General features: G+C 31.7%; 3 protein-coding genes across 3 annotated transcripts; 1 reads left to right on the forward strand and 2 right to left on the reverse strand.

Annotated features, from left to right (window-relative positions):
* Positions 1-12,384: 12,384 nt before the first annotated feature.
* LOC148280410 (uncharacterized) lies at positions 12,385-13,170 on the reverse strand. The gene has a single exon (XM_088228456.1). It carries the CDS (start codon positions 13,168-13,170, stop codon positions 12,385-12,387), a length of 786 nt encoding a protein of 261 aa, XP_088084582.1.
* A 140,958-nt stretch (positions 13,171-154,128) lies between these two features.
* LOC148280411 (uncharacterized) lies at positions 154,129-156,072 on the reverse strand. Its single transcript, XM_088228457.1, has one exon. The coding sequence runs from the start codon at positions 156,070-156,072 to the stop codon at positions 154,129-154,131; it is 1,944 nt and encodes a 647-aa protein (XP_088084583.1).
* A 74,927-nt stretch (positions 156,073-230,999) lies between these two features.
* Positions 231,000-482,814, forward strand: LOC148280412 (uncharacterized; the record flags this gene model as incomplete). Its single annotated transcript, XM_088228458.1, has 3 exons — positions 231,000-231,286; positions 362,466-363,661; positions 482,726-482,814. Coding segments are annotated over exons 2-3 (834 nt in total), but the record flags the coding sequence as incomplete, so codon positions are not given.
* Positions 482,815-497,641: the final 14,827 nt, after the last annotated feature.

The following is a 497,641-nucleotide window of genomic DNA, read 5'->3' on the forward strand; positions in this document are numbered from 1 at the left end:
TATAATTAATAATTAAAAATTGAAGAAAATAAATGAATTACAGAATATATAATTTAAAATTAGAAAATTAAACATACGTGTAAATACTAGTATTAATAAGAAAACTAAAACATATGTAAATGAATAAACATAAAAGGTAAAAATAAAATATAAATAAAAACAATAAGGAGAAATTATTAAAATAATCTCTGTCTCTTTTGCGCTCAGACGCGCTTATGAGCGTGACATAGGCAACTATTGCTTTATTAGTTGCTAATGATATGGTAAAACAATATACACAGGATGCTTCTGCGTTCGTCTGAATTTCGCTGCGATTCTTAATAGTAAAAATATAATAATACGAGTATGTACGATTATTAAGTTATGGGTTAAAAACAGTGGTTGATAAATATGTAGGTATCGGAGAAAATATGTATACACACTTATTGATAAATAATAAATCTTGATATTTATATACTTAAAACAATCTACACAATTTTGTAATTTAATTTTAGAGTAATTGACTATAAAAAATATATTTTTTCAAATTTGAATTGCTCCTTATTCTTAGAAAGACTATGATTAGTAAAATGCAACATTTTAAAAAATGATTAGAAAAATATAAAATAATGAAACAAAATATTTTAATAAATTAATATTACATTTTCTTAACCCATTGTATTTTTTTAAATATACACAACCCTCTAATCCAATACCGAATTGAAAAAACAGATAACACATTTGGTTAAAATTCTATACAATATTTTTTTTAATCAACATCCTGTAGATTTTAAATGCGTTAGTGTGAGTTTTCTGAACGCGCCAGCTTAAGTTAAACTACCAGTACTCGCCGTAGTGATTTCTGGGAAAAGATGGCCAGACTGGTTTCCCGTTGCCTTCTCTGGTGGATTTTCTGTCGGGGTTATCTTCCCTTAGCTGGTTGGTTTTGGTTTTGAGGCGCCAAAAACTCGCCTTTCGTCCTCTCCGCTATCTGCTATGATCACACCGTCATGAGTGTGATCCCATTGCCCAGTGTTCATGACGTGGACGCTAACGAAAAGGACTAGTCAGTAGTGTTGCCGGTAGAATGCAACTAGGCGTTCGCAGCATTTAAAAAAATCACATCCTCCAGCAAGATGTGACTCACTGCGACCCTACTGACAGTTTGAACTCCCAGTTTTTTTATGGTCATGCTAAATTTAATGAAACAATATTAGTTTTTATTATTTATTCATTTATTTATATACGGCATTTCTGCCATTTACATATATGTGGCTTAAAGAGTGCTTGAAAAAAAAATCGAGTATGATATATTAATATACTTTACACATTATAAATTACTTGAAATACATACATATTTTAAAGTAATTAAATATATATAATAAGTTTCCGATAAAATAACAGAATACTTTAATCAATCAAATTGTAACTATTCTAACCCGATCTCCTGAAGTTGATTTGCTCTTTTTGATAAAAATATGTTGGTCACTTTATTTTTTAAGTTAGGCAGAGATAAACTAAATATATCAAAATATGATGCATATTCATTCCCGGTATTCTGTAATCAAGAAATATGTGAGTTAAATTGAGCTGCTGTTCGAGAATTTTGACAGTAAAATAGTGTTAATGTTCTGCTTAACCTAGGTGTACATATAACAAAATAAACTTCAGTAGATCAAAGGTATTGAACTTTGGTTTTATTATTAAATATAAAGTCGTAAGATCGGTCGATTTTCTTCATTCTTGCAATTCAGTTAATTTTAGAGAGTCTAGAATTTTGTTATAATTTAATTGATTACTAGGAAAACCCATATTAAAATTAATATATCTAAGAAACTTATTCTGAATTCTCTCAAAAGACTCTGAGAAAGTCATTTGATAAGGTGACCATATTGTAGAATTATAATCCAGTTGGCTCCTATTGCTGATTCCCCTTCGTGCTGTAGCGGATATTCTAATCAATATTTTGAACACATCCTGTGGTCTTGTCCCTTTACCCTCCTCTATGATTATCAAATGTAGCTTCGCGCTGCTATCCGCGACCCTGTTATAGGCCCTGTCAGATATACAGATCGGTTGGCTTCTGTACTTTAAGTACTTGAGCTGGAGTTTTGAACCGGCTCGCAGATCAGCTCACATTATTTCGCGCGACTGTGAAATAGCTATGGCAGTGAGCTGAACGATACTGCAGGCTTGTTCTGTCGCAATTTCGTTTCGTTAATTCATTCTTTCATCATATATCCATCTCACTTTAATGCAAACGCAATCGTATTACGCTCTCGTTCCTTCTCAAACGATACGAATAAATTTATGATACGAATTAGTCATAGAATAAGGCCAAAGGTCGCACCGTTCGGCTCAAATAAATGTATGGTTCTCCGAATTACCGCTAACACGTTGAGTCAGCTGACCTGGTATTTAATTTTCTGTAAAGCGTCGCGTACACGTACGATTAGAATGAAACTTACAATATACCACTGTGAGTGTGAGTTGCCTATTAGAAATTTTTGCTGCAGCTCACAGCATTCCAACTGTATTTTTGAACGGGTTCAAAACTGAGTTTCCCATGCCTACTTTCAAGTATGTATTATTTTTTTGCAGGTAAATGTCGTATTTAGGGACTGAAACTGAATTAAAAAAACAAACACATGTTACCACTATTTTGTTCTGGCCTTTTAAAATATAATAAAGTTTACTTACCAATGTAAATACACAGTGATAAAGTGAAACACCAAGTTATTTCCTGTTCAATATTTATTTAAACTAATAATTTTACATTTTTGATTTAACTTCATTTGTTAATACGCGCTTTACTGTATATATATTATTTCTGTCAATGATCTGTTAAGTAACTATGATGTCCTTGGTCTGGATTCTTAAATACTCTAGACGCAAGTGATCAAAAGTTAAAGATTCAAAAAATACTTATTAGATTAATAATAAAAACTCCGATACTATATTAGAGAGTTCAATACGATTAAATAGCAAGGACGTGTTAGTGACTAGGAAGACAAAACCCGAATTAATAGAGCCGGCCGCCTCGCGCCGCTCGCAACCTTAACATACGTGTATATAACATACCTACATATTACTATATTAGTGCCTATACACTAACATATAATGCATGGACTCTATAGTAACATATTATTCATAATCTACACATACTCGTACGTGTACAACCTGCAAGACTACTCTCCCTAAGAGACATTTTCCTTTTGTTGAACTAAGAATTTTCAATGCACAGAGGTCATGCAACTAAGGTCCTCCGAAACGGGGTCAGGTTTTGCGAGGAATTTTTAAAGCTTCTGCCGACAAAAGGATAAAACTTTTACACCAAAATTCCATATGTATATTTCTATTCAGTAGTTATATTGCGATATTAATAATAAATACACAAATATACAAATAAGTGACTACATGTATGTGCGCTCTTATTGTTTCCACACAATTATTATGCTGTCGATATAATGTATGAATATAGTAATAATATAAGTATCTCCTTTTGATTTTAATTCCTGGGATAGGTTTGCAGCAAATGTCCGTATCTACTTCTCCATTAATTCCGTTTTTAGCGGCTCTTTTCAGCTGATATGACAAGGTTTGTTTTTCTTTGATTTGACCGAAGTTGTTTTCTGTTTGTGCTATCTACTGCTCCTTACAAAAAAATTAAATGATGCAATTAAAAATGTGTACGATATATTTTGGTACATAATATACGTTATATATATATATATATATATATATATATGTCGCCACCGAATAGTAAAATTAGTAACTTAATCGGGTAGCTAGCTTGTTCATAAAATGCCGGAATTTATTCGATTGGCTAGGCCGTTCGTTGAATAAATTAAAATAGCTTATCGTTCAACGAGATGGCTGGTTGAAAGCTAGCCAGCTAGCTCCTCTAAAATGAAACAACCCATAGCCGCAGGTTATTTAGTTCATTTTTTTACTACTGCAAACTGCAACGCTACCTGTCATCTGTCAAATATTGAGTAAGCAACTGATAATGTGTGTTGTTTTTTGTTAAATTTATTTGTTTCGAATAAAAATAGACAGCATAATAAAACACAAAAAGAATAGAGCACTGGTTTTTCTGCAAGTAATGAGTCGAAGAAAAGTTTTAAACGAAAATTTGAGTCTAAACTCATGAAATGAATTATCACTAATATTCGACCACGACTTCCAAAAACTGCCGAGGTCTATAGGATATGACTGGATGTCTTAGTACGATATTATGACTGCAGAAAATGAAGAGCGATTTTTTAAGTCCGAGGGAATAAACGTTTCATTTATTATTTTTTGCATAATGTATTTTGTATTCAACTAAAACTGAAATTTTAAACATGGAGGTGTCACCGACAAATCGTGTTTTACTTTCAAACTTATTTTTTTATGTGTTATGTAAGGATATGTTGAATTAAATAAATAAGAAAAATAAAGGTTTTTTTCAGATAAAGCTAAGTAAAAAAAATAGTTTTATTTAACCCAACCTATCCTAACCAATGTATTAATATATTTAAAAATGAGGACATTAATGTTTTACTTTACTTCACTAAAGTTCCATTAATTTTAACCTCAATTTCGTTCTAATCATCAGACTTAAGTAAAAAGATATTCAACTACCAAACGGTCTCATGGTTACCTTAACAATCCCTTCCTTCGTACGCCTGTTTGTTCCGCCTGATTCACGAGCACGATATTTAGTTGCCATCGGCGCATTGTACGGGTGGATTCCTCGCTGTCGCTACGCGCGTCAGCCGATGGTTTTTTCATATTTTTAGGTTTTAGGTTTGAAATATTATCGCTTTTGACTTTAAATATAAATGCTTTAAGCAATTGCCTATAAATGTTTTATTTTTCTCGTTTTAAATCTCTCATTTTCGCATTGTTTTTGGCACGTTCGTTACGTTACGACAAGAGGCTAAACGACATTTATTTATTAATGTACACGGCACGCAGTGTCTTTTAATTTACAAAAATACATATTTAATAGAATATAAATAATTCCATATAATATGAAAAAGAAAAAAAAAATATAGTTAGATAAATACTATAGCACAGGAGTTTCATATAAGGAACATGCTAAGGTATAATAAAAATAAAAAAACAGACATTCAGCCTTTTAGTTAAACGTTGCATTCAACATCTTGTCTTAGCGTCTGTTAGCTATTTGATATATTGCCGGTAGTTTATTGAGTGGCCGATTTTACTATTTGGCAGCGACATAAACAATACATGTCAGTTGATTTTCAATCAAACAAGTTTGAAGATTTTAAGAATTTTAAAAATGGATTCTCGTTCTTTCGTGTTTTTGAGAAAAACCAATCTAGAAGCTATCTGATTTAATTATGTTTATTTTGAAATGTTATTTCGGTCATTTTGTATTGAAATAACTCTCATGAACATATATTTTTCTTTGTGAGATAAAAAAACCTACTCATTGATTAAATAATAGAGATACGACAAAAATCGGTTTAGAAAAGCGTGGAAAATATTACCTTTAAAATCAAATCGAAATATGACATATTATTGAAACACGTGAATTATTTATGATCAGATCAGCTCCATTTTACATTACGGAATGTGTACGCAGTAAATTACTTCAGAATAACATTAAAAATATGTTTAAAAATCAATTCCGGCTTCCTCGGAAATGAAAGCCTCCATATGAAACAAACATTACGGACGGAAATTGAATTCTTTCCAGGCGTTAACATTAGCCTTCGCGTTAGAAAGGCTGTTCTACATTGTATTATATATGTATGCACATACGTAACGTACGTCATATATGTGGCTGCGGGGATAATACTGAGTGAGATAAGATCTCAGAATATAATTCAGAGGTAGGCATGGCTCTACTTCCTTCCGGTGTAGCGGACGCCATTATTTTCCTATGTTACATGAACAAGTTTCTCTCCTTTACGGCGCCGACGCCGACGCCCAGAAGGGTTCGAGTATTGAATCACGTTTCTAGACCGGCAGATGGAATATCTGTTCTGTACCAGAAGTTATGTTTATGTTTATGAGTGAATAGAGGCAACAAGAGATTACCGATGTTCTTATCTGGTACATATGGAAGTAATCGGAAAACCAGACATGTTGCAATGCTCATCGATTTTCCATAACCGGGAGGCATCCGTTGTGTGGGTTTTGCGGGCCGATCGACCGAATCATCTCCACTCGATGACAGTAAAGTTGTCATCTGGTTTTTTTACGTATGCTCTGTTTTTTTCTTACATATCACATCTCTATCGGGCAGTCACTGCAGAGTGACGAACGTGTGAAATGTACGCATATCTTTAATATAAATACATAAGTCACATGCAGCCTGGGGTTTATTTTGTGTACCTACACTAAGTAATTATTTACTTGGGAGCTTTACCAAAAGGAAACATAGAATCTTCAGCACGGAACATGTTTTCCCTTAATTTAATTATGTACCTAACACCATAACCGCAAACAGGTAAGCGCCCATAACGGCGCTATATCAATATAACCACGTGAGGGAGTCATTTAATTTATCAGCATCTACCTTATACAATATAATAATATAACCGTAAGCATTATGTTTCCTCCCGCAACGATCAAATTTACGAATAATTTCCCCACTCGATAATTATTTATGAATCATTTTTGTGTTTAATTAATTAATCTTTCAGTGCGGTGGTTGGCGCACACTACTGTACTTGAGGTCCCGTGATCGATTTCTGGGAAGGTGGACATGAAATATTAATTCAAAAGGTGGTTTTAAGCTGCAATATTTGATTTTTCCAAGATTGGTACCCAGAAGTGTAAGACTGGTAATATTACCTTCATGTAACGGATGATAAATATTATATGCAGTTATACTGCATTTGGTGTACCAATGCAGGTAGGGACGCATCACAGGATGCAAATAGGGAAATGATGATGACAAATATTTTAGTCAGTAACTAATGAACACTAATAATCATGTTTATATGGAATAGTTTACAATCTACTAGATTAAAAAAATATTTTAACACATTTCTTTTAATGATATTATATCAATGCAGATAATTTTTCGGTGAAAATTTTATAATTTTGTGAAGTTTTATAATTTATTTATTTATTTATTATCATTATATTACGTACACAAAATTATAATTTATGTAAAGTTGCTTTGACTGTCTAACTAGGGCTATTTACCCCGTTCTAAAACAGTCAAAAAAAAAATAAAAAACAGTAATCAATTTATAGAAACAGTTATAAAGATACAGGACAAAGTGAAAAACAAAGTAAAAAATGGAGTAAAAACATGGTAAAAAATGTAGTAAAAACAAAGTAAAATTGTAGTAAAAACATAGTAAAATTGTAGTAAAAACATAGTAAAATTGTAGTAAAAACATAGTAAAAATGTAGTAAAAACATAGTAAAAAATGTAGTAAAAAAAAAACGTAGCAAAAAAAATAAATTATTAAAACAAAGTAATAAATGCAGTAAAAACATAAAAACAGAATACATAGTAAGAAACATATTTAAAGTCATAATAAAAAAATGAATGTATGTTGTATAGCAAAAAGCGTATTTAAAGAAAGAAAAAAAAAAAAAACAGCATATTAAAAAATAAAGTAAAAGATGTGATAAAAATTTTAAAAAATAAATACATAGTTAAAACAAGTTAATAAGTCATGAGGATCTTAAAAATTAAATCAGCAAAAAAATTAAATCAGCAAAAAACTAAAAATATATATTAACAATTTAAATTAAAACATGTGTTGGCCATCTAACAGCCGCCATTAACCCCTCAGACTCCCTGCGACCAATTTCTCCAAGGAAAGTAGTCAGCAACCTCTTTAGCTTGTGGTTCTTGCAACATTTCCATGACTCTGGCATTATATTATAAAGCTTTTGTCCTATGTAGGAGTATTGTCTCTGTGCTAAGGAAGTTCTAACTATTTGTCGAGAAATCAGATCGTTACTGGAACTCCGAGTCTCATATTGATAGGCAACTGATGGATGTATATCTCTGTTAATGTGAGTGACCACCACTGCTCTCAGTAAATATTGCTGTCTTATATCAAGCACTGCAAACTCCTTGAATAAAGAATCACTCTGATATCTAAAAGGCTTTTTTAGAATGGTTCTTATCAATGACTTCTGTGCTTTTGCTGCTGGGTCCAACTCTGTCTTGGTACAGCTACCCCAAGCAATTACACCGTACGTCATGATAGAGTTTGCCAGTGCAAAGTAGAAGGATTTTAAGTCTCTGGGTCTAAGTATATTCCTTAGAGGTAGAAAAAAATGTATCAAGCGTTTAATCTTATATGAAATCGTTTCAATTTGAAAATTCCACCTTAGAAACCTATCAATTTTAATACCTAGGTATTTGATGTTTGTGACCGATTCCAACTGTACACAATTACAGTTTAATTCACCGTGGCATTGGTGCAGCTGTAAATCGTAATTGGCACGTGGTTGCCCTGCCAAAGTTATGCTAAAGCAAATATATTTTGTTTTTTCTGAATTCAAAGTAAGCAAATTGTTATTCAACCATTTTTTAATCCTTGTCAGATCAGTACTTGCTTTTTTATGGAGCTCGAACCAATTTGAGGCATTGTAAACAATAGCTGTATCATCAGCAAAGGAAAACAACTTGCCCAAAGACTCTCTCGTACAGAGATCATCAATATATACCAAGAACAGTAGTGGTCCCAATGTGCTACCCTGAGGAACTCCAAAATTAAGATTAGCAGGGCAGCTTATAGTGTCGTTCACCCTAACTCTTTGGACTCTATTGGTCAAATAGCTTTCAAACCAATTGTGTAGGTTTCCTGCTATACCCAAATTTTCTAGTCTCTTTAAGAGAATTTTGAAGGAAATCGTATCGAAAGCCTTAGCTTAGTCCAAAAATATTGCCATACATTTTTTACCACCATCGAGATGTTTAGTAATTTCTTGGGTTAGGTTTGCTATCGCGTTTTCCGTACCCATGCCCTTTCTAAAACCATATTGATTATCAGAGAGAAGGTTATTATTTTCAATGAAAGAGCTTAGTCTAGCTTTGGCAATTTTTTCAATTATTTTAGAGATTGTGTTTAGTAAAGAGATAGGTCTGTAGTTTTGAATTAGATTTTTCTCACCATTTTTATACAAAGGTATCACAATTGACTCTTTAAGGTGTTTAGGAAATACTCCACATTCAAAACTAAGATTGAAAATATATGTTAGTGGTTTTGCTACATCATGTTTTAACAATTTTATTAATTTGGATGTGATTTTATCTGGGCCCATAGATTTACTCTGTTTTAGGCAGTCAATGGTTTTTATTATTTCATCAGTCGTTGTTTTTATAGAATCTAGTTTTTGTAGTGGTGAAGTAGAAGGTATATTATTAAAAAGAGTATCTTCGTTAGATTTTGTTTCTTTCAGAATCTTTTCAGATAAGGATTCACCAACGGAAGTAAAATATTTGTTTGCATAATTAGATATTATTTGGGTATCTGAAGTTGTTGTTTTATTATCTAGATCAATTTTGTGTAAAAATGATGTTTTGTTCTTTGTTGTTTTAGTAATCTCTTTAGCTATTTTCCACACATGACTTGGATTAAAATTATTGTTATCGTAGATGAGTTGTCTATAGTATTTTTCTTTGGCTAATCTTGTATATTTTTTACAATTATTTCTGTAGTTTTTATATTCTTGTTGTACGGTAATATCATGTGGATGTTTTTTAGCTTTTTGGTGTAGTACATTACGTTTGTGAATAGATTTGACAAGAGCATGGGTGATCCAAGGAGTTAATTTTAGTTTCTTATGTGGAACAAACTTGAGAGCGGTATGTTTACAAATGTAGTGGTTAAAGGTTTGAGCAAACACATCCATTGCTTTATCAACATCTGTCTCCGTGTAAACGTTTTCCCATTGTTCTCTTTGAAAATCATTAAGAAAACTAGAGTAATTCAATGTCGATATGCAAGATATCTTTTCTCTAGTTGGAAGATTTATAGATTTGATACAAATCGCAATAGAGTGGTGATCTGTTATATCAGAGTGAATAATAAAAGTATCGAAGTTTGAAATGTGTTTGGTAATAATATGGTCAATACATGATTTGCTCTCACCTCGCTCCCTTGTGGGGGAGTCTAAGGTTAGATTCAATCCATGTTCCGCAAGGAAGCATTCATAATCGTTAGCTTGACTGTGTTTATTAAGTATGGTATTGATATTGGTATCTCCAATAACGACCTGACTTCTTGTATTATTCATATCCTTTAAGATAACATCTAGGGAGTCTAGAAATGGATCAATGTTTTGAGAAGATGGTGACCTGTAAATAGCCAACAATGAAAAATTTTGATCTATGGTAACCTTTAAACAATCTGCTTGCATTAATACAATTTCTTCTACATTAACATGTAATCCTAATTTGACATACACGACTACGCCAGAACATTTGTTTATATATTTTTTTGTGTGATATTCGCTGTATTTGTTTATGTTTCTGGGTAAGTAGTGTAGATCCAACCAGCATTCAGATAAAATAATAATATCAAATTCACATGAGAGGTTGTTTAGAAAAATCAGAAAGATATCCAAATTCGACATACTTCTTATATTTTGGTGAACAATCTTTAAGTTATATTTGTTCCAGTCCCATTTATTCAGTTGGTTAATTTCATCAATAATTATATTGTTATGTTCGTAATGTAAGTTGCCCGGAATATCTGTTGAGTCCGTCATAAGTATTTTTTTATTTTTATATATACTAGATTGCAAATATGGTTGCGATATAAATATTCTATTTTAGATATACAAATCATAACTATTTTTGATTTTGAAATCAATGTTAATTGGTGACTGTCATTTGAAATTTGAATTTTTAATGATAATATTAATGACAATATAACATTTAATGATTCTTCACTCATTCTTATAAACCTCAAATTCATTGTCAAAAAGCTTATAATAATTTCTAAGATCATCATAATACTTGCATAATATAAATGTCGTAAACCCTTCATTTTACATAAGATTATAAAGTAGTACAAGTGATATAAATTAGCAGTTACATTGAATAGTAACTTTTTACATATCTCAATTAAAACTCTCAACAGATTTATAAGAATGGATTTAATGCAAGTTGTTACTTTGAAATTTGTTATTATTTGTAATGTAATTTTGTTTGTAGAGTTTTTTGAAATATTCATGATAGTTATAATATAATCCGGAATATGTTTAAATTTAGAAATAATGTATTCTTTACAATAAAAATATGGCCTAGCAATAAAGTTATGGATATAAAAATAAGATATCAGAAATATATTTTTTTGTGTGTGTGAAATATTTTTACATTTTAGTTTTTTCACTGTGACAACTGGAATAAAAAAAGTAAAAATGTTAAATGTGTAAACACATTCAATGTGTCTTAATGTCTTTATCCAAGTAAGGTGAAAAATCCTCAAATTTAGTAAATAATTATTACCTCTTTCATTTCTAATACAAAATGTACATGAGAAGCAGGCACATTGTTGAATATAAGAATAATACATTTGTTTTAATATTTTGCTGACATAGTAATTTGTGGTTCCGTATGTAGATGTCGCATTTTGATTATGATATACACAGTTTTTTTCATTTCCTATAAATAGACTAATATTAGAACAAATAGATTGACAAAAATATAATTGTTGTAAGTGGGTTATCGCCATTGATATCTTAAATGCAAAATACAAATCATAACGATATTTAAGCAATACATTTTTGTACAGTTTTAGACAATTATTTTTTTGTTGAACACTATATTCAATTATAAATCGTGAATTTACAACAAAACAATGATATGAGAATGGCAAAAACAGTATTTTTAAGAATATTGGAAATAAATAAGATAAAAGGAAGTGAATTGTGTTATGGATGTATTTAGGAATATAATATGAAATATGCATGCATATTAAAAATAAATTTGGAATGATATATATACTCATTGTATTTATCATATAATGAAGTTCTAGTAGAGGACCTCTATGAATAATATAATATACTTCAATTTGATTTCTTAATTGGTTCATTATGCACTTCTTTTTTTTATTCATAGACTGTGTATTTATTCCAGGGTAAGACTGATAAAATTGTTTTCTGTAATTTATTCTTGAATGGTAATATGTCAAATTAAAAAATAACATTGAAAAATTTGGCATCGATTGTTGAATGATTTTTATTTCTTTAGTATAAAGTACTATGATAAATGCCAAAAGAAAGGTCTTTTTGGGTATAAATAATAACTGGTTTGTATCAAAAGTGAGTTTAAGTGTATAAAATATAATTCTACAATAATAGGAACTTGATTTAGTTTTCAAATTCTTCCTAATAATAATAAATATTTGATGAATTATAAATATTAACAGTGTGAATTTAAAAACAATATTCAAATCTAACCTGGAACTACTTGGGGAGTTTGTCTTCAGATAAAATTGGAATGATAGGAGCACCGACATCTTTTCGCATGAATATCTTTCCGTTCCTGGTCCAAACAAATTTATACTCTCGGTCCTTTCCAGCTTTCCTCGCCAAGTAGTATAAATGTTTAGCCCGAAATGTTAGTTGTTCCGTTATGTAGATCTGTCTGTTTGTTCCTAAGAAACCGACCTGTTTGGAGCTAAGTTTATCCTCCGGCTTCTTATTTGAATTGTAGTTTCTAACGTCTTTCAGTAACACTTCTTTCTTCATTCTTGTATTTAGTTTGTAGATAATGGGACGCGGAGTGTTGTCTTCTGACGGTTTAGTATTGGTTCTAAATGCAGTTTCAACATCCAAGGCAGTTATCGATGTTTTGATAGTTTTACATATTCTCGTGAAGCTGTCCATGATATTTTCACTTTTGTCTTCGATTACCCCTGTTACTTCGATGTTGCAGGATTTCTTTTCATGTTCCTGTATCTCAGCAATTCTTTCCAGTTTAGTCACTCTATTTTCCAGTTCCAGATTTTTTTGTTTCAATTCATAAATGGTTTTTTCCGCAATTTCGAGATTTTCTAGGACTTTGTTCCATCTATCCCCATCTTGTGCCAAGTTCTGTTTTAATTCGTCGTAGGAGTCAGCAATTCTTTTAACTTCACCTTGTAAAGCAGAAATCGCATTTCCTACATCTATGCCTATAGAGAAGGGTGGTTGAGGAGAATTAGGTTGTACCACCAAATCCTTGATTTTTATGTCTTTTTTAGGAGCCATTAGTGTTGTGGATAATTTTTTTTGGATAAAAAACACTTAAATTTTGAAGAGAAAAATTTAAACACTCGCACCTGTCACAATAGTATTGTTGTCGATGAATAATGAAAATGTATTTGAATTACATGTGTTAAAATTTTATTAAAACTATAAAAGGAGTCGCTGGTTGGGAGTTCTATCGACAGCGATATCCTCGGGCCCGGGGGTAATTAAGTGATTCTCTAAAAGCAAAAATTCCTGGCAGTTAATTCTTATCGTATTTCTTAAAACTCTACGTTTGCAAACCACCTAATTGAGTCGAATTATGTTTTTGATAAAAATACAAATGTTAAATTCCTTCACACATGCAGCAAAGGTCAAAAATTAGATAAATTGAAAATTTTATAAATAAGACGCTAAAATAATTTCCCCAATAAAATGATATTAAAAAATCAGGTAACATACGTTCATTCCCCATTGTTGTATCCATTAAAATACAAATAATGAAATTACTCGATAAGAATTAACAGCCGGGAATTTTCGCTTTCAGAGAATTACTTAATTACCCCGGGCCCGGGGACATAGCTGTCGATGGAACTACCAACCAGCGGCCCCTGTTATAATAATAATAATTATGGATAACTTATAAAGCGCCATTTTCGTATATAATACCTCAAGGGCGCTTTACAAAGTGATTATATTAAGATATAAATTTAATTTTAACTTTTTAATAATGTACTTTTTAAAATAACTTTTCCACCACATGCCAAGAATTTATTCAAATGATTTAGAGAACAAGTGGGTTTTAAGTTTATTCCGAAACATCACTTCAATCTCACAGTTTCGGATTTCTGCTGGGAGAGCATTCCATGCCGTAGGGCCTGCGACCGCAAATGCACGTTCGCCGAATTTAGTGCGCTGTTTGCGTAGAGGTATAATAACTTTTCCTTTCGACGTAGATGTAGCTGATCTAAGCGTAAGACGTCTGTCAGCTAGTTTATCTGGAATGCAGAGTTCCCTTAGATATTCTGGAGCAGAGTTGTGCAGTGACTTATACATAAGCCAACAGAGTTTGTATTCCACCCTCTGTGGAAAACGTAGCCAGTGCAATTCCCGAAGTAGTGGAGTGATATGACTGAGCTTAGAGATTCCAAAAATAAGTCTCGCTGCGGCATTCAATACAGACTGTAGGCGAGTTATTTTATTCATTGGTAGACCTGCATAGATACCATTACAATAATCGACTAGACACTACAAACGCATTTATTAATTGACGGGCGGCATCAACTGGCAAATTTTTGCGTTTGCATTTAATCTGTCTCAGCTGGTAAAAGCATGAACTTATCGTTCTACTAATTGGAGCGTCAAGAGAAAGGTCAGAATTAAGGATGACTCCCAGTAGTTTAACGGTGGGTAAAGCGGTACTCCTGAAATCGGGTAGTGCCGTATCCTGGATCAAATTCTGTCGTCTGGCTGAAGCATTCCATAGTTGTTCCGTTTTAGATGGATTAAGTGTTAGTCTATTTTCAGCCATCCAGTTTCCTATTTTCTCAATGCATCCATTAATCAAATCAACAAGCACATTAGTTTTAGTAAAATTTAAATTCATGTAATTCAAATATATTTTCATTTTAAAACATCATAAAATTATAAAATTTTTAGCAGTTTTTATTATATGCATTTAAACAAATCTTAAATTCATACAATTGTTATTACTTTGTACTTAATTTATTTTAATTTTAACTCTTTTATATCCATAATTATATAAAATCATGATTTACAACCCCGGCTTGCACTTGTATATAACCTAGAAATTTGTTTAGTCTCTCGCCAGTTTGACGATGTCAGTCACGACAAAACCCGGTCACTGGTAAACATTTATAAATAAAAGTGAAATAAAACTATATAGGAATGGTTGACTGTACAGAGCTGCTTGGTTTAATAACAATACATGTGCCATCCAGGATTTGTAGACGGTACCACCTGTTTCATGTACCAATAAGTAAAACATCATATGTTAAAAATGCTTTTTTTCGTAGGACTTTTTCAATGTACAATACAAAATTTAAAAATATAGATTATACAAACATTACTCTGTCAGATTTAAAATTTACACTAAAAATGTATTATGTAACTTAGTAGACATTATAATAATAAATATGTACATCTCCCCCCCCCCTCCTTATCCTCTCTTCAAGCATTTTTGTCCTTATCCCGCCCAATTTACAGTAACTTAATGTTCTTAAAATTAATATTTGAAAAATCTTTGATTATTGAGTACATGAAAATAACATTTTTATATGTATAAATTGTATGTATTTATTTGATATGTAATATATATTTTCTTTACTAACTTTGTATACTATGTGGAAATCTGTTATTAGTTCTGAGTTTATACACTATATCTGTTTGTTTACTAAAAATATGTATTTAGAACTGTTGATTTCCCTAATAAAATAAAATAAAATAAAATAAATAAAATAAAGTATACGTATTTTTATAATTATTATTAAAATGCAGTTCCACCAAGAAATGTCAGTAGAAAAACTCAATTTATTAAATAATAATATAAAAATACATTCTTACTTATGGATAATATGTTAAAGTAATAAAATTACTTATTTATTTTTTATCGCATATTATTTTCACTCTTAAACTAAAAAACTATAATTATTAATACTTACTTTATTAAAACAAATTATACAATATTAGTTTAAGAATCCTCCTAACTTGACAAAACCTTTTCTAAGTAGGGCTGTACAGTAAAATTTAATTTACAAAGTTGACATGTCACACGTGTTAATTTGCTTTAGCCAGATTATGATTTAGTTTTAGAAATATTAACTTTTAGCTGGGCGCAAACTGTTCCTAACTTCAACAAGAATGAGGTTACTATAAGGTGTGATGGTATAATTATTTTAGTATCGTAGGTTTCCATTTTAAATAGACAAAAATCATCATGTTACGCAAAGCAAAAATAGTCCCAACGAACATTTTCATGATGAACGAACACGGTAATTATAAGGGTTTATTTTATTTTATTTTAAATTAAATCGCAATAAACTTGCAAAAAGATGAACTATTTACTAATGCAATTACGAGTATTATCATACATTATATCTTTTAATCATAAATTTATTTTTACATGCGTTAAAAACTAATTTTTAAATACGAAACAGAACATTTTGACATTATCGGTTTTTATTTTGACGATCTCAAATATTTCATTGAATTGTCTTAATAATTAAGCGGTGTGGCCATCTCAAAATACGTGTTTGTAATAATATACGGATTTTCAGGGCCATAGTGAGGGGAAATTTTTTATAGTGTATTTAAACGTATTTGACCACCGAAACGATACGTACCAGACGCGGACTAGAGTAGCGGTTGGGTAAAGGAGGGGTAAGTGAGCGGTAGAGGAGGGGGAGGGGAGGGGTAGGGGAGGGGTAGGGGAGGGGTAGGGGAGGGGTAGAAGATGAGTAGGGGAGAGGTAGGGGAGGGGTAGGGGTTTTCCCCTGTTATGTATTTGTATGAATGAATAAATAAATAAATACATACATATATACACACACACACACACATCCATATATATAAATATATCTGTATACACATACATATATACACATACACACCCTAACATGCATATATATATATATATATATATATATATATACACATACATACACACATAAACATAAACGCATACACAAATGCACAAACATACGCGTACATATATATAATTAATAATAAAATAATGAAAACTAGTAAAAAAACCTTAATAAAAGTTCATAACTTTAACAAATTAATGTTTCCAAATAATAGGGGTTTTCCCCTACCCTTCCCATAAAAATGGAAAAGATGCCACTCCGAGACGTAAATAATTTTCTCCATTGTCAAATTACAAAAATGATTTTTTTTCATTAAAAAAGGAGTCTTTTAAAAAAATCATTTTTAAAAAGTATACTTGGGCAAGAGGTCTTTGGTTCGATTCCCGACACGGCTGAAATGAAATATTTATTTTAAAGGGTTCATTGATTGGTTGATTTGGTTTTTATTTTGTAGAAATCCATATTTAAACTTATAATTTAAGAAATCAAACACCGATTTGAGTCTACTGAACACTTTATTTTATTTTTACAAATATAAAAAAATATAAAAACAAAAATTTCGCTTCGTTAGGGCATTTTCAAACGAATGTGAAGATTCGTTGGATTGAATGTGCTTATATAAAAAAATAAAAATAATCTTATGAATGTACGAGTACTTTAATCATAATTGTGGAAAAAACAAATAGTTAGGCGTAATGGGGAATTTGGTATTTATATTTTAATTTCGGAAAAATTTAGCACAAAGTAAGTATTTATTGACATGCATGTATGTACTGTGAGATAATTAATAAATCTCTATAATTTTATATCTTAAATAATTGTTGTGGAAAATATATCAATAATTTTACAATAGGTTGGTGTTCTTTATAATTTTAATACATGGTTGAAATATTATGAAGAAATTTATATAAACACAAATGTATTTTTATACAATATTTATATTTTTCAGAATTTCTAAAAACATAAATGGAATTGTATAATTATTAATATATTAATGTGGAAAGTGTTGAATATTTCATAGTCACCGGACTGGTACCTGAAGCGTAAGACTGATCATTTCACATCCATGTAACAAAAATGATCAAGATATGCCGCGATCGGTGTACCGATGCGGTGATCTATGCACCATTAGGTGTAGAAAGTCGAACGAACTTGTCGGTTTGCATACAAAATACCCATATAATTTGAATATCAGTTTTATATTACTTAAGACCTCTTTAGAAAGTATACCGGAATTGCCATAAATTTAAAAGAAATTCTAAATGTCGAAACTTTTGTGAGATGCCATAATGCTCCTACAGGGATCTTCATACGAAACCGAAACAAACATATTAATATTGATGTATTTTTGTTTCCTTTGATGTTTAAAATAGCAGGAACACTCAGTCGATTATTTTCCTCTTTGAACCTTTGCAAAAGGTTTTTTTTTTACTTTCTTACGTATCTCGTATGTATTTACATACGTAGGTACATTATTATATACACAACTCAGAGGGACTTTTACAAATGCATAAGGCAAAATGTACCAATCACAATGCGTGGGAAATTTTTATTTATTAAAAAAAACATAAAAAGTTTTTATAATTTTTTGTTTTTTTACAATAAACACAAGAAATAAAACAGAGTACTAATTAAAAGAAATAATTATTTGGCATGAAATACATTATTAATAGTAAGAATGGTAAACAAATAAACCCACAAAGGCATGGCCTGTTCGTGGGTATACAAAAAATGTTTATGAATTGTTTGCTCCTTTAATTTAGACAGGTAAAATGTTTTTGTATAATATAAGAAAGAAAAAAGGAAATGTATTCTGTAAAAGATTAGAAGGTACTTATATGATGAAAATTGAAAACCTTGTTTTAAAAACCTCAAATGTGACCAACCGACAATTTTTGAGGATAGTGATTTATATTTACGTTGGTTTAACTGCAGTTATTGTATTTTATCTAAAATATTTAGTTATATAATAAATAAAGTCTTATATACTCGTAATATTTACATATATACTGATTATAATATTATTTATCACTATTGTACACTTACTATCATAATTTATAATATTTAAACTGTTCTTTTTTTAATTTATTTTTTACATATTCATTACAGCAATTTGCACTGAATTATTTATACAACAAATTAATTAAGTAGTAAAAGTATACATAAATACTTTTTTTTTGCTGGTGGTTCATCTAAACTGCCTGACTAGGGATAGCTTCCCCGTTCTAAGGTAGTAAATTATGTATTTTATAATAATATCACAGTTTTATTATTATGTGTGCTTTCCTAATCTTAAAAGTAAATAATAAATATACAATGAAAACATAAATAATACCAAAATCTCAATATAATAAGTCCCAAGTCATTACTAGTAAAACAAGAAATCAGCTTACGTCCTTCTACATCGGTAAACAATTTCTCTGACTCCCTCCGACCAATACAGACTAAAAATGCAGTCAACACCTTTCTCAGCCTGGCAATCTCACCACATTTCCACGAATCTGGGATAAGGTTATATATCCTCAGGCCTATATAATAATGCTGCCTTTGAGCCAAAAAAGTATTGACACCTCTCTGTAGAATCAGATCCTTTTACATATAAACTTATTTTAACTTATGTATATTCTATTTATATAACATAAAACCTATTATTTTTCACATATGAGGGTAGTAGAAGCAAGCTTAGAAATCTCCATGGGAGGAGTTACTGAGATATTTGCGAAGAACATTGAAAAAATAATTGTAAGATTTCTAATTATGCTTCACTAACTCAATGGAGAATGCCAAGATTCCGTTGTCAAGTAAAATAATTAAAGTCTGTTTTTGCAAGATTTAGAAACGGTTTTGAATTACGCTATTATTTAGGTAGGTAGGTATGTATATTTTATTTTGGCATCAATAACTAATTTTCCCGGTTTTGGTGGAGATTTCTAAGTTTGCTTTTAATACCCTCATATATACTCTTAACGTTTAATGATAAATTTATTTACACTTTATAATTAAATAACAAATAAAATAGCAATATCCTCCTATCTATAACTAATAAGAGTATCCTCCTGGGAAGTGTCGAAGGGACAAGGACGCGTGGACGTCAACCGGTCACTGAATTATCAGAACTATCACTGACAAATGCCTAACAGCACAAGACCGATGTAGATAGAGGGAGACTGCCCACAGACGAGCCTTGCCTGGAATCGGGCGTTATCACCATTCTCAGACACCAGGCGCGGATAACGGAGAGAGAAAAAATATCTACACAATTTTGGACATTTGCTGTTTTTATTGTAAGCTAAGCAGAATCAATTAAACGTAGTTATACAGAAAGCAGCCAGTCCATAATTTAAAAAAATGAAATATTTGTGTTTTCGGGTGCAGTAAGGTCAATTCTATGTTCCGCTAAAAAAAACAGACCGCTTTCATACAAAAAAGTGTAATAATTACCTTCTGAAAATAGTGTCGATCACAAAAACGACATTTCTCAATTTGCAAAAAACATACACAGCACTAGAAAATCTTACGGTCCTTTAAAATCATCAAAACTGGTCAAATACATAATTAGATTCTTGTTTGAAATGTAAAAACACTAATGTATTCCGTTGTTTATCATTTGTCGAAGTCAAAAATATTCCAACTGTCGTGTAGATTTGATAATTCACTCGTTTCATGAAGGTGCTATACTTTCAGTTTCACTTTTCTATGGCTGGCTGCTTTCTGCATAACTACGTTAAATTATAAATTGTCAAAATTAAAAATAAAAAAATCTTCGAAAAAGTGAACGTAATAGTAGTATAATATTTTGCTCTTGAATTAAAGTACAGATTATGTCAAGAAAAAAATAAAGATACTATAAAAAATCAAACTGGAGAATTGAAATTCAATTCTTAAGTTTAAAGAACATAGACTTTTTAGGAAAAAAACTGTTTTATGGAGTCACGGACAGAGAATAAAACAGTCTAATAAAACGAAAAAAAATGGACGTTTGCTGTTGTTAAAACAAGGTCTTAAATTTTTAAAGGAATCACTGGAAACATTTGAAAAAATGTATTTTAATATATTAGAAACAAATAGTGAATTTGCATTTAATTTATTTTTTACCAGCTATATTCACGCAAGATCACAAAAACAAAAAGGCGATTTTTCTTACGCCTAGGTGTCTTATGCGGTAATTCACTACTGTAATCGAGCAATATTGTAAATGAACGTCAAACAGGATGCAACACTGGCCAACAGTAAAACAATCTAAAACAAAGAACAGTTGACAGATCTCTCACTCTTCCACGCCGACAGCTCCCGGCAAATACGTGCCACTAAATCTCAAAAACTCTTTAATACAAATTTTTCTCACATTGTAAGCTCAGTGAAAAATAAAGTTTATGAAACTTAGTCGCGTTTAATTTAATAACTATCTATTCTAAATAACTTTAATTAACTAATCTCAGATCTTTGAACGGATCATATTTCAACATATTCCTACCTTTACTCTCCATTTTCAATAAATTCGTGGAATAAACAAACTAATAACATTATGATATCTATATTTAACTAAGTGTGTAAAGTAATCATTTGGACTACCGAATGGCAAATCAAAAGATCTGTAAGTGCCAAGATCTCCATAACTTCTTCTCCAAAGGTTCTTCGTCTCCGTTAAAATATCTATCAAACTATGACAAATATTTATCGGAACATTCGATTGCCATAAATTTTTGATTAATCAAAATCCTTTCGCGTAAGTGATTATTACAAGGGTAGAAATCTGGACATTCAATTTGTTCGAAGCACTTGGAAATCAATCTTAGAATTAATGTTTCAGTCATTCCTCGGGTAGTTAAGTTTGTTACTGTGAGGGATCTAGCAATATTGTGTCATTATACAAACACCCTCATATACATATACCCTCTCGCACCTAACACAACACACACATAGGCAATATGTTCTTTAAGGCACTTTGGCTTATGAAGGATCCTAATTATGCTTAAGTAATAATATCTTTCTATGGGTCCTTTATATCGGCGCTGCCTCAACCTTTCATTCTTTAAGTGAAAAATAAAATAAATTGATGTACAAACGTAGCATGATACAATTGCAATTTTTTTTTATTTGATAAAAAAACAGAAGATTGGAAGTTAATGCATATGTTTACTTTTTCAAATATTTCATTATCTCACCCACAACAATAGCCGTTTTTGGCATTATTACACCGACCGCAGCGTATCTTGATCATAGTTTTATTTTATTATATTTTTATTTTATTAATTTTTCACGCCCATAAGGCTTTTACATACATGGAAGTTTTATAAAACATGAGTATAAAAACAAAACAAAATTAAATAATACAATATTAAGCAATAAGGGATAGAACAGCGTTTAGAAGTAAAGTTGGTATAAAAAAGAAGATGAGTATAGAAACAACATAAATATAAAAAATAAAGTATAAAGAAATAAAAGATAGGAACAGTGTAAAAAGTATAGTTGGGATATAAAAAAATTTAAAAAAAGATGAGTGTATAAACAAGATAAATTTAAAAAAATACAATATTAAGAAATGAAATATAGGACTGTGTTTAGAAGTATAGTCAGTTTTAGAAAAAATAAAAAATAAAATAAGCTGTAAAAGCTAGATATTAAATAATAAAAATAGATGAATAAATAAAACACAAACATATTAAAGAAATGCAGTTTAAAGGTTTAAAGCAGCTAAGTATATAATGTTATAAAATGTAATATAAACATAATCATAGTTTTAAAAATAAGTCGTTAATTCAAAATCTAGCTTTTATTTAAAAACTAAAAAAAATCATGAGATCCTTGAGCTTCATGTGATTGCGCCAATTTCGTAAAATTAGGTTCAAGTTTAGCTAAATATAATCTTAAATTTCTTCTTTGATTTATTTACAATCGATTAAGTGATTTTTTCAATACATGCATTGCAATAATATCCTTCTCCAACAAGTAAGATAGAAATGCCACGATGGGTAAGTTAACTTCTTTCTACAGAATTGGGTATTGATGGCGAAAACGAACCCAAAAAGCATTATAATCACATTGATTGAATACTATTTTGGATTCGCAGCCATTTTGCAAGTCAATAAGAACCGACACTTTCTACGTCTAATAAAAATGGATAACCAGCCTCGGCCGGTACTAAACTTTCATTCATAGGTGATATTTTGAACTTTTTTAAATGGGCCTATATTTCATATGAAGAACGTATTTTTCTATATTGACACAATGCCCACTTGATCTTCTGCAGTGCCCCCTAAATGGTAAAAATTTAAAAACGCCCTGCCAGAACTTCAAAACGCCCACAAAAGGGCGCTGGCGCCCCGATTAAGAATCACTGCTCCAAACTCAAAAAGCATTGACAACACCAACCCAAACACTTTTTAATTTTGTAGCCCCAAGTGTGTTCAATGTCCTGGATGAACATATTAAGTTCTCCAAAACAAATGCCATTTTCAGAAAGATTGTACAAGTTTGGATTTTGTTCAAGGAAAGAGACAACTGCAGGAGACTGCTGCGAAATAATACATTGAGTCCACATTTTTATTAAAACCAACGTTTATGTAAAAAAAAATATTTTTGCTATTATTTAACAATGTACATACATTTACTTTCCATTATGTTGTATCCCAACTCAACACAAGGCTCTTGGTCTCATAAAATTTTGGGATACGTAATAATTTTTTTTTGCAAAATACATATATGAATTTGTATGAATACATAAAAATAAAAATACAAAAAAAAACAAATTATCATTACATCTTGTTGTCCTGTTTAGAAAATGTTGCCTACGTAATTGATGCTATGTTAAGTTTATGTTATTTGAAATAAATTCATTGTGTTATACCAACATATGAGTAAATGAGGTTTGTATTATATGTTCCGATATCTTTTTAAATTTTTTTGTTTAGTATTATATACCGATCCGAGTCTCTTTCAAGTGTTTTCTTTTCTTCCATTAATTTTCATAGACATTTTCATTAACGATAATAAAATCGAAGTGGTTGAATACATTTATCTAGGACATAAAGTCAAACTTGGTAAAGATAACCAGATAGCGGAATTACCAAGAAGAATAGGGCTAGGTTGAGCTGCTTTCGGCAAACTTAAATATATTTTTGAAAATAAACAAGCCCCCATATGCTTGAAAAGACAAGTATATGAATCGTGCATATTGCCGGTGACAACATACGGACTAGAAACCATGTCTATAACACAAAAAAGTAGTCAGAAATTAAAATGCACGCAACGATCCATGGAAAAACAGATGCTCGGTGTATGTCTAAGAGACAGAATAAGCGTATTATTTGCTATTTGCGTTCTTATGATTTACCCAAATATTTAATTTTGAGGGCCATTTTCAACGAGTTGTAAATAACTCACTATTAGAAAATGGGAATCAAGTTGGGGTAGAGTGGGATTCGAACCACGGACCATTGGTCCGTGAGTCCGAGACACTACACAACCCGATATTCACAACAATAAATAAATATCTTAAAGACTAGGACATTTTTCCTTCAGATAGGCACGGTCTCGCACCCGTGGTCCGACGTTTTCGAAGAACTGACTGCTCTATATAATTTCCAATAACAGACCTATTAAATTTAATTAGATGAATGGACATTTCCCTTATAATCTCTGCGGTATTTGAATACATTAGGAATATCCGAAGCTTTATTAAATTGGATATTGAGGGATTTCTCAGAGTGGTTAGTATAAATACCTAATTAAAGACGCTGTAAGTAGATCTGCGGTCGGTTCTCCGAAGCTCAACTTCGTTAATTGGCCGAATCATCTAACGGAAAATTCTCTTTATCGACTCGTACATTCCAAATCCAAAAAGAAAACTTCACTGTAACGACTCCCGACAGAGCAAAAACATTTCGTTAAATTATTTACTAAAGAAAAAATAATGCTATCCACGCGCTGCTGATTTAAAAACATTTTATTCATTTATTTTTACATAAACGGCATAAATTGCCTTTAACATATATTGAACATAAATATGAAAAAAAAATACATATATAAATACATAACAAAAAAAAAGAAATTGCATAAGTATTACAATAGTTACAAGTAGGTAAATACACATAAGCGACCAAAAATATTAACGAAATAAATACCTAAATACGAAAAAACAAAAAAAGGAAAAACATTTTTAAATATAAAGAAAAGTTTAAGAATAATATTGCGCGAGGAAACGTACATGAATTATTATACGTTGTTTGAATATCTTCTTTGTCCCCTTCAAAGTAATCCCCATCAGATATTATACAGTTGTGTCAACGTTTTTTCCAATCCTCGAAGCGCTTCAAAAAATCGTTTTGTGATTTTGTTCAGCTCTTCCTTCGATGCCATCCATCCTTTTCTCCTCAATCGTAGCAAAGTGTCGTCCTTTCATATGCCTCTTCAGTTTCGGGAACAAGAAGTAGTTACAGAGGGCCAGATCTGGGGAGTACGGTGGCTGCGGCATTATTAGTGTGTTGTTTTTGGCCAAAAATTCGCCCACAAGCAACGATGTGTGAGCAGAGGCGTTATCATGGTGCAATGGCCAATTTTTGTTCTTTCACAAATCCAGGCGTTTCTAGCATATTGCTTTGCGCAAATTACGAATTACTTGCAGGTAATATCCCTTATTTACCGTTTTCCTCCGTGGCGAGAACTCATGATGCACCACGCCCTAGCAATCGAAGAAAATTGTAAGCAAAACCTTCACATTCAACCAAACTTGGCGCGCTTTTTTCGGTCTTGGCTTGTACGGCAGCTTCCATGGAATGATTGAGCTTTGGTTTCCACGTCATAACCATAAACCTATAATTCGTCACCAGCTATGACCCTCTGGAGTCAGTCGAACAGTTACTGAGGAATGTTTTTGGGATGCTGTTTTTGGTCGAAATTTAGCAATTTTGGTACGAATTTCGCGGCGACCAGTCTCATGTCCAAATCATTGATAAAAATCGAATAGCACGAGCCAATCGATATGTTTAGGTCCTCAGCAACTTTTCTAACGGTGATGAGACGATTGGCCAATACTATTTTCTTCACTTCGTCAATGTTATCGTCTGTTGTTGACGTGCTCCGGCGTCCGGCACCCTCTTCGTCGTTCCCAACTTCTCGGCCTTCTTACCATCGATAAACGTTTCTTATTCTTTTTCGCACGTAATAATGCATAGAGAACTGTATTGGCAAACTAAATGCATTGTATCTCAATCATCTCTTGAGATAATCAGCCTATAAATGATCTATAGCATTCCAAAATGTTTTGTCATAATTTTGTATACTCGTTCCAATTCTTGCACTGAATAACGTACTTTTACCACACAATTACCAAATCTAAAATATTGCTATTCTTTGTGAAGCGAATCGAACGTTTAAGTCACAAATTACTTTTGCTGTAGATAAATATATTAAGATGCTTGGATTTGTACTTTGCGAAATTCTAGATCTTTCAATAAAACAACTGCAACACGCAAATTGAATGTTACACTTGTTTTCAGCTGTTCCATAATTTGGGACCCTTCTTAATTGAACCACATCCTTGAAATAGATTTGGTTCAAAAGCCATTTTTAAGCTACTTATAAATATAATTACTATCTATTCTTATTTCCATCATTATTTCTTGCAGGGATGCTGAATTACAATACCCCTGAATCTCCTCTCTATGTTTATTCGGAGACATTTTTATAGGATGATTTTTGAAAGTATGTATTATCCAATTATATTGTAAGCAATCAGTTTGTATGTTCCCAATAATTATACTTATACAAAAGCCGTGTGAATGCAATTCATAATTCACCAAATAATGGTACAATTCGCTTGCTGAATACGGGTTCTGAAATATGGATATATTTTTCTGTATATTTGAAGCGGCTTTCTGATTTCTATTAATTTTTAATTCGTGATGTCATTCTACCTAATATTACTTTGGACGTATTTCCAGGAGGAACTCTGATTGTTTGGAGAAAACTATTCTCCTGTTCTGTCCATTGGTTCATTCACAACAAGCAAACCGGAAATCTTCCATAATTCTCTAATCATTGGTTGATTCATATGAACCAGTGACGTCGTTTAAAGTAGTCCATTTTTATAAAAATGTTTATTATATTTTTTTCCTTCATTTTCAGGAGACTTTTCGGTTCAATTAAATGCTCCAATAAAAATTAAAAAAATACCGCGCCTATGAAAACATTTATTGTTTCCCGTAAGGCTGAAGTTCCTCGTTTCATACCTATTTACTTATATGAAGTATTTTATCTTTAATTTTTACCAAAAATCATTTGTCATTTGAAAGTTTAAAAATAAAAATAGTTAATTAAGGATGTTTTTTCTACACCACGTAAAAGCCCTTTTGGCGTAGAAATAAATAAATACGGAGAATAAATTAATTTATATTATTAGATACTTTATTTTTAAAAGTATTAATTATTCAGTGCTACATGGAATTGGATATGAAAAATGTTTTCTTAGGTTCGGTAAAAATAAGAGCATTAAATTGTACTACAAAGTTTCTTGAGAATGTATAAAAAAATAATTATGATATCAATAAAAACGAACTACTTTTTAGTTTACAAGAATCCAATTCACCAATCAGCAAAACTCACCGTGTGACGTCACAGGCGGAGTAATTACAAAACAAAATACGAGACATAAAAATACATTTTCGAAAAATGTTCTAAGTATAATAAATAGTCTAAATAAATAACCAAAATAAGTAAAACCAGTACAATTCCTCATTTTGAGAACCCGAAATCGTACCGCTATCATAAGTAGAATATTGTTATGAAGTTTGACTGGAATATTTAAATATATCAAATCAGATGACTAAGAGAAATACCAGTTAACTGTCTCCAATATTCTCGAAACCCTCTTCATAAATTTGGGTGCGGTTTGTTTAGAAATTTGATTTGATAATATCTGAACTAGACCCCATAAGTTAGGCTACGACCGGCCCCTTTAGATTGCAGTTCCCGACCGGATATTGTTATCTCACTGAACGGTTTAATTTCAGACACAAACGGCCTTCAGATCTGTAGGTACTAGTTGCGGCACGATAATTCATCCCTTCCCCGATAAGAGCAACAATACAATGCATCGCTAACCAATAATGCTTTCAGATTATTTGATTTATCAGCCCCAAACAATTACGCTTGGTTGTTCATGTACGTATATCTGCGAAATTCCATTCCCAGAATCTTTCCAGTATTTATTCTCCTGCTCAATGATTTTTTCTGAGTTATTATGTCGTGTACATCAACCCTGATAATGGACGGTGTAATGTGATTGGTGAGGTCGGAAAATCCAGGATAACCCAGATAAACTCACCATGTATCTGTTCAGATCACGACGAGTTTCAGGCCGTTCGGCTGAAAAGAAATTTAATGTCATTTTTTACTATTTTTATTTACTCACGTTGATTTGTGATCTGCATCCGGGGGATCAATATTTTATATGTGAAATAGAACCAGTATTCTAGACGAGTGCTTTCGACTCGATGGCTTCTCTCAGGTAAAATCTTGAACCGAGAAAATCGAGTGGGTATAACTCTGCCTCGTCGTGTAGTATGCTTGAGGTCCTGGGTTCGATTTCCGGGATGGTCGATATGAAATATTAATTAAAAAGGGATTCTACATATAAAAATAAAGTGTTACGGGCCGCGATTACAAACGCTATCTTCATCGGTATAATGTAAAATCGATATTTATGAACGAAAATGTGTACATTTGAATTCAACTTTAAATATCCTCGTCGGTAATCTGTAATTAAACATGTTTAGAATTAAAAATGTATACGCATTCTATTTTTCGCATAGAAAACTTCAAGTTAATTTTTCGATATAATGAGGAAGTCCATTGTTATTAAAAAAATTATTTGTTAATAGACTATTAAAATAAGGCATTTAAAAAAATATATATCGTATTATAGGCGCTATGATTTTGAAAATTTTGTATTTCTGAAATAACTCCGCATGTGACGTCAGAGGTTCTTATATGTCAGTTCTCCAGATTGGTTCGTTTACGGTAAGCAAACCGGATATCCTTCACAGCTCTCATATCATTTGTTGGTTCATAACCAGTGACGTCGTTCAAAGTAGTGCGATTTTATTAAAATATTTTTTTCCTACATTTTCAAGAAACTTCGACATATGATTTAATGCTCTAATTTTTACCGCGTGCTTTAAAAAAAATATTTTTTGCATCCAATTTCCCGTAGGGCTAATGTTCCTCATTGAAGATAAATGTCAACTTCTCATACAGGCTAGCATAGCAGTCTGGCACCCGAAGCGTAGGGCTGATCACTTCACATTCATCTAAGAGATTATCCATGTACGCTTCTTTTGATGTACTAATGAAGTACCATATGCACCATCGGGTGCAGACAAGGGTATGATGATAATGCTGACTTAAGAATAAATAGCAATACGAGTAGTTTATTTTATTTATCTTTTCACAGTTATTATAATAATCAACAATATAAAGTCAACAGATGGAAGAGTTCAAGAAATGTGGATGTTCAAATACGGGCAGAATGGTGAATGTTACACTGTGTGTAAAGTGACCACTTAAACCAGCCAATGACAGGTCATAAGCCCTGTAAATGCCTAGACTTCCATATTCCCTTCTCAAAAATGTTTTCCCTCTCTGTTGAAATAAATTTAAATATTATAATAATATTTATCATCATCATCATTTTCCTATCCGCACCCAGTGGAACATAGAGCACTGTATTGGTTTTCCAATTGCAGCATAATTTGATGGAAGGTAAAGTGGTCAGTCTTACGCTTCAGGTGCCAGTCCAGAAACGATGTAATATTGCAGTGTAAAACCAATTTAAAACCAATATTCCACGTCCAGTCAGGATCTTAACCCTTTATATGACAAATATTTTGTATTATTAATATTCAAAACATTTACTTTTTGGTCAAAAATTTGATTAAATATTATAAAATATTTGTATATAACCACTTACCGAACAAATTAAGCAACCTTTCAATATAGCCTATGATACGATGTTCCATTATAATGGTCACCTGAACCTATTAAACTCATGCCCCTATCTTCATCCTTTTCCTCTTTTTTAACTATTTCTCGAATAAAATAAAATATTTTCATAACCAAATCATTGAATGTTTGTCCTAATCAGTGCATGTGCGTATTAAAATGCATGTCGTATTGGTTTTATATTTTTGTACTATGGTGAAGGTGTATAGTGGGATTTGCATGTTGATTTAATTTATGTCCTGACAAAGATACGGGTACGTCTCAAAACCGGTAGACATAGAAAAGTCGATAAGTGGTTTTATACAAATATTTACTAACATTTGGTCAAATATTTTGTGTTGATTTACGTCTTGTAAACCTTATAAAATATATTGATTGATTTAGTGTTTATTTTGAAGAACTCCATATTTAAACTTATAATATAAGAAAACAAACAATGATTTGAGTCTACTGAACACTTTATTTTATTTTCACAAATATAAAAACAAAAATTTCGTGACAATTGTTTCGCCTTATAAGGACATTTTCAAACAAATGTGAAGATTAGATGGATTGAATGTTCTTATATAGTTAAATAATTCAAGGTACTTAAGTAAAAAATAAAAATAATCTTATGAACTATAGCATGTACATTAATCATAACTGTTGGAGAAACCAATAGTTAAGGGCAAGGCTAAGTGTTTAAAAAGGTAATGAGGAATTTAGGTATTTATATTTGAATTTCGGAAAATTTTATAACAAAGTAAGTATTCTTATGCATGATTGAAATATTACAATGAAATTTATATAAACATAAATGTATTATTATACATTTTTTAAATATATAAATGCAATTGTAAAATGATTCATCTATTGATAATTCATCACGTAAGAGTTTACACAAAGGATAAAAGTGAAAAATAACAGTCTATTTAAATATTTTTCATAGTGGTAAAGATATTAAGTTGGTTTGTTAATTTATTATTTTAAAATTAGGGTTATTTAGATTTTGATTAATTTTCTATTGTTCGAGTATATTAAGTTTACGCCCTTTGCTTTCAACATGTAATGGAATTGGTTTATTTGAGATATGAATTTTATGATTATTTTCAATTAAGTGATTGGCAAATTGAGAATCTTGTTTTTTTATTTTTAAAGAAAATTATATGTTCTGAATATCTGGTTAAGAAATTGTCACGAAATTTTTGCCAATAAGTTTTTTTTTAACAACAATTGTCACGAACCTTTTGTTTGTATATTTGTAAAAAGAAAATAAAAAGTTTAGTCGACTCAAATCAGTGTTTGATTTTATATATTATAAGTTTTATAAAATATGTTATGTTTTATGATACTTAACCTATTGCATTTAAAAAAAAAGCTGATTGTAAGACTTATCTACCAGTGTATTTTAATAGGATACTCTTGTGACAAAAGACTTATTATTAATACGAAATATTAGAAAAAAGATAACTGAATTCTGGTATTATATGTATATACCACTTTGCTCTAGGTGTCTTATAAAGGGTTTAGGGTAGGGGGATGCGATCTCCACTCGATTACCTTTTTCAAGATTTTTACCTGACTTTAGCGGTAGAATCAAAAACATTCGTCTAGGGTTTTGGTTCTATTTAACATACAGAACTGTTTTCTTTATCCAGTTTTTTTTAATTAATGCAGAACACAGTATTTTGGATTTCCTAATTAGATTTTTTTTAAATATTGTAATAGATGAAATAATTTTATCCAAAATTCATTTAAGAGTCCTCCTCACGAGGAAAACATGTTCTAAGGAGAACTGTAATCTTATACAGATACTCAAAAAGTAAAGAGCTCTTTAATTACCCGCGATGCGTGATGATGACAAAAACCTTGTCTTTACTTAGTAACGTAGGTAATAATAAGGTATACTTACTCGTGCCTCCGAGTATATTAGAGAGGAGATTTTTCATTACCGATGTGCGCCTGACGCGGGAGTGGGGAAGGAATCGCGCGACTTGATAATATATCACATCTGTATCTAATATATAAATATTTATGAGAGAATTATGTAGAAGGTGACGGTTGATTTAGGGGGTGGAGGGATATTGTAAGCCTCCGGCAGCTTATTACATGAGATATGAAGTACTTAGGATTACAAAGGTACCAAGACCGGTGTACTTCATAAAGGGAAGACCGATATACGCCACGAGGAAGAATATGTTTTTGATTTTAGAAAATACATCTTGTTACTGAAGCCAGACAAAGGTAAAGTATTTTACGAAGAGAAGATATGTTATTTTATACAAATAATTCAAAGAAATTTGTTAAAGCAATAAAGAAAGTGATTTTTAAAATTATCTCAGATTAGATTAGGCCCATCGGAAGAAGTTTTTAATTTCAATTTTAATTGACTTTTTATTTGCTACAAAATAATTATTTTTTCAATTGGAGGCCTATCTGGTGTTTCTGTTTGGCACGAATAATGTTCGGGGCGAATTACAGTAAGCTTAAACTGGAAGAAAGGATGGTCAAATAAAAGTTCATGTCGCAATTGTCGAAATAGTCGAATCAGGTTACGGTCCCGTGGCTAGTGTTGCGGATTATGTCTTAATAATTTTACAAAAATATGTTACATAAATATTTTTAAATAAAATAAATAAATGTGAAAAATGGTAAAATAAAACTACCTTGTAATTAAATCGGATTAAAAGGAAGCTATTTCCTATGAATTTTCATTCAGTTCAGTTGAACATGAAAGATGTCGATTTCCGAAAAGATACGGCTGAGTAAAGACATTACTCTTCCTACTGGCATTACCATTGGCAGGCTGGCGCTGCAAACAGGAAGATGAAATAGTATCTTAGGTAGTCATTAGAAACATACAGAAAAATACTCTTCATTACACCTTCAAATTTAAAACATTTATCCATTTCCCTATTCGCATACAGTGGTGCACAGGGCACTGCATTGGCAAACCAAATGCAGCGTAGTTCGATCGTTTGCTATATTAAGGTAAGGTGATCAGCATTATTTCAGGTGTCAGTGCAGGGACTATGGAATATTCTAGTGTAAAAACACTTTTTTATAATTTATTTATTCATTGACATATTCGCCCAATGGGCATTTTTAAAGACATTTTTATATGTAGAAAATTATTATAAAGAAAAGTAGAAAGACACAATGGTATGTATATAGTAGACTTGGTGGGAGTGGAAGCGGGAGAGAGGTGATTATAATCGAAATTGATTCAGTGATCGTCTGAAAGAAGAAAACCTTTTATCAAAGAAATCAAGACTGGTATGTTTGTTGGCAGACCCAAGAACTCTGTTCTGGTCATAAGGGAATGAAAACCATAGGTTAGTTCTATAATTATCGGTATGAAAGAGTAAGTTTTGTCTGAGGTTTCTAGTTAGAATATGTAATTTTATTGAGCTCAGTAGTCCAGGTGCATCAAAAAGTGAGTTGAAAATTTTAAACTAGACTAGAAGGTCAGATTCGTTTTGATGGTCTTGAAGATATGATATCAGTACTTCAGAGGCAGACGGATGCAAATCCAAACGTCAAACGTCAAACCAAAGCCTAAATAATCTACTTTCTCTTAGTGATTTCTAATGATTAATAGCATTTATTCGTATTTTCAGTATCTTAATATGTTGGTTCTTTCATTATAATACTTACAACTCTTCAAAATCAATGGACATGATCATAAACTGGATACGAAAATCGAAATGTCATTTCATCAAATTCTGGATTTGCATCCGTCTGCCTCTGAGGTACAGATATATTGAAGCTAGTTTCTAACTCATTATGCGTATATTGGTCTCTGGATAAGCCCAACCTCCAGCCTATCTTTCTTAAAAATCTATGTTGAACTGATTTAATATTTTTGATGTGAACATCATAATATGGAGACCAGATAACAGAGGAATACTCTAGGTGCGGGCGAACTAGGGAACAGAAGATAGCTTTAAGGGTATTGATATTTTTTAAGTCAATTGTGCTTCTGTTAATAAATCCAAGGAGTTTAAAAGATTTATTGATAACATGTTCCATATGAATTGTAAATTAAAGTTAAATGAACAAATGAACAAATTACAACAGAGATGAGAAACATTTTAGAGAAAGAAATATAGAATCTTCAATGTTAGAATCAACAGCTCCCTAGGGGGTTGCATCCAGTTATTGTCTACAAAAAATTGTATTCTCTAGTATGTATCCTGCTAGATTTAAAAAATGATCCATGTCGAGTATGTCAAGGATTGAACCAGAGACCTCTTGCGTGTTGAGCAAACCGCGAGGCGGACATTTTATTCAGTCAAATAAGTAAATACTGCCCCATTATTCTCGAATCCTGTTGTTTTCTTTACTGGGGAGATTATGTGGCCTGCGATTTGTCCCAATTAACAAATGCTGGGGCTGAAATTATTAAACTCGGGCGTTTGATTCCTTTCGTTTGCCAATATTCCCTTTGGGGGTGTAAGCCTGCAGAGGGAATTAGTTAATTCAAACAATCAAATCAAACATACTGCGAAAACGTACTGTTTACAGACAGTATATGGTACGGTAATAATTATTTTATCCAGAAAACATAGTCATTCACATTTTATATCAAAAATCTTTTTTAAATATAAAAAGACCAATAAGGTTTCCAGAAATTAAGAAAAAATGTAAATATTAAATGTGACTAAAAATCGCAATAAATAAAAGGAGCAAAAAATAAAATAATTCCCACTTAACTGATCTTCATTTTAAAATTACACAAAAAAAACTTTTTTTTTCATCTCATTGCGGCCTTCGTGATGGATATATTACTATGATCATTCTACTTTACGCATTCAATAGTGCATGGGACACCGCACTGGTAAACCGAATGCAGCAAAGTTAGATCCCTGATACACGAATCTTAAGTGATCAGTCTTACGCTTTAGTCCAGGAACAATGGAACATTGCAGTTAAAAAACCTAAATAAACAATATTGCATGTCCATTATAACAAAGATCGAACCCAGGATTTTATGAATGGTAGATGAACGAGCCAACCATTTCGCAACGAAGCGGATTTATCTCCATTCGATTTACTCTTTTCGGACTTTAAGCTGAGAACAGCCACCGAGTTGAAAACACTATCCAGGGTCTTGATTATATTTCACAAATATAACTGTGTTCTTCATCCGCCTGGACACGAATAACAGTGTATTTCTTTAAAAAAATAGTAATTATTATAATTTTGACTATTTAAATAATTTCAAAAGCGCCATTTTTGTGAAAATCATTAAAATGGCCAAAACGTTCAGATGATTCCCGGTGAAAAAAAAAGGGTTTTATTTTAAAATTTAGGTGTTTTGTGCTATACACAAAAACCCAAAATAATGAACTTGATTTTTAAATTAGTTTTTTTTGTGTTTTTATATAATGAAAGCTGGTTCAGATTTATTTATTAATTTTATACTAGCTTTTTACCGCGGCTTCGCTCGCACTGTATTAGGGAGAAATTAGTGAGGTTATTAATAAGTTTTGTCGTTTAGCAATAAGAATATTCCCAATGGAGAGATATAATTTTTTGGGACAGAAAGTAGCTTAAATCGATTGCCGGTGCTCCGACTATCGCTGTGAAAAATCAAACGAAGGTCTGTTAGGCTGTAGAGATGCAGCATCGATATTCTGTTCTTAAATCAAAAATCCTACTACAAAACCAAAACGAAAAACATACCAAGCTAACTAAGATAAAGCAAGTCAATTATAGTAATTTTAAGAATAAATTTGACATTCCACCTTATCGCCTACTCATTTTCAAATATTGTTGCTTATTGATAATGATCCCACCAATCACTAGATAGCAGATTGACGCTCGATTGCTTTTTTGCTGGTTCGCTGAATTTGGCGTTGCCATGTGTTATCTTCATTTACTTTACCATCGAAACCCTAATACAAATGAATGCCTTGTACTGACTGAGCTTCTTCAAATCTTAATATTCGAACTTCTCTGTCGCGGCAGGTTCTATCAGATCATGTGGTAAAATTGGCACTTGTCGGTTTCTTGATTATAAATTCACACGATAACACGACACAGTAAATTGGAATGACTTATTGATAACTAAAATATTTTTTTGGCGATTGCGCTGGGAATATAAAATCACATGTACATTTGTTGAAAGTTCAGTTCTCATTGAGCCGGAGAGAAAAATATTGTACCCACAGAAAGATCATTAGAACATTTTCACTTGGGCTCAGGAGGCAGAAATACATTCACCACAGCAACTTACGTAGTGCAATACACGATACATGTTGCGCAACCAGTTAATTTCTTTATGGTTTCTTCATTGTACTTCTTTTTATTCGGGATGGAAGATAAGTATCCTATTTTACTTCTCGTATTTTTGGCTATTGTTACCTAAAAGATTATGTCAATCGTTCGCTCCATTGAGACGTGAAGAAAACAAAAAAACAAACAATCACCCTTTCGCATTAAGAATATAAGTATGGATGAATAAGGCCTAAGCCAATTACATCCATCATATAAAGAAACATGTATACAAAAAATTGAACAAAAAGAACATAAAAGTATGTGCAAAGACAAACAAAGAGAAAAAAAGATATTTAACTAATACATTTTTTATGCACAGCTTACTATTATATTAGACTTTCGATAATATTATTTTGTAGTAAATATGTTCATGCGAAAATAAATAAAATCATTGTTATAATAAAATAAATAACCACAAAGTTAGTGCTTCAAATATAAACTTTATATAAAATCATTGTTATTTATTTTAAACCACCACCACCATTAATATCTTCCTACAAAAAAATATCCATGAAGTGCGCGCCCAGCCCGTTCTCAGTTAACGATGAAACTAGCCGATTACCTTAGCTTATTTCTCCATACAAAAAAGTACACTATATTTTACATCTTTAACCCAAGTCAGCTTTTTTAGTTCTAAAACAAGCATGCAGATGACAAATATTATTTAATGATTCTTTATTTGGAAACTAGTATTTCGAACATTATTTCCGAAAGACTATTTTTCTTTGATACGATACCGTTTACAAATTATGTATATAGGACATGTGGCGTTGGCAGTGGCCGTTTTTGGGATTATTTATTTTAAAAGGAATCAGCCAGAGCTCAGTGTTGACAGTTATTGCTAAATGTCATTGTGGCATTTGTTAATAAACTATTGTCCAAGTACTGTATTGAAATACTGTAGTATACAGCTACGTACATCGTGTGGTTAGTAACAATTGTTGTTTGCGTTAATTTTCATAGAACCACAGAAAAAAGAGTAATTTTATTACTTACATTTTATGCACTTATTATGTATTTATATGTAGATACAAATGAATGATCATTTTTTGTAGATCTCCTGTAAAATAAATCACGGCTCGCCACTGGTACCTAAGATCCCCTTAATGTTCAGGAAGTATCAAAATTTTTTTTTAGGCAAATTTCAAAACATTGATTTACATTTGTCTTTGCTTTCCCCCGGTGCAAACACCAAACATTAAAATACATCGCTCTAAAGTTTGATAATCTTTGATATATTGGTAAGTTTGCACGTGTGCTTTTAGCAATTTCGTGGGTTTTTTTATTCTCACTTCCAAACCTCGTTAACGCGTAGCAAGAATTTAGATCAATGCTGTTCAACGCGTTAAAGTGAGAGTAGTACGTCATTTAGCATCCTTCCGCAACAGTATTTTATGATAAAATAGATGAATTTCACAGAAAAGTCGGAATATTATGAAACAGCTTCAAAATGTCATTTTTCATCGTAAAAACTCGTATTTTTAGCATTTTAGCTTGGGTATTCCTGGTACCCCCCCGTAGGAACTCAGCTCGGAAAGGTTAATTGCTTGATGAATCGAAAGAAAAATGTTCAAGTTTAATAGGAAAACAGATGCTTTTGCCTCCTTTTTTCATGCATCATTTTTGGTTACTTTTATTTAACTGTAATATGCAACTGGTATTTATTCATTCGTATGCATTTTTAGTTCTGAAAAACCAAAAAAAAAGCAACTTCTATTGCTAATGTCGCTCCACATTTAGCATAAATTTTATACTCAGATTCATTTCGTTAACATTAACAGAAGCCATATATTTAGTTAAATGGTTTGTCCTTTTACAGGATTCCCACAAGGATAAGGTTATGCACCGCAGAAAAAGCAGACATGGGTATATTTTTTTATGATGGAAAAGGAAAATAAGCGGCATAAAGGTTTAAGCAATAAAGCCTGCCTGATAAAAGCTCGAATTAAATATGTTAATACCTGTTTTTTTCAATCCAAAGTGCAAAGGGTTTATAATTAGTAGGTGTATTATGGCTGTTCAACGTGTATATCGATAACACTGTATGAAAGAACTAAAAGGTTTAAGAATGGGAGCAAAATGGGACCAAAATAAATTGGTAAATAAACACCAATCTGTAAATATATGTAAGTATATCAAGAAAAAAATCTTTGTAGTGGATACCATTTTAAATGGGTTGATAATTTTTTATTTTACGTTTAGTAAATTTGTATTCAATAATATTCAAACAAAAGTAGTATGTGAATATATGAATGTTACCGAGTGAGTAAAATGATCACTCAAACCACTCAATAATAGGTCACAGGCATTTAAAATGCTTAAATCTCCATATCCTCTTCTTAAATATGTTTTCCGTCTCGGTTAAAATATCGATCAAATCATTATTTCGTTTCCTTTCGGCGTAGAATGCTCCCAGTTTGAGATCTGGAATTTTCGATTCCTATATCAATCACAGAGAGAAGGGTGTGACATAAATTAGGCAGAAAGGCCTCCCGACAAAACGGAAATAGATTTTTCTAAACGGAAGTACCAAGTTCATACTGTTCCATCTCCTGTCTTCTTTGTGATGGTCAGGAGACTTAGCTATTGCTATTGGGAGCCTTATCTCCCGTAAAGCCTCTTATTAAGGTTCTCATCTGAAATAATAAAATAAAACAAATTGAATCGTTATTGATTTTGACAAACTTAATTAAAAATAAATTACTTAAGAAATATTTTTAATTTATTGAACCTATATTCACAAAAAAACGAAAGAAAGGTACGCCTAAAAGTGCGCACCTAACAGACTCTACTTTATAATTGTTTTATTCGTATCATTCAGGTTTCCTCAAAGATTTTTATGTCATATGCATTATTATTACGAACATAGTCTATCAGAAAATAAAGAGCAATCATTTTGATACCGACTATTTAATTATTGAAAAAAAGAAGCTGAAATAAGAAATGCGTATTATTTGGTTAAATTTTCCTAAAAATAGTTAAGTGAGTTCCTTAAAGTACCCAAGTACCATTTTTGAGTCTTTGTTAAAGCGATGCTCTATCTTATTGCAAAGTCAAATGCAAGTTTTCGAAAGTTTTTAATTGTCACACCATAAAAAAATATTTTTTAAATGCTGTCCGTGATCTACCAGCTCCGTTTCCATGAAAAATTTGATTGTTTTGGTATACCTTCCTAAAAATGTTTGAATTAGATCGGGTTTTAGTCATTTTCATTGAGTTGCTTCATTTATAGTTCGCCCAAACTCTTGAAAATAGTTCTTTTGACTCCTCATTCTTAAATCGGTTTATAATACAGAATCTCTCTTGGAAAAAGCAGTTTTCTTTTTTTTCCTCTGGTGGCATTTAAATGAATTTTTTTAATGTTTTCAAATAGAATAACGATATGTTATAAAGAAGAAGTATTTTATTTCTTAAATCGACATTTATCAGACTCTATGCACCTTATATTGTAATGCGTCTTCAAAAGTACGGATACAGACTCTTACAAAAATGAATTTGCGTACTCTTGTGGATACAACCCCCTCGAGATAACTTTAATTCAATTTACAAAATGACAATAACAGTGAAAATTTTTGTAAATACGTTTAATTAATAATGATATTATATATAATTGCGTGGGGTGGAAAAATACTATTCAAGCATTAGAAATTGTACAAAGTGTGTTCTCAAGGCTTTACTCGGAGTCTCTATCAGGACACCCACATCGGAGGTGTTTGAACGAGTAAGTGTTCTGAACGTCAGGTAACTGTATGCTAAGGCACTTCTCGTTCACACTTATAAACATGGTGGAAATAAATGTTACAATACTAGCTATGAAACGCACCTAAAAAAAACCAGCTATACATGACACCTAAAATGACAACATCGTTCGATCGAAGCAGTCAAGTATACCTTGCTCCAAGAATATAAAACAATAACGCCACAAAAGTAAATAAAAATCTTAAACAATTTAATATATTTGTACAAAATTGCCTACTTAATTTGGGTCCCAAAAACTGTCTTGAGATGGTCAGTTCACCAAAATTTGGTTTATATAAAATTATTTTTGCATTTCATGTTTTGTATTTGTATCCACACAGTCTCGACGAATATATGTGATATGTATTTGGCATTTGTGCGGATGTTGGGCCTCAAAAAACTTGCCGATATAAAGGTGCCTACGACTGTATCTTGTTACTTGACCTTCTGTCTGCACTGTAGTTAAATATGTGAGCTGTACTAATAATATTACTTTGTTTTTTTTAAAACTATAATTTATGTTTATATCTGTGTGGATTTAAGTTTGGATATGTATTATTTTATGTATATTTTTTAAAACACCATAAATATATTAAATAATGTAATTACACGGGTTGTGCCCAGTGGGGTAAAAACAAAAGTATTATGTAAAACGTGAAATAAAAATAACTTTAAAAAAAACATTATTTAGTAGATCAACAAAATGATATGAGATATATTATATAATAAAGACAAAGTACCTTAAGTCGCCTGTCCAAAATATTAGATAAAAATGCTATTTTATAAATTATTTCGTCTGCTGGCCAGATGTGTCGACCCAGTTAGCGGTAAGTATGAGTCCATGATAATACATGTTTTGCCTTTGCAATGAGATTATAAGTATTCCCTAAAATACAATATATAATGAGATATTGTTTATGCAAACTCTGGAATGCGTACTTTTAGGCGTGCCTCCACTAATGACTGATCAATTTGGTGACTACTAAAGCATATCTCAAATCGAATATTCCAATCGCCAATATTATAACTTTTTATTATTTATATTAACTCTTGTGTGGCTGTGATGTCACACTAGTCGACAAAGGATACAAGATTTGATATTTATAAGTTATAAGTTGTATTTTTTACAATCTTCAAATGGACATTTTCACACCGGACTTGGAAAGAAAATTGGATTGGCTATGCTGGATTTAAAAAAAATATATATTTAACCTAGCTACCCGAAGACTGATGTCCGCAAATACAGCAATACATGTGCATTAGAGAGAAAACGAAGATAGAACACATAAAAAAGAAGACAGAGACGCTGTTTTGTAGCCGGTTTTGTGTGAAACACATTCAGTCGGTTTTTGACAGTGATGGGGGACGCACGCGGCAATTTATTTAAATTATGGAAAAGGAATTATTAAACTGTATGTCTCCATGTTTTTTTAAAAAGTGTTTGAGCTTTAGAATATTCCATCTTTTGCTTGTGGTAACACGATGTTACATCACCGCGCGCAAAAGGATAAATTTACCACAGTCTTTTAAGAGTTAATATTAATGACTATTTGACCTATTTAATTTATTTTGACTCAGAAAAAGTCATCATCATCAGTCATCATATCATAATTAAGAACCTAGTAGAAAATAAATAAATATAAAAGCAGTTCCATTGAGGGACATATAATTATTATGTCTGCCTAGAAGAGTTTGTGATATAAGATGATTAATTTGAAAATTTTTGTATAAAGTACATGATTTTTTCAACGGTTAATAAAAAAACTTGAAAAGGTACTTCCATATTCATCTATCGAAATATGTATCTATGAATTTTTCGAAAATTTGGAATTCAATCATAAACAAGTACCCAAATTCTTGCTTATCAACGAAAAGTAACATCATCTTTTTTCTTTTTATCCGAATAGTTTTTACATGCTTTCACGCACAATCAGGCGTTTGGGTTTCAAATGAAATATCAAGGTCACGTCAAAAACCAGCTGGTAATTTAAGAACGGCTAAATACGCGCTAGCTATGACTGAGTGTTTGGGCATGAGTCAAGTGTCATAATTTTAGAGGGTTCAGGGTGCGTCTATGTGTACTAATAGGTCAATAGTTTTATTTAAGAAAACCTTACCCGTTTCTTTGGTTACGTAAAAGCATTATGAAGCAAACATAATAATGTTTGATCTTGCGAGGAAACGTGGTGTGACTTTTCTTCATAGAAACGTATTTCCGTGTTTTCTCCCTAGAAAGAAAGAACGGAGTCAAAATAATAAAAGACACATCCGAATAATGCAATAAAACGATACTTGGAACCGAATGCGATAAACTTTGTTTAGGGAACACATCAAATAGTGAAATGTTTTCTCTATAGGATCATGTCGACTAAATTGAAAAATAATTGGATTGCCCTTTGAATGAAGTTGCCGTTGATTTTACAGTTTTCTCGGGAAGCCAAATCTATTACGCGCACGTGAACAAACACGCCACGTGTATGGAGACCTTTAGATATTTGATTACGGTTTATATATCCGCAAGTTATACCATTTTTATACAGGAGACTGTAAACTAAAAGGGTGATGGAAACTCTTCAGCTTTGGGTGAAATTAACCCTGAAATTGCCTGCGTGGGTCAAAACAATCCCATTTACAATCTTTTAGCAAATTAAGTGGAAATGATTTGACATTTAGAACAGAGATGGAGAACCGTTTGGGGAAAGGAATATGGATGTCTAAGCATTAACAAGGCTCATGACTCGTATTTGGCTGGTTTAAATGAGAATGATAAATTTCAGTAACATTTAAATAGTCAGATTTGATTCGAAACAAAGCGTTATTAAATATTTGAACGCAACGAACAAGACATGCATATTTTATAGGCCCAAAATTTTTTGTTTTTTTTTTTACTGGTAATATTTTGTTGGTCCCAAACTTTCGCAACGTTCAAAATTTTCTTTCTTTTAAAAAACACGCACTATCCTAGATTCAAACTAAAGATATTAACTATTTTTTTCTATCACATAATATTTTCTCGCCCTTTAATAATAAGGAATATTTTTATGTTTTTTAACATTTTTTATTTACTTTTTTAATGATTTTAAAATAAAAATAGTACCTTCTAATCTTTTACAGAATATTTTCTTTTCTCTTTCTTATATATCGCAAAAATATTATACCTGTCTATTTATTATTAGAGCAAAAATCATAAACGTTTCCTGTATACCCACGAACAGGCCATGCATTTGTGGGATTTTTGTTTCCTATTTTTACTGTTGATATGTATTTCATTGCTTCGTAATTATCCTTTATTTTTTTTAACTCTTTTTTTATTTTTGTTTATGTATATTGTTAATAAAAAAACAAAAATAAATCTAAAAATATCGTTGAAACACTAATCTTAAGTAGCAAAATCATGCAAATGGATCAGCATTAAATATTGTCTCTTTTCTATGAGAAATACTGGTTAGAACAATATAAAACGAATAAGAAAAAAAAATTACCAAATAATTGTTTTTTTCTCTATTAAAAATATATTTTTGTGTCGTTTTTCTTATTAACCCCAATTTTCTATTGTTGAAGCAATTTTTTACAATTTAATTAAATATTTTTAAGTTATGTTATTTATTATTTTTTAAAAGGTATTTTATGCATTTATTATATACACGGCTTAAGCCAATTACAACCGTTTTATTTTTATAATTAAATATATGTCCATGAATCTGAACAAAAAAACATAAAATTATGTAGCAAAAACAAACAAGGGCAATAAAATAATTATATTCATAAACACGATTAGCATAAAAGATTTTGAGCTAATCCATGCCAATCCATTTCTATCCCCTCCTGTGTTAATGACGAAGAGATCTACGAAAAGCCGGGAGATATATCTCAAAAAATTCAAATTTGTTTGACAAATTTACTAATTTACACATTCTGGACATTGGGGCATAAAAACAAAAGTTACTCTTAGAAGATTTGATTACTAGCAGATTTTGACTTCTGGTGAAATGGTAGAAAACATGAAAGAAAATTTAAATTTTTTGAAAAAGTTATTTATTTAAAAGGATAAGCTTAAAATGATTGTTTGTGTTCCTTACAGGAAAATCCCATGCTGAGAAATGCATTTAACAAAGTTTTTTTTTTAGATATTTTTTTTAGCACAAACACATCCACGTACAAAATATTAAAAAAAAATATTTGTCACTGAATACTACGTGTATCAAATAAATCATTTGATAAATTTTGGATTTACCTTCTGTAGTGCAAAAAAATAATACAACAAAGTTATTCCTAGGATTTCCAAATATTAATGAATACGGAACTTTTTATGGCATTTTAAGACTGACGTATGAAAAATAAATTAAATACGGGTACTCAAATCATTATTTAATTTTATTTCAAAGTTTCGTATTTAATTGGAGTTTTTAAAATAAACGCCCAATAAATCAATTGAAAAATAATGTCACATATTCTGTAGACAACATTTTTAGGGTTAGTTAACTTTTTGATGGCTCTCCCAAGCTGTAAAACGAACAAGTAAAATACCTTGCATAAAGAAAATCCAATACTCTTCGATTACCCCGTCCGGCATATATAGGTATACCTACCGCACGGAGACACATACATATATATGGCACAGATGACATATAAACATATATATATAGAGCTCAATAGACAGGAGGGAACACATTTTCGAGCAATAAGTGTAAAATTAACCTCCGTAAGAGAATATTGCTCCAATAGCCAACTACCCAACTCAGGATAGTCTTTCGTCACTACGCCTAACTCCATTTCACGGATTTTTAACAATATGACTTTTCTTTTTCGCGCGTTCTTTTTATTTATGGCTCCAAGTTAGAAGAAAAGTTTTATTACAGTTTTACTTTTACGGGTTACGGAAGGATAACAATATTACGTAGTTGGGATCCAATTTAATGTTTTCAACTGTTGAAAAGCGATAAAACGTCCAATTACACTTTTGATGGAATTTTCGGCGCTTTCAGCATCTACAAAATGACCACAATCTAAGAAACATATACTAGTACAACATTTTTTGTATGTTTTTTGAATTTTTATTCTTATAACTATATAGCTTCAATGTACATGTGAATAATAGTAGAACAAAATTGTAAGGAAAAAAATTCCCACATAGTTATGGCCTATGCTGTGATGCGATGCGATTTAATCAGTTTAACGTGACAGCACGATTTTATGAACAAAATTACACACATACATCCATGCACACACACACATACATACACAATATACATGTGTATATACCCACATCTTTGCATTTACATAAAGACTTATACTCATATATAAAAAAAAACAAAAAGCTACATACACTGCTAGCAATTTAGTTAAAGGAATCAAGTACATCTCTTTCCATGACCAATTTTTTAGCATATTTTATGCTGAAAAATGGGTAAACATGTAGTCCAGAAGCAAAGAAAAGTGTTTGTCTCTATTTATTCATATTATCAAATAATTCTACTTATTATGCAATACTTTTAAACGGAAATTGGGTCAATACATATTTTTAACACAAATATTTCGATACAATATAATCAAAGTATCAAGAATAGTTTGAAATAAATAAGTAGTATAGTAGCGATGAAAATCCATTTGTTTAGTTGTTTTTGTACTTTGGAACACATTTATTGTGAATGAGGATTAGAAATGGGTGAACATTGTAATTTGCGCGTCCGCTTTCAAAAAGTGTTAGCGCCGCGCCAGTTTAAACATCTTCCCAATTTCGATTGCATTGAAATATTATGTATTCATCAATTTTTTATTTGTATTTTTAAAAAATATTTTTTTTGTTAATTTTTCCACACATATATTATTTACATAGAAATAAAAATTACAAAAATAGACTTTAGAAAAATACATCTTAAAATTAAGCTATAACATAAATTGGAAAAAAATGTTTACAAAGACTTCAGCGGCTGAGCGAGAGCCATTCCTTTTAAATTATTAAAAAGTTAAGAAAAGAAAAATAAAGAAAAAGAAAAACCAAATTAACATATGCTGATATTACAAAAACATGATTTATTTGCAGTATGCATTTTTTTGAAGAATGTGTATTTGTTCCTTCCACGCTAATCCAAGACCTCTAACCTACTTTAAACTGTACCAGTGATTTAATGTTCTGTGATTCCTTAGTTAGAAGATTAAAGGATTATATCACAAAACATGATTTTATACACTTACCATGATTTTTTAACTTTGAATTCAGACTATTTATTTGAAATAGTTAAATTAATATGAGATCTATTTATTTATGTTTTATTAAGTTAGTTCAAAACACCTTAAAAACCAAATAAACTTTTAATAACATGAAATTTTATAAGAAAATGTATTTTTAAAATTGATTTGAAATTTTTCGAAGATTTCCGTTTCTTTTATTTCTTCAGAAACTTGTCGCACAGTGATCTTTGAGACTGTTTTTTTGTATTTTTATTTAGTGTCGTAGGTGTGCCTCAACTTAATGAAAGTTTTGCAAACTTCAAAATATGTCAATCCGAATTGGCATATTTTGAATGTATTTTTATTTATTTAAGACTTCAAGTACAAAAAATACATTGAATTATTACTAAAAGCAATTTCTTCCAGCCAACGAAAAAACAGATCTTTTAAAAGAAAAGTTATTCGAAATTTGTAATTTTTTTTTTTCAAATATGTTATATTTATTTTCAAATCTCAGCCGTTTTTAAATTGGTAGATAGAGCTTGCGCATGTAAACTTATTTGTTAAAATAACTTTTATTATATACATTACATGATGAACTTACATTACATACGAACTATACCCAGAACTCTCCACGTATACGTTTTGTTAGTGAATATAATTTGAACTTTCCCCTTATTGATCCATTTGATTGTTAAAAAATAACATTTAAAATGCGCGTCTTAAAACATACTTTTTTGTCTTATACTTAGTTTCAATAATAAAGTCTTATTTTATCTTATTTTATTTAATTTAATTATATTTTATCTCTAATTCTTAATAATTTAAATATATTTATATTTTCGACACTTGACACTTGTGCAATATTTACACACATGTCCACCCTCATTCCTATATAACACCCACCCTCTCACTCACTTACACTCACACAAACACACTAGTATGTATTGTACGTGTATTTAATGTATTTCTGTGGATATCTGTCATTGGCTTTATTCTTTGTATTATTTATTTGTTGTATTTTTGTTACATGTATTACTGTTGATATCCTTAATAAATAAAATTAAAAAAATGAGGAATCCGGGATCAAGAGAGTGAGAGGAGACAGAAAGAGGATCCAGAAAAAAAGGAATAAAAAAAAATTTAAGTTAGTTAGGGTTCTAAGATTATATAATAATGTTTCAGGCGTTTCTAAAGTGGCCAGGAAGGTGCTTAAAGAAGGTTATTAAATCTCGATAAAGCGCCAATATAAATAATAAACAACAAATGTAGTAATATGTCATGTTCTCTCCTCAGCTAAGGCACATACTTGTAGTAGCCTCTAGGCTTCTTAGTCGGAAAATAAGATTAGGCAATACGAATGTTACTCGTTTTGATATTTCTATTAGTATTAGTATTATTAGTATCCGAATTTTATGGTTCACAGAAAAGGGGAGAAAATTGAGCAACTTCTTGGACGTATTTATTCCAATCTTCTTTGTGATACCTTGACACTCACATACAATATGCAACAATACCGTCACAAGAGGAATCCCCACGTGGATGTGACGTGTTACCATTTCCGTCACGTCTGGAGTGATATGGCGGAAGTAACATAGCGTTTACTTAAGTTGAACAGCCTAACTAAACATGCTTTACACTATACGCATTAGTAAGGTATGCACAAGATTACGTAGAGCTGATAATCATGTGTGGTATAAATTAAACCAAATATAATGGCAAAGTTTAAATTTCGACAGTCGTCTACAATACCTAATAATATTCAGTAAACGATTTACACAGCAACGCTTTTTGTAAGTGTACCCAATAGAGAAATATCACATACAACGAATACCGATAGCAATATATGAAATGGATTTAAAATCATTTATTGTATTTTTAAAATCAATGTGGATATTGTGGAGAAATGTTTTCATACATAAATGTAAACAAGAAATTCAATAAAAATACGTTCGTCGAAAAACGCGACGTGTTTGGCCTTGGTTGTTGTAATGTCAAGATTCGTAATATTGCCATACACAAATTTCAAAGGCCAGGAACAAATAAACATAAATTGTTACGTATTAGGGGCGTGGCCAATGGAATCACCGTTTTTGCGGAAATTCAAAATTACAAATTAAAAATTATTTTTATGCTTCCAATAATTAGCAAAAAAAATCTTTTTCAGGACAGTATTTCATGGACCTTTATTACTTTGAAAATGTAAAAAAAATGTGATATTTTCGTATTATGCGTCTATCGACTAAACGCCGATATCCCTTAAGTATGAAACGCGCCAAAAAGTGAAAATTTACAGAAGGAGCTCTAAATGCGTATGGACAGAGGGCGTATATACTCCCGTGCATAGTAAATAGACTCAAGGACGAAATGAAGAAAAGTTAAATAAATAAAAATAGAGTTACATTTGGTTTAAACATGTTTTTCTTGGATTCTAAGTTTAGTGTGTAAACAAGAAATCCAAACAGTATAAAACAGTGTTCAAGAAAGTGAATTGTTATTTATTATTTTTTATATCTACATATATTTCGATATCAAGAAAATATATACATATTATACATATATACATACATATATAATATATACATATACATATTTTCTTGATATAGAAAATATTATACATAATTTATAATGTGTTACTAAAATATTCAAAGAGATAACTCTCATCATCATCATGATCACTCGCCCAGAGCGCTGAGTTGGTAAACCAAATGCAGGGTATTTCGATCACCTGTTACGTGAAGGTAAGGTGATCAGATGAGAAGCACGCACAAGATCGGCTAACGAGTCAAAAACACTCGTCCAAGGTTCTGGTTCTATTTCACAAACAGAACTGTGTTCTTCTCCCGCCTGGATGCAGAATATAAGATTATTATCAAACAGTATTTGCGGAAAAATATCTTATATTTTGTTTATGTAGAAAAATACTAGATTCAGATTAGTTTAATATACAATATTGCAAAAGGCATTTTTAGAGATTATGACATGTCGTATTCTGGTAAACGAACACATTACATTCACCATTCTGCTTCAACTCGTCAGTCTGTTGCTTTTTTGAAATATTGCATTGAAAAAAACATGTAACTAAATAGTTTCAAATCGATCTTACCGGTAATCGATCCCGAGACCGGGAGACGCAGGAGTAAACGTGCCAACTATTATATCACTAGTTCGACTATTTGACATTGCTTTTTTTTAGGTTTTTACGTAAGAATATCAAAAAATTTTAGGTCAAAAACAGTCGACAAATATTCAGTTTCTATTTTGCACGTCAAACTGTATTCTTCGTTTTTTTAAACTTCTAAATAAAATTGTAATGAAAATGCTTCGTAAAAGCTTAAGAGCATATTTACGATAAATTTAGATGCTGTAGAATGAACCCCTCTACATATGGCGGAATTTATGAGTTCTGGCGCAGTGCACGGCGACAGGAAAATTAATGCCGCCGAGTTTTTACTTGTACTACGGGACACAGTGTGTTTACTGAACTTGGCGGGTACTGTCGCCCTGTGTCGCCAGGACCTCAGTAACCTCACAAATGTGCCAACATTATCCGCGCGTAGCCACTAAACAACCCCCCATCCACATTAAACTGTAGATTAAAATATCAAAGTAAAATTAATTTATACACATACAAACTAAACGTATGTATGTTATTTAACCGTCACGACATACAAAATCTCAAAGGCTCTTTTTTTTTTTTATTATGTAAGTAAATACTCTTTCTAAACAGTCAATATATTTTTCAAGTAAAGTCTATTTTTTAAGCAAAGTGACAGTTATAAATGTGAAACTAAATATAAATGATATTCGATTTATAGTATTTTCTGATAATTCTTAATAGAACAATAACACATATATCAATAATGATTTATAAATTAAAACTCTTATTACTCTACCACCAATTTATTTAACCGATTGGCGCTTTTGCTCTCTAACGGGTACCTTCAGACTAATAAACACTATACAGAGTAAAAGGCATTTATATAAAACAGGATATTATCGGTAAATTAAAAATAACAATACAAACATATTTCTGTATAAAAGAAAGGGATGATTTTATTGGATTCAATTGTTTTCCAGTCTGAAGACGCCCGTTAGAAGGTGAAAACGCAAAATGGTAAAATAAATAAGTGAAAGTGTTTCAAGTATTTCAATTTATAACTTATATGACAATATAAGTTATTGCCTAATAAAAAAAAAAAACATTTTGGTGATTTTTGGTTAGATTTTGGACGATTTGATGGGGCCATACTAAAGATGCTTCCCAAAAGCTTTAACCACAGTTGCCTACTTAACATTAGGTTCTCGTCTGCTGAACATCCATGGCTGACAAACTCCTCAGTTCATATCTGAACTATGAGACAGAGAACCAACGCAAAAGGAACACAGGAGTTGGCTGCCGTCAAAGAAGTTCGGTGAATATTTGTACGCATAAACCATATGCTAAAGAGAGTGGGTATGAAAATGTAGTAACTAACTAATGGAATGCAATTACTTTTTATTTAGAACCGGTGGTTGTCGTGTTCCTTAAACTGTGATATTTATAAAATATTTTCACAATTACTTTGTTTGCTGCGGTTATGGTAGAAGTGAAGAAAAGGCACGTCTTAAAACCGATAGACATTATACTTATATTTGATAACATTAGTTAAAAGTTGGGTCACGTCTTTCATTAGGGCCTATAAAACTTTATTTTATCGCTACAAAATGAATGACCCGAATATGATACAAACGTCAAATGTTAGGAATCTGGGCGTTAGATTTGTAAGCATACTGATATTTCATGATCACATTGAGGCGATCAGTGATAAAGCATTGACTATGTCAGATTCGTTCTGCGTACTGCTACGGTTTTCAAAAATACCCGCACACTGAGAACAACTTTACAACTCCTGGGTGCGAAGTAGACTAGAGTGGCTCGATAATTTGGACGCCACACGAACTGAAGTACTCATTTCTGGTTGAGAAAATCCAAATGAAGTTTCAGAGATATCTTTACATGAGAGAGTGCGGGTATTATCCTTGGCTCTACTCGACCTAGTTTCTCCAGGGTATGCTTGGATACAACAGTTAAGAGACTAGAAAGAATGTGTATTTGACTACACATTTTTATCGATAGTTGCGCGGCATGCTCGATGATCCTAATATTACGGTGAGCCTTGGTTTTTATGTTCCTGATAATTATCTAAGATAGCGTGAGCATAAATTATTTCATGTTCGATCAACCCGCCGATAGTTGTGGTTGTTGGAAGGGCTACCCTTTTGCTGAACGACATCGCTCTGGATGGTGATTTGTTACATGTCTTAGAAGGAGTTTTCCGGAGCAGGATTCTCCTACTGTTTTGATTTATGTAAATTTAAGTGTATCTTATTCAAAAAAAGTAGTAAAATGTACCCACGCAATAAATTTAGACTGTTACGTAAATATTACTTGTGAAATAAATTGAATTAAAAATTAAATTGAAGAATTAAGTGATATTTCTTTATAAATGCTAGAGAAACTTACTAACTAGACGTAAGAGTTTTAATCAATTTTTCTAAAAACAAGTTTAACGATTATAAAGATGGCGCGGCGTATGAAGCACTTTTAAAATGCTGTGTGGGAATAAAAAAGTACAACTTTTCGTGCAATTCTGCTGACATAATGTTACGAGGATATTGCAGGGTAAGTGAAGTAATAATTTATGGCGGCAGAGAGCAGCTCTCTGTAGAAATAAAACAAGTAAATTGACGCTCTCGTAACTTGTGACATGCTAATGTGGAACTGCCAATATGGCTACTTTACTTTACTGAAAACGCACCAAGGATATTGGGACAAAGAACGTTTCTAAAAAACCATGTTTTTGGTTTACGCTTTTCAACATTATCGCATCATTTAGATTTTCAATTTCAAATACCCACATCAAGTATTAACCGGTTTGTGGTCCCGGTAGTGTCATGAACTCACGATCACAGGTCCAAGGTTCGAACCCCACTTTACCACAACTTGTTTTCCATTTTATAATAGTGAGTTATTTAAAATTCGTTGAAAATGGCCCCTAAAATTTAAAAAAATGGATAAATCATAAAAACGCTAATATTTTATTATTATTATAACAGTCTTTATTCGATAAAACACACATGTTATTACAATATTAATACATAATAAGAATGAAACCATAACGTTTTAAAACATATTTGTCCCGATGAACTATTCAATAATATTTTATTTAAATTTTTATTGACAATTCTTAATGGAATTCCATTGTAATGATGTAAAAACTTATATTTTCATATTAGTTATTAATTTATTATCCTTACCCTGTATAATAATTGTATAATATTGTACTTAAGAAAAAAAAAATACGAATTAATAACTCTGATTTTGTAATAAATTGAATTCATGGATATCGGATTATTTAAATAAGTTTTCAACGGTAGATTGTAAAAAACAAGTTACTTAAAAAAATAACGGTTTTCTTAATCTGCACTTTTTAGTAGGTATGGTCGATGGAGAAGTTACTAATTTTTTTAGATTTGTAATATTTCTACTCTTCAACTAAATATGTAAAATCTTAACATATTACAACAGAGATAGAAAACATTTTAGAGCAGGAAATATAAACGTCTAGGTATTTATAAGGCTTGTGACCTGTCGTTGGCGAAAAGAAGTTAAAAAAGTTTTTGATCCCTTGAAAACAGCTGCACAAGATGTAGAACTGCAGATCAATGTTGAAAAAACAAAAATGATGACACAGCAGAAACCCATCGCACAGAGCAAGAGGCTATGTCCAATATAAAGATAAATACTCCTTCGAAGAGGTTGAGCAATTCTCCTACCTGGGCTACGGTATAACAGAAAACAATGAGGATCCAACAGAAATAAGAAAAATACTAATATCAGCTAAAAAAACATATATTTGTTTGCTGCCATAGTTTAAATCATGCAATGTTTACAGAAAAACCAAAATTACCGTTTGCAAGCAATTATATGTACTGTATTGGCATATGGGTGTCGTCCAAGCATCCACCGTTACTTTTCGAAGCAAGCGATGTTAATTATAAATATTTTGAATTAGTCCAAATGCTTGTAGACAATGATTGAATTTTACCCCCTTGAAAGTTATTAAGATTAACATATAACAACAGGGATGAAAAATATTTAAGAGAAGGAAATGTAAAAGTCGAATGTAAGAGATATCAAAAATGTTTTGAGTTTGTCAAAATTTTTAAAGACAAGGACTGGATTCAACCCCCTAGGGAGCTGTTATTACTAACATAATAATACAACATAAATGAATAATATTTGAGAGAAGGGAATATAGAAGTCTAGGTTTCAGCTCTTTTACTTCAGTATTAAGAGCCCCCTAGGGTTGAATCTACTCCTTGTCTACAAAAATTTGGTCTAACTCAAAATATTGTTGATAAATCCACCTGGTCCTGGTCCTGAGAATTGAAGGAATGTATATGTTAAAATATAGGCATAATGGTGAATGGTGCAGTGTGTAAAATGGCTACATAAACCAGCCAATGACAGGTCATAAGCCCTGTGGACGCCTAGACTTCTATATAAATCGAAGAATAATGTTGGACCAATTATTTTTATTCTAATTAATAAATAATAAAATTGATTCTTCTAACCTACTTGAAAGACTTCCATTTCGTGTGCCATCTAGACAGACAAAACAAAATCTTCTTTTTTACACAAAAAACGCGTCAACAAACTATTTGAAACAATCTACAATACCTAGAATATGCTATTAATATAACAATAGATATTTATATAGAGCCGAGGCTGATATTTTTTGTGACAATGGATGTAAATTTTGGTCAAAAATTATAGAAATTTTGAGAGAAGCAGATATTTAACTTTAAAATTATAAACATATTTTTTCATTTCGTTTCTTTAACATTTATTATATTTAACATAATTTAAATTATTATATTAAGTGTGCACATTTTTTTTGGTTTGTGCATGAGTGTCCTGCACTCTAATTGTGAATATTTGTGTACATACTGTTTGTTTACCCGATAAAATAAATAAATAATCCATTCTCTAAAATTGTTTTTATGTCTGTTGTATTATGTTAGAAATATCAATGTTTCTTGTAAATTACGTTTTTTTTATATTTAAATTGAAAACATATACGTTATTTCATATAATAATCCAAAGGAGTTTTTGGAAAATACTCATTTCGGGACTTGCAGATAACATTATTTATTTAGAGACGTATTTTTATTTTCAATTATTACATTATTTACAAAACCAGAATAAAAATTATGATACATTATAAACAAACAACTTATTGCAAAAAATAACAATTATGCTAATCTCACCTAATACCTTTGTTTTGAGCCCAAAATAGGTGTGTCTTTGTATTTCTGTGAAGATATTTCTAGTTATCTATGTAGAATCTACAGGAGACAGTCGGGTTCGACTTAATAAAGCTCCTGCCTAACAAAAAGAAAAAAATATCGCACATAATGTAACAAAGAGAATTTTTGCGGCTTGGTTTAATTAGAAAGAAAAAATATTTACAGAGTAATGTTAACATAATTTCCTTCTGTACATTTTGCTGTTCCACGTTGATCATAAATTTACAGAGTCGTTTTTAGTTTTTTCAAGATTTTTTCCATTCGCCCTTAATACTAGGTACATGTAAAGTAATACATCTTGCCATTGTGAATTGAATTTATTTGCTAAATTAAAAAAATATATGTATGTAAAGCTGTTCCAATAAAAATGTTCCGTATACGAGCGGATAAAGAATACAGTTATGTGTGCGAAATAGAACCAGAACTCTGGACGAGCGTTTCTGATTCGACGGATGATAGTTTATAATATTTGTATTATTTATTACTCGATACCTACTTTCAGGTGACAATCCTGAAAAAAGAAATCGAGTGGAGATATGTCCGCCTTTTAGTGTAGAGGTTGGGGCATTTGCTCATCATGCTAAAGATCCTGGGTTCGATTGCTGGGAGGGTGGACATTAAATATTAACTTTAAAGGTGGTTCTGCATTGCAAATTGTATGAACTCCGCCTACTTACACATTTCTGGTCATGTGGCTGTAAGAGCAGATCCTCGTACGAGGTTTTGCTGTAATTTGAATGTAAAACCGAAAACACGTACGACTTTCGCTAAGAAAAAATAACTTTTGTGACCCCAAGAGTGTTCAATGTCCTGGAGGGCCATTTTTGGGAGATGTGTAAAAGTGTGGGTTTGGTTCAAGGGAAGAGACCATTGCAGGAGACTGCTGCGAGACATTTCATAGATTTATATATGGTACTATTAAGCGTGTTATTTATTGAAATTTATGTGTATGTAATATTTTTTATTTGTAGTATTCTTTAATAATATACAATGTATATTATACATGCTTCCACTTTCTACTTTGTCGTCACCCAATTCAACACAGGGCTCTTGGCCTCATAGAGTTAGGGATATGTTATTATTTTTTTGTTTGTGTCTTTATATGCATAAATAAAATAATAATAAAAAAAATGTAACAATAATGATTGAAATACGTTGCAATTGGAGCTTCAATACAGTGTTCTATGTACTAGTAGATATGAAAATTGTTGCCAAATGCCATTTTTTCAAACCAACAAATAATTTAAACTTTGTTATTTTTTTAGATTCAACCATCGTTACCTCTTTATCAGCTCCCAGTGAAACAAAGGGCACTGCATTTGTACAACAAAAACAACTCATTTTAAATATTTTTTACACGAAGGTGAGGAGATCAATCTTACGATTCAGGTGCCAATCCAGGAAAAATAAAATATTTAAGTTCAAAAAACTTTTCAAATCAATATTTCCCATCCACTCTTCCAGAGATCCAACCTAGGATATCAAAAATGTAAGGCGAACACGTTTGCCACTACACAACGAGGCAGAATAATTTCTACTCAATTTTCTTTTTTTGAATTTTTACTTGAGAGGAGCCATCAAGTCAAAAATGCACGTCCCGGGTTCTGGTTCTTTTTCACTTACGGAACTGTATTTTTTATCCTCTCAAAGACAGAATAAATAAAATTATTAGGAGTAAAATTACACTCAATTCATGAAGCTATAAACTTTATCACTCTTATATTTTTGAAATTATGTAAACAGGAATAAAGCTTGGAAATACACAGAAGTTGAATAAACGTTTGTTTAACATATGAAATCCGGCGGAAGAGTGTCCATATAAAATATTATGACGAATGAAAATATCCTTCGAAGGTCCCGAATTCATTTTTCACCGTGACAACGCTTTGGTTTGTATTCAGGTACTGGGGTACTAGGGATGGAATTCATGTATACTGTATACGTATCGGTAATGTACGAGTATGTAGGGTCCTTTTTTCGTGTTAAATATACGTTGGGCTACTGAAAAAAATAAACATTATATAAGTACAAGATGTTACGTAAAAAATACTATTCATTTATGTACAGTTTCGTAATATATTTATATCTATCACCAGAGTAATTTATAAAGGTAAACGTCACTTTACGCTGGTTCGATTTATGCCGATTTACAATTACGCCGGTTGGTGCCGGCGTGGGATTCCCCGGTTAGCCGGAGCAGCCTATTGTGTGTGTGAAATTGTTTTAGAGCCAGTTTTGTTTTTGAGGAAAATAAAAAGGTAAGACCATATTTTTTATTTTATCATTATTAAAATAAATAAAAAATTAGCAAATTTGTAGTTTTATGCTATGATTCTGCAAAAAAGAAAGCAACAATCAAAGCAAATGAAATTGGATGATTTAAAAAATAAAAAGTGTGAATTTAATTTAGCACCGATGAACTGGTGAGTTAGTATTTATTATAAAGAAAATAATAATTATAACAAAAGATTATAATTTATTTTATAAACGAATTTAAATTGTATTTATCAAATACATTTATAATTTATTTTTAATATATGTAGGATATGTCTCAAATAAACATGTTAGATTGTTCTTAGAATTTTAACACGGAAACTAACCTTATATCTTTCACTTTATTTGTATTCATTTTACGCCGATTTTTTTTACGCCGGTGTTTTTCGTAACGGAACCTCGGTGTAAAACGAAGTTTTTCTGTATCTGCTACAATAAATTGAATTGTCAAAAAATGTAAAACTAACAACCCCTTCACTGTTCAGATTTAATTGAGGCATTTATAAATTTATTTAACACTTTAAATACATATAAGGGCGGAAATATTGCCTTAAGGTAATTTCTTCTTACCTATCCAAACCGTTCGAGAAAATAAGAATTATAGTGACATATTCTAGGTATATTATGACAAAACCTTATGATTTCATACAAATATGAAATAAAAATAAAGTCAAAATATACACTGTGATATAAGAGAAAAGAAGAAGAAAAGAAAAAGTCAAGTAGCAATACGTTAGAATGAATTTTTTAGTGACTTGTATTATGGGCGTCGGAATTAAGTAATATTTCAAAATAATTATAATTGATGTTATTAAATGAACATTAACTATCAAAACGGAAATGCATTTTTGTAACGAAATTAAACAGTTTTTTGGCACTGGTCATATAACTGCAATTTGTTCATCAGGAAAAATGACAATATCTGACATAAGGCAACTGTATAATAGGCTTAAATCGCAATGAAAGGGGCAATAGAAGCAGTAGAGTTAAATAACGTTTAAAAGTTTTTTATAAATTTGAAATTAAAAAAAAAAAACATTCAAAGGCAAGGACGGACATTGTCAGGACTAAACAACTATTGAATACTTCCGAGATTAGGACGCCAGCAGACTCCCCTATATTGCACCAGATGACTAAATAATCAGCCCCACGGGAATCGTCCTAGTGGACAAAAGGGCAGTTGGGTATTCACCTCACAGAAGCGACAACCTTCTGGAGAACAGGCCACATTGGTCTATGGTCTATGGCAAGAAAGAAAAAGAAGAAAAACGAGGTCAGATTCATTTGATTGAATTATTTTGACTACACCAGGCAACAACTGAAATTAATTTTTATTTTTAATCTTGGGCCATCTATTAACAATACATTTTGATTTTGTTTATTTATTTATTTGGGAAAAAACAACAGTTTTAACTTATTTCGCATACAGAAAATAAGAACATAGAGAAGCTAAAATTGTATAAACAGTCGATATAAACTTTACATTTCATGTATTAAAATAAAAGTAATTTAACAATTGAGAAATTGCAAATATCATGTATAGTACAAATAATAAAGAAAATAAAAACCAGAATGAAATAAATTTAATTTTAGAATAAGAAAAAAAATCAGTTATAAAAAAGTATTAACATATTACAACAGAGATGAAAAACATTAAAGAGAAGGTAATATAGATGTCTAGGCATCTACAGGGCTTATGACCTGTCATTGGCTGGTTTGAGTGTTCACTTTTTCAATTCAATTCAATTCTAATTCAGTTCATTACTTTACACACTGTGTAACATTCAGCATTCTGCTCATATATTTATTTTTTAATTTTTTATTTAAATTTTAAAGTAGGGCACACATATTATACATATTGTTATGTGTGTTCTAATAATAACATTGCAAATATATTTAATTTATAAATTGTTTATCACATATGTCTTGACCATTATTTTAAATTTTGATATGTTTTTTTCTTCATAAATATTTTTTTCCATTTCGTTATACTTTTTAATTGCTTTAAATAAAATTGAATTTTGTGACTTTGCCTTTTTCCTAAATGGAAGTCTTATTTTGTTCTTTTCTCTAGTATTGTGATCGTGTTCATGCTGGTTCCGATCAATTTTTCCGAAATTCTGAACAACTATATTCCTTCAATTCTTTTATCTGTTGATGTTTGTGAAGTTAAAGAGCTGAAACCTTTATTTATGCGGCTGAGATTCATCTATTTGAATTGTTTCACCTACATACTAGGCAAGGCATGAAAATGTTATTTTTCTGAAATGTTTATTTATTTGTATTTATTTGACACTTTATATACATATATAATATATATACATATAAGGGCGGGCATATTGCCTTAAGGCGATTTCTTCCTACCTATCCAAACCGTTCAGTTTGAGAAAATTATAAATACATGGACATATTGAATCTTACAATTTTATACAAAAATTAAAAACAAAGATTAACAAAATAAAAAAAATATTATAAAATAATTTACACTATACTATGAAGAGAGGAGAAGGGATGGGAAGGAAAGAAGAAGGATTAAGGAACAATTAAAATATTAAGATAGTGACATTTTAATCTTGACTTAAATGTAAATAAAGAAGGGGCGTCTCTAACAATGTTCATCTCTGTTGTAATATGTTAAAGTTAACAGCTCCCCGAGGAGTTGAATCGAGTACTTGTCTACAAAAATTTGAACAATTTTAAAATACTGTTGATAAATCCACCTGGTCCATGAGGAAGTCAAGAAATTAATAAAATGGGTAGAGTGGGGTTCGAACCTCGGACCTCTGATCCGTGAGTACGCAACACTAGCCTCGGAACCACAACCCGATTAGTGATGTCCAGATTAATTTATTTATCATAATTTATCCTCCACACTGTACAGTACTGTACATACAACATGAATATATATTTGTTCTTGTACATAAGAGTATGTATTTGAGTGACAGCAACACACTCAGTTTCTACCAGATCCATATTTCACACGTGCCATAACCCGCTCATGAATCACGATTGTGTGATCAATAAACTTCACGTGTTCTCTCCCCGGAAAGGTTAGTGAAGTTCGCGGAACAAATATGTACATCTGCAGATTTCAGTCAAAAGCGAATATTTTATTTCCACCCAACATCCGTATGCAGTGCATTTTACGGCGCTTCTTGCATGCGAAGATATATCGTTTTGAGCTCATTCTAACTCTCCATGGCGTTGGAACGAGATGGGGCTTGGTTCTTGGAAAATTAGAAAGTTTACTTGATTTGATCCTGTCGAGGGGTGGGGTGGGTATGAAAGAGAATGCTGTCTTAAATGATGTCTTCAGTGCTTAGAAAAATAACAAAACAATATGCAGTGGCTACATTTGATAATAATTCAAATAATTTTGGCACAAATCATTAAAATGGATGATCTCAAAAAGAAAAATAGAAATACCTAGGGAGAAAATCCAGCCAGTCTGCAAGCATTTGGACATACTCAAACATTGTAGAAAAGTACGTGTCTAAAAATATTTCACATGATTTAACAATATTGTTGATAAAAATCATCTGCTTTTAATAAAATATTATCATGATTATTCCCTTTCCACACCTAATGGTGCATAGGGAACTGCATTGGTACACCGATCGCAGCATATTTTGATTGTTTTGTTACATGAAGGTAAGGTGATTAGTCTTATGCCTCAGGTACCAGTCTAGGGACTATGAAATATTCAAGGGTAAAAACACCCTTTTAAATAATATTTCATATTAAATATATCGGGAATCGAACCAGAGATGTCTCGCATGGTAGGCAAATGCACTGACCATTACACCACGAGGGCGACTGGAAACATGAAATAAGCATGTTGATAAAAAAATCACATTCTCGCCGTTGTCTACTTTGGAAACTAAAAAAAAGATTTATACATTTTTAGTCGATGATGGGATATCACGTCAGAATCATTTATATAATAAACTTAAAAGACTAACGTATATATTCAAAACAATTGGAAATATAATTCATGTAAAAGATTTATTTTGCATTGTGTAAATCAATTTTGCAGTACGGTATAATCGGATGGGGTGGTGCGAGTGACACAGTTACAAATAGTGTATAAATCCATAATAAAAATTATACTTAGAGTTCCGATACAGACATCTTCTGAAGAAATATTCCACAAATCACAAGTTATGACATCAAAACAATTATACGCTAAAACAATACTCGCTTACATATTCAAAAAAATTTTTCATTCAAACGAAAGACATAACCCCAATAATACAACATATACAAATATTATAATCACTAGATTGTCAACACAAAGACAACTTAAACAAATATAAACTAATACCACTTTCAGACAAAGAGATTAAGATTATTATGAAATTTAAATCTATAACCTACTTCCACTGAGCATCAAAAAAATTAGTAAGGAGAAAATGTTTAAAAAGGCTATAAAAATGGATAGTGGAGCTGGGTAGAAGTAAAATGGATTATCTCATTCGCCCAAACTAATATTGAATCAACTGATCTATAAATGTATACTTTATTTTATTTTTTATTATTTTTTTATTTATTAAGGAAAAACAACAGTTGTTCTATAAGTATACAAAATATAAAAAATAGTACATACATCCAGTTAAAGTTTTTCACAAATATAGTGAGAGAACATGTTACACAGTAAAGAGAAAAATAATATATTATATAAGACATGAGGCGGCCTCCGTGGTGTAGCGGTCAAGACGCTTGACTCACGAACGGAAGATTCCGGGTTCGATTCCCGGTGAGAACACAAAAAATAAAATGTGATTTTTCTCAAGCCTGGGTTTTCTGTGATGTAATTCACCACTGTAATTGGGCCTCCTGGCCTGTTGTGGTGCAAAAATAAAATGTAAATGTAATGTAAAAAAAAGAAAGAAAAAAAAGAGCTCTTAAGAAGGTTAAGGGATGAAGAAATAGAGTGGAGGAGAGGAATTTTCATAATACAGTTGACCAATTCAAAATGTTGATATTATAATAAAACAAACATAATTAAAGGAACATAAACTTATTACACACTGACAAATGTTTTATTTTACAGTATTTCAAAAAGTTTTATTTTGAAGTCACAAAATTTTGTATTAAAAATATCTAAATGGGGACAAAGTAAATAAAATTTGCAGCAGCTACGATAAATAAACGAGTTTTGAACATAATTTTTTTGGGCAATAAAGTATAAAAAAAATGAACTTGTCGTGTTGACTTTACGGGACAATTGATTGAAATACGCTCCTAGAAATATGGACTATCGATAAAATTGTTTAAAAATTTTTTTTTGTTATATTTTTGATATTTTATTGTGCGTTTTATAAAATTAATAATATAAACATGTTGAAAATATGAATAATTGGCGCGTGTGCATGAGAAGACGTATGCAATTAGGGGAACATTAGCATCTAAATCGTTTACGCCGTTCTTTTGCTGTCAATTCGCTCTTCATGTCCAAACCAACGCAGAACGCCTTTCTTATTTCGTCGATAATTCTTATCTCAGTCTTACATAATGCACTGATCTAGACATTTGTTCACCTATCGTACGTAGTTTTACCACACGTTTCCCCGAGAAATTGCGTATTAACAGCGTTCGGCCCTCTTTCATCGTACTTTAACTTTGGTTCAATATGACAGATTTTTGAAATACATAAAAATTGGTTTATTTTGCTAAAACAACATTTTCTTTTAAACAAAGCATTAAATTTTTTTTTTGAGAAATATAATTTCATTCGTCACATCCAATGTGAAATGAGAGTTTTAGAATTCCGTATTATTCTCTTCAAATTTTGGATGTTGAGACACAGTGGTTTTATTTAAAACTAATTAAAAACGTTTTGCTTCGCAGTTTAAAGCATAAATCAATTTGAATTTAAATAAAAGCGTTCAAACAAAAAAGCTGTAAAAAGCTTATTCAACAGTACAGCACAGCGCCGTAATACACATTGTGACCTTTATTGATGCTTTTAGTATTCATATTTCATCCTTTATACGCTGAAAGTTGACACATTTCCCAAACCTCAAAAGCTCAATAAATTGTACCACTATAGGGAACAGATTTCACCCTTCCCTTCACTCTCTGGTTTTCGCTAGCATTCAGTAGTTCAGCAGTAACCCCTTCTCTGACTCTCCCTTTCTCACCGATAGCGATAGTCAGTTTCAACCCTTCACAGTCAGCGGCAAATCCCGCCCCTGGCTGGTTGCAAGGTCCGTTACAGGTTAAGTCACACAATCCCTGGAGAAATTTACAGGTAAAAAACGGAAAACTCGAACGTGTAATCTCTCACTTCTTCCCAGATTTAAACAAGTCGACCCTTTTCAAGAGCAAATGTCCATTTACATTTTTTACCGTTTTAAATGTCATTTTAATATTCACTTTAATATTGATTCTGTGATAAGGTGTGAAATTATTATTTACCAAAATGGTAATTAAATTAATTGCTAAGATCGCAAATGAAACGTTTAATTTCAAATCATCGTGCGCAGATTTGACAAAATATGTACCTTGACTTGCTATCAAAAAACATTTTTAACACAGCTTGGCTAGAAAAATATTTGGTGCCGACATATAAATTATAATTCTCCAAATGTGGCTTGCTTCATATACCTAATTTAATTAATTACTATTAAAATACCTATGTTTGAATGTTTTATGTATACGTTTTAGTTTGCAGGTTATTTTATAATGATTTCATAAAATAATAATCATCATTAGTCATCTTGATCAATTATATTACATGAAAATAAGATGATTAGTCCAATGCTTCAGATGCCCAGGGACTATGAAATATTCTACTGTAAAAACACCTTTTTAAATAAATATTTCAAGTCAACCATGTCGGAAATCGAACCCGAGACTTCAAGAAAGATAGGGAAACACGCTGACTATTATATCACGAGTCGGAAAAATTAATAATTGAAATACTATGAACATATTTATCGCTTATAAAAAAAATCACCATAGCTGCGTCGTCCTTCATGAGTGAATCCGTCAGTAACGACAAATATATATTTTTTAATTTTTTATAAAATACTTTTATTTTAATTTATTACAAAAGTACAAATTACGTTACTACACAACGTATCCAACACTTCATGAGACCAAAATTTCCGTGTTAAGTTGGGATACGACATAATGAAAAGTGAAAAGATTCATATTACTTGTATTTCAAAATATAAAATACAATTTAAACATAAACATCAGCTTCATATACTCAGAGACGACATCTCTCCTTTATCGCACCGAGAGTATTTAATATTTTGGAAGAGCGTATTAAGCTCTCAAGGAAAAACTGCTTTCCAGAGAGGAGTTAAGGACTGGATTTTCTTCAGGGGAGGGATTAGAGTGGGAACTCCTTGATGATTTTCCGAATGTTTGAGTTTTCTGTTTACCATATTGATGTGCCATATATTTATTTAAAAAAAAAATTATTATGTTTATGGCTCAATACAATATTTATGATTATATAATCGTATGTCTGTGTCAATTAATTACTCGTCCCAACTCAACACAGGACTTTTAGACCCATAAAAATGGGACTTATGTCTCAAAAATATGTATTCCATATCATGATTAATAAAATAAAATTTAGGTAATGTCAATAAAAATAAGGCTACCATAAAAATAAATATTCTCTCAGTTTAAATGACATAAAACCAGGTACCTACATTCATGTTTATGGAGAGTTGTCTTGAATCATAAAATATGTAGGATTTTGTTAGTTGTTGTTAAAGGAGCTTCTACACCAGGTGAAGATGACAGAATAAATTATGTTGATGTTCGATTTGTTTTAATTACGTGGTGAATGTAATACAAGACATCGAAATAGATCAAGTGACTGAACAGAACTGAATGAAACTGAAATGAAGTTGATGCGCTCCAGTAGTTTAATCACAAATAACTATCGACGTGCTTAAACACATGCTAAGTGTTTGAGCGATCACAATGAACAATAATGAACATGCCTTAGTTATCGCAGTCATAAGTCAACGCGTGTGTAATGTAAGTCAACGTTAGTGTCGGTTTGTTTTTGTTTTCCTCGTAAATAAATACAGTTCACTGGCGATAAATCTACGTTTACTTTAAAAAATATTACAATATATTGCATTTGCAAAATAATAAGAAGTATCTAATACAAAAATTAAATTACAATAACTATGACGACTACTTTTCTTGACATTTGGCTTGCCAACCGTCGGCTAAATGCAATGAATAGCATAATATTATTTATAAAATCTTATTGTAGCGTTATTTTTATTTTTCATTATAACCTAGCTAAATACTAGTCACTTTGTTTATGTTTATGTTAAATTATTCTCAATTTTAATTTGCTATATTTATATTTAGAACATAAGGTTTTCTCACTTCAATTTGTTATCTTTTATTTGTCATCTGTATGTTTATTTTTTACTTTTATGCAGTTAAAAAAAAATTTTTTTTTACGTATTTGTTTAGTTTTAATTATTTAGTTGAATTTTATAGTTATATTTCATAATATATATTGCATTATGAATTGTTCACTGCTGTGATTATTTTTGTCAAACTTTTTATTGTAAAGGTTCTTTGAACCGTTGATATATAAATAAATAAATAAAAATATCAGTTTTAGAATATTAACCATATTTACACCGGCGAAATTCAAATACGTGATTGCGCAGCAGAATTATACGTCGCGAAACGTAAATATTTCTACATTTAATATGAGGTGTTCACGGATGTTTCATTGTGATCGCGAATACGATTAACAACCATGGTTAGAAATTGTCATCACGTCGCTTATTAGCACGTCCTTAGTTATTTGTTATTGAGCTACTCATACTCGTTGCGTATAGCGTTGCACTGGATTTGTCTTCTGATTTAATAAGTTTGTCTCGCACAACATAATGTATTGTGTTAAATAGAAAATGCTAAGTAGCTGTCTTTGGTCGACGCTTAAATTTCTGATGAACTAATTTGGCGCGTGTGTGCGTCATCGATCTACGGACGTTGAATCCACAGACTAAAGCCATATACTGAATGTTGTACCACGAGTTGGACGTTGTACATAAATAAAAAAAACATCAGAGATGGGGACAGACGGAAAAGAGGGGGAAAATCGAATAATATTTGCCATATGCATCTTGCCACCGTTACATTTTTTTGTTAAAAACATTGTGCAGCTAAAAAGGGTACCTACACACCCCGTTCCAAGCTAAGCAATTACGTTTATTAACATATTAAACAAGGGATGAAGAGTATTTTTGAGTAGGTACCATAGAAGTTTCGGCACCTACAGGGCTTATGAACTGTCATTGGCTGGTTTAAGTGGTCACTTAACACACACCTTCTCTTAAATGTTCTTCATCTAGTTCTTCATGTTATTCATCATTCTTCATATACCTGCGTGAAAAATTTCAACGCTTATCAGTTCATGGTTTACCTCTTCGTTCTAATTCTCAAGGCACTCTCTTAATACCCTTCCACAATTCCTCTTTCTTCTCTAACTCATATAGTGTCCATGCGGCTCGACTGTGGAATCATCTCTCATCCACCATCAAAGATGTTATCTACTACATTATCTCTGTTTAAATCACGTCTGAAGAAAAATCTCCTTTTTCTTCCCTAATCTCTCCTCCTTTCCTTTTTCCTCTTTCCTCTTTCCTGTTTTTTCCTTTTTCCCATTGAGTAATAGTTTTGATTTAAGGTAATTTATAAACAAATACGTTTATTTCCATTTTTATATATCTTTAGCATTTTAATATTTTTTTCTATTGAATATGTTCTGTAACTTTTAATATTTAACTGTTATTTTATTGGTTGGTTGGAAGAAATTGCCATTTGGCAATAAGCCCGCCAATGTACAAATAACATTTTGTACAAAAAGTTAAATAAAATAAATAATAAAAAACAATCTTGTCTACAAAAATTTGGACAAACTCAAAATATTGTTAATTACATTTTAATATGTAATAATAATAATTTGAAAATTAGGTAGTAATAGAAAGAACAGACAAATAAAATATAAACTTGCTAGTATACACATAAACCTATCTCTATCACAGCATGGGCTAACTCTTCGTTTTAGTAACTAGAGAACCCTTTCAATACCCATTCACTGCTCTATTTTTTATGCCTTCTCTTTCACAGTGGTAGCTGCTGAATTATGAAATAATCTACCCACTAATATCAGAGACACCCCCTTCTGAATCATTAATAAACCAACAATATGTAATAACACTGATTTTCTCAAATTGAACAATTTGGGTAGGTAAGAAGAAATTGTCTTAAGGCAATATGCCCGCCCTTATGCATATGATTGTAAACTGTTTATGTATATAAAGTATTTAAATAAATAAATATGCGCATACACATACATACATACATACATACATACATACATACATAAATTATATACAATTTAATCAATATAAGCGAAACTTCATGATTGCTATTTTTTTTTACATATTTTTTAACATTTTATTCACACTATCCAGTAAGAATTACTAATTTGCAGCATGCGTCAACCTCTTTGCCTCCCTACGACCAATGTAATATAAGAGTAAGATCAACACTTTCTTTAACTTGACAACACTCTTTCCATAATTCTTGGAAACAATTATAAGCCTACTTGCCAACGCAAAGAGCAACGTTAGAGCTTTATTATGGTCCAAGCTGGTTTCTCAGCATGCGTCTCTATCTGAATATAGAAATAAATTGAAGCATGTATGTATATAATACTCGGTTCACTAGTGTAGATGGACTAGTTCTCTCTAAATTCAATAATAAATACGGGAAAATAACACTAGAGTACAATATACCAAAAATGTATAATATGCTCCCATTAAATATAAAAAATAAAAAAAACTTGTCTGGCTCAAGAGAAAGACGTCTGCTGAGAATCTGGCCTTTAGAACGTGGCTATTTATTTTGAATTTTTTTTGTGTTTTTTTTTCTTTTTTATTAAGACAATTTTTTATTTTCGATGTACATGTTTTTTTTTCCATGGCAATAAGAGTTTTTATATGTTTATAGAATTTAAGAAATAAGATTATGTATTTATATATATATATATATAAGAACTTAACTATAAGCACCTGCTGACAAACTGCATTTTATGCAGTTCAGAAGGACTTGATAATTTTTCTGTTAATTTTTGTATGTTTTTGATAAATAAATAAATAAAATAAAAAAGTTTTGCGTCGATGCCAGAACAGGGTTGCCCCCTTCTCTTAGTATCAGATCCCTTTCGGAGTATCTTGTTTTATGGTTGTGGTTAACAGTTGGGTATTTGTCTCTATTTGTGTGTGTAACCACTACCCATCTCAATATACAATGTTCAATAATATTAAGTACTCTGAATTATTTGAAGAGGATGTCACTTTGATAAAAAAAAAAATTTTGATTACTCCCATTAAGGATTTCCTTCCAAAGGTGGATAGGAAAAAACATGATGTTTTTCGATGGTTGGCCCTGATTAGTTAGCGCTGAGCGAGTTGCGGTTTAAACGCGTGCGTAGGACCCATAAACATTTTTAAGGTAAAAAAGATGGTTGTTTCTGGGTAAGTAATTTGATTTTCTTTTCTTTGAATGCAATGGAAAACAAATTTTAGTGAAATGTACCATTAACGAGGTAACTCGTCATTATCATCATCACCATCAGCCGTCTCTGGTCCAATGGTGAACATAGGCCTCCCCCTTTAGTCTCCATATTTCCCTATCCTGATATGTTTTTATTGTATTTTATTTTTTAAAAATTTATTTACAATTTTTAAAAACCCGTTAGGGTTACATTAGAAATTTTATATTGTCTAGTAATTTTATGTCTCGTCTAGTCTAGTTAATTCAGTCATCATGTGCTTTTTCAGATTGATTTAAATTTGTCTTCAGTAAAAGTTTTCAAGTAGTAAGGTAAGTCGTTGTAGTGTTTAAGTCCATTATGTAGTTTTTTTGACTGCCCTGTGTTTGTCTTTGCTTTTTCAATATGATAGTGTTGTTGTTGTCTGGTGTTATATTTGTGTATGTCAGGATTTTTAACTTATATTATGTCGTCGTCTTGTATGTTTCCCAGTGTTATTTTTGCACGATTCTCAATTTTAGTCAAGTAGTTTATGTCAAACTGGTGTGGTTTTTTGTACGTTCAGTCGTAGAGGTCAGGTAGGGTAGGTTGTATGTTAGTTTAAGAATTTTATTTTGTTGTTTTTGTATTCTTGTTATGTCTGTCTTATTGCCAGTTCCCCAGAAGGCGATTATGTAACTCAATTTACTTTTGACATAGGCTTCGTACATCATAATTTTTTCCTTTCTTGGTATAAAATCTTTAATTTAGTAAAAGAGGCTATGTAGTGATGCCATTACTTTAGTGAGTCCATCTATGTGTTTTGTCCATTTTAATTGTCTGTCCATTGTGAGTCCTAGGTAAGTCACATGTTCTAGTTCTTTAAGAGTTTCGTTGTTTATTTTAATGTTCATGTTATGGTTCTTCTTTTGTGTTTCGAAATGTATTATATTGCATTTCTTGGCATTTAGTGTTCAAAAGTTTTTGTTTGTCCATTCTAATAGTTTTTGCACGTCATTGTTGATGGTTTTAGTCGTTTCAATGTCTTTTTGTTTTCATATAAAATTCTTAAGTCGTCCGCATAGATTGTTTTTTTACCCATTATGTCACTGTGTATTATGTCGTTAATGTATATTATATAAAACAATGGTCCTAATATTGATCCCTGAGGTACTCCGAATTGCATTGTTGTTATTTCACTTTTGTGTTCTTCAATTTTAGCTTTTCAAGCTAAGTTTTTTCTCCTCCTTTGTAAAATGGTGTTATTCTTGCTAATTTCATTACTTCTGGAAAGTTTCCGTCTGCTATATGTTTATTTATTAATTTCACTATTGTCGTGGTTATTTCTTCCTTTATTTTTTTGACTGTAACAACTTTTATTTCGTCATGGCCAGGTGATGTGTTGTCTTTGAGCCCGTTTATTATTTTGCTGATTTCTTTGTTGCTCGTATATCTTAAGTAAATTTCTGCGTCGTATTCTATTTTTCTAAAATTAGTTTTGGTTGTATTTTGATTTACTATAGCGCTTGCTAGTTCTATTCCGATGTTTGTGTAATAGTTGTTTATTATTTCGGTTATTTCTTTTGCGCTCTGAGTCTTTTCACCATTTTATTTTTTTAATTTAGATATGTTAGTTTTTTTGGTATCATTTTCTTGGGTAATGTTTTTAATTTCTTTCCATATTTTGTAACTGTTCCCATTAGTTTCATTTATGCGACTAGCAAAGTGTTTTTTTTTCGTTCTTTTTATGTTTTTTTTAACTTCTGCTTGCAGAATTTGAAATTGTTTGGTAAATGATGGAAAGTATTGCATTTTTCTAATACATTTGGTCTCTTGTTTTAATTTTGTCATTTATTTCTTTTGTCATCTAGCCTTCATTAGTTGAAGTTGTATAGTTTTTAATGGTGTTTTTTGTGTTTTGTCTTGTTTCTTCTTGAATTATTTCTTGTAGTTCCTTAAAACTTTCAATGTTGAGATGATTTGTCATTTTCGTTATGTTTTCTTTAAGTTTTGCATAGTCAATTTTTTTAGAGGCATACTTTTGTGGGCTTTTTTTGGGATTGTTTTGTGGTATTTTCAATTGTATGTCTATTTGTCTGTGGTCACTTAGTGAAGTGTCGGTAAGGTAAACTTCTATTTTCTCTTTTGGTTTTATATTTGTTATTACATGATCTATTATTGAATTTTGTCCTCGTTGATTTTTCCTGGTGTATCCTTTGTCAGTTTTTCGGTTGATAATTTTTAGGTTTTTGATTTTGAGCATATTTATGTAGTCTTTAACGTCGTTATGTGTGTCTAGTAAATTAATGTTAAGGTCTCCGATCGTGATCCTATTTTCAGGTCCGTGACTATTTATTGTTCTGTCGAGGTAGTCGATGTAGTCTTTTATTTGATTTTTTCCAGCCTGTAAATTGCATATATTGTGAGTTTTGGGTCTATTACCTGTAATTAAATGATATTGTTTTTTTCCTTATGGGCTTCGCTATTTCCTAATTTAAAAACATGTTGATTATCTATACGTATGGATACTCCTCCTCCTATTCCATTTCTGCATGAGTGCGCTGCTTTGTAGTTTTTTATTTTGTAAGTATTTGTTTCATGTTCTTGCGGCCAAGTTTCAGTGAGTATAATTATGTTTGGCTTGATTTTCATGTTTGCTATATGCATGTTAAGCTCATCTATTTTTGATTTGATTCCTCGGATATTAAAGTATAGAATGTTCATGTTATTATTTTTTTCATGTCTTATCTCCCCTGAACTTAATCTAAAAAATCTGTTTTCCGTTTTACTGCCTCTATTTTTCTTTTATATGTGGGGCAGTCTAAGCTCCATGATGAATGGTTATCATTGAGCTGGAGCTTTAGTTGGTCGTTTACTTTTCTGCAATTTATGCATTTATGGTTGTTTGCTTCAGTGGTGCATTCACTATAACTGTGATTGCCTGCGCACCTAGAGCAGGACTTTTTGTTTTTGCAATGTTGAGCCTTGTGATTATATTCATTACATTTGTAACAACGTAGTATAGAGAAATGTGAGTATACTGAGCACCTATCCCATCCAATGTTGATTTATTCGTTCTGAAGCATCTTTTCATATGTCTTTCCATCTACTTCCAGAAAAACGACAAAATATGTTTCATCTTTACGATCTTTCATCTCTTTTATATACTTTACTGAAATTTTACTATTTGTTTCAAAGTTATTTTGGATTTAGATTTTTTCCTCAATCTCTTCTGGAGTGAGTTTTTCGGTTAGGCCAAAGATCTTTAAAATTGTTTTTTTCTTTTCTGGAACATTTACTTCATATTTGTCTCCGAATTTTCTTCTTACTTCTTCTCGCATAGTGATTGTGTCTTCTTGCCCTTTACATGTTATAAATAAAGATCCTTTTTTCAAGTTTCTTATACCAGTTACTCCCTTTTCAACAGGGTCAATGTGTTTTTTAATGTCCTTTGTCGTTGTCTCAGCTGATTGTTCACTTTTTGGTTTGATAATAATCATTGGGTCCGCTTTTTTAGTTTGGTTTGAGTACGTAGTATTGGTTTGTTCTGGTTTTGTATTCAATATTTTGATTTTTTCATTTATTTCTGATATATTTTTTACTATTTGAGTGGACAGAGTCCTTAAAATTTTCAATTCTCCTCTCATTTCCGCATTTTCTGATACTAGTTTTGCTATAATGTGATATAAGTTATCGGTTTCTGCGTTTATTTTATCTCGTTGAAGAACTAAAAACTTCATTTTCCTTTCTGACATTATTGATTTTATATTTTGTATAAACGCGCGGGCTTCAATCAGGGGATTTTGGTAATACATATTTGACGTTTCGAGTATTTCACCTTGCAGGGAGCTATCATTGTCTGGGCTTTTTGTGTATTCCTCTGTGTGTATTGTGAATTTTTTTATTTTTGTGTATTGTTAAATGGGTTGATAGGTGTGTTACTGTACATTTTTTTTTTTTAGTCCAAAATAAATTTCAACAAAATTTTATGTATGTATATTTACGCAAATAGATTTATTTTTGTGCTAATCAAATTGCTTTCTTCCAGGCGCAAGTTTTCAAACCCTACTTTTGTCGATAAAACAGGTAGGCAAAAGTAGATTTCTGTGCTAAGGACCATGTAGGTAAAGCAGATTTAAAGTAGTATTGGTCGGTTAAAACAGGTAACTTCCTTTACCACTATGTTGTCCTGTCACAACATGAATTTTATTGATGCTCGTAATTATCAATTTGTAGGTAATAGTTATGTTAAATATATATTTTTTAAATTCTTGTTTTTACTCACTTATTTTTAGGGAGATCCTAAGTAATTTATTTATTTTTGTTGCTTGTGTTTAGTTTTACAATTTAGTATATATTTTTTTGTGCTCCACTTACATACTTGGTTGAAAACAATTTAGTATTTAAGAGCGAATTTCGACTGAACTATGTTAACTAGTATACATATCCATCTTGCCTATCCATCCCCTAATATGCGTATGAACAATTTTAGAATCCACCATAACAGCCACAAAAGCACCGAAATACAAAAATCAAAAATATTTATTTAGAGATTTGTTCTCCCGGGAAGACTGGGTTTGAAAATTTAATAAAACGCGATTGGAAATGTTGAATTTATTTTATTTTAATACTTTCATGTTCCCTGCTACGTCACTCAATTGTCAAGAGGGAAAAGTATTGAAAGTTACAAAGGAATTCTCGTCTAAAGGGTAAGGAAAGAAGGAGAGATACCGAGAAGAGTGAGAACGTGTTATTAAACATACGAAGGATGTTTGAAGTCGGAAGATTATTTTAATCTCCATTTGAGTGTTAATAATTTATATTACTATTAGGACACGGGTAAGCGAATAATATTTTCTTAAATGCAAATAAATTTCAGTAACATTATTGTAAGTATGTCCAAATGTTTTCAGACATGGCTAAATTTTACTCCCCGGGGAACTGTCAAAATTGTGATTGCCCATTTTCTCTTCTGAAAAATATTTGTTCTCTCCGTTGCGATAAATTTCAATCGTATAAAATCCTAAGGGAGTATAATCCAGCCTTGTCTACAAAATCGAAACATTGTTAATGAAGTAACTAGTGTGAAAATAAGTTTTAAAATTGAAAAGTATTTACAGGCGTTGCATAGTGCGTGAAATAATTCAGCCGGATGCATCATACCCTTATTAATAATGGTTTCTGCTTTTTTACTTCACAAAAGTCAACAGATCGAAGAGTTAAGGAAATGTGAATGTTTAAACATAGGTAGAATGGTAAATGTAACGCAGTGTGCAAATTGGTCACTAAAACCAACTAATGGCAGGGCACTATCATCACCATTTCCTTATCTGCACCCATTGGTGCACTGCACCGTCACTCGGATCGCGGCGTGTCTCTTAAATATGAATAAATTTTTTGCTCCAAAATTTCTCATATAAACGATCGGTGGGTGTTTTATTTTGATTATCAGGTCGTTCTTATCGTGGTCCATTATTAAGGCTTTTATCTACCATGAATGAGGTCTAAAGTTCAATTTCCGGTAACGTTAATGTAAAATATTGATTTTCATCATCATTCCATGTCCGCTCCCTAGCTGGAGCATATGGTATCCACAAAGAACCTCCATGCATCTTTGTCGGCAGCCAACTCCTTTGCATTCTCCTAAGTCAGATTTTCGTCCCAAAGTTCTGACATAAACTGCCGGCAAACTGACAGCAGTGAGAGTCCAGGACGTCGAGAACCTGATGCCTTGTAAAATAGGCAAGGGTGGTTAAGGCTCTCAGGAGGTATTCGCAGTATATGATCTAGCCAACCGTATCGCCTCCGCTTGACGACCGTGAATAAGTTATTTTTGCGATCAATTACTCATTTAATCCAGTCGTGTTATAGTATAATAAGAAAGTAACCGTGTCAAGTGCCCCTCCTTTCTGACCGCAGGATCTGATCTGACCCTGACTGCCACGAGAAAAATTCCAATTAATAAGGTGCCAGAACCCCAGTACAAGGTAGGTAATTGCATTCAAAATAGATAAATATAACGCATTCCACAAATTAGACCAATTTCGAGTGTTCATCTGCCAACAGGCAAGTGGCGCGATCAAAATGAATCAAACTTTAACTATTTTTTAGAATATACTCGCAAATAGGAAGGCTTCGAAAATCATAACCTATTAGTACCAAATGCTCTTTCCTCTCTCGTACAGGCATTCTACCTATTCTGGATTGTGCTGATGTTTCCATGATCAATTTAAACTGTGAACGAAAAATGTTTATTTATTGTAAGTGTATGACAAGAAATAATTTTAAGGAGATAAAAACATGTAATTAGGAAGAAAAAAATAGAGAACCGTTGTCAAGAAATCCACTGGACTACCACGGTAGCGTTTTGTTGGCAGTCTTTGGCTCATGGTTTGGCTTTCGGCCACCACACCCACAACCGGTGAGGGTATCGTTGTACATCTCCCGGTGCGGCACCTGACATGGGTGTAATGTTAGTTTGCCTGGTCGTGCTGCACCCCGTATAAAAATAAATGAACGGACACAATTAGCGACAAACAATTTATTTCCACGAGGCATATCTAGAAAGTAAGAGTACTGTTTAGCTCTCGTGCTGTGAGAATTTTATTCCCAAAAGTTGGCAAAACTGATTGGTAGTGGGGGGTCTCTTAAATACAAGGAGCACCGACAACTCTCGTTAGTAGCAAAACTTGCCTCGCAGTTTTCGTTTCGGTAAAAGATGTCAATAAGAAATCCCACCAAGTGCGGAAAGAAAAACTCCGTCTGAAATTTTTGCACGGATACTGTTTATGGCAAAAATATTATGAACCGAACAAACGTATTTAAGTGGTGTCGTGAGTTTGATGAAGAAAGAACGAATGACGAGCAAAGAAGTGGAAGACTTTCAATTGTGACCGATGAGGTGGTGCAAAAAATTTACGAAACTGTTCGTGAAGACCGCCAATTGACAGTAGATGAAATGTCTGCGATGGTTCTACAAATTTCCAGATCTTTATTATACAAAAAAATTACAGAAACGCTGGAATATCTAAAATTGTTATCAAAATGGGTCCCAAAACAACTGACAGAGCAGCACAAATTGAATCGGGTCGCTAGCGCTCGCGAGTTCCTTGAGGGATTTGAATTGAAATGTGAGAACCCGTTTGGTTAGAACGTTTTGAACCACCGTACATACTTTTCTGACTAAGCGCCTTCAGTTTTGTATCTTTTTACCTGTTTGAAAACTCACACGGGTGGAAAAAAAAAATTAACGATGAGATGACGCAAGAAGAGGTCTTGAAGTGGACAAAAAAGATGGTGTGAGATTTCTATGAGGAGAGGCGAGTACGCGTAAAAATAAGTAATATACATACAAATAATGGACTTTTTTTTCAAAATACAAAAATTGAGTAATCTTACTTTCTGGATATGCCTCGTATTGCTAAAACCTTTTTATTGCATTGGTTGGTTGGAAGGAATTGTCATTTTGCAATGAGCCCGCCAACGTACAAATATTTTCGACAAAAATCAAATAAATATAATATAATTATTTCGCTATCCTTAAACTGGCACCTGAAGCGTGTAACTGATCACCTTACCTTGATGGATGATCAAGATACACCACTTTGAGTGAAACTATACAGTTCTCTATGTTGATGATGTATAGGGAATGATGATGATGTTGTTGTTAAAAGGCAATTAAAGACCGTTGCCACACGAAAATGTTGTAGAATATGTTTGTATCGTCTGTTTGGAAAGATGCTTCGGAGTATCGAACATAATCTATTCGAGAATATCTCATTGGAGCAAATAAATATCGCACCTCTATTCGCTACATTAGGCAATATTTCCATGTCCTTACCTTATGAATTTACAGCTCAGCCGAGCCAAACACCCCTTATCCTTTTAACAATATCACTTTACGATCTACGCACATTCCTGCTTCCCTGTTGTTTCACCAATATCCACTCTAGTGTAGTGTGGGGTGATAGCGAGAGGCTGTGTAACAACTACCAAAAAAAATATCGACAGATTTCATTACAGAGACGAATGAATTTTTAGGGAATACTGAAGTCTAGCCATTAAAAAAGCTTACGACTCATCGCTTGAATATCTGTCTTTTTAGGAAAAATCGTTTGATTTACGATTACATCTAGCACTTAATCACAAAAGTTTGGACACACTTAGAATAATGCGAGAAAAATATTTGGATAATTAGCTAGCGACATTCAAAAACTTAAAATCGATGTAATACACGGACATACTAGTGTCTTTAGCTGTTCGAAATTATTTAAGTAAGACAAAATGATAAAATGACATTTACAGCAATAATTTAGAGAAAGTTTAAACTAAAAACCAAGTTATATTAAGTGTTGTTTTTATTGCTCAATTCATAATAAACCAAATAAATCATGTGTGAATATTTAATCATTTTCTTTTGCATTAGTAAAATTTAGTTCATTCCCATGCTTGTTTACCTTATTGAAATCGGTAAAATAGTTAAGTGTTTACATTTTAACTTAAATTTGTGATTTTTTATACCGATTTTATTATTTATACACAAGAACTAACTTCCTACTTAACAAATAGCCTTGAAATCTGAACGTCGAAACCCCGAGAAGCCTACATCAACCTCTTTCAGATTGGTTGGAGGATATTGCTTAAAGCAATATACGCGTAAAAACACACAATATATTGTAAAGTTCACTGTTGCAAAATTTTGCAAATGTTTTTTTAGTCAAAGTGAGTTTTCACAAAGAAATAAAATCTTGTTTTCAAAAAACTTCAAGAATTATTTAATAATATTGTTTTAGTGAATGTACGAGTATACTCAGTTGAAGATAATTTTTATGCAATAATACTACGTTATCATGAAGTCAAATAGTAAAATTTAATACAAATATAGAAAAACAAAAATATTCAATTCACCCCACGTTGCAAAGCTACTCTGAAGAGAGGGACTCTCTCCATCTTTTTGTCTTTTTCTGTCACCTCTCTTGTTTAATCCTGTTCCCTGACTTTTCCTTCCATTTTCTTCCCGCTGTACCTCACAAATCATCTGTTAATTCCTACCACGTGTTACCTTCCCTCTCAAGATTTATTTCTGGAAGCGGGAATCGCTTTCTCCTTTGGAATTTCCTAACACCAAATTATACAAAGGAAGATTGTTTTTAAGATTGATGTTAGAGTAACATTATTGTGCGAGGATCTTACCTTTTTATTGAGAAGGATTGAAAGTACATAATTTGACCCATTTTAAGACTGTCTAAGGCTTTGGAAAATTTTCATTCGAAGTAATTTATTCCATTGTCCCGCCTTGTAGAAAGCTGGATGGCACATTGAGTTAATACGAGGTTTTGAATTAGATTTTTAAAAGATAACGTTATTTGTTTACTACCGTTTTAAACTTTACCACAGTTATATTTTCACTATTAGCTACTGTAAAATAAATATGAAAAAAATGTTTAAAAAAAACATTTGACGTAGTGGCTCTACTGAGCGCACATAAGTTTTTTTTACACCACAATTGGTTAAAAACCCAATTACAGCGGTAAATTACAGCACATAGCATCCGGACCTAAAGAAACCACATTTTAATTTTCGTGTTCTCATCGGGAATCGAACCCAAAGCCTTCCGCAAGTAAATCAAGGGCTTTAGCCACTGCGCCACGGAGGCCGCCTTAAAATTAACTAATAAATATAATACTTTCCAATTGTGCAAAATAAGTTTTCTTTATTCAATGATGCAGACAAAAATTTATGTTCAATATTAGGTTTCCCAAATAATTATAATTTCATGAAAATGATAGCATCAAAACAAGGAAGTATTTTTTACCGTCTATTTGTGTAGTTAATTGTATTTCGATGGATATCGAATTTTCGTAAAATATCAAATATCTGCCGAAAATATTATAGGGGCGTTAGAGTATTGTAGATATTCAATAAATCCTGGTATGCAAGATGTACACTCAAATAATTCTTAGCCACTTCATATTCAAATCATCCCTTTCAGCTCTCAAAAAATAAGTAAATTATACACCCTAAAAATAAATGAAAAAATCTGTATCGAAGAGAAAAAGCAACAGAAAAAAGCGGTGTATCCATTATTGAGAGTTTTCTTTTCTTATTTGCGACGTGATTTTTGAGCAGCAAATGGATAACAGCTCCAGGATTGGCATTAGTATTCCAGTTCGGTAGAGTTCTCAATAAAAACGGGGGTAGGGAGACAACGTCTGGCATAATAACCGGAAATACGTCACTCTAACAGAAACCTTTTTCAATCTCCACGTCGCGACAGGGACGATTATCAAACCTGGTCCGGTGGCAGCGCGGGGGATGATTGAGCGGGAATCGGTCGAGAGGATGGAAAAGGAAGTACGTGTGTTGATCAACATTACCTTTCTATAAAATATCGAATGTTGAGCGTTGATTACTGAAAACCTTTAAAATATTAAACACGTTTTCGAGCAATAGGTTTTTTTTGTTGTCACTGTTTGTTCTCTATATTATTGTGTGCGGACGTAAAAAAACCATTATGGATTAGTCAACAATAAGTGTATTTTACAACAAATCAATCAATAATTCATAGTTTCTTCACCGTACACTGCGCAAATATCGCAAGTAGCTTTGGCGGCTTGATTCCGTCGATTGAACGCCAACAGAAATAGGTTTCGAAAATGCTTACTTTCGTCGACTTGACATTCCACTTTGAAGGCTTGTAATCAAACAAAATAATATAATATAGTGGTAGAGCTATTTTTTAAAATCACCTATAACTTTTGCCATTTTGTTTTACTTTTAGTACAAAAAAACGGACAAACCCATGTTACCATCTAATATATCTTCAAATATTTAATTCTCCTCTATGTAGTCAGCGCGTTTGCCTGCAATGCAAGAGGTCTCGGGTTCGATTCCCAACATGTTTGATGTGAAATATTTATTAGAAACAGTATTTATACACTAGAATATTTCATAATATCTATACTGGCACCCTTATTGTAAGACTGGTCATTTTTCCATCGTGTAACAAAAAATGATCAAGATACGCTGCGATTGGTGTACCAATGCAGTGCCTTATGCACCATGAGGTGCGGAAAGAAAATGAAGAATTAGTAGTTTTTTAATTTAGATTTTTATCTGTAGAGTATTTAAGTCGACTCCCGACATGGTTGATATTAATTTATATATACGCCCAATGGGCATTTTTAAGGACATATTTATTTATACAGGAAATTATTGTTAAAAAAAGTAGAAAGACTCAATGGTTTATAGTAGACTTTGTGAGAGTGGAAGCGGGAGATAGGTGTTTATAATTGAATTTGATTCAGTGATCGTTTGAAAGATGACAACTTGTTAAATGAAATATTTATTTAAAGGGTAGTTATACACAATAATATTTTATAGTCCCTGGACTGGCACCCGAAGCGCAAGACTGATTATTTATTAATTTTAAGATACGCTACAATCGGTGTACCAATGCAGTGCCCTAAGCATTATTAGATGTGGAAGGGGAATAATTATGAAAAATAATGAATGAAGTTGCGTACTATTTTAAAATGATAAAATATTTATTATATTTTTTATTGGTGTTTTGTTTTTAATACTTGGTATTTTTATTTTATTATCACGCTTTATGTTTATGAAATATACAAGTAAATGGAGCTTTAGATCGATTGATATAATATTATGTGTAAACTAAATGCGGCACTAATACCCGAATGCAGAGACAAACCTTAAGGTGAGGAGAGTACATTCTATTGTCTTCACCTTCGGGTTATTCTCTGCATTTGAAATTAGATTGTACTTTCCTCACCTTAAGTTTTGTCTCTGCATACGGGTATAAGCATCCGTCTCGTATTTCATTCAAATTCAACTGAGGATTCGGAACTTATATTTTATTTGGTAGGAAATAGTGTTTCACGCGCAGCACTTAAATAATATTTAATAACTTCAGGTATTTATTTTTACATTTTTAGTCGTATGTACAGTTGACGATTTTGGGACATCGCTTTATTTCTAACCTTATATTTTTAGCTCCACACGATGCATATTTATAAAAAAGGGAATTAATAACTCACAGATACGAGGTCTGTTCAAAAATATCCGACTTTTATTCATAAAAACATTTATTGAGATAGAATTAAATGACACTAATCCCCTTCAAAAGAGTCTTCCTAAGCTGCTACATACTTCTCCCAACGGTTCTGTCACTACCGGAAGCAACGCTGGAAAGACTCTTTTGGTATGGCGCCCAGGTGGTCAGTCGCAATGTTCATGATGTCTTCTCCGGTCTAAAATCTGTTTCCTTTCAAAAACATTTTCAGCTGAGGAAAAGCCAGAAATCACTATCACAGGGAGATCACAGTCTCCAGCATGTCCTGTGCAATATCTACACGAAGTTGCTTCTTCTTCTGAGGGCCAATTCTTCAGCAAAAATGGAACTACTGGATTTAACACTAATGCTCACTTCATCTGCAAGTTCTTTGATTGTTATTCGACGATTCTGCATGACCAGGGTTCTTACTTTATCCATGACAACATCAGTTTTGGATCTTGAAGGCCTACTGAATCTCAGAACAGGTATTTACTGTACCAAGTGAGAGTAGACAACGTCTAATATCAATATTATGTATCTTTTTTGGGTGATACATAATATTGATAACAGTGACCGTGAAAACCTTCGCACCTATTTAACGTCTAATATGTTTGCTTATAATTTTATTTTACATAATTGTATTACACCTAATTATACTTACTTGTCCCCTTTTCACTGTTTTGCAAACATAACATATTGTAAACAATATTTTGAGTTTGTCCAAATTTTTGTAGACAAGGACTTAATTCAACTCCCTGAGGAGCTTTTAACATATATTTTTTTGGAAAATTATTCCAGTAATTTAATATTTTATACTCGTAATATATGAAATTTATACTGATTTTAGAAGGTTCGACGCACTCTGATTTTATTTTGTTTGTGTTATAAATTTATGATAATTCTATGTTGCACAAGTTACTTATTTCAAATTTTTAGAAGACATTTTCACTATTTACCCTTTACATTTGAATTTTCCCTCCGTTTCAATTTGCTGAAAACGCCGGGCCTATTTACGTGATTTCCATTGAAAATATATTTTTTACTATTTAAGTCTTTTGTATAGAATCAGGTGAAAAACTTGATTCCATGATTGTAACGGATTTCCGCGATGAAATTGGGCCAAGAGGGCGTCCGCCGTCGCCTCGCAAAGTTTTAACTAGTCGCGGCTAAAAGCGCAAAATTTCAAATTCTACCAGTTCAACACGAAGAAGGCGGTGCGCGGCGTCTGGCGCCTCCGAAACCCGATCGAGCTGCGGACTTCATCAATGACTTATTTATTTTTTTAATTATCTACACTGTGGCATAAAAAAATACACACATTTTTTACACTAAAATTTTCATACATTTTTTAGAGCGACCTGAGAAAGGATACCTGACTCCTATACCTCCGCTTTGAACGGCCGTATCGGATTCCGCTTTATAGGTATCTACCTAAAATTTCCGCTATGTGGTTGAGCTTTGCAAATTCTATTGGAAAAAATAAAAACATTTATCATTTTTTACCTACCTGATTTTACACGAATTATTTTTTTTTTAAATCTATTTTTTCCGCAGGTCTATCATTAAATCTAGCTTTTTGGGCTAACGCGATAATATAGGAAAGTTTTTTCTACCTGATATATTGGAAAAAAACTAGACATAGTTGATTAACTAGAAACATTTTCATATTTATTTACCTATATACTTATACAATTTTTTCCTTATGTAGTACTGTGTAAAAAAAAAACAAAACTTTTAAAATGTATACTTTTTGGTAACCGTCTGCGACACAACATAAAACCTTTGCAATTTAAGCCAAATAAATATTCAAGTTTTTCTCTACTCTGCTTTTTATTCTACAAGCCAAATCATCACCTCCAAACCTGAAGATGGTTGAGCGCTCCGCCCTGCAGTTCTGGATAAGCTACGTCTAGGCCCTCGCCGAAGGTACCTATTGTTTGCAACCACTACGTAAGCAATGCTCTAGACGGGGTTTATTCGACGAACTAAGCAACGAAGTCCTGCGCCGCAGGCTTCCAAGCTGAAGCAGAGTGGGGGTGCTCGACTTTTTAAAAAGGACGGTGGCGTCTGCGCAGAGCACCCTGACCGCGCCTCACTCTCGACGACGCTAGTACCCATCCACGCTGGAGCGCTGCTCGAATCAAGGCCGTAACCAGGTGCACGGTCCCTGTATTCGTCGACAAGGTTCAGGCGCTGCTAGCGACCTACCGTCTCGTGTCCGGATTTACAACCCGGATCCAGGAACTGGCAACATAGTCGGATTGGCGAAATTTTCGTTAGTCAAGTGGCCGTCCGTGCCCCTCTAGCGCGGACACGCGCGCGTGTCTGCAACACACAGATAATGTGGCTAGATTCTGCTCTATTAACATATAAGAGCATCTAGGCATAAAATGTTGCCACTGTAAAAAAAATATTGTAATTGTATTTTTCCATCCGTTTTACGATTTTCCCGTCTGAACGTTAAAGGAGCCGGCTTTGTAATCGCTTCGTAGATAAATAGAGACAACCGTTAAGCATACCTTCTTGGTAGTTGTCCAAAATCATATAAAAATCATGTAGAAACGATAATTTTTTGCCTGAATTGGTATTTATTAAAGTTTATAGACGCTTTAAAGTGGGTATTTTTTATTAAAGAAGCCTATTTAATATATAAATGAGAACTATTTTAAATTTTTTGGGGCCATTCATTGGTTGGATTCGATCATATAACGTCAAGATGACGAGTAGATAGAGATAGTATAGAAGATAAGTGTACCGTCTCGATATGTACATATAAATATAGCGTTCATAATCGCGGCACAGGAATATTATAAAAATATAACCCGAAGCGATATTTTCGTATAAACCAATGATTGTTTTTCGTAAAAACAAAGGTAACTTTTTACGTCTGATAGAGATTCGTTAAAATTAAACGTCGCGATAAAATTTTACAGTTTATCGAACGTCTTCAATAAATTGTTTTAACGTTCCCGTGCGTCGGCGTCGTATTACTTACGAAAACTTGGTAATCGATAATCCCAACACATGAAAACCGCTTATAACACAATTTTCACAGGGATCAATTAATTTTACTTTATGTGTCCAGGCAGATGAAAAATACAGTTCTGTGTGCGAAATAAAACCAGAACTCCGAACGATGGCGTTTGGCTAGATTGCAACTCAGGTAAAAATGAGTGGAAATTAGTCTGCCTCGTTGTGTAGTGGTTGGCGCGTTCGCATACCATTATTGAGGTTCTAAGTTTGATTCATGGCGGGGTGGAAGTAAAATGTTGGTTTTTTTTTTTTGATGCAGCGCTCTATTCACCGCTGGGTGCAGAAAAGATAATGATTATGAAACTTTTTCTGCTTGTAACTTGTTCCGCCCTGTGAAAAATCCTTTTCAACCAGGAACGCTATTCTGAATCTTCTTGCGGAGATTGGTTCATTTGTGGATTTTATTTTTTGCATTCGACTAAAATTGCTTCATATATGGCCACACAATGATTAAATGTCAAATTCATCAGCGTGGCCATATATGAAACAAAGTTCAGTCGCCTTCAAAATATAAATAAACAAAAATGAACAATACTCTTATCTGCGAGAATCGCACCCTATTTTCTACTTAAGACTATTTACTTGCTAGTTAAAAATGTCTCCAAAATGTTAATATTTTGGTAAATCACAAAAACAAAAATATTGCATTCACTAATAAAACCGTTTTACATACAAAACATATGGTTACAATTTTTATCTCACAAGCAAACTCATCAGCCAAAATGAGAATTGTATTCCCAAAGCTGAAGTCACCGGACTGAATCGTTCGACGGCCCTTCTTCCCGAGAAAGCACGTTTCCTTGTTTTCATTTCGTGTGTAAATAATGCCTCCCCTGGCCGCGGATACCTGACTGCGGGTGTGATTGTCGCGGTCTTCCGTCATAGTACGCCCGTAGGATCGGCCATTTGTTCCCGGATATGCTCCCCGGGGAACAGGATTCGAATCCCATTTTCCGGTCCGTTTGTCGCGCTCCTCCGGCCGGAATAATAAGGCAACACCCTATTTTATACATTTCACGCCACTATTCACTTCGCCAAAGACACGCCAGGGGCGCGCCTTACTTAGATTTCACGGTGCACAGGGCACTACATTGCTACCCCAATTATCTTGCATTTCTTGTGATATTTATTTTAATTTAATGCCACAATTTACGTCGCCAAAGACAGCTGAAAGACATATCTGCGAGCGTTATGGTAGTTACGTTATTGAAACAGTGCATTATTTTATCAGTTGCAGAAAATCTTAGCAGTTTGAATAAACTGTATTTATTAATAGTTATTTATTGAAAACTTCAACTACAAAAAATTACAGCTGATTTTTTAGTGGACGGATGAAGCTTGTGCACATAAATTTATGAATAAAAATATTTATAATTGATCTTAATTTGTTGCAACAGAGAAGGAAAAAATTTTTGAGAAAGGAATATGGAAGTTGAGACATTTACAGGGCTTATGACGTGTCATTGACTGGTTGAAGTGGCCACTTTACACACGGTGTAATATTCACCATTCTGCCTATGTTTAAACATCCACATTTAATCAACTCTTCCATCCAAGTAAAACATCTAAAGTTTTTATCAAGTGGGTGATCCGGGAGAACCAATTCCCCTATTAGGCGACGCGACGCCAACGCCTGAAAACAAGTTTCCATTTTTTTTTGTCTTTTCATCATCATCACCATCATTCCCTTTCCGCACCTTATGGTGCATAGGGCACTGCATTCGTATACCAATCGCGGCGAATCTTGATCATTTTTGTTACATGAAGGTAAGATGATCAGTCTTTCGCTTTAGGTACCAGTCCAGGGACTATAAAATATTCTGGTGTGAAAACACACTTTTGAATAAATTTTTCATATCAACCATGTCGGGAATCAAACACGAGTCCTCTCGTATGGTAGGCAGATGCGCTAACCATTACACCACGAGGCCGACATTTTCTTATTTTACCATTCGTTAATTCAACAATGTTTTGAGTATGCCGAAATGTTTGCCGACTAGTTGGGAAGTCTTAAAAGTTTCCATATTCACTTCTCAAAAATGTTTCCCCTCTCTGTTGCAACAAATTTAGATTAAAATGATTCCCTAGGGAGAAAATCCAGCCAGTCTGCAAACATTTCGACATATTCTAAACATTATTGAATATTTATTTTATATTATGAGAAATATGGGATCACGCAATGAGTTGGAGTGGAGAGAGGAAGACGATCCAGAAAATAAAAGAAAGTAAAAAAAATATTTAAAACCGAAGTGAATATTAAGTCCTAAGCACACATAACAATGTTTCAGTATTTTCTTACGAGTGGTCGAGGAAGTTGCATTTTTAATATAAAGATGTAAGTCATTTTAAAGTCTTACACCTTTGCAAAAAAGGTGAATTGCCGAAGAATGGTGTGCTTTGTCGAGGAATGGAAAAGGTTGGACCATGAAAAGGTAAACGAAATTCCAAGCAAGATATTTTGGTGCGCATGGGTTGATACTCTATTTTCTAAATTGCACGCTCCTATTTATAAAAGTTATTTTTTACGATTAATTTGCAAAAGCCCCTTAAGCCAACAAACTGATGTGAGCTAATTTTATAAACAAAATTTACCGACATTTTTATATCTTTAGTATGCTGACATACTAATATATGTACATGATATATATAGATTATATTTATGATTATTTTTTTGTTGTAAATCCATGTTTTTATGTTGATTTATTTGTAGTATAGCTTAACTCAATATATTGTTATATTTCAAACTGTAAAAGGCATTTGTGCCGTATAATAAATGCACTCAAGACCAATTTTTTATTCCAATATTAAGATAGTCCAAATGTGTGTATACAAAAAGACTGGATTTCACTCCCTAAAGAGTCATTAAGATTAACAAATTACAACAGAGATGGAGAAAATTTTAGAGAGGGGTATGACAGTCTAAGCATTTACAGGGCTTATGACTTATCATTGTAATAAAATCAACTGGTCCAAGAAGAAGTTAAAAAATGGTTTCTGCCTAATATGTCAAATCATTAAATCAAATAAATCTATTTAAAACAATAAAGGTTTTAGCTACTTTAACTTCATTAAAATCAACAGATAGAAGAATTGAAGAAATATGGCTGCTCAAACATAGGCAAAATGGTGAATGTATAGAGTGGCCACTTAAACCAACTAACGACAAGTCGTAAGCCCTGCAAATGCTCAGACTCCATATTCCCATCTCTAAAATGTTCTCCATCTCTGTTGTAATTTTTATTTATTTCATTTTCTTATTCTTTGTGTGGCCTATTTCAATATGCAATGAATAATAAAAAATGAATAAATATCTCGATCTTGATTTGAATGATTTTTCATGTATTTATTTATAGATTTAACCGTATTTATATATTTTTGTTAAAAATTTTGCCCAGTTAACAAGGGTACATACCCCGTTCCAGGATAAGCAATTATATTCTAATACATATTATCACATTCATTTTATCAACAATTTTTTTCGTAAACAAATTCTGAATTTTTCCCTGATGGGATTAATATCAATTTTTAAATATTTTTAACCGAAGTAAAGCTGTTGAGGAAATGGATGTCAAGAAAATTAAATAGCATATGATCTGTCATCAGCTGAGTTGAGTGATTGGTAGTTAAATTTGATATTTAATATGGTTTTTTTTTTTCGATTTTTTTATATATGCTTTGTTTTAATGTTTTATTTTACAAGCGTCCTGAGTTCTATATGAAATGGAAGCCACATCAATTGTTAAAATAAGAAAGTTATCTAGCAATAAAATGTTTAAATTGGTTCGTTTCCAAAATAGTCAAGGGCGAGAATTTTAATTTTCGGAATAACTAAATATTTTTCATATCAAAACTATTTTATAGCGATATGAATTGCCATTTCATTTTCCTTGCTTATAATATTGGGTATCAACATACGCCCTGTCCGGTTTTTGCCAAATTTAAAAATGAGCATCAAAAGTTTAAAAAAAAGGATTAAACGTCACTCGAAAGAAAACGTTCTGCGTGTGTTGGCTTTTACATTACATATATTATTTTATTTTATTATAATAGTTAAAAATGGAATGTCAAAAAGACAAAAGTAAGCATTTTCGACACGTTGTTCGATTTGCGTTTAATCAAGAGAATGACGCGCCAAAGCTCTTCGTGATAGTTGCACATTAGGGTGAGCCGGTAATTTTTTATTCCGAATTTTGAAATAATAGAGGTCTAAAAAGTTGCTTTTTGGATTGATCCGAATGCAAAAAAAAATTGATACTACTTTTGGCTCTCAACTAGAGCTTGAAGCTTTCGGAAAAGTCAATTTTTTGCACTGAACCGGCTGTCATTTCGTATTTAAATGGGAAAATCAGTCCAATTAAATTTTATAATGAGCATTAAATTTTATTAAATAAGCATCTTACGGCGAAAGTTGCACTTTGTTTGTAATAAATGGGTAGCATTATTTAATGGGCCATTGTTTTCGTCAAAATTAGACATTCACTCAGCAAAATAGTTCCGCGGAGTGTAAAATTTTTGCATTTCGGAAGTTTTAAAACGTGTTCTAATTTGTAATGTGATTAAGTTATATCTTTACTAACAAAAAAATATTTTATCATTATAGATATTAACAAAATATTCACAGTTGTAAACTTCAAATCAAGGTTGAGGGCAATTTTTTCTAGGGGGAAATCCAGCCAGTCTGCAAGCATTTGCACATACTCAAACATTTATAAATTACCTACCTGGGAAAAAAGAAGTATAAAAATTGGAAAATTGTTTTCGGGCGTTGCCTAGAAGGTGTTTTGGTTTAGCCGGATGAATCTCACCCACTTCTATTTTCGCGAATTTACTTCACAAAAGTCAACAGATGGAAGAGTTGAGGAAATGTAAATGTTCAAATATGGGCAAAATGTTGAATGTTACACAGTGTGTAAAGTGGCCACTTAAACCAGCCAATGACAGGTCATAAGTCCTGTAAATGCTTAGACTTCTATATTCCCTCCTCAAAAATGTTTTTCCTGTCAGTTAAAATAAATTTAAATATTATTGACTAATTTATTGTAATTTTTTTCATTTGTTCTCTTGTTGTGTCCATTTGGAATAAAATGGGCACAACTTATGTTAACATCCAATATATAAAGCTTATGTTTACTGCAAAAAGCACGTCCCTAGCTGCTTTATCTATAATGCGAGGATTTGGCGAGAGAGTCGTCTATGCCTTTACTTAGGAAGCTCTCCGAATTTTATCTATTTTGAATGCTACTGTACGCCCCTGACTATAGATTTTACAGCAATTTCCTAAGAAGCGTAATTCGTACAACGGGTGAAGAAGATAGTAAAGATATTAAATCATTGGTACCAGATTATACATAAATCACTGACGGCAATATTCTACAAACATAATTGTGCTAGGAAAAATATCTTATGAATATTAAAATAATAATATTTAAAAACACCATCTTTATTTGTTCAGGTAGTAAATTTATTTCATTTTATTGTACTTCAACAGATTTGAAAAAATGTTTTGAGAAGGGAAAATATGGTTGACGACGTGTGATTGGCTGGTTTATGTGATCCTTTGCAAAACTTTTACACATATCGTGTTTTAACACTTAAAATACGAATGTGAGTTATACACAGCCACTAATAGACTTTTCTATGTCTACCGGTTTTGAGACGTACACATCTCTTCGTCAGGACACTTATTACAATGACATGCAAATCCCACTACAAAGCTTCACCAAAGCAATTGCACAAAAATATAAAACCGACGTGTGCTGGTTATAATAACAAATGTTTAATCCTGTGGGAGCAATAGTTAAAAAAAGGGAGGGAAGGAAGGAGGGAGTCAAAATTTACAATGGAACATTGTATAATGGGCGATATTTAAAGATTACGTGATAGTTGTGATTAGTCTCATGACGAAGAGACGGATACTTCTCGAAACTAGTTGACTCAGGAAAAGCAGTAAGTGGTTATTTGCAAACATTTACTTATTTTAATTCATTGAAATGTTTGACTACAAAGTAAATGCTTTAAATATTGACAATGTTAGAAAAATATTCACATGGTGAATTGAGATTAAATTTATTTTCGATTATTTTATTTTTGATTACCAATTTTCAATTTAATTTAAATTTCATCGGATAGCTGATAAAATAAATTCTATACAATTTACAAAAAAAAAAAAACATTTTTTATCGATAATATTATATTCTATACATACTGTACCTTAAAGGATAAATCCCGGGAGTCATATTGAACGAAATGTTCAGGAAACAAGAATTTGTGATTAACTTCTGAACCAAATGAGATAATTTAAATCTATAATGAACTTTCAATGTAAAATATATTTTTTTATTACTAAAAGGACATATTGGAATTGCATGTCTGGGACTATTGATGTTTTATGCATTTAAAAAAAGTATACTTCAGATTTTTATTTCAACTAAAAAAAAACATATATATGATAAAAGTGGACTTCGGTGTTTCATTCAAGGATAAAAAAGCTTACTGCGATAATTTCTGCATTTTTCACTTAAAAATGACAAAAAATGGACTCCGTGTTTTATCCTCTAAGGCAGGGGGGGGGAACCTTGTCATTTCAAAAGGCCACATTCACTTATCTGATTAAACATAACGCCGCAGTAAAAAAACGTTTAAACCCCCCTATAAACTAAATATTCGAAATATAACACAATATAAATTAGTTAAAATGCAATTAAAAATATGTTTTAAGAAAAAATAACATTACAAAAATTACAATTTTTTTTTAAATCATCAAGCTGCGTATCTATAAGAAACATACTTGGTACATAATAAAATAACGTGCATCATTCAAAATATTTGCTAATGTTACAGTTGACCAACCTTTAATGGCTAATTTGCTTCTGCTTTTTGTTAGAAAGCATTTGAATATTTGGTTCAAGCATAGACGTTCGCAGTATCAGTTAGTCTTCTCAATGTAGATCAGTTATTTGAGTTCGTAATTTTAATTTTATTTGCGTTAAATAAGAAAATATTGATTCACAACCGTAAGTTGTTGACAAGCAAGAAAGCATTTTTTTGACATGTTGTCGAAGACGTAGGTATTCTAAGTCTTTTTTCCAAATTTCAATTGGGTCTTTTTTAGCATTAAACAATGATTTCAAAATATCATCCGTTGAGAGTTCAATCAATTCCAACTGTAGATCTTTAGGTGCCTCGTTGCTTTCAACTAAAGCTGAAACGTCAATTTCATTACCGTTTCATTTTTTTCAAAAGCGGTAAACCTTTCATTATATTCCACAATTAATAAGTCAATAACATCTGCATATTCTCAAATGACTCACATACATAATTCTGTTCGTTAACGACCATCGTTAACTGGGGGAAATGTTCATGTTGAACTTTATTTTGAAAAATAACTTTTTCTTTTAAAGATAACTTAATTCAAAATGCTTTGATTTTCATCCACATATCATACATAGATTTGGTTTTACCTTGTAAGGAAATATTTAAGCCGTTTTGATGTGACATGATATCACATAAAAATGCAACATTCCTCTGAAGATCATTATTTTTCTTCCCTTAGCGATCTCTTGGTTTTCTTCAACATGATGAGTTGTTACACAAACAGAATTATATCAATTGTGCAACTGTTCACAAACTTTACTTCAAACAAAAAACAGCATAGCTTCACAAAGTGTTCCTGTCAGTGTGACGTTTTCAAGGAGTTTACTATATGGCCATGGAATAAATCCATAGAAATTGACGTAACAAAGACGTGTAGACTCTTACTAGATAGTATATAAATGACCATTCAAAGATGGAGATGTGAAACAAAATTCACATGGATATTTAACTTAAAGCGTTCGGATAATAACGATCATACAGTATTTGCCTGCAATTGTTGGCTTTTTGTGTTTTATTACACTGGCAAGCCAACTAGTTTTTGTCACTTCCCTGTCACTCAAAGCGAGCTCACCCATTCTCTGTTGCTTACACATCGGTAATCTGTGATTTATTAAAAAAAATTGGTATCAGTAAAAGGCCGCACTATAATAACCTTAAGGCCGCAGGTTCCCCACCACTGCTCTAAGATATAGAAATATGTTATATTTTCAACAGGATTGACAACTCCTGAATCTTTATATCGCCGGTAAGGAATTCCACAAGGTCGTCGTCTAAAAGATGAAAAGAGAGTTGGATCTCAAGGTCCCGAGTGTAGCAGTTTTCTTCCAAAATAAATCAATAGATCTAGACGAAGAAAAATAATATATTGGGTGTTAGCATAAGTTGCGTACGTTTCTTTCCAAATGAAGAGAAGAGAACAAGAAGACGCAACAAAAAAAAAACAATAAATTAGTAAATAGTTTATTCTCTTTCATTATTTGATAACAAACTATTCAACAATTCATAGCGTATTCACCATAAACTGCGCAAATATCGCAAGCAGCTTTTGCAGCTTTATTTCTTCGAATGAACCCGAACAAATGGAGGTGTCAAAAATACTCATTTTCTTCTTCTCGACATTTTGTTTTGAAGGATTGTTATGAAATAATGTAACGTTAAAGCAAACACAATGTCTTATGAAACAGAAAAATTCCTTTCGAACGACCTACATATATAACGTTAATGTATTTTAAAAAAAATGATGCTCATTTTTATATTTGGAATGAAATGGACACGACTTATGTAAATACTTAACATATTTTCAAATTGGCGGAAAAACGAATTTCGAGAAATTGCGGGGAGCGAAGCCCTGGGGCTTCTACGATATTATTTAGCGGAGTGGACTGTATTTTAATTTTAATGAAATAAGTGAATATCCTCGATATTCGGTATGCAGTGTCGATCGGTCACAACTCCAACGAATGAGATGGATTAGAAATGAATGCTACTAACATAATTCGTTCTTGATGGAATTGCGGTGGTCCGAATGGTCGATTGCGAACTGCACCAACACTACAATACTAGGACAAGCCCCCGATCTGGAGCTGAACACTGGTGGTTGTTGGAAACTTAGTCTATGATGCGGCACACGTTCAACAAAATAAACGTGCGATTCACTAAACGAGGTCTTATTGTAGCGGATGATCAAAGGATACTAAGGTGGGAAGTGAACAGATGTTGTGGGTACAAAGGATGTTGAAGTTGTGACAATATTTGAACAATGCATACCCACATAATTCGCAACCACAAATGTTTTGTAAATATTGTTGTAGCCATTCTACTGGCCCAGTCTATGGGCACGTTCCGAAGTTTCAAGTGGATATTTTTTTTATACAAAAGTGTACTTTCACATAAATTACAATATTAAAATTTCACTGTAATCACAAAATTAATCATCATCCTCCTTTTCGCACCTAATGGTGCATAGAACCACGCATTGGTACAACAATCGCAGTGTATTTTGATCATTTTTTTGTTACATTAAGTTAAGATAATCAGTTTTTCGCTTCAGGCACCAGTCCAGGAACTATGGAATATTCTAGCGTAACCTTTTAAAATAAATAAAACATGTCAACCATGCCGGGAATCAAATCCGAGACCTCTTGCATGGAAGGCAAACACATCAGCACTACCACACCACGAGGCCAACTTACAAAATTACAACACCATAAACAATCATTGAATTTCGCGATTGATGAAAATGGAAAAGTCTCCAATACTGGAACGAACGAAAAGCGAATTCTACATCTACATTCCGTAGGGATACGAAGTCTTAAAATATGGATGGAAGGATACTTTGAAATTTATTGAAGAAACACTCAGTTAGGAACGTATTTTTTTCGTGTTTATAGTTACATTTTTAAAACGACTTATTTACTTTGGCGAAGGGATATGATTTCGCACAGTACGAGAAACTTTTTCAGGCAAATATTTGAAAGGCTTTGTATAAACATGAAATGCTTGTTTTGTGAATACGGGTTAAATATTTCAGGTTTTTTCGGGCAAACAACATCTAAGGGAAATGTATACAAAGTACGTAAGTGTTATGAAAACACAGTTTGAAAATAATATTTATTTATTATATTTGCAGTCTAAGCCAATTACAACTGATCAAAAAGAATATTAAACTATGTAGCCAAGACAAACAAGGGCAATAAAGTAATGGTATACAATACATTAAAAAACATGATAACCATAGAAGACTTCGAGCTAAACCATGCCAATCCATCTCATCCTACGCTGTTTATAGATCTACGAAAAACCGGAAGGTCAATTCCCAAGAATTCCACTTAATGTGACGAATTTAATAATCCTTACATTCTGGACATTGGGGCATAAAACAAAAGTTGCTCTTAAAAGATTTCATAAATGACAGATGTTGACTTCTGATGACACGGTAAAATAAATATAATCTTATATATGATTATTCTAAAAATGATTGATTGTGTCTGTCATGTATGGGGCCGTTTCACACGTATCGCACCAATCCATCCGCTGGGTAAAATTAGGGTGGGTGGACACAGATTTATTATTATTCTTTTTGTTTTTATTTATTTAGTTTCTACTCGCGGGTGAAAATTTTGCTCAAAGAAATCGAATGGAGATTAGTCAGCCTCGTGGCGTACTGTTTCGTGTTTTTACCTGCCTTATGAACTAATGAATCCACCCTATGTTATTTCACAGTGCCGTGCGATGTTCAACAATCCACTTAATGGAATACACATGCGTCTTAAATCGTTTTGTAAAGCGCTGTCTCTCTCATCACCGGACTGGTAGAAATAATCCACTAAAAAGAATACACATGCGTCCTAAATTGTTATGTAAAGTACTGCGTCTCTCATCGCCAGACTAGTGCGACAGAGACAACATCCTACAAAGTCACGTAACTAAACGTAAATATAAAATACTTTTAGGCTACTTAAATTTTATACCAATTAATAAATTGGTATAAAATTTAAGTTTACTTTCTGTAAGTTTGTTTATAACTTATGTTTTCTGTGAACTGTGGTCATATTTAAACATAAAAAGTATTGGACTTTGTAAGTGCCGAAATAGGTATATATATATATATAGTTGAATAATTTATATAGTGCCATTTTTGTGAAAATCACCTCAAGGGCGCTGTAAAATAAATATATATTTCAGTACGTCTTGCAGCTACAGAGCGCATGGAGGTATGTTTGTTATGTAAAAATAATAACATTTTGGTATCTATTTTAACTATTTTCCCAAATATGGTTGATTTTTGCTCAAGAATCTTAAATTTCTCGGTAAGAATACAATAATTTATGTATATTTACGTTTATCGTAATTTGAAGATTGATGATCAAGTAATAACGACTAATCGTTGAAATAGGATACTAAATTTTAGCAGAAAATACTTAAGTTAAAAATGTTTTTTATTGTTAAGTGATCTGATGGTATTCCATTTAATAAAATATAAACTATGAAATTATTAAGAGTAATTACATCATTTTAATTCATTAACTTTGGAAATAGCCGGGAATCACTATTTACCAATACCAACTAATCAACATACGTATTATGTACGGCCGAGGGATAGTAGTATTAATAATAATAAATATAGGCTTAATAAATATAACATAATAAGCAGCCTCCGTGGTGTAGTAGTGGTTAATACGCTTGACTCACGCACGAAAGGTTCCGGGTTCGATTCCCGGTGAGAATACGAAAATTCAAAATGTGATTTTTCTTGAGCCTGGATATTTTGAGCTACAATTTACCACTGTAATTGGGTCACCTGGCCTGTTTTGGTGTTATTAAAAAAATAAAATTAATTGTCATAATAAACAGATGGCAAAAAAAGTTGCTTTCTGAGCCAACAGAAAAAAAGTGGGTGTTTGGTTTATTCATGAATAAACAGTAAAAAAAAATCTATGGAAAAAACGGAAACGTTTAAAAATCAGAAATCAAAATTTATGTGATTTAAGTACCGCTCTTCTTTTACTTACTTAAAAAAATACAATAAACATTTGCCAAAAAAATCACTAGGAAACTTGAATGTTTTTCTGTAAGAAAAAATATAGTTTTCATTGCTGGGCGATTACCCTTATTTATATTTCGGTTAACCGAGTGGATTTTACAGGTTCTTGATTTCCCTAGTGATAGCAAGTGGGATGTGAGTGTTAGTCACAAATGAGAAATATGATGAAGATATTTCAGGAATAAGTGAGTTAGAAAAACCAGCCGACATCTGGGAAGACTGCGGAGAAAAAAAAGAAATTACGGAGAGTGACTGAGCTGTGAGATGTGACGGAAATAGAGAGTTTGATGTATTTACAGGAAATAGTTTTAACTAAAATCAATAAGAATGGTAGTTCCCATGGGGTAATACCTAAGACGTTTAAATCACGCAGGGATGGTTTCGGGTTCCATTCCCGGTGGAATCACATAAATAAATGTTTTTTTTCTATCCAGTAATTTTCCACGTCAGTTGGATCATGGAAGCCGCCAGTTACTATTTTTGCCCTTATAAGTTATAGACTTTAATATTTTTTTTTATTTAGAGAATCGATCAATAAAAAAATGTCAATAATTGTTTTTTGTACGAGGTTTGTTCAGAAAAAAACATGAATTTTTAGATTTTTGGGTTCGCGAGTCTGATTATTTTTATGTTGGTATACATGCCCCTGAAGTCTGTAAAAAAATTCAGCTGTATTTATTGTTTACTTTGTCTGTGGCAGATAAGGTAAGACTTGTTTCTGTGAGCTCGGCGATTTTTATTTGTTAAAATTAAAAATGGACAGTCGGACTCTCCAAACCCGCAAAATTAAAAACAAAACGCTATTTTCTGAACACACTTCTTATGTTGATGATGCCGAGCTCCTTGTTAGCAATAAAAACGACCTTCAGTTGTTGGTAACAAAAGTCTACGATCTATGCATGAAAAGCGATTTGCTAATAAATGTTGATAAATCAAAGTAATGGTTTTTGATAAGGATGTGTGTATTTATTTAGACAGTTGTAAAACATCTTAAACAACTAGTCATAACTTACATTTTAATCAATTCGTATTATCCAAAAATAATTTCAAGTGCTATATTACAAGTTATTTAATACAAAAGGAATATGTTTCCTAATTTTTTCATATTTCTTATTCTTCAACTGATGCAATTAATAATAATTAATTTTAAACCTGCAAAAATGGTCCCATGATGCAGGTTTAATAATTAATTCAAAGAAAACCAAACTTAGGCACATAAGATCAATGAACTATAAAACTCACACAACACCGTCAATTTTATCACATAACTATACGTATACACGTATGGATACCCATAGTGATATTATGCAACCGTGCATATGTCAAAATATTGAAAATATTGAGCAGTATACATATTTAGGTTTAACTATAGATTGTAATTTTAAATGGGATGTACATATTAGAAAATTGTGTAAGCGATTAAGAGCAATAAGTTATAGAATGTATATATTAAAATATTATGTCCCTGTTAATACTTTACGAATTATTTATTTATCTTTCACTGAATCCATTATACGATACGCCATAACTTCCTGAGGGTTATCAAGTGAAACTGATATTAATTTTATTAAAACGTTGCAAAATTCTTGATCAAATTGCTACTACATAAAGATGTATACCGCCAGAGACACAATATTTCAATATCATTAATGTATAAATCTGTAAATAAATTATCTGTTAGGGCTCTACTTTGGTACAAATTAATTTGTCAGCATGTGTCGCACTCCGAGTATAAACTCAAGTTGGTACATGATTACAACACCAGGTTCACAAGTATGGAAGAGCTAGCTGTTCCTAGATATTGCAATAAATATGGCAAAAGGACACTGCAATACAGTATACCTAAAATATTTAACGTGTTACCAAACAATATTAAAAATACTGAGTTAAATACAGGAGTGCTACGTTTGCTCAAATTATGGTTATTAGAAAAAAGTTTTTTGTATTAGTGATAGTTTTTAATTTTTCATAATGTAATCTGTAATTGTTTTTCAAGTAAAATTATTGTTAATGTAGGTTAAGTGTAAATAATCGATGTAATTTATAAGAACCTGCTGACGAGTTGTATGTATGCAACTCAGTAGGACTTTAATTTAAGACTATTTTGTAAATATTTTTGAAAAATAAATTTAAAAAAAAAATATTTGAGCAACTTTTTGTGAGTCATCTCTCTGTTTCTGAAGTTCATGCATAGGTTGTGTAATGTGTATACCATTATTTTTTACTTTTTAAAATATTTTTGTTAATAAAACAAAAATAAATATTTGCGTTCTTATGATTTACCCAAATATAAAAATTTTTTAAAGGGCTATTTTCAACGAGTTGTAAATAACTCACTATTAGAAAATGGGAATCAAGTTGGGGTAGAGTAGGATTCGAACCACGGACCTTTGGTCCGTGAATCCGAGACACTAGCCAAAGGACCATAACCCAATTTTCTAATACTATTTTTTTAGTAGGCCTGCTGTTGTCAATTACTTTCATCACAAAATGATCTTTATCATTTACATGAAGGAAACACCTTCATCAAATTTTCTTTTTCACGCTCCAAACATATTTTATATTTGCTTTAATGTGGTTTTGCCCATTTCAATGCAAAATTTTATGGTCTTGATTTGGAGAATGACACACCACAGCATATTATGTTCCTGTTATAAATTTATTATTAAATTACGTGGCGAGCATCGCGAGTTTTATTTTTTGCAGAACCTAATTTGGAAAAGAAATTAATTTTGGATTACGATCATTTCCATATGCAAACATATATGTATGGATGAAAGTATGTCTAAAAATGAGGTCAGTGTGATCGAAGATAAACTAAATCAAGTAGTGGAATTTGTGTATCTGGGAAGAATATTTACTAACGGTGGAAAGGCTTTGAAAGATATTGAAAGACGGTGAGTGCCAGGAACAGGTTGAACGGTGCACTTAAAACTACCTCAGCAAACAAATGCTTGTTGCAGAAGCCAGGCTGAGACTAGCATTATCGACAAAATCAAGAAAGAAGTGCTGCGTTGCTTTGAATATATAGAGCGAATGGACAGCAAAAAAACGACGAAAGGGATTTACCATGCAAATGTTGATTGATGCAGAAAACGAGGAAGACCAAGGAACATAGCATAAACAAATTTAACAAGAACTAGTAGATGGACATGACAATAGTCGTAATAATAGGCATGCGTGCATGCTTAGGTGAATAAATGTAGAGGAAGTGAAGTCTGTGCGCAAAGACAGAGCTATTTGGCCTTTTATCCTCGTGATGGTTTGTTTGTGTTTAATAATTAATTTTTTTCAATTTTTAATTCAGAAACCAATTACTAATCAACAGCTATATTGTAATAATTATTGTGTCAGTAATCATAAACGTTCAGAATGTTATTTTGAATCTACATAGGTACTTTATAATTTTGATAATTTATGTACATAGGGTTATAAATTATGCAGATTCCGTTGAAAGTCATGTCGTAACTTATTATTTTATTTATATTATACGACCATTAAACATTTTATCATCCTATAAAGCTTACGCATTAAACAGATTTTCGATTATACGAACAATGTTTTCATTCATTAGTTCGTACGACTGATGTTTACGACTGATGTACATTGTACATATTAAATTACGTACGAATTATTATTATGAAACGAAATTACCTTTGTTACTAAATTTCGGGAGAAGATTCCAAAAAGTAGAATCAGTGTTTATGTGAAATACGAAAACACAAAATATCAGTTACATTTTATGCCAATCTTGAGAGATGTGATTCGGAATTTCAAAATAATAGTCAAATGCGTCAAAATTTTGGAAAGATGTTTACGCAAACGTGTAAATATTTAAAAATCTTAATTACAACAAATTCAAAAGACAACTATTCACTGTTTATATTTTGGCCATGTGTTAAGAGGTGATAAATATACAAATAAAAAGATCGAGGGACGTAGAGGCGCTGGAAGAAAATAGCTTTCCTGGCTTCTGAGAACGGGCCAGGATTCAAACTATGGAGGAGCTGATTCGCACTGTTCAGGATAGGGAAACTTTCTTTTAAGTGTTCGATAACATTAGGGGGACCTGACGTAATACGTAAAGAAAAATAATATTTTTTTTATCTGCTCTTTACAAGGAAAAATTCAAGTTATTAGCTTTTTTTTTTTTTAATTAAAAGAAGTTTAAAAGTTACACAACCGAGATGGAGAACGCTGAAGGAATATATACCATATTATCAAAAATAAACGGAAATTTCTAATTTGAAATGCTCGCGCCGCACCAATCATTATTTTTTTTAATAACCACGTTGACAGCACTGTTTTTGACAATCTGTCAAAGTTGAACGACGATCGCATGCTCAGTGTTCTGTCAACGGCTATTTGAGTGATTTAAAAAATTGCTATATGGTGATTTTCAGAGTGGATAAAAAATTAGCACAACGAGCGTGTCACGAATTTTGTGTTGCTAATAAAATTTCGTGTGCTGAATCATTGAAAATGTTAAATAAAGCCTTTGAAGAATCGTGTTTGACGAAAATACGGGCAAACGAATAGTTTGCGATGTTTAAAGACGTTCGTTAATGCGTAGATGATGATAAACATATTGGACGTCCAACAACGTCAAGTACCGAAGAAAATATCGAATCGGCAAAGCAAACCGTGTTGAAAAATCAATATGTACCAATCCGAGAGCTTGCTGTGTTATTGAGAATCTTATAATTGAGATGTTTCGAGTATAAACGCGTCACTGTTCCCTTCGTCCCAAAAACACTAAAGTAATGCGGAAGGACAATCCGTGGATTTTACACCACGATAAAACGCTGTCTAATACAACGCTGATTGTTTTGGAGTTTTTGGCCAAAAATTCGACTAATTTCATTAGCCAAGCACCGTTTTCTCCAGATAAGGCCCCGTCTGACTTTTTTCTTTTCCCAATACTAAAATTGCTATTAAGAAGAACGCGTTTTAAGACGATTGGTGCCATAAAAGAGTATTTACTGCGAGAACTATAGATTTATGGCTTTGCAAGCCTATGAAAAGTGCATGGACGATTGGACAATTAAGCGTTGGCATCAATATATTGTCGCAAATGGCGATTATTTGAAAATAAATAGTAAAAAAGAATATTAAAAACAAAAAAATTTGCTTTTTTTTGACAAATTTCTGTTTATTTTTTATAATAATATATCAACCATTTACAAATAATATATTTAAACCATTGACAGAATGATACATTTTTTGCATTGAAATGTTATAAACGAAATTAGCGGATGTGTGGTTATTCAAATAATTTTATAATAAACGACATGATACTGTCGTAAATAGAAACAAAAAACTTTTCATATTTTATTCTCAAAGGTTCTACACTTCTGTTGTAGTATGAATAAATCTTGATCAACTATTAAAGAGGGTTCGTATCTACATATAAACCTTCGGATTTATTAAAAAAAATATTGAGTTAAAAATAATAAAAGTATAATTTGAATTAATTATTTCTTTACTCTACGTAATGTAATGTGTAAAATAAATACAAATTAAAAAAAAAAAAAAAAATTAACGGTCTTGGAAGGGTCGGGGTTTATCTGTACAGCCATTGAATTTTTTAAGACAATTGAACCATTTGTTTCTTTGAATGTGAGTTTTTATTTAAGAAAAATACAAATGAAGGCAATAGAATGTACCGAAGTCTGCGTTTAAATACTTCGCAAACTATCGTCTCGCGATTTGTTCTGTTTAACAAGACCCTTTAAGATAAATCGGAACTTTCGAGAGTCGGAACCGGCCGAAAATGAGCCGTTATGCCCCCTAAGCTCGTTTCACTACAGATATTTCTGGTTCCGCCGCCCGACTGAGAATCCGCTATTGTAGCGGCCGGTCGCGTGAGAACCTTTTCTTATTGCGTTCGAATTAAACGATAAGAGCTCGAAAAATAAAAAGAGTAATGGCGGGAAGACGGAGAATTGGAGGGAAGCCGGGAAATTTGGCGAAAATGTTGAGTATTTGGCAAGAAGATGAAGATTTTGGATGTGAGTTGAGAATTAGGTGTAAAAGTAATAAGAAGAAAATTTTGGTGAGGAAATGAAAATTTGGAGAGAAAATAGATACTCTTAAGAGAAAATTTAAAAATAAAATCGCGTCAGTGTGTTTACAATTATGTACGATTAGGTTATGAGAGGAAAAGAATATAATGGATTACATCGGGGATGGAGAACATTTAAGAGAAGGGATACGGAACCCTAGGCATTTACAAGGCTTATGACCTGTCATTGGCTAGTTTAAGTCGTTACTTTAACTTCACTTAAATCAAGAGATGTAGAAGTTGAAGATATAAAAATGTTCAAACATAGGCAAAATGGTTAATGTTACACAGTGTGTAAAGTGGCCACTTAAACCAGCAAATAGCAGGTCATAAGCCCTGTAAATGCCTAGACTTCCACTTCCTTTCCTAAAATATTCTCCATCCTCCCTTGGAGGTGAAATTCAGTCTTTTATCTACAAACATTTGTCAATGTTTAATATATTAACTTCATTTTAATGCCTCTAAGTAATGTTTTTTATTGGGTTTTAAATATAAAAAAACATAATATTAGGAAATTTAAAAAAAAAACGAAAATTTTGCGTGTGCTTTTTTAAAACCAGAAATGGCGTGTTATTGTTCGCCCCTTTCAAACTAGTAAAATTAAACGAAGGCCAGCCATGGAAAAGTGCAACTGAGATGATAGGACTTTTGTGAAAAGAGTGAATAATCAAACATACACAACAGTTGGGATGTTTTTTACTTTGACAGATGGTAAATAATGCATACATATTTTCAACAATAGTTTTTTGTATGAAAACTGCCTGAATGTTTTTGGCATTACATGGAATTGACCTGACTGCATCCGATAAAACCGATATTTCATGTTTCCAAAATTGAAGACTGGCTGCTTTTTCCATAACTACGTTTAATTTTGTGTAGTAATTTTACCGATCCCGAGTATGAGAATTAATTATTAATAAACAAAACGTTGTTTGTAATCAATTTGTTTAGTTTTTCTTTCTACTTTAACATAATAAATAAAGTACTCGAAAAGACAACATTACTAAAACGAGTTGAAAGTTGTTTAAAAGTTGGCTTCGCACACCACTTAACATACATAAATACAATATCTAAACAACTGAATTAAAATAATCACTTTCTGTTTATATTGATAAAATAATACAAAATTCTAAATTTCTTGAATTAAGGAAATAATAATATTGTTATGGAATTTACATAAATTATTTCCAATTTACATGAATTATTTCCATACCCCAAAACTTGATCGAATTTGTTTTTTTTTTAAGGAAACAAATATTTGCGCTTTTATAATTGATCAAAACATTTTATTTAGCGGGTCATTTTCAACGAGTTGTTTTTACACAGTTTTTTAACTCATTTTTAGAAAATGGGAATTCAGTTGGGGTCGAGGGGAATTCGAACCCACGGCCCTTCGGGACGTGAATCCGCAACACTAGCCACGGGACCACAAATCCAAATTTTCTCCAAATTTTTGCAGACAAAGACTGGATTCAACTCCCCGAGGGGCTGTCGGGTCATAAGCCCTGTAGATGCCTAGACTTCTATATTATCTTCGTTCAAATGTTCTTCATCTCTGTTGTAAAATGTTAATATTAACAGCTCCCCAGGGAGTTAAATCCAGTCCTTGTCTACAAAAATTAGAACAAACTCAAAATATTTTTTATAATGAGTTCAGTGGTTTAAAAAAAAATGTATATGTTGATAGACTTAAACTTGAAATTATTTAAATTTTTTTATTTTTGAGATTACTTCGCGTGTGACGTCTCAAGTTCTCTTCCCCTTCTTTTCGGTCAGTTTTTCCGATTTGTCAGTTGACTTACCGCTAACCGAAAATAATTCACAACTCTCTTATGATCGGTTGATTTAGAACCAGTTACGTCATTCAAAATAGTTAGATTTTCTTGAAATATTTTTTAGCATTTTTTTTACACATTTTCAAGAAACTCTGCGTACAATTTAATGCTCTAATTTTTACCGCGCGTAAGACATTTTTATATCCAATTAACATGGAGCAGGACTTCCTCACTGTCCATTGCTAAGTCTGCGGCTTATTAGAGGATAAAACCGTGTTGGTGCTTTTTTTTCGCTCTGTGAATTAATGCACACACACAAGCTGTTTCTATGACATGCATTTTCAAATGATGCAGAAGCGGTTTTTCACCCGACAGTGCGCGCGAAGCAATTTATTCCTGCGGGAGCGGAAGTTTATCCGCGCGTTCAAACTCCCCCTTTTTATTAGAACTTCCATGGAAAATACACAGCGTAAGTAAACAGCGAAAGCAACTAGTAGACCTTGTACTTTAAATACAATTATTCATTATTATTTACAGTGGTTATTTGTGTTTTGTAAATATGTACACAGTTTAGTAAACATTTGTGTGTATTTTAAAAAGTCTCTATTTGTTCCCCAATATGACTACTACCATCTGATATAATACACTATCTTAGGTAGAACTATGGATGTAAAATTACGTAATTTTACCAAAAGGCGCGGTAGAATACCGTAATTTATGGTATTTTCCGGTAATTTTCGGTAAAAAATGAATATGACGTATAAATTTTCATTTTTCGAATATATAACAAATATGAATAGCTTTGTTTTAGACACGTTACATGACAGTGAAAACCAGAGTTAGATCCATCGAGTGGCTGTCAAGATTTATTATGGAAGGTATGGGACTTTTGAGGTCATGCGGTATGTACTTTTTTCACTTTTTTGATAAAAAACAGGATCGGTGGACATAGGGCTCTTAATAAAACCTTAAGTTTGTAACCTTAAACGACCACCGCTCATGCCGCGATTTCGAAAAACATATAGTACATATTATGTTCTTCTGGATTACTTTCTTTCAGCACAAAGATGCTCAGGCTACCAAATTTCAGAGAGTTCCTTCGGGCAGCTTTTCTCGTTTGACAACGAGCAAATTTTCCGTGGATGTGGGCACCGCCAAGGAGACTTATGTCCTCAGATGCGGTGTGCGGTATGTGGTGGGCAAGCTGTTATTAAATATTTATGCGATGTTTATTATTACACATTAAAAAATACATAAAAAAATAACAGCATTAAAAAAATAACTGCCACACTTAATGAGCAAAACGCCTATATTTGTAAAAGTTTTATGATTGGCGAATATTTTCTAGACGGAGTATTATAATACTATCTTACTTTCAAATACCCATATTTTTTTATTGACAAATATTATATATCGTAAATGTCCACTGACGTGTATAATACAAAGATTTTTTTTATTTCAGATTCTCCAAAGCTTCTCGAAATCTCTCCCGAACCCCATTAACGTGAGGACATTAAGAAAAAAACAAGGGGAAGTATTTTTTCTGAGAAAATGTTATCTTTTATTTTGTACTTAAGGAGAGATTTATTTACAGTAAATAGTACGTATGTAAATCAGGCAACTCCTAATATAAAAATAGGACAAGGGTTATTTACAGGCTCCCTGGATGACTAAAAATATTACAAAAGGCTTTTTTGGTCACATTATGAACAGATATCCTTTTTTATGGAAGGATTTTTGCATGCAATGCGCAACCGTATAAACACAATAAAGAATCGTATAATAAATGCTCTTTCGTATAACGTCAGCAAAATGTTTTAAATATGTAAAATTTTATTTCACAATCCCGTTCATGTTACCATAACTTTGGTGTCTGCAGTGGTGCATTAGTTATAATTGCAGCGTATCTGGATCATTTGTTTCGTGGATGGTAAGGCGATTAGTCTCACACTTCACTCGAAAAAAAAGTATATTTCCTCAGAATATGTACATGTACTTTACTAATTTTCTCAAACTGAACGGTTTTGGTAGGTATAAAAAAATTGCTTTAAGGCAATATGCCTGCCCTTATATGTTTATTTATTAATTCATTCAAAATTCCACTAGTTTAAATAGAAATGAACTTATTACGACTTTTTAGGCTGTGCCCGTGACAAGCCATAATAATTAACAAAAAAAAATACACAGTTAAATTAATTAGATTAAATGATAATGACATTTGATGCAATAGAATTACAATACAGAAAAACAAGGTATAAGTTACAAATAATAAAATTCCAGAAAACATAATTGAAAAAAATAATCAGGCACAAAGTAAATTTAAAAATAGAACATTAAATTTGTTTAAACTTAACGATAGAATAATAATTTAGGAACCTTTTAAACTTATTCAAAGTTGTAAATTCAGTATGGGATTGCCCTGAACTGTTTTCTCTCATCAATTTCAGAGTGCTTGGAAGAATGACTAGACAGGTGCTACCGTTTTGTAGCAACAATGGGCTATTATCATGGATTTTTTTTATTAGCTTTTAAATTAATCTAAAAAATCACACGCCGATCGGTACTATTCTTTTTGAAATCTGTTTAGAAATAAGGGAGATATAAAGGATTAAATTCTAGTAATTTGAATGGTGCCAAAAACAAACAGCTCGTGACGTCATCAAGTATGACGTCTTCGAATGTTTTGTGACGTCATCGGATTTCTTTTTCATCAATGTCTATGGATTTTATAGAGTATTGTAGATAGCTTCTTTTTTCTATGCGTCGTATGTTTACATTTGCGGCGTCTTGTCAATTATTAGACGTTACGAGTTTTGATTTATCATTTTTAAGATGTATTATCGATGCGTTGTGCCTAAATGCAGAAATACATCAAAAGATATGCCGAAAAAACTATTTTTTCGCTTACCCAAGAACCCAGTAATGGCAGAGAAGTGGTGTCGGGCGATTAAAAGCATCAAAATATATTCAGCCAAAACCAATGTTTATTTCTGTGAGGACCATTTTAATGTAAGTATTATAACACGAATTCATTGAGTATACCGTTTTATATGTACAATGAATAGAAATATTAGACTTTCAGTAACAATTTTATAGAAACTATGCGTTCAGAGCATATTAATAATATACAAATTAATGTCAAAACCTGAAATTCAAATTTCACATTTTAATTTTCTCAGTGTGAGGATTAATTTCCAATTTCGTGGCTCACAAATCATGGTACACTATGTGTATGACTTAGATCCATGGGCAATGAATTTTTTTATAAAATATTACATTTATTTTATAGATAAAAGAAGATATACAAAACTATCTTAAATTTACTTTAATGGGAGGCCGTCCATTTTTGAAGAATCACGCGATTCCACATATTTTTAGTGGCGAAAATGAAGAGCTACTTTCATCATTTGTGGGATGTGCACAAGGGTCCGTTGACGCCTCCACACGTGATACCTATTCAACGCAATGGCAGCCACACCCCAGTACTCCTGAGCCTCTACCTTCCACGTCCTACTCTGTGCCTCGAGTGTTCTCCATGTCGCCGCCGCATCGCACTTTTACTCCCGAGACTTTGCCCTGTACGAGTTCATCGTATTCTGTACAGCACGTATTAGTGTCACCGTTACCGCGTACCGAGGTGCCTCGCGTGTTCTCTGTGTCCCCACCAGCTCGCACCGTTACACCTGCGCCTTTACCCTGTGCGAGTACATCATATTCTATGTCAGTGTCACCACGTACCAATATATCTGTGCCTTTAAGCCAGCATAATAAAGGAATTCAAGTTGGTTTGCAAAAAATGCCTACAGTTAGAAGCAAATCGACTTCAACTCGTCTAGAGTACAAGACAATTGCTTGCTCACCTATAAAAAAAAATATTAAAATTAAATTTTGTAAAGAAGATTCTACATCAGTCTCTGCTGTGTCTGATGAAGAAAATGAGTCAGACAAAGAAAACATTTCAGATATGTCCATTAAATCTAGTTTAGGTTCTGAAGATCAAATTAACTTGACTTCATGTAACATGAGAGAGGGAAATGTTTTAATTTTAAAACAAAATCCTAAATTATGTTTAGGATTACCTAAAAATATGTATCACCTCATAGAATATATAACTTCTAAAGTAAATTGTGACGCTTTAGCTATTATGATTACTCTAAAAAAAATTAAACTTGGCGAGTCTTATGCTATTCTTGCTCTTCAATTTGGGATGTCCATAAGTACAATAGGTCGGATATTCACAACAACTGTGAAAATTCTAGCTCCTTGCTTAAAAGAAATGATTTGTTGGCCATCTGCTGAGAAAATTAGGTACAAATTACCTATTTCATTTATATCAAGATATTCGAAAGTGCAATCAATTATCGATTGCTTTGAAATACAAATTCATAAGCCGTCAGATCCTACAAATCAAGCTTTAACTTGGTCCGAGTATAAACATACAAATACTCTTAAATACCTTTTATCTTGCACTCCTGACGGATCAATAAATTTTGTGTCTTGCGGATATGGTGGACGTGCAACGGACACTGACATAGTTAAAAATAGTGGATATATTAGTCATTTGCAACCAGGTACTCACATAATGGGTGACAGAGGATTTAAAAACATATCCAAACTTCTGGAAAGCAAGCAATGCCAGCTCGTGCGGCCGCCCAGCGTATCTGCAGGAGTTCAGTGTACACCCCAGGAAGTGCAGCGAGCCAAGCAAATAGCTGCATTACGGATCCACGTTGAGCGTGTTATAAGTAGAATCAGAGAATTCGCAATGACACAAATGTACGCAGGTGTCCATTATAATCACATTTTTTTAATGGATGAAATTGTAATAATTGTGTGTGGACTAGTGAATTTGCAAGGAGTTTTAATAAATGAATAAATCTGCAAACATTGTATGTAAACGTAATATTACCTATTTGAAAAATAATACATAAATATAAATATACGTAATTGTATTTTTTTACATTTGAAGCAGTACATTTGTTTTTATTCAAATAGGTGCGAAGGTTTTTACGGTCACTGTTATCAATATGTTTCTTTTAGGGTGATACCGTGTGTGTTGGATTTGTTCCGACGTTTCGGCTACCATTGCAGGAGCCATCTTTAGGGTAAACTGAGTTTCAGGGAAACTGAGCTTCAGTTTACCCTAAAGATGGCTCCTGCAATGGTAGCCGAAACGTCGCAACAAATCCAACACACACAGTATCACCCAAAAATGAAACATATTTTTTTTATTCATTCTTATAATTTGTTTCTAACCACTAATATTTATTTTACTACGAACTGGTTTCAAAGCTACACAAGCTTTCTTATCAAGGTTTACTTAATTAAACCCTTATAAGGAGGCTTGTGTGGCTTTGAAACTGATCAGTAATAAAATAAATATTAAGCGGTTATAAACAAAGTGCTTTTATTTTCATTTTCAATATTGTATTTATGAAAAAATATGGGATTTATGCTCTCATGGCTAAATGTTTTTTTATTTGATTAATTTTTTACTGTAACTATAATGTAACTCATAAAATAAAACCTGCGTACTAAATATATGCACATTTTATTTACATTCATACCTTAATGTTGCCTGTCTTACGTACTTTCATCATGACTTACAAGTGGGAAATTTAAAATTGAAGAAGTATAAATTTCAAGGAAATGAATCTGTTGATATGTGATTACTTGTATAATGGATGAAGCAGTAAATAAAAAAAACAAAGAAAGGTTGATTTTAACAAATTTAAAAAAAAAAAGGAAATGCTTACAACGAAAAATGTTCTTTCATACAATAATAAAGTAGAAACTTTCGTTATCCATTGTACACCATATTATGTTAGTCACTTGTTAAAATAATATAATTTTACTTAAGGAGAAATGTTTAAGTTGTATTCATTAAAAAAGTTTTTATTCATAAATAAGTTTATAATAATAATTTTTTAAATATAACTAGACACCAAAACTTTTGAGCTCTATCTATAAAACTTTTGCAGAGTGTTTCATTATAATCTACATACAATTTTGTTATGTTTTTTGTCAATTCGAAATCATGCGCAGCCACACAGAAAAGTGCTTTTTTTTTATTTGCCAAATGCATTTGCAGTTGCATCTGCATCATACATCTTGCATTGGGTTCCTTCCCATGAACAAAATATCGTTTTGCAGATAACTCTGTTGAAGGGCATTTAACTTCCACTACAAAATGATCAGCTATCGCATCCGGAGAGGCTCCAAATATGGGAAGTTCCTTGGAAAGCAGGAGGCCACATTTATTAAATTTTATTTTTAAGTCCTTTTGTAAAATTTCTAAAACTTCCGCTTCGAGAAGTTGACCACGCTTCATTGCTGCAGTTTTAATTATTCTACCACCAAGAATAGTTTCGATAAGTGTCCCATCTACTGTACCGCAATTTGCAACCTCATAGAGTTTGGATGCAGTTATCCTGCCAAATCGTAGGCTATACCATAAAGCACAGTCGGCTTGGTGCAGGGTGGCATTGGCTGCCATTTTACATGATTTTTCATTCATATTTAACCGGCAGTAGTTTATAAAATCATCTGCAGACCAAATATCTCTTGTTTTAAGAAAATTCATACACAAGGTAATTAATACAATGTTTTTCAATTTCAGTGGCTGGGCTGTAGTATTTAGTTAACTGGCTGTTAAATACTCCCAGCCGAATTGTTTTATTTATAAATTCGGCAAAGAAATTGTTATCTAACGCATGGATAGCAAAATTGGGATGCGGGTCCTTTCCTATTTCTTTGGCTTTAATGAACTTTTTTGAGGTTCCAATCGCAGCCATCTTGGATTTTCTCCAATAACACTCAGTTGACGTCCTCGAGGGTTCCTCAGAACGCCTGTTGAGCCACGCCACAAATGCTAAAGCATGTTTGCATCCTCCTGTAAATTAAAAATAAACAAAATTAACACAACGAACTTAAAACAATATAACTACATTATTTAACATGAAAAATCACAAACTTTATGTTTCAAATATAAATTTTACAATGATTTTTAGTTAATAAAAATAATAATTTAGATACTGGGTTGAAAAACTGGTGTCGAGTACAATTATTAAAATCCATGTTCAAATCCAATGAATCGGGTTGTGGTCCCGTGGCTAGTGTTGCAGACTCACGGATCAGAGGTCCGAGGTTCGAGCCCCACTCTACTCCAACTTGGTTTCCATTTTCTAATAGTGAGTTATTTACAACTCGTTGAAAATGGCCATCAAAATTTAAATATTTGGGTTAATTATAAAAACGCCAATATTTCTTTTTTATTAATAAAAAATGTTGAGAATAAATTTTACAACAGAAAATAATGAAAAATATTATCTGTGTGCATTCTTCTCTTCATGAACTTTCCTAAATATAATATGAATTACCCGCGACCTGTGTTAATAAATAGGAAATTAACCTTTTTTTGGCCTTGACTAATACAATATGTGTTGGCAAATATATACGTCGAGTCTTAGTTTGACAGTCAAGATATAGGAGTGTTTCATTTTGTAATATAATACCTTGAGAAGCTGGACAATCATGACACTGGCATGATTCAATTGTTTCTTGCACTTCATTACATATTAATGTGACTGCATAGGCTTTGGTTCGTACTTTGTGTTCCGGAGTTACACGAGCCTTTACGGTACAAATGTCGCCAGTATGTTTTACTTGGACATATCCTATCGAATTGTCACCGTAGTTTTCTCTTGTCGATCTAAAATTTTAACAAACATGTTACTACTAACTGTAAATTTAAGTAATCAATTTTAGTATTTTTAAAAGAACCCAGAGATTATAAAATATTATTTGACATCCATATCGCGTTCACCTCGAGTAGAGAAAAACGACTTCCGGCTACCCTTCCAGGGAAATTTTTATACAAAAGTAGGTCAGTTTACTTCGTAAAACCGAAAAGAATCTTAAAAATCATTAAAAAATTCCAAACAGTTCTACAAAACAAAAAAAAAACAGATTGTTGGATGACCAAAATAACAATATTCACACATTGAGGTTATGTATTCAGTCGACAAAGCTGAATTCGAAAGAATGTTTATTAAGTAATATAAAAGCAATTTTTAACAACAAACCATACTATACAACACTATATATATAATAATATGATAAATTATAGTATTAATTTCTTACCTGAAAGCTTTAACACCTCGAATTTCGGCGCTTATAAAACTCGCGTTACTTGTAAAGTAATTAGTCATCATAAACACATCAATATGCGGTAAATTGTCAGATTGTCCTTGTACAAAGCCACTGTCCGTCATGATAAATTGAATTAATTTAGAAAAGGTTGAAAAACATAAAATAATCAAATTAATTCGATATGAAATCCGTTTTCACTTTCATCTGTCAACGTCTGGAACTGGAGAGTGGAGTGGGTAAGGGGGGGGGGCTTAAGATAATATGCATAGACAACTCTCCTTATTTTTCTATCTGAGGCCTGTGGCATTACCAACATTAAAATGAATGCATTACTCGTGAAGTTCTGTGACGAAATTTATAACCAACTTACGAAAGAATCGTTTTCGATGGACCTTATTTTCCAAACGAAAATAATGAATGAAAATATTCATTTTAAGAGCTTATATAAACACTAGGAGAATCTTTAAAAAATCTTTTATTTGTAGAGTAGGTTAAATCCGATATTCCTCCCGAGTGATAATACCCTATTCACGGACAGTGTTTACTTGTTATGCCGTATTGAATAGACTTCATGAACTCGGCAACAGTTATTCCCACGTATCGGATATATTTAGTGTAGGGTATTGTTCCTATCAAACAAACCTTTTGAACTTTTTCAAAGGTGGTGAATGGTAATAATATTTATTTATTTATACATTTTATTATATATAAAAATTTTGTTCACTTTGACCAACTGTATGAAACAGAACTTACGATTTTCTTGTTATATTACTTAAAAATATTTTATTATTTAATTTGTTTTTTATATTTATTCTTCAATTGTTTAAACTTTCTATTGAATATGTAGTTTAATTTTTAGGTTTTTTTTTTTAATAAATAACGGGTAAAAGGAAATTTATGTTTTTGAAAAAAATAAAAAAATGTTAACCAAAATATGTTAGTATTTTATTTTTTTGTAAAAGGCGGATTTGTAGTTTATGTATTTGTATTTTAATATTTATTTAAAATACATAAATATTAATAAACAAATTATACAAATTTCAATTTATACATAATCAAATATATATAATAACAGCATCATTGAAATAAACAAAATAACAGTATAATAGAAAAATAAAGAAATATTAAAAAAAAAATCATATCATTGAAATCAATAGAGATTGAGATGTGGTTTCTAGAAACTCACTCAACACTGTAGTAAGAAATAGGAGTAATAAATAATATGCCAAATAAGAGTGAGCACTTAACTAAATAATACAAAAATACATAGTGAAAAAAACATAGAAATAACATCACATAAGAGTATATGGAAGAAAAGCAGATTCGTCAATTTTTGCTAATTCCGAATCTCGAACGTTAAAAAAATTAGCAACCTCGTCCCTATTTTCATGGAATATGTATATAAAGTGTTAAAAAAATAAAAATGTTTTAAAGACCAGGGGTCTTTCTATCGGTTTCACACATTCTAAAAAAACATTTTAATTTGTCAAAAATCGATTCAATTTGTAAAAAAAAAAAACTGTTTCTTAAACGTAAATTTTCACTACAATTAAATGTCCCGCTTTCGTTGCCCTATTAAATGTGAATTTGGCAAATAATATGGCTTATGTCGGATATTGTCATTGGCGAACGCGCCAACTAATTTACAACGGGGCGGTTTCAACTCAACTCAATTTCTTTATTTAGAATTTTTGCCTGAGATCAGCCATCGAGTCGAAAACACTCGTTCAGGGTTCTAGTTCTCTTTCACGTACCGAGTTATTTTCCTTATCCGCCTGGACACGGTAAGTATTATTCAATATACTGCGTAGTAATGATTATTTTTTATCAAGTGATACTGGTAAAATAACGAAATAGTTTTTTTTTTAAATATAGAGGATGCTGAGATATTGGATACTAACAGCTAACACAAATGCTTTCAGGTCATGGTGCTTTCCAGAAATATTTTCATAGATTAAAAAAAAAAAAATTATTGCTGCCCTTGCAATGGACTCATCTCTCAGAATTTCCTCCATATATGACGCGATTGTCCTGTGTTTGACGCCGAGAGGTTAAACTGCAAACAAATGTGCGCAAAATACGGCCAAATTTTCGGAAACCCAGAAGAAGTAATGAACAATGAAGTCACTGCGGAAAAATACATTGACTTTCTGAAGACTTTTCTTATAAAAATGAAAAAAATAATGAAGAAACGGACCCAGACCCGTAAAAAATAACTGTTGTACAATATATATAAACTTGAAAAAAAAGCTTTGTATGCATAAGCAAAGCAATAAATAACTGGGACGAGAGGAAAACAAAAATTCTTGTTAACAAGATTTTATTTTTAATAATTTAGAATTAACTTTGGGTACTACAAAATGGTTATTTTTTATTTAGGCAATTCTAGTCTCAGTTACTGTCTGCTTCATGTATTTTCCGCCTGCTCTCATTGACGCAGACCATCTGACAAAAATAGTGTACGAGTATAGGTGCATGTTTATGGTTTCTCTTTTACTGACCGCGCGTGAAATAACTTAATGAATTTAGAGAAAAACTGCCTTTTTCTACACATGCAGAAACTAAGGAAATATTAAATTTCTCAGGATTTTTAGCAGAGAGTAAAAGCTTTCGAGACAAAAACACTCGTCCAGGATTGTGGTCCTTGTCCTCGTGACTGCGAATGGTGGCTGCACGGGATCACTGTTCTCATGATCGACCTCCAGGTAGTTGTATTCTGGGCAGAGCGAAGAGCATCAGTCACTGAAAATCTGTATTAATTATCCACCCAGACTCAGATTAAAGCAGGTAAAGTATAGAAATATATGTACACATTTCAAATTTTGCGTATGTTAAAATCCTCACATATTCACGATAAAACGTGAAAACGGGTAAGATCCAGGCAGGGTTATTGGATATCACACGTGAATTTTCCCTAGAATTTATGTTCGCCCGAAGCCGGGTCGCGGGGTCCGCTCGCCGGGTCGGGCACTGTGCCCTTCTGCGGTGGATTACCGCCGCAGTCGTGCAAGAATGAGAGAGCGGCTCGCTAACTCAGCACAATATTCAACAATACTTTTCGTTCGTAAATAATTACGGAGCCAAAGCGAGCGCGAATACAAATGTCGATTGTGGACAAAGGTAGACGGTAATCTTGTACATTTATTTGGTACTTTAATACTTATCAGTCTCGTTGAATCAGGAACGTCCAGTGTGTCATTGAAGAGACTCGCAATCAATGGGAAAATAAACTCCTCAAATATCGATACAATATCATTCACAAATAACGTAATGAAACTCTTGTATACACAAGTATCCTTGGTTAGAAATCAGTTGGATTACCACTTTACTGTATAGTCTCCTTTTTACAAAGTCCGCATAAAAAACGTCGGAAGAGTCCAACGAAAATATTAAAGATTTACAAACTTCAAATAACATTTAACTATAGAACCAAACAAACACAAATCTTGGTTACATTCCTGATTTACATTACTTTAGAAATATATTTGCGTTTAAATGTTGGTTTTTTGCATTACTTTATGTATAAAATATAAACTTAATCGATAAAAATAAATATTTTCTGTCTTTTTCATTTTCACAAAATATGTACAGGTATACTTTGTTCATTACTGTAATACAAAGGTATATTAAATTGTAACATACATTTTTGCCGTATTAGAAATAAATAAACAATAACAATGTAAATATGAACCACGAAAATGAATAGTTTATTTTAATTAAAAAACACATCACCATATTTACTTCTTTTTCGTTTCCACATCCGCTCCTAAGTGGAGCATGTGGACATAACCAGATGCCTCCATAAGACCTTATCGCACTTATCCAGTCAGCACTCTCGCCTCCTCCCACGTCAATCTCGCTTCTTCATAGACGGCCTTCCAGGATGGCGGGAGCCCGCTGTTGTAAAGAAGAGGCAACTTGGGTTTAGGTTATCTTAGGCATGCGCAGCACGTATCCAACCCAGGTCCACCGCCGTATCCCCAAGACGCCCGTTATAGGAAGCTGCTGCGTCCGTTTCCGGACTTCAACGTTAATTATAATATCTAACCGCTTTACGCTCAATATTCTTCTCAAGCACTAACTCTCAAAACTCAGAAGTTTGATGTTTTGAGTTTTGGTATGGTGCCAAAATACCATAAACGAGTACTGGTTTTATACAAGATTTTAATAATCGGCATTTTTTGTATTATATAATTCGTAGATAATATTATTATACTAATAATTAATTTTGATTCCAACTAGAATCTTATCTTTTTTGACATTTAATTTGGACGATTTGTTTTTGCGAATCTTATTTAAACTATTAGGAAAAGTTGAATTTTGTTCAAATTCGAACGTGGAACAATGCATGATAGCACCAAATACGATCTTTTGCATGCAATGAAAGCACCTACCCTTTTTCCGAAACCACATATAAAGTTTATTATAATAAAAATACGTATATAGTTTTATTCCACTTTTATTTATAAATTTTTACCAGTGACCGGGTTTGGTCGTGACCGACATCGTCATCGACAGACATCATCAAACCCGGTCACTGGTAAAAATTTATAAATAGAAGTAGAATAAAACTACATACGTATTCTTATTATTATAATTAAAATGCAGTTCTACCAAGAAATGTTAGTAGAAAAACTCAATATATATACATATAAATACTTGTGTCTATCTTCAGTTTCACATATTCACCATCAATTTTTAAAACTAATCAAGCGAAAATGTTATATGTCTTTACAATCAAATTGCCAAAATAACAAATCATCAATTTTTTATCAATCAAATACACATAATCTGTACAATCACCTTATTCTCATATCTTATCATGGCAGTGAAGGAATTCAGTGTTAGATACAAATTGTGCGATCTCAATTTGGACTAACACTAGATCCAAATTGAGATCGCAGTTTTACACTTCAGATTCTGTTTCAAAAAGGAAGAAGAACGTAGTAATACAAAACAACACTCAAATATATATGGGAAATATTTAAACAATTTGCCCAATGTTGTATTGCTCAAACAACAAAGTTAAAACTATTCGCATTACAAAGCACATAAGTACATTAAATTATCAAGACACATTTAAGTTTGTAAGTGAAAATTTTTGATGGAAGTTCATTGTAATTTATTATATAAATAAAACACGAGTGATACTTTAATCCTCGTAAAGTATCACTCGTGTTTTATTTATATAATAAATTATCAAGACACTACTGGCGAAGTCCTAACAGAGATCTTAACATGATCCCTATTAAACTCAGGTGAAATTACCCATTTTCATAATACTGATTCCTCACAATATCCTAATTGTCATAATGCTAATAGTAGGAACAATCCGGTGTAAAGACCCTAATCGTCCCAACAACCTTTTACACCTTAGAGCAGATGGTCCTGAAGCACAGTCAGGGCGCGGTTCTCTCGAGTTCGTCTACTATTTAGATTTGTAATTTACCGCCTCCATTCCATGGGACAAGAACAACACAGAGTTCAGTTCAGATAACCGATCCAAGTACCCTAGTATGTATTTATTTATCTAAAGGGATTGAGTTATCATGGTAGGCCTTTACCCAGCTCCTCCCACTTTTCCACCCATTCGCTCACAAAATGGACAAACGCTTTGACGTTTTTCTAACGATCTTTCGCATAGACGAACGTAAAAACCTTCGTTTGATCGGATGCGTGCGGGGTGCATAGTCCGTAGTCTCCCTGAGAAGGTTTCCCGTCGTAACGGCCAAGTTTCATGACTCGTAAAACAACGGATTGGTTTATTACTTCCGGATTGATTTTTGATAATGTCAACCGCCGCAATGGATCGGTAACTTTAGGTGTGACCTTTTGTAGGTTATAACTTATAACTAATTCACCGACCTATCTTCTTCTTTGCATTGCTTTAAGCTTTCGTTGTCTTTTCTATCCAGATTTTCATGATCCATTACAAAAAATTATTTTAAAAATCGTGTAATCTATAATACTTTATTTAATTTATTTATAATATTTATGATTTCATTAAATTGTGAACTTTCTTAACTGATTATTACCATCACCATCATTACCTTTTCGCACCTAATGGAGCATAGGGCATTGAATTTGTATATCAATTGCAGCGTAACTTGATATTTTTTGTTACATGAAAATGATTAGTCTAACGCTTCAGGTGCAAGCCAGTACAGGGACTTTTAAATATTGTAGTGTAAAAACAGTGCTTTAAATAAATAGAATTTGAAAAAGAAATAAAGAAAATTTAAATTAAAAAATTAGGCAGCCTCCATGGTGTAATGGCTAAGACATTTGACTCAAGCACAGAAGGTTTCGGGTTCAATTCCCGGTGCGAACACAAAAACCGAATGTCATTTTCTCAAGCCCGGGTGTTCTGTGTTGTAATTGACCACTGAAATTGGGCCTCCTGGCCTGTTGTGGTGCAAAAAAAAAATTATGTCAACCTAATTTATGGAACTCTAACAGTATTGCACAGAAAGACGAAAACATCGTCCTGCAGTATATTAACATCTTACCACCACGGAGAAATGAACAGCAAAGGAACGTAGCCCATAAAAAAAACACGAATCAACGCCCAGTTCAGTTCAACTTCAGTCAGCTCAGCCAGTCCAAAGACTCAGCTCAACGCAATCACTCAGTTCCAGCATGTAATTTAAGTGCAGTCTCTTCAACCCATCATCACCGCTACGCTCGCGCTACACAACCAAGCGTTGTATCTTATTTGCCATGTCATAAATACGCATTAAGCAGCAACCTCGTGTCTTCTGTCAATCTCTAACTGGGGTAGGAGCTCTACCAATCTTAGCAACTAAAATCCTACATTAGTGACCCCAACGTCCTACAAGCTTTATACCTTGTCCAAGAGCCACATCGCCACAGCTCTTGAAAATCTCCGTAGAGGCTTTTTAAAAATCTTTTATTAATGAAGGGGTTATGCAAAATACAACATCCTATGAAATAAAATATTATGCACATCGCTTTAAATTACGAATTAATAAACCCAGATTGCCCTTAATCTGATATTTTTAAATATTAAATTCAGGTATCAGTGTAGCAATTTAAATAAAAATAACTTAACAGGCAGCCGTTAAAAAAAGTTCTAATTTATAGCTTATCAGACGATAAAATAATGGCTTTTGAAACCTTTTTCCAAATCCCAACTTTGAATGGAAAAAAAAACAGGTTGCCGGATTTAAACGATTTCATTTAAATTATTCGATTATCGTATGTAAATAGGCCTACGTAAGTAAATACATTTAATTTATAAAGGTCTAGAGAATAATGGGGCGTGCATGTAATCTTCGAGCGAATAAACACTTAAATCAATTTGCTATTTTTAAGAGGTTCGTGTCAAAAGGGTTTTTTCGTGAATTGGAATAAAATATTCTGCTTCGTTCGGTGGGATATTTTGACGAGAGGGCGGAATTTAGTTTGCTAGATTATTTAATATTTGCGGAGTCCATGTTGACCGAATGGCTAAAAGGTTCCGTAACTAAAGAGCCGGATGGATAAGGGAGGGTTCGGGGAGTCACATCAACCCTCGCCTCGCCTCGGCATAAATCTGGGATCACATTAGGTCGACGTGATAAACATATTATATTTCCTGTTGCATTTCTGATTGCGGAACGGACTTGCTATTTTCTTTTGTTGCTTTGTTATAGCGGGTTTTAATTCGAAATAAATTTTCAGATGACGCTTGTTAGATTATTTGTACGTTCCTTCTATCCGAAAATTTATAATGATAGTAATTGTTGGACTCTGGTTTATTAATACTATTAAACAATGACGAAGTTCAATGTTTTTTTTATTTGTTACTTAATTATAAAACCAAGTTTTTTTTAATTAAATTTTTATGTTTCGTAATATAAGCGCCATGAGTTTTGTGTTTCAGAAATAATTCCGCGTGTAACGTTAGAGGTTCTCTTCCGCTTATTCTCGATCAGATCTGCCCATTGGTCCGTTGACGGTAAGCAATCCAAAAATCTTCCATAACTTTCTTATAATTGGTTAATTCATACAAACTAGTGATGTCATTAGTCACGTAGTTCGTTTTTATGAAAATATCGATTTTTTCCTTACATTTTTAACTTTTAAAAGGCTGTGGTAAATAATTCTTTTGCGCGCGGTTTTGTAACATCGTGTTACTATATATGGCAAAAGACGGAATATTCTAAAGTTTAGATATTGAAAAAAAAACATGGGAACAAAATGTTTATTAATTCCTATTATATAATTTATAAAAATAAACATCTAATTTTGCCCTGTTATGGCAATAAGTAAAAAAATATATAAATGCGCCGCTCACAATTCACGCGCGCATCCCCCATTACAGTCAACAACATACTGAATTTGTTTCACACAACACCAGCTACAGAACAGCGTCTCTGTCTTCCTTGTTACGTTTTCTATCTTCGCGCTCTCTCTAACACAGATGTATTGCTGTATTTGCGGATATCATTCTTTGTAAAGCAAGGTTAAATATTTTTTGTATGAAAATCCAGTGAGAAAATGTCCATTTGAAGATTATAAAAAATACAACTTTATAATTAAAAAAAAAAAAAGAGATATATATCAAGTCTTGTATCTTATGTCAACTAGTAAAACATTCCAGCCACACAAGAGTTAAAAAACTTTGTCGTTTAATTAAATGCTCTAATTTGTACTGCACGCAAGAAAATATTTAGTCTATCCAATTTCTTGTAGGGTTGAAGTTTCTTATTGCAATTAATGACGTAAGCGCAAAAATATTAAATTGAATCCAAAGATGTACAAAATATAGCAAATAAAAAATGTGTTTGATAAAACTATTGTTCTTCTGCTTCTTCTTGATGGCGCTTCAGCCCAAGTTGAGCCAAGGCTCCTTCAACATTTGCCTCCAACTCCGCCTGTCCTTTTCTGCCGTCTTACAATTTGAAAATGGTTGAACCGGTGCTGCATCTTTCTTAACTGTGTCCTACAATCTTACCCTAGGTCTTCTTATCATTTTTTAAAATGAATAAATAAAAAAATAAACACACACGTGTATTTTTAGTTTTATAAAATAAATATAGGCAAATTATAGAAAAATAAATTGGAATGACCCTGCAATAATAAATACATGGGTACATATTAAAAAATATTTACTATGCAAATTAATATTCATTTGGCAATTTTCGACCCGAGTACGGCCCATTGTTTTGCTGCAAACTGTAGCTAACTTAATACCCAATAGTCATAGAATAGTTTTCCCACGTTTAGGCTCCTCTATAACTTGGCGCATTATTACTCTGAAGATATTATGGCTTTTATCTTATAGCTGCACTTTAAAAACAGTTGTACTGAAAGTCGTAACCTTGTCCTTAACAGTTGCAATTTAATGTTTTCGGCATTCAAAAACAAGCATTAAAATTCCCTTTTGACAAACTTTAAAAGATGGTTTTTATTTTACGTAAATTCAAAGCGCAATCTTTTTAAATTTATAATAAATCGATTATAATCGACTTGCCTAATTCCAGGCATGAAAATAATTACTAAGAGTAGGAGAATATAAATACAATTTTTTTTTCATAAATTTATTGTCAAAACAAGTATACAAATTATTTAATACCAGGGAATCTATGTAAAACTAGTAAATAGAAAACGATTACAGGGCGTCTCTTGGTTAGGATAGTCTCCAATTAATATGTTTTAGCCTATTCTAAGATGGATATTTTTTATGTTTTAAAGTAAAAATAGTTCTAAACTAATGTAATTAAAACAAAAAACTTAAACTACTTAATTATAAATGCATAACTGATTAAATATAAGAATTTAATAATATTAGTCAAAATATAAAAACAGTAGTCTTATGTACTTACGTAATTAATTAGTCAACAATGTACCACTCGTTTAACTATTTTTATTTTTTTAAAGAAAAAACCCGCTAAACCTCTATTTAGAGGCTTGTCAGCAGTTGAGATAGGGGGGATATGGAACGGGGTATTGAAAATTACACCACAACACCCAGACCTATTTCGAAAAAAATATTTCTTTGTACCTGGTGGGAATCGAACCCGCGACGCCAGTTTCACAGTTGGCCGTCTTACTAACTGCGGCACGGCGCCTGTAAATAAGAAAATAACAAATGCCGACTATAAAAAGCCCGCACAATACCCATTTTCCTCAACGGGTGCGAATCGTGATGCTTTACTAGGGCCCTAAACAGGAAAATGCTGAGATTCGAGAAAACGTGTCTCAGAAGAATATCGGGTGTGCAGTGCGGTGGTTCGACGTTGCGGGGAATGAAGAAATAAGAGAAGAGATGCAGAGAACTCCGGTGACAACTGTCATCAAGCGGAGGCGATGCGGTTGGCTGGGTACTGCGGATGCCTCCCGAGAGCCTCAACTACGCTTGCCTTCTGTAGGCATCAGGTTCTAGACGTCCTGGACGTTCACTACTGACTGTCGACGGTTCACGTCAGAACTACGGGACACGTAACTGACTTGGAAGGACGGACAGAAGCTGCAGCTGGCAGAGATGCCTGGAGGCTCTTTGTGGACACCAATTGAATCGGCATTCATTTCGTAAAACTTAATTATAAATTATTATGAAAGTTAAACTTTGTTATTAGTTTTACACAATTTTATTATTTTACAAGAACACTACCAGTTTCAAGATTTTTCCCTCTCATTGACGGGTGATATAAAAATATAGTTTTATATGTGCCCTCCTGAAACTGTAGTAGTGTTCTTGTAATATGATAAAATTGTGTTACACTAATAACGAAGTTTTATTTTCATAAAAAAATACTTTATACTTCAACAAGGGAGCGGACGAGGAATGATAATGATGATTCATTAACTAATGTTAGTAAATATTAGTATATAACCACTTACCGACTTTTTTAGTCTACTGGTTTCAAGACGTACCCTATGATTCATTGAATTACTTTTGGTATTATGGTGTAAAATTGTAATTTTTTTATTAGTTTGGTGTGTATAAAATATACTTAGTACATTTTCAATTATTTATTTGACCAATTAACGCTTTCACCTTCTAACGGGCATCTTCAGAGTGATAAATGTCACACTTTTGCTTTCTCGTTACATAATTAATCTCTAAATTCGAAAAAAATCAATACATTATTATATGGATAAGTTTCAATATAAGAAAAATGGGGAAGTTATACAGCGTGTAAAGTGGCTACTTTAAACAACCAATGACAGGTCATAGGCCCTTGTAAATGCCTAGATTTTTATATTTCCTTCTCTAAAATAATATCTATCTCTCTTGTAATTTGTAAGTTCATAATGTGTACTCGTCTGTATAATATGTAAATATTAAGCCAATCCAATTCAAAGCTTGGTACGCACAAAGCGGTTATTACCTTTATTCATTATTCATATTTAACACCTTAAACGTCACCGTAATTCAAATTCGCATTTCTAACGGAAAATAAACTTGTCATCGGTTTTTATTTCCCGCTAGAAGAGCTACGATCGTCCCTCTGCAACATTTCCTGTAAACTCGCACTAGCGCAGGCCCGCGCAAACTGCGGCCCGCAGGCCGCATACGGCCTGATTCGCAATTGTGTGTAACTAAAATTTTATATCTGGAAAAACCCTATTTCCTGCCTTCTAAACACAAAAAAGTGTAATTTAATATTCTAGAATTTATAGACTTATGAAACATATTTCCTTTATAGCGAGCGGCCACAGAAAGGAGGAATCGAGACTACGTATAAATATGCTGATGCTGAGAATGCTTAGACTTTACAATTAAGTGTCCATGTTCTCAATATACGAAACATATATGTTCAATTCTGCTGTGTTAGAGCTTATGTTGTGTAAATCGGAAATGAGAGGGTAGATCAGCTAGCCAAGGATGCTACGGTCAAAAAAGTGAGGTCAAACATTAATAAAGTCTTAATAAGCCATGTTAGGTGATCCCTTTCAAATGCCAAATACAATGAGTGGCGGAAATTATATGAAGAAGAAACTGACAATAAGTTGATCAAGAAACTTTTCAGAAGCACAGACGAGGCCAAAACATTTTGGAAGCATGAAACGCCTACATACAAATTAACTCAGGCTCTCTCGGGTCGTGGATGCATGAGGGAATATCTGCATTGCTTTGGGCTGCGAGATGACAGTTGACATATGATGGCATCACTGAGCAGACTATAGAACATATTCTAATATACTACCTACTGTTTGATAAGCAAGAGTGATGGCTGATGATAAGATATCATGGAGGCATCTGGTGATGTCCACATGCTTCACTTAGGAGCGGATGTGGAAAAGAAGAAGGACTACAATATGAACACTTGAAATTTAAAAAAAATGTTCCATTAGTGTTTTACATGCTACACATCGTTCATTTTAAATTCATCATGCAGCCCCTCATTCGAAAAGTTTACGCTGGCCTGCTGACTAACACTACCGAAGCTATGGCCTTTTAAGTGCAAATTGAAAAGGCAACCAATTAAGTCTCTTGGGTCTTTCACGTCGAGCCCCAACAGTAAACTCCCAGCCGAACGACCAACTTGCAAAAAAGTTTACCAGAATTTCAACTCCCGTATTAAATTTTGTAATCCTCTTTCTGTTTTTGATAACCGACCTGAATTTTAATGGTTATTTGTGGCGGGGGAGTGTGTTTAGTCCTGTCAGTTGTTTTTTGGAAATTCAGTTGGAGGAAATTAAGGGACGAAGGGATGTTCCAATCTCAATTTTAGGATTCTCGTGAGTCGGCAGTTTGTTGGTGGATTGAGAATGTTCGCTTAAACAAATATTTGGAGGCTCTACGGATTATTAAAAGTAACATTTATGTATGCGTCAGCTTTTTAAACAATGTGTTTGAAATTTTTTTAGCATTTGTTACGCAGAAGTAACATAATTATGCAATCAAACGTGAGATTTCCAGTAAAAAGTAAAAAACTGCCCGATAATTGATTTTTTGTTGAAAAAATACTGGATTTAACCCTCTAAGTTTATCAAGTTAGGTAAATATTGTAACAAATGTAAAAAACCTCTTCGGTAAACAACGGAAAGTAATTGGCTGGTTTCTTCATCCCTGTTCAATTATCTTTAAATAGGAGAGAAGCCAGAACTTGTTTACAAACATTTGGACACGACTACTACTATTACTACCTTCACGCCGTTTCCCCGTAGGTGTAGGCAGAGAAAATGGACCGCCACACACGTCTATCCAGGCATATATTCCTAGCTTCTTCCACATTCATACATCTTGTCATACATGCCCTTCGGTTCTGTCTGCTTTTCACATGACCAGACGTAAGATTTTGGTTTATCTAATCATGCCACGTCTTCCTTGGTCGTCCTCGTCTCACGTTACCGTTCATTTTCGCCATATATATTTATTTTATCATTCGTTCGACATGACCAAACCATCTCAGAGACCCTTTCTTAATCTTGTCAGTTATACTTGACTCAGATTTACACTCTCGTCTGATATCATCATTCGTAACCCTGTCATACATTGATTTCCCACACATTCGTCGAAGAGATCGCATTTCAACCGCGTCCTCTCGGCTTTCATCCCTCCTCTGCCAGTTCCATGTTTCACTTCCATAGATAAGTATTGGGACTAAAACTCCGTTGTGCACTGCCAGTTTAGCTTCGATTGATATATTTTTAGTAGCAATTAATATAATTAGTACGCCGTTCATTTTGTTGCCCGCATTCAATCTCCTTTCAACATATTTTTCTACTATTCCATCTCTTGAAAACATATTTCCTAGATACACAAATTCTTCAACCCGTTCTAGACATTCGTTGTTTACATTTATTATGCAGACAGTAACCTCACTTCCCCTTTCAAATATCATCACTTTTGACTTACTTTCGTTCATCGTCAATTCGCTCTCCAGGCATACATCATACATTCTAGAGACTATTTGTTGCATTTGGACATATTTAAAATATTGTCGATTAAGCCGACCGGTAGACCAAACGCTTCTTACAAGAAGAAGAATAAAAATAAAATAAAATTATTAACATATTACAACAGAGATGAAGAACATTTAAGAGAAGGTAATATAGAAGTCCAGGCATCTACAGGTCTTATGACCTGTCGATGGCTGGTTTAAGTGGCCACTTTACACACTGTGTAACATTCACCATTCTGCCTATATTTGAACATCCATATTCCTTCAATTTTTTCATCTGTTGATGTTTGTGAAGTTAAAGAGCTGAAACCTTTATTTATGCGGGTGAGATTCATCTAATTGAACTATTTAACCTACATACTAGGCAACGCCTGAAAATATTATTTGTTCAAATATAGGCAGAATGGTGAATGTTACACAGTGTGTAAAGTGGCCACTTAAACCAGCCATTGACAGGTCATAAGCCCTTTAGATACCTAGACTTCCATATTACCTTCTCTTAAATGTTCTTCATCTCTGTTGTAATATATTAATATAAACAGCTCCCCAGGAAGTTGAATCCAGTCCTTGTCTACAAAAATTTGGACAAACTCAAAATATTGTTAATATGTAGGTATTTTCATTTATTCAAATCATGAATAGGTCGATTATGTAGTGATGGCGCTTTGACAAAACTTACACAAAAACATTTTTGATGTACAGAATACTGATTTTTAAAATATTGATGTTATATGATTTTAAAAAAAAAAATTGTTGGATTAGAGCGGACAAAAAAGAATTATTTATGAAAATGTCATATGTACGAGTATTTATTTTTAAACAAGATTGTTTTTTTTAAATATTTTGTGTTCATTATAATAATAGTTAATAAAGTGTAATTAAAATGCACAGTGCAAATTATATCGGAAGAAAATATGTAAACACACTTATTGATAAGCAATAAATCTTGTTATTCATACACTTAAAACAATATTTACAACTTTGCATTCTAGTTCTAGAGTAATTGACTATTAAAAAAATACATTTTTAAACAATTTAATTGCCTCTTGTTCTTGAAACGACTATAATTAGTAAAATGAAACATTTCAAAAAATGATTTGAAAAATATAAAATAATGAAACAAAGTATATTAGTATATTAATATTACATTTTCTTAACCCATTGTTTTTTTTTCTTCATATAAACAAACCAAAACCAAATTTTTAAAAAGATAGCACATTTGGCTAAAATTGAATACAACCTTTTTTAAAAATAAACATCATATACATTTTAAATGCGTAAGTGTGAGTTATCTGAACGCGCTAGCTTCAATTTAACCACCAGTATATTATAATATGAAAAAAATATTTATTTATTTATCAACGCGTGATACGAAATTTAAACTTAAAACATTAAATTTTTTCAAAACTTAAATCCCACCAACTCAATTTTAGTGGCTTGTTAGTGAACGTTTATATTAATAGTTACTAGTATTCAATAGTATGACTTAATTAAAAAAAAAAAAAAACAATAAATATACAAATATATTTAAAAGCCCGAAAGTTCAATAATATACATACGTTATTTTTACAAAAAAAAAAACTCAAATTGACATACACACATAAACCACATAATTGAAATATGATGGGGTGATAGTGAATATGTCAATATGTTTAAACGTAAATCACTATAGTTCCTCAATGCAATGTTTATGAGGTTAATATACAATTAATTAGTCTCAACTTCAAAAGCGCGATCTGGGTGTCGTTTTCGATCAAAAATTATCCTTCATTAGTCACATAAACTACATAACTAGTAAATTACTGAAAATGTTAGGCTTCTTCATGTTACGTGTGACTAAGGAATCCAAAATCATAGGCACTTTGAAGTTTTATTTTATTTTATTCAGAAAACATACAGTCATACAAAATAAGTATTAAAAACAACAATTTTTTAACATAAAAAGACCAATTAAGTTTTCATAAATTAAAAAGATATAAACATTAAATGTGACAAAAAAATAAATAAGAATTTTAAGTGAGAAAAGAATAATTATTGACATTTGCGTTTTCCGTGGAGGTAATAAATTAAAATAAATAAAAATACCGAATGTACACTCCGAGCCATCCACGCACACACATGAACGCACATATAAAACATACACAAACATATACATTACTTGCGGCACATATACATGGCATAGACCACTCAAGATGCACATTCAGCAACTATTCCAAATAATCGACCCCATGAAGAAATTTTCTGTACAAATGCAACGTGCAGTTAAAAATGTCTACATCAATACTGAGTCCGTTATAAGTTGATGTATACTTCATTAGTGAGAAGCCAGTTAGAGTATAACTCTACAATATGGACTCAATTTACTTACTACAACTGTCACCAAAATTCTATGGAAAGAGTCCAAAAAAGATTTTTAAGGTACGAGTATATCAATTTTAAACTTTGATTAAGTCATGAATTTCTAAATTACGAATTTTTACTAAAAACGTTAAATTTGTTAAAACTTAACGATCGAAGAAAAACTATAAAGTATTTGAATTAATTTATCATGGTAAATTCAATATTGGATTGCCCTGAACTGTTATCCCTCATTAACTTCAGGATGCCTTAAAGAATGACTACCATTTTATAGCAACAATTCACGGACAGTGTATACTTGTAATGCCATATTGAACAGACTTCATGAACTCGGCAATAGTTATTCCCACGTATCGGATATACTTGGTAAAGGGTATTGTTCCTATAGAACAAACCTTTTGAACTTTTCAAAGATGATGAATGGTAATTATATTAATTTATTTATACATTTCATCATATATACAATTTTTTGTTCACTTTACCGAGCTATATGAAATAGCACTATACAATATTCTTTTTATATTACCATAAAATGTTTAATTATTTGATTTGATGTTTAAATTTATTCATACATTGTTTAAACTTCTACTGAATAGTTGTATGGTTTAAAGTTTAACTTTTGTTTATGGATCTTGGGTAAAAGGTAATTTATGTTTTTTTTTAAATTAAAAAAACCAAATATTTTAATATTATACATTTTTGTAAAAAGCAGACTTGCCGTATACTCGTATGTTAATGAAATAAAAAAATAAATAACAAACAGACATTTTAAAAAAGTGCGTATTAAAAATATCGAACAGAAATATAGTCACAAGGTCTAGAAAGAATAAAATAAAATTTGGAAATAAAAGCTTCATAAATATGAAATGAATGCATATTTGAAGATGTGTAAAGTATAACGTGTAATCTTAGAGAAGAAACAGGGTAATCCTCTTTTAAATGTAATAAATAAATACATTTTCCACCCTTTACCTAGAAATAGGACGAAACACGTATTTTTATGCAAAATGTTTCATAGATTTTTTTTTCAGTATGCTATATCATAGTCGCTGGTCTGATACTTATAAGTTATTAGAATGATCAATTTATGTTCATATAACAAAACAATTCGAGATTCCCTTCGATTGGTGCATCGATGCATTAATCTATGCACTTTTGGATGAGGATGAAAAATTGAGTGATTACGATAGTAAAAGAAGGAATGAAACATTTATGCTCTACAAAAGAAAAACGTTTTTTTAATAAATTCAGTAACGAGTACAGTCCAATTAATAATAAATAGCAAAAACGCAGATTTAAGACAAAAATAACTTACATAAATTAGGATGAAATGTCATTTAGTAGTTTGTCAAAATACGTAAGCTTCACTAAAAAATAATCCATTTAGTGAAAAACATTGAGCAATCTGATTATTCTGGAAAAAAACTCCAGAATGCCATAATTATCCCCTGACGACCGAGGAACAGTATTTAATTATTTATTAACCTACGAAGAGGAATTTTTAGATAAACTTTCTTTAAATTGTGGGGACATGAAGAAAACAAATAATTATTTTCTTGCAGTCCATATTTAATCTCAGTTTTTCAAGGTGAGATATTAGCTTCTCCATTTCGGAATAAGAATTTAAAATTATTTTAATCTCATTTTCCAAGCAAATCGTTTAAACAATGCTGAACAGATTTGAGAGTATATATACACAAGTATTTTATAAGTTGTTAATTAAATAGTAAAAGTTGTCAATATTAACTCGTAAACAAGCTTTAGAGGTGGTAATAAAGTACAGGGCTAAAGTTAAAGTGGAGTAGTTTAGAGGCGGGGGTTTGAGGATGGAGGAGGGAGGTGAGCTTCATTAAACTATTAGAGAGATAGCTACCCTTGCCACTGCATCTGCCGCCCTGGGACACATAATATTATGCTCGAGACAGATCTGAAATGGTATGTTAGTTAGTGGAAAGATAGCCTAAAAGCTTATTAATCAAAAGCTCCGGCCGCAAGATTTAAATCTTCATACTGAACACCGCAAGGGCAAGTCTGGACGTATTCATAAATTTAGTTTATCAACTGTACTGGTAAATATGTACATACTTCTGTTTGCCTCTTAGTAGGGCTGTAAGTATATTTCAATACCGCACATCAAAGACTTAATTATGAAAATGCAATAAGAGATATTAATATAAATTAGCAGGCAACAGTCGGCCATCGCAGATTGCTCCATGCTAGAGAATTCGGCTCTTTAGGCCTCATGTAATCGGCCCTCCGGGCCTCGTTTTACTGCATATTTAGTTATGTAATTTATTGTTTTTATGACCGATGTCGATGCTAATGTGAATAGTTTGTGAGTGGTGTAATATCTAAAAATTAACTTTCTTTCTTCTTCTTCTTCTTCTTCTAGTGCCTTGCCGGGTCCCCCGACGCTGGCGATCACTACAGCGAAAGCATATGTATCTGTCCTGCGCTAATTTTACATTTTGCATCCAGGACGACTGCTTATTGATGCACTCGCCGTAGTGATTCCTGGGAAAATATGACTACAGTGGTTTCCCGTTGCCTTCTCTGGTGGCTTTTCTGTCTGGGTTACCTTCCCTTAGTCGGGTGATTTTGGTTTTGAGGCGCCAAAAACTCGCCTTTCATCCTCTTGTTATCTGCTGTGATCACACCTTTATGAATGTGATCCTCAGACTTAATTTATATAAAATATTATCTTTTAAAAGTATTATGATGCCCAGAAAATGTATTTTTGTTTTCAGCTTCTTCTTTTTTAACCAACTCTGAATGTAAAATACCAGAGTAATCAAATAATACATCAATATCGATTTTGATCGACTTAGACTGCGTTTGGCTCTTGACATTGTATGGTTTATTTTGTTCTGTTACTAATACGAATAACGTGTTCATATTTGCAACTGCACATACGCACGCAGCTTGTTTATTTATCTATGCTAAAATGATGCATGGTTAAAAATAAATGATGGAATAAACTTAGTAGGTATTGTTATTCTAGGGAGTAAATGTTTTTATAAGTACCGTTTTTTTATACCGGGCGTAAATGATTTATATCGTTTAAAGTTATTATTTTGTATAACCTTGGTAGAAGAAAATCTAATATGAAAGGCCAATAAAACTATTTAGGATGCTAAGTGTACGAATAAATAACCAATTAAAAGTGTAGAGGGTAAATTACATTACAAAAATGGTGATATGTAAGTTATCCAGAAAAATAAAGATAGTAAAAAAGCACATTATTGTTTACATTAATATAGTAAAACGACTGAAATAAGCAAACAAGGCATGCTGTGGCTATTACAATTGCCATAAAGTTAGGTATTAAAATAAAAAAAAAACTATTATTTCTATATGTAATACGTGACCACAGATAATTAGACATAAATATGGGCAAAATTGCTTAAAAATGCCATAGGCACAACTATTTTTAATAGTCTTGCAAGCATGTCAACTTTAAAAAAAATCCTTAAAACTAAAGCTCATAGTGTGAAGAACATTATAAACCTAATAAAAATGTGTATTAAATATGTGATTTATTAGCTTTTATTGATTTTATTGAGCGTGACTTTCATATAAATTTGTATGGAGTGAACCAAATGACTAATATTATTTATACGGACTAAAACATAGTGAAACTATGGTGAAGGTGTATAGTAAGTTTAGCATGTTACTTTAATTGGTGTCTCGACAAAGAGATGGGTGCGTCTCGAAACCGATAGACATAGAAAAGTCAGTAAGTGGTTATACACAAATATTTAATAACATTTAGTCAAATGTATGACTACAAAGTTAATGCTTGAGAGATTGATAGTAAACAACATAGTTTTTTTAATTTTTAGTCTGAGATCAACATTGGAGCCAAATAAACGTTGTGTCGCGTCACTCGAGGTATTGTTGATATTGTTAATACTACCCATAAAAACGTGTTTTTGTGCATCGTATTAAATACCTAACTCAAACGTGCTCGCTAATCCACTTCTTTTTGTAGAAAAATAAATATTTCCATTCATACGATTTAACCAAATATTTTAATTTTGGGGGGCATTTTTAACGAGTTGTAAATAACTTACTATAAAAAATTGAAAATTTAGCTGTGGTAGAGTGGGGCTCGAACCACGGATCTCTGATCTACTAAGTTGCAATTTGAGGTGCTTTAGTGTAAGCGAGACCTGGACCCCGATTACAATGGGAAGTTAACATTTATCTTCAATTTTATATACAAAGTAAAATTAAGTTTTCTGTATGAAAAGCAGAATATGCATACAATTTTTTCTTCTAAACATGTTCAATTACAACAGTTACTGACAAACATACTTTTAATTTTCGGGCAAATGTACTTATTTTCGTACTCATATACCTGTTTTTCTTAATGTACCGTTGAAGATAACTATGTTAACTTCCTATCGTACTTAATCGGGGCTCTGAGCCGCAATCACAAACATTATTTTTATCGGTACATATTGAGACGCTATAAAGTAAAATCCGTATTTACGTACGATAATGTTTATAATTGTATGAAAAAAATGGAAACATATTTTATTTTTAATACAGAAAACTTCATTTTATTTTGTAGATTTTTAAAAATGATTGCGCCACTTGCCAGATAGTAGATAGACGCTCTAATTTTGGTTGTTTTACTGGTTCGCGGATTGGCGTTGCTATGCGTTATCCTTATTTACTTTGCTATCGAGCCCCGATACAAATGGATGCAATTACCTACCTTGTACTGGGATACGTGGCACCTTAATGTTTGAACTTCTCTCTCGCGGCATGCTCTATCAGATTCTATGGTCAGATCGGCACTAGTTTTTTTGTTTATTGATTCGTACGATAACACGACACAGTGGATTGGAATGACTTATTGATAGCTAAAATAACGTGTAAGCGATCGCGCTGAGAATATCAAAATCACATGCACATTCGGTGATAGTTCAGTTGTTATTAGATAAATGTTTACTTCCCATTGTAATACGGGCCCTGAGCGATATCTGTTATTGCTGTACCAAATATACATGGAATATAACCCTTACTATACATCACAAACAAATAATATAATCACTAGATCCTCAACACAAAGACAACTCAAACAAATACAAACTAATACAACTTTCGGACAAAGGTATTTTGAGTATTATTCAATTAAAATCTATAACCTACTTCCACTATCTTTTAAAACAATAAGTAACGAGAAAATATTTAAAAAGGCCATTAAAAAAATGGATAGTGGAGCTAGGTAGAAGTAAAATGGATTGTCTCATTTGCCCAAACCAATATTGAATCAACTGTTTTACAAGTGTAAAGCTTACATTAGGTTTTTGTTATTTTCATTGTTTTGTAATATAAATAATATAGATGTACAGATATACTTAGTTTTCAAAACTGTGAATATTTTTTTAATTATCTGTATTTATTAAGTTATTCTTCATTGTTTATTCTCTAATGTAAAAACATTTCAAAAAAGTATATTGTTAAATGTACTCGGGGCGGGTAACCCCAGTGAGGTCACATGAGCTTTATTATTAATTTTGTTTTGTAAGAGAAAAATCTGAATAAATAAATAAATGAAATATTCTAATAATGCATAAGCTAACGGTGCGGTGGTAGCGCTGCGTTTACTATACAAATACGTAATATTCATTTATTTGTTGTAATGTACCTTGTAGGACGTTGTGAGTTGCTAAACACTGTTTTTCAGGGCCAGATCGCAAAACTTAAGAGTAACATTTCTCATGGTAAGCTTTAAAAAAAATCCAAATACTTTTTTTCCAAAGAGTCATTTAAAAAATGAAAGAAAAAAATATGATGTCACAATGGAGTAAACCTTTTATTTCTTAGACTAGCATCCCTTCCGCAAACCCCTACCCCTCTTCGACAAAAAAAATTGCAATAAAAAACGTATTTGACCAACGAAGCCATACGCACCAGACGCGGACAAGGGAAGCGGCTGGGTAGGAGAGAGGTGGGGGTTTGTGGAGGGACTGCTTGTCCGAGAACTTGAAGATTTACTACATTTTGAGACTACAATTTTATTTTTAATGACTTTTTGGAAAAAAAAATGAAGGATTTTTTTTAAAGCTTACCATGAGGAATGTTCCTCTAAAGTTTCCCAATCTGGCTCTGAAAAACCGTGTATATATTTGCTGTGTGCTAAAACTTTTCAATACAGAAGCAATACTTCGTGATTTACTCACTGATAAGTTAAGTAATAAATCACGGGATTTCATTTATTTTCACACCGCGTGGTATCTAGATCGATTCTTGAGAAACTCTGATTATTCTGGAAGGCCATACACGGACTCAACCATACAAAGATGTTTACGATCGTTTGTGCGAAATATCGTAAATGATGTTAATTTCATTTCATGTCTCTAGCTAGTTTATTGAAAGCAAAAATATCAAAAGCGGTAAAAATATCGTGAAAATCCGTTATTATTTGAGTAAATTTGACTGATGTTTAATTAATCAAACAACATGTCTCCAAGACGGAGCACAATAATCTTTTAAAATGATTCGCACTACTTTGTTTAAACGTATTTGCAAATTTCATTTTCATTAAAGAGTGATTTAATTATTTGTAAAGTATTTCTTGTCATCAGCCTTGTGGTGTAATAGTCAGTGCATTCACCTACCATGCAAGAGGTCTCGGGTTCGATTCCCGAGATGGTTGAGATGAAATATTTATTTTAAAGGGTGTTTTCACACCAAAATATTTCATAGTCCCTGGAATGGTACCTGAAGCGTAAGACTGATCATCTTAACTTCATGTAACAAAAGTTATCAAGGTACGCTGCGATTGGTGTATTAATTCAGTGCCCTATGCACCATTGGGTGCGAAAAGGGAATGATGATGATTACTTTTACACGGTGTTTAAGGGCCAGACTGCTAAACTTCAGATGAACATTCCTCATGAAAAACTCTTTTGATTTTTTTTTTCTAAAAACTCGTTTCTTTCACGATTCTTTTTTAAATTATTAACAGTCTAGCTGATTCGTCCCAGCTCCTAAATAAAATTCAAATTAACTGTCCATCACGTGCCCTACGAAATCACCCAACCTTTAGAATACCTAGTGTCAATACGAACTATTGCCAGAATTCGTTTTTACACAGATCGTGTTCCACTTTTAACAGCTTTTTTAACCATATAGATATATATCATACAGGATTACAATTATTTAAAAATAGTGTATTGAAAACTTTTGAATAAAACTCCGGTTGGTCCCTTTTTCTCTTATATCACTCAAATTACATATATTAATATTATTATTATAAATTAAATTTCTCTTTTGAAATTTTGTATTGCTACTAAAATCGCTTTAATGAAATTTTATCGACTTCTCTTGGTTTAAAATCTTCTCCTTATATTGCTTTTTCAAATTTTAAATGATTACTTGCTATACTTGTTATTCCTTCTTTATTTTTTCTTTTTTCTCTGCTGCCATTGGCATGTTTTTATACTTTTTATACTTTTAAACTACTTTTAATTACTTATATTATATATGTTAATAAAATCAATATATTGCTGCTCTTACTATAGATAGTGTGTCATTAATTTTGAGGATGTTTTTTAAATTGACCTAAATTTAAATTTACTGTCTTTTATTTCACTTAAAGATTCTTCTCATCGTTTCTTTGAATCCCTTAAAATAAATATGTGTTTATGTTTTTCCTTTTTTAAAAAAAATGTTATTAATATTTTATTTTATTTTTACATCTGAGCATATTTTTCATTCCTTATTTCCATTCTTAATTCTTAATTACTCTTACAAATTTTCTTCATTTTTAATATTATTTCCATTTGTAAATACTCACTACAAACTACAAACCTTAAAATATATTTTTTTCACTTAAATTTTAAATTTTAAACAACTTATATTCATGTTTTCTTTTTCCTTCTCTTTTTTATACTTTCATAATTAACATTACATTTAATTGCTTTTTAATATGGAAACTTCACTGGTCCATTAGAATTAAGTCCAATTGTGTAAAATATTAAACTTTGTAACTGTACTGTATGTTTCCTGAATAAAAGAAAATAAAAATAAAAATAAAAATATTTTTTGCTCTTTACAAGTAAGGAATAACATAATATGCAACGACATTTGTATTCGCGCTCGTTGCACAATAATAATTATTTTGAACGAAAATCTTGTTGACTCTGTGCTGAGCACTCTAGTTATGGCAGCCGATTTCTACACGGGAATATCACGCGAGAAGAAAGGAAGGGGAGATGTCTCTTCCTCGGGACAGAAAGTTGAGGAGATTGCCGACGATACGTCGGAGATAGGGAAACTTCGAAGTTTAACGTTCACCTGAAGTATTGGCAGCTCGGAAAATTGGCCCAATGAATTGGCTTCGTGTCAGCGAAATATTCCTAGGAAATAGTAAATAATCAGGACGCTGCGCCAACTCACTGTACGACTTTAAGCTTTTCTCGATATATACTCCGCTCTTGGTGTCACTTCGGAACGGTTTTGGATTATGTTTATTCTGAGTTTTATAAAACGAAAAACACAAAGTTTTACCACAACAACAAAACGTACTGAACAACTTAATAAAACAGTGATTCAGCGGATCGTTTATCTGATTGAACAAGTTGTCTTCTTTCATACGATCGCTGAATCAAATTCAATTATAAACACCTCTCTCCCGCTTCCACTTCCACCGAGTCTACTATGTATCAGGGGCGAATCGTGTATAGAAGCGATTATGCGCAGCTTACCATTATATTTGACTAACCATTTTAATGTTCTACCGTAACTTTATTATCAGAATAACAAATAAATAATTTCCATTTATTTTAAATCATTTCCGCCCTTCGTATTTTTATCCTAATATAAAAATTAATATTAATAAAGTGCGCCCAGCGCCTGCGGTGAGCCAAGAAATTAGCCGATTATTCCAGCTTATTTTTTCAAACAAATAAGCAAACTTTATTTTGAATGTCTTAACCCCACTGCGGGTTTTTTCTCTTAGATTAAACTTGCAGATTACACAAATTATTTGAAGATTCTTGATATGGAAAACAGTATTTCAAACATTATTTCTTAAGGGCTATTTTTCTTTGAGATGGTACTTCTGACATAAGACCATAATTACTTTCATGCGTCATATTGCAGGACATATGGCGCTCGATGCGGCCGTTTTTAGCACTATTAATTTCTAGAACAGTTCGGCCAGTTGAAATTTCAATTGAATACCTAATATCGACTGAATTCATGATGTTGTTTTTTATTTATTTTTTCTATGCATCTATATATAAAAAATGAATTAATACTAGATCATTAGCATAAGTAGCCTTTGAAAATAATTCGTCAATCATTACTATAGAACATCATAAAATAATTATAAAGAGATGATTTGAACTCTCAGAGACTCTAGTTGAAAATGTCGATATAAGAAGTACATCCATTTCCTAGTCTGCGTGAGAAAGGTGACAATAATATATACTATTTTGTCTAGTTTTTACGTGTTGGTTTATAAATATTTGTTGAATCCAGGAGTTTGCAACAATCTAATTTAGAATTAATGGTTTCATACATAAATATAAGGTCAGTTATTGTCCTGCAATCCTCCAGAGTAGGTAAATTAAAATAACAAATACATGTAGTTAACTTGTTTTAAAGGAATATGATAATAATATATAATATATCTTAAAAAAAATGTCGTTGGACTCTTTCAACAATATTTATGTGAATTTTGTAAAAAGGGGACCATATAGTAGAGTTATACTCTAATTGGCTTCTAACCAAGGATATATTCAAGAGTTTTATTATTTTAACTGATTCAAAATCCTTTATGGTTCTCAATACTTTTAGGTGTTAACATAAGTTGTGTCCGTTTTTTTCCAAATTGAAAAATAAATATCAAAAGCAAAACAAAATGATAAAAATTTTACGTCATTCGATAAAAATGTTTATTGTATTTATTTATTTAACAACACCCACAAAACAACAGCCATTACAAAAAAATAAGATTTAGAAATAAACCAAAATTATAGGCCAATTATAGTTTTCTATACATTACTATATACAATGTCGAAAAAGAAGAAAAAAAGCGTTAAATGAAATAGCCACTCCGCATCATTCCACACGTAAAAAATTAATAAAATATTACAATACCAATAAAAAAAATAAAAGGAAAAGGTTTTTTATTTACTCGGACTTAAAAATCCTTCCGCCTACGGATCCATACGGAGTAATACAGAGCTATCAGTCCTCCCTTTCTTTCTTTCTTTCTTTCTTCTTTCAAACAAGAGAAAATAATTACAATATTAAAGTGCACAAAAAAATAATATTAGGTAGGTACAGTTAGATTAAATTATAATTATTATTTTTGATTAAGGTTCTAGCATTTTCTTTAAATTTGTTTAAAGTTGAAAAAATATATTTATTTCAGCAAAAAACGTGTTATAATTATTTACAATTCTGGGCAAAGATGCATTCTTATTACTATCCGTGCTTGAAATACTAACATGAAACAATTGTTGCAGCCTAGTTGTACGTTGAGGGATACGAATTTTAGTTTTCTCAAGCAGTTGAGGGCAATCTAAGTGGTTATTGCATATTTTGTAAAGGAAAATGGTATTATTGATAATTCTTCTAGATTGTAAGGTATTGTTTTTGTGATGTACTGCAGCTTCTTCATAGTTACTGAAATGTTAATATTGACGATAGTTTAGGTGATTCTAAAACTTTTTTTTAATTCTTGAGATATATTTGAAATATTGAAGAGACCAGACAGTGGAACAATATTCAAGAATACTGCCAACATGTGCAAAATATAGTGTTTTTAATGTTTGGATTGTTAAAAAGCTTACAGACTCTTATTATAAAACCCAATGTTTTGTAAGCTTTGCTTACTGTCTTCTCTATATGTTTATGTTTTACAAGATGTTGTGTTTGCTGTTTACGTTACACATATGATTTATTAAAATATAAGCCTTCAAAATGTAATGCTAGTAAACGAAAGTGAGCTTTTTTGACACCTCTTTCTGTTTAATCGAGGGAATAAAGCTGCCAAAACAGTTCGCAATATTTGCGCAGTCTACAAAGAAGATTCTATTAGCTTTTTTACTATTTTTTTGGAAAATAATGAAGGAGAATACAGTGTTGACCAATTTGTTTTTTTGTTGTTGTGCGCTCTTTAAAATGTATGCATTTTCGTGGACATGAATCTAGCAAATGAATGCTTAACGTTACATCTTCCAGTCAATCAATCAATAGCCAAATAATCGTTTGAAAGAAAGTTGAGGTAAGCACTGCTATATATGCGTTGCAATTAGAGTACAAATGCAGTGTCTAACGCACCAACGGATGAGGAAAGAAAAAAATAATAATGATGAGTACAAAACAAAAACATGTTTATTTATACAGTATCTGGTGCCTAGTAATGCAAGTTTGTATTGACAAAAAAGATAAATACGTGAGTACAATTAATAAAAGTAGGTATAAATAATAATACAATGTATTTATATTTCCATCCTCGCAATATGTAGGAAACATATTGAGCTAAAATAAAAAAGTATCTTCCATAAACATTTTATTAAATTATCAATTTAGTTAAAAGCCGTACATTTAATCTAGGATATAAAATCTCGACTAATTAAATTACCCGAGTCAACAGAAGAAAATTGCATACACCGTGAAAAGAGAGAAAATGGAGAATTACTCTTTGGCGTTCGTTAAAAGTAATCTTATTTGAACATTAATTTAATCCCAGGAACATCTTTATATGATACAAAATATTTTACAACATTTTAGGTGAACATTATTCTGCATTATGCGTTTATTATAACCTTCCGTTTATTATTAATAAGGCTTAAATACAGTGTAATGGTTTGGGTTAATGAGCTTTTGAAATTCTCGAGACGGTGATGCTAAAATATGCTCATGCCTCAACATAATTATGCTATTTTACACCCCCACCAGAATAATCTACAAATATTTATGAATGTCATTCTAGGAGGTTAAATAACCGTATAGGAGTTTATTTATTGTAATGGACGAATTACATTGTTACGCACGCCAAAATGTTTAATGTACAGTGAAGCTAATTTTAAAATCACATTGAAAATATAACGAGTGGTTTATTGGGAATCAAATTCTAAAAAAGAGGTGTCGTCAACTGTGGCATCTTTACTCATTTTTCCTCGATTTTTTTTAACTAGGAAAAAAAAACATTTTAATTAGTTTGACTTTGGATTGGTAAGTACTGTTTGATTTAACTTATATCTATTAATTAAACTTTCTAATTGTACAACTAACAAAACAAATCTGAATCGGGTCGTGGTTCCTCACACAAGTTCAAACCACACTCTACCCCAACTTGATTTCCATTTTCTAATAGTAAGTCATTTACAACTCGTTGAAAATAGCCACCAAAATTAAAATATTTGGGTAATTTATTATATAAATAAAAGACGAGTGATACTTTAATCCACAAATTTGGAATATCCAGTGACCGGTTTCATCGCTTTCGCGACATCTTCAAGACTGGTATTTTTATTAAAAAGTTCAATGTATTTATACAATACCGAAGTAAGGATAGAGAATTCAAAATTATATGAAAGTTAATTAAATAAGGTTATTTTTATCTTAAGGATCACTACCAAAAGATTTTCGGGTTAACTAGTGAGTTGATATAATGCTTTTTTAATGAGCTTTAGTATTTTATTTTTAGTGTCCTATCCTTCTAGAGTGTTATTTTTGTCAATTATAATTTCGGAAACAATTGTACAATGAATTTCCATCAAGGATTTTCAATTACAAACTTAAATATTTGAGTCAATTATAAGAACGCTAATATTTCTTCTTTTTCTTAAACTATTTTATACGTAAATAAAGAAATCACACATTGGACACTTTCAAATAATTTATCAGTAACCTGAAAACTCATTTATAAAATCAACTAAGTTTGTGTTTCTTTTAGCATTGGCTAATCGATATGTCTGCAATAATAAAGTTGATTTTACTGGCAACACTGGTTAGTACGTAAAAATGTCCAACATTCGACATTTATTGCCATTCAAATGAGTCGAGCTGCCTCCAGTTCAAGAGTGTAATTAGGCATAGTTATTCAAAAGTGAAACTGTAGATGAAAAAAATAAAACCTCTACGTTATTTTGTATAATATTAGTTTCACTGAAAAGGAAAACATATGAATCATGTATATTGCCAGTGAGTATATACGCATTAGAGGCCATGGCCCTCACATAAAGAAATGTAGAAAAACTTAAATGCCCACAGCAATCCATAAAAAATGCTTGCTTAGTATAAGCCCAAGAAACAGAGTAAAAAACGAGGAAATAAGAAAAAAAAAACAGAATAGCGGATGTCATGGATCGCGTAACAGGACTGCAGTAACAATGGGCAGGACATGTTACGAGACAAGACCCTACATAGACTCCTACATTTTGAAGTTGGAGAACTTGAGAGAATAAGAGAGGCGTCGGAAGACCTAAAAATAGATGGTCCGACGACATAGCCACTGTGGGGGGTAGGAATTGGCTGCAAGCAGCAACCGACTGAAAGAAATCGAAGGATTTGGAAGAGGCCTATATGCAGTAGTGGAGGACAGAAGGCTAAAGAAGAAGAAGAAGAAAAAGAAGAAGAAGAAGAAGAAGAAGAAAAATAAGTTTTAGTAAAAAATCTGATTAAAACCCCATTATAAGGTCAAGTTGCTAATCCCCATTAAATGGTAACTTTACCCAACATAACTAACATTACCCAGACGAATTTCTCCATAAATATTCAAAAACAGCACTTGAAAATCATTTTCATGGTTTTATAAGAAGATGTTACTTAAAAAAAACATTTCTTCTCAACTCTTTTTTCATTAAAAAAATCCCAACGAGTAGTACTTACCACTTACAAATTTCTGTAAATTTACGTTTTCGTGACACTCGGTAGAAGCAGGTTAAGATGTCACAGTTGACCGTACGTAAATAATAGACAGTTCGTCTTCTGGCCGGTGAAAAATACAGTTCTGTGTGTGAAGAAAGCTCTGAACGACAGTTTTTTCTATTAAACAAAAAAACTTAAAAGAAAATGAATGTTGCCTATTACAACGCATCAAATAATCTTAAATCACGCCTGCTTTGACCGCATGTTATTATGTACATCTCGTGAAAATTATGGTGATGCGGATATCACAAACATAGGGCAAAATGGTTAATACCATACAGTATGTAAAGTGATCTTTTGAACTAGCCAAAAACAGGTCAATAGTTGTGAAAATGCTAACATTTCCACATTTTCCCAATTTTTTTTTCATCTTTGATGAAGATTATTGGAAATGATTTATTTTGTCTCTATTGAGATGTGGTCAGAATAAAACTAGTAAATAAATGAGTTAATTCCCTTCTCAAAAATGTTAGTTCTATCTGTTAATACATCTATTGATTTATAAATGTATTGTCTAGCCCAGCGGAACAATCCAGTTAATTCCCTTAAGTTAATCTTTCGTAAACTGGAGTCTCTACCCTTTACTTCCTCAAGGGTGCAAATATTCATTTCGCAAAGTATGAAGTGGAAATTTAATCCGCAATTAAAGCCATTAGAACAATAAATTACTTCAGGGAAGAATGCCAGTATAAATATATTTTTTTAAAAATAAAATGTTAAGATACGATTAAATTATTTTAGGTAGAGACTAAAAAAACAATACAATACTTATGCGAGTTACTGTGTGTAGTATGGAATAAAATATTGACAACAGACAACAGAGATTAAGAATATTTTAGAGAAGGAAATATAAAAGTCTAGGCATCTACGGGGCTTATGACCTGTCATTGCCTGGTTTAAGTGGCCACTCTACACACTGAGTAACATGAATTGATAAACATTGATAAATCCACCTGGTCCATGAAGAAGTATAGAAATTTTCTTTTTTTTTTCATTATGTATTATTTAATTTAGTACTCAATCTTATTTGACATAGTATTAATTACTCCCATTTCTTACTAAAGCGTAGAGTGAGTTTATAGAAACCATATCCCAAATATTATTTCAATTATGTTTTTATATAAATATATATGTAATTTTTTCTAAATTAAAAACATATAATAGTATTATTATTTAAACCTGTCAGTCATCCATGTTACATAACTTTTTGGTGTTTCTGTGTCACATTGTCATTTAAAAAAAATTATTTTTGTATGAAAAAGCGAGATAGGCACCAAAATATTAACATCATACGTTTTTACTGACCGTTCTTCAACTGTGTGCCACTTTTAAACGTTTTTTTTTTATTTCAATGATAATAATATTTTTTCAATACTACTATATTTTACTACTATACTTTTCTTTTGTTGATTTTAATGATACTGTTTTTTTGTATATTTTGCTATGTGTAAATCTAAATTTATATCATTTTAATATTTATGTCTGATTAAATTGTATTTTTTGGAATAATATTATTTATTACTTATACCTTTTTTTTCTGGATTGTTATTATATTGCATCACATATCATTATATTTGAATCATACTAATTTTACTAAGTATTTTTTATTGTTAATTAATATATTATGGCTTGACACAGGTACAGCCTAAAAAGCCTTAATAAGTTCACTTATATTTAAACGAGTGTAATTTTTAATGAATAAATGAATTGAAAAAACACCTTTGACGGAAAGCTATCTCTTTATAAAGCTAGGCAGGTTAGATGTCTCACCAGCAAAAAAAAATGCATGTTTACTTTTACTACTTATTAAACCTATAATATATTTAACTAAATGTAAATTGTTGTAATAAATATGTAAATATATAGCTACAAATATATAAATGAAATATTTTTACATTTTATAAGAACAGAATTAATGTGCTTTTAGAGTGCCATTCAATTTGTTGCCCGCATTTACTCTCTTTATATAGGGTGACCCAATAAGAGTGCACGATTTAATTTGATTAAAAATCGCATGTTTTTTGAGCGAGTGATGATATTTTCACTGCATTGTAAAGAAGACATGTTCTGATTATGTATGGAATAAAATATTCAGCATATGGCCCCTGCGGCTCTGAACACAGGCCCTTGCTCTTTTCATAAAATGTTTGATGACATTTTAACAAAGATGTGGCTCTATTTCACTGATGACGCGTTGGATCTCGGCCTTGAGCTCATAAATTATTTGTGGTATATTTACCTAGACCTAAGATTTCATAAAACTCCAAAGAAAGAAATCGCACGGCGTTAGATCGCAAGATCTTGGCGGCCAATTGACAAAGGAATTTCGGAAGATGATTCGGCCTGGAAATCGTTGATTCAATAAATCAATTGTTTCGTGCGCGGTGTAGCAAGGGGCGTCGTCCTGCTGAAACCACGTGTTATTCAGATCCATACCATCCAGTTAAAGCCAAAAATCTCCGTTATCATGTTCCTGTTACAAGTGCCATTCACAGCCACATTCTAGTCTCATTTTCAAAGAAGTAAAGCCCACGCGCGGATTATCTAAGCCCCAAATTTGACAGTTTTGTTTGTTGACGAACCCAGTCAGATAAAAATACGCCTCATCGGTGAAGATGATTTGTTTCGAAAAATCAGCATTCAGTTAATTTTGCTTCATCACCCGTTGAAGGAATCGCCGGCGCTATGCATGGTCTGCTGGTTTGAGCTCCTAAGTGAGCTAAATCTTGTATAGGTAAAGGTAAAGATCTTTTGTCAAAAATCGCTGCGTGGTACTTTGTGAAATTTGAAGTTGTTGTGAACGATGCCGAATAGATGTTCCCGGGTTTTCGGTAATACAATCCGGTATCGGTATTAGAACAGCAATATTTTTTAAGAGACCGGCCGGTACGTCGACGCACAGTAAACTGACTGTCCATCATCTGCCCAGTTTTTTCAAAATTCATTGATCACTCTTTGAATTGTTGACACATTAAATGCACTTCCACGACCGAAAATTTTGCGAAGTTTGCGAGCGGTTTCAGCGTAACTTTCTCCATTTTTGTAATGGGTTTTTAGAATGATAACGCGTTGCTCAGTTGTGTAGCGCTTCATTTTAATAATCGAAACAATCCTTGATGCCAGCTGTCAAATTTTAGAACTGCAAATAAAAAAAATGGCATCAAATTTGAAGCGTGCACTCTTATTGGGTCATCCGCTACTTCCCAAATACACAAAGTCGTCCATTTGTTCAAAACATTTGTTTTATACATTAACGATGCAATCAGTAATCTCAGTCGTAATATATTTTAATTTAAAAGGAAATTTACAAACAAACAGTGTAATGTAGTCATATCGTCCCAGTAGAATAAAACAGCGTTTATTCTAGTGTGAACACAGCGCTTTGTAATAAATGTTAATTATTTTAATTAAAACAGTAAATAATTTATAATATCCAAACACATAGCGAGAAAGTCTTCTTTCTGCTTCTGGTTACAGCACATACCTAATCTCAACCCTTGGTGCACCGCAAGTCAAAATCACTTTACCCTCTCCCCCTTTCTCTCTTCTACCCCCCTCCACCCGCATTCCGAACCACCGGGGTGGAAGACTGGTTTATTAAATTACAATATTATTGTACAAAAAACTGAAAGAATAATAAAATCTCTTGATTGCAGGAAGATATTTAAGGACAAATTTAAAATATTTTATTTCGTATCGACAATAGATCATCATCATAAGCTCGGCAGCCCTGCGGCGCAATCACAAATGATTACCGACGTGCTTAAAAATATGCTAAGCATTCGAGCGAACACAATAAACAATAATGAACATGCTTAAGTTATCGCGGTCATAAATCGACGCGTGTGTAATCTCTACATCAATACTCGTGTCGGTTTGTTTTTTGTTTTCCTCGTAAATAAATACAGTTCATTGCCAAAACATTGGCTTTTTTGAAAACAATGATAAATATATTGCATTTGCAAAATAGTAAGGAGTATCAAATACAAAAAAGTGAAAATTAAATTACAAACAATTACTATGGCGACTGTTTTTCTTGGTATTTGGCTTGCCGATCGCCGCACTGGTGAAATGTAATATATAAATTGTGAACAAATAAACAAAATTTTATAAAACTGAATTATTTTTCTTTAGTTACAGTTTTGGAATATTTTTCATATTTACACAGGTGAAATTTAAATATGTGGTTGCGCAGCAGGATTATGCGTCGTGAAACGTAAATATTTTGACATTTAATATTAAGTGTTGCCAAGCATCAGGTTGTAGTGTGACATAATAATCCCGATTGATAACTTGCACATTGTGATCGCGAATACGATAAACAACCATGGTGAGAAATTGTTTTTTTATTTAAAAAAAATAATATTTTTATTTATTTATAAATCATATAACACAAAGAAGTATAATACGTTAAATAACATTCCCAGGGGCTACAACAACTCAATTCGGTACATAAATAATGTTAACATTAAAAAAATAACACATTTTGAGAACAACAAAGAAACAAAACAAGTTTAGCACTTTTATAACTAAATATAGCACAACAATATAAACGCCAAAGACTTTTTCTTACACAAGCAGAATAAATGTATAAAAAAAGCTTTTAAGAATGAAAAAAGTAGTGAATCTACTAAGGCAGATAAGGTCATTAACATCACATGCCACGCAAATGATCCAGCCATAGTGATGATGAGAACATATCCATCTTAGTTAGTAAACATCTGAATACTTAAGAAATGTACTAGCAATGAACACATGATTATTTGAAACATAATTCGGATATACGATATCACGTCGCTTATTTGCTAATAACGTAATCGACGTGCTCGTCGATAATCATTTGTGATTGAGCTACTGCGTGAGCCTGGCCTACATCTAAGAGTCTCCTTTACTCTTGGTCTACTGCTCTTCCTCTGCAGGTCCCCACGTCCAACGTTGTCGTATTGAATTCTCAAAGAAACCCTTTTCCACAGCTGATGGTAAATATCTACTTTATAGATTACCGACTCCAGCGAAGGAAATGCGAAGTATCTTGATCATCTGTTACTGGAAAGTAAGGTAGCATGTCTTACGCTTCTTGTATTGTTTAATTATGGAAAATGTCAATGTAAGTGTCTCAAATATGATTTTTTTTTAAATAAAAAAAATATATATAAGGACATTCGATTCATCTAATCTTCACATTCGTTTGAAAATGCTCTAACAAGGCGAAACATTTGTCACGAGGATTTTATTTTTGTAATAATAAAATAAAATTTTCAGTCGACCTCAATCAGTGTTTGATTTCTTATACAATAAGTTTAAATATAAAGTTCTATAAAATAAACACTAAATCAATCAATAAAAAGAATTACTTAGGTGTTATTATTTACTTAAATATTTAAATTTTCAGACCATTTCCTGAAAGTCATAAATAAATTGTTCTGCAAAAATGGAAATCAAGTTGTGGTAATGTGGGATTTGAACCTTTGGTCCGTGAGTACACAATACTATCACGGGACCACAACGCGGTTCAAACTATTATTATATTTATATTTTTTAATTTGTAAATAGTGCGTATCTTAAGATTAAATAAAAAAAAAATCACTTTCCAGTTAAATAAAAAAGTAAAATAGAAAGGTATCATATTTCTTTGTTTACATTTTACTGGGTTTTATATAAATTGTGTCTTTTTTTTCTTCTAAAATTGTTATTATTATTCTATATTATTATATTCTATATTACTTCTTCCATATTAAAAAATGAGCTGAAAGAAAAAAAAGTAATAGTTCATGTGTCATTCGAATAAAAAAATTCTGCTCTACAGTAAATTTATTGCTTTTACGTTACATTTATTATTTTATTTGATTACAAGCCTTCAAAATGGAATGTCAAGTAGACAAAAGTGGGCATTTTTGATACCTCTTTCTGTTCTTGTTCAACCGAGAGAAAAAACTGCCAAATCTGCTCGCAATATTTGCGCAGTGTACGGTGAAGAAAATATGATTATTTTATTTATATTTATTTATGCGTTGCACCAATACTCGGCGTGTAATTACATAAAATAATAAATGTAACGTTAAAGCAAATACGGAAGTGTCTTGTAGAGAAGAAGAAAATATTTTGAATTATGTTTACCGTTTCGTTTGACTTTTGATGCTCATTTTTAAGTTTGGAAAAAAAAAACAGTCACAACTTATGTTAACTTGTGGAAACCTGAAATAGGTTCTTAGATCGTGAAATATTTCATAAATCATACTATACATCCATTTATATAAAAGGTAATGTTTAAATGGTTATCCCCGATAGACTGAATAACTACTGTGCCGATTTACATGCGGTTTTCAGATAAATGTACATATTTGCCACGAAAAAGTTTAAAGCTCATAAAATTTTCAATTTATTGAGTACAAAAAAGTTGGGAGCGCTATTTTTTTTATCAATCATTAAGGCTCCATTCACCGAGAATGCGTATAAAAAAATGGATGGATCATGGAATTAAGAATAGTCCAGAAGGAGCGTAGAATCATATACCTCGGACTGTGTCCAAAAATCCTCCCACTTTGCCTCACTTTCGCCACACGCATGCGTGAAGACACCACGTAATGTTGCCAGATCGCGAAAAATATAAGCATAACACAAATGTAAGATAATTTTTTAAAAATATTTACAAAGAGCAATTTGTTAATTTTTCTAAAATTTTATTGTTCAGCGGAAACATTGATTGACTCAACAGAGTAGGTAAGTAAAGGGTCATTTAATAAGAGCAATTTTATTAATGAAATTTAAAGTTAAAAATATTTTATTTTACATAAAACGGATATTTTTATGTCATGTAAAATAATATTTGATGGTTTAAAAATAATGTCAGTCAAATATCCACCACGGCGATGTTTAGTCCGAGGGGTCAAATTTTCATTAGTTTTCTCATTGGACGAGCAAAGTAGCGTAAAAAATTCGACTACCCTGGCAACACTAACAACATGTCTATTTTATTTTCTTTGACAATCTGACAGATGGAAAAACAATTTAATTTTTAAGTAATGCATTTGCCACTAACACATGCATTTGCTACTTACACATGAAATGTGATCCCATCATGCTTCTTTTTTATCCCGGCAGCATTGCTTCACTTTAAAACGATACAACACGTCATAGTTAAATTCAAATCAGGAGTTGCGTACTGAGCGATGTCTACAAAGAAACTAATCGTTTAAAACGTAAAACTACTCATTTAAGAGTAGTTTAATCGCCTTCTGTTTGATGCGCGTATGTGGTTTCTAGAGTATTTTTAATTCTAATGTAACAAAAAACCTGCTTAAGTTCAATATTTGATTATCTATTATTTTTAGATTTGAAATTCAATAATAAACAAGTACCTTCCTAGGTTCTTACTTATTAACGAAAAGTCACATCGTTTTTTTTCCTTTAACCCAAACAGTTTTTACGCGCTTTCGTGCGCAATCAAGCATTTGAGTTTCGAATCAGGCTGGCGGTTAAAGAACGACTAAATACGCGTACAGCAGAACAAAGCGTTTGGGCATGAGTTAAGTGTCATAACTTTCCTAACTTTCCTTAGTGCAAATGTATTCTCATATTTTCTCTCTGAATGATGGCCCTATTGGAGTGATTTTTTACGCACTATAGACATTTACCGTGTCCCTATTGTTTTGTTTCTTGAAAAATAGTTTCTCATGGAAACTAGAACCATTTAAAATCCCGTAAAAAAGAACAGTTTTATCTGCTGTCTTCAGGTGCATGGTATACAAATGTAATTATTTTTAGAAAACGCAAAACGAGCCGATAAAAAAATTTCTGATAATCTGTCTAAAAAAATAACAAAATCGGTTCAGTTTTGAGGTGCGGAAAACGGGACAATGAAACGTCGATTTTGTCCATTCTAACAAAAGGTCTGACATGCAGTTATCTTTTTCGCAAAGTGTCAGGAGACATCTGCAAGACAGTGACAGGAAAACAATTTTCGAATACCTATTTATCCTAATTTTCTGTCCACACAATTTATATAAACCGAAACACCAAAAAAATAATAATTATGTACATATCACATTATTTGGAATTAATACAATAATTGATATCAAATTAATTATTTGAATAAAAGACGAGTGATAGTTAAATCCACAAATTTAGAATATCCAGTGACCGGTTTCATCGCTTTCGCGACATCTTCGAGACTAGTATCTTTATTAAGGAGTTCAATGTATTTATGCAAAACAGAGGTAGGGATAGATAATACAAAATTATATGAAAGTAAATTAAATGAAGTTATTTTTATCTTAAGCATCATTTTCAATTTTTTTTTGGGATTAACTAATGAGTTGATATAACAATATTTGAGTTTGTTCAAATGTTCGCAGACAAAAGACTGGATTTCACCCCCTCGGGAGTCATTAAGATTAACAAATTACAACAGGGATGGAAAATACCTTAAACCAGCCAATGACAGGTCACAAGCCCTGTAAATGCCTAGACTTCCATATTCCCTTATTTAAGATATTCTCCATCCCTGTTTTAATTTGTTAAGAGTTGATATAATGTTATTTAAATAAGTTTAAGTATTCTATTATTAGCGCCCCATCCTTCGTGAGTGCGATTTTTGTCAATTATGATTTCTGAAAAACAAAGGGAAAAAAGTTATCAGTAAAAATATAGTACAATGAACTTCCATCAAGAATTTTCACTTACAAACTTAAATATTGATATCAAACTTTTGATTGTGGTATGTATTCAAATCTAGCAAAAGCAAAGCATTGCCGGGTTTAGCTCGTACCTAATCGTATTTAGTTGTCGGCTTTTCAAATAGACTTGGAATAAAAATAAAAAGATTTGAATGATGACATGAATGGGATTTCTATATAAAGTGAGTGTAAATTCAATTATTAATCAGATTTCGTTCTATTTTCTTGATTTTCGCAGCGGGAAAACTTTTCGCATAACTTGCTTAAGTCAGTTGGGGAGAAAAACACTTTTATTATATCAAGGAAGTTCCAAAGCACATTAAGTGAAAAACTACTACTTGCTGGAAAATGCCCCATAATATATTCCGTCTACAGACTACAGACAGAGCAGCTACTCTTGACATTCCCTTAACTCAAGTCAGGTACTTAACCTAATCCTCTAGTGTTATAAGCGCGCTCTCACTATCCAACTGTATCTCTCGCCTTCAGAGGTCCAAATGGGTTTACTCAATTTTAAAAAGTATAAGATCTAGTTCTGTGATTATTCCTTCACAAAAATTACTCGTATTAACTTTTTGCCGAGATCGTAGAACAACGAGGCACGTGATTTTCTTTAGCTTTACGTGAGAGCGGTAAAATTTTTTTGGACATTTTATGTCACAACTTTATAAGTACAAAAGTATACCAGCTGATACTTGGGTAAGTTGTAGCTTTCGAGTTATGATTTCCTTAAATAGGTGCGAAGATTTTTACGGTCACTGTTATCAATATGTTTCTCTTTTGGGTGATACCGCGTGTGTTGGATTTGTTCCGACGTTTCGGCTACCATTGCAGGAGCCATCTTTAGGGTAAACTGAGTGTTTTGTAGGAAAAAGTGTGTGTTTAAGTACTAGCAATTTGTACCGTATCGCAGTCGGCAGTAGGCACATTTCTATTCATTTTGTAGTATGTAGTGTTGGGAACCATGTTGAGTTTAATTTAAGCCCGCCATTTTTGTTTACGTTATTTGGGTGTCTGTGTATTTCAATTGCATCTTTTATTATTCGTGCACTGTAATTACTGGGTTTATGCAAAATTTTCGGTTCAAATGCCAAAAAATGTCCGGTGTCTATAAAGTGTTCCGCTATTGCAGATTTGTCAGGATGCCCAAGTTTCCACGCTTTTTTGTGTTTGTTCATTTTCTTTGCTGTGCGCCCTGTTTGTCCTATGTTTACTTTATAAACAGCTTTCGTTTCCAGGGGATTCATATCTTTTGGGCTCAATATTTTTTTCTTTATTTGATAACAACATATGATTACGAAACATATGATTTTCTTAATAGGTTTTTGAAAATTTTCGACCGGATCGGTTATTAAACTTTCAAAACATTAGAAATTGAACGCAGTTTTGCAGAAAACAGCTAGCCATAGAAAAATTAAACTGAGATAATAGCTCCTTTGTTAAAAGAGTCAATAATCAAGTCTACACAACAGTTGGAGTGTTTTCAACTTTTACAAATGATAAACAATCAATTTTATTATGTATTTGACCAGTTTAAATGATTTTTTTAAAACCGTAATTTTTTTCTAGTGCTGTGGGTGCAAATTGAGAAATGCCGTTTTTGTGATCGACACTATTTTCATAAGGTGATTATTACAGTTTTTTGTATGATAGCGGTCTGTCTGTTTTTAGCAGAACGTAGAATTGACCTTACTGCTGCCGATAACATCAATATCTAATTTTTTTGAAATTGAGGACTGGCTGCTTTCTGCATAAATACGTTCAATGAATGTTTCACGTCCACCCTGCCAAGAATTAGACCTCAAGCATCGTAGGCGAATGCGCATTAGCGCTACCGTTTTAGGCGCACTTACCTCTACACGACTATTTTTTTTATCTGAGAGTAGCCAATAAGCGTAATAGTTTCATCCGAGGTTGTGATTCTATTAAATTTAAAAATTGAAACAATTTTGAAATTTTAATGCGCCAGTTTGATTTTGTTTTCTTTTAGTTTTTAATGAGATTGAAACAACTTATTATTAATTTTTTTAAGCTCGTATTTCTTACTATAATTTGTCACTCCCCACTGTAAAAAAAAATGGCAATCATATTACCTTTGTGTGTGACCAGGTGGACAGAGAATATAGTTTTGTGTGTAAAATACTACCGAAATACTGGACGAGTGCTTTCGACTCGATGAGTACTCTCAGGTAAAAAAATAAATAAAATGAAATCGAGTGGAGATAAGTCCGCTTCATGGCACATTCGACTACTATGCTTGAGGTCCCGGGTTCGATTTCCGGAAAGTTCAATATGAAATACTTATTTGAAACGTGGTTCAATATTCATGTTACTGGACCGGACCTGAAGCGTAAGGCTAACTATCTAACCTTTGTGTAACAGATTGCGATAAGTAAGTTGAATTTATTATAACAATGCAGATTCCTATACACCATCGGATGCGTGCAAGGGTATAATGATATGATGAAGTGGTGTGACTTTTTGTATTATTTTTTAATTTTCCAATATTATTCTTTATTTAGAATACATCCGTTTTGAAACATATCTATATAAATAAAACATAAAATGAAGTTTTCTATGAACCAAGGAAACATGTTTTTAAAAAAAATAGGAAAATAGGTTTTTTGTAAATTGTAAAAAGAAAAGTAAGTTATTTTGTAAAATGTACAACTTGTATTATATCCTCCAACTCATTTAGACATGCAAAAGAGAAAACGCAGAGATGTAATTAATGTGAGATGTTTTTCAATGAAATAAATCTATACGATTACGATTAATAAGTATTGTTTGCATTTACGTTGATTTTATGTATTTCAGGTCCAGTCTAGCTAGAAATTTCCTGTATTTAGGCAGAACCTTTTTTGCCACATATGTTTGTTTTCATTTCTTCCTGATGTGCGGAAAATAGGACAATAAACCCTTGATTTTATCAATTTTAGCTAGGAATAATCAGTCCGATGTGCAATTGTTTTTTAAAAACAAATCAGGAAGGCATTTGCGAGAGGGTGACAGAAAAATTGTGTTCAAACACCTATTCATAAAATTTCTCTGACACCGCATATCCTCTTAAGGGAACATTTAAATCGCTGCATTTATGGTCTTAAATTTACCACGCAATATGTATTTAAAAAATATATAAATTATTGGTATTATAATATTGTACATATCCGCAACATTATAATAACATTATAAGTACGGAATTTCTATGTGGCTGAAATAATGTTTGTAATCTTGTAAACAAATAATTAAACTTAGCATTTAGATTATCTTTAATCCATTATGTGTACACAAGACTTGAAAATTAATAACTCTACACTTCGATTAACTGTATAGCAAGATACTAAACCTACACAAACTGCGTTATCTTCTATTAGTTAACTGATACAATTATTGTTATTGCTTATATTAATAACCATATATGATATTGTGATGCTGCTAGTTCAGACCGGAACTCTTAATGAAAATGAGCAAAACTAAACTTATGGTCATTGACCGAGCTAATAAAGTAGCACCCTTATTAATTTATTAATTTAACACTTTTGTATGAATTAGGTTGTTGTATGTTAGAGTTCCTACCCCAGTTAGAGATTGACAGAGAAGATACAAAATTGCCTTTTAATGCGTATTTACATGGCGAATTAATAGTGAATTGTGTTGCGCGAGTGTTACGTCGATGATGAGTTGAAAAGACTGCACTTGAACCACATGTTGGAACTGAGTGACGTCGACGGGCTGAACTGACTGACTGAACTGAACTTGTTTTTTTTTTTTTTTTTTTTTTTTTTTTTTTTTCCTTGGTTGTGTTGCATTGTTTTTCCCTTGCTTATTATTTATCAAGGTGATATATTTGTGCTGTTTTTAGTGTTAGTGCTTTGTGTATGATTTTACGTGTAAGTGTTTGTGTACTGTCAATTAGTTTACAATCACATCAAAAGCACTAACACAAATACATGTGTCGGCGCCCCCGAATGCGACTATACTTGTTTGTGTTATGTATTTTGTTATTTGTGTTCGTTTTTATGTGAGTCATTTTGCGTGTTTGTGTTTTGTGTACCTATAACCTCTGTTTTCATGGGCTAGTTTCGCTTTCCGACATTCGTCCAAGTGTTAAGGGAACCATGAGAAACCTTAACAGGAAAGGGAGGTATCTGTGGAGAAATTTTGATTAGTTTACATTTTAATATTGTTATTATCACAGATTGTTATGACAAGTATAGAGTGCCAGCCTCTTTACTTGTTCATGGGTCTTATTCTATCTATAATTACTTTAGCAAAGTTCACGAACATCCCGGAGAGTAACCTGTTTTGAAGTACCTGCGTAAAATCTTCAAATGGAACATTTAATCTGTTGCACTCTTTTTCGAAAGAGAATCGATCTATGGCAAACATGGGGCAGTGAAACAACAGATGATCTACGTTTTGCTCCGTCTGTGCGTCGCAAGGACAAGCCGGATTATCTTTCAATTTAAATCTGTGAAGATAAGAGAGTGTGGCTCCATGGCCCGTTAGAATTTGGGTTGACTCGAATGTTGGCGTGTTTGATTTTCTGAAGTTTTTGCACTCTTCTAGTGTCTTTAAAAAGTATTTGGTTCCAGAACCAGTGGTGCTGCTTTGGTATCGTTCTTCCCATTCTGTTAAAGTCAGACTTCTTAATTCTCTTTTGGCGTAACTAAGTGGAAATTCAGTGTAAAGCTTTGCGGTTTTTACGTGTAGAGCTGCGCTTTTAGCTAGTTCATCAGCTCTTTCATTTCCCGCAAGGCCATTATGGCCTCGAATCCACATAAATTTGCAATCGATGCCTTTGGACTTTAAGATCCGAGATGAGTTTTGGATGTAGAAAACCATCGGATTGTCGGGAGCCCCGTCTTCAAGTGCTTGAACAGAGCTTCTAGAATCTGACAACAAGTTGACAGTCTTCCAGTTGCTCGTCTTGCTAGAGACCCAGTCTAAGGCTTTCATAATGGCGAAGAGTTCGGCTTGGAATACCGAGCAGTAGTCAGCCATGGGAAGCTTCTTTCTGTGTACTTCTCCGTCATTATTAAACACGGCGAAAGCTGCTCCCACTTTTCCTTCAGTTTTACTTCCATCCGTGTATATATCGATTTCTTCGACGGGGAATTTGACTCTTGCGTACGAGTCTGGGTAACTGGTGATTTCACCTATTTGCTCGCTTGGATGCGGCAGTTCCGTGTACGCTATCCTTCCCTGGTATCTTTGATCATCTGGTCTATTAGTGATGGTGAGATTCTTCTTCGTATTATAGATTTCTCCCAGCTCTTTAACTTTTAAGTCCAGTGGAATCAGTCCAGCTATTGCTTGTACAGATGTAAGGGAAGCCGTGCGGTATGCTTTGCATATTCTTATTCCCATAGATCTCTGTACTCTATTTAGTTTCGCCTGTATATTTTTCCTTTTTGCCGCTTCCGACCACACCGCCGCAGCATAGGTGATCATCGGTTCCACTACTCCAATGTAAATTGACCGCAATATTTCAGGATTAAGACCCCATGTTGGCTTGGCCATGAATATTAATTTGTTTGCGATTTTTGTCGCTTTTTTCGTTACTGAATCTACGTGTTTACTCCAATTAAGATTCTCATCTAGTACCACTCCAAGGATTTTGCAGTCTGTTACGAAGTTAATTCTTTTTCCCTTCATGAAAAGGCAAGGTGCCTGCGCCTTATTGCGCTTAGTTATGAAGAGGGCGTTAGTTTTTTCCTCTGAAAATATCAATTTGACTTTGTCTCCCCATTCAGTGACCGAGGAGAGCGTTTCATTAGTTATACTCTCCAGAACGTTAATGTCTTTGTGCTTTATGACCAGTAGTACATCATCTGCAAATGCTTGTAAATGAACATTGCAGTGATATTCTTTTTGTAAAAGTTCGTCTAGGACGATATTCCAAAGCACCGGGCCGCAAGCAGATCCCTGTATGCAACCCTTATTGGAGCCTTTCTTTGAGCTGGCTCCTGCGTATTTTATTTCTACCATCCTATCCGAAAGGTAGTCCTTGAACATGTTAAATATGTTCAAGGGGCAGTCAAGTCGCGCTAGTTGCCGGAGGATGTGAGGCCACCAGGCATTGTCGAACGCTCCCTTGATGTCAAGGGATATCACACACACGTGATAACCTTCCCTTGTTGCCGTCTTGATGCAAGTTACTGCGTCAAGCATGGCGTCCTCTGTACTCTTTTGTCGAGTAAAACCATATTGGCGAGGACTCAATTTATTATATTTGTTGAATTTCCATGATATTCTATTAATTAAAAGTTTTTCTAGGACTTTACCCAAGACTGGTAAGAGTCCAATGGGTCTATAAGAAGTGACATTGCCGTAGTCTTCTTTGCCCGGTTTGGGTATAACTTTTATTCTTGCTATTTTCCACAGTAGTGGAAAACAGCCAACTCTAAGGCAAGCGTTATATATGCTGACAAGAATTTCTGGATGGAGCTTGAACGCCATCTGGCAAATGTCTGCAGTGAAGTGATCACGACCCGGTGCTTTTCCGGAATCTAATTCTAAAAGTGTTTTTCTTATTTCTAGTTCGGTAAATAGTACATCATTATTTTTTAGAAGCGCTGCTTCTTTGTTTTGTCTAATCAAAAGTTGCTCGGCTGATTCTTGTGACAATGAGTCATCGGGAAAGAAATGTCTAAGAAGCTCGGTGGCCGACTCCTCCGCTGAGGTTGTTTGTTTATTTTGGAACTTTAGAGTTTCTGGGGGGCGATATTGCGTTGATTTGAGAATTCTTTGCACTGTTGACCACGTGGTTTCTTTCGATTGTGCCGAACAGAAATTTTTCCAGCTCTGGGTTTTGGTTGTCGCAATCAGATTTTTATATTTTTGTCTAATCTCCAGATAGGCTGGTAATGTGACATTTACTCTCCGGCTAGCGGCTGAGTTCACAAGTTTACGTTTAGCTATAGTCACGTCTTTTTTTTTTCTTTTTTTTTCTTTTTCTTTCTGGCAATTTAAATTTTGGGAGTTGGTACCATTTTTCTTTTTTTTTTTCTATTTAAAATCGTTTTTGTGAGTTGGTACCTCCATTTTACTCCGCGTGCATACATCCGCTTAAAATCAATTCAGTTGTGTTGTGACCAGTCTCCAGATCGGTGAGTGATTTACATATATTACTAATCCATTGCATTTCTCGTCTTTCATTTTTGTTTTCGGTATTTTGTCGTTTGCCATTTTGTAAAGCCATTTTAGTGCGCGTCCTTTAGTTCATTTTCTACTAAATTCAGTAAACTCACTAGCATCATCTCCTTTTCTCAACGGTAAATTCATTCATTTTAGATTCGTGTCGTGTGACGTTTTTTTTGACCGTGCCGGTCGGCCGGATTGCACATACCCGCTTAACTTAAATTTTGGGTTTGTAGAATGGTTCTTAGAACCCCTCCACGGAGAACCCGAAAAGATCCTCCTGACAGATCTTTGCCGGGAGGCCCACTCTCTCCTCCCTCTCCGATCCCTTCAACATCGAAAAAAGCATTTTCGGATGATGAAGAATGCCCCGAAGAGCAAAGTCATGAAATTGTCATGATACTTTCGCCCACAGATACCATTAAATCAAAAGCAGAGCAAGCGATTCGCGCATTGTCAAATAGTGGAAACATTAAAAGCTCCATTAAAGCAGAAATTCGTGACTGCCTCAAAGCTATAATTTTTGCAAATACTGCTATTGCCGCTGAAGCTTCGGCGACAAAAATTCGCTTTGAAGCAGAGTCTCTTAAAGCACAACTTTTGTATACTGAGCAGGCTCTTGTACAAGAAATAAAGCATAGTGAAGCCTTGACCTCGTTCAAAGCACAGATTACTATGCCCCAAAGCTCTTCATTATCGCCTGCTACCGCATCCTCAGCCATAAGCTATGCTCACATTGCAGCAACCAATGCTAAGCCAGAAAGCGGTCTTTCTATCGAGCCTATAGTTGTAAAACCCAAAACACGGCATACAGTAGTCATCCAAGGAAAACTGCCCACAGCCAGCGAGGCCCTGGAAAAAACCATTAAAAGTAGCATCAACGTGGTAACATTAGGCGTTGGAGTTCGGTCCCTAAAAAAGACGGCCAACAATAAAGTTATTATTCAATGCGACACTGAGGACCAATGTAAAAAACTTACAAGCGAAATCGCAAAAAATAATGAGCTCATTGTACAAAATGGCGCTAAAATTAGGCCTAAAGTTATTTTAAAAGGTGTGGACGCAGATCTCACAAAAGAACAAATCATTGAGGCCCTTTTTAATCAAAATGACTTTGACAGCTCTGCATACCAAACGGCAGAATGTAAAGCAGCAGTACTTTTCACTCTGCCATTTAAAAAAGATAACAGCCGTAAATGTGCTGTCCTTGCGGTTCAACCGCAAATTTGGACCCGTCTCGTAGAGATGGGCAGAGTCAATATCGGCTACGCTAAAGTTGGGGTAGCAGAGTATATTTCATTAATATCTTGTCAGAAATGCATGAGCTACGGACATTCCGTGGCTCACTGTAAAAATAAAGAAGTGTGTTGGAAGTGTGGTGGAGAACACCGCGCAGCCCAATGCACAGAAAAGGGCAGCACGACCAAGTGCAATAACTGCATCTTGGTCAACAAATTGTATAAAACAAATACTCCAACGAACCATAAAGCTCTGTCATTAGAGTGCCCGGCGCACCAGAGGCAAATAAATAGGTATAAGAACATGGTTGACTATGGCCAGTAAACCATTTAGTATCATTAAAGTTGCTCAGGCTAATCTACAAAGATGCGAATCTGCCACCGTATTGTTTCTCAAAGAGGCGGTTGAACAACATTTTGACATCGCTTTAGTACAGGAACCGTATGTTGGAAGCACCGGTAAAATTAACAAATCTACGTATGGAGGAAAGATTTTCCAAAAAAGAGGCTTAAATTTCCCGGTCAAGGCAGCCATAATAATATTTAACCAGGAATTTTCTAAAAACTGCATTTTACTTGATAAATATAGTAATAACGCCAATATTTTCATTGAAGCAACGGTGGAGTCGCAACCACTAATAATCGGCTCTCTTTACTTTTCACCGAGTGAAGACATTGACTCCAGCCTGAGTAAATTCAACGCAGTAACGGAAGACAAAGGCCAATGTAAAATCGTTATCGGTGCCGATGCAAATTCTAAAAGCATTTGGTGGGGGAGCGATAGAACCGACAAAAGAGGCGAGAAAGTCGTTGACTTCATATCGCAAAAACAACTACATATTGTTAATACAGGAAACCTGCCTACTTTTGAAACCATAAGAGGCAGCAAATTATTAAAAAGCGTCATAGACATCACGGTTTGCACCTCCAACATGATCGGCCTAGTCGACAAATGGATGGTTAATAGAGAAATAGCAGCACTGTCAGACCACAATGGAATAACATTCGATTTGTTATTAAAAACTCATTTATTCACTAAAGATAACGCTGATACAACATTTCTGTACAAAACATGCAAAGCAAACTGGGACAAATTCAGCACAACCCTAACAAAGATATTAAAGGAAAAGGGTCTATCCCAAACAGATATCGACTCCAATAACGAACAGAGTGTCCTAAACAGACAAGTCAGCCTTTACACTGACGCAATCTCTGAAACTTGTCGATCGTCAATACCCACTATGAAAACAGCGCCTCTCAAAAAATGTCCATGGTGGACAACGGAATTGACTAAAATGAAAAAAAAAAAAAAAAGAACTGAACTTGTTGGGCTGAGTGACTGGCATTGCCACGCTCTGTAGTCTTTTCATAGGCGATGTTCCATTAAAGTTCATTTCATCATGGTAGGGAGGATGTAAATGTACTGCAGAAAGATGCCCCCGATTTCATGTGCAATACTGTTAGAGTTGCCGTTTTGGGTTCTAAAGAAAATGATGACATTGCTTTCTTCGGCTATCACACTATTTTGAGTGAAACGTTTTAGCACGCGTGTGTCATCGATAATGGACGACAACGCTTTAAATACAAACACAAAATGCGGGCGTATTGTCTTAAAGCAATTTCTTCCTACCTACCCAAACCGTTCAGTCTGAGCAAATAACATATTATATGGACATATTCTAGGTAGGTAATTATACAAAATCTAATAATTTTATTTAAAAAAAAAAATAACTAAAGATTTACTCCATGCTATGAAGATAAGAGAAGGGATAGGAAGGTAAGAAAAAAAAGATAGAAATAACTCAAACATTTAGATAGTGACATTTCAATGTTGATTTGAATGTAAATAAAGAAGGGACGTCTCTAACATTAGTAGGTAGATTATTCCAGAATCAGCAACTCAGTAGTACCTTATTTTCACAGTTGAAAGAGGAGGCTATAAAATTAAAGCGGTGAAACAGAGTAAAGAGAATTCTCTCGTTACTACTTCAGAACGAAAAGATTGTCTATTTTGTGATAGAGGTTGGAAGAGCTTTCTCAGATAAACAGGCGAAGAACGATTATTCCAAATATTGTGAAGAAGTGATAAAATGTGAATGTTTCTTCCATGTCTGGGAAGTATAGTTGGGTGCGGTATACGGTTATGTGGTCAAATTTACGAAAATTTAAGATATTTTTATAATTTTTTTATATATTTTTATTTTTGCACCACAACAGGACAGGAGGCCCAATTACAGTTGTGAATTACATCGCAGAACACCCAGCCTTGAGAAAAATCACTTTTAATTTTTGTGTTCTCACCGGGAATCGAACCCAAAACCTTCCGTGTGTGACCAAGCGTCTTGACCACTGCACCACGGAGGCCGCCTATCTTTGCATAGTCTTTGTTGCATAACTTGGAAAGAATCAACAATTTCATTTATCCAAATTCTCTTATTGGCGTTGGTGGCGGGTGTGAGGTGTAATACGGCGACGTGTTGGTACTGTCCAAAGTGCTATGAGTCGGCTGGTGAAGATTCGGAAGAATCACAGTATGACTATTAACACCAAAAAGAGACCGATGTGGAGCGTTGGACACAGAGCATCTGAAAAGAAAACAATTTAAGCTTTTGAAATGCGGTATTTGCGGTGAATGCTGCGGATTTCGAGGACAGCCAGATGTACAAATATATCTACTACAGAAACTAGACATAATAAAAAGATTAGCATCCATGTGCGAGAAAAGAATCCTAAATTTTAGACATATTTTTAGAGGGAACTCTGATAGTTTAGAGAAAACTATCCTGCTGAGAAATGTTGAAGGGACAAGGTCGCGTAGAATTCGACTGATAAGTTGGAGCGGCATGGCCACTGAATTGTCAGAACTATCATTAAAAATGCCAATCTAGATGGAGGGAGACTGTCCACAGACTAGCCATGCCTGGAATCGGGCGTGCTTACTATCCTAAGACGTGAGGCGCGGAGTGAAGACGGAGATATTATGACTGAAAAATGCTTCACGCACTTGTATTGGTGATTCCAACTAAATTAACGGAAATAAAAAACAAGTGAAAAGATGAAATGAAATATTTGTGTATAATATGAGTTAGTAATATAGAAGATATAGGTAGTGAGAGATAATAAAACAAAATATTAACATAAACATGTAAAAGAGAGTAAGTTTAATAAATTAAGATTCAGAAATAAAATTGAACAATACAAAATTTCATATAAGTATGTATTGGCGATATTAAAAAAAAAAATTTTATTGCAACTGAGATGAAAAACATTTTAGAGAAGAAATTATGGAAGCCTAGACATTTATAGGGCTTATGACCCGTCGTTGGCTGGTTTAAGTAACGCCTTTAAAGTTTTAATACATTGTGGAACATTCACCCTTTTTCCTATGTTTCAATACCCATATTCCTTCGATGAGGAAATTTAGTGCTTCAGTGTTGCTATTCAAAAAAAAAATTCTTACACGCCGCGACGTAAAAATCAAAGTATTTAATTATACGGAAAAGTTTCTCTAAAATGTACGAAAAAAAATAATTAAAATGGACTACTTTAAATGACGTCACAAGCTCTTTAAAATGATAGAGCGTTGTAATAGATTTTCGGTTTCCGGAAAGCTATACCACCAATTAGAACAATTCACCAACGTGACGTCACGCGCGTAGTGACTAAAAAATTACAAAATCGTAGCGATGATAGTACTATACATAAAAATAAAGACCAACATATATACTTTATTAAAACCACTAATCTTCTTTATTCTTCCATCTGTTGATTTTTGTGAGGTCTAATACCTGAAACCTCAATTCATGTAGGTGAGATTCATCTGGCTCAATTATTGCATCTACTCGGTAACGCCTGAAAACATTTTACAATTGTTATACCTTTTCTTAGACCAGATGGTTTGATCAATATTTTTTTTAATTTTTCCAAACGTTTGTAGAAAAATACTTGATTCACCCACTAGATCGTGATTATTATAAAACCACTTACTGATTTCGAGACGTACCCGTTTCTTTGCGAAGAATCACTTTCAGAAAGCGTAATGGAAGACTATAATGTATTACGACAACTATTAGTTCCTTTGTGCAGACTATCGTACGATAATACGCAAAGTTCTCCCTAGACACATTTCTACCCTAATTGCTTTACAGTTATTTGATAGTGACGCAGTATTATGAACTGCGCCGGAGACACGTGTAAGCGTGTTATTAGAGTTGGTGTGTAGTATGCAGCGTACGGAGTGTAGAGTGCATTGCTTTACATTCCTAAGTGCATCCAATTTGCAGTCAGACAACCTGTTATAATTGGAAGCGAGGCATTCCTTAATTATTACGGTGACTGTTTTACTAAGAGGGACACAGCGTTCTTCACAGGGTCGTACAATATTTATGTGCAAGGATTATAAGGTCCTTTTTAACGCTTAAAAAACAAGTGTATCGTTTTTTTGGTTCTAGAACTTGGTAGTGGTGTGAGTCAAGAAATTGAAAAAAGAACTTCAATAAAATTGACTTTATTTTTCCGATAGAGTTAGTAGTATCATACAATAGTAATTTCTTCAGATGAGTGACGAACAGGGTGTAGATTAAGGTTTTTCCAAATTTAGAAATAAAAAGGGGCTAAAAAGTCAGCTTTCAGATAACTCAGGATACAAAAAATATTGTATACTACTTTTGGTCTTCAACCAGAGATTGAAGTTTTCGAAAAAGTCAATTTTTTGCGCTAAACCGGCTGTCATTTCGTATTTAAGTAAGAAAATCAGTCCAATAAAATTTTATAATTTGCACAAAACCTTATTTAATAAGCGTCTAAGGGCGTAACTTGCACTAAGTTTTATAATAAATGGGTAGCATTGTTTTAACGAGCCATTGTTTCCGTCAAACGTGTTTGAATTTGTAATGTGAAAAAGTTATATCTTTACTAACAAAAAATAATTTTATTAATATAGATAATCAACATAATTAATTAATTCACACAGTTATAAACTTCAAACTTCAGTGGAGGGCCAAAAGTAGAGTGGCAAATTAAAAAAAATATTTTTTACGTTTAATGTGATCCAAAATGCAACTTTTTGGACCCCATTCACTGTGCTGTTTAAAAAAATAAAATACTTGATACATCACCGGCCCACTCTAGTGTAGTTAAGAATGCAACCGAAGAGTGCATAGAAGATCACTTAGTTAACAAGGTTTTGAGTATATCCAAATGTTTGCGGATTGGCTTTATTTCCTCCCAGGGAGTTATTTAGACGTAAATTTGTTGAAACAGAAGGGGAAAACATTTTGAGAAGAGAATATGGAAGTCTAGACATTTACATGGCTTATGACCTGTCATTGGATGGTTTCAGTGGTCACTTTACATCCTGTGTAACATTCACCATTCTGCCGATGTTCAAACATCCAAATTTCTTTAACTTTCCCATTTGTTGACTTTTGTTAAGTAAAAGAGCTGAAAAATTTATCATGTGGGTGACATTCATCCGGCTGAACCAATTCACCTACTGGGCAACGCCTGAAAACAATTTTCCAATTTTTATACTTCTTCTCACCAGTTAATTTTATCAACAATGTTTTGAGTGTGTCCAAATGCTTGCAGACTGGCTGGATTTCCTCCCAAAGGAGTTATTTAGATCTAAATGGAAGAGTTTGGGAAATGTAAATGTTTAAATATAGGCAAATGTTATACAGGGTGTAAAGTGGCCACTTAAACCAGCCAATGACAAGTCGTAAGCCCTGTAAATGCCTAAACTTTCATATTCCCTTGTCAAAATATTTTCCCTCTCTGTTACAACAAATTTAGATCACTTAGTTCGTTACGAGACAAATGGCCGCTGCTAAGACGCGTCTGTCCAATTTTTTTGTTGAGAAAAACATGAAATAATTGTTTCCTTTATACGAAATATTACTGCGCAGTAAATATAAACTTGCCGCCTAAATACGAATTACACAATGCAAAAAAATGAAGTAATTGTCCTCTTTACAGTAAATATTATCGCGCGGCAAATCTAAATATTCAAGGCCTTTGTAATAATGCCGCCCAAATGCGAATCACGTTGTTCGAAGAAAATAAAGTAAAAATATTTTTCTTAACGCCCTGTTGTACTCTCATATTTGTTACACACATATTTATTCTAAGTGTTTACCCAACACTCTAAAATAATATTTAGACAAGAGTACATCTTAAGGTTTCATAATTAAAATACATGTACAAAAAATGTTTGTATTAAATAATACAAAAAATATATATGTGGCAAGCCATAATCACAATACCCTAGTAGGCCAAATAGTAAGTCGTGGTAATAGTCACTAATGTAAGTTAGGTAAAATATAATTTGTAAAATTGTTAACAAACAATAATATTTATTGTAACAACTTTCATACGTACAAATTTTGTGACTACATACGGTCTTGAAACTATGTCACTTACTGTTAGAAGTGTTCACAAAATTAAGTGCACTCAGTGGTTTATGGAAAGACAAATGGGCGTCTCCTTAAGGGACCGAATAAGGAACGAGGAGATAAGACGCCGTACGAAGGTGACCGATATCGCAGAAAGAGTAAGAAGACAAAAATGGCAGTGGGCGGGTCATGTGGCGAGACAATAAGTCGATAGGTGGACCCCCAGAATACCAAACTGGAGACCCTACGAAAGTAAAAGGAAAGTAGGATGACCTCAGATGAGATGGGCTGATGACGTCGTCGAACTCGTGGGCCATGGATGGAAACAGTGTCCAGGATGGAAAAACTAGGAAGAGGCCTATATTCAGCAGTGGAGAGAAACAGGTTGATAAAAAGAACAAAAAGCTTTTTATAACAATTAAAGAATTCAATTAAGCTAGCCAATTTGAAAAAAAACAATCATAAACTTTTTTTTATTTATTTGTGCATGCTGTGTTCATATAACTGATGAACAATATCTAAACATAACCAATTGTGATTATTATACTAATGTCGCATGTATTAATTATTGTTTGTAAACTATAATAAATAACACGAAAGTAAAACATGTCTAGAAATCTGCTCATAAAACGTTTATGGAGGAGCCATGTGGCCTCGCGGAGCGGTGCAGTGACAGGAATTAAGGAGACGGGTTTGGACTGGAGGCTGGAGATGGCTCTGGGACATTTCACTTTTCTCACGAAGGAAGATGGTGAGGGGTCTTGGAGGCGTCTGGTGATATCCGCATGCTCCAATTAGGAAAAGAAGAAAAATATTGTATTACAAACAGTGAAATAACTCCGCCCACATATCAGATAACCATTTTAAAGACCGTGGGTCTTCCTATCGATTTCGCTCATACACAAAAACAATCGTTTGGCAAAAATCCTGATTTTTTTTTCTTTCGATTTTGTAAACCGCGACTTCAATTGAATTTTCTTCTGTAGGGTTCATATTTTGGTACCGTTTATGAATTTCACCTAAAATATAGGCAACGACTGATTATTTTTCAAAAATATTTACAAAAATGTCGTAAAATTAAAGTCCTTCCGAATAGTAAGCATACAACTCGTTAGTAGGTTCTTATGTGTAGCTTCGATTTTTAATACTTAACCTACATTTAACTTAATTTTATTTGTAAAACATTACATATAATACCATATTCTATTACATTAATAAATAATGCAAGCATGAAGCAAGTTATCAAATTAAATTGAATACAATACAATATATTCTGCAAGACTACCAGTATTGCACTTAAAACATCCGTCTACATAAGAACAACGTCCTATAGTACATGAGCTTCGTTCTTACTATGGAAACATGAAGAACAAAGGAACGCGGCCTATAAAGAGACCACAGGGCGTGGTAACGTCAGTCAGCCCAACCAAGTCTGCTCAGCCCAACCAAGTCGGTTCCAGCATTTAGTCCAAGTGTAGTCAGTTCAACTCATCTTTGCCATTACTCTCGTCCGTAAACGTTCCGTATATTTATTATTTTTAAATACGCATTAAACATCTTGAATTTCGTGTCTTCCGTCAAACTCTAACTAGGGTAGGAGCTCCAACCCTCAACAACCACCTAAATCCTACACTTTTATAACTTTTATGGCCCCTTTTACAGTCAGATTGAGATATTGTTTACAAGGATATTTTCGGATATCGACATTTCTCCAACATGATCAATACGAACAGTTGCAAAATCTGTTTAATTCGCCACTACTACCATTTCACCATTTTCCGTAGGGTAGATACAGAGGATAAACTACCACACAGGTCTATCCCGAGATATACCTAGTTTTCTCCACATTCATACATTTTGTCATTCATGCTCTCCGGCTGTGTTTGCTTTTCACGTAACCGGAGTTGAGATTTTGATATTTTGGATTAGCTGACCATGATACGTTTTTCTTGGTCATCTTCATCCTACTTTACCATTCATTCTCGCCACATATATTTGTTTAACTATTTTTAGTTCATCGTTTGTCCATCCATTCGTTTTATATGACAAAACTTTCTCAGTGACCTTTTCCTAATCCTATCAGATAAATCGGTCTCAGATTTGCACTTGCGCCTGATATTATTTGTACCCATGTTATACATTGATTTCACATGAATTTGTGATCAAAGAGATCTCATTTTTTTTGCACCACAACAGGCCAGGAGGCCTAATTACAGTGGTGAATTACATCACAGAGCACCCAGGCTTGAGAAAAATCACATTTTAATTTTTGTGTTCTCACCGGGAATCGAACCCGGAACCTTCCGTGCGTGAATCAAGCGTCTTGACCACTACACCACGGAGGCCACCAGTTTTGGACAGTTCCATACTTAATTTTTACTCAACCATGTAGTTTCGTTTTTGGACACCATTTCATTCACTAATAATTCATTTTTACAGACCGCAAAATGCAAAAACTAAAGTTATTATTTTGTAATATATTTTATGCAAGTTTACAGTTAATTTAAAACAACACACAAATTTCTGGCTAAGTCATGAGTAAACTTAGTTATTAGTAAAACACCTGCCTAAAAAGTCATCGTACGCCCTTGTTCTTAGGGGCATAATCTGAACACAACATCCCTTTACAGAATTACTACAATAATTCATGTACCTATGTTTATAATATAACTTGGTGAGTTATTTAATAACGTGCTTTATCTTTAGACCTTTCCAAGTCCGAAGAAGCTAATGGATGGACGACTCTAGAACTTATCTGTGGTCTAAAAGCGAAGAAACTACTTCTTAAGAAAACTTTTTACTCCCCTAAGTCTTTACCCGTTCAATTTTTACCTTAAAACTTAAATGGGTATAAATCTCATTCAAACATGATAAAAAAAATTGGAAAACGTTAAGTTTACATTTGTAAAATTAGTACTAATTACTTAGACAAATTTTCGATTCGAGAATTACTCAAATAGATCTTAGTCGATTCCTGGACCAGTTATGTGTTGCCATCTTATTTAAGCAATGTTCATACGTATATACTTTTAATTAATTTTTTGACTAACTGAAAATGTTTCTTGTACCTGAAAAATATAATAAAAAAACATTAAAAATAATAAGAAAACAAATACATCATTAAAATGTTGCGAAAATGAATTCATAACCGCTAGAAATTAAATAGTTATACATACGTAAAATATTCTACAGTAAAGATAAATTAGTTATTTTTTACGTATTATGCTACCTTACAAGACATCATCATCAATATGTGCGTAGGTCACGGCATTGTTACCTCAATCGAAGAGTTTAAGCAACTCGTTTTATTTAAAACATATGAAGGCAATATGACCAATCTCACGCTTCCGGCGCTAATCCAGGGACTACAAAAATTGCAGTGATAGGTCACGTATGAAATATTTCACTTTGATCCTGCTGGTAATTTAATCCGGGAAAATGGCAGACAGACGCACTTACCCGTACACCGCGAGGCCGACTAATATCCACTAGATTTTCTAATTCACGATTTTTATCTGAGAGTAGCAATCGAGCGGAATACATTTTTAAAAGTGTTTCTTCTCTGTAAACGGTGTTTTTTACGGTACCGCTTACAATGATAATTTTTCGTAGCATCAAGTTTTTCTTTTTATTTGCCTTGGAGTATGTTTTTTAAAATCTTAATCATTTTACCAATATACAATACTGGTTTATTTATCAGCCTCGTGGTGTAGTAGTCAGCGCATTTGCCCACCATGCAAGAGGGCTCGAGCTCGATTTCCGACATAGTTGACATGAAATATTGATTTAAGAAGGTGTTTTCAGACTATAATATTTAATACTACTTGGACTGGCACCTGAAGCGTAGGACTGATCATCTTATCTTCGCGTAGCAAAAAAATGATCAAGATACGCTTTGATTGGTGAACCAATTCTTTACCCTTTACACCATTAGGATTAGGTCCGGAGGGGGATTGATGGTTTAAGGCTGTAGTCTGGATAAACGCACGCAAAATGAGGAAATCATACGATTTTGCCATTTTAAAACGAATGTTTTTTTTAAATCATAAAAAAACATAAATTAGATAAAAACAATATTTTTTTAAAGTATTTATGTTAAAAAATACACTTAAAAGTTTTATGTAACTAAAATATAATTACCTTTAGACCGGCAAATTACGCCTCTTCAAATTGAGACTCAACTTAGGTATCTGGGATCTCAATTAATATTGAAATCCTTAGATTCTTACCTTGCAGTCCATTATCTTACAGGGTTAAAAAATAAAATCATCGATCCAATCAAATACATTTTTAACTTTCATCACAAGATATAGGTCGAGGCTTTATGTGTGAAGAAAGTGTATTATTTGCACATGTGGGGATGGTTCGCGGTTAGGGGTAGGTCGGGGTAAAGTATCGACGTCTGCTCACATGAATCATTATTCATTCCACACAAATGGTTTACCCCTCATGACTGTTGGCTCACTGGGCCGACTCCTTTAGTTGCGAGACGGGTGTGAGGGAATGTACGAGATGTTTGACAGAAGAATAAACGTGAATAATATATCTCAAACGGAAAAGAAGCGATGGCTTTGTAGAATTTTATTACAAGAGCTTTCGTTTCACGGATCATGTAAAGCTTCGTTGCCTCTAGGAAAAAAGTAAGACAAACTAAAATCGAAACGAAATATCGGCCATATATTGTGTAAGTAAATTACAAAAGAGATGGAAAGTATTTTAAAGCAAGAAATATGGAAGTCTAGGCATTTACAGGACTTATAACTTTAAGTCATTGGCTGGTTTTTCAGTTTCAAAAGGCGAGCTCGGTTCTTAGAATTGTAGGAATTGAGTTGTTGAGGGTTGGTTGGAGCTCCTACCGCAGTTAGAAATTGACAGAGAAGACACGAGGTTGGCGTTTGATGTTTATTTATTACATGGCGAATAAGATACAGCGTTTGGTTGTGTAGCGCGAGCGCAGCAGCGATGATGGGCTGAAGAGACTGCATTTGAACTACATGCTGGAACTGAGTGACTGCCTTGAGCTAGACTGACTGAACTAAACTGCTCTTGTTTGGCTGACTGATGTTGACTGCGTCCTGTGGTCTCTTTATATACCACGTTCATTTGTAGTTCATTTTTTCATGGGAGAGACGATGTGAATGTACTGCAGAACGATGCTTCCAATTTTATGTGCAATGCTGTTAGAGTTGCATTATATGTTGTACTTGGTTCCAAAGAAAATGATGACTTTGCTTTCTTCAGTCATCGCATTATTTTAGGTGAAACGTTTTAGCTCGTGTGTGTCATTGATTATTGACCATAAACCTGACAGAATAACAGAAGCAAATATTCACACGCATCTAGCAGATGACAAGAAAAAAATAAAAATATTGTTAGAGACAAATGCAGGCCTTAAGGATTCTGCCAGCTATATTTACTATTGGTCGAGCTTAAGTCACCGTATTGGATGATTCTGTGAGTGTTGTGTGTATGTATATCCAGGATTGAAATTTTTTTGCAATGTTTTATTTTTGGGATTTTTCTAAATTAATTTGTATTTCACGCTATTTTTTTGTCCTTTCATATTTTTTTAATATATTTAAAGCATTTACTTTGTGATCAAATATTCAAATAAATATTATTAAATATTCGTGTATAACCACTTACTGACTTTTCTGTGTCTGGTTTTGAGACGTGCCCGTCTCATCGTCAGGTCACTAATTAAACGAACATGCAAATGAAACTGAAATGAACATGAAACAACTATGGTGAACACCTTCACCATAGTTGTTTCAAAAAAGTATAAAACCAACAATATAAAATATTTTTATAACCTAATAAGTTCATGAAAGGGTTGCTTTTTAAAATGCAGGCACGTTGGTTTTATATTCTAATGAAACAACTATTTCACGAGTATACTTTTTTTTTGGCATTGTATTTAGTTTTATGTAAAAAGCTTTAGTTTGCCTATAATTTTGGTTGATTTTTAAATATTGTATTTTTTTTTGTAACAATGGCTTTGGTTTTTTTTAACAAATAAACTAGATTGATATTTGAACATTTCTTGAGAGAAGTAACAGAAAATGAATCTGACTAATTAAAAAAATCAAAAATAGTGATTAAAAAAAAAGTTACTTTACTCGAGGTTCAATACTTAAAATCTTATTATAAATTCCTTTTGATTATTTACCTTCCTTTATAAATTAGTATTTAATTTTAATAAATTATGTTTTTTAGTTATACAAGTTTGAATATTTTTTTTTAATTGTCATTTGTACAATAAATTGAGTTTGTAAAAATGTTTGTAGACAAATGACCGGATTTCCCTCATAAGGGAGTAATTAAGTAACAAATTACAGGAGGGATGAAGAACAGTCATTAGGAATACAAACACCGGAAGTGTTTTTACATTTTTTAGATACGAAAATTCAATTAAATTTAATGTAATTTATTATTCATGTTTAAAGCATTAAGTTTGTGGTCAATCATTTTAATGAATGTTAGTAAATATAAGTATTTACTAATCTTAATGCAATTGAATTTCTCATTACAATAAGAAAAGTAATTTAAACAAAATGTTTCAATGTTCCTTATCCAACCCAAATATTTTTAACCATTCTCGAGGTCCTGGGTTCGATTCCTGACAGGGTAAAATTAGAATATTGATGTTAAAGGTTTTTTAAATCTAATATTTCATTGTTTCTAGACTAGTACTTAAGCGCAAACCTTATCACCTTTCTCTTATATAACAGATGATCAAACTATGCTGCATTTAGTTTACCAATGCAGTGCCCTAGCACCACGGGGTGTGGAAAGCGATATGATAATTTTGAGTACATATATAATAATCGTTGGTGTTTAGTTCTAATATCATGTGTTCCATCAGCGCGTTGGCTTTATATTTTTCTGCAACTGTTATGTTAAATATGTATAGTGGAATTCGCAATATAGTGTAGTTACTGTTCTGACAAAACCGGCAGACGTAGAAAAGTCGGTAAGTGGTGGTCGATATCATACGCGGTCCGTTCATAGAACGCATGGAACCATTAGTTCCTTTAAATTTAGACAAATAATGTTTATTTTTAGCGTGTTTAGTAAATAAGTTATCAGTCATAATAGCTTTCATTAAGATAACCATAAACAAATAATGATTTTATTAATAGTCACGAAAAATTGCAAGAGTTTTACTATCACCTTATAAGAAATGTTAAAAAGCAACGTAACCCCCAAACACATCCATCCGTCAGCGCTGTCATGCGCGTACTGATCGGCGCGTGCGGCGTACTTGCTACTTGGCTTCTGGACCGATCTAGAACCAAATTCAAAATTCCGTTCCAGCACATTACCAAACGCGGAATACACGCGCAGGCGTGGACTAAAATTCTTACTAGGCTTTGGAAGCAATTAAAACATACCGATACATTTTTTTCGTACATTTTTCACGTAGTTTCGACGCGATGTTGCCTTAACGTCGCGCCGCGCAGCACATTTGCGATTTTGGTATTTTGGCACTGAACATAATATTAAAATAATTGTTTTGTGATGGAGTAGGAATACTAAATAAAATACAGTCGTTAATTTCAACATGACATTATTAATGTTAATTAATAAATAAACAAGATTTTTTTTGAAATTCCGTTATTGGTTTTTCGGGTTCAAAAAATGAGCAATTCTTTTTCGTTGAAAAGTCATGTTTTATATCTATTTTAGTTTCACTGAAATTTAATCAAATAAAATATAAAGCCACAAAATACTTCGCAGGTATTTATTATATTATAGTATTTATAGTCTCTTCATCATTTTTTCTTACATTATTATATATTATTATACATGAATATATACTATTTACCTAAGTATTAGTTTTAAATAATAATACATAATATTTTTAATTTTTATCATTTTATGTTATTCAAAATTGTTTTCTTATTTTATTGAACTGGTTCAAAGTAATTCCATTACCAAATTTTAATTTTTTATCGGTAATTCTATAATTGGTAATATTTTATTTTTTCATATATGAGTAGTTTAGCTTTTTTAGACTTTCTTAATTTGTTCATTAACAATATTGTTTTAAATGCTCTGTATTACTTATGATTATTCTTACATGTATGTGTATTTTATTGTATTTGTAACAAATATATAAAAGGCACTAAGTGCCATTTATTTCAATAAAATACAAATAAAAATAGTGAAGTTGGTTGATTTGTTATACCAATTTATTTTTAGATATGTAAAATTATTTTTATTATTTCTAATCATATGTATATATGATGTAGATTGTCTTCAATTTCTTAAGGGCAGTGTATATTATTATGTACCAATTACTTATATATTAATTGCTTCCCTAATCAAACACCAAACCGCACGCCCCGAATCGATATACACGTATTTACTAACATTTGCTAAAAGCGTTCGATGCATTTTAAAACCATCGATATTTAAATTCCGAGAACAATTCGATGGAGTTTATAAATGGAATGATTACATTTCTCTGTCAAAGAAAAGCTTTTATTGCAGTCTGTCGTGCGAACATTGTGTGTAGAATGGAGTGTAGGTTGGTCGCTTGGTTGCTTGGTTGGTCGGTTGCTTCTTTGGTTGGAATGTTCTCGAAATCAACCATTGGATGTTGTTTGAAAGCAAATGTCCTTTGTGCAGCTATTCCCTGCGCAGAGCATGAGTTTACGTTAAACTGTACTTATCTACAAAGCTACGTAGATAATAAAGTAGAAACCACAGGGCTTCAAACATTATTTCAAAACACCACAATTTTCTTGTTATTTGAAATTTATTTATAAACCTTCACGGATTACAAACATTTAACAAAATGTTTTTTCTTTTAAAATTCATATTCTTCTGTCAATAAAAATATTACAAACATCTTTTATAGAGGTTGTCTAAGTCTTTTATTTGGTTTTGTCTGATAGTTAATTAATGTATGGGAATAAGGATTCTTGTTGAAAGAGTTCAGTTACATTAAATTGTTTAGTTTGTTAAAAAAGTTCTCTAGTTGTTGTAAGATAAGAGAGGTGTTAATAATAACCTTATTATTTTATTTAATACATTTAACAAATAGCTGGTTTTATAAATTTATTGTTAAAACAGTTATGGGTTTCATTTAAAACATGGAAGCTTTTATTTGTCATCGGCTAGGTTAAGTTATCACATTACACTTTACATATGGGAGTTTCATTATTATTTTCCCTGATTATAATGTAAAAGGTTTTTATTTAATTCGAAGGGATAGCTATTCATTATTGTTATATATTAAATGTTCCGACTTAACACAGATTTTTTAGCGAGTCGGGGGATGTTCAAGAGCATGGGTCGTACCAGGATGTGTAACTATAAGCTTTGGCTCTGTATTCTATAAATGTAAGTATAATATTATTTTAAAAAAATGTAAAATTATTCACGGACTTTATTTTTTACGTAGGGAATTAAGCATTTATATAGATGGTTATAAAATTGCGTTTCCTTTAATACGTATTTTATTAAAAATAATTCAGTAAAATTTATTTATTATAAATACGGTCTAAGTCAATTAGAAACAGTTACGTGAAGAAACATGAATATAAGAAACTGAACAAAAAGAACATAAAATTATGGAACAAATACAAACAAGGGTAATACAATATTGCGGTATATTCATAAAAACAAAAGACAAAAGACTTCGAGCTAAACCATGCCAATCGAAAATCTTCGTATTTTTTTTTCAAAATAAATATCATCGTTATCGATTGAATTGGCATTAAATTTGTGAAATGACATAATTAAAATATTTATAATTAATGAAAAAGTTTGTTTTTAGACCACTTGAATTTATTTTGAAGCACTAGTAGTTTCAAAAGACTCAGTACCTTCCATCATACATGAACATTTTTTCCATGTACATTTTTTTTCCTTAAAGAAATAACCCGCTAAGCCTCTTCTCTAGAAACTTGTCAGCAGGTGGGAAATAGGATATGGAAGGAAGTTATAAGAAAAATGTACTACAACACCCAGATGAATTGAGAAAAAATATTTCTAGGATTTTCTTCTTGCAACTTGCGGGAATCAATGCGTGAGCTTTTTAATGCTGTCACGTAGGAGCATTTCAGCTAACTATTTAAACATGCGCACTTTTGCAATTCTCAATTGCCTAGAGTAGGAGTTAACAATCGTCCAGCATTCGCAGTCACAGATGAGTGCAGGTCTGACAATTGTTTTATTGACTATTTATTTAAACTTAACTGGCATTTTTGGATCTCATAGGACACGCGTCATGGATCTTAATTTTATGCATCCCACAATAATAAATGAGTTACCATTTGGTAATGTTTATCCACTTAATTGCATATTTATAGGATACATTTATAACACTATCATGCAACGATGGAATTGGCTTGTTAGTGTACCTGACAAAGATACAGGAACGTCTCTAAACCGGTAAACAATGAAAAGTAGGTATGTGATTATGTGCAAATAAGTATTTACCTACTATTTTTTTTTAAATATTTGACCACAAAGTTAATCATTCAAATATTAATGACATTTCGAAAAGGTTTTAAGATCAATGATTGATTACTTTAAGTGATAAATTTACAAACTTGATTTTCTACGTTTTATCCAAATGTCATTGGAAGTTATTTTTGTTTCTAAACTCAATGAAAACTCAATGTAATTATAAAGAATAGGTTACAAATATTTGTAGTTTGTTAGTATACCGGGAGTTACAAGTCCGATCGGGCAAACCGGAGCCGTCACTACTCCAAGTAGCTAATGAACTTACATGCTTTATCACTGTCAGAATTGGGATAATTAAAAAATTGAGGGTGCCAGACAAATTAACTATATAAACTGAGGTGCATTGAAGGTCAAAAGGGCATTGAAGGTTGTAAATGTAAATCCTAAATGACGCGAAGCCTTTTTAAACAAAGTTGCTAAAACGGATCCGGGTAAGTGGTCGAAGCTTTCAATGTTAGTAACTTTCCCCTCAAGAGTACTCTTTAAATGCTTGCCTGATAAAATAAAAAAAAAAAAACACTACTTTTACGTATATTCTCATGAACTTTGAGTATTATTACTAAATTTTTAAGGCAGTTGTTAGAGAGTTGAAATTTTCATGAAGTATAGTATAAATTTCAAAGAAAATGTCAATAGGTAGTGAAAAAAATCCTTAAAAAGTTAAAAGTGACGGTCTATTTAATATTTTAAAATGCTGGTCGCACGAAAGTTGTCAGGTCTTTAAGGATGGGATTGATAGGTAATGACAATGAAACATTAGAATCTCAAGTCACCTGGCTGTCACTAAACCAGGGGATAAATGCTTTATATAAGTTCTATGTAGAGTAATAAGGTTTAAAAGTCTAACTTATAAATTTGATTTGCATTCAAAAATGTTTTGGGTTTTGAAAAAAGGAAAATATGCACTCTTATGATTCACTTAAATATTTAAATTTTGACGGCCATTCTCAAGGAGTTGTAAACAACACACTATTAGAAAATGCCAATCAATTTAAAGTAAAGTGAGGTTCGAACCTTAACTCGGGACCACAACCCGGTTCAAATGTATGTCCAAATGTTTGTAGATAAAGCTGGATTCCACTCCTTAGGCCAAGGGAGTAATCAAGATGGAAATTTATTGCAACAGAGAGGGAAAACATTTTTGAACATGGAATATGGATAAATAAACATTTAAAGAGTTAATGATTTAAAGAGTTAATGGTTTAAGTAATCAATTTTAGTCAGATGAGTCTCAACCATATCAATAAAGGTTTCAGATCTTTTATTAAATACAAAAGATGTAAAGGGTGGAGAAAATATGGATGCTTAAATATGTGGAAATAGTGAATGTGTCTTAGTCAGAGCCTATAGTTAGATTGTCTGTCATGGGAAAATTATTTGTTAATTTATGTGTTTTTATGTACAATTATTTTGAATTAACACATTTATAATTTATGTTATTTTAAACACTTTAAATACATTTGAGGGAAGTTATATTGACCATTTAGTTCACCTCGTGGTGAAAAGTCAATGCGTTTGCTTACCATACAAGAGGTCTCGGGCTCGATTCTTGACACAGTCGACATGAAACGTTGATTTAAAAAGGTGTTTTTTGTATAAAAATATTAAATTATCCTTGGACTGACACCCGAAGTGTAAGATTGAGCATTTCAACTTCATGTAAAAAGATGATGAAGGTAATATTACTATTATGTTTTGGGTTGTGGTCCTGTTGGTAGTGTCTCGGACTCACGGACCAAAGGTCCGTGGTTCGAATCCTACTCTACCCCAACTTGATTCCCATTATCTAATAGTGAGTTATTTAAAACTCGTTGAAAATGACCCTCAAAATTAAATATTTGCGTAAATCATAAGAACGCAAATGTTCCTTTTTTTTTAAAAATTCGTCATTTTTGTAATTTAATATCTCAAAGACGTTTTACAAAGTGATCATATAAAGAAATAAATTTAAAATTAACTTTTTTAATTTGTAATTTAAGCAAAACAATTTCAGCGCAATGCTGCAATTATTGTACCAATGCAGTGCCCTATGCACCATTCGGTGCCGAAAAAAAATTATAACGGTATTGTTTATTTTGGAAAAGTGCACCTATTAATATTTAACTGTCCCTTGGTGATTTAACTTAAAGCTTAAAAAGATAATCAGTATAATATTATTGAAATGTAAAAACCATCCTTCATTTTTTGTAAAAGTTCTCTTACAGTAGGTATGTATATAAGACTGAAGTGTGCCCCGTATATAGTAGAGTTTACTCACAGTGAAATCACAGCTGAACAAATGAGTGGCTTTTGTGGCGACTAACTCGAGGCTTTTGAGCTTCCATTTCCGTTTTTACACTACGAAGCTTTGCAATAAAGCTGATGCGGTTGCAATACGATCCACCACCGCACCAAGAACTTACTGCTTTTTATCTAAACATCCATTGGTTTAAAAATACTTACAACGTATATGCAATTGAGGAAGTACTCTGGCGAACTAGTGGTTATTTTTTTAAAGGCACAAGCTTTCCGTTTTTCTTTGAAAAATAAATAATTTCACATTAAATAAATAACTAGCGGACCCGACAGACGTTGTCCTGCCCGAACGTTAGCTTGCCTGCTATTTGCTTGGAAAAAGACTTTTCGTTCGATAAGAAGTTACATATTACCTATGTGTTTGTGATTAAATTCAAAAACTAAAAATTAAAAATATTCCAATATTGAATTTAAATAGGTACCTAGGTCCTTGTTTATGGTTGAATTCCAAAACATAAAATTAATATTTTTTCAAATATGGCATTCTTTTTGCAAACGTCAAACTCTGGTCTTCTCACCAACAGAGTGGTGTACTTATGTAGGATTACGATTTTTAAAAATGTATTGTATTTAATATTATTCTAGCATGACCAAACATTCGGTAAAAAGAAATAAATGGGAAGAAATGAAAGGGAATCTAAGAAAAGAATCTGATTGGAATCCATAAAAAGCAAATGTTGTTTATAAACATTCAAAAACAAACTTTTTTTATACACAAATAATCAACATTTTTCCCTTTTTTTGTAAATGCATTCTCCTTGAATGCAACCCTGGTAGATTGATGAATAAAACTTTTATGCTCCTAACTTCTTTTTCACACTTTAGATTGGAGATTTTAATATCTACGAACACGCAAAGCGCAAAGATCAATATTAATCTGAAAACCGCACGTAAATCGGTTAAGCCGTTTAGGAGGGGTTCGGTGACATCACACGTACAGAGGAATTATATATATAAAGATCGGTAAAACCAATAATATTTAGTTACTATGCAGTATTTTTGTTGTATGCTAATGACGCAGTTATTTTAGCAAGCAGCAAGGATAATTTGCAACAAATAGTCTCTAGAATGTATGTATTCCTGGAGAGCGAATTGATTATGAACGAAAGTAAGTCAAGGGTGATGGTACTTGAAAGAAGAAGGGGGGTTACTGACTGCACAATAAATGTAAACAATGAATGTTTTGAACAAGTAGAAGAATCTACGCATCTAAAAAGCATGTGTTCAAGAGATGAAAGAGTATAAAAATATGTTTAAAGGAGAATGAATGCGGGCAACAAAATGAACGGGGCTCTAAGCACAGTAATTGCTAATAAAATATGTCAATTGAAGGTAAACTGGCACTGCACAGCGGAGTTTAAGTCCCAACCCTTATGTATGGAAGTAAAACTGGCAGAGGAAGAATGAAAGCCGAGTGGATGCAGTTGAAATGCGATCTCGTAAAATTAAAGTCCTTCTGAATTGTAAGCATACAACTCGTTTTTACATTTTGCTACGATTGTTTCATAATTTAACTTACATTAATAAAAAAATATTTGAAAAACATTACATATTATACCATACTTTATTTTATTATTAAAACTACCATTAATCCAAAAAACTTTTGTTCATTAGCCAAAATTTCAGCAAACGTCTCCAATCTGTATTTAACTCACTCTTCTTAATATTGTTGAGTAACATGTTACATATTTTAGGTAAACTGTATTAAAATTTCCTTTTGCCATATTTATTACAACATCTAGAAACACCTAGCCTTTCTATACTCGTAAACCTGGTGTTGTAATCATGTACCAATTTGTGTTTATACTCGGAGTGCGACGCATGCTGACAAATTAAGTTGTTTCAAAGTAGTGCCCTAACTGATAATTGATTTACAGATTTATACATTAACGATTTATAATAATGTATCTCTGACGGTATGCATCTTTATGTAGTAGAGATTTGATCATTAAGTTTTGCAAAATTTGAATAAAATAATATTAGTTCCGCTTGATAACCCCCAGGAAGTTAATAATTTATTTGTATTTTATTTATTTATTTTATAACATCTTAAGAACTAAAACAAACTGTTTATAACAAACAAAATTTTTAATAAAATTTCTCAAGAATATGATTTATAAATTAATTTAGAATATTTCAAGGCTTTCTATTTCTTCAGATAACTCATTGTATAGCTTCAATCTCTTGTACAATGAGATTTAAAACTCTGTTTTACTCCTCATTGGTAATCTAATTTTTTTTATCCCCAGTTTCATATGTATGACATTGTTGGTTAAATTTGTTTGTAAATTATTTCTTTATTATTACATCCATAAAAATTGCTACATTATTTTTTGTAAGTTAGTTATGGCATATCGTTTAATAGATTCAGAGAGCATAATTAAATAAATAAAACAACATTGTTATTAACCACTAAATAAATTATTATTTTTTTCAAAGAGATCAATAAATAATTCGTTAAGTATAATCATCATTATCATCATTCCCTTACCACACCTAATGCATAGGGTACTGCATTGTTATAATGATCGCAGGGTATCTTACATTTTTTTGTGAGATGAAGGTAAGATGACCAGTCTTACGCTTTAGGTACCAGTCTAGGGACTATAAAATATTCTAGCGTAAAAAAACTTTTTAAAATAAATGTTTCATGACAACGATGTCGGGAATGGAACCCGAAACCTCTTTCGTGGTAAGCAAACACGCTGATTGGTACACTACGATGCCGAATGTATTAACTGGGTTTAAAACAAAGCTGTGTTGTTTTTTTATATTAATAATTACAAATATGTAAAATAAAAAAGCTCACAGGGTTGGGCATACTCAATATATCTATGTAATCTGCAAAACTACGTTATAGGCGTTTATTAAGTATTGAGAGTGTGAAAAAGCTATTTCAAACGTGAATTGCGCAAGCAACTGGAAGACGCTACGCCGACGTTATACTTGTGTTCGGGCGTCCCGACGCCAGTTAGCTGTCGGCGGCGGAAGTGCCGGCTGCCCGGAGAAGGCTCTGAAGGAGGCATTCGGGCACTTACTATTCAAGAGCCTAGAAAAGTCAGCTACATGCAAGTGTGGGAGTACTGAAAAGGAAATAATTCACGTTACTCTCTTCATTTTTGTGTTTTTAATTAAACATATTTTGTGGATATTGTGAAATTAAATTAATCATCAGTGTTTTTAGTATCTCCAAATGCTTGCAGACTGGCTGAATTTTTAGTCCCCTTTCATTTTGCTGTTTAAAAAGAAAAAAAACTTCATACTTCACCGGTCCACTCTAGTGTAGTTTAGAATAATGCAACTGGAAGAGTGTATAAAAGATCACTCAGTTAACAATGTTTTAAGTTTATTCAAATGTTTGCAGACTGGCTTTATTTCTTTCTTATCGAGTTATTCGTATTGAAATTTGTTGCAAAACAGACGGAAAACATTTTTGAGAAGAAATGTAGAAGTCTAGACATTTACAGGGCTAATGATCTGTCATTAGGGTGGTTTAAGTGGCCACTTTACACACTGTGTTATATTCACCACTCTGCCTATGTTTGAACATCCACACATTGACAACTCTTCCATCTGTTGACTTTTTGAAGTAAAAGAGCTGAAACTTGTATCATGCGGGTGAGATTCATACGGCTGAACCAATTCACCTACTAGGCAACGCCTGAAAACAAATTTCCACTTTTTATACATCTTATTTTACCAGATTGTTAATTCAACAGTGTTTTGAGTATGTCCAAATGCTTGCGAATTGGATGGATTTCCTTCTAAGGAAGTTATTCATATTTAAATTTTGTTGCAACAGGAAGGGAACACATTTTTGAGAAGGGGAACCAGTGGCAGAATGCTGAATGTTACACGGTGTGTAAAATGGCAACTTAAACCAGCCAATGACAAATCATAAGCCTTGCTAATGCCTTAACTTCCATATTCCCCTCTCAAAAATGTTTTCTCCCCCCTGTTGCAACAAATTTAAATTCAATCAATCATTTTGAAGCAATACGAAATGATAAACTGGATTTGTTTAATTGAATGAATTTTTTTTTTTTTAAGTCTGAGTACCTTTTTTATGCATTAATTCTTTAAAAAATACAATACGCAACCCAGAACGACAGCTACTTACTGACATGCCAGCTCATCGGAGAACGATACCTGTCACCGCATATTAGAGTGCCAGGATATAATCCAGCCAGACACGTTAAGTAAGTATAAAATACAACTAGAAATATTATGAAAATTATTCATTTTACAAACAAAACATTTTCACGAATTGTACATTGTAATTTTATATTGTTCTGGACTGGCGTGACCTGCAGCGTAAGACTAATCATCTTACCTCCTATGTTTTACAAATGATTCTGATATCCTGAAATTTGAACAACAATGCAATGCTCTAAGCATCGCCTTGCGTGGTTAATGAAATTAAGATTATTTTATTTGAAATATAAAAAAATATTGAAATAAAAATAAGATTATTTTTGATGTTTGAAGCACTTACTTTGTGGAACATTATTATTTAATATATTAAAATAAAAAAAACCACTTTGTTTTTATGTACCACTTATATTTTTATAATTTGACAACCAACTAGTTTCGGCAATACTATGCTTTCTTCAGGGTTAATTACAAACTAACATATAAATTTTTCACAGTGAAGGTAGAGTGGGCGTGGCTACGGGGGTAGAGAAGAGAGGGGGTTTGTTTGTGGATTTAGAGAGAGGGAACATATTTAAAATGGGACTATTACTAAGATTTATTTGATTATTAATAATATTTGAATTTTTACTTACAGCCTTTCTAATCTCCAATATTTCAAAATAATCAAGTGCATTTTCTTTTTTGTTTGTATTTAGAATTTCGATGCCATCTTCAAAGTTGAATGAGTGACTGTTTGTTAGGATATGGTCAGCAAACTCAGAAAAATTATTGTTTTTAAGACATCTCATATGTTTTTTAACTCTAGTTTTATAAGTACGAGATGTTTTTACTATATACAATGACTTGCAGTCATGGCACATCAACGTGTAAATGCCTGATCGATCTAATTTATCGGTTCTTTGTTTGGTGTTTTTTAGTATACTTCCTATATTATTGGTTCTGTAAAATGCTGGTTTTATGTCATCCGGTCAATCTTTTAAAATTTTATTTGAATAATTGTTAATGTATGAAAATCTTCTCCATCGTCTATTTATATTTAAATCCCCGTAGCCACGCCCACTCTACCTTTACTGTGAAAAAATAAAATATGTTTTGTTAGTTTGTAATTAACCCTGAAAAAGGCATAGTATTGCTGAAACTAGTTGGTTGAAAAATTATAAAAAATATAAGTGGTACATAAAAATAAATTGATTTTATTTTATTTTAATATATCAAGGAAATAAGATTAATTTTTGAGTAGTTGTTGGTATTTTTAATGTTCATATACTATTTCTGTTCTCTGTGTTCTGGACGAGCTACTCTCAGGCAAAAATCCTGATTTAGAACATCGAGTGGAGATAAGTCCGCCTCGTGGTGGAGTGGTTGGTGTATTTGCGTACCAAACTTGAGAGTTTGGTTCCTGGAAAGGTGGACAGATTTAAGTTGATGGAAATATTGATTTAAAATGTGGTTTTACACATATCAATATCCGCTGCTTACTCGTACCAATGCAGTGGCATTTTCACCACAGGGTGCGGATAGGGACAAAATGATGATGATGACCATTTCTATGGTAAATTTTGGTTAAAATGGTTAAAACTATTCTGTTTTTAGACAGTAAAAAATCTTTTATTTAGAATGTTATATTATTACCAGGTTTTTAAAACAAAATTATTTAATTATTAAACGAAATAGAATGATGTAACTTCCTGCATAAAAGGCCAATTATGATGTATTTATTTATTGTATATTTTATTTTTATTTAACTATTAAAAATAATCACTAAATTAAATTATAAAATTTGGTAAATGGATAAATTGAAATTTGGGAGACACGATCTTAACTTTGCTACAAGTTGTGTTATTGAATAACTTATCTGTATTGTATTTCTTGACAAGCATATTTTTGAATGTATTTTGCATACTGATGTATCATAATATTTACAAATGTATTGATTTTAATTTAGAAGAATCCCGACTTAGAACGGAATTTCCAAACAAGTCAGGACACAAAATAAATTAAAATACCACAGTAAAATTGAGAATTAAATAAATTAATACACGGCTTAAGCCAATTACAAAAGTTATATGGAAAAACTGAGTTAAAGGATCATAAAATGTAGCAAATAAAAACAAAGGCAAAAAAAATAACGGTGTAAAATTTATTCATAAACACGATCAACATATGAGACTTCTAGCTAACCCATGCCAATCCATCTTCATCCCACACTGTGTTAAAGGCGAAGAGATCTGCGAAAAACCAGAAGATTTGTCCCAAAGAGCTTTAATGAAAAGAATTGACTAATCTACACATTCTGGACATTAGGGAATAAAAACAAATGTTTCTATTAGAAGATTTGATAAACAGCAGATTTTGACTTCTGGTGACACGGTTGGGAAAATAAAATAAAATTGATTGCAACAGAGATGAGATACCAATTATAGAATTTAGTATTTTGAAAATGCATATAAAATCCATCTCCGTTCTACGTTTCTCCAATGAAGACAGATTGAGAGATTTGCTCCTCTATTTTAAAAAAGAAATAGTTACCTACTCCTTTACAAACCGACAAACCATGCCACTCTTCTTAGAAAACAGTGTTGGACGGAATTAATATGGTCAATATGAGTTTGTAAAATGAACACCGAATTGGTGAAACCTATTCTAGATGGGATTGAACTAGTGAGCAGTATTTTTTTGTAATGGTATTAATCTTTTTAAAATCCTTTGTTATTCTATTGATTAAACCAAGAAATTTGAGAGCGTTATTTACAGTATTATTATGTGTACATAAGCAAAATTAAAAAAAAAAAAACGTAAAAAAAGGCAAACCAGATTTATCACAAAAGTAATAAATTTAACGCGCTAACTGTGAAATTAAATCAACCCAATTAATCACGTACCCGAAGAGATATAACTCCATATTTTACCCGAACAATCATTACAAGACGGACATATAGAAAAAATATAGGTACCTAGGGATGGAAAAATGATGTACAAAGCATTTTCAACCCTGCTAATGACAAACAATCATGCAAATTATTTTTTATGCGTAAAAACAGATTGGCCGAAAATTTGCATACTTACCCGAAAACATTGGAAAAAAACGCCGAAAATTTGCATAAAAATGTTTTTAACACCTCATGAACTTTTATGAACGGAACGTCCGCACCCGTGTAAGCCCTTGTAATTTATTACCTTAGGTAACAGGTGTTACGAAATATAACCTTTTCACTATTTTTTTAATGGAAAACATGTTTTAAATCGTGTTTAAAGATTAATGCTATTTTACGGCTTTGAAATAATTGCTTTTCAAAATACAAATTTGTTTTTGAAATATTAAGGTAACGGATGTTGGTAATATATTTTGCGCATACGTTAAAAGGCAAACTTTAAATAAAAAATAATCGCTTTTTCCTTCTAGTATTTTGTCTTATTTTTCTCGAGAACAGTCATATCAAATGCAGTAAATTAGTAATTATTTTCCATCTGTTACTGGGAAAAAACCTAGATCTGGACAGAAAAAAAATAACAAAATTTTGCTTTATCTATTCCACACATTTTAAATTATGCTCTTTCCCTTAAGGTGCCTTGCACCGTGGCGTAGTCGGTTAGACGGCCAACTGTAAAACTGGCGTCTCGAGTTTGATTTCCACCAATTACAAGTTTTTTTTTTAAATTGGTATATGTGTATTTTTCATAAAATAATTTTCATATCCTTTCTCACCGGCTAACAAGCTTCTAGAATAAATGCATAGCATGTTACTCAGTTAAAAAAAAAATTAACGGTGTGATTGATATGAGTTTAAAAAATGTATTTATGTCACAAGTAAAGATAAACATTTTTTAATATAATATTCTTTAAAATATATACAGGGTGTTCATTAAACCCTGTCACATCTGAAACCACGATGATCAGTATGAGCAAGAAGACATTTTGGCCCATTTAAATAATTTTTTAGAACGAAAAATTAAGAAAAAAAAAAAAAACAAAAAAAGCAAATGGTTGCTTACTCCTGCAAGGGAGAAACGAGGAGGAGGAGGATGAAATTCGACACTGCACCGCGCTCCCCTCACTACTTCCCTGCAGAAGTAACCAACCATTTGTTTTTTTTTTTATATTTTACTTTAAAACAATTTCTTTGTTCTAAATATTTTTTTTTATATGCTAATATGTCTTCTTGCCCATACTGATCATTGTGGTTTTGGGTGTGACGGTTTAAATAACATCATGTATATCAGGTGACCTAAAGCGGTAGTAAATATCAGAAGTAGTCTAATCTGTCTTTCCAGTTTTAAAAAAAAAAAATCTTGTTGAAATTTCGTTCTTATTTATGATAGAAATAAATGACGAATGATACTAACATCCACAAATTTAGAATTACGTCGACAACCAAAGACCAGTTTAATCACTTAATAATACAATTGTAATGGAATTGAATGTAGTTAATGAATATGTATGTTTGGGCATTACTATTGATATATATATATTTTAATGGGATAAACATATTACTATATTATGTAAAATATTAAGGACAGTTATGGTATACCCAGTTGGGGCCTTTCTTCTAAAACCAACAAAAAAATAAGTTTTTACCAAATTCAACCCTAAAATTAATTGACAGATGAGCTAGAATTGAAAAGATAGAGATACCCAAACTTTTTTAACAGAAGGGATGTTTCTAGATATCGGTTTGATAGTACCTACCAGATTAGGTATATACTTAAATAATACAAGGCTAGCACACCGTGAAGGCTTGTCAGTACCGAGGTTTTTAATGTTATCCCACTCTCGCATGCTGTAAGAATGTTTTATGAAAACTTACTTTGAAATTAATGTATTTCTTGAGAACCTCCCCCAGAGAAAGCGTAGCTTTATTAATCAAACATCATCTAGATTCTACGAGTTTACTGACACAGAATTTAACAGCTCTGTAACAGAATTTATTAATACCGATGAAAATTTTTTGTCAAGAACAATAAAAATTAAAAATATTTTGTTAAAACCTGTTACCATAATTTATTGTAAATTTTTTAAAAATATTAATAGAATTTGATTAAGCTACCCTGTCAATTGAAAATAATATAAATTTAATAAAATAATAATAATTTAATAATAATATTTAATTTAATTTATTTTTTTAAACCTTATAAATTGTATACATGAACAATGTCCGTTAATAAATAAATAAATAAATAAATATATTTTTTATTAATTTTTGAATTTGTTTTTTATTTATTTTTTTTTTTCCAAAAGAAGCTTTATATTTTATTGTCAATGAGAGTCAACTTTCGTTTATAACGGAGAACCGAGTCGTCTAATATGTCGTCAAGATCGTACATTTTCTTGAATTTTGAAAAATTACTAATTGCTGTTCTTAGTATGTTAAATGGTCTATTAATATTTGCGTAAAACTTTAGTCGGTTTAATTTTTTTTACTAGTTTATTTATATAACTTTTGTTGTTTTTCATTGTAAAAAATATGTTACGTGATCAGTCTCACGTTTTATGAAAATTCATGTAATTATTCACGAGGTGGACTAATGTCCTCTCGATTTCCCTTTATATGACATTTTACTAAGAACAGGCATCGAGTCGAAAACACCTATCTAGGATTGTGATTCTATTTTCATTAAATTCAATCAACCGTATTCTTCATTCTCTTGTACACAAAAATACAACCATAAGATCCAAATTCCACGCAATTACAAGATTATGGCATATGATAATGAAGTGAGCAATCTGTTCGTGTGAACATGTCTTTTTATTTATATTAAACGCGCACAGGTACAAAGCCCTATCGTATTAATCCGTAACCGCTAATATTCAATTAATGTAGCTACACTCGGTAGAGCACATAAAGTGCACATTGTAAAGTCGGGGGTAGCGGGGCGGCGGAGAAGGGAGAGAAACCAGAAGCCAGCACCCCTTCTGAGTTATGGAACAAGCGATAGTGCACGTTCGAGGGAAGTTTGACGCCAGAAGAAGGCTTCTATCTGCGATCTGTTCCAGTCTACAGACCGCCATAGCGGAACTCGAACACAGGTACAGCGCAATATGCCTACAGAGTTGTTGGCATACGTAGATACTCAGTTTTCGTATAAAAATAATTTTCACGGAGACGAAAGCGAGCGCTCACACGAATATCAAGTTTACAGTTTGTCTTGCTTTCGTTTCGATAAGATAAAAGCATTAGTAGCATAGTTTCCCATATAAACACTATTCACGAAACGACACTATCGCCAAATTATCATTATTGGTGCATAACGCACTATATTGGCACACTGGATAATAAGGCAATAAGCCTTAAGCTTCAGGTACCAGTCAGACAGTGATGTATTGCAATGTGAAACAAATATTCCACGTCGACTCTGCAGCCAGGAATCGAACCTCGAACTTTAAGAGTGGAAGGCGAATGCGCCTATCACTACGTTACGAGATCTACTTATCCTCGGTCAATTACTGCATTAAGGATTTTTACTTGAGAGTAACCATCGTGTCGAAAACTCTCGTCCAAGATTCTGGATCGATTTTAAACATACAACTGTGTTCTTTATTTGTCTGGATACGGACCACTAGCGCCACTAACGCTAGTATTTCGGTTTCGTTTGTTTTGACGAATTTAAATATAACCTATTTATCTATACCACATACCCATTGGTGATAAAAAGACCGCATATTTTCCTGATTGCAAAGTATCTTTATCACAATGTATCAGTGGCGAGCGGTGAGTCTTGAGATGAGTGAGCTGTGAAATTCCAATGTCCATAGCGCCACCAAATGGCGCTAGCGGATGAAAGTTTCAATTAAAAGATTTTCTAACTTAACATAATTATTTAATTAGCAAAAAAAATGCATTAAAAAAACGCAATTGCAAAAAAATGGAAATCTTGAGAACTCGAATCCCAACCCTAATCACTAAAAAACAAACGATTCATCCACACGACTATTTTATGTACTGACTTAGCCGTCGAAATACTGATTTACAAAACTGGATTATTTATTTTTATAATTATTTATTTTTATTTTATAATAATTCTTTTAATTAAACATTCTTGTTAAGACATGATATACTCGTTACCTCTTTCTTTCATATAACCGGTGCTTAAAATGCTACCTCCTCTGCACGTTCGTGTATTAAATATTTAATATTAAAGAATAATAGTGCCTATGAAAAAGTTTGGAAGACTAAATTGAATTTAGGAATGCGGAAAGATTTAACACAATTTTTTGTAAGATAAATCTAAAATTTGGGGTTAAAAGGCGTAATCAAATAAATGTTTTACCTTTAGTTGCACAAGCTCATGAAATTAAGTAGTTTTAATTTCGGCCGATAGAGCTGCACTGGCTGTATGGAATAAAATTTGAAACTAAAAATGACGAAAGTTTACTAACCTAAGAAATGCAAACGATGGCTGGTGATGTATTTTTTCCTAACAAGAATGTAACAAAGAACATTATTTTCGCTGCAAATAATCGCTTAATAATTGGCCCCTGTTATATACATGATGGCAAGATGAGTAGTCTTATCTTTAAAATTCAGTTCGGAGACTGCAAAATACTGCAGCTTGCCCACCACATACCGCACACCGCATCTGAGGAAATAAGTCTCCTTGGCGGTGCCCACATACACGAAACATTTGCTCGTTGTCAAACGAGAAAAGCTGCCCGAAAGAGCTCTCTGAAATCTGGTAGCCTTAGCATCTTTGTGCTAAAAGAAAGTAATCCAGAAGTACATAATATGAACTTCATTGGATTGAAAAGAGAGGGAAGTGAATTCTTCACTGACTGGGATTAAATTGATTGGACATGATCAATTCGCCGAAATGATTACAAAAGTCTTCAAATTCTTTTTGGAAGCCACCAGATCTGTATATCCAACAGGACCTATAACAGGGCAATGGATAATAGCGAGAAGCTCCATTTGGTAATCATCGAGAAAGGGAAAGAGACAAGACCACAGGATGTGTTCAGAAGATTGGTTAGGATATCCGCAGCAACACGGAGGGGAGTCAACAATATTAAAAACAAATATTTTTTTATTAAATTTACCATGACCTGATAAAAACTGCGTCGTCTAGTGATCGAGGATAATCCAAGAAGACTCTAAGCGCTAACGGATTGAAGGAAAAAAAAGGTAACCCTCCCTAAAGGGGAAGATCACGATAGCCAAGCATTAAGAATAGCATTTAAAGTAATTTTTTTATATTCAATTGAGACATTCCTTCAGTTGAGAGTAGACGGACGCCACCAACAATAGATGAACGCCTTCTTTTTCAAAGAAAACAAGCCCGTTAGAACCGGGAGTGCATCCGTCGAGCATGTCCTATATGCTCTAGAAAGAGCCAGAAGAGGTTGACTTTGTCCGCTTAAAATAATTCGTCTCAAATATACTGCAACTCACATCGGTGTGCCCAACAGCCAGCTGCATAGCATACGATGCCTAGGAAAATGGAACACATGCCATGTCGAGTTTCGAGATTGAACCCATAACCTCAGGCTTGGTAGACAAAATCTGCAACCAACTACAAGGCCGTCAAAAATACGATCGTTCGTATAAGCGATCGCAAACATTGCGAAATTGGTTCAGTTGCATTCTGTATAGTAAGAGCCCCTCCGTTGACTGATCTTTTTGTCACCGCTAATGTTTGTCGCCGTCCCTTGTGCTACTGCGCCAACACCGGGTGACAAAAATGTTCATTTTAGCTAAAGATGTTGAAGAGGTGTTTGTAATGATTTGTATTCTTAAAATACGCAGAAAAAAATAAAACCAATGAAAAACATATCATAACCCCCATAATACATCACATACAAATAATATAATCATTAGATCCTCAACACATAGACAACTTAAACAAATACAAACTAAAACCACTTTCGGACAAAGGTATTTTTAGTATTATTCAATCAAAATCTATAACCTACTTCCACTATCTATTAAAACAAAAACGAGAAAATGTTTAAAAAGGCTATAAAAATATGGATAGTGGAGCTAGGTAAAAGTAAAATGGATTGTCTCATTCGCCCATACCAATATTTAATTAACTGCTCCACAAGTGTATAGCTTATGTTAGGTTTTTGTTATTTTCATTGTGTGTTTTGTAATATAAATAATATAGATGCACATAAATACCTTGTTTTTAAAACTGTCTGAATATTTGTTAATTATCTTCGTTTTTTTTTAAGTTAGTCTTCTTTGTTTATTCTCAAATGTAATTTAATAAAAGTGTATTGTTAAGTGTCCTCGGCAAGGTAAACCCCAGTGAGGTTACATTATTTTTATTTTTAATTATAGTCTGTAAGCAAAAAATATGAATAAATAAATAAATTAATAAATATACATGTAATGAAAGATCATCGATTTTTTTTACCATTTATTCTAAGTTACGTCAGTATTAAAAGTTCTTGAATTATTTTTATATATCCGTAAATACTTACAAATTACAACAGGGATGGAAAATACCTTCACGAAGGGAATATGGAAGTCTAGGCATTTACAGGGCTTATGACCTGTCATATCTTAATGATTCCCGAAGGGGTGAAATCCAGTCTTTTGTCTACAAACATTTGGAAAAACTCAATTATTGTATCCGTAAATAGTTTTAATCACTTTTGAACTCTACTAGTTTGCAGCAAAGAAACAAACGATTAAAGGATTTCCTCACCAAGAATCAAAACATCAAGGTGTAAAGTTGTGTTTATCCAGTCCAAATATATTTGTGTTGTTTAATTTTTACAGTAGTTTTTTTTGTTATTTGTTTTAGTGTCTATTTGATATTTTGTAATAATTTACCGTTAAAAAGAAGAATGACCAAAAATCCAGTAGAAATAAATAAATGGGTAAAAATTATAAGGAATTTAAGGAAAGAATCTGATTGAGATCCAAAAAAACAAATGCTGTTTGTAAACATACAAAAACAAATTCTTTTAATACACAAAAAAAAACATCTTTCCATTTTTTTGTGAATGCATTCTCCTCGAATGCAACCCTGGTAGATTGATGAATAAAACATGTATACTCCTTACTTATTTATTACATATTAGATTGAAGATTTTAATATCCACGAACACGCACAGCGCAAAGATCTATATTTCTCTGAAAACAGCACGTAAATCGGTTTAGCCGTTTAGGAGGAGTTCAGTGACATCACACGTACGGAGAAATAATATATATATATATAAAGATTATGAAAATAAAGGTCAAATTTTACGACCTTAATGCTAACGCAGTCAATTATAAGAATATAAAGCAAAAAAGACACTCGCCAGTTTAAAATATTAAAAAAAAAAATAGACTGAGGCTGGATCAGTGCAGAACTGCTCGAATGTATGCTAAAACTGCACACATTTTCTCTTAGTTAAACCTGGAGCTTGATGGTTGCTGGTTTTAGTTTAGTTTATTGTTAACATAGGATTTATTGAATCACTTATAAACGTCAATAAATTACATCTATATAATACGATTCAACAATTAGTAAATTAAACTAACAAACGAATAAATTCAATCACACAGTAAAAATCAAAAAACTTAAATCAATAAACACAAATCTAATGCCATGCTATCTTGCCCTGCAACTATTCTTTGACTCTATAGTTGCTCCTTCCAAACAGTTGTATTTGACAAAATCTTAATAAAAATTGTTGGCAAAGCCTGAAACTCAAGAGGTAGCTTGTTGTAGAATCGTATGTTTGAGGCAAAAGAATTATTATTTTTTTGCAATCTAGAAGTGGGTACCACTAGCATACTCGTATTTTTATAGCTCGTGTTGAACCTATGAAAATATCTTCCTCACTAGTAAGCTAGGTTGCCAGCCGACTTTACCTTTAACTAGTTGTAGATTTGAAAAGTTTTTTTTAATGCTATTTTTGTAAAGCTACTGTGATCTATGTTTGGTGATATAATTGATTGCCATGTTTTGTATGCACCTGAATAAATAGTTTCACTAAAAATATGTCATGATATGATTTATTTCCGACGTGCACTATTTTTTAATACGAATTATGGTTGGTATCAAATAGTCTCAAAGTTTCGAAACTCAAATTTTTGTCGACACTGGAAACCGCAACACTCATAAACATATCTTCGTAGCAATTAACTCTGTGACAAAATGTCGCGGTGACAAAAATTCACTGTCAGCGGAGGCTTTAAAGGTTGGATCTTCACACGTTGCAAGTTACTTCTCGGTAGGTTATTAGCGCGAACTAGAGAGTAATCGCCTCAGGTAACAGTTAACTGCTTATGCTTGATCACCTATTATGTACCGGAAGTTTGAGACCTTTCTAAGAGACAGTACCAATGTAGACAGTTTTATTTTGGTTTACTTAAGAATCTTGCCTTTGAGTGCTGTCGGTAGAAGCCTATTGATTTTTTGAAATTTAATTGCAAGACACATCTTACAGATCATAACAGAGAACAATCATAAATACTGCATTTCACAATTATTACAAATCAATCTCTACCTACAAAAATTGCTCAATAATATATGAGAGTTGGAAAATTATCGTGACTTAATATTATTTTATTAATTTATTAATTGCGTAGGTCATGATTAATAAATGGTGCGCGACGAAGATCACTTACGTGAGATTTGTTTTTTAGGTACTGAGTTTATAATGAAAATGTACACGTATTCGTTGTAGACTGTCAGCGCGGCGTGGAAAAGAAAGCAATCTGTATTAGGTTCATTGTTTTATAGAATTTGACGGTGCCCTCTGTTGGCTGGTTTTACATTTCGTGTGATATTCAAGCAAAATAATAAAACGGGTTGTAAGGTAATTATTTGAATGTACGCAAACATAACTGTACGTTGTAATGGGTACATTTTGATACTCGTCACAGAAAATAGTTGTCACCTATCTTTCTGATTTCGTCTATGGCGAACGCATCTACCAAATATCGTTTTATCCGAGCCTTCTTCCGTGACAAAACTCCAACCAAATTACCGGTCACGGATAGCGCTGTTCAGTAAAAGGGACTACCACATTGTATAAGTGTTTTAAATTAATTTGATTTATGCCAATCTGATGTGTCTAGGTAGCCTTTTAATTTTCGATCGAAATCTATAGAGTTCCTTTTATTTTTTAAACTATTATATGTTTACCTATTGGGTAAACATTTTGTCTCAAATAGCCAATGCAATGTAATATGTTAAAATTGATTGAATATTAATGGATTAAGGGTTAAGATGATAATGTAATCCATTAATTAATCATTCCACACTACTTTATATTAAAAAATAACGAATCAAGAAAATATTATAGTCATCGGCATGTGATGCTGGGTTATTTCGAAGATCTTTCGAGGCTATGGAGTTATAGTTTTTATGTTATCATCAATCAACTGGACCTGATGACAAATCAAACCAGATAACCCATGCCTTTGAATGGAACACTCCAGATTATTAAAGCGCCCGGCCATGACAATATTTTCCAAAACTCCGACTGCAACGCGTCGCCATTTTTTATTTATGCAAGATTTCATTTCACGTTGATAATTAAATTATGATCTTCAACTAGGAATAACTTAGGTAGTATTTTAAATGGATTCTTAAACCAAATAGTAAATTTAACTTTAAAAATAAATATAAAGTGTTTAGTGTAATTAAATTCATATGCCGTAAGGACCGGTGTTTTTATTTAAAAAAAAATTCATTACAATTAATTTCTGGGATTAACATAGTAAACTTCAAGCCCATTTGAACCTGTCATGTTTTAGCGTTGATCCCTAGTCAGTGGCGTTTTGATTTGTGAATGAAGGATCGTGGGTTTAGAAAGACAAACTCGGTTCAAAAACTATTTCAAATTTCAATGTTTTTTTTTATTTATCGATCATCCACTAACATTGTAATGTATACGCACTGACGTGTATTTAATAGACACGTTATTATTTAATTAATTGCGTGTCATGTTAGGTATTTACCAAATATTGCGAGACATCAACAAATTGTAAAAGCGGCTACATAATCAGAAACAACTCGAAACCGTTTGATTGTTATTCTAACCGAGAAATAAATTAATTCCCATCACTGTCAAAACTTTTAACCCCTATTAAAGGCTCTTCTACCTTTGTGAATCAAAGATTTATTAAGCTTTCTCACATTATTGAAAGGCGGCCGAGGTGGAGAAACACAGCTTTAGTTTAGTTCAAAGGTTTGTTAAGTACGGATAACATTGCCATAAAAACTATTTGATTTTTATTTATTTTCCGAGTTTAAGAAGAAAGTGATTTATTTTTACATTATGATATAAAAGGCCGGGTCTACCCAAAATGATATAGTTTTTTTTTTAATATGGTATTTTTATTTTTTATTTTTTCTCATAAAAACAAAACACATTATAGAATTTATACAGTGGTTAAAATATGTCGGTAGAAATATATCCATTAAATGTTTCTCAATTTCATTATGAGTATATTTTTTATTATAACATAATAATATTTACTCTAATTACTAGTTTTAGTCACAAAAAATTTAGTGTACCCGTTTTTTTATTGTACATGTTAGTTAGGGTGAGTGTATATATTTATGATGTGTGAGGGTGTGTGTATATGTGTATGGGTGTGTGAGTATTGTGTGTATGCGAGAGTGTGTAGTGAATATAAGTGGACTTATTGATCAATGATTATAAAATATATCTGTTTTTTTTTTTAAAACCTTAATGAGGTAACCTATCAACCACCTTATCAATCGATGTAAAATTGTTAAGAACGCTCTGGCTTAAAATCCAAATTTAAAAATATGTAAAAAAAACAAAAAAAGGTAATAAAACCGTGCAGTGCACTGCCAAGTAAAAATTTGTGTAAATAAATTAGTAATTTTATTAATACTCGTAGTAAAAATATGTTATAAGTAGGTAGAAAGAAACAGGGATTCGTTGCAATATTATACACGTAAACATCATAATATTTAATACTAGAGTCAAAAGATCTAGCGAAATCGACTCTAGCGGACGATTTTCTCATCTTATCTACGCATGCGCAATCGTCTCGGTGCATATTCTGTTTTGCACAATCTTTTACCCTGATTTTGTAAAAAATATGTCATATCTCCTAAAATTGTCATTTGAGCGAGACAGACAATGCTTTATACCGATGAATTGTGCGTTAGAGGGAGAAGATAATATACATATTCCCGGCATTGCCAACGCATGCGCAGATTTGAAGTTTGTTTGTAATGTCACTTTGAACATGCGTAATGACATGATATAAGTACGAATTTAGCTAACTATAACGTGCGTATTATGTTGGGCGCATTTAGCGTTTCTGGTTCCAAAGCGTGGGCTGTCATACTATTGCTCGTTTATCACGTAAGACCTATCATATTCTTATAATATTATTGAACTTAATGATATATAAGTTGACAAAATGTATAGAAATGCATTACTAATGTTTTCGGTCAGGAGCTGCCACTGATATATATATATATATATATATATATATATATATATATGTAAGTACTCATTATTCACGGGGATCTGTCACAATATATATTTACAGGTCGCAGTGACGTCGGGAGCTTGAAAAGCACCGACCCCCACCTCAAAGAATAAGAATAAGAATATTTGGTTGGAGATATTTATTTTATTTATGAAACATACAATACGATTTTACCAGACAGACCATACAAAATTAAACTGTATGTAAAATCCTCATGGGCGTAAAAAAATATTGAAATCAAATGAATAAATAAAAATAAATAAACTAAATATTTTTACTACTGTTAGTAAATATTAGTATAGAACAACTTAACGACTTTTTATGTCTTCCAGTTTCAAGATGTTCCCGTCTCTTTTTTAAGACCATGGTGGGCAAACGCGCTGACCACTACACCACGAGGCCGACTACATTTAAATACCTACCAAGTATGAAAACTAGGTAAATGGTTATATATGAATATTCACAAACACATTTCTAAAAGCGCTTTAAACATAAATATTTTAAATCTAGCCAAATCTCAGACATTTTAAGTTAAAGTCAACTGTGAAAGCATCCCACAGTTAGCAGCCAGCAAGCGGTCTTTAATGTTAATGTTTGTAAAAGATGATAGAGATAAAATAAAATATTGAGTATTTTTAGCCATAAATAAATGGTTTCGAAAATGGGAAATAAGTTGTGGCAGCGCTAGGTTTGAGACTTGGACTTGATCCGGAGTCCACAACACTATCAACGCAACAACAACCCGTTTAAGAATTGAAGACACGAGTGGATGAATACGTTGTGTCACAAATTAAAAAGAATGTACTTATTTATATTTATGAAGATTTGATTTATTTGTTTATTTGATTATTGTAGTTTGCATTACTTTACGGGCTGTTTAACCCATTACGTAATACAGACTGTAAAAATAAGTTAGAAGTTAATGAAAAAAAAGCAGATAGATGTTAAACTGCCGATACGCACAGAAAAATAAATCCATGTTATTATTATTATTATGGATTTAAATAATTTATATAATGGATTTATAATTATGGATTATAAAGCGCCATTTTCGTAATATGATACCACAAGGGTGCATAACAAAGTAATTATACCTATAAAGATATAAATTTAATTTTAAGTTTTTTAATTTAAGAAAAACAATGTACTCTGTTACCAGGTGTTGATTTATTCAAATGATTATCCGCAGAAGCCGTTTTCAGCCAGTGAATTGTCCTATTAATGGGTGAATTCTGACTTGTATTTGTACAGCTTCTGGGTGTGTAAAACAGTGCATGAAATCTCGCTCTAGTTTAATTATTGGGAACATGCAATGCATCTTAACTACAGCCCTTTCCCATAAAGTCCATTACACCATCAAAAAGTAGCAGAAAAACGATTTTGAAAGCGAATGAAGGTGTTATTTTACCAACAATTCTACTGGTGTTCGAAACTTTAACCCCAGAGTCGCCAGATATCTTTGCTTTTTGTTTTTGTCGCATGACACCTTTATCCACTCATGCCTTCAATTATTTTAATGTGCCCTATGAACCGTAAGGGTGGAGAAGGGTATGATATTGATTTACTGACGCAAAAAATGATAAATCGCATTAATTAGTTAGGAATATAACGTTCTCATGGCGACTTTAGTTTTACAGTTCGGGAGACCATTGATCATACTCGTACCTCCTCTTCTAATCCCTGCTCGTATTTCGTCCTTGTGGATTTTAGGGGCGATATTGTTAAGTAAGCAAAAAGGAAATTGATTGGCCGACAGTCGTAACTACTCGTTATTAATGATGTTTGTGCAATACCAAACACTTCCGGAATATTTGGAAGTATTATTTCATAAAACGTATATTTAAAACACTAATTTTATTTATAATAATAAAAATACTTATAAAATTTTAAATAATAAAAATACGTTTATACTCTAAATTTATGGTTCTTCTTCTTCTTCTTCTTCTTCTTCAGCCTTATTCTCTCTGCTGGATAAAGGCCTCTTCCAAACGTCTCCATTCCTTCCTATCACCCGCTTTCATCATCTACGTTTTACCGGCAAAAGAGGCAATGTTGTCGACCCATCTTTTCTGTGGCCTTTTAATACTTCTTTTGTTTGCCCATGGTTTCCAATTTATTATTCTGGGTGTCCACCTGCCATCATTTTGTCTCGCCAAGTGTCCTGCCCACTGCCATTTCAATTTCGCTGCACGATCCATAATATCCATGACTCCGGTTCGGCTCCTTATTTCTTCATTTCTTACTCTGTCTCTTAGACATACACCGAGCATCTGTCTTTCCATGGATCGTTGCGTGCATTTTAATTTCTGACTACTTTTTTGTGTTACAGACATGGTTTCTAGTCCGTACGTTGTCACCGGCAATATGCACGATTCATATACTTGTCTTTTTAAGCATATGGGGACTTCTTTATTTTCAAAAATTATTTATGTTTGCCGAAAACAGCCCCACGAAGCCCTATTCTTTTTGGTAATTTATGGTTATTGCTACATAATGTTTAAATATATAATTTCTTTGTACGTGTGTTGTCACTGAACTCCTTCTAAACGGCTAAACCGATTTACGTGCGGTTTTTAGAAAAATATAGATCTTTGCGCTGTGCGTATTCGTAGATATTAAAATCTTCAATCTAATATGTAATAAATAAGTAAGGAGCATAAATGTTTCATTCATCAATCTACCAGAGTTGCATTCGGGGAGAATGCATTTACAAAAAAATGGAAAGATGTTTTTTTCTGTGTATTAAAAGAATTAGTTTTTGAATGTTTGCAAACATCATTGGTTTTTTGCGGATCTAAATCAGATCCTTTTCTTAAATTCCTTATATTTTCTCCCTATTTATTTCTTTTTACGAGATTTTCGGTAATACTAAAATAATATTAAAATCAACGCATTTTTATAAAATTGTTTTCCTACATAAGTACACCCCTCTGTTGATGAAAAGATCGGAGTTTGACGTTTGCAAAATAAATGCCATATTAAAAAAAAAGGAATATTTTATATTTCGGAATTCAACCATAAACAAGTACTTAGGTACCTACTTAAATTCAATATTTGAATATTAACTATTTTTAGTTTTTTAATTTAATCACTAACAAGTACCTAGGTTCCTACTTATCAATTAAAAGTCTTTTTCCAAGCTAATAGCAGGTAAGCCAACGTTCGGGCCGGACAACAACGTTTGTCGGGTCCGCTAGTATTATATATGTATAATTCATTAAACATCCATTAATAATCCGTTTTCGACTATTTATTTCTTATTCAACTGAAAACCGGTTTCGGAATTATATGTGCTCCTTTATCGAGGTATAATTGCGAATGAAATATTAATCCTGTTTTATTATTTTAACAAGGCCTTAAGTGTAATGCTTATGAAGGTAATAAAATCGAGTCTTTATATCAGGTATTATTTTGTATTTATGGAGGTATGGAGTGAGGGGTTAGGGGGATTCAATCGTGCACACTTGTTCTAAAATAAGACAGGAGTGGACCATCGGAAATATCGTTTTTTTTAATATTATTTAAATATTTTTTGTTATTATTTATCAGTTTTTTTATTTCCATGATTTTTAAGTTCTCTAATTATAATGTCTTATTTTCAGCATGAAGAACCTTGAACTCTTTTCTCCCTTACGCTAAAATTTGTCCTTTTGCAAAATAACTTATATATCTTTTATATGAGAATTAATTTTATGTAACTAATCACTGTCAGTACATATTTGAACGTTTTGGGGAAGTTTTGACCATTTTAAGTAATTAATTGCAAAAAATAACTTCTGAGGATCAGTTTTGCGTAGAGCTGTCACCCGTTTGGGTGTGTAAAATAACTTTTTCTTTATGAACTTTGATATTATTAACATCAAATTCTTTTTTCTTTTTTTAAAATTTTATTGTTTGATTATAAAGAAGGTTTTTTATTTTTTTTTTAAAATAAAATAACAACTTTTTTCTATGGCAATTCTCGGACGGTACAAATTTTTTTTTTTTTTTTTGAAGAGTTTAAAAAAAAGAAAAGTAAATAATTGTTTTTAAGCTATAAATAACGTAATTTTTAAATAAAATGTTCCAAAAGTCTACTAAATCTATGCCCAGAGATCAAAGGGGACCCAGTGTATTTAAAAAAATTCTAATTAAAATCAGATGATTTGCGAATTCGTAGATTTTTTTGTTGTTAAAGCATAACATATGTATTTCTTCCATTTTTTTGTTGATTTTTGTTAAATCTTCATTGATACGGGTAAGATTCATCTAACTGAATTATTTTAACCTACATACTCGACAATTATTATTTGTCATCCAGTTATTCCCCGAAATCAAATTTATTTCGACTGACACGCTGTTAGGTGAATAAAAATGCATTGTTTTGAGAGTAAAATTCGTTATTAGAATAAAATTTATATATTTTTTTGTAAGTACTAACCCTGAAAAGATACGTGTATAAATTTGACATCTGTCGGACAATTAGTTTGTAAGATATAGCATTGTGAGTGAGATATAGTACTTTTTTATTATGAAAAAAAATGATAATAAAGAATATCATAATTTCAGCATTGTTTTTTGGCAAAAAAAAATTTTCGAAGCCAACACTTGGCTTGATAAACATTATTTAGACTCTGCACCAGGAAAATCAACCATTGAGAATTGGTTTGCAAAATTTAACCAGGCGAAATGAGCATTGAATACGATGAACGCTGTGGACGCCCGAAAGAGGCTGTTTCTGACGAAAACATAAAAAAAGTTCATATTATATTTTGAATGATCGTAAACTGAAGTTGACCCAAATAGCTGAGACTTAAAAAATATCAGAAAAACGTGTTGAAAATATTGTGCATGAATATTTGGACATGCGAGAGCTGTGTGTAAATTGGGTGCCACGCGTGCTCACAATCGATCAAAAGTTATAACCCGTTGATGATTCGGAGCAATGTTTAGCGACATTCAACCGTAATAAAGAGAAATTTTCCATCAATATATTACAATGAATGAAACATGGCTCCAATACTGCACTTCAGAGTCCAATCGACTCTCAGCTGAGTAGACTGCACGCATTGAACCGAATCTAAAGAGTGGAAAGACGCAACAGTTGGCTGGCAAGATTATGGCACCAGTATTCTGGGATGTGCATGGTATAATATTAATCGATTACCTCAAAAAAGACCGGACCATCGACAACAATTATGACATAGCGTTGTTAGAGCCTTTGAAAGATGAAATCATGAAATGTCAGCTCCATTTGAAGAAGAAAAAGTGCTGTTTCATCAAGACGATGCACCGTGTAACAAATCAATGAAAACAATGGCAAAATTGCATGAATTAGGCTACAAATTGCTTTTTTATCCACCGTATTCTCCAGATCTGGCCCCCAGTGACTTTTTTCTGTTTGCAGACCTAAAAAACGGCTCGCTGGGATGAAATTTAGCACTTATGAAGAGGTAATTGCCGAAACTGAGGCTTATTTTAAGGCTAAAGAGAAATCGTACTAAAAAATGATATTGAAAAATTTTACGACCGCTATGATTGTTGCATCGCCCTCGAAAGCAACTTGTATATAAAATGATAAAATCGAATTTCACCCAAAAAAATGTGTCTTACTATGTTAGCTTACGAGCTTTTAAATTTCGGAGTAAAATAGGCAATTACAAGAAAAGGTTTCTTATAGACTGATTCATATGTTATATTCGGATTTGGCAGGCAACATTACATAAGAATCAGCGAGAATAGCTCTTGTAACAAAATTAATGTTATTGGATGACACGTTTTGTATTATAATAAAACTCGTTTAGGATAACTACATGAGATTTATTTTTACTGAATTAACAAATGTAGATGTAGATTAAACGTCACATGTTGCTTCAGAGACTGTCGGCGGGGAAAATAGAGCAATCTCTCTTGCGTTCTTCTTTATCAAGTTTTCACATCACCTTCTGTCTCTCGGTCTTGCGTATGTGCGATGTTCAGGTATTTTTTTAATTTTTTTATTTTCTTTTATTCAGGAAACATACAATACAGTAACAAAGTTTAATATTTTACACAATTAGACTTAATTCTAATGGACCAGTATGTCACAATTGTTTTTGTAAACGCTTAAAAGGAAGCCCTCGAATTATAAATAAGCTAAAACCGCAGGTAAAGGTTGGCAAATTACGACTTGAATATATTTATAATACCGGTTACATTTTAAGCTTCAAAATCCTAAAATTACGTTTTTTGTAGATTCGTGATTTTGGAATTGACCCGACGATGCGGGAAAACAGCTTTTTTAATACCTTTTTACTATGCGCAGGTTCTGGTAATTTTGTTTCGCAAAAATAAACATGGCGCTTAATTAGGTCCGTAACGTTTAAATGTAAAACGGTAGAGGTAATTGAAGTAATTGTGAGGACTGCTTTCTATACAAGGGAAGGGGGTTGTTCCGTTGCCAATTTGGCCAAAATCCAAACTGGATCCCTCACCCTCCAGCCCCCATATTCCCATCCCTATCGCCACACTCATAACTGCAAACTTTGCACAAGAATAATAATTAACCTCCATGCAATTTATTTACTGACTTAATTTTAGTCAAAAGGGAATAAACATATTTGTTTAAAACCATCATTATCATTTAATTATCCACGCACAGTGGTATATAGGGTACTGTATTATTAATCTATTTTCAAGTGATTTTTTTAATGAACCTGAGTTTTATCATGTATGTGTTTCTGTGAAGGTATTTTAAACGAAATTACTCTTAAATATATACTTAATTTAAATACCAGTCTTTAAAAGGTATCCACTTGAAAAAATTTCCAAAAGGGTTTTACTTAAACCCGCTTACTTTTTTCTTAAGTATTTTTTAAAGTGAGGCATTAGAATATAAATTTAAATACGAGTTATAACAAATCAAAGATTATTATCATTCAAAAACTTTCGTTGGTACGCAAAGTTATGCCACCTGTCAAATTAACTTAGAAAAGTGCTGAGTATCGATTCTGATTATATTTAAGTGGTGTAAACTCGCTTTGAAAACGGTCAGCAAATATTATTGTAACTCATAGCAGGAGATTTTCGCCTAATAATTGAAAAGCTATTGGAATGCCCCAAATCTCTTGAAAGGATTCACAAGTCTTAGTCCGGGAGATATCTTGAAAAGCGTGACTAACTTCAGCTTAAATCCGCTAGGGGCTCATTTACAGGGGTATTCAACGTATTTAATCATTAAACCATTCAAGATACCTGCAAATTGGACAATTAAGTGAAATATCATTATTGTATTATATTAAGTTTTAAAAAAATCTAAAAAAGTATTTAATTGCATATGGCTGCCTAAAAACATAACTTTAAATTGTTGATATCAAAGATAAATTTTTCTCGATTGTTTCATTTTATTTACGCGAAAAAAGTTTTATGTTTTTTTGTATTTTCAAAATTTTTATCCTTGCAGTTTGAAATGAAATATTAAAAGGTCAAAGTAGTCGTGGTCAACGCGTATTTACTCGTTCTTTAACCGTCAACCGGTTTTGGTGTGAACTTGATATTTCATTTGAAACCCAAATGCACAATTGTGCGTGAAAGGGTGTAAAAGCTGTTTGGATATAAGGAAAAAGATGGTGTAACTTTTTGTTGTTAAATAGGAACCTAGGTACTTGTTTGTAATTGAATTTCAAATCTTAAAATATTGAATTTAAGTACTTGTTTATGTTTGAATTCTAAAATTTATAATAATTTATTTTCAAATATAGAATTATTTTTGCACATGTCAAACTCTGATTTTCTACCAATCGGGGTGCGATTTAGAAATATGTATAAAATTTCAATTAATATTATTTTATCATTACTGAAAGATCAGCCTAGCAGCTGCATTCAGAATCGCCTGCAATCTTTCCATTTTATATTTAGGGAGGCCAGCATATATTCCATTGCAGTAATCGACTCGTGATATCACAAATGCGTTCACTAAGAGACGGGCCGCCTCATTAGGTAGATGTTTTCGAATACACTTAATTTGTCTTAGCTGGTAAAAACATGCGCTGACTGTCTTGCTGATTTGTCTTTCAAACGAAAGTTCAGCGTCAATATGAACGCCTAAAAGCTTGAAATTAGGAATAATAGAAGGTCCAGTGTTTAAAGAGGAATCTGTTAACATATGTCGCCTTTTTGGTGTTGCAACCCAAAGGTTTTCTGTCTTTGATGGATTAAGGATAAGTCGATTTTCAGCCATCTAGTCACCTATTTTACCTACACACTGAGTGATGCCTAATTGTAAATTGTCTTTATCCATCGGCTTGCAGAAAAATATATTGGGGTATCATCAGCATAACAATGAGCCCATAACCCGCACGATTTTATTATTTTTTCAACGTCTTTTGTATAAAGTAGATTCAACAATGGCCCGAAAACTGACCCTTGTGGTACTCCTGTTGTTACAGAGTTAACTGGAGATGTTGTATTTTGAAATGCAACCTCATACTCTCGCTCGTGAAGATAGATATGACTGGAACCATAAGTGTGCATCTTCACAAATACCGTATGACCTCTCAAGTCTTTCAAGAAGAATTTTGTGATCGACTGTATCAAATGCAGCTCTCATATCCAGGAGAGCAATCAGTGCTAGATTTCCAGAATCAACTGCCATTATCAAATGTGATAGAACTCTAACAACGCCCGTCTCTGTTAAATGAAATCACTGGTAGGCGGATTGCATTTCCGGGAACAATTGATTACCATCAATATATTCAACGAGTCTCCGTGCCACAAGTTTTTCTAATACTTTTGTAATTATCGGAAGATTCGAGATGGGCCGATAGTTTGAAAGATCGTTTGAATCTAGTTGAATATTTTTCAGCAACGGCGTAACTCGGCCTTTTTTAATGTTGTTTGGTACAATAGAACTACACTGGCTACGTTTTCCACAGAGGGTCGAATACAAACTCTGTTGGCTTATGTATAAGTCACTGCACAACTCTGTTCCGGAATATCTAAGGGAACTATGAATTCCAGATGAACTAGCTGACAGGCGTTTCACGCTTAGATCAGCTACGTCTACGGCGAGAGGAAAAGTTATATACCTCTACGCAAACAGCGCACTAAATTTAGTGAACGCGCATTTGCGGTCGCAGGCCCTATGGCATGGAATGCTCTCCCAGCAGAGGTGCGAGGCTGTGAAAGTGAAGTGATGTTTCGCAAAAAACTTAAAACCCACTTGTTCTCTAAATCATTTGAATAAATCCGTAGCACGTGACAACAAAATAAATTGTTTTAATTAAATTACAAATTTGAAAGCTTCAATTAAATTAATTTAACAATAGAATCACTATGTAAAGCGCCCTTGATGTATTTTATTACGAAAATGGCGCTATATAAGTTATCTATAATAAAAATAATATAAGATTTTATTATTTATTTATTTATTTATTAACGGACATTGTCCATGTATACAATTTATAAGGTTTAAATATTACAATAAAAGAGTAGTTTAAAACATTTAAAGAAAAAAGAAAGAAGCATTGACAAACATAAGGGACATCGAGACAAGATCTGGACTATTTATTTAGTGCTCGTTTAAATCGTTGTAGACTTAAACCAAAAAAGTCCAGATCCTGTCTTGAGTTTACAATACGACAAAGGCGGGTCATTGGAGAATTTAGGCCATAGTTTGTTCTATGCTGATCGATGAACAGTACTTCATTGTTTCTCAATCTACGAGTCGGAATATTGAATTTTACTTGTCCCAGTAATGATGGAACATCGATTATACCATTTAGTATGCCGAACATATATATGGAGTCAATATTAGTTCTACGTTTTTGTAGACTAGAAATATTTAACATTGACTCTATTTCAGCATAAGAATAATTATCTCATTAATTATTATTTTAGAGATTTATTTAAAAGTTCAGTTATAAATGGAGCTAGTTCAGACTTATATGTCTTCAAGAGCCATGTCGGAATAGGATTTAAGGCACATTGCTTATTTGGTAATAAAGAAATTATTCGTGTTACTTCTTCGGCTGATGTTAATTGAATTTTTCTCAATCGACTATCAAAATTTTCCAATATTATTGGTGGCGAAGCTGAACTTGTTTTCATATTAATATTTTCGACCTTTTTTTTTTTAATATTCGTCAAATTCTGCAGCACTGGCATTTGCGAGAATTTCATTTTTTAGATCCCTTCTGACGAGTTAAAAATTTTTCCAAAGAAGTTGAGGATTTTTGCGTTCATCAGCTATTTTTGTACGCCAATAAACTGATTGCTTATCTTTAATTCATTTTCTATACGTGGCCTGTTTGCTAATCCACGTATGCCTGTCTAAGGGCAAACGCGTTTTACGGTACTCGTATTTCCGCTCAGTTTTCTGTAATAAGATTTTATTTTCTCGACATTCCTGGTCAAACCAAGGATCAGATTTTCGATTTCTGATGATTTTTGTAGTTAATGGCACGTGGTTATCAATTATTCTGCTTAATGTATTGTTTTAGGTGTTGACGAGTTCATCTGCATTTTGTTCATTCCACTTGTGATTTACCTACACATATACCTACCTTACCTACAGAGATAGATGCAAAAAGCACTTTGTAATCTACTATTGGGGATTACATATAGGTATTTTTTAATATACGCATTGTATTGAAATTATTTTTGATATGTAAATGTGATTTTTGCCAATTAATGTTAAGCAAACATTAGTCCAGAGCTTACTTCTTCTACTCCTTGATTATGCAGATGTATGTTATCCAGATGCTAACTCCGAATTACTGGATAAGTTGGAACGATTACAAAATATTTGTAAACATTGTATCTTTAATCTTCGCAAATTCGACCGTGTGACCGAATATCGCTCGTAACTACACTGGCTCAGTATCAGGCAAAGAAGAAACATTCACATTCTGTCACTTCTTTACAATGTTTTAAATAATCCCACTTCACCTGTTTATTTGAGAGAGCTCTTCCAACCTTTATCACAACATGACTATCTCGTCGTTCTTGTAACGAAAGAACCCTTTTGAGACCCTATCATCGCTCTAATATCCTTTCCCTCTCTTTTACAGTAGTAGCTGCGCGGTTGTGGAATAATCTTCTCACTAAGGATATAGACGCTACTTCTTCTTCAATCAAGATTAAAATGTCAGTACCTAAATGTTTGAGTTGTTTCTTTCTCCTTCTTCTTTCCTTTCCATTGCCTCTCCTCTCCTCTCTTCAGAATTAGTGTTAATTAAAAAAAAAAGATAAAGTAAACTTTCTTAGAATATGTCCATGTATTTGTAATTTTCTCAAACTTAACAGTTCGGGTAGAAAGGAAGATATTGCCTCAAGGCAATATGCCCGTCCTTATATGTGTATTTTTTGTATATATATATGTAAAGTGTAAAAACAAATAAACATATGATTTTTTTCTTAAAATGCCCAGTAAAGATACTTATTATTATTTTAAGATTGAAATAAAAAATCCGCTGAAATAAGCTGTCGGGTAACGTAGGTAGTGATATAATCAATGAGGCGTGAAAGTTTAAAGAAACCGCACGTAAGGTTGTGTTTAAGTTTGTGATTGTTGGCCACTCCAGACTAGAGAAGCTACAAAGTTATCGGTCGTTTACAAATGTTTAACAGCTCTCCGAGTGGTGCTTAATGATCATGCAAGGAACAACCACCCAACCCCCAGCCACTAGCCGCCCAATACGTGAGCCTCCCTTAACTTCCTCTAACTTTTCCAATAATCTGCTCACGTCGTTCACAGCCTCTTTTCATACAGGATTGCTTTCTTTCTGCTTCAGTTTTTTCGCTTTTAGTTGAGCTTTTTCATTCACTTGTCCAGTGCATTTCAAATGCTTTATCTGAATCAAATCCCTTTCCATAGATAGTATCTGAGAAAATTATAAGTATTTGAAGTAACAATTAATTAAAGAATTCGAATTTACATTAGTGACATGTGTCATTCGTACGCAATTGCGACGTTTTGATCGTCAGGTTTGATCTGCGCTGTAATGTGACCAGAAGCGACTTTCATATGTTTAACGTGAGTTTTTTTTAACGAGTTCTAAGGCTATTTTGTAAACAATTGCTGTTTAAAATGACCCGGTTTTTCATGTTTTGTGACTTATTCTGAACTAACAGAAGCATTTGCAAGTAAATTCAACCCATTTCAAAAATATTCTAAAATAGTTGAGCGTTCTTCTAGGTAACTATTGTTGAAAGAACATAATGTAAAATTTCATACTTATTATTTGTATAAAAATATGTGTTTATCATTATAAAAATAAATCATACACAAACACGATTCTAGAATCAAGAGATGAGAAGTAAATTAATTATAAATTATAAAAAAAAGAAAAATAGAAAAAAATAAAATAAACTTTGAGTTTAATTTTTTCAAATGCAAAAAAATATATAACTTCGCATGAACAATTAAGAATGGGTAATTATTATCAGGTCTGCGATTATAAATTTTACAACTTTTATCGGAACGTATTGAAACGGTTAAAAGTAAAATCGATATTTATGAACGAAAATGTTTAAATTTGGACGAAAATTTCACTTATTTTCGTCAATAACAACATTAATGATAAACGTTTTTGATACAGAAATGGTTATTTTAATTTAAAAATAAAATTAAAAATAAGTGTTTACTGCATTGTAATACGGACCCAGGTTGATTGTACAAAATTTTATACTTCAATCTTTAAAATATATTCAATTTTAAATTGAAATACTAATAAATTAAATAAATATTAAACAATCAATCTTTATTTAAATTTATTTTTTAGTTTTTATACCAATATACGAGTAGCAAGAATAATTTTCTAAGAACATTAAAAAAAAATATTATGCTAAATAATTTAGAGAGAAACTTTTCAGCTCAATCGCAAATAACTATCGACGTGCTTAAAAACATGCTAAGCGTTTGAGCGATCACAATAAACAATAATGAACGCGCTTAAGTTATTGCAGTCATAAGTCAAGGCGTGTGTAATTTCCAAATCAACGCTCGTGTTAGTTTTTTTTTGTTTTCCTCGTAAATAAATACGGTTCACTGGCAAAAAATTGGCGTTTACTTAAAAAAAGTAACACAATATATTGCATTTGTAAAAAAGCAAGGAGTATCTAATAGAACAAAGTGAAAATTAAATTACAATTACTATGGCGACTGCTTTTCTTGACATTTGGCTTGCCAACCAATAAAAGCAATAAAAAACATGATAAATAATAAATAAATAAATAAATACAAACAGCAGTTTTGAAATATTTTCCTTATTTACACCGGTGAAATCCAAATATGTGATTGCGCAGCAGGATTATATGTCGCGAAACGTAAATATTTTGGTATTTAATATTAGGTGTTCACGGATGTTCCATTGTGATCACGAATACGATAAACAACCGCGGTGAGAAATTGTTATCACGTTGCTTATTGGCACGTCGATATTTATTTGTGATTGAGCTACTGCATTGATTGTGTCTCAGAGTAATAATGCGCTACCACTATAGCGCCACACATATGGACAAAAATTAGTACAGGATTATTAATTACGAAGTTAGTTATAGTTCACAGCAAACATAATTATATAACGTGACTGGGTATTTATTGTACAGCGCCCTTGAGGTGAATTTTACATAAATGGTGCTTTATAAATTATCCACAGTAATAATAATGATGATTAAGTACAGAATTCCAGATCTAAAAGAAATACGTTACGCTGCAAAAAAATTATCTCTCTATTGCCATAATCCGGGGAGAAAATACGGGAGTAAAGTTGCATTAAGAAAAGTCATACCGCGCATCCTCTTAAGTCTTCTAAAACAACATTTCGGTTTAAACGATTAAAGTCGCATGAAAATTACATAAGTTTGTTGGATTTCGTGATCGATCCAGTAGTTTTTAATAAAAAATATAATAATGTCTAATAAAACGCAAACACTTAGAAACCCACGTAATGGCGTTATAGATACGTGACTTGTGTTGAAATTGGAGTCATCCAGTACCAATAGTCCTGTAACGATTATGTAAACAGTATTCTTAACTGCTTATTGGAATAATCGATTCATTTTCTGTTACAGTTCTATTAATTATAGAAATTGAAACTTAACTGAAATTAAACCTACACATTTGTAATAACTAGTTACCTGTTTCATCGCTTTCTCGACATCTTCGAGACTGGTATCTTTATTATAAAATGCAATATATTTATACAAAACCAGAAAGGATAGAAAATACAAAATGAAGAAGTTGAGTGTTTTTTTTAGTATCGCTACAAAAGGGAACTATCACGTTTTTTTTAAATGACATTTTTAATGTCATAAAGCTTTTTGAAATACTGACCAGTAAAAACATTTTTTTTTTGCAAATTATTAGTGACATAATTTTTTAAATTTTATTTGTAATTTTGAATTTTTGCAAAAGTGGTCATTCCGTTGGCCACGCCCCTAATACGTCACGATTCGTGTTTGTTTGTTCCTGGACATTGATATTTGTTTGAAACATTATCACAAATCTTGCCGTCACAACAACACGTCACGTTTTTCTAGCAATGTATTTTTATTAAATTTCTTTTTTGAGTTTATGAATGAAAACATTTCTCCACAATATCCATATTGATTTTAAAAATACAATTAATTATTCTTACTTCAATTAATAATTTTTTTTTGGTATTTGTAGTATGTGATATTTCCCTATTTTTTAAATTCAATTTTTTTTATTACTCCGCGCGTAACGCAACTAGTTCTCTTCGGTGAGTTATCTTGATTGGTGAATTGACTTCCTGGAAACCGGAAATAAATCACAACACTCTGCCATTGGTTGATTAAGATAAACTTGTGATGTCGTTTAAAGTAGTAAATTTTTATCATTTTTTACCAAGAGCATATAATTTAGGGATGTGAGGTATAAATGATATCGGTCTGTAATTACGTACATCTGATTTATTTACCGAATTGAATATTGGTCTTATATACGACATCTTCCAAATATTAGGAAAAATACCTGATGAATGGAATAAAATGGGATTCTTTTGTCAAGGATATTTACTGACAGAAAAAAATACTTCATTTCAATGTAATAGCACTGCATACCATCACGAACACTTTTTTGAAAATCACGAACTTTTCTGCTCACATAAATTTAAAATACATATTATTTAATCACGATATTCACAACCACAATACACAAAAAAATCTTCATGGATCTAAATTTTGCTCAATAAAGTTCGGCGAAAATCTTTTCAAAGACTAAATTGTACTTTTATTTTTTTTAATATACAAGAGTGTTTTTAAATTAAAGTATATGTATACATTTATAAATACGTTTATTTGTCTTATTTATTTTACATGAAAGTTGTATAATATAAAAACTACATTTAATTCATAATTCAATATAACACCAAAACACAATTTCAACTATTTCTTTTAAAATATACCTTTGCAAATAAAATTAATATTAACATCAAATTATTACAATTATTATATTCATTTTAAAGCTTTTCCCTTACAAATATTTTCAAATGCTTGAAGGTTTTCCCAATGTACCCATAATATATCGAACAAAATGTTTATTAATTGATTTTGAATTATTTGACTTATCTTGGTTTATATAAAAATCCTATATTCTTGCTTAATACCCCCATAAACTTTAAGTACAGTTATGCAACTATATCATTAAACAGCAATTATTGTTAGTTTATAAGGATACTTTATAAATATTTAAGTTAGTATGATAATGTCCAAGACAAAACGCGTCACATTATACTGCCGTCATAAGAAAGTTTTTTTGTTTTATGTAGAAAGTACGTTTCTACATAAAACAAAAAAAATGAGAAAATAAATATTTTGTAACTCGGAGATTGAAAAATTCGCTGTGTTAAAAATACTACAGAAGTTAAGTATATTATTATGCGACAGTGTGTATTATGGTTTGCCCTAACGGAATATATAAATTTATTTTAATAAATTCCACGTTATATTTTTAAAAATTAACATTTTCATATTCTTATTAGTAAAAAAAAAACAAGAAAATATGTTATACTTTAATGAAAAGACGTTTCTAGCTAGGAAACGTAAACGTAATTAAGTAAACGTCTTTATTTTTTAGTGTTAATATGCCAATTTATTTTACTCAACTTAATAAAATAGACGTTACTGGCCATTTAGTGTTTTTCAAACTTGTAACGCCGACTTAATAACCAATTAACTTCGAAATTACCAGCAGATCTTAAATTTAATTGAAAACGAATAAGTCTATTCATCTCAAATATTTTTAAAAACAGAATAGAAGAAAAAATTAGTATTTTAATCAGTCTTTAATAGTTATATACGTCAGAACAGCCTGTTATATTTAGTGATTTTCAAGACTATTTGCAGTTTAGTCTCATTTATAAGTGAAAATAATAGGGTTGTGGTTATTTTAGGAAGATGGATATATTTTTAGTAAACGCGTATTTTTTTTCTGATTCTAAATATGTATTTAACTAATTTTTGAAAAAAATGTTAGATGCGTCCTTCTTTCTTTTGACGGCAGTATACTATATTGTATTTTTTAAAAAAGTAGAATTTAAAATAACAAATGTATTTTACTTTGATTCATTACCAAATAATAATAATAATGTTTGGATAATTTATATAGCGCCATTTTTGTGAAAATCACCTCAAGGGCGCTGAACAATAAATAAATATCCTAACACGTCTTGCAGCTACAGAGCGCATAGACGGTTGGGATTCTAGTTCTTCGTCTCCAATTATGATATATTACAATTATGATATATTTGAGCTAGATAACATAACGTCTTGCAGCTACAGAGCGCATGGACAATAAGAAATCTAGCCCCTATTTACATTTTTATTTTATTTTTTTTTATTTGACAATGAAGTTTAGAGTTTAAGTAATATTTTAAAAACGAAATAAAAAGCAAATTTATAAAATTAGAAGCTAGATAACAACAAGTCTTGCAGCTACTGAGCGCATGGACGGTTGAAATTATAGACCCCATTTACTAAATTTAGATATTTGATAGTTGATAACATTTACATAATATGATAAAAATAATATGAAAGCTATCATTAAAATAAGTCTTGCAGCTTCAAAACGCATCGACAAATGGAATTTCAACAACATAAGAATGATTTTAAAAAGTTAATAATAAAAGATAATTTTAAAAAACGCAATAATAATACATTGAGCAAAGAACTAGCAAGTATGGTTATTAAGTGAACATGAAACAGCACAAAAAGTAAAATATAAAAAAGTAAACAAAGATAGCATTCCTTTACTTATTATTAAGGTTGACAAGACAATAGACGATACTCAAACTCAAACTCGTCACTGTTTTATTTTGGTATGCAAATAGGTATAAATTCTACCAATTAACTGCATACTCAATAAATAGATTACCAATGGATCGAATTGATTCAATTACAATCGATTATTCTCATCACTAGTCTTAGTCCTGTGTCCGGATCAGGGGGAAAAGTTTTCCCGTCTCCCTCATTAGTCCTGGGTCCCCGTCCCACTGGCGACTAGTAGGCGGGGTGTTCCGGATAACTTATCACTCGGAACTTGATGCGGATACGTTCTTTACGTCTCCTGATCACCATAAATCTACAGAAATATGAGACGAGATGAATTTAAATCAGTGAACACCGCACTTCACGTTTAGACTGTAATGAGGTATTAAGGGCCTACTCGACTATCGCCATCGACTCAATATCTCGGATACATGAATTGCAAATTATTTTCATCGCTGACTCCGGTTTCTCTCTGAAAAATAAAATGTAAAACCAACTGAGGACTATTCGTAGATTAAGGAAGTTCAGTGCAAAAAAAAATTAATAAAGGCATTTAATTGTATGGAGAAGTTTCTCGAAAACGTATTAAAAAAAACAAATAAACTATGGAATGATTAAAATATAACTGAATCTACTAATGAATAAAATGACACAGCCTACAGTCTGTGTTGAATGCCACAGCGAGACTTATTTTTGGAATCTCTAAGTTCAGTCATATCACCCCACTACTTTGGGAATTACACTGGCTTCGTTTTCTACAGAGTGTGGAATACAAACTCTGTTGGCTTATGTATAAGTCGCTGCACAACTCTGCTCCAGAATATCTAAGAGAACTCTGCATTACAAATAAACTAGCTGACAGACGTCTTACGCTTAGATCAGCGACATCTACGTCGAAAGGAAAAGTTATTATACCTCTACGCAAACAGCGCACTAAATTCGGCGAACGCGCATTTGCGGTCGCAGGCCCTACGGCATGGAATGCTCTCCCAGCAGCAGAGGTGCAAAACTGTGAGAGTGAAGTGATGTTTTCGAAATAACTTAAAACCCACTTGTTCTCTTAATCATTTGAATTAATCCTTAGCATGAGGTGACAAAGCACATTGTTTTTCTTACATCAAAAAATAAATTTATATCTTTAAATAATCATTTTGTAAAGCACCCTTGAGGTATTAAATTTTGAAAATAGAGCCATACAGGTTATCTATAATAATAATAATAATTCATGTGAAATCATTGTAAACGGAGATATTCTGAATAAGGTAGAAGAATTTGTGTATCTGGGAAGTATGTTTACTAGGGATGGAAAGACTGTGAAAGATATTGAAAAGGCGGTGAGTGCCAGTAACAGAGTGAACAGTGCACTGAAATCTACTTTGGCAAACACATGTTTATCGCAGGAGGCTAAACTAGCAGTTCACAACGGAGTTCTTGTGCCAACTTTAATGTATGGAAGCGAAGTATGGAATTGGAAAAATAATGATGAAAGTAAGTAAAACGCTGTTGAAATGAGATCCTGTAAGCGAATGTGTGGTAAAACGATGTATGATAGGTGCACAAATGTCATGATCCGAGAACTATGTAAGGCAGTGACATGCATTATCGACTGAATCAGGAAAGAGGTGCTGCGATGGTTTGGACATGTAGAGGGAATGGACAGCGAAAGAACGGCTAAAAATCTATAATGCGAGTGTTGATAGATGCAGAAAACGAGGAAGGCCGAGAAAAACATGGTGCGATCACATCTATCAAATACTTAAAGATGGATATGTCAAGAGTAGGAATAATCGGCGTGCGTGCATAAGAAGATGAATGAATGTAGAGCAAGCGAGGTCTTTATGCAAAGACAAGGTGATATGGCGTTCTAACCTTTCTGCTACTCCAACGAGGAAACGGCATGATGGTTTGTTTATTTGTATAAAAATAAACTACTTTGAATGACGTCGCGAGGTCTTGTGAATCGACCAATTATTGAATGTTGTTATTGATTTCCGGTTTATGGGAAGACAATCCACCAATCAACAGAAATCACTGTAAAGAACTTGTGACGACACAGGTGGTGTTATTTAAAAATTACGAAAATTCGTAGTCGTAACATTTGCTACACGATCCATCAAAATTTAAAATATGTTCTGGCTTAGTTGGATAGTCACCATTGCATTGGCATGCCTCTATCATTTTGCTATTTTGATAAATTGTTTTTTTGGGAACTAGGACCATTCAAAAACATAGTTTTAGTTTTGAGGTTTGAAAAACGGGACAACGAACCGTTGATTTTACTTAAGCATAATGAATCCGACGCGACGTACAGTCATTTACAGACAGTATCAGGGAGGCATTTGAAAATGACAGAAAATCGATGTTCAAATACCTTCAAATTCATTAAAATTGTCTGGCACCGCGTATCCCCTTAAAAAACCAACTAATAGAATAAGTACATATTTGCCTCGTTTGTAAATCTTAGACTGTGGCGATCCTCGGATCTAATATTTTTGATATAACATAAAACAAAAGTATTAAAATAAGTGGGTGATTTATTGCAACAAATAGAAAACGGTGACTGATTAAATTAATTACGAAAGATGAGTGATACTAATGTTTAAGCCATTAACGTAAGTCTGACGAGCTTCTGAATTGAAAACCTCCCGTCTTTGACTTCCGGTATTCTAGCAGATAGAATGAAAGCTCTCGACAAATCTTCTACAACTCGCGAATCTGCCTGAAACTTCTATTGAAAGTTTTATTCAAAGCCCTTTCATATTTGACTGCGAACGCATTACAGAACTAATTATCTACATTTGTACAAACTTTTCGTGGATAGGAGTTTCGGGATCCCCCGAAAACGTGACGATCGTACTAAGACATACATTTTGTCAGTCATATAATGTAATTAATGTGATTAATTTCTCCCACCAAGTTATTTGACCCCATAAATTAGGAAATTGTTACAATGCACGGTATCATAATAATATTTTAATGAGTAACCTTAAAAGGAGAGCTATCAAATCGAATCATAAATTTTCATAGTAAACGTAATTTTATCTGCACGATTAGAAATTTGGTGTTAACAAGGCCGAATCAAAGAGAGGGAGTCGAATCCCTCTTTGATCTTATTTAACTCCATAACTCGAGTATTATTTGAGCTATTTAGTACGTATTTTTTGTTATCTTGAAAATAAAATAAAAAAATATTTTTCTTGATTTTGTATTTAAATTTTCAAATCTTTAATATTAAAAAATATTTTTTAAATATTACAACGGTCGATTTCACGCTATGCAGCGTTCATCGAGCTAGAAAAATGTATAAAATACACCAATGAGTAAAAAATGTTTACGCGATGACATGAATAAATTATTGCCCGATCATAATACACATCCAACTCTTTACTCTCGTGACGCCATATAAGTATATGTACAAGCAGGCGCGGGTTGTTTAGTCCTTCCGTTCTGCGATCCATTGACGAATAAAGCAGGCGGCCTCTGTAGTGGTTGAGACGGGTGTAGTGGTTGAGACGTATGAGCACTTGCAACACCAGGTGTCAGGCCTGCCAACGCAGCAACGCAACACGATATTAAACTAACGAGAAACAAGAGATCTTATCATGTTCATCATTTTGATTAAATAGAAACATTTTCGTAATATTAATTTTAAAAAAAAAACAATTTGTTTTCAACCATTTATTATTTATTTGATTATTTACCAACCGGTTACTTTCTACCTCCACAAACACAACATGTTACTTGTCATTAATATTTGATTTATCACTTCCAAAAATATTAGTCTTATATACCTTTGTTTATTATGTAGACTCTGTAAAAATTATAAAATAGGATAAATATTCAATTCCCAAACTTACTTTGATCAAAACGTGTGAGTAGATCTGAAACCGATTGGTAATTTAATTAGTAATCAGGGGTTAAAAACAAGGTGTTTTTAATTGAATTAGATAATGCAAAATCACAGCTTGAAATAAAAATTCCAGAAACAATTTTTCTACAAATTTAATTTAAAAAAGTTTCCTTTTTAACTGGCATCAATCAATGTTTTACTTTCTTCGGTACAATAAATTTTCAATAGGTAACTTAGAAAATAATTTCATGAAAATTGATTTGTTTTAATCGTAGTCTAAATCTTGCTGAAAGCTTCCGGCGGAAGTTCCTAAATTGAGTTGTTATGTATTATTTTAACTCTAGCATAATTGTATGTAGGTACCAATATTAGGTTTAATCTATGTAATTTTTGAAATAATGTATGTTTGAAATTGATTGATCTCAATTCTGTGAAAAACTTCACAGATAATTTATCTTAGGAATTTTGGTTCTAGAGAAAGTTGATCAGTTTTTAAAACTCGGAAAAATAATCTAGTAAAAATTATATTTTTTTAAATATAATCTTCGCTCATTCTGAAGACCAGTTTCTTTGTAAATAATTGTTGAGATAATGTCAAGTTGATTATAACAAGCCAATAGGTCTGCATTTTGTAAAACCGAAATCTTTTATTCAAATTTTTTATTAAATTCAGCCGATCTCTGGGATGAACTAATTAACTTATGATTTTCTGAAGCTAAGATATTGAGTTAACTACCTGAACAAGCTGATGGAGTGACAGGAAATGCATTGGTATCCATTGGGAGAACCCGATCCGCTGCTCTCTTGATAAATTATTAAGTATCATCAGGCATCGCCTACCATTTCTTTGTATCTTCAGTGTCTAAGAAATAATTAAAAACACGGAAACTATTTAAGAGATATTACGTTTCTTCTCAACGTCTTGTATTTCAAAGGATATTTTTTAAACCCTTAATTAAATGAATTAAAAGGAAACATTATTTCTGACTATACATTCCCAGAAATGTTCCGCGACCATTCAACCCTCGTCAAGTCTACAAGTATAATGAAGGTACGCTGCAAGTATTAAAAAGAAGCGCCAAACATCCATAAATTACCCCACAAAAAATGCAAAATAAATTATTTGGTAATTGTACTAATTCAGTACGAGTCACTTGGTCCCATTCCAAAGGAAATGAAATTTTCTTTGAGACATGTGTCGCAAATATCTTGAAAGATATATATTTTTTCTTGAATGTGATACTGCTGTTTTTCTCAAAATAAAAAGTTTTGCTTTTGGTTTTCCTGTAAATGAAACAAGATTTATATTTTCTTTCCCGAGTCGAAAATTCTTTCGCAAATAAGCAGCTTGTCATATTTTTAATTAAACATTCAGAATAAACTTAAAACCTGTGTGCAACCAAATTTATGTGGTATTCGAGATTTATAATTTTAAATTATCCGTGATTTTAAAGCCCCAACGATAAGTATACATTGTAAATATTAAAGGAAAGGAAAAATAAATGGGAAATTTTCCTGTTTTTTGTTCTGAAGTTGTTTGTAATGATGTTTTGTAAACAATTTTTTAAAATTTAATAATAATTTGACAACATTGAAAAAACTGAAACGTAAATAAAAAGATAGAATCAAATTTGTTTCGGCAGATTTTTGCTCGTAAGATAGTGAGACGAAACGGAAAAAAAAAAAATAAGTGAAAAATATGTGTTTTAACTTTGAAATATAAGTAATGGTGATGCAAGCATTCATCATTTCCCTATGCGTACCCAGTGCTACACAGGGCGCTGAATAAGTACCATTTTGTTGCATTGCAGGTAAGGTGATAGTGAAACGATTCATGCGTCAATGCAAAAATAATGAAATATTGTAGTGTGGAATCTTTGAAAGCAATATTTCACACGTCTCAGCCAGGAATCAAACCTGAAATCATTAGCATGGTAGGCGAATGCGCCAACTATCCTAAGAGGTGGTCTTATTTTCAATCAATGCAAGCATTAACCCCCTTTAATAATTGTTAAATTTGTATATCTACCTTAATACATAAAACAATTATATTTACACTTAAAAAAAAAATATCCCATCATTTTTTAAAGAAGTGAATAGTTAAAAAGAAGAAATTTAAATAAAACACAGACATTTACATAAACCAAACAACAGGGTCAATATATATTTTTAAAATTCGGATTTATTGTAATTTTTCTATTTTTTATTTTACAATTTTATCTTCTCGAAAAAATGTTGGTGTAATTTTGGAACAAGTCTCACAATGACAAAAATCTCGGTGAGGTGTAAACTATTTGTTGATAATAAAAGCATAGAGTGAGTGATGGAATGAAAGTATCTCGAAGTTAATATTAGTAGTTAAGGGGATTTGTACAATGAAACTCTGAAGCAAATTAACAAGGCCGCAGCAATATTTTCAAAACTATTTTCAAGAGAGGAGTTAAGGACTGGATTTTCTTTAGTGGGAAGGATTTGAGTGGGAAACTTCTTGGTGATCTTTTGAATGTTTAAGTTTACTGTTCACCATGTTGATGTGCAATATATATGTTTTTAAAAAAATATTTTTTGTGTTTCTGATCCTATATTTGTGGTGATATACTCATGTGTCAGTGTCAACTAATTGCTCGTCTTATTTCATCACAGGACTTTTAGTCTCATGGAGTTGGGACTTATGTCTCAAATAATGTGCAATAAACTAATGTATGTAAATAAATAAATAGATATTAGGGTACTTCAGAAATAACGGGTGGAGGAATAAACACACGAGACAAGACAGTAAAATGAGAATATACAAAATATATATTAGACCGATAGCCACCTACGGAATAGAGGCAAGGGCAGACTCATTTGAGACAAAATCTCGGCTGAGAAGTTCTGAGATGCGAATTCTCTGATTCATAACCGGAAATACGCTTCACGACCGCATGAGAAACACTGATATTCGGAGCACGTGTGGTACGGAAGATAGTATAAGATGGGTAAGGCAACAAAGGCGGCACTGCAATGAAAATGTCAACATAATGGCGGAGGACGGACTTCCACGTATCAAACTTCAAAGGAACTCCGAAGGAAGAAGACACTGAAGAGGTGGCGCGATAGCTGTCAGTCCCAAGAGGTAACAGTGGCACAAACAGGTCCATGGTGGCCTCCGTGGTGTAGTGTTCAAGACGCTTGACTCACGCACGGAAGGTTCCGGGTTCGATTCTCGGTGAGAACACAAAAATTAAAAATGTGATTTTTCTCAAGCCTGGGTGCTCTGTGATGTAATTCACCACTGTAATTAGGCCTCCTGGCCTGTTGTAGTGCAAAAAAAATGTAATGTAATGCAATAAGATCTTTAAAAAGAATCAAGCAGAAGGAAAATTAATTTTGGAGAAAAAAAAAATTAAATACTTTTACCTGGGCCTCAATTGAACGTAGTTATGCAGAAAGCAGCCAGCCATAGAAAAGTGAAACTGAGATAATAGCACTTTTGGGAAACGGATAAATAATCGAATCTACACAACAGTTGGAATATGTGCGAAGGTTTTCACGGTCACAAGAATTGATTATTCTTATTGAATCAGCTTTTTGCTCATTTGAAGAAAAAATATTTTGGTGTTTTTTTTATTGATTGTAATTTTAAATTTGTTTTTTGTTTTGTTGGATTTGCAAACACACGGTATCACCCAAAAAAGATACATATTGATAACAGTTGGAATGTTTTTAACTTTTGACAAATAATAAACAATGTAATAATTATTTTTTTAATATTACAAACAAGAATCTTATTACCTATTTCACCAGTTTTAATGATTTTTTATGTACCGTAAGGTTTTTCTAGTGCCGTGGGTGTTTTCTGCAAATTGAGAAATGCCGTTTTTGTGATCGACACTATTTTCAAAAGGTGATAACTACAGTTTTTTTGTTTGAACGCGGCCTGGCTGTTTTTAACGGAACATAGAATTGACCTTACTGCATCTGATAACAGCAAAATATCATTTTTTCAAAATTTTGGACTGGCTGCTTTCTGCGTAACTATGTTCAATTATGAACGCTATCTTCATCTGTACACATTGAAACGGTATACTGAACTTCTGTACTATCTGTATCTTCCTCGGTATGTTCTACCTATTTGTCATATCGACATCATATGATAAAAACAAACCAATGAATGACCGCAAAAAAATAGCCCGCGTTCCTTACGTCATTAACATTAAAAATAATTCTCATTTATATTTTAAATAGGCTTCTGTGATAGAAAGTGCCCACCTCAAAACGATTATAAACTCCAATAAATCCCAATTCAAGCAAAAAATGCTCGCTTGAACATGATTTTTAAAAGACTTTTGACAATTGCCAAGACGATATGCTTAACGATCGTCTGGATTTATCTACCGAGCGACTGCCAAACCGGTTCTATCTACACGTCGATACGTATTTTCATGAAGACAAGAATAAATGAAATGGTTTTGGTAGGGGGATGTGAATTATGCCATCTCAGAGGTCACGTAGTCTTACGCATGCGCTGCAATTACACGGAGTTTTCAAACTTCACCGCTTGTGGCGCTGTACTAACTGTCAAAATTTTATTCCACCTCAATGACATTTTAAATATGACTTATTTGTTTTGTATTTTAAATAAGCCTTTAAGAAAAATAGTGCCAACATAGAAACGATTAAAATCAAAAATAAATTGTAATCAAAGGAAAAATTGCTAGGTGGAATCTTTTTTTGTCACTTTCAATGCGTAGATATCGAGGAGATCTGAACCCGTCGGTATAAACCGATGTGTTTACATCAAAACTTCAACTATGACATCGTGCTAAAGCTGTCATTTTAGTGCGTAGATATGTGTACCGTGACGTATGCTTCCCCTTGTTTTATATCGATGTACCTACCCAAAACTTGAAGGTGGGGGGTCGGTAGTGTGTCTTCGTAATTGCTAGAAAGAAATTATCTTCAACTACACCGTCAAAGTGAAGGTATAACGTCTTTATTTTCCCATCATTATCGACGCCCTGATATAAAATTAAAATTACAAACAATAAAAAAACACAAAAATAACTAATCTGATTCAATCAGGATAATTAATTCATTTATACCTACCTGAGCAAATTATCTACTAAGACACGACACAGTGTAAATAGTGATTCTTATTTAGTATGTATTTTAAGCACGCGCTATTTTAAGATTAGCAAAATATATATTTTTTTAAAAAAGAAAAATTAAAGCTTCGCTTCATCAACGAACACGCCTTTACATTTTAAATCCCCTTCAATAATTTATAAAGAAAAAAGATAAACAAATTTTAGCGACACGGTTTAAGTTATTAAAAATCTCTTTGTGGTTGTATGAGAAAATAAATAATTCATTGTAAAAACGATGGGAAAAGTTTAGGAAAATTCTTTACTAGGCCGCAACGACGCCGCCGACGCCAAAGGCAGCGTCGCTTTTGGAAAAGTTTCGCTGTGTAAAAATGTCGGGAAATTAATACCGTGTTATTTAAATTCAATATGTCTTGACCCCCTCGTAAATTCAACCGGCATTTTAAGCCGCCCTAAAAGTATTTCCATGTTCCCACTGCGAGGAGAAATATACCAACATTGATAGGTTTTATTCAAAGTCAAGGGATATCTCGAGTATGTACAATGCATGAGATTGTATACGTTATGTTAAGTCTATTGTGGTTGCACTAACTTTGTTGTGAGCGGTGAGTAACTTAATACATTTTCACAGTTTTCGTGTTACTCCTTATTTAATTCTTCTGTGTTCTTGTGAGGTAATGACATTAAAAAAAGTAAAAACTGAGATAGGGAATATTTTCAGTTTCAGTTTATTAGAAAAAGCACAAATAATTTACTGGCAATATAATTGTTTATTTTAAATAAGTGTTAAGACCTTCTTCACATATGTTGGGAGAATATAATTATTTTTTAGTTTTTTTTTGTTTTACATAATTTATGCTTCTAATACTGTTGTGGAAAGTTCAAAATTGGAACGTGTGTAAAGTTATTAAACCACCCAATTTAACTCAAACTAATTAATGGCATTTATAATTATGTTTTCCACCTAGACTTTTACATTCCGTTTTAATTTATTTATCCCCGTTGAGATTTATGGTACGTATCTACCCAATAATTTCTTTGTCTTTGCAGAGGTATGTATTGTCCATGTATTTATCCGATCTGTTGAGAAGTCGATTATGTATTCGGTTTGTCTGTCAAGAAATTAAAGCCGAATGCTTTTGAAGTGAACATCGTTTCATTCTGACAAAAATGTCGGCTTTTAGTCAAATTAGTTGTAATGTTGCGCTATATTACTATCCCCCTTGGTATTTTCCTCCTGAAGTGATGGCTCTTTGTTCTGGAAGCGTGTGAACGTCCACCTCCAGGTATTCACGAATGATTGTAGGTTGAGTCATGTCCTTGGATGGCCTAGGAACAGTCGAGGCTAAACATAATGACATGTATTCCTAAAAACTAAACTAGGTACAAAAATACCTAACAATGTTTGAGTACTCAAACACTGTTGAATTAACTACCTGGTGAAAGAAGAAGTATAAAAATTGGAAAATTGTTTTCAAGCGTTGCCTAGTAGGTGATTTGGTTCAGCCGGATGAATCTCACTCACGTGATAAAGGTTTCAGCTCTTTTACTTGAAAAAAGTCAACAGATGGAAGAGTTGAGGAAATGTGGATGTTCAAACATAAGCAGAATGGTGAATGTTACACAGTGTGTAAAGTGGCCACTTAAACCTGCCAATGACAAGTCATAAGCCCTGTAAATGCCTAGACTTTCATATTCCCTTCTCAAAAATGTTTTCCCTCTCTGTTGAAATAAATTTAAACAAAAATACCTGTTCACAATCTATTTATCCATATCATAAATACGAAAGAGTGTTAATTTGTTTGTATGTTTTTCCTTCACGTCACAACAGAGCTACCGATCAACTTCATTTTTTTACATAAGAATACCCGGAGAGCAGAGATGTGAAATAGATTACTTCCATCCTGAAAAAAAATTATCAGTCCGTCGGGAAAATTCTTTGTGAAAAAACTGGATTATTTAATTATGTCGTAACGGAGTTCCCGATCGACATAATTTTTGCATAGATACAGCCAAAGATTTGACAAGTGACACAAACATTCATCCCAAAAAATGGCTCATCGAGAAATTTTTTAGTTGAAAATTAATTCATGTTAAGACGAAATAACGATGTTACGTCGCTTTAGACTATTAGACCGTCGTTTTTTTGGAATAGCTATAGTTAGAGGACCGACAATCGATACAGGCTACTTATTGTCTAAAAAAATTGAATTAATATCTCAGGAAAATTCCATCACAATAGATCTTCACAGCAGTGATGTCAGGAGCTCGCATAGCACTGAGCCCCACCAGTAAGAATAGGAACCGGGAAAATTCTTACGGTTAAATGACAAAACTGAATTAGTAAATAATTTTTCCCTAATATCACATGAACGATACCACGGGTAAAAGATTGTATACAATAAGAATAAAAAAAATGTTAAAATAATGAAAAATAGGTATTTAAACAATCTACACAGCCAACAATCTAAACTCAGAAACCTATTTGGAGAGTTCCATATTGAAAAAATAAAAAATAAATAGTAAAAATATACATATTTACGCCACGTCCACGTAAAATTAGGTAAGATAAAAATTCGCATCAAATAAATAAAAATTGTACAAACGTTATTTTATAAACAAATTTTATTAAAGATTAGTTTAGATTCATCTGTCGTGTATGCTACTGCGCACTGCTTGAATAATTTCAAGCGATATTCAATTCGTGATCTGGAAGATTCCATGTACATTTAAAGAGATAGGAATGAAACTCAAGTGCCCAAAACAAACGATCGCTGAAAAGATATACAACTAACTAAACTTCTACAAAGGAAAATCTACAATAAAAACTCCCTCTTTCAAGTAAAAGACCTCACAAATAACAAAATTAACCGTATTGTCTAAATTCTTCATTTAAAATGAACTTAAATACCCAAATATATGATATGAAGTTTTTTTTGTGTTTTAAGGTTTACGAAGATTACAAAAAAATGTGGTATTGTTCATAGTAGTTGCAGATATATAAATTAACTCTTGTGGGGCTGTGATGTCACACTAGTCGACATTGAATCCAAAATTTGATGAATCTCTTTTATTTTTGAAATTGATGAAAGTTATCTTCAAATGGACACCGGATTTAGAAAGTAAAAAAATATTCAAAACAAAAGTTGATACCAATTTTTTTTATTCTTGTTACGCGAAGAATGAATGTCCGCTAATTTAGCAACATATCTGTATAAAAAAGAGCACGAAGATAGAACTCATAACAAGGAAGACAGAGACGCTGTTCTGTGGTGGGTGTTGTGTAAAACAGATTCAGTCGGTTGATGACAGTGATGGGGGACACACGCGCGTAATATGAGCGGCGTATTTATTTATTTTAATTTATTTTGTTATAACAGGGCTAAATTTTATGTGAGTTTGCATAAATTATGGACAAGGAATTATTAAACGTAATGCTTAAATGTTTTTTATCAAATATCTGAACTTTAGAATATTCCGTTTTTTAAAAAAAAAAAAATTTTTTCAGCTAATCAACAGGCTTAGTTAGCCTTAAAATATTGAAATTAATGTGTAAAATTTAATCTTAACATCCTTAAAATCAACTTAAATTTACAAAATGTATAATTAACAAAATATGGCATAATCTAGGCGGAAATGGCAAGTGTGACATCGCGAGTCAGGAGAGACAACACTGCTTGCTTCTTAAATGCCTGAGCTTGCTGTTGGAACACATCGACAGTACCGTTTAGTGAGATTTCGTTCACTCTTCTTAGGATCCTTGGCAGAGGGGAAAAGAATCCGATGTTAGTTTTATAATTTCCCACAGCAAAGACTGAATTAGTTAGTACGAAAGTTACGGCGAGGTACATTAAGGTTTATCTGAGCAAGGGTATCATAGGCATATATACAGTTAGATATTAATTTGTGCAAGAATATCAAACCAGCCAAAATCCTTCTGAATTCTCAACTAAAGATATAAGACTCTTGACGATCATAATAGTTTATAATGAAAGTATTTGATCCGATTCTAAATTTTAACGATTTTAAAAATTTACGTTGCACCGATTCAATCTGCGTTAAATGAATATTATAATAAGGAGACCATATTGTAGAATTAAATTCAAGCAAACTACGAAAAAATAATTTTTGCAATGTAATTGCAATTTTCGGGCTTTTGAATGGCTTAGACAAAATAAATCCATAGATTTTTGACGCTTTCTTTGAAATGTGGTCAATGTGATAGTTGAATTTAAATTTGTTATCAAAAAGTATAAAAGATCTCGAATTGTCTCGACGTTCATTAAAATTGTGTTGTCGATTGATTAATTGAAAACGATTTTTTTTATTTTTCTTGTGAATTTAATAGACAAACATTTATTTATCAAATAAGTCGTCTTCGTGACACCAAGATAACAAAGAATGAAGGTCATTTTGTAGTTTATGACAGTCATCAATTGATTGTATAATTTTGAATATTTTAAGGTCATCTGCAAATAAAAGATATTTGGAAAATTATTTTTTTTCAGTTGTGGGCAATCTTAGTTGTTATTGCATATTTTGTGAAGGAAAACGGTATTTTGTAAGAAGATGTGTCAGTTAGATCTTTACCAGGGTTTTTGTGAGAGGCGTCGCGTTGGAAGAAAGTCATTTGTCAGGAACCACGTATGTCGATATCTCGAATACGTTTACTTTTATATGCTTTGTTGACAGGAGATATTCCCTAACTCCAGTTCGTTTCCCGCTGAAACGTGATCTATTTATGACAGAGATGGGTTCACCTGCACAGGTATGTAATAGATCATAATTTGCAGGTACAAGAGATAAGCTGGGAAATCCTTACCGAGAAAAATATTATTGTGAGTCTAAACTCGCTGAAATACTCTCTTCTCTCTCTAGTTCTCGTACCTGTATTTTGAAAGTACCTGATTACATTAAGTTTTTAAACAAAACCGTTCGAACTTTGATCGAACACAGAAATAAGTATTGATTTTGTATCCTAAATTGGGAGGATAGAACGCCAAAAATGTCTATTTCGGCATACAATTGAACGTAGTTATGCCGAAAACAGCCAATTCACAATTTCGAAAAAATTAGATATTGCTATTATCGGGTGCAGTAAGGTCAATTTTATCTTCTGCTAAAAATAGTCAGATTGCTATCATACAAAAAACTGTAATAATCAGTTTTTAAAAAATAGTGTCGATCACAAAAACGGAATTTCTTAATTTGGTAAAAAAATCCACAACGCTAGAAAAATCTAACGGTACTTTAAATATCATTTAATTAGATTTTTACACAGTATTATTTTGGTATGTATATATATTTACATATTTATACACACACAATTCTGGGTTTTTTTATCCCACGGGGGAGTAGGTATATTATTATTTATATCACTACAGAGATGGGTAGAATTTTTGTTTCAAGATTATGGATATTAGAGCGTTTACAGGGCTTATGACCTGTCATAGGTTGGGTTCAAGTGGCCACTTTTATGTAAAATTCTACAACATTCCCCATTCCGCTTATTAGCGAATATCCATATCGGTGACATTTTTGGTTTTAGTATATATGTCATGAAACAGAGAAAGCTTTCGCTAGCGCGTTTGGAGCGCCATCTATGTATTTGATATTGAGGTTAAGTATTAAAGCAAATTACTTTATTTATGTAGCTAAGACTCTATCCGAGTTAAATTAATTACTAGTAATCGCCTGCAGATGGCTCTGCGAAAGCTTTCTCTGTTTCATGACATATATACTAAAACCAAAAATGTCACCGATTTGGATATTCGCTAATAAGCGGAATGGGGAATGTTGTAGAATTCTACATAAAAGTGGCCACTTGAACCCAACCTATGACAGGTCATAAGCCCTGTAAACGCTCGAATATCCATAATCTTGAAACAAAAACTCTACCCATCTCTGTAGTGATATAAATAATAATTAGATTTTTGTTTATAGTATAACAAAAAAAAATGTATTTATTGTTTATCATTTGTCAAAAGTCAAAAACATTCCAACTGTTGTGTAGATTTGATTATTCACTCTTTGTACAAAGATGTTATCTCAGTTTCACTTTTCTATGGCTGGCTGATTTTTGCATAACTACGTTCAATTCTAGTATATAAATACGTTTTTGAGACAAAAATTAAACGTATGTGTGTAGAAAGCAAAGTGTGAATCTATAGAACGTGTGTCCAGCCCATAATGACATACGGAATTGAATCAAGAGTCGACAGAACCAAAACAAAGTACCGTTTAGAACTGCAGAAATGGAGACGTTGTGCACTATTTTGGGAAAGGCGCTGAGGACAAGGAACAGCTGATGAGAAATGCTGTCATAGGCGAAGCCTGCGACGCAGAAAATATCGTGAGAAAATATACCGACAGACTTCCACATGGGTAGCAAACAACTTGCCACAGGGTAGTCACCAACCTGGAAGACCTGCAAAGAGGTGGCGAAACAGTTGGAGCTCGGTGTCCTAGTAGACCTCTTTGTAATAAAAATATCCCTACATTGTTAAAATAGTGCAGATAATTAGTAAAATAAACCAAAGTAGGGAACAAAATGTCGAACACTTTTCTAGTGGAACGGAAGGCCTGTTGACTGCTGTCAATAGGCCGGCTTCTCCTGATGAGTTTTGAGTGGTTTCCTCTCCACATGAGCAAATGCTGAAAAGTTTCTAATTGGCCCACTTCAGCATATGCTTCCTGTTCCCAACAATTTTAGATAAAATTAAAGTAATGTACGAGTAATTGCAGAAAAATCCATGTTCAAAAATCAACCATGATAACGTAACTCCCATATAAATAATTTTAAAAAAACTGATCCTCGGATTTACTACAAGATGAAGAGAAATACATTTTGTAGTACTTGACCTTCATGTGACTATTATTAAGACTTTCTTCATCATCATTAACCTACGAGCACCTAGTGGTGCATAGAGCACTGCATTGGCACTCCAATCACAGCGTTTCTAGATCATTTATGTTACGTAGAAAGTGAAGTGATCAGTCTTACGCTTCGGTGGCCAGTCCAGAAACAATGAAATATTGTATAGTCGAATCACCTTTAAAACCAATATTACACGTTTATCCTGACAAGAATCGAATCCGGGACCCTAAAAATGGGAGACGAAAGACTAGATTTCCTTCTAGTCTTTCGTCTCCTATCCTTTGTTACTGTTTACAGCATACAAGTTACAAAAGTCAGAAGAAATTATAAAAAATAAGCAAAAAAATGTATAATTTACAAATATATTGAGGAAAAAAACTTTGAAATATGAAAAAGTGGAAGCAATAGGCAGGTTAATACGAAAAATTATCTAGGGTGACAATATTTGTGAGAGCCTCTTTTAAAAAGGTCTCTTAACATATTAGTGTCTCTCGCAGTGTCTTTGCGTAACTTGTTTCTACTATTCTTACATACAAGATATAGGATTATAACATCCTTTAGTGGAGGAAAAATGATCAATTCTAATTATATTTGAAAAACGTAGTTGTGTGTTAGCGTGTATAATAATATGAATAATAAAAATGTGTCGAGATGGAAATGAATAATTTTGAATAAACGAGTATGGTCTTTTGCGATTTTTTTTTAAAGACTGTTTAGTTTGAAAAAACTTCAACAATATTCATAGCTGTGTAGATTACGATACTTCTACTTTCTCAATGAAAAATTATTATTATTATTATTTTAATTTTTAAAAATTATTTTGTATACTTGCCAAAAAGTCAGATTTTTTTTGGCAATTTCAACCGTAAGTATGTTTTTTTTATTTAGGTATTATTTTTATGCTAATTAAAGTAAAGTGATAATAAACTGATAATATGGAAAACATTTTGCTAAAGCATACATTCTAAGATGCTTTAAATTAAATCTAGAAGGTTTTTTTTAAAAATTATACCTTTGATATAATACCGAGCATTCATTTTGCTTTGTTTGTTATTGAATTTCAATTTGTTCTCTCTTTTGACCCTCGACAATACGTTGAACATGCCAAAATCTTTCATTAAGATGAAATCCTTTGAGCGTTTATCCAGTGATCATCTCAAAAAGTTGTACACACTTAAACGATTGTTTATTCACCTATTGGATAAACGTTGTTGCTGTATCTGTTATAATTACTTCAAAATAAGTTCCAAACACGCTTATCCGGCAACAATTGTCAAATGATAATGCAAAATAGATACAAAAATATTTTCAAAAAGTCCCCGACAAATTGAATAAATAACCAAGTCTACCAACGTGCCAATTGTGAAACGGAATTTAATGATTTCCATAAAATTCAATCATGTCGGGTGATTGTATATGACACGTGTCAACATTCAAACATTTCAATATATATTATTGGAATCAGTTTTCCGTGAATGCATTTTCCATTTTGCTTCGCCTTTCAATTCAGTGCATCGAGACATCTGGATGATTGAATCTAGTGCGCATGACCGAACGACTCCTAACTCCATGAAACCGACCCGGTAATGGAAATAAATGGACGCTGTAGTAAAAAAAATCAACTGAAAACAACAAGCAAAATATTTAAAGCGTACGATCATGCGACATTTTTAAGCGTCATTAATTTCACACGTAGAGTTTTTATTTATTTGCGGCGTAAAGACCTAACTGGGGAAATATTTCACAATACGTAGGCGGGAAAACAGCTCCTAGCAAAAATGCTTTCCTTTTCTTTCGCAGTTGTATCGCAGTAATTTCAGTAGTGTATCCTTTTTAAGGGCGTGTTTTAGTTGCATCTGCGTGTTAATTGTGCGCTGTAGACCGTTATGGGGCGCCCTCGAATGTATTCGGATTGAAGGCAGTTGGTCGCGATTTTGCGAAGTAAATTGACGTGGGGGAAGATTAAAATTTATTACAAAAACAGTTTAGGTTTTGAATCGCGAGCGGTTTGATCTAAAAAATCTCGTTGTTTAGCTTATCAATTCAGTTTTAAGTGAAGTGGTTTTAGAGTATAAAGTGATACAGTTACTGTGAGTGTAATTGGAAATCGTGAAAAAAATGTTGTTTAAATGATTTGTAACTTTGAGTTTGAAAATCAGTGAAAATACTGACTAAGTTTCGACTACCTGGAAATATTTTGTAAAAAAGGTAATACCCACAAATAATTAATAAATTATAAATATATATCAAAAAAATATATTCTATTTAGGTACCATATAAATATTGAAAAAAAAGGTCTTTAATAATATTCCGTGTAATAAATAGAAGGCATGACTTTTAAAAATGATCATACAGGAAGCTTTGCTGTATCAAAATGATGATATGTAAGTAATATTATTAAGTAAACGTGCAACATATTAATAATTAGGGAGATGTTTTACTTCATTCGTTTTCTTTATTTTATTTTATAAGTTTATCGAACAAATATATGCGATTTTTTAAAACCTACAATTTGTAGATATTCGTCGATAAAATTGCAAAGAACATATATCTTCAATTACAGAATATAATATGTATTTTTTTATAATAGATTTTCTTTTAATTTAAAAAATTAATGTATTGATAAAGTTAATAGCGGAAATGATTACTTTGTGATTTTATTTGTAAAGTTGAATAATTAAACAAACAAATAAATTTATTTTCATGATAATACTGCATAACATTATTACTTATTAAACATTTTATACGCGTACAATCGACTTAACATTCCGTTGCAATACATCAAAGAATATTTTTTATTTTTTTTTGATATATAAATTTGGGATTTTATTTTCAAAAATAACGCTTTTTTATTTTATTTTTTACGTTGACTAATTTTATAATTATGCTGTGTAAGGATTAAAACCTCCAGTAGTCATTATTTAACAAAAAAGATCACACATGAAATATATTTGAAAAATGAGTTAAGATATCATTAAATCTGATATTTGTTCTCTAAAGAAGATATTACCAGAGCCTCCACTCATAAATTTACTTTCCTTGATGGTTTTCAGGTTATTCTCGTTTCATGATTGGATAAAAACATGAATTGAAAAATGAAGGATTGAGAACTTGGATGTAATCAAAATGTTTTTGCATAGCGTACTAAATAAGGTGGTTATCGTTTTCTTTTCCTAAATACTTGGAAAAATGCAGTGGTAGTATAAATAAGATTAACATATTACAACAGAGATGAAGAACATTTAAGCGAAGGTAATATAGAAGTCTAGGCATCTACAGGGCTTATGACCTGTCATTGGCTGGTTTAAGTGGCCACTTTACACACTGTGTAACATTCACCATTCTGCCCATATTTAAACATCTATATTCCTTCAATTTTTTCATCTGTTGATGTTTGTGAAGTTAAAGAGCTGAAACCTTTATTTATGCGGGTGAGATTCATATAATTGAATTATTTCACCTACATACTAGGCAACGCCTGAAAATGTTATTTTTTCAATTTCTATACTTCTTCATGGACCAGGTAGATTTATCATAAATATTTTGAGTTTGTCCAAATTTTTGTAGACAAGGACTGGATTCAACTCCCTGTGGAGCTGTTAACATTGACATATTACAACAGAGATGAAGAACATTTAAGAGAAGGTAAAATTGTAATATGTTAATGTTAACAGCTCCCCAGGGAGTTGAATTCAGTCCTTGTCTACAAAAATGTGGACAAACTCAAAATATTGTGTGTAAATACGAGTCACGATTGAGACATTATGTTTCAACTAAATTGGAGAATCTTAAAATAGGAAAATGTGGGACATGTAACCAATTGTTTGTAGACAAATACTGGATTTCTCCTCATAGGAAAATTTATAGTTAGAAAGTTTGCAAAGTAGTTCAGGACAGTCAATTGAACCAGAGGCAATTTTAAGTAAATAAATTATATCCGCTATATATAAAAAATAATAATAATAATACGCTAGTATTTTAAGTATGTTAGCATGTTTATAGACAGGCTGCTTTTTCTCCTTAGAAAATTATTAAGATCTAAATTAGTTGCAACAGAGAGAAAAAACATGTTTAAGAAGGATGTGGAAGTCCAGGCATTTATTGGGCTTATGACCTGTATTTGTTGGGTTTATGTGGCCACTTAACAGCTTGTGTAATATTTATTATTCTGCCTATGTTCAAACATCCACAGTTTCTCAACTCTTCAATATGTTGACTTTAGTGAAGTAAGAGAGCCGAAACCTTTATCATGTCGGTGAGATTCATCCGGCTGAAACATTTCTCCTTCTAGGCAACTCTGGAAAACATTTTTTTTACCTTTTTTTTATATTAGTTAGTTTAATCAACAATGTTTGAGTAAGTTCAAATTTATTTATTTATTAATTTACACGCCCAACGGGCTTTTACATATATTAGAAATTACATTCAAGTGCAGCAGTGAAACATAAGTATGTAAATTTAGTTAAAATTTTAAGATTACATAAGAAAAACTAAAAGATACCGTAATAAGTAAAAATAAGGAAATGTACCTAGGTATATGGGTACATAGAAAAATATTTAATAAATTTACATATGAAAACATACACACATACATAAACATGCATATGCATACATACACACACATATACATACATGCATGTACATATATATACATACACATACATGCACATACATGCACATACATATACATACATATAAGTTTATACATTATTATAGAGATACATGAAATAAAAAATAGTAAATTAAGAACAATATTAAGAAATTTTATAGAAATTAATTTATAACCTTTTGAAAACTTAACCTATATTTTTATAAAGACAGACGAAATATATCGATATATAAACATAATATATCATAATATATCAATATGTCAATGTTTGTAAACAGGCTGGTTTTCCTCCCTAGGGAGTTATTGAGATCTATTTTTTTTGCAAGAGAGAGGAAAAAAAACATTTTTTAAAAGTATGGAGAATCCATATGTTTGAGCATCCATTAAAGTAAGGGAATGCAGAGGTCTAGACCCTTCTCAAAAATGTTTTCCCTCCCTGTTGCAAAAAAAATAGTTATTATTATTTTTTATAGGTTTCAACTCTTTGATTTTACAAAAATCAAAGAATAGAAGAATAGAAGACAAATAGATCTGCAAACGTACGTGAAATGGTGTATGTTACATGGTCTGTAACGTAGATATTTAAACCAGCCAATGACAAGTCATAAGCTATATAAATGTTAAGACTTCCATATTTTTTTGTCAAAAATATTTTCCGTTTTTGTTGTAAGCAAGTCAAGTTATTTACAAGGCTTTTGATATGAAATTGGCTGGGTTATGTGATCACTTTTAACGCTGTATGACATTCGGGTTTGGAGACAAATACTGTATTTGACTTAGGATTGAGCTCGTTCTGTTATATTAAACAAATGCAAAACTTTTTATTAAAGAAATTAAAAACCAATGGTACTTTAATACATAAATTTGGAAAAATCAGCGACTGGTGTCATCACTTTCGCAAAATCTTCGAGGCTGGTTTTTCCGAATTTGTGGATTAAAGTATCACTCGTCTATTCTTTTTATAATAAATTTCAATGAACTACCATAAAGAATTTTCACTCATAATATTGAACATTTTTTATCTTTAAATTGAACGCAGTTATGCAGAAAACAGCCAGTCCACAATTTGAAAATAAATGGATATTGATGTTATCGGGTGCAGTAAGGTTCAAGTTCAGGTCCAGTGCCAAAATACGGCGTTTATTGGCTACAAATAAAAGTAAATACATTTAATACAAAATAAAAAAAATAAGCATTTGACATAGAATTGAATTGTAAAAAAATAATCATAGCAGCTTCACTTGATTCAAAAATACCTGTTCTGAAGCTAAATTTATAATATATATGTACACTTTACTACATAATAATAAACATTATAATACTACATTGTAATAAACATAAAGAAATAATAAAAATAAAACACAAAAAAATTGTAAATAACATAAAAAATTTAAAAAAATGTTGAGAAAATGAAAAAGAAAATATAAGATATAAAAGAATATATAATATATATATTTTTTTTTTTTTCAATGGTAACTAAAATTGGAATTCCAAAAACTAATAACCTAAGGAAAGAAAATAACAGATATAAAAATAAATATACTAATAAAAATAAATAAAAGAAAAAATAAAAGACCTTGATTAGTACATTATAAAAATATATATAATGTACTAATCAAGGTCAATTCTATATTCTGTCAAAAACAGCTAGACCGCTTTCATATAAAAAGTGGTATTAATCACCTTCTGAAAATGTTGTCTTCTGAAAACGGCATTTCTCAATTTGCAGAAAACACTCACAGCACTAAAAAAATTTCAGGGTACTTTTAAACCCATTAAAACTAGTCAAATTTATAATTAAATTCTTGTTTGTATTATAAAAAAACTTATATATTCATTGTTTATCATTTGCTTTCTGCGTAAATACGTTAAATTGCCGTTGGTCCAAAAACACCAAAGCTTCCATGTTCTCTACTTCTGCCAATCCTAAAAATCTCCCTTTGTCATTTCTTACTTGTCTATAAAAACTTACATTCCCAAAATATTGTGGCAAAGGAACTGACTAGAAAAACAGTATTTTGTATTATTCTTAGAATAAGTAGGAAAATACAGCGGTGGTTAAAACAATACAGTCAGTTGTTCAGAGTTTCGATGTACGTGTGTGTAGCTACGCAGCGAGAGTTAATCCGCCCCAGAATCGTGCGGGAGCGGGCAGCGGAACTCGCGCGGAACTTTTATGGGCTATTTAACTGCTGCTCTTGTATTTCCTAATGCCTCCTCTCGATACCGCCTACCGCCGCCGCCCCCGCCAGCCGCCCTACCGCCCCACAGCCAATACAACGGACTATCACGACCAAATTATCAGATTAATTATCTTTAAAGCGTCTTTTTATCAAGTCACCTTATTACGATGTTCATATTTTAAAGTTAGAAAGAGTACAACGTAATTCCTTAGATTCATCAATTACAAACTTACCATACCCACTGAAAATATTGATAACGATTTTTTAATTTTTTTTTATTAATAAATCATATAACACTAAGTATTTTACAAGTATAATACGTTGAATTACATTCCCAGGAGTTACAATAACTCAATTCGGGACATAATATTAACATTTAGAAAATAACACATAATGAGAACAACAAAGAAACAAAGCAAGTTTAGCACCTTTATAACTAAATATAGCACTACAATATAAACGCCAAAAACCTTTTCTGACACAAGCAGAATATAAATTATTGTGTACACTAAATATGTCAACTCTTGGTATAAAAAGAATTATAAACGATTAACAAAATTTATATATAAAAGCAAATGGAGTAACGGACGACCCGGAATTAATTAGTATTATCAGCATAAAAGTACCTGTTCGAAATACTCGGCAGTTAGCGTTATTTTTTTATTCTCCTGGCAGTCATAATTATTATAATATGCAATTCACCAATTCCTAGACAACACTGGCAAAATGACGAGAATGGTGAATTTGGTATATTTCATTTGTCTTTTTACAATTATAGGTTAGGTATTTAAAAGGCCATAAATTAATATGTATAAAATTTCTTAATATTGTTCTTTATTCACTAAATTCCGTTTAGTTGCAACAATTCGTGAACCGTATACTCGTATAATGCTATTCTGAATCGACTCCATGTTCTTGGCTATAACTATTTCGACGTTGCTGATATTTTTCAAATAAAGTACAGCTTATACAAATCAACTCTATTGAATCATTTCAAAGATGACGAACGGTAATTTACATTTTTTAGATTATAGTGCTTTCTATGTTTACTTTTGTATAAGTACTATTGTGTACCATATTTACGTGTATACTTATTATTTAAATTAATTTTATTTTCATTATTATTACTATTAAAAAAAAAAAAAATTGAGACGAAAGAATTTTATTGTTTTTAATATACTTATATTTTGTACCTTTTAAAGAAAAATATATATATAAATTCTTTTCCTTTTAAAATGTTATCTGCACACATTGTTGAACAATTTTTTTATATCTAAATATGTTCTTTATACAAATCTGCCGTGTTATAAATATTTAGTATTTATGTAAAATAATACTTTTTGATTTAATTTTTAAAGTTTTTCACGTTATATTGAAATGACCATATTATTTTTAATTTTTATCTTTTTAAGGTAAAGCACTGTGTGTAAATATTTATATATATATTTATATATGTATATAAATATATATATGTATGTATGTGTGTATACACGTATGTATATGTGTTTGTGTATGTACGCATATGCATGTGTATGTATGTGAGTATATTTATATATGTAAATATATTAAAAATCTTTCTGTTTACCCCTATACCTATATGGATTCATTTTCTTAACATAAAACTTTCTTATAGTTTTCCTTATGTTATTCTTACTTTTAACTTATTGTACATACCTATGTTACACTGCTGCATTTGAATGTATTACTAATAAATGTGAAAGTCCGTAGGGCGTATTAATGAATAATTATCGTTACTCCCTTTTCCTACCCGATATTGCATAGGAAAATAAAATGCAGCATTTTGTGAAAATAATATTTGTATCTTAAAGGATAAACCACGGAAGTCACAAATGAAGTGTCCATGAAACAAGATTTTGTGATTGTGCGATTCCCAAAACCTCATGACTTTTTAGTCAAATGAGATATTTTCTCTAATGAACTTTTAGTGGAAAATAATGATTATTCTGATAATTAAAGTATATATTTAAAAAAAAGCGTATCTGAGACTCCTGACGTTTTATGTATTAAAATAAAGTGAACAACATTTTATTATTTCTGCTTAAAAAGTAGTTTTCATGACAAAAGTGGACTTTGGTGTGTACGTTTAAAAATGCAGGTATAAAATAGCTTATTGGGATAGTTTCTACATTTTTTAGCTTTAAAAGAGCTAAAAGTGGACTCCTATGTTTTATCCTGTTTGGTACAGATACTCTTATTATTTGGCATGAAGGTAAGGTAATCAGTCTCTCTCTTCAAAAAAATTACCAAACTTATTTTAACACCTAATGAAATATATTTAATTTGTTTACCAATAAACCCTTTAACAGTCCTTGGCAATACCTTTTTACCACTTGCTAAAGAAAATATCAAAACAGTTGAATTTAATGATAAACGCATATAAGTATTTAAAAAATCATAAGGTATTTTTTTAAACGTATTTATTAAAATAATTCTTAACAAGTATAAAATTACAAAATGGTTGGTACATACATAATGAGTTATATCGTTCCTACCTTTCTAATATAGTGAAAACTCGTGTTAAGAGAAAGAGAATGCTTTAAATTTTATTTTTATACATCAATAATATAGTATCTAAACACATATGTATGTGTTATATTTGGTTAACATTTTATTTTAACTATCCACAACAGATATATTAAAATAAGATATTCTAAAAGATACACAATTTTCCACAGTATGGAATTCAGGTTTAGGTCTCATGTGTTTTTTTCAAATTTAGATTTGAATGTTTTAATATTTGGTGTTGATTTTAAGATTTCTGGAAGATCATTAAAGTTTTTTTTTCCAACATATGATTTAAATATGCAATTGTATTGCATCTGAGTAAAGTTAAATAACTTGGTTTAAATTAATTTTTTTTGTCATCACCATCATCATTTCTCTATCTGCACCCAGCGGTGCACAGGGCACTGCATTTGACACCTGCAGAATATCTTGATCATTTATTGTCTCGTAATGTCATTATCATCATTCCTTTTTTTGCACCTAATGACGCGATTTATCACGACCATTTTTTTTACATAAACTTAAGGTTATCATTTTTAAGGCTTGTAATCAAATTAAATAATATATGTAACGCACAAACAAAATTTTCAAATGCCGTATATTGTTTATCATTTTATTTTAATTTTGGTGCTCATTTTTAAATTAGGAATAAAAGGAACAAAACTTATGTTAACAAGCAATAGTTATTAATATACCATATTCTAACAGGCGCCGGCGCCGTCCGAAATCACTTGCAAACGAGTTAAGGCAAAAAAAAAAAAAAAAAACAGGCGCCGTGGTGCAGTTGGTTGGATGGCCAACTGTGAAACTGGCGTCACGCGTTCGATTTCCGCCAGTTGCAAGAAAAAATCCAAGAAAGATTTTTTTCTAAATTGGTTTGGTGTTGTGGTGTATTTTTCATAAATTTATTCCAAATCTTCTCTATCCCACCTGCTGACAAGCCTCAAAATAGAGGCTCAGCGGGTTATTCCTTAAAAAAAAAAAAGATTGGTAGTATTAATAACAGTATATTTACTTTTATTCTTTAAAAAGTTAACAAAAACGTTAGTAATTCATTATAAAAAATATGTATTAGTGAGCTTCCATAATAATTTCTATGGTCCTGAGAGCAGACCTGTTTATGCGAGCGGCACTGTCTCTGTAATGGCAATTTGCCGAATCCGCAAAGTGGCAAGCGCTCAGTAAGGATGCCGTCAACTGCCACTTGGCAAACTACACTATACTAAAGGACACCAGGCGAGACAAGAGACGAGAAGAGACAATGACATAATGCATTAAACAAGGATCTTTATATTACAGTTTTCCGCGTCCTGAAAATAACATTACGCATTACTTGTTATTTGTCATTTTTGTGATGCATGACGTTCTCATCGATTCTGTCTAAAAATAAATCGGTTGTTTTGCATTGATAAAGAATGTGTGCCATAGTAATTGAAGGTAGTTATGCAGAAACCAGCCAGTCTACAATTTTGAAAAAAATTAGATATTGATGTTATCGGGTGCAGGAAGGTCAATTCTATGTTCTGCTAAAAACAGCCAGACCACTTTTGTACAAAAAAACTGTATTAATCACTTTCTGAAAATGGTGTCGAGCACAAAAAAGCATTTCTCAATTTGCAGAAAACACGCACATCTCTAGAAATTTTTTATTGTTTTTAAAAAATCATTAAAACAAGTCAAATACATAATAAGATTCTTGTTTGTAATATTCATTGTTTATCATTTGTTTGAGTCAAAAACATTCCAACTTTTGTTTGGATTTGATAATTCACTCATTTCACAAAAGTGCTATTATCTCAGTTTCGTTTATATATGACTGTCTGCTTTTTGCATAACTACGTTCAATTAAACGTAGTGTTTATAACTGCATTAATGTTTTGTTATTTCTCTCTGTGTAAGTCATTTTTGTATATTCTCACAGGTAAAAAAAAGTGTTTTGTTGAATATCCTCGAAACGAGTAATTCCAGTGAGATCACATTATTTCTATTATTTATTATTGTTTACAATGTGGAAAATATATATTTTTTTTACTAGTGGACCCGACAGACGTTGTCCTGTCCGAACGTTGGCAAAAGACTTTTCATTGATAAGTAGGTACCTATATACTTGTTTGTGATTAAATTCCAAAACTAAAAATTGTCAATATTAAAAAAAAATTGAATTTAAGTGGATACTTGTTTATGGTTGAATTTCGAAACATAAAATAAATATTTTTTTAAATATGATATTCTTTTTGCAAACGTCACACTACGGTCGTCTCACCAACAAAGGGGTGTACTTATGTAGAAATACAATTTTTAAAAATGCATTAAATTTGATATAATTTTAGTGTTGCCAAAAATCCAATAAAAAGAAATACATGGGTAGAAATTATACGGAATTTAAGTAAAAAATCGGATTGTGATCCACAAAAAACAAATGTTGTTTGTAAACATTCAAAAACAAACTTTTTTATACCCAAAAAAACAATATCTTTCCTTTTTTTGGCAAATGCATTCTCCTCGAATGCAACCCTGGTAGATCAATTAATAAAACATTTATGATCCTAAATTCTTTTTTACATATTCGATTGTAGATTTTTATCTACAAACACGCTAGCGCAAAGATCTATATTTTTATAAAAACTGCACGTAAATCATTTAAGTCGTTTAGGAGGAGTACGGTGACATCACACGTACAGAGGAACTATATATATGAAGAAAAATTAACCGTTCTAAATGTAATAGTCAGAAATAAATATGTGTTATGCGTATAATGTAATAAAAAATTAAAACAAAATAGAGTTTATTTTATGGTGGAGATAAACAATTAAAGTTGCTCATTTTTGAACATTAGATTTAGGGTGGCCAATTACTATAGCATGAACAATAAGGATAGAACCCAGCCTATGTGCACACACTAGATATGGAACTAAGCACCCGTCTTGTGGTCCATTCAACTGAGGCTTCGGAACTTATCTTTTATTTGGTGGGAAATAGTGTTATACGCGCAGCGGATCATAAATGTGAAGCAGCATAAAAAAGCGCGACACGCCGTAGCTTCAGTTCATTTTTATCCGACAGACCAAAACACAAAACTGCAGAAATAGAGATTAAATTTTTTTTTGTACGAAATTTGTTAAAAAACCCACTAAACATTTATAAAAATATATTTATTTCAATTCAATTTAATAAACAAAGGCTTTCTCAAAACTCCTGTACACTTGACTCTATTTCGTTTGTTGGACAAAAACAAACTAGAGCGACGATACAGCTTTATGTTCACGGTAAACTGGCATGAACATGTTTTTTTGGCTCTACTACGCATTTTGCATTATTAAAATCCTTTTTTTTTTAATTTTCAATGCGTGATTTTATTGTGTGTATATTTTATTTAACCCTTCACTGCCCAGTTTTTCTAATTCTGACTAAAAATGTAAGTGACACTAAAAAATGATGTTGCCATCTCCATTTAGGTAAAACTGAGGATGTCGAATTTTTGTCTGTAATTAATCCATATAACCATGTGGGGTCTATAGTCCATAATCGATGACACACACGTGTTAAATTAGTTCACCTGAAGTAGACTAATGACCGACGATGCAATGTCATCATTTTCTATCGAATCCAATACATACGTATAATGCAACTCTATGAGTATTGCACATGAAATCGGAAGGCATCGTTCTGCAGTACATTTACATCGTCCCTACCATGAAGAAATGAACAACAAAAGAACGTCGTCTATAAAGATACCATAGGACGCAACTCCAGTCAGTCAGCCCAACAAGATCAGTGCAGTTCGCTCAGCTCCAGCATGTAGTTCAAGTGCAGTCTCTTCAACCCATCATCATTTATTCGCCATGTAATAAATAGACATCAAACAGCAACCTCGTGTCTTCTCTGTCAATCTCTAACTGGGGTAGGAGCTCCAACGCTCAACAACCCAATCCTACAACCATATGAGTTTCTACAAACAAACAAACAAACCATCACGCCGTTTCCCCGTAGGGGTAGGCAGAAAGGATAGAACGCCATATCACTCTATCTTGGCAAACAGACCTTGCTTCCTCTACATTCATACAACTTCTCATAAACGCACGCCGATTATTCCTACTTTTGACATGTCCATTTTCAAGTATTTGATGGATTTTCAGTGCCATGTCTTTCTAGGCCTTCTTCGTTTTCTGTATCCATCAACATTTGCATCGTAGATCCGCAGTAAAGCAGTCATATTAAGCAAATATCTAAAAAAATACGTTGGTAGATCCCCACGTTTATCTTTTTGCGTCACGTGTATTTTTCTGTGTTTTTTCTTATGTAGATAATATAAAAGGTTCGAAAATACAAGAATGTTAAAAAAACCAGAAACGATTGTTTTTTTTATCTAGTATCTTACGTTAACAATTTTAACATTTTTGTTTTAATACAAAGAAATCACCAATTGAACACATTTTTGGTAAATCACACTTTTTACAGAACACGTGCAACTGACTTTTTTCTGGCTGGTGGCGATTTGTGAAATAAATTGTAGATTAGTTAGTATAAACTATAATATACTGATCGCCGAGTGATAAAAATGTTTTAAATCACTTTTATACTGCGATTAACGGTATGAAGCAGATTATCTATACTGGGCAGTGTAGGGTTAAATATTGGCCATATAAAAATATAATTACGTTGTCGGGAACAAAAAAGTATTGTCAAAGAATGTTTTTCACATAAAATACGTGATTTATTTATTTTTGTATTTATATATTATTGCGTTACAAATATTACAGTAGAACGCTATAAAGTCATTTTTTTTGCTTAAATTTTTCATCATAATCATCCCCTTTCCAGGGCACTTTATTGGTACACCAATTGCAGCGTCTTTAAATTTTTTGAAACATGAATATAAGGTGATCGGTCTTACGCTTCAGGTACGAGTGCAGGGACTTTGAAATATTCTGATGTGAAACCACCCCTTTAAATAAATATTTCATATCTACTATATCGGGAATTGAACCCGAGACCTCTTGCTTGGTAGGCAAACATGCTGATCCTTACACCATGAGGCCGACGACAATTTTTCAAATATAATTATGTACCAACCTACTTTTATGCATTATTTTATCATTACTTATGCAAGTCCATTAATCGGTGTCATTCGAAACTAGTTAGATGAGTATCTACACGAGTATATTATTTTTATGTTTTTTTTAACATTTTTATATATTTTATTACGTATTTTTGTATTCTTTAATTTAGTACTCACTCTTATTTGGTAAATTATTTATTTTTCATATTTCTTACATTAGTACAGAGTGAGTTTCTAGAAACCATATCTTAATTATCATTTCAATTTTGTTTTAGTATATATATTCTTTTTCTATTGATTTTCAATGAAACCATTATTTTTTTTTTTTTTTTCATAACACTGTATTTTACTATTATAATATCATTAAGTTGATTTCAATGATACTATTATTTTGTTTATTTGATTATGTATGAATCTTAATTTGTATAATTTATATTTTAATATTTATATTCGATTATCTTTTTAACATTGTATTTTTTGGAATTTTATTATTTTTACTTGTTTTTCTGGATTGTTATTCTATTTCATCACATTTCGTTACAATTTAATCTAATTAATTTTACTTTTTTTTTTGTTAATTCTTATGAATTGCACAGCCTAATTCATAAGTTCAGTCCTAATTCATTCCTCATAAGTTCATAAATATTTAAACGAGTGTAATTTTTAATGAATAAAATAAATAAGTATACTTTGTATAACATAAAACTCATGTTCTTTCATGTAAAAGCACTCTGGGCGGATACAGATATTAAATGAATAAATCAAATCAAATTTTAAGCGTATAATGCCATTGACCTTATTTGTGGTAGTCTTCTGCGTTAATCACTTTTTTGGAGATGCACAAAAAATACCGAAAATTCCGTTTATTTTGTGACGCCACATTTCAGATGAAATTATTTAATCTGTAAATTTTTTCTTGTATTCTCTTTTGCCGAAATCGAAAAATTAATCTCTCTCAATGTTGAAGTGTTGGTCTTTAATTAGAGCGAAGCATTAAACAAAAGTCAGGATTTGTTATACGTAAGTCAGGGCTTTCGTTAATACACGAATATAAAACATCCTTTTTACCTTATTACGCATAAGAGTGAAGTACAAAGTGGTTAATTGGTACAGAGTTGGCAGATTCTTTGAGATTTAGAAGTAGGTACACTCTAATGGTGGAAAAATAAAAATAAATTTGTAATTATTATTCAACGAAAAAATGAATGTTACCATCATCACTCCCCCTTTCCATACTCAGTGGTATAGGGCACGGCATTGGTAAACCAAATTTAGCGTATTCGATCATCTAAAATGAAACATTAAAAAATATTTTTTATAGTCTGAATATATTTAACACTTCATATAATAGGTAGAGAAAACTAACAATCTTGATTGATGAATACCAGAGGATAGACGTTTTGCCTTTTTTTGCTCATTATGTCTCGTCATCAGATCAAATGTAATTTTACTTTCTTACGTTTTTTCATTCATCCTTGACCACTCCTTATCACATTCCTTCTTTTTCCTTCCCACTATCCCTTTGTTTGGTCCCTATTTCCTTCACTTAATTTTATACGAATAACATTATTTCGACTACTTTAAAAAAAAAAAATCCATTATAATTTTCATAAAAGGTACATGTTTAAAAAAAATTCTATACAGATCTACGTTTATACATCTAGTAAATTTTATCACTGTAACTCTCCAAAAAAATTAACTCTTGTGCTTGGAGAGTGACTAACACTGTTGTAGTTGTGATGTAATAACTTATATTTACAAATAAGTTATTAATTTAAAAAATACTTGGTACACTTCCACTTATTTATTTTGACCAATTAGCGCTTTCACCCTCTAATGGGCATCTTCAGATTGGTGAATATTATACAGTGTATGGATAATTTATATAAAACTAAATATTATCTTAAGTTTAATAATCACCGTGAAAAAAAAATATCCTGTGCATCTGTTTGTACTCTAAATAAAATTTAAAAAAATCAAGTGGTAGATAAGATGGTCGGTCATGCGTTTCAAATTTTACTTCAGAAACAATGAAATATTGCAGTTTCAAAACCCTTTAAAAATCAATATTTCACGTCCACCCTGCCAAGAATTGAACCCAGGAACTTAAGAATGCTATTCCAACACTTTATCAACTACACAACTAGGAGGACTTATCATCACTAGATTTCATGATTAAATATTGTTACCCGAGAGCAGCCACTGAGTGGAAAACACACGTCCAAGGTTCTGTTTCTATTTCACATATATCTAATTCACAGATGAATACAGTTATTTACCTGTATTCATCCACCTGGACCAGATAAAGTATTACATCAACACCTATATGGCAATTGAAACAAATAAATTATTACGAATGATAATATGAAATCGTTTATATGCTTAGTGACCTGTCAGGCAGCAGGCTTCATGGGTCAATATTCACACTGTTTAACATTAATCGATTAACCAATGTTTTTACATTAAAAATTTTCAATTATTCTGCTAACTGTTATTTTTTTTATCGTGGAAAAACAAATAAATGTACTTTGTAACGATGATTTGTCTTTTTTGTATTGCTTTCTGCACTTTTAATATTGGATAAAAGAATGAAAAATTCAAAGTTTTTCGAATAAAATTCTCTGAAATGGATTGCTAATAATTCCCTTTTCCGCACCCAGTGGTGCAAAGAGCATTGCAATTTTAAACTAAATTCAGCGTATTTAGATAATCTGTAAAATAAAGGTAAGGTTATTAGTCTTAAGCTTCAGGTGCCAATCCAGCAATGAAATCTTGCGGTCTGAACAACATTAGAAATATTTCACGTCAATTGTGCTAGGAATCGAACCCACGACCTCAATAATGTTAGAGGAACGCGCCAACCACTGTACAATGAGGTGAACTTATATCTACTCTTTTTTTTTCATTCAGAATTTTTACGTGAGGGCAGGGATCGAGTCGGAAACACTCGTCCAGGGTTCTGGTTTTACTCGAATTAGAAGAAAAATTGCTTGTCAAATGAAAAAAATTCCCATCGATCGCTGTAACACGTTTTGTCCGTTTTAGACCGTTTATTTTCGAATGTTTCATTCTTTTTTTCTATTCTCGAGTCCAACTAGCTAGAAAACACATTCGGGGCGGCTACCAGTTAGACAAAGCGTTCCACACATCCCATTCTCAGGACGCAATCATTCACGTTTCGTGATCAGGAAACTTTTTCACACCATTAATCAAAGTTTCGGCTGTGGCGACCAGAGGCTTGCACAGCCTATTCCCAGTATAAGACACTTGTTCTTGAAGATTTTCCAGAAAACATTTTGATAAAACTCGACAAGAATTAATAAAACCGTTTGAATTCGATCCGAATTATCAAAAACCGTAATTATAATAACCTCATTTGTTAATTTTAAAACGTAAACAAACAACTTGTGCAAATTAATAGCATACTTGTATACCATTATTTTATTGGCCTTGTTTATCTTTGCTACATAGTTAATGTTATTTTTGTTCAGTTTCTTGCACAATATTTGTATCATATGACCGGCCCAGGCCGTACAAATAATAAATAAATATATATGAATGTATTTTTATGTATTATAAGTGTGGTACATCAATTTACACAGAAGACGTAATATAAATATGTATGTGTGTATGCGTTTGCGCTTGGGTAGATGTTTGTATATATTGTATATATATGTCAATGTCAATATGTGCATTCTACTAGATTTTTTTATGTCTGTTCTTTCTATCAACTTATTATTAAATTATTATAATGTATTAAAATGTAATATGGAAATATCACGTAGTACGATTACCGATAAAAATATGTGAAATGGACTTAGAATAATTAATTGTATTTTCAAAATAAATATTGATATCATGAAGAAATGTTTTCATACATAAATGTCAAAAATAAATGTAATGAAAATACGTTGCTAGAAAAACACGACGTGTTTGGCCTTGGTTGCTGTGACGTCAAGATATGTGATCATGTTCTAAACAAATGTTAATAGCCAGGTACAAATAAACACAAATCGTGACGTATTAGAGGCGTGACCAATGGAATGACGGTTTTTGCGGGAATTCAAAATTACAAATTCAAAAATATTTTTTATACCACTATTTTTTTTTTCTTTTTTCACTAGACAGTATTTCATAGACCTTTATTACTTATAAATAATAAAAAAAGTGATATTTCCCTATTGCCTAGCTTAGAACGGGGTATGCATCCTTATAAGCTGAGTAAAGTGTACAAAAAATGTACATATGATAAAATTTATAAATGAAAATAAAAATAATTAAAAATGAAAATAACTTTATAAAATATCGTAACAACTATTTTCATTTGAATTAAAATAATGAACCACAAAGTGAGTTTTCCAAATCATATGAAAACGCAAATTATGTTTTGGCAAATAAATAATGAATATCTGTTCCTTAATGGATAATCCAAAGGAATTGAATGAAATGTTCAGGAAACAAGATTTTGTGATTGTGCGATTTCCAAAACAGCATAGTTTTGAACTTAATGAATTAATTTCATTCTATAAAGAACTTACAATATAAAAAAATGATTTTTTAAATAATAAAAGTATTGATTAAAAAGCATTTCTAAAGCTCGGGTTTCCTAAGACAGCGGTGCCCGTATTTAAACGGCCGTAGTGAACATTAACGCGGTTGACAGCCGTCGTAACGGTGACTAGAGAGTGGTATTCTATAAAAATGGTGTTAATAACACCGTTAAAAAATAAAACCACTCTCTGGTCACCACTATGACGGCTGTCCACCGCATCACCGTTCACTACGGCCGTTAAGATACGGGCACCGCTGTCCTAGGAAACCCTAGCTTAAGACTACTAACTGATGTTTTTTCCACTAAAACGAAATAGACTTCTGATTTTTATTTCAACTTAACTTAATGGATTAAGATAACGAAAGTGGACTTTCGAGTTTTATTCAAATACAAACAAAGCAATTTTGAGTACTATTCAATTAAAACTTATTATCTAATTCCACTATGTATTAAAACAATTAGTAAGAAAAACATGTTAAAAAGGCTATAAAAAAATGAATAGTGGAGCTTGGTAGAAGTAAAATAGATTGTCTCATGTGAATGAGAAATGAATTTGAGTGACCACAAATGTAAAGCTTATGTTAGGGTTTTGTTCTTTCATTTTGCGTTTTGTTATATAAATAATACAGATGAACATAAATTAATTATAAACATAAATACGTAGTGTTTAAAACTGTCTGAACATTTTGTTAATTATCTCTGTTTATGAAGGTTGACTTCTTTTTTTATTCTCAAATGTAAGAATATCTAAAAAAAAGTATATCGTTAAGTGTCCTCGGCGCGGGTTAGCCCAGTGAGGTCATATTATTTTTATTATTGATTATAGTTTGTAAGAGAAAAAATATGAATAAATAAATAAAAATGGCTTACCTGGATAATTTATGCATTTTTAACTTAAAAATGGTAAAAAGTGGACTCCTATGTTTTATCTTTAAAGATACAAATATATGTGAATATGTATTAATGACACAAGTAGCTTAAGCACCTCTTTTTGTTTATTTAATTACTCGATAACTCGAAAATTATATATTATTAATAATATGAATAATTTTAAACGTTGGTAAATAATTGTATACAATAACTTCCCGACTTTTCTATGTATGCCGGTTTCTATACTTCGCCAGGACACTAATTATACTAAAAAATACATATAGTCAGTGCCAGTTAGTATTAGTTACCAACATCATGTGTCCCGCCAGGACTTTGTATTTTTGTGCAACTACTAATATGGCGGAGGTGTAAAATGGGATTTTTATGTTAGTGTAATTAGTGTCCTGACGAAGCGACGGCTATGTCTCGAAACTGGTAGATATAGGAAAGTTGTTAAGTGGTTATATACGTTTATTTACTAATATTTATTAATAAAGCGTTCCATCCCAAGTTGAAGTTTTATATAATAATAATATTTTAAAAAATATTGCAATAAATAACGAAAAATATATTATATTTTTATCTACTACCTCAAAATTATGATCAAATAGAAAAAAAAAAGATTTTTTAAAATTAAACTCTTTGGCGTTACTGTCGTTACACTGATCATGATAAAAATGGAATGATGAAAATCGCGCAGCGCTGGGGTGAAATTGGAGTGCTCCAAGTACTTAGAAAAATGGAGTAGTAACGTAAATATTTTCACCCCAATTTGTACTCGAGTCATCAACTTTTCAGGCGTTTCCACCGACAGGCCTATATATAATTGACGAACGCGGCTATAGTACTGTGCAGGCGTGTGTATGTGTGTATGTTTAAGCGCACACATACGAACAGAGTCACACACATATATTTAAGGCCCTTTCTGGAAATTTCTGCCACCCACTGCTACATTTGGAGATATAATCATAAAATATATATCTATTAGTATGGTCGTACTGGTTGAAATGCTTGATTTTTGTTTTTATCTATATTATATATTAAATTTTTGTTTAAATATAATTGCTTTATTTAAATTTGTATGATACGAGTAACATGATAATATAAAATGAAAACAGTTTTATTATTTTATTTACTTAAATATTTAAACACCTATACGGCTAACAGTAAAAACTGATTTGGATACCTTTACATTCAAATATCGACACTAAAAAGGCAGCAGATGAATCGGTGAGGCTGGGAGCTGAAGCAGCCCAAATGTGTTCTTTGTAATGGACTTAGGTTGTAGGCCAGGGAGAAAAACATGATGCTCAGGTAAAAAGCACCCGGTCATCACCATTTGAATGAACGCCTAAAGGGATACTCGCGAAGGATTGTTTTCGACCTAATGAAGCTTGATCGAAATCAGGTAAAGGGTTATCACTTGAGCCCCTACATGGCACTGCAGATTTTATAAACACTTTGCTAGAATGCACTTCTAAATGTAAGTTCTGCAGTGCAAATGATGAAACACCCATACCTATACACCTATGTGAATGTGATGCTATATATCGCGAAAGATGTAGCATCTTCAGGGGACCACTGGTTAAACCAGAGGGTGGAATAGCGCTCGTCCTCTTCCTAATAGCCGGATACTTGGCTTTAGTTTGGGCTTGGAGGGGATATTTAGCATTATTAGAACACTAGGCCTCCACTTAGTAGCCAGGTTCTTTAAATACCCGGGCTCGGAGGGCGAGAACTAATTTACTGGGACACGTTGTAATAGATCTTCACAAGTTTTTCCTTTTTATTTTATGCTAATTTTTACACTATGTAAATGAGAAAAAAAAATTGCCATACTACATATATAAAGAAAGAATCGCTTTAAATACACATCAATTACGGAAAGGTACAATATGACAGTTAGCGGAGTTGTTTTTTGGGTGACGAGATAAAATATTATTACGAGTTAAGTAATTTAAAATATTCCAGGAGTTTGAACAGATGAATTCGGAGTGATATATTAATTGTAATAAAACAGAATAATGACTTTAAATCTCTGCATATATTACGACGGGAGATATTTATGATGGAAGCGGATGTATGAATCAAATAATTGCTCTGCGAAATATGACAGAAAAGTTTTTGGCTAAACACCAGAAACTTTTCTGCGCATTTGTCGATCTGCAAAAGGCATTTGATAGAGTTGACAAGAAAATTGTAAAATTTTTTATCGGAGTATGGAGTGAATAGTAACCTGACAAGGGCTATTGCGTCTCTGTACAAGGACAGCACAGCATGTGTGAAGGTGAATGAGTCATGCACATCGTGGTTTAGTATTCCTAAAAGAGTCAAACAAGGATGCGTAATGTCATCATGGTTGTTCAACGTATACATCGATAACTGTACGAAAGAACTGAAAGATTTAAGAATGGGAGCAAAAATGAGTGGTATAACTATTAACTGTCTTCTGTATGCGGATGATGCCGCACTTCTTGCTAGCAGCAAAGAAGACCTGCAATTCTTAGAAACAAAAGTCTACGATGTATGCAAGAAAAGCAATTTGTTTATGAATGTTGATAAATCGAAAGTGATGGTTTTTGAAAGGAATGAAAATATAACTAAATGTAAGATCAGTGTAAACAGAGATATTCTGAATCAGGTAGAAGAATTTGTGTATCTAGGAAGTGTGTTTACTAGGGATGGAAAGACTGTGAAAGATATTGAAAGAAGGGTAAGTGCCGGTAACAGAGTAAACAGTGCACTGAAATCTACTATGGCAAACAAATGTTTATCGCAAGAGGCTAAACTTGCAGTTTACAACGGAGTTCTAGTGCCAACTCTAATGTATGGGAGCGAAGTATGGAATTGAAAAAATGATTATGAAAGTAGGTTCAATGCTGTCGAAATGCGATTCCTCAGGTGAATGTGTGGCAAAACGATGTATGATAGGTGAACAAATGTCGAGATCCGTGAACTGTGTAAGGCTGAGATATGCATTATCGACATAATCAAGAAAGGGGTGCTGCGTTGGTTTGGACATGTAGAGCGAATGGGCAACAAAAGAACGGCTAAAAGGATCTATGATGCGAATGTTGATGGATGCAAAAAACAAGAAAGGCCGAGAAAGACATGGCACGATCAAGTCCATCAAATACTTGAAGATGGACTTGTGAAAAGTAGGAAAAATCGGCGTGCGTGCATGAGAAGATGTATGAATGTAGAGGAAGCGAGGTCTGTATGCCAAGAAAGAGTGATATGGCGTTTTATTCTCTCTGCCTACCCCTACGGGGAAACGGCGTGATGGTTTGTTTGTTTGTTTGTTTGTGAAAAGATAACCTTTTTTGATGTAGCTGAGAATCTAACGAGTAAAATGATCCAAGATTCATCCCTTAGAGTTTTAGTTCCAATGAGACGAGTTATTCGTCACTGTCAATCTTCATATAGTGGTGTGTCAATTAGTCATCCCCCCTCCTCCTCAAAAGCTCCCTGCCCTATTTTGTTCGGTTTGAATTCACAATCTGAGCGCGCGATATCACACGGTTTCAATCATTGTGCTTTACAATTCCGCGAACATATCACCCGCCCTTTACACGTCCTCGGGGGGCGGGATGTTGGAAGGAAACATCCAAATATTGTTTTTGTCACTGTCATATCAATACAGCACATTATTTAAATGGGCGGAAATATTTTGAGTTGAATTTTCGTAAAATAAAGGCGAGATATTTGATACTTTTAGACATTCGTTATGAGATATGTTAGTTCTATTTTAGGTAATCTCATGTAGGTTGGACTCATTCTTAAAGATCTTAATGGTAAATTATGGTGTTTACTTAAAATATTCCTGGAGGTTGTTCGGTCGACGACCCAACTAGTACTTACAAAAATCAACAAAAAACACCATTATCATTTACCTTTTAATACTATGTGTTGCGTAGGGCAATGCATTTGTAAATCTAATGTTTTTCAATAAAATAAATTTAAAAAACTTTTTTTTACCAACCTATTTTTTATTTTTCTACCAAACGGTTTCATAGCTACACAAGCTTCTTTATCAAGGTATAATCAACCAATAATTTATCAAAGTATAAATAAATATTTCTTAAAAGTGGTTAAAAACAAAGTTGTATTTAAATTACAATATGGATGGAGAATACCTTAAAGAAAGGAATATGGAAGTCAAGGCATTTACAGGGATTATGACCTGTCATTAACTGATTTCAGTAGCTATTTTGCACACTGTGTAACATTTACCATTCTGCCCATATTTGAACAAACATATTTCTTTAATTCTTTCATTTGTTGATTTTAGTAAAGTTAAAAAGCTAAAACCTATTGTTGTGGAGAAATTCATCTGACTGAATTATTTCACATACTAGGCCACGCTTGAAAAGTTGTATTTCTTTATTTTATTATAATGAATAACCACAAAATAAGTGCTTCAAATATAAATTTAATACAAATGAATTTCAAAAATCTATATTCTAAAGGTTTGGTGATCAGTCCTACACTACAGGTGCCAGTCTAGAAATAATTAAATATTGCGTTTAAACAAACTTTTATAGCAAAATTACACATCTTCATTGCCAGGGTTTGAACCCCGGACCTCGTGAGTGATAAAAAAATGCACCAATCACAACGCGAATAAGAGTTATCTTAAGTAGATGTCTTTTTCAGGAATTTTACCTGAAAACTGTCATCGAGTAGAAAGCACTCGTTCAGGATTATGGTGCTATTTCTCATAACAAACTGTATACTTTATCCACCCAGATTCAGATAATAACACACACACATCTTCTTCTTGCGGTGCCTTATCAGGTTCCCCCGACGGTGGCGATCACTATAGAGGGAAAGTATCTTAGTCCTACGCTACTCCGAGGCCAGGACAACTGCTTGTTGGATGTACTCGCCATAGTGATTCCTGAGAAAAAATAACCAGAGTAGTTTCCCGTTACGTTCTCTGGTGGATTTTTCTGTTGGGGTTACATTTCCTTAGCTGGTTGGTTCTGGTTTGAAAACACCAGAAACTCGCCTTTCATCCTCTCGTTATCTGTGTGATCACACCGTAAGAATTTGATCCTATTGCCCAGGGTTCGCGATGTGAACGCCAACGAGTTGGACTAGTCAGTATTCTTGCCAGTGGAATGCAACTGGGCATTCGCAGCATTTTATAAAATCACACACTTTAGTAAGATGGAACGCAATGCAACCCTACTGACGATTTGATGAACCCCATAAATAGTTAATATATATAACAATAAGTCTTATCTTAAGGTTTTTTGATTTCGACAAAATAAAGTCAAATATCTATCACTAAGTTCTTTGAAAACGTACGAGTATACTTTGTTTTCGCTTTCCTTCGTCTTTATTATTAGTTTAAAGGCTTTCTTAGTTAGCCATACGTAAGAATATATTTTTGAATAGCTTATACACAATAAACTAATGCTATGTTTACAGACACGCTACAGGCTTTGTTTTGTGGATTTCTCAATACCTTCGTTCCCACGAAGAGTTCCGAAAAGCGAACCTTTTTAGATAAAGTTCAGCCTTTCTTTTAACATACATTATTCTGGGCGCATAAAGGCAGACAGAAGATACAAGAATAAACTTTCCTTATGAAGGGATATTTGGTTTCAGTCACTTGCCTCAGGCAGGGGTAGCAAACTACCCACAAACCACTTGGATAATTTTTACACATCATTTGAACTGAATATTCTATGGTTTACGGGATTTATAAAGTTTTTAAACTTTCTTGAACTTCGGAATATATTCAGTAAAATTCTGATTTTATTTTGTCTCACAGTAGTTGCTATTAACCTTAAAATGTAATGCTTTTGTTGAGATATGATTCGTAAGACGATTATCTCGATCTAAGATTGGTTATTACAATTGTTGAAGGTTATGAGAAAACGAACTATTTATTTATTTAAAATTTCAAGTACAAATAATAAGTACTTTGGCGGACTTATTGCCAAAAGGAATATCTTCCAGCTAACCAAAAAACAGACTGGTCAAAAAAAGAGATAGTTGAAAATTTTGTACTTAAACTACAAATGTATATTAAAAGATTCATATAAAATAAAATATTAGAAAAAAAAAAATTAATTAAAAAACTGTTTTTTAATAAGGCTGGCACATATTAATATTAATATATATTTTTTAAGTACGTTATATTACACGTATTAATGCTGAGGAAATGTTGGATAAGCTAATGAGTTTGAAATAAGAGAGAAAGAGGAACCAAGGAAAGTAAAAGGGATTTAAAAAATACGTTTGAGAAAAAAAACAGTAAAAACTCAAAAAGTTCAGTATTTTGGGGATTATTTAATTTGCAGATGATACAGCTATAATTTATAGCGCATCAACTTGGTCAAAAACTCATGTAAAAGCAAGTAAAATTAAAAAATGTCTAGACAAAAACCTGTTGACATTAAATTCGAATAAAACAAAGTTCATATGTTTTAGTGCAACCTCCGACGGACAACCTAATGAAATTCACGAACTTCAACTACTAAATTGTTCAGTGATGGTGAATTGCAACTGCAAAATACTAAGTAGTTTTCAAAGTATAAAATATCTGGGATTAACTATGGACCAGTATTTGAGGTGGGATTAACAAATTGAAACTATAACTGCAAAAATTAAGCGCTTGATATATTTTTTCATCCCACTTAGAAATATACTTAAAGTTCCAGGCTTGAAACACCTATACCATGCACTGAGGAATTATGTGTTGACTTATGGTCTAATTGGTAAGGAGGCATGCAAAAAAACCGCTCTTGAACCAGTAACAATTGTACAGAAATCCTTAATCAGAGTAATTAAAAAAAAAAACCATTTCGCTATCCAATTGACTTTCTCTTCAAAGAATTAAGAGTACTAAATATTATGCAACGGTATATATTGAGAACGGTAGTGGTTACACACATAAATAGAGACAAATACCCAAGCGTCAACCACAACCATAATACAAGATACTCCAATAGGGATCTGATACCAAGTGGAGGGGTCAACACTGTTCTGGCATTGAGACAACACTATTGCGTTGGCAAGAAGGTCCATAACTTTTTGCCAGAATCGTGGAAAAGCGGGAATGTTGTCAAATTGCGGAAAGTATTGACCTCGCTCTTTCATGACATTGGTCGTAAGGAGTCAGAAACATTGATACATGCCGCGGATTGGAGATGCTTACTGGATGTTGAAAAATGAAATATAAAAAAAATATATATATGAACAAAAGGCAATTATGAAGTTTCGCATTATATTAAATAAATTGTCTGTTTTATAAATTTATGTATGTGTGTGCGCATGGGTGTATGTACATTTGTTCATGTGTGAATATATGTATGTATATGTGTGTATATGTGTATATATGTATGTATATATATATATATATATAATATATATGTGTGTTTATATGTGTATGTATGTATGTGTGTATGTGTTTATGTGTATGTGTGTATATGTATTAAAATGTGTATACGTGTAAATTTATATTTTATTAGTCTGAGCTTCTATTAACTTGTAAACTATTATCATATATTAAAATGTAATTGCCTAGCTTAGAACGGGGTATGTACCCTTGTTAGCTGGGAAAGTAAACATAAAATTGTATTTATGATAACATGTATAAATGAATAAAATATATATATTTTAAATATACTACTGTTTCAAGCGTTTTTCGAAGGTGTATGCAGAAAATAAGAATATAAATATATACGTAAATTGTGAAAACAGTCAATATAAATTTTCCACAGTGATGTAGGCTATTGATTAAGTACACTATGGGTATAAAAAAAATCAATTTAACAATTCAGAAATGTTAGGCACTTAGACGTTGCAAATAAAATTTTAAAAAATATATATATATACAGTTATAAAAATAAAGTAAATAGAAACAAGATAAATTTAAATTTAAAGAATAAGGAAAGAAAAAAGTTATATAAAAATGATGTAAGAGGTACAAAATATAATAATGAACAAACGAGTACAAACATAATTACTGACATCGTATAATTAAACGGGTGATAAAAAAAATATACATATTTAAAGATATACAATTATAATGACTAACAAAATGTAATTTTCGCAAATAAATTAAGGCTCAGATAAATCAATTAATATTTCAGGTTTTTCAGTTTATTATAAACTTCAATTGGTTCATGAAATACTTTGAAACAAATATTTCGTTGTCAATATCAGCGCTAATCATTGACAATAATCATGGAAATGAAAATAAATACGCAGTGACCAGAAGTTTGGCAGGCAATGTTGTAGACAATAGTGATTCGTTTTATTTATTGGCTCCTTGCCGACTGCGAGATTCGTACATACGAGTACTTCGATCTTTTAGGTGACGTCATTTGGGAAACAATCGGGATGGAAAGAACAGAGAAAACAACACAAGTAAAGAATTTAAACATTTCTTTACGCTGACTGAAATCGGCGGTTTCGTTTTTTTCCTAGAAGCGCCATTGCAGAGACCTTATAAACAACATTTTGCTAGGAAACTTTATGAGTAAGTCTCTCGTTGCTCGATTTTTCCAAATTAATAGCATAAGCAATGTCAGACGATTTTGATTAACTTTGTTTTTAAGTAATTACTTTACCTAAACGCTAAAAATAGTAATATTTTGAGTTTGTTCAAATTTTTGTAGATAAAGACTGGATTCAACTCCCCGGGAAACTGTTAATATTTACATATAACAACAAAGATTGGCGGCCTCCGTGGTGTAGTGGTCAAGACGCTTGACTCACAGACGGAAGGTTCCGGGTTCGATTCCCGGTGAGAACACAAAAATTAAATGTGATTTTTCTCAAGCCTGGGTGTTCTGTGATGTAATTCACCGCTGTAATTGGGCCTCCTGGCCTGTTGTGGTGCAAAAATAAAAATGAAAATGAAAAAATGAAAGATGAAGAACATTTAAGAGACTTTGAGAGGCTGGTTTAAGTGGCAACTTTACACACTGTTCTGCCCATATTTATTTATTCATATTTTACTCTTACAAACTATAAACAATAATAAAAATAATGTGACCTCACTGGGGTTACCCGAGCCAAGGACATACTTTTTTGAAATGTTTTTACATTTGAGACTAAACAAGGAAGATTAACTTTATAAACAGAGATTATTAATAAAATATTCAGACTGTTTTAAAAACAAGGTATATATGTACATTAATATTATTTATATTACAAAACGCACAATGAAAATAACAAAAACCTAACATAAGCTATACACTTGTCGAGCAGTTGATTTAATATTGGAATTTATTTCAACAAAGAGGGAAAACATTTTTGAGAAGGGAATATGGAAGTCTAGGCATTTACAGGGCTTATGACCTGTATAAATATTACTTCACAAAAGTCAACAGATGGAAGAGTTGAGGAAATGTGGATGTTCAAACATGGGCAGAATGGTAAATGTTACGCAGTGTGTAAAATGGCCACTTAAACCAGTCATTGACAGGTCATAAGCCCTGTAAATGCCTAGACTTCCATATTCCCTTCTCAAAAATATTTTTCCTCTCTGTTGAAATAAATTTTAATATGAACAACCTTAGGGAGGAAATCCAGCCAGTCTGTAAGCATTTGGACATACTCAAACATTTTTGAATTACTACCTGGTAAAAAAAGAAGTATAAAATTTGGAAAATTGTTTACAGGGGTTGCCTAGTGGGTGATTTTGTTCAGCCGGATGAATCTCACCCACGTGATAAAGGTTTCAGCTCTTTTACTTCACAAAAGTCAACAAATGGAAGAGTTGAGGAAATGAAGATGTTCAAACATGGGCAGAATGGTGAATTTTACACAGTGTGTAAAGTGGCCACTTAAACCAGCCAATGACAGGTCATAAGCCCTGTAAAAAACAATTCCCTAGGGAAGAAATCCAGCCAGTCTTCAAGCATTTGGAAATACTCAAACATTGTTGATTCAATATTAGTTTGAGCGAATGAGACAATCCATTTTACTTCTACCTAGCTAACTTTTGAACATATATATCCCTTCAATCCTTTCATCTGTTGATATTTGTGAAGTCAAAGAGCTAAAACCTTTATTTATGCGGGTTAATTTTTTTGTCGGACGAAATCTCGGAAAAAAATAATAATAAGTGCTATCTCAAGACAAGATCTGGTCTACCTTAGCGATTGTTTGAATCGAGAAAGACTTACGCCAAAATATATTTAGTTGTTTTATATTTATTTTATTATAATCTATAAAAACAAAGCTTTTGCTTCAAATTGTAAATCTAATAAGTTGTTTAAAAATATTTTTTTACTTTTAACACTATCTCGCAAACTTTTCCCGATACTGTGCAAAAAAGAAAACTGCGCGTCGGACTAATTTTGCCTAACTAAAATCGACAAAATCGACGTTTCGTTCTACCATTTTCAGTACCCCAAAACACCAAGATCGTGTAATCGGACACCTCTCGACTTTAATCTTTAAGGCTTTCTGAGGGAGAAACTGTATGCAAATAATTCACAGACAATTTCGGAGCTACAGACGGAAATTTGACGAGTTATTGACGAAATTCATTCAAAATTATTTTTAAATGTGATCGAGAATTTCGTAAAAAGGATGAACGTTTGCCAACAAAGCCAAGGCGGGCATTCGTCGGATGTTGTGTTCCCCACGTAATCCTTATGTCCATATTTTACATTTAAAAGAAAATGACCACAAAATCGAACTGCAAAATGTGTTATAATAAAAAAATTCAATTCAAGTCAAACTTAAGTTAGTCAAATTCATTTTATGACAAAATGTATTACATACTGGCATTTAATAAACCGCCAATGATTGATTAATGATGCTTACTTTTTTTATTATTTTATTTACAACTTTTTTCTTCAAATTTGTAATATTTTTATTACTTAATATATTAATTTACTTATGAAAATAATGAAATTCCAATTCGGCATGGCCTGTACGTGGGTACACTAAATCTTGAATGCATTATGAAATCTATGGAGTAAATGGCTCTCCTTTAAAGTTTATAAAATGTCACTTAAAGTAAATAGCCTTTCCAGCGTCGATTTGAAATAAAAAATTTAAAATAAAAATTGAAAGTTACATTTAGGTTTGTTTTTAAAATAAGAAATAAAAAATGTAAGTTTGGCAAATAAATTGGGAAAAAATACAAAAGCCAAAACAAAAATATTTGGAAAAGAAAACATTGATATTTATATTTTTGACGCAGTTTATAAATGAATTATTTGAAGAAGTGATACTTCAATTCTTTTTTTTATGTTAAATTTCTTTATTTACTCACTTTGTAAAGTGCCTTTGAGGTATTTCATACGAAAATGACGCCTTATAAGTTATTCGTCATAATAATAATAAAAAAAATATAGTTTTCCATTGTCTTTAAGAAAAAATAATGATTCGCATTCCAATATAATATTTATACTAGTAGTTACTAATATAATAGTTCGATCTGTTCAAAAAATAATGTTCTTTATAGTTCACAACAAAACAGATTCATCCCTTAAAACTGTCTTTACTACCTGATTCTTTCATCCCTCTATACTTTCGTAAAGGAGATAATAATATTATTATTCAAACAGGCTTTTCGGCTCAATGACCCTTTTTAGAATCATTCTTTAGTCTCCTGGGTAATCTTCAAAGTCTAAATCTTAATATACCTGAAAAGTTCGGAAGTTTGAATGTCCAAACAAACAAAATAATTTATACAAACAATGGCGATCTGTTTTATATTCTATCCAAACTTTAAAAAAGTGAAAAAAATACGTATTTCGTAAATGCTCAGTAAGAACGTGTATTTTTATGTTTGATATTTGACTTTGTTTATTTTATACATACCTATATTATGTTTATAAATAACCAGGGGAGGTATTCTGAAAGCAAAATCGCACTTGGAAAACGCATTTTTAACGCGTATTACGTACCACGCAAACAGAGCGATCTCTTCGCGCGTAATTCCGTTCAGAATACCAGCCCTGAAAAAGCTTATTTGTTAACGAAATTGGTTGAATAAAAAAAACCAGAAAGGCAAGATTACAAAACAATTTTTTTATTTGAATCTTTTGAAGATGATATGAATTGTGAAAATAATAGTTAAAGTCGGATAATATTATCAACATCATATTCCTGTTTGCACCAGATGGTACATAGGGCACTGCATTGTTTTTTTTTCTTATAAAAACAAAACACATAATGGAATTTATAAAACGGTTACAATATGCCGGTAGAAATATATACATTAAATATGTCTCAATTACATTATGAGTATAACTTTTATTATTATTAAATAATAATATTTACTCTACGTACAAGTTTTAATCACAAAAAAGTTCGTGTATCCGTTTTATTATAGTACATGTTAGTGAGGGTGAGTATATATGTATATTTAGAGTGTGTGAGGGTGTGTGTATATGTGTATGGGTATGTGAGTATTGTATGTATGCGTGAGTGTGTAGTGAATATAAGTGGACTCATTGAACAATGATTATAAAAAAAGTATCTGTTTTTTTAAAAATCTTCATGAGGAAACCTATCAGCCACCTTATCGATCAATGTAAAATTATTAGGATTGTTAAGAACGCTCCTACCTAAAATCCAAATTTAAAAATATGTAAAAAAAAGGAATTAAAAAAACATATATATTTGCGTAAGTAATATGTAAATACTCATTATTCACAGGGATCTGTTACAATAGATGTTCACAGGTCGCAGTGACGTCGCGAGCTTGAAAAGCACTGACCCCCACCTCTAAAAATAAGAATAAAAATAGGCACTTAGATACACACATACATATAATGATTACATTTATGTATGTACCTTTATAATATGTAAATATTATATAGGTACATAAATACCATTAGTAGCGTACCTTAATTGAACGTTGTTATGTAGAAAGTAGCTAGTCCACAATTTTGAAAAAAATGAGATATTAATGTTATCAGGTGCAGTAAGGTCAATTCTATATTCTGCTAAAAACAGCCAGACCGCTTTTATACAAAAAACTTTGTTAATCACTTTCTGAAAATGGTGTCGATTACAAAAACGACATTTTTCAATTTACTAAAATCACCCACAGCATTAGAAAAATCGTACGGTTCTTCAAAAATCATTGAAAGTGGTCAAATACATGATAAGATTCTTGTTTGTCATATAAAAAAACTAATGTTTTCATTGTTTATCATTTGTTAAAGTCAAAAAAATTCCAACTGTTGTGTAAACTGGATTATTCAGTCTTTTTACAAAAGTGCTATTATCTCAGTTTCACTTTTCTATGGCTGGCTGCTTTCTGCATAACTACGTTCAATTGTTTGTTGCATAAAACTAAGATTATGAGTTTTACGCTCCAGGTGGCAGTCCAGGGACAAAAATTGAAATGTAAAACCACAAATTAACAAATATTCCTTCATCCTTACTAAAAATCGATACCAGGGCCTAAAGTACGGTTGACGAATGCACAAACCACAATACTACGAGGCGGATGTTTTTCCCAAGTATAGATCAAAAATATATTTTGTTTGTCCAAATTTTTGTATACTAGAATTTACTCCCTGGGTAATTACTAAGATCAACATATCGAAAAAGACACGTAGAAAATTTTAGGGAAAAAAATATGAAAGTCTAGGCATTTACAAGGTTTACGATTTGTCATTGGCTGATTTAAGTGCCAGTTGCAAAATTTAGTTATTTGGGTTAATCCTAAGAACGTCAACCTTTTTTTTTTGTAGTTGTAATTGATTTTTTTAATGTTTAGACTTCCATATTCCCTTCTTTGAAATGTTCTTCATTTCTGTTAAAATATATACATGCTGGAAAAATGTTTTTGATGTGATCAATCTGGGAATTTAGAAAATATATACCGCAAAATACAGGGTTTATCTTTTGTTTTGAAAGGTATTGATACTTCTCTTTTCTGATAAAATAATATTTAAAGTGACCTACAAATTGATTGTAGATCACTTTGTTGATCCGGAATATAAAAAAAGAGTTTCCCACACTCACAACACTAGATTGAAAACTAAGGGCTCCCTGTCTGTTCCCCGAATTACAAATTCGGAGAGCGAACATTAAATTGCGTGGTTCCAAGATTGTTCAATGATCTCCCACAAACCATCATTAACATGAAAAATCTTCAAATGAAAAAAAAAGAACTGAAGAAATATCTTCTTGATACTTTATAGTGCCTGTTTATATTAAATCTGTAAAATACAAATAAAATAAATGTAATTTAAACCTGTCATAAAAAAAAAATAAAAAAAAAATGTTTCCCACCGAAAAGTCTTTAGACTTAGTGGGTAACAAATTCTTTTATGTATTTTTTAATTATAAAATAAACGCTGCTCTGCAGCACTGAAACTGAAACTGAAAAGTGAAAAATATTCGTACACCTTACAGTCAAATAAAAAGTGAACTTTTAATAACTGAACTCGGAAAAGGTAATTATTAAAAAAAATATACAGCAGATGTGATATTTTGAATTTTTTAAATGTCAAACCTAAATAAATGATGGAGTGAGTTTGGGAGAGTTCGTATTGCCAAGTTATATTTTTGTTTTGTATTTAACTTTTTGGAATGGAAAAAGTTTCCAACTAAATGCCATTCTTTTGTAGATATTTCTTAATGTATTGTTTAATCAATCAATAAAAGGTGGCCCATTAAATTTCTGTAAATAATTACACCGTTTACGACTTCGTAGACATACTTATATGATTTAAAAAAAACTTAATAATGTTTTGTTATTTGTTTATCAGATACGTTATTAATTTTTCTTAGAACATTTTAAATGCGATCATTATTTGTTGTATGTGAAACAAAGTATTCAACATGAAAATTTCATTGTGAAATCTGAAATCTGTGTTTACTTACAGGCTTACAAAAACAGAAAATATGTGTGTATTATTTTTACCCATATTTACCCTTCATAATGCAAGGGAAACTATTTTTGATCGAGCCACTGGCTAGATAGCAGATAAGCGCTCAAATTGCGGTTTTGCTGGTTCGTGGATTTTGTATCTGCACATGTATCTAATAATTTGTCTTAGAGACATTCTGGATATTGGCACTCTCAGAAGTGTACTTTGCTCTATATCAATCCACTGCAACCTTTGGAATAGCTGGCTGGAGGGGTTGTGCGGCATTCACTTTTACGCCTATCATAATTTCGCAGAAATTATTAGTGAGAATAATTATCCGCGCGCCCTCCAACATACCCGTAGGAATAGTTGTTCCAATACAAGAAGGTGCTGGATATGAGACAACTGTGCCTAAAAGAAGCATTTACACACTTCTAGTTCAACAATAAGGAGAGGTCTCAGCAAATGTCCGTACAAAGTTTTCCCAGAGCACGAATAATGTTATACCCAAAACCGATACGACTTTTGCTCAGAGGCATCTCTCATTTATTGCACTGAGAGAGCAATAAATGAGAGAATAATATTTTGAAAGAGCGTATTAAGCTTCCAAGGACAAAAACTGTTTTTAAGAGAGGAGTCAAGGACTAGATTTTCCTTAGTGGGAGGGATTTGAGTAGGAAACTCCTTGATGATTTTTCAAATGTTTGAGTTTACTGTTTACCATATTAATGTGGCATATATACATTTTTTTTAAATTAATTTTTTATGTTTCTGATTCTATATTTGCGGTGATATACTCATGTGTCTGTGTCAACTAATTGCTCTTCCCATCTCGACACAGAACGTTTAGTCCCATGGAGTTGGGACTTATGTCTCAAATAATGTACACTAAACTTATGTATGCATCAATAAATAAATAATATAAATAAATTGCATTATTTTCCATGAACTGTTGCTACTGAATCTCTTTACAAAATGGATGCAATCACGCGATTTTTACTGGGATTCTTCCAACCTTAATACTCGAGATTCTATCACGGCTGGCTCTAGAAGATGTTTTGTGGTGAAATGGGCACTTGTTTTTTTTTTATTTAGTGCGCGTCGACACGATGCCGTTGATTAAATTATTTTTTATTTATTTTTACACTTACCTGCTGTTATTGGACCAGAGAGAAAACGGATCGTACCCACATTAGAATAATTGAACGTTGTTATGCAGAAAGCAGCCAGCCATAGAAAAGTAAGACTGAGATTAAAGCACGTTTGTGAAAATAGTGAATAATCAAATCTACTAAACAGTTAGAATGTTTTTGACTTTCACAAATGATAAGCCATGAAAACATGTTTTTTTTAAATGACAAGCTTTTACTTAAACCTCATTATTTGACCAGTTTTAATGATTTTTAAAGTATCGTGAGATTTTTTTAGTGCTGTGGGTGTTTTCTTCAAATTGCGAAGTGCCGTTTTTGTGATCGACACTTTTTAAAGAGGTGATTATAACAGTTTTTTTTTGTATGAAAGCGGCCTGGCTGTTTTTAGCAGAACATAGAATTGACCTTTCTGCATCCGATAACTTTAATATATATTTTTTAAATTGTGAACTGGCGGTTTTTTTGCATAACTACGTTAAATTGCAAAAATCCCATGGTAAGTAAGTAGTCAATAAATTTAACACAGCAACCGTAAATGTGGCGTTACCAATTTTATTTCACTAATTGTGGCGTATTTGAATTAATTTACGTAAAAATTAGTATTATGTTTAATATTTGTTGAGTTTTTTTTGTGTCATTGTATTGTCTTACGCACACTTGCCAAACTTACTACGTTTCTCTGTGTATTTTATTTTTTGTCAACTTATTGAAGTAATTTTTATGTTGATAGAATCCCGTTCGCCTTTGCGCTTTGCAGCTGCAAAATGTTAATATATGCATTAGTATTATGTAAATGAAATTTATTCTAATATCACTTCTAACTTAAACTTTAACAGTAAATAGGGTCTAGATTTTTAACCGTTTGTGCAATCTGTAGCTACAAGACATGGTTTTATTTCCTCAGCTCTCCTTTATTATTAGAATTCAAAATTTTATGGAAATGAGGAACGAAAATTCCAACTGCCCATGAATGTAGCTGTAGGACGTGTTGGGTTGTTTATTGTACAGTACTCTCGAGGTAATTTTTTATAAAACTGCGCTACAAAAATTGTCTGTAATAAATAAATATGCCAGTCCTCATATCTCGCAATCGATAACAAACGCTTTAATATTGTCATAATTATAAATATCCGAATACTTTGATCTACGTGTTTTTAATATTTCAACTACACGTTAATACAAAAAAGCTAATTCTCTCGGCATAACTGTTAATTGAGGATTTGAACAAAATAAGAAGGACACTTTTCCAATTGTTATTTATTAAACTGAACAGTAATGGCAGGTAAGTGAAGCGATTAATCCTGTTGGCCATTTGCTATTCTCTCGCTAGCGGCTGCAGGATTTAAAGGAAAATCAATATCCTGTAAAAGTGTATCGCAAACACCCGTTAGTTTCCCGATGACAAAACAATAGCAGTTAACACTAATGTATGTCGCAATAAAGGAGACACAAATGTTCTACGTACACCGTACTTACAACAAAAATAAATAAAACGCTATGTACTTAAGTTATTGCAGGTGTTAGTTTCGAATCTGTGAAAAATCAATAAAATTCTATTTCGTTAATTTTTCACATAATTTTGAACTCACCTGGAACCATTTTAGAGGTCTCATTACCTATTTTCAGATCCGTGAAATAATTTGAGAGCTTACCGCTTTTTCAACCGAATTGAGAAGCCCACGTAGACAAATTATGGCCGTTTAAGAAACCTAACCTAAAATATATGTAAAGTTAAAACTGCGAATCCAACTTTGGTAGGTAATAAAACAATGTGCAAAGGGTACCGTAAAATTGTTTAAAAGTAATCCTACAGACAGTCATACCAGTCACACAAAAAAAAGTAAAACTGATCCTTTATCTTCCTGTAACAGATGACCGAGATACGGTGCATTTACTCTACGAATGCAGTATTTGATGCTCCACTAAGTTTATATAAGGGTTCAATAATGATTAAGACATTTTGAGTTCATCATAATTTATTTTGCAATAGGGTATTTCCACTCAGAATGAATTTTGGATTTCATATACTGTTCATGTAAAAGATTTAAGGAAGATTTTCGTAGTGTTTATATAGTAAAATCCCTATTAATTAATAATTTAATTTGTAAATTGATCTAGCAAAATTCACTATCTCAAAAACGGCTTTTTTGTAAGCCGGCAATAAATTTAGTCACAGGAGTCCACGAATCAGGCATTTATTTTAATGTTGGTAGTGGTATAGATACAAATTAAAAAGAAGCGTGCACAATATAATATACGTATGATATTGTTGTTTATATTTCTTTCCATCCTTCTGCTTTCCGTGCATTGGCCAATAACGGGTGATATTAAAAACATCTGCCTTTTTTTTGCCATTATCGGGTTTTAAGGTTGGATGAAAATATAGTTTTTTTAGGTGTGTTTATTGATGTATTTCTGCACTTAGACACAATGCATCGAAAAACATTGTTCAAAACATAATATAAAACCATATAGCTAGTGGTTACTTTATAAATTCATTTACATTTTGGGAAAAAATAACCAGTTACGTCACACAGCATCAGATGACGTCAATAATTGATTGTTTTTAATTTTGTTCATATGACAAGAGTTCAATCCTTTTTATTTCCTTTATTTTTCTCCAGATTTCAATAAGAATATTACCGATTGTCTCGAGATAAATTTGTATTCATTTATCAGCTATTAATATTAACTATTAATAAAATCCATAAGATTTTCCCATTGTATGTTTTTTTTTCCAAAATTAGTTATTTAAAATTTTGAACATTTTCAGAAATCGATATTTTTGAAATACTTTAAATAAAAAGCACGTTAAGACGTGGAAATAATTTCGAAGGTATGACGAGTATAAAAAAACCGAAAAAATCTCAAAAAATTATGCCAGTCCATCAAAACACAAAAAAAGCTCATTTTAGTTTTGATTTATTTAGAAACCTGACAAATTCTTCAAAATAATCAGTTTTGAGGAATTATTATTTTTAAATAAATTACTATGTATTCAATTTTGCATATTTCATTTAAAATTTAAAATAAAAGGTTTCTTATTTATTTGAAATTTTCTTCATAAAGTAAAATACACCCAAACAAACAAAACAAAATTAATTCGTGTTGGCAAAAATGAAATATATACAGATGTTTTACTTCCCAAAATCTGTATGATGTACACAATTTAAATCTCGATTTTCCATATTTTGTAAATTAATAGTCAACATTTCGGTAACATTTTTTCTGACTCAGACATCAAGAGAATGCGTACCGGTTTTTCCGCCTCAGACAAAGATAATGATAAAAAAAATACTTAAAATGACAGCCAAAATCTGACTATGCCACCCCTCTTTATCTCTTCCTGCGCATCTTCTTACGACGCCGACGCCCTTGCCAATGGTCTAGCTATATGTACGTACAACACGAGGATAGAGAGTAATCATCACGTATATCCGATTGTTCCAGACAGCATCTTGCGAATGTATCACACTTGTTCAGCTATCCGTGACGTATAGGGTGATACGAACAATTTTGATTTTTATTTCAGTTTTTGGTTATTTCGCAAACACTCTGTTGTTGAAATTAAAAGGAGGAGAATGGATGATTGGATGTCGAATGAATGACTGCATGAATTAAGCTATTACAACAATAGTTTTTTTTTTAATTCTTAATTTATTTATTTCACATGAAAAAAATATTTTTTCTTTTTTATTTGAAAACATCTCTTTATTTGGTCAACATTAATCATACAAACGTTTGTTTACAATATTTTAATAAAATTATGTTTGTAATTCAAAAAATTAAAAGTGTTTAATTGTTGATCAAACTAACTGATCTAAGAATATATCTAAAAATTAGAAGGTATATTCCAAATTAAAAACCGTTTTAAGACAGGATATACTAAAAACGGAAAAAAATCAAATAAATAACACGCTATGCCTCTTTTTTAAAGGCTTGTCAGCAGGCGGGAAAGAGAGAGTATATAAAAAAGTTATATATACACTTCAATATCCAGACCAATTGCAAAAAAATATTTTTGAATCTTTTTGACGGCACTAGTGAATGTTCTTATTTCAAAAATGGACAATAAGATCTGTCAATGAAAGATCAGTAGACCTGTATTAGCGTATATATTTGAATATATTCATTACTCATATGATTTATTTTATTAACAAAAATCAGACAACTATTTGCCTTATTGATTGAATAATTTACATATTTAAAAAAAGTACATTCAAATAAGTGTTTTCATTTTTAAAATTAAAAAAGAAAAAAATTATCGTTTTTATTATTTATTAATAAATTTATATATATACGCCCAATGGGCATATTTAATGACATATTTATACATAGAAAATTATTGTAAAGAATAGTAGAAAGACACAATGCTATATAGTAGACTTGGTGGGAGTAGAAGCCGGAGAGAGGTGTTTATTATTAAATTTGATTCAGTGATCGTTTGAATGAAGACAACTTATTATCAAAGAAAACAAGACTGTTATTTTTGTTAGCAGACTCAAGAATTCTGGGCATAGGGGAATGAAAACCATAGTTAGTTCTATGGTTATCGGTTTGAAAGAGTAAGTTTTGTCTGAGGTTTCTAGTAGGGATATTTAATTTTATTGAGCTCAGTAGTTCATTTATCCAAATATTTTAATTCTGATTGTCATATTTAACGAGCTGTAAATAAATCACCATAAAAAAATGGAAATCAGGTTGGGTTAGAGTGGGGCTTGAACCTCGAACCTCCGATCCGTGAGTCCGCAAAATTAGTCACGGTACCACAACCCTATTTATTGTGTATTATTTTTAAGTTCTTTGACGATCTTCAAATCAATGAATGAAAAATGACCCCTTTAAATAAGTACACTTTTGCATATCTTTAAAACAAAATTAATTTGGTTATATTATTACGGTTTCTAACAATATTTCCTTTCGTCCACTCCCATCTAGTTTTAAAGATTGTATCCATCTCATTTCACAATTCACATCTTAACAAAAATAACGTGACAAAAAGACTTGACTTATCAATATTAAGTAATCGCTGTTTAAATAAAATAGAACAAGATTAATTAGTTAATCATACTTTGATAAAGAAGCTTGTGTAGCTTTGGAGCCGGTGGGTAAAAAATATAAAAAATAAACGGTTGAAAACAATGTTGTGTTATGTTTATTTTATTAAGAGAAAAGAGGTTTATTTTCCATAAAATATCTGCTGAAATTGAAACATCTTTATTTGCCTAGTTTTAGAATAATACATTCATCCCTGTTAATTAAAATTTGTTATATTCTATTAATTTTGCTTGAGCGCCGGGCAAACAATTCGCAAACGACAGCAGTTAATAATTTTCTGCGGAGTTTATTTATTTTGTAGTAACCTGGTGCTTCGAGTAGTATGTAAGTTGTATCTATGTAATAGCAATGCTCCTCGCTTGTATCTATTGGCTGTCTTCCCATCGCTTCGTTAAGCTCACAGTTCGACTTATCGCTATACACCATGCTACCGTCTTCGACACCGAGAAATATATAAATATACGAGTGTATAAGCTATGCACATAACCTATCGCTGGATGTAATCGAATACTTTAAAACCCGTTGTAAAAATGTTTGATCGATTAACTGAATAAACCGGTAAGAAATAAATATAATATAATCTTATAATATAAAAAATCAAACACTGATTTGAGTCTACTGAACACTTAACTCCATTTTTACAAGAATGAAAACAAAAACTTCGTGACAATTGTTGGGCCTTAATAGGGCATTTTCAAACGAATGTGAAGATTAGATGGATTCGATGTCGTTATATAGTTATACAATTTAAAGTACTTGAATAAAAAATAAAAATAATCTTTTATAACATGGCATGTACATTAATCATAATTGAGGGAAAAACCAGTAGTTAAACACTTAGCCTTGCACTTACTTTAGGTATTTATATATGAATTTCAGAAAAATTTAAAACTAAGTAAATATTTGACATACACAGACATAGCCTAATATCTTCACCACTATTAAACATATTAAAACATACTGTTATTCTTTACTTGTCTCTTAATGTACATGTTTGCATGATGCGTAATTTAAAAATGAATCGTTTTATAATTGCATTTATATATTTTGTTTAGAAATTCTTAAAAATATAAATATTGTATAAAATACATCTGTGTTTCTTTAAATTTTTTCATTATATTTCATGTATTAATATTAAAAAGAACACCAACCTATTATAATATTACTGTTAACAATTATCTAAAGACTTATAACTATAAAGCTTCATTGATTAACTCACAGTATATACATGTATGTCAATAAATACTTACTTTGTTAAATTTTTTTACGAAATTCAAATAAAAATACGTAAATTTCCCATTACCTAGTAAACACTCATACCCGTATGCAGAGACAAACCTTAAGGTGAGGAAAGTACATTCTATTGTCTTCACCTTCGGGTTATTCTCTGCATTTGAAATTAGAATGTACTTTCCTATCCTTAAGTTTTGTCTCTGCATACGGGTATCAGCCTCGCCCTTAACTATTGGTTTTTCCCTCAATTATGATTAATGTACGTGCTATAGTTCATAAGAAATTTTTATTTTTTATTTAATTACTTTGAATTACATAAGTATTTAAGGACATTCAATCCATAAAATTTTCACATTCGTTTGAAAATGCCCTAATAAGGCGAAACAATTGTAACGAAATTTTTGTTTTTATGTTTGTAAAAATAAATAAAATGTTTAGTAGACTCGAATCAGTGTTTGCTTTCTTATATTATGAGTTTGAGTTTGAAGTTCTACAAAATAAATTAATAATACCAAATATAATCATTGATTAACGCCTCCGTAGTGTGCTGGCTAGGTCGTTTGCCACACGCACGGGCGTTCCGAGTTCAGTTCGCGGTGCGATTACAAAAATAAAACGTGATTTTTCTCAAACAACACACTGCAGTCACAGCCCTCATCAAACGGAGACGATACGATTGACTTTGCCGTGTACTGCAGATGCCTCCTGAGAGCCTTAACCACGCTTGCTTACTTTACAACGCATCAGGTTTTCGACGTCCTGGACGTCCACTGCTGACTGTTCATCGGAATTTCATGTCAGAACCACGGGACGCGAACCTGACTTGGGAGGATGCACAGGAGCTGGCAACCGACAGAGATGCTTAGACGATCTTCGAGGACACCATATGCTCCAACTTTGGAGCGGACATGGAATTACGAATTCTTTGAAAATTTTCAATGCTCTTTTTCCTTACGTAAGGTTTTGAAGGGTGTTTTTTTTATTATTATTTTTATGGGAAATAAACGAGAGTATTAGAGGCATAGAAGAATAGAAAATCTCCATTGAAGGCGTTATTGAGAGATTTGCGAAAAACTTTGAAAAATTAATTGTCAGATTTCTAATTATGCTTCACCAACTCAATCGATAATGCTGAAAGTTTGCGGTGTCAAGTATAATTGAAATCTGTTTTTGCAAGATTTAGAAACAGTTTTCAATTACATTCTTATTTGGGTAGGTAGATTTTTATGTAAAGTTTATTTTGGCATCAATAACTAATTTTCGGTTTTTGGTGGAGATTTCTAAGTTTGCTTTTAATAGCCCCAACACCAGTTGCAATTATAAACTAAAATCTATATAATGAAAAGATATATAAATTTCAACATAAAACATCAGAGACTTGTTGGCACTTGACCTTAAATAATGCCAATAATAACAGAAAGAATCAGGTGCTCTAACGAGAGTCGAATTGTCAAAATGTGAATGCCGTTTTAGGTGGAATTACGAATTGCAATCTAGCTGGCAAAAATAGACGCCATAGAGAAGATTGTCGGAAATTAGAAAACAAATGTCTGACAATTTTTCGTTTATTATGGAAAAAATACAATCGCATGTTCGTTTGAACGGTCTAAAAGGATACTCACACGATTATTAATTTAAATGTGAGAAAAATTTACGCTCAAGAGATTGAAAGATTTAACTTCACATTTTATTTCGGAAGCTGTCGGCGTGGAAAACAAAACTATCTTTCTGGCATTCTTATTTTATAATGTTTTTACAGCGCTCTCTGTTAGTCGGTCTCGTTTATTATACGATGTTCAGACACAACCACAATAATTAGATTTCTTGACATATTTTGATGAAAATAAATAAATAAAATGAGGTAAATCGTTTGCAAAAGCGATTATCATTAAAATATTTTGAGAATTTACAAATGCTTGTAGACAAAGCTGGATTTAACTTCAAAAGGAGAAATTAAGATTTAAGAACATCTTTTGTAGTTATGCCTCAATGTCTAGAATGTGTAGATTAGTCAATTCGTCACACAACTTGGAATTCATTATACAAGATCTTCCGGCTTTTAGTAGATCTGTTCGCTTTTACACAGCGTGAGATAAATATGGATTGTCATGAGTAAGCTCGAAGTCTTATATGTCGATCGCGTTTGTGGATATATTGTATGGCATTATTTTATTGCTTTTGTTTGTCTTTGCTACATGCCTGAAACATTACTATATATCCTTATAATTCTGACCTCCCCTCATTTTACTGTTTTTTAAATATGTTTTTTTATTCCTTTTCAATTCGTTGGTTCCTTTTCCGCTCTCTTTCCAAACTCATAACCTGATTCCACATTTCTCATCCTTTTATATGTATAACACAATGTACTTTTATTTAAATTAATAAGTGAAAACCTTATTTTCCCATCAAAAACATCCATATTTGTATTTTTTTATATAGTTTGTTTTTTAATACAAATTTTTGATCAACTCTTTTTCTGACCCGTCTGTTATTTGGTTGGCTAGAAGGTTTTGCTTTTAAGTTTACCAAAGTACTTGTTCTTTATACTTGAAGATTTAAATAAAATAAAAAATACGTTCTTTTTGTTCAGATTCGTGTACATACGTTTCTTCATATAACTGTTGTAATTGGCTTAGGCCGTATAAAAAATACCCATAGTTTATATCCATAATAAAAACTCGTTGTATTTTTATAAATTCATTTATGTATATGTTTAAGAAAACAATTAAATTATACTGCTGCGCTCACTTCCTTACAAAAATATATTATTGGTACAGACGCTCGAGCTGCGCGACCGAATAAAATGCGGTAAATTTTATTACTACAAGGTTTGTCTTCAAACGTTTGAGAAACTTTTTATTTTCTCAAATCAACAGAAAAAAAATATTCTTTGTGAGAAAATACATTTTTATCTGCAAGAGAATTCTTTGTGGTTCAATATTGGTTAGTCGTTATTACATTTATATTCTTCTCGGGTTATTTATTTCACTGGAAATGTAAATTTGGCATTTTTATAGAATCAACCTTATTATGAATTTATGGCAATATTTTTATTTATTTACTCGTAAGAATTCACATTTGTACTAAATGAAATTTATTTACCATGGTGAAACACTTTTTTAAGGAAGTCATATTTAAGTTTTTGCATTGGACGTCGCTTTTCTTATCTTTTATTTGTGTATTTTATTTAACTTACTTTTTTACATACGCAAAAATGATAAAAATCATATAAAGTTACGTTGACTGTCTTACTAGGGTATGAATCCCCGATTAAAGAAATTCAAAAATATTTTGTTTTAAGGCAAAAACACAACACGTAACAAAAATAAATAAAACAGAATTTTTAGAAAAGTGGCTACAAAATAGAAATTATAAATAATAACTTTAAACATTAACTAACAAAAAAACAACAATTCGAATAAAAACATGTTTGAGCCATCTATCCGCTATTGTCTTAGCAAGACAATGATGAAGTTTAGCGTTTTTTTAAATATTTTTCTTTGTTAACCAAATATTAAACTGAGTGAAAAAATTGTTATTAGCACCATGATTTTCCGAAGTTTTGTATTTTTGAAATTACTTCGCGTGTGACGTCTTAGGTTCTCTTCCTCTTCTCGGCGAGTTTTGCTGATTAGTCGGTTTACTTACTGTAAATCTAAAATTTATCACAATTTTCTAATCATTTGTTGAATTAAAAGAACAAGTGACGTCGTCAAAGTGAAGTAGTTTGTTTTTATCAATTTTTTTATACATTTTCAAAAAACATACAATTTAATGGTCTAGTTTTTACCGCGCTTAAGAATAAATTCTATATATGTAATTTCCTGTAAGGCTGATTTTACTCACTTCCTGTGATATCAGTAATTAAAACATAATATAACTTAGAATCGGTCATGAATTTTTAAATTACGATTTTTTACTAAAAACATCAAATTTGTTAAAACTTAACGATAGAAGAAAAATTATAGGCCTTTTAAATTTATTCAAAATTGTAAATTCAATATGGGATTGCCCTGTACTATTTTCTCTCATCAACTTCAGGGTGCCAGGAAGAATGACTAAACAGGTGCCACCGTTTTGTAGCAACAATTCACGGACAGTGTATACTTGTAATACCGTATTAAATAGACTTCATGAACTCGGCAATAGTTATTCCCACATAACTGATATATTAAGTGTAGGGTATTGTTCCTGTAGAACAAACCCTTTGAACGTTTTTAAAGATGGTGAATGGTAATTATATTCATTTTTTCATGCATTTAATAATATATACAGTTTTTGGTTCACTTTGCCCAGCTGTATGAAACAGTACTTATGATTTTCTTGTTGTATTACTGTAGAATGTTTTATTATTTAAACTTTCTACTAAATATGCTGCATAATTTTAAGGTTAATTTTTTTAATATGAATCTTATTTAATTTTTAGGTTATTTTTTTTAATATGAATCTTATTTAATTTTTAGGTTAATTTTTTTTCATAAATCTTGGGTATATGGTTAATTATGTTTTAAAGAAAATATAAATATGTTAGTATTATAAATGTTTGTAAAAGGCAGATTTGCCGTTTATGTTATTAAAATAAAATAATCATTAACATGCGTGTGGATACTGTGCTGTGATTTTTAGCATGTTTCGTTGCAAAACAGTTACATGAATTGAGAATACATTTAAAATTGCATTAAGCTTTAACCTACCGAAAGAACTACCTCCAGACATTGAGTGGTAACCTAAGGTTACCTAAGGTAAACCTTAGGTAACTTGAGGTTCGAAAATGATCGCCAGATAATCACTTTTTTTTTCATTTTACTAAAATTGTTTATGTGTCGTATTTAGTGAGCTTATTAGATTACAGGCGGCCTCCGTGGTGTGGTGGTTAAGACGTTTGACTCGCGCACGGAAGGTTCCGGGTTCGATTCCCGGTGGAAACAGAAAATTTAAAAATGTGATTTTTCTTAAGCGTGGGTGTTTTTTTATGCAATTCACCACTGTAATTGGGCTTTCTGGCCTGTTGTGGTGCAAAAAAAAACCAAAAAACATTTGTCACAGGGTACTCGATATTTTGTCATTTTCAGAGATTACGATGGAAAAAAGATTTCATTTAAAATTATCTATTTAACCTAAATGTACAATTTGACTTTTTCTTATGGGTTGAGGTTTACTTGAAGATCACAAACAAAATCGTGGTAATATTTATAGTGGCGGTCGAGATATTAATTAATTAAGTGCAATTTTCCATGCCGGTTACATCAGAGGAATGGGCGGGTTGCATTCAAAATATTTTGAGAACGTTTAAGTATTTGAGGAAAAACGGTGAGTTGACTCTCAAGAAATATTGTCGTGTTATAACAATATCTCAACAGGATCGAAAAAAAATATTAGAAAAGGAGCATGGTATGCTTAGTATTTTATATGAATTATTATTGAAGCTTTGTCTTTTTGTGGTCTAATAGTCAGCGGTTGGATCCCCCACGCCGTTGATATAAAACATTTATTAAAAATGCGTTTGTAACACTACAATACTTCAAATCCATGAACTGGCACCTATAGCGTAAGACTGATCGATCTTATCTTCATTTAAAAAAAAAACAAGAACGATTTGCTACCATTGATATACCAATTAAGTGCCTTATTCATCATTAGGTGCCAAAAAGGAAAATTTGTTAAAATAATGATGTTGCAAAACGCGTAAAATAACCAACTTATTTTGTAAAGAATTGTGAGGTTCATAGTCCATAATCGATGACACTCACGTCTTTAAACGTTTAACCTGAAATTGTGTGATGACCAAAGACAGCAATGTCATTATTTTCTATAGAATCCAATACAAAATTATAATGCAACTTTATCAGTATTGGACATGAAATTGGGATCATTGTTCTGCAGTACATTCACATCGTCCCTACTATGAAGAAATGAACCATAAAGAAAAGTCTTCTATAAAGAGACCTCATGGCGAGGCAACGCCAGTCAGTCAGCCCGCGAGTTCAGTTCACTTCAGTCCAGCTTGACGACGTCACTCAGTTCCAGTATTTAGTTTAAGTGCAGTTTCTTCAACCCATCATCGCCGCTATGCTCGCGCTACACAACCAAGTGTTGTATCTTATTTTCCATGTAATAAATACGCATTAAACAGCAACTTCGTGTCTTCTCTGTCAATCTCTTACTGGGGTAAGAACTACAACCAACCCTCTCAACAACCCATTCTTACAGAATAAACCCGTGGCTAGTGTCACGGACAAATTGATCATGGGTTTTAGGTTCGAACCCGCTCTACCACAGTTTGATTATCATTTTCTTACAGTAAATTCTTTACAATTCCTTAAAAATGGAGCAGAAATTTAAATATTTAGGAAAAAAACGCAAATAATAAAAAAATATCTTAAAAGAGTGAAAATATAGAACTAAAGTTATTTGGAAAAAAATGTATTTGATAAGTTTATCTAATTTGATATTTTGTTAAATCAACTCATTAAGTTTTTTTAGAAGTGATTACTTTAATTTGCCAAAGATATGGCATTTGCTTTGTAAAGAGCAGTCTAGACTTTTTAATTAATTTACGAATGTATTTCTCCATTTCAGTGGTCGCACCACTTGCTTGTTAGCAAATGGATGCTCAAAATTGGTCTGGTTTGCGGTATGCGTTATCTTTTTTTACTTTGCCACCGAACCCTAAAACAATGAATGCAATTAACTACCTTGTATTGGAGTTGTAGTTTGAAACTTTTCTTGCAGCAGTCAAGATAAGATCAAATCCCGCGGTCAGGAAGGAGGGACACTTGACATGGTTCCTTAATTATTATACGACTAAGTGAATTAAATGATTTATTGATCGCAAAAATAACTTATTTGCGATAGTTATGAGAATATCAATAGCACATTCACAATAACAACTCGGATCTTAACTTTTTTTGTTATATGCATTTAAATAATGTTAAATATTGAATATGTTGGGCCAGAGACAAAAATGTGGTACCTACCCACCGTAAGAATCACAACATCTTAAACAGGGTCCAGTAGGTAGCAAATAAATTCAAAGTGTAACACACATACATTAAACGTGGCATAACCAATGAATTAATTTAAATACATGTTGTCGGCCTCGTGGTGTAATGGTCAGTGCGTTTTTCTACCATGCAAGAGGTCTCGGGTTCGTTTTCTGACATGCTTGACATGAAATATTTATTTGAAAGGGTGTTTTCACACCAGAATATTTTCATAATCCATAGACTGGTACCAGCAGCGTAAGACTGATAATCTTAGCTTCATGTAACAAAAAATAAAATCATCAAAATACACTGCGGTTGGTGTACCAATGCAGTGCCCTATGCACCATTAGGTATGGAAAGGGAATGATGATGATACATTTGCGTTTGCTTTGTATCTGATCTTTTTAATCTGACTCGTAAGCCACGAACTGTTTCCGCGTTGTTTAACAAACCATTTTTCTAGTTAAGCCATGGATTATTTTTCCAAATAAGACATTTTCTCCGCATACCGAAATATTAACACAGCGCGTTAAGCTTTCTCATAAACTATTCCTAAGCAAAATAATGAGTTTTTTGTTTCCTAGAGATAATTTATGAACAATGTGGATGTAAATGTATATTGCCGCAGAATAACAAAAACTAAATTGGACAATAAAAACGAGGGATAAAAGAGATTTGAATAAACATTCTGAGCACGCATATATTGTCAGCTCCAAGCAAAATGTTCAAATCTACAAAAATTAACAAAAAAAAAAAAAAATTCTTACAAATTGGGTTAAAATAGGTTCTAGTCCCGTAGTAGTGGACTCATAGTCAGAGGTTCAATATTTATTTATAAATCTTTTTCCAGTATAAACAAAGATTAATAATAAAAATAATGTGACCTCACTGGGGTAGGACACTTAAAATTATGCTTTTAAAAAAATATTTTTACAGATGAGTAAAAAGTAATCGCAGCGTATCTTATTTACATGAAGGTAAGACGACCAGTCCTACGTTTCAGTTACAAGTCCAAAGACCATGAAATATGCTTGTATAAAAACACATATTTTTGTGTGTAATGGTTAGTGCGTTTGCCTACCATGCAAGAGGTCTCGGGTTCAATTCCCGATATGGTTTATATGAAATATTTATTTTAAACGGTGTTTTTACACTATAATGTTTTATAGTCCTTGGAAAAAACACAAGATACGCTGCAATTGGTGTACCAATGCAGTGTCCTATGCACCTTAAGGAGCTGAAAGAGAATGGTGATAAAGTAGTATTAAAAAAAAAAATCCTGGAAAATCGTTGATGTATAACTTTTAGTTGGATCTAACAATATCGTATAGCTTTTTTGTGGAAGCTGTTTCTTTCACTGTTTAACTTCGTTCTCTAATAGATTTACTCCTTTGTCTGTCTGGATAGTGTAGTGTGCGCATCCCCTAAACTTGAAAGCTTTGTCTACTGAAATCGGTGGATTCAACTTAATGCTCGGTGACACGAATGTACAGTTGTCAGATTGCGGCCCTAAAGCTCTCTAAGCGTAGCTACATATTTAGAGCAGTTACACTAATACAAACAGTTAAGGTTTAAACACTGCAATTTAAAATACACTTTATGGCGATAAGAAGGTTAAGATAGTCAAGTTAGTAGAATTCCGTTTAAATTATTGATAAGGTATCCAAAATAAAATTCCACTGAATTCAATTCTAAATTTATTAATTGATATATAATACTTTTATATGTACACATATGTACATGTATATTAAAAATACAAAGCATCGTTTTTAGTCAAGGTTTTTTTTTATTTTTAATGAGGACATATTTTTTATATGGTATATTGGAGTATACATAATTTAAGGGATTTTTGATAAACACACCAAGTCATCGGAACAATACGCACAATCCTTCGGTTACAGCAATTCTAATAATAAGAGAGCAGCCTGCTGGCCACATGTCCGGATATGATACCTACAGTCTACAATAACCACCCTTTGGATATCATTCTTTACTTTGTTAACCATAATGTTGGAACAGTGTTTTATATATTTATGGTTTACTTTTTTGAATGAACCATTGAAAAACTATCTAATATTCTTAATGTTAATTTTTTGTAAATTTATTTATATAATTTTAAATTGCTAGAATTCCACTCGTCCATGCGTTTTATAGCAGCAGAACGATTGGTAATCTTGCTTCAATATGTAAATATTATCAACCAAAAATTTTGTAAATGGGGTCTAAAATTTCAGCCCATGCACTCAGTAGCTGCAAGACCTGTTATAATCTAACTCTTACTTTTGAAAATGAGTTTTTTTACGTCGTTATTTTAATATCACTCAAACAATTTACTTCATTGTCAAATTAAAACAAAATGTAAATGAGGACTAGATTACTTACATTCCATGCGCTTTGTAGATGCAAGATTTGCTATTACCCAGCTCCTATAATATGTAAAAATTGAAATATACCATAATTAGACAGAAAGAACTAGAATCCTAATCGTCCATGCGCTCTGTAGCTGCAAGAAGTGCAGGGATATTTATTTATTGCACAGCGCCTTTAGGGTGATTTTCACACAAATGGCGCTATATAAATTATCCAACTATATATATTATGCTGTTTTCTGTTCTTGTTTATTTCTGTTCAATTTATTTATTCGTAAATAATATAAGTAATATTAGTAAATTCATAATTAGATTAAGGATGCAAATTATTTGAAGAAAAAAATAAAGTTAATTTCATAAATATTATACGTATAACTGAAATCTTAATTTTAGTAAAGCGAAAGATTGTGAAAAGTAAAGAAAAAGTCTGGTAAAGATGGTGATCTTAGTAGTTATTCATAAATGACATTATTAAAAAAAAAAATGTAATATCAAAAATTAATGTAAAGTCATATTCGTGAGATAATTTGCGAATTAAACCAAGAAAATACAAAGTAGGATTTTAAATGACAATGTACAAAATTGCATATTACAATGTCATCACATCTGGTGGGAAAACGGATTCCCACGATGATGCGGGGCGAGACATAGCGGGAGGTAAAGCCCTAGGGTTTCTACGATATAGTGGATTGAATTTTAAATTTAATTTATAAATAAATGAATATCCTCGATTCGCGATATGCAATGTCAATCAGTCACATCCCCAAAAAATTTAATGGACCAGGAATGGAAGCCACTAACCTGGTTTGTTCTTGATGGAATTGGGGTAGCCCGACTGGTCAATTGCGGGCGGCTTCAACATTAGGACAGGCCCCCGATCTGGAGCTGAACACTGGTGGTTGGTAGAAACAAAGTCTAAGATGCGGCGCACGTTCAACAAAATAATATATATATGACACGAGGTCTTGCTGTGGCGGGTTATCAAAGGATACTAAAGGTGGGAAGTGAACAGTTGTTGTGGGTAAAAGGATGTTGAGTTGTGACAATAATCGACAAATGCACACTCACATAATTCGCAACTAACTCCGCTGTCTCTATAAGAAAGTAATACAGCAGATATCAGTGCACCGTTCACCCTGTAACCGGCACTCACACTCCTTTTAATATCTTTCTCAGTCTTTTCATCCCTAATAAATATACTCGTAGTTTCCTGATACACAAACTCTTTTCCATGATTCAGAATGTGAACGGAGGTTCACACTGATCTTACATTTAGTTATATTTTCACCCCTTTTAAAAACCATTACTTTCGATTTATGGACATTCATCAGCAAATCGCTTTTCTTGCATACATCGTTGTGAATTATGATTTTTTTATGTTTATTTGAAGAATTTACTACTTTTATCTGTCAATCGTTATATTTTTTCGTGGTTCGTTGTAAAACTAGAATAATTTATTTTAATCAAAATATTTTAAGAAAATGTTCAAACTGGTTACTTTGCACTTTTCACGTCCTATAAGATTCACTTATTGACTTAATTTTACTGAAATTGCGAATGAAAAAAGTTTTTAGCGCCTCCACAAAGCTCATTTTCTCTGAGCCTTCGAAAACTCAATTAAAACTTAACGTTCCAAGTCTAGTATGAAAAGCCAAATGGAAATCTTTTCCGGAATATTGTCATTACTATTAGAGAAATTACTTTATAGATGAAGAAAATGCATTTTGTTTTTTATGCAGACTAGCAATTTATTTCTTAGAAAGACAAGCCCCCGTGAATTACAAAATTGGTATACGCCAAAGCTTTATTTTGTTTCAAAGAAATGGAAAAGCTCACAGCTGGTGATTCTAGCGAATAAGCTTTTAATTTGTAAACTTAGTAACTACCATTAATCCTACCGTTCTTGCCTTTCTGCTTTGTGGATCAGAGATAAAGAATTATATTTACTCCTCACGAAACAATTTAATTTAAGGTAATAATTTTATTAACAATAATTACTATTTTATATTTTCTAAGAAAAATAAACTCCATCATTAAAACATCTTTTTATAAGAGGTTTTAACATAAGTATTTTTTTCAAATTTAAATATGAACTCTAAAAGTAAAACAAAATCGTCAGGAAGAACATATTCTACTCTACATGATACTCTATTTGCTATTAAGTTTTATAATTATATTTGGTAACAAACCTTCAAAATATAATGTTAAAAAAACGAAAGTTAGAATTTTCAACACCTTTTGTTTGCGTTCTATCGAGGAAATTCAGTTGCCAAAGATGTTCGCAATATTTGCGTGGTGTACGGTGAAGATGCTCAGAATTATTGACTTAATTGTTTTAAAATAATGAAGGAGAATACATTATTGACTAATTTGTTCTTTTATTTTTTTTATTTAGTCCTATTGTTTACTTTATTGGAAAAAAAACGGACTAAACTTATGTTATTCGGTGAAGTGTCATAAGCGCCATCCGTTTTGTGCTCGGAGGGCCGGCCATACAATGATTGCATGCAAAGACGCGCGGCTTTGTACGCGCTTTACGCGTAGAGGTCAAGTATTACAAAAAAAAATAGATTTCATCCACTCGGAAACATCCATTAGAAGCTCGATGAAATGAAAGAACACTAGGAGGTATTTAAATTATCGATATGACAGCGGTTTAAATGAGAAATTCTAAAAATTTAATAAAATTTCGCGACCCGCTGCGAACTGCCATAGCAATACCTACAACGAAAGCATCCACCTCTTTCCCGAAATTGTTCGTAGAGACTTGTGTTTTCCTTCAGTTTCGCATATTACTATCAATTTGAAAAAAAATATTAAGCGAAAATTTAATATTTCTTTACAATCTAACCGCGAAAATAACAAAACAAGAAAACTTTATAAGCTTTCATTGTACCCCTTACTGCAGTATTGTTAATTTGTGATCAACGAAATACACATGGTCAGCACAATTACCTTTTTCTAATTTCCCAGTATGACAGTGAAGGAATACAGTGTTAGTTCCAAATTGAGACCGTGGCCGCACGCTCCAAATCCCGCCTCGGAAAGGAAGAGGAACGTAGTAATACAAACAAATCAAACAACGACACAAAACCCAAATTCAAATAGGAAAGATAAGAATAATTTAGCCTATACAACATGCACTCTAGCAGCAGAAAAAACAAAACGTATCTATACCAAATCACAGAGGAACATCAAATTATCAAGACAATACTGGCGAAATTCTACCACAGATCCTAACATGGTCCCTATCGAACTCGGGCGAAATTACTTCTCGTCATAATACTGAATCACTCGCAAAAACCATTATCCTAATACCAACAGTAGAAACAATTCTATGCTCTTACCCTATTCGTCCTAATCAGCAGACATAAATTAGCAATACCTAGAGTTACAGAAAAGGTTAACACCCAATCTTGCTTCTTGCGGTGCCATATCAGGACGTTGGCGCTAACTACAACGAAAACATTACGGTCCTGCGTTACTCCGAGGCCAAAACAACTGCTTGTTGGATGTACTCGCCTTAGTGATTCATGGGAAAGGATGACCAGAGTGGTTTCCCGTTGCCTTCTCTGGTGGATTTTTCTGTCGGGATTACTTTCCTTTAGCTGGTTAGTTCTGGTTTGTAGGCGCCAGAAACTCGCTTTTCATCCTCTCGTCATCTGCTGTTATCACACCGTTATGAGTGTGATCCCATTGCCCAGGGTTTGTGACGTGGACGTTAACGAGTTGGATTAGTCAAAAGTGCCGCCGGTGGAATGCAACTGGGTATTCGCAGCATTTAAAAGAATCACACTCTCCAGTAAGAAGTGACTCACTGCTACCCTAATGATGGTTCGAACACCCAATACATGAATTATTATTCTTAGTATGTGTCCAGGCGGATAAAGAATTCAGTTTAATGTATGTTAGATAAAACCACAATCCTAGACGAGTGATTTTGACTCGATGTCTAAACTGAGGTCAAAATTTTCAAAAGGAAAATCAAGTGTAGATATGTCCACCTTGTAGTAAAGTGTTTTGAGAGTTATCCTTATTTGAGGTTTTGGTTCTATTTATGGCAGGGCAAGTGTACAATATTTGTTTTTTAGTTGCTTCCCTACTAAATTTTTTTTAGTCAGGACTAGCACATCAAGATTAATCACCATCATTCCCATTCCATTTTTATAAATTTTTATATTTTCATGTTTTTTTCATTGTGTATTTTTGTATTATATAATTGAGTACTCAATCTTATTTGGCATATTATTTATTACTCCTATTTTTTAATACAGTTTAGAGTGAGTTAATGGAAACCATATCTCAATTATCATTTCAATTTTATTTATATGTAATATATATTATTCTTCTATTGATTTCAATGATACTTTCATTTAGTTTTTTTTTCAATACTACAGTATGGAAAAAAAAATTGTATTGAAATCAATAGAAAAAGAATATATATATATAAAAACATAATTGAAATGATAATTGGGATATGGTTTCTAGAAACTCACTATAAACTAAATTAAGCAATAGGAGTAATTAATAATATGCAAGAGTGAATACTTAATTAAATAATCGATAATGCGAAAACATAAAAACATCAAGATATACAAAAAGCAAATAAGGGTAAAAGTATGGAAGGAAAGCAGATTTGTCAATTTTCGCCAATTGCTAAAAAAAATGAATGAGGAAGTTTAGTTGTTTTTTGTGTTTTTATTATTTATTAATGGGCTATCAAACTAACAAATTAACAAAAATATTTATGTTTATGGATCGTATTATTTGCGTTCTGATTTTTTTGAGTTCTGAAATTTTGAAATTTTTCCACTCGTGACGTCACAAGTTCCCGTCATTGAGTTTTGCTGAAATGTGAGTTGACTTCTCGGAAACCGGAAATCTAACACAACACATTCATCGGTTGATTTGAAAGAATTTGTGACGTAGTTTAAAGTAGTTCATTTTTATGATTTTTTTCACACATTTTCGAGAAACTTCGTTTTTCAATTAAATGTTCTAGTTTTACGCACGTAAAAAAACATTTATTATTTCCAATTTTCCGTGACACTGAATTTTCTCGCTGAACCAAAAAATCTATCGTATCAAATCTGTTTTTAAAACGGTAACATCCTACGACAGTAAAAACTAGGTTTTTCTGAAAGGAAACAATAAATCTTCACTCGGATAAAATATTAGTCGTGAAAATATGATAAGATTACCAAATATTTTGATACTCACATTTCAAATAAATATTATAGTCGAATACGACAGGAAGAGCAAACTTGGTAGCGGATTTTCGAGATAAAGGAGAGTTTTTGCGTGAGACTGAAGAAGAGGAATACATTAATCAAAAGAAAATACCGAGAGAATAAAGTAAATAATAAAATATTTACTTGATATTACTTTTTATCTTCCATCTTCATATTCTCCATTCCTCGTGGAGTCCTTTTATGGGCTACGAGTTTTATAAATTATTCATTCGACTAGATAACAACTTATGTGTGATTGTGTGCATCTGCATGTATATAGTACGTATAAAGGATGCGTTTTATGTGCCAGGCCGATTTTGTCTGGCCGCCATTTCGCTTCGGTTGTCATAATATGTCGGCTCATGTTTGACAGTTTAGTATGCTAGAGGTGAACTGCGGTTACTCCATATATGATGAAATTAAGTTATTACTATGTCGAAATAAAACTTTTTTTCCTGTATTATATGGCAAATAGCATTAACTCCTAATTTCTAAAATAACAAAGAAATTGATTTATTTTGTAACTACAAATCTAACCACACCGAACCATTACGCCTAGAGGATAGAACGCCATATCACTCTGTCTTCGCATACAGACCTCGCTTTCTCTATATTTATACATCTACTCATGCGCACACACCGATTATTCCTACTCTTGACATGTCCATCTTTAAGTATTTGATGGACTTGATCGTGCCATGTTTTTATTGGTCTTCCTTGTTTTCTGCATCTATAAACATTTGCATCGTAGATCCTTTTAGCAGTTCTTTTGCTGTCCATTCGCTCAACATGTCCAAACGATTGCAGCACCCCTTTCTTGATTCTGTCGATAATGCATGTCTCAGCCTTACACAGTTCACGGATCTCGACATTTGTGCACCTATTATACATCATTTTACTACACATTGGCCTGAGGGATCGCATTTCGATAGCATTTTACGTACTTATCATAATATTTTTTTTAATTTCATACTTCACTCTCATAAATTAGAGTTGAAACTAAAACTCCATTGTAAACTGCTAGTTTTGCTTCCTGCGATAAACATTTGTTTGTCAAAGTAGATTTCAGTGCATCGTTCACCCTGTTCAAGGCATTCGCCCTCCTTTTAAAATCTTTCAAAGTTTTTCCATCCCTAGTGATCATACTTCCAAGATACACAAATTCCTCTACCTGATTCAGAATATCTCTGTTCACACTGATCTCACATTTAGTTAAATTTTCATCCCGTTTAAAACCATCACTTTCGATTTATCAACGTTCACAAGCAAATCGTTTTTCTTGCATACATGGTTGAGTTACGATACATATCGTAGATTTTGTATCGTAACTCAACCAACAATTAAACTAAAACAATATCTAACTGTAGATGCCCATGATATCCTTGCTCAGATAAACTTTAATGTACCGCACCGTAACTTGCGTACCAATGCTGTCGAAGAAAATTGCGTAATGTTTTTTTGTTGCCAAGCAGGTCAAATATATTGTCTGTCGTGTTATTTATTTATTTCAAATATGTTTCTTCTTTCTCCTGGCTGTATGGTCCATTTACTTGGGGTCAGCTCTCCTAGTTCTCAGTCTAAAGGTCGGACTAGGAGATTTGTTGTTTGGTTTCTGTTTTACAGCTGGTTGCCACCTGACGCCGAGACAGTAACCCCCCTTGCTAACTGCGGCATAGGATGCCACCGTTGACTATTGTTTGCTGATATCTTCAACCCAACGTTCTGCCCGACGCCACTGTTTTCTAACAGCTCATAGCCCAAAGTATGGATTTTTGTGCCTTTTTCACCCGTTCCACCGTACTGATCTCCATCATCACACCCGTTGAGGTCTTCATCCGCAGCCCTGGGCAAGGGATTGCGTTACACTCCGCAATAATGAGTCATTGCCCGAACTTAGCCTTCTAAAAACTTCGGTCTACTGAAGAGAAAAGTGCCCACCCCCACGACGTGGCCGCGTTGAATGAGAATCACTTCAGCTTTCCCACCATATACCGCACACCGCATCTGATGACATAAATCTCCTTGGCGGTGTCCTTTTACTCGGAAAAGTTGCTCATTGCTAAACGAGAAAAGCTGCCCGAAGAAGCTCTCTGTAATCTTGTGGCCTTTGCATTTTTGATCTGAAAGAAGTTAATCCAGAAGTACATGATATGCACTGCATTGGATTGAGAAAAGATGGAAATGAATTTTTTGCTGACAGGAATTAAATTGATTGGATATGATCAATTCGCCGAAATGATAAAAAAACTTTATAAAAACCGTGAACTTTAATTTAGAAGCTACCAGATCTGTAAATCTGACAGGACCTATAACAGAGCTTTGGTCAGTAGAAGCATAGTAGAGAAGATAGTAGATAATTACTTCAGTGAAACCTAAAAAGGTCACTCAGTCCTCCAGAAACCGGGTTAATGGTCTCGTTTAGGTATGACATGTACATATATGCCCAAAAACTATCGTCCGAGACCGAGGGATTTATTTGAAAAATTCACCAGAAAATATTGATGCAGTGAGACAAAGTATTTGTGAATGTCCAGACACCTCTTATCGATGTTGTGCACAAAAGATAGTTCGTTGGATAACTATTTACAATAACTTTGCGGAATCACATGATTAAATATATTTTTAGTAGAACATTTTGCTTTTACACCACTTGAGTTTTTTTTAAAGCCCTACTTGTTTCGGAAAGCACCACTTAATAATGGTAGAGTTGATAAATCTTATAGCATTTGTACTGGCTTGGTAACTAAAAAAACCACTTTACTATTGATTTCACATATTCAACCTACGAATTGAATAAAAAATAATTTTGGGCAAAAATCAGATACCTAAAAATTAAAAATAGACATTTTAAATAAAAGTGATCCAATGTGGAGATTGTAACCATGGGTACATCGCGCACACTGTGAGAAATTTAAATATTAGAATGAAAGAACATTTCCAAGCCCTTACATCGAATACCTTTTCAGCATTCGCCAATCATATAATGGAATCGAACCATTTTTTTTATTCATATGAAATCAAACTTTTTCATTATATAAAAGTAAAGGCCAAACAGTGAATAGCTTTGAAAATCTAGAAATACAAAAAAAATATATTCGGGAAAAACATACGGTAAAAATATTATATTTAAAAATCCCTCACCCTTACTTACAATATTTCCGTCATATAAACCTGCCCCTCCTTTATCAGCTTCTCCCTCTCCTGTCAGTACCTAGATTTTTATTTCTGTATATTTGTTTGGTCCAATTCATAACCTAATCTGTACCTACCTACCAGTCCTTCTTATTTCCTAACGCACTCCATGTAACAATAATTCTACGCGTGAGTGCCGGAAAATACATTATAGTTTGAGTACTAATCTCACATCAAACCAGTGAAGTGCTCAACTAATCTTTCTTTAAGTGAGCTGTGCCTGCGTCTTTTAAGACCTCCAGCTGCATACAATCTGTGCCAGCGTCTCACAACCAATAGCTTTACCAGGGTTCCAGCACTTAACACCCCTCATCATCAGCAGGTTAGTGGAGTTACGCTACCCTCCTTCCTAACAATACAGTCCACTTACAAATTTTCCTCCTCCTTGGACGAGGTATTCTTCACACCTCGTCTACTTCTCATCAATATTAATGTTTAGTTTATAATGACACCTGTGGATCTGCGCTTTCCGAAACAAGTGGTTCTTTTAAATAAACTGAAGTGGTCTAAGAAGAAAGCGTTTTATAAATTGTATATTTAGGGTCGTACCACGACACACACAGCTCATGCGACGATGCGAATTTCCGAAGAAACTTTCCCGGCCAAATAATGTCAAAAGATGGTGATATCAACTAGCCCCAACGATTCTCTGGCTTGACCACCCCCGATCGTTTTCTATGAGGGATCATAATGGAAAAAGTGTACACCAACAAATCAATGACAATTCCGATGTTTAAATACAAAATCTGAAAGAAAATTGCAAAAATAACACCACGGCTGGTATTCTGAATTAAATGCGTTTTTTACGCTCCCTTTTGTGTCCAGAATACCACCCCGAGGCCGCGATTGTAAATGATATTTTCATCGCTACATATTGAGACGGTATAAAGTACCATCGATATTTATGTGCGAAAATGTGTTTATTTGTACAAAAAATTCTAAACATCTTCTTCGGTAATCTGTAAATGAACAGGTTTAGAAAAAATAATGTAAACAACAACAACAACAACAACAAACCATCACGCCGTTTCCCCGTAGGGGTAGGCAGAGAGGATAGAACGCCATAACACTCTATCTTGGCATACAGACCTCGCTTCCTCTACATTCATACATCTTCTTATGCACGCACGCCGATTATTCCTGCTTTTGACATGTCCATTTTCAAGTATTTGATAGGCTTGCTCGTGCCATGTCTTTCTCGGTCTTGCTCGTTTTCTGCATCCATCAACATTTGCATCGTAGATCCTTTTAGTCGTTCTTTCGCTGTCCATTCGTCCAAACCAACGCAGCACCCCTTTCTTGATTCTGTCAATAATGCATGTCTCAGCCTTACACACTTCACGGATCTCGACATTTGTGCACCTATCATACATCGTTTTACCACACATTTGCCTGAGGGATCGCATTTCGACAGCAATCAACCTACTTTCATCATTATTTTTCTAATTCCATACTTCGCTCCCATACATTAGAGTTGGAACTAGAACTCCGTTGTGAACTGCTAGTTTAGCCTCCTGCGATAAACATTTGTTTGCCAAAGTAGATTCTAGTGCACCGTTCACCCTGTTCCCGGCACTCACCCTCCTTTCAATATCTTTATCGGCCTTTCCATCCCTAGTAAACATACTTCCCAGGTACACAAACTCTTCTACCTGATTCAGAATATCTCCGTTCACGCTGATCTCACATTTATTTATATTTTCATCCCTTTCAAAAACCATCACTTTCGATTTATCAACATTCATAAGCAAATCCCTTTTCTTGCATACCTAGTAGACTTTTGTTACCAAGAATTGAAGGTCTTCTTTGCTGCTAGCAAGAAGCACGGCATCATCCGCATACAGAAGACAGTTATCAGTTATACCATTCATTTTTGCTCCAAATCTTTCAGTTCTTTCATACAGTTATCGATGTATATGTTGAACAACCATGGTGACATTACACATCCCTGTTTGACTCCTTTCGGAATATTAAACCACGATGTGAATGACCCATTCACCTTCACACATGCTGTGCTGTCCTTATACAGTGACGCAATAGCCCTTGTCAGGTTACCATTTAATCCATACTCCGAAAAAACCTTCCACAATTTTTCTCTGTCAACTCTATCAAATGCCTTTTGCAGATCGACAAATGCGCAGAAAAGTTTCTGATATTTAGCCAGGAACTTTTCTGTCATATTTCGCAGAGCAAATATAATGTAAACGTATCCTGTTTTTCGTACAAAAAACTTTATTTTACTTTGTAGATAAATTATAACTTCCTGATAGCATACAAGCTCTAAAGTCTCCAAAAAAATAATTAAAAATATGCCTTAAAGAGATAGCATTTTAACCACGGAAAGAAGCGGCCACGTGATTGTTATTTTTTCCAAATAAATTTGTTGCAAAAAATCAATCAGCAATCAGTTATGTTTTTAAGAAACATGCCTGGAACATAAAACACATCCTTTATATGACAAACAAAAGCATTTTATTTGATGAAATACTGACGGTGTCAGCGTGTTCTTTATTTTTTTATATTTTATGTTTGTTCTTATCATAAGTTGTTGAATTAGATGTTTTTAAGGCTAACATATTCCAACAGAGATGTTCTCGTATAATGTTAAGATAAGGGAACATGAAAGTCTAGACGTTTACACGGCTTGTGATCTTCCATTGGCTGCTTGAATTAGCTTGTGGTCCTGTGGCTAATATCGTGGGCTCACGGATCAAAGATCTGAAGGTTCACACCCCGCTCTTACAATTTTCTAATAGCGAGTTTATTACATGTTAAAAATGCCCATCAAAATTAAAATATTTGTGTAAGTAGTCAGAACTCAAATGTTTCTTTTTCAAAACAAAAAATGGTTGTTTTATAAAGCGTGTTACATTTGCCATTTAGCCCATGTTTTTACATCCATATTTCGGCTTAATCAACATACTATTAATTCTTCTTTTCACTCACTTTGTATATCTTTGAACATCCGTATTTCTTTAATTCTTTAATCTGTTGAATACTACACCGTGTATGAAGTGAACAGTTTACGGAGATTCCGTTAATGCTTAGACTTTTTTTTTTCTTGAATGTTCTTGATCTCTGTTGTAATATGTCAATGCTAATAACTCCCTACAGAGTAAATCCCGTACTTGTCTACAAAAATTGGACACATTCAAAACAAAAAAAGGTCGAAGAAGAATAATAAAAATTTAAAAATATTTACTGGCTTTGCCTCAAACGTATGTAGGTAGAATCAGTATAATCTCACCCGCATCAATAAAGGTTTCAACAAATGAAAAATTCAAGAAAAAAGTAATATTGGTTAAAGAGCTGAAACCTTTATTGTTGTAAAGAGTTTTATCTGATTATTTCACATACTTTTTTAATTTTTTTTTTTTATATGGGAGTTGCTTTATTATTTACCTTGCTTATAATATACAAGGTTTATATTTCAAAAAGTGGATTTTTCTGCAATTAAATATCTTAAAATTTGTCTAAACTATTGGGATCAGGAGGGATATATTAATGTGGGCCAATCAGGAACTTCTCAGCATTTGCTCACGTGGAGAGGAAACCACTTAAAACTCTTCAGGAGAAGCCGGCCTGTTGGCAGTAGTCAACAGGCCTTCCGTTCCACTAGAGGAGTGTTCGGCATTTTGTTCCCTACTTTGGTTTATTTTATCAATTTCCTGCGCTATATTTATCATGTATGATACTACCTCTCGTGTGAGTTCTTTATTACCTATCACTGATGGGATGTCGCATAGATCTTCACCCAGGCCTCTGCATCGCGCCTCCAGCTGTTGTCTTTGAAAGCTGAAAAAGGGGCAATGCATCGACAGGTGAGGGACATCTCGAGGAGTTTCATCGTCGCATGGGCAGCTGTCGATCTTTGAGAGCTTGAAGCGATGCAGGTAGCTCATGAAGCCACCATGACCCGTAAGCATCAGGGTGAGCTCGTAGCCAGCATTTTGCATTTTTCTGAAATCATAGGCATGAAAAATTGTAGGGAAAAACATTTTAGTTACACTTCCGGTTGTCTCACTCAAATAGCGATCGTTCCAGAGTTGAAGGGTCCTGCTTCTTATTTTTCTTTTGGCAAAACTGAGCGGAAAATCGGCAAAATCGGGGGCTGTTTTCTTAAGCGTAGCCTCCCGAGCCTTTTCGTCAGCTTTTTCGTTGCCAAAGTATTTCACATACTAGCCAACGCCTAAAAAGTATAAATTAACTTCACTCAAATCAACAAATAGAAGAATTGAAGAAATATATTTATTGTATTTTTGCATGTGCATATATATTATGTATGTATGTGTGTATATATATGTATATGTATGTGTACATATGTATGTATGTGTATATGTATGTATGTAGTATGTATGCTATATATTTTTATATTTTATTTTATTTTTACATTTTTCAAACTGTACTTTTTTTTCTTTTCTTTTCTTTTGGGCTATGACTGTTTTTCTATTTCTTCAATATTATTTTTATTTATAGGAAACATATTTAAAAACCATATTTGCTGCAACAAATCGGTTTCTTAGAACAGGCATTTGCCCATATAGGAACCGATTGCAACATTAGGCATACTAATATTTCTGGCTTGCCGACCCTTTATATACTGAGACTACTCCTAGTACAAGCAGAATTTGCCAATGTGTTTTTTGTGCCATTTTTGTAACAATGTTTGTATAAACTAATAAATAAAATAAATAAAAAAAAAAATTAAAAAATGGATGGATAAACAAAGGCAAAATAGTGAATGTTATAGAGTGTGTAAAATGGTCACTTAAACCAGTTAATCACAGGTCACAAACCCTGTAAATACGCAGATTTCCATTTTCCTTCTCTAAAATAATCTCCATCTCTGTTGTAATTTGTAAAATTTAAAAAAAATCGTTTTTACTCCCCTGCAAAATTGGACATACTCGTACAAAAGAGTGCTTCTGGGTACTTAAACATGTAAAAAATATAAATATTCACGCAGATGCTTATCTTCTGAAATATTGGCTATATTTCAATAGCTGGCCCAAAGTCTGGTTAAGTGAAAAAAATAAAAATTTGATTTGAATATAAAATTTTATGTGGCAGCCATTGTAGATTTTATTTGAAATTTCATCCAAAATTCGTAGAACGGCCTGGGGTCGCTAATGGAACTATGATCGGGAGAGGGTGTTACTTAGAGTAACCCTTTCGGTTACCGGGAAGGGATGATGGAGACCTACGAAAATATTTAATTTCGATCGTAGAATGAAATTTCACCCTAAATAGTCTCCACGGAAAGCTTTAAAGAGGGTCTAGTACTTTGGTCCAACAATGATAGAATAACAAGTGACGAGTTTTAAAACTAATTTTTTGATATTAGGTGTTAACATAAATTTCCAAATGAGCACCTTCATCAAAACAAAATGGTAAAAATCATTTAGATGAAAATTTTCTGCTTTACATGATTTTGCGTTTACGTTTCTTCTATTATTTTTTTATGATAACAAGCCTTCTAAATGAAATGTAAAGAAAAAAAAAATAAGTATTTTTGACACTTTTTTCTGTTCGCGTTCAATAGGGAATAAAGCTGCTAAAATTGCTCGCGATGTTTTTGTAGTGTAGGGTGAAGATGCTATTAATGAAACGACAGTTTGATTTTTTAGGACGATTTAAGATGGCGAGACCGCCTGCAGACGCAGTCGTGTGATTACAATTCATCGGCTCAGCCAATTCTATGGTGATTTTAAAGGGATCTTCCATAATATTACGGTTTAAGAGGTCTTATTGAAGTTCACTGGTCGTGCGGGACGTCACGCGTTTTTTGTATGTAAATAACTGTGAGTTAACGTAAACGCAAACACAATAGCGTGTACAGCAGAAAACATTTTATTATGATTTTGGTGCTCATTTTAAAATTTGTTATCACCTAATAAATATTTTTATTTTTGTTCGCCAATTAACATGGTTGTATATTTTCATATTTTTATCATCATTATTATCAATTCTCTATCCGCACTCAGTGGTGCATAGAGCACATCATTTGAACACTAGTATATCGATCATTTGTTATATTGTAATCTCATTATCATCACTCCCTATTTCGCACCTAGTGACACGATACTTATTTATAAAATATAAGGCCTAAGCCAATTATGGCGGTCATATAAAGAAACACGTATACAAGAAACGGAACAAAAGAACAAAAAACTATTTAGCAAAGACAAACAATGGCAATAAAATAATGGTATGGAAATAAAAAATGATAAAAATAAATGGAAATGTTCTTCATCTCTGTTGTAATATGTTAATATTAACCGCTCTCCAGGGAGTTGAATCCAGTCCTTGTCTACAAAAATGTTTACTCAAAATATTGTTGATAAATTCACCTGGTTCATGAAGAAGTATAGAAATTGTAAAAATAAGATATACAGGCATAGCCTAGTATGTAGGTGAAATAATTTAATTAGATGAATCTCACCCGCATAAATAAAGGTTTCTGCTCTTTTACTTCACAAACATCAACAGATGAAAGAATTGAAGGCATGTTCAAATATGAGCAGAATGGTGAATGTTACTCGGTGTGTAAAATGGCCACTTAAACTAACCAATGACAGGTCATAAGCCTTGTATATGCCTAGACTTCTATATTACCTTCTTTAAAATGTTTCTCATTTCAGTTGTAATATGTTAATGGTAAACAGTATGTTAAAAAACACAATCATAATAAATAATTAAGACTTCGAGCAAACCTTTGCCAATCCATCTTCATCGGACTTTGTATTAATGGCGAAGAGATCCAAGAAAATCCAATCACCAAAAATTCTAAGCAATGTGACGAATTTACTAATCTACACATTCAGATATTGGGGTATTAAAACAAAAGTGCCTCTAAGAAGATTTGATCAATAGCAGAAATAATATCAAAGTCAGCGAATCTCGATTATTTTTTTGTTTCATAAACGAAGATAATCAGTCATACGTTTTAGGTGTCAGTCAGTTACACTCTTTCATACACGGATTTCTGATAGTAAAATGACTTATTCATGCATACAATGTTTGGCATGTTGCTGCGCGAGTCTTGCATTCCACGACTACTTTTCCGACTTCCTTGTTAAGGTTCTCTTTACAGGATCTGTCTCTTGGCACCGTTCCTATCGGAAACCCATTTTTCCACAACCAAACCCCCCCGGTACACTTCCCGGAAGTACAACGGAAGACTTCGAATTAGAATTTTAAATTTGGTGGGTAACAGTGAGTTCCATGCAATCTCGAGAAGAATGTTTCCATAAACGTTTGCAATTCAGACTTACTTGTTAGTTTAGGCGGGTATTACTTTATTTGCTTTGGGTTCCCGCAATGCAAATTTGCGGAATCGCTTTTTATTTGGATAGTTTCTTAAAACATAATTAAGTTACGTCTATATTTATTCAGTTTACTTTTGTGTCAATAAATTGAATTTAATAGGGAATAAAAAAAATACGATTTGGTTTAAACATATAACAACAGGAATGGATGATATTAAAAAAAAAAAGAGACATTAATTACATATGTATATTTGAAGAAACAAAAGAAAACATAACGTATTTGTGGCCTTCACAAGTACGGAAGGTTCCGTGTTCGATTTCTGGTAAGAGCACTAAAAAATAATGTGATTTTTCTAAAGCTTGGGCATTTTGCGTTATGTTCAGTGCTGTGTCCTATTGTGGTGCAAAAAAAACACATTTTTTTTATACAGAAACAAACAGTTGACAATAGTATAATAACAAACAAAAGATACGGTTTAAAGACAGACCAGCAAAAGTTCTAAATAAAAAGTATACATATTAAATTGTGGTTCAACAAAAGGGTGTGTTTATGTGTATTTGTATAAGTGTAAGTGTAGAGGTGTGTTTGTGTGTATTTGTGTGGGATTAAGTGTTCAGGTATGTGTAATTGTGCGCATTATTAAATATCAAGTGGAATCGTATCGCAGCTAGAAAAAATGAGTCTTTATCGTGGAAAGATAAAATTGCTAAGCGACATTTAGTACTTTTACAAAGAAGCGATGTTTTTACTCAATAAATAATAAATCACGAGTTTTAATTTTTTATTTAATTTATGTAACAATCACGTCAAAATAACAAGAATTTAAGGGTTTTTTTAATATAAAAAATAAGTAAAAGAATTTTGTTTTTAACAACTAATTATTTATTTTTACAGTAAATACTACATGTAGAGTTAATAAAATCAAGTATTTTTTTCCTCAAGTCTTTTTTTTTCCTAAAAGGGTTGTAATTTAAGATGAATACGTTTGAAACTAGAGACGATTTATCAGCTCCGCATGTAGTATTTAGCAAACATGGATATCATCGAATAGAAAATAATTAATTAGTTACGTAAACCTTGAGAAATAAGCTTGCTTGCTTTAAAACCGGTTGGTTGAAAAAAAATTAAAATTACTGGTAAAAAACAAAGTTGTTTTATAATTTTACTACAATAAATAACCACAAAGCTAGTGTTTCAAACATAAAATTTCATTTAAATTTTTTATTTGTTGAAAAAAATCAAAAACAAATTTTTGGCTCTTGTAAAGTTGCTACATGTCGCTTAGTAACTTTTCCTTTCCATCTCCGTTATAATTTTTTTTCAGTAGTTCTTTCCACACTGCGTGGCACTCACCATTTTGCCTATTTTTGAACAATTATATATCTTTAGTTCTTCTATCTATTATTTGAGGAGTTAAAGAGCAGGAACCTTTGTTAATACGTGTGCAATTCAGTGGACTGAATTATTTCACCTATATGCATACAAGGTGACGCATGAAATTTTTTTCAATTTTCATTCTTCAACTTGCACCAGTTCTTTACCTAGAATGTTAATAACTCCTCTAGAGAGTTGTGAACCTCATTTATTTTGGTTATGGTGTAAAATAAAAACAAAATACCAAAAAATAAACAAAAAAAGATTTCAAAAATAATAACTCGTTTAGTCAATTGAGAAAAAGTATTTCCTAGTTTTTTTTCTTTGACTTGTGTTTCACAGTCAAGCGTCTAACCAACTGAGCCACGGCGCGTTTCATAACATAAAAATAATGTTATCTGCATCACATTTAACATAAATATACTTACATAAACTCTCATTAAAATAACTTTGAATTAACTACATTAAAACCAGTGTTAATATCTGTTTCAATTATCAAAATAAAAATTTGAATCAAATATAGTTATTGAAATGAACAAGAGAAAACTTGTTACAATAAAAATAAATGTGAGAGTAAAATAACATTGTTATGTAAAACCGATTAAATCAAATTGGCAACCCGGGATAGAGGGAATTTCGCGATGTCATTGCATGCACCCGTTATAATATAATATCAAAGTCGTAAAATATACAGCAGTAACTATCAAAAAAATTGTTGAAAATAATTTGCTTTTATACATTTATGGAGAATAAATGTTTTTAATCTGTGTCACTGAGGTTTTAATTAATATAATTAATGCTATAAATGGAAAAAGTAAGTAAATTACAAAAGAGATGAAGAAAATGGAATGTTAAAGTTATTTACAAAAACATTCCACATAGATTAATTTAAGAATAATGTGTCCTACTTCAATCCAGTGTCAAGAATGTGCAGATTATATAACACCATTGAAAACGTAGAGATCGACATTTTTGACGCTGGATTGTTTAGGTTTAAGAAGTTTATACAAAATGCGTTTTTATATTGATATATTAGTTTTGAACAATTAATTTTGATGGATTACATTGCTGATTTTGTTTCGATGCATATTTTGTTTGTTGTTTTTATTAGTATTTTATGAATTGTTTTTATTAGTTTTATATTGATAAATGATTTTTTGAAAATAATTTAATTTTGATAATTTTTATTATTAATTTTATTTAAAGACGTATTTTATTCATGTTTATTTTATTATTAATTCGTGCAATTTTTGCAATTTTATTAAAATTTTTACAATTATTTAAATTCAATTTAAACATTTATTTTGCTTCTTTGATATAAATATGCATTTAGTTAGTGTTTACATGTAATTGATGAAAAATAAGTAGTGTCTATTTTTTTTATTGTTTCAATATTTATGTGTATTATGTATTATTTTTTCATTGTTTGTAAACCAAATAAATAAATAAATTTACAGGTCATACGATCTGTTATGGACTGGTTTAAGTGGCCACTGCGCGCTGTCTAACATTTACCATTGTGCCTGCGTTTGAACATCCGTATTTCGTAATTACTTCCAACTGTTGATTTTCGTTCTTTTCCATCAAAAGAATGTAGTGTTGCTTACCCTTAGTGTTGAAATTGTCACACGTGGTATCTCCCTACCTATAACCCCCCTTATACCCGTATGCCGAGACAAACCTGAAGGTAAGGTAAGTACATTCTATTGTCATTACCTTCGGGTTATTTTCTGCATATGAGATTAGAATATACTTTCCTTATCTTAAGTTTTGTCTCTGCATACAGGTATTAATTAAATTGATAAATTAAGGATAATATTGCGAAAACCGTACAATCATCCGAGTGAAGGCCTTTTCAAATCCTTAGACGTCCTTGGCTTAAGGCAAATCTACATAAGGAAAGTAATACTTGACATCCACAAAAATAGGAGCACTCAGGTGATTGTGAGTCATGCGCACTCAACCAGGAGTACAGTAAGAAACGATTTGATGATTCCAATAGCACGTACAGCAGTATTCTAAAAATCATTTCTATATAACGGACCTAAACTATAAAACCTGATACCGTGTTTTTGGAAAATTTGATAAACCATCAGTACTGAAAAAAAATTAAAAATTTGGTTGACAGACATTGGAAGTAAGGAATCTGAGAATTTATTGAGGATAGTAATCTAAATATTATGCTATCCCATTGAATCATTTATAAATTTATTGTATTTTTGCATGTGCATATATATTGTGTATGTATGTGTCTAAATATATGTGTATGTATGTATATGTGTGTAAATATGCATGTATGTGTATATGTATGTATGTAGTATGTATGCTATATATTTAATTGTATTTTTACATTTAATGTAAACTGTACTTTTTTTTTCTTTTCTTCTCTTTTGGGCTATTACTGTTTTTCTATTTCTTCAATATTATTTTTATTTATGGGAAACATATTCGAAAACCATATTTGCCGCAACAAATCGGTTTCTTAGAACAGGCATTTGCCCATATAGGAAAGGATTGCAACATTAGGCATACTAATATTTCTGGCTAGCCGACCCTTCATATACTGAGCCTACTCTCAGTACAAGCAGAATTTGCCAGAGTGTTTTTTGTGCCACTTTTGTAACTATGTATGTATAAACTAATAAATAAATAAATAAAATAAAAAAATATAATTAATAACCTTCAAATAACCGGCGGTAAATGCATGATTATGGGATTTATCTTTTAGTGACTTATATGTGGGGCGTTGGAGTTAGCAAATATTGAAACAACAACAATTATAATCTTATCTTACGTTTTTAATTTGATAAAATAACTTTGATGAACATAGGCTATTGTGATATAAGTAAATACAGTTTTGCAATCATTCGTGTTTGCAATGTGATCAGGAAAATGAATGGCAATATTTGACGAAGGTCCTCTATATAATTTGTCAAACTCACAGAGAAAAAGGCAGTGAAAGTAGTAAAATTAAATTCAATTAAAATCGCGATAAATATTTAAAAAAAAAAAATAGTAACTCGTTTGCCTTTCCATATGTGTTAAAACCAGTTTTGGGTTATTATTATTATTATGGATAACTTATTTTTTTAATTTTTTTATTTTTCTTAAATTAAAGTCCTGCTGAGTTGCATACATACAACTCGTCAGCAGGTTCTTATAAATTACATTAATTATTTACACTTAGCCTACATTAACAATAATTTTACTTGAAAAACAATTACAGGTTACATTTTGAAAAATTGAAAACTATCACTAATACAAAAAACTTTTTTCTAATAACCATAATTTGAGCAAACGTCGAACTCCTGTATTTAACTCAGTATTTTTAATATTGTTTGGTAACATATTAAATATTTTAGGTTTACTGTATTGCAGTGTCCTTTTGCCATATTTATTGCAGTATCTAGGAACAGCTAGCCCTTCCATACTAGTAAACCTGGTGTTGTAATCATGTACCAACTTGAGTTTATTATACTCGGAGTGCGACGCATGCTGACAAATTAATTTGTACCAAAGTAGAGCCCTAACAGATAATTTATTTACAGATTTATACATTAATGATGTTGAAATATTGTGTCTCTGGCGGTATACATCTTTATGTAGTAGCAATTTGATCATAGAATTTTGCAAGGTTTGAATAAAATTAATATTAGTTTCACTTGATAACCCCCAGGAAGTTATGGCGTATCGTATAATTGATTCAGAGAGAGATAAATAAATAATTCGTAAAGTATTAACAGGGACATAATATTTTAATATGCACATTCTATTACTAATTGCTCTTAATCGCTTACACAATTTTCTAATATGTACATCCCATTTAAAATTACAATCTATTGTTAAACCTAAATAAACATACTGCTCAATATTTTCAATTATTTCACACATGCACGGTTGCATAATATCAATAGCGCCATTTTCGTAATCAAATATCATATAGCGCCATTTTCGTAATAAAATAACTAAAGGGCGCTTTACATAGTGATTCTATTGTTAAATTAATTTAATTGAAGCTATTAAATTTGTAATTTAAAAAAAACAATTTATTTTGTTGTCACGTGGTACGGATTTATTCAAATGATTTAAAGAACAAGTGGTTTAAAACCCAAACACTTAAAAGTTTTTTCCGAAACATCACTTCACTTTCACAGCCTCACACCTCTGCTGGGAGAGCATTCCATGCCATAGGGCCTGCGACCGCAAATGCGCGTTCGCTAAATTTAGTGCGCTGTTTGCGTAGAGGTATAATAACTTTTCGTCTCGTCTTATACATAAGCCAACAGAGTTTGTATTCGACCCTCTGTAGAAAACGTAGCCAGTGTAGTTCCCGAAGTAGTGGAGTGATATGACTGAACTTAGAGATTCCGAAAATAAGTCTCGCTGCTGCATTCAATACAGATTTTAGGCGAGTCATTTTGTTCATTGGTAGACCTGCATAGATACCATTACAATAATCGACTCTAGACACTACAAACGCATTTATTAATTGACGGGCGGCATCAACCGGCAACTTTTTGCGTATGCATTTAATTTGTCTCAGCTGGTAGAAGCATGAACTTATCGTTCTACTAATTTGAGCGTCAAGAGAAAGGTCAGAATTGAGTAAAACTCCCAGTAGTTTAACGGTGGGTAAAGCGTTACTCCCTACATTGGGTAGAGCCGTATCCTGGATAAAATTCTGTCGTCTGGCTGAAGCCACTTACAATTGTTCAGTTATGTGGAGAAAATACTTTTACTGTTGATTTTTATGAACTTAAAAAGCTGAAATTTTTACGTACTGATGCGGGTATTTATACATATTATATACTATGTAGGCAACAATGCCTGAAAATATTTTTGTACTTTTTTAAACCAGCTTGTTATCTTAACAATATTTTGAGTTTTAAATGTGGATAAAGCCTAAAGTTTTGAATTGGAAATATTTATGTTCAGATATAAGCAGAATGGTTAATGTTACAAAGTCCATAAAGTGGCCGCTTAAACCCGCCAAATACAGATCATTAGCTCTAAAAATGTCCTGACTTCCATATTCTTTCCATTTTTCTATTTTTTTTCCATACATATATAAACATAGATTTTTATTACGAAAATATACTTTAAAATACACCATAAAATTATGTTATACCGTAATTTGAAAAAAATACCCACAAAGACTTCAGCGTCCGAGCGTGGGCCATTTCTTTTTTAATAATTTATAAGTTTATCGTATATTAATATGGTATGACATAACCACGAAAAAAAAACAAGATTAACATATCGTCTGACAAATTTGCAAAACTCCAATCTCCAAAATTAAAAATTTCAAAAAATTACACTGCTTTTTCACACCCCTGTTAAAATTTTATTTTTGGAGATTGGAGTTTTGCAAGTTAGTCAAACGATATGCTGCTATTACAAAAACAGGTTTTATTTGCAGTATATATTTTATTTTTAATTTAATTAAAAAAAAAAAAAAATGTGTATCTGTTCCTTCCATGGTAATTTCCGCGTTATTCAACCCTGTTGTAAAATTTTGACATTACTAACTCCCTAGAGGGTAAAATTTAGTCATTGTCTACAAAAATTTAGACAAACGTTAAATAACCTACAAGAATAAATAAAATATCAAAACTGTTATTTTGATCCATTAAAAAACATTACATATTTTTTTTATTATTTACCGGCCATTTTGAGGCCATTTTTTACGAGTTTTAATTTAGTCACTATTTTAAAATAGGAATCAATTTTATCGAAATGAGCTTTTTATTCGTAAGTTCTGTGCACTATCAAGAACCCACAGCCTGATTTATTATTATCGGGGTATTTATAAATCTTTTATTGCTTATACTTTGGTATACATACCAAAACATGATAATATTTTTCATTGTCAGGCAAACTTTTTCTCGTTGTGAAAAATGCACAGCATGATCAAACATTCTTTTTTTTCTTTTATGTGCACAATACAAAATGTCTTAGAAAAAGTACGAAAATATAAAAAACCCAGAAGAAAATACATTTTTTCTGTAAAGTATAGTATAACGAGTATAGTCTCAGGAAACATTAAGAAAATATACGTGAGCCTTATACACCTCGAACGACTAACCTTGAACTACAATGATCAAATGCTGCATTCGTCAGGTTAAAAAATTTTCGTGTTAAAACCTCAAAATTATTTAAAAAAACCCGAAATCAAACTATAAAAAAAATCTTCTATCGCATAAAGTAAATCAAATAAAAAAAACTATACAGTTTAATCTAAAGGTTAACAATTCACAACAGGCATGGATAATACTTTAGAGAAGGTAATTATCGTTTTTCTGCTTTTATTTATTTAATTCTATTTTCATTTGTATTTTTGTTTTTACTAATTTTATTTCATTTCATTTCATTATTATTTTTTTTTTTGCACCACAACAGGCCAGGAGGCCTAATTACAGTGGTGAATTACATTACAGAATAACCAGGCTTGAGAAAAATCACATTTTATTTTTTGTGTTCTCACCGGGAATCGAACCCGGAACCTTCCGTGCGTGAGTCAAGCGTCTTGACCACTACACCACGGAGGCCGCCGTAATATGGAAGTCTAGGCATTTAGATGGCTAATGACCTGTCATTGGCTGGTTTAAGTGGCCACTTTACACACTGTGTAAAATTCATCATTTTGCCTATGTTTAAACATCCATATTTCTTCAATTTTTCCATTTTATGATTTAAGTAAAGTTAAAGAGCTGAAACCTTAATTGTTGTGAAGATATTCATCTGACTGAATTATTTAACATACTAGGTAACGCAAGAAAAAAATTTCATAATTTTTTAAATTTTTCTTAGACCAGTTAGTTCTGTTACAATATTTAAGTTTGTTCAAATGTTTGTAGACAAAATACTGGATTTCGCCCCCCGGGAGTCATTAAGATTAACGAATTACAACAGGGATGGAGAATACCTTAAAGAAGGGAATATGAGTCTAGATATTTATAAGGTTTATGACCTGTCATTGGAGTTGAATCTTGAATTTGTCGCAACAGAGAGGAAATACATTTCCGAGAAGGGAATATCTAAGTTTTGGCATTTAAAGAGCTTATGACTTGTCATTAGCTGGTTTAAGTAGGCACTTTACACATTATGTGTGATTCTCCATAGTGTATATGCTAAAAAACTCACATTTCCTTAACTCTTCCAACTATTGACTTTTATGGACATAAAGACAGACATGATGGTTTGCAGTCTGAGCAATTTATTTATTTATTTTATTTTATTTGGGATTTTTACAGCTATTACAAAAAAAAAATAATTAGAAAAATATTAACAATGCGAAAGCCAATTTAAAAAATCCACTGTAAATATAATGACACATAATATATAAGAAAATAAGTTTCGTAATTGTATTTGTGTGACGTTTGTATTCATGTGTATGTGAATGTGTTTCATTTTTTCTACATGGCAATCTAACCCGACAAGAACGATTAACAATAATTGTAATTCTCGCCGACTATTCCCGGCAGTCGAGTCTTCCTACTTCCAATTCCGAGAATGTCGTTACAGCGTAGCTTGTGACGTCACCGCGATGTCTGCAGATTACTTAAACCGGTTTCCGCTCGACTGGCTCCACTCGGAGACTCTTTCGAAACAGGATTGCGCCGTTTTTGTAAAATTTACAGAATGATTCGAAAACGAGAAATCGGTTGACGATAATAACTTCCCGAAGCTAAACCCGCAGCGGGCGAATCTCATCCTGGCTCCCGACCGACTCGCGGTGAATGCGTGAATGAATGAGGGAGAGAATACATGTGCGTGTGGGAATGAATGAGGGAGAGGGTGCGTGTGTGTCACTAAATCACGTTCGCGTTCAGTGTAGTTACCCCTTAATTAATATTTCACGCCTACCTTGCCAAAAATTGAACCTAAGACATCAAGCATGGCGGGAAAACGCACTAACTACTCCAGTGCGAGTAAATTTATCTCCATTCGATTCTACTTTTCTGGATTTTTACCATTTTCAAAAGTGAAATGTCCACTGCACACCCTTACCTAAACGCCGCATTTTTTTTAGAGTTAATACAAAAATGTCAAGTGCGAGATAAAGGCGGTTGATTCAAGTTTAGGGTCCCAAAGTTCCGGCAGAATATTCCGGCTCAAAGAATTCTAAAGTATAACAGTTGTTTGCAAAGGAAGCTGCTTCGGTTGTTGGTCGTTGGTTGATATTGGTCGATTGTCGGTTGTTGTCGTAAGGAAGGGAACTGAAATATTACAACGTAAATTATTTTTATTGTTACGACTGTTCCTGAGTCTTTACTTTGGAGTAAATATACTAAATTCTTTTGATTTTACAAAAAAGGTTTTTTAAGAAACAGTCTTAAGTTTTGAGGTTTTTTTGAGGAGAATTTTCACACATGTACTATATTTATAATGTATTGCGCATTTACTAGGTTGTTTCTACTACTACTACTCCCATCACGACATTTCCCCGTAGGGGTAGGTAGAGAATAGACCGCCACACACGTATATCTTGGTATATATTCCTAGCTTCTCCTACATTCATACATCTTGTCATACACGTATGAATGTAAGAACCCTTCGGTTTTGTCGGCTTTTAACATGACCAGACTTAAGATTTTGGTTCATCTGATCATGCTACGTCTTCTTTGGTCGTCTTCGTCTTACGTCACGGTTCATTTTTGCCATATATACTTGTTTTACAATGTTTTCGTCGTCCATGCGTTCTACATGACCAAACCATCTCGGAGACTTTGTCTTAATCTTATCAATTATAATTGACTCAGATTTATGCTCTCGCCTGATTTCATCATTTGTAACCCTGTTATACATTGGTTTCCCACATATCTGTCTAAGAGATCGCATTTCAACCACGTTCACTCAGCTTTCATCCTCCCTTTGCCAGTTCTATGTTTCACTTCCATACGTAAGTGTTGGGACTAACACTCCGTTGAGCACAGCCAGTTTGGCTTTGATTGACTTATTTTTATTAGTAATTACCGTGCTTATCCATTTAGATGTCCGCATTCACTTTATTTTTGCTTTGTTAAATTTATTGCTACCTACTGAGCACTAGTGAAAATGTTGTGATTACCCTACTGTGGGTACAATCATTTTCTTTCCGGCGCAATAACAACTGAACTGTCACTAAATGAACATTTTACATGCGATTTCAATATTTTCAGGGCAATCGCTGACAAGTTATTTGAGCTATCAATGAGTCATTCCAATCCACAGTGTCGCGCTATCGTGTGAATCAATAATCAAGAAACCGACAAGTGCCGATCTGAACACAAGTCTGATAGAACCTACAAAGAGAGAGAAATTCGAACACTAAGGTGTCAAGAATTCCAGTACACGGTAGGTAATGGCATTAATTTGTTTTGGGGTACGGTGGCATAGTAAATGAAGATAACGCATAGCAACGTCTAATCCGAGAACCAGCAAAACAAAGTAAAATTCTAGCGTCGGTCTGCTATCTGGCAAATGGCACGATCATATTGTTTTGATTAAAATTTACGTACTTTAATAAATGTTCATTGAGGTATATTGAAATCATTCTGATACAGAGAAAAATCGATTGGAAAACTTAAACACGTTAAAATATAAAAGGTCTGTTTATCTGCTGGGCCCAATTAGCGCTTTCATTGAAAAAACATATTTGGACTGATAAATACTGTAATTAAAATAAAATTGAATTATTTTAAACCATTTATTACTTAACAGTGTTATATAATGGAGAAATTCGTTAATCAATTCGTTTTATTTATATTTATTTATATTTGGATAATTTATATAGCGGTCAATCAATTCGTTTTATTTATATTTGGATAATTTATATATTATAATTTGACAGAACGGACCACAATACGACATAACCCTGTAATATATAAGAAACCCTGCCTTTATATTTATACTAAAATTCACAAAATCTGGCGGCTGACAACCCTTTATTAAGTTAAAGCTTCCTGGAAATCCCTGAGAATTGAATCGGTCGTTTGAAAAACCCCACAAGCTAGGTTTTTGGCGGATGTGACTTTGACTTTAAACACACTTCATTCCATTAAAAACAAATGTTTTCTAAAAAAATACAATTTAATTGTAAAAAAGTACGGTAAAATCTAGGAAACCTACATTTTTTGAATACTGTTGAAATCTTTGACTTTTTATTTTAATTACCTGCACTTAAATAATACTTATTGTTATTATTTTTTTTACCTAAAACTTTGATTTTTTAAAAATTTTTATATTTGATTTTATACCTACCACCTACTTTAATGTAATATTTTATTTTTATTTATGTATATCAAAGCATAATGTAATTTGATACTATAAAAAAAATTATATGTAAAACTATTTATTAGATGCATATTATTTATTTATTTATTTATTTAACTTTTTGTACATAATGTTATTTGTACATTGGCGGGCTTATTGCCAAATGGCAATTTCTTCCAACCAACCAATATTATTTAAGTTTAAAGCACTAACTCTGTTGTCAAACATTTTAATTAATGTTAGTAAATATTAGTATTTAACCATTTACCGACTTTTCGTGTATACCGGTTTCATGTTCGGACATGGTGGTGTTTGCATCACCCTAAACTCTGTATGTAATTTATGTATATTTTCGTAAAAACTATGTATATTTTGGTGTTGGCAAAGGTAAAAGTATTTGCATGTTGGTGTAATGAGTGTCGTGACGAAGAGACGGGCACTAGAGTGGGCCGATGATGTATGAAGTTTTTTATTTTTTTAGACACCAAAGTGAAAGGGGTCTAAAAAGTTGCATTTTGAATCACATTGAACGTAAAAATTATTTAAAAAAGATTTCATACTTCTTTTGGCCCTCAACCGAGGTTTGAAGTTTATCAGTGTCTGAACATTTTGTAATTTATCTATATTGATAAAATTATTATTTGTTAGGAATGATATAACTTAATCTCATTACAAATTCGAACACGTTTTTCAACTACCGAAATGCAAAAAGTTTACACTTAGTGGAACTGATTCCATTGAGCGCCTGGCTAATATTGACGAAAACAATGGCTCATTAAAACAATGCTACCCATTTATCACAAAACAAAGTGCAATTTACGCCCTTAGATACTTATTTAATAAGGTAAATGCACATTATAAAATTTAATTGTACTGATTTTCTTACCTAAATACGAAATGACAGCCGGTTTAGCTCAAAAAATCAACTTTTTCGAAAACTTCAAGCTCTGGTTGAGGGCCAAAAGTAGTATCGAATATTTTTTTTGAAATTTCTTGCATCCCAAGTAATCCAAAAGGCAACTTTTTAGACCCCTTTCATTCCAAAATTTGGAAAAAATAGTATCGGCCCACCCTAACGGACACTTCTCGAAACCGGTAGCTACATATTTAAAAGCCGTCTGAGCGTATGTAATTAATACAAGAAAAAGGCTATTTTTTATTTAAGTTAGATATAAACATTTTGTTCAAAAATGCATGAAAAAAGTTTTAACTGACTGACTACTGGGGTTTCTCAAATGAACGATTCAGTTTTATTATTTTATTTTATAAATTTACTGATAATTTAAGTACACATATTTAATACCAGGGAATCTATATAAAACGAGTGAAAAGAAAATGAATACGAAGCGTTCGTAGGTTGACTTTATTTTTCAGGCTTAGGGACAATAAGCCGTTCGTAATTCTCAGAACCAGGAACTATGGTTGTGATTTCTACTGTTGTATGGACAATATTATAATATATTAGTATGGATAGATTTATTACCAACCGGCTTCTGAGCTACTACGTGCTCCTTTGTCAAGGTATAATTTACAAAGGAATACGATTCTATTTTATATTATTGACAGTATAGGATTGTATTAACTTTTAAATGATATATATTGATAAAAGAGTGCGCAGTAGCTCAGAAGCAGATTGTTTAAAAAATAAGTAACAAACGATTAAACAAGGTGTTTTTATTTTAATTTTAATTATATTATAAATCACCACAACGTAAGCGGTTCAGATTGAATTTTTATAAACTACTACTTCTACTACCATCACGCCATTTTTATCAAGGGTAAGCAGAGATAATGGACCGCTACACACGTCTATTCTCCTATCCTGGCATTCATTCCTAGTTTCTTCCACATTCATATGTCATACATGCCCTTTGATCAGCCAGCTTTTATTATAACCAGACTTATGATTTCTATTCATATGATTATGACACGTCTTTCTTGGTAGTTCTCGTCCTCCATTACCCTTTGTTCTCGCCACATATGACTGTTTTACCATTCTTTCGTCATTTATTCGCTTTTCATGACCAACCCATTTTAGAGACTCTTTTTTAATCTCGTCAGTTACCCGTAACTCTGTAACCCTGTCATACATTGATTTCTCACACCTTTCTCTAAAAGATCGCATTTCGACCACGTTCACTCGGTTTTTATCTTTCTCTGCCTGTTCTATGTTTCACTTCCTTGTATTATTATACCTCTACGCAAACAGCGCACTAAATTCATTGAACGCGCATTTGTGGTCGAAGGCTCGTTGGCATGGAATGCTTTCCCAGAAAAGGTACAAGACTGTGAGAGTGAAGTGATATTTCGGAAAAAACTTGAAACTCACTTAAAACTCTAAATCACTTTATTAAATCCGTAGCGTGTAATAACAAAATAAAAATATTTTAATTAAATAACAAAACTCAAAAGCTTAAATTAAATTGATTTATCGATAAAATCACTTTGTACAGCGCCCCCGAGAAATTAAATTACGAATTATCTAAAATAATAATATAAATGTTGGGACTAAAACTTCGTTGTGCACTTCCTGTTTCGCTTCGATCGAGATATTTTTATAAGCAATTACTGTGCTTAGTGCGCAGTTTATTTTGTGCTTTCAAATTTTTTTTCTACTCTTCCATCTCTTGTCCTAAAATACACAAATTCTTCTTTTTGTTCAAGGCATGCGTTGTTTACATTTACAATGCAATCTATTGCCCTTTCAAATACCAATTGTAGCGTATCTAAATAATCTGTTACATTAATGTAAGGTGTTCAGTTTTACAAAAAGGCAAGTATTTCAGTATAAAACCACATTTGAAATAAATATTTCACTTCCATCCTACCGGGGATCGAACCAGAAACCTCAAACATGTTGGCGATCCCGTCAAACACTACAAACAAGGCGGGATTTCTCCACTCGATGTCCTTTTCAGGATTTTTACCTGATTGTAGCTGTCGATGGTTATGGCACTATTTTACTAGATTGTTATTTCGTGGTTCGTTCTTTTACTTGTCATACTTGATCTCCCAACTATGATTCCTGGTAAGGTTGGCGAAAGTATTTTTATTATATTATATTACATTAGTGTTCATCACCCAACCATTTGGTGTTCTAATTTAGTACATTATGCACCATCAGGTGAGAATAAAAGTATGATGATGATTACAACAAAATACTAAGCATGAGGTAAATCAATAAATTGGTTCTCTAGCAAATAATCTATCAAAAGAAAATACTAGCCGAGTTGGGTTGTAGTCACATATTTGATTGTTCAAAAGCATAAATTATCTTCTGTACCTATCTGAAACATGTTATTTTATAGACTCTCGCTTCCTTGGCTTTCAGCGTGATTTGATATTAATTCAGTACATTGAAACCTTAATCGGAAGGGATTATATCTCGAGCATTTCTGAAATAACCGTTTTCAGGAATGTACATATACCGTATATAAATCTTTCAAAAAATAATTTGTTAAAAATCATTTTGAAAATTTAATTATTATTTGATTAATATTAAAAGCATTAACTTTGTGGTCAAATACTCACTAAATGTTTTTAAGTATTTGTAAATAACCACTTACTGACTTTTCTATGTTTACCGGTTTCGAGGAGTACTCATCTCTTCGTAAGGACACCAATTTAACTAACAAACAAATCCCAGTATACACCTTCCCTATAGCTGTTGCACATAAATATAAAACCAACACGACATGCATTTTATTAAGCCGGTAGAAACCGGTAGACAAAAAATGTCGGTAAATGGTTGAATACAAATATTTAATAATATTTAGTAATTATTATTTATTTAAAAATGCTTTTCGTAAATGACTCCTCATTTTCAATTTCTATTTCCTTATCATCATTATCATTCCCTTTGTCACTCTCAATAATGCATAGATCACTGAATTTACAAACCAAATGCAGCATATTTAGATAATCTCTTACATGAAAGTAAGTTGATCAGTCCTAGACTTTAGGTCTAGGGACAATGAAATAGCATATGTAAATTGAACAAACCTTAAACTCAATATTTTTATAAAGTTTATATTTGAAGCACTAACTTTGTGGTTATTCATTATGATAAAATAAATAAAACAACTTTGTTAAACAAAATAAAAAATATTTCTTTCAGTCCTCTTCTGTCTAACTTCGAAAATAGTGATATTAAATTACCACCTGTGTAAGGAAAAAACTACTGGATTTATTGGGTCTGCGTGTAGAAAAGTGAAGTGAAGTCGATAAAAATAAAAAAGAAATCAATTCATTAGTTACGTAAACCTTGACGAAGCTTATTTGCTTTGAAACCGGTCGGTGGAAAAAAAAAAAAAAACAATTAGTGGTTAAAAAAAAGTTTTATTTATTTTATCAATATTTTTAATTCATCCAGCAGAGAATAAAACCCAGGACCTCAAGAATGGTAGGCAAACAAGCCAACCATTACACAACAACAAAGACTTATCGTTTAGCTAAGAGTAGCCATCGAGTCAAAAACAGTCGTCCAAGATTTTGGTTCTTTTTATACAGAGAACTGTATTCTTCACCCTCTTTGAACCAACTTTATAACTATTTAGTAATTTGATAAAATTATATCTGCACAATGTTGGTTAAATAAGGTTAAGTTTTTTAATACTTAAAAAAAATAAAAAATTGATATGGTGTTTTATTTTAATTGATGACTTAGTAAGTGCATGTTATATATGAAAATGACTAGATTAAAAAAAAAACTATTACTCAATTCATAACATAACATTTAACAAATATTTACGCATTGCATGATGCGGTAAAAATAGGTCAATAGTATTTAGCAACATGTTGCATAATATGTGGGGGGGGGGGGGGGGTTAGGAAGGTGCGGGGTAGAGAAGTTGAACTTTTCTTGATTGGTTAATATGTAAATAAAAAAGTGGGCCATATTAAAGAGATATTTTATTATTAATAAGAAGAACGATATTTTTAAAGCTTCTTTTACATTCAAGATTTAACAAAGACTCGAATTGAACAAAATGTCGGTGTTTCACATTAATAAAGCTTTAAACAATAATATTCTTCTAACAAAGAATCAAATATCATTTCAATTTCAGCAATTCCATCAAGAACGAACCAGGTTAGAGGGATTCATTCCTATTCCATCCCATTTGTTGGGGGTGTGACCGATTGACACTGCATACCGCATATTGAGGATATTCACTTATTTCATTAAAATTAAAATACAGTCTACGCCACTAAATAATATCGTAGAAGCTCTAGGACTTCGCCTCTCACAATTTCTCGCCCTGCATCCGCGTGGAAATTCGTTTTCCTATCACATGTAATGTTCAACCCCTCTCTTCTTAACCCTACCTCCACACATTCTGCAACATATTGCCAAATATTTTTAACCTTAATTTGTGAATGTTTGGACATGGTGGTGTTTGCATCTATCCACTTTAACTCTGCATGTAATTTATGTGTTATTTTTTGCAAATACTGTGTATACTCTAGTTTTTTTTTTTTTAACCCGCTAATGAAAAATACACCACAACACCCAGACTAATTGAGAAAAAATATTTCTTTGATTTTTTTCTCGCAACTGGCGGGAATCGAACCCGTGAGCCTAGTTTCACAGTTAGCTGTCTTACCAATTGCACCACGCCGCCTGTCTCAGTGAATGTAAAGGTGAAAGTGAATTTTCGTATTTGGATGTGGTGAGTGTTCTGACGAAGAGAACGGGTATGACTTGAAACCGGTAGACATAAAAAGACGGTGAGCGGTCAAATACTGAAATTTACTTAGAATAGTGAAAAAAAATTTCACAAAGTTAATGCTTTGAACATAAATAATAAATACGTTCTATTCATATAACACTTTTGTAATCAAATTTAAAACGAGGGCATAAAACGGCAAAATGAATAGTTAATTATTTCAATATCCCCTGAAATGTGTTTTTTTGCGCTTTTATAAACATTTTCTTAGAATCTCGAACAAGTAACGAGACAAGAACGAAGTAAAGGTACGTGCGTCTCTACACCTCGAAACGCGGAAAACATTTTCAATTTCTGAATATTTTATAATATCTGAATAATTTCCGAAGATGGCTTTATCCAGCAAAACTTACAGGTGGGACGATCACGAGTACAATTTTAAACGCATTACGGATTCGCGTATTTATTATAGAAATCTATCTGAATAGAGCTTTATCGAGCCGAATTGACGAGGAAATAATATTATGCTAAATCGTCGGTATAAAATCGGCCTAAGGCCTTTAGATCTGCGTCCATAAACTCAGTATTCCATAATCTAATCCGAAAATTACAATTGAACTTACATTATGTTACGTGGAAAGATATTATGGTGCGAAATTAATAACGTATTTGTTTAAAAGCTTATTAAAGTTTGTAAAAAAAGAAAAATAATTTCAAATACATCCTTCAAAGAACTAAAAAAAAACCTTTCATCTGTTATTTTTTGCCAATTCTAATTCTAAACGGTAAAGCGTCTCTCTTCAAAAACCTAAGTTGGTCAGAGTTTCCTAATAATTAATTTTAAAATGATAACCGTTGCGCATGCAACGGTATTGAATTTGGAGGCTGTAACAGTTCCACGAAGCGTTGTTGTTAACATTTTTTTTGTTGGTTCATTTTGAGATAAAAACTTGAAGATTCGTTAAAAAATATCATTAAAATAAAGTGAACTTAAAATTGGTTTTTGTTAACGGGTTTTCACTGCAGAACAAACGAATCTATAATGTAACACTATTTAAAAATGAAAACAAAATGGATTTTTTAATCTAGACAAAATGGTGAATGTTACACAGTGTGTAAAATAGCCACTTAAACCAGCCAATTATAGGTCACACGCCCTGACTTCCACATTACCTTATTTAAGGTATTCTCCATCCCTGTTGTGATTTCTTAATCTTAATGACCCCTGAGGGGGTGAAATCCAGTCTTTTGTCTACATACATTTCGACAAACTCAAATGTTGTAATAAAACCGAAGTGTCCAAGAAGAAGTTTAAAAATCGGAAAATGGTTTTCAGGCGTCGAGTAGTATGTGACATAATTCAGTCAGATGAATTACTTCACCAAAATAAAGGTTTCAGCACATTAACTTCACTAAAATACAAATGGAAGAATTGAAGAAATATGGATGTTTGAACATAGACAAAATGGTGAATGTTACACATTGTGTAAAGTGGCCACTATAACCAGTTAATGACAGGACAGAATCCCTGTAAATGCCTAAACTTCAATATTATCTTCTTTAAGGTATTCTTCATCCCTGTTGTAATATGTTAATCTTAATGATTCCCGAGGGGGTGAAATTCAGTCTTTTGTCTACAAATATTTGGACAAACTCAAATATTGTAATAACACTATTCACATTGATTTTCGTTGTTTTTTTAAAAAAATATTATTGGTTTTTATTTGATAAATTTGCTATTAAACAAATAAAGTAAATCAGTAGAAATATAACACATTTTTTGCAAGTACCCGAATAATATTATTTTATCTTGAATTTTAGTTTAAAAAATAGGGTCTCCGGTTGTGCTAATTATTGTAACTATTTAATATTTTGTTATTTTTCAATTTTATTTTTTTGGGGCATCAACAGAAAATCCGCGTGTACGAACAAAAAATATAAGGTAAAACCAATTATAGATATCCACAAAAATATGTTATACATAAACAAGTAGGTAGAGAATGAGAATTGGTGTGTGTGTGAGAGAGATAGAGGGTGGGCGGGTGAAGGTATGTGTGTGTGTATGAGGGTATGTTTTTGTGCGTGAAAGTGAGGGTGAGAGAGTGTGTATATTGTGAATAAGTATTGACTTTGTTTTGAGAAATTAGAGTGCATAAGTTAGTATTTGTAAACAATATAAAATTGCAAAATGAAGACGTTAGAATAATTGTCTAATCGAGTAGAGTACGTAAATGAACATAAATAATGTGAAATATCACCAATGACTTAAAGACTAGCATTAATAATCAATTTAAGAGCAAGGAATAGCGGAACGTGTTTAATTATAGTGGAACATGTAATCATCATCATCATGATTCCATGTCCGCTCCCTAGTTGGAGCATATGGTATCTACAAAGTGCCTTCATGTATCTCTATCGGATGCCAACTTCTTTGCGTCTTCCCAAGTCATGTTCTCGTCCCAAAATTCTGACATAAACTGCCAACGAACAGTCAGCAGTGGACGTCCAGGACGTCGAGAACCTGATGCCTTATAAAATAGGCAAACGTGGTTAAGGCTTTCAGGAGGCAAATAAATTATTTTTAATAAAATAGGTATAAAAGAAAGTATAGTTTTATCATCTTTATAAAAGTCGAATAACTATTTTTAAATAGTTATTTATGCTTAATCTATATAATTTTTTTTAATATCAGAATACATACATTTTTATAGAATACAGAGCCACAGCTTATAATTACACATCCTTCTACGACTCATGCTCTTGAACATGCCCGACTTGCTAAAAAATCTGTGTTGAGTCGGGACATTTAATAAATAACAGTTATTATTATCTATCTCGTCGAATTAAATTAAAACCTTGTACGTTTAATATTTTTTTATTAAAAAAAAATAAAAATTTAAATTAAATTTTTTGTTTTTTACAATAAACATAATAATAAAACAGAGTATTAAAAAAATAAAGCATAATTACATGTCAATGAAATACATATTAATATAAAAATAGTAAACAAAAAAATCCCACAAAAGCATGGCCTGTTCGTGGGTATACAAGAAAATGTAAATGAATTTTTGCTCCTATAATAAATAATGGACAGTTATAATATTTTTGTTAAACATAAGAAAGAAAAAATAAAATATTCTGTAAAAGATAATATGGTATTAAATTACATATTATTACATTTCTACAAAGATCTTCTAAGCATCTCTGTCAGCTGTCAGCTCCTGTGCATCTTTCCAAGTCAGGTTCGCGTCCCGTAGTTCTGACACGAACTGCCGACGAACAGTCAGCAGCGGACGTCCAGGACGTCGAGAACCTGATGCCTTGTAAAGTAGGCAAGCGTGGTTAAGGAGGCATTCGAAGCACCAACCGTATCGTCTCCGGTTGACACCAGAGTTTGCTGCGTCCGTTCGCTTATTACTTTATTCTGCACAAAGTTAAACCACCGCACACTCAAGATTTTTCTGAGACACTCGCCTATTCTCCCGGCCCTAGTAAAGTGCTACGGTTCGCATCCGTAGAGAAGAATAGGTGTTATCCAGGCGTTATATAGGCGGCATTTGATTTTCCCTGAGTAAATATTCGATCTCCAGGCGGCCTTCATACTGTTGAATGTGGCGCCTGCTACTTCTAACGGCACTCCCAGTTATTTTTGAAAGCCGCCATTTTCTGTAACATATACTCCCAGGTATTTGAAACTCTCGACCCTTTCGAAGATTTGGTTTGATAGAGTCAAGGGATTTTGAGCATCAAGGCACGAAGTATTACACAGTGCATGGGTTTTTGCAATATGGATTTTTAAACCCATGCATGTGGAGCACCTATTTAGCTAATCTACAGTGATTTGAAGACCCCCGACTGAATCGTCAATTACAACCGCATCATCAGCATACTCTTGGTCACACTGTTTTAGAGGTCGTAAAGTTTCCCTCAAAATTTGGTAAAGAATTGTGTTATGTATTAACTATTCGTTATTTATACCACGTTGTTGTTACTAATCAAACCCTTTTAAATACTTTCTCAAAATGAGTGCCTAACAATTACAATAACCCAACTATAAAAATTAACTAATCGTAATAAATTATAAAAATAAAAGACGAGTGATACTTTAATCCACAAATTTAGAAAATCCGGTGACCAGTTTCATCGCTTTTGCGACATTTTCGAGACTGGTATCTTTATTAAGGAGTTAACTGTATTTATACGAAACAAAAGTAAGGATGGAGACTTCAAAATGATATGAAAGTAAATTAAATGAACTTATTTTTATCATAAGGATCATTATCAATTTTTTTTCGGGTAAACTAATTACTACTACTACTACTACTACTACTACTACTACTACTACTACTACTACTACTACTACTACTACTACTACTACTACTACTACTACTACCATCACGCCATTTCCCCGTAGGGGTAGGCAGAGAGAATGGACACACGTCTATCCTGGCATACATTCCTAGCTTCCTCCTCATTCAAACATCTTGTAATACATGCCCTATGATTCAGCCAGCTTTTAATATAACCAGACTTAAGATTTCGGTTTATATGACTATGTCCCGTCTTTCTTGGTCGTTCTCGTCCTCCGTTACCTTTTGTTCTCGCCATATATGACTGTTTTACCATTCTTTTGTCATTCATTTGTTTTTTTTGACCAATCCATTTTAGAGACTCTTTCTTAATCTTGTTAATTACCCGTATCTGATCATTCAATGTCTTCCTTAGTCGTCCTCGTCTCACGTTGCCGTTCATTTTTGCCATATATACTTGTTTTACCATTCTTTCGTCGTCCATTCGTTCTACGTGACCACACCATCTCAGAGACCCTTTCTTAATCTTATAAACTAACGAGTTGATATAATGCTATTTAAATAAGTTTAAGTATTTCATTTTTAGTCTCCCATCCCTCGTAAGTGTGGTTTTTGTCAATCATAATTTCTGAAAAACGAAGGGTAAAAATTCATTAGTAAAAATATATTACATTTGGTATAGTAATGGAGAATGCACGTATGTTATCTGTTCATTAAGTAATTCTACTATTCTTCTTTGTTTATTTTTTAATCTATTAATTTCGAGAATTTCTAGTTCGTCAAGTTTATGGCCTTTAGGTTTAATCGTAATAAATAAATATGATATTTTGGTACATAACTAAAATACTGGGAGATTGATTTTCCTAATTGAAAATGATGATATCTGTCAAGAATTTTCATCGGAGAATTATTATTTGAACGAGCAATGTCCTTTATCACTGTCAACTATTGTTCTCCAGATTATTCTGATAGTTGTGACACATTATTATTTATTTTCGAATATGAACGACTCCTATTCGTACAGAGCCACTTTTGATTGACTTGTTTCATTTCAGGAAATAATTAAAGCTTTGTTTTCGATCGTTTGATCACAATATCGCTCTGTTCGAAATGTAATTAAATTGATTAATCTCAATCTAAAAATAAATAATATAAACCGTTGAACTTAGTATTCTCAGAGTAATAATGCGCCAAGCTATAGAGGAGCCCAAACGTAGGAAAACCATTCTATTATTATTGGGTATTAAGTTAGCTACAGTTCGCAGCAAAACAATGGGCCGCACTCAGGTGGAAAATTGCCAAATGGATATTAATTTACATTGTCAATATTTTTAAATATGTACCTTTGTATTTATTATTGCAGGGTTATTCCAATTTATTTTTCTATAAATCGCCTATATTTATGTTATAAAACTGAAAATACACGTGTGTGTTTTTCTTTTTTTAAAATTCATTTTATTGATAATATACTTATGTTTCATTTATTGAGACATAAATCCCAACTCCATGGAACCAAAGTCTACTCTCTACTCTACTCTCTCCAAATAGTGAATAAAAAACATTAAATAATTGAAACAAAAAAAAAACATAGTACTGGATATAATTATTACGATCAATTCAATGATAATGATAATTTATTGTTTTCTTTGTTATCACCCCATAAAATTTATGTTGTTAATTTCTTAAGTGACGTTGGACTTGGCCAAACAGTAATACGAAGAAACCAAGATCAACAGAGCATGACCATAATGTAATGAATTTCTATAAGTATATTATACATCTTCGTACTAAAGGAGACGTGGAAAGGATGTTTACTTTTACTTGGCTTCAATGAAAACAAGGCCATTAAAATAGCGAAGAGGATAAACGGAAATATTTTCCTCATATTATGAATCGTCTACAATAATAAATGTCAGCAACGTGTTATTTGAAAAAAAATGAAGTGATTTTTCAATATGTCCCAAGTAAAAAAATTGTTTAAAGTTTCAAGAAAAACGATTATTTGTAGTTTGTCTGTTTTAATAAGATTAAGTGTTTTTTTGTATTTATTCATTTTATTTATTTATTTCGTTCAGAATATATTCATTAAACATTTCTTGAGACACAAGTCCCAACTCCATAGAATCAAAGTCCCGTGTTAAGTTGGGGCGAATATTATGCATAAAACTTTTTTAGACAATATATTTTTTTTATTTTTTTTATTTATTTCTTAAGTTAGCTTGTATTAAAACTAATATAAACTTTTATGTACATTTACATAATCTATATATATTTACATTTCCTTACAGTAACTTATACATTTATTTTTAAATTCTTTCAGACACTTTTCATTCTTCATACATTCAGGCATCTCATTATACATTTTTAAACCCTTATACATCAAACAATTTTGCGACTCAGCTCTTTTCAATAATAGTAGTCTTATTTTATCCTTTTGTCTAGTAGCATATTCATGACAATTTTTGTTTAAGACAACTTTATCCTTTAAATATTTTGGTAATTTATCGTGAAAAAATTTATGTATAAATATCAACATATTAAATTTAAGTCTCCTTCTTACAGATAACCATTTTAGTTCATCTCTCATTTTTTTTACATTGCTATATTTATTTTTTACTATATTTACTACATATAACAAAAACGTCATTAAAAATACACGGAAAGTCAAATATAAAAAAAATCATGCAATAAAAAACCAGCTCAAATATTTGGAAAAAATCACATCAAGTCAGATTGATTTAAGAATCGAGTCATGCAACCTGATTAATTAAATACACTTTGGTAATTTGCCATCAATTTTTTTATTAAAATAATGAGTTAGGGCGCTTTGAAGAAATGTGTGAAATTTTAAAGCCATATACGTTTCTAACTGTGATTACAATGGCATTTTTGCTTTGGAATTTATAAATTTTGACACTGCGTGACTCCTTAAACTAAATGCATTCTATGTATTTAGGTTCAGATGAAAATAGATCCGAATTTTCCATAAAATTAATTGTCGGCAAAACTTTTGTTACTTTTCCTAAAGACAAACATAAAAAATACACGATTCTTTATTGGATCAGCCGATTTTATTTTAAAGGTGTTGGAATATATAAAAGGTGTTTCATCTCATTTTAAACAGACGATAAAATAATAATAACCGTTAGGAGAAGGGTAGTTCTTCGACGTATTACTCTGCACGGAGGGAAGGTTTCAATACGATTACGCAAAAATTCCTCTTTCGGGGGATGAAATCACATTTCGGCTTAATTAAAACATAAAAAAGCAATAAACTTTTCTTTCATTCGGATAATGGATGGGTAATGGGAAAGATTAAAAACGGATTACAGATAAAATACGTTTGTAAATGAATCATTAATGATAACGGCTCACAAATTGTATAAAGTAATCTCCTATTCCTTAAAAAACAATTTTAATTACAGCGCGAAAAGCAGTTTTTCATTCGCATTCTGTTCAAAATATAAATCAACAGAGATGAAGTATGTTTTTGAAAAAAGAGTTTGGAAGTTCCGGAATTTATTTATTTATTTAACAAATTTACGGAAATTGTCCAATTTAAACAAATCATAAAACAAAAAATAATAATAATACATTAACAAATAATAGAATCAATACAACTAAGAAAAGCAAAGATAAGTTAATACATTAGGCAGGCATTATGGAATCCAGGTTAATTCTAAAAATATACAGTAAATTTATTGGGAATATTTTTTCAGTCTATGTATTGAAAAAAACGTTTGCAATCAAAATAATTAAAATCTTGATTTTCATTTATAAATCTAATCATTCTGGGTAGAGGCGCATGGAAACCAAAATGAGTCTTAGGTGACCGAGGAACAAAATTTCATTTTTTCTGAGTCTACGTGAAGGAACATTTAGAGATATTTGTTAGAGAATAGTCGGGACATCTAATAAACTGTTGAGTATTTTAAACATGCAAATTAAATCTGCATTAAATCGACATTGTATGAGGCTGGATATATTCAGAAATAGTTCAATGTAGGTATAGTTATCTCTTGTGATTCCTAGTTTGTATGCAATTTTCCTTATGAATTTATGCTGAACTGATTCGATGCGATTTATATGAGTAACATGTGAAAGAGACCACGCATACGTATTCAAGAATGGTACGAACCAATGAGCAGTAAAGTGTTTTAAGAGTTAATAGATTTTCTAAATCAGATGTTGCTCTATCAACAAATACAAAGAATTTAAAAGATTTACAGGGCTCCTACCTATCAACGATGGGTTTTTTTTTTTGATCTGAAATTTCATTGTTTTTTTATTTGTTTTTATCATCATCATCATCATTCCCTTTCCGCACCTAATGGTGCATAGGGCACTGAATTGGTACACCAATCGCAGAGTATCTTGAACATTTTTGTTATATAAAAGTAAGATGACCAGTCTTACGCTTCAGGTACCAGTCCAGGGACTATGAAATATTCTAGTGCAAAAACACCGTTTTAAATAAATATATCAGGTATAAGTTTAGCGACGAAATATGACGAATAAACGCCAATAATGCCAATAAAGGCAAAAAAAAAGTAATTACATGCAATACAAAATAAAAACGAAATAAGTATTAGACATTGAATTGAATTACAAGAAACTAATCCTTGCAGCCCATATCATATCAACAACTTTGGGATTTGAACCCCAGACCTTCTGCATGGTAGGCAGACGCGTTGGTCATTACACCACGAGGCCGAATTTTTTTATTTTTGTACTTTACTTAATTTTTACGTATTGAGTGTTCCTTCAATTTTATTTTTTTTCCTTTTATCACCAGAGTTCTCAAAAAGTCGAAAGATCTTTCCGCAGTGGACTCGTTTCCTCAGACCGGGTTTGATCGTTAGTAATAGTTAAAATTCAGAAGTAAGGATTAATCAAAAGTAATTGACGGTTTCTGTGTTGTAATGGCTAAGACGCTTGACTCACACACGAAAGGTTCCGGGTTCGATTTACAGTGAGAACACAAATATTAAATATCGTTTTTGAAAGTCTTGGTGTTCTATTAACCACTAAAATTTGGCCTTCTGGCCTGTTGTGGTGCATAAAAAAGGTTCTTTTATTGTTTTATAAAAAAAATAATCAATAATTCATAGCATCTTCACAGTACGTTGCATAAATATCACGAGCAGCTTTGGCAGCTTTATTCCCTTGATTGAAAGCGAACAAAAGAAGGTGTTGAATATTATCACTTTCGTCTGCTTGACATTCCATTTAGAAGGATTGAAATTAAATAAAATAATATAAGTAACATGTTACATGTAATATATGTAAAATGTAAAATGTAATATGTAATAAAAAAGACAGTATTTATAGTACAGAAAATTTTCCAATACTTAGCATCCCAATTTTTGATGAAGGTTTTTATGATATGATAAACAATATATTTTTTATAAAATTCGAAGCACAAAACTCAATACGCTTCAGAATCAATAAAGTAACAAAATAACTGTTTAAGCGATTTAAAAAATAGAACGAGACATTAAAAAATATAAAATGAAAATAAGGATACGTATAAGGAAGAAAGGAAGGCAAAAAAGGATACAACTCAATCAGTTTTGGAAAATAGGATAATTGGATGGGGATGTGCAAATGACACACTGATGCTTTAATAAAAACTGTCTTGAGCCCCAATCAGAACTAGCTCTCTCGGTATATTTTTAAATCTTAATGTAAAGTCTATAAAGCAACTTTATGTAAAAGCTTTGTTACTGTACGCACGTAAACATTATTTTCTACCTTCCGTTACAAAAACAAGAGTTAATAGATACTCCACCCTGATGCTGCAATTTAAAAAAAAATAAATACAAGCTTTGGTTGAAGAGGATTGGCCTACTACTCGTTTGAAGTGTACAATCTACTTCCATTATCCATAAGGACAATTAGTAAGTTCTCACAATATAAAATTGCTATTAAAAAATGGATGGTGGAAGGGGGTTGCACACGGATCGATGAGTGGATCAAGCCAAATAGGTAAAATGTGTCTACTGTTTATGAAATTTGTTCTATTGGTATATACATTAGTTATGTTTTTTATGATTGTTTTAGTTTTTTATTTTTTATTATGTTAATGATAATTAGGTTTATTGGATTAATTGGGTTTTTTAATTGTTATTATTATGTTAACTTTATTAAATAGCTAATTTAAGGCATTTTTCACATTTTGTAAAATGTTTCCCTCGGCACGGGACACCCCAGTGAGGGAACATTATTCTGTATAAAAAAGAATACAAACCATGTAATAGTATAAATAAATAAAAAAAATCATTCAATGAATTAATGCGCGCGATAAAACTTTCACTATTCCTGTGCCTTGAAAAACTCAACAACCTCGTCCCCATCGATGTGCTGCAGCCAAGTTATAAACGTTTTTTTAATTGTCAAGTGTTTTAATTGTAACACATTATGCTTATTGTCTGCGTGATACTGCGTTGTGTTATATTAATCAAATGGTAAAGTTTCCAGTTATAAATTCTAGTTGTATAAACAATTCCACAGCTATTATTTTGAAAGTTTAGCCACGGGTGAAAATAGAAATGTACGTATTATGTTACGAATGTCGTAAGTTGTATGAATGTATGTGGAAATAGTTTCATATATTAAGTATTTCGTGTACATGCTTTCGGACTGATGTATAATTTTGCATGTTGATGTTGGTGAGCGCCTCTCTAAAGTTAACGGCGTGGGTTTGTGGTTGAGCTGTGGATTTCCACCTCGGAAATTCAGTTTAGACTTTGAACAACACTCACATAAGTGGGTTTGAGGTTTTCTCCACTTGGACAGGTAAAAATATTGCCAAATCCATCCCTTGGAATGGATATGTTGAAATATTATAAGTTGTACATTATGTTTTTTTTTCAAAATGGGAACACTTTTTTTTCAACCACCTAATATGTATTTAATTGCCGGCCGGTATCAAAACCACACAGGGACCTTATGGTGAACTCGTTCGTCTTTAGAATCGTATGCGACTTCTGTAGTTTGACGAGTGACAGCATTCTTGAACCACCCATACGAATGCAGTCGATTGGAAACCAATCGACTTTATCTCGAATGCCCCAAAGCACTCGACATTGACAATCGAATGCGACATCGTAACTTCAGCTGTCAAACTCCCTTCTTGTAAAACGCTCGGCATTCATGTTTGAATGACGAGTCGGTATTTTTGCTGTATTTTAACTTAAAATATACAACGCTGATCAATATTATGAGATGGTGTATGAAAAAATATGCAACAAATATAACTGTACTAATTTTTAATCAATTATCAAATAAAATTTCATTAAAAACATGATTTCAAAATAATTTTTTCGCTCGTCAATGTCAAAATACGTATTTGATATCTGTATTTTACCGGATGTTTTGAAACTCCGTTTAATGAATATTAAATATTTCAAATAACATGAAGATATGTGTTATGTGAAAGGCAAATAACCGTTGTAAATGTTGCAGTGTCTCAGTAAAACATTTAATAATGTTCCATACACAAAATATTCAACGAAAAAAATCTAATAAGATACAATAAAAGTTTACGAGTGGCAGGAGAGCCATGGATAAATACGGATTTGTTAGTGTTGCCACATTCTCGTTCGTCTTTGTAATTGAATTGTCAAAGGGTTTTTGAGTATAGCATTGTGACAAGGCAATCGAGATGCCCAATTAACTATCGTCGAAGGGGTGACGAAATGTCACATCTTTCCAGCATAAGGCTCCAGGATTCCTTATCAAGGTCTAATTTAGTCATTATTATTATTTTTATTTATATCCCTACAGAGATGAGGTAGAATTTTTTCAAATTCAGGATTATGGATATTCGAGCGTTTACAGGGTTTATGACCTGTCATTGGCTGGGTTAAGTGGCCACTTTAAGTAGGTACTACAACATTCCCCATTCCGCTTATTAGCGAATATCCACACAGGTAACATTTTTGATTTTTGTATATATGTTGCTAAACGAGAAACCATTCACAAGTGAGTTGGAGCGCCATCTATGTATTGATATTGAAGTTAAGTATTTTAAGTTGATTATTATTATTATATTTGGATAATTTATACAGCGCCGTTTTTGTGAAAATCACCTCAAGGGCGCTGTTATAATTGTAATCCCATTTAACAGTTGTAACAGTGTGTACTAGAAATAAATCATTATCATCATTCCCTTTCCACACCTAATAGTGCTTAAGGCACTGCATTGGTACACAAATCGCAGCGTATGTTGATATTTTTTTACTGACATATACCTTCACATACTGACATATACCTCCAAAACCTGGCTTATGACCAATAATATTGATGAAACCATTACAGCTTTCGAAAGAAGAATCCCCAGAGTTGTCTATGGTCCTGTGAGAGAAAACAACCATTGTCATCGTCGCTACAATAGGAAGCTATAAAAAATCTACAGAGCGCCTGATGTAATCAACTCCATCAAGGTGGGACGCTTGAGATGAGCTGGCCATATAATTAGAAAACCCCATAAAATGCCGAAACAAAAACCAGAAAATTCCAAAATGCGGTGGATGGACTGCATCAAAGCGGATATGACAATGTTGGAAGTGAGTAACGGGAGAGGAAGGGCAGCAGACCTGCAAGAGTGGAGGAGACTCCTGGATTCAGCCAAGACCCCCCCAGGGCTGTCGAGCTTATGATGATGAGATGTCTTTTACTGTTTGAAAACTGAAAATAAATAAAACATAATGATATGAAATATGTCATGTATCCAGGCGTTGAAGAATATAGTTATATGTGCAAAATTGAACCAGAATCGTAGATGTTTGTTTTAGACACGACGGCTACATTCTAGAAAAAGATCGAGTAGAGATTAGTCGGCCTGTAGCACAGTGGTTGGCGCATTTGCCTACCATTCTGTGCTTGAGGTCCCAGATTCAATTTCTGGGAGCATAAAAATGATGACCTTACCTTAGCACGAATACCGAAAACCCGTACGACTTTCGCTCAGAGACATCTCTCCTTAATCACACCGAGACAATTTAATATTTTGGAAGAGCGTATTAAGCTCTCAAGAACAAAAACTATTTTCAATACTGTATTTTCCTTAGTGGGAGGGATTTGAGTGGGAAACTCCTTGATAATTATCCGAATGTTTAAGTTTGCTGTTTGCCATATTGATGTGTCATATATTTATTTAAAAATAAATTATTATGTCTCTGATCCAATATATTATTTGTAATGATATACTCGTATGTCTGAGTCAACTAATTACTCGTCCCAACTCAACACATGACTTTTAGTCCCTTGGAATTAGGACTTACGTCTCAAAAAATGTGTAGAAAAATAAACTACTTATAAGTAAATAAACTAATAAATTTAACAAATTATCAATATGCGCTGCATAAAACGTTTTGATGCAGGGCTCTATGCACCATTTAATGTAGATAAGGATAAGATAATGATATGAACATACCTTATAACTCATGTATCTGTATCGGGACCTGTTTCAAACATGACTTTTTTTTCTATTTTGGTTCGTAGGTTCATATTCATACCCAAACATATTCATACATGCATTTATCTTTATGTACTTATAGATTTTCACTTTCTAACAATTTACTTGAAAAAAAATACTTTATCATTAAGTACATATAGATAAATGCATTGGGAGTTGAGAGGGAAGAAGGTAGATGTGGGGTTACCCGATTGGTTAATAATTTTTAATTAAAAAGCGGGCTGTACTGAAAACTTATTTGATTATTTATTAAGAGAATGTAACTTTTAAGGCTTTTTTAACGTGAAAAATCTCCACATTGTTAAATGAAGGTCCTTTTTTATTATTTGAATGCAAAATTTTGACTCCTTCATTCTTATTAAAATCGTGATTTGAAGTTATAAGATGTTTAGCAAAGGCTGAAAAATTATTTTCATTTAAACATTTTATGTGTTCTTTAATGCAAATATTGAAGCTACGTGACGTTCTCCCGACGCATCTCGATGGACACGAGCTGCATTGGAGTTGATAAACTCCCTACGTAAGGAATGTTATTTTTTTAAATATTTAAGTTGCATTTTTTTTTTACCTTGCTTGTAATGTACAAGGTTTATATTGTCTTCAAAGGGATGGTTATTTATTTAAATTAACTTCAATAAAAACTTTTTTAGTTTCTTTTTTTTTATTTAATAGCATAATTATACATTTTTACAATTTAAAAAAAAAATCACTTTCTATATTTTTTACTAAAACTAAAATCCCACCAAGCCACCTTTTCGTAGCTTGTTGGTATATTGATATGATATGTAAGGATCGAGTGGGATGTTTCGGCTGTGGCCTGTTTTAGGAGCTTCTCCGCATTTGCTTGAGTTACGAGAAAACCACAGAAAACTCGTCAGGAGACGGCGGACTGTTGTCATTCATCAACAGACCTTCCTATCCACTTAAAGAGTGTTCGGCATATGGTGTTCTGCCATTATTGATAAATTTTATTTTCTTTACTATATCTATCATGTATGATGTTACCTCTCTTGACGAGTTCTTATAACTTATTACTACATGAACATCGGATACGTCCTCATTTACCTTTTTGCATCGCGCCTCCAGTTGGGAGAAATCTTGGTGAGTAACATCATCGCATGGGCAGGTGTAAATTACAGATATTTTGAATCTGTGCAAGTAGCTCATACATCCGCTATGTCCTGTCAGCATTTGTGGAAGTTCGTATCCTGCACGCTACAGTTTTCTAAATTCAAAAAGATGGTAAACAGATGGTAAAATCATTTTAATTACATTTCCTGTGGATTCTGTTAAATAACGACCATTCCAGAGCTTTAAAGATCTGCTTCTTATTTTTCTCTTGGCAAAACTTATTGAAAAGTCAGCAAAATTAGGAATTGTATTTTTAAAAGTTGTTTCCGAGCCTTTTCGTCAGCTCTTTCGTTAGTAAGCGTTATTAGTAAGCGATCCCCGGTTAATACGTTGTAATTAATATAATTAACTTTAATACTTTTGAATTTATCATTTGCGCAGACAAGATATAGGTGTATACTGAATCAAATCGAAATTAAGTTATTTAATTATCCATAGAAAAAAATGAGTAGTTTGTGGCTGTAAAAAATCAAATAATGTCACATATCGATAGTGAGGTTTTATTTTAAAATAAACGATACATAAATTCACCTTAAAAGTAGTGATAAAAAAATATAACAAATATTGAAACATCAACTTATTGCAAGAGCAAAAATTTTGAATGTAAGACAAAAACAGCGGCGAATGGAAGTTGCTCAGGTGTCACTAAATGAAGTCAATGTCGATGCAGAATTACTGAATCTTGTTATAACAGGTAACAAAACATGGGTTTACGGATATGTCGTCGAAACTAAAGCTCAATCGTCCCAGTGGATCGAGTCAATTCTGGATCGCCAAGATGAAAATCGCCGAGCACGCCGAACATGTCTAACCTAAGCGGCTGCCACAGACAAAGTAAAAAATGAATACAGCTGAAAGTTTTAGCATACTTCAAGAGCATGTATACCAACATAACGAAATTGACAATGAGACTCTCCAAACCCTTGAAATCGGAAAATTCCCGTTATTTTCTGAACACACCTCGTACATGCTTCCTCTTTCCATTATATTTTATCCCAATTCAACACAAGGCTCTTGGCCTCATAGAGTTAGGGAAATATCATATTTTTTTTTTGCATATGTATTTGTATATAAATAAATAAAGCAAGTTCTTATTTTTACGTGGATAAAAACGTGCCTTTTTGTTCGTTAAGTACTAGTGAAACATTAGGTTTACTCTCCAATTATCTACCCCTGCATGTTTTTTATTGCCTTCCTTCGGCTACCGTTAATTCTAGGGGGAGGCTGCAAGCGGCTGTTAGCTGGACACGTGTTATTCCAGACCGGGAAGGGAGATGTGGAGGGGTCGGGGATGGGGTTGTTAATCACGTGGTCAGGGAAACGGAAATCTGCTCAGGGTAGGAGAGATCCAATTTGGTATCAAAGCGTTCCAGGACCACAGGTTACAGAGTTAACTTTGACGGGAATTGTAATTTGAGCCTACTTGTCATACTATGTATACATTACTGCAAAAACTCACAAAAAGCGTTGATTTGTTGGAAAACGCTTCCAATTTGATGAATTTCTTGCAATTTAAGATGTCTCTCAATTCACTTCTGAGAGGCTTATTAAGTTGTTGTTATTAAGTTCGGATCGGGTTGTGGTTCCGTGGTTAGTGTCTCAGACTCACCGATCAAAGGTCCGTGTCCACTCTACCCCGACTTGATTCCCATTTTCAAATAGTGAGTTATTTACAACTCGTTGAAAATGGCCGTCAAAATGAAATATTTGGATATATCATAAAACAATTATACGCTAAAACAACTCATTTACAGATTCAAAAACTACTCTTACTCAAATGAAAGACATAACCCCTACAATACAAATAATATAATCACTAGATCCTCAACACAAAGGCAACTTAAACAAATACAAACTAATACCACTTTCGGACAAAGGGATTTTGAGTATTATTCAATTAAGATCTAAAACCTACTTCCACTATCTATTAAAACAATTAGTAACGAGAAAATGTTTAAAAAGGCTATAAAAATGGAGATAGGAGCTATGTAGAAGTAAAATGGATTGTCTCATTTGCCCAAATAAATATTGAATCAGCTGCTATGTTAGGTGTTTGTTCTTTCATTGTGCGTTTTGTAATATAAATAATATAGGTGTACATAAATTAATTATAAACATAGATTTAAAAAAAAAAAATATATATATATATATATTTTAAGACTGAAAAAGCACACATTAAAATAAAACTGTAATGACTTTTTTTATATTATTATAAAATACATAATTTGCTGCCTTAGAACGGGGAAGCTATACCTAGTTAGGCAGTTTAGATGAACCACCAGCAAAAATAAAAAATATGTTTGTTTAATTTTACTACTTAATTATTTTTTGTATTATTATTAATTGTAAATTGTTGTAATAAATATGTAAAAAAAATAAAAAAATAACTATGGTGTGTTTAAAAATGTCTGAACATTTTGTTAATTATTACTGTTTATTAGAATTAAGTTAGTTTTCTTTGTTTATTCTCAAATGAAAAAATATTTTAAAAAAAAAGTATATTGTTTGGTGTTTTTGGCACAGGTAACCCCAGTGAGGTCACATTATTTTTTTTTTTTATTATTAATTATAGTTTGTAAGACAAAAAATATGAATAAATAAATTTTTAAAAAAAACGCAAATACAAATATAGAGACTGCTGCGAGATATTGCATAGATTTATATAATATTAAGCGTATTGTCCAGATGCCTTTTGAAATAAATGTATGTTTAAGTAGTAATATTTGTTTTTTTTTTGCTATTATTTCAATATGTACGTGCTTCCACTTTTTATAATGTTGAATTCCAACTCAACACAGAACCCGTGGCTTCATCGAGATTGGGATACGTTATTATGGTTTTTTATTTATATTTGGAAAAATAACCTTTTTTTATTGAGATTTCTTGACGCTAGAGATTTGTACCACTATTTTATAAAGATTTTTTCAAAAAGATGTATGTAATGAATGAAAAAATAAACAGGAAAAATACAAAAAAGTTTTCAGGCCATAAATAACACAATTCAAAAAGAAAAAGTTCAACAACTCTACTAAATCTCTGTTCTTAGAACAAAGAGTTAAACAACGTTTACAATGATTTAATATCTGGTTTGCTGACCAAGAGAATTTTCATATTGCTTTCAAAAGTTGCGAAACAAAATTCAACGACTCTTAGAATAAAAGCTAAATACACCATACAAAGTGAGGTAGAAATAATAAATAGTAAAAATCATAAGGACAAAGTTACCTTCGGAATATTTCAACGGATGTTCTAACAATAATATTTTAAGAAGGACGAAAAACAAACTCTTTTTCCTTCCTCCCTTTCTTCTCAAGTCCAATATCAATTTTGAGAATTTGAACTCCAAATTGTGAACTCCGCCCTAACGGTTGACGCCTGCTACAACCCCAGGAAGTGGCCGTTATTCTGATTTATCAGGAAACTTTTTCAACTCTATCATACTACTTTTGTTTGAGAGGAAGGACGATATTGCCTTCAGCGAAAGCCCGAACTATTAAGGCGACACATGTGTACAGGGTACAAGGCACAGAAAACTGCACTTATGTTATTTCGAAAATAACTCAAAGCCATTTAAGTTATTTGCGAGGTATACCTCGAATCAAATTGCCGATCAAAAATCTTTTATCTTACGGTGACTGGATTAAATTATCTTGGGGTTTTTTTAAGGTTGATCAATTTGATATTGTCAACAACGCACAAACGTTGATTTTTAGGAATTAGCCGGTCGTAAGTAAAATTCCAAAAGTGACGTTAAGAATACCAAAAAAATCCTGTATTCGAATAAATGTCATAGTAGCAAAAATTTACCATTCCCACTCACGCACCTTTCACCGTGCGCGCGCGCAGTGAGTTGAAACTTGGTCGTCTCGCGAAGTACAGGTCGTCATTGTTCTCAGCGCTCCGTGTAAACATTTATACAAATATACATTTTGTGATGTCTACCTAACATAAAAAATTATTGTAATAGATTCGAGTAATTCAGATAATAATTTAAATGACATGATTTTTAACTTTATTTTATATTATTTGTAGAACTACATAAAAAAGTTGTTTTGTGAAGATTTTTTTATGTAAATTTTCATGTTTATAAGACATTTTGTTATATTATCACCTCTTATTGCGTCATAATTGTTATTGTGCTGTATATTTCATATATAGGGCTAAATAATAACATAAAATTTGAGTACGGAAAGCTGCGGATGGCCAAGTTATAGGTTTTTTAAGAATGACATAAAAAAAACAACATTTGTTTAATATGTAATAAACTGCGTTTTTTATTTTTATTTTAGGTACACCTATACCTCGAGTACAAAAACAGTGAGCCGTAAATATCTTAACGATGAAATACAACTTTGGAAAATCACCTTTTGTCAAGTAACGGCGATACACCAGATAATTTTCGCACTTTAAAACAAAGATTTGCGTACTTCAAAACAACAAGAAAAGAAAAATCGTCTAAATCCCATAGAAAAAAAGCATTTTTTCTCAAAACCAATGAAACTTCGTTAGAAGGAATAATTGAAAATGCTTTATTACCCATAGGACAGTTATCGGAACAGGCAAAAGAAGCCCAAAATAAGCACTTTCGGTTATACCGTGAAAACTACACAAGAATGTTCTTGAGGAAGGAATGTAACCTTGATATATTCAGTCGACTACTGAGTTTAGATTCATTGTTATTAAGTAGCACGAATCAAAAAAAAAAAATTAAACCAAGAAACAATCAATATGTTACTACACCAACTGACCCAAATATCGAATTTAATATTTCAGACACGGATCAAGAATAATCTTTTAATGAATAATCAAATCCAAAATATGTAATTGCATTTAAATTATTAGTTCGTGCCTAAAATATTTTTTTGTTCGTGAAATTTGTCATTAAAAATCAATTTTGTGTTTTTTAAGTTCACGTTTTTTTTTTCACTTTTTTTGCGGGAAAAATCTTCTAATTTTACACAAGGCAATATTTTACCCAAAAATTTATAATTTAAAGTCAAAATGCACTGTAAAATAATTTTTACCACCTAAATCATTTAAATCAACTTATGTGCAACGGGAATCCATATAACGAGGTCAAGATTTTGAACTATGGGTGTACGAGTACGAGGTTTTCCTAGAACACAAATTATGTCATACCTGTACGACTTTTCCTCAGAGACATCTCTTTTTTTGAACGTGTTGAATATTTTGTAAGAGCGTATTGAGCTCTCAAGGACAAAAAGTATTTTTAAGAGAGGAGTTAAGGACTGGATTTTCCTTAGTGGGAGGAAAACTCATTGATGATTTTCCGAATGTTTGAGTTTACTGTTTACCATATTGATGTGCCTTATATCTGCTTTTTTATTGTTATTATTGTTGCTGTGGTTCTGATCATATAACATATTTGTGATGATATAATATGTACTCAGTACTCATGTGTCTGTGTCAACTAATTGCTCGTCCTAACTCAACACAGGACTTTTAGTTCTATGAAGTAAGGACTTATGTCTCAAATAATATGTAATAAACTGTCTTTCAGTAAATAAATAAACAAATAGTAAAATGCCAGGCCATGTATGTTGGATTGGGTAAGGACATTTTTAACCGCATTATTACATTTATTTATGCAATTTCCTTCTATTCAAAAACTCTTTTAGCTTGCATTGACCAGACGATGATAACAGGCAGAATTTGCTGGTGCGCCTTTATTTCGTGTACTGCGTTTTATCTGCGTTCTTCTTTTTTTTAAAAAACAAAAGTCAAGCAAACTAAATTTGAACGACATGGCGTCATAAAAAAACCTTGGAATCATTGGAATTTATTTAAAAGACATTAAAAATAACGATATGTGTTTCGGATTCATTTTCTTTTATTCAAGTGTCAAGCCATTCCTTCCTTTGATTCCGGTGGTCCTTGTTTTGAATCCCAATGTACCTACTCCTCCCTGACGGCGAGTCAAGAAAGCAACGCGTGACAACACAACAAAAAAACCGTACCGCGAACAACAGCGAAAACCGTACCGCGAGCCTGACAGTGATTTCGAATCACCAACATACAAGAAAACGTGCAAAGTGACCAGTGCAAACGATAACAGTGTCTTTCTGGACCAGTGCCAAAGGGAGGAAACCGTAAGTCCTTACACCTTTCATTAATTCCAGGATTGACACTCAAAACCATAACGTCAATTAGTTTACCTAAAATCAAACGTTCCCTGTTTTCTTCGAACACGCGTATCGCGAGAGGGCAGGCCTTGTTTACAGTCCCGAGGTCGAAGGTATCGAGCATCCAACAATATGTACATAAAAACTCTTAGAGGGGCCATGTGGCCATGCGGAGCGGTGCGGTGAAAGAGGAACTAAGGAGACGGGTTGAAGAATCTCCTACCTTTCGGATCTATCTTATTGGTGACTGGCGGCTGGAGATGGCTCTGGGACACTTCACACTTCTCACTTAGTTTTGAGGTGATTTTGCGATGTGCGGTAGCGGGGGTTACGCGGTGCGGAGCGGTAAACGGCGGCGATGTAGTTGACTTGGTGCTCAATTCTTAACAAAACTACTACTGGGTGGTGAGGGAAATGGGTGCGGGTGGGTGAGAATATTAATGTGATGTAGGTAATATATATATATATATTTAAAAACACAAAAAAAATATTTTTCTTTGGTATCCAAACTTTCAAATTGTGATTTCTCAAAATGGTGTCTTAAGGTAAGTCACTGTTGCTTGTACGGCAATGATTCGCATAAAGTGTTTTTTTTTATTTTTATACAAGAATACAGTTATGATATAATAAATACTTAATACTAGACTAAAAATCATTTCAAAATTTTTGAGAAATAGTAAACGCAATCATCTCAAAAAGAACTGACAGTGCGGTTAGAAGTAGCAGGCGCCACATTTAACAGTATAAAAGATGTCTGGAGATCGGATATTTACTCAGTGAAAACCAAATGCCGCCTGTATAACGCCTGCATAATACTTATTATTCTTTAGGGATGAGAATCGTGGCACCTTACTAGGGCCCGAAACAGCGAAATACTAAATTTTGAGAATAGGTGTCTCAGAAGAATCTTGGGTGTGCGGTGGTTTGAATTTGTGCGGAATAAAGTCATACAAGAACGGACACAGTAAACTCTCAACTGACAACTGTCACCAAGCGAAAGCGATACGGTTGACTCGGCCGTGTACTGCTGGACGTCCACTGCTGACTGTTCGTCGGCAGTTTATGTTGGAACTTCGGAACGAGAACATGACTCGGGGGGCGCAAAGGAGTTGGCAGCTGATAGAGATGCATAAAGGCTCTGTATGGATACCATATGCTCTAACTAGGGAGCGGAAATAGAAATATGAAGATGATGATGATAAACGCGATGTGTCTTAAATAAAGTACTATTATCCAATAATAGAATTTGGAAAACAAAAAAAAATAATGTTTGTGCATGTTTGCCTTTGTAAATTTAAAATAAAAATAAATATTAAAACATAATATTGTACTTACCCATCATACTTACCCAAATGCCCGCATGCGGTCGCTGATTTCAGTTTTGAATTTAGTATTATTCAATTTGAATATATCACTCGTATTAAAACTAGTCAATAACAAAATTGAATCATAAACCCTTTAAATGGCCACACTTTCTCATTCCCTTATATTTCGCCGGTTTGTTTGTTTGTTCGAAAAAATTCGTAATTTATTTGCGTCATTCTTCAATTCTATGAGAGCGTGGAACAATAACATAACTCTAATTTTTCAATTTATTTGCTCATTTTGAAGTATGCAACTATGTTCACACCTATTTTAAAACACGTACGTCAAATACCATTATAAAAGAAAATATTATCAATGTACTTTATACCTCAAGATAAATTTATTAGTTATCGCCTACAAAAAAAGTTTTCTCGAAGAAAGACCTTTTCAAACTTTATGCCTTAACCGACGTAACATTGAAGAGTAATCACCTAATTATGCAGTCTCAATTAATAGCAATAATCCAATTATTATAAGTATCGAGAATTTTTTTTTCAAAACAGTTAAACACGGAGTCCCACAAGGAACGGTTCTTGGCCCTTTGTTGTTTCTTATATAAATCAATGATCTTTGTAATATAGCTGTCCCCGGCAATTAGAAATTTTTCAGGATAAAAAATCCTATTTTATTTGACTACTCAATCGGTAACACTGCATTGGATTCAGTTACTGAGATGCGGGATTTGGGTGTGATTTTTGATCAGAAATTGTCTTTTATCAGTCACATTAATGATATTAGTAGTAGATCTTTGAAGACGCTTGGGTTTATTTTGCGCATCACTAAGCACTTTAAAAATTTTATACCCCTCCTTGGTAAGAAGCATCTTGGAGTATGATTCTACAATATGAAGCCCTTATTATGCCTCTCACCAAATTACTATAGAAAGAGTTCAGAATAAGTTTTTGAGATATGTTAATTTTAAATTAGGAATACGTAATGAATTTCGTAACTATGTTTATTTGTTAAATATATTAAATTTGATTAAATTAAGGGACAGGAGAACTATTAATGATTTATTAGTTCTATTTTAAATCGTTAATTCAGTATTGGACATCCCTGAAATTTTGGCCCTCATTAGTTTTAAAGTACCAGTTAAAGTGACAAGGCTATTTCAACTTTATCACTGCAACAATCATATCTCAATATATTCTAGCAATTCAGTACTGAATCGTCTACATGCGCTGGGTAATAAACATTCGGATTTAGGTGACATATTTTTATTGAAATTTCTAGCTTATAAACAATTACTTGTAAAACATTTTGGTGTGGAATCAATATTTAAAATATGTTCTTTTTAAGTAAGCATTGAAAAAGTTGTTACTGTATATACTCCACTGTAAATACTTGTGTATGTATGTAATGTAAAAGGTACTTGTACCGTTAATTCTTGAAAAATAAAATAAAATAAATAAATAAGTTTCTCATGCAGATGATACTGCAATAATTGTACAAAGTTATACCTGGGATAATACTTTCAAACAAGCCAATAAATGAATAACTACAATAAAGGAGTGGTTAGATCGAAATTTTCTCTCGCCCAAATGTAATAAAACACTGTTTATTCCATTTGATAACCCCAAATCATCTTCCCCTACTCTTTCCCTTAATGTAATGTTTCATGATAAATATTTTAATCTTGACATTTGTAATAAATGCGAAAAAATGAGGTCTGAAAGGTGCATAAAATATCTAGGAGTAATAATTGACTGTCAACTTAAATAGACTTACTATCTTGAAGTAATTATCAATAAACTGAGATATTTAACCTATGTGTTCAAATGGTTAAGTATTTACGCCCAACTAAATAATATTAAAATGGTTAATTACAATGGTAAAGTACAGTCATTGCTTTCCTATGGAATAATTGGTTGAAGGGGAGTTTTTAATAACCATATTAAACCATTAGAAACTGTTCAAAAAATTATATAAAAAATAATGCTTCACAAAAATTGCACTTTTTCCTCTTTGCAATTGTTTCAAGAAGCTAAAAAAGGAATCGTGTGCTAGAAATACCACTTTGAAAAACGAGGCTAGCACAAACACATGCATATTTTATAGGCCCCAATTTTTTATATACTTTACTGGTAATATTTCATTGAACCAAAACTTTAAAAATTTTCCTTCTTTTAAAAAACACGCACTATCTATGTATTGTTTATTTATTCTTATTTTTTATTTTTGCACTACAACAGGCCAGGAGACCCAATTACAGTGGTGAATCACATCACAGAACACCCAGGCTTGAGAAAAATCATATTTTAATTTTTGTGTTCTCACCGGGAATCGAACCCGGAACCTTCCGTGCGTGAGTCAAGCGTCTTGACCACTACACCACGGAGGCCGCCAAATCTAACATATATTTTGTTGCCCTTTAATTATGATGAGTATTTTAATGTTTATTTGGTATTTTTTATTTCCTTTTTTAATTACTATATAAAAGAAAAAAGTTCTTTTTAATCTGTTACATAATATTTTATTTTCACTTTCTTATGTTACACAAAAGTATTTAAACAGTCTATTTATTATAGGAGCAAAAATTCATAAATATTTCTTGTATACCCACGAACAGGCCATGCCTTTGTGGGATTTTCTGTTTATTTTTTGAGTTAATATGTATTTCCTTATTTTGTAATTATCCTTATTTTTTTTAATACTCTGTTTTACCTCTTATGTATATTGTAAAAAAAATAAAAATAAAAATAATAATAAATAAAAAATAATGATTTGATTCCCGCAATGTTTAAAACGTGAATGTGATTGTTCTTCCCACCCATAGAATTAGTGTTCATTTTGTTTTCTGTAATTTCACTCTGCTTTTATGTGTAGTTACGTTGAAGAAGCGGACTGCAATCTTACTTTTACGTAGTTATCAGAGCTTTCAAAATGTTAGAATGTCTATCAAATTATTTATGTTAAATTGTACACTGTAATCAAAAACCTACATCTGAAAAACTTTTGCGGTATGCAATTGATGTTCAATTAAATTTTATCCGCTGATTTTCGTTCGTAATAAATTAAATGAGTAACTTTATACAAATAAAAGACGGAGTGTTATCGACGTTTCATAATATTATATTTGGGAGTATTATTTTACTTTTTTTTGACATTTTTTAATAAATGTGAAGGTTCCGATAAAAAGGAGTCCTCATTTTTGATCGGAAACGTTTGAATGTAATGTAAACATAAACAATGCGCACAAATAAATTATTAAAAATATGCGTAATTTGGCGTATTGTCCAGAAATCGTAACTTATTCAATAGTCAAAGAAGTTTATAAAAATGAAATGTGGGAAAGATTGTACCTTCTTACTTAGAACTCCTTCATTGTGATGAAAGGGATATCATGATAAAGAAACAGAGAAAAAAGGAAATAAATCATAGAATATCTCTGAATGAATAGTAATCAAAATATGATCTAATAATTCTCAGCATTTAATTTGGAAAAAAATATCAACCGATATATACGTTTTTCTGTTTCGTTTCAAGAAATATTTAATCTACTCTTTAATCGGACGACAACAAAATTCTCAAATTAATTCAAACTTTACAAGACTGCTTTCGTCTTCAATCAGACATTAACTCTTTTAACCGATGGTGTAAAGTCAATAAATTAGAACGAAATATTAAATAATGCAAAATAATGTCATTTCATAAAACAAAACAACCAATTTCCTTCGAGTACCTATTAGAAAACTCCAACATTGATGTAGTCAAGTCCATCAGAGATTTAGGAGTTGTTTTGGACTATAAACTGACATACAACGAGCATATAGATAAAACAGTAAATAAATCACTGAAATTACTTGGCTTCATTAACAGAATATCCTCTGATTTTACTCATGTCCGTACAATCAAAACTCTTTATTGCTCAACTGTTCGCCCTCTTCTAGAATATGCCTCCGTGGTCTGGTCTCCATTCTATGTCAATCGCATAAATCACATTGAATCAGTCCAACATCGCTTGCTTCGAAAAATAGCGTGAATGCTCAGACTAGAGAGAGATAATTATTCTTATGCTGAAATAGAGTCAATGTTAAATATTTCTAGTCTACAAAAACGTAGAACTAATATTGACTCCATATATATGTTCGGCATACTAAATGGTATAATCGATGTTCCATCATTACTGGGACAAGTAAAATTCAATATTCCGACTCGTAGATTGAGAAAAAATTAAGTACTGTTCATCGATCAGCATAGAACAAACTATGGCCTAAATTCTCCAATGACCCGTCTTTGTCGTATTGTTAACTCAAGACAAGATCTGGACTTTTTTGGTTAAAGTTTACAACGATTTAAACGAGCACTAAATAAATAGTCCAGATCTTGTCTCGATGTCCCTTATGTTTGTCAATGCTTCTTTCTTTTTTAAAAATGTTTTAAACTATTCTTTTATTGTAATATTTAAACCTTATAAATTGTATACATGGACAGTGTTCGTTAATAAATAAATAAATAATCAGTCATTCCATGTCCACTCTCTAGTAAGAGCATACGGTATCCACAAAGAGCTTCCTTGCATCTCTATCGGGTGCAAAGCTTTTGTGCGTTCTCCCAAGTCAGGTTCGCGTTACTTAATAAACTGACAACAAACAGTCAGCAGTGGACTTCCAGGACGCTGAGAACCTGATGTCTTCTAAAATTGTCATGCGCGGTTAAGGGTTTCAGAAACCATCCGCAGTACATGGCCTGCCAACCATATCGCCTCCGCTTGATGACAGTTGTCACCAAAATTTGCTGAGTCCAGTCTCTTGTTACTTTGTTCGTTACAAAATTAAACCACCGCACACCCAAGATTCTTCTGAGATACCTATTCTTAAAACCTAGTGAGGTGCCACGATTCGCATCCGTAGAGGAAAATAAGTGTTATGTAGGCATCATATTCGCAGTATTTTATTTTTACTGATTAAATATCCATATATATATGAGTAAATATAAATTCTTTAATCATAAAGAACAACTATTGTTTTAAAAAATAAACTGATTTTGGTGTTACTAACGTTCATTTTGTTTAATTAATTCGTCTACAACAGCATTCTTCCCACCGACGGTATTACAGGTTTGGTCCAAACAATATTTGTGTAGTGAAATCAAAATATCAAAATATATATTTTTTTAAAAAAAAAGGTTTGTTTAACCATATTACATTTCAATTTAATTATTGCGTTTGATGTTATTCACATGTTAGTAGTTGAACCCGTTTTTTACAGATGAGATTTCGGATTCGATTCCTGGCAGGATCAACGCGACGCAAATTCGTTCGAAAGGTGATTTTACACTGAAATATTTCGCTGTTCCTAGATAGGCACCGGAAGCGTAAAACCTGTCATTTTACCTTCCATGTTACGAAAATAATCCAAATACGCTGCAATTGGAGAGCTAACGTACTTATGCACCACTAGGTGCGGATAGGCAAATAGTTATGATTGAAATTAGTTTTTATTGGCAAAAACTGTTTTTTTCTTCTCTTTCACAGTAGTAGCTGCTCGATTATGGAATAATCTACCCACTAATGTCAGAGACGCCCTCTATTGTTCATATTCATTCAATTTCATTAATGTTCAATATTGTTTATTTTATTTATTGTTCATTTATATTCACGTAAAAAAATTGTATTTCTCGCAAACAAACGACGATCAGCTTTTCTTACTTTTTTAATAACATCCCTACCTCTATTACGGATAGTTCGCGACCTAGGTGTTATTATTGATACGAAACTAATGTTTAATATTCATATTGAATCAGTCGAACTTATGAAGGTATGGAAACCATTTAAACATGCAGATATATGAAAAACTTTATAAAACATTTGTTTGTCCCCATCTTGAATACTGTACTCCTATTTGGTCACCTTACCATAATGTTAATATTAACAGACTAGAAAAGGTCCAACCAAAATTCTTTAAACAGATCGACTACCGGTTAAACCTTAACTTCTCTAACTATGCTAAAAGTATGCCATTCCGTGGAATAAACTCTTCTAAAAATCGAAGAATAATGTAAGACCAGTTATTTTAATACAAATTAATAAATAATACAATTGATGAATCTAATCTACTTGAAACACTTCCATTCTGTGTGCCATCTAGACCAACAAAACAAAGTTTTCTGTTTTACACAGATAACGCGTCAATAAACTATTTGAAACAATTTACTTTACCTAGAATATGCGACCAATATAACAATAGATTTACCGAGGCTGATATTTTTTATGACAATGTATGTAAATTTAGGTCATATTTAAGTTTAATATTATATTCATATTTTTTCATTTCTTTTCTTTTACATTTGTTATATTAAACATAATTTGAATAACTGTTTTAAGTGTTAACAATTTTTGTGTGTGCGTGAGTGTCCTAGACTTAACATACAAAGAAATTATCAATATTTGTGTACATACTGTTTGTATACCCAATAAAATAAAAATAAAATAAAAAAGAAATGTCAGTTGCTGAATATTTGAGTTTTTCCTTCTGTCAACTTCTTTTCATTGTATAGAACAGATATTTATTCAATTTTTATTTCTTAAAAAAATTTAGGTTTGTCAATATTTTGTTAAGTAATGAAAATTTTATACGTATATTTAAATTCATGAAGTGACATTTCGTACGTGATTTAAATGTAAATAAAGAAGGGACATCTCTGACATTAGGAGCTACTACTTTGAACGAGGAGGCAAAGAAATTTGATTGTTTAAAAATTAATTTGTCTATCAGGATTAGTTACTCACTGTTAGTAGTAAAACTATGACCCAGGTCGAGGTCGAGTCAAACACCGCGATGAAAGGGTCCATTACCGTTTTTGTTTTATGCAATAGAACAAAATGGAATCTGTATTAGCAGACAGCAAGTTGTAATAACTTTGAGGATAAATAACTGAAAAAGTCTAAAAAAAAACATGTTATAAAAAATAACTGCAATAATTTTCGTAATACGCAAACAGTTTTTAAAAATGTTTAATAAATGTTTTAACGATACATTTTTGAAAGCATCTTCGTAATTTAGAAGGATCAATCTAAGTATAATTAACTTGCAATATTCACAGCTTTAATATTTTAGATACGACTTTCGACTTTCCGGGTCAATGAAGCTTTTGTAAAAAATATAAATTAACAAAGGGTTGCAAATTTTAACGAGTTTCTGAGAACCACAAAGAATCTTAAACTTTACTTTTACAGAATTAAGCCGGGGAATTTTCAACCCATTTCCGTAGATTATGCATGGAACGTTAATTGAACTGGCACTTACATAGAGTACTATAAAATCCATAATAAATTATATTTATACATGTTTATGTTCGGGCGGATAAATAATACAATAGGGAAATATCACATACTACAAATACCAATAAAAATAATCGAAATGGATTAAGAATGATTAATTGTATTTTCGAAATCAATATGGATATTGTGAAGAATGTTTTCATACATAAATGTATTTTTAAAAAAAATAAAAATACGTTGCCAGAAAAACGCGACGTGTTTGGCCTTGGTTGTTGTGACGTCAATATTTGTAATAATGTTCTAAACTAATTTTAATGGCCAGGAACAAATAAACATGAATCGTGACGTATTAGGGGCGTGACCAATAGAATGACTATTTTTGCGGGAATGTAAAATTATAAATTGAAAAATATTTTTTATGCTACTAATAATAAACAAAACATTATTTTTTACTGAACAGTATTTCATAGACCATTATTACTTTAAAATAAAAAATAAAAACTTAGGTTTTCCCTATTATGTGTATGAAATAAACCCAAAACCGTAAATGGGTGTTTCCGACTTGATGGCAGCTCTCGGGTTAAAATCCTTTATAAAGAAATCGAGTAGAGATAAGTCCACCTCGTTGTGTAGCGGTTGGCGCATTTGTCTACCAGTCCTGAGGTTCTGGGTTCTAGTCCAAGCATGGTGAATGCAAAATATTATTTAAATTGAACTGTATTATAGGTGTGACAAAACTTTATTATTTTAAAAGAACACTACTACAGTTAAAGGAGAGTACTCCTCCCGTCTACGGGTGATATAAAACTAATTATATCGCCAGTCGATGGGAGGAGTGCTTTCCCAAAACTGTACGTCGGCGTCGCCTCAGTTCGTTTTTATCTAACATACCAAAACTCAAATCTGCAGAAATAGAGATTTAAATTTTTTTTTACGAAAAAGGCACAAATAAAGATCACAGTTTAAGACAAAATACGTTTAGAGAATCCATTAAATAATAAAAAAAATCTTATAAATTTTATAAATAAAGGCTTTCTCAGAACTCCTGTACACTTAAATCAATTTCGTTAAAAATGGTCTGTTACACAAAAACGAACTGAAGTGACGTAAAGTAGAGTTCTTGTATGGGAACAAAATTGAGTAACACAACAGGAATAACAAATTTTTTTTTAAATAAAAAAATATTTTTTGCTTCATCTAAGGCCACCTTATGATTCAACGGCAAACAAATATAAATACGTGAAATTAAACATGATGTTTTTTATAATAAAGTTTATGTTTGAAGCACTAACTTTGTGGTTATTCATTTTAATAAAGTAAATTAAATACGTAGTACGTAATAAGTTACGTAAACCTTGACAAAGAAGCTTGTTTGCTTTGAAACCGGTCGGTGAAAAATAAAAATTATTGGTTTATAACAAAGTTGTTTTATTTATTTTATTATTATGATAATTTTCATTTAAAACATTATTTTTATTCTTATTATTAGCGGTGAGGGTCAGTGCTATGCAAGCTCCTGACGTCACTGCGACCTGTAATAATCTATTGTGATGGGTCTCCGTGAATAGTTCTCACCCTCCAAGCCCAGGTCTTTAAAGAGCCTGGCTACTGTGTGAAGGCGAGAGTTTACTTTTTGCTGAATCTTCCTCTCCAAGCCCAGATCCGTAAAGCATCGGGCTATTAGGCAGGGATCGAGCTCTTTAACATCCTCAGGTTTGACCAGTGGTCCCTCGAGGATAAGGCTCCTTTTATGATGTAAAGCATCACATTCACATTGAATGTGTGTAGGTGTTTTTCATCTGCACTGCAGAACCTACATCTGGAAATTTCGGAAAGGTTCATTCTAGCAAGGTGTTTGTTTAATCTGCAGTACCCTGGGCAGGCTCTAGTGATAACCCTCACTTGATTTCGGTTGAGCTTTATTAGGTCAAAAGCAAACCTTTGTTAGTACCCCTTCATGAATTCCTTCGCGTGGTGCTTACCAGGTACTTTTTGCTAGAGCATTTTGTTCTGCTTTCTGGCCCATGATCTAAGCTCATTATGAGGAGCATATTTAGGTAACCCACAGTAGAGCTCAAGGCCTATTGGGACTGACTAAACACAACTCTACGCGGCCGACCAGTTATCGCTTGATGTTCCATTTTCAGGATTTTAACCTAAAAGTAGTTATTGCGTCAAAAAACTTCTAAAATGTACAGAGATGGAAATCTTATTTAAGAAAAGTGGAAGTCTAGGCATTTAAAGAGCTTATGATCAATAATTAACTGGTCTTTTTCAATTTAGATACTGTAGCATTCACTATTTAGTTGAAGTTAGAACATTTGTTTTTCTTTTTAATTTTTTAATTACATTTGTATATTTATATATTTCGTGTCAATATAATAATACAAGTGGTTTTTTTTATTTTTATTTCGATCTCGTGGTGTAATGGTCAGCGTGTTTGCCTACCATGCGAGAGGTCTCAGGTTCGATAACCGACATGATTGATATAAAATATTTATTTAAAGGGTGTTTTCACTCTAGAATATTTCTTAGTCCCTGGACTGATACCTGAAGCGTAAGACTGATCATCTTACCTTCATGTTATAAAAAAATATCAATATACGCTGCGATTGGTGTACCGATCAGAGTCCTATGCACCATTAGGTGCGGAAAGGGAATTATGATGATTAAAGCTGTTTCCGTTTTTTACGAAATTTAAGAATGAGCACTGAAAGTCAAATACAAAAAGTTCAAGTATATACGTCATTCGGACGTTTTCGACACCTTCTGTTCGCGTTCAATAAAGCTGTGAAGGAATAAAGTAGTGTAGTGGTTTAAACAATTGGCTCATGCATGGAAGGTTCCGGGTTCGATTCCCGATGAGAAAACAAAAAATAATCAAGTTATTTTTCTCAAGCTTGGGTGTTCCGTGACGTAATTCATCAATCTATTTCTGCCTCCTGGCCTGTGGTGCTCGCAATATTTGGGTATGAATTATTGTTGTTTCCTCTTAATATTTTCATTCGGAATAAAACAGACAGAAGAAATAAATTTTAACACCCAATATATGTAATTTATAATTAAATTCTTAGAAAGTAATATCCAGTATTGCATTTTCATTAAAATATTAGGACAAAGATATTTAAAACAGTGTCTTTTAAATTGTACTTCCTGTTTATTTAAATTTTTATTTTTAAAACATACTATACGGAATTTGACATGTAATATATTTTCTTTTCTTCCTCACGAGATGATTATTTTAAATTTTTGCTTTGTACCTAAATTTATTTTTTTTACGAAGTTTTTGACTTTTAGTTATTTTATTTAAATATTAAACATATAATGTAAGTTATCACTAAATTGTTATATTAAAATAAAATATATTTCGTTTTTATTTGGTAGAATTGTTTTATATGGAAGAATTGGCTCTGCACTATAAAAAAACTCTGCAAAATATTTTTCATTCTACACTCACTAAGGATGCAAAAATTAATTTTCCTTTCTTTATCATTCTCTTTCTTAATCTCTCTTCCTTTCCTGTTTTCTTTTTTTTCCTTTTTCCCAACGACTAATGGCTTGATTTATGATAATTTATACACAAATAAAATTATTCCTATTTTTATATATCTTTAGTTTTTTTATTTCCATTTTCTATGAAATATGTTTAGTAACTTGATTTATAAAAATTAAACTTTTATTTTATTGGTTGGCGGGAAGAAATTTGTATTTGGCAATAAGCCCGCCAATGTAAAATTAACATTATGTACAAAAAGTCAAATAAATTGAATGAATAAATAAATAAACAGGAATAAAATTTTTTTTGGCCAAAAACTAATTTAGCAAATTGCATTGTGATCAATTGAATTTATTATGTAATCTTTCTTTATAAGATATCCGGTTTTAGCCGTTTTCATCCTCGGCCGATTAAAGTGCTTTAAAGTGAATAAGGTCAGCATTAGTGTAGGAGCAGAAAGATTTTAGGGTCTCGTAAATCACAACTGGAGCATGGATGGTTGATGTTCACTTAAGGTCAATCGATAAGTTGATTTTATACAAAGAAACGGAAAACGGAGGGTTGCATTTCTGTTTAAAATACTGAATTTATAAATGATCGATTAATGACGTTATACGAGGTATTGTAAAATTCAATGCCTAACATTCCCTGGAGTAAATATATGTCAATTAAGTAAGAAATAAAATACAACATTTATTGAATACATAATATGACGACAAAGGGTCAAATAAATTCAACGTTTTCGTAGTTTAATTTTATTTTTCAGCTCAAAAAAGTTATAAAAAAAACATATCTACGAAAGTCATTTGTAAATAAATAATTTCAGAAACGTACAAGTTTTGTATTGAAGAATCATATCTATAAAATGTGATGATTTTGTCTAATGTTATAATTTTTTTAACAATTTTTTTTTTCCCACCGACCAATAAAATCAAATGAGTTAAAGATTAAATTTTAATTTTAAAACGTATCCAAAAAAGATTAAAAAAATTAGCAATTTGCAAAAGTATATAAATTAATCCATAACAAATAAAGAAATGGAAATCTGTAATCGGTTATTGGTCTTGTATTTTTCTAAAGACTGTATGATTTCCATAGCAAAAAAGACGAGAAAAATGATAAAAAAGAGGAAGGAAAAGGCAGAGGATAAATAAAAGAATCAAGATTTTCTCACATTGATTTGAAAAAAAAAACTGCACAAACACGTTGGAATGTATTCCTTTTTTGTTTCCGTAAATCTAAAGTACGTTTCTTATTTTTAAAACCTTCGAAAAGTCAAGGTCTTTGATTTTTTTATCACAACAGACCAGGAAGCCAGAATACAGTGGTGAATTACCGCATAAAACACCCAGGAATCCGAAAAATCCAGCAAATTTTTGTGTTCTTTCCGGAAATCAAACACGGAACATTTTGTACGAGATTCAAGCGTCTAAGGTATTACACCACGGAGGCCACCATTATATTACAATCTTCATGAAATACTTTTTTTATGTACTCGTATTTAGTTCATAACCAATTAAAACTTCTATGAAATATTTCGAAAGAATTCGTGGTTTACAAAATCAATCAAGCAAACCATTTTGTACGCAGAGGTTTTATTTATTTATTTTTTAATTTTTTATTTCATGATTTTATAAACGGAACATAATACAACATAACAAACGACAAGTAGGAGAATTATTTTTTAGGCAGAAGATGTAATTTTCGTTGTGTTCCGATAAGAGCCTTAATTTGTAACTACGTTTGTCAAAACCGTCAAAACAGGGTATGTGTGTATGTGTGAGAGGGGGAGAGAGAGATAGAAGGTGGTTGGGTGAGGGTGGGGGTGTGGATGGGAGAGGGTGAGGGTGTGTGTGTGTGTGTGGTGCGTGTGTATGAGTGAGAGTATTAAAAAAGTGTAATGATGTAAGTGGGAATAATTGCAGTTTAGAATTTCGTCAGCATATTATTTTTAAAAGATGTTGCAGAGTGCAGGAAGATGTCGATCTCAAGAGTATCTATTTGATTGTATAAGGTCAAGGGACAATCAATAAAGGAATTTGTTATTAAATTTGTTTAGTTTTTAAGTCAACAATAAAGTTTGGTGTGTCTTGTCCACCTAGGTGGGATATTTCAATTAATCGAGGAGACTGGGTCTGGGCAGTCAATTTGGCCATCGAGTATTTTATCTGTAAATAAACAGTTTGCAAGCGCTTGACATTTTTTTAAAGTCGGAAGTAGGTGACACATATTATTGTCGCCGTATTTGATGTTGAGATATTTTATGAACTCGTCTTGAATGTGTTCTATGTTATCTACATATTAACATATTACAACATAGATGAAAAACATTTTAGAGAAGGTAAAATAAAATAGACACCTAGGCATCTACAGGGCTTATGACCTGTCATTGGCTGGTTTAAGTGGGCAATTTACACACTGTAAAATTCATAATTCTGCCCATATTTGAACATGTATATTCTTTTAGCTCTTCTATCTGCTGTGAAGTTAAAGAGCTGAAACCTTTATTTTTGTGGGTGAGATTCATCTAATTTAATTATTTCACCTATACCTGAAAATTTTATTTTTTTCAATTTCTATATTTCTTCATGGACCAGGTGGATATGTCAACAATATTTTTAGTTTGTCCAAATTTTGGCAATGCAACCAGCCAATGACAGGTTATAAGCCCTGTAAATGCCTGGACGACTATATTACCTTCTCTTAAATGTTCTTCATATCTGTTGTAATGTGTTAATATTAACAGCTCCACAGGGAGTTGAATCTAGTTCTCAAAATATTGTTGTTATCTACATGTTTTATACTGCTGATTCCATATTGTAGATGCATACCCCAGTGGATTTCTGACAAGTGCGGGAAAAAGCATGTAAGGAGTTAAATACACTTGTCTAAGCAATTATTATGAGAACAATACATATATTTTTAATATTTAATTACGGAATATACCCGTGTGATCCATCTGCACAGTAGTAGCCGCTCAATTGTGGATTAATCTACCCACTAATGTTAGAGACGCTCCTTCTTTATTTACATTTAAGTCAAGATTAAAATGTCACTATCGAAATATTTAAATGGTTCCTTTATCCTTCTTCCATCCTTCCCATCCCCTCTCCTCTCTTCATTGTATAGTGTTCATTTTTAATTCTTTAATTAATCTTTGTTTTAAATGTTTGGATAAAATTGTAAGATTCAATAAGTCCATGTATTTATAATTTTCTCAAACTGAACGGTTTGGGTAGGTAGGAAGAAATTGCCTTGAGGCGATATGCCCGCCCTTATATGTATATATATTGTATATGTATATAAAGTGTCAAATAAATAAAAAATCTGCTGTTCTTTATAATCTTAGTGAAAATGTATTTTTTATATGCCGTTCTGTTTTATTTGTTAAATAATTTTTTTTCCGTACTATTAACAAATTTGACGTTACAACAATCTGATAAATATAAGTAATAAAACCACGTGACACGAAAATGGAGGTTCATTTGACCTCCACTCTAATTAATTTACAAATTCTATTTAAACAATGAAAACGAATGAACTGTTGGCGAGACCCTTAATTTCTAGACCCTCGCTTCAGCGTCCTGTGTAATAGTCCTGGAGATATATGGAGCTGCACAAGAATGCCTCGCATTAGGAACGGGCAGGGATCGGAGAAGGATGAGGGAGGAACTAAGCAGAAAGGACGTTTAAAGATTTAAGAGCACCGTTAAGGCTTTTCACACGTGTACCTCGAACGTGGACATTTTTAAACTTCGCTACAGCCACATTTGAAAAACAATGAATATTTTACGTAAACTGTTTATTTAATCTTTTTTTGTTTTATGTTTGATCAAGTGTACTTGCAACATAAAAACAAGAAACGAGCAGTTTAAGTATATTTTTATGTCATTATTATTTGGCCTAATGGGGTAGTAAAATACTGAACGCGAGAATGCTTAGTTAAACAAATAACATACTGCACGTCTTATTTTATTTATATTCTGATTACTGAAATTCAATAATTTTTAATAAATCACAATTCATTTATTAATTCTGCCAGCAGTTCGTACGAACTATGCCCAGAACTCTCTTCTTATATGTTTTGTTAGTGAATATAATTTGAACTTTCCCAACTTTATTAATCCATTTGATTGTAAAAAAATAACATTTAAAATGCGCCTCTTAATAGATACTTTTTGTCCTATACTTAGTTTCAATAATAAAGTTTTTTTTAATCTTATCTTATTTTATTTTATTTTATTTTATCTCTGATTCTTAATATTTTAAATATATTTGTATTTTCGACATTTGACACTTGTGCAATATTTACACACATGTCCACCCTCATTCCAATATAACACCCACCCTCTCACTCACTTACACTCACACAAACACACTAGTATGTATTGTACGTGTATTTAATGTATTTCTGTGGATATCTGTCATTGGTTTTATTCTCTGTGTATTTTATTTGTTGTATTTTTGTTACATGTATTACTGTTGATATCCCCAATTAATAAAAAAAAAAACAAAAAAAAATTAATAACAGTGATAAATCTTTATTAACGATAATTTACAATACCGTATATACAAAAATTGTCACAAAAGTATACACAGTTGAATAGCAGACTTATTTCTCCTCGCAATTTCTTACAGTCTAACTAAAACCAAACAAAAAAATACCATAAAAAACTTTTTTTTAAAAAATGAATAAAAAAGAAAAAGTAAAATAAATAATTTAGAAAACACAAACAGTAATTTTTTTAACAAGATTATGGTGTCTTGCTCACATGAATTATATTTTATACATTTTAATTTATTCTATTACCTACACGTTTCCAGAATATAACTTTTACTTCGCTAAAAATCAATAAAATAGTCACATTATTTTTTTCAAAAATACGTAATTCATCAAAATAAAAGTATACTATAAATTTACACAGTATAATAATGAGGAACTTCAGTCCTACGGGAAATTGGATACAAAAAATGTCTTCTTGCACGCGGTAAAAATTTGAGCAACAAGTTGCACGGCAAAGTTTCCGGAAAATGGAAAAAAAAACAATCTAATGAAAACAAATTACTTTGAAGAACGTCACTGGTTCATGCAAAACAACCTATGGTATAAGAGTTATGGAAGACTTCTGGTTTGCTTGCCGTAGATCAATGGGAAGAACTGATCGAAAATAACCGGAAAAGACGTCACACGTGGAGTTATTTCAGAAATAAAAAAATCGTATCGCTGAAAATACCATACTTAAAAATTGAAAAATCAATCTTTGGCTTCGTTTTATATTCTATTGGCAAATAAAAAAAATCATCTAATTTCCTTATTACAAGTATGCATAAATACAATTTGTATTAACCCCTGGAAAAGTTTTATGGCCTTTCTTTTTTTGAAATTCTTTTTTAGATGAAAATCGCGCATTTCTGTGGAGTAGAAATATTTAAAAAATACTTAATATTAATATATTGCAGAATTTTTTTATTGCTTGCGAATGCGATATGAATTCGTGAAATGATTTTGAATGTTTCGATGATTTAATTTTAGCATTTGATGAAATCATTTTAGGTAGAAACTTTTGATTAAAGCGGTTCGCAATCAAACTAAAATCCAAGCATTTCAGTATTTTTATATCTGTATTATTATTTGAAACTGTTGAAATAACATTATTTTCAGGTCAACCCTTTCGAACCCGAAATAATTCCTGTATATGAACAAAATGTTTTAAAAAATATATTTTTTTTTTTCAACCCCTATTTTTTTCCACGGACTGGTTTTAAAGCTAAACAAGCTTCTTTCTCAAGGTACATTTAGTTTTTGTATTATTTCTTATTTTATTAGTATGCTGCCAATGAAGTTAATAAATCAAGCCCCTTTGTCTTGAGTGGATAGTAATGTGAGATTGATACGTTTAAAACTAGACAGTTATGCACTAAAAGAAATATTATTTACTCTTGACTAGTTTCGAACGTATCCATCTCACATTACCATTCTTTCAAAAAAAAAAAAACATTGATTCCAATGACAGCATACTGATAAAAAAAATAGAAAAGAATTCATTAGTTAAATATACCTTGAGAAAGAAGCTTGCTTGAAGAAAACAAATTAGTAGTTAAAAACAAAGTTGTTTTATTTATTATTATGAAAATAAAACTTTGTTATCAGTGTTACACAATTTTATTCTTTTACAAGAACACAACTATAGTTTCGGGAGAGCACTCCTCCCATCGACGGGTGATATAAAACTAATATAATAATATAATATTTTCATAATAATTTATAATGAAGTGTTACGAAGTGAATGCCGATTCAATTAAAAATATTGTTTTATTTATTTTATTTCGATGAATCACCGCGAAGTTAGTGCTCCAAATATAAAATTTATATAAAAGATTTTGTATTATGTATGTACCTCGGCTATAACGTCGGCCTCGTGGTGTAGTGGTCAGTGCATTTGTCTACCAAGCAAGAGGCCTCGGGTGCTTCTGACATGGTTGGCCTGAAGCATTTATTTCAAAAGGGGTTGTTACACCAGAATATTTAATAGTTCTTGGACTAGCACTTGAAGCGTAAGACTGATCATCTTACCTTCATGTGACAAAAATGATCAAGATACGCAGCGATAAGTCTACTAATGCAGTGCCCTATGCACCATAAAATGCGGAAATGGAATGATGACGATGATGATGTAGGTACATAAATAATTATTTTTAAAAAATATGTACGTGTGCTTTAGAAATTTTTCTTAAACTTAAAATAAATTTACAAAATTCTTGAAAATATTTTCAATATATATGTGTATATTATAATCAGATAAGGTGGCTTTCAGGATGTAGTGGTCAAGACGCTTGATTCACGCACGGAAGGTTTCGGGTTCGATCCCCGGTGAGAACTCAAAAATTAAAATGTGATTTTTCTCAATCCTGGGTGTTCTGTGATACAATTCACCACTGTAATTGGGCCTCCTGGCCTGTTGTGGTACAAAAATAAGAAAAAAAAATCAAATGCAGAAGAAAAAAAAAAAAAAAAACTTAGTTTTTAACCACTATTTTTTTTTCCATCTACCGGTTTCAAAGCAACTAAGCTTCTTGAAAAGAAGTTGAAATTAATTTTTTTTAAATTAGTCGTTAAAAACATAGTTGTTTTATTTATTTTATTATAATGAATAACCACAAAGTTAGTGCTTCAAATATAAAATTTAAAGGAGAAGAAAATATTTAAAACTCGTTTCTTATATCATTTTAAAGAATAGCAGAAATGAGGAAGTTCAGTGCTACGGGTGATTGGATATAAAAAAGGTTTTCTTACCAGCGGTAAAAATTAAAGCATTTAATCATGCCAAGTTTATAAAAATACAAATATTTTAAAAATAAACTACTTTGAATTACGTCACAATTTTTTCCGAATCAACCAATAATAGAGTGTTGTTATAGATTTACGGTCAACTAGCCAACTTACCAATCAGCAGAACTCATTGACAAGAACTTGTGACGTCATTGGTGGAGTAATTTAAAAAAAATATACAAAACTTACAAAAAAACACATGAAAAAACATGAATCATAATTTTGAAAAATTGTTCCAGCTTCATAGTCTAATATGAAATAAAAAAACCACTGAAATTTTACTTTCGCTCAAAAAATAAACAAACCAACCAAAAAAACAACTATCAAACTAAGTTTTTTTCTGTATAATGCCGACTACCAACATAAGCAGAAAAATATTAAAGCATTTTTATAAAAATCAATAATTAAAAAATAACTCGTCGCTTTTAAATTTGGTAGATACTTGAGTAATTAAATTAGAAATTTCGTGTTGATACAATTAAATGCACGTTCGGGATAAAAGGGTTGACCTTTTTTATATTGACAGTTTGAAAACGATATTGGCATCAAAATAATCACAAATAGTCGGAATATTTCAACAAAAATGATACCAAATACGGTAAATTATTTATTAATTGTCCTTAAAGAACTATGTTCAAGGAACTGTAAAGGAAGACTTTTATATTGCAACTGTGGGCTGTGTAATGAAAGACGTTGCTTCTCTATATATATTTAGTATTAGATGTTAGAAGTTAAAAGCATGAGGTCTCTGATACTGCAGGGATCCGCGGAGGGGGGTCGCTGAGCACTATTGTATCCGGGAGCTTGACAAGCAAAAAGAGAGCCAAATCTTGATTTGCCGTCTTTTCTTGTATTCCCTCTGTGGGTAGTTTTACATTTTCCATTTCCTTAGATTTTTATTTGCACTGTAACCAACCTTTTCTAATTGTAATGTAGTATTTATCGATTCAGTTATTTATTTACGGTTAGTAACAAATAAATTGCACAGTTGAATTGGTCCCGTGGGGTTCATAGTCCATTGATCAATGACACATACACGTGCTAAGTAATTTCACCTGAATTTATAGCAATGACCGATGAAGCAAATCAGCGTTTTCTTTTGAATGCAATACATTAAATTCTGCGAAACCCGAAATCAACGTCCTGCAGTACATAAACGCCGTTCCTACCATGGATATATAAAGAACAAAGGAACAGCGCTTAGTTTAGTCTGCCAGTCAGTCAACATCAGTCACTTAATTCCAGCATGTAGTTCATGTGCAGTTACTTCAACTCATCATCAACGTAACACTCGTCCGACATAATTCATTATTTATTCGCCATGTAATAAATACGCATCAAACAGCAACTTCGTGTTTTCTCTGTCAATCTCTAACTGGAGTAGGAGCTCCACCAACCCTCAATAACCTAATCCTACAGTCTTATCGTATTCTCTTAACTTTTTAAATCACAGTGGAATAAATAACTCACCACAAATTCAATGTATTTTTTTGATACTAGAACCGTAGTAAATTTAAGTCTCTGACTGACTTAAAAAGTTGTTTATGCTCTAGCTGGCACCATAGTTGTCATATTTACATCACCTCAAATATTATTTATACATAAAAACTTTTTTTACACTCAATATTCAAAGATTTAATAGAAAATCTTTTTTTTTGTTATAATAAGAAGCTTAAAGAGTAAAGTATAAAATGCTTATTAATTTTATTATCTTTACTGCGTAGAAAGCATGACTGTAACCTTTTATTGTTTGTAAACTGAATTATTTATTTAATTAGCAACTTCAATTGTTAACCTTTCCGAGTCTAAGTGTGAAAAAAAAGTTGAATTTCTGAAGGAGGTACCAAAAACACTCCAGCTAAAAAAAACAGAAATACGACTAACAAAAAAAAAGTCGTTATAATTGTCATGACAGTGTTTATAAAACCGTTTCATAACTTTTGGAGAATTTCATAGCATCACTGAATTTAAGTCTCGCTACGCTTTAGCAACGAAAGGGATTTAAAAAAAAATGAAACCTGGATGTTTGTCATTATTGCTGAAAATAAGTCACCAAATAGAAAAAAACACAAGTGCAAACTTGTCAACGCATAGAACATTATTGAAATGTAGAGCGAGAAATAGAAATGTTTGCTGTTTGAATGTGGAAATGGCAAAGGCAAATTTTATGTGATTTTTTTAATTTTTTTTTATTTATTTCTTTAAATCTTAAAGTAGGGCACACATATCATACATATTGTTATGTGTGTTCTAATAATAACATTGAAAATATATTTAATTTATAAATTGTTTATCACATATGTCTTGACCATTATTTTAAATTTTGATATGTTTTCTTCTTCATAAATATTTTTTTCCATTTCGTAATACTTTTTAATTGCTTTAAATAAAATTGAATTTTGTGACTTTGCCTTTTTCCTAAATGGAAGTCTAATTTTTTTCTTTTCTCTAGTATTGTGATCGTGTTCATGCTGGTTCCGATCAATTTTTTTCCAAAATTCTGTTTTTTTATTAGAGTTTATAATTTTATGAACAAATATCATTGTATTGTAAAATATTCTTTGTTTATATGTTAATAATTTCATTTCATTTACCATCGACTTTACCCTCGTATATCTGTTTTTTTTTCAAAATGATTCTAAAGGCTTTATTTTGTAATACAGTTAGTTTATCTATGTTTTCTTTGTTTGATAAAAATAAAATGCTACTACAGTAGTTAACGTGTGGTTCAATAATTGCTTTGTAAATAGTTTTGCAGGAGTCCTTATCAATAAATCTTCTGATCCTTCCCAAAATTGATATTTTTTTTGCAATCTTATTTATTACCATCTTAGCGTTTTGGTGAAATGTAAGTTTTGAATCCAACATTACACCTAAATATTTAATTTCAGTGACTTCATTTATTAATGAAAAATTCGACAGAACTTTTTTTATAGATATAATTCTGATACACTTTAAACATTATGGGGTAGGATTATGCATATTTATTTATTTATTCATACTTTTTGTCTTACAAACTATAATTAATAGTAAAAATAATGTGACCTCACTAGGGTTACTCGTGCCGAGGACACTTAACAATATACTTTTTTGAAATGTTTTTACATTTGAGAATAAACAAAGAAGACTAACTTAATAAACAAAAATAATTAACAAAACGTTCAAACAGTTTTAAACACTACATATTCATGTTTACAATTAATGTATGTACATCTTTATTATTTATCTTACAAAACGCACAATGAAATAACAAAAACCTAGCATAAGCTATACACTTGTGAAGCAGTTGATTCAATATTGGTTTGGGAAAATGAGGCAATCCATTTTACTTCTACCTAGCTCCACTATCCATTTTTTAAAGCCTTTTTGAACTTTTTCTCGTTACCAATTCTTTTGATAGATAGTGGAAGTGATCATCATATAATGAAATTAACGAATCAATAAATCTAAGCATAAACTATTCAAAAATATCTAGAGCCAAAGAAAAAAAACTTAACGATGTCTCCAAAGCGATGCTTACTAAAAATGTAAAGTGTTATCTTGTCAATAATCAAAAATATTTATATAAATCATTATAATTCGATTCAACCAAAAAAAAAAAAACATATGTCAACATCGTCATTTCCTTTTCCGAGTTTTTTTATTTCACTCGACGTATTTTTATATTTCGAAATAGGAACTCAAAATCTTTTTGGCAACTGAAAGCTATGTGTTGTAAGAATTTAGTTCCCAACATCGTTGACTTCACAGACTATATACATTTTGTTTTATGATCAGGTACTATACTGATAGATGTCTCTATGGATTGAGTAAAAAATAGCATTAAGGATAGTTCTAGTGATCTCGTAAAAGTGAAGCAAAAACTTGTTCGTTTGAATGCTTTAAATTTGATTATTAATTTAACGCATACTTAAATTTTAAGAGCCGAGTAATGAAATAACAAACCTTTTGTAATTATGACGCCACGAATGAAGCAATCAACCCCATGTTAAAGTTTACGGTGCCCTTAAGAACATCATAAATATTCAGGCGACATTTATGGGTACACATACTTAATGTTTGTCAAGTGAGGTGTTTTTACTACTGCGTAATCAGTTGTGACGCCATAAAACTGTAAATCATGTGCCTTACTTGATAAATTATAGGTGGGGGTGAGAGTTTAGGACAGGTGAGGGGAGAAAAGGGGCAGAAAAGGGGTTAAGTCGTATTAACGGGAAAACTTTATAAAAAACGTTTTTAATGGCTGCGAAAACATTTGTTATTTAACGCTTAGCGTCAGGCATTTTTAAAATAAAAAAAATGTATTTATTCTGTTTTATGGATATGGCCACCAAAAATGTGCTATTAAAAATATTTAGTTTCAATTTTTTTTCACTGATATTATTGAGAATATTAAAAAAAGTTTTTTTCTGCATCGCAAATTATTTGAATAGAGCGGGCGTTTTTAAAATGAAAGGCCGAATTAGGAATGAAAAATACTATTTTCACAGTATTTATTATCATAATAAGGAATTTCAATAAAATAAAGTGATTTTTGAATAACCAACAAATTAATAAGAAGAAGAAGTGACATTTCATACGTTATTTGAATGTAAATAAAGAAGGGGTGTCTCTGGCATTAGTGGGTAGATTATTTTACAATCGAGCAGCTACTACTGTGAAAGAGGAGGCAAAAAATAAGAGTGGTGAATGGGTATTGAAAATAAGTATTTTAATAAATTGTTATTTAATTAAATTTATTCTATTAAAAAAAATAATCCAAAAAAATAATAACGTATTCCTAACTCTATAAGGATGAGAGCCCTGTGTTGAGTTGGGATACAACATCATTGAAGGTGAAAACATGCACATTACTAAACAGTAGCAAAAATAAAACTTCATTTTAATTAAATCTATGCAATATCTTGCAGCGGTCGCTAAATATATAAAATGCAACGGTAAGCCATTGATTCAAAAATATACCTTATTCAACTAAAAAAGACGTGGCATGATCAGATAAACCGAAATCTCATGTCGAGTTATGTCAAAAGCAGACACAACCGAAGGACAAGATGACAATATGTATGAATGTGTAAGAAGCTAGGGATATAAGTCAGGATAGACGTGTGTGGCAGCCCATCTTCTCTGCCAACCTCTGCGGGGAAATGGCGTGATGAGGAAAGTATTTATATTTAGGTGTTGGTAGGAAGGATGCTAAAAATTTGCATTGAAGTCCTAGTACCGATCCATAAAAATGAAATTGGATATATAATTATAAAATTCAGAGGAATGCTGTCAAAATGTAATCATTTAGGTGTATTAAAATTATTATAGAACAGATCACAGAATACTTGATCTCGACGCGTAAGTGCGTACAAAGGCACGCATTTCTGCGCCCTATTTTTGAATGGCCGACCCTACAAGCACGGTAACGGAGAGCGTGTTAACACGCTTATCGCACTTATGACACTTAACTGGTTAACAGCCATACAGTGTTTCAAAACTGAAGTAAGATACATTTTAAAACCTTCCCGATACCGTGTTTACTTATGACACATAAGGGTTAGGTACATAACACAACTAGTTATACATAACACCCCGTTTTATTAAATTGTGTAATCAGATTGATTTAATTATCTCATTTCCAGTAAACCTGTTTTAAATCGTTCCAAATTTTCCGTTCTATTGACACGCGGTACGTAAATACCCGTTCACAGGGAAAAAATGCATGACGTCACCCAATTTACGGTCACAATTTGCTTTATTAATGGCGAAACGTTTTGTAAAAATAGAAGCCTCGTTCGGACTTTATGCAGAGAATTTTTATCTTTTCAAATTAAAACGACTTTAAATCGAATAACTTGTAATAGTCGAAAACTCTCCAAAGAATAAATGTTAAAAAAATAAGTATTTCAGTGAAGTGTAGTATATTCCTGTGTCTGGACTTCTGGACTAGGCCGAATAGAGAATACAGTACAATGTGTGAAATAAAAGCAGAATCTAGTAGTGACTGACAGAAACAAGATTTTTGGTCGAAACTTTATCGTCTTGGTCGAAATTTTATCTTCTGTTTTAGTTCCAGTTGGAACCAAAACTTATAAATAAGTCACTCAAAAACGCCCAAAATTAGGCGTTTTTATTGTGAAACCTTTTGAGCTTATTAAATCATTGTTAAATAAAATATACAATGAAATAAAATGCATATTTTTATATTTTTTTTAACGGTTTTCGGTTCGTTGTAATATTTATATAACTTATATGTAACAGTTATGTATGCTAAAGAAACATATTAATAAAGAAACTAATTAATTATAAAGAAGTTACAAAATCATAAATATGAAAGATTTCAGAACTACGGACTATAGTAAACGCCCGCCCAGGGCACCGCAGATTGAACAAACACTTAGCTAGAATAAACCATTCCGAAACTTCTAGATGTAAGTTCTGCAGTGCAGATGAGGAAATACATATGCACATTATATGTAAATGTAAAATGCTTTACATCATAAAAGGAGCTTCATCCTCGGGGAACCACTGGTTAAACCTGAGGATGTTAAAGAACTTACCCTCTACGTAATAGCCCGATACTGTACAGATCTGGGCTTGGAGGATGAAAACTATTCAAGGGGTCCCGTCACAGTAGATTTTCACAAGTCGCAGTGACGTCAAGAGTTCGCATAGCACTGACCCCTACCACTGAAAATAATAAGAACAATGTAATTAAATAAATGTTTATATGTGAACATGTGTATTTTTTTAATTCATATTCACTTTCGATCTATATGTTAAATGCAATTTATGCAGTTTATGTAAAGATAAATAAATCATATTATTTTAACAAACGTAAGCGTAGGCATGTTGCATATTCATATTACTCGTACACATATTTATGTACTTATGGTCATTAAGCGCCATATCTGTTCATGACACGAGAACTTGTGTGACAATTTACAGAACATTTAATAGATTAATGGACATTTCAAAATAATCAACGCATTTCGTTTATGTATTTCGATTCTTTTTTTTTGTTCAATTTACTATTGATAATCGTCAAGAATTCTTTATATTTAGTTCAATGTTCATATTTATTATTGCACATAGTCTAATACTCACCTTGAATGCAATATAAATATTTTAAACTTAATAGGAAAGTTGGATTTTTTATTAAGAATATTTAAGAACTTATTCATTATTTAATATGAGAATTTGTTGTATTGGTAACACCAAATACGCGCCTAATTTGGGATGAATAAAAATGTTATAAATAGTGGTCATAAATAAATTATTTAACGGCTCCATCTTCACAAATTCTCATATCACCCCTGATCTACTGAAGTTGATTTCGTTCTATGTACCGCCTAAGTAGAAGCAGAACATCAACAATATTTTATTGTCAAAATTCTCGAACGGTCGCTTAATATACGAGTAACTCACCTATTTTTAGATTACAAAATAGCGGAATGAATATGGATATTTTAAAAATGTATTTTGTTTATCTCTGCCCAACTTAAAAAATAAAGTGAACAACATATTTTTATCAAAAAGAGCAAATCAACTTCAGAAGATCGGGTTAGAATAGTTAAAATTTGATTGATTAAAGTATTTTGTTATTTTATCGGAAACTTATTATAAATTTAATTCAGTATTTCAAATCATTTTATAATGTGTAAAGTATATTAATATATCGTACTCGATTATTTTAAAGCACTCTTTAAACCACATATATGTAAATGGCAGAAATGCAGTTTATAAATAAATCAGTCTACAGTGCCTTGATTTTTAATATTTGGCCCCGGCGAAGTTGGCCACCAATTTCAATTATATTAATACAGCAAATCATAAAGTAGTTAAGTAAAACATTGTAAAATTACAAGTCATTAAAAAACTGCAAAAGTAAGACACGAAAAGAATGGCAGTTTTATTTTAGCAAATTGTACGCAAGTCCACACTCAAACATCAATATTTAAATTAAATATTTTTTGGGTAGATGCTCTTGTTTTATATTTAAATCTTTTTAACCACATTTAGAAAATAAATGTAATGCGTATCTATTAAGTAATAACATAAGTATGCCCGTTTTTTCTAAATAAAAGAGAATAGAAGGACACAGTAATAAATACAAAAAAAAAACAGAATATCTACTCATACTTCGGTCAAAAATGGTTTTCGTTCCTACTTGTATATTAGAATAAGGTGATCCTTGTACAATAAATTATTGCGTTTACATCCCGATTTGCGCATAATAAATTGGCGAGAGTTGTGTAAATAGGAAAAAATTTCGTGAGCCTAAATTTGTGGGTATAAAAAAACAAATTGTGTTTGGTACTTTTATATAATGCCAGTTTAAAATAATGTGTATATGGTACGTTAGTACGATATTCAGCGGAAATTATTGGATAGAAGCCGATTTCCATAAACAACATGATAATAAATCCTGCGGAAATAGGATTTGTGGGATGGGAGCCAAATTGTTTATTGTTTTGTTTATTTCCCGTGTTTACTGGACCTCGTACTGAAATCTTTCCTTTGTTCCAGGATGCCGTTTGGCCCCAGTTCCCTGAGAGAGGGCCCCACGTGACATCACTAATATTCCGAGACCAATATTTATTCGGGGGCGTCAGATTTGCGCCGTAAATTTCTGGAGCAAGCCGCAGTCGATAGAAAAACATACACGAGAAAAAATATTTTTGTAATAAGACAGATTGTTCATTATTTTATAAAATATTAGCAAAAAAGCACTAGCATTCTAACTGTTAAAATTCCGAAAAACTGAAAACATTCTTGCTTTGTAATAATACTTTATCATTTTGAGTAGATGCTAGTTTAAAATAAAGTGATAAAGTTAAAGTGTAGACCAGAAATAGCTTTTCGATGTTTTTTTTAAATGAAAGGGTAATTTAATAAAAAAATTAATCTCACGCAATCGTCATCCGATTTTTAAGGTCAAACATGCTCCAACACCGCGTCTTGAGAGAAGCTATTCCAGATGACGCTGTCTTCCCTAGCGGTCAGGAGCCGACTGATCGCGGGAAGGGAGAGTAAGGGCTGGTCAGGATATGGCCGAGTCAGGGGCAACATGATCGAGGGGGCGCAGTTTCGCCAACAGGACGGCATGGCGCTGTTCGGGCTGGTGTGGCTGCTGCGCGTGCGCGGGGCCCAGTGCGACTGCGCCGCCTGCGGCAGGGACGGGGGGCTCGAGGGCGAATCGTCCAGGGAGGAGGACGACGGCTTCGAGGGGCCCAGCCAGGCCCTACGCCCCCCGGCCGACACCCTGACGAGATCCCGCGACCCCAAAACTCTCTCCAAAGATACGGGTGAAATAAAAGAAGCAGCAAGCTTATCTAGAGATACACATTTAGCTAATACTGACATTTCTACAAATCAGAGAGACATCCATACCATTACTAGAGACATGCACTCTATCACCAGAGACGTGCACTGTATGACCTTAGATCCGCAAAGTGAAATGTACAAAAATGCAGGACCAAGAGAATCAATCGGTATGCAAAACTTATCACGCGACGTGATGTTCAGAAGTGATAGAACCAGTTCCCACATTGCGGAAGTCTGCGTTAGTTCAGTGGAATGTGAAATAGTGGATAGCGCTAGTTCAGGGTATACAGCGAGCGGTCTTTACGAGACTGTAGTCACCCAAGACGCTACTGTTCAAACAGACTTTGAAGATGAAGATTACGAATATGAGACCTACACACCAGGAGCATCAGAATCAGGTAAGTCAATTACACTTTTACGTAAAATAATTAAAAATTCTTCGATTGTTAGATAATTTTAAGCATACGAGAAAGTGGAATAGTCTAAACTTCCCAACACAGTTTCCAGAATAGAAAACCGTCATTTAGATTGATGTTTTATTCATTGTTTCAGTAATTGAGAATACTTTGTAAGCCTATTTGAATAAATCAGAAATTTGTTCCGACGTTCCAACAAACAGTTTGATAAAATTATGATGAATTGTGAAATTCATCGCCGCATAAATCAAGCTGGTTTCGTTTTGAAAGTGCCGCTAAGAAATTAAATTCCGTAAAAACTCTTCCAGTTTCCAAATGCAAAACTTGTAATTATTATTTAATGCCTTTTGCTTAATTAAAGTTAATAATTTTAATGACAGATGGCTTTTTGTGAGTTCGAGACTAATAGCATGGCTGCCCCAAACTTCTTTATTGAATTACTCTGCGATTCTTGTTTTCTTGGCTCTCAAATTTCAGATATTGTTTCTTAAACAATTTTACGAGTTGCTCTTATTTTGAATTCAATTATTTCAATCCCAAATTTACTTTGTCACGCCTAAGCTTTTAGAATTTCAGCTAATTATGAAAACATTGGTTATTACGGAAAAAGGATTGCTGATTTACTAAAAGGGTTGTATTTAAAGGTTGAATTCACTGACGTACGAGTTTACAAATAGACACGTTCATTCCTATACTACATATTATTGCGAAACAATAATTCATATATATTTTTTATTTAAGGCAACCCATCCTCAGAAGGATAATTTAACACATGCAATAATTCATGTAAGAAAAAACATATTAATTTAATTAAATGTCACTTTTCACCATGTATACAAAATTAGCTGTCGGCTGTCAAAATTTAGAATGATCTGCTGAAAAATAAAAAATAAACTAATTTATTAATATACTTAGTTATTAAACATTTGCATATTACCACTTACCGACTTTTCTATGTCTACCGGTTTCGAGACATACCCGTCTCTTTATCAGGACACCAATAAAACAATTGAATGTTTGACTACAAAGTTAATACTTTAAATATGAATAATTATCAATATGTTTTTTTTGGGTGATATCGTGTGTGTTGAATTTGTTCCGACGTTTCGGCTACCATTGCAGGAGCCATCTTCAAGGTAAACTAAGTGTCTTGTAGAAAAAAGTATGTGTTTAAGTACTAGTAATTTGAACCGTGTCACAGTCGGCAGTAGGCACATTTCTATTAATTTTTGTAGTATGTAGTGCTGGGAACCATGTTGAGTTTAATTTAAACCCGTTGTCTTCGTTTATGTTATTTGGGTGTCTGTATTTCAATTGCCTCTTTTATTATTCGTGCACTGTAATTACTGGTTTAATGTAAAATTTTAGGTTCCATAATATTTTTTTTACAAAAACAGTTTACCCCGAAGAAGGCGTCTGTAATGGTAGCCGAAACGTCGAAACAAATCCAACACACACGGTATCACCAAAATAAAAACATATTGATAACAGTGACCGTGAAAACCTTCGCACCTATTTAATTTTATACCTATTTTATAAATTGGATTTTATTTAACATTTAACTTACTGTGTTTGCTTTACGGGATTGATTTTATTATTTTATATCTTTTTCATTTTTGTCAATTTATTTTCTGTTTTTTGTGTCGTTTTTTTTCTTCTTTTTTTTCGAGCTGAACCCATTTGTTTTGACTTTGCTAGATTTTGATGCAAACTTTCATATATATTAGCATTTATATTAAATGAACACAATCGTAGTTAAAATAAAATATGTACACGAACATTATTATTTTTGTGTTTTGCATTACATAAACTATGAGGATAAGCGATGACAAGGAATTTTGATAAATAGGTATTTGAACATTGTTTTCCTCTCACTATCTTGAAGATATCCCCCGATGCTATACATATTTAACTTTTTTTTAACACCATTTTTTCTGAACACTTACTGTTTTGATTATTTTTATATTTTTAAGTAAATTAGCTTGTATGTTATTTTGTAAATGCCTCATGGGCGTTGATGAACAAAATAAATTCACATCTGTTTTGTTTTTCACAGTTTCAGTGCAATAAAATATTTCTTTCATCGCACAAATGATGTTATATTTCAGCCTGGCATCACTTCTGATCAGTATGAAAGGCCGTCAGAAATCGAAGGCACCGAATGTTATTATCGACAAATTAAAACGCCATTTTCTTCACGCTAGTATATTTAATTATACGTCATTGGTTTAAATTTGTTATTTTCTATTTATTTAAAAAAATAATTTTACTCAACTAGGAATTTAAAATAAATACGGGTACAAATAAATACAATGAAATCAAATGTCTTAAACGTCGCTCAAATTAGAAAAGAACGTTTCAAAACTGTCGTTTCGTTAAAAACATGAATTAAATTTGATTTGTTTTATATATTTTTAATCAAAAAGTGTTTTCAATCACAAATCTAAAAGAATTTTATCTAGTTTTACGTAAATGACAACAAGAGATAACATTTTCCTTAGTAGGACGTGAAAAATTATGCCAGGCTGAATAAATAGACTCTAAAAATAAGACATACAAATTTTTCAAACCAACAGACAAAAGAATGGGGTTGTTGTTAGATTTCACCGCATCGTGCTTTCGTCCATTGGCGTTAGTTGTTCTGTACTCCGAGAGGAGATGGGGATAAGATTATACAATAAGGTAAACCCATCTCATTATACGTGATACAGCATTACATTGCGGCTGGTTTACTTTGGAAAAGCAAACTCTATTCCTGTCATACGTGGCTAGGGGAGAGGGAGACAACTTTACCGTGTAATAGAAAACAGACGAGAACCGTGAATGGGCTCAAAGTGGAAAGAGAAGAGAAAGGTATACAGGTCGTTCTGATTTAAAACCGTATTATATTTTAATGAAAATTATTATGGATATGATTTATTTTCAATCTCAAAAAGTATGACTATGTATCATCCTTTCGCTCCAAACTCAAGTGGCTTCTTTTTTATCAGCCCATAAACTTTCAATCTCTCACACTTCTTTATGATATTCTTCACAATCGTTGCCCTCCAAAACATCTTGCTGAAAATTTCATATTCTTTTCTGATCATGGTTGTTCGCTTCGCTCTTCTTGGGAGAGAACACTTGCCATTTCTTGACACAGCACATCCTTTTTCAGCTATTTCTCCTCCGTTCAAGTAGCTAGATTTGGAAATGAGCTACATCTTCATATGTAAAATGCATCTTCTCTAGCCACCTTCAAGAAACGCCTGAAACATTATTATATATTCCCAGAATCTTAAATTCCTTTAGTTTTTACTGCTTTTTTTTTTCTACAATGAACTTTTTTCATCCCTTTTTCTTTCCTTGGTTTCTCTTTTTCTATCCTTCCAAACTCATTATCTGATCCCACATATCCTCGTCATTTAATACGCATAACATAATGTACATAATGCAAGCCTTATCTTCCAGTCAAAAAACAGCTGTTATTTTTCACTAATTAGGTTTTTTTAATAAATTATTTTAACTTATGTAAGTCTCTTTTTATACATATTTATTGTTTTTTAGTAAAAAAAAATTGACCAACCTTTTTATTTGACCGGTCTGTTTTTTGGTTAGGTGGGAGATATTGCTTTTAGCAATTAATCCGCCAAAGAACTTATTCTTTGTACTTGAAGTTATAAATTTCCGGACCATTTATAAACCAAAATTTGGATATTTTGATTTGTTAAATGCAAGTTAAGCGACCAGTAATACGCTTCAGAAAAAAATTAAAATGTAAGCATTAAAAAAACGTTTTAAATCAATATTTCACGTTCACCATGCATGGAGTCGAGCCCAGGACCACAAAAATGGTAGAATAACGCGCCAATTACTTTTCAACGAGGCGGACTTAAATATCTCCGCTCGATTTTCTTACTCGGGATTTTACTTTAAAGTATCTATCGAGTCTAAACCACTCGTCCAGAGTTTTGGTTCTATTTTACAAACAGTGATGGATAATGAAGAGATGATGGAAAAGTTGTAAAGGATAGGTTATTTAAAAAATGATTTGAATTCGGATATGTATTTAATTATTTATGATAAAGTTGGGTAATAAAACATTTATTTATTTAATTTATTTATTTATTTATTTATTTATTTATTTATTTATTTATTTATTTATTCACACTCTTTATCAAAATACAATTCCATATTCACATTACCCACGAGTTTAAGTTTACCATCTGAACTTACTTCTTATCTTTGATTATTGATTACCAAATAATTTGTTTATTAGCCGGTCTTCCAAAACATAGCAAAACATTTACATTAAGACTTCCATGCAAGTATTAATTTATTTTTAGTGTAATATGGTTGATTTTATATAGGTAAGTAATAAAATTAATTTGTTCTGGTATGAAAACTGAATTCAGAAAAAAAATTGTAAAAAAATATATGGAAGACAAGGAAAATATAATACTCGCATCTAAAAAAAAGAAAGTGTCACCCAATACAAGGAGCTTGGAGCCTATGGCAACGCTATTAAAGCTCCAGGAATTCACTTCTTTAAGCCATTGTAGGGTGGATCCACTCACGCCAGTTCAAGCAGTGCCAACAAATGCTGAGATATAAACATTTAAAATAATTTATTTCTTTAGTTTTTCTTTCTTAACCATTTGTTAATTTATATTATTTAAGTATTTTTTAATAAAAAAATACTGATTATTAAATAAGCCGTAAATCAAAGTCAATTAGTTTTATATTATTTCCTAAATACATAAATTGTAGCGATAAAAAATCCAACAGTAAAATAAAAAATGCGAAAAAATGAATGGAAAAAAAGAAAAAAGTCACTTTCATAACACCAGGAGTAAAACTAAATTGAAAATTCCATTGGCGAAATAATAATTTATGCAAAGAGGGCCCGTTTGCATGGCAGTAAAAATTTATAATAAGCTTACCAAAAAAATTAAGTAAATAAACGTTAAAAGTGTTTCTAATAAATAAATGTTTCTATACTACAAATGTATATTTGGATAATTAGATACAATATAATAAATTAAAATGTATATAATATAAATAATGTAAGCAATAGACAACATATTCTTGTATAATATTTTAAATGTTTTGATTATTTTTTTTTTAAATTATTTTTATTTTTATTTTATTTTTTTTATTATGGTATTTTTTATTCTGTTTTGGTTTGACTGTATTTATGATATTGTATATTATGCTTATTAAATATTTATTATTTTTATTATTATTTTACGGATTTCAGTACCGAGATTTTTGGAGAATCATTTTAAGTATTTAATTTGTATTTTTAAATTTATTTTCCAAGTTAGCTTATATTGCGTGGTTTTTAAACTTATATTTATTTTAATTACATATATATTAACACCATCTGGCATTACTGCGTTTTTATTTTTACTCAACATTTATTTTTAAATTAATACATTCAGGCTTTTTTAATACATTTTTAAACCTTGTTTAAAACATATTTATAATTTTACCGTGGGATTTCTGTCATACAAATATAATAAAACGAATTTTCGAATACATAAATAATATGTAAAACTGTGTACAATATATTTAGTCTTTGTTTAGTTTTTTATATTTGACTTTTTGTGCTGTTACATGTTCACTTAATTGCCATACTTACTAGTTCTTTGCTCAATGTTTTTTTTTTTTTTTAAATAAATTATTATTAACTTTTTAAAATCATTCTTATGTTGTTGAAATTCTATTTGTAGATGCGTTTTGAAGCTGCAAGACTTTTTGCGATGTTAACTATCATATTATGTTAATGTTATCAACTATCAAATATCTCAATTTAGTAAATGGGGTCTAGAATTTCAACCGTCTATGCGCTCAGTAGCTGTAAGACTTGTTGTTATCTAACTTCCAATTTTATAAATTTGCTTTTTATTTCGTTTTTAAAATATCACTTAAACTCTAAACTTCATAGTCAAATAATTTTTTTAAAAATAAAAATGTAAATATGGGCTAGATTTCTTATTGTCCATGCGCTCTGTGGCTGCAAGACGTTCTGTTATCTTCTAGCTCATATATATCATAATTGGAGACGAGGAACTAGAATCTCAGCCGTCCATGCGCTCTGTAGCTGCAAGACGTGTTGGGATATTTATTTATTGTACAGCGCCCTTGAGGTGATTTTCACAAAAATGGCGTTATATAAATTATTCAAACATTATTATTATAAATGTAAGTGTGCTGTTTGTTTCCTAAATAAAATAATATAAAAATAAAAAAATATAAAAAAATATAATAAAAACAAATAGACTTAAATTAATAACTTATTAATTAAACAAAATTGTAAATATGTTAGTTTAAGACAGCGAAAAATTTCATAAGTTTTCTTAGTCAGTTTATTAGCGCGAGAACTACCCAAAGCCAAGATAAGCCGTCACAACAACATTTTAACATTTAATTTTGTTTAACAACCATCCCCAAGAAACTGTTAAAATTTATGCTATTCAAAACAAAACACAACAACCTGTGTACTGCGTAAAGGACGTTAAGCTTTAGATAACGAATTGAGATTTTGTACAGAGCCTGCGGGTTACATGACTTGATGTGATAACAAGTGATTACTGAAGAGTGTGTTAAAGCAACCTTTCTGTAAAAGCAATTTTTTGTTCACGTACAATTTATTTTACTTTCATTGATGAAAATATGTCAGCATTCAGTTCTAGGAGTACATTATTTTATATGACATATACCATATGATCAAAAATAAACAGGAATTTATTATTTTTAAATGTTCGCGCTGCACTAATCGATATTATTTTGCAACTACGTTGACAACACTGTTTTCGACAATCTGTCAAAGTTTGACGGTGATCGAAAATTCAGTATTCTGTCAACGTCTGTTTGAGTGACTCCAATAATGGCTGAGTGGTAATTTTTACATACGACAAAAATTGAAACAACGAGCGTGCTTCTAATTTTGTGTGTTTTTTTTTAATTTCGTGTGCCGAATCATTGAAAATATTGAATAAAGCTTTTGAAAAATTGTGTTTGTCAAAAACACGGGCATACAAATGGTAAAAGGGGTTTAAAGGCGTTCATGAATGCTTAGATGATGATAAACATACTGGACGTCCAATAACGTCAGATATTGAAGAAAACATCGAATCGGCAAAGCAAATAGTGTTGGAAAATCGATGTGTACCAATTCGAAAGCTTGCTGTGTTATAAAGCATCTAATTTGGATCGGCAGATTTTGACAGATGTTTTGGGTATGAAACGCGTCGCTGCCCCCCTCGTCCTAAAAACACTGAAGGAAAGTGGAAGAACAATTCGTGGATTTTTCACCACGGTAATACGCCATAAATTACAGCGGTGATTGTTTCGAAGTTTAGGCCAAAAATTCAACTCATGTCATCAGCTTTGCACCAAATTTTTTAGACCTGTTCTGTTTGACTTTTTTCTTTTCCCAAGACTAAAATTGCTATTAAGAGGAACGCGTTTTGAGATGATTGATGCCATAAAAGAGAATTCGCTGCAGGGGTTAAAGGTCATACCTTTGGAGGCCCATGAAAAGTGCATGGACAATGTTATGAAGCGTCTGCATCAATGTACTGTCGCCAAAAGTGAGTATTTTGAAGAAAAAAAAAAGATATTGATTTAAAATTAAAATTAAAATTTTGCGTTATTTTGCCAAATTTCTGTTTATTTTTGATTATGAATGTAGTTGAACTTATTAATTATTAAGCATTAAAAAATATTTATCAATCTCATTGTGCGCAATTGTATCTCTCCCTTTCTGGTTTCAATCCTGATGGATTGGTTTGCAGCAAAGCTCTGCATCTTTTCTGCCACTCCGCTTGGTCCTGTGTGGTCTTTTTAAAGTTATTTGCATGACCTGCGGCTCTCAGAGAAATAGTCTTAAGCACGTGTCTTCCTTTTTTGATTCTATTAAGAATCTCGACATTCGTAATGCGGTTTTCTATTAGTATTGTTCAAATTTGTTTAAGCTTCTTTATTAGTGTTTTTTTTTTCGTTTCTTTTCTTGATTTTATTTACAAGTACAAAATATATTTCTTAATCATTTTTTTTTCATCATAATAATAAATGTATTTTTTTTTATATTCTTTACTGTTATTCAAAATTTATTGTTTTCTTGGGTTTTTTTTACTTTATCAAAGTATTTCTAATACCAAATTATTCTTTTTATCAAAATTTTATTACTGGTAGTAAATTTTTTATATTGTTTATCTTTTTTATACTTTCTTATTTTGTAAATTAATGAAATTGTTTTAAATGCTCTGTACTACTTATAATTATACTTAAATTATACTTATTTAACTTTATTTGTAACTAATATGTAAAATGCACTAAGCGTCGTTTATTTTGATAAAATAAGAAAAAAATACATCGAGTCCTTCAATAACGTATAGACATCAGTTGTTGTTTTTCTTATCTAGTTAACACTCGAATATGTGTGTTAAAATAACGCTTTATAAATTAAGTTAATAATTAGGTACTACAAACTTATTTTTTTGCCCAATCTATTAATATTATTGCAAAAAAAATTGTGCTTTAAAGTTTTGAAAAAAATTAAAAATAATAGCGTTTTCACGATCTACTCAAATATTCAGTTATTAGGGCCATGTTTAACGAGTTGTAAATAACTCACTGTTAGAAATGGGAATCACGTTAGGGTAGAGTGGGATTCGAACCGAAGACCTTTGATCCGTGAGTCCGAGACACTAGCCACGGGACCACAACCCGTTCTAAGCCAAATTTGCAACACGCTTATTAATCTAGCTTTCATATGAAAATGTCATTAACTAACTACTAAATAATTTTAAAATTAGATTTCGTTAAGCCCTATTTATTTAAACATTTCTAGAATCATACTTATAAAAGTAGTTATCCGTAACAATTGGCGTTTTTATATATTTTTACGGACATGTAAATATTAAATTTTCATTTTCAGTGGTGCATAGGGTACTGCGTTAATAAACCAAATGCTAGATATTTCGACTATCTATTATTATTTTATTTAAAACTTCAAGTACAAAAAATAAGTACTTTTGGCATATTGTTAAAAGCAATATCTTCCAGCCAACCAAAAAACAGATTGGTCAAAAGAAGAGTTGGTCACAATTTTGCAATAAAAACCAAATATGTATATAAAAAAATACATTCGTAAAACAAATAATACCACAATAAATTAAAACTAACAGCTGTTTTTTTATTGGGAGATAAAGCTTGTCCATATACTTTTTTTTAAAGTAAGTAAGTAAAAGTTTTACAAATTAAATGATAAAGGATGTGAATCAAATAATGAGTTTGGAAGGAGAGAAAGAGGAACCAAGGAATGAAAATGGGATAAAAATATTTATATAAAAAAAAAACAATTAAAATTAAGTGAGTTCAGGATTCTGGGGTTATATAATGTTTTTGGCGTTTCTTGAAGGTGGCTAGAGAAGGTGCATTTTTTGTATGAAGTGAAAGCTAGCTCCTAAGTCTAGCAACATGGACGGAAAAGCAATAGGATAAGGTGATTCAGGTGCCAGTACAGAAACAATGAAATATTGCAGTTTGAACACTCTTGAAAATCAATAGTTTATGTCCACCCTACTAGGAATCAAAGCCTGGACTTGAAAATGGTAGGCAATCACGCCAAATTCTAACAAAGTAAAACGAAGTTGACTTATTTTCACGTGATTTCTTTACTAGAGAGTTTTACTTGAGAGTGATCTTTGGGTCAAAAACACCTATCCAGGGTTCTCTTTCCATTTCAAACATAGAATATGAATAAATACACACACAAATTACGTTATTTAAGAAATAAACTCCTTAGAATCTGAATCCTAGTCTTACTTGTACATTTTTGTGTCACTTAACTATAAAAATGCAGAATAACTACTGTTCAAATCTAGCAGTGTTCCACTATAGTTTTTTAAAAAAGCAATAACCTTTGTGAAAGTTCTGTGTACAAGTATACCCCACTTTCCTCACTCGCTACGAGTACGAGTGTTGCAAGTTGCAACAAAGGAACTTCCATTTCTCACGTATGACAACATTATAAAATGAAACGCGCGGGAAACATTAACATGGCGTCCCTTGTTTGCCGGGAAAGGAGTTCCGGGGGCGCGGCAATGCGGTTCTCTATGGTACATTTCGCGTTTGCCGTCAGCCATTTTATGTCGTATACCAATTTAGAATTTTCGGTTTCTTGCGACGTAACATCTGCAGGGTTAGCTTACGTTTAAGGGTGCCAAAAGAATATCGAAAAAAACCTTATGAAACACAATCATGTATCTGAAAGCTTTTTTTGTGATACAGACAAAGTTTTGTAGTATTTTTATTATTTTACCAGTCTTAATGAAAAAATGAAATCTTGCTTAAAGTTAATTTTTTATACTTTTCAAACAAACAAACAAGATTTGCTTTGGGCGCAACTTTTATACATAAAATTATACATTTATACAAAGTTGCTTTTATTATCTAACTAGGGTCATTTACCTCGTTCTAAGACGGTATAAATATTTTTTTAAATAAAGGTAGTCGATATGGTAAAAACATAGTAAAAAACATAGTTAAATACAAAGATAAAAAATACAAACAAAAATACAAAAAATGTAGTAAAAGGAAAAGTCAAAAAGAAATAATTTGTATGTACAGCAAAAAACATATTTATATAACATTGTTAATTATGTAGTTAAAACAAAAATAACATGGTAAAAGACATTATAAAAATATACAGGATGCGACATGTTTTATATCAGTATAATATGAATTTTATTTTGAACTTCTTTACTAGTGTTTTTTTTTTCTTTTTTCGTTTCTTTTCTAATTAATTTATAAGTAAAAAATATTTCTCTTTATCATTTTTTTACATCATTGTATATTTTTCCACATAAACATATGCTATTTACCTAAATGTTGGTTTTCAATAATAATACATATATATATATATATTTTTAATGTTATTCAAAATTGTCTTCTTTGTTATTTTTTTAACTGGTTCAAAGTATTTCTAATACAAAATTATCTTTTTTTATCGATAATTCTATAACTGGTAATATTTTATTATTTAGTATCGTTTATATTTCTTAGACTTTCTAAATTAATAATATTGTTTTAAATGCTATGTATTACTTTAATTAAGCTTACATGTATGTGTATTTAATTGTATTTGTAACTAATATGTAAAAGTCACTAAGTGCCGTTTATTTCAATAAAATAAAATAAAATATTCAATAACCTAAAAAAAATCGGTTTCTATAAATAAGGCATTTTTATTTGATTTAGCCCTTTACAATTTGTTTTAACTAGTTTTTCAATACAACATCCATCAAGTGGCCGCCTTTATCGTCCAAAGCAAAATGCGCCCTTTTTGCTGCTTTTTCCATAACTTTTTTGAGCATCTCGGGCGGTATGATAACGGCATAAATTTTTGCCTTGAGCTATTCAATGGTCCGAGGCTTGCTGACGTGTACTTTGTTTTTCAAATAACCACACAAAAAAGAAGTTTAGAGGAGTCAAATCTGGAGATCGAGGTGGTCAGTCAATGTCGCTTTTTTTGACATCACAAGTCCAGAGAATTTTTCTTGCAGAAACTGCATTGTTTAATAGTGTAGCATGGCGCACCGTTTTGTTGAAACCAGAAACCGTCCATACCTTTTTTACATATTTGTGGGCAGGCATAATGAGCCAACATCTAACGATATAATTGTTCACAAACTGTTTTGCCTTCTCTGAAGAAACATGGCCTAGTGATGGTTTTGACGCAAATGCCGCACAGTGGTAGGAACGCCAAATCTGGCTAGAAATCGCCCGTGTGTTCAAGAAATGTGACCTTTCTTAAGATTTTTTTTTTTTGCCTAACAAGAAGTTTATAATTAGACCAACTGAATGTTTGGCTGCTGGTTTTGTCTATTTTTGAAATAAATATACGATTTTTTCCCTCAAATGTCAGCCTTTTCTTTAATGCATAAAAGTTAATATAATTTCCTAAGGGTTTAATAAAACCGTTGTCTTTTAATAAAAATTAAATTTTACACATAAAATTAAAGTAAATACTTATCTTACTTATCAGTCACAATAAAAACAATCATGATTCAAAAATATTTTTTGTTCCTTAATTTTTTTCTGCAGAAACCGAATGAGTTTATAATGAAATTTGAGTTATGGTGATAATAATTGTGATGTTTTCTAAAACGCTGTATTAGAATGCATAAAGGGAATTTTATAGTATACGTAATGTCGACAATCCCTAGAAAATTTAAACCATCCATTACGATCATTAGGCGTGCGGTTCAGATATGAGTAATTAGTGTATAATGAGGCAAACAAAGGATTCATAAGGAAAACATTATAATATATTAATAAAAATAGGTTAACAATTATGCATTCATTTTAATGAACAAATATGCCATTATTGCTCCCAGAATTATGTGTAATTAGGGGTAAGAGTTAATAACCAATCGGACGACCGATTCACGAAATCAAATTAGAAAATTTTCCTCATTTCAAATGCGCATTAATATGAATTTAACTACAGTTATTACACGTTTTTCCATAATATTTGACAAAATAAAACAATACATGAAATTATCAAAGTTTATTTATTGTAAAAAATATATTTATTGCAACAAAGAGGGAAAACATTTTGAGAAGGGAACATGGAAGTCTAGGCATATACATTTACACATTTTACTTCACAAAAGTCAACAGATGGAAGATTTAAAAAAATGTGGATGTTTAAATATAGGCAGAATAGTGAATGTTACGCAGTGTGTAAAGTGGCCACTTAAACTACTCAATGATATGTTATAAGCCTTTTAAATGCCCAGACTTCCATGCTCCCTTCTCAAAATGTTTTGAAACAGTGCAACAAATTTAGATCTCAATAACTCCCTAGGGAGGAAATCCAGCCTGTCTACAAACATTTCGACTTACTCAAAACATTGTTGAAACATAAAATTATATTTTGGCTGCATACAATTCAATTTTTTATTTTTTGGTTCCTTGAAATAGTTCTAAAACTTGGGCTAAAACATTATTGTTTCTTGCTGTAGGACTAGAGCGCCAAACGTCGAACAAAATCCTTCTAGAGATTTAGTAGTCTAAAGGGAAAACAAGAAATATTAACCACAGTGACGCATGGTGGCAGCTGTTTTTGATAGTTTTCAAATTAAAAAACTTTGAAAAAAAATAAAAGCGGAGTCTTGCAAAGAAAAAACTGCAGGTCGAGGCAAACTTTATAAACATTTTTTTTTTACCCTAAAAATCGTATTTCTGATTTTCATGATTTAATGTTTTAAATTATTTTTAAATTGCCTAAAATTGAAAATAATAAATAACATACCTTTATTTCATATACCCATATTAAAATTTTAGTTGTTTATGGTATAAACTTTTGATAAAAAAGCGTTATGAACTTGGGTTAGCGAACGCGAAAACAGAAAAATTCGTGAATTTAAAGGCAACTTTGGTACCGCCCGCCGCCCCTACGGATAAACAGTCATGCAAAGAATTTTTTTTCATTATTTTCTGGCGGTATGGACATTTGTGAATATGTTTGTTGAAATGTATTTTTTTTTTATTTGACTGTCATTTTTTGGCCATGCAATGGTGTTTTTTGGATCTCGTTTGGATTCTCCGTTCTTTAAACGCGGCAATTTCACATTTTAACAGCGCCAGAGAGTGTGAAATGGGCCTTGTCAGTTATTAAAATTTAAAAAAAAAATCAGGATCTGTATTAGCTATTTGATGGACTGTTTGGCCACATTCCAAGCGACGTGGACGGTCTGTTGGTAATATTATTTGAGTCAATTGCACCTGATACGGAAACAAATGCAAATTATCATTTAAAATGCGCCGCAAAGTGGTTCCACTGACGCTAAAATGCTGGGCGCGGTGACGATACGACACATGCGTGTTCTCGGCAACACTCTATCTTACCGTTTCAACTAATTCATTGGAACATTTTGAGCGTTGATGAACGGCATGTAGACAATTTCCCACTGTCCCGTGCTCGAGAAAATTAAACTCCAAACGACTAATATCATTGATTGACGGTGTTTAATAGCCACGATTCAAACAAACAATATTTAAACAAGCAAGCTGTGCTAGTATCCATCTAGACCGCCAGCTCCATACAAGCTGTGCCAGCATCGCGAGTCCGCCAGCTTTTCCCCCATATTTTAGCACACGTCACGCCTCATTCATCCACTCTAAAATGTGTTCCTACAAGACGACGTATTTCTTCACACCTCAACTACTCCTCAACAGCGAATGTAGGTTAGCGGATAGGTAGTGGGCTCTAGGCAGAAGGTACACGGGCGAGGAAGCTAACAGAGCTAACAGCATGAGAGTATGGTTGGTCCTGAAGCAGATACGATCCGAGTGTTTACAGACTCATAAAGGGTGGAGAGCAATAAAACTAAATGTTGATCAATTTCTATCCTGGCCTAAGCTCACCACACGAACGACTTAAACGGTACAGTACTAACTAGATATATGAGTTTAAATCGCAGTAATCTTGAGTATGCCTCATGCGTATGGAATTCGCACTTTCAAAATCATATAACCTCGATAGAATCTATTAAAAAAACAATTTAAAGTACTTTTTTATATAAGTCCCAAATTGACGGGCAAATTCTAACTCTTTTTTGTTTTGATTCCAAGACAAAAAGTCGCGTTGTTTTCGATTTAAAATTTCTCTATAAAATATTAGATCAGATACTAACCTCCTCAATAAAGTACAAATAAATTCGGGATCGAAAACACTCATCGAAGACATCGGGACATATTTAAACTGCCTTTGTTTTCAAGAAATGTTACATACCACACACCTATGGCCCGCATGTGTCGGGAATATAATATTTACTTCCGAAAAAATAAAATCGTCAGTTTTGATGATACTCTCCCAACTTCTGTAAATAATCTCTTGGAAATAAATCTAAGATGATAAGAACACACGTACAACTTATTTTCCATTGTGTTTTTCACTGTATAAAAAAATAATAAAGTACGTTAATTAAAAAAAAAAAAAAAACCAATGTTATTCAATCTATTTTAAGTAATTCTATACTTGAAGATATATATATATACATATGTGTGAAATTGAATAGACGAATACCTTCAAATCGTATGTTTTTTAGTACTTATCTTTGTTGAATAACATTATAAAATAAAATAAACTCTTGTGTGGCTGTGATGTCACATTAGACTACAAACGGTACATGTACAAGACTTTATTTATCTCTCCTATTTTTTTAAATGATGAAGTTGTATTTTTTGTGATTATCAAGTGGACATTTTCACTCCGATTTGGAAAGTAAAAAATGTGTAAATACGCAGGATATTTATTCAAAAAATATTTATCTGATAAGAAGAATGAATGTGACACCAATACAGCAATAAATCTGTATGATAAAGAGCGCGAAGATAGAACCCAGAACAAAGAAGACAAAGACGCTGTTCTGTGGCCGGTGTTAGTGTGAAAGATATTCAGTTGGTTGTTTGGCTGTGAGCGGGGGCAACAGTGCACCCGTGTAAGATTACCTGCGTGTTTATGGTTTCTTATTTGTTTTGCCATAACAGGGCTAAATTATATTTTAATTTTTATAAATTATGGAAAAAAATAATTAAACAGTATGCTTCTATTTTCAAATGTCTAAACGTCTGAATATTCCGTATTTTGCTTGAGGTAACTTCATGTTACATCACCGAGCGCAGAGGATTTTTTTACCGCAGCCTTTAAAGAGTTAATATTACAAGCAATTATTCCAGTAAGCTAAATATTTGGATCTTTGATAAATTTACGGTCAACAATGTCTAAAATATGTTTTTATGCCCCAATATTTTTATCCCACAAATGTTCATATGTCTTAATAATATTTAAAGCAATGACTTTGAGATAAAACATTTAATTAAATAGAACCAGCCAAAAATAAAAATGTGGTTATTTGAATGTACGAGTATTTCGTTTTCAATTTTGTAAACATATTTTTAAATATCTTCTTTTTTTGAAACGCAGCATATGTATACTCATTTTTAAAATTTAATTTTTATAAATTAACATTTGTGTCTTAATATTAGCACTTTGAAAATGTGTTCTTCCAGTAAGCTTAAATTATTTTTTAAATGTTTTCCCACACACATCCGTGATAGAAAATAGGAAACAATTTTGTGATAGAGTGGAAATTGTATCTCAGACCCACGGATCCGGAGCCAACAATACCATCACTGAACCACAGACTGAATTAGTATTTTAGAAGAAATTGAGAATATTTTTGAAAAAGGAATATAAAATTTAAGGACAGACAAAGCACAAAGCAAATACCTGTCATTGGCTAGTTTTAAGCCTAAAAAATGTTCCGCTTTAAATGAGTTTGCCAGTTTGCGTTTATTCGAACGTATTCTTTTGTTTGTTGAATTTTAAAAAATATTTTTGGCAATTTAAAATTTATACAAAAAATATCAAATACTTTCATTATTTTGTATATTTAGTATTTTGAGAAAAAAATTTAATTTAATTTATATTTTAAAGGGATGGTTATGAAAATTTTCACAAAATCATCTTAAAAATGAATATTATATCTGCACATAAAAAAATAAGGGGAGGTATTAATTTATCTGCGCTTAAATTAAACTACGGATATCTGTGGTTGAAATTTTGACAGGTGGTTTTAATGTCAGAATTTCTTCACAAAATTTTTCGAAATTGAAATTTCTTGATGAAAATAATTTTCATGGACGTTCTGTTTTATCTCCGGAAGTTTTGTTCACCCCATCTAAAACATTTTTTATACGTACCAGGGGTTTAGCCAAAAATACAAGAAAAAGGAATAAAATAAATATTAGCTTTTATGGAATACGCTTGTAAAATAAGAAAATGTAACGCATTTTTTTTTTAAAACGAAATAAATTTGCTCTGAGTGATAACTACTGTATAAAAAATAAATCCTCGTAGCCGAAAAATCGAATAAAGGTAATATACGTAAATCCTAATTTTCACAGCACAAGCACTCACTGAGACTAAATTTTGTATCTTATAAACATTTGAAGAATACAGCTTTCAGATCTTAAGTTTCCAAGTACAAGAGTTTAGGTCCACCCTTATAATACACGCACGGAGTGCTAGTGTCGTATTGTAAGTGTTTAGTACGGGGGCGTGGGGTAGAAGGGTAGACATTACAGTGGGGTCACGCACGGAGAGAGACTTAATGCTTCGCCCTTCTGAATAATGGAGGAGGTCACAATTTATTCAGACAATGAATGTCTTCCATAGGCCTCGAATGTCCGCCGAGTTAAGGTGTAGGGGATAAAAACTTATATTAATATTGAATGGAGGTGTTGTTTTGTGAGGTGAATATTTCATTAAGGAATGAACGCATAATTGGTTCAAAGCTTGAAGAGAAAAGTGGTTAGTGAGAATTTTTCAGAAAGTATTGTGAATTATGACTTATATGAATGTTGCTGTTTTATTTGTCAAGAGATCAACTTGTGGGTTTTTGTCGGTAGGAATTGATGATGTTTGAAAACATGAGAGGTACTACTCAGTTGGAGGTGACCGAAAAAAATTATAATATACTTTAGTGTGATTTATTACATGTCGTATAAACAGTACCAGAAAGAGTAAGTACGTAAACGTTTTGCGTTAGTTAGTAACTGTCTTGCTACTTAATCGCATCGCCTCGGATGTCGACATATTTCACAACAGTGGGCCTTCCCTTAGGAAAGCACTTTCTAATTTTTAATTTTTCTTTTTATATTTTGTTACATTATTTTAATAACATAACTTTCTACTGTAATTTGTGATCTTTTATTGTATTTAGAATGAATTAGGTCTTTTTTCTGTAATGTTCTAAATATCTGAATAAATTAATTAAAAATTAAAATGAAAAATGAACTGTGTAAGTACTGCATTATCTGACTGCACGATGGAACTGACTGTGTGTGTAACTAAGGTTGTTCTTATTTATTTATTGTCCAGTGTTTATTAAACTTTACTTTAAACTTTAAGCATCTTTTCATTAGTTATTTGGATGTTTTCATAATCAATCGTTTACACTGTGGCGAACAACACCAACAGCCGTGAGGTTTACCGGACCGAACTTCATTTTGGCCCGCAACGCGTAGTCCGCTGCAACGTCATCTCAGACGAGATATTAACTCCGTGCATCGGAAGAACGCACCACATTTCATATTGGCATTTCTGCCTGCCCTGCCTGCCTACAGCTCTGAGCCTGTGCTCGCTAATGTAAATTCCTTCTGTATATTATAATAGGATTTAACTCGTGTGTAATTATTTGATAAATAACTTCAATTGTAATCCATCTTTCTCGTTTTACCTCAAATCAACTCACGCGCACCTGTTCTATAACACAAATGAAATATATTATCAAATTATTACACTGTCAAATGACAATAGGCATTCTTTTCCAGTGATTCCTACAGTTCAATGAATATAATGATTAAAAAGCTGACGTCTGACAAAGAGAAGTTTTATTTTACCATCTTACTAAGTCAGCCTCGTGGTGGAATCGTTAGCGTGTTTGAATACCATGCAAGAGATCTCGGGTTCACTTCCCGACATGGTTGATACGAAATATTTATTTAAAAGTGTGTTTTTACACAATAATATTTTATAGTCCCTGGACTGGTACCTGAAACATAAAACTGATCATCTTACCTTCATGTAACAAAAATGGTCAAGATACACTGCTATTGGTGTACCAATGCAGTGTGCCGTATGCCCTATTAGGTGCAAAAAGGAAATGATGATGATGATGATATAACTAAAACATTATTAAACCCATGGATGTTTTTAAGATTTTTTAAAAAATGAAGTAATTTTATTTCACTTTAAATTTAGTTCATAGGAATCGAACAAAGAGTAACTTTTGTGGTACATCGTTTTTAACACCAAAACAAAAGAGATGCCGATTTTTTTGTATGTAAGAACAATTTTTTCAATGTTTTTCCAATATCATTTTTACTTTGATGTTGTTAAAACATATGTTTAACAGAAATCTCGATAAGAAAAGAGACACAAACTGAAAAAAGACACAAGTCTTTATGAACATAAAGGGGTGGGTGCTCTCATTGAATATAAGAAAAAACGTCATTATTTTTAACCCTAGAGAGATAACCTTATTTTATGTTACTGAAAAGATAAACTAGCGCCTGAGAGGCGCACAATATTTAATACCTATTTATTCAATAAATTCAAATAATTTTATATTTTTTATTACCTTAATGAATTGTTATATTATTAATAAGTAAATAAAACACAAATGTTTATTATTATTTTTTATTTTAAGAAAAATGTGAAGGATATTAAAAACCCTTCACAAAAAGTAACAAAAATCAGCAGTCTTCTGTATTTGGGTAATAAAAAAAAATAGGTAACATTTATAGTATTTTATCTTACAAACTAATTAATTAATAGATAATCAGACTCAAAAATCATGAAATACATAGAAAAAAAATGTTTAGATACAATTGTTACAAACAACATTTTTGTGCTCTCCACACACTGTATTTTTACATTTCATGCACGTCATCTTAGACATTCTTTTCTTTTTTGTGGTACACAAGCCACAATAACGTCAAACTTTAGGCGGAGATTCCTCTTCAGCGCCTTCAGAAACCTCTATATCATTTTGTGGCAGGATGTTCTCAATATTTTCTCGCAATCGTTTTGATAAAGTAGGAATTTCTAGTCTGGATCTCATCCAAGGTGTAGATAGTTCAGTGCTTAATTTTTTCATATATTCCCTACGGTTCAATGGTTTTTCTCCTTTCAATAAAACATTATGAGTGTAAATTATGTACGAGTTGACGAAAGCCATGTTCAAAATGCCATAAAACATTGTCATTGGTCATCTGTTTGTTTTTCTAGAACAAGACATCGAAGAGCACATCTGATCAAATGTATCGACGCCGCCTTTAGTCTGGTTGTAGAACATAATTACATCAGGTTTGCCAGTTGTAGAATTTATGACGGCGCCTTCATCGCACGAGGACAATACATACACCATCTTTGACGGCTTCGGCTTATATGAAACTAGGGTTAATTGTCCATCAAAACCAAACACAGACGTGCCTACTTGTCGAGAACGGGTGTTTTTCATTTCTTCAGGAATTTCCCGTTTGTTTGACCTAACCGTGCCCACAATTGTCAATTTGTACGGTTCAAGAAGAAGTGACTTTGCAACAGGGATGGATGTAAACCAATTGTCACATGTTATGTTGCGGTTGGTGCCATGAATTGGTCGTGATAGCTCCTTCAAGTAATACTCTCCTTGTGGCAAACCATTTGTATTTGTAGCTTTTCCAATGTATGGCATCGCATTCACCATATAATTGGTTCCTCTATCGCACATCATCGGAATTTTTATGCCATATTTATTCGGTTTATTAGGTATGTACATTCGAAAGGGGCATCTACCCCGGAACCCAAGTAATTGTTCGTCGATAGTTACATTAGTACCCGCGGAGTAATTACCGAATAAACCGATCTTGCTGACGAAGAACTGAGCGTAGAGTCTTGTCATCCATTCTTAGAGACCTGACAAGAAAATCAAATCGATCTCTACTCATTACTGCCACATATCTCGTGCCCGTAAATGTACTGTCAAACAACTCAACGGTTGATAAATGATTATCTTTCATTGCAGCGCTGAGGGTAAGTGTCCCAATGAAGGCTCTGATTTCCGTATGATTCGTGTCTCTAAATGTCGAACAAGTCATACTATTCGTACGTTTTATGGATATCTCAACATTTGTCCATTGAACAAGCTCTTGAATGATTTCGTCCGTGATGAATAATTGAAAGCATAAAAGTGGTTCAACAATATTTCTACACATGCGACTAGGACCTCTATTAGAGCGAACTATATTAATGGCGGATGTTCTTCCACTACTTTGGCCTTTAGTAGTAGCCCAGACATGTTTATTCTTACCTCGAATAACCCTATGAGGAGGAATAACAATGCGGTGGTCATGTCCGGGATTTTCAGGTGCTGAGGTGTCATCTCCGCGATTTTCAGATGTTGAGGTATGATCTCTGGGATTTTCAGGTAGTGTTGGGGTCACATTCACATTTTCCTCGATAACTTCATCTATGTACTCGTCATCAGTATCACTTTGAATATCGTCTTCACTTATATGATCTTCCATCTCGCTGTTACTGCCATCATCTGCACTTTCATCTTCTTCATTCAATAAATATACTATTTCACTGTCATCCAACACTCTTCTACTCGCCATGGAGTTAAACAATCCTAAAAACGATTAAAATTAATAAATAACAGTAGCCTACTTTTATATATACCGTACATAAGTAAAAAGTAACAAAAACATATTAACAAAAAAATGCATAAAAGTTACACAAGAGATAAACATGCGCCTCTCGAGCGCAACGCATCGTCATAGCTACAAAACTGTGGTACTTACCGAGCAGAAGCGATCGTCACTCGGCAGAGTTGACCAACGACTAAGTTGACTCAGCAACACAAGCTTGCACGCGCGTCGGTTAGAAAAAGACAGCGATATATTTGTTTCGCGGGCGCCTCCAAGGCGCACGTTATCTTTCTAGGGTTAATGTTACAAACTATTCAGTATTTCAAATTATTCAATGCTTTTATGCCCCAATGTTCAGAATGTGAAGATTAGTCAATTTGTCACACGACTTAGAATTCTTTGGGATAGATCTTCCGGCTTTTCGAAGATCTCTTCGCCACTATAACAGCGTTGGATGAAGATGGATTGGCATGGTTTAGCTAAAAGTCTTATATATCTTTCGTTTTTATGAATATATTGTACATCGTTATTGTATTGCCCTTAGTGTCTTTGCTACATAGTTTTATGTTATTTTTGTTCAGTTTCTTGTATTTATGTTTTGTCATATAACTGTTGTAATTAACTAAGGCCGTATATACAGGTAGAATAAATAAAGTAAAATAAAATAGTTTTCCCATCCATTATTAAATATTATAAAAGGCTGCATTCTATGAGAAAACATATACTACAACATTGGGAGAATGCTATTTTACAACATTTAATAAAGTTTGCATTTTAATGTTTACAAACAAAATTCGTTTTTTATGGATCCTAATCAGATTATTTCCTTAAATTGTATGTAAAGTGAGAAAAGAACAGAGTCCACAATATAGCTAAACTAATACTTACGTTAGAGTTAAGCATCTTTAAATAATAATATACTTAACTTAATTATGGACATATTTTATTTGGACATCTAGGAAGTTTTTTCAATAAGAATAACTCTTATACGAGTATTTGATCTAAGAAATTGAAGACACATAAACCTCTGTCACTTCATATTGAGCCTTGTAATACCGTATCAAATATCAAGTGGATTTTCGTTTCATTGAATAACGTTTTCTTTTTTTTACTAAAAGAAGAAAAATAACAAATAATTGATTACTGGCTGAGGTTGATTGCGAGGGTGTGTTTTTATTCTCACTTATTTGAACGTTGAACGATCCGATATTATCGCAAATTGAATTCAAACAATAGACGGGAATTTTTATTGAAATAGAATCAATATTGAGAAGTTTCATGGAATAGATACCGTGAATTTAAACAAGCTTACTGCAACGGACTGAAATTGCACCAGGAAATTATTATTTCTCCTTTGAAAAAAATATATCCGATGCACCCATGCATCAAAACTTTTCTGCACAGAATATGTATTCTCTTGTTTTGAGCAATTTGGAATTTGGATGTGTTGTTTGGTCAGAAAAAAAACATTCTTCTTTGTTATTTAAGTGTAATATGGGCAGGACATTTCAATGTTATGGGGAGCGCTTCGAGTATTTTAAAACTAAAAAGTTAGAAACTAGGAGACAAATTGCGCATATGATGTACGAGTATTTATGTAATATAATTTACCATAATGTTGATTCAGTGTTTTGTGTTGAAAATGTGTCATTGTACGTCCCCTGTAGGCGTATGAGATCGCTTGATACCTTTTGTCTTCCAATTTTTACCAACAATGTGGCACATTTTAATCTTCTTGCAAGGATGTTAAGACTATAAAAAAATATAAAAAAGTGAATGCTGAAATGAATCAAGATAGAGTAAATGATTATATAAACAATATTGCGGTGTCTAAAATCAAATGTCTAATCTTTTTTTGTTTGTCAATTAATTTTCTTTCTTCTTCTTATTAGGCCGTTTCTCTCCACTGCTGGATATGGCCTCTTCCAAATTTTTCCATGTTTGTCTGTCCTGGGCGCTCTGTTTCAATCCATGGCCCACGAGTTCGACGACGTCGTCAGTCCATCTCCTCTGCGGTCTCCCTACTTTCCTTTTACTTTCGCAGGGTCCCCAGTTTAGTATTCTGGGGGTCCACTTATTGACTTCTTGTCTAGCCGCATGACCCGCCCACTGCCATTTTTGTCTTCTCACTCTTTCTGTTATATCGGTCACTTTTGTAGGGCTTCTTATCTCCTCATTCGTTATTCAGTTTCTTAAGGAGACACCCAACATTTGTCCTTCCATAGGCCGCTGAGTGCACTTAATTTTGTGAACACTTCTAGCAGTGAATGACATGGTTTCAAGACCGTATGTTGCCACCGGCAGAACACAAGAGTTAAACTTTGGCCTTCAGATTATTTAGGATTTCCTTATTTCTGAAAAATCTATTTAAGTTTTTTTATTACTTCTTATATCTTTTTACTTTCATTTTCTTTTCTTAAAAAATCAGTAAGTCTTATCTTAAACCCAACCTTTATAATAACTTAAATTTATGTATTAGGATACACACTCATTTTATATAATTTATGAAAGATGGTGAAGTTCTATACTTTAGGATATATTTTTTTAATTTTTTTTATTTAAATCTTAAAGTAGGGCACACATATCATACATATTGTTATGTGTGTTCTAATAATAACATTGCAAATATATTTAATTTATAAATTGTTTATCACATATGTCTTGACCATTATTTTAAATTTTGATATGTTTTTTTCTTCATAAATATTTTTTTCCATTTCGTAATACTCTTTAATTGCTTTAAATAAAAATGAATTTTGTGACTTTGCCTTTTTCCTAAATGGAAGTCTAATTTTGTTCTTTTCTCTAGTATTGTGATCGTGTTCATGCTGGTTCCGATCAATTTTTTTCCAAAATTCTGTTTTTTTATTAGAGTTTATAATTTTATGAACAGATATCATTGTATTGTAAAATATTCTTTGTTTATATGTTAATAATTTCATTTCATTTACCATCGACTTTTCCCTCGTATATCTGTTTTTTTTCAAAATGATAGGATAAATGATACCAATACTTTCTTATAAATTGTATATATTTTATATATCCTTGTGGAACTTTCAAATAAAATATTTAAAAAAATCCTTCTTATTTATTAACTTTAATTGTTCGGCAACTGGAAATATTTTGATTGTTTTTCGTGCGAAAACGAAAAGTTAAAATTAATTTATCAGGAACTTTGTTGTACAGGTTTATTTATTTCAACACTTTTTATACAACATATACAGTTTACATACACATGTATAAAAGCGGGCATATTGCCTAAAGGCAATTTCTACCTTCTTACTCAAACAGTTCAATTTAAGAATATCAGTGATATATGAACAGGTACGTAAAATTATAATATTTTTATTACAAAACAAAACATTGATGTACGAATGTATTTTTTCAGAAATATAGTAAAAAGTATGATAGAATAATCATTAGTTTTATACAAAGTAAATACAAATATTTTGCACAACTTTTTCTTCATAGTTGTAACATATGGTGTCCACAATGAGCCTCCGTGAATCTCTATCGGCTGCCAGCTCCTGTGCATCCTCCCAAGTCAGGTTCGCGTCCCGTAGTTCTGACTTAAACTGCCGACGAACAGTCAGCAGTGGACGTCCAGGACGTCGAGAACCTGATGCCTTGTAAAGTAGGCAAGCGCGGTTAAAGCTCTCAGGAGGCATCCGCAGTATATGGCCCAGCCAACCGTATCTCCTCCGCTTGATGATAGTAACAGTTGCCACCAGACTTTGCTGCGTCCATTCTCTTATTACTTCATTATGTTTTTTTCAATTCTGCACAACAGGTTAAATTTAAGGGTAAATTATTCAAAACACCTTGGTGTTCAAAAACCCAGACTTAAGGAAATTCTTATTTATTTTTGCGATCTCATCGGGAATCAATGTGTGACGCAAAAGTCTTATCAATTCCACCGTGGGGTCATTATTTTGTTTTGAACAATATTTAAACTTAAATAATAACATCGTATGTTAAACATGCTTTTTTTCGTAGGACTTTTTCAATGTACAAAACAAAATTTAAAAATATAGATTATACAAACATCACTCGGTCAGATTTAAAATTTACACTAAAAATGTATTATGTAACTTAGTAGACATTATAATAATAAATATGTACATCTCCCCCCCCCCCCCCTCTTTATCCTCTCTTCAAGGATTTTTGTTCTTTTCCCGCCCAATTTACAGTAACTTAATGTTCTTAAAATTAATATTTAAAAAAGCTTTGATTATTGAGTACTTGAAAATAACATTTTTATATGTATAAATTGTATGTATTTATTTGATATGTAATAAATATTATCTTTACTAACTTTGTATACTATGTGGAAATCTGTTATTAGTTCTGAGTTTATACACTATATCTGTTTGTTTACTAAAAATATGTATGTAGAACTGATTTCCCTAATAAAATAAAATAAAATAAAATAAAATAAAATAAAATAAAATAAAATAAAATAAAATAAAATAAAATAAAATAAAATAAAATAAAATAAAATAAAATAAAATAAAATAAAATAAAATAAAATAAAATAAAATAAAATAAAATAAAATAAAATAAAATAAAATAAAATAAAATAAAATAAAATAAAATAAAATAAAATAAAATAAAATAAAATAAAATAAAATAAAATAAAATAAAATAAAATAAAATAAGTAATAAAACCAAATTATACTACAAAGATAGTCGTCATTCCCTTTTCGCACCTTATGGTACATAGGGTACTTCATTGGTAAACTAATCGCAGCGTATTTTGATCATAAAGGACATAAAAGATCATGAAAGGAAGAAAGTAAATAAATAATAAAATAAACAGAAACCTATTACTGTACCAGAAATTTTAATTCAACAATAAAAAAAGTCGTATTCATTCATACTTCCATACTATTATTATAATTGTGAAAGCGTGTTCGTTCGTTTGTTTGCTTGTGTTTCCTTCACGTCTCAACGGAACGACCGATTAAAATATTTTTTGCGTAGGAATAGCCTGGTAAGTGAAAAGTAAAATATAAAAACACTTATTTTTATTCCAGAAAAAAAAAAAACACAATAATTGGTTCCAGACAGAGGGGCCGATTTCTTTTTATTTTAAATGATTATTAAAATACATTAAAAAAATAAATCCATTTCACATATTTTAATCGATGTTTGTGGTATCTGATATTTCTGTATAATGTGATTCCACGATTTAAATTTTCACAGTTTATATCGGAAAGTAAATAATGGTTCGTATATCCGTGTGGATATGTACAGTGTACATTTAGGTTTGTGCTTGCGGTTACTTACAAATATTTGTGGAGAAGTACTGGATTTAATCCTCATTGACTTTAACTTAGTGTGATTTATTTAGTACGGTCTATATCCCATGGTTGTATATATTCTGGATATTAAAAAGCGAATTTTGTTAAATACTCTGTCAATTATTTACACGCTGAAAAACAAACTGCTTCCTGGATACATTTTTTTTATTTTTTAAATGAATATTTGCGTTCTTATGATTTACCCAAATATTTAATTTTGAGGGCCATTTTCAACGAGTTGTAAATAACTCACTATTAGAAAATGGGAATCAAGTTGGGGTATAGTAGGATTCAAACCACAGACCTTTGGTCCGTGAGTCCGAGACACTAACCACAGGACCACAACCCAATTTTAAAAAAGGTATTGTATACAATAGGCATTTTTAAAAGTTTGTAACGAGAAGTGAAGATGATTTCAGGCATTTTAAGGTGAGACTGACTGGAACTCAAAACAACCCTTACCATAAAGGTGTTGAAATGTTTAATCAGACGCCAGAAAGTCTCAGGGAAGCTGGAAGCTTTCCTACTTTTGGAGCAAAATACTATTTGTAAATTGGGAAAAGAGATAATTTATTTGCGTATTTTGTAGATTTAAGGATAATTTGAATTTAGAAATATTTATTTTTATTTTTTATAGTGTTGTACTCACAAGTAAATTAAGGTTAATATGTAAATTTACCAACTATACAAATAAAAACAGAAAAAAAAAACTCCGCATATTAAAAGTATAAATAAACAAATCAAAGAAAAGTTTTGAAATCGAATATGGAAGTATAGGTATAGAGCTAATTTTTTTTTATTTATACTTTAACATTGTTTGTGTTCTTTTTTTTTTTTCAGAATAATGTTCCCCCACTGGGTTCCGTGCCTAGGGAAACATTTTACAAAATGTGAAACTTGTCTAAGATTAGCTATTAAACAAAGGTACCATAATAATTACACTAATAAAAATTAATAAATCCAATTAACCTAATTATCATTAACATAATAAACAATAAAAAACTTTAAAAAATATATAAAAACACAACGAATTTATTAAGACCAATAGAACAAATTTCGTAAACAGTACACATATTTGACCTATTTGGCTTGATCCACTCATCGACCTGTGACCTTATGACCTGTCATTGACTGGTTTTATAGGTCACGTTACATAAAACTAATCATAATCAACATCATTTCTCTTTCCGCACCCATTGTAAACCAAATGAATCGGATTTCAATCACCCGATACATAAAGATAATGTGATTTTGTCTACGCAATTTGAGCAATCTATAAAATCAATATTTTACTCTAGAATGAGAGGCAAACGCGCCAATCACTACACATTGAGGTGGACTTATCTCCACTTGGTTTAATTATTCAGAACTATGACCTGAGAGCAGCCATCTAGTTGAAAACACTCGTCTCTGGTTTTATTTCTATTTCACACACAATACAGTATTCTTCATCCGCCTGGACACAGAGCATATTAGAATTAAAAAAGAGAAGCACTGGATTTAAATCACTACATACATAGATAAATTTACAGGTAATTAAATATTTATTCAGGAATATGAAAATACAGCTTATGACCTGTTATTGACAGGTTTCATTGATCACTTAACACAACTAACAAAAATAGTATTTAATATCCTGTTTTAATCTATTTCAATTTTGTAATACGGATTGTACTTAAAAACCATCGTTAATTCAATGTTTGCAGTCTGTTCAAATATGGGCAGAACGGTGAATGTTACACAGTGTCTAAAGTGGCTACTTAAACCAGCCATTGTCAGGTCGTACGCCCTGTAGATGCCTAGACTTCTATATTACCTTCTCTTAAATGTTCTTCATCTCTGTTGTAATATGTTTATTGTACTGAATTTGGCAAATTTTCAGGACGTTAATACATTTAGTACGTGTGAAAATAAACTAGTCGAAGGTAGCCACCCTTTCGAAAAGTAATAAATCATTTTAGATTAGGTATGTTCATCATTCTAGAGAATTCTCGTTTTTCTAGATTATTAATATGGGAATGAATTCATTGACGGCATTGTTTGGTTGATTAACAGCATACGGCTTTTCATTTTCCTTTTTATAACTTCATCAATTTTTACCCATTGAAAATGATCAACCTTTATACATTTAATCCATTCAATAATGTACTGTTTGCGAATAGAGCTGCTTCGTTTAAATGATCTTTATATTTTATCCTTAATGTAAGTAATTCAGATCTAAATTAGTTGCAACAAATAGGGAAAATATTTTGTGATGGGAATATGGAAGTCTAGGCATTTACAGGGCTTACGACCTATGATTGGTTGTTTTGAGTGGTGACTTCACACACTGTGTAACATCTTTATTTCTTCAAAACCTACTTAAAGCGTTGGTAATTCATTCATTTTTATTTAAATTAAAACATTTCGTTTTTCAGCTCTCGTAGTGGAATCTGTTTTATGTGGTTATGTTAATTGTATACAATTATTATTTTACCAATGTTTGTTGCAAAGTGGCGTATATAAAATAAAAAATATATAAAGTTTATATTTGAAGCACTAACTTTGTGATCAACAATATTTCTTTTAATCCTCTCCTGTCTAACTTCGAAAATGGTGATATCAAATTGCCACCCGTGTAAGGAAAAAACGACTTGATTTACTGGGTCCACGTGTAGTATTTAGTGAACATGATAAAAATAAAATAGGAATCAATTCATATGTTACGTAAACCTTGACGAGGAAGATTGTTTGCTTTGAAACCGGTTTGTGGGAAAAAAAATAATAAAAAATTAGTGGTTAAAAACAAAGCTGTTTTATTTATTTAATTAAAAAATTTAACTGATATTATTTTTCAGGAGTTTTATTAATAATAAATAAAAATACAACGAATGAACACATAACAATACTGTTTGAAAATAGCCGTGGAAATCGGAACGATTTTACGTTAAATATAATTAGTAAGTAGCAACGCCATTTTTATGGCAACGGGAATCAATGGTGGTCGGAGAGGGTTTGGTTTAAGTTTCCGCTCGTTACCGCCGTACTGCATCTCTGTGTTGGCAGGCCTGGCACCTGGAGTTTCATGTGAATTCAGATAAATATTTCCAACTACAAAAATATAGAGCACTATTTAAGCTTCAAATAATTCTGAAACTACATTTTGTTTTTAAGGTTATTAATACTTTAATAAAGAAGCTTGTGTATCTTGATCCGGTCGGTAGAAAAAATAAAAAATAATTTGTTAAGAAAAAGGTGTTTTATGTTAATCTTTATTTATATAATTCCTCTGTACGTGTGATGTCACCGTACTCCTCCTAAACGGCGTAACCGATTTACGTACGGTTTTCAGAGAAACGTAGATCTTTGCGTTGTGCGTGTTCGTAGATATTAAAATTTTCAATCGAATATGTATAAAAGAAGTTAGGAGCATAAATGTTAAATTCATCGATCTATCAGGGTTGCATTCGAGGAGAATTCATTCGCACAAAAATGGAAAGATGTTGTTTTTTGTGTACAAAAAAGTTTGTTTTTGAATGTTTACAAACAGCATTTGTTTTTTGTGAATCTCAATCAGATTATTTCCTTAAACTCCTTATAATTTCTACCTTTTTGTTTTTTTTTATTTGATGTTTGGTAACACTGAAATATTATTAAATTCAGTAAATTTAAAAAAATCTTGTTCCTACATAAGTACACCCCTTTGTCAGTGAGACGACCGGAGTTTGACTTTTGCAAAAAGAATGCTATATTTGAAAGAACATTTATTTTATGTTTTGGAATTCAACCATAAACAAGTACCAGGTACCTACTTAAATGAAATGTTTGAATATTTTCAATTTTAAGTTTTGGAATTTAATCACAAACAAGTAGTTAGGTACCTAATTATCAATAAAAAGAATTTTTCCTAGCTAATAGCAGGTAAACCAACATTCGCGCAGGACAAAGTCTTACGGGTCCGCTAGTTATATTACAAAAAACAACCACAAGATAAGTGCTTCAGAAACAATTTTTGAATAAGTATTTACGGACGTACATAGAAAAAACGGTTAAATAACATATCTTTAAAAACACTGCAATAAAATACTTTGAGAAATTGCTGTATTATTTTATTTACCTATCCTCATGTTTTTCCTCATATTTAAGTGCTATATATATAATACATTGAGAGTTAAAATAAGCTGAAGCGAAAATGTGCTGGAAATACCTCTAGAATATTAATCAAGTATGGTTTTGTATCAAGAAGAATGTTCATATATTGTACATGTACGTCTTAAGTGGTTACTTTGCTTCTGAATACCAGAGCGTGGAGGTTGTTTACGCAAATATTTTTGCTTATCCTTTTAAGAAACGCAAAGAAATAAGATACATTCATTTTATTATTTCAAAATTACAAACTGTAAAAAATTAAAGAAATGCGGTATTTCTAATTAATTATCATTTATTGAACAAGATTTTGGCAATTTTTCGGTTATTTGTTAACCCATGTTAACCAGAAATATTTATGCATTTGCAAAAAAAAATGTACGTAAGTATTTTTTTATCACCATGTATGTTTTGGTGTAATTTTAAGCATTGTATTTTTTTTTATTTAAGTAACGTTATAAAAGTTAGGTAACGAGTATTTTGATATTTATTATAAATTACAATAGGTTATGATTGTTAATGACGAAATATTGTCTTCATTTTTTTATTTTATTTGATTTATAAAGGAAAGCTAACAAACATTTATAAAATACAATTATACTATAAATACATATCATAAAGTTCAATTAGAGGCTTCCACCAAACATTTTTATTGTTAATGTTGTCACATAAAAATTAAACATTACATAAAATAACTAATCATACACAACTTATAATATTACTAAAAATATAAATGTAATAATTTTCTTTAAAACATATTATGTAAAACAAATCTATACAGCGAACATTTATGATGTGCCTACATACAGAACTGCACATAACCTGCATAATATAGGCTGCGAATTTAAGGCACAACATCATAACTTGAATTTTTTTATATATTTCATTTTTAAAGGAAGGTAAAATTATGTTTCTAATATCTATACACTTTAATTGATGATTACACATATTGCTTTTTTTGGTAAATGAATTGTTTTTTTGGATGATGCTTATAAAATACTTACCACATGTAAAATTATGCTAAATTTGTGTTTACATTTGACGTCACTCCTGTAATCATGTAATTGTTTAAAAAAAGTATGCAAAGAATAATTATAATTACACTTGAATTACTTATAAGCCTCTACTTAAGATTTATTTTAATTTTTTTTTTAAATAAAATTAATAAAACACATTTATTCGCTATCGTATTATAAAGTTCGAAACTCAAGCGTTATATTATGTTTGAAAAATAAATTTCAAGACGAGAGAACGTAACTCTGAAATAGCTTTTTATATTCCAGTGATCTGAGAAATATTTTTTACCAACTCTTTATTGAATATCACAAAATGATTTATTGGGAAACAAATCGACCCTTTGTTAAAAACACCTCTATACCGACTATATTTAACCCTACATTTTGGTTCAACATTTATAGCACCCTTATTTATCTCCCATAGAAGTTTCCCCCTTGCACTTCTATTCATATCAATCTTCCTGATCTACCCTCCTCCCTAGGCTATGAAAGAGGCTTTGTATATTTTCACCTACAAAAGAAGGTAATTGAATCTAGCTAACGGCAGGCTTATGTAAAACGACTGTCGAAAGGTTTCATTGCATTTCTTATTTTCATATATTATAAAAAATGCGATTTAATAGTTAATACGCTTCTTTCAAGCACGGAGAGATTTCATTTGATTCCCAGTGAGAACACAGAAATTAACTGTAATTTTTCTTAAGTCTGAGTGTCCCGTGTTTTATCAATTTGACCTCCTGACCTGTTGTGGTGCAAATTAAATCAATAATTTTAAAAAAAACAAGTAAACCGTAGGCATAGAGGATAAAACGCCATATCACTTATTCATTACATACAGACCTCGCTTCCCCTCTATTTATACATCGTCTCATGCACAAACGACAATTATTCTGACTTTTGACATTTCCATCTTCAAATATCCATTGGATTTCGTCATATCGTGTCTTTATTAGTGTTCCTCGTTATAAACATTCGCATGGTACATCTCTTAGCCATTCTTGCGCCGTCCATTTGCTCTAAATGTCGGATTCTTTTCCCCTTTTGCCAAGGATCTTCAGAACATTTAACAAAATCTCACTAAACAGTTCTGTCAATGTGTTCCTACAGCAAAGGCATGCTTTCAAAAAGCAAGCACTGTTATCACTCTTGATTTGAGATGACACACTTGCCATGTCTGCCTAGATCATGCTATGACTAAACCCATTGTACATTTAAATAGATTCTAAGATTGTTTAGGTAAAGTGTGTCCATTGTATCATATACTACTCACGCCAATCTATTAAGGCCCTCATGAGTCTGTCGATTGGTTTTAAATGTTTAAAAAAACATTTCAAAACCAACGCACAACTCTTTTCGTGATATTGTCGGCAACGCTGATTCAACGCTTTATAAGCGACAAACATTTTTTTACTAAAGTTTAAATAAATCACTAAATAAAATATGTTTTTATTTGCTTTTCATGGTTCGTTATTTCGTAACGGAAGTTAATCTGGTACGCTGGAAATCCCAAAAAAAAGTTTTCTACACTGTTTTTTTATTTTCATTTTATTTAATGATTTTTTTGTAGAAAATATAAATTGCAAATTGTTAGGTTTATTGCCAAATGGAAATTTCTTCCAACCAGCCAATAAAATAAAGGGGTTATTTATATAATTTTCTTTCTTTTAAAACGCATTTGAGGGAAAATAAAACAAAAAAACTTATAATAAAATAGCAGTCTTTAAATGTTATTGACTGAAAATCACCCACTGTTTTTCAGAAATAAGGTATGGATAATTTTATAGTTGAGTTATTTTTTTAACCTAGAAGAATAGATTCAGAAATAGGAAAATAAAATACAGCTACCCTTAAAAACCCATTAGCGAATGTCATTTTTTTGTTTAGTTCTTTGATAAACAGTCAAATATAATATTTACAACACAATATTTACATCTGTACTTATTCAAACATGATTTATTACTATTGTACTCTTAATATCCTAAATTATACTATTCGAACTGTTTTTTTATATGAACGCCTATATTTACTTTTGTACATTTACTATTTAAAATATATTTGACTTGTATTTTTTACATCTAAACTTTTTACATTTAATTTTGAATATATTTACACTGTTTTCGTTTTTATGCTTTTTGGCATTTCCTCAAATAATTTTATTTCCTTGAACGTAACGCAGTTCTACCTTTTGTTTGAATTAAAAAAAATAACGGAATCGATTTGTAGTGCTCGACTGAGGCCTGTTGTTGGATCGGTGATAGTAGCATGGGCATGGGTTGAGGATTGACCATTTGGTGGAGAGATTTTCCTTTTTAGTTTTGAAACGGGAAAGGAGAAAATTTCCTTAAAATTATACATCAGGAGGTTTATTGCCAAATGGCAATTACTTCCAACCAATCAACAAAATAAAAGTTTTTTTTATAATTCAAGTTATAAAACATATTACTTAAATAGAAAATAAATTAAAAAAATAAAGATGAATAAAATTAAATAAAACTGTATTTCTTTTTAAATGGCCGTAAATCAATACAATTACTCAGTGAGAAAAAGGAAAAAAGAGGAAAGAGGAAAGGAGGAGAGATTAAGGAAGAGAAAGGAGATGTTTTTTCAGACGTAATTTTAACAAATATACTGTAGTAACATCTTTGATAGTGGATGGGAGATGATTCCACCGTCGAGTCTCATGGACACTATATGAGTAAGATAAGAAAGAGGAATTGTGGATGGGTATTAAGAGGATGCTTTGAGAATTAGAACGAAGAGGTAAACCAAAAGCTGATAAATATTATACGTAAGTATGATAAGTATTATACAAGCTTTTACCCGCGGCTCCGCTCGCGCGGTATTGTGGAAAATTAGTTTGGATATTATTAGTCTTTTCGCTAAGCAATAAAAATTTTCCCGACCGAATGATAATTTTTTTTTTGGAAAAAAAAGTGACCTGTATCGTTCATCTACCGCTATTCGACGTATCATAGTAATTCTGTTCACAAATCCAAAATCCTTCTACAAAACCGAAACAAAAAGCCAACCAAAATAACTATAATAAGAAATCGGGTTGTGGTCCCTGTGGCTAGTGTCTCGGACTCACGGACCGAAGGTCCGCGGATCGAATCCCACTCTACCCCAACTCGATTCCATTTTCTAATAGTGAGTTATTTACAACTCGTTGAAAGTGGCCCTCAAAATTGAATATTTGGGTAAATCATAAGAACGCAAATATTTCTTTTTAAAAAAAAATAAAAAAAACTAATAGGTAAAGTGAGTAAACTATAGAAATTTAAAGAATTGTTTGTTTTTGACTTCCCAACTTATCGTTATTTCTCTTTTAAATAACGATGCTCATTATTGACATACCATATATTTTTTCTTTTGTACTTTTTTTTCATTCGGGATAAAAAATAAGTATCCTATTTAACATTTAAATTTTCCGGCTGTCCCTTTCCAAAAAAATATGTCAATCGGTAGATCCGTTAAACCGTGAAGAAAATACAAACTAACAGTATTATTATGGATATACGAGTATTATCGAAATCGCGTTAATTGAGTTGACAACCCAGATGCAAGTTGAAAAGTTTATCTCTATATTCTGGATGAGTTAGCAAATTATGTTCATTATAGCTTACAGGTTTATATTAAGAACTAATGTTTGTATTTATCTGACACATAAATACGGTATTCTTTAAAAAAGCAGCTAAGATTGCCTTTAAGTGGAATTATTATTTGCACTCCTATCGAGTTTGTTACCTACAGATATATGTATATATGACATACAATCGTATCACATAAAATTAATGGGTCTATATAAGTGTGTACATATATTTTTAAAAATAAGAAACATGTTCGCTATGTTTGATTGAGTATTTTATAAATTTCTTTAAGGAATGTGCGCTTTTATAGATTTTTCACATGAATGCGATAAATTTGACATTTGACTCCCTGAGCTTCACATTTCAGATGTCCCTTAAAGTAATTGAATTGGATTTACGATGGTAAAAAGTAAAAATGCTTCCATCGCATTCTCCCAGAAGGCTCGATCCATTATCGTCTCCACACACCAGGACGTAGGATGATTGAAGGCTATATTCTCAGGTTTTATTCCGTAATACTACGCCGCGTGCTGCTATAAGGTCCTGAAAAGTTTCCCGAAAATTCCCCTGAATTTCATTAATATGGCCTGAAAGCTCGCGGGAATAACTTTGGAAACTCGATTGTTACAATGTGTTTGAAATTTTAAAAAGATTACTGGTATTCAATTCACATGCGGAGAATGTATAGCTAAAATATGGTTGCATTAAACTTTTTACAACACTTGAAACAGGGTAATAATCCATTTGTAATCCGCCCATTTCATAGTTTATTCAAAACTGAAATGAAAACCGAATAAATAATTTAAGTATCAAATAAAACGTAGATTTTTTTAATTGAAATATTGATAAGAATAATTTTCGTTTATTCTTGTGTTGAAAACGTGATAATTATGTGACTCATATTGACCATATCGAGTTTTTCCAACTCTGTTTTTGAAGAAAAGTGGCATGGTTTGCTTGGATCGCAAATGGGAAATTATTCCTATTTCAAAATAGAGCAATCTCTTTATCTGTCTTAATTTAAGAAACGTAAAACTGAGAAAGATCTTATTTGTGTTTTCAAAATACTTACTGCTATAAGTAATGTCCCATCTCTGTTGCTATCAATTTCTTTTCACGTTCCCAACTGTGTCACCAGAAGTCAAAATCTGCTATTTATTAAATCTTCTGAAAGAAACTTTAGTTTTTATTCCGCAATGACCATAATATGCAGATTAGTCAATTCGTCACACAACGTGGAATTCTTCGAGATAGATCTTCTGGCTTTTTTTGGATCTCTTCGGCACTAAAATAGTGTATGATAAAGATGGATTGGCATGGTTTAGCCCGAAGACATATATGTTTATCGTGTTTATGAATATAGTGTATACCATTATTTTTTTAGCCTTCTTTGTGTTTGCTACATAGTTTTATGTTATTTTTGTTTACATACTCGTACATATGTTTCTTCATATAACTGTTGTAATTGGTTTAAACCATATTTATAATAAATAAATCAATTAAAAATTATAATTTCTTTATAATATGACGGCATTTCGTACGTTTTGGGATATTAACGGATTCTCGTCATAATGTGCAAAACTGTTAAGCTAGGGTTTCCTAGGACAGCGGTGACCGTATCTTAACGGCCGTAGTGAACAGTGATGCGGTGAACAGCCGTCGTAACGGTGACTAGACAGTGGTTTTATTTTTTAAAGGTGTTGTCAACACCATTTTTCTAGGAAACCACTTTCCGGTCACCGTTACGACGACTGTCCACCGCATCACCGTTCACTACGGCCGTTAAGATACGCTCACCGTTGTCCTAGGAAACCCTAGCTTTAGACTTGCATAATATGTTGTACTGCATTCAATAAAATAATGACTCGCTTCATCGGTCGTCGATCTATATTTCAGGTGAAATCATTGAACGTGTGTGTGTCATCGATCAATGGACTATTATTTTATTTATTAATACATTTAACTTTTCGTATATAATGTTAATTGTACATTCGCGGGTTTATTGCCAAATGGCAATTTCTTCCAACCAACCAATAAAATAAAAGTTTCATTTTTATAATTCAAGTTAAAACATATTCAATAGAAAAGAAAGATAAAAAAGTAAATATATTTTAAAATAGAAAAAAATGTATTTCTGTATAAATTACCTTAAATCAATACCATTACTCAATGGAAAACAGGAAGAGGGAGGAAGGGGGAAAAGAAAACAGATTAAAGAAGAGAAAGGATATCTTTCTTCAGACGTGATTTAAACAGAGATACTGTAGTAACATCTTTGATGGTGGATGGGAGATGATTCCACAGTCAAACGGCATGGACACTATATGAGTTAGAGAAGAAAGAGGAATTGTGGATGGGTTTTAAGAGAGTGCTTTGAGAATTAGAACGAAGATGTAAACCATGAACTGATAAGTACGTAGTAGTAAGTAAGGACTGTAAAGTAGACTGAACAGAAGTGAGAGGGAGTGATAGTCTCCCCGCTGTCTAATTTTGAGCCATTTCAGTTGCCTGCGATAATCGAAAATGTGGTCATATTTCCCAAGACCAAAAATATACCATCTGCATATATTTTACTAATAACCCCATCGATGTAACTGAAAACTTTTTATTTTTCTCTTTACTTTTTCTTATTTAAAAGGAGCATGACCTAGTTATTTTAGTTGATTTGTGTTTGTTTTCAAATAATGGATTATTTTGTTATGTTTTACCAAACAAACCATTCTGAAAAAAATATTTAAAAAATGTATTGTAAAAAATAAAGAAAACCCAAAAATTTACCCGTTGACCGATAATTTCAAAAGCGTGGAATTGTAGGTCGATTTTTTTTGTCTTTTCTGTTATCAAAAAAATAGACGATGTACCTACATATGTATGATAAAATTTTGCTTACTTCAATGATGTTTTCTCAAAAATAAAGATATTTGACAACTTGTAGGGATAAAAATATATGTGGTATAAGTGTTTAAAATTAAAGAATATGGTTATAAGATATACACTGTCCACGCCAAAAATAAGTTCAAGCACGAAAAGAGACAAAGTAAGGTGGAATGTGGACGGTGGACATATTTGGGCTAACAGGATGCATTCCTGCGGAGACAATTTTGACTTTACAAGGATTCTTGCGGAAGAAAAGCTTTTTAAAGCTCATTCAGAATTCTCTCGCTGGCCAGAAGCTTCGCTTTATATTAGTACTATATACAAGAATGTTCTAGTTTCACAAAGCTATTTAATTCTTATATCTACTAAACCTTAATTCAAAAAGTTAGAGTAGGTAATGAAAATTCTTCACTATCTAAATATGACTTAATATTGTGTTTGGGAGACCGCATTGATGAGGTGTGGTGCTACCCAAAATTGTATTTGAACAATGTTTCCTTAAATGAACTGTATTTCATAATAATTGTTTTTTATAAAATACTTTTGACGTATTGTATCTCCATTTCAATAACACCCATAAAAAATATATTAAACTAATTTTAAAAAAATGCATAATCAAAATAAACGCATTAATCTGAAAACTTTTTTTCACTAAATTATATGTTATCCTTATTCAAAAATTATGTAGGTGCATTTAATATATATATGTATGTTCATTTTGAACCAACGTACGCTTATCGTCATATCTACCTTGTTTATTGTTATTTCACATTTGTCATATTTTTTATTACATAATATAATATATCACTTCATTTAGAATCTCACATAGGCATAGCCTGTGCGCGGGTATACAAAATCTATAATACAATATGAAATTCATGGTGTATATGCATGTATAAACATACAAAAAAAAAACAGATAAAGTTAAAATTGAGAAATACATTAAGTGTGTTTTTTTTAAATATGAGTAAGGAGAAAATAAGACATAGAAAAAATGAAAAAGTAGATGTTGAAAATAAAATATTAAATTGAAGTTAGATAATTAAATTAGGAAAAAGCCAATAAAAAGTTTATTTGGAAAAGAAAAAAATTAAAATATTTTTTTTTACCAAGTTTATAAATAAATTATTAAAAAAAGAGAGGTTTAAATAATATTTTTTTATTTTGCTTTAATGTAGGAGTTAAACCGTTTAGGGTTTAGGATTTTGCATGCCTCTGTTTTAGCGTTTTTTTTTTTAAATGGAATCTCCAACACATGATTTTTTTTTTTGACTACGCAATGTACTGCGTCGTCATGCATCGTATGCACTGCATTCACGTAAGGAATTATATGGCACTTGTTGCACATTATTTATTCAATATGTACCAATTAAAATTTTAAAATAAAAAACTTTATTCAGAATAATGTTTTGAAACTTACCATTCTTTTTGAAAATACATTCAGAGAACCATAACATCACTTGAAAAAAATATTTTGAAAAAGGTTTCGAATGTGGATCCCTATAAATGACTTTTTTTTAGTTTTTTTTTAATGGACAATCATCTTGCCAAGTTCTCTCCTATGCTCCTTTCAATATAAATACACTCACCTACCCCCATTCATTCACACAACCACATACACACACATAAATACAAACATCGCACACATACAATTTTGTAAAATCTTTTCTTATATAAAAATGTTTTAAGTTTGTCCAAATGTTTGCCGACAGGCTGGTTTTCCTCCCTAGGGAATTATTTAGATCCAAATTTATTGCAATAGAGACGGGAAACATTTTCGAGAAGGAATTTAGAAGTCAAAGCATTTACATGACTAAAGACATTTTAACTAGTTTAAGTGGCCAATTTGCAAATTGTGTAACATTCACCATTCTGATGTAGATGATTAAACATAGGTAAAAAAGCCCATCCTCATGGTAGGTAGTTAAACATCAAGATTCAAAAATGTCAGACTTCTAATCTGGAATATATTCAAAATAAGACAACATGATACAATCGTCGGGGTGAGTGAATGTGAAAAATCGCCATCAAAATTAAAAAATGAAGAATTGAAGAATTGAAGAACTATTTATCATTTTACATTGAAACAATTCACACCCGTGCTACTTTTCTGTTCTCAAATATTCCAATCTCTTACAACACTAAATCGATTTTCCAAAATCCTAGAAAATATTCAAAATTAGACATAACTTAACACTCTAATAATTACGTATAATTATCGTAGTGAGTGAAAGTGAAAAATCGTTATCAAAACAATTAGAGCTACATTGAAGAACAATGTATCATTAGAACCGGGTTGTGGTCTCGTAGTTGTATTGTCAACTCGCGAGCCAAAGATCCGAGGCTCAAATCCCACTCGACCACAACTAGATTTACATTTTTCCAGCTCAAGTTATTTACGACTTTCAGGAAATGATCTGAAAATTTTAATATTTGAGTAAATAATAAGAACTTAAGTATCTCTCTTTTTTAAAGAAAAATTAAATTAAAGCATTGCATTGAATTAATTTTCCGCGCAAGTACGGACCGCTTTTCCGTAAACAGTAAGAGTTGAAATAAAAATATAGCCGATGGTTTTGATATTTGACATTTCGGAAAGTTGAAAAAAAATATATTGGTTTTAGTAAATTGTAAGACTATTTTAATAGCTTATTTAACTGGATAATCAGTAAATAAAGATTGTTATGAAGTTCTCGTGGCTCGCTGAAATAAATTGTGGTTGTTTAATTAAAAATAATAAATGTTTGTAAAGTGAGACCGGAGCGCAAAGGGGTCATACTGCTGGCTCCAAGCTAACGCAGTTGGTCTCATTATGGGATGGACGTTGCAAACTGTGCTATAATGAAGTGCTTTAAGTCAGGGTAGGAGAATACTGCCTTGAAAACACTTATTATGTTCTATGAAAGGAAATGTTGCAGTTTGTGCAATGAAAATCGGACCAATTTGAGCAAGAATCAAATAACATTTCGGGTGGATTTTTCAACCCGAAATTTAAATTGAAATTAAATAAGTAAATACGTAATGGAATAAGTATATTTTTATTATGTCTAAAGAATAAATACATTTCTTTATGTATTCAACAAAAGTCCTCGGCGACTTGTATGTACTGGTGGATTTTTAAAAGCTGGCGCGTGCGCTATACTTACACATACGCATTGTGTAGTATCCGTGAATGAGCCCATAGTATGGCATCGCACGGCATACGCATTATGAAATTAATTTCTGTCTCTCTCGCGCTCAGACGCTTATGAGCGTGACATAGCTTATTATTATAGCACTATTGCTTTATTAGTTGCTAATGATATGGTAAAACAATAAACACAGGATGCTTCTGCGTTCATGAATGATTAAAAACACTGGTTTATAAATATGTAGGTATTTTCATTTAATCGAATCATGAATAGGTCGATTATTTAGTGATGGCGCTTTCGCAAAACTCACACAAAAACGTTTTGAATGTACAAAACACTGATTTTAAAAATCTAGAGGTTATATATTGTTATATGAAATGGTTTTATAATTTAAAATGTCATATTTTCACGAGTATTTATTTTTAAACAAGCATGTTTTTTATTTAATATTCTGTGTTCATAATGATAATTAAAAGAATGTTATTAAAATGCACAGTACAAATTATATCGGAGAAAACATATCTACACACTTTTTGATAAACAATAAATCTTGTTATTTATATACTTAAAACAATCTACACAATTTCGCGTTCCAGTTATGGAGTAATTGACCATTACAAATAAAAAAAATATGAAATTTGAATTGTATCTTGTGCTTAGAAGGATTTTAATAAGTAACATGAAACATTTTTAACGATGATTTTAAAAATATAAAATAATTAAACAAAGTATTTTAGTAAATTAACATAAAATTTCCTTAACCAATTGATTCTTTATTCATATACACAACCCTCTAATCCAACACCGAATTAAAAAATATAGTACATTTGGTTAAAATTTAGTACAACATTTTTTTAATCAACATCCTGTAGATTTTAAATGCGTTATTGTTAGTATTCTGAACGCGCCAGCTTAAGTTAAACCACTAGTACGCAGCGGATTCTATCAGCTCAATTTTTAGCCACATTTTTCAACAAATCCGTCGTTATTTCTGAAATGGTACAAGTTAAATTGTTATTCAATGCTTTAAGAGGTGTTAATTTGTTTCCATGGACGATAAATATAAATAAACACAAAATAATTCAATAGAAAATCATTCAACTGCGTCAAAAATCAGAATTTTAAAGGCTAATCAATGGGACCATTTTTGCAAATAACGTTATTGCCAAACTTGTCACCTAGTACTGTTATATAAAAATCCGTATCGGTAAAATAAGCACTGATTTTAAAAGCTATTTTTTTCATAATTTGCAAGCGTTTTTCGCATGCAAGGTTGTCAATTGTTAAATTGAAATTTATATCAGAACACAAATTTAAAAAAAAAAACAGTCATCATTATATTGACAAAAGACAGTACTACTAATTTAATTTCTATCACCTTAAAAAAAACCTTAATTCAAAATAAAAATAAAATAATTATGAATGACGATACAGACCGATAAGATTAAAATGATTGAATATTATTAAAAGACACAGAGACTTTGTTCAATAATTTAACAAGAAAAAAAAAAGTTACTGATTTTTATATTAATTATATGATGATTGCATTATTGATGAACTGAATATTTTTTTTCATAAACGTTATTAAATATTTGTATGTAACCACTAACCGACTTTTCTATGTCTACCGGTTTTGAGACGTACCGATTTTTTTTCAAATCACTTTTTTTTAAAAAAGGAAAACTCGTTAAGTCTTAATTTTAGTAGTTTGTTAGCAGACAATAAATAAATGTATAAAACGATAATAATATAAAAACACAAATACTAGTTTTACGTTTCAAATACATACACTATCTGTAAACTAGACTATAAAATATTGAAAACATATTTTAAAAATTTTCATGTAAAACTTGTAAGAAACCCGCGACCACTGAGGTGAGGAGACTGAAAAAAGGTAAAAAAATCAAGGAGGAATGGTCAACGCTAGTCAATATTAAGCTGATGTAATTTATTGAATACCGTTATTTTATGGATCAAAGTTATTTTATTAGAAAGATAATATTTTTCAAACTTATGAACTTAAATAAAGTTTTTTTTGAAAAGTTCGGAAGCTTCCGTGAAAAACAATTTATGGTAATTATAATATCTTCGTATATCCGGAACTAATTTAACGACTAAACTTCATAACAAGCTATTAATAATGCTATTTTTTTATCGTTACAAGTTTGAAGGCACTAATGGATTACCAAGACTAATATATTTTTAGTTTACTTGGAAAAATACACAATTACTCTTTTTTATTATTTTTATTTATTTAAACCATGATAGTATTTTTTTATTATATTGCTTAAAAATGTTGGGACAAACGAAAACGTTTGTAAACGTTGTCTTTAATCTTTGCGAATTCTACCACATTACCGAATATCGGACGCAACAACACTTTCTCAGTATCAGGCATTGAAAAAACATTCACATTCGATCACTTCTTCATAATATTTTTAATAACCCACTTCACCTGTTTATCTGAGAGCGCTTTTTCAACCTCTATCAAAATCCATTCTCCTTATATTTTTTTGCTTCTTCTTCCACGGTAGTAGCTGGTCGATTATGGAATAATCTACCCTTTAATGTCAGAGACGCACCTTCTTTATTTATATTCAAATCACGTCTGAAATGTAACGCCCTATTTTTTCCAAAGTGAAAACTTAAAATTATGGTGATGATTTATTTCATCGACCGATACATCGTAATCATGATTTCTTAATGATCCATGAGTGCATGTCAAAGAACCAGTGGAGTGGAGTTCTTTGACATCCACTCAAAAACTTAAACTGATGATTTTAACTTTATAGAGTAAACGATTGAGATGCGTAACAATAATAAGACACTGGATCGGAATCAAACGTGTGGAAGAGCTGTTTTAAGACAAAAAAAACCCTTTTGGAAGTAATTGCCAATGTCGGAGACACCAAATAGAGTACAAAAAGAAGAAGTATTAAAACAATAGTGGTATTTTAGAACATTACATAAATAACACATCTCTCTCTTTGGTGTAGAGAAAATAACTTTTTTTGGCGTAAGTATAGCCTGTGAGCTCGCCAATACATGACAGATGACATTAACATAACCATAGAAAAACATAGCAGTTGAGCTCTCAGAAGTAAAGCAACGTGAATGCAGCAATGCTTGAACTACATGTCAATAATATTCTAATAATAAATAATATTATTTAGCCATACAGAACTTTAAAGCACACCTTGGTTTAATTACTAATAGTATTTTATCGGTTAGGTAGGTGTATTTAAAAAAAATGTTGCGTACCTGAAAAAAGCACAAATAATTATGTTTTTGTAAATGATGCCAGTAGCGACACTCAGAGAGTGGCTTTGTGACGTTTTGACATTTTTTATAAGAAATTCATGGCGTAGCCGAAATACTGTTATAAAAACGAGGATGTTTTTGTTGATTGACGTTAGCAGGCGCTACCCAGGGGCGACTTTGTGACGTGAGAAATTATTTAAAAAAAGAGATTCATGGCGTAGCCGAAATATTGTAATTAAAACGAGGATGTTTTTGTTGATTGACGTGAGCAGGCGCTACCCAGGGGCGACTTCATGACGTGATGAAATTATTAATTTAAATATTTTTGTCATTTTACATAGCGTAGCCGAGATAAGAAATTGCGTGGTGTTTCGAAATTTAACCGTGTAGGTAGCCACCTAGTTACAATATTATTTTTGTATTTGTATAACTCCTGTTTTATAATGTTTATGTATTTATCGCTATAAGAATTAAACTAAAGATAGTTTTTACTTTTAATCGCTATCCGTTTTTTAAATTATGTTTGTAACACTCAATAATATTTATTTTTCAAGTATTCAATGTTATTTTTGCATTTTAATTAATATTGTTAATATAAAGCGTATTTTTTTTATTCGAATTTACTAGACTGTTTTTATTACAAAAAATTAAAATGCATATTTCTCTATGTATTTTTCTGTTATAAACAATCTATTAAAATAATACACACCAAATTTCCATTGTCTGTTGATTTTATTTGAAATCTTCTTTTTTTCGATGGTTAAAACTCTAGGAAATTCAAAGACAATAAAATTTTGACTGTCATATATTGGCGAGCTCACACGCTATATATAGCCCCTTTTTTTTAATGTTAGTAAATTAATATCAAATGAAAAGATTTGATCATAAAAAAGACTTACACTATTCCTTATTCACTCGATAATGGTACCCTTGCTTCTGTAAAACAAATTAAAGACTTCGGTATCATTTTTGATGAAACACTTTCTTTAAGTAGTCATCTTGATTCTAAATTACTATGAAAATAAAACTTTGTTATCAGTATTACACAGTTTTATTATTTTACAAGAACACTTCTACTAAAAAAAGTTTTTATGTCACACGTCGATGGGAGGAGTGCTCCCCCAAAACTGCCGTAGTATTCTTGTAAAATAATACAATTGTGTAACACTGGTAACAAAGTTTTATTTTCATATTAATTTACAATGAAGTGTAACGAGGTGAATGCCGATTCAATTAATAATATTATATTGATTATATTTCAAAGAAGGGTATGCACACGATTTGATTTGTATTGAGTTCAGCAAAATATTTTAAATCAATATTATCAATCAAAAGATTAAATTGTTCATAGCTTAGAAGTCATTTAGAATACAATCCTTCGTTTTAATAACCTTTTTATGCTACCCATTATAGCAAAATTTAAAATTCAGCATAAATTTCTCCGAGTCATAATTTTTTATCTGAAAACTTTAGCCTACTCTTAAAAACAATTAATTTACTTAAAAAGTATACTATCAAATCAGTTTTTTTGATATAGTTGTAAATAATCTTTTTGATGTTCCAGATTTGGTCAAATATATATATTTCAATGTGCCTAATAGGCCAATTAGACATAATATTTACTTTAGATATATTTAAATATCTAAGTAAAATTCGCACATTAATTCTCTGTTCCCAAGAATTCACTCTCTCGGGAACAAACATACTGACAAACGAAAATAGGTGTATTTGGAATAACTTTATCAAACATCAACAACCGATAACTTTTCTTAAAAAATATTAAATATTAATTCAGTTTTTAGTATTTTTATTCGTTTTTTAATTTATGTTTTTTTTTATTTTTTAAATTGAATTTTTATATTATCTGTAAATGTTTACGCCCTTTGACAGTGAATAAATTAATGTTAAGTTGTAAAACGAATTGATTTATACTAAAATTTGCAAGTCTATATAATATTTTAAGTATTGATGTTTTTTGTTGATATCTCTTGATAAAACTCCATAGTTAATGATTATAATAAAATTATAAATAAACTTATTAATGAAACTTCTTGGTTTAGTTTAACTTTTTATTATTTTGACTAACGAGCGCTTTCGCCTAAGTAGGCATCTTCAAAACATTATTTACAACACTTAAAGTTTCATACTATTCTTAACATGTTTTGGAGATATGATCAAATAAGTATTTCAATAGGGGACAGAAACATAAATATTAACAACTAGTTTGCTGTTAAATATTTATTTGATCTTATCTCCAAAATATGTTAAGAATAGTATAAAAACTGTAAATGTTGTAAACAATTCACTAGTCTTGAAGATGCCTACTTAGGCAAAAGCACTCGTTGGTCAAAATAATAAAAAATAAAACCAAACCGAGAAGTTTCATTGATACGTTTATTTATAATTTTATCATAATCATTAATATTTTAAGTGATGGGTTTTTTTTCGTATCGTGTCATTTCGCAATAAACTCGACTCCGTAGACGTGATTAAACATATTTTCGCACGGAATTTCAATAATTCAGGTTCTTTCCTTTGCTAATAGGTAAACCCACCCACCCGAGAAACACTAGGTAATAAAATTCAACTTGACAACGTTCTTGTAGCGCGAGCATTTTTATTTGTGCGCATTCAATAGGTGAGACCGGCCCTATAAATCCTTTAGCTTTTTCTCCGGCCGAAGTAATTTGTAGACCCTTTGTCAGCACACAAGAATTAGGAAGCAAAGCAAAGGAATTTTGATAATTACCAACATTTCAACGAAAATATTTCTAGCTCAGAAATACGTTTCATTATTTGAACTCGCATCTCGAAATTTTGCATTTAATGAAAATAAGTAATGACCGCTTGCTCGAATCAAAACAATTGGATTCAGAATCCGGAACGCGGGGGGATCTAGATTTAAGGTTCAAGTTTAGATTTGGACGCTAAGCTTAAACCGTTTTGTAATTTATTACAAGCGAAGGAGAGGAAATGCCCAGTGATGAGGGTCGAGTTTAATGAATTTCACTTGTATGACATTTACCCTTAAAAATATCAAAACCACATAAATTTATGTACGTCTACAAATCATTTTATCATGCGCCAAACTACTGCGTTCCTCGTATATCTACATATATTTATTATTTTTATCTACTCGAAGTGCCTCGGGGTTCTGGAGCGTGTAAGTCGTAAATTATGTTTAGATTTATCTGGCTTTATACTCGATTTTAAATTAGGCTTACTCGGAATAAAGCCAACGTTTTTCATTTGAAACTTTTTATTCAAGTGGCATTATTTTTTATTTTATTGTTTATGTTCAAAGCATTAACTTTGTGGTCAAACATTTGAATAAATGTTTTTATTATGTCCAAATGCTTGCAGACTGGGTGGATTTCATCCCTAGGGAGTTGTTCATAATTAAATTTATTTCAACAGAGAGGGAAAAAGTTTTCGAGAAGGGAATATGGAAGTCTAGGCACTTACAGGGCTTATGACCTGTCATTGGCTGGTTTAAGTCCCTTCTCGAAAACTTTTTCCTTCTCTGTTGAAATAAATTTAAATATGAACAACTCCCTAGGGATGAAATCCAGCCAGTCTGCAAGCATTTGGACATAATCAAACATTGTTGAATTACTACCTGGTAAAAGAAGAAGTATAAAAATTGGAAAATTGTTTCCAGGCGTTGTCTAGTAGGTGATTGTGTTCAGCCGGATGAATGTGATAAAGGTTTCAGCTCTTTTACTTCACAAAAGTCAACAGATGGAAGAGTTGAGGAAATGTGGATGTTCAAACATGGGCAGAATGGTGAATGTTACACAGTGTGTAAAGTGGCCACTTAAACCAGCCAATGACAGGTCATAAGCCCTGTAAGTGCCTAGACTTCCATATTCCCTTCTCGAAAACTTTTTCCCTCTCTGTTGAAATAAATTTAAATGTTTTTATCGCTAAATATTCCTAACCTGATTTTAGTGCATGTTTGGACATGGTGTTTGCTTTCCCTTTAACTCGGCATGTGAAAATTATTGGCCTGTTGAACAGCCTACCGAGAGAGGTGGATCTTTTCCATGCTGGGATTACAAGTTTTAGACTCTTCCTCTTCTCTAACCTCTGAATCAAGTTGTGGTACCGTAGTTATATTGTGGAATTACGAGCCAAAGGTTTCAGGTTCAAATTTCACTCTATCACATATTGATTTTCTATTTTTCCAGCACAAGTTACTAACGACTTTTAGAAAATGGTCGTACAACTTAATTATTTCAGTAAATAATAAATACTCAAGTATTTATCTTGTTTAAAAAAAAAAAAACTGTTCTTATCATAATGTATATTAGTGACATATTATTCTTTGTTTACTATTGTTTTTATGGACCTAAGTAATCTATTGTGCTTTTCTTTAAAAACATGTTTTTTTTTATTACCTAATAATATATAAATATTTTTTTTTGTAAGTTATTTATTGATGAATTTAAGTTACTAAATAAAAATACTTGGTAAACTTCCACGTGTTTATTCGACCAATTAGCGCTTTCACCTTCTAATGAGCATCTTTAGACTAGTGGACAGACCACAAGAGAATTTTCGTCTAAACCTGATATTAAAAATATTTATAAAATACTTGTCCGCCTTGTGGTCTAATAGTTAGCGCATTTGCATATTATGCAAGAGGGTAATGAAATCGAGTCTCGGGTTTAATTTCCGACACAGTCGATACAAAATATAAAAAATGATACATACAATTTAATATTTCGTAGTTCTGGATTGCTACTTGAAGTGAAAGACTGAACATATTTCCTCCGTGAAAAATAAAAATGCTCAAAATATGGTGTTTTTGGTGTAACGATTCAGTTCCCTGTGCACCATTAGGTGTGGAAAATAAATTATTAAGATAATTCCAATTTGAATTTTTAATTTTTAATTTATTTAAAACTTCAAATACAAAAAATAAGTACATTGGCGGACTTTTTGCTAAATGCAATATCTTCCAGCCAACCAAAAAACAGACTGGTCAAAAGAAGAGCTTGATCAAAATTTTGTACAAAAAAACGTAAATATATATTAAAAGATACATACATATATTTAAAATAAAATATTAAAAAATAACCGCTGTTTTTTAATTGCAAGATAAGGCTTGCACATTTCATATTTTTTTCATTTTTTTTTAAGTACATGTTATACGTATTAAATTATGAGGAAAATGTGGGATCAGATAATGAGTTAGGAAGGAGTAGAAGGATTTCAATTGTTTAACGGCTTGAGGTAATATTTATTTTCAAATAAAATATTAATTTTTGATAATTATTGGTTAAAACAGATACGTGAAAGTATACCGAGTATTTTTTGTTAGTAATTTATGTGTAAATATAAGTATTACACCATTAAAATGAAATTCCATTAACAATTCTCAATAAATAATTTACATAAAAATATAAATTTTCGTTATTCCCTTTTCAGATATAAAATTGCATAGTATGCCAACCGCATTGTCTCTTTATTATTTTTGTAACATAAAGGTAAAGATAAAATACCGTATTAAAAAATCTTTAATACCGAAAATGTCAAACCAGACACCTGTTGCATGGTAGGCACTCGCTGATGATTTGACCACGAGCCAAAAAAAATATTTCAAACGAATCTTATAAAAATATTATTTTGTTTATATCGTGAATCTTAAATTAGTGCACACGTCAACATATTTTTATGTGCGCTCTAATAATTTAATTGTAAATATGTATTATTTGATGTTTTGATAAATTAATTAAATTAGCATTCCAAAGCCTAAATTTTTCATTGTGTTTGTAGTAAAAGATCCGAATTGAAATGATTTAAATTCTGACAATATTTAAAAGCCTTTGATACCGAGCGGTATAAACATTAGTATGATAATTTTTCAAACTAATGATCGTAATGGAATTTACAATCAGACATTAAAATTGAAATTGTAATTACAATTGTGAATTTTAATGTTTTCTTTGATTAATTTCCCGAGCGATTCAAAGGTTCTAAAAATCAAAATCATTCATTATTAGGAGTTTGATATTAATTTTATAATCGTAAAAATATATAAATAATTTATTTCCTATCATGATCCTCTCATCCGCAATTTCCAACCGAAAGTGCACAGAGCACTGTATTTAATCGTGGTATACTAAGCATTGTGCAGCCAAGACGTTTGCCATCTGCCATGGCCGCGGTCATGAACTATATTATCATCGGTACATGTCGAGACGGTAAGAAATTAAATTGACATTTATGTACAAAAACCTGTTACATAATCGGTAACCTGCAGCAAATTCTATTTTTCATTCAAGAAACTTAATTTTACTTTATAGATAAAGTTGAAGATTATAAACTTCCCATTAAAATACGGGCCCAGGTTAACGTTGTCATTTTTAACTATTTAAATTTTTCTTCAAGTGTGTATGTTGTAAAATTTCAATATTAACAGCTCTCTGAGGGTTGATTCCAGTCTTTGTCTACGAAAATTTGAACAAACTCGGAACATTTATGATTTATTTATTTATTTCAGATAAAACTTTATTTTATTTTTTATTTTCTATATGAACACCTCACTGGGCATAACTCGTGTCGAGACATTTATATACATTATTTGTATATAATGTTTTAGTTACAGTAATTGGTATCTATAGTATATCCGCGCATTATATATTATTGGATAATTTATATAGCACCATTTTTGTGAAAATCACCTCAAGGGCGCTGTACAATTAATAAATATCCCAGTACGTCTTGCAGCTACAGAGCGCATGGACGGTTGGGATTCTAGTTCCTCGTTTTCAATTAAGATCAATCAAAAATTATAACAGATAACAGAAATTTAGCCCCCATTTACACATTTTAAAAATTGACAAATAAATTTAGTTTATTAAAAAATAATATTAATATGAATAATAAAAAGGAGTAAGATTATAACACGTCTTGCAGCTACTAAGCGCATAGACGATTGGAATTCTAGACCCCATTTACAAAATTTAGGTATTTTAAAGTTGATATATGAAAGCTAGATAACCAATCATCGTGCAGCTACAAAACGCATGGACGAGAGGAATTCCAGCAAAGTTAAAACAATATCAATAAATTTATAAAAAATAGAGTATAGTAGTAAATTGGTCAAGTGTTCATGCCAAGAAGTAAGCAATAAAAAACTAAATAAATCAAACACTGCTTCAACTACATGGTTAACAAAGGGATGTCCGAAGATAAGATTTTGTAGACAGTAGGTAGATACCGTCGCCATGTGGCCCGCTGGCTGGTTGATACTTTCTGGAAACGATAGCATTCATACACACATACACATATGCATAGATGTACACATTAAAAAAATCAGTAATAATAATAACAAAAATCATTTAAGTAGCAATATAAGCACTGCACATAGATAATGTTCAGATATTGAGCCGAGAAGCATGCCACCGTCGCGTCGCGGGCTATTTGGCTCCTCTACACCGGTCAGCTGCCGGTCCTCACAAATACCCATGAACATATACAATAATGTTTTATTTGATAATCAAAAACACTGTTGTATAACCTTAGCTTGTGGTAATATCTGACCACCGATTAAGAAAAAAAACTCAATGGATTAATGTGTAAATTGTAAAAATTGAATGAGATAACTGACAGTATGAATAATGAATGAAAACTTTATTCGGTCTTAACAATATGTTGTCTTTATTTATTCATTTATTTAAACATCAACGGTTCAAAGAACTTTTTACAAAAAAAAAAAACAATTAACAGAATTAATCACAGCAGTGCACAATAAACATATAGTACAAAGTATAAAATAATAGAACAATTAAAACAACAAAAAAATAGCGAACACAAAATACAAAAAACAAAAAGTAAAAAAGAAACATTACATCTCTAAATAAAAGATAACAATAACCATGAGAAAAGTCTTATATTCTAAATATAAAAATACTACAGTAAAGTTGAAAATAACTAGGTTATAATAATAATAAAAAAATAATACAACATTAGTACTTCAAAAATTATAAGTTTTTTGAGCAATAAAATAATATAAATAATAATGAAAAAATAAATTAAAAATTCTTATATTAACTAAATAATATCTTTATTTAGTGAAATCATCATCATCAGTTGGTTTAAAGAAGTTGCCATTTGGCAATAAATCCACCAATGTACAATTTAAGTTATGTCTAACATGTTAAAATAAAGAAATAAAAAATCACGTATTCCAGGAAATAAAGTTAAATTTATTAATTTATTTTAAAATAAATACATTACTTTACTAAAAAATAATGAGTGAGAATACTTTTAATTCTTGAACAGAATTTGTATCGAAAATATCAGATTTTTGATCTCATTCATTTCCAAACCTATGTATCCTAGGTAAAGGTGAGTGCATTTCGAAGTTGGTCCATGAATTGATGCAAAAAAATAATTCCTTATTTGTAGGTATTAGAATTTGAACAAGTTCAAGCAGAGCAGGGCTGTCAATTATCGATTTCATTATTTTAAACAAAATTAACAAATCAGCTATAACTCTACGACCAGACAATTCAAGTAATCTCATTTTATATCTAAGGATATCATAATTTAAGAATTCTAAAGGTATTTTTAATTTATAATTTATAAAACGAAATAATTTATTTTGCACCCTTATTGTAATTGTGTTGATTTATAAATTGGTATGTGACTCTTAAAATAGTTGTAAATATTTTTTCATATTTAAATGCAATATTTACGAGCTAAAAAAAATAAATAAATATGTAATACCAGTGTATGGACATGGTTTGGTTTCACGATTTGACTGTAAATTAATTTCCATTTATCTTTTACCCGTTGTCAAATCAAGTGTTCCCGAGATTTAAACTAAACAGTAAGTTAGGTCTGTTTAATACTTCTGTTATCCAAGGATACATAATTTATATTAACGGTTCAATAAGATTACGGTTACCTCGTTACGAATTTACCTTTAGGGCTTTATTTCTCAGTACGCAAACCAGGGAGAGTTAGATTTCCCAGAGGTGCGAATATTAAAATATCTCCTTAATTACTCTTAATGAATTGAGTTACCGGAGTAAATTAATACGTTTAGGGAAAAAAGAGCAGTGTGGTCTTTCGCCCATGATTTAACTCTTACAAAAAAATATGTGATGATCTGATGGCCTGTTGTTTTCATAAATATTGTTTTTTTCGTAAAGTAAACTCAAAACAAGATCTGGACTTTTTTGGTTTAAGTTTACAACGATTTAAACGAGCACTCAATAGTCCAGATCCTGTCTTGATGTCCCTTATGTTTGTCAATGCTTTTTTCATTTATGAAATGTTTTTTACTATTCTTTTAATTATATTGATATTTTTGATGATATTTCTTGATAAAACTCCATAAAATATGATTATCAACAATATTTTAAGTTTGTCCAAATTTTTGTAGACTAGGACTGGATTCAACTCCCTGGAGAGCTGTTAACATTAACATATTACAACAGAGATGAAGAGCATTTTAAATAAGGTAATATAGAAGTCAAGGCATCTACAGGGCTTATGACCTGTCATTGGCTGGTTTAAGTGGGCACTTTACACACTGTGTAACATTCACCATTTTGCCCATATTCGAACATCTATATTACTTCAATTCTTTTATCTGTTGATGTTTGTGAAGTTAAAGAGCTGAAACCTTTATTTATGCGGGTGAGATTCATCTAATTGAATTATTTCAACTACATACTAGGCAACGCCTGAAATTTTTATTTTTCCAATTTCTATACTTCTTCATGGACCAGGTGGATTTATCAACAATATTTTGAGTTTGTCCAAATTTTTGTAGACAAGGACTGGATTCAACTCCCTGGGGAGCTGTTAACATTAACATATTACAACAGAGATGAAGAACATTTTAAAGAAGGTAATATAGAAGTCAAGGCATCTACAGGGCTTATGACCTGTCATTGGCTGGTTTAAGTGGCCACTTTACACACTGTGTAACATTCACCACTCTGCCCATATTTGAACATTTATATTTGTTCAATTCTTACATCTGTTGATCTTTGCGAAGTTAAAAAGTTGAAATATTTTTTATGTCTTGTTTGTCATATTTTGTCAAAAATTCTATCAATTATTGTAGATCAAAAACTGAATTGTATTTTTTGGTAGATTCATTATTTTTCTTCATTAAGTAAAAGATTATTGTTTTTAAAAAAAATATTTGTTACCAGTGTTAATGATGAATGTATTTTTTAATTGAAAATATGTCTACAGTAAACAAAAAAGATAATTTATTTCTTTGTGATAGCTGGTAATCATATTTTAAAATACTGTATTTTAGTCATGTAAATTCTCTTTACAAAAAAGTCAATGTTTTACCTCTTTTTATTTACAGTATTATAAAATTAGTTTTAATCAGCAGTAAAAATTAAATAAGGAGCAAAAAGATAACATATAAAATGTAGGTATTTGGTGTTGAAGGGGCAAAAGCGCTTATGGGACAAGTTATTTTTGCGAATAGTTTATTTTCAAATAAATGTCAGAAACAGAGCGAACTCCGACAGAATTTTCTCTGAAAAGGGACCTTTAATTCATATCCGGACTATTCAGCGTCAATGATTTATTGAGATTTGGAAATAAAAATTCTTAAAGCTAAAACCTACCCTCATGATACAAAATTATTATTATTTTAGAAAGTATTAAATAATACTACGTACAATCATGTCATCAGCGTTTTTCTAACCACACAATATATTATGTTGCATAAAGCACTGACCTTCGGGAATCGCACCCTGGACGTAAAATCAATAATGTATTTGTTAATTGTTTATAACCTCTCTGTATGCAAAAGTCTTTATGCGTCAATAAATAAATAAATAAAAATACAACAATGATTAATATCATTGCCAGGTGCCGTGTCACAGTTGGTTAGACGGCTAACTATGAAACTGACGTTGTGGGTTCTATTCCCGCCAGTTGAAAGAATTTTTTGGTCTGGATTTTGAGGGAATATTTTTTATTACGTACTTCCATATCCCTACCATAAAAGAGGCTTGGCGGGTTATTTCTTTTCAAATAAAAAAATATTTATAAAAAAAATTCTCGATATATGAAGGTATATTCTCCATTATTTTTATGGAATATATATATATATATATATACATAATTCCCCATAATATTGTAACAAAATCGTAACAAGCTGAAGTAATTGGCCAGTTTCTCTCCCTTACTGAGAACGGACTGGGTGCTGAGTGCGCTTAAAGATGTTTATATTGACTTTTTGAGGAAGATATGGGATTCCTAAAAAATAAGAAAAATAAAAATAATTGAAATATTTTTAATTGATTTGGAAAAATATGTTAATAAAAAATTTTGACAACATTTTTTAATGTTTTAAAAGATTATATCAGTTCTTAAGATGTTATGAACTAACTTAATAAAGCATAAATAAATAAATGTAAACGGTAATTTATAATAAAAATAAATTATTTAATTTATTTTCCTTAAATGAAAACTACTATAAAACATTACGTCGGCCTCGTGGTGTAATGATCAGCGCGTTTGCTTGCCATGCAAGAGATCTCGGGTTCGATTCCTGATATGGTTGATATGAAATATTCATTTAAAAGGGTGTTTTCACACTTGAATATTTCATAGTTCACAGGGCTAGTACCTGAAGCGTAAGACTGATCATCTCACCTTCATGTAACAATAAGATCAATATATTTTGCGATTGGTGTACCAATGCAGTGCCCTATGCACCATAAGGTGCGGAAAGAGAACGATGATGATGATTAAACATTATTTTCGATAGTCAAATAAAATGGTAAGCTAAACGTAATCGCTTATATGGGCGATTCGACCCTGGCACACGCAAAGTACAAAGTATTTTTTTCAACAAAAAAACCACCTTCTGGACTTTAGGCATAATAGCAAACGCTCTAACCACTATTGAATTTCATCTGAATTTCACCTTTGAATCGAAAACTGTCGTCAATGCTCCAAAAAATGATTTCATCATATTCTCGAAAACATAAAAAAACGTAAATAAATCTAGTTTGTCTCGACACATTTAACAAAATGTCAACCTTTGTGTAGCAATAAGTATCTTACATTTATGGCAGAGTGGTATTTTATCTAGAGTTTTAAGCTAATAGAACACTTTTTTAAGACAATAAATTGTTTCCAAAACATAAAACTAGTACCAATAAACTACCGATAAATAGATTACCTCAAATGACTTAAAAGAAATTTACGGTTTATCTTCCGCTATCTTCTCTTGAAGTTATTTTGGTAATACTCGGTGAAAAATAAATGTAATTTTTTTTATTTCAAAATCCATGGACTGGCACTTGAAGCGTAAGATTGATTATTTATTTATTTTATTTAATTTTTACAATACGCCCAAGGGGCATTTACAAAAAATATACAGGTAAGTACAAACATAGTGCGTAAAAATTTAAAAGATAAACAACGCTTTTTTGTATACATTTAGAAACAATAAGAAGCATACTGCCATGCAAAATAAAAAGTGAAACTTTACATAGTAAAAAAGAAAAAAATAAATACATGGATATAAGAAAAGTAATTGAATTAAAAAGCAAATTGTAAATAACTTGTAAAGAATTCAAACAAAAAAAAAACACATTTTCATATACTTATAAGTATAAAAAAATGGTATCGACAAATTATTGTTAAAAACAAATAATGAAAATTAGTTAACAGTCAGTATATATGTGAAAATAATATAATATACAGTACACAAATTACATAAATTAACATCAGAAAGAGATAAGATAATAATAATACACATCAAAAACAGAGAAAGAATTGTATGAAAAAGAAGGTTTTATTACGACATTGATAATTAGTTTCAAACAGAGCATTTAATAACATTTTCAAACAGATTATTGTCGTATTAAAAATGTCTATTTCACTAGTAAATTTGTTGGCTAAGATATGTAAACGCGGAATCGGAGTGTCGTGCATAGTTAGTAGCTACGTATGTAGCTGCAAACAACTCCGTACTTCTAGTGACTCAATTAGGTATTTTGAAGTTAATGAGATTCAGGAGTTCACAACAATCGAGCTCCAAATTTAAATTTTAAAATAATAAAATATTATATTACTTTCTTGTTACAAAACCATGATGAAGATATACTGTGGTTGGTTTACCAGTGCAATGCCCTTGCGACATTAGGTGCGGATAGCGATATGGTGATTATTGATAACTTTATTTTATTGTATACTTACGTTTAACAACTCATTTTTGATTTTAATTAATTATTTTACCCTTGTAAAATAAATTAAAATGAAAATCTTAATTCCAAAACATAGTTTTCCGTCTCAGTGTTGCAGAACAGAGTTTATTTGTTTTTTTAGTAAAATATTACTAATAATTACTCATTAAGTCTAACGCCTTTTCGGTGGGACATATATCTTTTTTAAATATTAAATTAACCACTTAACCCAACGTTCATAAAAAAAATGTTTTTGAAAACAATAATATATTATTGGCGAGTACGGCCAACAAAGCAAAAACTTACAAAAAACTTTTAGTGAAATACCGCATTACAAGTTTAAATAGCAACGCGTGTAATTATAAGTTAGTTAAGTAATTAAAAAAAAATTAAGTGGTTTATACAAATTTATACACAAATAAGTGTAAAATGTCATACCACAAAGTGAAAAATGTTTTTGATAACAATAAAAGATTTATTTTATGTTTTGGAATTAAATCACAAACATGTACCTAGGTATCTGCTTAACAATGAAAAGTATTTTTTAAAGATAATAGCAGACAAGCCAATGTTCGGGCAGGACAACGTCGGTCATTTAAATAAAATATATAATAGAAAAACTGAATTTAACTGAGCTATGTGACTAGGTAAATGCTGTACAATGTTACTACCCCTTGTGATCCTTTTATAGGCCGTGTGTTTTTTTTTCTGAACGTCTCAATGGCGGGGATAAAGTAAATGCGCTCTAGAGCGGTGAACTGAATTTGTCATCCGATTTAGTTATGAAGAATTAACGTCCTGTGAGTAATAAGTCGGTCTTGCACAATGAAAAGTATTGTTCCTTTCTTTGGTAGGTGCTCCAGATTTCTGGTAAAATAATTTATCGTGTGTTTGTGTCATTGATCCATAGTTGTTTACCCTTAAATATACAGGGTGTTCTTTAAACCCTGTCACATCCGAAACCTTTATGATCAGTATGAGCAAGTAGACATATTGGCACATTGAAATAAATTTTTAGAACGACTAAAATCTTAAAAAATAAAAGATAAATAAAAAACAAATGGTTACTCACTCCTGTAGGGGAGAAACGAGGAGGAGGGAGGGGGGAGCCTGATACACTGTCAACCGCACGGCCGCGCCCCCCTCGCTTCTCCCCTGCAGAAGTAAGCAACCATTTGTTTTTTTTCAAAATATTTTATTTAAAAAAAATCTTTGTTGTAAATATTTTTTTAAATATGCTAATATGTCTTCTTACCCATACTGATCATCGTGGTTTCGGATGTGACAGGATTTAAAGAATACCCTGTATATATATTTATTTTTTGTTCTTTATTTTATTAAATGTTATTATTATTTTTGTCTACAATGAGGAACAATTTTGTATTGAAACAATAAAAAAAAATTCAAAATACGATTTTAAAATCAAATTTTCTAACATGAAATTGATACTTGTATTGTTTGATAACTTACCGTGTTCGTAAAATGTTAAAATTTATGTCGCATAAAGTTAACAAAAAAAGTGTTTTCCATTTCAATATTCGATAACTAGGCCTTAAATAAATTATTGCGGTTATAATTCACATCACGGATTATCCAGATTTAAAAAAAACTTCTGTAATTATTATTAAGTTGTGAAGTTCCCGTGGGTAAGGTAAGAAACTTTTGCCGTTACTCCACACCGCCATTTTGATGACGTATGTAAATATTTTAGTCGAGTAAAAGTATTTCTGTATAGTATAAAATTACTTACTAACGAATGTCTATAGATGTCGTTCAAGTCAATTTGCATTTGAATCCGAACGATCGTTAAGAATCTTGATACTTGTTTACGGAAGTACTTTAAATATTTACCAATGCCACATCCTTTTACTCTACATTTAAGGATACAAACAGATTCATTACAAAACTTTATTACTAAATCATCGTTATTAAGGCTTCAAGGTTTTATTGATATGGAAGAAAAAGTTGACTAAAAATACAATATTAAAGTTATTATATGACCTTCCCTAATCTAAGAGTAAGTATAAAATCTTGAAACAAACTAAGCAATTAATTATAACTGAATTTGTAGATCAAGAACTAAAACTTTAAAAAAATTGTTACAAGCATGGGCACAGTACGATAAAATCAGAAAAATGTCAAATACAACCTACTCAAACAAGACAAGGACAGTCGAGACTAATAAACTAGGAACTGAAATTGTACAATAAACAACCAGACAAAACTTAACAAAAGACCCTTATTATTATCTCTTATAAGACTAGTATTATCAACAAGAGAGTATATTTTATTTTTGTAAAATAAATATAATAATTCCTCAAATAAAAAAATTAATTTGAAAAAACAGTAATTTATAATCCAAAACACTGTTTAAATACTGAAATTCGTATGGGGTGGAGGTATTTTTAAATAATATTTCTTCTTCTTTTTTTAGTCTAAATTTGACTGTTTATCAAAGTAAAAATTATCTTTCTTTGAGAACACTCACATATATCTACGATTATTTTGAGCGAGGTGTACCACAAACTTCAGTATTCTTTGAAATAAATAGGTGAGTAAAATATCTAGAACAACACCGCAGTAATTATGATGTTAGAGTGTTTTTCTCATATTTTAACAGTTTAATTAGCAGAAATCATCAAGTTACAGGCATTCATAAATTTAAAAAGTTTGTTTTTGCCTCTCTTGCAAAATGGCCGTTTTTGACATACCACACAGTACTTTTGGGGGTGAGATTTGTGACAAAGAGCAGAGATTACCTATATTAAACACTTATTATTATCAGACTATAACGACAGCAAAATAAAATATTGAAGTAAGAGCTCTTCCAGAAAGAACGAATTCGCTGCGATTCTCTCGTGCGTAATACGCGCGACCGTTGCGTCCAGAAGGAGCGTATCAACGCGCGAGCATTTGGGGACAAGCTAAGTCAGTAGAAAAAATAAAGTTGAACGAACCGCACTCGACGTGTGCACTCGCTCTGGAGTTCACGCGTCAACTGGACGCAACAAGGAGTCTCTAGTATCTCGACTCGCGCTTGATTCGCGCGTATTGCGCACGAGTCGAGAGTCTGGCGAAGTGCACGCGATTTACGTGCGTATTTTGAATTCGCGTGATGCTTTTGGACGGAATATTTTGACGGCAAGTATCTCGCTAACGCGCGAATGAATTCGCGCGAAACGTTTTGCGTCGAATTTGCCTCTAAGTACTAAGTAGATGTCCTCCTTTATCTCACACCAACTAGAGAACTCTACAAAAAAACTGAACAATGAAATGAAACTGAATTTCACTAGAATCAATAAAATTTATTTATAAATTAGCCACTGATGGATTTATAATTTTAATTTAAAAATTAACAAGGTAATAAATTTAAGCGTTCTCACCATTTTTTTGTTTGTGGGTGTAGCCACTCCATTGGTCCACAGGCACGTTCTGGATTGTCGGTGTATTATTTATTTTATATATAAGAGTACGTTCACACCAATTATAGTTATAGTTTAATATAGAAAAAATAAAAGAAATCTGATAATATTTTTTAAATACGTACGTGAAAAAATCCCTGATGAAGGAAAAAAAAGACAATAACAATAAAACGGATAGGAAATGAAATACAAATCTCATGATTTGGAATGAAATATTGAAATAAGACAAAATCTTATTTGAAAACACATAAACGCATTTTTTTTTTATTTTGTGTTTTTCACAGATTTAAAGAGTTTTTGTACTTTAATTTTTGAATTATGTTATTTATGATTTTACATTTTTGTAGTTTTTTCAAAATAGTGGTATAAATTTGTATCGTCAGGGAATTGCAATACAAAAAAGTTAATATTATTTATCCGGTTTCGAGACGCGCCCGTCTCTTTGTCAGGACACTAATTACACCAACATGTAAAACCCACTATACACCTTCACCATAGTTGTTGCACAAAAATATAATATTGAGTATTTTTATAATTAGTGCATGAGCTTATTAAATGCATGTCTTGTTGGTTTAATATTTTTGTGCAACGACTATGTGGTTTTGTACAAATATTTAATAACACTTAGTAATTATTTATAACTGAATTCGTTATATTAATCGAATCATCGTTTTTTCAGTACCTAATAGTGTTTTGTGCCTTTGGGCACTGTGTTGGTTGTGGTATATTTCACACACTGAACTGTATTCATCATATGCCTTAACACAAAAAAGAACAATGGTTGGCACTTTCACCCGCCATTCTTGATGTCCAAGGCTCGATTTCAATTGGACGAGAAACATTGATTTTAACTCTTGTGTGGCTATGATGTCACACTAGTCGACATAGGACACAAGATTTGATATATCTCTCTTATTTTTAAAAATGATGAATTCGTATTTTTTGTAATCTTCAAATGTACGTTTTCACACCCGATTTGGAAAGTAAAATTTGTATCACTATGCTATTATGTAAATAAAAAAAAATATTTAACCTTGCTACGCAAAGCATGAATGTCCGCTAATTCAGCAACACATATATACAGATACCTTATACAAGACAGAGCACGAAGATAGAAGTCATAACTAGGAAGACTGAGACGCTGTTCTGCAGTGGGTGTCATCCAAAACAGGTTTAGTCTTCAGTCGGTTAATGACAATGATAGTGGACGCACGCGCGTAACATGAACGGCGTATTTGTGATTTTCAATTTATTTTGCTATAACAGGATTAAATTATATGTTTATTCCCATAAATTACTGAAAAGGAGTTATTAAACAGTAGTCTCCATGTTTTCCATTTTTTTCAAATGTCTGAACTTTAGAATATTCCATCTTTTACTAGTGGTAACACGATGTTACATCACCGCGCGCAAAGGGATTATTTACCACACTCTTTTAAGAGTTAAAGGTCGTTAAAACTGCAATATTTCTCTGTTCCAAGCACTTGAAACGTTTCCCTAAAACACCTTACTTTTATGCAACAGATGATTGAAATACGCTGCATTTGTAAACCAAATGCAGTGACCTATGCGTCACTGGGTGGAGAAAGTGGTGATGGTGATTGTTCTAAACGGTTTTTGTCAGTTTTAATGAATTTAGTTACCTTCGCTTTTGTAACACAAAAGCATAAATTGGTCAACAAAAATACCTGTTCATTTTCAGTAACTTGAAGCTAATTGACTCTAATTCAACAATTATATGTGAAGCCAGCCTAAGCTCTGATTAATGTGCCCAGCCTGTTGTTGCGACTAGTTTTAATTGAAACACATTTATCTTGTTAATGTTACTTTTGTTTATACTTGATCTAAAATACAGTAAAAACGCAACTGTAACAATTAGTGTTTGCAGGGAGTGAAATATAATGTTTGGCATAAAACTTTCCATACAGTTACGGAAAACACCCATTACTAAAAATCTACTTTTAGTTACAGTGTCTACCTTGTTTGAACCGTCTAACTCAGAGGTCAGCAAACTGCGGCTCTTCAACCACTTGACCGCGGCTCACCCAGCGCAAATTTCACCTACATTTGATGTATTTTGTCTTCTTCTCTTCTTCTTTTCCATATCCGCTCCTAAACTGAGCATGCGGACATCACTAGTTGCCTCCAGGAGACTCTATCGCCAGCCAGCACTCTCGCTTCTTCCCATGTCAATCCAGCGCCCCTTAATTCTGCCGAATAAAGTCTAAAAGTCGTCATTGACGGCCTTCCAGGACGGCGTGATCCCGCAGGTTTAAAGGAGAGGCAACTAGGGTTTAGGTTCTCCTGAGGCATGCGCAGCACGTGTCCAAGCCAGGTCCACCGCCGCATCCTCAAGACGCTTGTTATACGAGGCTGCTGCGTCAGTTCTCGGACTTCAATGTAAGTTATAAAATTGAACGACCTTTTACCTAATATTCTTCTCAAGCACTTACTCTCAAAACTCAGAAGTTTGGTGTTTTGAGCTTTGGTAAGGTGCCAAGATTCACACCCATATAGGAGAACTGGCATTATACAAGAGTTGAATAATCGGCATTTCGTTTTGACCGAGTATAAACTAGAGTTCCAGACAACACGCATCATGTTAAAAGTTGCTCCAGCAATTCCTAGGCGGGTTGCGAGCTCTTTATGCATGCTTCCATCCTCAGTTATGTTTACTCCCAAGTATTTAAAGCTGTCAACTTTCTCAATTTTCTGTCCATTATTAAAGAGAGGCTGATCAAGATCAGGACAGGATTTGTTGCACATGATTATGTGATTTGAGTCTTTTGAGTATTTTGTCTACCGGTTCTAAAGAAGAACTCTAAGGATTATTTCCACTGAGAGTTCCGACACGTGGCGAGAATATTGCAAATGCTGCCATTAAATGCATGGAAAAACATCATATTAAACTCAATAAAATTGTTTCAATGATGCAGATGGGGCAAAATGTTTTTTTTAAATATTTTAAAGTCAAAAAATATTTAAGCGATACTTCTTAACCATTGCCCATAGAATTTAGAATAATCCAGAATGAGCGTATAATAATATTTGAATCGGACTGTGTCCAATAATTCCCCCACTTAGACACACTTTCGCCGCGTGCATACTTGAGGTCACCGGGTAATATTGCCAGATCGCGAAGAATATACCCATAACACAAATGTAAGGTAAAAAAAAGCAAACTGTTAATTTCTCTAAAATTTTTTTGTGCACGCAGAAACATTGATTGACACAACAGAGTAGATAAGTAAAGGGTCATTTAATAAGAGTAATTGAAGTAATGAACTTTGAACTTTAAATATAAATCAAATTTTATTTGAAATGAAACGGATATTTTTATATCAAGTTAAATAATATTTTATGTTTTAAAGATAATGTCGGTCAAACGTCTACTACAGAGTTGTTTAATTCGAGATTCAATTTTCATTAATTCTCTTACTAGACGAGCAAAGTAGGGCAAAAAATTTCACTACCCTGGCAACACTAACGAAATTTCCATTTTGTTTTTTCGACAATCTGACAGATGGAAAAATAATTTAATTTTTAAGTAATGCATTTGTTATTTACACATTCATTAGCTAATAACACATAAAATGTAATTGCATCATGTTTTTTTAAGATCCTAGCAATATTTCTTCACTTTAAATGGACACAACACGGCATAGTTGAATTGAAATCAGTTGCGTACTGAGTGGCGTCTACAAAGAAACTAATGGGCCAAAACGTAAACTTACTTATTTATGAGTAGTTGAGTTGCCTTCTGTTTGATGTGCGTATGCGGTTTCTGGACTATTCTTAATTCTATTATTGCATCATTCAACAAGAACCGCTTTGTGCGCAGACATTACCAGAAAAAGAAATTGAATAATCAATACTGTCATCACAGTTTTAGCTAATGATTTTTATCATCGCATATTCAAAGAATTTCTAGTTAAAATGAAGAGTGAATACGCATATTATCTGCTGCTAATGCACGTATTTTATTATTATGGTACGTTGTCATTTATTTATTTATTTACATACATGTCGTTTATTACAGATTATTTGAGACATAAGTCCCAACTCCATAGGACTAAAAGTCCTGCGCTGAGATGGGACGAGCAATAAGTGGACTCAGACACATGAGTATATCACCACAAATATAGAATCTGAAACACAAAGAATAATTTTAAAAAAACATATTAATGGCACATCATACAGAAGAAACAGTTTAAAACATTAAGGAATTTTACTTTCAAAGAAAATCTTAATTGTTTAACTGCTGATCTTTGGCTATTTTCACTAATGATTTTTTATTTATTTATTTTAGTGAAACATACTGTCAACAATAATTCATAACACATTTAACCCAGCTACACACGCGATTGGAAGTGACGTTAGCGCACGCGCACGGTACTCCGTACCAAATTTGCTTTAAACCATTTCTCGCTGATGAGTTTTCGAAATAGACCCAAATTGAATGGGACGTTTAGGAAAACTAGAAAAGACACTACAAAAATACAAGCTTATTCTGTCACAATTTCGTTTCGGAAGTTCGTGCGTTTGTCATCTATCCATCTCGCTCCAACGCAATAAAAATCGTATTTAGCGCTCGTTCCATCTCATACGATACGAATGAATGTACGAAACGAATTAGTTACAGAATTGCCACTGGCAGGTAAAATCATCCTTTAATCGAGTATGACAGGTGTACATTAAAAGAATGTGTGACCAATGTAAAATGAAATAATACAGTAAATTGTGAATATTTTACAAATTTCAAAACAAGTAGGTAATGTGACAATTGAGGTCCAGAAAAATGACACAAATTTCATGAAAAAGTTGGTAGCTTCCAAAAGGCTCTAGAAAAAGTAAACAAAAATGTCACATGATACTTTCTCATGATATTATATTATATATCATCATCATTACTCCCTTTCTACACCTAATGGTACAAAGGGCATTGCATTGGTACACCAATCGCAGCGTACCTGATCGTTTTCGTTCCATGAAGATAAGGTGATCAGTCTTACGCTTCAGGTACCAGTGCAGGAACTATGAAATATTCTCATGTAAAAACGCCCTTTTAAATTAATATTTCATATCAACCATGTCAGGAATCGAACCCATGACCTCTTGCATGGTAGCCAAACGCGCTGACCATTACACCACGAGACCGACTGATTTACATATATTTGACAAATAATAATATACAAATGATTTAATATCGTCGAATTAATTTTTACCATAATTTAATTTAAAATTTAATCTTTTATATTTTTAAGTTTATTTAAATTCATTTTCTTATTTTTTTTATTTTAATTTTATTGTGACTATTATTACTATAATTGTTAATATTCATTGAACAAAACCTATTATTATTACTAGGAGACTTTATTAATATTCTTGTGAAATTCTATTCGATTGTATAAATTGCATCTATTTTAAACTAAATTTTGTTAAAATTAATCTTACATAAATTCTAATAAACTGCTTTAATAACATATTATTAAAACCAAATTTTGGTCTTTTTTGTTCTGTGACTGTTGGTGTTCACATATAATTGGTGAAATATGTTTAGTGTTATATTTTTTAAATTCTATTTATATTGTGATTTATTTTACTGTTTGTGAACTGAAAATAAATAAAATACTATTAAAAATAAAGATAACAATTAAAGTGAAATCAACTATAAATGTCTTAGTGGTTTTATGATATCAAAATAATATTTTTTTCAGATAAATATGATTTTTTATATTTATTACTCCAAAGTTTAGAAAGAAATAAAATTTTAAAGTGATAAAGTGAACATATTTAAAATGGTATCCGTAAAAAAATACAGTTTGTGGCATTAAAAAAAAGTATTCTATTTGCTTAGTTTACAATTTTAATATAATTTTAACGTTTGACTCATAAATATTTTGAAATTTGTCAGTAGCAACATTGTTAAAAATCTTTTTCGATATTTATGCCGCTGTTTTACCGTTTTCCATAATGCGCCGTTCCGCGTATAACGAAGGGTTGAAATAAGGTTGTAGAACCTGTAAAGTTTCAAAATCATAATTATAAATACTTTGGTATAAACAAAAATAGGGATTTTTTTTAACATAACAACTTTTACATACTTTTTAATTGTAATTTTAGGAAAAAAACACTAAAAACCATACGTGAAAACTTGATTTTAGGGCATTTTATTTTTTTTTAAAGATATAAAGTAAATTTAAAAAAACTATTTATTTAACTTTTTGTACATAATATTATTTGTGCGTTGGCGGGCTTATTGCCAAATGGCAATTTATTCCAACCAACCAATAAAATAAAAGTTTTACTTTTATAATTCAAGTCACAGAACATATTCAATAGAAAAAAAAATAAAAAGCTAAAGATATATAAAAATATAAATAAACGTATTTGTTTATAAATTACCTTAAATCGAAACTATTACTTAATGGGAAAAAGGAAAAATAGAGGAAAGAGGAAAAAAGAAAGGAGGAGAGATTAAGGAAGAGAAAGGAGATGTTTCTTCAGACGTGATTTAAACAGAGATAATGTAGTAACATCTTTGATGGTGGATGGGAGATGGTTCCACAGTCGAGCCGCATGGACACTATATGAGTTAGAGAAGAAAGAGGAATTGTGGATGGGTATTAAGAGAGTTCCTTGAGAATAAGAACAAAGAGGTAAACCATGAACTGAAAAGCATTGAAATTTTTCACGCAGGTATATAGGAGCGTGAGGACTATGAACTACATTGAACAGAAAGTTTTATTTGGTTTACTTTTTTTTTTTTTTCTTTTGTTTATTTGAAATTATGTAAATTCAAATGACTTAATAACTAAAATAGTGTAAGTCACTCTCCAAGCACAAGAGCTAGTCTTTTTTTTGGAAAGTAACAACTTTAACATTTTTTTTTTTTAAATCGATTAAATAGTTTGAAAAAAAAACATGTATCAATCATGTAATTATATAAATGAATAAAAAAAAAGTATTAAAAAATAAAATTGTTAGATGAAAATCATAATGTTTGGGATAAATTTGATTCTTTTCTTTAGTCTCTAAAGGATTTTACAAATACACGAAGCGAAGGATCCCGCCTAAATTCATTTTATAAAAAGCTGCTCCATGTTCTGTGATACTGTGACATTCCGAATATACGATAAAAGACAAAAAATATTTTGAAGACGTCCAAATGTTTTTAGAAAACTTTTAATTTTACTCATTAGGAAGATACAACTGAAATGAAAATCATTTTCGAGAAATTAATATAGATTAATATAGCCTTTGCAGGGCTAATGAAATGAAGTTGGTTGTTCCAACATAGGCCGAAAATTAATTGTTACAGTTGTGTAATATCACTAAAACTAGCCAACGAGAGATCATTGGCACTATAAATACTTACACATAATGATTTTTTTCATTTTTCGCACCTTTTGTACTGGCATGCTTCTTTATTATTTTCCAACTTATTTGATTTTTTAAAAATAGTTTATTTTATTTAGGTACGTAACATTTTTATCATCTTCCACGTGATCTAATTAAATATTTTTGTCTACTTTACCCAAGATTTTGAGTTTGATTCCCGGCACAGTTAATGTTACGAAATTATTATTATTTTATACTGATAAAATAAAAATCTTATTTTGTTTGTATCCATGAATAATATCCATATTTTTTTACGAATTCGATGTTATAATTTGTATTTTTATTTTATTTTATTTAGTTAAAGGAAAAAATATAATTATTTCTTTTAATTGACTGTACTTTTCCCAGTTAATTATTATGACTTAAAACGGGAATAATCTATAACACAATAAAAAGCTCATGAATATAATGCAAAATGAAACTTAATTTGAAATTAATAATAAATAATTAACTTTATTTTTAAACATTTCAATAAATTTTAGTACATAGTTTTAAAAAACTACGCTCCCATTTTTTAATGCCTACCAATTTTGAAACATATTAAGAGGAAAAGAGAGGCATAGTGAATTGTTTTTAAAAAAACAATACTTTATATTATTTTGAATTTGGAAATAGATCATACATAAATATAAACATATTCTTATGTGTGTTCTGATAATAACAAAGTACTCATATTTAATTTATAAGGTGTTTTTAACCTACAGTTTGAATTTCGATATATTTTTCTTCATAAATGTTTTTTCCTATATCAAAATATTTTTTTACTGCCTTATATAAAATTGAATTTTGTGACAACGCCTTTTTTCTAAATGGGAGTAAGATTTTTACATTTTCTCTGGCATTATGTTCATGGTGATGTTGGCTTCGATCCATTTTTCCTCAATATTCTGTGTTCTTTCAGAACTAATAATATTATTCACAAACATCAACGTACCCTATTATTATTCCTTATTTATTTTATGTTCGTACTTTTCAACATCAAATTTACACATGTGCACAGGTTTTTTTTTGTGCTCGATGATTTGAGAGCCATATGAACTGAAGTACTCTTTTATGATAGGGAAAATCCAAAAGAAATTTCTGAGATATGTCTAAATGAGAGACTGCGGGTATTATCCTTGGCTCTACCCGACCGAATTTCTCCAGGATTTGCTGGGCTACGACGACAGTTTGGAGACTAGAATAATTGTGTATTTGACTACACGTTTTTATCAATTGTTGCGCGGTATGGTTGATAATTTTTAGATTCTGATGAGCATTGATTTGTGTGTTCCTGATAATTACCTAAGACAGCGTCAGCATATATTGTTTCATATTCCGATATAAAGGAATTGCCGATGGTTATGTCTGTTGGAAAGGCTACCGCTATGTGGAACAACATCGCTCTGATTGCTAATCTGTTCCATGTATTCAAAGAGGTTCTCCAGGACAGGATTCTCCTACTATTTTGTCTTTTTTTTGTCTTTTTATAATATGTTGGTCTTGAACTTTATTTTTTAATATGTTATTTGAAATAAACTAATTGAATTGAAAAATAATTTGACAACGTTTGAGTATGTCAAAATGCTTGCAGACTGGCTGGATTTTCTCCCTAGGAAGTTATTCATATTTAAATTTATTGCAACAAATAGGGAAACATTATTGAGAAGGGAATATGGAAGTCTAGGTGTTTACAGGGCTTATGATCTGTCATTAGCTGGTTTAAGTGGCCATTTTACACACTGTGTAACATTCACTATTCTGCCCATGTTTTACTATCCACATTTCCTCAACTCTTCTATCTGTTAACTTTTGACACAAAAAAGGTCCTGTTAATGCCTTGACTTCCATATTCCCTTCTTAATAATGTTTTCTTTCTCTGTTGTATTGTATCTCTCATTTAAATATGAAATAAAATTCTTTTGGTTTTGTTTTTTAAAATAGTTAGTTTGTTATAATTTAAGTGGTTGAATGTTCTACTGTAGTAAATGTGTGGTTTAATGATTCTGTAGTTTATTATTTTGTAATCATTATCAACAATTAGTCTTCTAATTCTTCCCGAAGTGTATTTTTTTGCAATCTTTTTTAATACCATCTTAGTATTTTGATGAAATGTAAGTTTCAAATCCATCATTAGACCCAAATGTTTTTTGTTAGTAAATATTTGTAGTTATTTTCTACATATGAAGGAATCCGCTGTGACCAACCTCATCCTACATACTTGTATATACATATGTTGAATCTTCAAACAGTCATACTTTATGTATTCAGTAGTAGGGAATACATTCGCCTGTGTTGTAATGTCATTTTGACAATAGCCATTCCCTTAAATGGGTCTCCAGCCCCACTTTACCCTCCCGAGGATGGGACAGCCGAGTGGCCTTCCTTCTTCCCCGCCGCACCTTCGGCAAGGAGACCGATAGTATTCGCTGTGAGAGGAGGGATGATGGACATAAGGCACATTCAGTACAGAAACTCAATTAGGAATCATTGGGATGGAACACAAGTCAAATGAAATGAAATAGAATCTACGATCGAAGCTTTGTAAGCAGTATGTAATTCCGGTGGTTTTTGCTAACCCTTTCTACCCAAGGGTTCATTTAAATATGTTCTTTAAAAATGACAAATTCATTTAATTTTGAACAAAGATTTAAGTATGCAGACGGTGTAGATTTCTTTTTATTTTATCTTTGTAAAAGCATTATGTAACTCGATAAAATATATATACATACATATATATATTGTAATAAAAATTTATGTTTATTAGATACATATTTATTAAACCTATACATTGATTTTAATTAAGTACATGTCATGTAAAAGTCCTTTTGGTGCCTCTGGGTGCCTCGTTTGTCGGCCTCGTGGCGTAATGGTCGAGTTCGATTCCCGGCATGGTTGATGTGAAATATTTATTTAAATGAGTGTTTTCACACAAGAATATTTCATAGTCCCTAAACTGGCACCTGAAGCGTAATACTGATCATCTAACCTTCATGTAACAAAAAAAATAAAGATACGCTGCAATTGGTGTACCGATGCAGTGCCTTATGCACCATAAGGTACGGAAAGGGAACGATGATGATGATGATAGATTTCACTCCTAAGGAGTTATTTAGATATAATATATTATGTGTTACAAAGAGGGAAATGTATTAGGTCTATAATTTAAAAAACCTGAATTTTTTTAGAAAATTTGAGCGTTTACTAAAGAAAATCTTGTACAATTCTGTTGTTCAAAGTATTGTCTTTTGGAAGTTACAACATTTCCTCATCTTTCTGTCAATTTGTGGATGTAACCCGAAAAATCCGGTAATCTTTTGAATCAATGAACGCATCTAGCCAATTTTTGAAGCCTTGGACTGAAGTGAAGCGTATTCCGGAAAGTGCATTCTGCATGAACCGAAACAAATGGAAGTCAGAAAACGCCAAGTCTGGATTGTATGGCGGGTGGGGCAGAACTTCCCATCCGCTATTTATCAAATATTTTTTAACGGGTTGAGCAACATGTGGCCGAGCGTTGTCAAAATCATGTCTCGTGTCTGGTCTCCCATTCTGGCCGTTTTTCCATCAATGCTTTTTTTTTAAATAATCAGTTGTCGGTACAGCTCTCCAGTAATGGTTTTCCCCGGTGTTAGAAGCTCATAATACACAACTCCCTTCTGATCTTCATCTTCAAACTTTTTTGGCGGTCCAGGCTTCTCTTTGTCTTCGATATCAAAATAACCACTTTAAAGGGGTGAAACCACTCAAAACACTGTGATTTCGCAAGACCATGTTTGCCATACAATATACAATTCCACGAGCACAAATTGCCAGAAAAATGGGGAAATGTGGTAACTTCCAAAGAACACTACTTTAAATAATATTTTTATAAAAGATGAAGATTTTTTTAATGAATGGTCAAATTACCTAAAAAATTTACGATTTTTAAGTTATTGACCTAATACTTTCAGGCATAATCTAGTAGGTGAAAAAATTCAGCAGATGAATTTTACCCACATCAATAAAGGTCTTCCATTTGTTACTTGCAAAAGTTGAGAGAATATGCAAAATGGTGAATGTTAATGTTGATGTGAAACCAGCAAAAGATCATAAGCCCTGTATATACCTGGACTATATTATTTCCATCTAAGAAAAAAGGAAGAAGGTGAAGCGATTTGCTGATAAATGTCGATAAATCGAATGTAATGGTTTTTGAAAGAAATGAAAGTAAGACTAAATGTGAAATCACTGTGAATGGAGTTATACTAAAACAAGTAGAGGAATTTGTCTATCTTGTAAATATTATTAGCTCAGCACTCAGAGTAATGATTGAAAAAATAATGTTGTATAATTTATAAAACACAAAAGATTAAACAAAAATAAAATCGATTTTTAAAATAATTTAATTAGTACTTTAAATAGAAAACATTATTTTTATCCAAAGAAATTAGTTCAAATCTAAAAGAGTAAACGGTTGAATCACGTATTCTTTATTTCTTGAAATATTGCAAATAAAACGAAATTATTATTTTGACATATGTGTATATGTGTATCTTTAAATGTATCGGTTTGTTTTAAAATAAATACGGGACTGCCTTTTCAACTATGTTGGCTTGTACTTTGTTTTGTTTGTTTCCAAAAACATTAATTTATTTAGATGCCTATTCCAAACGCTGATAAGGCCACAACAAGCTGCTCCAAGGGGATGAACTTATCTTTTTGTAGCATAATTTATCACAAGCATTAGGAAATATTCTTTGACTGTTGTTAGCTCAGTGTTTTAAAGCTTTGGTGAACTGCCAAGACTAGCAGAAAACAAAAGTCCTGGAACGCAGCCAAGGATCTGCAAAACGGAAGGAAAAGGATGCGTCACTAATCACTGCTAAAATGGCTCCTAAATTATGAATAAAAACGAAAAAAAATATGTTTTATTTTTCTCGCGTGAAAACAAACGCCCTCTAAAGTTCCTATATGAACTTGAATTTTAAGCGAGAATTACACTCATGAGACAGACTTAAAGAAAAATCTTTCAGAGATATAAATTTTGTCTCGTGGGTATAATACACTATAGATCATCAGTATGGAAAATATCCCAAAGAGTACCTCTTTAATAGTAATGTGGAGTGCTCCGAATCCACAATTCTTTATTTGCGTATGCGTACTGAATATTTTATATGTGAATGTAAATGAACGTCTCATGGTTCGTTGTCGGTGTCATAAGGTTTTACCACGAACAATATTTTTGATCTTTCGAGGGCCTCGTGTGCAAAAAGTAAAAAAAAAGAATATTTACAACTGTAGCTAGATAGCTCGTTTTATCAACTACCGAAAATGATTTGTCACATGCGGAGGAGGGTTGGGCTTGTGTGGGCAAGGTGCGCGCTGACTTAAGTTGTATCTCCGGAAAAAATGTCGGTTATAGTGATCGAGCTATCTACGGAGAAAACACCGTTGGTTATTTTTAAATCAAAAAGTGTGCTAAATTGATTTTTTTTTTATCATTTGTTAAAAGAGATTATTTTTTATTTTATTTTTTTAAGTGAAACACCTCCACCTTTTTTCATTTAAGTCCTTTTTAAGAGTTCGAACGTTAACCACCACTAAACCCATTCACTAACATACCAATAAATATTACTAACCTAATGTTTAGCTCATGTAATTTATGTGCTTTTTCAATAAAATAATAATAATAAAAAAAAATCTTTATTACCCATAATATATACAATGTTACAAATACAAAAATAAATAAATATTTATTTATAAATAAAACAAACGTATAAACGGTTAAATGGTGGACTTGTTGCCATCAGAAATTTCTTAGTCTGAAAAAAAAACACATTAATAAAAAAAGTTTTTAAAAAATAAACGATTTAAAAAATTAAAAATGGAATAATAAAGTAAATAAACAAGAAATTGGGAAAATACAAAAAGTAAAAAAAGAAACCTTTTAGTTTCTATTGCTTTCGTGATTTACATTTAATGCTATAATGTATTTCAACAGAGAGAGAAAACATTTTTAAGAAGGGAATATGTAAACATGGGTGTTTAAACATGGGCATAATGATGAATGTTACCCAGTGTATAAAGTGGACACTTAAACCAGCCAATGATAGGTCATAAGCCCTGTAAATGCCTTGACTTCTATATGTTTTCCCCCTCTGTTGCAATGAATTTAAATATGAATAACTCCCTAGGGAAGAAATCCAGCCAGTCTGTAAGCATTTGGACATACTCAAATATTGTGACATTTAATACATTTAAATTAATTCAATCGCATCTTCCATATACTAATTTGTACCAAAAAAAAACATTAATTAATTAGAAACACTTTATAATTTAAAAAAAAAAATATATAATTTATTTATTGATTTTTTTTTACTATCTTATTATAATTTTTTATTGGCATGCATATGGGCCCTCTTTGCATAAATGATTGCTTCGTCAATGGAATTCTTAATTTACTTTTATTCCTGGTATTATAAAAGTGTCTTTTTTATTATGGACTTAAATATTTAGGCCTTGATTGAACAATATGACCGTCACTGTTCATAAATTACATTAAATAAAAATTTCTCTTCATGTTGTCGGTGTTGTATGTAAACTGAGGTAATGGTAAAGGTGAAAGTGTATTTTATTTGAATGTTAGTATAGTGAGTAACCTGATGTCGATAAAAGTCTGTAAGTAGATATATACTTATATTCACTAAGATTAGTTAAAATGTTTGACCAAAAAGTCAATCTTTTGAACATAAAAAGTAAACATTACTTTCTTTTCTTAGCCAACATATTTCTAAAATATTTTAATTTTTTACTGTGTAATAACGTCTACACTATGGTTTGTTTACCATTATTATTTATTAGTTTGAGAACTGTTTGAAGTACCCGCAAAATACAACCGCAATGCAGCATAAATCAAATAATACCTTCAGAATCATTAAAACAAAAGATAATAATATTTACGACGAATCTCATAATTTTTAATGGTTCTAAAACTCGTACGCGACAAACACAGACAGCGCTATTTTACGTCAATAAATTTACGAGTATATACCTTCTACGAATCATTATATTCACTTGTCTATCCGGAAACTACATGAACTTTACAATGAATTTAGCTGTATTGATATATTTTGTTGCTCATTACGAAAATTTTGTTAAAGGCTTTTGTTTACTTTCGAATAATTATTTTTTTCCATTTTGCCCTGGAATCCGTTTTTTATGTTTTATTATATCTATATTTTTTCCATTTGTGTTTGCTCATTTTGTAAAGTCAATTTGCAGTTTTCAAATAATTCAACCATATTTAACTTCATGAAAGAAATTAAGAAATATAAGAACGATCGCGCCAAAGTCCGGTGATAGGAGGTACAGAGGTTTTTGACATATTTTTTATTAGTCAGCAAACTATCAAACTAAGCTATTTTTATTATCATCGCTATGATTTTTCAAAGTCTTTAAATTTTTTAATTTCTCCGCCCGTAACGTCACATGATCTTGAAAGTGAGTTCTGCTGTCATTTAAAAGAAAATTAAATGAATTATTCGCTAAGCTTTTTTAGAGGCTTGTCAGCAGGTGGTAAAAAATGTGGTTTAAAAGAAAAGCCGCGTAAAAAACAGTAAACTTAACACACTTAACTTCGAAAAAAAATGGCTGCCCGGAAACCAGCAATCTATCACAACATATAACAACGCTGTAATTAATTGGTTGATTCTTAAGAACTTGAAACGTCGTTCAAAGTATGAAGTTTGTTTTTATTAAACCATTTCTATTTATTTTTCAAACATTTTTGAATAAGTTTACTGCACAATTATTTTTATTGTAGTTGTTATAAAATACAAAGTATAATGCCAATTAATTATATTCCCAGGAGTTACAAAAACTTAATTTCGGACTATAGTGATAGTCATATTTTTTTAAAAGTTCATATTCACAATTACAAAGAAACAAAGCATGTTAAACATCTTTATAATTTGGTAATATAAACCAAAAAATAAAATAAATAAAAATCGTTTCAAGAATGAAAAAAATGCGAAATCTAGGACAAATAGAAATATGGTCGTTAACTAAACATGTTACGCAGACAAAACGCTAATCAAATACTCAAATTTTTACTTCGTGTAAAATAAATAAACTTCTACGGATGCCTCCAAAAGGTCTGAACCAAGCTATCCAACTTTGTCAGGTTCTTGGCGCCTTGGACGTCCACTCGTGACTGTATGCCGGCAATTCGTGTCAGAACTACAGGACGCAAACCTGACATGGAAGAATGCACATGATTCAGCAGCTACAAAGCGGCCTGAAGCTGTTTATGAACACCGTATGCCTTAGCTTAGAAGCAACAGAATGATTATTATGTTAAATTGACGATGATATAATTATTTTACATATAATGATGATGATATGATCATTTCATGATCAGATCTAAACATTTTCTAGTAGTTTGTTAAAGATGTTAGGATTTGCCTTATGTACTGCCAGGGCTTTTGGTAATACACGAGTACTGAGAATTCTTTATAACTCGTTGGTGCAAAGTAGACTTGAGAGTGGCTCGATGATTTGAAGACCGAGTGTGTAGAAGTATTCTCTTATAGTGAAGAGGGTTCAGAAGAAATTTCTTCGGTTTCCCTACATGAGGGAGTGTGGGTATTATCCATGGTTTAATCCTACTGAGGTGCTCTAGGGTATGCTTGGTTACAGCAGTTTGATGACCAAAGGGAATGTGTATTTAACTACACATTTCTTTCGATTATTGCGCAAAATTATTGGCAACCCTGATATTATTCGGAGCATAAACTTTTATTTTCCGGATCTTATAAAGCGTCAGCAAAGACCGTTTCACATTCCAAAGTTCAGGACCAACCTGCCAATGATTTTGATTTTTTACGTCTCTGAAAGAGTTTTTTGTTACCAGATTCTCTTACTATTTTAACGTATTATTATCTGGATATTGTTATTTATATTTAAACCTATTTTTCCTTTTTTATTTTTATTATTTACATATGAATGAACAAAGACATTCCATTTTGTAATGTACAGATATATGAAAAAATAAAATTGAAAATTGAAAAAAATTAAATATTCTTCTCTTCAAAATATTTATTCCTGTTGTTTGATATAAGTAAGTTCGAAGCTTTAAGTCAAACTAGAACAAACAGAGAACTCTAAACAACCATAAAAATATGAACAATTTCGTATCTTAGTCAAGATTGAGAGTCTCCGAGGGGCTGGAAGAAAAAAGATGTCCTGGCTGCGTAATATACGAAACTGGACTGGCTTCAGAACTGTGATTGCCAAGGTTGGGGATACCTGACAGGGCACTTAAAGAAGAAGAAGTTTTATACAATTATTGGGAAAATTCATATTTATGGCAAACTTTTTCTATTTTTGAAGACAAATATGACGAAATCATTAAGCATCGATTTATTTGAGAATAATAACATACTCGTAACTCAAGCGTTTGCTTTCTGAGTAATATTACTTATTTTTCACGTAATATTTTGTATGAGAATATATTTATTAACTTTTTTTTCTGCTACTTGCAAACTAATTGGCATATCTTGAGTATACTGGCAAAAAGCTTGAAATCCTTGTTTTGAGAAATCAAGCATTTAAGTTTATTTCAAATTTTACTCTTTTATGTCTTATCGTCTTATTTAAATAAAGTGAGATGTTAAGTGCTCATTTAAGAACATGTTTTAAATATTTCCGTTTCTTAATTTTATAATATAAAGTAAATATTAATAATTTTAAAGTTTTAAGCCTGAATAAAATACCGGGTATACGCGACTTAACCTCAAATTTATTTTTAAAACTACAGATATAAGAAATTAAATATGATTTAGCGTATTTTTTCAGTTTGTAGAGCTTAAAAAACTTTACAAACCTGCATCATTAACTCAGATCCGCATATTTTCGAGTTTCGTTTTTTGCCAGTATACCTACGATGTTTTGTGTGCGTTTTGTTTTTGACGTAAAAAAAGTGTAGTCCTAGGTTATCAAATAATTATATTAAATCAAATAATTTAAATAAAAATATTGTTTTAAGAATGATTTCAACCTACAACTACCAAATAATAATGGATGTCTTGTTTAAGTGAAATGTTAAAGAGAGAAATCCCTGCAAAAAAACTGCTTTTGCAGTTTGGCGGGAATTTAAAAAAAAAATAAAAAAATTGTTTAGAATTTAAAAAAAAAAAAAAAAAAAAAAATAGAAAAAAATAAATACTCAAATAAATTTAATCTAAACTATTAGATTTTTTACCTGTTTGGCAAATCCAAAACATTGACAGCCCTTTCATTTACATATAGTAGAACGTTTACCAGATTATTTGAAACGTATTTGTTCTTCATCAGAATACTTACTATGTAAACAAGTAAATATAAAATACACCGTTACCGCAAATATTATTTTCGAAACCTGTATAAATCAAGAATTTGCTAAGTAATTATTTATTGATATTTGTGGGGTTCATAGTCTATTGATCGATGACTCACTGACTTTGAATCATTTCACCTGAAATAGAGCAGTGATCAATAATACAAGTCTGCATTTTTTATTGATTATAATACATCTATTCTGCAAGACTAACGATATTGCACAGGAAACGTCCGTCTAAATAAGAGCAACGTTTTGCAGTGCATTCACACCATAGAAAATGAAATACAAAGGTACGCAGCCTATAAAGAGACTGCAGGGCATGGTATCGCCTAGTCAGCTTGAACAGTTAGCCCAAACGAGTCAGCCCAAGCAAGTCAACCCATTCATACGGCAAACCAGTTTTAGCATTTAGTCCCAGTGCGGACAGTTCAGCTCCTCGTCGCCGTAACACTCGCGCGACATAATTAAATAAAATATTTACTGGCCATGTTATAAATGCACGCATCAAACATCAACCTTGTTTTTTCTGTCAATCTACAACAGGTGTAGTAGCTCCTTTACACACAACTGACCAAATTCTACATTTTTACCAACATTAATATTATTTTTTTGTAGTTAAATTTAAAAAAAACAGATAACGTGACACAAAAATGTTGTCATTTGTAATTCTTATCATGTCGTTATCCTTGTTCGGAAGTTTAACAAAAAGACCAAGAAGAACTCATAAAAAGGCTCTTCGCTAAGGTTTTCCACGCTCTCTTAGCACCCCCATAGTACAAGGGATGTACCGGAAGATAATTATTCTCTGTGTTAAATGTTGTAAAATGAAATTTTTACATTTGTACAGCGATGTCTTTCAGTGTTTAAGCGATAAAAAAACAAAATGAAATACAATAAATCAAAGGTTAAAAAGAAACATTTCTTCACCGTATTTTGATAATATCTAAATGTTTGTAGACAGGACTAGACTTTACCCCCGAGGGAATTATTACTATTGAGATCCTATAAAGAACTCTATAATCAATTATTCTTTTATAATTTTTTAATGTTATAATTGCAACTTTCCAAAAAAAAGACTAGCTCTTGTGCTTGGTGAGTGACTTACACAGTTATATTTATTAAGTAATTGGAAATTATATGATTTCCAATACACATAAAAAAAAATCAAATAATACGAAATACAAAGAAAAACAGAAAATAATAAAACAATAATATTTATTTTTGAAAAAACACTGTTTTTACTCGGGTTCAAAAAATTTATTTTAATTTACTTTGAATTAATTGAGTTTAAAGGTGATTTTAAACGAACATATGGAACTCACTATTCATAGATGGCAATTTTTAACTTTTTTATTAATGTTAATTTTATGTATGTATTATTGTTTTATGTTTTTTATTTATATATCCTATGTTTTTTTCTCGTGAACTCGTATATTTAAAATTATAAAAACTCTTATAAATAAACAACTACAACAGTATAAGTCACTCTCCAAGCACAAGAGTTAGTCTCTTTTTTTGGAGAGTTCCTGTGATAACATGTACCAGATGTATAAAAGTAAATCTGTATAGAATTTTAAGAAAACATGTACCTTTTATGAAATTTATAAATAAAATAAAAAATTAGCACTTCACATCTTATTATTATTTAAATAAGAAATAAAAGAGTAAAATTAAAAAAAACAAAACTTAAATGCTTGAATTCTCAAAACAGGGATTTGAGAGTTAAGTTTTTTTGCCACGATATATCACCTTTATCATAGGGCGCTACATTAGTACACTTAATGCAGCAAACATAGAACATCTGTTATACGAAAGTAATGTGATCAGCCTTACGTTTCAGGTGCCAGTCCAAGATCACAAAATATTGCATTGTAGAACTACTTTCCTAAACAATATTTAATGTTGACCTTCCTAGGAAAGAGAGCAGTCATTGAGTCAAAAGCGCTCGTTCATGATTCTGGTTATATTTTATTAACAGAACTGTACTCTTTATCCACCCGGACACAGAGGAAAAATAATCATTATGTGTATATAAATTACCTTAGCGTATTGTAGCGAGTAACCAAATATGATTATCTACCACCCTTAGGCTGAGTTAGTTTTTCACCATTAACAGGCTTCTTTAAAACTTTGGGCTGTATTAAACGAACATTAAAACTTTCTTTTGAAAGGCTCAAAAGTAAATAGCTTCATAACGTTAAGTTTTTATAGTTACATAGTATCTGAGAGGAATAATTTTAAATTATGTTGAGAAAAAATATATTTCCATGGTTAATACAAAATACAAATTTAAAATATTTTTAACACGTTACAGCATAAATAAAAAACATGCTTGAGCTATTAAGATAAATTCAATCTAGACATTTACAGGGGTTATGACCTGTTATTGCCGAGTTAAAGTTACCACTTTGTAACATTCACTATTTTGCTTATGTTCGAGCATCCTTTCTACAAATCTTCAAAAATCGTTGATTTTGTGAAGTCATTGAGCTGAAACCTTTATCGGTGGGAATGAGATTCATCTAATTAAATTATTTCACCCACTACGCAATGCTAGAAATCACTTTTTAAATTTAATGCTACTTTTCGGGCCAGTATGTTTTATTAACAAACGAACAAATGAACCTGGATCAAGTCACCGTATTTTGTGGACGATAAGACGCATCGGACCATAAGACGCACCCCAATTTATGGTTGAATTTTCAGACCAAAAAAAGCGTCTTATGCTCTGTAAAATACGGTAACCTATAACAACAGCAATGTTCTCTACGTTTTTGAAAGGGAAATATGAAATTCGAGGCATTTAGAGGGCTTGTGGCTTGTCATTGGATGTTTTGAGTGAACACAATAAAATATGTTACATTTTCTTTAAACACCAGCATGTTGCACTTACTATACGACAGGTAGCCACGTTTAACGAATACATTTATTTATCGATAGATTGAGTTTTTCCACTGACATTTATTGTTGGAACTGCATTTTAATTATAATAATAGAACTTTATACGTAATGTAGTTATTTTGATTATTTTATTTACAAAATTCATCATCATTCCCTTTCCACACCTAATAGTGCATAGGGCACTGCGTTGGTACACCAGTCGCAGCGTATCTTAATTTTTTTTTACATGACGGTAAAATGATCAGTCTTACGCAGCAAGTACCAGTCCAGGGACTATATTCTAGTGTAAAAACGCATTTTTCAATTAATATTTCATGTCAACCATGTCAGAAATCAAACCCGAGACCTCTCGCACGGTAGGCAAAAGCGCTGACTACTACACCACGAGATCGATTGTTTACAAAATTACATTAGACACAACGAATTGCCTTCATAAAATAATTAAGGATTCAGTTGCCTGCTAGTGTAGGCCTCTTTTCATCGGCCATACAGGCCTCAGTTGATCGGCCCTTCGGGCTTTGGATGATTAGTATCTCAGGCGCCTAGAAATATCACCCCTTTGGGCCTCACAATTTATTTTTTGTTATTCTAAGCAATTCAAATATAATAAAGAAGAATCTGTCACTCAGATATTGCTTCCGAAACCGCATCAAATTAACGGATATAATACATTAAAGTTCAATTGGTAGGCGAGCGAAGAAAATGTAATTTAAAATTATAACTGTCAACAATCGCCAACTGTTACGTGCTAGTAATTAAAATATAAATATTAAAATAATGCTAATAAAATTATGTTTTATGAAAAATCGAATTAAGAAAAATAAATTCAATTATTTAATTTTCATATAGTATACGAAATCAAAATATTGTAAATGAATGTGTAAAATGTAATGTAATTTTCTTGTTAACTAAAAGAAAATATACTAAAATACAATTTTGTTTACTTTTTGCGAAATTGGAGTCCCTTGGGACCGAATCCAATGAATAATACCCAATATGATGGATCACTCTCCGGTGTCGTGTTGGTTTTTTGTATAAAAAATAACAGATCAGTGGTAAATGATTATTTTTTTGCGTCGGAACCCCGTGGGGTTTGAGTTCAGTTGATGTGAAGTGATACGAACTCCAGCGAGGGTGGGTAGATAATCCTGAGAGATTCGAGGTTAAGACACGCGTGTAGAAGAAATCCAGACTTTATAGAGATGGATGAATCTAGACCAGGAGAAAAATGGAGATTTATTTTTGAAGATTGTTTAAGCCGATTTTCTCTGACAGAATATGTCTCTATTCGTAAACTATTCATCATTATTGGCATTTTTCCAAATAAAGTAGTGTTTAATTGAAGTTTCAATTGTCATGTCTACGTTTTGTGAATCAAAGTTATTGAAAAGTAAAATGAATTCGAGACTTTTTTAATATACCTTTTAAAATTTCTGCCTAAAATGTGGTTTTGGAATACTTTACTGTCACTGGACTAAATGTAAAATGAACGTACCCCGCTCAATTAATAAATAAAAAAACTTTTTAGAAAACTGCGTACACAATTGATTTTTGAGTTCGCATTAGAAGAAACTGTTTTTAAGAGTTGTCCAGTCTTAATTTATTGTATTTTTGAAATACAGATAAAATATCTTTTTTTAATGAGCCACTTTTTATGGACATAACCGACTAGTTTCGTATAGGTTTATAAACGTCCATATAACAATGTTTGAAATTTAATTAAAAATGCAAAAGACAAAACAAATAATTTAGATAAAGCAGGGGTGTACAAACTTACTTACCATGATTGCAGAGTTTTTTAAACAGGGTGTTTTTTAAACCTTGTCACATCCGAAACCATGATGATAAGTATGAGCAAGAAGACATATTGGCACAGTAAAATATTTTTTTAGAACGAATAAAATTTACAAAAATAAAATATCAAATAAAACAACTGGTAGATTACTTCTGCAGGGGAGAAGCGAGGGAGAACGTTATATACGTACCCGTATGAGTATTTCGTTTAAATGTTCAAATCTTGTGTGGCTGTGATGTTACACTAGTCTACATACAATACAATATTTGATATATCTCTCTTAATATATTGAGTTATTCTACTGAAATTTTTTGGTGGAACTGCAAATTAGTTATAATAATAAAAATAAGTTTATAGTTTTATTCCATTTTTATTTATACATTTTTACCAGTGACAGGGTTTATTAGTTTTGCAACTCACTCTGCTCGCACTTGTATATAACATGGAAATTTGTTTAGTCTCCCATTAGTCTGACGATATCGGTCACGATGAAACACGGTCAATGGAAAAAGTTTATAGATAAAAGTGTAATAAAACCATACACGAATTTTTATTTTTAAAATGTCTCTCTTATATTTTTTTAATGTAATTACTAAACAGTATGTCTCTATGTTTTTTTTTTAAATGTGTGAACTTATAAATATTTTATATTTATATAAAATAACCCGATTTTACATTACTGCGTACAAAGGAATTATTTACCGCAGTCTTTACGAGTTAAATAAATAAATATTTCTATACCATGGAACTGATTATACGTCCTTTCCAATTTCGTTCAAAGTCACTATTTTATTTGTCAAATTTGTAGGTGATGAAAGCTATCAATTATTATATACTAAAGTAATGAAATAAATAATTATAATCTCAATTAATAAAATATAGGAGATAAAAAAAATATTTTCCAATAAAACGTATTTTATTGTACAACACTAATTTTTTTAAAACTATATTTTGTTGTTTTGTGATAGAACATGTATTTTGAAAATAATACGAAACAAGCATTTTTTTAAACAACGTGCCGACACTGCATATAATTACGTGATCTCTTATGAACTAATCACAATAGAGAGCTTCCGGAGAGTAGAAAGGTTGAAACTGTAATACCAAGCTTTTCCAGGTGCGGCCGTTTTATGTATAGGTGGAACCACAGATGTGCCGCATTAAATTTAATCCAATGAAAATACTCGCCTAGGAATATTAAGGTACAATTTTTGGAGTATATTGTTTTGGGCAAGGAATGCGCCCTTACCTGCCGATGGGGCAACCACTTAGCGAGGGTCAAAACTACCCCAAACCTTGTTTCTACATAACTCCTGGGGGATTCCACTTATTTGTTATCATTTTGTCTCACTAATGAAGGATACTTTTAGTACCCTTTTATTCGTTTTACCCCGACTATGAAAGGCAATTAATCCTGAATACTAAAACACCAAGTTTACTAAAAGTATTGACGTGTTAATGTTTATTTGTTATACAGAATATTCTAGATAAATATATTTCCATCCGTCTTTCAGTCTTGATTCCTCGTTTGCTGCCCTAGTAAATTTATGTTCAATATACCATTTTGCAAATTTTGCAAAAGACAGTTTATTTGTTTTTAGTCAAATAAGTCAAACCAGTAAGTAGAGATTAGTACTTGAAAAATATTGAAAATACTATTTACTAACGAAAAAAAAAATGCTTTAGCTACATGGACGCGTAATAATATAATGAACATATTGGCACTCATAATGGTGGCTTCCGTGGTGTAGTGGTCAAGACGCTTGGCTTACGCATGGAAGGTTCCGGGTTCGATTCCCGGTGAATTATTTGTTTATACTTACGCACCCACACACGCGCACCCTCTCCCTCATTTATTCCCACACGCACATGTATCCTCTCCCTCATTCATTCACGCATACTCACATTCACATACACATGAATACAAACGTCACACAAATACAATTACTAAACTTCTTTTCTTATATATTATGTGTCATTATATTTACAGTGGATTTTTTTGATTGGCTTTAGCATTGTTAAGATTTTTCTACTTATTTTGTTTATGTAATAGCTGTAAGAATCCCAAAGAAAATAAAATAAAATAAATAAATATATAAAACACAAAAAATAAAAATAAAATGTGATTTTTCTCAAGTCTGGGTGTTCCGTGATATAATTCACCATTGTAATTGGACCTCCTGGCCTGTTGTAGTGCAAAAAAAAAAAAAGAATAATTCCATTTTATAAAAATGGTCTATTAAACAAACAAGAACTAGGGCTTTCTATTTTGTTAATTTGTTTATTGAAACCAATAAAATTATTCAAAATTAAACAATGCATACACAGTTTTGAGAAATAACTAGACCTATTTAGGGGGTTAATTGCAAAACCGCCACTGTGCATGATCACTGTTTTTGGGAAAACCAGCTAAACCAATAGCAAAAATACCATATCTGTTAAATTCAATGTGTAACTTGTGCGTGGTATAGCAAGTAGCAAAAAGACTATTCATTTTAAGTTGCATGTGCACATTTAACTTAAAATAAATAGTCATTTGGCTACTGCTTTTGTTGATTTTCTCATCAAAAGTGATCACGCACAGTGGCGATTTTGCATTTAACCTCCTAAATTATGGGTTTCTCATAGGAAAAATAAAAAAACAAGATGCAGTTGACCAAGAGTAAAAGAAGATAAGACGGGAAAATAGGAAGAAACACTTTTCAAATATCAAACTGTTTATTCCTTGTACCATCCGTTTGTAGAAACTATGCCCGGACATTATTAGATTCATTTCAATTATTAGAAAATTCAAACATTATTATATTGTTCCTTTCAATTGTAATAAAATAATTTCAAAAATACCATTTCTCAAATTTATATAAAATGCTTGTCTTTAGATCTTTAAAAATGTCTCACCCTTTAATCGTTGTATTCAAAGCACTAACTTAATTCCAATATATTTATATATTTTTATTTATTGAAAAAAAATGTTCACAAAAATTACAAATGGTTTGCACACACATAATAAATAATAACGTTTCTACCTCTCTCATCATCATCATCATTCCCTTTCCACACCTAATGTTGCATAGAGCACTGTATTGGTACACTAATCGCAGCGTATTTTGAACATTTTTTTGTTACATGAAGGTAATGTAATTAGTCTTACGCTACAGGTAGCAGTCTAGGGCCTATGAAATATTCTAGGGTAAAAACACTCTTTTTAAATAATATTTCATTTCAACCATACCGAAATTCGAACCCGAGATCTCTTACATGGCAGGTAAATACTCTGACCATTACACCACGAGGCCGACGAATACCTCTCTAATAGAATGAAAACTTGTTTTGAGAGAGGGAGTTCGTTTTACATTTATTTTTAGTATTATAAATATATAAAATGTGTTTTATATTTTATTTTCATTTCCTTTTTTATTATCTTGAACAGATTTCTCAGAATACGATATTAAATTCTAAAACATAAACCATTTTCTACTGTATGGGGGCTCAGGAAAGGGTGGGTCTCGTGTGTTTTTTTAACTTTGGATTGAAATGTTTAAATGTTTGCTACTGATTTCAAGATTTCTGGAAGGTTTTTTTCCAACATATGAATGATTATTAAAAGCTGCGGTTGTTTTGAATCTGTGTAAAGTTAAATTATTTAGACATCTTGAATTTCGAGAACATGGTAAATTAGTGGGTTTTTTATTTGAAAATTTGTATAGTAAAATAATTTCAAACCACTTTGTTTTTAACCTTTTTTTCGTATCTAGCTGTATATGTATCGATGTATATTTAATGTATTTATGAGAATTTGTTTCATATAAAGCCACACAAATTATAAAACGTCAAATTAATACGAACACGTGAATCACGTGATTTTCATCTGAAACATTATTGCGTCCTTAAGCATTACACAAAATACTGAATTAGGTTGAATCAACCAAACCATATACGTTTTTAAAAATACCCAAAATAAACGCTCTCTCGGGGGTAGAGAAGATTCAGAATACAACCTCTTTGACCACATCACAATGTAAAGTTAACATTTATCTTCAATTTGAACTGCATACTCAAATTAAGTTTTTTGTATGAAAAATATAACATGTATGCATATTTTTTTTCTAAACATGTTCAATTACAAGTTTCTGACGACGATACTTTAAATTTTAATACAAATATACACATTTTCGTACCTAAATATTGATTTTCATTTAAACCGTCTCGAAATGTACCGATGAAGACAGCGTTTGTTATCGCGGGCCTTGTTATACCGGACACTTTTTTTCACTTATCATTTTATTTATAGAGAGTTTTTATCTCAACCTCAAGAATTTATTTATTCAATGTTAACCTCTCCACAAAATGTAGCCCCTCATAATATCAAGAGCAATGTTTTATGAACCCAAAATTAAACTCTATTACAAGGACATCAAAGCGATGGAAAAGTTTGGGGGAGCTTTGTGAGACTTTCGATTGAAAAGTTTGGGAATTTTTTCATGTCAATCTTCTCAAGTAACTAATCTCCCCGTTAGCTGAAGGGAAGAGATAAACATTTGGTTTCGTTGTACCCTTTATTACCGTTCTGACCTTTCACTTTAATGCAGATTTTAGGAGATATAATTTTAAATATTAGAAAATATCGTAACTGGGTTTGTGTCCGCTCCGTAATTGGAGCAACAGCTGTCAATGACAACAGCTGGAGAAGCGATACAGAAGCTTTGGTGAAGACCTATGCAACATCCCATCGGTGATAGGTAATAAAGAACTCACACGACAGGTAGTATCATACATGTTTAATATAGTGCAGGCAATTGGTCAAATAAACCAAAGTAGGGAACTAAATGCCAAACACTTCTCTAGTGGAATGCAGGCCTGTTGACTCCTGCCAACAGGCCGGCTTCTCCTGAAGAGTTTTAAGTAGTTTCCTCTCCACATGAGCAAATGCTGAGAAGTTCCTGATTGGCTCACATTAGTATCACTTGATCCCAACAGTTTAGATCAATTTAAAGAAATTGTATTGCAGAGAAATCCACTTTTGAAATATAAACCTTGTATATTATAAGCAAGGTAAATAATAAATCAACTCCAATCTAAAACAAAATTTGAGCGTATGGTGTTGACAACGTGCCTTTAGGCATCTTATTTGGCTGCCGGCTCCTGTAGTATTTCCAAGTCAGGTTTGCGTCCCATAGTTCTGACATAAACAACCGACAAACAGTCAGCAGCGGACATCCAGGACGTTAAGAACCTGATGCCTTGTAAAGTAAGCAAGCATGGCCTAGCCAACCGTGTCGCCTTCGCTTGACGATAGTTGTCACCGGAGTTTGCTGCGTTTTTTCTCTTATTTTCTTATTCCTTACAAAGTCTGCACTGCACACCTAAGATTCTTCCGAGACATCTATTCTCAAAATGCAGTATTTAGCTGTTTTGAACCGTAGTGAGGTACCGCAATTAGCGTCCGTTGAGGAGAATAGGTGTTACCTAGGCGGTATTTGGTTTTCACTGGACAAATATTTGATTTCTAAGTAATACTAAATCTTGTATGGCTGTGATGTCACATTAGTTGACATAGGACACAAGACTTAATATATCTTTTTCATTTTTTTGAATGATGAAGTCGTATTTTTAGTGATCTTCGAATGGATATTTTCACACCGGATTTGAAAAGAAAAATTTGTAAAACTATGCTGAATGTTAATACAAACAATATTTATCCTTGCTACGCAAAGAATGAATGTCCGCTAATTTAGAAACACATCTGTATAAAAGAGAGCAAGAAGATACAACTCATTACAAGGAAAACAGAGATGCTGTTTTATGGCGGGTGTTGTGTAAGACAGATTCAGTCGGTTAATAACAGTGATGGATGACAAACGCGCGTAATATGAGCGGAGTATTTATGATTTCTAATTTATTTTCCTGTAACAAGGCTAAATCATATTTATATTTGCATAAATAATGGAAAAGGAATTCTTAACCAGTATGTCTCCATGTTATTATTTTTTTAAAGTTTAAACTTAAGAATGTTCCATCTTTTACTAGGGGTTACACGATGTTACATCAGCGTGCGCAAAGGGATTATTAAAAAAAAGTAAAATCAAAGTATGAATAAAATTTCCATTCAAAAAATATTAATAAGACAATCAACTATTTTACTTTCAGATAAATACCATATTTCTGTTATTTTAACATAGTTAATATTTCGAATCCTTAGTTTTGTCTTGCAGCGATATGAAACCGTCTTAAAACAACAAGTAGTTCATTATTGTCCCTCGTTTTAATAAAGCGATTCGGTGTCTTAAACCGCATCTGTTTCGAGTACATAAATTAGTGTAAACCTTTTGATGACAGGGCAGGTTGCTGGATAAGCCATACGGAGGGCTCGGGAGCAGAAGTTACGAGCTGTAGAAAGCTTAAAGCTTTTCCAATTAACTTTACAGCGGTGGCATCAAATAACAATTTCAACCCCCTCGTGGGATTATTATGGATGAGCGACCTACGGTAGAACAGAAGGAATTTTTCGCGAGGATTATTCGACTTCAAATGAAATATCCTACCCCATACTATTTAAACCTGGTTTTGCAAAAATGCATCTATTTTTTCATTCAGTTGCTGATAAGTATAATGCTTTAGTGTAATTTTAGGTAATCTAGGGAACTTTTTTTTAAAGGAATAACCCATTAAGCTTCTATTTCAAAGGTTTGTCAGCAGGTAAGAAAGAAAGGATAGACCGTTTTCATACAAAACACTGTAATAATCAACTTTTGAGAATAGTTTTGATCACAAAAATGGCATTTTTAATTTACAAAAAACACTCACAGCACTAGAAAAATCTTACGGCACTTTAAAAATCATTGAAACTGGTCAAATGAATGATGAAATTTTTGTTTGTTTTTTGAAAAAAAAACTTTTGTATTCATTGACTATCATTTGTAAAAGTCAAAATAGATTTGATAATTCACTATTTTCACAAAAATGCAATTATCTCAGTTTCACTTTTCTATGGCTGGCTGCTTTCTGCATAACTACGTTTAATGAATAATATATCTGTCAGGAGCACATTTTTTTCAAAGCTCACTACCCATGCATACTTTTAAATTATTTTACAAGAAAATTAAAACTAACGATTACGTTGATTACAGAAGACAACTTTTTTTAAACAGAACTGAAATGTGAAGCAACGATTACCCTTAATTTATATTAAATAATAAAAATAGTTATTTTTTATGTACTTGTTATGAAATTTGTGTTGTTTTTATTTATATTTTTAATAACCTGGGCCTAAATAACAAGCTTAGAGTTATCTTCAATTTTATCTTTAAATGAAAATAGAATTTTCTGTCAGACGATCTATATATAGATATATTTACATAGATTTAGTTAAAATAAATATAAAATACGACTAAAAAAAATAAAAGCTAGGACAAAAAACTGAATTTATATGAACATTTTAAGTGTCGTTATCGGACACTAATATATAAACCGTTTAACATTAATGAATAAATTAAAACAAATGCCATGTTATTCATTTTGAATCTATTAAAAATGTCATCAAATAGGTGCTTACATAAATGATGGACGAGTAATTGAGATGAGTAAATACTTAGGACTAACAACAGATAATTGACTTTCAAATCATGTTAATATTTTAATTAGTAATGTGGATGGATACATTATCGAGTCTTTTTTACAAAATCAAAAACATCGTTCCAAAAACGGAAAAAAAAAAAATGAAGCCTTTGTAAAAAATCACTCCCTTTCACTTCTGTTTAATGCACTTCATAGTCCTAACGCTCCTATATACCTTCGTGAAAATTTCAACGCTTATCAGTTCATGGTTTACATCTTCATTCTAATTCTCAAAGCACTTTCTTATCCCATCCACTTCTTCTTCATCTTGTTAAGTTTTTCAATGGAAAATTACATTTATTTTATAGATAATAAAAGATATTAATTGCAACACGATTTATACAATAATCCGTTTGGTTTTTTTTAAAATAAGCTTATTCTCTTCCAGCGTAGGCAGCACGAAAAAAAATGTTTTTGGATATGAATCGTCAAATTAAACTGCAAAGAAAAATGTTCCAAATCATCTTGACTATACTCGTATTATCCAGACGAGACATAAAAATATGATATATGGGTATTTAAAATTTATATTCCTAGATTTATAAAAAAAAAACATTAAAAATAAAAGTTTCAATTTCTGGTAAAACCACTAGACAACCAAGTAAGAAATACGGATGAAACAATAAAAAAAGATACTTTGTTTTATTCACCGTGAGAAATGAATTTTAGAACAGCACAGCAAACACTAATGATGTAGAAGAACAGCTAGTTTTGCATAATAAATTTCTTAGCTCGTTTTTAACTAGGAGAATAAGGTCATTTAGTCCGGAGGATGATAAAAAATATGCTTAATAAGGGTAGCAGAAAAGCTTAATTATCATTGTCAGTCATTTATTTCTTCCTGTTACGTCTTTTCGCGTTGGCAGCAAAGTCCTTCCTTCCTTCTGAATAAGTTAATTCTGTTTTGTCGTAATTTATCCATTCGCGACAAAAAGTTTGCGTGGAACGCTCGGCCGTCATGCCACGCGTCCCTAATCATTCTGAATTATCATTCTCACCCCAAACTTCACCCGATAATTGAAATAAACTCGGGGGCTTTTAAAATTCCCAAGTCATCAGTATTCAATAATTACCACACTGATCATCATTCTAGTCTTAGAGCTGCCAGGATAATAAAATCGATGTTTTAGAATCCAAAATAATTTGTTTTTATATCGTCACAATCATTCCCTTTCCGCTCAACATGGTGCAAAAGGAACTGTTTTGGTACACCAACGGCAAAACATCTTTAATATTTTTGTTTCATGTAGGTAAAATGTCTAGTCTAACGTTTTAGATGTTAGTCCAAAGACCATGAAATATTTTATTGAATGTTTTTTTCATTTTATTCTAATATTTATTATATGAATGAAATAAATTGTGTTTTTCTACTGACATTTCTTGGTTTAACTGCATTTAATTGATTTATTTTGTTGAGATTTTTACAGCTATTTACATAAAAAATAAGTAGAAATATATTAACAATACTTGAGCCAGTTGAAAAAAAATCATTGTTATTTATTTATCTAAAATGTAATTTACTTTAAATGACTCTAATTGTTATTAATTATACAATTTTTTTTTGTTTTTTGAAACGAAAGAATTTAAATGTATTTAATATACTCATATTTTGTACATCTTGAAGAAAAAACATAAAGATTATTTTCTTTTTAAGATTTGATCTGCACACATTGTTTAATTATTTTCTTATATCTAAATATGTTCTTAATACAAAACTGCTATGTTATATATATAGTATTTATGTAACAGCATACTTTTCAATTTAATTTTTATGTTTTCCACATTATTTTGAAGTGTTTATATTATTTTTAATATGTATCTTTTTAAAGTAAAAGGCACTGCGTGCCGTGTATGTTAATAAATAAATACATAATATATAAGAAAAGAGTTTACAAAATTGTATGTGTGTGACGTTTGAATTCATGTATGTGTATTTGAATGTGTGTGAATAAATGTGTGAGGGTGTTTACGTACCGACACATACACATGTGTCAGTACGTAAATAAAAAAGTAATTTAAAACATGTTTAGGAGAGAAATAGGTTAGAGGTTTGACTAAAAAGAAAATAAAAATAAATAGTTTATACCAACTTTCAAAACCTTTTTAAAAATGTTTTTCTTTTATAATATTATTTTTTGATTGGATTTTTAAAAAGTTTAATTTGTGTCAAAACCTTATTCTGAATAAAGCATTTTAATTTAAAAAAATATTGGTACATATTGAATGAATGAATAAAATGCAACGAGTCCCACATTACAAGAGATATATTACGGTAAGTAATTAATAATAATTATAAAATACGTTTATACTAGGCATTGACAGGGCTTACGACATTTCATTGGCTGGTTTATTGGCTGTATCATTGGCCACTTCTTTACACACTGTGTAACATTTACAATTTTTCTCTGTTTTAACATTCATATTTTTTCAATTCTTACATTTGTTGATTTAGTGAAGTTAAAGAGCTGAAACCTTTATTGTTGTGAAGAGAATTATCTGATAGAATTATTTCACATACTAAGCAACGCCTGAAAACAATAATATTTTTTTAAAAATTATTGATTGATTTGGTGTTTATTTTGTAAAACTCCATATTTAAACTTTATAATTAGAAATCAAACACTGATTTGAGTCTACTAAAAACATTATTTTATTTTTACAAATATAAACATACAAAAATAAAAACTTCGTGACAATTGTTTCGCCTTATTAGGGCATTTTCAAACGAATGTGAAGATTATTTGGATTGAATGTCCTTATATAGTTATATAATTCAAGGTACTTAAGAAGAAAACAAAAATAATCTTATGAACTATAGCATGTATATTAATCATAATTGAGGGCAAAACCAATGGTTAAGGGTGAGGCTAAGTGTTTAATAGGTAATGGGGAATTTAGGTATTTATATTTGAATTTCGGGGAAAATATAACTATAAAGTGTTCAGTAGACTCAAATCAGTGTTTGATTTCTAATTATAAGTATAAATTTCTTGGACCAGTTGGATTTTTTACAATAATTCATCTTAATGACTCCCTAGAGGGTGAAATCCAGTCTTTTGTCTTTAAACATTTGCACAAACTCAAAACATTGTAAAAAATAAGTGTTATAAAATAAAGTTGTTAAATATATGTTTTATTTTAATGAATAACCACAATGTAAGTGCTTCAAATATGAATTTTTTGTTTATTATATTTTCATCCCGCGCTGAGATAGTTATGAAAAGATTTACTGAGAGCGAAAAGATTATTCCAAAGAACTTTAAGTTATGCGACAAATTGACTAATCTGCTTATTCTAGATATAGGGACATAATAAACAATTTTGTGATGTAAATTATTATTTGTGGAAAAGGAATGATTAATGATACTATTTTATGTATTTTATACTGTTTATGTATTTCAATTGTATTTCGAGTAGTTCTTTTGTAAATATTTTTTTAAAAAAACGTTGTTTTCATAGAATTAAGAACCGTCCAGAAAGAGCGTAGAATCATATTTGAATACATCGGACTGTGTACAACAATTCCTCCACTTAGACACACTTTCGCCACGCGTATACTTGAAGTTACCGAGTAATCTTGCCAGATCGCAAAGAATATAACCATAACACAAATGTAAGGTAAAAAAAAAACAATTTGTTAATTTTTCTAAATTTTTTTGTGCACTCGGAAACATTGATTGACACAACAGAGTAGATACGTAAAGGGTCATTTAATAAAAGTAATTGAATACATGAACTTTGAACTTAAAATATAAAACAAATTTTATTTTACATAAAACGGATATTTTATATCATTTTAAATAATATTTTATGTTTTTAAGATAATATCGGCCAAATGTCCACCACGGTGTTGTTTAATCCGAGGTTTAATTTTCATCATTTCTCTTTTTATATGAGCAAAGTAGGGTAAAATTTTTTACTACCCTGGCAACACTAACGAAATTTCCATTTTGTTTCTTCGACAATCTGACAGATGGAAAAATAATTCAATTTTTAAGTAATGCGTTTGTGATCAACACATTCATTTGATAATTACACATGAAATGTGATTGCATCCTGTTTCTTTAAGATCCTAGCAGTATTTCTACACTTTAAAAGGACACAACACGGTATGGTTAAATTCGAATCAGGAGTTGCGTACAGAGCGACGTCTACAAAGAAACTAATGGGCCAAACGTAAACCTACTAATTTATGAGTAGTTGAGTCGCCTTCGGTTTGATGTGCGTATGCGATTTATGGACTATTCTTAATTCTATGGTTGTTTTATTCCAGATTCTGAAACAAAAATATCATAAAATGTTCAACCCTGTTTATTTTTCTTTTCCTCGGATTACAGAGCTTTGAAGTGAGTTTAGTACTCGACTAAGAGATTGGTATTAATAGCCCCGAAACGGTTTTCCGGGGCGAATGTTGTCATTGCCCCCGTGCGCTGAGCCGGCTATTGTGTGACGTCACGTACGCTGTATCAGGGGATACTCGGCCATTAGGAGGGCAAGGATCGGCTATCGGACAATATAGGGCATGGCTGGCCGTTACGGATTTCGGGCTCAGCCCGCACGTTTATATCGCGGAAACACACGTCAATTAATACGGAAATACGTGGCAAAGAAATTCACCGTAATCTGAAAATAATTAAAGTCAAAATAACACTCACCTGAAATATTTTTTTGTCATCACCATTTCTCACTTAATTTTTTAATTTTTAATTTATTTATATACGGCATTTCTGCCATTTACATATACATATGTGGTTTAAAGAGAGCTTAAAAAAAATTCGAGGATGAAATATTAATATCCTCGTACTATACATATTAAAAATAACTTGAAATACTTACATATTTAAAAGTAATTAAACAATAACAAAACATATTAATCAATCAAATTATAACTATTCTAACCCAATCTCCTGAAGTTGATTTGCTATTTTTGATAAAAATTTGTTGGTCACGTTATTTTTTAAGTAAGGCAAAGATAAACTAAATATATCAAAATATGATGCATATTCATTCCCGGTATTCTGTAATCTAAAAATAGGTGAGTTATATTGAGCAACCGTTCGAGAATTTTGACAATAATATATTGTAAATGTTCTGATTAACCTAGGTGGTACATAAAATAAAATCAACTTCAGTAGATCAGGGGTGTCAAACATTGGTTTTATTATTTTATATAAAGTCGTAAGATCGGTTGATGTTCTTCGTTTTTGCAATTTAGTTAATTATAGAGAGTCTAGAATTTTGTTATAATTTAATTGATAACTAGAAAAACCCATCTTTAAATTAATATATCTAAGAAATTTATTTTGAATTCTTTCAATAGAATCTGAGAAAGTAATTTGATAAGGTGATCATATAGAAGAACTATAATCCAGTTGGCTCCTAACTAGAGATGTGTTAAGATATTTTAATGGATTTTTTTTATTAAATCTTTTCCGGTTCTAAGTACAAATCAAAATAATTTTAAAGCTTTGTAAGATATTTTAATAATATTCGCTTCAAATAATAATTTCGAATCGAACAAAACACCCAGATCGCTCACGGTAGAAACATCAGTTATTTTAATTTGATTTAACATATAATTAAATAGAATTGGATTTATATTTTATAGAATCTCATAGCTCGACATTTGCTTATATTGAGTTGCAATTTATTTTGTTGGCACCAGATGTTTTATTTGGATAAATTATGGGACAAAATGTAATAATCAAATATGTTTTTTATCTCTTTGAATATTTTTATATCATCTGCAAATATGAAAACATGTACATTATCAAATATATCAATCACATCATTTATAAATATTCAAAACAACACTAGACCAAGATGCGAGCCTTGAGGTACTCCACTAACTGATTTAAATTTATATGATAATATATCAATTATTTTCACTGACAGGTTTCTATAGGACAAGTATGTTTTAAACCAATTTAGCAAATTACTTTTAATTTCAGATCGTTCTTATTTGTTAATTAGAATTTTATGGTTTACTTTGTCTAAAGCCTTGCTAAAATCTGTGTAAAAATAATCGATTTGGGTTTTTTTTACTCTTTCCACTCCTAATCATGCATAAAACACTGTATTTTGTGACGAGTAACATTATATGCACGAACGCTGCTCGTTACATAAAAAATATATTCCCAACATTTTTTGATATTTTTCTATGGTGAAAGCATCTAGCTAATGTCGTTTCTCTAAGCTTTTCTTTCGGTCAAAGAAGTCGGCAAAAATGGTTGACCACGAGTAATACTTTTTAAAAACGGGCTATGATATTTGTAGTCCCTTTTAATTACTTATATTTATTTTTATTTATTAACACAAATTCTAGCTCCAAGTTCCAATATCAGCCATTTTAAAGACGACTTTACAAAAACAATTTCACTTCAGGAGATGTGAACCAGATGTTCAAATGCAATATTGTTGACGATTCTGAAATACCGCGAAAGTTGTTTGAATTTTATTTATTAGGGATAGTTTTTTGTTTTTAGACGATAAATTTATTTTTATTTGAAATAAATATGTATCCCTAATACCTACTACTAATATACTACTATAAAACTAGAAATCAGATAATCACGTAGAAATTTTGTTGCAATAAATTCGTTATTTGGCCGTTTATTTTCAATTATTGCTATTTTAACTCTAAATAATGATAGTTTATCTGATATTCCAGCGGTAGTTTTGGTTGATTAAAATGGTAAGTTATATATTCACAGAACGCTTTTTATTTCGCCAGCCAAAAAAAAAACAGTAGACCGTTACACGATAATGTAGCATCACTGATGATATAAAATTGTACAATCGAAGTATTAAAAACGGAATTGATGTTAATTTGAAAGTTTATTGTGAATATTAGGACTACCACCTGTTTTGATCCATGCAACATTTCTTATAAGGGAAAAATTACACTAACTATGAGGATGTGAAAAAGGGCGTAACTCAATATTTTGAGTCAAAGCTCATTATTTTTTTTGAAAGGGGTATTAAAATGTTACCCGAAAGATGAAAGGAAGTCAAAGAGAATGAAGGAAAGTATATATTGTAATTAAACTTGTAAAAGAAAATAAGATTTTTTAATTTGAACAACGAAATTAATTTCGGGAACCGCTATTTTTTCATATACTTAAGACAGTTTTTTTATACATTATTATATTAAATATTAAGTTGCCATTGCCATGTGGAAAAGATTTTGATGGAAAGCATTCCATGATGTAAGATTGAACTCCCTAAAGGGAAACATATCTTTATTTCTTTATCTGTTGACGAATTTCCCACATACATTTTTTTATTTAAAAAAATATATTTATACCCCTGTATTTAGTAGCCTTACGTGTCATGTACAAGGCTAAGGTATAAGGAAAAAATCGTTATTGTTTGTCTTAGAAATGGGATGTTCGATCACTGATTTTTGTTTGTTACCTTGATGAGTCCAATCACCATTGTTGCAAAGTTCAAGAACAACGGCGTGTGATTATTACTTTTAACGACATTGTAAATCTCTGTAGAGGATATTCCTTTTTTTGCATTCTGCTTCAAGATTATGGCGTTGTCAATTGAAAATTGGGCACTGAAAAAACAGATGTTCGATACTCTGTGAAGAAATATCATTGCATGGACAATAGTCCCACATAGGTGTCAACTGTAACTGAGTCGGAAATTTTGTGATGATGCAGAAACTAGACAAAGTAATTTTTCAACACACTTGAGATTGAATGCGTCGCTATATTTTTCAATGGATAATTTGTTCAGATTTAAAAATTCATAATTAACATAGAATCATATTTAGATTAGATTTTATTAAGTTGATTTCGTTATCGATTATCACATTATTTTTTTTTTTCTATTTGTTATTAAATTAAGTTCGTATTCTAGAAGACACGTGTTTTATTTAAAGTGTTCGATTTAATAATTTTTTTGCAATTGCTAAATTTCGAACTGTGGTTAATTAGTGGCAATTCATGCGCATGGTGGGATAGATCCCAGGTTCAGGAAGTAATTGTTTTAAACTATCATAAATGAAATAAACAAATATGTATGCACTCGCCCGCAGTGTACCATTGCAATTTGTAAACCAAATACAAATATGTAATGTGATTAATCCAGCGTTATAGATGGTAGTCAATAACAATAAAATATTGCAGTACAAATTTGTCCTGGTGAAAAATAACTTTTATACAAGAATACATTTGATGTAACAAAACACTGTTAGTACATATTTGGACTTTTTTTAGGAATTTTGGGCATTCAAAATTAATTTATTAAAACAAATTAATCCTAGGGATATGTTTTGCGTAGATATGTCATTCTTTTGGCTGTGTAAAATTGCTTTGCCTTTACAAGCCTCAACAATATAATTCAGATAGATAGTAAGTTCTTTTTTAAATAACGTTTTTGTGGTTTAATTGTAATGTGTGTTTTTGATTTATTTTTGTAAATGGATTGTTTTGGAAAAAATAACTCTTTGTACTCAAATTCCTGAAGGTAAAAATTTGTTCCAATTTTTATTTATATAAAGAGTTAAAAACATAACATAGAAAACATGTAATCGTTTCAAGCTATAAATAACATAAATCAAAATGAAAAAGTCCGAAAGCTCTTCTAAATCTATGCTCAGAAAACAGGGGGTTAATCAACATTTACCATCCGGATCGTAAAAAAAAATGGAGATAAGTCTGTCTCTTTGTGTCGTGGTTGGCGCGTTCGCCTACCATTCTTAAAGTCCTGGTTTTGACAGCAGGGCAAAAGTGAAATTTTTATTTTAAGAGTCGATTATACATGTTTTTAAAGACAAAAATCATTTTCATATCCACACTCAGTGGTGTATAGGGCACTGAATTGTCACGGGACCTCAAGAATAATAGGTGGATGCGTTAATCACTACACTATGAGGCTTGCTAACACTTATTTCCACACGATTCCCGTTTCAGGATTTTTACCTGAGAATTGCCATCTTTTCGAAAACGCTCATCCATAATCAAGTTCTATTTTTCTCTAAGATTTGTATTCTTCGTTCACCTGGACAGTGAGCAAATGGATTAAAATTGTATTTTTTATGCTTCCAGATACCAAAATATAAGTTAAACGTTTAAATAAAAAAATTAAACTGATTTATTGTACACAGTAATATAACATTAAATATTTCTATACAATATATTTATACATGTGATGTTAATCAAGCAAATCACATTCAATATTACCCATTAAACAAACCAAATAAAATTGGAGAGATCGACATCAAAATGGAAAACAAATATAAGTATGAGATACAATATACATTAGTAAATGAAGAGAAATTTAAATTTAATTAAATTAAATTAAATGTAAAAACCAAACATTTTTTGATCTGTGAATCAATCGTGTTAAAAATATTAACAATATTCTTAAATATATTGCCAACCTATTAATAAAGTTAATTTTGGACAAACTCAAAATATTGTTGATAAATTACCTGGTCCATGAAGAAGTATAGAAATTGAAAAATAATATTTTCAGGCGTTGCCTAGTATGTAGGTGAAATAATTCAATAAGATGAATCTCACCCGCATAAATAAAGGTTTCAGCCCTTTAACTTCACAAATATCAACAGATGAAAGTATTGAAGGAATAATGATGTTTAAATATAGGCGGAATGGTGAATGTTGCACAGTGTGTAAAGTGGCCACTTAAACCAGCCATTGACAGGTCATAAGCCCTGTAGATGCCTAGACTTCCATATTGCCTTCTCTCGAATGTTCTTCTTCTCTGTTGTAATATGTTAATATTAATAAAGTTATTGTTATTGGCGTATATAATAACGATAATTTTATTAATAGGTTCGATATGAACGTATGAAATTTAATATTATTCAGCCCTTTTATTTGTTTTTAATTGCTTTTGCACTACCTGTTTACTACATATACAGCTGTAAAATCTTGACTTTTCTGATTAAGCTGGTTGGAAGATATGGTTAAGAAAGTCAATAAATTAAAAAAGAAACAAATTAATAAATAATAGGTCAGGGTTGATATGGCCCATACATGATATGAGCAACCCTTTTCTAGTCCAGGCTAGATTGCCAATTCCCTTGGGTTGTTGGCCAGAATATCAAAATGACCATTCACACATACAAAAAGTTAATGTTTTGGTTTGAATAGTCAGAAAAAACTGTATAAAAAGAAAACAATTTTTTTTTTTTTTTTTTAAAAAGATATATGAAGATAATTGAGATGATATTAATAAAGTATAATTTATTAAGACATGTAGAATTTTGGTTGTTGACGGGAGAAGCTCCTACCCAAGTTAGAAGTTATGTAAAAAACGAGGTTTAATACACAATTATTACATACTGAATAAGATACAGCATTATGTAATAAATCGTGAGAGTAACGGCAATGATGAATAGACTGGGCTGACTAAACTGACTACATTATGGAACTTACTGGCATTACCACGCCCTGTGGTCCTTTTAAAGGTTCTGTTCTTTAGTTCTTTACCTCTTCATGTCAGGAATGAAATTAATGTCCATCAAAACGTTAAGCCGGATATATCATCTTATTTTGTTATTGAGTTAACATGCTGTGTGTAGTAAGCCTTGTATAATATAATGTATTATATTTGAAGGGTTTATAGTCCATAGTCGATGACATACACGTGCTAAAAAGTTTTACCTGAAATAGTGTATGTATAATACAATAAAAATATAACATATAATGCAACTATATCCGAAATCGGGAACATCGTTCTGCAGTACATTCACATCGTCCCTACCATGAAAAATTGAACTACAAAGGAACATGGAATATATAAAGAGACCACCAGAGACCAGAGATTTGAAGCAATTTAGGTTATTTTTGTGACATTTGATCTTTGACCATCTTTTATTAAATAATAATTAAAAAAAACTCTAAATGCCAGTAAAGTATTCGTTTTTTTTTTTCAAAAAATGCATCACAGTTCATTAAAAGCACTGCCTACAATGTTACCCATACACAAGTAATAACATTTTTTTTAAAACCCGCACATACACGTTTTGTGCATGTAAACAACAGCTGGAATATAAACAAAACAAACATTTGTAGTTTGTGCCTTAGCCGACCCTGGCCGATGGAGGTGCGCCGATCGGTACGATACAGTACTTAACTGAAGTATATCTGGCACATTTATTAAATTTTACCAATAATTACGGGCATATGTTATATTTAAATTTTGGTTATTGTTTTAATGAAATTCTAGTAGGGTAGGCACTGCTTATGCACCCGTATGAAATGCACGCCACTGAAAGACAGGTACTCATATCCTCTTCTTAAAAATGTTTTCCCTCTCTGTTATAATAAAATTTCAATCTCCCTCGGGAGTGAAATCAAAATTTTGTTGAATTTTTTTGTGCGTTCGTTAAAATTAATGTATTCAAATAATTTCGTTATTATATTTTAATTAGCACTTCCTCTAATTTAGAACACTGTACTGTATTATCAAGCGCCTCCACAGAAAGCGTCCTTAAATTAAAAATAAACTGTTTGATAATTACATAAAGGAAAGGCGGTAGCAAATTCAGCATTTTTTTGCGGGACCACTGAATTTGTCACCTTGCAACATTAAAAATTTAATTCACTTCCGCCTTTCCCCCATTGTAAAATAAACAAACCACAAAAACCCTCCACAGCCTACAGTAAAACCGCGAAAAATGTCGGAGGCTCTATTTTTTTCTAATCGAGCCCGGTCTCGGTGATGTCAAATTACCCCCAGCATATTAACTAAATTACAATTTTTATTCCTGTGAGAGCTTACTACCCTTAGAAGTTTTTTTAATGAACATGATTTAGTATGGCGATATTGTAACGGTAGAACCAGCCCTCAGTAGTGCGTAAAGGAAGGTTCTAGAATTATTAAAAGCCTAAAGTTATTTTACTAATTACCTTGTTAAAAAGCTCTTTTGGAAAAATGATTATTTCATATTAAACACAGTGAAACGAACAAATAGACTAAACAAATATTGATTAATAATATTCACATCTTCGATAGCATTTTTGTTAAATGTAAAATAAAAAGGGTTGAACTTTTTTTTCAGTTTTTTCTACCGGAAAAAATAGTCGAATAACAATCATTTTTTATCATTATTCCGTTTATATACATCATATATAGTAACATAGCAACAAAAAAAAAAGTAAATACAATGATCAAACATTACGGGATCATGGTTGATTATAGATGCAAGGATTTATTCAATACTCTTAAGCATTTTAAGTTTTTTAATTTAAAATTAAAATAATTCTGATCCGGATAGTGCTTTAAATATAGTTTTGATTTAAAATCTCAAATGAAATTTAAGTTGGAAACTCTTTGATAATTTCTCCAATATTTTTTCTTCATGTTAAGATAATGTTTGTCATTGTTTGTACTTTTCATGTTAACGTCCCATGTGTCATTTAAAAAAAAATGTTTTCGTTTTTTGGATATATATTTTTTGGGCGCTTTTTTGTTTTAGTTAATTATTCGTCCTAACTCAACACGGGACTTTGGTCCAATAAAATTTATAAATAGAATAAATAAATTGATGAATAAAAAAAAAACAAAAAATAAATATCTCTAGAAAGATTGTTTGATACTTTTACGCAAACTTCAGAAAAAAATATCCGATTAGATTTTTGATATATGTATGTATAAAGATACTTCGAAATTATTTTTCCAAGATAAATGAATCTCCGCCATACCGTTTACAATAACAAAATGTTCATTAAGTAAATTTTGATGGTATTACGTGAAATAAAAGTCAATTAACTAACTTCAATTAAGTTATACAACTTTAACAATCTTTCACTTCAATCGGATGTTCTATCAGCACTAAACAAAATTTATGCATATTATGTTATATCTTTTTTTGAATTATGATTATAAAGAAGTTTTCTGATTTATTTTCACGAGACAAGGATCCTACTATCTCTCCCATCTGTATTTCCACCCAACCCATCTCCTTATTCCAACCAACCCGATATTCTAACCTTTTCACTTTAGGTACCTAATGATAACTTTTTTCAAACCAACTGTAGTTTATTACATAATTTTGCGTATTAAACAAAATATACTCTGTTCTAGGCCAAAAAAAAAAAGATTTTCAAAGTGACTTATTACTGATTTAGAAATATTTCTCTTATTTTAAATGTCACATCATTTTTAAGAAAATAATTTCATAATGCCTTTTTAGGTTCGAATTCAAAACAGTACAAAAGTTAAACATCATACTGACAATTAACATTTGAACAAGTTTCAAGTATTAAATTGCACTCGTGAAGTAAAATACTCTTGTGACGCTTTTAAAGGTCTTGGTGTCAATTTCACTATTTAAAAAATATATAAGGAGTAACAAATTATGAATTATTTTAGCTATTGACTTATGTAATATTTTAATAGTTACGATTATTAAAATCTATCAACCCCTGTTAATTATTATACATTCTATTTTTTAACACATATAATTTCTACGTTTAACTTGAGAATGACTTATTTACCTTTTGAATATTCAAATGACTATTTAATTTTGATACTTAATATTTGATTACGTCAAATTAAATAATTGGATGGGGTGGTTGTTTGGAGGCAATGTTTAACTATTAGTTATTCTCAAAAAAAAGATACTAAATGACCGAGGACTGGATGAGATGGAGATAAATGAAGATGCTCACCTATGGGCAGAATGGTGAATGTTACACAGTGTGTAAAGTGGCCACTTAAACCAGCCAATGACAGGTCATAAGCGCTGTAGATGCCTAGATTTATATATTACCTTATTTAAGGTATTCTCCATCCCTGTTGTAATTTGTTACTTTATTATCCTGAAGTGTCAGTTCGAAAGCAACTGAAGGCTGACATGCCACAGATCGCATGCGGAATATTTGCATTAAGTGCAATAGTTCATGTACATGTCTTAAATGTTCTTCATCTCTATTGTAACAGCCCCTCAGGAAGTTGAATCCAATCCACAAAAAAATTGGACAAACTCAAAATTATATGTTAAATATTTTACTTTTTATTTCATCAGTACCTACACATTATTTCTAGGATTTTAAACAGAAGAAAAAATGTTTTTTTTAAAATTTGAAATATTCAAATGTCTCGTTGAGTGTGATAATTCAGTCGATTCACGTTGAAATAAAAATAAACAAAACACTTAATTTTTACTTTTCTTTTTTTTTTTTTTCTTACATGATTTTACTTGTAATGGCGCTACTGGTAAATCCAATAAGATAGAAAATCGCCCTAAAATTGTTTTAATGTCTTCTCTATATCCACATTAATACACTTATCTACTTATCTACTGGATAGCAATGTTCAATGATGTTGAAGACATCAACATTTATCGTTTAGCCGCTTTCATTACTTCTGTCGATTGGCTCATTGCTCGTTTGGCATTATTGACAATATGGCTCGAGACAATTATAGCCATATTGTGAATGCGGAGGGCCGACATTACGCTTTATGCGCAAGATTACCTAATTCAATTTGATCAAGCCTGGTATCGAGACAATTCTAATTGGAACCAAAGTTGATCTACAATCTACACCACAGGTTCCTAAAGTGGGCGTATCCGTCTCTCTAGGGGCGTTGGCCCTGGAGGAATAGGGGAGCATTTGTATAAAAAGGAAAGCAAATAGATAAAAAAATTAAACATTATAAAATACATGTGATATGAAAATGAAAAATATATTTTTGATGTCCGAGATGAGCTTTTGATAAATATTTTCTCACAAGCATGCCCAATGTATTATGTTTTTTTTTTTTTTAAAAGACATATTGGAGAAAGGGATATCAAAATTTTGGCATGTATATTTAATTTGTAACGTTATTTTCGATTTCCAGATTCAATATTACTTTTGGCCTTATACTAAAACTTGAAGTTAGGCTATTTGGGTTTTTCATGAAATATGAATAAATCATTAAAGATCTTGGAATAACTTTTGATAAATTAAATTTAACCATCACATTGATAACATCTCCAAGAAAGCATCCAAAATACGTGGAATTAATTTGCATAGATAATTTGCTTGTCGCTTGCTTGAATTTAATTATAAACTATGGTCACCTAATTATAATATTTATATAATACGGAATAAATCGGTTCAACGTACATTATTTAAAATCGTTAATATTTATAAATGGATTGAATAATTTTATAAATTACTATTATGATCGTTTAGAATACTTTCATATGTTTAATTGAAAATAAAAAAGGCTTTTAGCTGGTTTAGTATTTTTGCACAAAATTATATCCAACTTTATAACACTGTTATAACAAAACAAGGTGAAATTGTTTATAATTTTTGAAATCTTTATTAATTCTTCTAAATCTATTTCATCGCCTTCAAAGTTCTCGTTTTTTGATATTATACGAACGTTTTTTTTTATCTTCAAAACAATGGTTTAAGTAGATTTTTGGAATGGCCTTCAAAGCGCGCAGCGATTCAGTTTTTATCTTTTAAATCTTGTCAAAACGGTGTCCCCGGAATGATTTATAAAGCTTAACAAATAGCTCAAAGTCACACAGTATTAAATCAGGCAAATACGATGGTTGTGGAAAGATATGAGCTGAATTTTTAGCGAAATGGTCTCAAAGCATTCGTGTTTTTTGTTAGCAGTTTAGCCCGGTGGAAGGAATTTATTTATAATACACCACACCACGATAATCGAAGAAAACTTTTAACTTGATCTTGATTTTTGATCAACTTTGACTCGATCTTACCGGTCTTAACTTACCTTTTGCACAGTATTCGCTTGATTGGTCAGTTATTTCTGAATTGTATGCATACATTCAAGTAGCATTCAAGTATCATCATTTGAAATGGTTTGTACTGATTAACAAAGTCTTTTATTGTCAAAATATGATTTTTGAGCACAAAATCTTTGATTTCCTTGACGTGTTGTTCATCAGTTGAAGCTGATGCTCGTCCAGGGGAATTTTTGTCTTCAGCGCTTTCTCTGCCTTCTTTGAATTGTTTATAGCACTTGTAAACATTTTTGTGACATTATTTGGTCGTCGAAGGTTTTTTGCAATATTTTCAACATTTTCGCAATTTCAATCCGCTGACAAAATTAAATGCACCTTTATTGCTCAACAAAACCAGACATTGTAAAAATCACTCAATTACCTTTGTGTTGTTCACAAGCGAGTGCCTAATTATCGGAGAAATGCAGATATTGGTATAAAATTTGACACAAGATATTGGTAAAAGTTGTCAAGTTTTTTAAAAAATTGCTAGATTTCGAAGAGCCCGGGTATTTTAAACAAAAAAAAATGCTTTTTTTTATCACAGTAGTAGATGCCAATGTTATCTTTGCTCAAATTAACTTAAATTTACCTCACATTAACTTGCATACCAATGCTGTCTTTGGTGTGGAAAATTTTAAACCCAACGTCGGATTTTTTCCTCTCTGCCTAGAATCCTCAGAACAGTCAACGAAATCTCACAAAAAAGTTCTGTCGATGTGTTCCTACACCAAACGCAAGCATTCTAGAAGCAAGTGGTGTTATCACTCTTGACTTGAGATGTCACACTTGCCATGTCTACATAGATCGTGCCATGACTATACCTGTTGTACATTTATATAGATTCTAAGACGCTTCGGTTACGGTTCGGCAGGTTAATATGAGGAGGTGATAACAGTTTATTTTAAATTATCTGCTTCAAAATATTGTCATAAACAATTTGTATTTAATAAGATAAAGTTCTTTTTAAAATTTAGCCAAAACAATTTAGTCAATCTAGTCTGTAGCTTGGAAGTTCAGTTGACGCAAATTGACAATTCTGACTGCTTTAGTTTTGGTAGCGAGAGCATTAATAATTGTTCTCAAACCAAATCCTCATATAAAATACTACTAAATAAATTTTTTGGATAAATAATTCATTGTTAATTGCTGTGATAAATATGTAAAAAAAATATTTTCTTTAAATTAAAAATTAAATAGAGTTGTGGTCGCGTGGCTAGTGTTGCGAATTCATGGATCAGAGGTCCGAGATTCGAACCCCACTCTACCCCAACTTTATTTCCATTTTCTGATAGTAAGTTATTACAACTCGTTTGAAATGACCTCAAAATCGATATATAAGAACGCAAATATTTTTCCTTTTTAAAAAAAAAATACATATATTTTCTTTTATTACAGATCATAAATAAAAGCGGGTTTTCGAAAATTGCAAAACATGCATTTCTCTGGATTACAATATTAATTGAACGAATTTCTTCACATAAGGCCCTTGAAAAATTAAAATTTTATGAATAAAATTTATTTTAGATCTGACATTTTTGCCCGTGTAATGACTACACAACTCCGGAACTTTTCAGTTCTCGGAATTCTTCAGTTTTTAAAAAAACATACCATAGAGAAACATTGAGTATTTTTTCTTCTAAAAAATTGGTAGTGGTTCAAATAAGTTTGGGAACCGGTGGTCTTCATATACTTGCACTATAAGTGCGAATATCTTCCACCTACTATTTATTGTCTGATGGTTTATTGATGAGGTTATTAGACGCTCAGGACCACAGCGCGTTGCTACATTGTGTGTTGTTGGATTGATTAAATAATGTGCATTGATTTGAAAGCAATTAGATTGTATGGCTGACGTCAAACTTGATTACTCTTGCATATTCAGTGGAAGAATAATTTGTCACTTTTTTTGGCATATAGAATTTTATGTACAGCTAGAAATAGCAGGCGCCACATTCAACAGTATGAAGGCTGTCTGGAGATCGGATATTTTCTCTGTAAAAACCTAATGTCACCTAAGTTACGCCGGTTTAAAACTGATACTCCTCTACGGGTGCGAATCGTGGCACCTCACTAGGGCAGAAAACAGCTAAATTTTGAGTTTCGAGAATGAATATCTCAGAAGAATCTCGGGTGTGTGGTGGTTTGACTTTGTAAGAATGAAGCAATAAGAGAACGGACGCAGCAAACTCCGGTGACAACTGCCATCAAGCGGAAGGAATACGGTTGTAATGATATTTCTAATATCATCGGATTCGTCTCGATGAGGTCTACAATCTGCCAAAATATGGTATGTCTTCATTTAATAGGGTTAGAGAATATTATCTGTTTAACTTTATAATATATATAGATGGAAATTTGAGATATGTCACTTTTAAAACATGACATGGTATCAGACGTGACATACTATTGTTAGAAGTTAAGTTATGATATTATATCAAACACATCTTGTTTTGCGGTCTTTGTTTTAGTTGGTACAATATGATATTTATTTATTTATTTATTTTGTTCATTAAAGCCCAAAAGGCATTTACAAAAAATAAAAATGAAATACACGCTAACATACTAAATAATAAACAGAATATACAGAAAAAAAAGGTGAAATTAGTTAAAAAGGATATGATAAAAAGTTTTACAAAGTAAAAAAAAAAAAAACAATACTAACAAAGGTATGCAAGAAAAAACAGTAAGCATGTAAACAAAAAATGCAAAGATATAAGCTTATAAAATAATTTATGTAAAGCAAACAATAAATAAAGTGTTACGGTAAGCAAGAAAGACATTTTTAAGTTAAGTTAATAAACAAGCAAGCATGTATTATCACGAAAAAATAAGAAATAAAAATACGTATCTATGAAATGCGTATTTGCCAATACTATAATGCAATTTGATATAATAGTAAAAAATAAAAAACAAGTATAAGGTAATAAAAGTAAACTAGTAAGTTTTTTTTTTTTTAATTTATGAAATTGATTTGTCAATAATAGTTTGACGAGCAGCCACAAATAAACTTGATATTGTGGACTTATAACTTGATATGTCAAACATATCTTGTTTTGTCAACCATTACTCTATTTATTAAGATCTAGAGATGGTTAATCAAGTCTGCTGAAGGATATATAGATATGGTATGATAAACATATCTTCTTTTGCTTTGTTTTTTTTTTAAATATAATTTTAATGAGGGTCTTTCTCCTAAATAGCTTCATAAATTATGTCAGGGATGTCTGGAAAAAAAAATAGCATTCACGTTTTAGTTAAAATAAAATCCTAAATAACAAATGTTCGATGCATCTACTAACACAAGAATGAGACTTGTAAATTGTGATTCTGATTTTTCAGAGCTCATCAAATTTTATAATTTATTTACTTCAAAATTTATAAATAGTGACATTATCATACTTAGCCATTTCCCACTCATGTTATGATGAATTGTCATCATAATCATTTTACATATAAACAACGTATATTGATGTATTTTATGAAATGAAAGTTAAAGTGATCGGGCTTACACTTCAGGTGCCAGTCCAGGCACAACTAAATATTTCAGTGTATAACCACATTTAAAACCAATTTTTACCCTTTTCCCAGCCAAAAATTGATCCCAGGACCAATAGCATGGTTAAACGTTTTGTCAGTTAAAATATACAAACGCACTTGAATGCTTGATAGCAATAGAAGCAAAAAGTACAAAAAAACTTTTTTTTTAATGAGTAAAGGGATTGTTATAAATAGTACCAATAACAAATTAAAATACGTATAAAACACGCATCCTGCGTGAATTTTTTTATAGAACGATTCCATTTCAACGTTAATAAAATATAGGTTGTTTCCATGATGTAGTGGTTAAGGTGCTCGTTTTTGCTCGGGTTTGATTCCTGGTGATAACATGGCTTAAAATCAACAAACTAAAACAGAATGTTGGAAAAACAAAATACATAGAAAAAGGAAGAAAAAAAACAAGCATAACGATGATTGTACATATAGATGGTGAAACTACTGAGAAAGTGGATAGAATGAATTATTTGGATATAATATTGCACTCAAAATGAACTATGAATGCTAACTTTGAGCATGTTTTTAAAAACTTTGAGGAAGATTGAGATTGAGAAAAATGAGAAGGAAGATTGAGAAATGAATAAGATAGAAAAGCTGCTGAACTTATGTATAAAACTATAATCAATCCACATGTAGATTACTGCTCAACAGTATTATTTTTAGCCAATGACGGAAATTTAAAAAAATTGGAAATACTTTAAATTAGAGCCATGAGAATAGTGCTAAAAAAAGTAGGTGTACTAAAATAGATGCGAGATAAATGCTAGAAGATCTTAATCGGATAGCAATAAAAAAGATACTGATATACCGTATAATATACTTATTTTAATATTTGAATTCTTAAACCATCAAATGATTAAATACTTTATAAATAGGATAGTGCTGAATAAAAATTTCCATATTAATTTTACTAGAAAGAAGGATAGAATAAGGCTGTCATTAAAAAAAATATCTTAAACTTGTATAATGTATAAAGGTTTGAAAATGTATAAAAAGATGCCTGAATGTATGAAGAATGAAAAAAAATTGAATGTAAAATGATGTAAATAGATATGTTAGTAAAATGAGTGTTAATATTAGTTTACATACTATGTATTATAATATAAGCTAACTTTAAAAATAAATTAAAAAATATTGTGATGTTTCTCAACCAAGTTGTTAAAAAAAACAAAGCCTTTGTGTTATGCGCCCAAGAGCTTACAAATAATTTACTAAATAAAATCAACACGACAAACTTCACTTTCCATACAAAATTTCTGACAACAGGAAACGCGTTTTACTCCTCATGATCGAAAAATTATCGTCATCCCCATGTCCGCACCCCGTGGTACATAGATTACTATATTTGTTAAACCAAATGCAGAATAAATTGATCATTTGTTACATGAAAGTAAGGTGATTAGTCTTACACTTCAGATGCTAGTAAAAAAAAAAGATATATTGCAGTTTAAAAAATCTTTAAACACCAATATTTTACTTCCGAACTGTCAAAAATCGAACCCAGGACCTCAAAAGTAGTAGGCAAATGCGTCAACTAGTACACAATGTCAAAGAGCAGCCATCGAGACTAAAGTACGCGTCGAGGGTTCTAGTTTGCTTTTTTTTTAGTGAAGGAATAACCCGCTAAGTCTTTATTTCAGAAGCGTTTCAGCAGATGGGAAAGAGAGGACATAGAAGGAAGTTGCGAAAATACACCACAAAGCTCTGACCAAAATTGAGGAAAAATCTTTCTTGAATTTTTTTGTGCAACCAGCGGCAATCAAACCCGCGAGGTCAGATGGCGTCCAGCCAACTGCGCCACGCCGCCTGTCACACACAGAACTGTATTGCCCGAAAACAAGTAGAATCAGATATTTCAAATGCCTATTATTTCATTTTGAATATTCAAAACAAATATACATTTATATATCTATGCAGATTTGTTTTCTCATCTTTAGTATTTAGTGTCTTATAGAAGTACGAGTTAGGACTCCCGGACAAGACATCACAGAGATATATGTAAACAGTTTCAGCCCCGACTATCCCTCGCGATCCACTCAGGGGTAATGTATTTTGTAATTGTTCGCAATTCCGGGGCTCCGTGCGTGGATATTACGTAATCTGTATTTGGTCTCCAATATAATTGCTAGCATAGTTCAAATCAAATCGCAGGTAAACACTGTGGCTGTTTACTAATTACGTGGAATAATACTCTCTTAATAATCCAGCTAGAAATGCTTTAGAAGAGGACATATTTCCTACACATGAAATGCTCCAAGCTTCTTACGAATTTTAAACCTGCGAGAAACATAGTGAAATTACTTTTTTTTTTGCTTCTTCAGACGATAACCGATTTTTATAATTTGACCTTATGTTTTAAATGAACTGGTTATATAAATCTCAACTACGAAATAAAAAAAATGGGTGCTTGAACACGTCGAAAAAATTAAAAACGAAATAATGACCGAATGCACATGTTAATGAATAATGTTTGGTTTAAAATTTAGTTATTTATTTCTCCATATTTTTCGCTTACAAACTATAATTAATAATAAAAAAAATGTGACCTCACTGGGGTTTCCCGTGCCGAGGACACTTAACAATTTAGTTTTTTTTTAATTACATTTGAGAATAAACAAAGAATACTCACTTAAAAAACAAACATAATTAACAAATATTCAGACAATTTTAAGGTATTTATGTACATCTATATTATTTATATTACAAAACACACAATGAAAACAAAAAAACCTAACATAAGCTATACAGTTGTGGAGCAGTTGATTCAGCATTGGTATGGGCGAATGAGACACTCCATTTTACTTCTACCTAGCTCCACTATCCATTTTTTTATAGCCTTTTTAAACATTTTCTCATTACTAATTGCTTTAATAGATAGTGGAAGTAGGTTATAGATTTTAATTGAATAATACTCAAAATCCCTTTGTCCGAAAGTGGTATTAGTTTGTATTTGTTTAAGTTGTTTATGTGTTGAGGATCTAGTGATTATATTATTTGTATATGATGTATTGTGGTTATGTCTTTCATTTGAGTAAGAGTAGTTTTTGAATCAATAAGTGAGTATTGTTTTAGCGTATAATTGTTTTGGTGTCATAAGTTGTGATTTATGGAATATTTCTTCAGTAGATGTCTGTATCGGGACTCTGAGTATTATTTTAATGATGGATTTTTGTGCAACCAATACACTATATTCTTAACGTAGGATTCATCGAATTACTTATTTATTTATTTATTATTATAACTAACGGCCGTAGCCAATTTGTACAAAATTAAAGTTAAATACAATGTTATATATTTTATGAACGTCAATAAATTACAACTATAAAGGTGACTGAAACTGAACCCGCCATAGCAAATTCGCATATAGAGGAGGTCATTTGATAATTCTTTTTCTCTTAGTGCCCTGTCAGGTATCCCCAACGTTGGCTATCACTCTGGCAAAAGTCTCTCTGTCCTGTGCTGCCCGGAAAATCTGCTCCACAGTCCTGAAGCCAGTCCAGTCTCGTATATTTCGCAGCCGGGACATCTGTCTTCTTCTAGCCCTTCTGTGACCCTCAATCTTGTCTTTCAAAATTAAATGAAGCAAGTGGTACTTTTCTCCACGCATTATATTTTTGTATTATATTGGCTAATTATTGGACTTTGTTTTTCCTAAGTAAAGTTTCATAGTTTAGGAGATATGTCAATTTTTATACTTCGTTGAGATTTTTCCAAAATTTGACCTTCAAGTATTCAGAACTTAGTTTTTAAAAAATATTTTAGTATTTTTTTATTATGTGTTGGTAGTCATAAATGTTTGTGATTAAAGTACGTCGTAACTTTTCTCAAACAAGGGTTAAAAAATAAGATATTACGCTGAAAAAAGAAAAGTGAAGAGCTAGAGAACTAACTTATAGTAGAATAAATGAGTGAAAAAACGAAATCTTTTTTATTTCAAGTTGAAGTTTATCGTAAAGTTTTTTTTTTAAAGATATCTTATCTTTTAACCATAGTTTAAGGGAAATCCCAACGTATTTTAATCACAAATGTTTATGACTATCAAAAAAAAAAATTAAAAATACCAAAATTATGAAAAAAATTACAAATTTTGAAAAAATCTCAATAAAGTTTAAAAATTTACAAATCTCCCAAACTATAAAACTTTAGTTCGGGAAAGCAAGATCCAATGATTAGCCAATGACCTCCTTTATATGCCAATTTGCTTTGGCGGGTTCAGTTCCAGTCACCTGTATAATACAACTCAATAATTAGTAAATAAATTATAAGTAAATAAGACAGTGAAATACCAGGCATGGCAAATTCTTGAAGATATACATGTCAAAGTCGGAGTAATCAGTGTGCATGCATGCGTAAATTTACGAATTAAATCCAAGAGGCAAATTAGCATAGAAAGAATAAAAAATATGTTTGAGGAACATATTCACAATGTTATTCAAATTTTGAACACCGAACAATCCTCATTCGAACGAGTATTAGTATATGATTATATATATATATTATAGTAAGGGGGACTCTTTTAATTAATTTGACTTTTTTTCCATTAAGTATATAAAAAAATACGAAGCCTACTTAAAAAAAAACATTGATATGGCGTTCTTTCCTCTCTGCATAGTCGTGCAGTTAAACAGTGTGACGGTTTGTTGTAAAAGATAAATTTGATAGTTGGTATGTTTTTGTTTTTTCCTTTTTCCTAAAATCGCATACTTAACGATTTCCTCAATTCCTATATCCATTGATGCTAGTAAAGTGAAAGAACTCAAACTGAAATGAAGGAAATATGGATGTTCGAACATAGGCAAAATGGTGAAATATAGGCCTCGTTGATCTCTAGACTTCCATATTTTCTTATCTAAAATGTTTCCCATCTCTGTTGTACTTTGTGAATCTTAATGACTCTGTAGAGAGTGAAATCTAGTATAATGTCTACAAACATTTGGATAAACTCAAAATATTGTATTTAAACCAACTTGTCCGGAAAGTTGTTCAAACGTCTGGTATATGAAATGATTTGATATGACGAATCATTTCACAACAACCATGTTTTCAGCTCTCTTACTTCACTAAAATCAACGAATTGAGTAATTAAGGAAATATAGATGTTTAAACATAGACAAAATGGTGAATGTTACACAGTATGTAAAGCGATCACTTTAACCAGCCAATGGCAGGTCCAGTAACTGCCTAGTCCTCCATATTTCCATCTTTAAAATGTTCTCCATCTCTCTTATAATTTGATAATCTTAATGACTTCCTAGGGGGTGAGAAATCCCGTCTTTGTCTCCAAACATTTGAACAAACTTGAAATATTGTGAAATTATTAAATATTTGAACATTTACATTTTATATTAATATGTGAACACTTCACTGGACACAACCCGTGTCGAGGCGTACAGGGTAGTTATGAAATTTTCTCTTGTCTGAAGAAGTCCTAGAACTTTACACTTTTTATTATGTATTGCATACTAGAAACACAGCGTTTATTTGTGTTTGGGGAATGGAGTTATGGATACGTGTCCTCTTTGCGTTTAGTGTAAAGAACTCATTTAATCTATTACTACTACCATCCCGCCATTTTCTTGTGGAGTAGGCAGATAGAATAGACCGCCACACACATCTATCCTGGCATACATTTCGACATCATCTTCTACCACATTCATACATCTTGTCATACATGCCCTTCAGTTTTGCCAGCTTTTGACATGACCAGACTTAAGATTTTGGTTTTTCTAATCATGCCACGTCTTCCTTGATCATCCTGGTCTCACGTTATGGTCCATTTTTGCCATATAGGTATACTTGTTTTATAATTTTTTTGTTATCCATTCATTCTATATGATCAAACCATATCAAAGACCATTATTCAATCAATTGTGCCTGACTCAGATTTACATTCTCGCCTGATTTCATCATTCGTAACCCTGTTAAACATTGATTTCCCACACATTCGTCTATGAGATTCCATTTCGACCGCGTTCATTCGGATTTCATCGTTCCTCTACCAGTTCCATGTTTTACTTCCATACATTAGTTCTGGGACTAAAACTTCGTTGTGCACTGCCAGTTTAGCTTTGATTGACATTTTTTTATTAGCGATTACTGTGCTTAGTGCGCCGTTCATTTTGTTGCTAGCATTCACAATTCTTTGTTATCTTTTTCTTATCTTCCATTTCTTGAAAACATGCCTTCCAGATACAAAAAAATCTTCTTGTTGTTTATATTTTTTTTTTTGCAGTCAGTAATCTCTCTTCCGCTTTCAAATACCATAACTTTTGACTTACTTTAGTTCATCGCCAGTCGCTCTCCAGGCATGCATCATACATAAATCTAGATATCCAATCAACTATTTAGTTTAGTATTGTGTAAGAAAGGAGAGACAGAATTATAGTAAAAGGAAGACAAGATTTTGAAAAAAAAAATCAATAAGGATAGTTTTAAATGGGTGACTAAACTATGAATAATTTCCCTTTTAATATTTTTCTTACATAGATCCCAGTCAATGTTACATTTTTTCGAGCTTGTACACATAAGACATTTTGAAGCGTGCGCTTTGGAAACGCGTGTTTTAAGAACGAAGAGGGTCCATAGATTTATAAACACGTAAAACGCTGGCGTTTGGTCAAACGCGCGTTGTCAGATTTTGTTTAGAACGCGCCTTGCGCGGGCGTCATTCGTCAGCCGCGCGCTTTAAGATACACGTTGGCTTAACTGATTTATACATCGATGAAATTCAAAAGCCACCAGCTTTTGTACATAAGAATTCCCAATTATTAAAAAAGATTTTGAAAAAACGTTATTGGGAGGAGCTGGTAGAAATTTTCTTTAGTTCTGAAAGTAATAATTTCCAAATTCACGCCCCACTAAAGCGCGCAGTGAACAAGTAAAGCCACTTATTCATTAGTGGTTATTTTATTACTGGGGAAGAAAGTCAACATATTTTGGTAGAGCAGTCATGTTCATTTTCATAACGGGAAAGAATGTTAACATATTTTCTTTCCATTTAGTTGTCTTCAGAACTTATGGGAACCTCTTGATATCTAAAGAGAGACGCCAATCTTTTTTTGTCATAAAGTTTCCAACTAATAGAACTCCTTTGTTAACTACTAATGTGTTGCTAATTCAAATTAAGACGTTCTCATTATGTGTGTATTCAATCATTGAAATTGTCAATGGTATACAATCCACGTGTAATTTCTGTCTTTACGTACATTTCCCCCTAAAATATTGGTTAAGCTGATAACACCAGGGTCTCAGACACCTTCAGCAGGATGTATCATCAGAATGGATAATTCACCTGTCACTTGTGTAGTGCGAATGGATGTTTCTACTCTGTAGCTAATCTGTATTGATTGATTCCATTATCTTAGTGAATAGATTATGTGTGCCTACTGACAGCCTTTATGAAGACAAGAGCTTTGTCAGTCAAATACCATAAGCTATGAGAGAATCAATGGACCGAGATATAATTTACTATCAGAGCTCAAGCATTTTGATACGTTTAGCTAGAAGTCTATAAAGCCCCTCTCTGCGAGTATGTAATGAAAACACTTCAAGGTACTGAATAATTAAATAGAGTTATCTTCATCAGCTCAATAATTTCCCTTTCCGTACCCAGTGGTGCATAAGGCATTTAACATTAGAACATTTAATTCAGTGCATTTTCATTATTAATTAACTTCAACTTTTCTAGGAATTACACCCAGGATCTAAAACATGTTAGACGGACGCGCCGACGTGGAAAACTTTTCTCCACTCGATTTTTCTTTACAGGATTTTAACCTGACAGTAGTCATCGAGTCAAAAACACTTGTCAAGGGTTCTGGTTTTATTTAACAAACAAAACTGTTTTCTCCATCTGCCTAAACACATTTTATTGTGTAAAAGCCTTAGAAGTACTCATTTACTGAAGTCTTATAATATTAAAATTTAAATATGAGAAAAAACACTAAGATAATATTTATTTATTTATTAACGGACATTGTCCATGTATACAATTTATAAGGTTTTTAAACCTACAATATTTATATTACAATAAAAGAATAGTTTTAAACATTAAAAAAAAAAGAAAGAAGCATTGACAAACATAAGGGACATCGAGACAAGATCTGGACTATTTATTTAGTGCTCGTTTAAATCGCTGTAAACTTAAACCAAAAAAGTCCAGATCTTGTCTTGAGTTAACAATACGACAAAGACGGGTCATTGGAGAATTTAGGCCATAGTTTGTTCTATGCTAATCGATGAACAGTACTTCATTGTTTCTCAATCTACGAGTCAGAACATTGAATTTTACTTGTCCCAGTAATGATGGAACATCGATTTAACCATTTAGTATGCCGAACATATATATGGAGTCAATATTAGTTCTACGTTTTTGTAGACTAGAAATATTTAACATTGACTCTATTTCTATATGGAACTAATGACAGGAAATTATACACATTTTCCATTTGGTAAATTTTTAATGAGAGTAATGGGGTATTTTTAAGTATTATAAAAATGATAATTTGCTTAAATGTGTGTTTTGGTTTATTCTAGGTGTAAATACTACCACCAAAATTAGCAGAGTATCGTCCATGATTCAAGCAGGGGAAACAGAAGAAAATGAGAAGATAGAATATTTAAATGTGAGTATTTTATTATCAGTATAGTTTATTTGAAATCCCTTATCGTTAAACCAGACTCGTGCAAACACTATTTTTTAAAAATTGAAGCTGAAATTATGGTTAAAAAAACGGACCTTCTTTCTTTAATGAATAAAATATACTTTTACTATAATTTTCTCGTTTTTAGTAAATTGTGTTTTAATATTAACACTCATTTTTAAACTTATTGATATCTATTGTATTCTTTCAGTAGCCTTTATTTCAATTAAAAATAAAATGTATACCCGGTTACCGGCCATGCCTTTGTGGGTTTTTTTTGTGTTAATGTTTTAGTTTTTTTTGTGTATTTGTAACTAATGTATACCCATTGTAAATGCAAAAAACAAATTATAATAAATAAATTATTATTTATTAATTTACTGATACGCTCCAACCAAATTTATCTGTGCGTGCGTTCAGAATCAATAAAACTACACAATACTTTTTTTAATATTGGGTGTTATCAAATTTAAAAATGACCACAATTTTTTTTTATGTTTAAAAAATGTACGTCATTCGAAAGAAAATTGTCTGCATTACAAAAAACTGTGATCATTTATACGCTACATATATTATTTTATTTGATTACAAGCCTTCAAAATGGAATCGCAAGAACACGAATGAGCTTATTTTCGACACCCTCTTTTGTTTCGCCTTCAATCGTGGGAACAAAGCTGCCAAAGCTGTTTGTGATATTTGCTCAGTTTACGGTGAAGATGTTATGGATTATTGACAAATTTATCGTAAAACAATGAAAGAGAATACATAATTAACTAATTTGTTGGTGTTAGCATAAGTTGTGTCCATTTTTTCCAAATTTAATAAAAATCAAGAGAACACAACAAAAAAATGCAAAATTACATTTTCACCGTGCACTGTGCGAATATCGCTAGCAGCTTTATTTACCAAGAATGCTTACTTCCGTCTACTTGACATTCCGTTTTGAAGGCTTGCAATCAAATAAAATAATTTCAATTTCTCGTATTCTATATATACTCATAAGCTTGGTTTTAATATTGAATTCCCGTGCGTGGTTGACTATAGAGAATGAAAGTAAAGAGAACACTAGCGACATCTTTTGTTAAAAACCTAAAGTATTTATACATCATCGGTTTTTTAGATAGATAACGGCGAGAGTTTCTTTTTTTCTATTAACTTTATCATTAAACTAGACGGTTTAATTAATAATATGTTGGGTTCGTTCAAATCTTTATTAACTAACTGTTGATATTTTGCAGATGAAATTAGAATCAATGTTGAATAATCCAGATTTTTCGAAAGAAAATTTGTACATGCCAAAAATATAGGTAAAAATATGTTTGAAGACAAATAATTAAAAATTTCGAATTTCACCAAAACCAATACTTTAATTTATTGTAAACTCAGTTATTTTCTAATTTTATGCTTTTTATGTTCATGTTAATTTTTTGGAACATTAAATATTTTTTTAAAAATCAAAATATAAACCATTTACCGTATCGAAATTTTTCTTAACATCTTGAATCAGTTCAACATCGCTTGCTTCGAAAAATAGCGTGAATGCTTGGACTAGAGAGAGATAATTATTCTTATGCTGAAATAGAGTCAATGTTAAATATTTCTAGTCTACAAAAACGTAGAACTAATATTGTCTCCATATATATGTTCGGCATACTAAATGGTATAATCGATGCTCCATCATTACTGGGACAAGTAAAATTCAATGTTCCGACTCGTAGATTGAGAAACAATGAAATACTGTTCATCGATCAGCATAGAACAAACTATGGCCTTAATTCTCCTATGACCCGTCTTTGTCGTATTTTTAACTCAAGACAAGATCTGGACTTTTTTATTTTCAGTTAACAACGATTTAAACGAGCGCTAAATAAATAGTCCAGATCTTGTCTCGATGTCCCTTATGTTTGTCAATACTTCTTTTCTTTTTTAAAAATGTTTTAAACTATTCTTTTGTTGTAATATTTAAACCTTATAAATTGTTTACATGGACAATGTCCGTTAATAAATAAATATAAAAAGGAATATATTTTTTCTAATATAAAATTAAAAGAGGTATTTTTTTAATAATTTTCAGGATTTATTATAAATTCCCACATAAAAGCTTACTGAAATCAAATCACTTATATATTTATAAGCTGATGTCAATGGGCATTTTATTTATGTACAAAACTATATAAAAAGAGCGTGCAATCTGTTTCGTCTAGACCGAGCAATCATGATTATAGTTTTTGTTCGTGGTCGAACTTTTATATCTTTATTCTAACTGAATAGATAAGAAATGGTTCGGAAACTTTTTATCATCAAATGAAATGTTTTCATTATTGGACAAATATAAAAATATAAATGTTTGTAGAGCCATCTTTATATTCATCCTCTGTACGTGTGATGTCACCGTATTCCTCCTAAACGGCGTAAAGCTAGGGTTTCCTAGGACAGCGGTGCCCGTATCTTAACGGCCGTAGTGAACAGTGATTTGGCCGACAGCCGTCGTAACGGTGACTAGAGAGTGGCTTTATTTTTTAACGGTGTTACTAACACCGTTTTCCTAGGGAATCACTCTCTAGTCACCATTACGACGGCCGTCCACCGCATCACCGCTCACTGCGGCCGTAAAGATACGGGCACCGCTGTCCTAGGAAACCCTAGCTTAACCGATGCGGTTTTCAGAGAAATATAGATCTTTACGCTGTGCGTGTTCGTAGATATTAAAATATTTAATCGAATATGTAAAAAAGAGGTTAGGAGCTTAAATGTTTTATTCATTGATCTACCAGGGTTACATTTGAGCAGAATGCATTTGCAAAAAAATGGAAAGATGTTTTTTTTTTGTAAAAAAAATATTGTTTTTGAATGTTTACAAAAAACATTTGTTTTTTGTGGATCTCAATCAGATTCTTTCCTTAAATTTCTTTTAATTTCTACCCATTTATGTATTTTTATTGGATTTTTGGTAATACTAAAATAATATTAAATTCAAAACATTCATTTAAATCGTATTCCTATATAAGTACACCCCTCTGTTGGTGAGAAGACCGAAGTTTGACGTTTGCAAAAATAATGCCATATATCAAAAAATATTTATTTTATGTTTTGGAGTTCAACCATAAACAAGTACCTATTCATTATTTGAATATCAACAATTTTAAGTTTTGGAATTTAATCACAAACAAGTACCTAGGTACCTACTTATCAATGAAATGTCTTTTTCCAAGGTAATAAATAGCAACAAGCCAACGTTCGGGCAGGACAGCGTCTGTCGGGTCCGCTAGTTTTAAATATAAAGTCAGTGTTTGCTAACATAAACAAAAGAAGCCGACAAGTTTCCGCATTGCTAGTTTATGACATTATGAACAATACTATGTGTTATAATACTATGTATAATAAATATGTGTTTATGTTTTTCCTTTTTTAAAAAAAAATGTTATTACTATTTTATTTTATTTTTACATCTGAGTATGTTTTTCATTCTTTATTTCTATTCTTAATTCTTAATTACTCTTACAAGTTTTCTTCATTTTTAATATTATTTCCATTTGTAAATACTCACTACAAACTACAAACCTTAAAATATATTTTTTTTCACTTAAATTTAAATTTTTAAACAACTTTCATTTATGTTTTCTTTTTCCTTCTCTTTTTTATACTTTCATAATTAACATTAGATTTAATTGCTTTTTAATATGGAAACTTCACTGGTCCATTAGAATTAAGTCCAATTGTGTAAAATATTAAACTTTGTAACTGTACTGTATGTTTCCTGAATAAAAGAAAATAAAAAATAAAAAAAAATAAAAAAAATACTTCTTGTTCACGTCCGCTCCTGTGTGGAGTGTGCGAACATCACTGAACGCCTTTTGGAAATAGAGGCAAATCGTCCAAATCAGCGATTGTGTAAAGCTAACCATTTATTGTTCTTTTGATAATAATGTTTTAAAGTAACTTTGATTTTGTAAAAATAAGTAATATATTTTTTTATTTATTATAAATCACCTTCTTACAAAAAAAATATCTGTGCGCCCAGCGCTCAGCCCGCTCTCAGTAAACGATGACGCTAGCCGATTACCTCAGGTTATTACTCCGTTTAAAAAGAACACTTTATTTTATATCTTTAACCCAGTCGCGGTTTTTTAGTACTAAAACAAGCTTGCACATATCAAATATAATTGGATGATTCTCTATTCAGAAACTAGTATTTTGAACATTATTTTCAAAATTCCATTTTTCTTTGATATGACACCGTCAATATAATATAACAAATGACATAGAACATGTGGCGTTCGAAGTGGCCGTTTTCGGCATTATTTATTTAAACAGGAATCGGCCAGTGCTCAGTGTTGACATTTCAATCATAAGGGAAATATCTAATGAATGTCATTGTAGTATTTTTTAATAAAATGTACAAGTTTTGTATAATAATAGTGTAGAATTAAGCTACGTATATAAGTAAGTTAATAATAACCATTGTTTTAGTTGATCCACAGAATCACAGAATAAAATTGACATTAATAATTATATTACTTAAATATATTATGTGATGACAAATAATGTATTATCTGTTTTTATTATTTTATTTATTGATTTTTTTTTTAATCTGGTATAAGTATCCTATTAACATGATACAACAGAGATGAAGAACGTTTTATAGAAGGGAGTAAAGAAGTCTAGGCATCTATAGGGCTTATGACCTGTCATTGGCTGGTTTAAGTGACCACTTTACACACTGTGTATCATTCGCTAATTTTGCTTTATTTAAACATCTATATTCCTTCTTCCATCCGTTGACGTTTGTGAAGTTAAAGAGCTAAAACCTTTATTGTTGCGGGTGAGATTCATCTGATTGAATTATTTCACCTACATACTAGGCAACACGTGAAAATATTTTTCAGTTTATATACTTCTTCTTGGACCAGGTGGGTTTATCAACAATGTTTTGAGTTTGTCCAAATTTACGTATGTTTATATTCGTTATATTAATCTGTGTTGTATTATGGTTATATTAACAGCTCACTAGGGGGTTAAATCCAGTCCTTGTCTACAAAAATTTGGACAAACTCAAAACATTGTTGATAAGTATCCTATTTTATTTCTCACTTCTCTGGCTATTTCTATGTGAAAAAAATACACCAATTGATCGCTAAAATAAACACACTTTCTCATTAATAATATTCGTATAGATAATAGCGCTTAAATAACATTAAAACGTACTTTGGAAGTAGTTATTAGTTATAATCAACTAATTTTTACTTTTTGTTTTTGGACAAGGAGTTTCACATTTTATTTATATCGCTGATTACAAAAATCCTGTCCAAGGAAACTTAATCAAATTCCTACTCGACGCAGTGCAATGTATGGAAATTTTACGAGGAAAGAAAATTTAAAATACAACTGAAATTCACACCCTCAGGTTTATACATACTACAAACATAGGCTTTGCCTGTAGACAGGAATACTCCAACCCTTGAAATATTGTCTCTCTCGCGAAAACATCACAAAAACATTTCAAAGGTATTACCGAGCTCGGGCTTTACACGACTAGAAAGGGGTGGTCATTTCATTGTCAAAGGATTTTTAACATTTTTTTAAGGTTTTTACACTTGCCTGTTATTTTTTGGATTCCAACCAAAAACGTTAAAATGGATCGTATTAAACTGAATTGAGTAAAACTGATCAATTTAAAAGCATTTTTGTTAGATGTATTAATAATCCTATTTAAGCATTGTGGGGTACTTTAAGCTAATAATGTAATTTAAATTAATAATAATAATGATGAGGTAGGCTCAGTCACCAACATCGAACGAGATCGATAACAGCCATGAAACTGTAGAGTCTAGAGCACAAAACTTTTATGGAAGCTGGACGACAGAATATATCGTACCTAAGCTATTTAATAAGCTTTCTGCCGAGGTAAAGAACTCTACTAGTTTGCAGCAAAGAAGCAAACGATTGAAGAATTTTCTCATCTGGAATCAAAATTTACAGGTGTAAATTTGTGTTTATCCAGTTCACATATATATATATTTTTTTATTTTACAAAGGTTTTGTTGTTTGTTTTTGTGTTTATTTGATATTTTGTGATCGTTCACTATTAAATATATATATATATTAAAAACGCGCCTACTTTTATTTATTATTAGTTTGACGTGATCTAGATTTTGTTTACTTTTGTACATTATTTTAATAAAAATTAAAAATTAAAAGAAATATATATTTATGGTGAGATGTCAAAAAGATAACAATGCAAGAAAACATTTAGACGTATTAAACCCATTCAAAATTATTAATTTACTATGTGATTGCCAAGAGCTTTTATCTCTCATCAACTTCAGGGTGCCTGAAAGATTTACTGCACTGGTACGAAGCCATAAAAATAAAATTATTAAGCTTCACATTAAAACAAAAGCCGCGTAAGCAAATTTGAATCCATTAATTGAACTGCTCATGTAAAAAGATTAAGCTGGAACTTTAATAGAACGTGTCTTGAATTCCACTCAGTTAAGTTTTTAACAAAAGCTCATACGTGGAGACGCCTTCTAGAATTATTTTTAATTAAAACTTTTAGTCCATTAGGGCGAAGGGAACTTTGAGTGAACGTGACAGACCTGACAGGTTTACATCAAATTACTTTTATATGGTGTGTACGTGCGAGTGTTCGTATATTGAGAACACGTTAAACAGGAATACATATATCGGGAGATTACAACTAACTTTCCACTTAAAAAAATTCTTACAGACTTTTCCTACGTATAAAATTAAGTTTTAAAAGGAATTGTTTGAGAAACTTTTATGATTTGCCATTGTAATTCCCAAGATAAAATCTTCGAAAGTTTTTGAAAATTTTTCAGAAATAATCTGCCAATAGAATTATTATTTCTAGAACCCATGGAGCATGCGGGTACTTAGTGATTTTTTGTTTCCTGGGATTAAATTGGTTTTCCATTAAGATTTCTCGTTAAACAACGAAAATCTTTTACCGTATTATTTCAATGGACAAATCTCTCGATAAATTGAACATTGTGGAATATGCTTTTAGTTTCGAGTAACATATTTGCAAAGATTTGTAAAAAGGTGAAAATTCTCGAATAGTACTTTCCCTGACTCTAAATGTATAATTCTCAAGCATATTTAGACATAACTTTAACATTCTGATTTAGAACAAAATTTAAATATGGGTGATCGAGTCAAAATTATGCTACATAACATTAGTAACATTACTAAATAAATGAATTAAAAAAGAGTTCACAACTCATATTTATTTTATCCATTATTATTTAACAAAGTTCAAAATGATCTTGATTTCTTCAAAACATATATTTCAATTATTCAATACATACATACTGCTTAACAAAATTGTAAATAATGATTTTGATTCCTGAGAACTAATTTTTTAATTTATTTTTTAATTTTTTCTTTTATTTACAATATACATAATAGGTTAAACAGAATATTAAAAAAAAACAAAAGATAATTACATAGCAGTAAAATACAAATGAATGAAATACATATTAATAGTAAAAATAGTAAACAAAAAACCCCACAAAAGCATGGCCTGTTTGTGGATATATTATACAAGAAATGTTTATGATTTTTTTCTCCTATAATAAATAGACAAGTATATTTTTTTGTGTAATATAAGAAAGAGCAAAGAAAATATTCTGTAAAAGATTATAAGGTACTTTTTTATTTTATAGTTATTTAAAAGGATATAAAAAATACGAAAAAATCATAAAAATATTCCTTGTTATTAAAGGGCAACAAAATATATCATAGAAAAAAGAGTTAACATCTTTAGTTTGAATCCAGGATAGAGCGTGTTTTTAAAAAGAAGGAAAATTTTTAAAGTTTGGGATCAAAGAAATATTATCAGTAAAAAATAAATGAAATATTTTTAAGTCTATAAAATGTGCATGTTTTTGTGTTATCCTCGTTTGACAATTAATCTTCTTGCTTCCAGACTTGACCATCTGATATTTTCTATATTTTTATAATTGGAAACATTTTACTATCCTCCGTATATGTAAATCATTTTAAAAGAATTTTAACAGTCTAGGCATATTTAACTCTACCTATATGGTATAAAAGAGAACTAGCTTGATTCAGAATAACAGAGAATAGACGTTTTGTCTTTTTTTGTATTTTTTTATTCATCCTCCACCACTACTTCTCGGTTTCTTTATTTTCCTTCCCACTATTCTTTTGTTTTGTCTCTAATTCTTTTACTTTAATATATCTGAATAAAATTGTTATAACTTGTCATTTTATTTTTTACCCAGTTTAAATCATCGCCAATTTATTTTATTCCAATTAAGTGATTACATGTTGTTAGATTGCAATTCCTACTATTTTTATACTAATAAATTTGAAAAAAGCCTCTATTACTAATCATTTGGCCTATACATCTATTTGTATTCTAAATAAATAAAATATTTAAAATAACAAAAATTTTGGTCTAAAATTTAAATTCTTATTCCATCGTTTTTTATATGTGAATACATAAACATATTATTAAAACAAACATTGAGAAGAACTGAGAGAAGAAACTGTAGAAGTCTAGGCATTAATAGGGCTTACGAACTATCCCTGGGTTGTTTAAGAAACTATTTTACTCACTGCGTACCTATAATTAAATTTGTTGCAACAGAGAGGGAAAACATTTTTGAGAAGTGAATATGGGAGTCTAGACATTTACAGGACTTATGACCTGTCACTGGCTGGTTGAAGTGGCCACTTTACACACTGTGTAACATTCACTATTCTGCCTATGTTTGAACATCCACATTTCTTCAACTCTTTAACTCACAATTTTAAATATGAACAACTCCCTAGGGAGAAAATCCAGCCAGTCTGCAAACATTTGGACATACACAAAACATTGTTGAATAACCTATTCTGCCTAAATTAAAACATCAGTATTTCTTCAATTCTTTCATTCGTTGATTTTCGTGAAGTAAAAGAGCTGAAACCCTTGTTGATACGGTTGAGATTCAACGGACTGAATTATTTCGCCTACTCACTAGGTATCGCTAGAAATAAAATAATAAATGTATGTACTTATTCTTGAATTAGTTAGTTTAATCAGAAATGTTTTGAATAAGTCTAAACTTTTGTAGACAAGAACTGGATTTAACCCTCTAGGGCAGCGGTTCCCAACCTTTTACCACGCGCGTCTCAGTACGCCCTGCTCGCATCATTTTCAATTTCAAGTACATTAAACAAACGATTTAAACGATAAAAAAATAAAATAAATAAAACAAACTTGTTTTGATATCAAATTACCACCCGTATAAGGAAAAAAAACGACTAGATTTATTGGGTCCACATGTAGTATTTAGTGAACATGATAAAAATAAAAAAGGAATCAATACATTAGTTACGTAAACCTTGACAAAGAAGCTTGTTTGCTTTGAAACCGGTCGGTGGAAAATAAAAATTAGTGGTTAAAACAAAGTTGTTTTATTTATTTTATTATAATAAATAACCACAAAGTTAGTGCTTCAAATATAAACTTTATTTTAGATTTAAATAATTATAGGCGTCATTATTTTGGTACGTGTATTTGTACATACACAAATCTGGATTTTCTCCCAAGGGGGAGTAGGTATATATTTTTATTTATATCCCTACAGAAATGAGGTAGAATTTTTTCAAATTCAGGATTATGGATATTCGAGCGTTTACAGGATTACTAGTACTTAATTCAACTCGGAAGAGTCTTAACTACATAAAATAAAGTAATCTGCTAATTAAAATACTTAACTTCAATATCAATACATAGATGGCGCTCCAACTCGCTTGTGGATGGTTTCTCGATTAGTAACATATATACAAAAATCAAAAATGTTACCTGTGTGGATATTCGCTAATAAGCGGAATGGGGAATGTTGTAGTACCTACTTAAAGTGGCCACTTAACCCAGCCAATGACAGGTCATAAGCCCTGTAAACGCTCGAATATCCATAATCCTGAATTTGAAAAAAATTTACCTCATCTCTGTAGGGATATAAATAAAAATAATTATAGGCGTGTTTATTTTAATCAAATGACAGAGAAATAATCAACTTACAAAAGTTTATCATTATAATTAGTGAGACCACCGGGGCTGCACTTTATAACGGATTGGTAAATCCTTGGCTAAATAGTAATCATCGTTCAGCGGAGATCATTCTAGACGTAAAGTCTAGTTTTTTGTCGTCTTTACTCCCAGCAGAGTTGAAAAACCTTGTTCCCAAAGATAGGTAGTTGAGAATAGCAAAAGGACACGCGGAGCGACTTTTAATGGCATGGATAAATGGCATCATTTTTAATTTGCAGTTTATTTTTAGAGCCATATGCCCCCTAAGTGGGGCGTGCCTCACTGGTTAAAAACCCGTACTCTAGGGAAAAGAATCAGATAAACAACATTCAAGAGAAATAGTTAAAGTCATTCAAAGGGCTTATAACTCGTAAATATCATTGGCTGGTTTGAGTGGTGACTTTACACACTGTGAAACATTAATCATTCTGCCTATCTTTGATTACTCTAAAGGCTCATTATCAGCCTAGATTCTACCCAAAACATTGGCAATTGAAACAATCAACTTACAGAAAGGACCGTAAAAATCTCAAAATTTTCTAACCTTTGGTAAATTTGAATTCAATGGTCCCCAATTTTACCCGATCCATTTTTCAATTCGAAACATCAGATATTCAGAAAAATCACAAATCTTTGTATTTGCAAGACGTATTGCATATTTACTGTACAGCGCCTTTGAGACGATTTACATACAAATTACGCTATATAAATTATCCAACTATATGTGTTTATGTCGGCCTCGTGGTGGAATGTTCAGAGCGTTTGCCTACCATGCAAGAGGTCTCAGGTTCGATTCCCGACATGGTTGATTTGAAATATTTATTCAAAATGGTCTTTCCACACTATAATATTTCGTAGTTCCTGGACTGGTACCTTAAGCTTAAGACTGATCATCTTAATTTCATGTTTCATTATTATTATTATTATTATTTTTTTAATCAATTAAAAGTTTTTTTCATTATTTTTTTTTTGCACCACAACAGGCCAGGAGGCCCAATCACCGTGATTAATTACATTACAAAACAACCAGGCTTGAGAAAAATCACATTTTTAATTTTTGTGTTCTAACCGGAAATCGAACCCGGAACCTTCCGTGCGTGAGTCAAGCGTCTTGACCACTACACCACGGAGGCCGCCAATGTTACAAAAAATATCAGTCAACGCTGCAATTGGTGTACCAATGCAGTGTTCTATGCGCCATTGGGTGCGGAAAGAAAATGGTGATGATGATGATATGTATGTATAACTATATGTAAATATTATGTGACATTGCTCACGAGCATTCCTTTCTCACCCCTATACTGCATTGTTTAGGAACATCTACTCCTTGGGGCATTCTCAGAGTATGATGACCGCTGCTACCCTCTCGTAAAACCTTCCGGCTTTGAAGTTCATTAAAGTAAATGACCGGAAACACATCCGAGATCGTGGTGTGGAGCGGATATCCTGTTTGCCGATGCAAGTAGTGATGTGACTACTGCGGAATGAAAAAATTACGATGTCAAGCCAGTACTCCCTTTTAACTTCGTAAAACATATTTGAAACCTTATTTGTTTAATGCAGTTTAGGCAATTTTATTTCAATTTTATTTTATTAAAAGTATTTTTTTTTTTATTCATAAATTTCATAAAAAGTGCATGTTTTTGTAAAATTCTAAACATATCTACTTTTACACATCTAGTAAATGTTATCACTGTAAAGCTAGGGTTTCCTAGGACAGCGGTGCCCGTATCTTAACGGCCGTAGTGAACGGTGATGCGGTGGACAGCCGTCGTAGTGGTGACTAGAGAGTGGTTTTATTTTTTAACGGTGTTATCAACACCATTTTTATAGGAAACCACTCTCTAGTCACCGTTACGACGGCTGTCAACCGCATTAATGTTCACTACGGCCGTTAAAATACGGGCACCGCTGTCCTAGGAAACCCGAGCTTAACTCTCCAAAAAAAGAAACTAACTCTTGTGCTTGGAGAGTGACTTACACTGTTTTAGTTGTTTATTAATAAGAGTTTATATAATTTTAAATACGAGTACATGAAAAGAAAAAGAAAAAGATAGGATATATAAAGAAAAAAACATAAAACAATAATACATTGATACTAATTAAAATTTAATGTTGTTTTTACACGAGTTCAAAAAATTTCTTTGGAATAACTATAAATTTATTTATTGATATACTCGTTTTATTTTTAATAGTTTTTAGAAGATCATTATAATTTTTTACACCTTTGAATACAAAGCCATTTTGACCATGACTTGTATGGAATTTAGGAATTTTAATATTATGTTGGTATCTGAGTCACTTATTCATTTCAAATTCTTTTATTTTTTCTTTTTTATCTATTTTTAATATAGAATTTATTTTATAAAGAGTGTCTACTGTATGAAACTTAAATATTTTATAAAGACTTTCTGTATTGAATGTTGAGGGTTTTTTTAAAATTAATTTTAATCTTTGTACTATTTTAAGAGGGTTTAATATATTGGCATATGCACCACCCTATCCTACAATACCATATTGTAACAAAGATTGTACAATTGAGTAATAAGCTATTTTTAAATGATTGAATTTTAAAATTTTCCTTAATCTAATAAATATGTATATACATTTTCTAATTCGTTTAACTAGTTCACTGATATGGTCTTTCTATTTTAAGTTTTGGTCTATGTATACACCAAGGTATTTAATTTTATCGGTTGTATCAAGTACTGAACATGGTAGATCGCAGTTAGTTTTGTTGCAATTGCTTTGGTAAATAATTATTTTTACTACTGAATCTAAATTTTCTTTGTTTATAAAAAATGAGATGATTTTTGTCTATTTCGTATTTAAAGATAACATATTTTTGTCGAACCATATTTTTAATTTATTTATAACGTCATTAGCTACTAAATTTACTGAGTTTCAGTTAACTCCCTCAACTAAAACAACCGTACCATCGGCATATGATATGAACAGAAAAAATGTAAATTTCTGAACATATCGCGAAGCTTAACAAGATAAAGCGTAAAATAGGTGCGAAGGGTTTCACGGTCACTGTTATCGATATGTTTCTTTTTTGGGTGATACCGCGTATGTTAGATTTGTTCCGACGTTTCGGCTACCATTGCAGGAGAGGGTAAGCTGAGTGAACGTCGGGACAACTCCAACACACACGGTATCACCCAAAAAAAAAACATAAAGATAAAGCGTCTCAAAACATTTTCCTTAACAAGTTATACATATGGAAATTAACCATAAATTATGACAAATAATTAGAATATTCCAATTAATAATTAGTGCCATTATTTTGTATTCCAGTTATTTCGATCGACGTATTTCACATAAGTGAAACTATGTTTAAGAGGAAAATACTCTTGCTATCGGAGAGTATTATAATCATGTCATTTTTCAAAAGTTTCTTGCCTGATATGTTATTCAAAATACAGCAAAAAAATTGTTCAATTATATTTTATTTTAAATGTTATTTTGGTCTTAACAAAATTATGTTTAAAGTTGAATTAAGTCAGTTTGAACATTTTTACTTTACATGCATAATCACATTAATGTGGATACAAACAAACATCATGAGATTTTTAAAGTTTGTGGATTCAATGCCTCGCTCTACAGAGAATTAAAACTACCACGGCTAAACATCATTATACTTATATAGGACGGAAGCTTTTCAATAATTTACTACAAAATCTACGTCAAGAAATAAATTACGGAAAATTTTAGGATAAATTAAAGAAAAGCTTCCTAACATAATTAACATAAACCCTATTCTGAAAGTAAAGATGTATGTATAATATCTGCCTGTGTATATCAATTTATAAATTTTGTGTTTCTTTTTTTTTTTTAATTTTTTTTTTTTATTGGTGTTAGATTTTTTAAATTTTTACAATTGTTTAATTTCTTATTTATTGTATTATTTTGTTTTGCATTTTTTTTCTGTTTTATAATATTTTGTAAACTTGCCAAACACAAGAGCCAGACTCTTTTTTAGCAAGTTTAACCATAAGAGTTCTATTTTTTTTAATGTATGTTTTGTTTTTTTTAAGCAAATAACGGTTTTTATTAAAGAAAAAAAAAGCAAACATAAATGCACTGTTGTATTGTATATGTATGTATATATGTATTCAAAATAAACTAAGACAAACCTAACTTACATTCTTATCTGTCGTTCCTCAGGGTTGTGATCGTTGATACCCTCCCCAGCCATTCCATTGGCAATGCGTCTCCGCCCTTCACGGCTCTGCACTCTTTATATCTCCATGCAAGGTCGCCCGTGATATTGGTTTCACCTGGCCGATCCGTTAAACTGCAGTTCTGCGTTTGTTTCTTCGTCCTGACACACTGTCCTTGATGCCCGTGACTAACATGAAGCATGCCATTTGAGATAGTAAGGGCCAAGTTTGTTTCAGTATTCAGGAGAAGTAGGGTATGGTTCCCTATTCATCAATTAGATGTAATACCTTCCTAATGATAGTCTATCAATTATGCAATACCGATTAATTTGCGCCAAGCGGCGGTTTTAGAAACATAATCTTAACTTCGCGTCGGCGTCAGCGTCGTGTCGGTCTAAATGCTAAATTATATCCGTGAGAGATTTAAAAAACCACTAAAAATGTAATATAAATTACGGCGCTATGTGAAATAATCCCTATAAATTGTTTAATCATGTTAAAATGTCCCCAAAAAGCATTAAAACCGGGCGGATTGCGAAGAAGTTACCCAATACGGATTAAATTAAAACGTATA

Source organism: Micrasema longulum, unplaced genomic scaffold (genome assembly GCF_059751315.1).
Source record: "Micrasema longulum isolate JH-2025_06_02 unplaced genomic scaffold, ASM5975131v1 h1tg000582l, whole genome shotgun sequence".
Lineage (NCBI taxonomy): Eukaryota > Metazoa > Arthropoda > Insecta > Trichoptera > Brachycentridae > Micrasema > Micrasema longulum.

What these genes read in the sequence shown, in the direction of transcription:
- LOC148280410 (XM_088228456.1), bottom strand. Translation starts at nt 13,170, where the DNA reads ATGGCTCCTAAAAAAGACATAAAAATCAAGGATTTGGTGGTACAACCT.
- LOC148280411 (XM_088228457.1), bottom strand. Translation starts at nt 156,072, where the DNA reads ATGCTTGACGCAGTAACTTGCATCAAGACGGCAACAAGGGAAGGTTAT.